Source organism: Ovis aries, chromosome X (assembly GCF_016772045.2).
Source record: "Ovis aries strain OAR_USU_Benz2616 breed Rambouillet chromosome X, ARS-UI_Ramb_v3.0, whole genome shotgun sequence".
Taxonomy (NCBI): Eukaryota; Metazoa; Chordata; class Mammalia; order Artiodactyla; family Bovidae; genus Ovis; species Ovis aries.
Window position 1 is genome coordinate 219991 of NC_056080.1, and position 576716 is coordinate 796706.

At 49.7% G+C, this 576716-nt stretch overlaps 3 protein-coding genes and 2 long non-coding RNA genes across 27 annotated transcripts in view; 2 read left to right on the forward strand and 3 right to left on the reverse strand.

Annotated features, from left to right (window-relative positions):
- Positions 1-12503: 12503 nt before the first annotated feature.
- On the reverse strand, positions 12504-160443 carry LOC101119619 (protein Shroom2). 6 transcript variants are annotated; one of them, XM_027963344.3, is made up of 10 exons: positions 160101-160443; positions 90553-90704; positions 74293-74412; positions 64911-67116; positions 63578-63675; positions 33558-34061; positions 28965-29486; positions 26931-27102; positions 17098-17367; positions 12504-15382 (listed from the first exon to the last, which is right to left on the reverse strand). In XM_027963344.3, the coding sequence occupies exons 1-10, from the start codon at positions 160263-160265 to the stop codon at positions 15116-15118; spliced, it is 4476 nt and encodes a 1491-aa protein (XP_027819145.2). In that variant the 5' UTR covers positions 160266-160443; the 3' UTR covers positions 12504-15115. The 6 variants fall into 6 exon arrangements, with proteins under 6 accessions (XP_027819145.2, XP_027819146.2, XP_042098312.1 ...); XM_027963345.3 differs by having other exon boundaries at positions 17098-17370; XM_042242378.1 differs by lacking the exon at positions 160101-160443 and adding an exon at positions 115480-115643 and having other exon boundaries at positions 17098-17370.
- Positions 160444-179637: 19194 nt separating this feature from the next.
- On the forward strand, positions 179638-210442 carry LOC101119373 (G-protein coupled receptor 143). The gene is made up of 9 exons (XM_015104790.4): positions 179638-179905; positions 187265-187374; positions 188172-188266; positions 191024-191116; positions 196220-196329; positions 198644-198752; positions 200418-200535; positions 201845-202088; positions 209997-210442. The coding sequence occupies exons 1-9, from the start codon at positions 179638-179640 to the stop codon at positions 210077-210079; spliced, it is 1230 nt and encodes a 409-aa protein (XP_014960276.3). The 3' UTR covers positions 210080-210442.
- Positions 210443-215014: 4572 nt separating this feature from the next.
- Positions 215015-463931, reverse strand: LOC101119116 (transducin beta like 1 X-linked). Of its 18 annotated transcripts, XM_060407532.1 has the most exons (19): positions 463530-463931; positions 419570-419663; positions 406213-406366; positions 371530-371603; positions 332349-332501; positions 289651-289739; positions 278374-278484; positions 250606-250751; positions 245261-245525; positions 241678-241810; positions 239828-239969; positions 237343-237406; positions 237112-237209; positions 234707-234767; positions 227485-227606; positions 224793-224867; positions 224182-224309; positions 221199-221364; positions 215015-219548 (listed from the first exon to the last, which is right to left on the reverse strand). In XM_060407532.1, exons 7-19 carry the CDS (start codon positions 278429-278431, stop codon positions 219063-219065), a joined length of 1944 nt encoding a protein of 647 aa, XP_060263515.1. In that variant the 5' UTR covers positions 278432-278484; positions 289651-289739; positions 332349-332501; positions 371530-371603; positions 406213-406366; positions 419570-419663; positions 463530-463931; the 3' UTR covers positions 215015-219062. The 18 variants fall into 18 exon arrangements, with proteins under 18 accessions (XP_060263515.1, XP_060263530.1, XP_060263516.1 ...); XM_060407547.1 differs by lacking the exons at positions 406213-406366; positions 419570-419663 and having other exon boundaries at positions 215015-218501; positions 219447-219548; XM_060407533.1 differs by lacking the exon at positions 419570-419663.
- Positions 463932-553068: 89137 nt separating this feature from the next.
- LOC132658838 (uncharacterized) lies at positions 553069-555355 on the reverse strand. Its single transcript, XR_009598912.1, has 2 exons — positions 555050-555355; positions 553069-554433 (listed from the first exon to the last, which is right to left on the reverse strand). It is a non-coding gene; the product is annotated as an uncharacterized LOC132658838 (long non-coding RNA).
- Positions 555356-572877: 17522 nt separating this feature from the next.
- Positions 572878-576716, forward strand: part of LOC105605337 (uncharacterized) — a 21196-nt gene continuing 17357 nt past the window's right edge. Inside the window, exon 1 of the long non-coding RNA XR_009598905.1 lies at positions 572878-573034. This is a non-coding gene — a long non-coding RNA (uncharacterized LOC105605337). The remainder of the gene's footprint in view (positions 573035-576716) is intronic.

Here is a 576716-nt window from a genome sequence, read left to right on the forward strand (position 1 = left end):
GTTCTTCCCCCACCCTGGCAAACTGGACCTCCTGGTCCCATCTCCAACCCCACAGGACCCATCTCCCTCCCTCTTCACACATCTACGCCTGCCCTGCCTTCTCTGCCACCCACTCTCACAAAACTCCGAAACAAACTTAATTTCACTTCAGGTTGATTTTATTTTCATTATGAATGTATGCAGTTGGTATAATAGTCAGCGTGTGTACTGTTGGCCAGTCCTCAGCGGCAAGACCCCCGAAGATTTCTGAGGTCTCTAGCCATGCTCTGAGGTCACTGGCTGCCCAGCGTTCCTGCTGGAATGACAGGGGCCTACACACTCTCTGGGACCTCTTCTGGTCCGTTCTGATTCAGCTCTTCCTTCACCTTGGAGCACCGGCTACAGAGCTTTGGGCCTCTGATTTTTTTAAGTTTCCTTGTGGTGGGTGGTTTCTGAGAAGTTTTCTTGGTCAGCTTTGCCTGAAGGTGATTATTCACTCTCACAGGTACCCTGGCCACCTGGAGAAAACAAGAGAGGGGTAGAGAATGGCACTGGTTTGGGGGAGAGGGTGAAGGTGGATGGGAACGACAGCTTCAGGAGAAGGGGTGTGGGCAGCGAAGGGTTATGTGCCAGGCAAGGACAGGGCAGGGGACTTATGGGGTGGGGTCAATGGGCCAGAGGTGTTTGGGTGGGTTCAGCTCACCTTGACATTTTCTTGGACCTCAGTTGAGAGGAAGTCTTCATCCTGTTGTCCCGGCTACCAGGAGCCACGTGTTTCATAACTACTCTGGAGCCTTGTGGCTTCCCAGTCACCTTAGTCATTTTGAGGCCTCCCAGTGGTCTGCTCCAGAGCCCCTGAGCACCCCTATATATACCCCTCCCCAGGGAGACACACCCTCATGCTTTATGAGCTCAGCAAGTCTCTTCCCCAGCCAATGGTGGCCCTGGGCGAGCCTTGACATCACAAAGCCCCATCCTGACACCTCTAGCGGAGGATGGGGAGCAATTCAGATGTTTTGGTGGGAGAAATGAGGCATTTATAATTCCCCTAAAGAGGCCTCCAAACTCACCTGCCATCCTCATCTCTCTAAGTCAACTCCGATGGGTCACATGGCAGGGAGAGTGTGTCTCCTCCAAACCTTGTCTGTTATATCTATTTATGACTATGAAAGTGTAAGGGAATTTTAAAAAAATCTGCAAAAGATATAGCTTAAGCAGCCCCAGTTAACGTAGGTTTATTTTCTTTGCTCCATAGTCTCTAAACAACCGACAATTGAGAGTGAATTTCATTTAAAACCTATGTTTCATATTCAGAAAGAAAAAAAAGTTTGTACCTTGCAGTGAATGCTTTGTTTCACTGATTTAGAAGTAAATAAAAGCACACTGTGTGTCTTTACCTTGACAATTTTTGTGGTATCACTGTGTATTTAGAATCAACTGAATGTGGGGTGTGTATTAGTACATTCCCTCGGGGACTGCAGGCTGTGCAGGAAGTGACCTCAAGGCCTTGCAAACCATTAAGGATGCTCTGTGGAATGGAGCAGTGGTAACCATGGCACCCTGCATTGGTGACAATTGTTTCACAGGGTCTTCTCTTAATGAACTCCCTCACAGAAGACAATGAATTTTTAAAGGTAACTACTAAAACTGTGGCTGTATGAATTTATATATATTATACACACATACACACATGTGTGTGTTTGTATATATGTACACTGAAACTTTGTACCTTGTGAATAATCTATAAAATATTAAAACCTGACATATGTGACAACAAACGTTTCAAACTTAAACCAACAAAATTTGGTTTTGCAGAGGAAAAGTATTTAACTACTGACATTATTTTAGAATACTGGAGTATGGAGATGGTAATCAAAACAGAACCAGCGTTTCCTTGGTTTTATTCTTGTAATAAAACTCTTCGTGGGCAATTCCCCCAGTATTGCCTGCACGGGATGTGGGCTACGCCCCCCACCCCACCTGTGGGAGCCCACTGCTCCATTCTAAATTCCTTTGCTCCGAAGAAGACATACAGATGGCTAACAAACACATGAAGAGATGCTCAACATCAGTCATTATCAGAGAAATGCAAACCAAAACCACAATGAGGTACCATCTCACGACGGTCAGGATGGCTGCTATCCAAAAGTCTACAGACAACAAATGTTGGAGAGGGTATGGAGAAAAGGGAACCCTCTTATACTGTTGGTAGGAATGCAAACTAGTACAGCCACTATGGAGAATAGTGTGAAGATTCCTTAAAAACCTGGAACTAGAACTGCCATATGATCCAGCAATCCCACTGCTGGGCATACACACCGAGGAACCAGAACTGAAAGAGACACGTGTACCCCAATGTTCATCACAGCACTGCTTACAATAGCCAGGACATGGAAGCAACCCAGATGTCCATCAGCAGACGAATGGATAAGAAAGCTGTGGTACCTATACCCAATGGAATATTATTCAGCAATTAGAAAGAATGCATTTGACAGTTTTAATGAGGTGGATGAAACTGGAGCCTATTATACAGAGTGAAGTAAGTTTGAAACAAAAATGCCGATACAGTATATTAATGCATATATATGGAATTTAGAAAGATGGTAACGATGACCGTATATGTGAGATAGTAAAAGAGACGTAGATATAAGTAACAAATTTTTGGAGTCTTGGGAGAAGCTGGGAGTGGTATCATTAGAGAGAATAGCACTGAAACATGTATATTACCATATGTGAAATAGATCACCAGTCCAGGTTTGATGCATGAGACAGCGTGGTCAGGGCCGGTACACTGGGATGACCCTGAGGGATGGGATAGGGAGGGAGGTGGGAGGGGGGTTCAGGATGGCTAACACATGTACACCCATGGCTGATTCATGTCAATGTATATCAACAACCACTACAATATTGTGTAGTAATTAGCCTCCAATTAAAGTAAAGATAAAATTGAAAAAAAAAGTCTCAAGTAGAGGTTAGACTCTCCAAACACAATATTAAAAATACAAAACAAAATCAGTCACAATAGTTATATATATATATGACATTTGCTTTAAAAAGTAGAGCTTTTTTTTGCAATGTAATAAAACGTTATAAAAATGAAAACTAAAATAGTAATAAAGAACTTAAAAATTAAAAAGTTTGTAATAGTAAAACTATATCTAGGAATTTCTCTGGAGCTGTTGCGGGCAGCGTGGAATCAGTTCAGTTTCATATAATTCCTTGTTCCAGCTTGTACTTCTTCTCAAGATCTATCAGCTCCTTCCAAAACTTAGTCAATGCTGCTGCTGCTGCTAAGTCGCTTCAGTCATGTCCGACTCTGTGTGACCCCAAAGACGGCAGCCCACCAGGCTCCGCCATCCCTGGGATTCTCCAGGCAAGAACACTGGAGTGGGTTGCCACTTCTGTTGCACCTCTCAGCCCTAGAGTGGTTCCCTCTTCTTTGTTTGTTTTGACTTCCTCTGTTTGCAAGTGTCTTCAGTGTCTAATTTCAACCATGACATAAGGGGGCGAAGGTGGTCACTTATTTAGGCTCACTTGTTCAGCTGTGTTGTGGGGAGGGAGCAACACTGCAAACAAATATCCCTGACTGATTTTGAAGCTGAAACTCCAATCGTTTGGCCACCTGATGTGAAGAGCTGACTCATTTGAAAAGACCCTGATGCTGGGAAAGATTGAGGGCAGGAGAAGGGGATGACATGGTTGGATGGCATCACCGACACAATGGACATGGGTTTGGGTGGACTCCGAGAATTGGTGATGGACAGGGAGCCCTGGCGTGCTGCGGATCATGGGGTTGCCAAGAGTCAGTCATGACTGAGTGAGTGAACTGAGGAGGGTGGCTAGTTCAAAGGGCAGCCCCTCCCTATGGGCAGATGTCCCCCACTTACACACTCTGCTCTCTGCTCCTGAGCTTTTGGCCCCACTGTGAGTTAGTCTGGCCTGTAAGGCCAAGGCTCTCTCCAGGCCTTGCAATCATCGCATTCTGTATCCACCGTACACACCTGCAGCATTCTCAGTTGCTAGGTCACGGACACCATGGCGGCATTTCTGTTGCTGATGGTGGCATGCCCTCTTCACCTGGTCTCCCCTGTGTCTCCTGGCCCTATGCCAGAGGGGAGTACATTTCCTCCAAAGACCCTAACAGTCCAATTTTAAGATCTGTGTGACTGCTTCAGGCATGTCCCCTCATCCCTTTCTCTTGTCCCCCAGACATGGTACCTAACCCATCTCACCTGGAGTTAATGACATTTTTTCTTAAAGCGATGGCAACCTATACACGGAGGTGTTAGCAGCAGTGGTGCCCATATCGGGGAGACTGAGTCGAGACAGACCAACGACAAGAAACACATTAGGAAACATACCCTTAGTTCACAGGAAACACGTCCTTCCTGTTGAGTCTTGGATCACAGATGGTCCACGGGAGTATGGCGGTACAGACTAGATAAGGCAGCTGCTAAGATAGGGGATAGCTTCAGATGGGACTTCTGTAAGAAATGAGACATCATGTCAATGAGCCATGACTCATTGTAGTGAGGACTACATTTCACATACAAGCCTAAATGCCACTGAAATCCTCTGTGTACAACTTTTCAGTAACAAATTTATCCCAATAAAATTATACACATGTCAGTGAAACACACATACCCAATGAGCTTTATAAGTGAACTTACAATGGGGACAAATAGGGAAAAGAAAACCCAGGCAGAGAATATGTACAGTAAACCATTCTATAAACTTATAATGGGACATAACACAATTCCACATTAGGAAGAATAAAGAAGAAAAAACTTCCTAGCATTGCTAAGTAAAAAGCTGATTTCCAAAAGACATAGTTAAAAATGCTGGAGAGGATGTAGAGAAAAACATATCCTCCAACCCTGTTGGTGGAAATGTAAATTTGTGCAGCCATTATGGATAACAGTAAAGAGGTTTCTCAAAAAACTAAATGCAGAATTACTATATGATCTAGCATCCCACTCCTGGGAACACCCAGACAAAACTGTAATTCAAAAAGATACATGCTCCCAGCAGTACTGTACACAAGAGCCAAGACATGGAAACAACCTAAAGTCCAGTGAGAGGTGAATGAACAAAGATGACATGATGCCTATTTAACGGAATACCGCCCAGCCATAAAAAATAGAATGAAACAATGCAGCAGTGTGGATGCACCTAGAGATTATCATGGGCTTTCCACGTGCCTCAGTGGTAAAGAATCTGCCTGCAATGCAGGAGACCCAGGTTTGATCCCTGGGTTGGGAAGATCCCCTGGAGAAGGGACTGGCTACGTACTCCAGGATTCTTGCCTGGGAAAGCCCGTGGACAGAGAAGCCTGGCGGGCTACAGGGCATGGGACTCAGTGACTACACAACAACAAAGAGACTATCGTATTAAGTGAAATAAGTCAGACAGAAAAAGACAAATACCATATGCTGTGATCACTTATGGTTCCCCTGAACTGTGGAAGCCAGTCCAGTTCACTCACTAGTTGCGAGTGAATGGACCCAATGGACCACAATGCGACTGAATGGACCGCAGCATGCTAGGCTTCCCTGTCCATCACCAAGTCCCAGAGCTTGCTCAAACTAATGTTCATTGAGTCAGTGATGCCATCCAACTGTCTCATCCTCTGTCGTGCCCTTCTCCTCCTGCCCTGATCTCCTGATTTGATCTCCTTCCCATCCAAGGGACTCTCAAGAGTCTTCTCCAACACCACAGTTCAAAAGCATCAATCCTTTGGTGCTCAGCTTTCTTTATAGTCCAACTCTCACATTCATACATGACTACTGGAAAAACCACAGCTTTGACTAGATGGACCTGTGTCAGCAAAGTAACATCTCTGCTTTTTAATATGCTTTCTAGGTTGATGATACCTTTTCTTCCAAGGAGCAAGCGTCTTTTCATTTCATGGCTGCAGTCACCATCTGCAGTGATTTTGGAGCCCCCCAAAATAAAGTCTGACACTGTTTCCACTGTTTTCCCATCTATTTCCCATGAAGTGATGGGACCAGATACCATGATCTTCGTTTTCTGAATGTTGAGCTTTAAGCCAACTTTTTCACTCTCCTCTTTCACTTTCATCAAGAGGCTTTTTAGTTCCTCTTCACTTTCTGCCATAAGGGTGGTGTCACCTGCATATCTGGGGTGGAAGCCAGAATGTGGCACAAATGATCATACCTGTAAAACAAACAAAAGACTCACAGAACAGACTTGTGGTTGCCAAGGGGGAGAGTGGAAGGATGGACTGTGTGTAGGGGTCTGATAGATACAAACTACTACATTTAGAATAAACAACAAGGTCCTACTGCAGAATGCATGGAGCTATATTCAGTATCCTGTGACAAAGCATAAAAGGCTATAAAACAAGAATGTCTGTGTGTATCACTGAGTCAGTTTGCTGTGCAGCAGAGATGGGCACCACATTTTAAAGCAACTAAAACTTCAACTTAAAAAAAAAGACAAAAATACGTAGTTAAGAATCTTATTTCTTAAAAAAGAAAAGAAAAGAAAATGGAAAGATGTGAGGGGAGGATGGGATTCGCCAACACCTTACCTGACCCGAGAGCCTTGGCATCCTGTCCTGTACAGGGAAGGAAGGACTCGGACAAAGAAACAGGAGAAGGGAGTACCTGTGAAGGGCCTAAAGGAACCTCAGCTCGCTTGAGTGGATCCTGGCACTGCTCCCAGGGAGGCTGGCAAACCACAGGGAGAGAGAGCTCTGAGGAGAGGCCTTAAGGGATACGGGGCGGTCCCCCGGGGAAACCGTGGTCTGGGCTGGCCTGTCAGTACTGGCAGATGGTTCTTCATCCAGATGAGGTGGGCAGCTGTGCATGCATGTGGAGCTCCAGCACTGCTGTAAAGCTGTCAGCTAGCGCCATCCGCACACATGCATCACTGTCTGTACATGTGTGTGTTTCCTCTATCTTCTATCATGCCGAGAAAAAAAAAAAAAAAACCCACACCTGGATACGCACGTACACACAAATCACATGTCCGGACCAGGGTCTCATACAGAGACGTCACAGGACCACCCCTCCCACCCCCAGGAGCCTGGAGGCCCTTGTATCCAACACTCAAGAGTCCCGCAATGGCCACCTGGAGTTGCAATTCGAGACATGCAGGCATTCTGATTGGCATTCAATGTTTAATCACGCGGGGTGGGGGGTGCGGGGTAGGACGGGTGTGGGGTGGGGTGGTGCAATGGCAGTCCAAGGGCACATGCGTTCGGGAAAACCCCGAGCGGAAAGTTAAAATCTGGTGCCTCGATGCAGGCTTGCTGGGAAGCGAACCGTGCTCAGAGCGCAGGGCGTTTGCACACCACCTCGCACGCATCACTGCCTTCTACACGGAACCATGCTCCCCACATGCTGCCCGACATCCGGGGGTTTTTGAAACGGTGAAATGCTGGCCTCCCTTCTTAGGCTGCCACCCCCGCCACCCCCCACCCCTGGAGTCAGAGCACTACCTCTTTCTCGCCTCAAGGCCGAGGGTAGTACCCCCAGGTCTGCCTGAGGGCAAACCTGGATATGCATATCCCCTGCGACACCTCCCCTCGCCCCCCCAGCACAGAACTGGGATGGTGAAGGACTGCACCTCTGCCGCCGAGGGGCCAGCAATCCTGGGTTCCTTTTCCCCAGCACTGAAGTCTGCCTTCTGAGCACCCAGGGGATGGCATTGGCCGCCTGGTGCACACGCCCTGCCTCTCCAGACCTGGCTGTGCACACCCCATCCCACACCCCTCCCCCGGCCCCCATGGGCTCCCTGCCCACACTCACTCCTCCTGTCAACATCCTACCCACCTGGACAAGCATAGATAAGCACCCTCCCCAGCACTTACTGACGGTTTAAAGCAAGAGTCTTCTGAAAACCCAAGAGGTCCAAGGGCCCCACCTCGGTGCTGGCCTTCCTGTTAAGAACTATTCCAAACTCAGCTTTAAAGCTCCCCTCACACACTGAAAGAAAGTGCTCGAGTGAGAAGGCACAGAAGGAAATCCTTTGAAATTGTGGAAAGCAACCAGTTGAGCACCTCTTCCATCAGAGAAAACTGTTAGCTTCTGGGAAAAAAAAAAGAGAGAGAGAGAGAGTTGCAAACAGCACATCTCCACACATTCTTGCAGGAGACCTCAGTTCAATTCCTGGGTTCGGAAGTTCCCCTGGAGAAGGGATAGGCTACCCACTCCAGTGTTCTTGGGGCTTCCCTGGTGGCTCAGACAGTAGAGAATCCGCCAGCAATGTGGGAGACCTGGGTTCGATTCCCTGGGTTGGGAAAATCTCCTGGAGGAGAGCATGGCAACCCACTCCAGTATTCTTGCCTGGGAAACCCCATGGACAGAGGAGCCTGGTGGTCTACAGTCCACAGGGTGGAAAATAGTCCGACACAACTGAGCGACTAAATGCAACAAGATCACATACTTCACCCAAGATTAACCAAGTGGAAATGACACCAGTCACCATAGCATGACAATGGGAATCAAGAAATTCACCTTGACCACCACTAATTATTAAAGAAATGCAAATCAACAGTGTAGTGAGGTATCACCCATACTGGTTAGAATGGCCATCCTTAAAAATGTACAAACAATGCTGGGAAAGGTGTGGAGAAACGGGAACTCTCCTACATGGTTAGTAGGAATGTAAATTGGTGTAGCCATTATGGAGAAGAGTATGAATGTTCCTTAAAAAACTAAAAGTAGAGCTACCATATGACCCAGCAATCCCATCCCTAGGCATATATCCAGACAACACTAATTCAAAAAGATACATACATTCCCATGTTCATAGCACTATTCACAATAGCCAAGCCATGGACTCAAACAAAATGTCCAGCAGCAGATGAATGAATAAAGAAGAAGTGGTACATATATACAGAGAAATTATTACTCAACCATAAATTTTAAAAAAACCCAAAAAATGCCATCTGGGTCTGATGGGTCTGATCATACTAAGTCAGCAAAAAGCAAGGCAGTGGCAGAAAGACAAATTCCATATGATATCACTTAGATGTGGAATCAAAAATAGAACAGAAATCAACATACATATGAAAGAAAACAGACTCAGAGATCAGACCTGTGGTTCCCAAGGGGGAGGGGAGGGAAAGATTGGGAGTTTGGAATTAGCAACCATTTATATATATATATATATATATATATATATATATATATATGATGGATAAACCTATATATATATAGATGGGGAAACAGTGGAAACAGACTATTTTTCTGGGCTCCCAAATCACTGCAGATGGTGACTGCAGCCATGAAATTAAAAGACGCTTGGAAGGAAAGTTATGACCAGCCTAGACGGCATATTAAAAAGCAGAGATGTTACTTTGCCAACAAAGGTCCGTCTAGTCAAGGCTTATGGTTTTTCCAGTAGTCATGCATGGATGTGAGAGTTGGACTATAAAGAAAGCTGAACACCAAAGAATTGATGCTTTGGAACTGTGGTGTTGGAGAAGACTCTTGAGAGTCCCTTGGACTGCAAGGAGATCCAACCAGTCCATCCTAAAGGACATCAGTCCTGAATATTCATTGGAAGGACTGATGCTGAAGCTGAAACTCCAATACTTGGGCCACTTGATGTGAAGAACTGACTCACTGGAAAAGACCCTGATGCTGGGAAAGATTGAAGGCGAGAGAAGGGGACAGAGGATAAGATGGTTGGATGGCATCATCAACTCAATGGACACGAGTTTGGGTAAACTCTGGGAGCTGGTGATGGACAGGGAGGCCTGGTGTGCTGCACTCCATAGGGTCACAGAGTCGGACATGACTTGAGAGACTGAACTAAACTAAACTGACAACTATATATCTATAGGATGGATAAACAAGATGGCCCTACTATGTAGCACAGGGAGCTATACTCAGTATCTTGTAATAAACCATAATGGAAAAGAATACAGAAAAAAAAAAAAAACTATGTGTTTATATATGTGAGTCATTTTGTGGTACAGAAAGAAATTAACGCAACATTGTAAATCAAGTATATTTCAGTAAAATTAAAAAGAACTTTGCATTGACCACACGGTGATCTACACACCTTATTCAGACTTCTCCCACCACTAGGCTGGGTTCTCTTCCTGCCTTGGCCCGGGGAGGGGGCGGTGGTGGTGGTGCACGTTCTGCATTGTCGCTGTTGTCAGGCGTCTTCATTCCCTCCAGTTTTGAGCTGCCCCTCTGGTGGGCTTTCATCTCCTCAGCACCTTTTAAGGGAACTGGTCAGCTATATTTTTTAAATAAAAAGCCTCTCCCTCACTTTGGGTTTGTCTGATGCATTTTGGAGAGGACACCTCCGAAGGGAGATGGTGTCCTCCCTTGGCACGTCCTGTGGACAGTGTCCGGCCTTGCTCCCGGGGCCGTGGACTGTTGTGCATGGAGGGCCCCTGCCCATGGGGTCTGGGCCTGCTTGCATGACGCTGTCAGGTAGGCCTCACGCTTGAGTTTCCTAAGTGGGTGAAACTAGAAACAGGCTGACCTTGAGCTGAAATGGGCAGGCCTCCCCTTGCACGACCCTTCCAAGATGGAGGGTAAGACACGGGGCCTCCAGTGATGTTCCTCTGCCCTAGGCTTTGCTGAGATGAGAAAGGAGGGTTCACTGGCAGCCAAAAAAGAAAAATACGTATGTAGCATTTGTGCACTTCTTAAAGTCCCTAAGTTCGTGACAATGTTTTAAGGGCCTTTCCTCTTTGCCTTTCTCTGCACCTCACTTCCCAGGTTTCATGGAGGGGGAGGGCACCAGAGTCGTCACAGGCATTTTGGGGATCTGGTGGAGGAGGGGAATGACACGGGTTGGGGTGTCGTGGGATGTTTTATCTGGCTCAGTGTGACTCAGCACACAGCCTATATGTGTACACAAGTGATGTGTGAGGTTCTCCTCTTTTGATGGGAAACGCAGAAAACATTCCCCTCTCCCCCACCTCTGGAACTGCCTGGGCTTGCAGGCTGTGGTAGCCCTGTGGTGGTCAAGCCAACAGGTGTGAGGATGCAGACAGCATCTCCCATGTCCCTGTGCCTGAGATTGATTCAGCGTGCCCAAGGTGGCTAGCCCTGAAGAAACAGAAGTCTGAGCATCTCAGTCCATGGGGCATGGAGCATGAGGACCACTGGCTCCCACAGCCACACCCCCATCACCCCAGCCTACAACTGCACCTCCACCGCCCTCATGGGCGAATCCCTCCATCCTTTCAGAACTCATGAGACAAGCGGGAGTGGCCCTGTAGAAGCCAAAAAATAATAATTATGTAGCATTTGTGTACTTCTTAAAGTCCCTAAGTTTGTGACAATGTTTTTTCCCCCACCCCAAATAAAACTTTATCTCCTACGTTTGAGTAGTTCTTACTAAGAACGCTCTCTTGGGCTTCCCTGGTGGCTCAGTGGTAAAGAATCCACCAATACAGGAGAGAAAGAGTTTGATTCCTGACCCGGGAAGACGCCACCTGCTGCAGAGCAACTAAGCCCACGTGCTACAACTACTGAGGCCCACGTCCAAGAAGCCTGCACACCACGTCCAGACAAAACCCCGAGCAGCGAGCAAGACCCAGAGCAGCCAAAATTCAACAAGCAAAATTATTAAAAAAAAAAAAAAAAAAAAAAGGAAGACTGCCTCTCTCTCAACTAATTGACCTCCGGGTCCCACCAACCTGCTTTGAAAACAGAAGCATTTGTCCACTGCCGACAGGGAGCAGCTGCCATCTGTCCTCTGGTGGTTCCGACAGGGGCATCCGGGTACAGAGAACGCTTTTCCTCCAGACCCAGGCTACAGTGATGGCACCAGAGGTGCGAACGCCCCTCCCTCTGTGTGGCACACCTCTGACCCAGCGCAGGCTCCAAGCACACTGACATTATCAGTTCACTTGCTTTCCCAAGGGCTGGGAAGGAGGAAGCTGAGGGGTGCAGAGGCTAGCAACAGACAGAGGTGGCTTGGCTCCAGGAACCTGGCTTCGGGTCCTGGACCTCAGGGTGCTACTCCGTATCAGCACCCAGCATGGGAGATGGCGGGGCTCCACCAATGGCTCCAGTGCTTCACAGCTCCCTGCAATCACGGGGTGGAGCACACACCACACCTTCTGGATTCCGGTTGGGCTGCGGGACTTGCTGCAGCAATGGAAGGTTAGCAGGTGTGCCATAACCATACCCGGGGCAAGCACCGATGTGACTGAGCTTGTTCTCCGGTCATGTGCCATGGACGTGCCCAGGCCAAAGGCCTGGTTCCAGGAGGCAGATGACAGGCACGTGGAGCAGAATGATCTACCAATTCCTCCTCTAAAGGAGTTACTTCTCCCTGCACCCTGCTGCAATTTTATAGCGGTTGTTACACAGCATGGCTCTGGCAACAGCTGACTGATAAAACCAGTGTCCCTGATGTTTTCCCGGCTGCAGACTGACTGGCCTGAACTTGACAGGCAGAAACAGTCGAACACCTGCGTACACAGATTCAACTCCACGATTTATCACTGGCTGAAGGATCTGACATACGGAAAGGACGTTCCAATTCTTGAAAAAGATGCAAGACAAAGACACGTTCCATTCACTGAAAGACATCATTTATTGTATTAAGGTCAAGCAGGATAATCTGTTGAGAGGTAAGTGTTAAGTGTTGGGCATGAAACTGTTACACATCTTCCACGGTGGGTGGCATGATTAAAGTCTCTGGCAAGGCCCCTGACTGCAACCTCGAGATATAGAGAGCACGTCTCAGCTGAGCAATGACCTGGGGTGAGCCATCAGCCACCACCCAGGAATGCCACGGTAGAAACGTTAGCACCAGATGGTTTGTATATGCAGTAACATAGCGATACACAAAGTTGTGCACACTGACTCACTGCAATCTCTGGTTCCCCGCCACCAGACATTTATGAGGCAGATAGGGAAATAGACTGGACCGTTGTGATTTTATGGGCTTCGTTTAAAGGACACCAGAGCCTTGTGTATTACTGTGTAGAAGAACACGTTCTCAAAAGACACCGAAAAGCTGAATACAGGCAAAACCTCTATTTTCACATTTTACAGACGTATCATCAAAATGATCACAATACTATATGACAAGGGCAAGAATCAAAGATAAAAGCTTCGTGAAAATCAAAACACACTGACATCACTGTGGTTGTCTCCGCAAGGGAGGAACGCGGGGCGGGGGGGGGGGGGGGGGGGGGTGGAGGGGCGGTCCATGGACAGCCAGCTTTATCGTTTCTGTCATGACCCATCATCACAGCAAGTGACCATAGCATGCGAGGAGGAGGACGATGCTTCACTGGCAGAAGAGGGGCTTTTCAAATCAGGAACAGCTTAAGAATTAAAAGTGCAGAAAAAGGCCTTTCTCTTTGGCGTGGGTGGGCTGCCACAGGAATGTTTATTGTCAGCATCACTGAAGCCTGCCAGGTCGGTTCCCTCCAGGGCTGCAGAGATATCACCGCAGCCAGTCCAGCTTGTCCTTCTGGCTGTGTGGATGTGGAGTAGTGTCCTTTAATAAGACATCGTGTGCTTCTGTCTTTGGTAAGGCGCCGGCCACTGGTGACAAAGGGCTATCTCCCCACCTGCTGGAAAACTCCTTTCACAGGCATAAGAGGAAACAAGGAGTAACGTGATCTGACCTCCGAATGTCACCCCAACATGAAGTTATCCTGGGGCTTCTCCCGCCATTATGCAGGCATCTCACCCAACTGGGATGGAACACAGACGATAAGGTTAAAAATCAGACCGTGAGAACCAAGCCATGAGGGGCTGAACACCTATCGTGCCTACGGACATGCATATCGCCTCTTTGGTGAAGTGTCTATTTAAGTCTCTGGCTCACGGTTTAACTGGGCTGTTTTCATACTGTTAACTTTATACATTCTGAATGCAAATGCAACACTTGGGATCAGCAAGTTATCTTCTAGTCATGACTCGGGCACTGTAAAACAACAGCTCGACAGTGTTTTCTTTAGTGAACAGACTCTCTTGATCACCTCGCAATATCAAAGGATAAAACGGGGAACAGACGGTGGTCCACTCTATGGTGGAGAAAGACCAGGTCTGGGAGTTTTGTGGTCCACTAGGACCTCTGGAAAGCCAGAACCACGGGTTCTTACAGGAAACGTGGCCTTGACACTGCCATAACTAATCCAGAGAAGCAACATGAGAGGAGCTGCTAATTATAATCCACAATCATATACACACAGAAATACAATCAGGACACAAAGAAATGTTCTGGGGCAGGGGTGGGGGGGGGGGGGGGCGGAGGGGAAAGTAAATGAGGAAAATATCTCAGGGGCCTTAAGAAAAAGAAAAAAAACCTCGCAAGCACCTACCCTCCGGACACACTTTCAGCCAGGTAATCTCACTTTGCAGGAGAAATACCATCTGCACGCGGCTGCCATCCCAGAAGAACAGAAGCCGGCGCGCCCCTTCTGCCTGCGCCCCTTCTGCCTGCGCGCCCCTTCTGCCTGCGCCTTAAGGTACGCACGCTGCGCAAGTGGCGACCTCACCATGGGTGAGCCCAGCCCGCTGAAAGCGCGGCATTTCACCGCTGGTCTTTAAACCGCACGGACAACTATTCTCCCTTCTAAGACACTAATAAATAATGCTAATCCTCATGATTTTTTTGCTGGGCAAGGGGTCATCCTTACAGGACAGACACAACCAATGGCGCAACACTTCTGGCGCCTCCCGTAATCCACAGGACAGCTCGTGCGCCAGGCGAACCCCGCCCCCTCAACCCACATGCACCTTCTTAGAGATGCGCTCGTTCCTTCCCGCGTGAAGGACACGGTTCAGTGCCCGCACTGCCGGCAGAGGCCACATGGGTGACCCTGTTGTGCAGGCGCGCATGGCGCACCCAAGCCCAGTGCGCCACGTGGGGACGCTTCCGGGCCACCGCAGCGAAGGGGCGGGGGTGAGCCACTCTGCTCAACATTCCAAAAGGGAACCTAAGAATTAAAGAACTCATCCCAAACGCACACATGGAAGTTATTGCTTTGCTGACCGCCACCTGGCCATGAGAGGACACCCCCCACCCCCCGACCCCCATCGACAGGATGTAAATACAGGCTGCAGTTTTCAGCTGCATCTACAGGACCAGAGCGGATGACTCCGCCAATCCCATCTGCATCCTCCTCCTCCTCCAGGGAGGGCCGGGTGGGGTGGGGGTGGGGGTGCCCTCATTTGCCTCTCTCGGGCTGCAAGCTGTCCAACAGGCACTTCAGCTGCTCCTCACCCAGGTGTATTTTGTCTTCCAGCTCGCGCTGTTCAATGATGAGCGCCGACTTCATCCTGACGAAGTGCTCGTAGTCCGCCAGGCTCTCGGGGCCCAGGTAGCTGGCCAGGATGTCGAAGACGATGCCCTCCCGGCGGTCCAGGTTCTCCTTCAGCTCCCTGGCGTCCTCGTGCTGCTGGATCAGGACGCGCTGCTTCTCGAGCAGGGATTGCTGGACAGACAGAAGACACACAAGCCTGCTGGGAACCTGGCGGGGGGGGGGGGGGGGGGGGGGGGGGGGCAGCTGGCCAGCGCCTCCCACCGCCTGCGCAGCGAGGTGCCCGGATACACCCTGGTGCGAGGCACTCGGATACACCCCCGCCCCCACAAGGCGCCCAGATAAACTCCCACATGAGGCAGCCAGATACACCACCCCACGAGATGCCGGGACACACCCCCACATGAGGCACCCGGATACACCCCCGACGAGGGCACTGGGATACTCCCCCGCACGAGGCACCCAGGTACACCCTCACAGGAGGCACCCAGATACATCCCCCACCCCCTCGCCACCAGGCGCCCAGATACAGCCGGAGGAACATGAGAGCCATGTGAGCCTGGAAAAGTCCAAAACTGGGAGATGTGCGCAGGCAGCGAAGGACTCACGGGGTGGGGGGGGGACCTGGGTGCGCCCAAGGCATTTCCCTGACAACACAGCAGATGGGGGCAAAGTGGGTCAAAGCAGTGCAATTAAAGAGATCTCCCAGGGCAGGATTGCTAAACCCTTCTGGCACCAGTAGAGGCAGACGGTGAAGAGGACAAGGGGCTGAAAGACGAGAGACGGAGGCGGGGGCTGGGGCAGGTGGGTCGCGGAGCTGCCCTGGTTCCTTACTCTGGGGCACACAGACGCCCCCACTCCTAGATCGAGGTGCACACCTGCAGTCCCTGCCCTCCTGTACATAACAAGCTGTGAAAACAAGGCAGGGAGCGAGGAATGGCATTAAACAGTCTCCACGTGGCAGCTGATGCATGCCAGGGAACGCCGGATCTCAGTCCCAGTTTCCAACGCCAGCAGTTGATTCTCCAAACAGGGCTACAGTGATCAGTTGGCATCCCTGGAGACTACAAGCTCCCAATTGAAGGGAGGGCATCCTGTGTCCACGTCTGGCCCACGTGTCCCGCTTTCTATCTGGAAAGACAGGGGGAGCCTCCCACAGCCGGACGCTGCCTCTTTGCCCTCGTTAGCGCCTGTCATCGACAGTTTCCCCCAACTCTGTTCACAGTGGAGGCCAGGCCCCTCCACTGAACTTGGAGGAGGCTGTGGATCATGGCTGCCTCTGGTTCTAGGAAGGTGAAGCTCATCAAGCATTCCCAGCATGGACCTAATGTGGAGACACCGAGGGATACAGTGAAGGTTCAGGGCCCAGGAAGTCCACAGGCAATGTCCCCCAAGGGGAACTCCTTCAGTGTCCCCGATGCTAACTAATAAGCCTATTGATGGCATCACTGACTCAACGGACATGAGTCTGAATGTATAAAATAATGCTAGCATGTTCTGGCCACCTGATGCAAAGAACTGACTCACTGGAAAAGACCCTGATGCTGGGCAAGATTGAAGGTGGGAGGAGAAGGGGATGACAGAGGATGAGATGGTTGGATGGCATCACTGACTCAATGGACGTGAGTTTGAGTAAAACTCAGGGAGATGGTGATAGACAAGGAGGCCTGGCGTGCTGCGGTCCATGGGGTCACAAAGAGTCGGACCCAACCAGGTAACTGAACAACTCGGGGAATCTCGGGGCGACCCCCCACTACAAGAAGGAAGAGAGCGAGAGAGAAGACCTTCTGCGACCAGCTGGACAGCCAGCCCAGCGAGGCTTCCAGGCGTTCACTCTGCACCCCGCGGGCCTTCCCCCCAATCCATCCGTCCCGCCTCGGGGGCAGTACCCGATCGCCCGGAGGCGTGCTGTCGTCCAGGTTGTTGAGGGCGTTCTCCACGCGGGCCAGGCGGCCAGACAGCGACAGCAGAAGGTTCACCACCTTGTCAAGGTCCCCGATGAACATGCGGAACTTGTCAAACTCGTTGGGCTTGCACACGGCCTTGACCAGGGCCTCCACTTCGTCGCCCAGCGTGCTGTTGGCCTGCACGTCCTCCAGCAGGCTCTCCCGCGCCTCCCGCAGCACCTGCAGCTTGCGGCCAAGGCTCTCAATGAGCTCCTGCTGTGGGTACAGCGTGCGGGACTCAGTCACGGCCCTGCTGACCCAGGCGCCCCCCTGTACCCGCCTGCACCTCCTGGCCTGCGGGCCAGTCAGCAGCTTGTTGCACACGAACAAATATCAGGCCAGCATCGAAAAAATCTGCAAGCAATAAATGCTGGAGAGGCTGTAGAAAAAAGTGAAACCCTCTTGCCTTGTTTGAAACTGAAAGTCGCTCAGCTGTGTCCGACTCTTTGGGACCCCCACGGCCTATGCAAGTTGATGGGATTCTCCAGGCCAGAACACTGGAGTGGGTAGCCTTTCCCTGCTCCAGGGGATCTTCCCAACCCAGGGATCGAACTCAGGTCTCCTGCCTCATGGGCAGATTCTTTATCAGCTGAGCCACGAGGGAAGCTCCCTTGCACTGTTAGTGGGACTGTAAATTGGTACAGCAATTATGGACAACAGTATGGAGATTTCTTAAAAAAAAAAAAAAAAAAAAGCTAGTACTGAAACAACCATATGATCCAGCAAATCCCAGTACTGGACATATACCCTGGAGGAAAGCATGACTGAAAAAGACACATGTACCTCACTGTTCATTGCAGCACTATTTATAATAGCTAGCACATGGGTGGAGAAGAAAATGGCAACCCACTGCAGTGGTCTTGCCTGGAGAATCCTGTGGACAGAGGAGCTTGGTAGGCTGCCGTCCATGGGGTCGCACAGAGTTGGACACGACTGAAGTGACTTAGCAGCAGCAGCACACGGAAGCAACCTAGACGTCCATCGGCAGATGGATGGATAAAGAAGCTGTGGTACATATACACAGTGGAATATTACTCAACCATGAAAAGCAATACCTTTGAGTCAGTTCTAATGAGGTGGATGAACCTAGAGCCTATTACACTAAGTGACATAAATCAGAAAAAACAAAAAACAAATATCATATATTAACACATATAAACGGAATCTAGAAAGATGATACTGATGAACCTATTTGCTGGGCAGCAGTGGAGATGTAGACACATAGAGAACAGATGGGCAGGGGGAAGGATGGTGGGACAAATGGAGAAAGCAGCGTGGAAGCACACACTGGGATATGGAGAAAGCTAGGAGGAATCTGCGGGATGGCACAGGGACTTCAGCACTGCCATCCTACTCCTTCCCACCCCACCCCCCCCACAAACGCCCATCACGGGTCCCTGACGGGCCTCCAACCCTCCTTGTCCACACATCCCAGCCACTGGTCCCTGGCCTCCTCCTCTCCCAGCATCTCTCCTGGTCCTGTGTACACTGCTTTCTGACCTCAACTCCTTGAGTGCATCTCCCAGCCCCCTTCCCCTTTGTTTACCCAGCTGCATCTGGTAGTCGATGACCTTACATGCAAGCCTCCTCCTCCCTGTTCACACAGCTTCCAGCCACTGGTCCACTGCCTTGATGTGCAGTCCTCTTCCTCCTCGTCAACATAGCTCCAGACACAACCCACGCCCCCGATCTCATCTCGTCATTCCTCCCTTTCCACCGACGTTCAGCCACAAGTCCCTGCCCTCCTCTGCAACCTTGTCCCATTCGTGTCCACACAGACCCAACCACCCCAATAACCCTTTTCCGTGTTCACACAGCTCCAGCCTCATCCCTCACTGCCTGTGAGTCTGTGTGCGTGCTCAGTCACGTCCAACGCATTGCTGTCGAATAATGGGCTGTAGCCCACCAGGCTTCTCTGTCCACCGGGTTTCCCCAGCCAGAATACTGGAGCAGGTCACCACTTCCTACTCAAGGGGATCTTCTTGAACCTGTGCCTCCTGTATTGGCAGGCAGATTCTTTACCACTGAGCCACCTGGGAACTGACCTCCCCACTCCCATCTTGCTAGGTCTTTGTCTACACGGCTAAACTAGTGGTCTCTGACCTCAACTACTATCCTCCTCATCCTTGTCCACACAGTCTCAGCCGCTGGGGCCTGCCTTAATGTACAAGCCTTCCCATACTGTTCACATAGGTTGGACTGCTTGTCCCCAACTTTATCTCAAAACCTCCTCCTACTTGTAACACCCTGTTGCAGCCACCGGTGGCTGACTTTATCTGCGAGCCTCCTCTTCCTCGGACAGAGTTTTCACCAAGGGTCGGCGATTTCTCTTCCAGTCCTCTGCCCCTGGTCTGCACAGTGCCAAGCATGAATCCTTGACCTTATCTGCTATCCTTCTGATCCTTGTCCACACAGCCCCTGACCAACTTCATCTACAAACCTCCCCATCCTCTTTCACGCAGATCCGGCCGCCATTCCCTGACTTTATCTGCAGCCTTCCTTCCACTTGAACACACCGCTCCAGGCACCAGAACCTGACTTTATCTGCGCTCCTCCTTGTACAGAGAGTTCTAGCCATGGGCCCCTGTCCTCCCATACAATCGTCTTCCTCTTGGTACAGAGAGCCCTAGCCACTTGGCCTTTGACTTTGCTTTCCGATCCTCCTGCCTCGTGTTCCCAAAGCTCCAGCCACTGGTGCCCGATCTCTTCTCCAGATGTCTTCCTCCTTGTCCACACAGCTCCAGCAACAGGTCACTGAACTCATCTCCAGTCCTCTCCTTCCGAGTCAGCACAGCTCGAGGACTGGTCCCTGAACCCCCATCCATCCCTGCTCACGTTCACACAGCTGCATCCACACGTCCCTGGCCACTCACAAATCCCCCCTCCTTGTCCACACACAAGGCCAGGAACGGGTCCCTGACCTCCTCTCTCATCAATCTTCCTCTTTTCCACACAGTTCCATCTAGAGGTCACTGACCTAAACTGCAAACATCCTCACCCTTCAGCTCAGTCGCTCAGTCACATGTCCGCCTCTTCGCGACCCCATGGGCTGCAGCACGCCAGGCCTCCCTGTCCATCACCAACTCCCGGAGCTTGCGCAAACTCACGTCCATTCAGTCGGTGATGCCATCCAACCATCTCATCCTCTGTCGTGCCCTTCTCCTCCTGCCCTCAATCTTTCCCAACATCAGGGTGTTTTGTAATGAGTCAGTTCCTAGCATCAGGTGGCCAAAGTATTGGAGTTTCAGCTTCAGCATCAGTCCTACCAATGAACACCCAGGACTGATCTCCTTTAGGATGGACTGGTTGGATCTCCTTGCAGTCCAAGGGACCCTAAAGAGTCTTCTCCAATACCACAGTTCAAAAGCATCCATTCTTTGGTGCTCAGCTTTCTTCACAGTCCAGCTCTCACATCCATACACGACTCCTTTTGTCTACACCGTACCATTCCTTTCGTCTGCACAGCACTGTCTGGCATCGCCATTCCTTTTTGTCTATGTGGCTGTGTAAATGAACTGATTCAACTGACCTGAACTGCAGTCCTCTTCATCCTTGTCCTCACAATCCCAGCCACTGGTACCTGACCTCATCTCCAAAACGCCACATCCTTGTTCACACAGCTCTGGCCTTATTTCCCAGACTTTATGCCCAGTCCTTCCCTCTTGTGCTGGGCTTCCCTGCTGGCTCAGTGGGTAAAAAGTCTGCCTGCAATGCTGGAGACACAGGTTCAATCCCTGGGTCAGGAATATCTACTGGGGAAGGGCATAGCAACCCACTCCAGTTTTCTTGCCCTGGTGAATCCCATGGACAGAGGAGCCAGGCTAGCTACAGTCCTTGGGGTCACAAAGAGTCAGACATGACTGTGAGACTAACCTCCCTCCCCCGCTTTCTTCCCCTCTTCACACAGCTTCTGTGGCCAGTGCCTGATCTACTCTCCAACCCTCCTCCTGCTTGTCCACACAGCCCCAGCCACTGGTCCCTGAACTGCGCTCCTTGTGTTTGCACAGCTGCATCAATAGGTCCCTGGTCACCTGTCAATCAACCTCCTCCTCCAACACAAAGCTCCCATCCCTTTTTTCCACATTGCCATCTAGTGGTCAAAGGCGCAAAGTGCAGCTGTCCTCACCTTTGCACACAGCGGTCCAGCCACTGGTCTTTGCCTTGACTACGAATCATTTCCTCCCTGAACACTGAGCCCCAGCCATGTTTCATGACCTCCTCTGCGCACCTCCTGTGCCGAATCCACAAAGCTCCAACTCACTGGTCCCTGCCCTCATCTACCATCCTCTTCCTCCTCTGCAAAGAGAGCCAGGCACAAGTCGCTGACCTTGTCTCAAATTTTCCATCACCCTAGTCTACATACCTCTGACCTCTCCAACCTATTCTTGGTAGTGGTGGTTTAGTCGCTAAGTCATGTCCAACTCTTGCGATCCCATGGACAGACGAGCCTGGCAGGCTACAGTCCATGGGGATTCTCCAGGCAAGAATACTGGAGTGGGTTGCCATTTCCTTCAGGGAGATCTTCCCAACGCAGGAATCGAACCTGGGTCTCCTGCATTGTAGGCGGATTCTTTACCAACTGAGCTACACAGGAAGCCCATAATCTATTTTTACTCCATCTCCAGTAACTCAAAGCCACTGGTCCTGGCCCTCCTTCCCATCTTATCAAACCCTGTCCACACAGATCCAGCCAATGGTTCCTGACCTTCTGGTGTTCACAAAAGCGGCACCTGTAGGTCCCTGGCGACCTCACAGACCCACTGCCCTGTGCACGTAACTCTATGAGTTGTCTCTGACCGTGTCTCCCACAACACACTGTCTTTTCCACACAGGTCCTTGTAGTGGTTGCTGACCTGAACTGCAGTCCTGCTCATCCTCGTCCACACAGCTCCAGCCACCAGTCCCTGACTTTGTCACCGGAGGTCCTCCTACCTGTACAGAGATCTCCGGCCACCGTCCTTGACTTCCTCTACAATCCTGCCCCAAGTCCACACCACTCCAGTGACTGGTCCCTGACCTCATCTGCAATCTTCTTTCTCCGTGTCCACAAAGATACAGCCACAAGTCCCTGACCTTCTCTCCAGTCTCCATTCTCTTCTCCGCATACCTCCCCAGACAAGTCCTTTAATCTTTCCTATGCCTTCTCAGCATGGGCCAAGCCACTGGTGCCTGACCTCCTCTCCAGCTCTCCTCCTTCTTGTCCACACTTCGGCCACAAGTCAATGATCTCCTCTCCAATCCCTCTCTTCCTTGTCCATGCAGCTCCAGCCCCTGGTCCCTCACCTTGCCTCTCATTCCCTTTCTCTCTGTCTACACAGCTTCATCTAGTGGTCACTGACCTGCACTGCCAAAGAATGGATGCTTTTGAACTGTGGTGTTGAAGAAGAGTCCTGAGGGTCCCTGGGACCACAAGGAGATTCAACCAGTCCATCCTAAAGAAAATCAGTTCTGAGTGTTCATTGGAAGGACTGATGCTGAAGCTGAAACTCCAATCCTTTCGGCCACCTGATGCGAAGAACTGACTCACTGGAAAAGACCCTCACCCTGGGAGAGATTGAAGGCAGGAGGAGAAGGGGACGACAGAGGATGAGATGGTTGGATGGCATCACCGACTCAACGGAGATGAGTTTGGGTAAACTCCAGGAGCTGGCGATGGACAGGGAGGCCTGGCGTGCTGTGGTTCATGGGGTTGCAGAGACTCGGACACAACTGAGCGACTGAACTGAACTGAGCTGAACCACAATCCTCCTCATTCACGCCCACACAGTCCCAGCCAGTGGTCCCTGACTTATTAACTGGTGAACCTCCACATCCGTGCTCACACAGGCGTGGCCCCCTGTCACTGACATTATCTCCAACTGTCCTTTTTGTAGACACAGCTCCAGCCACTGTTGCCTTTCTTAATCCGCAGTCCTCCGCCTCCTTGTAAAAAGAGCCTGTCTAGCCACTGGTTTCCTTTCCACTCCTCGGTTTCCTTTCCAATCCTCCTGTTCCATGTCCAAACAGCTCCAGCAACTGGTCCCTGACATCGGCTACGTGTTCCCTCCTCCTTGTCCACACAGCTCCACCCATGGCCCCTGACCGCATCTCCTATCTTCCTCCTCCTTGACCAAACAGCATCAGGCATAGCCACCTGAGTACATCTCCAGACCTCCTCCTCTGTCCCCAAAGCTCCAACCACGGCTCCCCGACTTCCCCTCCACTCCTCACTGGCCTTGTGCAGAGGGCTTCCAGCCATTGGTCCCTGCCTTTTTTCCTATCCTCCCGCTCCAGGTCAACCTGTCCCTTGACTTTCTCTACAAGCGTCCTCCTCCCTGTCTAAACAAGCTACAGCAACTGGTCCCTAACCTTGTCTCTCAAACCCCTTCCATTCTGCCGACATGGCTCCATCTCACGGTCACTGACCTGAACTGCAATCCTCCTCATCCTGGTTCTCACAGTCCCAGCCCCAGGTCCCTGATTTCCTCTAAAAACCCCCCTCATCCTTGTTCACACAGGTCCAGCCACCTGTCTATGACTTTATCTTCCCTCCTCATCTACACAGTGACAGCTATGGGACCCTGATCCCTCTCTCCCATCCTGCTCTTCCTTATACACACAGCTCCACTCACTGGTTCCTGACCTCCTCTCCAAAATTCCTCCTCCTTGTGCACAAAGGTCCAGTTGCTGGTCCCTGACCTCAGGCCAAAGCTTCTTCTCTCTAGTCCAGTAGCTCAAGCCACTGGTCCCTGACTGCCTCTCCATTTTGCCTCTTCTTTGTCACACAGCCCCAGCCCCTGGTTCCTGACTTAAAAATCTCCAAACCTCCTAATCCTTATTCATCCAGGTCTGGCCTCGTTTTTCTGCTTTACTGACTATGCCAAAGCCTTTGACTGTGTGAATCACAATAAACTGTGGAAAATTCTGAAAGAGATGGGAATACCAGACTACCCGACCTGCCTCTTGAGAAACCTATATGCAGGTCAGGAAGCAACAGTTAGAACTGGACATGGAACAACAGACTGGTTCTAAATAGGAAAAGGAGTACGTCAAGGCTGTATATCGTCACCCTGCTTATTTAACTTCTATGCAGAGTACATCATGAGAAACGCTGGGCTGGAAGAAGCACAAGCTGGAATCAAGATTGCCGGGAGAAATATCAATAACCTCAGATATGCAGATGACACCACCCTTATGGCAGAAAGTGAAGAGGAAGAAGAACTAAAAAGCCTCTTGATGAAAGTGAAAGAGGAGAGTGAAAAAGTTGGCTTAAAGCTCAACATTCAGAAAACGAAGATCATGGCATCTGGTCCCATTACTTCATGGGAAATAGATGGGGAAACAGTGGAAACAGTGGCAGACTTTATTTTTTGGGGGCTCCAAAATCACTGCAGATGGTGACTGCAGCCATGAAATTAAAAGACACTTACTCCTTGGAAGGAAAGTTATGACCAACCTAGACAGCATAAAAAAGCAGAGACATTACTTTGCCAACAAAGTAATGAGAGTTGGACTGAGAAGAAAGCTGAGCACCGAAGAATCGATGGTTTTGAACTGTGGTGTTGGAGAAGACTCTTGAGAGTCCCTTGGACTGCAAGGAGATCCAACCATTCCATCCTAAAGGAGATCACTCCTGGGTGTTCATTGGAAGGACTGATGCTGAAGCTGAAACTCTAATACTTTGGCTACCTCATGCGAACAGTTGACTCATTGGAAAAGACTCCGATGCTGGGAGGGATTGGGGGCAGGAGGAGAAGGGGATGACAGAGGATGAGATGGCTGGATGGCATCACTGACTCGATGGACATGGGTTTGGGTGAACTCCAGGAGTTGGTGATGGACAGGGAGGCCTGGGGTGCTGCAATTCATGGGGTCGCAAAGAGTTGGACACGACTGAGCGACTGAACTGAACCGGCCTCGTTTTTGCTAACTTCATCTCCAGTCTTTTGCTCCTTGCACACCCAGGTCCAGCCACTTTTATCTCCAACCCGCCTCACCCTTCTTCACACAGCAGCAGCCACTGGTCCCCCTTGACTATTGATCACAAATCCTTCCACCTACTTGTCGAAACATCTCCAGACACAAGTCCTTGACCTCCTCTGGGATCCTCCTCCTCCTTGTCCACAAGGCCCCAGCCACTGGTCTGGCCACATCTCCAATCATCCACACAGCTCCAGCAACTCACTTTATGTCTCATTCCCCTTTGTCTACACAGCTCCATCTAGTGGACACCGACCTGAACTGCAATCCGCCTCATTCCTGATCACAGGGCTCTGGCCCCCTGTCCCTACAATCCTCTTCCTCCTTGTACAGAGAGCTCCAGCCACTGGTCCTCAACTTCCTTTCCAATCCTCCAGCTCTGTGTCCACACGGCTCCAGTCAACTGGTCTCTGACTTCCTGTCCAAACCTCTGTATCCCTGTCCACACAGATCCAGCCGCTTGTCTTACGACGTTATGGCCAATCGTCTCTCCTCATCCACACAGCTGCGGCTCAAGCAGCCTGACCGTCTCTCCAGTCTTATTCTTCTTTATCCACATGTCTCCCATCACTGGTTCCTGACATCCTCTCCGATAATCATCTTCCTCCCTGTCCACACAGCTGCAGCCACAGGTCCCAGACTGTTATCTCCAATTCACCTCTCAAATCTCCATGGAGCTCCCGCCACAAGGCCCTGACCTCCTGTTCCATCTTCCCTCCTTGTGCACACAGCTTCAACCACTGCTCCCTGACCTCACCTCCCATCCCCCTTCCTCCTGGTCCAGCCCCTGGCTCCCTGACCTGCATCTACAATCGCCCCTCCTCCTTTCCACAGTGTTCCAGCCAGTGGTCTCTGCTGCCTTCCCAACATATGTCCTACCCCAGGGCCTTTGTACGTGGTGCCCCCGCTCCCCGCCCCCAACCCAGTCCCTGACAGAACTGGACACTCCCTCATCTCAAGCCACGTTTTTCTGCATCATGACCTCATCAGAGCCTTCCCTACAATCACACTCCTTTTATCTCTGTATGCCTTCACTGTTTTCCTTTTCTGATCAATTACATTATATGTGCAAACGTTTTCTGTAAAGAGCCATAGACAGTGAATATTTTAGACTTCAGAGGCCACACAGCCACTACTCAACATCGCTTACAGTATAGTAAACGTAATACAATATGTAAAGGCCATATGTAATACAATAGGTAGAGGCCGTATGTAAATGAATGAATTGGCTGTCTTTAAATAAAACTTTATTGACAACAGCAGGTTGGGGGGCGGGTGTGGCCCGTGGGCCCTGTATTGTGTGTTTGTTTTTGTGCTGCGAAAACACAGTGCCTTCAGGGAAGGAATGACTATTTGCGTGTTGCTGCTGTGTCCCCAAGGGCCTGGAGTTGAAGAAGGGCTGCTTTTTGGTTAACACAGCCCTTTACGACCTGCTGTTGAATTTATTACCTGATCACAGGAATTTGAAATCGGTACTCAGAGAAGGTATGGACCCTGCTGAAGGTGATATAGTTAAGCCCCTCCGGTTTCAACTGGGATAGAAGAGACATTATCGGTTGAGCTTAAAATGAAAGAGACTAGTGGCCACCAGGTTTTCTTGACACTGGATCTTATGACAGAGCGATAGCACGGAGGTCCTATGGAGAGACCTGCTTAGGACAGAAGCCTCTCCCACAAAAGTCTTCACACGCAGGCCCAAATGTCAGCATCACGCCCAACACGAATGGTGCATGGTGCAGGGCCAGGCTGGGGGTGGACCCAAGGGCCACCACCTGCCTCCCGCCAGCACGTTCTCATCCGGATTTCAGCCTCCCTACCTTTTTGACTGACAGGTCGTGGTCCAAGTCACTGCCCGAGTCCTCCTCTGGCTCCTGCTGCTCCTGCAGGTCCTTCATCTTTATCAGCAGCTCCGCCTTGGGGGCTGACGTGCTATAGTAGGCGGAGGTGGTGGCCAAGGGTGTGGCTGCCAGCAAGCTGGTCTCCTCCCTCCTGGGGAACCAAACGGCAGAACGTCCACATTAGTTCTGATCGTGTGCCCACAGACGCACCTGAAACCTGGGCTGGGACCTGAGAACCGAGGGGCTGATGAAAGGACATGAGCCAGAAGAGACAGCAGAAGCAGGGACAGAGTGGGCTTTGCTGGTGGTCCAGTGGCTAAGACTCTGTCTTCCAACGCAGGGGACAAGAGTTTGATCCCTTAGTCGGGAAGTGAAGACCCCACATGCTAGGGGGTGTGCCAAAAAAAAAATCAATCAACCAAGCAAACAAAAGTGTGGAAAGGGCAGGTGCTGAGGCCAGAACTAAAAAGTGAAGTCGCTCAGTCGTGTCCGACTCTTAGCAACCCCACAGACTATAGCCCCCCAGGCTCCTCTGTCCATGGGATTCTCCAGGCCAGAATACTGGAGTGGGATTTCTTTCTCCAGGGGATCTTCCCAACCCAGGGATCGAACCTGGGTCTCCCACATTGCAGGCAGATGCTTTACAGTCTGAGCTACCAGGGAAGTCACCCAGAACTAGAACCCCCTGCCAAATGGTACCCAAAGCCCCACCTGTGGGGGAGGGCACAGATCATTTTCTCTGGGAGCCTGAGGTCTACGGGGAGCTGTCTATTGCTACTGTAAGTGTGGCCACAGGCCCCAAGTTGACCGGGCATCCTACCAGCAGCCCCATTTGCGGCCTCTGAGCCCCTGTCTGCTACACGACATTCGTGCTCCCGCCTACTATCAATCAGCGATGCTCACCAAGACCACGTGCACCAACAGGACAGATGTAAGCAGGTGCACCTTTGTGGGCAGGTGACTGAATACAAGAGGCTAGAGAGGGTCCTTCTTAGTCACTCAGTTGCATCCCACTCTTGGCGACCCCTGGGGAGTGTAGCCCACCAGGCTCCTCTGTGTGATTCTCCAGGCCAGAATACTGGAGTGGGTGGCCATTCCCTTCTCCAGGGGATCTTTGGGATCTTCCCAACCAAAGATCCCCTGGAGTACTCTGAAATGATAATATCTCCGGTCATAACAACAAGCAAGAAATGTCACTGCCATCCGTGACTTCCAGCCTCCAAATGTGAATGTTACGTGAAAGCAGCTCAGTCATGCCCCACTCTTTGCGACCCCATGGACTGTAGCCCGCCTGGCTCCTCTGTCCATGGGACTCTCCAGGCAAGAATACTGGAGTGGGTGGCCATTCCCTTCTCCAGGGGATCTTCCCAACCCAGGGATCGAACCCAGGTCTCCCCCATTGCAAGTGGATTCTTTACCATCTAAGCCACCAGGGAAGCTCCTCCCCCGCCCTCTAGACAGAACGAATTATAGCAAATCCACCCCCTCAGCTAAATACATAACAACAGAAGGCCTCTTTTGTAAATACATTCTCCGCAGCCTGAGCTTTCACTTCTCTGTAACAAGCCTCTGCACCTCAGCACTAGTGACCTTTGGCATTGGAGCACTGTTTGTTGGGGTGGGGGTGGGGGGTCGTCCTGTGCCCCGTAGGTCAACGAGCACCATCTCTGACCGCCACTCTCCCAGAGGCGACAACTAGAAGCATCTCCCGACATTGCCAAGTATCCCAAGGGCAGACAACAGAGAAAAAGCCCCATGGGCATTGCTAGAAACATGACTTTTCCCATCTTTGCCCAACTGACATCATAGTCCCCAGAATGGACCTTTAACTTGGGGAGGGTGTCAAAAAAAACCCCAAAGTACCAAGCACTTATGGAGAAATCTGTCACCAGAGAGCACGTACGAGAACGGATAAAGAGATACATTCCTGGCCCCTTGCCCTGGAAGCCCAAGAGGTTAGAACCGCACACAGGAAAGGACAGGAGCGGAGGTGGGGTGGGGTGGTCCACTCACCTCTCCTCCACCGTCCTGGGCGAGGGCGCCTTGGGCAGCAGCTTCCTCCGTTGCTGCGTGCCTTCCAGGAGATGCTCATCTCTGGGGAAGATGCCCTCCATGAGGTCCATGGTGGTTCTCACCCTCACGCCGGGGTCCAGGATGTCCGCCAACGACTTATCCCTGCCTGCGATCTCACGGGCCAGCTCCTCCGACTTGAGGTCGGCGGCGGTCCTGTCTTTGGCCTTCACGTAGCTAAGCGCGGGAGGGGAGGCCCGGCCTTCCTTGGCAGGGAGCCCCAGGGCGCTGGCAGGGGGCTGGGGCTCGGCACTCTGGCGGCTGTAGGGGCAGAAGCGCGAGTAGGACTGCTCAGACGTGCTGAGCGTCTTGATCTGGTCCCACTCGAGGCCCCGGGGCAGTGGAGGTGGCTCGGGAATGCGGGCCAGTGCCTGGCGGCTCTCCTTCTCCGGCTGGCTCTCCGAATGCACTATTTTGATGGGCACCATCTTCACCGTGGTGTTGTTGTCCATCACCCGCTCGATTCTGCCAAGACAAGGGTCGTCTGCTGGAGACACGCCGTGGGCCCAGGCATGGCTCAACGATCAGAACTCAGATAAGCAAATTGGCTGGTCCCATGTTGGGGGGCGGTGGGGGGGGGTGCTTCCAAACAGGGAAGTTTAACTCAAAAGATGGGCCCATGCAGGACACAGGTTCCAGGATTGGGGAGATGAGGTCTAGGAGTTCCTGCCCCCAGCCCCACAACTTGGGTCTCTTGACCCTCCTCTGCTTCAAGGTGCTCAACTTCAGAAGGAAAATTCCAGCATCACACCCAAGCAGGAAAGCACAGGCAAGACCCTTCTTCATTGCATTATTTTCCCTCCACGCACAGAAACCCTCCCCACCTACTAGTGACTTAGTGAAGTGAAAGTCGCTCAGTCGTGTCTGACTCCTTGCAAACCCACGGACTATACAGTCCATGGAATTCTCCAGGCCAGATCGGAGTGGGTAGCCTTTTCCTTCTCCAGGGGATCTTCCTGACCCAGGGATCGAACCCAGGTCTCCCACACTGCAGGTGCATTCTTTACCAGCTGAGCCACAATGGAAGCCCAAGAGTACTGGAGTGAGTGCAAGTGCAAGTTGCCCAGTCATATCCGACTCTGAGATCCTCCGGCCTGCAGAGTCCACGGGCTTCTCCAGGCCAGAACACTGGAGTGGGTGGCCTTTCCCTTCTCCAGGGGATCTTCCCAACCCAGGGGTCAAACCCAGGTCTCCCACAGTGCAGGCGGATTCTTTACGAGCTGAGCCACCAGGGAAGCCCTACTCAGCACGTATTTACATCTCCATCCCAACCCTCGTTTTGTGGGGAAACTTGATTGGGGGGAAAACAACAACAACAAAGCAATAGAAACAAATCCTCTGGAGCCTGTGATACTCTTTCTAACAAAGCAGGTCTTCCAGGTCATTCCTGATCACAACTACCTCTCCTCTTGAAACCCATGCAGACTGCCACGTTCAGGAAGGTTGACGAGCTGCTCCCTCTACATGAGGACAAACCACACAGCGGACCAGACCTTACAGCCACCCGGTCGCACCCGTTCCTGCCGAGAAGCAGGACCCGGGGGGGTGGAGGGCGCCACTGTCCAGGCTCCATCCAAGTGAGTCTGGACGGGTTCTGCCCAGAGGGCCTGATCCCCAGCAGTACCCAGTCCCGAGAGAGTCCTCAGCCCGCATGCCACCATCTCACTCTCTCTCTAGTCACTCAGTCGTGTCCGACTCTCTGCGACCCCATGGACTGTAGCCCTCCAGGCTCCTCTCTCCCTGGGATTCCTCCAGGCAAGAATACTGGAGTGGGTTGCCATGCCCTCCTCCAGGGGATCTTCTTGGCCCCGGGATGGAACCTGGGTTTCCTGCATTGCGGGTAGATTCTTTACTGACTATGAGGGAAGCCCCTGGCATGCCACCCTAAGTCTGATAAACCACACTGCCCACAGGCAGATTCTCACAGCCTGAGATGCCCAAGGTGACTCAGTGACCCTGAAGTGGTCCTCCCGGGTCCCTCCTCACAGACACACACTCCAAACCCACAAACAGGCTCCAGGAAAACTCCTGCCAATGCTTCTGTGAGCCGTCAAATTTCAGGCTCACACCTGCTGCTGGGCAGGGTCCCCACCTTGTAGCAAACACACAAACCAACCTCAGAATGTCCAAGATTTCAAAGGAAGCTTCCTGCTTTCGGAACCGGAGTGGATGCATTTTTTTATTCCAAGTGAGTGACTACTCTCTAAAACTCCCCCCAGGGTGGGAAGGCTGCACTTTCCTGCTCTCTGCATCCCTGCCTTGGACTGGCACACAACAAGACTGCAGGACCCGCTTGCTGAATTCAAGAAGGCGTGTCTCAGGACAAAGGAGCTGCTCTGTGCCCTGGCTGGCTCCCCAAGTAGAGGTAACTGGAAGGGGAGAGATACGGGATACAGAGGGAGATGAGGCAGCACTCAAGAAATCAGTCAGCAGGGACACAGACAGAAAAGAGTGTCTGTGCCTGTGTGTGTTAGTCACTCAGTCGTGTCCTCTGTCCATGGGATTCTCCAGGCAAGAATACTGGAGTGGGTTACATTTCCTTCTCCGGGGGGAATCTTCCCTATCCAGGGATCAAACCCACGTCTCCCGCACTGCAGGCAGATTCTTTACTGTCTGAGCCCCCAGGGGAGCCCCAAGCGTCTCTGAGCTCTGCACAAACACCAGGCAGCTAGCAGGCCTTGTCTGATGTGTTTTACTCCCTGTCTGGTTGGTAGTTGATGACGGGCATGGAGCAGATCTCCATTCATGAACCTGGCTCAAACTTCATGGTGGATCTCAAAGGCATTCCACTCTCTCAGGCTGCCACCAACCTGTAACATCGGCCCTGGGGACGGGGACACTGAACTCGGTACATGGTAAGCCACCTTTCTTGGTAGGAAACTCCTGAGTGGCATGGTTACTATCTGCCCCACCACTGTGCTCCTTTGACCAGAACCCAGCCTTCTATGATGGCCAGTGCAGCAAAGGACGCTGGTTCAAGAAAACCTCTGTGGTCCCCAAAAATGACATACATGACGGAAGCCCAGTGGATGCATCAAGATGCCCCCACTCGGTACTGTCAAGAAGTATTGCCACTGCTTGTGGAAACTCCTCTCAGACTCTTGGAAAAAATAAGAGTGAGAAAATCCACACTCTTTCGGGGCATGAAAAAAAATGAAACCCTCCCTCCCCACCTCCTAAAGTCAACAGAGGTCAGGAGTACTGAGCAAACACTCAGCCATGTTCCTCAGAGAAGCCCACTGTGTCCCAGATCAGAGCCCAAGAACCAAGAGGCCCACGTCAGCTCATTGACAACATTCCCACACACTCAACATTCCCTCCACTCAAACCATAGCATCATTTCTCCTCCCTTTCAGAGCTCCTCAATGTGCCCAGTAAAAAGGATCTCTAGGTGCCAGCTGCATTCAGAATGACCGAGGGCAATGCTGACTCCCAGATAAAGCTGCACTTGCCACTCCACCCCTGGGGGAACTCAGGATGCTATCACTTAACATCCATGCGGTGCTGTCTTCAGGGGTAAAATAAAGTTCAGGGACCTCCCTGGTGGTTCAATGGTAAAAGAATCCACCTGCCGATGCAGGAGACATGAATTTGAACCCTGGTCCATGGAAATCACACATCCTTCGGAGAGACGAAGCCGGGACGCAGCAACTATTGAGCTCAAATTCCATGACAAGAGAAGCCCCTGCTCGCTGCTGCTAGAGAAAGCCCGCGTGACAGCAGGGAAGACCCAGCACCACCAAAAAGGCAAGCATCTCAAACGGTAGAGTCAAGACTCTACAGCAGGGAGATGCAACAGAACTTTCCTGGGAGATGCAAACAGCCATACTCTGCGCTGTCCAGGATGCTAGCGTCTAGCCCCACAGGGTGCAACTGAGCAACAGGTACTATTTCATTGTCATTAACTTTTGACCTGTGGTGTTGGAGAAAACTCTTGAGAGTCCCTTAGACTGCAAGGAGATCCAACCAGTCCATCCTAAAGGAGATCAGTCCTGAAAATGCATTGGAAGGACTGATGACGAAGCTGCAACGCCAATACTTTTTGGCCACCTGATGCAAAGAGCTGACTCATTGGAAAAGACCCTGATGCTGGGAAAGATTGAAGGCGGGAGGAGAAGGGGACGACAGAGGATGAGATGGTTGCATGGCATCACTGACTCAGTGGCTATGAGTTTGAGTAAACCCCAGGAGTTGGTGATGGAAAGGGAGGCCTGGTGTGCTGCAGTCCATGGGGTCTCAAAGAGTCAGACACGACTGATCGAATGAACTGTGACCCTCATGCTGAACCTCTGGTCCTTAGGGGGCTGGAAAGTCGACAGCAAGTTAAAAATTCAAGTGACCACTGGAGGTGGTGGGAGGTTGTGGGGGTCCTCTCCGTGTTAGTCCCAGGTCCCAGCGTGGGGAGCGGGGTCAAGGCCACCGGGGGGGGGGGGGGGCGACATGGGGGCACATGTTCACACCCAGGGAGGATGCACGGGACCCTCTCGCAGTTGCAGGGAGCCCTAAACAGGGCAAGAAGGTAGGGAGAGACACTACCTGGCGGTGTTCTCGTCCTGGATGAGCAGCGGGGGCTTGTCCGTCAGCTTCTGCGGTGCGAACTGTGGTGACGGCGAGCGCGAAGTGTCCATGGTGGAGGTCTGCAGGGGCCGGAACGGGGCGGGGAGCAGTGGGGCCGTGGGCTCCTCCACGCGCCGCGCGCTTTGCGTGTCCACCGCCTCCGAGGAGGCCACCGAGGTGCGGGGCTGGCCAGGCGCGCCCCCTGGCGGTGGCCGGAGCTCACGCTTGGGCGGCGGTGGCCTCTGTAGGGCGGGTCTCCGGGCCAGCGGGGCGGCGCTCAGGGGCCGGGGCTCCTGACCCCGCGTGGTCGGCTCCAGAGGCGTGTGCGGCTCCGGGTACCGGTAATCACGAGGGAGGGTACCCGCCCGGCCGCGGGCCTCCAGGGACACCTTGGGCCCTTCCCGGGCGCCAGGGGGTTCAGAGGTTTGCCGGGGGTCCCGTGTTGCTCCTGGGCAGTCCTCCGCACGCTGACCATCTGCTTGTCTAGGGGAAGCAAGGAAGAAGAAAGAGCCAAGGGTTCCAGGGAACCCTCTCCTCGCCGAACCCGACTTCCGTCAAGGGCACACATAACCTCCCTTCAATGACTTTAAGGAATTAAATCCACCCATGTCTGCCCACGCCAGTCCCCGCTGCAACTGCAAACGGGCAGACATCAGATGCAAACACACGAGGCAGTACTCTGGCATGTCACACCAGAGGAGAGGAGGCACACACATGGCGCACACGCACATGGACACACACACTGCCATATGGGGGCAGATACAAGTCCCACAAACATTAAGCAAAAAAGGGTGTGAAAATACTCAAATGGTGATATGGAGAAATACTCATTTCACATTGCAACAGTGTTTTTACGGGACTTATTTCAGGAAATTGCCATATACCAAGGGATAAAACCTTTTTTGGGGAGGGAGAAGGAAATGGCAAGTCACTCCAGTACCCTTGCCTGGAAAATCCCATGGAAGGAGAAGCCTAGTATGCAGTCCATGGGGTGCAAAGAGTCAGATACAACTGAGCAACTTCACTTTCACTCATACAACTTTTTAAGACAGCAGCAAATACATTAACAAAACCTTTTAAACCAGCAGCCTATGATTAAACATCAGAAAAACAAAGACTGCTTGTTTTGGAAGCTGCACCAAGGCATTCATCTTTTTCACACTCTTAGGCATTTGGCTCAGCAGGTAACGAATCTGCCTGCAGTGCAAGAGCCCCAGGTTCGATCCCTGGGTCGGAAAGATCCCCTGGAGAAGGCAATGGCAACCCACTCCAGTTTTCTTGCCTGGAGAATCCCACGGACAGAGGAGCCTGGTGGGCTACAGTCCATGGAGTCGCAAGGAATCGGACACAACTGAGTGACGAACACTTTCACTTTTCATCCATTTCCATATCCAGTTCTAGCTTTCCCTAACACATAGTTAACATGCATATAGGCGCACACACACACACACCCTGGCAAAACACACGCAGGCATTCTGTACATGCATATGAAAGTGAAAGTGAAGTCGCTCAGTCATCTCTGACTCACTGTGACCCCCATGGACTGTAGCAAGCCAGGCCTCCCTGTGGATCACCAACTCCTGGAGCTTGCTCAAAGTCATGTCCACTGAGTCAGGGATGCCATCCAACCAACTCATCCTCTGTCGTCCCCTTCTCCTCCTGCCTTCAGTCTTTCCCAGCATCAGGGTCTTTTCTAATGAATCAGCTCTTTGCATCAGGTGGTCAAAGTATTGAAGCTTCAGCATCAGTCCTTCCAATGAATATTCAGGACTGATTTCCTTCAGGATGGACTGGCTGGATCTCCCTGCAGTCCAAGGGACTTCTCAAGAGTCTTCTCCAACTCCACAGTTCCAAAGCATCAATTCTTTGGTAGCCGTTCCCTTCTCCAGGGGATCTTCCCAACCCAAGGATAGAACCCGGGTCTCCCGCATTGCAGGCAGATGCTTGACCATCTGAGCCACCAGGGAAGCTGAAGCTTTATGATGTATATTGTACATGCATATGTATATCTAGGCCATAGTTAAAGCTCGTGGGTGTTACAATAACCATACTCCCAACAAATGAGCCAGCCGTGCATCTGCTGCTTTGTCCTGAAACACTCTTCTGGCCTGAGCCATCAAATGAGCCTCGGATGGACCCTTCCATCCACGGGAAGAGCTGTCTTCTGTTGAGACGACCTCAGGGCTGGTAGAGGAGACTCCATGACAGGGCAGTGATCAGCCAGCCAGCAGGCAGAGCACAAGTGCAAGAGGAGCTGTCACCTACTGCCTCAAGTGTGGGACGAGATAGTTCTGCACACACACCCAGCACCCACTCAGCGCCCGGGAAGTGCATCTGCTCTAGACCTTGCCATTGCAGCCGGCCCCACCCCATCCAGGCAGCTGCGCTGACAGCTGAGTTCCCTAGGCGTGTTTCTCTTGCTGTGTCCTCAGGAGAAAGGTCCCTTCCGGGTTCCATGGCTGGTCTACGGGAGACCACGGACTTCCTCCCCCAATTCCCTCAGCGTCCCTTGTCGTCTAGCTGGGGCCGGACTCTGCAGCCGTCATGTTCGTGAGCCCAATGACAGCAGCTCAAAGGGTTCAATAACTGGACAAGGACATCAGATCACCAGTCGCCCCCCAGGACCCCACAAGTGGGCAGGTTTGTTCTCCACTTCCAGCTTAACTGACTTCCCTGGTGGCTCAGATGGGTAAAGAATCAATATGGGAGACCTGGGTTCGATCCCTGGGTCGGGAAGATCCCCTGGAGAAGGCAACGGCAACCCACTCTAGTACATTTGCCTGGAGAAAATCCCATGGACAGAGGACCTTGATGGGCTACAGTCCACGGGGTCGCAAAGAGTTGGACATGACTAAGCAACTTCACTCACTTCCTGATTAATAAAATATTAACCCAGCTTAGGGAGTTTAGTTTAAAACAAACAAGTGAAAAAAAAAAAGCCAGGTAATTCCCTGGTGGTCCAGTGGTTCAGACTCAGTGCTTTGACTGCGGAGGGCCTGGGTTCATTCCTGCTCAGGGACTCAAGATGCCACAAGCCACACGGGGAGGCCAGAGAAACCAACCAAAATAGGCATTATGTTGAGAAAAGAAACGTTCACATGTTGAGTAGTCTGGGGAAGTCAGTCTGCTGAAATAAGAATTAACTTGAATGTTCTGCCAACTCAAACAGCCTAGGAAAGGTGCCCTTGTTTATCGGCATTAAATACTAAAAGTAAAGGGCAGACGGCAGTTGGAAGGCAAAGTCTTTCCTGGTGGGTCAGGGGGTTAAGAATCCGCCCGCCTATGTCCAGGACACGGGTTCAATCCCCGGGGGGCCGGGAAGATTTCACCTGCCGTCGTGGGGCAATGAAGCTCGGGGGGCCACAACTACTCAGCCCAGGTTCCTCAACAAGAGAAGCCAAGTGTCACACCTAGAGAGCAGCGCCCCACTTTGCCACAACTAGAGAAAGCCCATGCAATGACGGAGAGCCTGTGCAGCCAAAAATAAAGTCATTGTTTTTTTAAAAAAGTTATCCAAACAGCTTGAACGATGCAATGGATGGTTCAGAGGACAATACACAGTCCAGCAGGTGTTTGCATACAAAAGACGGAATGGCCTTTAGACAACAATCAGAGGAGGGTGATTCTTGGCTCAGATGTCCTGTCACCCACTATCACCTCTGGCCGGCTAGGGAAAAGCCAGCCTCGGGCCTGCCTCCCGTTGAAGCCATCGCAGTAAAACTTCATTCATGGCAACTCACACACACCGCTGCAGTGTTTCATTCCAAAGAGCTGAGCACTTGAACTTTTGTTTTTCTTTTTTTCTTAAAACTCCTGAAATCTAGCATCTGAAGACCCGCTCAAAACTACTCAGAACCAATTTTTTTGTTTTTCTAAAAAAAATTTTTTTTGATGTGGACCATTTTCAAACTCTTTATTGAATTTGTTACAATACTGCTTCTGTTATTTATGTCCTGTGTTTTTGGTGGCAAGGCATGTGGCATCTTAGCTGTATGACCAGGGATTGAACCCACACCCCCTACAGTGGAAGGCCAAGTCTTAACCACTGGACCATCAGGGAAGTTCCAGTGGTACCTATTATTTAATAAACAGGTACCTATTCAGAGCAGTTCTCCTGGGTTCCCTTACCCTACTGCTCTCCACCCGGGTGCCCTTTCCCAATAAAATCTCTTGCTTTGTCAGCACATGTGTCTCCTCGGACAATTCATTTCCAAGTGTTAGACAAGAGCCCAGTTTCAGGCCCTGGAAGGGGTTGCAACAAATGGCGACTCTGGAGGGACTCTTCTTCGCTGAGACTGACATCCTGACCACTCGAGGTACTCAGGGCCAGCTTGCCTGCCAATGGACCAGACCCAGCAGCCACAACTGGGACCCTTTTGTCCCTGGTCTCTTCCTGACGCGGACAATTGGCCAGAGTGTCCCGACCGGTAAGGAACAAGAGACTTTACTGACCTCTCTCCCGTTCCCTCTCTCTTTCCTCTCCTTAACCCTTCCTATCCTTCCCTGTTTTTCTAGTCCCCCGGTCCTGGATGCAGGAATCTGGTTGAAGGGCTCTCAGCCTGAGCTGAGGATTGGAGACCGATCACCTCCTCTTGGCAGAGAACTCGAATTCTGGTTCTGGTCTGGGCTGATTTCTGGTAGGGCCGAGTTCCAGTCCTCCCTTCTCTGGAGGCCCAGGGAAAAGTCCCATAACGCCTGGGCATCTGTAGGTGGCAGGAGACATCTGTAAGGCCACCCCTTTCTCCACCCCACCCCCCCGCCTCCTCCCCCTTCTTTCAACCTGGCTTCCTTTCCTCCCTTGAAACCTTTGATGTTAGTACTTGGAGTCTTGTATTTAAGGGCTTCCCTGGTGGTGCAGAGGCTAAAGTGTCTGCATGCAATGTGGGAGACCTGGGTTCGATCCCTGGGTCGGGAAGATCCCCTGGAGAAGGAAATGGCAACCCACTCCAGTATTCTTGCCTGGAGAATCCCATGGATGGAGGAGCTTGGTGGGCTACAGTTCATGGGTCACAAAGAGTCAGACACGACTGAGCAACTTCACTTTCACTTATTAAATATCCACCACCTCGTTGAAACAGAGAATTAAAGCAGCTACAATTTATTGCTAATATCTAAGTGCCTTTGTCCATCTGGATTCACGTTTAAAAGATTAATTAAAAAGGAGCTCTATTTGCTAAATGCCTTGGGGCTTCCCAGGTGGCGCTAGTAGTCAAGAACCTGCCTGTCAATGCAGGAGACATAAGAGACGCAGGTTCCGTCCCTGGGTTGGGAAGATTCCCCTGGAGGAGGGAACGGCAACCCACTGCAGTATTCCTGCCGGGAGAATCCCACGGACAGAGGATCCTGTGAGCTACAGTCCGTGGGGTCGCAAAGAGTCAGATGCAACTGAAGAGTCGGGGACAACTGAAGTGACTTACTGCACATTTGCAAAGTGCCTTAGACAGGACGTGCTGTGGTCTCCCCAGAGAAGGCAGCGATTCCACCTGTGTGAGCAAAGCTCCTCTAAGAGGGACGTGAGATTAGTATATTTCCTGCCATATCCAGGAAACAAGGATGGCACAGCTATCAGGAATTCCAGCCTTCCAAATGCAAATGTCTGAGCCAATTCTGTCTCCTGAACCCCACTTCTCCAATTCTTGACGGCGTCCTGAGGGAACATGGGTGATGATTTTAGACACGTGCATCTAAGCTCTCCTCAAACTTTTCTCCATCACAAAGCCAGGTCTGGGCGGACAGACAGAGGGGACCAGGGACGAAATGCCCGCCTGCAGGGGCATCCGGGAGAACACCCCAAGGCATCTGGAGGTCACACGTCTGTTGGGAAGCTCTGATTTATGGATCCCTTCTTCCCCGATTCCTTCTCACTCGCTTTTCTACCCACGTGGGATATGAAAAGCTACTCCTGCAGTTTTCATCCTTGGCTTGGCGTTGTCTCTCCCCAGCTAGATAGATCATCATCGTATGAAAAACACAGTGAGGTACCCCCGGGTACCAAGTTGGCAGGGACCAACCTGAAGTCCTCCACCAGGACAGGCTTCCCGAACCCCGGCCCAGGGCCTTGGGATGGAGTCTGCCGAGCCCTGGTCCAGAAGTCAAGGAAGATACTAATTTCTGCAACATACAAATACGCGTAAGCACTCATTTTGAGAGGCACCCTGCAGGCGATGACGACAATGTTAGGGGAGGGGTTTCATTTACGTGGGGGAGGGTCTGGGGAGGTTTTAAAAACTACGGTTTTAGTTACTTTTCTGCCCCTCTCCGCTGCGCTGCTAGTGAGCAATGGTCCCTTGTGAACCAAGTGCACCCCCACAGATTGTCATTCAAAGTCCTGATAGTCCCGGGGGGCGGGGGGGAGTAAATTCCCTGGTGGTCCAGGGGTTAGGATTCTGTGCTTTCACTGCTGCGGAAAGTGAAAGTTGCTCAGTCGTGTCCGACTCTGTGTGACCCCATGGACTGTACAGGCAAGAATACTGGAGCGGGTAGCCTTTCCCTCCTCCAGGGGATCTTCCCAATCCAGGTCTCCCGAATTGCAGGTGGATTCTTTACCAGCTGAGCCACCAGGGAAGACCTCAAAGCTATGGCTGGGGGTTCAATTCCTGGGCTGAATTGAAACTCAGATCCTGCAAGTTATATAGCACTGTCAAAAAAACAAAAGCTACCATATGATCCAACAATCCCACTCTTGGGGATATGTCCAGAAAAGATGAAAACTTTAATTTGAAAAGATACATGGACTCCAATAGCAGCATCGTTTACAACAGCCAAGGCATCGAAGCAACCTAAATGTCCATTGGCAGATGAATGGATAACAAAGCTGTGCTACACACACACACACACAGTAGAATATTATTCAATTCAGTTCAGTCGCTCAGTCGTGTCCGACTCTTTGTGACCCCATGAATCGCAGCACGCCAGGCCTCCCTGTCCATCACCAACTCCCGGAGTTCACTCAGACTCACATCCATCGAGTCCGTGATGCCATCCAGCCATCTCATCCTCTGTCGTCCCCTTCTCCTCCTGCCCCCAATCCCTCCCAGGATCAGAGTCTTTTCCAATGAGTCAACTCTTCCCATGAGGTGGCCAAAGTACTGGAGTTTCAGCTTTAGCATCATTCCTTCCAAAGAAATCCCAGGGCTGATCTCCTTCAGAATGGACTGGTTGGATCTCCTTGCAGTCCAAGGGACTCTCAAGAGTCTTCTCCAACACCACAGTTCAAAAGCATCAATTCTTCAGCACTCAGCCTTCTTCACAGTCCAACTCTCACATCCATACATGACCACTGGAAAAACCATAGCCTTGACTAGACGGACCTTAGTCAACAAAGTAATGTCTCTGCTTTTGAATATACTATCTAGGTTGGTCATAACTTTTCTTCCAAGGAGTAAGCGTCTTTTAATGTCATGGCTGCAGTCACCATCTGCAGTGATTTTGGAGCCCAAAAAAATAAAGTCTGCCACTGTTTCCACTGTTTCCCATCTATTTCCCATGAAGTGATGGGACCAGATGCCATGATCTTCGTTTTCTGAATGTTGAGCTTTAAGCCAACTTTTTTGCTCTCCTCTTTCACTTTCATCAAGAGGCTTTTAGCTCCTCTTCACTTTCTGCCATAAGGGTGGTGTCATCTGCATATCTGAGGTTATTGATATTTCTCCCGGCAATCTTGATTCCAGCTTGTGCTTCTTCCAGCCCAGCGTTTCTCATGATGTACTCTGCATAGAAGTTAAATAAGCAGGGTGACAATATACAGCCTTGACGTACTCCTTTTCCTATTTAGAACCAGTCTGTTGTTCCATGTCCAGTTCTAACTGTTAGTTTCTGACCTGCATACAGATTTCTCAAGAGGCAGGTCAGGTGGTCTGGTATTCCCATCTCTTTCAGAATTTTCCACCGTTTATTGTGATCCACACAGTCAAAGGCTTGGGCATAGTCAATAAAACAGAAATAGATGGTTTTCCGGAACTCTCTTGCTTTTTCCATGATCCAGCGGATATTGGCAATTTGATCTCTCGTTCCTCTGCCTTTTCTAAAACCAGCTTGAACATCAGGGAGTTCACGGTTCACGTATTGCTGAAGCCTGGCTTGGAGAATTTTGAGCATTACTTTACTAGCGTGTGAGATGAGTGCAATTGTGTGGTAGTTTGAGCATTCTTTTGCATTGACTTTCTTTGGAATTGGAATGAAAACTGACCTTTTCCAGTCCTGTGGCCACTGCTGAGTTTTCCAAATTTGCTGGCATCTTGAGTGCAGCACTTTCACAGCATCATCTTTTAGGATTTGAAACAGCTCAACTGGAATTCCATCACCTCCACTAGCTTTGTTTGTAGTGATGCTTTCTAAGGCCCACTTGACTTCACTTTCTAAGATGTCTGGCTCTAGATTAATGATCACATCATCATGATTACCTGGGTCGTGAAGATCTTTTTTGTACAGTTCTTCCGTGTATTCTTGCCACCTCTTCTTAATATCTTCTGCTTCTGTGAGGTCCATACCATTTCTGTCCTTTTATCGAGCCCATCTTTGCATGACCATCATGGTCAACAAAAGAGTCCAAAATGCAGTACTTGGATGCAATCTCAAAAATGACAGAATGATCTCTGTTCGTCTCCAAGGCAAACCATTCAATATCACAGTTATCCAAGTCTATGCCCCAACCAGTAACACTGAAGAAGCTGAAGTTGAATGGTTTTATGAAGACCTACAAGACCTGTTAGAACTAACACCCAAAAAGATGTCCTTTTCATTACAGGGGACTGGAATGCAAAAGTAGGAAGTCAAGAAACACCTGGAGTAACAAGCAAATTTGGCCTTGGAATGCGGAAGCAGGGCAATGAAGCAGGGCAAAGACTAATAGAGTTTTGTCAAGAAAATGCACTGGTCATAGCAAACACCCTCTTCCGACAACACAAGAGACACACCAGACATGAACACATGGACATCACCAGATGGTCAACACCGAAATCAGATTGATTATATTCTCTGCACCCAAAGATGGAGAAGCTCTATACAGTCAGTGTAAACAAGATCGGGAGCTGACTGTGGCTCAGATCATGAACTCCTTATTGCCAGATTCAGACTTAAATTGAAGAAAGTAGGGAAAACCGCTAGACCATTCAGGTATGACCTAAATCAAATCCCTTATGATTATACAGTGGAAGTGAGAAATAGATTTAAGGGACTAGATCTGATAGATAGAGTACCTGATGAACTATGGAATGAGGTTCGTGACATTGTACAGGAGACAGGGATCAAGACCATCCCCATGGAAAAGAAATGCAAAAAAGCAAAATGGCTGTCTGGGGAAGCCTTACAAATAGCTGTGAAAAGAAGAGAGGCGAAAAGCAAAGGAGAAAAGGATCAGAATGCAGAGTTCCAAAGAATAGCAAGAAGAGATAAGAAAGCCTTCTTCAGTGATCAATGCAAAGAAATAGAGGAAAACAACAGAATGGGAAAGACTAGAGATCTCTTCAAGAAAATTAGAGATACCAAGGGAATATTACTCAGCCATGAAAAAAAGAATGAAATGATGCCATTTGCAGCAACATGGATGTACCTGGAGATTAACGTACTAAATGAAATAGTACGCCAGAGAAAGACAAATACCATATGATATCACTTATATGCAGAATCTTAAAAAATGATACAAACAGACTTACTTATAAAACAAACAGACTTACTTATAAAATAGAAACAGACTCACAAACATACAAAACAAAATTAAGATTACAACAGGCCACAGCAGGGATAAATTTGAAGCTTGGGATTAACAGATACACACTAGCATAAACAACAAGGACCTACTGTATAGCACAGGGAACCTGTATTCAATATCTTATAATAACCTGTATGTACAACTGAATCCCTCTGCTGTACACCTGAAACACTGTAAAGCAACTATACTTTAATTCAAAAAAAATCTAACCCTTAATAACCATCCCCTGGGGTAGGAAAGGGTAACCCACTCCAGTATTCTTGCCTGGAAAAGTCCACGGGCAGAGGAGGCTGGTGGGCTCCAGTCCATGGGGTGGCAAAGAGTGGACACAACCGAGCATGCACACATACAACCAGCCACCAGTGTTTAGGTTCCTCCAGAAACTAAAGAAGCTGGCGTATGACCATGTCATCCCACTCCTGCGCATATATCCAGAGAGAAACATGATTTGAAAGGATACACACACCCCAATATTCACTGCCCCACTATTTACAACAGGCAAGACGTGGAGGCACCCTAAATGTCCACTGATGGATATATGTGATACACACATACAATGGAAGATTATTTGGCTTAATGAAACGATGCCATCTGCAGTCAGACAGAGAAAGAAAAACCTCATATGATATTGCTTACACGTGGCATCTAAAATAAAAATGGTACAAATAAACTGATTTACAAAACAGAACAGACTCACAGACTTAAGAGAACAAACTTAACGTTTACCAGGGGGAAAGGGTGGGAGAGGGACAGACCGGCTGGGAGGTAGGGATGGACATGTACACACAGCTATATTTTAAACGGATAACCAACAAAGACCTACTGTATGGCCCAGAGACTATTCAGTATTCTACAGCAACCTAAATGGGAAAAGAATTTGAAAAAAAACCAGACACACATATGTGTAGCTGTATACATGAAACTAACGCATTATTGTTAATCAACTATGCTCCAATATAAAATAAAAGAAAAAAAGGGCCCCACTGTCAGCAGGAAAACAAACTGTAATGCACACAAGAAAAAATACAAATGTGCAGATAATAACACACAAAGAACTCTGCTAGTCACCAAGGAAACGCAATGAAACAGATTTGCCTGTTTCAACAATGAAACAGATTTACCTGTCAAGTCACAGATTTAAAAAAAAAAATTTTTTTTTTAAATTTATTTATTTGGCTGCCTGGAGTCTTTGTGGTGGCATGCAGTATCTTCGAGCACTGTGCATGGGCCCTCCAATTGTGGTGCACAGGTTTAGTTGCTCCGAGGCAGGTGGCACTCAGTCCCCTGACCAGGGATCGAACCTGCATCCCCCGGCATTGCAAGGCAGTTTCTTAACCCCTGGACCACCAGGGGAGTCCCAAATCCTTTCCAAAAGACTGCTTGGCAATTCCACGTCCAGACTGTCCTCCTAAGGAAATGAATGAGAGCGGGAGTATTTCACCACGTATGCCTGCTCCGGTATTACTTTCCACTGGGAAAGACTGGGAACACATCCCTACAAGTCCACGGTGTTCCCACTGGGCGGCCGGATCTTAAGAGTGCCAGGCAGCACAGGTTTACAAGAAAAAGAAAACACTGTTTACAGCAAGTATATAAAGTGTGATCACATGTCCCAAAGGGGACATATTGCTCTCTCTCGATGTGATCCTGAGGACAATTTTCACTGTCTTCCTTCTGCCTTCCAGAACTTCCATATGTTTTTATATTTTATGTATTCAAATTTTGGGGGGGCCATAGAGCTTGGCATGTGGGATCTTAACTCCTCAACCAGGGATCGAACCTATTCCCGCCTGTAGTTGATGGTGAGAGTCTTAACCACTAGGCTGCCAGGGAAGTCCCTCTGTTTTTAATAAAAATGTTCCAATATTAGTAACATATTTTTTTTCTTTTTTAAAGAAGGAAATGTTACTAAAGACTACAGAACAGCCTAGGGAACTGTACCCCCAGATAAATATAAATCCTGGCTCTCGAAAACAAACCTCAGGCTTATGAAATAAGGGGCCACCTTTGAACTCTGGGAAACTGTGTGGGAAAAGATATTAAAATACAGGTGAGGCTTCCCTCGGAGAAGGCGATGGCACCCCACTCCAGTACTCTTGACTGGAAAATCCCATGGACGGAGGAGCCTGGTAGGCTGCAGTCCATGGGGTTGCTAAGTTGGACATGACAGAGCAACCTCACTTTCACTTTTCACTTTCATGCATCGGGGAAGGAAACGGCAACCCACTCCAGTGTTCTTGCCTGGAGAATCCCAGGGACGGGGGAGCCTGGTGGGCTGCTGCCTATGGGGTCGCACAGAGTCAGACACGACTGAAGCGACTTAGCAGCCGCAGCAGCAGAGCTTCCCTGGTGGCTCAGACAGTCAAGAATCCACCTGCAATGCAGGAGACCTGGGTTCGATCCCTGGGTTGGGAAGATCCCCTGGAGAAGGGATTGGCAACCCACTCCAGTATTCTTGCCTGGAGAATTCACTAGACAGAGGAGCCTGGTGGGGGGCTCCAGTCCATGGGGTTGCGAAGAGTCAGACAGCACTGAGCGACTAACACTTTCACTTTCAGAAGAGTGTTAGCATCTCTGTAAATTAAGAGAAAACCATCTGCTTTAAGCATCCCCCTTTTAGCACAATGCAGGTGACCCCAAATTTTTGAAAATACTGTATCTCAGAATATTGTCTGATTGTTATTCAAGTGAACCATATTTAGATACAGGTTATTTACTCAATAGGGTTCACATATTTATTGTAGATGAAAATTTTACTTTATTCCTATATGGCTATCAATCCTATGCATTTCTGTGCGCATGAGTACGTATACTTACATGCTTGTGTGAAAACATGTATAACATGCATGCGTGTATCCATATAGATGCAGGTGTATCTGTATGTATACGTGTTAAATACTTTCCTTGAATATCCAGTTATTCTACTTTAAAAAATTGTACACTTTATTATTATTATTATTCTGGCTGAGTCACAAGGCATGTGAAACCTCAGTTGCCTGAACCAGGGATGGAACCCACACCCCCTGCCTTGGAAGGCAAAGTCCTAACCACTGGACCACCAGGGAAGCCCCACTGTTATTTTATTTTTGAATGGTCTCCAAATATGTTTAAGAGCCCACTGGCTGGACTTTGTTAACAGTCCTTAAATAACACTGGGCATGTAAAGCTGCACCCAAGAGAACTCCATCTGCTAGCAGCTAACTTGATCCCAGAACACCTAAGTAGGTGTATCTGGCAAGCACACTTGCAATGCCTCACGCACCTCTTGCAGACAGAAAAGCCCGGTCTGCTGACAAGAGCCCATTTTATCTATAATCGGATCTCAAAGATAACACACACAAGTGTGTATGTGTGTGTGAGATATAAGTCTTCACTCACATGAATATCGGTAGCAAATGACCGCAACAAGACAACCCCCGAATCTGGATGTGTTACGTAAGGGGAATTTAAGCTCCTGGCTTCTCTCCCTGAGAATCGAAAATGATCACGGCTGAACGGGTCCTTAGAAATCATTTCACCCCAACTCCCTACTTCACAGATGAAGAAACAGAAGGTCACATCCACGGGGGCTTGGAACCTGTGTCCACAGTCTTGCACACTGCCAAAGAGGTGTCCGTATCTGTCTTGCCGCCCCGGCAACCCACGTGACAATTCCTCCACACTGCACTGCTGGTGCGCTGGCCCTGAGACGTGACAGCAAGTGAGAGAAGCAGGTCTGGCATCAGAAACAGGTCGACACACAGGCAATGCTGGGCTGCAAGCCCTGTCATCACCAGACGTGCCAGGAGCCAGCAGGTAACCCCACCCAGACAAACGTCCAGCCTGTGTGAATCCACACTGCGTATTTGCAGTGAATGACCAACAAGGACCAGCTGGACAGCACAGGGAACTCTGCTTGGGCTCCTGTGGCAGACTGGATGGGAGCGAGGTTTGTGGGGGAGAATGGATACAGGTATATGCATGGCTGAGTCCCTTTGCTGTCCACCTGCAACTATCACAGCATTGTTAATCAGCTACACTCCAGTACAAAAGAAAAAGTTAAACACACACAGACACACAGAAGCTGTGTGAATCCACTCTCTTGAGCCCCCGTTTGCTTCCTACAAAGTGAACATGTACTCCACATTGTGAGGTCCAAGATATATAGGTGAGAAGCCTTTGGGAACCTCTAAGGAACGAAATCCTGAGGATTCTCAGTCTTTAAAAAACTATCTAACTTCAGGCTCTCTTCAGACACCCAGGGACGTCTATAGGCCCTCCCAGAAATGACTTGTCTGTTGAACCTACTGGAAGGAAAGTCAGAAAACACGACTGGCCACGGACCAGGCAGAGGCAGGCTCACCCTGGCAGACACAAAACGCCAGCTCTTTGTTTCTAGTGCTTCCCCACCTACACCTTGCTAAATTTTCATCCCTACAAGACGAGGAGAATTCAAGGCAGTGAGGAGTGAAGCAAATGCATGCTGAGGGCCACACGGAGTATAGCTTCCCCAACCTGCGAAACCCCAACGCGGCTGGAAGAACAGTTTATGCCAAACACCCATCCATCAGCATATGTGACAGGGTCACGTGTCACCCCAGCTGGGCAGGACAAGCCTTATCCAACTTGTATGGTCAACACCCATATGGATGGTCATTTCTAATATTTTTTAAAATATTATTTTAAATTGGAGGATAATTGCTTTACAACATTGTATTAGCTTATGCTGGACAACAATGTGAATCAGCCATGTGTATACATATATCCCCTCCCTCTTGAACCTCCCTCACGTCCCCCATCCCACCCCTGGAGGTCAGCACAGAACACCGAGCAGAGCTCCTTGTGTCATCCGGTAGCTGTTTTACCCATGGTACGGTATATATGCTAATACTCCTTTAATAAATGGCTTTTCTGTGTTTTGTTCATGCATTCACAAATGACAATATTCCTGCCAATATTTTCCCATAAGTGGTATATGTTTGTTGGGTTCATGTGCGTGTGTGTGTATGTGCACATGAGAAAGATGGAAAGGATGAAATGTCTCTCCACTATGCTTGACAGAAAGAAGCACAGAGACATCCAAGTTTCTACCATCCGGAAAATTTGCTTCTGCAATGTAATGATAAAATATATATATTTCTAATATACACCCTCCAAGATTCTGGTTTCCAAGGGAAAAGAAACTATGTCGATACTATTCATCACAACTCGACCCAATCTTTTATTTATTTTATGACAGGGTAACACATTTTTCCTTCATTCATTGTGTAGGTCTTCAGACAACGTATACGGCAGCAGGTTGTTCTGAACGCTGCCAGATAGCTTTCTGAAAACCTTTCTCCAAACCCCTTTTCCCCTCAACGGTTCACCTAGGCATGACCACCACTTCAGGCATGATCCACTTTCAAGAAAACTCCCACCCAGGGAAGTCAGTTCCTGCAGACCCAGAGTGCGGCAGTTTCTCTGTGAAAAAGGCATCTTCCTGCCACACACACCAAAGTGTGCTTGAGTAAAGCAAAACCGTTTCAATCACTTAGAAATATGGCCAAAATTAGTAACACCTTTCATTTATCACAATAAAAAAAGGCAAAAAACACACACACACACACACACACACACACACACACACACACACACACAATCCCACAGTATATATGCAGCAAAACCCCGTAAAGACTGCATGTCTCTCGATGGGCACAATCGAAAAAGAGCACAGATCCAATCATTGCAAAATGCTCACAACCAACCTCAAGCACTTTTCTCTATTTATATATATATATATATATTTTTTTTTTTCACTGCAATCAGCAGGCTAGGAGCGAATTCACCCACCAAGCATTTTTTTTCATGACTCAACATGCACATCTGATTTCCCTGCCTTTCCCCCCCCCCCATTCTGCTGTGGCTGACTCACCATTTCCTTTCTCCATCCATATTCAAAGCCTACTGTTGTGAAAACGCTTATTTCTTACTGTTATGGAAAAAGAAAAAAGGGCACAGCAAGCACGCGTCTTCATGCAGGGCTGGCGCCCTCCCGCCAGCCTCCTGGGGGACCCCTGGGGACCCTCGGGCAGGGGAAGCAGGTCTGCAGATCCCACTGAGGCGCTCGCCCCGCCCCCCACGCCAAGGGCTCCCAGTCCCCCCCCCCCCCGCTCGCCGTCGGCATCGCAGTCCCAAGAGCGCACGTGTCTACCCGTGCGCGCGCGCGCACACACACACTACAGGCCCGCGTGCCTGCACGCAGACTGAGCTCCAGCGGACTCTGCACCCCCTATCTGCACTATTTAACCATCCGGCAGAACAATACACAGGGAGCGCGTCTGCCGGTCTCCCCCAGATCCACCCCCCCCCCCCACCCACCCCCCTCCTCCCACCCCGACCCCCCGGAGCCGGCAACTTGCTCTTCAAAGCAGGAGAACAAAAGGGGCACGAGCAGCTTGCAAGCCCGGAAAGCAGCCTTGCCCTGCAGACACCCGGAGATGGGGGTGGCGGGGGTACCCGGCTGGCTTACCCGTGCCCTGCCCGCCGCGAGCGCGCCTGGCGGCCTGACTGCGTCTGCTGCCGCCTAGCAATGGACAAGTCCACGCAGGCTCCCTCCGACTGCAACCCCGGGGGCCTCCAGGCTCCTCGGTGACTCCGCTGGCAAATCCCAAGGCCAAACCCCAAAGCCTGGCCCTCCCGGAGCCTGTCTCCCTCTTTTTATCACTTCAAAGTGATAGGGAAAAAAAAAAAAAAAAGCTCAGTCCACTTGATTGCGCCACATTATATCCTCCAATTTGTGCCCGTTCAATCTCACAACCTTAAGGTCAGACGGAACAATGAAGTTGAAAAAAAAAATAAATAAATAAAACAAAACAAAGCCAACATTGAATAGCCCATTCCATGTGTATCTGTGTTTTGGGGGTTTATTACACACTCGGTAGGAATGTGATCGGAACAACTAACAGAGTAGAGTGTCTCCGGAAGTTTTACTGCCTAGAAGGCATTGTGTGCAGACCACCAAAGGGTCTGACCTTGACCCAACCCGTCCCTTCACAACGATCTGTATTTAAAGTCCCTGCACCACCCGCCCCAGGCAGCCTGAGACCTTGGGTGCTCACCACCCCCACAAACACTCAGGAAGTGCCACCCACCAGGGTCCCTAACAGCCCCTTCCCACACAGACTGCCTTGACTCTCTCCAGCCCAGCACTTACCCTTCAGGTCCAAGGTTCACCACCGGCTTGAACCTCTTCAAAATACACCCCAATTAACTTTCCACTCTCGCTCATTGAAACAAACAACCCACGCTACTTTGCAACATCCCCTGAATTGTGGCTACTTTTGGCTCCCATGGCGGCTCAGACAGTAAAGAATCGCCTGCAGTGCAGGGGATCCGAGTTCAACCCCTGGGTTGGGAAGATTCCTTCTCCCCCCCGCCCCCCAGAGAAGGGAATGGCAACCCACTCCAGTACTCTCGCCTGGGGAAATTCCATGGACAGAGGAGCCTGGTGGGCTAGAGTCCATACAGTTGTAACAAACAAGTCAGACACAACTGAGAGACTAACACACACGTGGCTATTTTAACTAAAAGTGACTTTCTTTTTGCACCTGCTTGATCTTAGGCACTGTGCTGCTCCATTACTGTTACACACATTAAACTTACATAAATCTGCAAGGAAGGTCGTTGCTATGTTTATCTCCAGGCCAGCATACTAGTGAGTGAAAGTCACTCAGTCGTGTTCGACTCTTTGCAACCCCATGGACTATAAAATCCATGGGATTCTCCAGGCCAGAATACTGGAGTGGGTAGCCTTTCCCTTCTCCAGGGGATCCTCCCAACCCAGGGATCGAACCAGTGTCTCCTGCATTGCAGGCGGATTCTTTACCAGCTGAGCCACAAGGGAACCCAAATAATGTATTAAGTATGCTATTCACCCCATTAAATTTTAATAAAATAGAATTAACCCACTGAAATAATGTCCTGATGTCACAGTAAATTGGGAATTGCTGAGGCAAGCCGCAAATATCAGGAAGCAAACTAAGACAGGTGGGCATAAAAGAATTCTGATGGTGACAAGGCAACCAAGTATGTTACGTAAGTCTATGCAGATGCTGAATATAAAAGTTAATGTCTGGGAACTCTGGGGTTTTCACGCTGCTGTTTAGTCGCTAAGTCATGTCTGACTCTTGTGACCCCTTGGACTATAGTCCACAAGGCTCCTCTGTCCATGGGATTTTCCAGGCAAGAACACTGCAGTGGGTTGCCATTTTCTCCTCCAGGGGAATCTTCCTGACCCAGGGATCGAACCTGGGCCTCCTGCATTGGCAGGCAGATCTTTACAGACTTGAATCACCAGGGAAACCATGTTCCAGGGAAGACTAGTCATTGGGACGTTATTAGCAAGCTTAGCTGGCTTTATGCAATCACACAGAAGAGAATGGATTTGAACCTGTTTTCTGCCCCCAAAGCCCACATTCTTCACACTTGTTTGTTTTTTTAAGTAATTTTACTTATTTATTTTTGGTGGTACTGTGTCTTCCCTGCTGCAGACTTCCTCTAGCTGCAGTGATCAGGGGCTACTCTCTAGTTGTGGGGTGTGGCCTTCTCATTGCGGTGACTTCTCTTGTTGCAGAGCATGGGTTCCATGGCACACGAATTTCAGCACTTGCAGCTCCTGTGGCTTAGTGTCACATGAGATCTGCCTGGCTAGGGATTGAACCTGTGTCTCCTGCATTGACAGGTGGATTCTTTACCACTGAGCCTCCAGGGAGGCCCCTGCACACTGGTTTTCATCTCCATGTATTATTTTACCAAGCCCAGGACCCATCACTACCCGAGGGCGCCATCCACCCAAGGCCAGCCGCATATCTCAGAGCAGAACCCAAGGCCGTCCATATTAACAGGCATCCACGAAGAGCCTGGTGGCTTTCCTGGGAGCTTCTCTGGGTGGTCCAGGGGCTAAGACTCCATGCTCCCAAGAAAGGGACCCAGGTTCAATCCTGGGTCAGGGAACTAAGATCCCATATGCCGTCCCTAACAGTTTGCATGCCCCCCACTAAAGATCACATATGCCACGGTTAAGAGTTGGTGCAGCCAAATAAATGAGGTTTGCACCTGACATTTACAAGCTAACTTGAACTGCCGTGAGGAAAGCTACTCCAACACTTCCTTTCAGAATGCTTTTAGATTTACAGAAAATTTACAAGAGGAGAACGTTCCCTACACCTGTTTCCCCTGCTGTCAACACATTAGTACATTTGCCATTACTGTACGCCATAATTAGTACAACTGCCATAATCGCCATTAGTACATTTGACTAAGTTGCTAAGTCGTATCCGACTCTGAGAGCCCTGGGCCTGCAGCACGCCAGGCTTCCCTGTCCTGCTTTCTCCCGGAGTTTACTCAAACTGAATCCACTGAGTCAGTGATGCCATCCAACCAACTCATCCTCTGTCGTCCCCTTCTCCTTACCCTAACTCCCGTCTTGGTACATTAACTGGAGTCCACAACGTAGTCAGACTTTCTTCATTCTCACCTACTATTCTCTCTGCGTTCCAGGACACCCCATTTCATTTACCAGTCACAGGCTCCTCCCATCCAAGTGACAGCCTCTGAGACCATCCTTGTTTTCCAGGCCCTCCAGCGTTTCCAGAGGGACCGTGCAGGCATTCGCAGAATGTCTCAGCTGGGATCTGTCTGATGTTTCTGTCGTGATAACCGACCCAGGAGTTGTGGATTTGAGGGGCGGGGGGAGTTGGAGAACACAGAGGTGAAATGCCCTTCTTATCCTCAAATACAAGGACCATGCTGTCAATGCAATGATCTCTACGGATGAGCTGGCGGGGTTAGCTACACCAGCTTCTCTGCAGTCACACAGCCTCACCCCACCATTTCACCCCGGCCCCTGTGGAAGAAGCTCACCAAATGCAGCCCGAAGTATAAGACAGAAGGGCTCTACTCCCCACAACACACCTATCCCACCCCCCAAGGGCAGAAGACCTGCAGAGATTCAGAACTTTTCTGTACAGATCTCTTTCCTCCACTTCTAACATACTTGATCACTTATGTCTATCGGTGTGGGCTCAGGTTTTATTATTTTTAATGTTTATTTCAAAACTTGGTTTATTTTAGGCTGTGCAGGGTCTTCACTGCCGCACGGGCTTTCTCTGGTTGCAGCAATCGTGGGTTACTCTCCAGTTACGATGCGTGGAATTCTCACTGTTACTGGCTTCTCTTATTTTCAAGCACAGGCTCCAGGGCTCCTGGGCTCGAGAGCTCAGTAGCTGTGATGCACAGGTTTGGTTGCTCCATGGCATGTGAGATCTTAGTTCCCAGGCCGGGGATCAAACCTGTGTGCCCAGCACAGCAAGGCAGCTTCTTAACCATGGGACCGTCAGGGAAGCCCAGGGATATTTTATACACTCCTTTCTATACCACTTGATTTCACAGCAGTTTTGGTCACAGGAAACTCCAAGCCAGCTTCTGTGTCCCTCTGGCAAATCCTCATTGTTATAGGGTTTTCTCTGTGTGTGTGTGTCTGTTTGTTTGAGTACTTCCTTACTTTTGGGGGACAACACACTGCAACTTTGTTTTGTATTCCGCCAGCCCCAACCCTAGACTTGCCCGTTTCTCCAAGGAGCCCTGGATCTTTTAATGGAAAAGCAGAAACATCACTTTGCTGACAAGGATCCGTCTAGTCAAAGCTACGATTTTTCCAGTAGTCACCTTCGGATCTGAGAGATGGACCATAAAGAAGGCTGAGCACTGCAGAATTGATGCTTTTGAACTGTTGTGTTGGAGAAGACTCTTGAGAGTCCCTTGGAGAGCAAGATCAAACCAGTCAATCCTTAAGGAAATCAACCCTGAGTACTCATTGGAAGGACTGATGCTGAAGCTGAAGCTTCAATACGTTGGCCACCTGATGCGAAGAACTGACTCATTTGAAAATACCCTGATGCCAGCAAAGATTGAGAGCAGAAGGAGAAGGGGGTGACAGAGGATGAGACGGTTGGATGGCATCACCGACTTAATGGACATGAGTTTGAGCAGGCTCCAGGAGATGGTGACAGACACGGAAGCCTGGCGTGCTGCAGTCACCAAGAGACTGAGCGACTATCACTTTCACTTTCATATTAGCAACCAGAATCTGGCAGCTGCTTCTGCACTAGGAAATCCATTTTTAAGAGAAGGCCTCAATGAATGATTTCTAAAGAGAAAGTATTTTTATCACGTTAAGGTTTATCATTGGGTTTTCCTACATCTACGTTTCCTACAATGAGGCCAACTTATCAAGCATATAAGATGCTCAGAGCTTACGCGTGGCGAACACCATTAAGACTCAACGTTGTAAATACCCGTAATAAGTGGAACACACATCTGCTTTTACCTGATAAGACATTTGTGCCCTTGAAAAAGTCCACAAGTAAGAAGAGAACAGAACACTGTAAGTACCCTGGCACGCATACATCCCAAAGGAACTGTTCCTCTTATCCTAGCCTCAACTTGTACCCAAGTCACTCCACGTGAACCTTATGATCTGTGAATCTCAGAAAGGAGATTCCACTCTCAGCATCTTTTGCTTATTACACGTCCTTGCTGTGAACGGGCCACAGCCACGTTAACCAAGCCAGAGACCAGTGAGATGAAAATGATGAGAGGCATGGCTATCAACATTGCAGAGACCACCACCAGAAACATCTGGACAGAGGACCACACAGGCCCCACCTCCCGTCCAGGAAGCATCCTCACTGATTTCCATCCTTTAGCCTCCTGGCCAAGTCCTAGGGCTGGCAAGTCCTCTCTGTCTGGGCTTTATGGGAGCATAGCCACACCCAGCCCTTCAGGGACTGTCCAGACCTGCTCCCAGGTCACAATGGCAGAGCTGTCCGCAGGCTGGGAACACTGAGTTCCCTGAGGGCCAAAGTGTTTACCGGTCTGATCCTTTGCAAAGCTTGTTGACCTGTGAGCTAGAGCCAAGACTCGACTGGAGTCACACACGACCTTGTTTCTTTATTTTGTTTCCAACCTCCCAACAGAAATTTTATACCAAAGTGGGTGTAATTAATTTACATGCTCATGATCAATATGTAGAAATTCTATTGATCTACACAGAACACATGGTCTCAGCTGGGTTAGACATGTGACAATTTAATGAGTGAAAAGTAGCATTTTTATTGCAGTCTTTCTTTTAAAACTGTATTCAAGGGCAGCTGATTTACTATGCTGTGTTAAATTTCTGCTGTACAGCAAAACGATTCAGCTATACATATAAATACAGTCTTTCATATTCTTTGCCATGATGGTTTACCACAGGATATTGAATATAGCTCCCTGTGCGCCACAGTCAGTTCAGTTCAGTTGCTCAGTCGTGTCTGACTCTTTGTGACCCCATGGACTGCAGCACGCCAGGCCTCTCTGTCCATCACCAACTCCCAGAGCTTGCTCACACTCATGTTCATCGAGTCAGTGATGTCATCCAACCATCTCATCCTCTGTCATCCCCTTCTCCACCTGGCTTCAATCTTTCCCAACATCAGAATCTTTCCAGTGAGTCAGTTCTTCACATCAGGTGGCCAAAGGATTGGAGCTTCAGCATCAGCCTCAGTCCTTCCAATGAACATTCAGGACTGACCTCCTTTAGGATGGACTGGTTGGATCCCCTCGCAGCCCAAGGGACTCTCTCAAAGAGTCTTCTCCAGCACCACAGTTCAAAAGCATCAATTCTTCGGTGCTCAGCTTTCTTTACCTGCTCTACAACAAGACCTTGTTTATCCATCCTGCATAAACTAGCTTGCATCTTCTACCCCCAAACTCCTAATCCTTTCCTTCCCCATACCGATCCCCTCTGTAACCACAAATCTGTTCCCACAAAGCATCATTCTATATTAATTATAAAAAAAATTTTTTTTGTGGATTTCCAGCATTGAAGTGATTTGAAAAACTGAGATATACCCAAAAATTCACCCTCTGGCAGTGTCTGGTTTAGCAGCTTTTAGTAAATTCACAAAGTTGGGCAGCATCACCACTATCTCATTCAACACTATTTCCGTCACCCACACAGGAGCTCCATACCACTGGGACAGACGGCCATCCTCCCAACCCTCACCCACCTCCCCTGCGTCTCCACGGATCTGCCTGTTCTGGGCAGCATCTACACACAGAATCATGCAAGGAGAGGCTTTTTATGATATTCTTAAATACGTCTAGTTCCCTTGTTTTTACAGCTCTTAGACGTAAAACACAAAGTGTTAAGCTATTCAGTTGTGTCTGACTCTCTGTGACCCCACGCACTGCTGACCGCCAGGATCCTCTGTCCGTGGGACTGTCCAGGCAAGGATACTGGGGTGGGTAGCCATTCCCTTCTGCAGAGGATCTTCCCGACCCAGGGATCAAACCTCGGTCTCCTGCACTGCAGGCAGAATCTATACTATCTGAGCCACCAGAGAAGCTATAAAGCATAAAACAGATATGCAAGCGACATGAGAGCAGAAGCATTCAGCCAGCGTTTATATAACACCTTTGCTGGGAATGAACTGTTCCTCTCGTGGCCCCAGACACCCCACGTCTTGTAGGTGCAGTTACCGTGGCTTCCCACGTGCCACATAAGGACTCACTGCTCCCCTCTGCAAGACAGGAGCTACAGCTCTGCTGGCAGGGCACCGTGAGGGCTCACCCCTTGTGTGTGGAGACAGCTGGGTTTTTGCGTGAGCCTGGACTCAACCTTTTGTCCCTGCTGGGGATGTCCAGCTCATCACCTCCAACAATGTGACCCAAACACACACAAGGCATGACCGTGCACACTGTCCAGAACATCCCGGTAATAATTCTAAGATTTCTCAATGGATACAAGCTTTCCCTTTGGGGTGATGAGAATGTTCTGAAGTGGATGGTGGTGATGGATGAACCAATTCCTACTGACTGATGAGAATGTTCTAGACGTAGATGGTGGTGATGGATGAACTAATCCTGTCGGGGTGGTGAGAATGTTCTAGAAGTGGATGGTGGTGACAGATGAAGTAGGCCTTTGGGGGTGGTAAGAATGTTCTGGAAGTGGATGGTGGTGATGGATGAACTAATCCCTTTGGGGTCATGAGAACATTCTCGAATTGGAGGGTGGTGACGCATGATGAACTAAGCCCTGGAGCCCTCCGACCACTGCCCTTACAATGCTCCCTTCTGAATAACAGGGAGTCACAAGACAAAACCAGGGAGTAAGCAAACCTGCCCGTCCCTCAGCCTGGCTCTGCATTTCTGGAAGTCGCATGGCTATAAACATGAGGAGAGAATGTAATGACAAATGAAGACGTTAAAAACAGCACCAGACGCTGAGCCCAGGACCTTCCCACGGCCGCTGCTCCTCATCTCTGGGAGCATGGAGGTCAGTCAGCAAGGCTCCCTGCACAGGAGATGCTGCACCACTGGAAGCTTGGCCTTCATCTTGTGATCATCCCAGCCTGACTTCCTAATTACCCGGCATGGCGGTTCAGAAGGGAAAACTTCAACTGCCACCTTAGCTCACTGAATTCAGGCCAGAAAAGCGAGCAGCACATGAGAGTGGAACACTCTCCGATTATGAAACCTTCTTGTGAGCAGCCGTGAGTGCACACAAGGTCAGTCCTGTGCGTGGAACGAACGTATAAACACCAAGGGGAAAAGGGTGGCTGGGGGGAACTGGGAGATTGACACATACACACCATTGATGAAGAAAGTGGGGGAAAAAATAGTGAAAGTGTTAGCTGTTCAGTTCCATCTGATCACAACCCCAAGGACTGTAGCCCGCCAGGCCCCTCTGTCCATGGGATTCTCCAGGCAAGAATACTGGAGTGGGTTGCCATTCCCTTCTCCGGGGGATCTTCCTGACCCAGGGATTGAACTCGTGTCTCCCAAGTTGCAGGCAGATTCTTTATCATCTGAGCCACCAGAGAAACCCATACACTATTGAGGGAAAAGTGAAAGTTGCTCAGTTGTGTCTGACTCTTTGCGACTCCATGGACAGTCCATGGAATTCTCCAGGCCAGAACACTGGAGTGGGTGGCCTTTCCCTTCTCCAGGGGATCTTCCCAATCCAGGGATTGAACCCAGGTCTCCCACATTACAGGTGGATTCTTTACCAGCTGAGCCACCAGGGAAGCCCATACACTATTGATACTGTGTATAAAATATATAACTAGTAAGAACCTATTCTATAGCATAGGGAACTCCCTGCTCTCTGGGGATCTAAATGGGAAGAACTTTTTCAAAGACAGCATATATATCCATCTGCATCTGTACACACGGCTGATTCATTTTGCTGCACAGCAGAAACTAACACAACACTGTAAAGCAACTATGCTCCAATAAAAATTAACTAATAAAAAAAGAAGTCAGACTTGGCATTGGGCTCTGACACCAAGCCACCTCTCAGGGGAAGCTGGGCAGGGAGGTGACCCTCAGCTGGGTTTAAGTGTGTTGATGGATTTACTATGAAAACATGCTTTTCCCTAAAGAGCGTAAATCACGCTCCACCAATGTAAAACACATTCCACCTTCTGGCTGTTACTGGGCTTAAGGATCCATTCTTAAGTCTCCACCGTGACCCCCCCCCCCCTTCTTCTCGCAGGTGTCCCAACAAAACACAAGCCTGCAGGCCAGAGCTGGTTAGCTGGCAGCAACTCCTCCTAGCGGGGGCGGAGGTAGCCAGGAGGAGGCTAGGGGCGGGAACCTAACAGGCCACAGCGCCGGGCTCCACCCCACAGGAATACTCTGCAGAAACTCCCAGAACAGAGTCCTCTACAGTGTTCCCACCTACCAAGAGGTGGGGGTGGGGGGTTGGGGGCTGGGGATGGTTTCTGGGTGATTCAAGCAGATGGCATGTATGGTGCACTTTCTTTACTTATCCCATGTGATAAATAAAGGAAATACGTGTACCATAAAATTTCCTTGTGATAAATAAGGAAATATCTGTACCACTCACCCCAATGTACAATCAGTGGGAGCAGTGAGCTTGTCTCTCTGCAACTAGATGGTCCCATCTGGGGGAGTGATAGGAGATACAGACACCTGAAGGGTGCTGCTAATGTCCAGTCTAGTCCATAACTGGGCTTTCCTGGCGGCTCAGCTGGTAAAGAATCCATCTGCAATGCAGGAGACCCCGGTTCAATTCCTGGGTGGGCACAATCCACTGGAGAAGGGATAGGCTATCCACTCCAGTATTCTTGGGCTTCCCTGGTGGCTCAGCTGGTAAAGAATTCACCTGCAATGCGGGAGACCTGGGTTCAATCCCTGGGTTGGGAAGATCCCCTGGAGTAGGGACAGGCTACCCACTCCAGTATTCTGGCCTGGAGAATCCCCTGGATGGAGGAGACTGGAAGGCTACAGGTCCATGGGGTCGCAAAGAGTTGGCACAAATTAGCAACTTCACTTTCTTTCTTTCTTTAGCGGCCAACAAGTTCGTGGCACCAAATTTGACATGCTGATGTCTTCACTCCAAAAAGCAAGGAGAGCCTGCTGCTTCATGTACGGCCGGGTCAACTAAAATCGTCAACACAAGTTCGGCAGCGGGGTTCTGCCAACAGAGAATCATTTTTTGCCATGATCCAAAAGGAGCTGAGTCCCACCTCCACTCATGTTCTGGTTAACAGATCAGCAATTAGAGGGTGTTAGTTGCTCAGTCCTGTCCGACCACGTAACATTTAAAAAATTGACAATTATGCGTCATCACCCCAGTTGTAAGCATGGATGTCTTTCCTTCCCTCCTACGCTGGGAGTCCCTGTCGGGGTGGAGCATCTGTCCTACTTGATCCAGAACCAGAATTTTGAACCTCAGGAAAATGTTCTCAATTTGGAGAGTTGGGGGTAAAGAATCTAAGCTACTCCGTTTTGTTAACAGAAAAACTCCATTTTGTAAGGTTCCGGGAAAAGAGCCTTTGGAAATCCCCTGACCTCACCCCCACCACCCACGAGCCAATCAGACCCCAGACCAGAATCTCCTGACTTAACATTCAGGAACTCGTGGTCTACCTAGGTAATAGGGACGAATCAAAAACCAACACACAACCCTTCAAAAGAAAGTGACCAATCAGACGTCCCCCTACCTAGAAATTCTTTTTTTTCCATGAACACTCCCTATATAAGCAATGTAACCCAAAACTCGGGGCTCTTCCTTACAGCCGCTGCGTCGGTATCGGTGGGAGCCCCAGCTCGAGCTTGGTAATAAAAACTCTCTTGCTTTTGCATTGAATATCGGCTCCCTGGTGGTCATTGGGAGATTTCGCGACTTGGGCTAACAGGGGGAGGGAGAATGGATACACGTATATGTAGGGCTGAGTCTCTCCGATGTTCACCTGAAACTATCACATTGTTAATTGGCTATAGTGAAAATGAAGTCTCTCAGTTGTGTCTGACTCTTTGCGACCCCCTGGACTGTAGCCCACCAGGCTCCTCCGTCCATGGGATTTTCCAGGCCAGGATACTGGAGTGGGTTGCCATTTCTTTCTCCAGGGGATCTTCCCAACCCAGGGATTGAATCCGGGTCTCCTGCATTGCAGACAGGCACTTTACCATCTGAGCCACCAGGGAAGCCCAACTGGCTATACTCCAATATAAGATAAAGTTTTTTTTTTTAAGTTCTCAATTTGATTTACATGAATAACTATCTTGATACTCTTCTGGTACCCTAATAAATACAACAAAAACCAGTTTTCATTATCATGTTCTGGTTAACAGATCAGCAATTAGAGGTCATTAGTTGCTCAGTCCTGTCTGACTCTCTGCAACGATATAGCCTGCCAGGCTCCTCTGTCCATGAGACTGTCAGGCAAGAATACTGGAGCGGGTAGCCACGTCCTTTGCAAGGGGATCTTTCCGACCCAGGGACTGAACCTGGGTCTCCACATTGCAGGCAGATTCTTTACCCTCTGAGCCACCAGGGAAGCCCTTATACAGACTGTTTTACATTAATTTATGCAAAACACTGGGCATCTTTAAATATTTGCATTATAGATCTCAAAGGACAGTCCCTTACCTGCATTTTCATGTATTTTATTTTCAAATTTAAATGTTTCGAGGGCACTCTCCTTGGCCAGTTACTTCAGAAAATAAAACAGTCTCCAAAAGTTGACCACACCTTCTCGACATTCCCGTTCTAGAATTTCACTCGAGTCTCGCCGCTCTTTAACAACCCATAGGATGATTCTGAAAATTGCTAGGTTGGTCGCGCAACAGCGGGAAAGCTTCTGGAAGTCACTCCCTCGGAGTGGTTACCCACACAGCCAGCCAGAAGCCAAGACTGTGATGCACACAGCACATGATTCCCTCTCTCCCTGCCACCGCCATCTCCCCCCCATCCACCCCTGTCCTCTTCATCCCTTCGCTGCTGACCATGCCATTGTAACACACACACACAGTATGTACAGTGAAGCCATTTATTACGACTCTGAACAGCAGAGGAGCTCACACACACACACACACAGTGAAGCCGTTTATTACGACTCAACAGCAGAGGAACACACACACAGTCACATACACACACACACACTCACTCACACACACACACACACACAGTGAAGCCGTTTATTACGACTCAACAGCAGAGGAACACACACACAGTCACATACACACACACACACACACACACACAGTGAAGCCGTTTATTACGACTCAACAGCAGAGGAACACACACACAGTCACATACACACACTCTCACACACACACACACACACACAGTGAAGCCGTTTATTACAACTCTGAACAACAGAGGAACACCCACACACCCACAGTCACACACACACAGACACACACACAGTGAAGCTGTTTATTACGACTCTGAACAGCAGAGGAACACACACACAAACCCAAACACACAGAGTCACAGAGTCACACACAGACACACACACACTGAAGCCGTTTATTACAACTCTGAACAGCAGAGGAGCTGAAGTCCAACCAGTGCAGCAGCGAGAGCTCTGCAGTTTAAAGGCCCGAGGCCAACGCTGGGCAGGAGGGAAGCCTTCCCATGTGTGCAGGGTTGCCTGGAGCAGCCCCCCCCCCCCCGCCTCCCCACAATGCGGCACGCTCGGGACCGCAGCAGGGCGAGGAGCCGCTCTGATCAAGATGACAGCTGGCGCTCCGCACGTGATCCGCTTGGAACACAGGGTCACAAAGCCCCAACCGTGCAGCTCGCTTCTGCAGGTGCATGCCTCACGGCAGCCGCGTCCCACAGCAGCACACGCAGACCACCATGCCTGCCCCCTTCGAGCCACCGTACCCTTGCACAATGCTGCCAGCAGCCAGTTCTAGAGCCAAATGAAATAAGACCCTGGCGCACAAGGCTGGCAAGAGTCAACATTCGTTTCTGCAACACAACCTTCAATTCTGAGGTTGATGTTTTAATCCGAGCAGCTCATCAACCCCCAGAGACCCTCAAGGCACAGAAAGATCTGCACTCAGCGACCCTACAGTGCACAAATCGGCTTCCATTTCTCCATCAGTGTTTTGTTTCCCTAAAAAAAATATGTATTTATTTGGCTGTGCCACGTCTTCAACTGCAGCACACAGGACGTAGTTCTCTGGCCAGGGAGGGAGCCCAGGTCCCCCACACTGCAAGCTCCATGTCCTACCCACTAGGCCAACAGTGAAGACCCTTTTATCAGCTGTTTTGCAAATAAGGTTAAAGCCCAGCTCCTGCAGTGACCTGAAATGCCCTCTCCTGCGATCCTCAGGGATGAGGGTCCACACAGTGGTGTGTATTTCACCTAAATTCCACTCTCACTGCAGGAAGACTGCTACTCTGGACACATTTTAGAATGTGGGCATATAATCATGTTAACACTGCGGCCAGCCCATTTTTTCATGCTCTGACCTGCTCTGGGGGAGCTGACCGAGTCAATTTCTATTTTTAAAGCTCAAAATGAATTCATTAAAGAAGGCCTAACCCCATCCTTTCATTAACAATCCTTCCAGGCAACTTGGATTCCCCGGCCAGCAACCCAGCTGCGCCCTATTCGTTAAAGGGTCCCTTCACTTTGCTGTTCTACATAAAGCATTCCATTCAAGCCCATCACACTGGGTTTCTCTGTCATCAGCAAGAACTCGACTGCGTGCAAAACACAGCAGCTGTGTGATGAACCAACAAAACTGCCCTAAGGAGGGCGTTCACAATGTCCTGCCCTGGCTTTGCTGGCCCCGCCGGCAGTGCTGAGGGGCCTCGGGCAACCCCAACTGGTGACCAGCCACTTCAGGTCTGGCCGAAACCACACGCCCGACCACATTATCCGAGCCCTCACCCCCATAAAGCAGCCCACCTGCCCCCCAAGATGCCTCCTCAGGGACCCCAAGTGCAAGATTCTCCTACCTTGGGGTGGGGCCTCTGTCCTCGGCCAGTGCCACCAAAGAAAGCTCCGTGTGCTCCTCCGGGTCCCCTGCTTGCCATCGAGGTTCCATGGAGGTGTCCTGCCAAGGGCAGCACAACAGGACACCCAGTCATCAAGCAGCCTCCCCCCTGAGAACCCCTGCGATCACGATCCCCTTCATTGTGGGCGCGCCCTGTGAGCCAGCACCCACGAACTGGGTGACGTGGCCTGTGGTCAGCCGGCCTGGAGACCATCAGCCCAGCCCTCGTCAAAATGACTCAAGGAGACCGCAGTCCCTTTGGGCTCCCCAGCAGGAAGCAGGACTCTGATGTGAGGGCTGGAAAGCTGTGTGACGTGGTGGCCCCCAACCTCACCCAGTCAAATCAAAACACTGCTGGTACACAGCTCACCGCAGTCAAAGCTCAAGCCCTGGGACCTGGAGTCTGGCAGCCTGGTCTCTTGACCTCGAGAACATGGATTTCTAGAAGGTCACGTGGCACAGGGCACCATCTTGGGGGACACACATGCCCTAGGTGTCCACAGGCCTTTCTGTACCGGGGGCCACACAGAAACCAGCACCTCTCTTCACACATGCACACACACGTTCATAAGTGTGTAACAAGGCGATCGCTGGTTCTATTGTTTACAAAAGCCTCCATTGGATGCCGCAGGAAATCTTTCCTTTGAAATACACCCTTGCAGATGGAAGGAGCGGAAAAGGCAGAGAGAGGGAGACTGACTATGAACCATGAAGTATGAATACAAGCACGGAGGGTTTTTAGAAAGCGAAACGTCAGCTTTCACCATCAACACGCCTAAGGAAAGTGCAATAGTTTAAAGCATTGCACTTTCAGTTATACTTGCCCCAGAGCAATATTTAAAAATATCTAACCCCATAAAATAAAAACCAAATGAGAACAGTAAAAGTATGAAGTGACATCAGTATTTGAAAGGCGTTTAACATGTGTTAAGGGTGGACATAAGGCACCCCTTTTCATTTCAGAGGACAACTTAACCATTTTCTGTTGTTTCCCCCAATTTCTTCCCGTTCAATCAAGGGCAAGCTAATCAAGAGGGAAGACAGCTTCAGCTAGAGATGAGGCTGGGAAGTCGAGATGTGGGGGAAACCAGGACACCTGCAATTGTCATGAATGTGTGGACCTCGGCCCCAGGTACCACTCGCAGGAGCTGCTATACTGGCTGAGCCCGGTGCACAGAAACGTTTGGACATCAGGACACAAGTCACCATGACACCAGGCCATGCTGTTCCCTGGGTGTCCCATCTGTGCCTGGGGGTCAGGCGGGGTTGCATCTGGTCCCCTGCAGGATGCTCACCTGCTTGTAGAGGTCCGTGGAAGGTGATGACCGGGACCTTTCGTGGACGTGCTGCGGCCTCTCCTCCTGGTCCACACCCACGTCGAGGATGTTGTCGGCGGAGTGGTACCTCCCGCCACTCCTGGCTTCCGGGACTTTCCTCTGTTCCCTCCAGGAGGCTTGATACTCTGCAAAGGTGCCGAGCCGCTCTGGCCGGATGGGTCTCCCCGCCTTTCCGCCTTTTCCAGGGCCCGCTGTCCACGGCATCTCTGGCTTCTCCCTGGGGAAGCCACAGGGCGCCGACCTCAGCCCAGGCTGAGGGACCACGGGCTTGCTGGTTTCCTCAAAAAACTTCCACCTCTCGGCAAAGGTGCGCACCGTCTCGTCATGGGGTGCGGGTCGCTGGTCCCCCGTCAGCCCCACCGCGTTCATCTTCTCGGGCTCCGAGTAGGACTTCAGCTTCTGCTCGGCAGTGAAGCGCCTCCGGCTCCCGATGCGCGCGCTGCAGCTGCCGCTGCCGGCAGCGCACAAGGGCGGCCCAGCACCTGGGGCCCCCTCCCAGATGCGGGGGGCTGGCTCCGGGTCCGCCAGGCTGGGCTCCAGGTCGGGGCGGCGGAACGACGTGGCCCTCAGGACGCGGGCCTGCGCCTCCTTCAGGTGGTCCTTATAGGTGCCGCCGGGTAAGGTGGTCTCTGGGGCACCCACTGGCTGCGCCCGGGAACCACGCGCCTCAGTCTCGTCGTTTTCCGCCTCCCCCTCCTCCTCCGCGGAGCTGGCCAAAGTGGCCGTGCTCCGGCTCTTCTGCAGCCTGGCTCGCCGCTGCTGGATCTCGTTCCTCAGGGTGGTGGCGAAGCGGTCGCTCCTCCGGAGGGGCTTGCCCGCCGGGGCCTCAGAGAGCGCTGGAGCCGTGTCCTCGTGGCGGGTCTCAGGCGGGCACGCCCCTTCCCGGCTCAGCGAGTGCAGCATGGGCGTCTGCAGGGGGCAGATCTCGCCACCCCCGTCATCCAAGCTGCCCACCACCCTCTTCCTGCCGCCTTTGTCCAGGAGGCCAGCCCCCGGTGGGTCCTCGGGTGCCCTGTCCACCGTCTCCACCCTGCCTCTCTGCTGTGCGCCCGGGGCACCCTCCAGCCGGGACGGGTAGCAGTGGGGCTGAGGGGCCAGGGCGCCCCACTGGGGACCGGGTCTGGACATCACGCAGTAGTAGCGGCTCTGCGCGCCGCAGTCACCCCTCTGGTCTGCAGTGCGCAGCCCTCCGACGACAATGGGAGCAGGGCTGTTGTCCGCGAGGCAGTCTGTGGGGAGGGGCTCCCCTAGCCACGTGGCGGCCCTGGGGCCCTCACGGAAGAAGGGGCCCTCATCGCTCGAGTGCCGCGGGTGTTGGCATGTAGGCAAGGGCTGCGGGAGCCGCACGTCCGTGCTCGAGAGAGAAGCCTGCAGCCGGCTGGGGGCCCCCAGGAGGGCCCGGGCTCCGCTGTCGCAGGCTGGCCACCCACAGTCCACATGCGCCCCTGGCGTGCACCCCGAGCTTGCAGCTCTCTGGCCGTCGCCCCCGCGCGCCAGCCTCAACGGCTGATCAGCGGGTTCGGGTCTCTTCCAGTCGCCACCGTGGGGCTGCACGCGGCTCAGGCCCAGCAAGGGCTGCACTGGGGTGGCGTCTGCTGAGAACATGGGGCCCTGGGTCTGCTCATGGCTCCTGGTGGCAGCGAAGCTGTCGCGGCGGAGTGGGGGAGGCGGTGGGGGAGGGGACGGAGGGGCTCGTCTCTTATCCGGAACATACCAGACGGGCCCGGAGCTGGACCGCCCGCAAGCAGCTAGCTTGGGCTCGGGGCCATCCTCGGGGACCCGGGGCGGGAAGCACCCCAGGGGCTCCTCGGTGCCCTGAGCGTCGCCGGCCGTCAGAGCCGGCCGGCTGTCCACTGCAGCGGAGGACTCCCACAGGCCCACTTTGTAGAGGATATTCTCGGCTGAGGACGCGTCCGCCTTGGGCAGAGTGTGGTCCGGGGTGCTGGAGCGGGTGGAGAATGAACCGTAAGCTGAGTCCCGCTTGCTGGCGCCACCCAGGCGGTCGATGCTGCTGCTGGACTTGGCCGCCGAGAGGCGCCCCGACGGGTCGGGCTGGGAGGATGGGTCCAGGCTGTCGACGCTCCCCAGTGAGCTGAAGTGGTCCGAGGTGCGCTGCAGGTTCGCTGGCTCCCAGGCACCGCCCGACAGGTCCTGGGAGGAGGAGCTAGAAAAGGAGAAGAAACCACAGGCAACAGAGGGGGGCTTTAGGGCCGGGTTGTAGGGAAGGGCAAGAGGAGACGGTACATGTGGGCGCAGCTGCCCCCGTGCAGACATCACCTGCACTAAACACTCTTCCCCCATGGAGATCCCTGGACGGGAAGGTGAATATGAGTATGCGCAACTGTGTCCCAGTCTTTGCAACCCCCATGGACTGTAGCCCGCCAGGCTCCTCTGTTCATGGGATTCTCCAGGCAAGAATACCAGAATGGGTTGCCATTTCCTTCTCCCGGGGGATCTTCCGGTCCCAGGGATCGAACCTGCATCTCCTGCATTCGCAGGTGGATTCTTTACCACCTGAGTCACCAGAGTGAAGCCCAGGGAAGGTGAGCACACCGCATCTAACTTTTCATATTTCAAAGAGCAGCTTTTCCAAGGCAGGCTGAAAGGGTCGGAGTCCTATCCACTGGATGCCTTTTCCCAAAAAGAAAAACTTCAATGCTGCAGTACATTCCTGGAGACCATACCCACAGGCTGGGCGGAAGTCCGCAGCGTGCAGAAGTATCCTGGATAGCAAACTGCAGCCCACAAAGCTAAGGATGGCTTTTAGGTTTCCTAGTGGGGGGAGAGGGCAGAATTCAAAGAGTACCATGTGACCCATAAAAACGATCTGAAATTCAAATTTCAGTGCTCATAAATATAGACTTTGAGGGGAACACGGTCATGGCTGTGTGCAGGGCTCCAAACCCAGAGCTGAGCAGCTGCCAAAGACACCTGCCTACCAGCTGGAAAGTGTTATCTGGCCCCTTGCGGAACAAGTTCGTGATCCTCTAGTTTAGTGCATGAAATAATTCATGCTATGCACTGCTAGCATGAGGAAGGCCATCAAAAGAGAAGGATCTTCAACTTAAAAATGCAAGTTCAGAGATAAGATTATATTTGCAAAACCCAAATATTAAATTACAGGCATTCCTCATTTTACTGCACTTTGCTGATACTGCTTCCTCCCTGCCCCCCAAATTGAAGATCTGTAGCAATTCTGAATCAAGCAAGCCTATAGGTGCCATTTTCCCCAACACTGTTCACTCTGCCACATTTTTTAAGTTATTGCAGTATTTCAGAATTTTTTCATTATTTCTCATGGTGACATGTGATCGTTCATGTTACTACTGCAAAAGGACTGCCACTCACTGAAAGCTCAGATGATGATTAGCATTTTTTTTCGTATTTTAAAACTAAGGTATACACTTCTTTTTTTTTTTTTTGATAGGACAATATTGCACACTTAAGCTCTCAATGGTGAAACTATTTATCCAGGCATGTAAAGTGCTTTTATTAAAGCTCAACAAAGCTAGAACATTCATGCTTCAAGGAGGGGAAAAAAACTGCACCTACTTGAGGTTTGAGAGGAAGCAACATAAGAAAGAAAAATCTGTGACCTGGGAAAAGACACAAGAGTGTGAGCTGGCTAAGTCACTCAGCGGGAGGGGGGGTGCAATGAACACTGGGCTCTACACCGTGTCCTCGGAGGACAGAGCAGGTCCCCTCCCAGAATCGGAGTACGTTTCTCTCCATCCTGTCTCCTGCATTCCTGAGTGGATTTTTCCGGGAGATTCTAAGTCCAAGCAGACAGAAATAAAGCTCAGCGCGGTTTCCACAGGGCACATGGGTATCTTAAGTCAAAAACAGCCAAGTGGGCTTCATGGAGATCCTATTACATGAAGTCATTGTCATAATGCACTCCGAGGCCCACTTTTTCACTTAAGTGTTACCACTGGGATGATAGCCTGGGTTTTTCCAAAGTAGCCTAGGCTCCAAATACTACCATCTCTTATGGCTGTAAATAGGTAATATTGTACTATTTACCTGGGCCATGTCTTAGTGACGGCCCATGGGCTCCTTAGCTGCGCCATGCCAAGACTTAGTTGCGGCATGTGGGATCTAGTTCCCTGACCAGGAATCTAACCTGGGGACCTTGAAGCTCGGAATCCTAGCCATTGGACCACCAGGGAAGTCCCAGGAATATTCGATTTAAGATACATTTTCCTTTACAGCAGGCATTTAGTAATAGTCAAAAGCTGACTTTGAGATAGTTATGTCAGCTCTGAATACACACAAAGACACACCCAGTCATGCATATCATGCATACGCACACACATGTGCACCCACACTCACATACATATACAAACAAATACACGTATACACTCACACAGGCACTTGTGCACACACCCCAAAGAGGCACACTACTGGCCGTTACCAATTGTCCTTCTAATAGACTAGTGAGGACCCTGGCCACTAACCGAGGTGACTGGTCAGCTCCCAGCTTGGTGTTCTCCAAGCCAACACCCCCATGGTGCTGTCTGGGGGTGGCATTTGCCCTTCCGACCCTGAAATGTGGGCCCCAGGTAAGCCATGTGGACCAGCCCTCCCCCTTCTACCAACTCACAATTCTCAGGCCATCTGTCTCAAAGTCACCGAGAAACCACCAGGCCAAGGCTGGTCCCAAGCCTGGCACATGGGCTGTGAAGGCCTTTGGTTTCTCCTGTACCTCCACAGAGCAACCTGGGAGAAAGGGTGCTGGTGTAGCACAGAATCCCCTGGGGAGCTTTAGCAAAACACACTTGCTCAACACATAAGTGACGCCTGCCTTCTAACCTGCACACAAACACCTCTAAAGAAGAGTGGCAACGTGCACAGCCACCCCACTCAGCTGGCTCAAAGGGATTCGGCCAAAACTGATTTATCAATTAGACGACATAAATGAGAAAGCACGCTTGCCCATCCTTTCTCCTGGTGTTTTGTTTTCAAGTATTATACATCTGCCTACTCAGTGAAAAAAAGTTAGAATCGTTCCAGTAGTGATGCATCCATAGACTTTTCTCATCAGAAAAGGAACATCATTCTGAAGTCAAGAAAGGCACCATACAAAATAAAACAAGGCACGACCTACAGGATGCAGAGAAAGCAGTTCTAAGAGAGAAGCTTACAGCAATGCAAGTTTATCTTAGGAAACAAACAGCCTCAAATACGCTAACCCTATATGTAGAGGGACTAGAGAAAGGAACACACAAACTCCAAAGTTAGTAGAAGGAAAGAAATCATGAACATTAGAGCAGAAATAAATGAAATATAGACTCAAAAACACTAAGAAAGATCAAACTAAAACCTGATTTTTGAAAAGATGAACCAAACTGATAAACCTTTAGTCAGATTCAAGAAACAAGAGGACCCCAAAAATCAGTAAAGTCAGAAATGAAAGAAATTATAACTGATACCACAGAAACACAAAGGATCTTACGAGATAATTATATGAACTACATGCTAATAAAATGGACAATCTAGAGAAATGGAAAAATTTCAAGAAATGTACAATTTCCCAAGATCAAACCAGAAAGTAGAAAATATAAACAAACTAAGTAGCAGCAACAAGCTCAATCTAATTTTTAAAAAAACTCCCATCAAACAAAAGTCCAGGACCAGATGGCTTCACAGGTGAATTCTACCAAACTTTCAGAGAAGAGTCAACACCTTTCCATCTCAAACTACAGCAAAAATTGCAAAGGAAGGAATGCTTCTGAACTCATTCTACATGGCCAGCATCACTGTGATACCAAACCGGAGACATCATACACAAAAAATAAAATGACAGGCTATTATCACTGATGGACATAGCTGAAAAATCCTCAATAAAATATTAGCAAACTGAATCAAAGAATACATTAAAAGGATCATACACTATGATCAAGTGGAATTTATCTCAGGATATACCAAGGATGCTTCCATATCTGCAAAGTAACCAATGGGATACACAACATTAACAAACTGAAGAGTAAAAACCATATGATCATCTCGAGAGATACAGAGAAAGCTTTTGATAAAATTCAGCATCCATTTTGATAAAAACTCAACCACATGGGCATAGAGGGGATGTACCTCAACATAATGAAGGCCATATAGGCAAAATCCACAGCAAAGATTATACTCAACAGTGAAAAGCTGAAAGCATTTCAGGAACAAGGCAAGGATGCCCACTCTCATCACTTTCATTCAACAAAGTTTTGGAACTCCTAGCCACAGCAATCAGAGAAAAAGAAATCAAAGGAATTCAAGCTGGAAAGGAAGAAGTAAAACTGCCTCTGTTTGCAGATGACGTGATATTATACATAGAAAATCCTAAAGATGTCACCAAAAAACTCCTACAACACATCAATGAATTTGGTCAAGTTGCAGGATGTGAAATTAACATAAAGAAATGTGTTGCATACTAACAGTGAAACCATCAGACAGAGGAACTGAGGAAACAAACCATTTACAACTGCATTAAAAAGAATTAATTACTGGGACTTCCCTGGTGGTCCAGAGCTTAAGAGTCTTAGCTTTCACTGTGCGGGGTGTGGGTTTGATCCCTGGTTGGGAAACCAAGATCCCATGTGTCCCCCAGTGTGGACAAAAATAACAATAATAATACACACCTAGGAAAAATCTAACCAAGGAGGTAAAAGACCTATAGTCAGAAAACTGTAAGACACTGATGAAAGAAACTGAAAATGCCATACACAGAATGGAAATATATACCATGGGCTGGAAGAATACTGTTAAAATCACCATACTGCTCAAAGCAATCTACAGATTCAAAGCTATCCCTATCAAAATACCAACAGCATTTTTCACAAAACTAGAACAAATCAATTTAAAAATTTGCATAGTAACATCAAAGACCCTGAAGAGCCAAAACAATCCTGAGAAAGAAGAGAGATGGAGGTATCAGACTACACTACAAAGCTATGGTCTTCAAAATAGTATGGCAGTGGCACAAAAACAGACACGTAGGTCAGGAAACAGAATAGAGAGCCCTGAAATAAACCCACGCGCTTATCATCAACTAGTCTATGACAAAGGAGGCAAGGACATACAGTGGGGAACAGACAGCCTCTTCAATAAGTCATGCTGGGAAAACTGGATAGCTACATGCAAAAGCATGGAACTAGAGCATTCTCTAACACAGTATTAAAAAAAAAAAATCTCGAAATGGATTAAGGATTTAAATTTAAGACCAGAAACCATAAAACTCCCAGAGGAAAACATAGGTGGAACACCCTTTGACATAAATTCTAGCAGTATTTTTGGGGATCTGCCTCCTACGGCAAAGTAAAGAAATGCAAAAATACACAAACGGGACCTAGTTAAAATGAAAGGTTTTTCCAGAGGAAAGGAAACCATCAACAAAATGAAAAGACAACCTACTGAATGGGAGAAAATATTTGCCAATGACATGACCAGTGAGGGGTTAAAGTGTAAAAAATAAACAGATCCCACTCTATCTGGAAAATAAATACCTGATTAAAAAATAGGCAGAAGGGACTCCCCGGGCAGTCCAGTGGTTAAGACTCTGCCCTTCCCCTGCAGGGGTGGAGACTTCTATCCCCACTTGAGGAACTAAGATCCCACATGACGGATATGGCCCAAAGATACATTAATAAATAATGGATGGGATGATTTGGAGAATGGCATTGAAACATGTATAATATCATATGTGAAACAAATCACCAGTCCAGAACAGGATGCTCGGGGCTGGTGCACTGGGATGATCCAGAGGGATGGTATGGGGAGGGAGGTGGGAGGGGGGTTCATGATAGGGAACACGTGTACACCCATGGCAGATTCATGTTGATGTATGGCAAAACCAATACAATATTGTAAAGTAATTAGACTCCAATTAAAATAAATAAATTTATGTTTAAAAATAAATAAATAATGGTTAGAAGACCTGAACAGACATTTTCCCAAAGGAGACATACAGATGGCAGGTGAAAAGCTGCTCAGCATCGGTAATCAGAGAAATGCAAACCAAAACCACAATGAAGTATCACCCTCACACCTGTCAGAAGGTCTGTCATCAACGAGACAGCAAATAACAAAAGCTGGTGAGGACACAGAGAAAAGGGAACCCTTGTTCACTACTGGAAAACAGCATGCAAGTGCCTAGAAAGCTAAAAGGGAACTACCCGAGGATACAGCAATTCCACTCCTTGATATATAAATCCCTCCCCAAATGAGAACATTAATTCGAAAAGATAACATGCACCCCATTGTTCATAGCAGCATTATTTACAGTGCTCAAGATACGGAAGTAACCTTGAAGTCCATCGACAGATGAGTAGATTAAAGAAGACGGTGTATATATCATACACACATACACAGACAATGGGATACTACTCAGCCATAAAAAAGAATGAAATGTTGCCATTCGTATTAACAAGGACGGGCCTGGAAGGCATTGTGTTTGATGAACTAAGGCAGAGAAAAACAAATTCTGCATAATGTCACTTATATGTGGAATCAAAAACAGCAGCAACAACAACAAAGAGATAGAAGAGAAGCAGACTTACAGACACACAGGCAAACTAGCGATTGGCAGTGGGGGGAGGGAAGGGGGAGGGGCAGGACAGAGGTAGGGCAGTCAAGTACAAACGATGACATAAATACGCTGCAAGGATGTACTGTCTGGCACAGGGAACATAGCCAATATTTTACAATAACTTTCCATGGAGTACATGTGTGCTGCGCTTAGTCGCTCAGTCGTGGCCAACTCTCTGCGACCCTATGGATGGTAGCCCGCCAGCATCCTCTGTCCATGCGGATTCTTCAGGCCAGAATACTGGAGTGGGTTGCCATGCCCTCCTCCGGGGGATCTTCCCAAGCCAGGGATCGAACCCAGGTCTCCCACCTTGCAGGTGGATCCTTTACCAGCTGAGCTACCATGGAAACCCAAGAACACTGGAGTGGGTAGCCTATCCCTTCTCCAGGGGAACTTCCCGACCCAGGAATTGAACCAGGGTCTCCTGCATTCCAAGAATACTGGAGTGGGTAGCCTATCCCTTCTCCAGAGGAACTTCCGAACTCAGGAATTGAACCGGGGTCTCCTGCATCGCAAGGAGGATCCTTTCCCCAGCTGAGCTACCTGGGAAGCCTGTTAAGACGGCAGTAGCAGCTTGAAAAATTGGGACTCGCTATGCTGCAGAGCTGAAATGAAGACTACCATAAATGAACTACACCGCAACACGAAGGAAAAGAAAGGAACGCATGGTGACGACAAGGCAGGGCTGTCAGCGGTGTGGCAGAAAGCGAAAGCAGCTCCCCAGCCCCTGGGGGAGGCGGGGGAGAAGGCAAAAGGTGCACCTACCTGGCGTGATACCGGCTCGGCCGAGAGGGGCAGGGAAACAGAGGTGCAGCTGGCTCGGACTGGCTGTCGGAGAACTTGGTGGCATGCCAGGAGTGTGGCCTCCAGCTCAGCTCATTCCTCCTGGGGATTAAAAAAAAAAAAAAAAAAAAAGGGATGCAGACGACTCAGGGACATCACACCGAGGAATGCTTCGTGCCAAGAAAGGACTGAGAGGCAGAAACCATTCGTGTGACTCACGGCATCGCAGTCAGGCGCTTCCCCTTCAACATCTGGGCACCAGCACTCCTGGTACAGGTTCGTTACTGGAGAACTGATCTGAGCGCAGAGAGACAATCACTGGCTCCCAGGTGCGAATTGACCCTCGGGCTGCCAAAGTGATTCTGTTTCTTTTTAAAGATGTTTTCTTTTTTCTTTTTTTTTTTTGGCATAGTGGAATCCTGGTTTCCTGACTGGGGATCAAACCCACAGCCCTTGCCCTGGAAGCTGGGTCGTAACCACTAGACTGCCAGGGAAGTCCTCAAATTTCTTTGAGGTAAGAAGATAGATACATCTTGCCTCCCCTTTCCCATCTCCCCAGCAAAAACCACAGCAGCATCTTTTGTCTTGCCCGTGTCAGTGCAACTTTGCAGACACCCCTGGCCTCCTTGAGGAGAAGGCGTGGGCTGGGTGTCACAAGATTCAGTTCAGTTCAGTTCAGTTGCTCAGTCGTGTCCGACTCTTTGCGACCCCATGAATCGCAGCATCACTACAAACAAAGCTAGTGGAGGTGATGGAATTCCAGTTGAGCTGTTTCAAATCCTGAAAGATGATGCTGTGAAAGTGCTGCACTCAATATGCCAGCAAATTTGGAAAACTCAGCAGTGGCCACAGGACTCGAAAAGGTCACAAGATTGGGTGCATTTATTTATCCACTCACTCAAGCAAACATGGCTATCCTGTAGTTAGTGGCAAGTGTGTGTGTGTCTGTGTGTAGGTGTGCGTGTGTGTCTGTGTTAGTCATTCAGTGGTATCCAACTCTTCACAACCCCATGGACTGTAGCCCGCCAGGCTCCTCTGTCCATGGGATTCTCCTGACAAGAATACTGCAGTGGGTTGCCATTCCCTTCTCCAGGGGATCTTCCCGACCCAGGGATGGAACCCGAGTATCTTGCATTGTAGGCAGATTGTTTACCATCTGAGTCCCAAGGGAAGCCCTAACAGAGACCAGTGGACACGTATTGCTCTGAGCCTGTCAGAGTTCGGGGGGGGGGGGGGGGGGCGGGTGTGTGTGTGTGTGTGTGTGACTCAGTCTTATCCAAATCTTTGCAAACCCATGGACTATAGCGTGCTAGGCTCCTCTGTCCATGGGACTGGTGTGTGTGTGTGTATGTGTGTGTCTGTGTTAGTCACTCAGTCATATCTGACTCTTTGCAACCCCATGGACTGTAGCCCACCAGCTTCCTCTCTGTCCATGAGATTATCCTGGTAAGAATACTGGAGTGGGTTGCCATTCCCTTCTCCAGGGAATCTTCTCGATCCAGGGATCAAAGCCGGGTCTCTGGCATTGCAATCAGATTCTTTGCCATCTGGGCCACCAGGGAAGCCATAAAGGGGGTCAGTGGACATGTACTGCCCTGAGCCTGTCAGAGTGTCTGAAGTCATCTAAGGGTTCTCCACAGTGGGCATCACCATGCCCTAGACCAGCAGGCTCCGGTCCATTCCTGCCAGGGCTTCTGAATGTCACAGGCGCCTTCCCTGCCCCCGCTGTCATCACCACCATCTATGACAGCTTATTAGGGTTTGACCACATCTGCCCAGGTGTCGGAAATCCATGCAGCTGCTGATGAACGTCACAGAGCCTCCAGGGCAAGCTGCTGCGTGAGGACACGGTGCGCACTTGCCTCTCCTGCTCCTGCAATTCAGGACGGGCCTAGCCTCGCCATGGGCAACTCCAGATCGGAGCTGAAGGGCACAACTGAGCCTCTGAGCACCTGACGGATGTCAAACATTCTTTCCAACAGGCAAGAACAGTAAAGACTCATGCAATAACAAATAGTAATGAAAAACCAGAAAGCTATTTACAACACAAATCTTCTGATGACTCCGATAATTAACAAGGAAACAAACAAACAAACAAAAAAGACCCATGGGTGGCAAAAGTGCGCAAGGTGTTGACTTGATGACAACTGCCCACGAACTGAAGCATAAAACGGATGAATCCATCCCACCTCGGGAGTAAAGCGATTGTAAAAACCAAGACTGTTACCTCATAGAGTTTCTCAAGATCCTCGTAAGGAAGCTTCTGGCCACGTGAATTTCATTTTCAGACGGCTTTTTCTGTGCTATAACATCCAGAACTTCTTTCATCTTCCTTCACAGGTAATTAACAAAGGGAGAAAACTAGACAGACTGCAGGCAACAGAAAGAGAGGCTAGGAAAAGGAAAGGCCTCACACCTTGTGGCAAATTACTGCAACTCTGTAACAGGAAACAGTGGGAAAGGAGCTGGTTTACTGGGGCAGTCCTGCACCCTGAGAGGAGTAAATGTTTCTCATCCTATTTTAAAAGATAATATAGGCAGACCTCAGAGAGATTCTGTTGGGCTCCAGACCCTCACAACAAACCAAATATGGTAATAAAGCTAGCCACATGAGTGCTTTGGTTTCCCGGTGCATATAAACCTTGTGTTTACACTACACTGGAGTCAACCAAGTGTGCAACAGCATGTCTACGAAAACAATGTACAGACCTTATTTTAAATTAAAAAATGCTAACCATCCTCTGAGCCTTCAGAGTCCTAGTAGTCATGCAAGTAAAACCAAAGATCACTGACCACAGAGACCGTAACAAACGCGATGGCGGAAGAGTTCGAGACACTGTGAGAGTTACCAAAATGCGAGACACAAAGAGGCAGCGTGAACAAGTACTGCTGGAAACCTGTCACTAACAGACTAACTAACAGCATTACCGGCTTGAGAGGGCTGCCACAATTTTTTATTTAAAAAAATTTAAAAAATTTTAAAAATTTTAAATTAAAAATAAAAAACGCCAGGATCTGTGAAAAACAATACAGCCAAGTATGGCATCACTGACTCAACGAACACAAGTCTGAGTGAACTCCGGGAGTTGGTGATGGACAGGAAGGCCTGGCGTGCTGCGATTCATGGGGTCGCAAAGAGTCGGACACGACTGAGCAACTGAACTGAACTGAACTGATGTCTACACACGGGTTTCCCAGGTGGCTCAGTGGTAAGGAGGCAACCTGCCAATGCAAGGAGATGCAGGAGATGAAGGTTCAATCCCTGGGTCGGGAAGATCCCCTGGAGAAGGAGATGGCAACCCACTCCAGGATTCTTGCCTGGAGAATCCCATGAACAGAGGAGCCTGGTGGGTTACAGTCCATGGGGTCACAAAGAGTTAAACCCGAATGAGTGACTAAACAATGTCTATACACTGATACATGTTTCTACTTTGAGAAGACACAGCCAGGGTCACAGTACTAATTATGGCTTTTAAAAACAAATGAAAGCACAGTGGAAAGGGTGGAACCCACAAGCTCTAAGTAAGGAACTGGGGCTACTGGGGACAGTGAAGTTTTCCTAAAATGTGTCTGCTCTTGTCAGATCTTCAGACTTTCCTAGAGCATAGTAAACATACCTGGGAATCAAGGGAGGCTCCCTGATAGCCCAGCTGGTAAAGAATCCACCTGCAATGCAGGAGACCCTGGTTCAGTTTCCTGGGTCGGGAAGATCCCCTGGAGAAGGGATTAGCTACCCACCCACTCCAGTATTCTTGGGCTTCCCTGGTGGCTCAGCTGGTAAAGAATCTGTCTGTAATGAAGGAGACCTGGGTTCCATCCCTGGGTTGGGAAGATACCCTGGAGCAGGGAAAGGCTACCCACTCCAGTATTCTGGCCTGGAGAATTTTATAGTCCATGGAGTTGCAGAGTCGGACACGACCGAACAACTTTCTCTTTTCAGGTGGTTTGTCAGCCCCTCTGGCGGCTGAAACAGCAGGGTTTTTTAAATTTTTCTTTTTTTCCTTTTTTTAAGAATTTACTTATTTATTTATTTATCGGGTCTTGGTTGCGGCACACCAGGATCTTCATTGCATCCTGTGGGGCACATGGACCGTCTAGTTATGGCATGCGGGCTTTCTTGCTGCACAGCACGTGGGATCCTGGTTCCCCAACCAGGGCTCGAACCAGCGTCTCCTGTGTTGCAAGGCAGATCTTTAACCAGTGGACCACCGGGGAGGTGGCCCCTGGGGTTGTCTGGATGAGAGAGACGAGGGTGACTGGCTGAGAGCTGATCTCTGGCATCACAGTCATTGGGACCAGACTGGGCAGCAAGGCGCGGGGGACCAAACGCTGCTCTGGCGCCACCTAGAGCCCCCAGGTGGAACAAACACAGGAGGGGCAGATACAAGATGCTCATCTCAGTAAAAGACTTGAGTTTCTTCCTACACAAGATAAACACTTGTGTGGCTTTCAACCATCAGGAGCCTGCCAGCGTGGGGCCATGAGGGGTGCACAGGCCACCAGTGAGCCAGTGGGGTCGCTCAGTCATGTCTGGCTCTTTGTGATCCCATGGACTGTAAGCCTACCACGCTCCTCTGTCCATGGGATTTTCTCCAGGCAAGAGCACTGGAGTGGGTTGCCATTTTCCTTCTCCGGGGGAATCTTCCCGATCCCGGGGATCAAACCCAGGTCTCCCTGCATTGCAGGCAGGTGCTTTTGCCATCTTAGCCACCAGGCACTGGCCACAGGACGCGTCAAAACAAGACACCCCAATGTGAGGGGACAAGGGATACCTGCTCGGGGTTAACTGCCTCATGTGTGTGGGTAGGGAAGACCCACACCGAAGCTAAAGTGCCCTGGAGCCCTTGGGGACGGGGAGCCCCAGAAGACACCAAACAGGAGTGGACCTAAGTGCTATGGAAGGAACGCCCCCCCCCTCACCACCCCCACCACGGGCCCCAGTCGGACACATGCCAGCTTGGCTGCGGGAAACCAGCAAGGACGCCCCTTTCCGGGAGGGAGGAGGCTGGCATAGCTCAGCCCAGAGATGCCCAAAGCTGTGCGGGCAGGGATGCTCAGGAGAAAAGAGCCCAAATCCAACCAGGGCAGGGGGTGCTGACGCCCCCCCACCATGTGGGGAGCTCTGAATTCCAGCAGTTCCAGAAAATTCTTCTCTCAAAAAAAAGCAATAAACAAAAATCACGTGAGTGCTGGGTTATTTTCCTAACCTTTCCAAATGCAGCAAAGCAGCCACTGCCTCAGAAAATACACAGCCTGCATGTGGCCCCGCAAGCACGGCGGGCCTGAGAGTGCAGGCTGTGCAGGCTGGGAGGCCAGCGGGGAGGCAGGGCCTTGGCTGGACACCGTGACAGGGGAACCACAGGGTGTGCGGGCTGCAGGTGACGCTGGCCATGGGGAACTTCTTGGGGAATAAAACCCCAAGTGACGCTTGGGGACATCTTAAAAGCAAGAGTCGGAGTAGATGGCAGTGGGGAGGGCCTTGCAGATAAAGGAGAGCCTGGAAAGTCCTGCAGATGCTTCCCACTGAGTACTAGGGTGACCGAGATGAGCACCAGGCAGGGAGCCCCCGGAGCTTCCAGACGCAGGGGGACAGAGATCGGCATGATGCTGATGGTGCTTCCAGGCTGGAGGAGAGCCAAAACCACAAACACCCATTTTATTAAGTGTTTTGAAACCAACACATCCCAAAGCACCAGCCTACAGACACTAGGAAAAGACTCTTGAGAGTCCCTGGGACTGCAGGGAGATCCAACCAGTCCATCCTAAGGAAAATCTGTCCTGAATATTCATTGGAAGGACTGATGCTGAAGCTGAAACCCCATACTTTGGCCACCTCATGCGAAGAGCTGACTCACTGGAAAAGACCCTGATACTGGGGAAGATGGAAGGCGGGAGGAGAAGGGGGCGACAGAGGACGAGATGGCTGGATGGCATCAGCGACTCATTGGACGTGAGTTTGAGCAGACTCCGGGAGTTGGTGATGGACAAGGAGGCCTGGCATGCTGCAGTCCCTGGGGTCACCAAGAGTCAGACACGACTGAGCGACCGAACAAAACAGACACTGATTGAAGCCCGCCCCGAGCTGGGCTGCCTTCCTGCCCCAGGCAAGCCTCTCCATCTCCAGAGCTGTCTCTGCCTCCCACCGCTCCAAGGTCCCGGCAACTCAGCTCTGCAGATCGGGCCCTAGCTCCGCAACCCTCAGCGGCTGCCAGTGGCCAGGGAGCGACACCCAGGCCCCTGGAGAGTTGTTGTGCGCTCCCTGGGCAGGCTGCCCACGCTGGCACAAAGGCCTCCTGGCCATTCAGAGGTGAGCTGGGGTCTGAGATGCACAGCTCAAGCCCCGGGCTAACCCCCACCCTGCTGAGCATCCCCTGTGCCAGCCTCTTTAGGAGGCCTTGGCATCGCTGACATAGGGCCACGTCTGTGTCTCCAACCTGGCTCAGCCTTCAGAGAACAGCTTGACGTGGGGGTCGGCTTCCAGCCTTCCCTCCTTCTGTTACCGCTTGTCAGAGCTTTCCTGGTCCCTGCCTATCACCCACTCAGCTGCCAGTGCCCCCAAGGGCAGGAACCAAGGGGATGACGTTGGCGGCCTGGCTGGAGCGCTTCTGACGTATGTGAATGAATAAAAAACACACGTCAGAGCCGTCTGTCCAGTGGCGGAGTGTTTCCCCCCACCCCCACCGACCTCCGCAAGCAGTGATCTGACAATACGGAGCTGTGGATGGTGACATCATTCTTGATGAAAGGCGATTAAGAGGTCATTATTTCCTGCCTTTATACAGAAAGAGAAAAGAAGTGAAGATAAAAATTCCCAAGCGACCTCAATGGCTGAAACTGATACCAGACATCAAAGCAGCCAAGCCAAATGCCACGGCCGAGTAGCAGCATCCGCATGGGATCAAAGCTTCAGAGTTCCACCCCGTGAAGCCGGGGCACCCCTTATCTGTCCCCTAGCCAGGACAAGCGCATACTTGTCTCCACCAGTCGTGTTCTCTGGATGTATTTACAGGAAAGACCACACAGACACGCCACACAATGAACACAGGCAGAAGGCGGACAGACCCAAAAGACTCGGCTGTCTTTCTGTTAACTTCTGCAAAGGGGGTTGGGGGGGGCGGCTATCTCACCCAGCACTGTTGTTGTTGCTGTTGTTTACTCGATTAGTCGTGTCCCACTCTTTTGCGACCCCAGGGGCTGTAGCCCGCCAGGCTCCTCTGTCCACGGGACTCTCCAGGCAAGAATACTGGAGTGGATCTTCCCGATCCAAAGGGATGGAACCCTGGATTGGCAGGTGGATTCTTTACCCACTGAGCCACCAGTGAAGCCCAACTCAGCACCAGAAACACTAAAAATGCTTTGTCCAAACCACCAGAAATCATAGTGCATATCCCCAGTTGTTGAACACACAGTTTCGTTCAAGTCAATGTTTTTATAAAAGTACCAACACAACTTTCTTGGCTACATTTCAACCCTACAATGGATATTTTGGTCAAGATACCACAGACACTCAAAGCTGCAACCATTAACTAACTATAAGTAAAAAAAAGGTACAACCATTAACATAACCAACTATAAATATAAATTAACATAACTACATATAACATAACTAAATATAAGCAACAGAGCTGGTGAGTCCAGAGTGTACAAACAAAAATATGTGCAACATTCTCTGCGTGCCTTAAGATATTAGAAACCATCACTTTTCCCACACCACATTTCATCAACATCACTTGCATGCCTTTCAACGAAACACAAATCTTAACTGTTTACCACTCTCTTCTTGGCTCAGAGTAGGAAACATCTCACATAATTCACCTGATTCACTTGCTTAAGCCATACACTAAATCTACATCTGAAAAGAAGCAACCTTTCCCCAAATAAAGCAGTTCTGTTCCATGTGAGTTCCACACCCACCCCCATTTTATTTAATAACAGCAAGTCTGATCTTTGTGGTGTTTTTTTTTTACCCTCCTGATTTAACGTAATAAAAACAGCCCAAGCAAGACAACATCTGCCCAATATAAACCCGTGAGTCTACTCTATTTTAACAAGCAAGCAAGCATAGTGGGTAATGGCCATAAGCCCCCAAACGCTCAAAAGAGAAACTTTTCCCCTAAAATGTAAATGATGTCTCTCAGACCACTCTGCAGAAGCATCCTGGGTAAGACAGACACCCTGAACACACAGAGTTTCTGCCCCAGGAAGAGCTCTCCAGGAGGGGAAGGGGAGATGAGGGGAGGGGGAGAAGGGAGGGGAGAGGGAGAAGGGAGAAGGGGGGTGGGAGGGGGAGAAGGGGAGAGAAGAGGGAGAAGGGAGAAGAGGGGAGGGGGAGAAGGGAGGGGGAGAAGGGGGAGAGGGAGGGAAGCATCTCCAGTAAGATACACATCCCCCTGAACACACAGCCTTTCTGTCCTAGGAAGAGCTCTAGAGGAGGGGAGGGGGGCTGGGAAGAAGGGGAAGAGGGGGAGAAGGGGGAGGAATGGGAGAAGGGGGAGGGGAGGGGGAGAAGGGAGGGGGGAGGGGGAGGAGGAGAAGGGAGGTGGGGGGAGGAGGGATGGGGAGGGGGAGACACAACCTGCCCAGTCCTAGCCACTCCTCTCCTCTTGCAGCTTCAGGAGCATCTCCACTCATCACTGCTGGGGCCACGCACAGAGAAGCCTGCTCAGGACAGCTCTGAGGAGCCAGAGGCAGATGGGAGGCCGGACACGACGCTGGCTCGGTGTAGTGCGGAACTCACTGCACCTCAGGGCTGTGGAGAAACCCACACGTGTGGCAGGAAACCTGCTCCGAGCAGGCGTGCGTGCTGTCATTGGAGCAGACACCTGCCTTCTTTAAATGCGTCACTATGCCACAGCGTCTGGCTAACCCTCACCACCACCTGCAGCAAAAGCCTGCATCCCTGGGTGTTAATATGCTCCTGAATGTGAGCTTAGCCTGGAATCAGAGTCACAGAAGGCTTTAAGGCGTCCGGCAAAGAGGCAGAAAGGAACAAAGAATCTGCCTTATGGACAGTGCGGTCCTGGCAAAACGGCTCACGGCAGCGGGCGGACCACTCGAGAGTGAGACGAAAGATGAAGTGGCAGGCGAGGCTCATTGTAAACAAGATTCATATTCACCAGATAAATGTGGCAGAAGGACCAAAAGAGCCATTCCAAATGTCAAGGTATAGTTTATAGCATGATACTTAGAAGAAATTTTCCATACAGTGATTGAAATTCCATGTATTCCTAAAAGGGAGCTAAACATATGGTCAATTGCCTGGAGCGGAGGACCGTGGATGAGATTCGGGCTCTATGCATGCAGAGGTTTTTAATGCATGTTTGACAGCACCCAGCAGACACAGCCTGAACCCAGCACTGGTGAGAACTCCTCATTCCTCAGCACGTCTCCATCAGCGTCTCCAACAGCAAGGGGCTTACGGACACCCCCGTTAATCTGGAAAATGCCACAAGTGACCCAGTTTCGGGTCTTAACCTTTTGCAAGCGCATTTGCTTAAGCCAGTGGCATGACCTTGGTGGCCGCCCAGCAAAACAGCCGGCGGCCCTCAGGGAAATACCAGGGGCCCTCAGGGAAATACAGGCAGCCCTCAAGGAAATACCGCTGCCCATATCCCTCCCACACCTGCCCATCAGGATCTCCAGGGCGGGGAAGACAGGTGTACCGAAGACAGACCAGGAGATGTTCCCACATCTGCCTGAACTTCCCTGTGTGCAGCAGTTCCTTGGCTAAGAAAGAGGGAACAACAAAGCGCCCAGGAGGTAGGCCAGTGGCTCCTCCTGCTCCCCGAGTCCTGACTCCAGGCAGACGCCAGGATGAGCCTGGGCATCTCAGAGGAGGACGTATGTGCACCTATGGGGCTCCTGTGGCCCTTCTTTGTTCCCTGACAACACGACCCTGGGAGGGAGGCAGTGCTGGCTCTCATTCGTCCAGGAAAGAAGCTTGGCTGCACACAGACAGTGATCGGGGTTCTGGTCCCCCAAGGCACTGCCTTCTGGGCCCCGGCTTCTAAATGATGACAAGATATGTGGGGCCTGAGAAACCAGATGTCTCCACTTTGTCACTCTAGGCAAGGACGAGAAAGACAAACACCCAGCAGACATCACCAGCGGGGGGGAAGTATGTCAACCACAATTCCCACTTTGGGACTGCCCTGGTGGTCCAGTGGTGAAGAATCATCCGCCTGGCAATGCAGGGGTTGCACGTTCGATCCCTGGTCCGGGAAGATGCCCCAGGCCTCGGAGCAACCAAGCCCACGTGTGACCACTACTGAGCCCATGCTCTGAAACAACAGAAGCCACTGCAATGAGCAGCGCACACACTGCGGACAGAGTAGACCACCACCCCCACCAGCTCCCCACAACCAGAGATAAGCCTGTGCAACAATGAAGACCTAGCATAGACCCCGCCCTCAAAAGAAAACAAAAAACAACAAGACCAAACCAACCAACCAGAAAAGACTGCCCACGTTGTTCACAAAGCCTGTTTCACCTTGAGGTGCATACATGGCTTTCCACAGAACCTCCCAGAACAACCCAAGCTGCACTGGCCACTCTCACCATCATGACCCTAAGCTCTCCTCAGTCTTTATCAGAAAAGCCACCTTTTTCTTAAGGTGCCTGGGGTGGTTAGGTACTTAAGGGTTAAGGAAGCGCCGCTGCCATCTGGTCAACCTCCAACATTGGATTACTTGTGCGTTGGTGGCTCAGTCAACGAATTCACTGCAGAGTGCCTTTATAATCACTTAAAAAAAAAAAAAAAGAAGTATGTGATCTACTGTGGAGTTCTACATGGAATCTGGGTCTCCTGCATTGCAGGTGGTCTCTTTACCTGACTGAGGCACCAGGGAAGCCTCAGGCATAAAACACTAGAAAACTGCTCTTCTCAGACATACAAGTCAGATTAGTGATTGCCTAGGGATGGAGACAGATGAGAATGGGGAGATTAGACAGAGAAGGATACGGGCTTCCCAGGCGGTGCAGTGGTAAAGAATCTACCTGCCAATGCAGGAGACACAGGACACCTGGGTTCAATCTCTGGGTCAGGAAGATCCTGGAGAAAGGAACAGCAACCCACTGCAGTATTCTCGCCTACAGAACCCCATGGACTAAGGAGCCTGGCGGGCTAGAGTCCATGGGGTGGCAAAGAGTCAGACATGACTGAGTGATCAAGCAGAGAAGGACACATGTTATTGATTTAAGAACTCAATTTTAAAAGCACTCACAGGACTTCCTGGGTATACCTAGTGGCTAAGACTCTATGCTCCCAATGCAGGGGGCCCAGGTTCAATTCCTGGTCAGGGGACATGCTGAGGCTAACACCTGGCACAGCCAAACAAAAAAAAAAATAATTTAACTTAAAAATATAACTTAGTTTGGAGTTTTAAAAGTCCTTACAATGTGCATCATCTCACACGCTAGTAAAGTAATGCTCAAAATTCTCCAAGCCAGGCTTCAGCAATACGTGAACCATGAACTTCCAGATGTTCAAGCTGGTTTTATAAAAGGCAGAGGAACCAGAGATCAAATTGCCAACATCCGCTGGATCATGGAAAAAGCAAGAGAGTTCCAGAAAAACATCTATTTCTGCTTTATTGACTATGCCAAAGCCTTTGACTGTGTGGATCACAATAAACTGTGGAAAATTCTTCAAGAGATAGGCATATTAGACCACCTGACCTGCCTCTTGGAGAAACCTGTATGCAGGTCAGAAAGCAATAGTTAGAACTGGACAGGGAACAACAGACTGGTTCCAAATAGGAAAAGGAGTACGTCAAGGCTATATATTGTCACCCTGCTTATTTAACTTCTATGCAGAGTACATCATGAGAGATGCTGGGCTGGAAGAAGCACAAGCTGGAATCAAGATTGCCGGGAGAAATATCAATAACCTCAGATATGCAGATGACACCACCCTTATGGCAGAAAGTGAAGAGGAACTAAATAGCCTCTTGATGAAAGAGGAGAGTGAAAAGTTGGCTTAAAGCTCAACATTCAGAAAACGAAGATCATGGCATCTGGTCCCATCACTTCATGGGAAATAGATGGGGAAACAGTGGAAACAGTGGCAGACATTATTTTTTGGGGCTCCAAAATCACTGCAGATGGTGACTGCAGCCATGAAATTAAAAGACGCTTACTCCTTGGAAGGAAAGTTATGACCAACCTAGATAGCAGATTAAAAAGCAGAGACATTACTTTGCCAACAAAGGTCCGTCTAGTCAAGGCTATGGTTTTTCCAGTGGTCATGTATGGATGTGAGTTGGACTGCAAAGAAAGATGAGCACCGAAGAATTGATGCTTTTGAACTGTGGTGTTGGAGAAGAGTCTTGAGAGGCTCTTGTACTGCAAGGAGGTCCAGTCAGTCCATCCTAAAGGAGATCAGTCCTGGGTGTTCATTGGAAGGACTGATGCTAAAGCTGAAACTCCAATACTTTGGCCACCCCATGCGAAGAGCTGACTCATTGGAAAAGACCTTGATGCAGGGAGGGATTGGGGGCAGGAGGAGAAGGGGATGACAGAGGATGAGATGGCTGGATGGCATCACCGACTCGATGGACATTAGTTTGAGTGAACTCCGGGAGTTGGTGATGGACAGGGAGGCCTGGTGTGCTGCGATTCATGGGGTCGCAAAGAGTTGGACACGGCTGAGCGACTGAACTGAACTATGTGCATCGTCAGGATTTAAAGCAGGAATTCACCATGTGGCAGGTGACGGTAACAGATTCTAATATTAACTAGCTCCCTGGTTTGTAAAATTCACCAGTTTATAAAATTTTATTCATATTTCTGGGCAAAATCCATTTCAGAGTCTTCCAGTAGGCAAAATAACACCTCCCTGTGTACGTGCTCTGTCACTCAGTCGTGTCCGACTCTTTGCGACCCCGTGGACTGTAGCCCACCAGGCTCCTCTGTCCATGGGATTCTCCAGGCAAGAATACTGGAGTGGGTTGCCACTTCCTCCTCCAGGGGATCTTTCCAACCCAGGGATCGGACCCGTGTCTGCTGCATTGGCAGGCGGATTCTTTACCACTGAGCCACCTGGGAAGCCCAAATAATACCTACACACAGCATTAAAATTTAATATAAAATGACTTAGAATTTTTAAAAATATCTAAGCTTGTTATTCAAAGTGTGTGTGTGTGGTTTTGTTTTTTTTTTTTTTAAAAAGCATCTGAACCAACCACTTGTTTTGGTTTTATAATGTGTTATACATGTTATGTTACTTACATTCCTAAGCTCAGTCACTCAGTTGCCTCTGAGTCTTTTCGACCCCATGGACTATAGCCCTCCAGGCTCCTCTGTCCATGGGATTCTCCAGGCCAGAATACTGGAGTGGGTTGCCATTTCTTTCTCCACGTTACTTAGATTACTAAGCCCTTCCAAACTAGATAATCATTCTGGACACCCGTCACTTAAAGAGAACCTGGGTATGCAGAATGCAAAAGAGAGTCTACACTGGGGCCTCCCCTCTGCCCTTCAGAGTCCAAATCTGACCGTGTTCCCATGGGTCTTTAGACACCCACTTGTCCCACCAGCAAGCAGGCCCCCAGGCCTCCTCTCCCTCCTCCCACCACCAGTTCTCACGGCTTGTGCTCCGAACAGAACTCAGATCGTCTTGTTTTCAGACCCTTACATATGTTCCTCGAATTCAAAACAAGCTTCTGAACACATGCAAGGGTGTCCCACCCTTTCTGTCCACTGGACGGAAATGCCTGTTTCAAGCAATAAAAGCATCTGTCACCTATCCCATCCACAAAGGCAGCGAAAACAAACTTCACAAGGCACGTACTTTCTGACTCTAAACCTCCCAGGTGAGGAATGGACCACGATGACTTACACACACGCAGACTTTGGTGCAAAGGCATCACAGCACAGCACTGTCTGCTACACGAATACTCCGGAAGCACCATAAACGTCTACACAGAGAGATCTGTTACCACATGGTGGACCATCCAGACCTCGGAGCATCATGGGGTCGTTAGGACAAGTCATGAGTCAGACCTCAGGGTGCTCAACGTGGAACAAACTCCACTTTCACCTGTAAACACACAAGCACCTGTTTCTAAAAGGAAACCTAAGAGCGTAGTACTGACACGGCAGCTCTCCGGAGAGGCAAAACAAGGGGATGGAGTTGGGGTGGGAGAAAGGCTGATGGATTCCATGCAATTCCCTTTTGAAAGTGAATATTGGGACTTGCCTGGTGGTCCCGTGGCTAAGAAACTGGGCTCTGAATGCAGCGCGCCAGGGGTTCCAGCCCTGGTCAGGGAACTAGATCCCAGGTACCACAACTAAGACCTGGCACACCCAAATAAATAAAAATAAAAGAAATATGACATGAAAAGTGAAATGTTTTCCCACGTCCACATGTCACTCTCAGTACTGATAATGCAGAATAAAAAAATCACACTTGGAAAAAACTGTAACTGGTACTCCAGCAGGCACCCCTAAAGAGTGCTTGTTTTGACCACTGTGCAGGGAGCAAACCCTTTGGGGGCACTGCGTAAAACCCTGAGGTCAATGCAGCTGACTGCTTCTGGGGGACCAAACCTGCTGCTGACCCCTGGGAACACACCACACCAAACCCCAAAGGTTCTCCTCTTTAAAAGTGCAGAGGTTGATGAGGTGACCCCAAAGAAACGCTACACCACGACAGCATCTCTCACGTCCCTTCCACCCCGAAGGGCTCAGAAACTGCCACACCAGGACACTAGTTTCCTGATTTACTAGGACAATCGCCTATTCCACAGAACAATGAGGCTGCTCCGTTAATGTGGCAAAGAACAAAACTTCTTCCTTCTTCACTTTCTGAACCTCCTCCATTGATGCTATTTTGGTTCCCCCCAAAAAATCCTTTGGGATATGTCTTCAAGTCTACTAAAAACTGAAGTACGAGGGGAGGTCAATTTACTTTTTAAATTTACAGCCAATCTTGGAAAAGACTGGACTAATTCTGTTAACAAAAGGCAGGTCAACACTGTACTGTGAATGAGCCAACTGTGAAATACCAAGTGGAGGATTATTTCTCTATATAAAAGCAGCCACGGGAATTTCTTGGCTGTGCAGTAGTTAAGACTCTGGCTCCATTACATGGGGGCCCTGAGTCTGATCTCTCGTCAGGGAACTAAGATCTTGCAAGAATTCCATGGAATGCTCTAGGCACGAATACTGCAGTGGGTAGCCGTTCCCTTCTCCAGGGGTTTTTCCCAACCCAGGGATCGAACCCGGGTCTCCCACATTGCAGGCGGATTCTTTCCCAGCTGAGCCACCAGGGAAGTCCATGAATACTGGAGTGGGTAGCCTATCCCTTCTCCAGGGGATCTTCCCGACCCAGAAACTGAACCATGGTCTGCTGCACTGCAGGCAGATTCTTTACCAGCTGAGCCACCAGAGAAGCCAGGAAGCTTTGTAGCCAGCGTGGCCCAAAACAATCACCAAAACCTCTGAGCTGCCCAGCTGTACTGTTCTAGTTCCTACATGTAAAAGCATCATGTCCCCAATTTCACTCTCTGACCCCCTCAAATTATCCCAACTCCTATTCACAATTTGCTTTCTATGCAAGTATGCTTGCCTGCCCCAGAGCTCAGTACAGTGCTAGAAACACCTGGATGTCCGCATATATCACTCCACGTTAGCATGAGACCCGAAAATCCGGTAGCCTGCCACCTTGTGTTAAAAATGGGCCATGACACTTTGCTTCATTTAGAGAATCAGCTATTGCCAGGGATAAGACTTAAGGAATCAAAATCACTTCGTAAGTCAAAAATTAACACTCAGCAGTAATGAAAGAAGGAATCTTGTAAGAACTGACAGCTACCAGGAACTCTGCTCAATACTATGTGACAAGCACAGGAAAAGAATCTAAAAAAGAGTGTGTGTATATATATACATGTATGTATATATAACTGATTCAATTTGCTGTCTTTTCCAAAGAGTCAGCCGTTTGCATCAGGTGGCCAAAGTATCGGAGCTTTAGCTAAGTTAACTATACTCCAACATAAAACTAAGTAAAACAAAGAAGAAAAGGAAATCTTTCAAACTTGTGATGTTGGATTCATCCTTGGCTAAGAGATGAATCACTCATGTACTTCCTAAGTGTACGCTCACACATGTATGCACAGACACACACACACACACACGTCCACATCGGGACTGTCACAGTTGACACAGGGCAGCCAACAGACTCCATGCTTTGACGGCCTGCTCATCTCTGTTCGTAAACAAGGCTTGACGCCCAGGTCTTACCTTTTCACCACCAGCTTCAGGGTCTTATGCGACCCCTTCACCAGGCAGATGGCCTCCTGTCTAAACCCAGACAGACCGACGTCATTGATGCCCACAATCTCGTCTCCGGCCAGCAGTTTGTCCACGGCCGCGGCTTTGCTGCCTTCTTCAACCTGCAATGCAGAAAGAGGCCCCACACCGCATGAGCAAACCAATCCCCAGGACGCAGACAGGAGGATGTGTCGGTGACAGCTCCGTGCCACCCACCAGTTCTCGAACGACCCAGGAGTGAAGGGATCCAGCTTGGGCCCCGATTCCCTGCGGCAGACCAGGGATGCACCCTTCTCCTGGTTTGTACCCCTCATCCAGTCTGCATCTGCAAGGCCTACCTTTTACGGAAGGGGCAGCAGAGTACACAGACACTCGAAAACACACCAGAAACAGGGGATCCAGATGGACCCCTTTCTTTCTGGATCTCCTTCCTCCAAAAAAAAAAAAAAACAGATGGGTATTTTAAAATTATTGACAAGTTATGTCTCACCCATCAATCCTGCACCTAGAGCTTCCCTGGGGGTCCTCTGGTTAAACAATCTGCCTGCCAATGCAGGAGACATGGGTTAGATCCCTGGTCAGGGAAGAGTCTGTGTCCCACAGCGCAAGTAAGCTCATGCACGACAAGCGCTGAGCCTGGGCTCCAGAGCCCGGGGGGCCACAACTACTGAAGCCTGTGCGCCCAAGAGCCTGTGTTCTGCAACAAGAGAAGCCATCACAATGAGACGTCCACATGCCGCAAGTGGACAGGGGCCCTTGCTCGCCACAACTGGAGAAAGCCCACGTGCACCAACAAAAGACCCACAGGAGCCAAAAAAAACAAAATTTTTTTTTTTTTTAAGTCCTGCACCTAGGACTTTTTCTGTAACAGGTTTCTTTCACTGTTTTTTTTTTTTTTTTAAATTTCTGTAACAGCTCTATTTAGCTATAAGTCAAATACACACCAATCCACCCATGTACACACGAATGAATGGACTGTTAGTTGTACTCAGAGTCGTCCAACCATCACCACCCACCCAGCTGCGAACAGGCTTCCTAAGCCCAGAAGAAACCTCGTGCCTGTCAGCAGTCACTCTCCAGGCCTCCCCGGAAACCATGTACGTGTACATGTACACGTATGTACTGTGGACACTTGATATACACAGTCATACAACAGGTGGGCTTGTGTGTCTGGCTTCCTTCACTCATGATGTGTTTTCCAGGTGCGTCTGTGTTGACCCCTGTATCGGAACTCCGTTCCTTTTTATGGCTGAGTGACACTCCATCGTACCGATCGACCACATTCGATTTATCTGTTCATCAGGGATGGATATATTTCCTTTGTTTCTACTTATTGGGCTATTCAGTCAGTTCAGCTCAGTCGTATCCGACTCTTTGCCACCCCACGGACTGCAGCACGCCAGGCCTCCCTGTCCATCACCCACTCCCAGAGTTTACTCAAACTCATGTCCATTGAGTCGGTGATGCCATCCAACCATCTCATCCTCTGTCGTCCCCTTCTCCTCTCACCTTCAGACTTTCCCAGCATCAGGGTCTTTTTCAATGAGTCAGTTCTTCACATCAGGTGGCCAAAGTACTGGAGTTTCAGTATCAGTCCTTCCAATGAACACCCAGGACTGATCTCCTCTAGGATGGGCTGGTTGATCTCCTTGCAGTCCAAGGGACTCTCAAGAGTCTCCTCCAACATCACAGGTGAAAAGCATCGATTCTTCGGCGCTCAGCCTCCTTTAGACCCACGGCCACATCCGTACATTTGCTGTCAGGGCCCCGTGAGTGCGTCTGTGTGTGAATATGCATCCTCATTTCCCTTGGGTGTACAACTAACTAGGAGTAGAATGTCGGGGTCCTATGGTGACTAGAGTGAACATTTTGCGGACCTGCTAGACTGCTTTAAAAAAATTATCTATTTCGCTGTGCTGGGTCTTAGTTGCAACACGTGCCATCTTTCATCTTCATTGTGGCATGGGGTCTTAGCTGTGGCAAGACCACAGGTCTCAGCTGTTCCTGACCATGGGATCAAACCCGTGTGTATAAAACACTTCCTACTCAGAGTTACACACAATATGTACACAAGTGGACTGACCAACTCCTTAAAAGGATTTTATGACTTTTATCCTGAGAATTTTCAATCTGTAAATCCTTAACCCAGCTTTTCTTATATAGCAATAATCCAACTAGGCATCGAGTAAGCCATCAAGTAACCAATCTACTTTCTGTACCAGCACCCTGCAAACTGTGTGCTGTGCTTAGTCGCTCAGTCGTCTCCAGCTTTCTGCTACCCCATGGACTGCAGCCCGCCAGGCTCCTCGTCCATGGGATTCTCCAGGCCAGAATACTGGAGTGGGCTGCCATGCCCTCCTCCAGGGGACCTTCCAGGGGATCTTCCCAACCCAGGGATCGAACCCAGGTCTCCTGCACTGCAGGCAGATTCTTTACAGTCTGAGCCACTAGGGAAGCCCCAGAATACTGGAGTGGGTAGCCTGTCCCTTCTCCAGCAGAGCTTCCCGACCCAGGAATCGAACCGGGGTCTCCTGTACTGCAGGCGGATTCTTTACCACCTGAGCTACCAGGGAAGCCCTATGACCCATGAATCAAATCTAGCCAGCTAGGACTTCCCTGGTGGGCCAGTGGTTAAGACTCCATGCTCCCAATGCAGGAGGCCCGGGCCCCATCCCTGGCCAGGGAAGATCCCACATGCCAGGTGGGGTGCCCTCCCCTCAACCTCCCTGCAGAAAATCCAGCCAGCTGTCTTGTTTTTGTTTTGGGTAAATAAAATTTTACTGGAATACAACCACACCCATTTGTTTATACACTGCTACAGTTGGGGGCCCATAAAGCCAAAAATATTTACTACTTGGCTTGTTACTTTAAAAACAAAAGCTGTCAACCCCTGTTCTACACCAAAAAGCCATTCTTTGTACAAACTGCTAGGAAAACTAGTGACAAAGATGACTGTTTATGTGCATACCAGGGTACAATTTTGCAAGTTCTCTGCGCTCCCACTATATGCCAGGGCTGACCTGAAAATCAGTTCCAAACCTCACCGGGCACTAAAGCAAGGAAACGTTCCTCCTCTGGGAGTTGTAGAGCTGGAAATGAAGCCACTGACAGGCTCAAAGATGAAACCACACGGTACCTGGATCTGTCTCTCTGCCTGCACCCAAGGACAACTCAACCCCTCCTTAGGGGTAACAGAGTAATTATTTATTGCAAGTTGACACCATAAACAAAACATAATGAACAAAATGACCACTCCAAACAGAACTATGAAGCAATTCGTTCGGCTAACAACCAGTTTCCAAGTCTAGACGATTTTTAAACCCAACGTAATGACAGATCCCAACGTTAATAAGCTTCCACCCGGCCAAGATTACACACTCAGCCAGAAACAGCCAAGGTGAAGGACATGTGGTGGAGAATTTAGGTTTCAACATGCCCCAGCTGGGGGTGCCCAAGGGCTGTGTCCAATCCGAGGGTTGGTGGGCAGTTACCTCAGGTGGGAGGGAGGTGGGAGTCCCCGGGGAAAAAGATGGAGTGAGCAGCAGGGGAAGAAACTTACAAGATTGGAGAGGCAGGGATGGAGGCTGCCCACACAGAAAACAGACCCATAAACAGCGGAGGACAGAATCCTTGGGCTGCCTGGCAGAAGAGGATGAAGGAGCAGGAGATGGAGGAGAAAGAAGGGGTGGGTGTCCCCAGAGAGAAAACAACCAGACGCGCGCAGAGCTGGTGAATCTCAGCATCACAAGAAAGCCTTTAGGTGAAACCATGACGATGGAGGAAGCTGCAGGGTCTTAGGACAGGTTCTGAAGGCAGCCCTTCCTACAGGCAACTCATTACCTGTAACGACTCGGCCATGACCTGGTGAGCTTTTCCGTCTCATCCCCGCAAACCCTTGCACGTGAGACTCTCTCAAAGTGCTATCATTAACGTCTGGCTAAGGGACTTGCCTGGAGGTCCAGTGGCTAAGACTCTGAGCTCCCAAATGCAGAGTGCCCAGGGTTCGATCCCTGGTCAGGGAACTAGATCCCACGTGCCACAACTAAAGATTCTGAACACTGCAATGAAGATGGAAGATCTTCAATGAAGATCTGGCTCAGACAAATAAATGAAAAATTTTTTGAACAAAGGTCTGGCTTGACCCCGAAGCCCAAATCACATCTGGTTGCTTTCCTTCATCTGCAAAGACTTAACAACTCCTGCTCCAGCCGCAAAGACCGCATTCCAAGGCAGCCCATCTGCCTCATCCAAACCACACTCCACCTACACTCTCAGCAAAAACAAAATGGCTCCAGGTTTGGGAGACAGAGTAGCCAGGCATCTCTGCCTGCCTCAGCTTCCTTGCCAAGACAAAGCATTTGTCCAACGTTTTTCATGTTCATGGCAAAGAAAGCTGCAAACCAGGCAGCTTTGAAGACCTCGGGTCTGTACTCTTGACCCCATCAAGCTTCTCCCGTGAGGAAGACTTCATTAGGCTTGAACCTGGTGAAGCCCAGACCTGAAGCTGGCCCTAGGGCGCCAGGAATACGGCTCTGCCTGTCGACTGTGTATAGTCTATCGTGCATTACACGTGAGTCATCATGCCTCGAACGCATCGAGCATTGCATACACGCACGCTCCTTTTATTGCCATCCTCTGTTTAACAGTCAAGAGAGTGCCGGGCATTGCCAGTCCCAGAGGGCACCGTCTGCAGAAGCCACAAATGGGGCAGTCCTGTTCTACAACCACCGGGCAAAGTTCTCAGTGTCCTTTGCTAAGGGAAAAAAAAAAAAAAAACTCCCTTTACAAAAAGGCAGGCAGGCAAGGACCAAGGAATCCACACCACCCACGATGCCTGTCCATGTACCCCAGTCAGAAGGAAAGCCCCAAGCTCACTTGCCAGGCCGAATATTCCGGTTTGGATTATTCAGTGGAATTCTGTTTGCCAAACTCCTGTTGAGTTTTTAGGGCTTCAAAGTGTCCAAAAATGAGCAGAGTGCCTTGCTGTCCTGATGGAAACATTTACTCTGGAAACAGCAAGAGAGAGGGAAGGGAAAAACAAAAGCCAGTCTATGGAAGTCTTTCTGGAAGCAAGCTTTCATGTTTCATCCAACGGATGTTGTTACAGATGATCGAAGATGACACCCACCAAGGGCGGGGGGACCCCGATTCTCGTGACAGCCGGGAGCCACTCAGGGAGGGAGCGAGTCAGGGCAACGGGGGTGAGAGGGGAGGGGCTCGGGACTGGGGACGAAAGACCTTCACCCCCAGACAGCAGCTTGAAAGGGCCAGCAGAGATGGGCGTGGACATTCCATGGGAAGGGGTCAGGGCACGGGCCCACCTGAAGAATGTCAGCCTGGAAAGCGCAGCACCCTGGCAACGGGAGCCTTGAAGATAAGGCCAGAAAGAGGAAGGTGAGGAATCTGACCTTGAGTTTCAGAAGCTGGAAGGATACCCTGGAGGCAGCGGTGGGGCGGGGTGGGGGAGGGGGTCCCAGAAGGCCTGGCAGAGAAGCAGAGGAGTGACCCTGTATCATGCGAGCAAATGCTTGTCTAGCAGCTTCATCCTCTAGGTAGACAGGAGAAAGCATCTCTCCTGCCCAGAACACATCACAGATCGGCAGCCGCACGTGCTAAAACCAAGACAGGCCAGGGAACACAAACGTAAGCAAGGACTCTGGCAGCTGGGAAGGCAGGCTGAGGGACATATTCACTGATGGACATCAAGGGCCACTGCAGGAAAGGGGTGTGCAGTAGAGCTCAGATATGGAGCTTTGATGGCCTGGGAAAATCGCAACCACTGGAGATCAGAATGGAAGGGGGAGGAATGTTTAGATCCGGGATCAGATTTCAAAGGCCATGAATCATACCCATGACTTATCAGCTATGACTAGAAAGCCATCCAGGGGAGAGCGTAAGACAGCACTGGCTTCTAGGGGCCAGGACAATCACTGACGTCACCTCCCTGGTCACCCTCCCTTGTTCTCTGAAGCGAGAGCTGAGTCATCCAGGAAGAGGATCTAATTGCGAAGCAATCAGAGAGCGCATCTTTGGTAACAGAGAATCCAGGAGCAGCAGGGGTGGGGGGGAATCAAAAACCTCCACTGAAATGTATCCAGACTTGTACATACTCTCATCTCTGGTCTCTGTCTCCTTGGACGATCTCAGTGAGTATCTTATCAGCCATCTGTGGAATTCAAGCTTCCCAAGAACTCTCAGTTCAGTTCCCATTCTTCACACTCCCATGGACTGCAGCATGCCAGGCTTCCCTGTCCATCACCAGCTCCTGGAGCTTGCTCAAACTAATGTCCACTGAGTGGGTGATGCCATCCAACCATCTCATCCTCTGTCGTCCTCTTCTCCTCCTGCCTTCAATCTTTCCCAGCATCAGGGTCTTTTCCAATGAGTCAGTTCTTTGCATCAGGTGGCCAAAGGATTGGAGCTTCACCTTCAGCATCAGTCCTTCCAATGGATATTCAGGACTGATTTCCTTCAGGATGGACTGGTTGGATCTCCTTGCAGTCCAAGGGACTCTCAAGAGTCTTCTCCAGCACCACAGTTCAAAAGCATCAATTCTTCGACACTCAGCTTTCTTTATAGTCCAACTCTCACATCCATACATGACCATTGGAAAGACCATAGCTTTGACTAGACGGGCCTTTGTTGGCAAAGTAGTTGAGTGGAGAATCCCATGGACAGAAGAGGCTAGCGGGCTATGGTCCACAGGGTTGCAGAGAGTTGGACACAACTGAAGCGACTTAGCACAGCACACATGTCCTGAGCATCAGCTGACTATTTCATGAGGGGGAATTTTTTTAACACAAAACATACTCAATGTCAATCTGGTGTCACAATTGTGCACAAAATAGGTCTTGAACATTTAAAATGACCTCGACTCCCAGGGGTTTTAGTAGAATCACTTCCCAAAGAAAAGCACTCCTTGATCTTGGCTCTTTCTTGTTCCACATCATGACACTCCAATCTCCCATAATGTGCCATGAACATGCCACAAAAAAGTGAAAATCGAGCATGCTGTGCTTACGATATTAAACGATGAGTTAATGGGACCTATATGATGGCACAGCCTATCAATATTTGGTTCCTCTTGGTGGCTTAAATGGTAAAGCATCTGCCTGCAATGCAGGAGACCTGGGTTCAATCCTAGGGTTGGAAAGATCCCCTGGAGAAGGAAATGGCACCCCACTCCAGTACTCTTGCCTGGAAAATCCCATGGACGGAGGAGCCTGGTAGGCTATAGTCCATGGGGTTGCAGAGAGTTGGACACGACTGAGCAACTTCACTAAGGAAAAGTAGCTTCTGCATTTTAGGCTAGAAAGTCACTGGAATATCTGTTTAGAAAGGAAAGTGAAGTTGCTCAGTTGTTTCCAACTCTTTGCAACCCCATGGGCTGTAGTCTATCAGGCTCCTCAGTCCATGGAATTTTCCAGGCAAGAGTACTGGAGTGAGTTGCCATTTCCTTTTCCAGGGGAGCTTCCCAAACCAGGGATTGAACCCAGGTCTCCTGCATTGCAGGCAGACACTTTACCATCTGAGCCACCAGGGAAGCCCCAGGAAGTTCAGAAAGGAAACTATGTAGTTTTTCAGATGTTCAGTACCTACATTAAGAAGGGTGTACACTGTTTACAATGGCCAGGACATGGAAGCAACCTAGATGTCCATCAGCAGACGACTGGATAAGAAAGCGGTGGTACATATACACAATGGCATATTACTCAGCCATTAAAAAGACTGCATTTGAATCAGTTCTAATGAGGTGAATGAAACTGGAGCCTATTATACAGAGTGAAGTAAGTCAGAAAGAAAAACACCAATTCAGTATACTAATGCACATATATGGAATTTAGAAAGATGGTAACGATGACCCTATATGCGAGACAGCAAAAGAGACACAGAACAGACCTTTGGACTCTGTGGGAGAAGGCGAGGGTGGGATGATTTGAGAGAATAACCTTGAAACATGTATATTACCATATGTGAAACAGATCGCCAGTCCAGGTTTGATGCATGAGACAGGGTGCTCGGGGCTGGTGCATCCCCCAGAGGGATGGGATGGGGAGGGAGATGGAAGAGGGGTTTAGGATGGGGGACACATGTACACCCATGGCTGATTCATGTCAATGTATAGCAAAAACCACTACAATATTATAAAGTAATTAGGCTCCAATTAAAATAAATTAATTTTTTACAAAAGAAGGGTGTACACACTGAACCGTGTACAAATCCTCAAAACAACCAATAAAACTTCAATTAGAGGAAAATTACTTTCCTCGTGCTTGACAAAATGTTATCTCGAAAAATAAGAAAAGTGGTAACCACCTCCACATGCCCAAAAAAAAGCCTAAGAAACCCCCAAACCAACCTGATACATTTCAGATTCAGATGAACAAGTCTGCATTTAGTCCCGTACATAAGAACATAAGGATGCACCCTGAAGATTCTAACACACTCCCTCCACTCATTGCCAAGGTGAGGGCTGCATCACACGGGGCTCCAAGACCAAGAAAGGCAGACGTGGCCTGGAGAAGCGGACAGAGCCAGGCTGATGGACAGAGCAGGCCAAGGAGAAGTCTGAAGGACCTGGAGCCATCAGAGGCTGCAGTTAGCAACCAGAAGTCCACAGAGAAACAGGAAAGACGCTGACTGCTCAAGACCATTTAAGAAACATAATTTTGGGGGGCGGGGGGCAGGGAGGGCGGATCTTCCCTGGTGGTCTAATAGATACGAATTGCTTGCCAGTGGAGGGGAGACAGGTTCAATCCCTGGTCTGGGAAAATCCCACACGTTGCAGAGTAACTAGTCCCATGGGCCACAACTACTGAGCCTGTGGTCTAGAGCCTGGGAGCCGCATCCAGTGAGCCCACGTGTTGCAAGTATGGAAGCCCTAGCGCCCGAGAGCCCACACTCTGCAACACGAGAAGCCACCACAATGAGAAGCCTGTGCACGACAAATGGAAAGTGACAATGTTAGTTGCTCAGTCATCTCCGACTCTCTGTGACCCTGTGGATTCTAGCCCGCCAGGCTCTTCTGTCCATGGGATTCTCCAGGCAAGAATACTGGAGTGGGATCCCCCTCCTCCAGGGGATCTTCCCCACCCAGGGATGGTACTCGGGTCTCCATAATTGCAGGCAGATTCTTTACCATTTGAGCCACCAGGGAAGCCCACCTCAGCTACTGGGTAGCCCTTACCTGCTGCGACTAGAGAAAGCCCTTGTGCAACAAGGAAGACCCAGCACAGCCAAAAACAAATGCATTAATTGTTGTTCAGTAGCTCAGTCCTGTTCAACTCTTTGCGACCCCATGGACTGCAGCACGCCAGGCTGCCCTGTCCTTCACCATCTCCCGGTGTTTGCTCAAACTCATGTTCATTGAGTCTGTGATGCCATCCAACCATCTCATGCTCTGTCGTCCCCTTCTCCTCCTGCCCTCAATCTTTCCCAGCATCAGCGTCTTTTCTAATGAGTCAGCTCTTCCCATCAGGTGGCCAAAGTATTAAGAGAGCTTCAGCTTCAGCATCAGTCCTTCCAATGAATATTCACGACTGATCTCCTTTAGGATGGACTTGTTGGAGCTCCTTGCAGTCTAAAGGGCTCTTAAGAGTCTTCTTCAATAGCACAGTTCAAAAGCATCAAATACATAAATAAAACAGTGCAATTTTTAAAAAAGAAACACAAAGGGAAGGAAATTTGCATCAGGGGGTCAGTGGTAGCAATTCAGAACCCAAGCCAGACTTGACAGGGAACCCTGACAGGACTGTTCAACTCTGAGCCCAGAGCCCACAGCCTCCCCAGGGGAAGACGAAGCCCAAGGTACATGGCTGTTCTCCAAGAGGGGTGAACGTCCAGGGCCTCAGGGCTCTGCAGAGTCCTGAGCCTCAGGGACAGCACAGCACTTCGAAGAACACAGGCCAACCCGTGGAGGGGATGCTGTGTGCAGGGCAACACCCAGGGGGCATTTTCGGAACACCCCTGCCTGGTGAGGGGAAGTCACAATCCAGGGAAAAGGTGTGCAGAGGATACCCATTCCAGTGCCACGCCAGTTAGCAATGCAGTGCATCTTAAGCGCAAATCACCAGTCACCAGCTGAGTGGTGATACTGGGGCTGCACAGGGGCACCTTTGGCGGGGGGGGGGGGGGGGGCAGGCTGTGCCTCGGGAAGGTTCGTCAGCAGAGGGCACCAGAGGGACACTGGTGAAGTCAGTGTCCCTCTGAAGTCAGCCCTGCTCCCGAGAGAAGGCAGTGTCTTGACTCTTTTCAAACCAATGGACTGCAACACGCCAGGCTTCCCTGTCCTTCACCATCTCCCAGAGCTTGCTCAAACTCATGTCCATTGACTCGGTGATGCCATCCAACCATCTCATCTTCTGTTGTCCCCTTCTCCTCCTACCTTCAATCCTTCCCAGTATCAGGGTCTTTTCCAAGGAGTAAGTTCCTCGTATCAGGTGGCCAGAGTATTGCAGTTTCAGCTTCAGCATCAGTCCTTCCAAAGAATGTTCAGGACTCACATCATTTAGGATGGACTGGTTGCATCTCCTTGCAGTTCTGTTGCTCAGTCGTGTCTTGCCTCTTTTCAAACCAATGGACTGCGGTGTGCAAGGCCTCCCTATCCACCGCCAGCTCCCGGAGCTTGCTCAAACTCGCGTCCGCCGCATTGGTGATACCATCCAACCATCTTCATCCTCTGTCGTCCCCTTCCCCATCCCACCTTCAATCTTTGCCAGCATCAGAGAGGTCACCAGCCTCAAGCCCGGAAGTGGTCACTGTTCCTTCCAGCTACCGTACTCTTCAGAGCTCTCTTTACCCCAAAGAGCACTTAGTTAACCATTCTTCACTAAGTTAATAATAAGGAATCATCTGCTGATAGTAATTCTTTACACCCGGGGTGGTAAACTTCTGCACCGAGAGAGCCATATGGTAAGTTATTTTAAGCTTTGTTGGGGGGTGGGGGTGGTGTCTTCCGGTCTCCATGGCAACCACACAACCCCACCAAACAGACGAGCTGGAAGGGGCGTGTTGGTATGTGGCCAATGCCCAGAAGCCTGCTTTCTATTAAGCAGCCCCTGTTCCAATTACTGCGCGCTTTCTGCCTCCCAACCAGACCCTGACAGATAGACAATTTCATGTGACAAGCACGGTGATGGAGGCATACATGGGCCCCAGCATCACAGAGCGGGGAGCAGTCAGACCAGAGGATTCGAAGAGGGGCTGACGATCAGGGATGCTTTCACAGAGATGAGGGTGAAGGCGCTAGGACTTCAGACTGAGCCCTACCACTTCACTCCAAGTTGGAGAACCGAAAGCGTTCGTGGCTCAGTCATGTCCGACTCTTTGCAACTGCATGGATCGTAGCCCGCCAGGGTCCTCTGTCCATGGGGATTCTCCAGGCAAGAATACTGGAGTGGGTTGCCATGCCCTCCTCCCCCAGGGGATCTTCCCGACCCAGGGATCGAACCCAGGTCTCCAGTATGGCAGGCAGATTCTTCACCATCTGAGCCCAGCAGGGAAGCCTGACTGGAGAGAACTGGAGAATGAAGCCCACTTTATTGTTCTCGGTCTCAGTTTTCCACTCAAAACAATTCTGACAAGAGTTGGGGGGGGTGGGGGGCCTGACAACCCAAGACCTTGTGAAGAATAAAAGGGAGACAAATTACGAAAATATGTTGCAAATTCAGAGTCTTATGCAAGTATTATTTAGAAAGCACATTATTTAGAATTTGCTGGCATTCCAATCAGGACTGCAACCCAGGGGAGGCTCCTGAACTCTCAAGTTCCGTGACAAACGGTTCCCACTCCTAATCAATAACACGAGGAAATGAGACGCTTAAAGGGCAAAGGGAGATTGCTCCGTTTACAGACACCCCAAAGCTATTTGGGTACACTGGTTTCTAAGTCCTTACATACCACACTGTTTGGGGGGAAGTAAACCCCAAAGCTCAGTTATCCTAGATGCTCAGTTTATTGTCAACCTCATACCACACTGCTTGAGGGGAAAGTAAGCCCCAAAGTTCAGTTATCCTAGAAGCTCGTACTGTTTATTCTCAACCTACAGTTTCTTTTACCCGTGATGAGCTACTATACAGCTTTACAGAAAACTTTTAAAATACAACTCGTTGCCATTCACAAGTGTGTGTGTGTGTGGGGGGGGGGGGCTTACAAAAGTTTCACCTAAATGGATTATGTGGAAACTAGACCACACGTCCCCCATTTGAAACACACACACACACAAATGCAATTTAAGTTCTCAGGCTAAGACACAAATACCTCTCTAAAAAATGTCATTTATATATGTATGCTCATGGCTGATTCGGGCTTCTCAGGTGGCACTAGTGGTAAAGAACCCACCTGCCAACATAGGAGACATAAGAGACAGGTTCAATCCCTGGGTGAAGAAGATCCCCTGGAGGAGGGCAGGGCAACCCACTCCAGTATTCCTGCCTGGAGAATCCCATGGACAGAGGAGCCTGGCGGGCTACAGTCCATGGGGTCGCCGAGTCAGACACAACTGAAATGACTTAGCACACACGCACGCATGGCTGACTCAAGTTATTGTACGGCAGAAACTAACACAACATTGTTGTGCAGTTATCCACTAATTAAAGGAAAAAGATGTTATGGTTTACAGACTGTGGTTTTTGCAATCGAGCAAAGGGGAGAAAAGCAAATATGCCTTCTCCACAGTTGGCTCTCTGATGTATGTGCTATATGCACAGGTCAGGTGTTCCTAACTTAGGCATAGCTCTGGGTCCTCTTGGTTAGAATGGGGACTACGTTTTCTAGAAACTCTATTTCCATATGGTTCATTAGATTGGGTCCAAAGGAAACTTTGTCCAAGGATAGAAGGCGAAAGCTATGGTTTTCCCAGCAATCATGCACGTATGTGAGAGTTGGACCATAAAGAAGGCTGAGCACTGAAGAACTGATGCTTTTGAACTATGGTGTTGGAGAAGACTCTTGAGAGTCACTTGGACAGCAAGGAGATCCAACCAGTCCATCCTAAAGGAGATCAGTTCTGAATATGCATTGGAAGGACTGATGCTAAAGCTGAAACTCCAATCCTTTGTCCATCTGACGCAAAGAGCCAACTCATTGGAAAAGACCCTGATGCTGGGAAAGATTGAAGGTAGGAGGAGAAGGAGACGACAGAGGATGAAATGGTTGGATGGCATCACTGATTCAGTGGACATGAGTTTGAGCAAGCTGATTTCCTTTAGGATGGACTGGATGGATCTCCTTGCAGTCCAAGGGACTCTCAAGAGTCTTCTCCAACACCACAGTTCAAAAGCATCACCCGATGTGAAGAGCCAACTCATTGGAAAAGATCCTGACACTGGGAAAGATTGAAGGCAGGAGGAGAAGGGGACGACAAAGGATGAGATGGTTGGATGGCGTCACTGACTCCATGGACATGAGTTTGAGCAAGCTCCAGGAGACGGTGAAGGACAGGGAAGCTGGGCCTCTCCTGGTAGGAAGATAAGCAATGATAGGGGGTGAAGAGAAACTGGAGACCACTGGGCACTTCTGCATCACTTTCACCTTCTGTCTTTGTCCATGGGGTTGCAAAGAGTTGGACATGACTTAGTGAGTGGACAACAAGTTTTTTAAAATTGTGCTTTAACCCACCCCACACAAAATTTATTGTCACCATTTTTTTCAATATACAGAAACTTACTTTCTATACACTATGAACAAACAACCCAAAAATAAAATGAAGAAAACAATTTCACTTACAATAGTCTGAAGGGGCAGAGACATTCCAGTGATAAATTTGATGAGAGTGAAAGTCGCTCGGTCGTGTCCAACTTTTTGCGACCGCATGGACTATACACTCTGTGGAAAATTCTCCAGGTCAGAATACTGGAGTGGGTAGCCTTTCCCTTCTCCAGGGGAATCTTCCCAACCCAGAGATCGAACCCAGGTCTCCCACCGTGCAGGCAGATTCTTAACCAGCTGAGCCAAGGGAAGCCCACATTTGATTAAAAAGAGGAGGGTAAAACTTGAACCCTGAAAACTACAAAACATTGCTTTGGAAGAAGTTATCTAAGTAGCTGACAGGGCATGCCACAGTCATAGACGGAATTGCTGACGCTGTTATTTAATAAGATGTGTCGCCCATTTTTAAGTGCACCATTCAGCAGCGGTCTTTATAATCACATGATGTGTAAGTGAGCCCTAGGAATTCACCTTGCAAAAGCGGCACCGGATCCATCAAGCGTTTCTCCCAGTCCTTGGCAGCAGCCGCTCTGCTCTTCTGTCTCCAGAACCCGACTCCTGTGGATGCCGTGTGCAAGTGGAGTCTCACCGGACTGTCCTCTGGGCCTGGTTATAGCCCTCGAGGTTCACGCACATGACTGCAGGCCACGTGCAGCACCCGTTTTCTAACGCTAATCTTCTATCGTATGTCGACGCTGCGTTCCCTTTATACTTTCACCTGCCGATGGAAGCCTGGGCTGCTTGTAACACCAGCAACTCTCATGCACAGTTTATTGTTGTTCTGTTAGTCGCTCGGTCATGTCTGACTCTTTGCCAGCCCCATGGACTGTAGCCTGCCAGGCTCCTCTGTCCACGGGGCGGATGCAAAAATTGCTATGACCAGTTGGGAAAACAGGTGAAAAAACCTTCAAGTCTCCTGTGTGTTCACCAAAAGACCTGTGTAAGAATGACCACACCAGCACCACCCATACCAGCTAAAACACAGAAATAAGCCAAATGTCCAGCCAACAACAAAAACAAAAAACATGGGATACAGACTTCCCTGGTGGCCCAGTGGCGAAGACTCCAAGCTCTCAATGCAGGGGGGCCCCAGGTTTGATCCCCAGTCAGGGAACAAGGTCCCACATCTCACAACTAAGATCAAAGATCCTGTGTGCCCTGCAACTAACACCCAGCTGCAGCCAAATAGGTAAACATTTTTTTAAAAAATAATAAAATAAAATAAAATATGGATGGGCTAGCTGAACACTGGGGTACCTCAGCACGTTTCTCCCCCGGGTACCAGTGATGTTCAGGGCTGGATATTCCTTTGTGACGGGGCTGTCCCTTACCTGGAGGATGTCTACGATCGCCAGTCCTAGTCTCTGCCCACTGGATGTCAGTGGCATCGCCCACCCCCACCACCACCCCAATAACATCTGGAATGTCCCCAGATACTGTGCAGTATATACCCTTAGGGACAAAAGCTATCATTCCCAACTGGGAACCTCCGCTTGAGAAAGGATAAAGTGCCTGCCACACTCATGACAACCCTCGGTGGAACACACAAACAGGAGACGGGACAGCTCTGAAACGCCCTTTTGACTTCCTGCCCTGTGAAGATGCATCCACCATGCCAGGACGCCGGCAGCCTCCTGCCCCCCACAGAATGTCTTGCAAGAACTCCCCTGGCGATCCAGAGGTGAAGACCCCATGCTTCCGATGCAAAAGGTGCGGGTTCGACCCCTGGTCAGGGAACCGGATCCCGCAAGTCATGCCACTGCCGTGAAATGTGGCCCCCAAAATTAAAGATGTCCCACCAGCAATGGGAGAGAGGCTGGCCATCAGGCCGAGTGGAGGCCCTGTGTTCAGTCCAGTCCCACCACTGACCAGGCAAAACTAACCACTGTCGCCTTGCTCTGGACACCATGCATGCGTGCTAAGTCACTGAGCCGAGTCCAACTCTGCAACCCCCTTATGGACCATAGCCCACCAGGCTCCTCTGTCCATGGGATTCTTCAGGCAAGAACACTGGAGTGGGTTGCCATTTCCTTCTCCAGAGGGGGGTCTTCCCGACCCAGGGATCAAACCCCTGTCTCTTGCATTGGCAGGCAAATTCTTTACCACTGAGCCTTGCAAGCCTCTGCACATTACAAGCTTTTGCCCGAACATCACAGGCCAGCGACTAAGAAGTGTCTGTCATTTCTCCCCAGAGAAATGGTCCTTTCTTGCCTCTCGGCTGTGTTGGGCTGGGGTCCCCTCTATTCACACCTGCACCCCATGTCTGGTTCACTTCCACTAACCCTCCTGGGCCCCCAACACCACGTCCACTCTGGAAGCAGAGTGGCCGCCTCCCAGCCTCCTGAATACCCTGCTGCATTACCACTTGGGGCTCCAAACTCTCTGCTCCACTCCCCGCCCCCGTTTTTATTTATTTTTGGCCACAGGTGGCATGCAGGACCTTAGTTCCCTGACCAGGCTTCGAACTCATGCTTCCTGCAGCAGAAGCTCGGAGTCCGAACCAGGGGACCGCCATGGCAAGTCCCCTGAACCTTGTTGATGGCTCTCTGCTTAAGCTACCAGCCCCAGTCCAAGACTCTCGTCTCCTGAAGGCCAAAGCCAAATGGTTATCTCTGTAACTTCCCCTCTGATACCAAAGTCTGTCTCACAACACGACAGGCAACGCTTCTGGCAAGGGCAAACCGAGAGGAGGAGGGGAGGAAAAGACATCAGCGGGGGACAGCAGGGTCCCTCGTCCAAAGCCCGCTTTCATCCTATACCACAGGAGGAACACGGCACGGCCCACGCCCCCTTTCAGGGTTGGTTTCATGCCTTATCAAGTTGGGGTGAACGCAAGCAGGCTCCCCAGCCGCCTGGGAACACAGTCCTGCCCCCGATTCCAACCCTGTCCTCAGACACCTGAAGCAAACGAGCAGTGGAGATGTTCAAGCACCGGAACGACTGGAACCACTTAATCATTCAGTTTTCAAAACGGAAATGCAGCCTGCAGGAGCTGATAGGCATTGAGAGGCAGGAAGAGGAACTGCTGGACACAAGAACAAAAGTGCCCCCGGCTTGGGAGACGGGCGGCTGTTTTGTCTGAAACGGAGGGAAGGACTGGCCCCAGCCTCAGGGCTGCTTCAAAGAAGCGGGGGCGCTTGTTCAGATAAGGCTGCCGCTCGGTGGCACGACACAGGAGACTGGTCAGGGGTGGGATCCAGCAGAGGAGGCCACCTCACCTTCCCTTGGGGTGAAGTCAGAGCTCCCTGCAAGCCTTCATCTTTTTATCAGGTAAACACATGGGTGATCTCACCCATCACGAGGGCTGTGGTTCTGGAACAAGTCCTTTCACGGATATTGCCCCAGACAAAATGCTCGGGGTGTCCTCCTGAACCCCAACCGTGCTGCCCCGGGGCAGTTCCCTGGTGGTCCATGGGTTAAGACTCCCGTGCATGCAATACAGAGGAGTGCATGGGTTTCATCCCTGGTCGGGGAACTAAGATCCCATATGATGAGGCCAAAAAGGGAAAAAGAAAAAGAAACCCAACCCTTCCCGTGTGATGGTCTAAGGGGCTGGAGGTCATTGGGAAGAGATTGGGCCATAAGGGTAGAAAGTGAAAGTCGCTCAGTCGTGCCTGACTCTTTGCAACCCCATGGGCTATACAGTCTGTGGAATTCTCCAGGCCAGAGTACTGCAGTGGGTATCCTTTCCCTTCTCCACGGGATCTTCCCAACCCAGGGATCGAACCCAGGTCTCCTGCATTGCAGGCGAATTCTTGACCAACTGAGCTATCAGGGAAGCCCAAAAGTAGGGCTGTTTGGTTGCTTTAAGTAATCGAACATTACTTCGATTGCTTTCTACAGTGGATCTTCCCAACCCAGAAAATCACACCTGGGTCTCCCGCACTGCAGGCGGATTCTTTACCAACTGAGTCACAAGGGAAGCCCATGAGGGTAGAACCTTCAGAGACCACATCAGCGCTGTTATACTGCACTAAACATTCCTAAGACCTGCCTGACGCCTTCCACCATGTAAGGCCACTAGCAGATACCACCTATGAACCAGGTCCTCACCACACACTGAGTCTGCTAGCAATCACATGGCCTTCCAGACTCCAGACCGTGAAAATTAAAATGTTTGTCGTTTATAGGTTGTTGTTGTTTTTTTTCCAGTCACAGCCTAAATGTTATCACCAACTCAACTAACATGAGTTTGAGCAAACTCCAGGAGATGGTGATGGACAGGGGAACATGGCATGCTGCAGTCCATGGGGAAGCAAAGAGTCAGACAGGACTGACCGGCTGAACAACTACAACAAATTGGACAAAGACAGACGTCAAAGGTACAGCTCAGAGAGCCTAGCTAAGCACTGTGGGGAACACAGAAATTTCATGATTTCTATATGCTAGTGCTCAGAGTATAGGGAAGGTTCCGGGGTACAAAGACACCAGCTTTCCAGAGGGCCCCTGGGGACGGGGCAGGGTGCTCCTCACTGAAAGCACAGTGCTATCCGGGCCTGGCCTCTGGTTCAGTTCAGTTCAGTCGCTCAGTCGTGTCCAACCGACTCTTTGTGACCCCATGAACTGCAGCACGCCAGGCCTCCCTGTCCATCACCAACTCCCGGAGCTTGCTCAAACTCACATCCATTGAGTCGGTGATGCCATCCAGCCATCTCATCCTCTGTCGTCCCCTTCTCCTCCCGCCTTCAGTCTTTCCTAGCATCAAGGTCTTTTCCAATGAGTCAGCTCTTCGAATCAGGTGGCCAAAGTACTGGAGCTTCAGCATCAGTCCTTCCAGTGCATATTCAGGTCTGATCTCCTTTAGGATTGACTGGCTGGATCTCCTTGCTATCCAAGGGTCTCTCAAGAGTCTTCTCCAACACCACAGTTCAAAAGCATCAGTTCTTCAGTGCTCAGCTTTCTTTATGGTCCAACTCTCACATCCACAGGTGACTACTGGAAAAACCACAGCTTTGACTACACAGGCCCAGGGTGGGTGGATCCTCTAGTTGTTGTTACTGTTGTTGAAGAGGCTGGACATCTGGATTTTTATGGGGAGTATATCTGTGTCCTCAAATTGTTGGCATGCTTTATATTTCAAGACTTGGTGAGGGACTTCCCTGGAGGTTCAGTCGTTAAGCATCCACCTTGCAAGGCAGGGGATGTGGGTCTGATCCCTGGCCTGGGAAGTAAGACCCCACACGCCACAGAGCAAGTAAGCAGGCATAGCGCATAGTTGCCAAATAAGCGTGTGTATGTGTGTGTGCATGTGTTGGTCACTCACTTGTGTCCAACTCTGCAACCCCATGGACTGTAGCCTGCCAGGGTCCACGGGGATTCTCCAGGCAAGAATACTGGAGTGGATAGCCGTTCCCTTCTCCAGGGGATCTTCCCAACCCAGGGACTGAACCCAGGTCTCCTGCATTGCAGGCAGATTCTTTACCACTGGAGCCACCAGGGAAGCCTTGATGCAGCCAAATAAATATATAAATGTTACCAAAAAAAAAAAAAAAACCTCGGTGACTCTTCCCCCACCCTCAGAAAACAGCTGCAGGGGAAAGTCACATCATGTAGCCCTCAGTGGGCAGCCTGTGGCTTGGGTCGTTCCCATCATACCCACTTCCTCTCTGCAGGTAGAACCCCCAGCCAGTGAAGTGCCCTGCACACCAAGGCGAACCCCTCAGCGCCCAGCCTCCAGTTCCTCTCTGTCCCTCCCCACACTCGGCCTGACTGACCTTCAGGGACCTGCTTCTGCCCAGATTCCTTGGGACTGTATTTTTTTGCGGGGAGGGGGGGGGGACCCTCTGTCAGTGCCAGGATCAGGCCTTCTGCGATGGCTTATAGCCCTGCTATGCCCCAGCCACCGTCCATGCGGACACGGGGGCGGAACATGGTCTCTGACCAGTGAGTGGGTGGGGGCCGGGCCAGTCCTAACCGGAGACGGGAGCTGGCGGAAGCGGTGCTGGCGGAAGCGGACGTCAGCTGGACGCCTCTGGGGAAAGCCTTTGTCTCTGCATCAAAGGGGCAGAAACATCTGGTCCCACCCTTTCTTGCGGCTCTGAACAAAGATGCGTGCTGTGGATGCGGCAGCTGGCATGCAGCCGTGGGGCTGCAGGGACCCTGAGGGTCACGGAGCCCTTAGAAAACCGGACCCATTCATCCAGAAGACGGCGTACTTCAGAACGAGCCCGAACTCTTTATAAACCCAAATCATTTCTCCTTTTAATGTTTATAATGTAAAAAAAAATTTTTTTAAACATCCTAACATGGAAAAATAGTTTAAAACAATAAAACTTGGTTGAGTTTTCTAATTCAAAATGTATTAACAGGGTACCATTTATTTTCATGTCTGAGAAACAGGCTACAAAAACCTATAATGTCTTGCTATGCTCATGTTTTTATTTACAACTAAGACATACTGTGGCTTCTCCGGTGGCTCAGATGGTAAAGGATCGGCCTGCAACATGGGAGACCTGGGTTGGGTCCCTGGGTCGGGAAGATCCCCTGGAGAAGGGAAAGGCTACCCACTCCAGTGTTCTTGCCTGGGGAATCCCATGAACAGAGGAGTCTGGAGGGCTACACTCCATGGGGTCCCAAAGAGTCCGACAGGACTGAGCGACTAACACCTTCACTTCTTTCAACACATACTGCACGTACCCTGAAATCTACCAGCTCCAAGTCATTACATTTTTCCTCATCTAGTCCCCATACTGCTGACAGAGGAGTATAATGCATTTGAAAAATATATCATGGGGGGGGAGGGGGACATCCGTGGAGGTCCAGTGGCTAAGACTCTACACTCCTAATGCAGGGGGCACAGGTTCAATCCCCAGTCAGGGAATTAGATCCTGCATGCTGCAACTCAAATCAAAGAGTCTACATGCCACAACTAAGACTCAGCACAGCCAAATAAATAAATAAATTTTCTAAAATATATATATACACACACACACATATATATATGTCTTTGGAGGAGGAGAGTAAGGCCTTCCCAGGTGGCACTAGTGGTAAAGAACCCTACTGCCAACGCATGAGACGTAACAGACCCAGGTTTGATCCCTGGGTCAGGAAGATCCCCTAGAGAAGAGAATGGCAACCCACTCCAGGATTCTTGCCTGGAGAATCCCTATGGATAGAGGAGCCTGAGGGTGCTACAGTCCATGGGGTCACAGAGTTAGACATGACTGAAGCGACTTAGCAGGCACACAGGGGAGTGAGGACTGATGCTTATAAAATCTAGATAGTCTAAATCAATGAGACCACACGAATGGAGATTTTTCACCAAACATACTCCATACCTCCACAGTAATATTATTTCTCCACACTGAATTAAAGTTGAAAATCAAAGCAAAATTGTTAATTATGCATCTAAACTTGCAAGTTTCCTCTGCCATCTGAAAACAGAAACAAGAAACATTTTAACTACTCCACGCACCCTGATATTCAAAGCAACACTGTACACCCGTTAGCCAAGACACAGAAACAGCCTAAATGTCCCTCAACAGAGGGCTGGATAAAGACGATGTGGTACACATAGACAGTGGAGCACTACTCAGCCATAAAGAAGAATGGAATGACGCCATTTACAGCAACATGAACGATCCAGAGATTATCGCATTAAGTCAGACATCCCATGATATCACTTAACACGTGCGACCTAAAATATGGCACGAACGAACTCATCTACAAAACAGAAGGCAACTCACAGGCACAGAGAACTGACTGGTTGTCCAGGGGGACAAGAGGTAGGGGAGGGGTGGACTGAAGTCTGGAGTTAGCAGACATAAATTATTAAGTATAGGTTGATAAACAACAAGGCCCTCCTGTAGAGCATGGGGAACTATATTCAATATCCTCTGATAAATCGTAATGGAAAAGAATATAAAAAACAATGTATATACATATGTATAACTGATTCACTTTGCTGTACAGCAGAAGTGAACCCACCACTGTAAATCAGCTATACCTCAGTAAAAAAAAAAATAAATAAATTTAAGCTATTCCAATTATGATGAAACAGCAACCCCCCCCCAAAAAAAAAACCGAGCAACTTTTTGCTGCCTTTTCAGCAGCCAACTTTCACAGGCAAAACCCTCATTCCTTAACATTACACTTATTTTTCCCAGGTTCATTCAAAGCTTTGGGGGTGGGAGGAATGGGAACATTCCCTTTTTTATGCGTATTTATTTATTTAAAAAATTAATTTATTACTTTTAATTGGAGGCTAGTTTACAATATTATAGTGGTTTTTGCCATACATTCACATGAATCAGCCATGGGTGTACATGTGTTCCCCATCCCGAAGCCCCTTCCCACCTCCCTCCCCATCCCATCCCTCAGGGTCATCCCAGTGCACCAACCCCGAGCACTCTGTCTCATGCATCAAACCTGGACTGGCCATCTATTTCACATATGGTAATATACATGGGGAACATTCTTAACTTAAAAAAAAAAAAGACTCACATTAAAATGACTTAACTCGTATGACCCAGCAGTGTCTCAGCCAAGACAGAACACATCAAGAGCTTTTCAGAGAAAGGGGGGACGGGGGGAGGGGTTCCCTGGTTGGCTCAGTGGTAAAGAATCTGCCTGCCAATGCAGGAGACAAGGGTTCAATTCCTGGGTTGGGAAGATCTCGTACAGAAGGGCATGGCAACCCACTCCAGTATTCCTGCCTGGAGAATTCCACGGACAGAGGAGCCTGGTGTGCTACAGTCCCTGGGGTCGCAAAGAGTAGGACGCAACTGAGCGACTTTCGCTTTCATACATGTATCTGCTAGGAATGATGTGCAACCACTGGGAATTTTTATCAATGTGCTCAAAAAAGGAAGGAGACAGCTATCTCCCAAGACAGGCTATTAAGGCATACTTCTATCCAGAATACGATATGGTATCAGTGATACGTGGAATCCAAAACATGGCACAAATGACCTTATCGATGAAACAGAAACAGACTCAGACACAGAGAGCAGACTTGTGGTTACCCGGGGTGGGGACTGGGCTGGGGGAGAGAAGGACTGGGAGTTGGAAGTTAGCAGATGCAAGCTGTTATATAGAAAATGGGGACTTCCCTGGTGGTCCAGTGGCTAAGACCCCAAGGCAGGGGGGCCAGGTTCAATCCCTGCTCAGAGAACTTGATCCTACATGCTACAAGGAAGACCTGGCACAGCCAAAGAAATAAATATATATTAAAAATGGAGAAGCAACAAGGACCTGCTGTCCAGCACAGAGAACTCTGCTCAATACTCTGTAATAACCGTATGGTTCCCAGGAGGAAGGATGGGGGAAGGGATAGTTAGGGAGTTTGGGATGGATGTGGACACACAGCTGTGTTTAACATAGAGAACCAACAAGGACCTGCTGGACAGCACAGGGAACTCTAGTCAATATTCTGTAGTAACCTATATGCAAGAAGAATCTGAAAAAAAAAAATACATGTATATGTGTAACTACCATTCTGCTGTATACCCAAACTAACACAACACTGTAAATCAGCTATATTCCAATAAAAATAAAAAGATGACACTTATATGCTATATATACACATACACAGCAGCTGAAAATACCATTTGCCCCCAAGACACTTCTTATGAAAACTGCACACTTTTTTCTATATGTTAGACAACTCGTATCTAGTTTTTAAAATATAATTTTCTCTATGAGCATTCTGACGAAATGTTGGAAGTTATAATATGCTAGCATATTCAAAAGCAGAGATGTTACTTTGCCGACTAAGGTCCGTCTAGTCAAGGCTATGGTTTTTCCACTGGTCATGTATGGATGTGACGAAAGCTGAGCACCGAAGAATTGATGCTTTTGAACTGTGGTGTTAGAGAAGACTCTTGAGAGTCCCTTGGACAGCAAGGAGATCCAACCAGTCCATTCTGAAGGAGATCAGCCCTGGGATTTCTCTGGAGGGAATGATGCTGAAGCTGAAACTCCAGTACTTTGGCCACCTGATGTGAAGAGTTGACTCACTGGAAAAGACTCTGATGCTGGGAGAGATTGGGGGCAGGAGAAGGGGATGACAGAGGATGAGATGGCTGGATGGCATCACTCACTCGATGGACGTGAGTCTGAGTGAACTCTGGGAGTTGGTGATGGACAGGGAGGGCTGGCGTGCTGCGATTCATGGGGTCCCAAAGAGTCGGACACGACTGAGCGACTGAGCTGAACTGTAGAGAATTTTCCATTTCCTGACTAAAGTTACTAGGAAATGCTGCATACCTACAAGTAATTTTAGCCTTGATTATTCACATATTTAATTTTTTTTGCAACTGCAGTTCTACAATCATTTATATTGTGGGTCTAATTCAACACTCCTGAAAACTGCAACTCATGGAGATCTGTGTCCTTAGTACCCAGTTAAAATACCAATTCAAGACGGCAGGGCATTAAGAATGAAGCCTCAGGGACTTGCCTGGTAGCCCAGTTTGGCTAAAACTCCAGCACTCCCAATGCACGGGGCCCGTGGTTCGATCCCTGATCAGGGAGCTAGAAACTAAAAAGATCCTGCATGCTACAATGAAGATCGCAGATCTGGAGTGCCGCAACTGAGTACCCGGTGCAGCCAAATATAAAAATAAAAATAAATACATATATATATATATATACACAAGAAAACGAGGGCTTCCCTGGTGGGTCCAGTGGGGAAGAATCCACCTGCCAATGCAGGGGACACAGGCTCCATCTCTACTAGTCTGGGAGGATTGCACACGCCCTGGAACAACTAAAGCCAGGGCACCAGAACTACTGAGCTCAGCGCTAGAGCCCACGAGCCTCGACTAACTGAAGCCCGCACGCCCTAGAGCCCGCGGGCCAAGAAAAGACAAGTCACCGCAGTGAGAAGCCCTTGTGCCACCAACTAGACTGGAGCCCCAGCTCGCTGCAACTAGACAAAATCCCGCACAGCAACCCACCAGAGCCAAAAATAAAAATCGATCTTTTTTTAAAAATAAACCAGAAACCGAAGGGTCACAAGCAAGATGCTCATCACCTGGGCTCTACACTAAATTCCAGGTGAGATGGTCAACCAATGGTCGCCAAGAGTTTTACTGCAGGATAAGGTTCTGAGCTTCTTGGTCCTTATAAAGAGCATTATCGAGGTGGCTTTTCATCTTCATCAGAGCAGACGCTGAAAGAGCACAGGGTTAGAAGAAAGGGCAGGAGGCAGTGTACTGACCGAGCAGAAGGAAAAAAATGAGTCTGTACCTTGGTACTCTTCTGTTTCCCACGCCTGAGACAGCAGCGCTGTCTGCACAGAGAGACTCCAGAGAGAAAGACTGCAGGAGCCGGAGAGGAACGACAAAGATCTGACTTGGCAGGCAGCCTGCAGAGTTTTCTCTGAGGTCCAGCCTCCCGAACGGCCACCTGGCTCAAGGTGGGGCGTGTATGATCACGTAATCACGGGGTTCCGGATCCTTGCAGGCACAGATGGAGAAACTCCTGGTTCTCCAACAGGAAATGGAATTTATGACAGGGAGGTGGAAAAGACAGGACCGACAACTGCCCCAGCAGGTTCCAGAGCCAGCAAGGACAAGGAAAGCCAGCAACAGCCCCGGGGCAGAAACCAGCCAAGGAGCTGGAGGCCTGAGTCCCAACCCCTCCGCTTACTTCCTCCAGAAAGGACAAAAAAGTCCTAGGATCTGAGAGACGAGAGACTAGCCCAAGGTCACTCAGGGACTGATCAGCATGGAATATGACTTGGCAATAAATCCAACTACACACATGCCTGAGAGATCAGTCATGTCTGACTCTTTGCAACCCCATGGAGTGTAGCCTGCCAGGCTCCTCTGTCCGTTGGATTCTCCAGGCAAGAATACTGGGGTGGGTTGTCATGCCCTCCTCTAGGGGATCTTTCCGACCCAGGGATCGAATGTGTGTCTTTTAAGTCTCTTGCATTGGCAGGCAGGTTCTTTACCACTAGCGTCACCTGCGAAGCCATATATATGATATATGTCTGTGTGTCTGTGTGAGTGTGTGTTACTAACTCTGTGTCTGACTCTCTGCAACCCCTTGGACTGTAGCCCATCAGGCTGCTCTGTCCCTGGGGATTCTCCAGGGAAGAATACTGGAGTGGGTTGCCATTCCCTTCTCCAGGGGATCTTCCCAATCCAGGGACTGAACCTGTATCTCTTATGTCACCTCCAGTGGCAGGGAGGTTCTTTCCCACTAGTGCCACCTGGAAGCCCGGTCTCAAAATACAAGTTTAGCTAAAATAAAACAAAAAAACACTGGCAGAGATGGGCTCACACGGCCACTCACGTTGCTCCAGGGGTCGAAGTGAAGGAATCTGGCTGGCTGACCCTTGAAGGCTATGGGGACTGGTAGGGCTCCCCAAGCCAAGACTTAACAACAGGGAAGCGATTTTCATCAATAAATCAGGGTGCTCCAAGGAAGGGCAATGGGAGTCTGGAACTCAAAATGCCAACCATTGTCCACTCATCTGGGGACATGAACTCTCACCCCGCAGCCGTCAGCAAGCCACTCACTTTGTAACCCGAAGCCACTTTAACGAGTCTGAGAAAAATGACTACCCCAGGTTCTATTGCTGCAGCCTGCTCAGTGCTTCCCCTCAGTAGCAGACGGTCAGCAACTCAGCCCAAGGAAGAAAGCCAGCACTTACAGAGATCAAAAGCAGCACAGAGTGGTGCAGTGGTTAAAACTTCAGCTTCCAACACAGGGGTTGCGGGTTTGATCCCTGGTCGGGGAGCTAGGATCCCATATGCCTCATGGCCAGAAGAAAAAAAAAACAGAGGCAATACTGCAACAAATTCAATAAAGAATGTTAAAAATGGTCCATATTTTAAAAAAAAAAAAGTCTTTATAAAAGAAGAAAATCGAAAACAGAGGGGAAATGTAAGCATGTGGAACACAGTGCCTTCCTGTCTACAGCCATCCCAGGCAGACAGAGAACTTGGTTTAAATCTGTATCATTAAAGGCACTCAGCATCTATTACAAGCATGTGTATCTTCCATCTTGATAGATGGCTAGACACTGATATCACTTACGCTTCACTGATGTGAACTCATCTAATTCACTTAAACAAAACCCTGAGAATGAGATGCAATGGCCTTCTGCACTTAACGGAACCACACGATATCTGTATGGTATGAGACTGGCAACTATACACTCATTTGAGCACATAATTTAATGGGCAGTTTTTAAATGAACAGCCCCTGAGGTCAATGAAAGAAAATCAGGTTTGTCCTGGCTTCCTTTGGGTTGACTACTAAAACAAACATCCTGATGGTCAGCTCTGAAATAACAGCCGACCGCCGAGGTCAGGACACAAATTTCGAAGTGAGGCTGCTTTGTGATGATATACCCACATAAGAGGGCTTCCCTTGGCTCAGTGGGTAAAGAATCCACCTGCAATGCGGGAGACCTGGGTTTGATCTCCAGGTTGGGAAGATCCCCTGGAGAAGGGAAAGGCTACCCACTCCAGTATTCCTGGGCTTTCCCTTGTGGCTCAGCTGGTATAGAATCTGCCTGCAATGTGGGAGACCTAGGTTCCATCCCTGGGTTGGGAAGATCCCCTGGAGAAGGGAAAGGCTACCCAATCCAGTATTCTGGCCTGGAGAATTCCATGGTCCATGGGGTTGCAAAGAGTCGGGTACGACTGAGCGACTTTCACTCACATCAGAACCAAACCCTCTTCCTAGAAGTCTCCTCAAACCTTCCAGCACTGAACCTGGGTTATGGGAAAGTGTTAGTTACTCCGATGTGTCTGACTCTTTTTGATCCCATGGACTGTAGCCCACCAGGCTCCTCTGTCTATGGAATTTCCCAGGCAAGAATACTGGAGTGGGTTGTCATTCCCTTCTCCAGAGGAACCCATGTCCCTTACATCTCCTGCATTGGTGGGTAGGTTCTTTACCACTAGCGCCACCTGGGTAGCCCAGCTTATGGAAAGGGCTCACCTATTTTCTGAACAAAGACCCCAAACGGTGTATGACTGAGTGGCCATCCCCACCATACTCAGAACCAACAAGCAAGGCTTTGTGTGGAGCATTTTGACAACAAGCCTCTTCAAATGGTTCAGTGTAAAGGTCAAGTTTGAGAACCAGAACAACCACATTTCTGCAGTCAGGGTTGAAGACAAAGGCAAGGTCACGCAAAGCTACCTTGAATTCAGCTCACCAAACGTGGACTCATCTGGAACCCTGAAGACGTGCTGCAAAGGCCTGGGTGGGGTTAACCTCCTTAGAACAGAAGTCCTTCAACCCCACAATATACTCCTGCTTCCAGTCCTTCCCTGTGCTCAGGAGATATGCAGGCTACAGATGCCAGAAATTAAAAGAGGAGCAGTGTTTTTAAACTGATCAAGTCACAGGGACTCAAGTAAGTTGAATGGAAGAAATCTCTAGAAAGAAAAAGGTGGGAACTTCCATGGTAATCCAGTGGCTTAAGACTCTTTTGCTCCCAGGCTTCCCTGGTGGCTCAGTGGTAAGGAATCCGCCTGCCGATGCACAAGACAGGGATTTGATCCCTTGGTCCCGGAAGATCCCACATGCCTTGAAGCAACAAAGCCTGGGAGCTGTAACTACTGAACCTGTGTGCCCCAGAGTCCAGGCTCTGCGACAGGACAAGCCACCGCAATGGGAAGCCCATGTTCCGCAACTAGAGGGTAGTCACCACCTGCCCCAATTACAGGCCAAAAAAAAAGGCCCGAGCAGCAACAAAGATGGAAAACAGCCCCAAAATAAATAAATAACAATAAAGACTCTGTGCTCCCAAGGCAGGAACACGGATTCCAATCCTGTCATGGAACTAAGATCTTGCATGGGGGCTCACAGTGGGGCTCACAGTGGCCAAAAGTAAATAAAAATAAAAAGCAGAGTTTGTCAGAATGGATTCAAAAAAAGGAGGGTGGGGGCAACTCTCGTGCTGTCTGCAAGAGGAGAAAAAAAAAAGACCCAAACAAGGCAACACTGAAAATGGAAAAGCGGGCTTTGCTACAGCCGTGTGCACACCGAAGTTAACACAAGCAGGCCCCCTAATCACCTTCTGAGGACAAGAACACCGATGAGAACAAACCCCCAGAGAACACTCATTTTGGGACTGGCCACGCCTTGGCCCATGGACTTCTTAGGAACAGCGTATTTTATACAACTGGATATTGGATCAGTTTTTCACCCAACAAAACTTGCTTTTTTTTTTTCAAAGAAATATTTACTTATTTATTTGGCTGCACTGGGTCTTAGCCGTGACATGTGGGATCTAAATTCCCTAACCCGTAATCGAACCTGTGTCCCCTTGTATTGAGAGCACAGAGTCTTAGCCACTGGACCAGCAGGGAAGCTGTTCTCCGGGTAAATCTTTTACCAGATGCCTCCCGCAGCCCGCTCGTATCGCTTTCACCAACTCCTCGGTATGCAGACGCCCCCGGGACATTGAGTCTCTCACGTCCATCTGTGCTGAGCCCCTTGGCAGTACTCTGCTATGTTCCCGCCACGTCTGGGTTCACACGGTTATTGTGACTTCCTCTCCCGAAAATTCCTACAGTCCTTTGGTGCATGCTGCTTCTCACCGCACCATGGCTTAGGAAATAAGACTTCTCACCCAGAAGACCAGGAGGCAGCCCCAAAGCCCCCCAACATGACCATCACACCCCAAGCACTATCTCGTGGCCAAACCAAACGTCCTGACCAGTGATGGGCCAAGAGATGCATGTACAATTTCAAGGTCCCATTCCTTGCCCTTGGCTTGCAATGCTATCACTCCGGCATGCTGGACTTACTCTACAAGATTGTTTGGTTCAACAACACTGAGCTGAAGTCGACACAAGCACAGAACCATAAACACAGTTGTTGTTCAGTCGCTAAATCTTGCCTGACTCTCTGCAACCCATGGACTGCAGCACACCACGCCTCCCTGTCCATCACCAACTCCCGGAGCTTGCTCAAACTCATGTCCATTGAGTCAGTGATGCCATCCAACCATCTCATCCTCTATCATCCCCTTCTCTTCCCGCCTTCAATCTTTCCCAGCATCAGGGTCTTTCCCAATGAATCAGCTCTTCACATCACATGGCCAAAGTACTGGAACTTCAGCTTCAGTCCTTCCAAAGAATATTCCCAGTTGATTTCCTTTAGGATGGACTGGTTGGATCTCCGTGCAGTCCAAGGGACTCTCAAGAGTCTTCTCCAACACCACAGTTGAAAAGCATTAATTATTCCGTGCTCCGCCTTCTCTATGGTACAACTCTCACATCCACAGATGACCACTAGAAAAACCATAAACACGGTAAACAGCCTTCAGAAATCCAAGTGAGGACATCCCACAGGTCCAAGGCCATCTTCTGACAGCTGGAGTGGGAAGCTGACGTGGCCTAGAGAGCAGTCTTCATCTCTGAGGGCCCACGACCTCCATACCTTCACACAGCAGCAGCTCGCATTAACTCCAAAGGCTCTAGTGGGACTGTCACTTCGCGGCTGTGGACAACAATGAATCTTCTGGAAGGCAGACACCAACCGCAAGAGCAGCCAGGCACAGGCTCTAAGGGGACATAGATGACCAATCTTTGTGCAAGACAGCTTGTCTCCGGGGAAGGACGTAAAGGACCACAACAAGGTCGAAGCCACTAAGAATTTCCACCAGTACCCTTAGAAAGAGAAACACTAAAGTTCAACAGAGGACAACGGACCAGGACTGCCACCGGCAAGATCAGGAGCGAATCTCACCAAAGACTGAGCGAAAAAGACACCAGATGCAAAGGAGTGTGCTATTATTCCACTTACATAAAGGTCTAAGAGCGGCTGATCTGGGGAATGAAACAGTCAAGACAGCGGTACCTTCAATGGGAGATGCAGGGGGACCTCTGGAAGACTAGGACATTTTTAGAACAGAGATAGGAATGTTCCACTTCTTGATCTAGACAGTGGGTCACACTAGACAGTGGCTGATCCCATGAAAATCCACCCAGCTGTTTATCATTTCGGGGTCACTTTTCTGAATACAAGTAACATTACCAAAACCAAAACCACATATGTTAAAAGAAAAACAAACAGTGATACTGAGGCTGAAGCTCCAATCCTTTGGCCACCTGATGCCAAGAGCCGACTCACTGGAAAGACCCTGATGCTGGGAAAGATTGAAGGCGGGAGAAGAAGGGGACGACAGAGGATGAGATAGCTGGATGGCATCACCAACTTGATGGTCATGAACTTGGGTAAACTCCGGGAGTTGGTGATGGACAGGGAGGCCTGGCGTGCTACAGTCCATGGGGTCGCAAAGAGGCGGACACCACTGAGCAACTGAACTGAACTGAAAGACCAGAAACCTCAGGGCCAGAGAGAATCCTGCCAGCTTCTGTAGCCTTCCTCATGATGGGAGCCCCTGAAAGCTTGGAATGAACCAAAGGGTGTGAGCGCCATTAGATGACATGCCACCTTCAGACTCAGCCAGAAGGGGGGCTCCATGCCCCGTTAAGGGCCCACCATGGTTAAGAGTTTAGGACTAAAAGTCACCCCCTCCGCCCCCCAGCAGCGACAATTCTCTACAAAAGACCCCAGGACAGGCGTCTGGCTGCCCGCATTCCAAGGACTAGTATGAGGAGATTTTCACAAACCACTCAAAATTCCACAGGGACCCTTGCGGAATTCCTTTAAACACGTTACCAGTCATCAAGCGGAATGCTAGGTCAAGATTAAGAAAGGTCCAAACTCCCTAAATGTACTTTGCTTTAAGAAGAGCATAAAGAATCTCAGGAAGTCATAAGTAATGGGCATTTTACAGCACAGAATGTTTACGAAAGAAGTTGTCAGGACTTTCCTGGTAGTCTGGTGGCTCTTTGCTTGGGACATGGAGTTCAATCCCTGGTTGGGGAACTAAGATCCCACACACTACTGGATATAGTCCAGGGCAAAAAAAAAAAAAAAAAAAAAAGCCAAGTTCCCATCCCATGCAGAAACATACACACACAGCATCGGGATATCGGATTCAATGACTGTAGCCCGTTATTGAAAAGGCTCTGGTTTTTTGTGCACATAACTCATGGGGCTTGATTACTGAGTCGTACCCAGCAATGTCTCCAGCAAACACTGGGGCAACTCAGACTCTACTGCCAGTGCCCCTGATCAGCTGGGTGGCCTCGGGTCAGGAGGGGAGTATTGACCTTGGGGGGTGCAGGATGGTGCAGGGAGCCTCCTATGTCTGGTACACAGAAGACCAGAGAAAGAGGAAGCATTGTCCCACCTTCTCTCCCTGCTTCTCGTCTCCTGTCGACTCCCCTTTCCCTCCCTAGGAATTCACTCTGGCCGCAGCTGGAAACGCCATGGGATTTTCATCATTTATGACATCGGCCAAAGGGAGAAGGCAGCAAACACATCAAAGGTGTATATGATAATTTATACTACAGTTATTTCCTGTATCATAAAAAAAAAAAAATCCTTGCATACACATTTTAACCATATTCACTTTTAAAGAGAGAATCTGTCCATCTGCAAGGAACTCTTAGTTGGGAAGGCCCAGTTGTGCCAATATGTGTACAATACATCTTTGCTTTCTTAAAAATTAGTATCCAGGGGACTTCCTTGGTGGTCCAGTGGCTAAGACTCTGGAGCTCCCAATGCAGACGGTAAAGGTTCAATTCCTGCTCAGGGAACTAGATTCCAGATGCTGTAGTTAAGACTCAGCACGGTTCCAAAATAAGTATTAAAAAAAATTATTATTCACTACAGAAAAATTTTAAATACATAAATATATGTATTTAAATATAAATACATAAAGAAATAAGGAGAGCAGAGAATTCACCGATATTATGCAATCAAAAGACAAACACGTAACATCTTACTGGACTTTTGTTTTCTTCCTACATTGTTGCGCAGTCGCTGAGTTGCGTCTGACTCTCTGTGGCCCCGTCGACTGCAGCACACCAGGCTTCCCTGTCCTTCACCATCTCCTGGAATTTGTTCAGACTCATGTGCATTGAGTCAGTGATGCAGCCATCTCACCCTCTGGTGCCCCCTTCTTCTCAATCTTCCCCAGCATCATGGTCTACGTTGCACACGCAATTTTACACTGTTATAACCACCTGCCCTCCTATAAACTCCTCATAGCCTTGAACTGCTGCAGACTACTCCACGGGCTAAGTATCTGCAAAGATTTCTGAATGTGTTTTCACCCAGCAACTGTGCAAACAGCAGATTTTAACCCCGAGGTTCACAAATTTTTGTTATCTAATACATAGTCACAAGAATTTAAGATAGCAATCAACTATTCCCAGGAGTTCAATTGAGAGTATTTTCTGCATGAAAGACTGCCTTTAAGTGGATCTACAGACATTCTTTCAATTTTTTAAAACAGACACTAGCATAGCAGGAGGGCTTGGGAATGGCACCTGCAGTGGGTGTGCAAGGCTCTGTGAAGAACTGTGTTCTCCTCCCAAACCGGCATCACTCCCCTTAAGGGTCACCTAGCAACCTTCCACCAGGGACTTCCTGGTGGTTCAGTGGCTACAAACTCCCAATATGGAGCTGCTGCTGCTGCTGCTAAGTCACTTCAGTCGTGTCCGACTCTGTGCGACCCCACAAACAGCAGCCTACCAGGCTCCCCCATCCCTGGGATTCTCCAGGCAAGAACACTGGAGTGGGTTGCCATTGCGTTCTCCAATGCATGAAAGTGAAAAGTGAAAGTGAAGTCACTCAGTCGTGTCTGACTCTTCGCGACCCCATGGACTGCAGCCTACCAGGCTCCTCTGCTCATGGGATTTTCCAGGCAAGAGTACTGGAGTGGGGTGCCATTGCCTTCTCCGCCAATATGGAGCGGCGGGCTTTAATCCCGAGTCTCAAGCTCCAATGGGCTTCCCTGGTGGCTCAGAGGTTAAAGCGTCTGCCTCCAATGCGGGAGACCTGGATTCGATCCCTGGGTCGGGAAGATCCCCTGGAGAAGGAAATGGCAACCCACTCCAGTATTCTTGCCTGGAGAATCCCATGGACGGAGGAGCCTGGTAGGCTACAGTCCAAAGGGCCGCAAAGAGTCGGACACAACTGAGCGACTTCACCTTACCTTACCTTCACCTTAAGCTACACTACTTCCGCCACCTGATGAGAAGACGCCCACTCACTGAAAAAGACCCTGATGCTGGGAAAGACTGAGGGCAGGAGGAGAAGGGGACGACAGAGGATGACATGTGGATAGCATCACTGACTCGATGGACCTGAGTGAATTTTGAGTAAAGCGTGAGTAAAGCAATTATCCTTCAATAAAAAAATCAATTAAAAAATAAACAAACAAATAATAATTAATTTTAAAAACCCTTCCTCTGTTCTCCTGCTGGGGATAAAATGAAGGTCTCCAATGACCTCCAACGTGGTAGAAAAACAGCTCTTGTCTAAACTGGGAAGGTTAAGTCAACCTTGAGGTTTGAGCTCTTGGCATTGTAAATAAACCAGGGAATTGGATGAGGCAGAGGTGCCCTTCTCGCCCTCCATCAAGAGCGGCAAGCCTTCACACACATGTAAAGTAGGCTCTGTTCTCAGCAGTTCTTTCAACCATTTCTAAAGATCATCCTCTAATATTAAAATATACATACATTTCCACCGCCGTGTAACCTACAATGCAGTGCAGGAACCACTCAGCCAAAAAGACAAATGAACTACCAGTATAATCATCAACATGGGAGAAAAAAATCTCAAATAATTATTCAGTGAGAGCAGCCAGGCAGGGGTAAGTACCAACCAAAAAGTCCATTTATATGAAATTCCAGAAGACACAGCCCTGGTGGCTCAGAGGTTGAAGCGTCTGCCTGCAATTCAGGAGACCTGGGATCAATCCCTGGGTCGGGAAGATCCTCTGGAGAAGGAAATGGCAACCCACTCCAGTATTCTTGCCTGGAGAATACCATGGATGGAGGAGCCTGGTGGGCTACAGTCCATGGGGTCACAAAGAGTTGGACACAACTGAGCGACTTCACTTTCACTTTCCGGAAGACACAAGCTGACCCAAAGGGGCAGAAAGCGGGCTGGCTTCGGGGCTGGGGGACGAGGCTGGAGGAGGAAACTGGGAAGATACAGTGAGACGGCACTTTCTGGAGGTGGCTGCTACTCAGCCTTCTGAAGCTGACAGCTTCGGAAACATTTATGTGGGCATTCTACTTACATACATTCATGTGTTAAAATACATGCATGTATACATATATATATATATACACACACATATATATATACATAAGCAACTCCCTGCTGGCTCAGACGGTCAAGAATCCACCTGCCAATGCAGGAGACATGGGTTCGATCCCTGGGTTGGGAAGATTCCCCTGGAGAAGGGAATGGCAACCCACTCCAGTATATTCTTGTGCTTCCCTGGTGGCTCAGATGGTAAAGAATCCACCTGCAATGCAACAGACCTGAGTTCGATCCCTGGGTCCGGAAGATCCCATGGAGGAGGAAACGACAAGCCACTCTAGGCTTCTTGCCTGGAGAATCCCATGGGAAGAGGAGCCTAACACTTCTATATATATATTATCAGTTCAGTTCCTCAGTCGTGTCCGACTCTTTGCGACCCCATGAACCACAGCACTGTCCACAGCATGAACCACAAGCCTCCCTGTCCATCACCGACTCCCGGAGTCTACCAAACCCATGCCCATTGAGTCGGCGATGCCATCCAACCATCTTATCCTCTGTCGTCCCCTTCTCCTCCTGCCCTCAATCTTTCCCACATGATACCAAAACAAACAAACAAAAAAAATGAAACCTCCATTGACTCATTCAACTGAATTCTGTTCCTTCAAGCCTTTTATCTTATTGTTTGGCTGTATCACTTATCTTATCGCAAAGAGTCGGACTCGACTGAGCGACTGAACTGAACCACTTATCTTACAGAATCTCAGGTCCCGAACCAGGGACTGAACCCAGACCGGGGCCGTGACCGTTCAGAGTCCTAACCACCACATCACTGGGGAATTCCCCTTAAAGTCTTGAAAGAAATCTTTTTTTAAAATTTTATTGACATATAGCTGATTTGCAACATTGTGCTAATCTCTGTGTAGACCAAAGTGACTCAGTTATACACATATAGGTGTTTTGGGGTTTTTTTTTTCTATATTCTTTTCCATTACGGTTTTCACAGGATACGGAATCCGCTTCCCTGTGCGGTACGGTAGGATCTAGAGTCACAACAAGGCCCCTTAAAGCCCTCCAGAAGAATTCCACTTGGGACTTCCCTGGCGGTGCAGTGGTTAAGACCCCTGCTCTTCTAATGGAGTGCGGGTCCGATCCCTGGTCAAGAACTTGCAGTGAGGCGGGGTGGGTATGGGGGACCTGGCTAAGGGTGCGGAGAGAATTCCTCTCCAAGGGCGTCTGCAAGGCCTGGTGGTTGGGTTGCAAAGCCATTAGGAAGCACAGAAGGCCCTAGGAATGCCAGCTGTGGTTTTCAAAGACTCACCCTCAGTCACTTGTTTTCTGCAGGGGTTGAGCGGGGGGAAGCTCTCAAACCTCAGATGAACACACAAGGTTTCCTTTCTGGCCAGATTCCAGACCGCAGCCAGGAAACTCATCGCTTGAAAACACCGCAACCCAATCCACAGCAGGTGACCCGCAGAAAACCCTCCCCCAACCCTGGCCTGGACGTTGCTATAGAAACCCAGCACCCATGGGCCCAGCAGGTGGGCAAAGGCTGCCAGCCTCGGGCACACCTAGGGAAGTGACAAGAAAGCATCACTCTTTGGGTGGAACCTGACACCGTGCTCTCTGTACGGCGATCTCAACACCGGGAGCCACCTGGTGAAATTTCAGTCTCAAAAAGGCTGCCCGTTCCACGCATCCATCCCTCGGCTCCGTCTCCCGTTTCCCCTCCACAGAAGACTCGTGTTGCATCTCAGGGGCCAACTGCTCCCCTGAGGTCCCAGGGCCCAGACAGCTTCAGGACAAAGCAGAGAGAGCCCTCTCTGACCATCCCACACGGACGTTCTCCAAACTACACTGAGGCAGGACGGGAAAGATGTGTTAATGTTCTCTAAGGTTTTGCTTCCTTTCGGCTTGTTTTTTTGTCTGTTTTGGTTTGGCTTGCTTGTTTCACTCTTGAAGGCTTAGGCTTGCACTAGACTTGACGTGACAGTTTTCCGAAGAGGGGCTTCCCTGGGAGTCCAGTGGCTAAGACCGTGCTCCCAGTGCAGGAGCCCCCGGGGTTCAACCCCTGGTCAGGGAACTAGATGCCACATGCTGCAACTAAGACCCAGCGCAGTCAAGTAGATTAATTAAATACACTTTTTTAAAAAGAGTTTTCAGAAGAAACAGAGGATGTTCCAGGAAGAGCTGCCTGCTCGTGTGGAAACTTGCAAACACACAAATGACTCTACGCCCTTCCCCAGTGGTCAAAACTAGACTCACGCTTCAGGCTTTGGACACCCCCAGGCCCCCTCAAGGCACCCGTGCAGCCTAAGTCGATCCAGTCGTGTCCGACTCTTTGTGACTGTAGCCCACCAGGCTCCTCTGTCCACAGAACTCTCCAGGCAAGAATACTGGAGTGGGTGGGCCATGCTCTTCTCCAGGGGAATCCTCCTGACCCAGGGATCTAACCCACCTCTCTTACGTCTCCTGCTTTGGCAGGCTGGTTCTTTACCACTGGTGCTACCTGGGAAGCCCTCAAGTCACGACCAATCAGAATAAAAGCAGTTTACAGCTGTGATGAGTACAAGGTCAACTCCAGGCAGCCCACCACTTCACCCCAACCCCTCTTCTGCACCCCTGGTCCCCTAGCAAGCGTCCGGGACTTCCCAGTTCCCATGCATCTACTAACGAATCGTGCCCACCATCTCCCAGTGGCCTGATTCACAGCCCGGAGACAAGTGTCACCCACCAACCCAGGCTGGGGACTTGCTTGAGGCCCCTTGTTGTGGAGGACCAAGACTAGGGGATACAGTGTTCGTGACCACGGGGGGCCCCACTCCTCGCTGCAGAGAAGGCACAGCAGGGGAGCAGGAGACATTCAGTCTACAGGCACCCCCCACCCCCCAGACACCCCAAGACCCGCCTCCACAAGCCGCACACATTCCACACTCGCACAGGCAGGATCAGACACGCACGCTGTGCGCTTTATCCTAAGAAGTATGATCCACCAACGATGCCTCCCAAAGCCTGTCTCCACTGAGCTGTCAGCTTGACAGAGTCAGGGAATTTTCCTTCACGTTACAGGAATTCAGAGGTGCTTCCTGAGGGTCAGGCAGACACAACACAGAACGCATTTTTCAAATATTTGGTCTTACAAATTTTTCCCAACGCGATTGTGACATTGTCTAGAAGGCCTGCTCGCAAGTAATGGAACTGGCAGGCAGTCGGAGGAAAGGACTGAGCTGCCTGTCCCCCAATCCAACCCCGCCCCGCCCCGCCCACAGAGCCTGACCACGCCCCACCCCGCCCACAGAGCCTGACCACGCCCCCAGTTCCACAGGAAGTGGAGACACGCCCACATGGAGAGTTTGGCAGAGGGGATCACACACAGGGAACGGAGAGAACGCCCACCAGCTGGTGAATGAATGAATGAATGAATGAACAAATGCAGTCTGTCCACACCACGGGCTCCTGTTCAACAAGAAAAGGCAATGAATGACTGACACAGGCTACGACACTGGTTAAACCTTCACAACATCAGCCGGAAGGAATGAAGCCAGACGCAAAAGGCCACAGATAGTACCTTTTATATGATTCCCACAGAACCCGTTTATATCAAGTGTCCAGAATGGGCGAATCCAGAGAGTCGGAGCGGAGAGCCCTGGTTGCCTGCAGCTGGGGTGGGACCGCGGCATGAATGGATGTGTGAATGAACGAATACATGGGTGTGCATGCTCACACTGCTCAATCGCTTCAGTTGCATCCAACTCTTTGTGACCCCGTGGACTGCAGCCCGCCTGGCTCCTCTGTCCATGGGATTCTCCAGGCAGGAACACTGGAGTGGGTTGCCATTTCCTTCTCCAGGGGAATCTTCCTGACCCAGGGATCGAACCCAGGTCTCCCTCATTGCAGGTGGATTCGTAACCATCTGAGCCACAAGGGAAGCCCAAGAATATTGGAGTGGGTAGCCTGTCCATTCTTCAGGGGAATCTTCTCACCCCAGGGATCGAACCCACATCTCTTGCATCTCCTGCACTGGCAGGTGGGTTCTTTACCACTAGCGCCACCTGAATGGGCACAAGGACCTTTTTTAGATGAGTGTTCTGAATCACTGGATGGTCGGAATGGACGCACAACTCTCAGTTTACCAAAAGTCACTGCAGCAGGCACTTGAAACCGGGCATTATCTAGCGTGGAGATGACACACACTTACTGAAACCTGCAGAAGAAAGTTCGGGGGAGGAGGAGGGACAGAGAGGAAGGGGAGGAGGGAAAGGAAAACAGAGGCAAGCAAGGAAGGAGCCAGCAGTGAGGGAAGACAGACACACAAATGAGGATCAGAGACAGCCCCCATGCCTCGTGGTTTCAGGCTCCAATCCCCTGAGCACTGCCTGTGTGTCAGGCAAACACATCAGGCGGCCCTCTGGGTCCCGGAAACAAGAGCACAGGGAGGGTTTTCCACCCATTTTACAGATGAGCAAACTGAGGCCTTTCCAAGGTGGCTCAGTGGTCAAGAATCCAGCTGCCAACGTAGGAGACACAAGTTCAATCCCTGGGTCAGGCAGAGCCCCTGGGGTAGGAAATGGCAACCCACTCCAGGATTCTTGTCTGGGGACATCCCATGGACAGAGGAGCCTGGCAGGGGAGCTACAGTCCATGGGTCACAAAGAGTCAGACACGACAGAGCACGCATGCATAAACCGAGGCAAGTAGTGAGCTATTTTACCTGAGGTCGCCTGTCAAGAAAAAAAAAGAGGTGGGGTGGATGAAGGCACTGGAGCCCAGGAAGAGGAGAGGGCTGGAAGCGGGGAGACAGACAGACTGATGCCCAGTCATCTGCCACCTGCACAACTACATGGGACAGTACGATCCACCCCTCCTTCCTACGGACTCCGGGTCCTCCAATCAACCACAAAGTGCACGTGAGACGTTTTACCCGAGGTCACCTGTCAGGGGATTAAAAAAGGAGCTGCACTTGAAGCTCTCCAACTCCCCAGTTTGGACCTAGTAGAAAGCACCATCAGTTCAGTTCAGTTGCTCAGTCTTTGCAACCCCATGAATCGCAGCACACCAGGCCTCCCTGTCCAGGCCACCAACTCCCGGAGTTTACTCAAACTCACGTCCATCAAGTCGGTGATGCCATCCAGCCATCTCATCCTCTGTCGTCCCCTTCTCCTCCTGCCCCCAATCCCTCCCAACATCAGAGTGTTTTCCAATGAGTCAACTCTTCGCATGAGGTGGCCAAAGTACTGGAGTTTCAGCTTCAGCACCATGCCTTCCAAAGAACACCCAGGACTGATCTCCTTTAGAATGGACTGGTTGGATCTCCTTGCAGTCCAAGGGACTCTCAAGAGTCTTCTCCAACACCACAGTTCAAAAGCACTATAGGTCACCATATTTACAGTAAATATTGGGATTGTTCTGTTTCCATCAGTGAGCTATTTCCAGGGCTGAAGGGATCCATCCAGCTTTCCGTAACGACAAGCTCTCCGCAAGAAGGGGAAAAATAATAGATGGGGAAACAATGCAAAGAGTGGCAGACTTTATTTTCTTGGGCTCCAAAATCACTGCAGATGGTGGCTGCAGACATGAAATTAAAAGACGCTTGTTCCTTAGAAGAAAAGCTATGACAAACCTACACAACGTATTGAAATGCAGAGACATTATTTCACCGACAAAGGTCCATCTAGTCAAAGCTATGGTTTTCCAGTGGTCATGTAGGGATGTGAGAGTTGGAGTATAAAGAAAGCTGAGTGCTGAAGACTGGATGCTTTTGAACTGTGGTGTTGGAGAAGACTCTTGAGAGTCCCTTGGACTGCAGGGAGATCCAACCAGTCCATCCTAAAGAAAATCAACCCCGAATATTCATTGGAAGGATTGATGCTGAAGCTGAAACTCCAATACTTTGGCCACCTGATGTGTAGAACTGACTCATTGGAAAAGGCCTTGATGATGGGAAAGACTGAAGGCAGGAGGAGAAGGGGATGACAGAGGATAAGATGGCTGGATGGCATCACCGACTAGATGGACATGAATTTGAGTGAACTCCAGGAGTTGGTGATGGACAGGGAGGCCTGGTGTGCTGTGATTCATGGGGTCGCAAACAGTCAGACAGGACTGAGCAACTTAAGTACAAAAGCAAAAGTCTTAAAAAAACACCCAGGAATTCCCTGGTGGTCCAGTGGTTAGCACTTAGCAGTTTCACTCGCGAGGGCCCAGATTCAACTCCTAGTCAGGGAACTAACATCCCACAAAATTTTAACTGGAAAAAAAGATGCCACATAATAAAGAGACTCAGAGGAGGTAAGTGTGCATATATTTTGCACAACTCCCTGAAATCTCAGGCTGAATATTATTTTAATCAATATCCACCACCAACGTTTTTATAACGCTTCAGAAGTAACTATATAACTCTGTGTCATTCTTTTTTTTTTAAAGAAACAGCTCCCAACCAAACCTTTTCAGCCTCCTTCTGTTCACTTAAGACATTATCCTGCCCCAAACCAAAGGTGGGACCCTGGGGAGCGGTCTTCACTTCTCTGGATTTGGGTGTTTCTTCCATCCCAGCAGAGTGGGTAACCCCAAGTCCCTTCTTGTTTCGAAGATATCATCAGGGTCTGCAGATGATATGTGAAGAAAGGGAGGGGGTTAACTAAGAAATGATACCTACTGGGCAGGGGGGAAAAAAATGGGTGTAGAAAACCGCTGACAAAAGAAGTGACAAGTCCGTACAAACAAAACCAAGGTGGAGAAAGGAGACCGGGGAGGGTACTGGTAAGCAATATCAGCTGACTCTTGGGAACTCATCAATCAGGGCTTCCCTGGTGGTGCAGTGGTGAAGAATCCGCCCGACAAGCAGGGGCCACGGGTTGGATCCCTGCCCCGGAAGATGCCACATGCAAGAAGCAACTAAGCCCGTGTGCCACAACCACTGAGCCTGCCTTGTGGGGCCTGTGAGATGCAACTATGGATGCTCTCGGGCCTAGAGACCATGACCTGCAACAAGAGAATCCGCCGCAATGAGAAACCTTCACACAACGAGAGAGCAGCCTCTGTTCACCGCAACTAGAGAAAAGCTCACACACAGCAATGACGACTCAGCACAGCCAAATATAATTAACATTTTTAAAAAAGAACTATCACCCTTGCCTGATCCCCCAAATATGTCCTCAAACGCCTAAGCCCCGAGCCCAGCAGTAAACGCTGAGCGATCTCACCCTGCCTGGAGAACTCCGCATGCACCCACAACTTCCAGATTTATTCCAATTGGACTCAGATTTCCTGATTTAGCTGTTAATTTCAGAAAAGGCCCTCATTTGTGGTTCATCTTCAGACAAAAGCAGCTTCTCAACCCTGAAGTTCTCTGTTTCAGTTTTCATATTAGAAAAAAAAGACATCTGGAGACTTCCCTGATGGTCCAGTGGTGAAGAACTTCACCTTCCAATGTAGGGAATGCTGATAACATGCTCCCTGAGCAAGCTAAGATCCCAAGAGGCCTTCTGGCCAAAAAAACCAGAACATAAAAGAGAAGCAACATTATAACAAACTCAGGCTCCCCTGGCGGTTCAAATGGTAAAGAATCTGCCTGCAATACGAGAGACCTGGGTTCAATTCCTGGGTGGGGAAGATCCCCTGGAGGAGGAAACAGTAACCCACTCCAGTATTCTTGCCTGGAGGATCCCATGGACAGAGGAGCCTGGTGGGTTATACAGTCCATGGGGTCACAGAGTCAGACACGACTGAGCGACTAAATAACCCGCCCCAACACACAAGGAGGGCTTGGGGTCCATTTCCTAACTCAGAATTCTACCTTCTTTACCGTACCCCTGCTGAGGTCTCCTATTTGCCTGCTGAAATGGAAATAACCAATTGCTTTACCCTCTGCACACAGACTTGTGTATGTGTATACACAGGCCACGGTTTTGTTTAAAAAGCCCCAAGTGCTACAGTCGGGCATAAAGTAGAAAGTAAGTCCTACCCACCACCGCTCCGGTAAGTGTTAGTTAAAAGCTGACACCTACTTTGGCCACCTGACGCAAAGAGCTGACTCACTGGAAAAGACCCTGATGCTGAAAAAGACTGAAGGCAGGAGAAGGGGATGACAGCGGATGAGATGGTTGGATGGCATCACCAACTAAACAGACATGAGTTTGAGCAAGCTCCGGAGTTGGTAATGGACAGGGAGACCTGGTGTGCTGTGGTCCATGGGGGTTGCAAAGAGTTGGACACAACTGAGCGACTGGACTGAACTGACACCTATGAACACCAACTGCACACTTTCATACCTCACCTTTCGTTTCACCCTGTAAGCTCCAGAAGGAGAGGTGGCAGAGGTGATGAGAGACTTGGGGTTCACCAACTTCGCGACAGGGCTCCCCAAGTCCTGGAGCTTGAATGCTGAGCCTCGGGGCACCCAGCCAGCTCCTGCGCCACCATCCACCAACATGGCTACCCTGACCAACAGATGCCCAAGCCTCCATTTCCATCAGTGGGGACCCAGAGAAGCAAGACTGCCTCAACTCTAACAGGTTTAAAAGTAAAAAGGGCTTCTACAGAGCAGGTGTGAGGAACAAATCAGAGACAGAATATACGGCTGAGGTTCCCAAACTTGAACCACCAACACGAGCCTCTGGAGGGGACTTGAGGGCACCTCGCGGAGTCCCCCCGCCCAGGGCCTCTCAAGTGTCTGCAGCAGCAGGGGGGTGAGCAGGCCTGATATTCTGCATTTCTGACAAGCTCCTTGAAGAGGAAATCACTGCTGGTTCAGAGATCCCTCCCCTCCACCTGGAGAACGGCCCCCTGAAAAGCATTTACCCCAGCAACTCCCAGGTCTGCAACTGCTAAGTTGGTACCCCAAAATACACCTCACCGTCCCACCTCTCTGTCTGAAGTTCCCTCAACTGCAGCCTCAGCACAGAGGCTGCCCCCTCCCTTCCCAGGACCCCCGTGGCCTCCAGAGCCCAGCCAAACCTGGACCCCCATCTCCCTGCCCTGGCTGAAAACATGCCTCCTTTTGGGCTCTGAATATCACATCTGTCATGGTACCTGGGGACCCTCTCACCTGATGGACTGAATTTTCTGAGTTTTGCAGAGAGCTCTCAGTGCTGTGCTGAGTCACTCAGTCGTGTCTGAATTTTTACGGCCCCATGGACTGTGTAGCCCGCCAGGCTCCTCTGCCCGTGGGATTCTCCAGGCAAGAATATGGAGTGGGTTGCCATGCCCTCCTCCAGGGGAATCTTCCCAACCCAGAGATCGAACCGTGTCTGTTGCATTAGAGGTGGATTCTTTTCCACTGAGCCACCAAGGTAGTCCTGAATCGGCTCTCCGTACACATATATCCTCCCTTTCTTGGGTTTCCCTCCCTGTCCGTCTGTCAAATGCATTGGTGCCTTTGCTTGAGGTTACTGAAAACTTGCTGATCTTGTGAAAAATGGGAATCTATGCAGTGATTTTGTTATTGTTACGCTGTTTAAATGATTCAATAAGTGCTGGAAATAGTTATCCTTAGAAATAAAGATCTGAAGCAAGGAAACTGATAGCCATAAAAGAAAGAAAAGTCATTTGGAATAAACATTAGATGTTACAACTGATTACTTTATATTGTTCACAAAGCCATTCTGTCACTTGACCCCAGCATGAAAGTGTAAGTGAAAGTCGTTCAGAGTCCGACTCTTAGCGACCCCATGGACTATACAGTCCATGGAATTCTCCAGGCCAGAATACTGGAGTGGGTGGCCTATCCCTTCTCCAGTGGATCTTCCCAACCCAGGAATCGAACCGGGATGTCCTGCATTGCAGGTGGATTCTTTACCAAGTGAACTAGCAGGGAAGCACATGGTTAGGTTATCCACAAAGAGCTCGGTGTGGATGACCACAGAGCTGCTTGCCAAGGGCTCCCCTGCTGGTACAACGGATAAGAACCCGTCTGCCAATGCAGGGCAACGTGGGTTCGATTCCTGGTCCAGGAAGATCCCCCAGGGCAACTAAGCCGGTGCGCCACAACTACTGAGCCTGTGCGCTAGAGCTCTTGCTCTGCAATTACGGAGCCCACGAGCCACAACTACTGAAGCCGGAACACTCTAGAGCCCGTATTCCACAAGAGAAGCAGCCAGGAGACGCCCGCCCACCACAACGAGAAAGCAGCCCCCACTCGCCACAACTAGGGAAAGACACACACAGCAAAGACCCAACACAGTCATAAGTAAATAAAATTATTTTTTTAAAAAAGACACAGATTTTTATTTTTTATTTAAAAAAATAAAACCCGCTTGCCACACCCAATGTGCAAGGAGCAAGGCACGGAGAGACTGTGCTCCCCCGAGTCGCTAAAGCATCCTCAGGTGCTGGGTGGTGGGTGAGGCGGAGATGCTGACCCAGGGGAACGCTGCCCACAAGCCAGGCCCTGGAGATGCTAGCTGGGCAAGTTCAGGCTCAGGGCCGAGAGCTGCAGGAGGCCACAGGCCAAGGAGGACGCACCTGGAGAGCTTCAAACACACCCTCAGGTTCCTCCCGGCGGGAACAGAGCCTTACTTGATCTGCTGAACACAGCCTGAGCATCCAGGGGTCCAACAAAAGCTGCTAGGGAACGTCCGATTCTCCAGGGCTGTGCAGACAGTCCCCAACACGCGATGCCCAAACAATGAGCCAGGGTGCATCATTATCCGGGCGGATATAATCACAGGAAGACAAGAAACTGTGAGATATCCCGTGCTGAGTCACTCAGTCATGTCCGACTCTCTGCGACCCCCACAGACTGTAGCCCCGCCAAGCTCCTCTGTCCAGGGGATCCTCCAGGCAAGAATACTGCAGTGGGTTGCCATCCCCCATTCCGGGAGGTCTTCCCCACCTTGGGATCGAACTTGAGTCTCCTGCATCTCCTGCAACAACAGGACTCTTTCTGAGCCCAGGGATCGAATTCACATTGCCTGCACTGCAGGCAGGTTCTTCACCCGCTGAGCCATCGGGGAAGCCCGTTCTAAGTCTTCCCAAAGTGCCAGCCCATGAGTTTTCTCAGCACTGCCAAGTGGACGATGGGAAGAAAATACCAAATTCTCATCCCTTACTGAGAACCCCCAAAAGCTATAAAAACTAAAATGTCATGCTACCAGGATCGTATTTGTACAGATGGTTTTCTTGAAGCAAAACCTCATACACAATGCACGAGCTCGCTACTCAGGAGAAAGAGTCATGGGGTAATTACCCCCAGTGAATGAGACATGCTTTAAAGACATTCCTGGAAAATTCCTTTTATTCTGTTCAAGAGCAGTCTGCTTTTTTTTTCCTTCTTTAATACAGAGCTGCAGAGAGAAATTTTTTTAAATTTTACATTCCTCGATAATTTCTTTTATTCTGTTCAAGAGCAGTCTGCCTCTTTTTCTTTTCTTTAATACAGAGCTGTGGAGAGAAATTTTTAAAAACTTGGAAGTTTCTAGATCGAGCCCTTTAAAGCCATTTCAAGCACACAGCCTTCCATAAACTCTGTATTTTGATAACGAGGGGTGATTTTTCAAAAGCTCCCAGTGTTAAGAACGGCAACCTTTCCTTCAGGAGAAATCTCTCCTGCTTTTAAGTCCATCACATCTGAAAACGAGCCAGAAGTGCTAAACTGCCTTGTTGCTCTCAGGGGACCGTCTCCAGCAGTGGAGATGCTGGCCGTCCCAGGGCGGGGGCGGGGGGGGGGGGCGTGCCACTCCCTTGCACCCCACCTTCCCCCTGCACCCCACCCGGGATGTCTGGAAATGTTTGGCTGGAGCATCTTCCCCACCCCGCCGACCCTGCCCAGGTTCTGAACCCGGGTGCAGCATCCAGGGATGAGGGGGAAAAACAGCCCACATGAACCCCAGCCAGACCCTGCTGGGTTCAAAAGGGCAGAATTCTTGTGTGCTGGGATCACAGAAGCACAGCGGGGCTATTGATCCGCTGGCCCACATTCCTGTCCGCAGAATGCAACTCCAGCTTCCCAGCATTGTTCCCTGGACTCAGGGGCTCGACTCCTGGGACTAACAAGGGTTTCCGGCCATTACCTCTGCCCACACGTGTCATTCCTGGGACGGATGGAGAATCGGAGGAAGCCTTCTAGGTTTTCTGCGTCTGAACTTACCATGTTTTTTCCTCCTCTCTTTTTACTACTTAAACAATTAAACTGCAAAGAGTCAAGGGAAGAATCCAGAATGCACTCACCGTGTTCACATAAAACCTAAATGTTGTCTCTCGCTTTTCAGCTGAAACTTGATTTCCGGACTCCTATCAAGTGTTAGTCACTCAGTCGTGTCTGACTCCTTGCGATCCCGTGACTGTGGCCCACCAAGCTCCTCTGTCCATGGGGATTCTCCAGGCAAAAATACTGGAGTGGGTTGTCATGCCCTCCTCCAGGGGATCTTGCCAACCCAGGGATAGAAGCCCCATATTCTGCGTTGCAGGTAGATTCCTTACTGTCTGAGCCACCAGGGAAGGGCCATTGCTACTAAGAAGGCGGCAAAGCAAAAAAAACAAAAATGACTCTGTACAGATCCTTTCCTTTTCTTAGAAAAGTAATGCCTGATTATGTTTTCACGATACGTTTTCACGCCACGTCACCTAATTTTACATGAACAGAAGGCATAACTACAAAACTATAATAGTGACCATTCAATCACAATCTACAACTGATAAATAACAAGAAGGACTTCCCTGGTGGTCCAGTGGCTAAAACTCCACACTCCCAATGCAGGGGGCCTGGGTTTGATCCCTGCTCAAGGACTAGATTCCACATGCCACAACTAAGAATCAGCACAATCAAACAAATACATTAAATAAATAAACATTTTTTTAAAAGAAGAAACAAAGAAAACAAGAAAGGTAAAGAACAAAGCGTGGGAAAGATTTGATTATATAAACATTGATTTTTATCCTAGAGTGCAGTCAGTTTGGCAGTAGTCACATGGGCTGTGCTTATCCGCTCAGTTGTGTCTGACTCTGTGGGACCCCGTGGACAGTAGCCCACCAGGCTTCTCTGTCCATGGGATTCTCCAGGCAAGAATACTGGAGTGGGTTGTCATTCCCTTCTCCAGGGGATATTCCCAACCCAGGGATCAAACCCAGGTCTCCCGCATTGCAGGCGGATCCTTTACAGTCTGAGCCATCAGGGAAGCCCAGGAATTACACAACCAGAGTGGCTGATAATCTGTGCATAATTAGGCAATGGGCTTGATGAGTGACAGTTCTGTGGGGATTACTATTATTTATACTGGGCTGCAGCCTGGGGCTCAGTTACCAGGGAGGTGTGGTCTTCAACGCTGCTACTGCAACTGGGTCCCCAAAGTACAGGCCACTCAGTCCAGTGCTGTTTGATATTTACTGAACTTTTAAGTTACATTCTTTTCTCTTCCACACAAAGGTGATTTCTACACACGGTCTGTAAGCCCTTCAATGCAGAACACACGTCCATGTAGAGACACTATTCCTAACTCTTTAATGACAGGGACATCTCACCCTTCAGCTATCTGTCACTTCTCAGTTCAGGTCAGTCGCTCAGTTGTGTCCACTCTTTGTGACCCCATGGACTGCAGCACGCCAGGTTCCCTGTCCATCACCAAGTCCCGAGTTTACTCAAACTCATGTCCATCGAGTCGGTGATGCCATCCAACCATCTCATCCTCTGTCATCCCCTTTTCCTCCCGCCTTCAAACTCTCCCAGCATCAAGGTCTTCCAATGAGTCAGCTCTTCTCATCAGGTGGCCAGAGTACTGGAGCTTCAGCTTCAACATTAGACCTTCCAATGAAGACTCAGGACTGATCTCCTTTAGGATGGACTGGTTGGATCTCCTTGCTGCTCAAGGGACTCTCAAGAGTCTTATGCAACATCACAGTTCAAAAGCAACAATTCTTCAGCGCTCAGCTTTCTTTATGGCCCAACTCTCATATCCATACATGACCACTGGAAAAACCATAGCTTTGACTAGACAGACCTTTGTTGGCAACATAATGTCTCTGCTTTTGAATATGCTGTCTAGGTTAGTCACTTCTAGCGCTACTGAAATCAGCATTATGACATTTAATCTTCACTAGGAATCACTGATATTTTCAAACTATGGTGTTGGAGAAGACTCTTGAGAGTCCCTTGGACAGCGAGGAGATCAAACCAGTCCATCCTAAAGGAAATCAACCCTGAATATTCATTGGAAGGATCAATGATGAAGCTGAAGCTCTAATACTCTGGCCACCTGATGTGAAGAGCTGACTCACTGGAAAAGATCCTGATGCTGGGAAAAGTTGAGAGCAAGAGAAGAAGGGGACAAGGCAGCTGGTACCTGCAGCCACATCTCTTGCGTCCTCCAGCCCAAGCACCAGGGTGCGGGGACAGAGGACCCTGCCATGCCTTGGGGTACCACCCAGACCTCTTGCCTTTTCTCTGTTGCCATCAGGACCAGGAGCTTCCAGATGGCTCCGGAAACTCCTGCAACTGTGTGCCTTAACTGCAGAGAGACCCCCGCCGCCAACTCCTGCTTCACAACTCTCCCTTGGCTCGCAGGGGACCACTGCACCCACTGTGGCCCCCTCCTGGGGGTAGCTGGGTACCCCCACTCCAGACTCTCCCTGGACAGGGAACACTGACTCTCTTCCCCAGGCTGACTTCTGCCTATGGGCCCAGCCAGCTGCAGCAGAGAAAGCCCTGTGATGTGCAAGGCGTGGAAGCCCCACCCGGAGGACGAACCTAGGAGGACCTTGTCATCAGCCTCCTGCCAGCTGCGTCTGGGCGACTCCAGGATAAGGCAGAATACCTCGATCCATTTCCTTATGTTACATTATGACTTTACTGAGCTATGAGCCACGTACCATAAAATTCACCCTCTCTAAAGACTGGTAGTCAGGGGTTCCCTAGTGGCTCAGACACAAAAGAGCCCACGTGCAATGCAGGAGACCTGGGTTCGATCCCTGGGTCGGGACAATCCCCTGGAGAAGGGCATGGCAACCCACTCCAGGATTCTCGCCTGGAGAACCCCATGGACAGAGGAGCCTGGCAGGCTACGTCTCACAGAGTCAGACCACATACCGTAAAATACACCCCCTAAAGGGTAAATGCATGTATAAATTAGATAACTAACAAGGACCTACTGTAGAGCACAGGGAACTCTACTCAAAACTCGGTAATGGTCTACATGGGAAAGAATTCAGAAAATCCAAAAAGTAGTAGATATCTGTGTAACTGACTCACTTTTCCGTAGATTCAGTTTCCTGTACCACTGAAACTAACAACATTGTGAATCAACTACTCTCCAACAAAAGTTTCCAAAGTTTTTTTTTTTTTTAAAAAAAAAAAAAAAAAAGCTTAAATGCACGTCTGTCCTCAAAGGCCCCGGCTATAAACGCAAACGACCCTGGTCAAGCCTCCCAGCAGGCTTGTTATACAAGGAGGAAGAGAAAAGACTCAACAGAAAACTTGATAAACTCCACCATGCGGCATGCAAATACATCAGGGCACTCCCAGCCCCGGGAAAAGTGCAGTTCACTAAGGGCTTCACCTGCAGCCTGGGTTCCTTAAATGATGGTCTGAGGCCACGAGGAGGCTGCGTGACACCAGGGGGGTGAGAGGGAAGCTACAGACACAGGACGTGTAGGCTCCAGGGACTAGGCGATCGGTTGGCCACGCAAGTTCAAAGAGAGGCAGGCAGGCATCCTGGATCTGGGGAGAAAGCAGCTGGGCCAGCCCCAGAAGTGCAGGAGAATCAGGGAAGTTTATGCAAGATGCCCATCTGTATCAGGCTGAGTTGGAAGGGACTCGGGGAAGCACCCACCGGGCCGGTCTGGAAGCTGGGATGGCAGCGGAAACCTGAGAGCGTCAATCAAGCGCTGGAGACCACCTAGAGGAGAGAGGAGGGGTCTGCGGCAGAAACCAACACTGCAGGTGAGGGCCAGGAGAAAGGGTCAGGACTGGACACTTCCCTGAGGGTTGCAAAGAAAGAGAAAGCATTGCTGTGTGAATGGGACGTCTGTGTAGATGGCCCATCGCTGCACGTGTAACTGAAGAACTATATTCTGGGAGTTAGTTCCCTGTGATCCAATGGTCAGGACTCGGGGCTTCCAACCGCAGGGGACACGGGTTCGATCCCTGGTCGGGGGGAACTAACATCTGCAGGTCAGCAAGCTTGGCCAAATATTTAAAAAAAAGAAAAATATATGAACTACACTCTGTAAAAGCAAATCAAGTCCCTGCCAGGAGCACACGAAGTGTCCTTACTGACCAGCAGAGAATGTAAATTTCACCTTTGGGAGTAAAAATTTCACAACTATACAGAGTGGTATGAGGTTCTAATTACTTTTCTGCGAAACACCAGCCTCCCTAGTAATCCAGTGGTTAAGAATCAGCCTTGCAATGCAGGAGACGCGGGTTTGATTCCTGGTCAGGGAAGATCCCATATAAAGAAAGTCAAGCGCCAAAGAATTGACGCTTTTGAACTATGGTGTTGGAGAAGACTCTTGAGAGTCCCATATGCCAAGGAGCCAACTAAGCCTGTGCGCCAACAACTACCGAACTCTCTCAACTCCTACAGCGCGAGACGCAACTACTGAGTCCATGCGCCCTAGAGCCTGTTCAGTTCAATCGCTCAGTTTGTGTCTGACTCTCTGCGACCCCATGGACGGCAGCACGCCAGGCCTCCCTGTCCCTCACCATCTCCCTGACTTTGCTCAAACTCATGTCCGTGGAGTCGGGGATGCCATCCAGCCATCTCATCCTCTGTTGTCCCCTTCTCCTCCTGCCTTCAATCTTTCCCAGCATCAGGGTCTTTTCCAGTGAGTCGGCTCTTCACCTCAGGTGGCCAAAGGACTGGAGTTTCAGCTTCAGCATCAGTCCTTCCAATGAATACTCAGGACTGACTTCCTTTAGGATGGACGGCTCAGAAGCAAGAGAAGCCAGTGCAATGAGAAGCCCACACACCCCAAATAAAGACTAGCCTGCACTCACTGCAACTCAAGAAAAGTTTATGCAGCAACAAAGATACAGTACAGGCAAAAGTAAATGAACAAAAACAAAACAAAAACCCAGGCCTCTAGAAATGGGGAGGGAGAGGGGGAAGACTGCTCCTGCTTCAGCTTGCAAACTTGCAGTGGCCTGGGCTCTGTGTGATCCCCATGCTGAAGTCACCATGGAATTAATACAAGTCAAGCAGCAACAGGCCTGTCTTTTCAAGTCCAGATGTTTCCTTTCCAAACTTTCAAGATTCGGGTCATCTAAACATGAATGACAATCAAGAGCAAAGCTGCACGTACCAGAAAACCCCGCACAGCTGTTTTAAAGACCGACCTATTTGATTAATGAGTTAATTATTAGAAATTAATTATTCATTCTCCAGGGCTTCCCAGATAGCCCAGCTAGTAAAGAATCCACCTGCAACTGCAGGAGACCTGGGTTCGATTCCTGAATTGGGAAGACCCCCTGGAGAAGAGAAGGGCAACCCATTCCAGTGTTCTGGCCTGGAGAATTCCAAGGACTGTATAGTCCATGCGGTTGCAAAGACACGACTGAGAGACTTCCACTCACTTTGCAGTTCTGCAGAAGTTAAGGTTTTCTTCTTTGTTATGAAGTAAAGTGAAGTCACTCAGTCGTGTCCGACTCTTTGCAACCCCGTGGACTGTAGCCCACCAGGCTCCCCGTCCATGGGATTCTTCAGGCAAGAACACTGGAGTGGGTTGCCATTTCCTTCTCCAAGGGATCTTCCCGACCCAGGGATCGAACCCAGGTCTCCCGCATTGCAGGCAGACGCTTTAACCTCTGAGCCACCAGGGAAGCCCTCTTTGTTATATGCCCGTCTAAAAAAAAATAAATAAAAAGCTAAATGATAAAACTCAGTACATGCCACAATTAACAAAATATATCCTTTTTAAAATTCCAAGTGGCATACACAAAGCTAAGCTTCCTCTTAAGCTTGTATCTGAGTCCAAAGACTGTTGACAATGTAACTCTTTTTTTAAATATTCCTTTCAGCATGCAGGATCTTTTAGTTTCATCACATGTGATCCAGTTCCCTGATCAAGGATCGAACCTGGGCCCTCTGCATTGGGAGGAAGAAGTCTTAGCCACTGGACCACCAGGGAACTTTCTCTCTTTTTTTTTAATTGTCCCTAGTGGCACAGACAGTGAAGAATCTGCCTGCAATGCAGGAGACTAGGGATCGATCCCTGGCTTGGGAAGATCCCCTGGAGAAGGAAATGGCAACCCACTCCAGTATTCTTGCCTGGAGAATCCCATGGACAGAGGAGCCTGGTGGGCTACAGTCCACAGGGGTCACAAAGAGTCGGACACAACTGAGCAACGTTCATCTCACTTCATAGTTGCTTTATAATGCTGTTACTTTCTGCTGTACAGCAAAGGAAATCAGTTACACATATACATAGTTATATATACACATATATTCACTCTTTTTCAGGTTTCCTTCCCATTTAGATCTCTAGAGAGCACTGAGTAAGACAATGTAACTCTTAAGAGAATTACCTTCAAACAACGTGATTAGCTCTGTTAGCGTTAGTCGCTCAGTCGTGCGGGACTCTGCAACCCCATGGATTGCAACCCTCCAGGCCCCTCTGTCCATGAGATTCTCCAGGCAAGGATACTGGAGTGGGTTGCCATTTCCTTCTCCAGGGTATCTTCCCAAGCCAGGGATCGAACCCGGGTCTCCTGCACTGCAGGCAGATTCTTTACCAACTGGGCTCTACAGTGATGCAAAGCAAAGAATTCCAGACTGTGGGGGGAATTCAATACAGCTCTCCAACCAAAAACAACATTATTATATGCTTTGGGGTGCTGACGATCTTTTCCTTTACTTTCAGTTTTTTTCAAGATGGTTTGACTGTTTTTGCAACAAGAAAAAGAGTTTCCCTATGCTAGTAATTGACAAGCACACGGGCAATTAGCACAGATAAATATCATTGTGTTTCAGTCCAGTTCAATCGCTCAGTTGTGTCCGACTCTTTGCAGTCCCCTGGACTGCAGCATGCCAGGCCTCGCTGTCCATCACCAACTCCCGGATCTTGCTCAAACTCATGTCCATCGAGTGGGTGATGCCATCCACTGTGTGTACACATTTACAAACGTGGCACAGTTCACAGAGACAGAAGCAGAGTTGCCCCAGCAGCACTGTCTCGTCCGCCTCAGCATTTCCAAGCCACAGGCAAAGACCCTCTTCACCTCCTCTGAAAGTCTAGGACCTCAAGCCCCCTGAGCTGTGATCTTCTTCATTAGCAATTACACACTGACCACACCCCCAAACGCCTTGGTGCTGGTTACTGACTCATCCCAAGTCCATCATCCTTAAGTTTTCAAACTGGACCCTAAAGTTCTGGTCAGCCTAGATCCTATCTTGGGGTAATGACTTTTAAACACATTACCATCTTCTCCTTGGCCCTTCTTTTATGTGAGTCCCCTCTTCCTCCCATCCTTCCAACCTTCAGGGGTTCAATGACATATTCACATGTCCACCTTCCTCCAGCTTCCCCCTGACCTTCCCAGGCTTCCCTTAAGCATGTCAACAGAAGAGGCTCTCCCTTGCCCACTCCCCTCATCACCCCCTTCCCCTAACCCTCAGGTGCCCACCCCAATGCCACCTTCCTACAGGCACCCGCTTTACTCTGCACTAGTCGTTATCTCCCTTTCCTTGACGGTCTATCTGGCGTCTATGTTCCATTCCCTGGAGATAAGAACAAGTGCCCGCCAAGATCATCATTAATTAATCTGATAGAGGCAACCCGGTTAATGAGGACTGAAGTGTGCAGTCCTCCCCAGGCAACACCGTCTGCCCTGGAACCTACATGCCTGCTAAGTCACTTCGGTCGTGTCCAACTCTTTGTGATCATATGGACTGTAGCCCACCAGGCCCCTCTGTCCGTGGAGATTCTCCAGGCAAGGATACCAGAGTGGGTTGCCATGCCCTCCTCCTGAGGATCTTCCTGATTCAGGGATCGAACCCGCATCTCTAATATCTCCTGCAATGGCCACACGTGCCACCTGCACCTGAACCAGAGCAGTTTAGTAAAGGACAACTAACTCAGCCAGGGAGAAGGGGCGCTCCCTGACATCACGGCAGCCACCCTCCTCTCCTCTGGCCAGCCCTCCCTGAGAGCTAAGTAGCTGGACCGGGGATTCTCTCTGCTCTGACCCACCACCACCACCCTGAATAGTTCCCAAGCAACCGCGTGCAAGAAGGGGAAGGCAAAGCAACCTGGTGAAAATTAAATTACTGGTGGAGGGAAAAGCTAAGGTGGAAAGAAGCTGAATCTTAGAGCATGCAGGTCTCATTTTCACATTCATAAATGTGCAGGGAATAAGCTATGTGCTAACTGGACACCCATGGTGACCCACCAGGACAAGGTAAGTAGTCATTCCCTTTTGCCAAGGGTGTAAATTAGGCATTTGGAGAAGGAAATGGCAACCCACTCCAGTATCCTTGGAGGAGCCTAGCAGGCTACAGTCTGTGGGGTCACAAGAGTCGGACACAACTTAGCAAGTAAACCACCACCACCAAATCAGGCATTATTTACTCAGTGTCTTAAGGCTAGGTGTAATCATTAAAAAGAACACACCTAGGGACTTCCCTGATGGTCCAGTGGTGAAGACTCCGAGCTCCCAATGCGGGGGACCCAGGTTCCATCCCTGGTCAGGTAACCAGATTCCACACGCTGCAACTAAGACCCAACTAACAGCCCAAAAAAAAAAAAAAAAAAATTAAAAACAAAAAAGGAAAACTTTTGGAAACAAACTTATGGTTTCCAGGGGGTATGGGGGGGGCAGGGGCAGGATAAATTAGGAGATTGGGATTGACACATACACACTTATTAATACATATAAAACAGATAACTAATAAGGACCTCCTATATAGCACCTCCTATATAGCACAGGTAACTCTACTCAATACTCTGTGATGGTCTATTTGGAAACGAATCTCAGAAAGAGTGGACATATGTATCCGCATAACTGATTCACTCTGCTATACACCTGAAACCAACACAATATTGTAAACCAACTGCACGCCAGTAAAAAGTCAAAACAAAAGGAAAACTAATTTCTCTCCAGATTTCCTTTGTTGGAGCGGTCTAACTCATAGCAAGTGACTGAAGAAACATGCAACAGAGGCTTATTTCTCACTCACGTCCTAGTACTCCTGGGAGGGCAAGGGGCGCTGTGGACAGCCAGCTTCCTCCCCAGGCGTTCAGGGACCTGTGTGCAAGAGGCTCTGCTCCAGAATCATGTGCATCCCAGACAACCAGGAGAGGGGAAAACCTTACAGGTTGGAAACAGGCCTGCCTGCATCACTTCTACTTGCATCTGATTGGGTAGAATTGTCACATGGCCTCATAGCCACAAGGGACGCTGGGAAGTGTAGTCCAGCAGCACATCCAGAGGGAAGAGACTGTCTCCAGTTCATAGCCCCCAAGGTATGCTGGGAAGTGTAGTCCAATAGCCCCCAAGGGCCACTGGGAAGTGTAGTCCAGCAGTGCATCCACAAGGAAGAGGAGACTCTGTCTAGAGTGCACAGCCCCAAGGGACACTGGGAAGTGTAGTCCAGCAGTGCATCCACAAGGAAGAGGAGACTCTGTCTCCAATGAGCAGATAGCATCTCTACCAAACCCGTAGGTCCAACTCCATGCCCTCAAAGATCTTCTACCACCAGAAAGCCAAGCAAGTGAAGAAATGGAGTTTGCTGTCATGGGGACAGTTAACCTTCATCTTTCCTACCATTTTCACTTCCCAAACCACTTTTTAAAAATCCCATTGTTGTGGGAGGGAGGCTCAGGATGGGGAACACATGTGCACCCATGGTTGATTCATGTGAATGTATCGCAAAAACCACAATACTGTAAAGTAGTTAGCCTCCAATTAAAATAAATTCTAAAAATAAATAAATAAAAATCCCATTGGTATTGAATATCACATTGGTCTGAAAGAGCTACCTTTCAAGAATATTATAGAAAAAAAAATCTGTATTTTTCAGAACAAGTTTTGGTGGAGAAGAGGGAATAATCACTTGCAGTGAGCTGTAAACAGCACAACTAATGTACTGGTGTTGGGCATTAGATAAGTTTCTGAATTAAATGCTTTTCTACAAATCCAATACTAAATGATCAAAATCGGTAACAAAATCTCTAGGAGACCTATTAAAATGCTGCCACACAAAATCCAGGTTAAAGTCTTTCCATGGTAAATTACCAGTTCAATACATTAACACTACTTCTTTTTTTTTTAATGTTTTATATTTTGTATTGGAGTATAGCTAATTAACAAAGAATGCTGTGATGGTTTCAGGTAAACAGCAAAGGGACTCAGCCATACATACACACAAATCTACTGTCCCCCCAGCACTCCTCCTATTCAGGTTTTCACATAACACTAAGCAGAGTTCCCTGTGCTGGACAGCAGGTCCTTGCTGGTTCTCCATGTTAAATACAGCAGTGTGTCCATGTCCATCCCAGACTCCCTGACTATCCCTTCCCCCATCCTTCTCCCTGGTGACCATAAGGTTATTACAGAGTATTGAGCAGAGTTCCCCGTGCTGTCCAGCAGGTCCTTGCTGGTTCTCCATGTTAAATACAGCAGTGTGTCCATGTCCATCCCAGACTCCCTGACTATCCCTTCCCCCATCCTTCCCCCTGGTGACCATAAGGTTATTACAGAGTATTGAGCAGAGTTCCCTGTGCTGGACAGCAGGTCCTTCTGGTTCTCCATGTTAAATACAGCAGTGTGTCCATGTCCATCCCAGACTCCCTAACTATCCCTTCCCCCATCCCTCCCCCTGGGAACCATAAGGTTATTACAGAGTATTGAGCAGAGTTCTCTGTGCTGGACAGCAGGTCCTTCTTGGTTATCCATGTTAAATACAGCAGTGTGTCCATGTCCGTCCCACAGTTTTCCAAATTCTTAATAAAGCAGAAAGAGGTAGGGAGAAGGGAAGAGGAGGGAAGAGAGATGGAATTTAAATCTACCACAACTAGCTTTCCTTACTGCCTCATTTCATCCCCATGTTAATAATATACTTAAGTGAGAGTGATTCTAGTTTGATGGCTAGAACAATTAAGGATCAGCAAAGATTCCGGATGGACAGTAACATCTAGCTATGCCTGTGAGACATTCCCTCCCAACTGGAACCACCATGGCCAGGCCAGCGATGACCACTCTGACCTCACCAGGAAAGGCAGGGTTCCTCTAAACTGGCAAACCTCAGGTCAACTTTCGAACCTGCCCTACACCAGAAAGCTGTTCTCACTGGAGGAAAATAGTATCCGACAGAGATGTGCCTGGCCCCAAAGAAACAATCAAAACAGTGGCCTTTCAAGACAGCTCCGGGAAGCAGCCTGGCTAGATCACTCACCCGGACGGGTGACTCACCCTGAACCAGGTGGTCACCCGCTCTTACACGCAGTCAGACAGCAAGGTCCCCCCACTAGACATTCAGACTGAGCCTCCAACAGAGCAGACAGAAGCCACACACAGACACACACACAGCAGCAGAGCTCAGAAATGGAATCTACGCAGAAGACATTTTTAAAAGCCAGTTTGATATACTCACAGATATGCAAGAAGAACCATTAAACAGGATCAGTATGGTATCAAAAAGGAACATTCAAGAGCAATAACCCTGGTGGCTCAGTGGTAAAGACTCCGCCTGCAAATGCAGGAGACACGGTGCAATCCCTGGGCCGGTCAGAATCCACAGGCTGCGAAGCAACTAAGCCCAAGCACCAAAACTACTAAGCGTGTGCTCTTGAGCCTGGGGGCTGTAATGACTAAGCCCACACGTCCTAGAGCCCTGTGCTCCACAACAAGAGAAACCACCACAACGCGAAGCCCATGCACCGTAACTAGAGAGTAACCCCTGCTCATCGCAGCTAAAGAAAAGCCTGCAGAGCAATGAAGACTGGAAGAATAAAAAAAAACTATTTTTTTTTAGCTACTCAGACATGTCTGACTCTTTGCGACTCCATGGACTGTATCCCGCCAGGCTCCTCTGTCCATGGGATTCTCCAAGCAAGAACACTGGAGTGGGTTGCCATTTCCTTCTCCAAGGGATCTTCCTGACCCAAGGATCGAACCCAGGTCTCCTGCATTGCAGGCAGATTCTTTACCATGTGAGAGCTATAGGGAAGTCCCTTAAAAAGAACAGTAAGAGAGGGGAAAAAAAAACTTTGGAATTTGAAGAAAAAAACTGAAAGCACACATTTAAAACTTAATCTAGGGGCTTTCCTGGTGGCTCAGTGGTAAAGAATCTGCCTTGTGATGCGGGAGTCACAGGTTCAATCCCTGATCTGGGAAGATCCCACACGCGGCTGAGCAACTAAGCCCGTGAGCCACAACTACTGAGCCTGTGCTCAGCAACAAAAGAAACCACCGAAATGAGAGGCCCACGCATTGCAACTAGAGAAAACCCAACGCTGCATCGAAGACCCAGCACAGCCAAAAAGAAATGAAATTTTTGAAAAAGAAAGAAAAAAGTACTTAAAAAAAAACTCAGTGGTTTGGAAGACATGGTTGCAGGCCATCTCCCCAGATGAACCAAAGTAGAGAGAAGAGAAAAATAAGACAAAAAAATCAGAGCCAGCCCAAAGGATGAAGAGACAGAAGGGCTTGTTGTCTTCCCAATATTACTGCACACCAGCAGAGATAAGAACACCAGCTGCAAAGAAAGTGCAGAGGGAAAACTGTCTCCAGCTCAGGCCTCTACACCCAGCAATCCAGTTACTGTCACGGTACGTTAATGACATTTTCAAACACAGAAGGTCTCAAAAGACGCTCCCTCACCCCTGTGTGTCTGAATATAGAAAACGATTTTTCGCAATTTGGGAAGATGTGGAGGATAAATTAATGATAAAGCACTCAGTAAATTAGTCAAAGAAACAAAACCTATCGTTAACCTCAGTGATAATGAAAACTTTGTGCTGGGCAAAAAAAAAAAAAATTCAGAGTTTCCACCACCAGGTTCAGCAGTGTTGGCACTGGCATTCAAAAAACCATAGCCAGTGAAAACTGCTAATCTGGTGGTTCTCAAAGTGGGAGACTTTTGTCCCCCCGGCAGGGGACACCTGGCGAGGCTTTTCTGATCATCTCGACTACAGGAGATGGAGACGTCTGTGCAGGCATCTCGTGGGTGATGTCAGAGGTATTACTCACCAGCCCACACTGCACAGGACAGTGCCCACCACAAAGAATTATGTGGCCCCAGAGGTCAACAGTGCTAAGGCTGAAAAAAACCCCTCTTTTGACCAAAATTATGATCGTAGTTATACTGGGAAGTTGGGGGCCCCAAGATATGTGTCTGCGTAGTTGGTGGGAAGGAGGTGCGTGAAAAAGAGACCACATCCCAAGTGGGAAGTCGAGAGTCATCCAGAAACGGAACAAACAAAAGCAGCAGCAAGACAGAATGTAAGTAAATGCCCAAAGAAATCAGCTGAAAAGTTTCAACAGCTTCTCTAGAGGAAGAGGAAACGGCAAGTGTGGAGCTGCTGGGTTTAATAACAAGCCCTGAAGAACTATTTGATTATTTAAACTGTGCGAGGGCCATTTTGATAAAAACTAAAAAGAAAACTCAAAAAGATAACACTAACAACTGCGTCCCTTTCCTCCCTTGAAGAAGTAAAAATGTTGCCTTTAGAGCCCTCACTGTTATCTACACTGCCTGGGTTCTCTTTGACCTTCACAATTCGCCTTTGATCTGAAAGTCTTGGTCACTTTAGAAGCTACCCCAACTCTTTCCAATTCATCCAACCAAGGAGGTAGATACTGCCTCCAACTTTATAGCCAGGAGATTTAAAAAAAAAAAAAAAAAGCCCAGATTTTTTTTTTTTTTAATGTGACTGTGCAATTCAGAACATCCTGGTTTTTCAGAACAGTCTAATTTGTTCAAACCTGAAATAAAGTTATTGTTGTTCAGTAAGTCGTGTCCAACTCTTTATGACCCCTTGGACTGTCTGTAGCACGCCAGGCTACCCTGTCCTTCATCAGCTCCCAGAGCTTGCTCAAACTCATGTCCATTGTGTCAATGATGTTATCTGTCTCATCCTCAATCACCCCCTTCTCCTCCTGCCTTCAACCTTTCGCAGCATCAGGGTCTTTTCCAATGAGTCAGCTCTTCGCATCAGGTGGCCAAAGGATTGGAGCTTCAGCTTCAACATCAGTCCTTCCAATGAATATTCAGGGCTGATTTCCTTTAGGATGAACTGGTTGGATCTCCTTGCTGTCCCTGGGACTCTCAAGAGTCTTCTCCAGCACCACAGTTTTAAAGCATCAATTCTTCAGCGATCAAGCCTTCTTTATGGTCCAACTCTTATGTCCATACATGACTACTGGAAAAACCATAACTTTGTACCGATCTTTGACGGCAAAGTGATATCTCTGCTTTTTTTTAAATGAGATTTATTTATTTATTTGGCTGTGCCAGGTCTTAGTCATGGCATGTAGGAGCCAGTTCCCCGACCAGGGATCAAACCCAAGCCCCCTGCATTGGGACTGCAGAGTCTTAGCCACTGGGCCCCCAGGGAAGTCCCTCTGCTTTTTAATACACTGTCTAGGTTTGTCATAGCTTTCCTTCCAAGGAGTAAGCATCTTTTAACTTCATGGCTATAGTCACTGTCCACAGTCATTTGGGAGCCCAAGAAAATAAAATCTGCCACCATTTACACTTTTTCCCCATCTATTTGCCATGAACTAATGGGATGGTTGCCATGATCTTAGTTTTTTTAATGCTGAGTGTTAAGCCAGCTTTCTCACTCTCCTCTTTCACCTTCATCAAGTGACTCCTATTATTTTTTCAGTGATAACCTACTGTGCTTGTACTTAGACAAGTTCCCCCAAAGAGGGGCCTTAACACCCCTACTGGTCAATGCAAGAGGCTCCCAGGTTAACAGGAAAACAATTTTTCCACAAGATACACCCTCCCTCTCTGGGACACTGGCGTGTTTTTTTAAAAAAAGACCAAAAAAGAACCACACAACCCTGAGCACTTTCAAAGTCCTTTGTGTGGGTGGAAGGTTCAGCCTGGGAGAGCTCAGCTTGCAGAAATGTCTCCTCAAAGGATGACCTGACTGCGGTGTGTGAAAAGTAAAAGGTAATGAGAGTGAATAAAAAGTCTGTTCAGCCTTCAAATCCTGAAACAATCTCGTTGGCTGTTTACACTGTGCCCAGTGTACAAGGAGCAAAGCTCCCAAGGGCCCCAAAGAAATCCACAGACCGGGGTTTATTTGCACGCTGACACAAAACAGCTTTGGCAAGAAGACGGCTCCAAACGCTTTCACCAAATAGAAAAACCAGCCGTCTCCAAGCTGGGAGCCCGGTTTCTTCGGCCACGAAATAGAAAGGAGAGTGAAGAAATTCCAGCTCGTTAGGACAAGGTGAAAACCACTAAATTTTTTTATGAGTCTTTCATTCTCCCTCTCCTTTCTACATTTAGCTCTCGGGCAAAGTCATTTTCTTTTTTCAAAGGGTGAACGTTAGGACATGTTCCAAACTACTCATAACTGGACCAGGAAGGGCAAAATCCTTCCCGGTGGGGAAGTGTGATGCAAACCTCAAGTTTACAGCTTTTCACGCTTAGAAGCCTCTGGGTTTATGGATGAGTCAAGATGAGTTGGGAATTCTGAGGTGGTGGTAGTATGTTAAAGGACTCAACCACCAATGCAGGAGACTTAAGAGATGCAGGTTCGATCCTTGGGTCAGGAAGATCCCCTGGCAATGCAAACCCACCCCAGTATTCTTGCCTGGAGAATCCCACTGACAGAGCAGCCTGGTGGGCTACAGTCCATGGGGCCGTAAAGAGTCGGACATACTGAGTGACTAACACGTAACAAGCTGAGTTAATTTCTAGGAGAGGAAGAACACACACACCCTCCGCACCTCAAAGCTCCAGCACCAGAGCTGGGGATGGGACCGAAGGTTTTTTGCCCAACTTCCCATCCCCACATGGAAAACACATCCTGAGGACCAGGGGTGAGAACTTGCAAGACCCAGAGAGGCAGAGGCTGGCACAGGGGGAGAAAGACACACCTGAAGGCCAGTTGGCAGACAGGCCTACCAACCGCAAAGGTATTTCAGCAGGGGGGTGGGGTGGGGTGGGGGGTGGGGGGGGGGGCGGGAAACTCACCCCCTTTTTTTTTAAACCGCACTGTGAATTTTTACATACAAACATGTCTTTGGAACTCCACTCTTCCTCCGAACAGACACAAACTGCAGCTGGCCTCAAAGTGGCCAGGACCTCACCGTGTCCAGGAGTTGCCGTGGCTACCACAGTACCCGAGCTAGCTAAGGTGGGGGTGTCCAGCCCTTACCCACCCACCTTTTCTGTCTACGGAGCCCTGGGAAAGCGGCTGTGGGATTCTGCTTCAACACAGACATCAAGCAAAACGCAGAGAGGCTGAGATAAATCAGCTCCCAATCCATAGCTCCAGGCTTCCCAGGTGGGCTCAGCGGTAAAGAATTTCTCACCTGCCAATGCAGAAGCTGCTAGTTCAATCCCAAGGGTCAGGAAGATCCCCTGGAGGAGGAAATGGCAGCCCACTCCAGGATTCTTGCCTGCAGAATCCCACGGACAGAGGAGCCTGGCGGTACATGGGGTCGCAAACAGTCAGACAGGACTTGTGACTAAACCAAAATTCACACTCACTGACATGAATGAATCAGCCATGGGTGTACCTGTGTCCCCCATCCCGAATCCCCCCCTTCCACCTCCCTCCCCATCCCATCCCTCTGGGTTGTCCCAGCGCACAGGCTTTGAGTGCCCTTTTCGAACTTGGACTGGTCAGCTATTTCACATATGCTAATATACATGTTTCAAAAACCACCACAATATAGTAATTAGCATCCAATTAAAATAAATTAATTTTTAATGAAAAAATTCACAGCTCACGTCTACAGATGCCCTGTTTTCAAAACCTTCAGCGGTCATTGACAAAGAGCTTGGCTCTTGAGGGGGCAAATATGGGGACATCAGTGACAACAGCTTGTCCCAAAGACGGGTTACCGGGTCACCGATCAGCATGACTCAGCACAACCCATAAAAAACGCAGCCCCTTTCAGACCACAAGGCAACCCGCCAACGGCTCTGAACCTTCACTATCAGGAGGACCTCTGAATTGGGACATCACTCACCTGGCTGTGTGGGCCAATCGCACCCACCCCGACCCCCCAGTGTGTGTCCTGATTCCCCCCCATCAGCCTGCCTTCAGCTTGCAAACTGGGAAGGACATTTAAAGACATAGCCTTGCGTCCAGTGAGGGAGACCCAGGAGAGGGGTCGCACTGGCCAGCTCCCTGCCCCTGCACCTCCCCAGGAGGTCCTGGTCCCCAAGAGGCAACCTGAAACTCATCAAGGTCCCAAATGAGCCACCCCTGGGACCGGGGAAGGCCCAGATGACTGTCTTTCTTCTGGGGGTGCTCAAGGAAAGGCTCTGGCATTCCCAGTTGGAGGGGAAAAGGGGAAGGAGGGGAATCTAAGACGTGATGAAAAGGAGAAGCAAGGCTTCATTCCTTCCCGAGGTTAACAAACATTCCTGAGGCCGCAGGGGGCCCGCTGACACCCAGCTGGTGGGCTTCGGGCTTCCCAGTGAATCCCCCGGGTGGCCCTTCTGGAATCTGAGCCCCTCCGCAGACATTTCAGAAGTCAGGCCCTCCCCCAACCTCCCCCCACCACCCCGCGGCACCCAAGTCTTCCACTTGCTGAGCTGATGGAGAGGAACTCCCACCAACTGCAGCGCTCAACCTACAGACAACGCTCCTGAGAGGGCCCGCATCAGAGCAGAGCCTCGGAGACGTGGACACGTCAAGGTCTCTGGAGTTCCTTAGGGCAGGGATGTTATTTCTGCTGCACACACACACAAAACAAAAAAACGGCCTTTTGTGTTTTTTTTCCGGCCCTGGTAAACCTCAAGCTTACAAGTCAGTGTCAGGGTGCTAAACGGTTACAAATCTTGCTGGCTGCATTTCTGGGGGACTGACTCCATGTGGCTCAGCTGGTAAAGAATCCGCCTGCAATGTGGGAGACCCGGGTTCAATCCTTGGGTTGGGAAGATTCCCTGGAGAAGGGAACGGCTAACCCACCCCAGTATTTGTGGGCTTCGCTGGTGGTTCAGCTGGTAAAGGATCTGCCTGCAATTCAAGAGACCTGGGTTCGATCCCTGGGTTAGGAAGATCCCCTGGAGAAAGGAACGGCTAACCACCCCAGTATTCTGGCCTGGAGAATCCTATGGACTGTTTAGTACAGGGGGTCACAAAGACTCAGACATGACCGAAAGACTTTCACTTCACTCACCACGCATGCACTTGAGATTCCAACAATGCCACTTCGGGGGAGTCAGGGTCCCTTTAACCTCAACTCTGACCCAGAGAAAAGGCAGTTACTCGGGGAGCAGCCCCTGCCAAGTGCCCATAAAACACAGCTCTCGGGAGTTCCTGCTCCCATTTCCTTTTTTCCAGCTACAAAAAATGCAGATGAAGCAAGTATTTGTTTGAGTTTTACTATGTAAATAAAGCCTATTATCAGGGCCAGTGCCGAGGAAGAAAACAGGCTTCCCCACCCAGGTAGGCCAGGCCAGGGGCCTCGCAAGCACCTTCAAAAAGAATAAAGCACAGCTTTCCAAGCTAAAATCCTTTCAAAGCAAAAGTGGCGTACAGTTCATCTGCTGCTGCTGCTAAGTTGCTTCAGTCATGTCCGACTCTGTGTGACGCCACAGATGGAAGCCAACCAGGCTCCCCCGTCCCTGGGACTCTCCAGGCAAGAACACTGGAGTGGGTTGCCATTTCCGTCTTCAATATTCTAGCGAGGGCGATTTTGTGCCGGGGGCACGTGGCAGTACAAGACACTTTCGGTTGTCACACATGGGAGAAGGGATTACATTGCCAGTGGGTACAGGCTAGAGTTGCTGCTAGACACCCTACAATACACAGGAAAGGACCCCCCCACACACACACCCCACTCAGCAAAAAAGGATCCAGCCCAGAACATCAGAAGTGCCAAGGCTGAAAATCCCTCATGGTGGTGGTGGCGGTGGTGATGTTAATTTCATTTCTCAGTCGTGTCTGACTCTTTGCGACCCCGTGGACTTTAGCCCCGCTAGGCTCCTCTGTCCGTGGAATTCTCCAGGCAAGAATCCTGGAGTGGTTGCCATTTCCTTCTCCAGGGAGATCTTCCCCACCCAGAGATCGAACCCATGTCTCCAACTGGAGAAGAAGCAGAGATATGCAGGGTCAAGATCTGACCCTCAGGGTCCTTCTCAGGATGTGACCTCAGGGCTGTCTCATCTATAAAATGGGCTAATAAAACTCCATCAGGAAATCAGGGACTGAACTGGCCTTGTTCTTGGTATCACCTCCAGCTCGAAGCTGTACACTCCCAGGAGGCTTTCAACCAAGACACTTGTCATGATACATCTTACACGGGGGGATCAGGCTTCTTCCAAGTCAGATTCTGTTAGAAATGAGCTGTAAAATACCCCAGCACTCTAATATGTAAAATTTCAGCATTTCTTAAATTAAAAAAAAAAAAAAACTATTAGAAGACCCATTATTTAATGAGCCCTAGAGATGTTTCAGTAGCTAGTGGGAAAGAAAAGATTCAAAGCTTGGATTAATCCAAATTCTGGTGGTGGAACACGTTTCCCCAGTCCCCATCACAACAATCTACTTCCATTTTTTAAGAGATTATAATGGGCACACTTTTCTCCATCCTTTCCTAATCAGTTCAGTCGCTCAGTCGTGTCCGACTCTTTGCGACCCCATGAATTGCAGCACGCCAGGCCTCCCTGTCCATCACCAACTCCCGGAGTTCACTCAGACTCACATCCATCGAGTCCGTGATGCCATCCAGCCATCTCATCCTCTGTCGTCCCCTTCTCCTCCTGCCCCCAATCCCTTCCAGCATCAGAGTCTTTTCCAATGAGTCAACTCTTCGCATGAAGTGGCCAAAGTATTGGAGCTTCAGCTTTAGCATCAGTCCTTCCAAAGAACACCCAGGGCTGATCTCCTTCAGAATGGACTGGTTGGATCTCCTTGCAGTCCAAGGGACTCTCAAGAGTCTTCTCCAACACCACAGTTCAAAAGCATCAATTCTTCGGCGCTCAGCTTTCTTCACAGTCCAACTCTCGCATCCATACATGACCACTGGAAAACCTTAGCCTTGACTAGACAGACCTTTGTTGGCAAAGTAATGTCTCTGCTTTTCAATATGCTATCTAGGTTGGTCATAAGTTTCCTTCCAAGGAGTAAGCGTCTTTTAATAAAATGACAGTTAATTACTTTAGTTGTTAACAACCAGCTGTTGGATCATGAGCAAACATCACTGATGACTTAATCCAGGAGAAAATGCAAGCGGGTGAAACACTGCCAATACCACACAATACAACGTGTGGTTAAAAAATACACATGCGCGTGTGACAGCATGCACGTGTGCATGTATATACACAAGTGTGAGTGGAAATTTAGCACGGGCATCCCAAACTGTCCTGAATCCTCTCCATCCTAAGCAAAGAAACCACATTATCTCCAGTCACAGTATAACACCTATAAAAACCAAGCAGCAGTTTAAGGGAGGGACATAGGAGCATGTCAGGTTAAAATCACAAGCAGCTTTATTTCTGCAAAACCCTGAAGCACAATCTGGAAAGGCAGAGTGCGTACACTGCTGCCAGTCTAGCCACACAAAGACACACACACATGAAGAGTGTGTACACTGCTACCAGTCTAGCCAGAGACACACACAGAGACTCACACACGCACACAGTGTGTACACTGCTACCAGTCTAGCCACACACAGACACACAGACACACGCAGAGTGTGTACACTGCTACCAGTCTAGCCACAAAGAGAGACACACACACAGTGTGTACACTGCTACCAGTCTAGCCACACAGACACACACACACCCACGACACACACACAATCCCACACCAGACACACACAGCCCCGCACACCCAAACCATAGCAACTACCAGGAGAGCCCATCAGGGGCTAAATCAGGAGCCAACAGCCCCCAGTGGTCTGCACAGGCCCTGGTTTGTGTCCACAGGCTCTACCGCCCCACTCCTTCGGTTTGTAGAAGGGGGCCCTCTTTCACAGGAAGATGTAACGCCACTAAGAACTCGCCACTAAGAACTTGGTGCTTGGGGTGTTACGACTTGGGGTACAGAGGAAGGGGGAGGTACTCTGTAATCCTTTTCCCCAGCTTCCGGTAAAACAACTGAATTTTTAGGCCAGTTCTCTTACCCAGTGGAAGCCCCCAAAGCAAGACACTACCTTCAACAATGTTGTACCACTTATTCGATCTGCTCTAACAACAGGTCCGAGGAAGACAGCTTGAATTGGATCTGCGTGTGTCCCTTTTTAAAAGAAACACCTGAAGGTCTAAAGGTTTGGGGGATTCACCTGGTTATCTTTTTAACCTTTGCCATCCAAAATGTCTGGTAAAACGCATTATTTAAAAGGCTCAAGCTACTATGCTGTAAGGCATGTGCAGGGAGCACCACACCTGCAGAAAGTCTGCTCACTAAGCTGCCTCCCACTTTTCAAAGAATTCAATGCATTAATAGGTTGCACCTGGGTGAAACTTACAACAACAAAGACACTCAACCCCCAGTTCAACAAAAATTCTGTGCAGGTTTCCCCTCAGAGTCTCTAGTTTATAACCATAAAAAAATGAGAGAAAATAAAAAGATTAGTTCGGTCTCTCATTTGTTATCTAGATAACAAAGCCACACCACCTCCTAAATTCAATCCGGTGGGGCAGGTTAGAAATCAGTTCAGTGCTTCCAGCCCCGCTGAAGCAGGAAAGCAGAGAAAAGAACAATAAGTCACCTTCAAACCCTTCTGCGAGCCAAGAATTTTTCTGCGTTTTAAAGAGAACTTTGTCCCCAGGAATGGCGCGGCCCAGACCTTCCAAGAGAAACTGACCGAGAGAGAGTTTTAAACAGGGGAAAACCAAACGACTGGTTTGTGTCTGTTTTTACCGGTTTATAAAAGGCTCGGCAGCTCGACAGGCTCGGCAGCTAAGTCTCAATATGGGTTATCTATTTCGAGGCAGAAAAATTAAAAGTTCTAAAGTAAACCCTACACACACACACTCAGTTCAGTCGCTCAGTCGTGTCCGACTCTTTGCGACCCCATGGACACACACACTAGCAACTTATTATCAAATCCCACTTTTATAAAGGACTCTGAAAACTTTCAGTTTGTTTTTTCTTTTTTGCAAGTATCCAGGGGGCCGCGGATCTAGGGCTAGAAGCCAAACATCAGTAAATATTGATGGGCTTTTGGGAATGGAGAAGCTGGCCTGCCGGCAGCTGCTCGCCCACACGTCCTAGAGATAAAGGGGTGCGAGTCCAAGGCAGGGTGCAGAAACAAGCACCCGGACAGGCTAACACAGGAGGGGCAGGCTCTGTCCACCGGGCGCACGTGGGAACGTTCCCCCCAGACCACTGGGCTGGCCCACAGGTACAGGCCGCCACTAGCGAGGCCGGGAGTGACAGCGGAGGGCCGGGCCCCTTCCAAGAGGGGGAGGGGAGAGATCTGAAACAGGAGCCATTGAAACTATCCGCGGCGCCGGGAGCCAAAAAGGGCTGGGAAACAAGGCAGGGCGGCCCACGTGGCGCCCGGACCACACACCTAAGGCGGGACCCAGCGCCCCAACGTTCTCGCGGGGAACCCGGGCAAACGCGTGTCCCGGGGCGGGGCGCCACCCGAAACCCACCCCCGCCAGGCGCTCCCGACCTCGACGAGTCCCCCGCCCCTCGAGACCACCTCCCGGCTGTCACCGTGCAAGTCCCACGCACCCCCTCACCTTGGTGATGACCAGCGGCTCGCCGTGCTCGCGGCCGCCCTTCAGGGTGAAGCCCCAAGGGGCGCCGCCGCTCAGCTGCACCTCCACCAGGCGCCCGCCATCGGCCGCCCGCGCCTCGGCCTCCGCCAGTCGCTCCGACCGCGCGTGGGGCTCAGCGCCCTCCATGGCGCGGGGCGCAGAGGCGGCGCGGCCGCTCAGGCCTCCGGGGCCGCCTGACCATACGCTCCGGAGAAGCCCAGCCGGCCGAGGGCGAGGGAGGTTCTCGGCGCCTCGGTCGCCGGCCGCGGGCAAACTTGCGCTGCAACTTGCGAGGAAAGTGCCGGCCGGGGACGGGAGGGAGCACGGAGGACTGGCGGCGCCGCGCACAGGGGAAGGCGGGCCCCGGAGGGGGCGGGCCCGCGGGGAGGGGCGGGCCGCCGCGGGGAGGGGGCGGGGAGCCGCGGGGCCCGGCGCGCTCTCGGGGCCAGGGGGCGGGGCGCGTGAGACAGGGTTTGGCTCGCGCGGCGCGCGCAGGAAGTGGGACTCTCGTGGTGCTGCGCGCACCGAGGGGAGAGCTACCCCGTGGGCGCAGGAACCGGTGTCTGGCGCAGCGCGTGCTGGGGGGAGGGCTGGTCCGGCGCGCTCAGAAATGGGGGAGACTCACGCCGCGGCGCGCGCCCAGAAACTGAGGGCTCGCGCCCCGCCGCGCGCGCAGGAAGGGGGGTGGTTCTCGCGCCGCGCGCGCCAGGGGGAGGGCCGGCTCCGCGCGCTCAGGAACGAGGGGCTTGCGCCGCGCGTGACCGGAGGCTCCGCGCGCGCAAGAAGTGGGGGCTCGCGTCGCGCCGCGTGCACAGGAAGGGACGGGGCTAGCGCGCCCGGGGGAGGGCTGAACGCGCGCCCGCAAGAAGGAGTTGCTCGCGCGGCCCGTGGAAGAACCAGGGTACTCCCGTGGCGCCGCGCGCGCAGGAAAGGGAGATGCTCGCGCCGCCTGTGCAGCAAGAGAGCGGCCTCGCGCCGCGCGCGCACGGGGAAAGGCTGGCCCCATGCGCGCGCAGTTACTGCCGTCTCGCGCCGCGCCGCGCCGTGCGCGAGGGAAAGGGGGAGCTCGCGCCGCGCGCTCCCGGGCGAGGGCTGGCCCCACACACGCAAGAACCGGGGAGCTCACGCTGTGCTGCGCGCGCAGGAACGGGGGGCGTTCGTGTGCCGCGCGCACCACGGGGAGGGCTAGCCCCGGGCGCGCAGCAACAGGGGACGTACTCGCGCCGCAAGCGCCGCGGGGAGGGCTGGCCCCGCGCGCTCAGGAACGGGGGGCGTTGCGCCGCTAGTGACGGGAGGCTCCGCGCGCGCAAGAAGTGGGGGCTCGCGTCGCGCCGCGTGCGCAGGAAGGGGCGGGGCTAGCGCCGCGTGCGCCGTGGGGAGGGCTGACCCCACCCGCGCAGGAACCTGGGGGCACGCGCTGCGGCGCGCGCCCAGGAAGCGGGGTCTCGCGCCGCGCGTGCCGGGGGTGGCTCCGCGCACGCAGAAGAGGGACTAGCGCCGCCGGTGCCAAGGGGCCCCGCGCGCGCAAGAGGTGGGGCTCGCGCCGCGCCGCGTGGGCAGGAACAGGGGGGCTCGCACCGCGCGCGCCGGGGTAAGGAAAGGCTGGCCCGCGCGCGCAGGAACGAGAGTGCTCGCGCCGCGCCGCACGCGCAGGAAAGGGTGTGTGTGTGTCTGTGTCCGTGTCTGTGTGTGTGTGTGTGTGTGTGTGTGTGTGTGTGTGTGTCCAGTCTGGCAAAGTAGTCGTCTCCCCTTTCTTCAAAGGTTTGTTGACTTCAAGCGAAAGTCCTAGCTCTGTGGGAGTGATTTCCCTGTCGGAGAGGGGCCATAGAAACGCAGTATTTTAATGCAAATCACGGCTCAGTCACTGTTTATGAACTGGCAACGGATCAAAATGAAGTCTGTCAGAGACCCACACTGCTCAGACCTGGCAAGAGCGCGTGCTTTCTGGGGGAGATGAGTTAAGATGAGACAGCACTGTTGAGGGCTCCTGGTTCTGGGTAATTAACCTCCCCCCCCTGCCCCTCCCCCCTCCTCCCGGGAAGACCTGCAGACGGGCGAGAGAGCTGACTTCCCGACCCTGAGCGCTCCGCCCCTCACCCCTCCTCCTCGCTGCCAAGCATCTCCCTCGAGAGGCCTCATGGCGTTCCGCGCTGCCCTCACCGAGCCTGGTGCCTTTTATGCCATCGCGGGGGGTCGGGCGGGGGCCGCGGGGAGGCCCAGGGCACGTGACGCCCCCTCCCCGCGGTCTCCGCATCCGGCACATGACCCAGGCCGGCCGGCAGACCCGAGCCGCGCGTCCCCAGCACGACCCATGGCCTCCCCGCGCCTTGGCACCTTCTGCTGCCCCACGCGGGACGCCGCCACGCAGCTCGCGCTGGGCTTCCAGACGCGGGCTTTCCACGCGCTGTGCCTGGGCAGCGGCGCGCTCCGCCTAGCGCTCGGCCTCCTGCAGCTGCGGCCCGCGCGCCGGCCCGAGAGTCCCGGGGTCGCCTGGGCCTCGCCGGCGACCTCGGCCGGCGGCCCCGCCTCCGTGCGCATCGTGCGCGCCGCCACCACTTGCGACGTGCTCGGCTGCCTGGGTGAGCGTGCGACCCGCGGTATGCGAGTGAGGACGCCCGGCCCGCGGGTGGGGACTCGAGCGTGTGTGGTTAAGGGCGCGGGGCCCGCGTGTGGGGACCCGACTATTAGTGGTTGAGGGCCCGTGCCCCACGGGTGGGGACCCCCTTCGTGGGAGGTGAGGGTGCGCACGGCCCCCTGGTGGGGACCCCTCCATGCGCAGTTGAGGGCGGGCGGCCCGCGAGTAGGGCTCCCTCTGTGGGTGAGGACGTCCGGTCCCCAAGTAGGGACCCTCCTGCGTTTTTTCAGGGCGCGCCTACGTGCGCGGTTGAGAGCCCGTGGGGCTTCGTACAAGGTTGATGGGTTGCGGCCCGCGAGTGGGGTCCCCTTCGTGGGAGTTGTGGGCGCACGGCCCGTCGGAGGTGGGGACCACTGCGTGCGTGGTCGAGGACGTGTGACTCAACGGTGGGGACCCCTCCGTGTGAGGGTAAGGATGCCTGGCCCTCGAGTAGGGAGCCGTCTGTGCGTTTTGCAGGGCGCCCATACCTCGGTGGAGACCTTGCCGTGGGCGGTTGAGGGCTCAAGGCCCGCGTGTGCGGATTCCTCCTTACGCGGTTGAGGTGGCGCGGCTCGTGAGTAGGGAGCCCTTAGTGGGAGTTGAGGGCGCGCGGCCCACGTGTGGGGACACTACCTTGTGCGGGTGAGGCCGCCTGGCCTGCGAGTAGGGACCTGTCTGTGCGTTTTCTAGGGCGTGCACACCACCGGTGCGGACCATTCCGTGCCCAGTTGAGGGCTCGCTGCCCGCGAGTGGGGACCCATCTATGCGTTTTCAGGACGCGGGTAACGCCGTGGGGACCCCTCCCTGTGTGAGTCGCGGGTCAGGACCCCTCTGTGCCCAGTTGAGGGCCCGCTGCCCATGAGTGGGGACCCCTCCTTGAGCGTTTAAGGGCGCACGACCCGCAGGCGCAGACCCCTCAGTGCGTGGTGGACGCACGGCCCGCGCAGCTGGGGACCCCTCAGTGAGCGGTTGAAGGTGCACAACCCACGGGTAGGGTCCTCTCCGTGTGTGGATTAGGACGCCAGACCCACCAGTAGGGACCCATCTGCATTTTTCAGGGATCGGATCCCGCGGGTCGGGACGCCTCCGTGCCCAGTTGAGGGCACGCTGCCCGCGAGTGGGAATCCCTCTGTGCGCGGTTGAGGGCCCATGGCTGACGAGTGGGGACGCCCTTCATGGGCATGGAGGGCGCACAGCCTTGTGGCGAGGACAACTTCGTGCGCGGTTGAGGGCGCAGAGCCCACGGGTGGGGAATCCGTGGTATGCAGTTGAGAGTGCGCGTACAGCCTTGAGGACCCATTCGTGCACGGTTGATGGTGCGTGGCCCCGCAAATTGGGATCCCTCTGTGTGTGCTTGAGGGCGCGCGGCCTGCGAGTGGGAACCACTGCGTGAGCGGTTGAGGGTGCACAGCCTTGTGGTGGGGACCACTGCATGCGCGGTGGAAGGCACACGCCCGCGGGTGAGAAGCCCTCCGTGTGTGCTTAAGGGCGCACTGCACGAGCGTGGGGACGCCTCTGTGCGCGGTTAAGGGCGCACGGCACGCAGGTACAGACCCTCAGCGTGCGGTTGAGGGCGCACAGCCCAGTGGTGGGGACCACTGTGTGCGCAGTTAAGGGCGCACGACACGTGGGTGGGGACCCCTGTGTGTGCCGGTGAGGATGCCAGGCCCGCGAGTTGGGACCCGTCTGTGTGTTTTCCTGGGCGTGCGCAGCACGGGGCGGGACCCCTGTATGCCCAGTTGAGGCCTGCGGCCGGCTAGTGGGGACCTCTCCTTACGCGGTTGAGAGCACACGGCCCGCGGATGGGAACCCCTCCATGCCCAGTTAAGGGCGCGGGGCCCGCGAGTGGGGACCCCCTTCTTGGGAGTTGAGGGAACACGGCCCTCAACTGGGGAACTCTTCGTGTGCAGGGAAGGACACCCGTCCGGGGCGAGGGGGGTGGGGGGCCCGCCCTGGAAAGAAGGTGGGGGCTCGTGCCACGGTGTGCCACGCCCCCAGGAAGCGGGGGCTCGCGCTGCGAGTGCCGGGCAAGGGCTGACCCCGTCGGCACAGGAACCGGCAAGAACCCAGGGCTTCGTGCCGCGCCTTGTACGCCGGAAGTGTGGGGGGGTCTTCTGCCGCGCACGCAAGAAGTGGGGGCTCGCTCCACGCATGCCGGGGGCCTCATGAGCGCAGGAAGAGGGGCTCGCTCCATGCTGCGTGCGCTGGGGTCAGGGGCTCGCGCCGTGCGCGCACGGGTAAGGGCTGACCCCGTGCGTGCAGAAAATGAGAATTCGCACCGCGCATCCCGAGGGGGCCCCGCACCCGCAATAAGTGGAGGCTCTCTCCACATACCCAGGAAGCAGGGGCTTGCGCCATGCGTGCCAGAGTTCCCCGCGTGCAAAGGAAGGGGGACTCGCGCCGCGGCTGGCGGGTACCCGGGCGCGCAAGAAGGGAGGGCTCGTGCCGCGCCACGTGGGCAGGAGCGGGGGTGGGGGGGATCGCCCCGCGCGTGCTGGGGGGAGGGTTGACCCTGCGCGTACAGGAACCCGGGTGCTCGCGCTGTGGGCCCCCACGCGCGCAAGAAGGGGCGGCTCCCACCACGCATCCAGGAAGGGGGGCACGTGCCGCATGTGCCAGGGGTGCTGAGCGCGCAAGAAGTGAGGGCTCGCGCCGCGCATCCCGGGGGACCCCGCACGCACAGGAAAAGGAGGCAAAGAAGTGCTGGCCCCGCGCGCACGCAGAAAGTGGGGGCTAGGGCCGCGCGTGCGGGGGAGGGTGCCCGCACCATCTGGAAACGGGGGTCTCGTGGGGGGGCTGCCGCGCACACAGGAAAGGGGGTCACGCACTGCGCGCGATGGGGGAAGAGCTGATCCCACGCTTTGGGGGTTGGCAGGAGAGGCCACGGACCCTAGGTTTCATCCTTAGTTGGGAAAGATCCCCTGGAGGAGGACATGGCAACCCGCTCCAGTATTCTTGCCTGGAGAATCCCTTGGACAGAGGAGGCTGTGGGCTACAGTCCATGGGGTCGCAAAGAGTTGGACACGACTGAGCAATTACCAGCAGCCCTGGAGAGGACATCTCGGATGTTAACACGCATCTGTCCTGTCTCTTTGGAGCCCTTGCCTTGCTCTAAAATCTACTGGAGAAAGAGCCAGAGGCTGAGTCCTCATCTACAGAAGTGAATTCTCCGGCTGTTGGAGGAAAACTTTTCTTTGGGGCTGTCAAACTCAGAATGGATGGCTTCAGAGAGACGCTCCTGTGTTGAGAGTCTTGGCTGTAAACCTTCTTTGGAAAGGCTCACAGAGGTGGTCAGATCCGTTGACGACAATTTCTTCTTGAGCCACAGCTCAAAGTCTGCTCTTCGGTTCAGATCAGTTCAGTTCAGTCACTTAGTAGTGTCCGACTATGTGTGACCCCATGGACAGCAGCACGCCAGGCCTCCCTGTCCATCACCAACTCCCGGAGTTTACCCAAACTCATGTCCATTGAGTCGGTGACACCATCCAACCATCTCATTCTCTGTCTTCCCCTTCTCCTCCTGCCCTCAATCTTTCCCAGCATCAGGGTCTTTTCAAATGAGTCAGCTCTTCGCATCAGGTGGCCAAAGTATTGGCGGTTGAGCTTCATCATCAGGCCTTCCAATCAACAATCAGGACTGATCCCCTTTAGGATGGACTGGTTGGATCTCCTTGCAGTCCAAGGGACTCTCAAGAGTCTTCTCCAACACCACAGTTCAAAAGCATCAATTCTTTGGCACTGAGCTTTCTTTATAGTCCAACTCTCACATCCATACATGACCACTGGAAAAACCATAGCCTTGACGAGACAGACTTTGTTGGCAAAGTAATGTCTCTGCTTTTGAATATGCTATCTAGGTTGGTCATAACTTTCCTTCCAAGGAGTAAGCTTCTTTTAATTTCATGGCTGCAGTTACCATCTGCAGTGATTTTGGAGCCCAAAAGAATAAAGTCAGCTGCTGTTTACACTGTTTGCCCATCTATTTCCCATGGAGTGATGGGACCAGATGCCATGATCTTCATTTTCTGAATGTTGAGCTTTAAGCCGACTTTTTCCCTCTCCTCTTTCACTTTCATTAGGGAACCCTAATCCTGCAGTAAAAAGTGTCATCATTCCTAAAAACCCTTCATATCTGCTATGTGTTGCTGTGTGCTTAGTCACTCAGTCATGTCTGACTCTTGGCAACCCCATGGACTGTAGCCTGCCAGGCTCCTCTGTCCGTGGGATTCTCCAGGCCAGAATACTGGAGTGGGTTGCCATTTCCTCCTCCAGGGGATCCTCCTGGACCAGGAATTAAACCCAAGTCTCCTGCATTGGCAGCTGGATTCTTTACCGCTGAGCCACCACGGAAGCTCATCCCTGCAACCTCATCACTGGACTGACATCCATGCGATGCAAGGACAGGATGACATTGAAAGGCAGGATTTTTATGGGATGCACAGACCAGGGGGTTGGGGATCTTGGGGGCATCTGTATAATTCCTCGCTCTGCAGTTATGGAAAAAAACATCAGATCTTCTCCCGCAGATAAAACTGTAAAAAGACTGAGAAAAGTGATTTGTCTATGACTTACGCAATGCCAATTCGGTTTTAAAGGTCATCTTTTTACCTTCACCCCAAAGACTTAATTAAGCTGCAGATACCTCTAATGAGAGATTTTGCTCCTGAATGAGAAATGACAAGCGTGGAATAACCGTGTTCCTCAGTTCAGTTTTGTTTTTTTTTTTTTAATTATGTCACAGGCCCCTTTGCTTTAGGCTCTGTATAGTTAAGTCAGGCATTCAGGGCAACAGAGAGAATGCCTGTACGCGCCCCTCAAATTCATATGTGGGGTCCTGACCCACGTGAAATAGAATGAAGGGGTGGAGTCTCTAGGATGTGATCAGGTCATGAGTCTCATGAATGGGAATCAGTTCAGTTCAGTCGCTCAGTCGTGTCCAACTCTTTGCGACCCCATGAATTGCAGCATGCCAGGCCTCCCTGTCCATCACCAACTCCCGGAGTTCACCCAAACTTATGTCCATCGAGTCGATGATGCCATTCAGCCATCTCATCCTCTGTTTTCCCCTTCTCCTCCTTCCCCCAATCCCTCCCAGCATCAGAGTCTTTTCCAATGAGTCAACTCTTCGCATGAGGTGGCCAAAGTATTGGAGTTTCGGCTTGAGCATCAGTCCTTCCAAAGAACACCCAGGAGTGATCTCCTTTAGAATGGACTGGTTGGATCTCCTTGCAGTCCAAGGGACTCTCAAGAGTCTTCTCCAACACCACAGTTCAAAAGCATCAATCCTTCGGTGCTCAGCTTTCTTTACAGTCCAACTCTCACATCCATACATGAACACAGGAAAAACCATAGCCTTGACTAGATGGACCTTTGTTGGCAAAGTAATGTCTCTGCTTTTTAATCTGCTATCTAGGTTGGTCATAACTTTCCTTCCAAAGAGTAAGCATCTTTTAATTTCATGGCTGCAATCACCATCTGCAGTGATTTTGGAGCCCCCAAAATAAAGTCTGCCACTGTTTCCACTGTTTCCCCGTCTATTTCCCATGAAGTGATGGGACCAGATGCCATGATCTTCATTTTCTGAATGTTGAGCTTTAAGCCAACTTTTTCACTCTCCTCTTCCACTTTCATCAAGAGGCTTTTTAGTTCCTCTTCACTTTCTGCCATAGGGTGGTGTCATCTGCATATCTGAGGTTATTGATATTTCTCCCGGCAATCTTGATTCCAGCTTGTGCTTCTTCCAGCCCAGCATTTCTCATGATGTTCTCTGCATAGAAGTTAAATAAGCAGGGTGACAATATACAGCCTTGATGTACTCCTTTTCCTATTTGGAACCGGTCTGTTGTTCCATGTACAGTTCTAACTGTTGCTTCCTGACCTGCATATAGGTTTCTCAAGAGGCAGGTCAGGTGGTCCCATCTCTTTCAGAATTTTCCACCGTTTATTGTGATTCACACAGTCAAAGGCTTTGGCATAGTCAATAAAACAGAAATAGATGTTTTTCTGGAACTCTCTTGCTTTTCCATGATCCAGCGGATATTGGCAATTTGATCTGTGGTTCCTCTGCCTTTTCTAAAACCAGCTTGAACATCTGGAAGTTCACGGTTCACGTATTGCTGAAGCCTGGCTTGGAGAATTTTGAGCATTACTTTACTAGCATATGAGATGAGTGCAATTGTGCGGTAGTTTGAGCATTCTTTGGCATTGCCTTTCTTTGGGATTGGAATGAAAACTGACCTTTTCCAGTCCTGTGGCCGCTGCTGAGTTTTCCAGATTGGCTGGCATATTGAGTGCAGCACTTTCACAGCATCATCTTCCAGGATTTGAAATAGCTCAACTGGAATTCCATCACCTCTACTAGCTTTGTTTGTAGTGATGCTTTCTAAGACCCACTTGACTTCACATTCCAGGATGTCTGGCTCTAGGTGAGTGATCACACTATCGTGATTATCTTGGTTGTGAAGCTCTTTTTTGTACAGTTCTTCTGTGTATTCTTGCCACCTCTTCTTAATATCTTCTGCTTCTGTGAGGTCCATACCATTTCTGTCCTTTATCGAGCCCACCTTTGCATGAAATGTTCCCTTGGTATCTCTAATTTTCTTGAAGAGATCTCTAGTCTTTCCCATTCTGTTCTTTTCCTCTATTTCTTTGCATTGATCACTGAGGAAGGTTTTCTTATCTCTCCTTGCTATCCTTTGGAACTCTGCATTCAGATGCTTATATCTTTCCTTTTCTCCTTTGCTTTTCGCTTCTCTTTTGAGAGCTATTTGTAAGGCCTCCCCAGACAGCAATTTTGCTTTTTTGCATTTCTTTTGTATGGGGATGGTCTTGATCCCTGTCTCCTGTGCAATGTCACGAACCATGTCCATAGTTCATCAGGTACTCTATCTATCAGATCTAGTCTCTTAAATCTATTTCTCACTTCCACTGTATAATCAAGGAATTTTATTTAGGTCATACCTGAATGGTCTAGCGGTTTTCCCTACTTTCTTCAGTTTAAGTCTGAATTTGGCAATAAGGAGTTCATGATCTGAGCCACAGTCAGCTCCCAGTCTTGTTTTTGCTGACTGTATAGAGCTTCTCCATCTTTGGCTGCAAAGAATATAATCAGTCTGATTTCGGTGTTGACCATCTGGTGATGTCCATGTGTAGAGTCTTCTCTGGTGTTGTTGGAAGAGGGTGTTTGCTATGACCTGTGCGTTCTCTTGGCAAAACTGTATTAGTCTTTGCCCTGCTTCATTCCGTATTCCAAGGCCAAATTTGCCTGTTACCCCAGGTGTTTCTTGACTTCCTACTTTTGCATTCCAGTCCCCTGTAATGAAAAGGACATCTTTTTGGGTGTTAGTTCTAAAAGGTCTTGTAGAATGGGATTAGGACTTTATAAAGGAGACCCCAGAGAGCTCTGTGAGTTTCCCAGGCGGTTCCAGTGGTAAAGAACCCACCTGCCAATGCAGGAGATGTAAGAGATGAGGGTTCCATTCCTAGGTCGGGAAGATCCCCAGAGGAGGGCATGGCAACCCACTACAGTATTGTGCCCTGGAGAATCCCCGTGGACAGAGGAGCCTGGCGGGTTACAGTCCATGGGGGTCGCAAAGAGTCAGTCACCACTGAGCGACTCAGCACACACAGCGAATACATGATGGTTAGAAAAATATACACACGCAGGTATATAAAGCAATACCTAACCTATGCAGATCAATAGTCCTTAAAAAAGACAAGAGTACTTAGATGAAATTACTATTGCAAAAGTTTTCATTGATTTCTTTTTTTGAATAGGCGGTGTGGCTCCTGGGATCGTAGTTCCCTGACCTGGCACCAAGTCCTAACCAATGACTGCCAGGGAAGTCCCAAGCATTTTTGTATTTTAAAGTACATTTTTAGAAAGCTATTGGTTATTTTTCAATGTTTTTTTGTTTGTTTGTTTGTTTGTTTTAATTAGGTAGCCAGTGAGCATGTATTTCTTGAGGGCTTTTTACTTGTCCAGCACCAGGGAGGACTTGCAAAGGAATGTAAAGAATGCAAGAAATATGAAACATTCACTCTGCCTTTAAAGAAAACGCCATTAGCTTCCATGAAACAATGAGGGCACAATTAACGTGCAAAATGGCTTTTCCATGCCAAAGGTTCATCAGCATCAGAGAAATCCAAGTAGAGGAGAAAAAAAAGAAGTAGACCTCTTGTGTTTCCTTCTCATCCTCTTTTTTTTTTTTTTTTCCTCTGAAGGGTTTGAAAACAGATCCTGGAAGGAATGACTGAGCTATTATGCTGCTGGCTGAGAGGAGGTGGGTGATGGTTCAGGTGGGGACCCCAGGGGCAAAGAAAGGATTGTTCTCTGTGAGGAAGTTGCAAGCATCAGGACTTGGTGGCAGCCTAGCGCATGAGTTCAGAGTTCATTTTGAATCTGTCCCGAGTCTCCATACACCCCCTCTCCTAGGGCTGCTGTATACCCCCGGGGGTTGGAGGACATTAAAAACAACTTCCTGGGTTTTTGGCTGAAGTTAGCTGAGTTGAGGGGCTCCTGAAGGGAATTTCGGGCAGATGCACACTTGAAGGGAGGCAATTATGAGTTTCATTCGGGCAGGTGGAATCTGAGATGTTTTCCCGATATTGTCTTACCTTTCTGAGGGCTGTAGTAATAACATAACATCGCTAGTGAAGAGCTATTCTTTCCCTTCGGGAGGTCTGAAGTCTGGAATCAGGGTGTCAGCAGAAAGGACTTCCCTGGCAGTCCAGCGGCTAACACTCTGCACCCCCAGTGCAGGGAACCCAGGTTCGATCCCTGGTAAGGGAACCAAGATCCCACATGCCGCAACTAAGAGCTGGCGCAGCCCAATGAAGAATAACCTGCTCTGGGATTCTTGCCTGGGAAATCCCATGGACAGAGGAGCCTGGTGGGCTGCAGTCCATGGGGTCACTAGAGTTGGGCACGACTGAGCGACTTCACTTTCACTTTTCACTTTCATGCATTGGAGAAGGAAATGGCAACCCACTCCAGTGTTCTTGCCTAGAGAATCCCAGGGACGGGGGAGCCTGGTGGGCTGCCGTCTATGGGGTCACACAGAGTCGGACACGACTGAAGCCACTTAGCAACAGCAGCAGCAGCAGCATAGTGGGGCCATAACATGTCTGGAGGCACTAGCGGAGACTCTGTTCCTCCCCCCTTCCACCTTCGTATGGCTATAGGTGCTTCTTGTGATTGACCTAAAGTCCCACCTAAAGAATCAACTATTGCTTCTGCATCTCAAAATCCTTATTTTAATCACATCTGCAAAGAACTTTTTCTTTTTTTTCCAAATAAGGTAACATTGATGGGTTTTCCAGGATCCGGACCTGTCATCTCTGGGGAACATTTAGTCAGCTTACTGGAGAAATGGAAACCACTCATAGCTGTCCTGGAGAATGAAGGGGACTTTGCCAGTTAGTTTGGAAGAAGTCTGGCTTTTAGCCCCACAGCTGATTTCCACAGGTCCCCCTCGTGAGGAGCAGGAGTCAGGCTAACGATCTGCTGACCTCACGTGGTGCTTGCAGAAGCCTAGTCCCCAACCTTCTGCCAAGGGAGGACTACCCCCCAGGGAAGCTGTCACATAAAGATGTGGCATGTCTCAAGTCGCTCAGTCGTGTGCGACTCTTTGCAACCCCACGGGCTGTGGCCCACCGGGCTCCTCTGTCCAGGGAATTCTCCAGGCAAGAACACTGGAGTGGCTTGCCATTGCCTTCTCCAAGATCTGGGATACCTACCAGCAGGAGACCTAGATAGACATTTCTCCAAAGAAGACATACAGATGGCCAACAGGCCACACGGAAAGACACTCAATGTCACCAATAAAAGGAAATGCAAATCGAAACCACACTGGGGTATCACGTCACACCAGTCAGAATGGCTATTATTAAAAAGTCTGTAGATAATAAATGCTGGAGAAGGGGTGGGGAAAACGGAACCTCCTACATTGTTGGTGGGAATATAAGTTGATGCAGTTACTATGGAGAACAGTATAGAGGTTCCTTTAAAAACTGAATACAGAGTTACCATATGATCCAGCAATCCCATTCCTGGGCATATATCAAAAAGATACTGGACCAAAGTTCATAGCAGCACTACTTAGAATAGCCAGGACATGGAAGCAACCTAGATGTCCATCACCAGATCAATGGATAAAGATGTGTGAAGTAGCCCCTGGCCTGGGCCACGATCACCACCCCATGAGTGACCCTCAGCTGAGGTCAGGGTCTGGAGATCACAGCACTGGCCAAGGGGCAGGCTTGAGGCTCCTGAGAGCACAGGAGCTCTGACACCCACCTGGCACCCTTACCTTCATCCCTAGTATTACATTTGGGAATGATTTTTCAAATCTTGAACGCCTTCTGGGACCCAGCCTGCCTGTAACTTGGGGGTAGTTCTGCCAATGAAACTGCAGGATGAAAACGCAACACCGGGGTCATCAAGGCAGTTCTAGTGGAAACCAAGGCAAGCAATTTCGAAGCTGCAAAAAAAGATTCTACACGTGAGGTTTCAGCAAGATAACTTCAAATGTACTGCTTTGCCCAAAGGCAGAATGAAATTTCTGCTCCTTCGCTATGATATCACTTGGGTGATTACGCAATAAATGCCTTTCTATGGACATTTTAAGGGAAAAACAAAAACAGTACATGTTCAGTCAATAAGTTGTGTCCCACTCTTTGCGACCTTATGGACAGTAGCCCGCCAGGCTCCTCTGTCCATGAGATTCTCCAAGCAAGAATACTGGAGTGGGTTGCCATTTTCTTCTCTAAGCAATCTTACCGACCCAGGGATTGAAACTGCTTCTCCTGCAGACAGATTCTCTACCACTGGGCCACCTGGGAAGCCAAAAAATCCAATAGAGATACTTGTAGGAGATTCTTAGATGGAATTTCCCTGGTAGTCCAGTGGTTAAGACTCCATGCTGGCAATGCAGGGAGCACAGCTTTGATCACTGCTCAGGGGAACTCAAGGGCATGGCAACCCACTCCACTATTCCTGCCTGGAGAATCCCATGGACAGAGGAGCCTGGCGGGCTACGGTCCATGGGGTCATGAAGAATCGCGACTTAGCACAGACACACAAAGTTTATCCTGTTTCCTCCTTCTCACTCCCAGTACAGTCACAGCCACACACGCACTCACACACACAGACAGCAAAAGGGACAGGTCATCTGTGTACCCTTAAAGCTGATAATTCAAGGGCTTCACAGGAAGCAGGACGCTGAAAAGGAAGCCTCTGCTTCTTTGGTGTTCCAGGGCTACTGCTTTGGATGCTGGAAATTCCTTCACTGGCCGCTGGCCGAAACATTTCTTTCAACTAAGTCTATGTGACCCCTTCAAGGAACATAGAAGTATTTGACTAGAGGTAGAAATAACAGGGAGTGACGGAGGACTGCTGTCTGAAAGATGGTGGAATTTCTACTGCAACAGAGAGACTTCTTTTGGGCACACATAGCATGTTTCTAAAAGTTGGATAGGCTGTCATTCCTTACTACTACTACTAAGTCGCTCCAGTCGTGTCCGACTCTGTGCGACCCTATAGACGGCAGCCCACCAGGCTCCCCCGTCCCGGGAATTCTCCAGGCAAGAACACTGGAGTGGGTTGCCATTTCCTTCTCCAATGCACGAAAGTGAAATGTGAAACTGAAGTCGCTCAGTCATGTCCGACCTCAGCGACCCCATGGACCGCAGGCTTCCAGGCTCCTCCGTCCATGGGATTTTCCAGGCAAGAGTACTGGAGTGGGGTGCCATTGCCTTCTCCGTGTCATTCCTTACCTCTGCACAGTTAGACTTGTAGAAAGCCTGCAGGAACTATTGTATGATTGGCTTTTAAAACAATACAGTTGCTTACATTTCAGAATAATTTTAGATTGGGACTCACCTGGTGGTCCAGTGGTTCAGACTCTGTGCGTCCACTGCAGAGGGCCTGGAATCCCTGGCAGAGAATGTAAACCCTCCAGGAAACTAAGATCCCACATGCCCTGTGGCGTGTGGCTGTCTCTTTTTCTAAATAAAGCTTTATTGGTACCATGCCTCATCCATTCACTTACCTTCTGCCAGTGGCTACTCTGGGGCTCCCAGGGCAGTGGTGGGTAACTGCCATAGAGACCATGCAGCTTACAAAGGCTAAAATATTTACTATCTGGCCTCTTCAGAACAGGACTTCCCTGGTGGCTCAGCTGGTAAAGAATCTGCCTGCAATGCAGGAGACATGGGTTCAATCCCCGAGTTAGGAAGATCCCCTAGAGAAGGGAAAGGCTACCCACTCCTGTATTCTTGGGCTTTCCTGGTGGCTCAGCTGGTAAAGAATCCACCCACAAAGCGGGAGACCTGGGTTTGATCCCCAGGTTGGGAAGATACCCTGGAGAAGGGAAAGGCTACGCACTCCAGTATTCTGGCCTGGAGAATTCCATGGACTGTATAGTCCACAGGGTTGCAAAGAGTCAGACACGACTGAGAGACTTTCACTTTTATTTTTCTCTTCAGAATAAAGTTTTCTGACCCCTTAATAGATTCAAGTGTCACTAGTTTGAGAGACCAGGGTTACGTACATGGTTCACTGTGAATGTTCAACCAAGGGCATCGCAATGAGACCCAGAGACCGGAAGGGAAGAGCCACCACGTTCAAACCATGGGCTCCCTCAGAGGGCGGACTGACCCACACTTTCTCTGTGAGTGCCTTTCAGTCCCTCTGAGATGGAGATGTTGGTCTGGTCTGTGTATCAGACACACGTTTCCACTGTGTGTGCGAGCAGCTGCACGTAAATCTGTGTCATCTGCAAACACGAGTTCTTGCCACAAGCCAAGCCCTTGAGGTCATGTGGATTTCCTATCACCTGCTCATGGCTGCTTCCGTAAGCAGTGTAGCAGTCATTTCGGAATTAGCGACAGTCTGTGGTTAGTATTCTTGCCTGGAGAATCCTGTGGATGGAGGACCCTGGTGGGCTGCCATCTATGGGGTCACACAGAGTCGGACATGACTGAAGCAACTTAACATTAGCATACTGTGCCACAGAAAGAAACATAACATTTAAATGTAGGTTGAAACATGTAATGTACGTATATGTGTCAATGGACACATGAGTTTGAGTAAACTCCGGCAGTTGGTGATGGACAGGGAGGCCTGGCGTGCTGCAGTCCATGGGGGTAGCAAAGAGTTGGACACAACTGAGCGACTGAACTGAACTGATATGTGTCCATCCTATAGACCTCCCTGTGGGGCCCTATACCAAGGTCACAGGATAAAAATCTCTGGAACTGATCAAGTCCTATATCAACTGTTGCCCTGAGCCTCCAGATCTAAACTGGCCAGTTTCCTGACCCCATATGAGCTAAAATACCCACTCTTATCCACCTGATAGCATCCTAGGGGTTTATCAGCTGGCACTTGTAAACAAACTGCTTGCCAATGCATGAGACATAAGAGACTCAGGTTCGATCCCTGGTTTGGGAAGATCCCCTGGAGGAGGGCACGGCAACCCACTCCAGTCTTCTTGCCTGGAGAATCCCAGGGACAGAGGAGCCTGGCGGGCTACAGCCCAGAGGATCACAGAAAGAGTCAGACATGAGTGAAGCAACTTAACACACATAGCATCCTAACCAAACACCTAATGCCACCCTTCTAGTAGGAATTTTCTGTCTTGAGGCTATAAAAATGGGCTGCTAGCCCATCAAAGGGGCTGGCTCTCCCTTGACCGGCCCCCTGTTCTAAAGGCATCTCCCCCTCTGATAAACTCCTCTCCTCTCATTCTGCCTCACCTCTGGAAACTTTTCCAACCGGTGCACGGACCACAACACTCCCCCCAAAACACACTTCCTTCAAAGTGCGGTGACATTCAGATGCCATCACATCTGAGACCACCTGCGACCTGCCTCCAGCCTCTCAAAAGCGGACTTCTTGCTGCTTCGAGATGCTGAGTCGCACAGAGTGCTTTGGTCAGTCTGACCCCTTTGCGGACACTCACATTGACGGGGCGTTGAACCTCCTATTCCCCACTGGAGCTTAGGGAGTGACCTGCCTGGGTTGAAGTCTCAGCTCTACGACCTTTGTGAGCTTGGACACGTCACATGTCTTCTGCTGCCTTGGACAGAAACTAGAGATAGAAAGGTGAGCCACCAGGATGGGGGGTGCCAGTTAAGCCAGACTTGAAGTTGTCCAGTGCAGCCAACACTGCACTGGGAGGCAGTCGGATAAGGATACTCGCGTTAGCTTGGGTTCCTTCTTTGCCTCTGGACACAAACCCCACCCTGTCCTTTCCAGCCTGGGCTCGTCTCCTTGCAGGCTGAGAGATGGAGCTCAAGACTTAGTCTGATGGCTGCAGCACTGAATGTTCTGCTGACTGCTCTCTTAGGCACTATTTCTCAAGCCATCCATTTGTGCTGTTTTTTCAGAGCAAAGACTGGGTTTCCTTCAGGAAGCCAAGTCAGGTGAGGTTAATTCCCCACAAAAACCACAAGTCAGACTCTTTGGCTTCTAACTCTCAGTAGCTCACTCATAGTCTGATTCTTTGTGACCCCATGTCCTGTAGCCCGCCAGCTCCCCTGTCCACGCAATTCTTCAGGCAAGAATCCTGGAGTGGCTAGCTGCTGTTCCCTTCTCCAGGGGATCGTCCTGACCTCTGATGGAAACCTGGTCTCCTGCATTGCAGGCAGACTCTTTACCTTCTGAGCCACTAAGCCCAGGTTCAAAACCCATCCACTGTGTGCAATATTTACAGAGCTACTGAATTCTCCCGGGGTAGGGGGTGGGGGGCAGAAAAGAGGTTGCATGCCAAGCTGTAACCCACAGCAAAACTTTTTTTTTATCCTCGTAGAAGCTCTGTAGGCAACCTTGAGCAGTTTTGTCTGTTCTGGAGACACTGGGCAGAAACAGGCTGAAATGCAGTGACGCTGTTGCACGGATCCACCCCCCGAATCTTTGGCATCAGGGCAAATGGACAGACGCGGCATTTTCATCTTTTAAGGCACATTCCACACACGATCTTCCAAAAGAATGTTCTGGTTTCCAGGAACCAACGAAATAGAAGAGCAACTGTTCCCAACAGGTCCTGAGATCTCCGCTCTGAAGGAATCAGGGTCTCGGGAGTAGTCCTACAATGGTTTGTCCTGTGTTTACAAGCGAGTGTGTACTCCCCAAGGGTGGTTAAGGTTTCATCACCGTCAGCGTGTGTTCTGACTTCTATCAGAGCAGCTGCCCCTGCTTCCAGACGAGCCAGCCTGGATCTTTCTGAAGTGGTAGCGCTTGCAGCTCCTGGTTAGAGGCCCTGCTTCCATCCCGCAGTGACCTCCCCTCTGCCTTCTGCCCCAACAGAAGCCCAGTCCTGGGGTTTTCCAGGAGGAAGGCTGAGGAGCTGAGGCCAAACTCTGTCTTACTTAAAACTGCAAAGCTGGTGGTGGAAATGGAGATGAGCCACTGGCGTGGGAGAAGGTGGAGGAAAAGCTTAGGGACGCCTTACATCTGGTTGGAAAAATTCTGAAACGGCATGTTTACTGCTGGGAGGAGGTCAAAGACTGCTCCTGACTGCAAATGGACCTGTTAAATTTCCTGATGATAAGTATGATGGAGCCGGTGTTTTTCTTTCTTTCTTTCTTTCTTTTTTTTCAAATTTTGATTAGTGAAGAATCTGCCTGCAATGTGGGAGACCTGGGTCCGATGCCTGGGTTGGGAAGATGCCCTGGAGAAGAGAAAGGCTACCCACTCCAGTATTCTGGCCTAGATAATTCTATGGATGGTATAGTCCATGGGGTCGCAAAGAGTCAGCCACGACTGAGGGACTTTCACTTTCACTTTTAGTAAAGCCATAACTTAGATGAGGCTCTTACATTTTCAACTTGAAGAGTTTTTTTTTAAGTCCACTCAGTATATTACCAATAGTACTAATATAATTTTGAAACTTTTATGCGTATAGAATTCAGCATGATTGTCAATGTTTAATGCAGTTCCTCTAAAAATTAAAGCAGGTGGCTAACTTGGTAAAGAATCCACCTGCAATGAAGGAGACCTGGGCTCAATCCCTGTGTCCAGAAGATCCCCTGGAGGAGGGCATGGCAACCCACTCCAGTATTTTTGCCTGGAGAGTCCCATGGACAGAGGAACCTGGTGGGCTACAGTCCACAGGGTCGCAAAGACTCGAACACGAATGAGGGACTAACATACTTTAAGAAAATCTGAATAAACTTAAACTTTTTTTTTTTCCTAAAGAGAGTTACTCTTGAAAGCTAATATACAATGTCAAAAATCTAACCCTACATTATTGAGCTGAGTAAAAATGGAGCGGATCTGAAGGTGCAAAACTCTGTGTGTGTGTGTGTGTGTGTGTGTGTGTGTGTGTCCAGCTTGGCAAAAGAGTTTCCCCTTTCTTCAAAGGTTTGTTGATTTCAAGCGAAAGTCCTAGCTCTGTGGGGTGATATCCGTTGTGGAGAGGGGTCATAGAAAAGAAGTATTTTCATGCTAATCACGGAAGGGGCACTGTTTATGAACTGGCAACGGATCAAAATGAAGGATGTCAGAGACTCAGACTGCTCAGACCTGGCAAGAGCGCGTGCTTTCTGGGGGAGATGAGTTAAGATGAGACAGCACTGTTGAGGGCTCCGGGTTCTGGGTAATTAACCTCCCCCGCCCCCCGGGAAGGCCGGCTGACCGGCGAGAGAGTGGACTTCCCCGCCCCTGAGCTCTCTGCCCCCACCCCTCCTCCTCGCTACCAAGGATCACCCTCGTGAGGCCTCGTGGCGTTCCGCGCTGCCCTCACCGAGCCTGGCGCCTCTTCTGCCAGCGCGGGGCGGGGATCGGGCGGGGGCTGCGGGGAGGCCCAGGGCACATGACGCCCCCTCCCCGCGGCCCCAGCGCCAAGCACATGACTCAGGCCGGCAGGCAGACCCGAGCCGCGCGCGTCCGCAGCACGACCCATGGCCTCTCCGCGACTGGGCACCTTCTGCTGCCCCACGCGGGACGCCGCCACGCAGCTCGCGCTGGGCTTCCAGCCGCGGGCCTTCCACGCGCTGTGCCTGGGCAGCGGCGCGCTCCGCCTGGCGCTCGGCCTCCTGCAGCTGCGGCCCGGGCGCCTACCGGCGGGCCCCGGGATCGCCTCGGCCTCGCCAACGACCTCAGCCCGCGGCCCCGCCTCCGTGCGCATTGTGCGCGCCGCCACCGCTTGCGACCTGCTCGGCTGCTTGGGTTAGCGCGCGATCCGCGCGGGCTTGGTGCGGGGGTGGGGAACCCGTCAGTGTGCGAGTGAGGGCGCCCGGTCCGCGAGTGCGGACCTCTTCTTGGGAGGTGAGGGCGCACGGCCGGGGACCCTTCCGTGCGTGGTTCAGGGCCCGCGCGGAGACCTCTCCGCGCGCAGTTGAGTGCGTGCAGCCTGTGGGTGAAGACGTTGGGCTCCTAAGTAGGGGCGAGTCTGTGCGTTTTTTCAGGGCGCGCCTAGGTGCGCGGTTGAGAGCCCGCGGCCCACGGGTGGTCCTTTGTGGGAGGTTGACGGGGTGCGGCCCGCCAGTGGGGACCCCTTCGTGGGAGCTGTGGGCGCACGGCCCGTCGTAGGTGGGGACCACTGAGTGCGCGGTTGAGGGCGTGCAGCTCAAAGGTGGGGACCCCTCCATGCGCAGTTGAGCGCGCGCGGCCCGCGAGTAGGGCTCCCTCAGTTTGTGGGTGAGGACGCCCGGCCCCCAAGTAGAGACACGTCTGTGCCTTTTTTCAGGGCGCGCCTACGTGCGCGGTTGAGAGCCCCGCGGGTGGGCCTCTGTGCGAGGTTGACGGGGTGCGGCCCGCCACTGGGGACTCCTTCGTGGGAGCTGAGGGCGCACGGCCCGTCGTAGATGGGGACCACTGCCTGCGCGGTTGAGGACGCGCGGCTCTACGGTGAGGACCCCTCCGTGTGAGGATGAGGACGCCTGGCCCGCGAGTAGGGACCCGTCTGTGCGTTTCCTGGGGCGCACGCACCGCAGGTGCGGACCTCTCCGTGCCCAGTTGAGGGCGAGTGGGGATCTTTCCGTGTGTGCTTGAAGGCACGCTGTCCGCGAGTGGGGACCCCTCCGTGTGCAGTTGAGGGTGCACGGCCCGCAGGTGGGGACCACTGTGTGCGCAGCTGAAAGCACACGGCCCGGGGTGGGAACCCCTCCATGCCCATTTGAAGGCTCATGGCCCACGAGTGGGGACCTCTCTGTGCCCAATTTAGAGCGCACGGCCCGCGAGTGGGGACGCCCTTCATGGGAGTTGAGGGCACACAGCCTTGTGGTGAGGACTACCACTCCGTGCGTGGTTGAGGGTGCATGGCCCACGGGTGGGGTCCTTGGTGCACAGTTGAGGGCACGCATACTGTGGTGGGGATCCTTCCATGCCCAGTTGAGGGCCCAGGAGTGGGGACCCCTCTGGATGCAGTTGAATGCGCACGGCCGGCTGGTGGGATCCCCTCCATGTGCGGTGAGGACGCCCAGCCCATGAGGCCCATTCCGTGTGTGCTTGAGGGTGCGCTGCACGCGAGTGGGGACCGCTCCGTGCATAGTTGAGGGCGCATGGACCGCGGGTGGAAACCACTGTATGAGCAGTTGAAGACACACGGCCCCGGGGTCTGCGAATGGGGTCCCCACTCGTGGACAGCTTGCCTTCAAGCACACACAGAAAGATCCCCACTCGCTGGCCGCGGGCCCTCAACTGGACACGGAGGGGTCCGCACCCGCGGTGCGTGCGCCCTAGGAAACGCACAGACGGGTCCCTACTCGCGGGCCAGGCGTCCTCACCCTCACACGGAGGGGTCCTCACCGTAGAGCCGCGCGTCCCATGAATGGGCCCTTCATGGGCATGGAGGGCGCACAGCCTTGTGGTGAGGACCACTCCATGAGGGGTTGAGGGCACACTGCCCATAGGTGGGGAACCCTTGGTGTGCAGTTGAGGGCGCGCCTACAGCCTTGAGGACCCATCCGTGCGTGGTTGATGGTGTGTGGCCCGTGAGTGGGAACCCTCTCTGTGTGCTTGTGGGCTCACGGCCTGCGAGTGGGAACCACTGGGTGAATGGTTGAAGGCACACAGCCTTGTGGTGGGGACCACTGCATGCACGGTTGAAGGCACACGGCCCGTGGGTGGGAAGCCTTTCGTATGCAGGTGAGGACATCGGGCCGCGAGTTGGGACCCGTCTGTGCGTTTTCCAGGGCGCGCGTGGAAAGGATAGTACATGTCAGGATCCCTCCATGCCCAGCTGAGGCCCGCAGCCCTCTAGTGGGGATACCTCCGTGTGTGCTTGAGAGCGCGCTGCTCGCGAGTGGGGACGCCTCTGTCTGCGGTTAAGGGCGCACAGCCCAGTGGCAGGGACTACTGCGTGCGCGGTTGGGGACACCTGGCCAGCGAGCAGGGAGCTGTCTGTGCGTGTTTCAGGGCACGCGCACCTCGGGTCAGGGCTCCTCCATGTGCCGTTGAGTGCGCGGCCAGCGAATGGGGACCTCTCCTTACGCGAATGAGGGCAGACGGCCCGCGGTGGGAACCCCTCCATGCCCAGTGGAGGCCGCGGGGCCCAAGAGTGGGGACCCCCTTCTTGGGAGCTGAGAGAACACGGCCCTCGATTGGGGAACCCTTCGTGTGCAGGGAAGGTTCCGGGAGTCGTGTGCATGGTTCAGGATGTACGTACCGCGGATGGGGACCACTCCTTGCAGAATTGAGCGCGCCTGGTCTCCAGGACTTGGGGACCCTCAATATGCGGGTGAGGATGCCAGGCCCGCGTGTGGGGGACCCGTCTGTGAGTGGTTGAGGGCGCCCAGCAGATGGGTGGGGTCCCCTCCGTGCAAGGATGAGGGCACCCCGTCCATGGGTGGGGACCCATCTGTGCGTAGTTGAAGGCATGGGGCCCGCAAGTGGGGAGCTCTGTGTATGAGTGGGGGTGCCCAGCAGTCGGGTGGTGCGTGTTTTAGGGCCCGTGGTCCGTGAGTGGGGACCCCTACGTGTGCAAATGAGGATGCCCGCCCCGGGGAATGGGTACTGCTTGTGCGTGGTTGAGAGTGCCTGGCCCGCGGATGGGAGGACTGATCCGGAGGCTGCTACCCAGGGACACTGCGGGAGAACGAGTGGATTCTGCAATACAAGATGGGTAAAAGTTGCTTCCAGGGACTTCTTTTTTTCTTTTTTTAACACTTTGGTGTATTCCTTACTGCTCATACTAGGGAAGCTTTAGGCAGTGTTGTGAAGGAAAACCCAGAAAATACAATGGTTCCATGATCCTTCCACCAATAAGAGACTAAGAGTTGATATTATCCAGCCTGTGCTCGCAGGCATGCAGTTGTTTCCAAACCAATTTAGCAGAATTAGGAAGAAAACTCCATATATACGATAAAATTTTCATTTCCTTTTTTATCTATGTATCTATCTAAGTTTGGGTTTTCTGTCACAGGTGTGCAAACTTGTAGTCTCTAGGCTAAATCCAGCCTGCTTTTCTATGTACGGCCCATGAGTTAAAAATGTTTTTACACGTTAAAGTATGTTTTAAAAATCTACAGGGACTTCCCTGGTGGCTCAGACAGTAAAGCATCTGCCTGCAAGGTGAGAGACCCAAGTTCGATCCCTGGGTCGGGAAGATCCCCTGGAGAAGGAAATGGCAACCCACTCCAGTACTCTTGCCTGGAAAATTCCATGGATAGAGGAGCCTTGTGGGCTACAGTCCATGGGGTCACAGAGAGTCGGACACAACTAAGCAACTTCCCTTTCTCCCTTTCTAAGGGGAGAGTGAAAAAGCTGACTTAACACTCAGAGCTTAAAAATCTACAGAACAGGGGCTTCCCTGGTGGTCCAGTGACTCAAACTCTGCACTCCCAATGCAGGAGACCCAGATTCAATCCCTGGTCAGGGAACAAATCTCACGTGCCGCAGCTAAGACCCGGCCCAGCCAAGTAAATAAATACTTTTAAGAAAATCTACAGAACAACGGTATTTCAGACATGTAAGCATTCTGTGAAATGTGAATGTCAGCATCCGTAAGTGGAGTCTGATGGGGATACAGCCGTGCCCTGCACTTGTGCACTGTTGGGGCAACATCTTCCACCCACCCTGTTCCCCCACGAGGGCAGAAGTGGGTATTGCATAGATAAAGTGTGGGCCACAGGCCCTAAACTATTTTCTCTCTCTTCCATTACAGAAACTTTGCTGACCCCTGCTTTCAACCCTAGCATGGCACGTTTTACAAACTCTAAGCTCAATACTGCTGACCTTTTAAACTTTTTATTTTGGACTTTATTAAATATATGCAAATGTAGAGAGACTGTAGAATAAGCCCCCTGTTCTCATCACCTAGCCTCCTCTATACTTCATCCCTGTACCCCACTCCCCATTGAATTAATTTGAAGCAGATCCAAGAATTTATATCATTTCATCCACACAAATCTCAGATGTATCTGCAGAAGTATTCAGCATATATATATGTATATAACTATATGCATAATTATATAACATGTCTATTGTAACATACTGTATACTACATGTGTGAGTGTGTTAGTCACTCGCTCATGTCTGACTCTTTGCAGCCCATGGACTGTAGCCCGCCAGGCTCCTCTGTCCATGGGATTCTCCACGCAATAATACTGGAGTGGGTTGCCATTCCCTTCTCCAGGGATCTTCCCAACCCAGGGATCAAACCTGGGTCTCCCACATTGCAGAAGGATTCTTTACTATCTGAGCCACCAGGGAAGCCATATATTGTATGTTACAATATTTTCTATATTACAATATATAACATATTTAATATGTTATAAGTGAAGTGAAATTGCTCAGTCATGTGCAACTCTTTGCAACCCTACCAGGCTCCTCCATCCATGGAATTTTCCAGGCAAGTGTACTGGAGTGGGTTTCCATTTTCTTCTTCAGGGATCAAACCCAGGTCTCTTGCATCACAGGCAGACACTTTACCCTCTGAGCCATCAGGGAAGCCCAATATGTTATATTAAGTGTATATTTAATGTAGTATCATATTATAATATGTAATTATATATATATATATCACACTGATATCACTACCACCTAAAAAATAAGGAAAACCATTTCCTTCACGTCACCACTACATGTTCAGGCATGTCGTACACGCCGGTTTTCAGTTTGTTTGTTCAAATCAGGATCCAAAGGGCGTCGATGTTCTGTGAGCGCTGACTGGTGCTGGCCATGTTGGAATCATGTACTCTTGAAAGAGAGGCTCTGATGGTATTTGAATGGCTTCCATCTCATGTCCTGAGGGTGTAGCAGCAGCTTCTAGCCCACCTTGACCAGATACCTGGTGGATGTGTCCCAGGGGTTGGCTCCCCTGTTTCTCTTGCTGTTTTGTGCTTGGAGACGCTCAAGAATCTTGACTCCAGACACATGCCATGGAACTTGTAGTCACTTTTTCAGACTGGAGTAAGACAGGAAGGAATACATCTCTTTCTGTTAGCGACAAAGCGAGTGTGGTGCAGGATAATTAAATATTTAAAAATTGGCTTTCTCCCTGATTCTGCTGAAGCATTTGGGGGAAGCATCTTAATAGTTTCAGTAACTTGAATATCTGGAGATAGAGTTGCAGCCAAACATCTTTTGAGGGGTCAGGAAGTAAGATTGGTACATCCTTTCACCTTTCGAAGGAAGGTACATGCATGGCACTGTGGGCAAATGAACAGAAGCAGGAGTCAGGGCAAGGCGGGGGGTGTCCAGACCTCCTCGCTGAGAAATAACAAGCACAGATGCCAAGGCATCCCTGGTGGTCCAGTGGTAAAGGACCCGCCTGCCAATGCAGGGGATGCAGGTTCGATCCCCGGTCCGGGAGGCTGCTGCATACTCCAGAGTCTGTGAGCCACAATTGCTGAGCCTATGGTGTAGAGACTTCTGAAGCCCACAACCCACCTAGAGCCTGCGCTCCTAGAGATGCCCCGGTGGTGAGAAGTCCACACACCACAGTGAAGAGTAGCCCCCACTCTCTGAAACTAGAGAAAGCCTGCGAAGACCAAGTACAGCCAAAATAAAGACAGAAAGAAATACAGATGCTATCGCATGGAGTGTGGTTCCCCGCGCCCCCCCCAGGATTTTTTTAAATCTTCCCCCCCCTCCCCGCCGGACAAATTGCACAGCTTGTGGGACCCCAGTTCCCTGACCAGCAATTGAACCTGGGCCATGGGGGTGAAAGCACAGAATCCTAGCCACTAGACCACCAGGGAAGTCCCACCCCAGTTTTACTGAGACTTCACTGACATACAGCACTGGGAAACATTTAGATATCCAGGACAATGATTCACATTTACCACAAAATGTTTCCTAAACACCCATCACCTCATATACATGCAAAAATATATACATATGGTGTTTACTGAGCTCAAAGCAGATCTCTATAGTGAAAACAACAAAGCACTGATTCGAATAAAACATTATTCCTGTTATTTGCGCTTAAGAATGAGAGGCGACATCTTTAGGATTTTAGTGTGCATAATTCCCTTTGGTGGTGTAGGACAGTGTATATTTGGTTGCCTAATTTGAAGCATATGTTTTTATGCCAACTATACACATCATGCTAGTATCCAAGTCTGTACTGTTCATTTCCCCTTGAGCATTTGGCGTTATGCAGTGTACACTCAAACAGACGTTATCACAAACCTCACAACGCTCGAGTGTGGATACTGACTATAGGCGAATTAGATATCTGGATCTAAGAGCAAGGAAAACTCACAAATAATAAATGTCAGAAGTAGATTACCAAGAGCTAACTTGTGAAAATCTTCAATTTTTATTTTTTATTTTTAAAAAGAATGGAAGAACTCTCTTCCACAACTTCAGAATAAGCTTTTTCGGGACTTTGCTGGTGGTCTGGTGGTTGAGAATCCACCTTGCAATGCAGGGCACGTGAGTTCCATCCCTGGTCGGGGAAGATCCCACATGGCATGGAGCTACTAAGCTCATGCCCCACAACTACTGAGCCCACGAGCCATGACTGCTGAGCCCAGGTGATGAAACTGCTGGAGCCCAGGTGCCCTGGAGCTGGTTCTCCACAACAAGGGAAGCCACAGAGACGAGAAGCCCGAGAGCAGTGCCCCTGCTCGCTGCACCTGGAGAAAGTCCTGTTAGCAGCAACAAAGACCAATCAATAAAATAAATCAATACATCCTTTAAAAAAAATTAAGAAAGAAAGAATGTGCTTCTTTTCAGTCGTTCTTTTTTTTTTTTTTTTTTTCACACCAGGACTAGTTAAGCTGGACACTAAAAATACAGCCAAGAAACAGTTGCTTCTTAGAGGCAAATAAACGAACAAGCAAAGTAAGGAACGTGACTGTAGCTGATGTCAGTGGAAGTGGAAATCAAAGTGCCTGGGTTTGCCTGCAACCATAATCCTTATCTTCTGAGTCTTTTTTCTTCCCCCTGTCTCTCCTACACCCATCATCTCTGCCTCCCTCACGTCTTTCTCTCTCCCTCCCTATCTCCTATCCATCCATCCTTTCACCTGTCCATGTGTCCATTTGTCCATCCATCATTTTTACTGTCACCAGGTCCCCTTTAGGTCTGAGTCAGGAGCAGATACAAAGAAAGCGTTATCACCTGGTTGTCCCTTAGGTATCGTGGTCCGATCTGCGGTGTGGTTAGGGTTTCCGAGTTTCGTGGATGACATCTCCGCCGTGAACAGGACAGATGTGTGGCCAGCCGTCTTCTGCATGGGGAGTGCAGTAAGTGTGGCTCCCCTGGCCCCCCTCCCCACCCCTTCACTCCCCTCTGTTACACTGAGTCCTCAAAGTATGGTCCTGACCTTCCCACCAACCCAGTGCAGTTTTTAGAAAAGCTCAGAGACCCCCACCCTTACCCCACTGACCAGGGACCCTGCGGAAGGGGGCCTGTTTGTGATTTAACAAACCCTCCAGGGGTCTCTGGAGCTTTCCAGGTGGCTTACAGGTGAAGAACCCGCCTGCTAATGCAGGAGATGTGGGTTCAATCCCTGGGTTGGGAAGATCCCCTAGAGGAGGAAATGGCAACCCACTCCAGTAATTTCGGCTGGAGAATCCCATGAACAGAGGACCCTGGGGGGCTACAGTCCACGGGGTCGCAGAGAGACAGACACCATGGATAGGACTTAGCATGGCAGCACGTCCCTGCCTTGCTTCTCCTGGGAAGGCCCTTCCTGCGCGTCCTCTTCTTTCGTCCTCAGCAGAAGGGAGTCTGGTTCAAAGTGCCAGGCCAGGCCTTTCGTCTCTGAGCTCTTCATCTCTCTGCCTACATGTGTGAGCACCAGGCAGGGCTAGCTGGACCAGTCCAGCTGAGCAGACGGGGGAGCCAAGGCCACATCCCAGCCTGGGCTTCCAAGGGTGGCCACATGTCTGCGGAGGGCTTTCAGGGACACATGATGACGTCAGGGGAGGAGGCAGGGCCACCTGGAGCCCGCCCCCAGGGGCTGGGATGACATCAGGGGTGGGGCAGGGCCACCCGTAGCCTGCACCCTGGGGCTGGGATGCCGTTCTTCTGATTATAGCTCTGGATCCAGCTGCTGTACAGCGCCTGCTTCTGGTGGTTGTTCTGCTACGCGGTGGATGCCTACCTGGTGATCCAGAGGTCGGCTGGACAGAGGTATGCAGGGCGAGCAGCCGGGGTCTTCTGCCCTAGCTCATTGCCCAAGGGGAAGGTTGGAGAGGCCACGAGCACTCTTATTTCTGTAGGGTAGACACGGAAAGTGAAAGAGGAGAGCAAAAAAGTTGGCTTAAAGCTCAACATTCAGAAAACTGAGATCATGGCATCTGGTCCCATCACTTTATGGGAAATAGATGGGGAAACAGTGGAAACAGTGGCAGACATTCTTTTTCGGGGGCTCCAAAATCACCGCAGATGGTGACTGCAGCCATGAAATTAAAAGACACTTACTTCTCAGGAGAAAAGTTAGGACCAACCTAGATAGCACATTAAAAAGCAGAGACGTTACTTTGCCAACAAAGGCCTATCTAATCAAGGCTATGGTTTTCCCAGTAGTCATGTATGGATGTGAGAGTCAGACTATAAAGAAAGCCGAGTGCCAAGGAATTGATGCTTTTGAACTGTGGTCTTGGAGAAGACTCCTGAGAGTCCCTTGGACCTCAGGGAGATCCAACCAGTCCATCCTAAAGGAAATCAGTCCTGAATATTCATTGGAAGAACTGATGTTGAAGCTGAAATTCCAATCCTTTGGGCACCTGATGTGAACAACTGACTCATTGGAAAAGACCCTGATGCTGGAAAAGATTGAGGGCAGGAGGAGAAGGGGACGACAGACGATGAGATGGTTGGATGGCATCACTGACTGAAAGGACATGAGTTTGAGTCAACTCCGGGAGTTGGTGATGGACAGGGAGGCCTGGCATGTTGCAGTCCACAGAATCACAGAGTTGCACATGACTGAGCGACTGAACTGAACTGAGACACAGTCCGTCAGAACCTCTCAGTGGGCACTCCACCAAGAAACATCTAATGCCAGCTCGTTTTTGTATAAAAGGCAGAAGGCACAGTCAAAACAGCAAGGTATTCTTGCTGGGCCCCTGAAACATTGCAAGTCAACTATATATACATATATATAAAGAAAAAATAGCAAAATATTTTCCAGGTGCCCCTTCCCCCCAAAACTGAGGATTTTAAAACCGTGGAAATAAGTAATTCAGTAAATTTCATATTTGGAACTGGACAGATACTAAAAAAGGGTTGGCATGATTCTGATGGTATCTAAAGGTATAGGAAGAAGTTCTAAGAAGTATGTATGGATGTGTTATGCTAAGTACAGAGCCCAAGAATTCTGGAGCTGGAGAGGGGGCTGTCTAGGAGGAATTACATAGTGGTTAGTGCCTTGGCCCCAGTAGGTTCAAGTTCCTGGCCCTCACTCATGCACCTCAGTCACTGAGTGACTGTTGGCAAGTTTCTGAACCTCTCTGGATCACCTGCAAGGCTTGCTGCCTCTGCTCCTTCGGGGGGACAGGGTGGCGTGTGTGGGTGTACAGAGATGAAGGATGGGGATGGTTAAGGACGTAAGCATGGGGGTGGTAAGAGTATCAGCTCTGCCAGGAATGATCAAGAGTGGCAGTGGAGAGAGATGGGAAGTTTCCCTGCTCTCCGGGAATGTCAGATGGCCACCCGTTTCTCAGAGACCTTCCTTGTGGTTTGGACTGAGCATTAAGGCCCTTGCACGTTAGGTACCGAGATGACCTCAGGAAGGACGGAGGCTGGGAACCCCTTGCTACTGGGGGAGCGGGGTCCCTAGGAGGAATTATGCCAGCTCATTTTTACAAAAGGAAGAAGGCACAATCAAAACGGCAAGGTGTTCTTGCTGTGCACCTGAAATGTCTGTCCCTCCTGTCAATCTTGAAAGCCTTCAGTTCAGTTCAGTCTCTCAGTCGTGTCCGACACTTTGTGACCCCACGGACTGCAGCACGCCAGGCCTCCCTGTTCATCACCAACTCCCAGAGCTTACTCAAGCTCATGTCCATTGAGTTGGTGATGCCATCCAGCAATCTCATCCTCTATCGTCCCCTTCTCCTCCTGCCCTCAATCTTTCCCAGCATCAGGGTCTTTTCTAATGAGTCAACTGTTCGCATCAGGTGGCCAAAGGATTGGAGTTTCAGCTTCAGCATCAGTCCTTCCAAAGGATATTCAGGACTGATTTCCTTTAGGATGGACTGGTTGGTTCTGCTTGCAGTCCAAGGGACTCCCAAGAGTCTTCTCCAATGCCACAGTTCCAAAGCATCAATTCTTCAGCGCTCAGCTTTCTTTATAGTCCGACTCTCACATCGGGGAGAAACAAACCAGAGGGAAACAAACCAGACACAGAAAGCCACACTTTTTACACTTCCACTTGGATGAAATGTCCAGAATAGGCGAATCCATAGAGAGAGGTGGTAGCTGAGTGGTTGCCAGGGGCTGGGGGTGCAGGCGTGATGGGGAGAGACCCCCGAATGGGTGTGGGTGTCCTTTTAGGGGGATGAACATGTTTTGAAACTGGCCTGAGGTGGGGCTTGCATGGCACTGTGGATGTCCTAAATGCCGCTGAGTTGTTCACTGTAGAATGGTGACTTTGATGTTACGTGACTTTCACTACTCAGCACTAAGGGGTGAAGCAGCCATAGACAATACATACACTAGTGGGCACGGCTGTGTGCCAATAAAACTTTATTTACAAAAGCAGGCGGAGGGCCGGATCTGTACTGAGGGCTGTGTTTAAACAAATAGACAAACAAAACAACCTCAGAGGCACAATCAAGGGGCTGTTTGCTGAGAGTCTGCTCTGCATGTGTTTTACCGCTGCTCGCAGAGTGCGAGGCCGGGCGGGTGCTGGACCTGAGGTTCTGGACCTGTATCCTCCCTCCCCAGCACAATCCTGCTGTACCACCTGATGACCTGGGGCCTGGCCGCCCTGCTGAGCGTGGAGGGTGCCCTGATGCTGTACTATCCCTCCGTGGCCAGGTGAGCCGGGGCTCCCCCGATGCCCAACCCCCATGGGGTGTCCTCCTGCAGGACGTGCCTGGGTGCTGACCCCACATAGGTGGGCGGGCCTTCGTCCAGGTTCCATGCAGCTGCAAGCATCTGCCTGGCTCCTTGAGCCAGCCAGGGTCCCCTGCTCCTGCCCGTCACGTGTGTGTTGGGTCAGTGCTGTGCCCAGTGTGGATACAGAGCTTGAGGTGGGGCTTGCACAGCACCATGGATGTCCTAAATGCCGCTGACTTGTTCACTGTAGAATGGTGAGTTTGATATTATGTGACTTTCACTACTCAGCGCTAATGGGTAAAGCAGCGATAGATAATACACACACAAGTGGGCATGGCTATGTGCCAATAAAACTTTATTGACAAAAGCAGGCGGAGGGCTGGATCTGTACTGAGGGCTGTGTTTAAACAAACAAACAAAAAAACAACCTCAGAGGCACAATCAGAGCTGGAGGTGCATCTCTTCTCCCTAGATATCTGTGATGGGCATGGCTCCCTCCTATCCGCTCTTGATTTTTTTTTATCCTTCAAACCAGCTTCCTCTGGGCATGCAGGTGAGTTGAACATCCCAGGGCTGAGTTCCAGATGTCTGGGAGACTCAAAGGGTTGCTTTTAGAATAGCTCATTTTCAGCCTCTGCTGTCTACACCTTTTTTTCATGTCTCCATCCTGTGCTCTTCTGAACACACACTGGGAGATGTGGCCTCTGAAACTGTCTCAGACATTTCTTTGAGTCTGAACCCCTGCCCTTTACCATTTGTAAAACCTCAAGGTCCCTCTAAGGAGATATATTCTACATTTTAATGGAAAACTGAAAATCAGAGGTTGAACATGGTCTCTTGGTGATTTTAAGGTGGTGTAGACCCAGGGAGGGGCTTTCTGGGTAGCTCAGCTGGTAAAGAGTCTGCCTGCAATGCAGGAGACTCCAGTTCAATTCCTGGGTTGGGAAGTTCCCCCAGAGAAGGGATAGGCTACCCACTCCAGTATTCTTGGACTTCCCTGGTGGTTCAGACAGTAAAAAATCCCCCTGCAATGCGGGAGACCTGGGTTCAATTCCTGAGTTGGGAAGATCCCCTGGAGGAGGGCATGGCAACCCACTCCAGTATTCTTGCCTGGAGAATCCCATGGATAGAGGAGCCTGGTGGGCTACAGTCCATGGGGTCACGAAGAGTTGGATACAACTGAGCGAATAAGCACAGCACAGCACAGACCCAAGGATCAGTACAGCATGGCCCTTAATACAGATCGGGCCCTTAATACAGATCTGGCCCTTTGCCTGCTTTTGTAAATAAAGTTTTATTGGCACACAGCCATACCCATTTGTGTATGTATTGTCTATGGCTGCTTTATCCATTAGAGTTGAGTAGATTTGACTCAAATCTACTAGTAGGTTCTAGAGCCTAAAATATTTCCTATCTGTTCCTTTAGAGAAAAAAATTGCTGACCTGTGGTGTAGACTGTTTCTCCCCATCTTTCTTAATTTCTTGCAGCTGCTCACTCAAATGTCTCCACAGTCCTATTGCCTTGTCAACTGTGACTACTTCCAGGGCTCTGTGTAGACCCCTCAAAATAATCTGCTCTCCCCAGGAGCCTTAAAAGGGCAAAGACAGAGTTAGCAGCTGTTACAGAGGGATGCATTTAATCAGAAAGAGAATCTTTATCACTCACCTCCACCCGTGGGATCCTGGGGCTGTTTTATTTGAGCCCAGGTGCTCCAAGATTAACACAAGGCCTCCCCCTGAAGCATTTTAACTCTGCATCATCTCATCCTCCAACATCTCACCTCACATCATCTCCACCCACCATCATCCCATCATGCCCATCTTCCATCATCTCATAGGCCACCATCTCATCCTCCAACATCTGTACCTCAATCATCCCCACCTCCAACATCTCCACCCTCAATCATCCCCACCCTCTATCATCTCCAACATGCATCACCTCCAACCTCCATCATCTCCACCCACCATCATCCCATCATGCCCATCTTCCATCATCTCATAGGCCACCATCTCATCCTCCAACATCTGTACCCTATATCATCCCCACCCTCCAACATCTCCACCCTCAATCATCCCCACCCTCCAACATCTCCACCCTCAATCATCCCCACCCTCCAACATCTCCACCCTCAATCATCCCCACCCTCCAACATCTCCACCCTCAATCATCCCCACCCTCCAACATCTGCAACATACACCACCTGCAGGCATCATCATCTGCAACTTCCATCATCCTGTCTTCTCTAACTTCCATCATCTCATCTTGTCTTCCACCATCTCTACTCTCCATCATCTCCACCTTCCATCATCTCATCTTTCATCATCTCCACCTTCCATCATCCCATCATCCCCCCATCATCTCCACCATCCATCATTTTCATCCTCCATCATCTCCATCCTCCAACAGAACCATCCTCCATTATCTCCATCCTCCATAGTCTCCAGCCACCATCATCTCATCTGCCTCATGTCCACCCTCCACCATCTCCACCATCCATCAGTCTGCCCTCCACCATGCCATCATCTCCACCTTCTGTCATCCCATCATGTCTAACTCCATCTTCTCCCCCTCCATCATCACCACATTCCATCATCTTCACTCTCCATCATCTCCACCTTCCATCATCCCATCATGCCCACCCTGCATCATCTCATCCTCCAACATCTTCCCCCTGCCTCATCCCCACCCTCCAACATTTCGCTCCATCATCTCCACCCTCCATGATCTCCAACTTCCATCATCACATGTCTCTAACCTCCATCATCTCATCCATAATTATCTCCACCATCTATCATGTCCACCCTCCATAATCTCTGACCTCCTTTATGTCATCATCTCCATTATCCCATCATCTCCTGCCTCCATCATCTCATCTTCCACCATCACAACCTTCCATCATCTTTCAGTTCAGTGCTCAGTTGTGTCTGACTCTTTGTGACCCCATGAATTGCAGTACACCAGGTCTCCCTGTCCATCACCAACTCCCGGAATCTACCCAAAGTCATGTCCATCAAGTCGGTGATGCCATCCAACCATCTCATCCTCTGTCCCCTTCTCCTCCTGCCCTCAATCTTTCCCAGCATCAGGGTCTTTTCAAAATGCCCTCCATCATTTCCACCTTCCATCAGTCCTCTCTCCTTCTACCATCCCAATCTCCTCTAACCTTCATCATCTAATCCTACATCACCTCCACTCTCCATCCGTCCAGATTCCATCATCCCATCATGTCACCCTCCATCATCTCATCTTCCTTCATCATTCATTCAGTCCAGTTCAGTCACTCAGTCGTGTCCAATTCTTTGCGACCCCATGAATCGCAGCACGCCAGGCCTCCTTGTCCATCACCAACTCCCGGAGTTTACTGAAACTCACGTCCATCAAGTCGGTGATGCCATCCAGCTCTCTCATTCTTTGTCATCCCCTTCTCCTCCTGCCCACAATCCCTCCCAGCACCAGAGTCTTTTCCAATGAGTCAACTCTTTGCATGAGGTAGCCAAAGCACTGGAGTTTCAGCTTCAGCATCAGTCCTTCCGAAGAACACCCAGGGCTGATCTCCTTCAGAATGCACTGGTTGGATCTCCTTGCAGTCCAAGGGACTCTCAAGAGCCTTCTCCAACACCACAGTTCAAAAGCATCAATTCTTTGGCACTCAGCTTTCCTCCCAGTCCAACTCTCACATCCATACATGACCACTGGAAAAACCATACCCTTGACTAGACGGACCTTTGTTGGCAAAGTAATGTCTCTGCTTTTGAATATGCTATCTAGGTTGGTCATAACTTTTCTTCCAAGGAGTAAGTCTTTTAATTTCATCATTACCCTCCATCATCATCACCCTCTATCATCTCTATCCCCCATCATCTCCACCCTCCACCATCCCATCATCTCCTCTGCACCCTCCATCTCTCCACCCTCCATCATCCCATCATCTCCTCTGCACCCTCCTCTGCACCCTCCATCTCTCCACCCTCCATCATCTCCACCCTTCATCATCTGCATCCTCAGAGCACTGTGCAAGCTCCCACCCTCACTCATCTGTCCCTCATCATTCGAATCTCATCTTTTGTTCCTCCTGTTTCCCTTTCTCCCCTCAAGCCCTTGTAGACCATGGTTTAGCTTTCACAGCTGAAGAAGAAAGCTTCATTTAAAAAAGAACGCACCGTGTTCACATGGTATTGCCATCCTTAGGGCAACAAAAGGTGGGCACTGCATTGTTCACGCCTGTTTTCTTGCATTCTCCTGCCACTTTCATCTCTGGCGTGCGCACTCCATACTGATGAAAGCACTGGCATCTTTATCATGCCGTCCTCCCGGACCTCCAGGGCTGCGCCTTCCTCTGGTTTTCCACCTCATCTGGGGTCAGACCTGAGCAACTTCTCCTTTGGATGCCCTTTCCCCCTTTCCCACTTTCTCTACATTACACATTTGTTCAGTGACACTCCCAGCCTTGGCAACATAGCTGTGTGTGGCACACCACCATGTCATGTTGCTGACGGATGAGTCTCACAACCCATCCGTAGACATTCCTGTCTTTCTTTCTGAAAAGAACCACCAAAATGATTATGGGTCACCTTGAGAACAAGTGTCCTGAGAAATAGGAAGCTCGGGTGTTTTCAGTTGTTCGAGGGCAGAGCTTGGATCTTATTGATGATGTCAGCCAGGCCTAGCATGTAGTAAAGTGCTGAGACCTAACTAGTCTGTTGAGTACCTTTGTCTTGCTTGAACTGTGTGTGTTTTCTTTGCAGGGGTCCCACAGAGGTGTTGTGGTGGGGGTGGGCATCCACCATCCCATCTTTTCCTGTCTTTACTTTTTTTCCAGTGGGCAACTTGAAAAGCGGCCTGCTTTCTGAGACAAGACAGAACTGTGATTGATCCTCCTTCTCCTTCTGTGACTTACTTGCTTGTCCACAGACAGGAGGAGATGAGTCAGGTTTCTTTCCTGCAGCCAGAAGTGATCTGTGCATTTCCCTTTGCACTTGGGTCCTCTTATCTCGGCTTTCAGATAAAGCAGCGGGTTATTTCAGGTAAAGCCTCATTGTTGGAGAATGCCTCTGTTTTTCTCTCCCCCCACCCCCCACCAGGTGCGAGAGGGGCCTGGAGCACACCATCCCCCACTACATCACCACGTACTTGCCGCTGCTACTGGTCCTCGTGGGCAACCCCATCCTATTCCGAAAGACAGTAACTGCAGGTAAAGGGCAGGGAAGCTTCCCTGGGGATGAGGCCACGGGGATGAGCCCCAGGTCTTGGGTCCCTGACCTCATCTGTCATCCTGCAGAGACTAGCAGAATAGAGTTGGAGAGAGTGAGTGGGTTTACATCAGTGACAGGGAGCAAGCCTACTCAGTCATAGGCTAGATGAAGTCTTTGCCAGCATCCGTTAGCGCACGGCTCAGGGACCTGTGGACTTTTCCCTTCTACCTGGACTCACCCTGGGTCTGTCCTTGGCGTGCCCCAAAGACCCAGTGTCCTTGAAACCTGGCGGAGGGGGAGATGGGAACTTGGAGAGGAAAGGAAAGGTCAGCTGTTGGCGAGGGGTGGAGATGGACAGGGCTATCCCTGTGTTGTCTGGGCCCGTGTCTTCTCCCAGCTGGGCAGGAAGCAGGAAGGGGCCCACAGGACATGAGTCAGAGGCACCAGAAAGATCTGGGCAAGAAGGTGAGTCAGCAGACCCGGAGGAGGGGGACTGCATTCCAGCCCCCTACCCCATCCTTGAGGAGACGAGCCCTGGGGCAAGTCTCCAGCCCCCTCTTGCCCTGTGGGTCCCTCATGGGCAGAATCAGGATAAAGAAACACACCTCCGCAGAAAGGTCACTGGAGGAGCGACTGGATTGCAGAACGTTAAGCGATATGCTCTGCTACTTAGGGAGACATCACCAAGGCTCTTTGGGTCTCTCTCTTCATATCTGTGTTGAAAACCAGTGTGTGTACGCCTGTCACTAACACAACACTGGAAATCAACTCTACTGCAAGAAAAATTGAAAAACACACAACCCCCCTAGTGTATTAGAAAGAAAGAAAGTGAAGTCGCTCAGTCGTGTCCGACTCTTTGTTACCCCATGGGTTGTAGCCTGCCAGGTTTCTCCATCCATGGAATTTTCCAGCCAAGAGTACTGTAGTGGGTTGATATTTCCTTCTTCAGGGGATCTTCCCAACCCAGGGATTGAACCCTGGTCTCCTGCATTTTAGGCAGATGCTTTTACTGTCTGAGCCAAATACAGCTTTTTTAAAACTACTGCATTAAAACATAGTGATTAAAAAATAGTGATTCAATTACATCAAATAAAGGAAAACAAAGTGTAGAAAAAAACACTGGAAAGAAATACAATAAGATGCTAATAGTTGTCTTTGGGGGATGATAGGTTATTAATTTTTTTCTAAACTTTTTAAATATTTTTCAACTTGTGTAAAGGAGGAATGCTAACTCTTTCAACATTTTAAAATAGCAAGTATGAGACGCACATTCTTTCACTGCAGGGGGCCTGGGTTTAATCCCTGGTTGAGGAACTAAGATCCCACATGCAGAGAGTCTTGGCCAAAGAAAGAAAGAAATCAAGGATAAATTATTATTATTTTAAAATTTTTTGGCTACACTTTTCAGCATGGGGCATTATAGTTCCCTGATCAGAGATTGAACCTTCACCCTCCATGTTGGACGCATGGAATCTTATAACCACTGAACCACCAGACAAGTCCCCTAGTGAGTTATTCTTATAATAAAAATAATTTTTTATATTTATATTTTATATTTATAAAATAATTTTTATTATAAAGATAAAAAGTATAACCTGTTAAAAATACAGTTCCTGAATGAATAAAATCCAGATAAAATTGGGGGTGTAGTTAACAGCCTGTACCAGCATTGTGTTCTTCATGCTGACCAACGTGTGGTTGTGGAAGACGCTAACACTGGGGGCAGCTGGGTATAGCTATATGGGGACTCTGCTATCTCTTTATATCTTGTATAAATCTAAACGATTTCAAAAGTGAAAGTGAAAGTTGCTCAGTCATGTCCAACTCATTGTGAACCCACGGACCATAAAGTCCGAGAAATTCTCCAGGCCAGAATACTGGAGTGGGTAGCCTCTCCCTTCTCCAGGGGGATCTTCCCAAGCCCAGGGATTGAACCCATGTCTCCCACACTGCAGGCAAATTCTTTACCAGCTGAGCCACCAGAGAAACCCCAGAATCCTGGAGTGGGTAGCCTCTCCCTTCTCCAGGGGCTCTTCCCGACCCAGGAATTGAACTGGGGTCTCCTGCATTGCAGGTGGATTCTTTACCATCTGAGCTATCAGGGAAGCCACAAAGACTTCAGAGTAAACCTTTAAAAGCTATGTATTCCCCCCGAGTGTCTGAGAAGCACCCCGCCCCGCCCCATGCAGTGGTGAGAGAGGCATGGCTGGTATCTTGCCTCCTGCTCTCCAGGGTGACTTGCGGGGTCCCATCAGGTTTGCTGGCCTTTGCAAATCATGAGCATCACACGCCATTCCCCTCTGCTCTCCACAGTGGCCTCCTTACTGAAGGGAAGACAAGGCATTTACACGGAGAACGAGAGGCGCATGGGAGCCATGATCAAGACCCGATTCTTCAAAATAATGCTGGTTTTCATCGTTTGGTAATGTGTTTCTGTTTCTTTAAACTGTCACTGGGAGGTGAAATGCAAACCACTTGTAAGATGCCTCCCCAAGTGTGACCTGAGTTCCAGAGGCAGAGTCTTGGGAGACAAAACCTTCTGAGGCTTGTCCAGATAGCCCTGGAGGCAATGCTGTCCAGACAGGAAGGCCAGTCTACAGCCGTAACCTTCTGGAAAGAAATTCATGTCCACTCAAATTATAGAGAATCCCTAAGAACAGAAAATCCTCACTTTAATGTGGTCACATCCCAACCACTTGCCTCCAGAGTATTGTCCCATCGCCGGGGGTTAACGTTCAAATCAAATGCTTCATCATGCCTTCTAAATCCATCTTTTATTTTTGCATCCATCTTTGTTTTATTTTTTAATTAATTAATTTTTTTGGTGGTTGCTGCAGTGTGAGGTAGGTGGGATCTTACTTCCCCGGCCAGGGATTAAACCCTCATCCCTTGCACTGAGAGTACCGAGTTCTGACCACTGGGACGGCTAGGGAAGTCCCTGCATTTGTCTTGACAGCAGGATTCCTGTGTCTGATGAGACACAGGGGCAACGGCCCGTGTCTGTGTGATGACTCACAGCTCAGGGCAACAAGGACAGAAACCATGACTCCCCAGGGAGTCCAGTGGTTAGGCCTCTAAGCTCCCATTGCATGGGGCAAGAGTTCCATCTCTGGTTGCCACGGCCAAAAAACAACTAAAAAAAAAAAAAAAAACCAAGAAGGGTATAGAGCAATCTTCATCTCCTCAGTGGGCCCGCCCTGTCCCCCACAGGCAGTCTGCCCCAGCATTTCAGGTGGGTTTGCTCTGTGCACATAGACCTGTGACGAGCACCAAATCAGAAAGCCCTTTGCTGCAGTGACAGAGTGCTTTGCAAGACAGGGCACACGCTGGTGGTTAATAATTTATCTGATGGGAGGAGGCTGGTTTGGACATTCTCCTGGGAGAGCCGTGAGTTACCTCCCTCTAAAAATATCCCGAGCCTGCCATGTCCAACTTCACTGACCTGCTGACAGTAACGTCAGAAATTTCCGACGTAAAACATCAAGGTTCGTGTTGGTCTCCATTAAGACGTCAGCTTGCTCATCAAAGGAAGAATGACTTCTGGGCTATTTGACGTGTGCTAGAACCTTCCACCCAACATGGTGTTGATTGTGACCATCGGAAGGGTCTCTTGGTCTCTGCTTTTGGCTGAGGGGGATGCCATCTCTGATGTCTAATTCTCGTCTAATTCTCCTGCAGCTATTTGGTCACCCCTGCCAGACTTCTAGGTCTTGGGAGACATGTTCCCTGGGGCTTCTCAGGTGGCTCAGTGGATAAAAAAAATCTGCCTGCAATACCAGAGGTGTGGGTTCGATCCCTAAGTTGGGAAGATCCCCTGGAGGAAGAAATGGCAACCCACTCCAATATTCTTGCCTGGGAAATCCCATGGACAGAGGAGCCTGGTGGGCTACAGTCCATTGGGGTCGCAAGGAATTAGACATGATGGAGTGACTCAACAGTCATGGGTGCAGACATGTCCCCTGACCTCTGGCACTGATAAAAAATGATATTGTGACGCAATTATCCTCCCATTAAAAATAAGCAAAAAAAAAAAAAAAGAATAATATCGCATGTTCTCTTTACCTGTGGCCCATTTTCTGTCTCACAGCTGGTTCTCAAATGTCATCAACGAAAGCCTTTTGTTCTATCTTGAAACGCAAGCAGATATCAACAGCAGCTCTTTGAAACAGGTCAGAAATGCAGCCAAGACCACGTGGTTCATGATGGTAGGTCAATCTTGATTTTAAATGTACTTCCTAAAGAAGAAAAAAACCCAGACAGGATAAAAACCACTGAGAAGTATGATCTATGTGTTATTTAAATATGCAGTGAGTTAGAGAGGTTGCGGGGGCCCCCTTATCTGGCTGTGGTCCATGAGCCAGCTTGTGCATTTAGTGTTGGCATCATTATTAAATGGATCTGACTCTGGTAAGTCAGTTTGGCAAGTGTCTCGAACCCTTCAGGCTGACTAGACATATCTGGGAATTTATCTGGAAGAAATGTTTCAGACCGAAAACACCGCAGAGTTGGAGGTATTCCTTGGAACACTATCCATAAATATAAAGCATTGTAGACAACCCACATTTTTTTTTTAATAAAAGGGAACGGTTAAGTAAATCACTGTCTTTGATCTTGACGGAATGGTATGCAGATGTTGAAAATGATAATGTAAAATATAACAATTCTGAAATCTCATAAATGAAAAATGCAGGATGTAGAGATTATACTCATTTCAACCACCTAATCACACATGTAGGCAACCATATTGCCTAGAAACTCACCAACATAATCAGGTGGAAAGCTGTTTCCAGTATATTGTGTCTCCACTACAAAAACTCCATACAGGAGCTGTTAGTGGAGAGGTGCCTGGGTTTCCCTGGTGGCTCAGCAGTAAGAGAATCCACCTGCCAACGAAGGAGACCCCAGTTTGATCCCTGAGTCAGGAAGATCCCCTGGAGAAGGGCCTGGCAACCCACTCCAATATTCTTGCCTGGAGAATCCCACGGGCAGAGAAGCCTGGTCGGGCTACGGTCCATGAACTTGCAAAGAGTTGGAAGCCACTTAGCAAGTAAACAAGTGGAGAGGCGCACCGTGTCCTCAATTAAATGCTTGTGCGTTCAGTGTTAGCATCATTATTAAAAGCATTTGACTCTGGTAAATCAGTTTGGCAAGTGTCTCAAACTTTTCAGGCAGACTAAGAATATCTGGGAATTTCTCTGGAAGAAATGTTGCAAAGTGAGAAAGCCACAGAGCTGGAGGTATCCCTTGGAACACTGCCCATAAATATCAAGTGTTCTAGACAACCCACATTGCTGGGGTGATGCCCGGCACCTTCCTCTCCACCCCGCTGGTCTCCTGTGTCCCCCACGCACCTCTGAAGGCCCAGCACCTCCAAGCCAATCTCTCTCTTGCCCCAAACTAGCCAACAGGACGTGCCCCAGCTGAGGCCAGCCCTGTGGACCGAAGTGACCCCCATGAGCCCCGATGCCCGTCAGCACCCTGACTTATATGCCGTCTCTTTCTCCTCCCTTCCAGGGGATCCTGAATCCAGCCCAAGGTTTCCTCTTGTCCCTGGCCTTCTACGGCTGGACGGGCTGCCGCCTGACACTTCCAGGTCCCAGCAAGGAGATCCAGTGGGACTCGATGACCACCTCGGCCACCGAGGGGGCTCCCCCATCCCCCGGGGGCCCCCACGAGCCCAGGGAAGGCCCCGCTCCCAAGAAGGAGCTGCCAGGCGGCACGCACACTTCTGATGAGGCCTTGAGCTTGCTTTCTGAAGGTAAGAGCCTCTGGGTAGAGGCAGGCCTAGGTTGGGGGCCCCAGGCTCCCCAGGAACTCCTTTGTCAATGACCAGGAGACTCTCTGCCCTGATTTCTGGAACCAGCTCCAGGGCATGAGTGGAAAGGGACCACCTTAATCTTGCAGCTCATCACTCACCTCTCCTTGTAATATGAGCATGGTGCCTTTCCCCTGCCTGCGAGCCACGTGGCTTCAGTCCTGTTGAACTCTCTGCGACCCCAGGGACTGTCACCTCTGCCAGGCTCCTCTGTCCGTGGGCATTCTCTTGGTGAGAATACTGGAGCAGGTTGCCATGCCCTCCTCCAGAGGATCGTCCCTTTCCCACTACTGAGCACCGTAGCCTTGCGTTAATGATCACTAGCTCTGCCTTGGGGTGCATGACATTCTGAGTCTGAGATAAATGGTCATTTCTCACCCGGCACTGACGTGTGCTGTAAGACAGTGAACAGTAGGCAGCCTGACCTCTGGAGATTTTTACGTGCAGTTTTGGTTTGTCCACTTCATCCGGGGGCGTTTAAGATGAAATGCAGGTCGCCCATCACTGGCTATTCCACTCTGTCCTCTTCATTTCAAGACTCTTGCACTGTGGTCCTCAAATCGGTCCTCTTTTTCAACTGCTGTTCATCTAATTTGGACTCCCCTAGTGGCTCAGATGGTAAAGTGTCTGCCTACAATGCTGGAGACCAGGGTTCGATCCCTGAGTCGGGAAGATTCCCCTGGAGAAGGAAATGGCAACCCATTCCAATCTTCTGCCTGGAGAATCTCATGGATGGAGGAGACTGGTGGGCTACAGTCCATAGGGTCTCAAAGAGTCAGACATGACTGAGCGACTTCATTTTCACTTTTCCTCTAATTTGGGGTTATGTCCATTAACCCAACTGATATGGAGGATGAAAGTATCAGTTTACGGCCCAAATAATGCTTCTTTAAAGCTTGAAAGTGAAAGTGAAGTCAGGACTGATTTCATTTAGGATGGACTGGTTGGATCTCCTTGCAGCCCAAGGGACTCTCAAGGGTCTTATCTAACACCACAGTTAAAGATGTGGGTACAAGTCAGCAAAGAGAATGACTCCCACATACAAGACCCCTGTGTCTATACCACAGGCTGTATGCTGAGGCCAGAACCCTCAGGAACCGGGGGCCTTTTCAAATAAAGTGGTAATCTCGGAAATGAGATAAGGCTGCCTTAATCTCGGGCGTGTTTCCTTTCTCCTTTCCAGCCAGTTTGCTTCCATAAAACAGAAAATACTGTTACATGTCAGAGAAAAACCCAGAGACACAAACTCGAAGCGGTAAGTATGGTTAGGCCTCTCCCCATCTGCACTGTTAGGATGAAGCTTGACCTGTTTATCATCCTTAAGCCTCTATCTGCTACTTTAGGATTCACTTCCAGGCCGACAGGCTTCCATCAAGCCTCCGTCATTAAGTGTCTAACGCGGTGTCTGGCACTTACTCACCACTTAACAGAAAAGTCAACGGATTTTGAACAAATATTCCTCGAGCGCTTGCAACCCAATCAACACCATTTTAGCTGAGGCGGGGCTGGGGTGTGAGCGTCTCTGAGAAGTATCATGAGGGGAATTTAGGAATAAAGACTTATAAATAAATAAAGGCTGAACTTGCATGTAGTTTGGCAGTGGGAAGCTGGAGAGAGGCAGGTGGGGAAGAGATCCATCAAGGGGTGTTTACAGATTCTGCATTTTGGAGCCGGCAAAAGGCCAGTTAAGGTTTCTGAGCGGAGATAGAACGCTTACATTTGCTTGTAGGACTAACCTAGTGACTGGAAAATTCCATGGATGGAGGAGTCCATGGGGTCGCAAAGAGTCGGGCAGAACTGAGCGACTTCACTTTCATGACTGTGGTGACGGTTCACAGTTAGAGGATCTGTGTATAATTCCTGATGACAACTTGAGTTCAGAATACGAGGAGCATCTTTGTAAAGAATCAGGATTTCCCACAAGCCCTCCCATCTCTCCAATAATCCCTTGCTTTTCCATTCTTCCTCCTTCTCCATGCAGTCCCCTGTGTTTCCCACAAAGCTCTATTCCCCGTAATTCCCTACTTCTCTCTCCAACCCCGTGTCTTTTCTGCAGCGCTACACTTCTCCCACAATTTTCTTTCTTCCCCATAATCCTTGTCTTGCCCACAACTCTCCATTTTCCCGCAGCTTTCTGTTTCTTTCCAGAATTCCTCTTCCGGATAATCTCACTTTCCCATAGCTCTTTGCTGTCTGTGGTCTGTCTCATATCGCCATCTTGTCTCCTAGGGTTCTGTCCCGACCACATTTCAGTTCTTCCGCCATTTTATTCTTCTATGATTGTCTGTGTTCTCATTTTTGTTTTTTTCTTTTCCACAACTGCCTATTCATCCTCAAATTATTCATTCTTAGGCAAAAATCTTCCAGGGCTCCCCTAACCCTCTTTTTCACGACGACCAGTCTCTCCCACAACACGCTTTCCCCGAAATGAAACAAAGCGAGACTATGATCCTTGCCCACTGCCGCCCACCATTCCATTATGTTCTCTGCCTGCCTGCTGCTGGTGGAGAAGTTTAGTCAAAGAATCAGTTTAATCAGAGAGGTGAGAAATGCTAAAAACAAAGGAAAACCGTCAAAGGAGACCAAATAATAATAATGTACTCTTTAAGTGTCGTGAGATTTCCACTGTAGCTCAAACGGCAAAGAATCTGCCTGCGAGGCAGGAGACACGGGTTCGATCCCTGGGTCGGGAAGATCCCCTGGAGAAGAGAATGGCAACCCACTCCAGTATTCTTGCCTGGAGAATTCCGTGGACAGAGGAGCCTGGTGGGGTACAGTCCGCGGGGTCACAAAGAGACATGACTGAGTGACTGACACACACATACACACAAGGGCCTTTAATTCTTTCTGAAGGGGCTATAGGTAATATTCTGAGCCACCTCCTGTGAGCTGTCTTATAGATACCAAAACACACCAGGTGGAAATGTTAACTACACAATGACCCGACTGTACCCAGGTCTTGAGCTGCCAACAATTCCGAGAACTGACCGCAAAGACGTGGGAACACGTGCTCCCAGGAAGTAAAGATTATCTGTACCTAAAACAACCACGGTGCTGCTCTCAGTGAAGATGACTGTCAGAGGGGACTGTACTGTTTCTGCATGTACCCCCTCCCCCAACTTTGTCTCACCCTCTGCCTGTCAGGGGTTGGCCTTTGGACAGACGTCTGCCACTTTCCCCTGTAGTTGCCAGCATCTGAAATATAGCATATTTTTCCTTTCCACCAACTTGGCCCGCTTATTGGCTTTTGAGCGGCGAGCAGCCAGACCCTTTCACACATACCTTTTAGTAACCATAATTTTCTGTTCTGACAATTCTGTATCTCTCCCTTAAGTTCCTGCCCTTTCCCACAGCAGCCTTTCTCACGATTCTCTCTCTCCCATCTCTCTGCATCCTCTGAGCACAGTTCCGTGGCTCCAAAAGTTCCTTTCTCTCTCCAGAATCCCACGTTTCCCCCCGGTTCTCTTTCCCCCTCATCATCGCTCGTCTCCCTCTTGCAGTTTGCTCTTCTTCCGCAGTTGTCCCTCTCACAATGCCTTGTCTTTCCCTCCACGCCCTGTTTCATCTGTGTTTTTCCCCCCACACGGTTCTATTTTGCATAATCTTCCCTTGATCTTCAGAGTTCCCTGTTCTCTCCCACGCTTCCCCGTTCCCTTCCACGTTTCTATTCTGTCTCATCCATCTTGTTGTCTCAGATTCTTTCCTGCCACCCACATGCGGTCCACATGACTCCTGGTGGTTCCACGGGTTCCCAGTGCCCAGGGAGTGTGGGAGCTAACAGACCCCAGGGCCTCCAATCTGTCAGGCTGGCTAAACCTTGAAGACGACTCCACAGCTCACAGGGGATGTGCGGCCAGGTGTCACACTTTCTGTATAGCTTATGCTCCGTACCTCCTGGTTGGGGTTGCCAATTTAGGGCTTTGAGGTGTCAAGGAATCCAAGGACAATGGCCTAGGGCCCAAAAGATGACACGCCTCCCCAAATGGTAGGTCTGCACAGAGCCAGGAAGCTCCCAAGAGCCTGCCTGGACTTGCAAAGCTCACTGCTGGGAGTTGCTAGGAAGGAGGCCCAGCCCTTGGGCACTGTGAGGTCACCAGCAGCTGCACTTCCTGCAAGGACACTCAGGTATTCACACAGCACCGATGCAGAATGAGTACACACCCACCACGGCCTTGTTTGATTTGCTAAGCCCAGATGAGAAGCCCGTGGAAAGTCAGACAGGCTGGAAAGAGCTCGGTGCAGACAGCAGACCAGCTCAGCCCAGGCTGGGCTAGGCCTAGGGGGTCAGGGGTCATCTGCAACGGTGCTGGCATCTGAGACTCACAGAGTGGTTGTGGCAAGAAGGGGTCTCCTTTGAGGAGCCCGAGGGGACAGCGAAGGATGCAAGAACTTAGGAGAAACGAAAAACCACAGGATGTGGAGCATGCCCCAAAGTGTCAGGTCACGAGGGTGGGTGCTGAGCTGAGACCTTGATCACGAGCCACTGTGTGACCCTCCAGGCCATGGTCTTTCTGCAAGAACTACAGAAACTGCACCCCAGTTCCCACGAGCTCAGGATGTGAGGGTAAACAGTGTGGGGTGACCCTGTGAGAAATCAAAGCCTTTGTGAAGCGCCTCCAGCAGGAATGCGGTTTTGGAACCGGAAGTCGTCTTCCCAGCTGGTGCCTGGTCTCCAGTTGAGCTGTTTCAAATCCTAAAAGATGACACTGTGAAAGTGCTGCAGTCAATATGCCAGCAAATTTGGAAAACTCAGCAATCAAAGGACTGGAAAAGGTCAGTTTTCATTCCAATCCCAAAGAAAGGCAATGCCGAAGAATGCTCAAACTACCTCACAGGTGCACTCATCTCACACGCTAGTAAAGTGATGCTTGAAATTCTCCAAGCCAGACTTCAGGAATACTGGACCGTGAACTTCCAGATGTTCAATCTGCCTTTAGAAAAGGCAGAGGAACCAGAGATCAAATTGCCAACATCTGCCAGATCATCAAAAAAGCAAGAGAGTTCCAGAAAAACATCTACTTTTGCTTTATTGACTATGCCAAAGCCTTTAAGCATGTGAGTCATAACAAACTGTGGAAATTTTTTAAAGAGATGGCAATACCAGACCACCTGACCAGCCTCTTGAGAAACCTATATGCAGATAAAGAAGCAACAGTTAGAACTGGACATGGAACAACAGACTGGTTCCAAATTGGGAAAGGAGTACATCAAGGCGGCTGTACATTGTCACCCTGCTTATTTAACTTCTATGCAGAGTACATCATGAGAAACGCTGGGCTGGAAGAAGCACAGGCTGGGATCAAGACTGCCAGGAGAAATATCAATAACCTCAGATACACAGATGACACCACCCTTATGGCAGAAAGCGAAAGTGAACTAAAAAGCCTCTTGATAAAAGAGGAGAGTGAAAAGTTGGTTTAAAGCTCAACATTCAGAAAACAAAGATCATGGCATCTGGTCCCATCACTTCATGGCAAATAGATGGGGAAACAGTGGAGACTGAGAAACTTTATTTTTTTTTGGCCCCGAAATAACTGCAGATTGGGACTGCAGTTCATGGGGTCACAGAGTCGGACACGGCTGAGCGACTGAACTGAACTGACTGCCTGGCCTCCAGGAGGAGCACGTTTTCCACTCCAGCCAAACGGCTGCTCCCACACTCTTGACGGGCAACCTGGACTCTCCTGAGATGGGGCTGCAGGGTCCATGCCCGTTGATGTGAGCCTTCCCCTCCTACCCCCGTCTTCTAAATTCCTCTGCTCTCTGGGGGCTCATCACTCTTGGTGTGACCTACTCTGACCTAGAGCCCCCCGGACATAGCTTCATCCTGCCCTGGGAGCTCCCTATGAAACCGTGGGGTTTTGTGGGGTGGTCGTGGGGATGCTGCAAGCACACACTTGCTTTTTCTTGGTCGTACTCGTGGCCTCTCCCTGCACCTCAGCCTTCTCCAGGTATTTACACCCCTGAGGCTCTCTCTTCTCTTCCTTGAGTATTCTCCAAAACTCTGCACCTGTTAAATAGGGCTCATTTCTGCCTGTCTTGATACATTAGTGTCTTACTGCTCAGAGGGACCCGTGTGGCCTCCCCCTGTTTCAATGCCGCGACCCCACAGGATTTACGCATCTCACATTTGTTTATGGAGCACTTTCTGTGTGTCAGGGGCCACACGTACTACGGCGACTAAGAGAGAGAAATGCGCTGTCCACTGAGATGCTCCATTCTAGCGGCAGAGACAGAATGAAAATCACAAAGAACTGAAGGACGTCCCTGGTGGTCCCTGGGGAAGAATCCACTTGCCAGTGCCAGGGACATGGGTTCGATCCCTGGGCCAGGAAGATTCCGCATGCTGTGGGGCAACTAAGCCCAGGCACCATAAGTACTGAGCAGCAAGTACTATGAAGGACTCCAGTGGTTCCTTGGTGGTCCCTGGTGCTGTGACGGACCCTTGGTGGTCTGGTGGTTAAGAATTAGCTTTGCAATGCAAGGAACACCGGTCTGATCCCTGTTCCAAGAAGACCCCACATGCCACGGGGCAAGAAAGCCTGTGTGCCACCAACTACTCGGCCTGTGAGCCACAAATACTGAAACCCGTGCTTTGCAGCAGCAGAAGCCACCACAATGAGAAAGCCGCTTACCGCAACTAGAGAAAGCCCACGCAGAGCAGCAGAGGCCCAGCACAGCTACAAACAAGCGATTTAAAATAATGCACTTGAAGCACAAGCGACTCAAGGGAAAAAAAAAAAGCTGGACGTCATCGAAATTAAACAAGTTAAAAAAAGAGAGGAAAAAGGAAGTGCTGTGAACAACGGCATATCCGTAGAGGGCAGGAGACTGGTTTCAGCAAGGTGTCCAGGACACCTCTTTGAGAATGAAGTGACATTCGCGTTGAGACCTGAGTGCAGCGTGGGAGTGAGCCACAGGAACATCAGGAGAGCTTCATAGGCAGAAAAGGGGACGTGCAAAGGCCTTGTGGCAGGACTGAGCTTGGGTGTAAAGAAGCCTGTGCCTGAAGTTTGTGAGCGAGCGGAGGGTCATGACGGGAACAGGCTGCAGCCGTCCGTAGGGTGTATAGGTTGAGAGAATTTGGGATTTGGGAGGTTTTCAGCAAGGGCAGTCACCTGCCTCACGCACAGCTGAAAAGGCCACCCTTCCCTATGTCTTCCATGGCTTACTCCTGACACACACATACACACCCACCCTAGAACCTGGCACAACAGCAGGCAAGCCTGGGTACTTCTGCCCTGAGAGAATAATCCTCACATCTGTTCCCACAGAATCCAGAGGAAGCTGTGTCATTGGGATGGATTAAACAGGCCTCTAGGAGTACAGTTTTGGCAAGGCATGCCTGGCTTTGATTCTACTGATTGCTCCCTACACCCTTCCCCCTCCTCCATCCGCGAAAAGGCCACTCTCAGTTTTAGCAAGAGAAGGCCTCTGGGCACCTCCTGGAATTGTGCAAAAGCAGTGGCCGGGTGACCATGTAGCCCCACTGCCCTAGTGACCCCCTAGCATCACAGAGCGCTGAGATCGCGGGACCCCTGATTTAGCGCAAGCCCCAGGGCCGGAAGCTGCAGAGGGTCAGCAGGCCTGGTTTCCATTTGCTCTGCAGCACCCACAGGGTTTGGCTGAGAGTGTCTCAAGGCAAGGGGGCGGGGTGGATATAGTCATGACGTCAGTCAAGTTGCCCGAGAAGATTCTGTAGGGCTTGCTCTGCGCTTTGGGATGCTTTAATCCCACGTAGGTGGACGTATTGTGTATTTTTCTTTTTTCTCTTTTTAATACGGCCGTGCAAGTTGTAAAAGGCATTCCGGACATTGACACCAACCCGTGACAGTCTTTCCTCCTCCCCAGGTTCCGACGGCAGCACCATCGAAATCCACATCGCAAGCGGGTCCCGCAGCGGAAAGGCGGCGGACTCTCTTCTGAAAGTCTGAGGAGACCCGTAGAGAGGACGAGACAGGGGGGTCTGGACCCTGTGTGTGTTTTCAGACACGAGGGTTCTCATCCCTTCCGACAGTACTCTTGCCCCGTGTCAGCACACTGCAGGGTGTAGCGTGCCCCGCCACTGGATCTTCCTGCCATCCCAGTTAAGAGCATGTTCCCTGGCAGCCTCTGTGTGACGCAGAGGCCCACCGCGAGCCTGTGCTTGGGAAAGAAAGGCAGATTCCCTTGGAGACCAGCAGCTTGTCTGAGTCTCTGTGGACATTCATTTCTGTAATCTGGCTGTAATCTCAACGCCAGATCCAGGTCCTTGGAAGAGTTAATAAATAACAATAAAAAAAAGTAGTTGTGTCCGAGCTCCCAGCCTGACTTGGGGTCTGTCTGAATAACACCTCTAAGTGAATGCTATTGTTTAAAATAAGTGATGTTGCAGGGACCGGTGACGCACCTGGGAGCAAGTTCCTCATCCACCACTAGGGGGCAGAGGAGGGCAGGCTTGGACCTCCAGGTTAGCCTTCGCTGGGTCCTCAGCTGTGTTGAGCGGTGGTTGATGCAGTCTGAGGGAGGCTTCCGTTCAGTGACTCAGCCAGGCCGGATTCTTTGCGACCCCATGGACTGCAGCACGCCAGGCCTCCCTGTCCATCACCAGCTCCCAGAGCTTGCTCAAAGGCATGTCCATCCAGATGGTGATGCCATCCAACCATCTCATCCTCTGTCATCCCCTTCTCCACCTGCCCTCAATCTTTCCCAGCATCAGGGTCTTTTCCAAGGAGTCAGTTCTTCGCATCATGTTGCCAAAGTATTGGAGCTTCAGTATCAGTCCTTCCAATGAACACCCAGGACTGATCTCCTTTAAGATGGACTGGTTGGATCTCCTTGCAGTCCAAGGGACTCTCAAGACAGTTCAAAAGCATCAATTCTTCGGCACTCAGCCTTCTTTATGGTCCAACTCTTACATCCACACATGACTATGGGAAAAACCATAGCTTTGATTATATGGGCTTAGGACCTGACTCTGCTCAGATCATTGCCTACATTTCCATCTTTCCATAATTTTACATATATAATAATATTTATAATATTTGTATGGATGCGAGAGTTGGACTGTGAAGAAAGCTGAGCGCCGAAGAATTGATGCTTTTGAACTGTGGTGTTGGAGAAGACGCTTGAGAGTCCCTTGGACTGCAAGGAGATCCAACCAGTCCATTCTGAAGGAGATCAGCCCTGGGATGTCTTTGGAGGGAATGATGCTGAAGCTGAAACTCCAGTACTTTGGCCACCTCATGCAAAGAGTTGACTCATTGGAAAGGACTTTGGTGCTGGGAGGGATTGGGGGCAGGAGGAGAAGGGGACGACAGAGGATGAGATGGCTGGATGGCATCACTGACTCGATGGACGTGAGTCTGGGTGAACTCCGGGAGTTGGTGATGGACAGGGAGGCCTGGCGTGCTGTGATTCATGGGGTCGCACAGAGTCGGACACGACTGAGCAACTGAACTGAACTGAACCGAGTAATATAAAGCTGTCCTTTGGTATCCATGAGAGGTTTGTTCTGGGACCCCTACGGATACCAAAATCCACGGATGCCCTCCACACCTGCATAGTCTGCCGTCACGGGGCAATGTGGATGACTGTCTGTTTACAGACTTCATGTATTATAAACATACATGTGTATATACGTATTTGGAGACAAAAATATTGGACACACTACACCCAGGAGACACAAGCCACCTAGGTAAGTCTATGGCACAAGCACACACCGTTTCCTCAGTTCTTCTGTGTGACCCTCATTCACATCAAGACTAGGACTCTTGTCTCGCACTGGAAAAGCTGCTTCTGGGTTTGTGCTTTTGGAGTCGTAGGGCCACAGATGGGATTCAGGGCATCCCACAACCGTGACCGTGGTACCCCAGGGCCGCACGCTCCTAAAACTGCACTTGTTATTACATCACAGCCACCTTGACCCAAACTGTCCAGCAGCAGTAAAAAGGACCTTTGAGCCTGTCTGGGTTTTTAACCTCTGTGTCGATATCCTGTCTGCCCCAATCATCAGAGAAGCCCCGAGACCTCTTCTCTGAGGGTTCCTCCTGCCAAGCAAGACACAGCCCCAACCCCACTCTAGAGCAAAGATGCTAGCCGCTGGCTTCCCCAGGCTCCCTTTCAGCTAGAGTGTGTCTGGCGTGGCCGATGAGACTCGTGCCCCAAGTCAACGCTGGAAACTGATGCACAAGGCAATGGTCTGTGCAGAAGCAATGCTGGGGAGGGGTTGGCAGCTGGCATGTCTGCTTTGGAAGGCAGCCTGGGTGAGACCCCAGGGGCCAGCCCAGCGTCTGGCATCGAGCTGTGAGCAGCTCCCCAGTGCTGTGTGTGTTACCTGCATGGGCCTGATTCGGTGCCTGGCTCAAGCCAGTTCTATCTGCACCACCCACAACACCTGGGATACCCCAGAGCTGCTCAATATACTCCTCAGCCATTCTTTCTGGCTTATGTTAGCCAGAGTCCAGTGGACCAGCTGGTAAAGAATCTGCCTGCAATGCAGAAGACCTGGGTTCGATCCCTGGGTAGGGAAGGTCCCCTGGAGAAGGAAATGGCAATCCACTCTAGTATTCTTGCCTGGAGAATCCCATGGACGGAGGAGCCTGGCGGGCTACACACAGTCCATGGGGTAGCAGAGTCAGACATGACTTTAGCAACTAACAGTTTCACTTTCAGTTCAGTTCAGTCACTCAGTCTTGTCCGACTCTTTGCCACCCCACGGACCGCAGCACGACAAGCCTCCCTGTCCATCATTAACTCCCGGAGTTTACTCAAACTCACATCTATTGACATGAGTTTCACTTAGTTGCTCAGTCATGTCTGACTCTTTGCAACCCCATGGACTACAGCACAGCAGGGCTCCCTGTCCATCACCAACCCCCAGGGTCCACCCAAACCCATATCCATTGAGTCCGTGATGCCATCAAACCATCTCATCTTCCTTCTCCTCCTGCCCTCAATCTTTCCCAGCACCAGGGTCTTTTCAAATGAGCCAGCTCTTTGCATCAGGTGGCCAAAGTATTGGAGTTTCAGCTTCAACATCAGTCCTTCCAATGAATACCCAAGACTGATCTCCTTTAGGATGGACTGGTTGGATCTCCTTGCACTCCAAGGGACTCTCAAGAGTCTTCTCCAACACCACAGTTCAAAAGCATCAATTCTTCGGTGCTCAGCTTTCTTTACAGTCCAACTCCCACATCCATACATGACCACTGGAAAAACCATAGCCTTGGAAAGTGTTTAAATGAGCCTACTCACTGGCCTATTGCAAAGATTCCCTACCTCCTCATTCACAATCATAGTTTGGGTGGAGTTTCTCTCAGCAACTCGCCTCAAGCATAAGTGTTTCCCTTTATAGGAGCTCCCATGCTCCAGAGTATTATTAACTTCAAGGTTCAGGGGAAAGTAACACTTTTAACCGTCCCTGCCTGCCCCCACCCCTGTGGAGTGTCCCTCCCCTCGACTTCCCAGGCCACTCTGCGTGTGGACCTATATCTTAACTTTGCTTACCTTGCACGTGGATGAAGACACTTTGCAGAAAAAGGGAGCCAGGCTGGGGAAAAAACAACAAAAATTCCACCCAATTCTGAGTCTTTCGTAAAGGTCCATATCTGCTGCCCACGCCTTCCCATGCGTGTAAACTAGTGATTTGCAGGCTCCCAACACCAACAGTGACTAATACCAGTGCCCACAGGTGCACAGAACCCTCGCCGTGAGTATGAAGAACACCTCAAAGACCTTTTAGGAACATCACCCAGATGTGGGCCCCTATAAAAAGCCAAACAAGTTCTCTGCTCCGTGAGTGGAAACTCAGATTCCCAAAACAAATTGGGGAAAGGGGGGTGGTTCTCAACGGACAAATATTTTTAGAATCACTGCAGCAGAGGGTTCCATAGAGATTCAAGTTAGGTAAAAGTTTGGGCAATCTGGTCTCAACCCAGCTTCCGTCATAGCGTGAAGAGGCCTCCTTGGAGCTGTGCCCGAGCTGCCAGCGTGTCGCACCAGCTGTGGAAGCCCGAGTTCCAAGACACTCACTTGCCGGCCGTTAAGTCCTGCCTTGCGAAGTGCACCCCGGGGGGTTTGGGACATGGGTCACCCCAGGCCCTTCAGCAGCAGGGCTCGGGAGTGCTCAGAGATTCACCCCAGATCTGCCATGTGAAAGCACTGGCAAGGCTTACCAAAAAAAGAGAGAGAAAAAATCAAAACCAGGCAGGTCTGCACCTCGGGCAACACTGGGGTAGAAGCAACAGCCGAGGTCTGGCATGATTCCCACGCAGGGTCAGCTTGTGGCCAGAGGACACGGGGGCTCTTTGGGGTGGCTCACATGCATGGCCAAATGCAGCCCATCTGGCTGCCTCTGTGTCAGCTCCCCGCTGCCTATCACCAGGGGAACATCACTTCAAAGTGACCATGTCACTTCTGTTTACTGATCACAGTGGCATAAAGGGAACTGGTCACCGTCTGCATGCATCTGCCTGCACCGTGGGTTGTGCCCAGTCACCGGCATCCCTATGACTTTAGGTTCTTCTAACTCATTACTCATCCTGGAACTCAAAACTGCCAGCGACCCAAGCCTGCAGACAGGAGAACATCCATCTGCTTTTTGACTTTTCTAAAACCGCCCCAGCCTGAAACAAAGTAAGGAGAAGGAAACTAGTTACCAAAAAAAAAAAAAAAGGGCACGCTCACCTTTCACATCAGAATGCATCTGCAATCTCTGGTCTCTTCATCCATCTGGTTTACAACCAACCGGTTGTAAAAGCAGCCCCGGCCCCATTTCTCCAGGAGAAAAAAAAAAAAAGAGCTTGGGGACTTGAGGCAGCGGAGTTAGGTTAGCGCGGGGCCCCCCCGGAGATGCCGCGCCAGACGAACAAGAAAGCACACGCGGAAAGTTCTCTATCAAAATAGAGCAATTTATTCAAGACAACCGAATATGGTCTGTTGATTCTTTCTTGGAACAAATGAGCCATCTCTCTCGCTCTCTCTCTCTCTCACACACACACATACACGCACACACACACGGTGATTCTCTTTCTGGGAGCACGTGAGGGTGGAGGTTGCAGTGGGGGATAGGTGGAGAGAACGGAACGGGGTTGGGGGGAGGGGGCCAGTGTGGATGGAACAGAAGCTGGAAGATGCGGACAGAACGACATCTGGCTGTACGTCTGACACAGACAATAAAAACCGCAGAAGCCAGACATTCACAAACCTCAGGGAGCGGCGGGAGGGAAACACTCTGCATTGGATGGGAAACACGATCGGAAAAACAAAACAAAACAAAAAAGTGGGCTGAAAGGTTAAAAAAAAAAAAGAAAAAGAAAAAAAGAAAAAAAAAAAACACGGAACAAAGTAGACCCTTACTCCCGACAAAGTGCACTTCACTTGGCTCCGAGATGTCTTTTCAGAAAGACAAAGTGAATGAACATCGCGGTTCTGTAGCCGTCGAGTGGGATCGGACGCGCTTCACCAGGCGTGTGTGCGCACGTGCACACAGGGCGAGCTCCGCAGCACGGAGGACGATTCCGGAGTTTTTTCTGCGTGTTACTCTCTGCTTTCAACACCAAGGTCCCATCTGCGCACTGAGGACTGCGAAGCGCCCTACACGACGTCTAAGACCCGCTTGCACGGACGGAGCGATGCGCCCACCGCGCACTGGCAGAGGGTGTAGCGGGCGTGACTCAGGGCAGGCATGGTTTCCTGGGGCGCCGGCTGCCTCCTCTTCGTGGTCCCCACCCCGGGGGCTTCTTCCCGATGGTACATGGGCAGTTCTGCCTTCCTCAGCAGCGTCAGGTCATCGCCAGGCCCAGTATCCAGTCCTTGGCCTTACAGCCCCCGTGGCTCCAACCTGGCAACTTCCAGCCTGGTACAGGTTTACCAGGAGGCCCCCATCAGTACCTGGGAGACCCTGCATACCGACCTCCCCGTGGCGATCCTCTCGTGAGCCTTTTATACCAAATCCCACCTTCACCACCCTCCAGCAGCATTTGGCTCATCAAACGTAAACCGCGTCTGGAACCTGGACAGCTGATGCTGTGTGGACAGCGACAGGTTTTCACTCCGGGGGGGGTCCAGATGGTGTTCAACTAGACCTCTGCAAACTGCATCTCAAACTTAATCATTTTGGGGGGTGGGGGGAGCAGTGATTATCCGTGGACCCCTGAGGGCGTCTGCTATCTTCAAAGGTGGGAGTGGAGACTCCAATAGAACACTGACCTTAAAGGTTAAACGTTTAGATATAGCAAAGCCTGAAGAACACGCCCAACCTGTGCAGAGTGCCTTTTGGTCTTCTGCTATCAGAGGGGTTTGAAAAACTCTCAGATCCACGGAGATAATGAGCTGAGAGAGATGAATGCACTCTGGCTTTGGGGCTGCTCCTGGGACAATCCAGCTTCTGCACAAAGGCCTAGCCATGCCTTACTGTTGCCTTTTGGTGCATGGACAGATACCACCAATCTCCGAATACCATCCAGGCCGGTTGCTGGAATACAAAAGGGCTGCAACCTACCCACTGCCAGCCCCACCCCGGGTGGAAGATGGATAAGCCCAGAGGCCCTGCTGCTAATTTACAAGCTGGGTGGGCATGGGGTCATGACATTAAAAGTACAAAGATCACCTGATCCAAGTGAAAGGAAAACTCCCCTAGGGACACACAAAGCCATGTTTTGGTTTTTGTTTTTTTTTTTTAAAAACAGTAAAAAGATTCATTGCTTAAAAAAAAAGGACAATTTCTCCTGACCTACTGCCAGAGGAAGCAAATTGTGAAGATGGCCTGTGAACTGACGCACCCTCCCTCTGTTAATTCACCCTCAGGACTGAAAACCTCTCCCCGATCACTTGTGTCACTGTGAGACCCAGTGAGGTCCCAGAGGCCCCTCCAGTTGGTCAGCCCTGGAGGGACTTGGCCGAGCTGCTCCTGGTTTGGAGGGGAGTCCCCCCGCGGGTGGCCCCTAGTCTTAAATGAGGTGGCATTGGTGTTGTGGAGTGGGGTGGTTCCGACGGCCCCCTTTCAGTGATGCTGGTTCTGGGAACGCTTCTTGGGTTTGAGGGCACTCTCTTGTCCACTGTTCCGGTCTGACGCAACCGGAAAAAAGAAACGCCCAGGTCTTCCTGGAGCAGAAAAGGGGTTGGGGTCTTCCTCTCCAGCCGCACAGACCAGCCCCAAAGCTGACCCCAGAGCTCTCCACCCAGAGTCCCCTCACTGCCTTCCACCAAGCTCAAAGCGAAGGGACCCCTCTACCTGTCTCTTCCTAAAGGTTTCTTTTTTTCTTGTTGTTAAATATGAATCACACAAAGCTCTCGTGTCTGAATGGCCATTTTACGATTTTAAAATTGTTTTAACATAAAAAATATCTTTTTTTTTCTTCTCCAAAAATACTCCGGGCTCTTTCTCTTATAAGTCACTTTTTTTTTCTTCTTCCCCCTCCTGTAAAAAGTCCCCCTTGCCCTGCCTTCTTACATAAAGCACTTACTATGCAAGGAAAGTGCCCTTGAGACTGGAAGATGGGAGGTGACTATGAGGGAGGGGGAGGGGGATGGGGGAGGGAGAAGGGGAGGTGGAAGATGTAGGCGAGAAAGCTGTCATCAGAGACTGTCACCACATCCGAGAGAGGGGCTGTCTCTCTGGTGGGTGAAACAACAGCAAAGAAGCAAGACACCCAGTAACAGTTTCCACCTTGGACCCAAGGCCCGGCCCGCCTCCCCCACCCTTCCACCCCACCCACCAAGACGACAGGATTCCAGCCCATAGAAAAACCACGGGGACAAAGATTCTAGAAAATAGAAACTGTTGGGATTACAAAGGTACCCATTTCATCCATACAAACTGGTCTTTCGAACGTCCTTGTGAGAGTTTTAACTGTAGTGTCCAAATTTTTAGGGGGGGGGAAAAACCCAACCCATTGAAGGGAGGAGTTTTTCCTCCCCTTTTGGTTTATCACAGCATTTTTTTTTCTCTTTGTTTTGGCACAGGCTTTCCCATTTTTTCGTTCCTCTCAATCATCGGAGCCTGTTCTGGGTGGAAACCAATCCATGCGCCGAGTCAAGCTGGCGGCTTCGCGCTCCCCCGGGGCTGGACGTTCCGGGTGGAAACCATTCCTTTCCCCCCCTTTGATAGGACTTGCGTGTGTGTTTTCCATTTTAAACTTCTCAGTGACGGTTATGAAAAAAGAAAAAGAAAAAATAGAGACTCCTGTGGCCAGGGATGACGTGGTCTCAAAGGACACTCCCTAAGGTCAGGCTGGTGCTGTTTTGGAGCTGACGGAATTGTGTCTGAATAGTGCTACGACCCCACACATCCACTGCTGGTCCGCTAGAATTCTCTTCTCATGCCTATAATACTTTTCCTGTGTGTGTTTACTTTCGCAGATCTAACACGCACACCTAAAAGGAGAGAGAAAAGCGCCTGTTATCTTGAGAGGCAACACAAGATGCCCTTAAGAGCTCAGGACAGCACGTGGCCTGTGGACCAAATCCGGCCCACCGCCCACTTGTTTATAAAGTTTTATTCGCACACAGTCCAGAGGGTTCAATCAGACCGGCTCTAGAGGACAGGGGAGTGTCTAAACATCATTAGCAACCAACCCTAGGCCACGGCCGTCGATGGGTGTCACAGACCAGACCCCTACACGGTGGAGCAAATGGCAACTGAAGCCTTAGCACACATCTAGTGGGGGGCGGTGGGGCACAGGCTGACAGCCAGCCAGCCAGCACCCTACCCTACATCTCAGGGCAATTCCAAGTGCAGAAAGCTAGACACCTCAGGGGACCAGCACAAGCTTACTGGGACCCAGGAGACCTGCTGAATGGAAAGTTAGGCCTTCATCATCAGAGGGTCCGAGTGGGAGCGCAAAGGTTGAAGCCAAGGGTGGACCAAGTTGCTCAGCCTCAGCATCTGTGATGTGGGGGTCACTCCTCTGTTGTGGGGGGTAGGTCCTAAGCACCCTAAGACTTCCAGTAGCAGCCCTGGTTTCCACACCAGGTGCCAACATCTCCCCACCCCCCACCCCCCAAAAGCACTAACAACCCAAATGCCTCCAGACACCTCCAATGTCTCCAGGGGTGTAATCGATGCAGCTGAGAACCACCAATTCCGCCGGGAAAAAAACACACATCATTCAGGAAGCGAGAAGAGCCGTCTGCTCCCAGAGCACTGCTCAGCCCAGATGCTTCCTTCACCAACAAGTGTCTCTGAGGCCCATCACGGCCCTGGGAGTACACCCACGTGGGTCTCAGGGGTCTGGACTGTTCTTGACCCCACCCTCCCCAAGCCCTCCCTCCTCCCTGCACCCCCCCTCCTGCCTGGGGAAATCCCAGGGTGCTGCTTACGGAGCCGTCTGACGCACTGGCGCCCACTTTGTCGCCCCGGGCATTCCAGCACACCTCGAAGATGCCCCCGGTGCCTCGGTAGCTGTGGACAAGACTTCCGCTCTGCAAGGCAAGGGCGTCGTCACTCAAGAGGCACAACACTGGTGAGGCCACCCCATCCCATCCCACCTGGGGATGTCAGCCCAGAAGCTTTCAAAGACACAGATGCTAACAGAACTTTCAGTTAAAGGGGCTCTGGCAGCTGCAGGATCATGTGACTCAGAACTACGGCCATAGGGTCGGGGCGGGGGGGTACCTAAATGACCCTCGGCTGCCCACCAAGAGAGACAGCCTCTACGGTTTCCGCTGAGCTAACGCCTCCTGGGGGAAGGAGAAAGTCAGCAAGATTGGATATGTGCTTCTATTTCAACCAGGCTTCCGTCTCACTGAGTGTTCAAGGGAGCCTCAGAATGACTCAAGAGAGTTTGATGATTTAGTCGGGGGGAAAAAAGGATGCAAAACGCGGGAAGCTGCTGTGTATGTGCAGCACAGGGGCCTCAGCTCGGTGCTCTGCCGTTATCTGGAGGCTTGAAGACTGGTCGGGAGAGGCAGGGTCAAGAGGGAGGGGACATTTATTTACTTATGGCTGATTCCGTTGCTGTACAGCAGAAATCAGCTGTAAAAAAAAGCAATTATCCTCTGATTTAAAAACAAACAAACAAACAAACAAAAAAAGGGTGGGTAAAATGATTTGCTGAGCTGCTGACGGCAGAACCCAGCTAATGATGGCAATTTTTCTGAAAGTCAAGCATCCTCCTGTGATGCAAGTTCGATCCCTGGGTCAGGAAGATGCCCCTGGAGAAGGGAATGGCTACCTTAACTCCACCATTTTTGCCTGGAGAATCCCGTGGACAGAGGAGCCTGGCAGGCTACGTAATATAAGCCCATGAGGTTGCAAGAGTCGGACACCACTGAGCGGCTAAGCACACACATGGGCGGCCGTCAGCCTGGTTCCACGTTAGGGCCACTGTTGCATCTCGTTTGCCAAGAAGGCACGACTGTGTGAGGCGGCCGCAGAGGAGGAGCCCGAGGTCTCAGCAGGCTGCAGCCTCGGCCGCAGGCTGGCTAACGTGGCGTCCGTTACTACCTCCCTTGAGAAAGCATGTTCATCAGTGTCTGCCTGGCCTCAGGGCACACCAAGGGGGTGGCGGATTGAAAAAAGGCCACTTCATCCATCCTGGGACCGCACGCAATGTCTGCTGTTGTCAATGGAAGGCAGTGGGTGCCAGGTTTCCTGCCAAGGACTCAGAAAAAAGATAACCCAAGTCCCTGGCAGGGGCGACCCAGCATCCACAAAGAGCCCGGGGCAGATGGCGCTAGGTGGGCTTCTGACCCTCTGGGGAACCAGGGATGTGTCTAGGTCCGTGTCCGAGGCAAGGTGTTCCTAAGTGCAAACTCAGGTTCTGGGGTCACCAAGAAAGTGAAATCAAAGCGTCAGTCACTCAGTCGGTCCGACTCTTGGTGACCCTACGGACTGTAGCCCGCCAGGATCCTCTGTCCATGGGATTCTCCAGGCTAGAACACTGGAGTGGGTTGCCATTCCCTTCTCCAGGAGAATCTTCCCAACCCAGGGATCGAACCCGGGTCTCCCGCAATGCAGGTGGATTCTTTACCGTCTGAACCACCAAGGAAGCCCATGGGTCACTGAGAACTTGACTGTATTGGGTGTGGGGCTGGGGAGGGACCCGGGCGGTGGGAATGCAGGGGGTTTACCTGAGTGTTCCAGATGTGCACACACTTGTCGAAGGAGCCGCTGGCCAAGTACTTCCCGTCGGGGCTGAAGGCCACGCTGTACACGGGTTCCTGGTGCTTGGTGAGCGTGTGGATGCACACGCCCCGCTCAACGTCCCAAAGTCGGACAGTAGAATCGAACGAGGCGCTGGAAAGACACAGAGAAGGTCACTGCGGACGCCCATGGGTTCAAAAAAGGTCACCAGAGCTGTCGGCAGGTTCCTGCTGGTCTCCCGAGGACGCCGCTATCACAGTGGAACTGACTTTCCTTACATTTCAGAGACCTTAAGCGGGTACCTCTTTCTCTTCTAGAATGTGACTCAACACGCATGGAACACACAGCCTCGGTCCAGGGAGGGCACATGTATGCCTGTGGCCGATTCATACTGAGGTATGCCAAAAACCATCCCAACATCGTAAAGTATTCCTCTTCCAATTAAGATAAAGTCGTTTTAAAAAAATCACACAATAAATCTCTTTCTCTTTTTGGGTGCCGTTATCAAGGCAACAAATTGACAGCCACACTCATTTATTTCTGCACTTCTCTGAGACACAAATGATACGTATTCGCTACATTTGCTAAAACGGTCCCACCACTGACAACACATGTATCCCTGCCAAGTGTAAAACAAAGCCAAAAATAAAGCAGAGAGCCGTATTCAGGGAAATGGCTAAGTGAGTGAACACAAATTTTAATCCCACAGGAATTAAAATATAATCGCATCCAAATATATAATCACACTCCCGGGAGCTGCAAATTTTAGTTTTGTCTAAATCTGAAAGAAGAGCGTGCGTGCATGCCAAGTTGTCCCATTCATGCCTGACTCTGAGACCCCATGGACGGCAGCCCCGCCAGGCTCCTCTGTCCATGGGATTCTCCAGGCAAGAATACTGCAGTGGGTTGCCGTGCTCTCCTCCAGGGGATCTTCCTGACCCAGGGATCGAACCGACGTCTCTCACATCTTCAGCACTGGCAGGCGGCTTCTTTACCACTAGGGTCACCTGGGAAGCCCACCCACCATAAACCTGTTCCACCCGGCATTTCCTTCCTCTTCTGGGACTTACATCCCTCCCTCTATGCTTGGCACCTAGGAGGCTCACTTACGGCCGTCATGGGCACCATGTGATTCAAAAGCAGCTTACAAGTCATCAAACAAAACAAAACAAGACAAAACAAGACAACGTTCTGTTCCTGGACCTTTAAGTGGATCTCAGGACAGCATGCAATAAGAGGATAACAGCTCTCGCGGTCTTCTGGATCAGCTTTTCAGCTGATGCAGGAATTCCTTTCTGTGGTTTCTGAGAGATGGCCTTGGGTCAGGCACTTTCAGTAACAGATTGTTCATCCCACTGCTATGTGACAAAGACAAGGGGAGGGGGGCTCCCCCTCATCTACAGCAGGGCTGGGCCACCGGCCACTCTCCCCACTACCCCATTCTCTGCAACTCCACAGGAAAAAACACCCTGCCACTTCCTCCCAAGTCCTGTCTTTCCCAGACCAGACACACACCGACCCTTCGTGGGATCACGTCTCCAGAACCCTCAGTGTACCCCACGTTCACTCCTAGAATCTGTTTAGCTTGTGTGCCTCAAGGTTCTTACTAAAATATCCTCCTGGGAGTGCCACACTGTATCCTGCGTGAGGTCAGACCAGGACCTGGAACACAGAATGCAGCCTCAGTGATGAGCTTCTGTGGACTTCTAACCGCTCTGCTCCCCTCTGGCGAGTCACTGACTCACTAGTCCTCTGCATCTGATCCTGGTGTCTTCGGGGGTTTACTGCATAAACCTGGGGTCCCCATCCTCTGGGACCTGATGCCTGATGATCCAAGGTGAAGCAGAGGCAATCATAACAGAAATAAAGGGCACAATAAATGTAGTGTGTTCGAATCACCCTCTAAACCTTGGAAAAGTGATTTTCCATAAAACTGGTCCCTGGTCCCAAAAAAGCTGGGGACAGCCAGGATGAATGGTTAGGCTGGATCTGGTATCAGCCAGGGGACCTTTTATCACCATTCAACATTCTCACCACCTGTAGCTCCGAGTTGGGCCAAGTAAACCAAACCCAAAGTGAAGTGAAATGAACTGAAAGTCACTCAGTCGTGTCCAACTCTTTGCAACCCCGTGGACTATACAGTTCATGGAATTCTTCAGGCCAGAATACTGGAGTGGGTAGCCTTTCGCTTTTCCAGGGGATCTTCCCAACCCAGGGATCAAACCCACGTCTCCCACACTGCAGGCGGATTCTTTACCACCTAAGCCATCAGGGAAGCCCAAGAATACTGGAGTGGGTAGCCTTGCCCTTCTCCAGAGGATCTTCCTGACCCAGGGATCGAACCACGTCTCCTGTGTTACAGGCAGATTCTTTACCAACTGGGCTACCAGGGAAGCCCAACCAAGCCTGAGATCCAAGCTAAATTGCTTCCTTTTTTCAGTCATAATAAAAACCTTCACCAAAGCAAAATGCTGGGAGAGTGGATGTAGGCAATTCCTCCCTCCAGCATCATGGTTTAAAGCATCCTTATTTCAACTTAGCCATCATATGATAACCTCTATCTCTCGGCCCTTTCACAGTGAGCCGTCTCTCCGTTTACTTTGAGTTAGTTAGTTTCTAAGTAACTTTGAATGTGAGTCACTCACTCGTGTCCAACTCTTTGTGACCTCAGACTGCAGCCCTCCAGGCTCCTCTGTCCACGGGATCCTCCAGGCCAGAATACTGGAGTGCGGTAGCTTTTTCCCATCTCCAGGGGAACTTCCCAACAAAGGGATAGAACCCAAGTCTCCAGCATTATAGGCAGACTCTTTAGCAGCTGAGGGCATAAACACCTTTGCAAGCCACACTGACAGCATCTCCTGGTCTCTTCGGGACATGAGTGACTTTTACCCGCCACGTGGCTAGAGCAAACTCAGCCACCAAGGCTGCTTTCGAGAACCGAGACTGGGGTGCAGGCTGTCTGCCCTTTACCTCGCCAACATGATGCTGGAGTTGGGGTTGCTGGTGGCCGGCCCGGTGGGACTCCACTTGATGGTGTATATCTCTTTGCTGTGTGCCTGAAGGTCGTGGACACACGTGTCCTGCTTCATACTCCAGATCTACGGGCATGCAACGAGAACATGGTGAGCAAAGGCCGATTCTCCCAACGGGAGAAGCACTGCAGAGGTTTCTCTGTCCCTGGGAAGCTGACGTCCAGCAGGGTGGGTGGCTGACAAAGGGCAGGTGCTTCCCAGGCAGAGGCATCTGCTCACCACCAGGGGGCGCCCGTCAGAAAGGCCAGGGGGATCCATACTACCCTGGTCTGATCTCTGAAGCCAGGCAGGGTCGGGTCGGGTCTAGTTAGTACTCGGATGGGAGAAAGGCCTCCGGAACGGAATGAGGCTCCACGGGACCCTCGACCGATAAACAGGGCTTCACTGCTGGGGCAAGCAGCATGTCGTTTGCAAAGAGAAAAAACGACAGAGGCAGCGAGAGGGCTCACAAACACAATGGTCAGCTGCAGGAGGAGCGCTGGGACTGAAGACACAGCACGAGGCCCCCGGGGTCACCAAGGGTCACACGGCCCGGCCCTGCAGCCTTACCTTCAATGTCATATCATCAGAGCAGGAGGCTAGCAACATGCCAGAGGGATCCCATTTGATAGCGTTGACCTCATTCTGCAAGAGAGCAAAAGGTTTAAAAAAAAAAAGAAAGAAAGAAAGAAATGAAGGCCTGGGTGTAGTAAACACAAGCGTCCAGCAGGGGGCAGGAGCGCTCTGTTTTCGATGAAAAAAGGCTTGGGAGTAGTAAGCACAAGCTTCCAGCAGGGGGCAGGAGCGCTCTGTCCTCACTGCAAAGAGCTCGGGACCTGTAACAGAAGAATTTGAATGCTGAGTTCCAAAGAATAGCAAGGAGAGAGAAGAAAGCCTTCCTCAGAGATCAGTGCAAAGAAACAGAGGAAAACAAAAGAATGGGAAAGACTAGAGACCTCTTCAAGAAAATTAGATACCAAGGGAACATTTCACGCAAAGATGGGCTCAATAAAGGACAGAAATGGTATGGTCCTAACAGGAGCAGAAGATATTAAGAGGAGGTGGCAAGAATACACAGAAGAACTGTATAAGAAAGATCTTCATCACCCAGATAATCATGATGGTGTGATCACCAACCTAAAGCCAGACATTCTGGAATGCAAAGTCAAGTGGGCTTTAGGAAGCATACTACAAACAAAGCTAGTCGAGGTGATGGAATTCCAGTTGAGTTATTTCAAATCCTGAAAGATGATGCTGTGAAAATGCTGCACTCAATATGCCAGCCAATCTGGAAAACTCAGCAGCGGCCACAGGACTGGAAAAGGTCAGTTTTCATTCCAATCCCAAAGAAAGGCAATGCCAAAGAATGCTCAAACTACCACACATTTGCACTCATCTCATACACTAATAAAGTAATGCTCAAAATTCTCCAAGCCAGGCTTCAACAGTACGTGAACTGGAACTTCCAGATGTTTAAGCTGGATTTAGAAAAGGCAGAGGAACCAGAGACCAAATTGCCAACATATGTTGGATCACCAAAAAAGCAAGAGAGTTCCAGAAAAATATCTACTTCTTACTTTATTGACTATGCCAAAGCCTTTGACTGTGTGGACCACAACACACTCTGGAAAATTCTTAGAGATGGGAATACCAGACCACCTGACGTGCCTCTGGAGAAATCTGTATGCGGGTCAGGAAGCAACAGTTAGAACTGGACATGGAACAACAGACTGGTTCTAAACAGGGAAAGGAGTACGTCAAGGCTGATATTGTCCCCCTGCTTATTTAACGTATATGCAGAGTACATCATGAGGAATGCCGGACTGGAAGAAGCACAAGCTGCAATCAAGATTGCCAGAAGAAATATCAATAACTTCAGATATGCAGATGACACCACCCTTATGGCAGAAAGTGAAGAGGAGCTAAAAAGCCTCTTGATGAAAGTGAAAGAGGAGAGTGAAAAAGTTGGCTTAAAGCTCAACATTCAGAAAACTAAGATCATGGCATCTGGTCCCATCACTTCATTGCAAATAGATAGGGACACAGTGGCTAACTTTATTCTTTTGGGCTCCGAAACCACTGCAGACGGTGACTGCAGCCATGAAATTAAAAGACACTTACGCCTTGGAAGGAAAGTTATGACCAACCTAGACAGCATATTCAAAAGCACAGACATTGTTTTGCCAACTCAGGTCCGTCTAGTCAAAGCTATGGTTCTTCTAGTAGTCATGTATGGGTGTGAGAGCTGGACTATTAAGAAAGCTGAGTGCCAAAGAACTGATGCTTTTGAAATGTGGTGTTGGAGAACTCTTGAGAGTCCCTTGGACTGTAAGAAGATCCAATCAGTACATCCTAAGGGAGATCAGTCCTGAATATTCATTGGAAGGACTGATGCTGAAGCTGCAACTCCAAAACTTTGGCTACCCGCTGCAAAGAACTGACTCCTTGGAAAAGACCGTGACGCTGGGAAAGATTGACGGCAGGAGGAAAGGGGACGACAGAGGATGAGATGGTTGGATGGCATCACTGGGTCAATGGACATGAGTCTGAGCAAGCTCCAGGAGTTGGTGATGGACAGGGAGGCCTGTGTGCTGCAGTCCATGGGGTTGCAAAGAGTTGGACACGACTGACCCACTGAACTAACTGAACTGAACTGAAATAACACAACCTTCCAGCAGGGGGCAGGAGCGCTCTGTCGTCTCTGCAAGAAGCCTGCTTGCATTCACCCTGGATAACCAAGCACCACCGCAGGTTTCAGGCATTTTTCTCTTTCTCCTTTCTCCTTAATCCAAAGTGCAGTCATATGCTCTACACAACCAGCCACCCTCAGCCATATTTCTCCAAGGGGAAAAAAACCAAAAACAAAATCACATCTAAGAAGGAAGCCAAATGAATTTATCTAGAAACCAGTGTAAAAGCAGTTAGTTATTTCAAAGCTGACTTTAAAAGTAATTTTCCTACTCACTTTTTTTTCCCGTTATGTCCTCAGACATTTTTATAATACCTACTTTAGTGTCTTTCCTGCAAAATCCAACACCTGGCTCATCCAGATAATTAAAAAACAAACAAACAAAAACACTACTGCCAACCCAGGTGGATAACTGACCACCAGAGGTAGCAACAATAGTCCCGAGGAGGCTGTAGGAGAATGAATCGGCAGTCACAGTAAGCAGGCTTTTAATCCTAGGCAGAGACCAGCCGGTTTCCCAGCTCCCCACACACCTTTGGTGAACCCGAGGCCCCAGTCAGGACTCACACTCACCGTGTGTCCCTGGAACGTTTTGACGGGACGGTCGCAGCCGAGTCTGCAGACGTGAATGCACATGTCCGTGCTGCAGGAGGCAAAGGTAGTGTTGTTCTGCCAGTCCACGTCGAGAGCAGGGGCTGCAGAGAAGCAAAGGGCGGAGGGGAGGGGGAGACGGGGCGACACAGCCATTCAGCAGATGTGCACAGAGCTCAGCTGACTCGGCGGCAGCAGCAGCAGAGCTGAGAAACCTGACTGTGTGATAGAGCAACACTCGCAGTGCCAGCAGAGTCTCGGTCCATCACAGACCCTGAGGTCTGCCGTTTCTATCTGCAAGGATAACCAGACAGCTCCAGAAAGAGACCCGACCCCCACCAAAGTGTCACCCAAAGTGATCCCAAAGTGATGCTTTGGGTGCCCTGAACACAGCAACTCACTCCCCTGGTGCAGGTGAGACGGTAGGGGAGAAGCACCCTGCTACTCCCAGGGACATCACCGGGCTGGGTGATGGATTTTTTTTTGGTGGGGAAGGCAGAGAGCACACACTTCACAGCCTATGTTCAACATGTGTGTGTCTCTCGCTCAGTTATATCTGACTCTTTGGGACCCTGTGGACCGTAGCTCGCCAGGCTTCTCTGTCCATGGGATTCTCCAGGCACGAATACTGGGGTGGGTTGCTATTCCCTTCTCCAGGGAATCTTCCCTGATCCAGGGATGGAGCCCAGGTCTTCTGCACTGCAGGCAGGTTCTTTACTATCTGAGCCACCAGCAAAGCCCCTTGTTCAAGGTTATCAGGGTTGAAAGAATTGCCCCACAACCCGTTACTGCGTTCTACAACTTCAAGATGCTGAGTTGACAAGAATATCTGAGGGGAGACGTGTGGCCTTAGGATGGACACCGTCTCTAGGTCCTGGGCCTTTCTCAGGGGCCGCTGGCTTGAAGACCTCCATGAGGGTTTGGGGAATGTGACGGCTTGCTTCCCTTCTGCCATTGTCCCCAGGAGACGACTCAGTACCCTCGTTCTCTCCGACACGTCCCTGCTTCTACGGAAAAGGAGGGGTAAGTCCTGCAAGCCTCTGCTCAGATCTTCCTCAACTGATCAATACCTAACCTTGTCTCACATGTTTCTTACACGTAAGTCAGCACTAAAGTGGGACAAGACTCCAGCTCACCCAGGATATGACAAATTGGAAGACCCCCTCCCATCCTTAGCCTTCATCCTTAGCCTGTTTATTAATTTTTTAAATTTATACTTTGGCCACCTGATGCAAAGAGCCGACTCATTGGGAAAGACCCTGATGTTGGGAAAGATTGAAGGCAGGAGGAGAAGGCGATGGCAGAGGATGAGATGGCTGGATGGCATCACCAACTCAATGGACATGAGTTTGAGCAAACTCCGGGAGTTGGTGATGGACAGGGAGGCCCGGCATGCTACGGTCCATGGGGGTCACAAAGAGTCGGAGACGACTGAGCGACTGAACAATTTCTGGCTGTGCTGGGTCTTGGCTGCTGTGTGTGTGCGGTCTCTAGCTGAGGTGTGTGGGCTTCTCACTGAGGCGGCTTCTCTTGTCGGCGAGCACAGACTCCGTAGTTGAAGGGCATGCGTTTACTTGCTCCTCGGCACAGGGTATGTTCCCTGGTCGGGGATCAAACCCAAGTCCCCTGCCTTGCAAAGGCAGACTGTTAATCGCCGGACCGCCAGGGAAGCCCCTGTTCTTAACCTTCAAACCAGAGGTGCACCCTGTCCACCCTCCTGCCTTCCAGAACTGCAAGACGGATCCCATCAGCTTCTACGTCTTAGCACCAACCCCTCACAGAGCCTGCGTGGGAGGGTTTCACGTAGCGGCAGCGCTGGCTTCCTCAAGAACCCACGAAGGGGGATTCAGCACAGGTCCACAGCTGCTGCTAAATTTGCCACACGCGCCCAGTGGAAGGAAGGAGCCGGACCCACTTGGTCAGCAGGACGATCCAGGGAGCGTGGAAGCAAAGCCCGCAGCTGCTCTTGTTTATAACACCACACACGAGCCAAGTCACAGATTTCCCTCTGCCTTCGGGCGTGCAGTTAACACGCCTGGAAGGGTGACAATCTGGCACGCGGTTCCAGGGATGGTTAGCGGCACCTGGCCATAAAAACTAACGTGTGCTGAGCCCCGGCCATCTAAACGGAGGACGCTGGGTCGCTGGTCTGCGTCCACTGTGCAGCTGGGACCCTGCCCTCCCCCGATCAGTCACGATCCAGCGTGGCTGACGGACACATAACAGGGCTCAGCGGTTCTAGGGGGTGACTTGCGCACACTTGGCCAATGACATTTGACGATCAGCACCGCTCTAGGTACAGTCGGGCTTCACTTTGCTTTTGTCCTTTTACCTTGTAATTGAGAAAAGGTTATCGAATGGATGCTTTGGAACTGTGGTGCTGGAGAAGACTCTTGAGAGTCCTCTGGACAGCCAGGAGATCCAACCAGTCCATCCTAAAGGGAATCAACCTGGAATATTTATTGGAAGGACTGATGCTGAAGCTGCAATACTTGTGATGAAAGTCACCTGATGGGAAGGACTGACTCACTGGAAAAGACCCTGATGCTGGGAATGATTGAAGGCGGGAGGAGAAGGGGATGACAAGAGGATACGATGGTTGGATGGCATCACTGACTCGATGGGCATGGGTATGAGCAAACTCCGGGAGATGGTGCAGGACAGGGAAGCCTGGCGTCCTGCAGTCTGTGGGGTGGCAAAGAGTTGAACACGACTGAGCAACTGAATGATAACAACAAACAGAATCCCGGGAAGGTGCAGAGGTGTTACAGGAAGGCTCTACCTTGAATCCGTCACCCACTGGTTGCATGCCACGGCCCTACAGTACAGGGCCGGACTTGGAAGGTGAATGGGTCCAGACTCGGCTGTGTGTGTCATAGGGTTTGATCTCAAGAGCCGATCCATGTAACCACCAGTGCGGTCAAGAGCCACAAGTGTGTCCCAACACCACCAGGACCTCCCTTGGGCCATGTTACTGGCCCACCATCCCCTCCCTGGACTGCGATATAAATGCTATCTCACCCAGGATGTGATCTTTGCAGTCTGACTTTATTTATTTTATTTTCCAAACTGCAGAAGCCCCTTGAGACCTATCCAAGCCTTTGGGTACTACCCACCTTATGAGTCACTCAGTTGTGTCTGACTCTTTGCGACTCCATGGACTATAATAGCCCGCCAGGCTCCTCTGTCCATGGGGTTCTCCAGGCAGGAACACTGGAGCGGGTTGCCATTTCCTTCTCCAGGGGATTCTTCCCAACCCAGGCATCAAACCTGGGTCTCTTACATCACACGCAGATTCGTTACCATCTGAGCCCCCAGTCAGGTCCTGTCTGAGCCACGATTTGACCCTTGTGGCTCGGGCAGTATTATCCACAGTCTATCAAAAAAAACGAGTGGGGTGCCATGCCCTCCTCCAGGGGATCTTCCTGACCCAGGGACTGAACCTGGGTCTCCTGTATCACAAACAGATTCTTCACTGTCTGAGCCACCAGGGAAGCTCCTGCACTTATTTTTAACCTGCTCTTTCCCATTGCTGAATGCGGTACAACACTGTTAAGCTCTGAGGCCTAACGCTTCTTGCTGACCGAGGGCACCCCCACCAGGCCTTCATGGGGAGCACCTCTGGAGAGGCAAGGCAACTGCTGATTTTCAACGCATCACACGCTGAGGGACGGCTGTCCCTGCAGCTTCTACAAAAGCACGCTCCCTTGTCTTCCATCTTGGACAGTGTCTACCACACTGCTTCACACTATAGACAAACAGCAAATACCACCCAGAGCCAACCCAGCAACGGGCTACGGGTCGGCCCCGTGGGCAGCATCACCCCAGGTGAGAAGCTCCCTGAGGGCAGAAGAGACACGTGGTCCACGGGATAGAAAGCCTGGGACCTTGGCAATGCTCTGGGGAAAATTTACACCCTGCTGAAAGACTCAATACAGAGTCCTCAAGATGAAAACTGGTACAGGAAAGTTATGGGCATATTCCTCTCAGAAGAAATCAGAAGCCAGAGCTGCCTGTGTTACAGACATCTCCCCCATCACGTGAGCACACTGGTGCTCAGCACCAAGAATCAGAACCCTGGCAAGCTTCTGCCCCATCACTGAGTCCCTTCCCTACAACAAACCTCGAGATGGTCTTAGCCTCTGTCATGAGGTTGCAATCCCAAAGGGGGCTCACATCAAACCTGACAGAAAGCCACCAGGCTCACCTGCCACGGTCTGCTCCGTCTATGGCACAGACGGCCGTGACACGCACGGATCAAATCATGGAGATTGGGAGACTGGGTTGTCAGGGCCTGGGGAGAGGGGCCCTAGACACACAGACACAACCCACCCCACCCCTTCCACAAAGACAGACACACGCCCACACACAGACACAACCCACCCAGACCCCTTCCATAGAGAGAGACACACGCCCACACACAGACCCCTTCCACAGACACACCCACCCACCCACACACAGACCCCTTCCACAGAGAGACACACGTGCACACGACCCCTTCCAGGAGAGACACACACCCACACACAGACCCCTTCCACAGACACACCCACCTACACACACACAGACCCCTTCCACAGAGACACACACGCACACACACACACATCCACCCCCACACACACCCCTTCCACAATGAGAAACACCCACCAACACACAGACACAACCCACACACAGACCCCTTCCACAAAGAGACACACATCCACACAGATGCCTTCCAAAACGAGACACACACCCACACAGACCCCTTTCATAAAGAGACACACACCCACACACATACACATCCAAACAGACACCTTCCACAAAGAGATACACACACCCACACAGACCCCTTCCACAGAGAGACACATACCCACACACAGACACACACACAGACAGCTTCCAGAGAGACACACACACACAGACCCCTTTCACAAAGAGACACACACCCACACACAGACCCCTTCCACAAAGAGAGACACACACCCACACACAGACCCCTTCCACAAAGAGACACACACACACACACAGAGACACAGTCACACACGGACACACACACACAGACCCCTTCCACAAAGAGAGACACACACTCACACACACCCACACACCCACACACAGACCCCTTCCACAAAGAGACACACACACACACACAGACACACAGTCACACACGGACACACACACACAGACCCCTTCCACAAAGAGAGACACACACCCACACACACCCACACACAGACCCCTTCCACAAAGAGAGACACACACACAGACACACAGTCACACCCACACACCCACACACAGACCCCTTCCACAATGAGAGACACACACCCACACACATACACAACCCACACACAGACCCCTTCCACAAAGAGACACACATGCACACAGACAGGCCCCTCCAGAGTGATACCCACACACACAGATCCCCCCAAAGACACATCCCATCCCACACACAGACACATACCCACACACAGACCCCTTCCACAAAGAGAGACACACACACACACACAGTCACACACAGACACACACACAGAGACCCCTTCCACAATGAGAGACACACACCCACACATAGACCCCTTTCTAGAGACACACGCCCACACACAGACACAACCCACACAGACCCCTTCCACAAAGAGACACACATCCACACAGACGCCTTCCACAACGAGACATACACCCACACACAGACCCCTTTCATAAAGAGACACACACCCACACATATACATATCCAAACAGACACCTTCCACAAAGAGATACACACACCCACACAGACCCCTTCCACAGAGAGACACATACCCACACACAGACACACACACATACAGACAGCTTCCAGAGGGACACACACACACAGACCCCTTCCACAAAGAGAGAGACACACCCACATACAGATACACACAGACACACACAGACTCCTTCCACAAAGAGAGACACATGCTCAGACAGACACACACCCACACACGGACACACACACAGACCCCTTCCACAAAGAGAGAGACACACACACACACCCACACCCACACACAGACCCCTTCCACAAAGAGACACACAGACACACATACACAGACACACACACACAGACCCCTTCCACAAAGAGAGACACACAGACACACACCCACACACAGACCCCTTCCACAAAGAGAGAGACACACACACACAGTCACACACACACCCACACACAGACCCCTTCCACAAAGAGACACACATCCACACACAGACAACTTCCACAAAGAGACACACACCCACACAGACAGGCCCCTCCAGGGAGATACCCACACACACAGACCTCCCCTCCAAAGACACATCCCTTCCCACACACAGACACACACCCACACACAGACCCCTTCCACAAAGAGAGACACACTCACATACAGACCCGACCCCTCATACACAGGGACTCCCCTACAGAGACATATACACAGACCCTCCCCCCCGCAACAGATGCACATCGCCACACAGACAGACATGCACAGAAACACACACACAGACCCACATACACACGCTCACACACACACAGACCCACATACACACGCTCACAGGTTGGGCGCCCAAGCTCCCTGCTCTTGGAGCCCTGCCCACTTCCTGGTGGGGAAACACAACTCTACAAAGGCTCAGTGACTCCCACCTCCATCACGCTGTCAGGAGTAAGGCAGTACCAAGCACCCCGAGCCCAGCACCGCCAGAGATGTGTGCACAGATGAGTCCTCGGGCACAGCCACGGAAGACACGGGCTGACTGCCTCTCCAGCGGGGCGAGGTATGCACGGGGCGCGGTATGCACGGGGCGCCTCCCCGGGTCTGCCGGCTGCACCAGGAGGGAACCAAGGGCCACGTGCCTCTGCCACAGTCATGTCGAGGACCCTGCGGGGAGCCTCTCCTCCCAGTCTGCTCCTGCAGGGACACACCGTCCCCTCCTGCTTGGAGCCCTGCCCGGGCACCGAGGTGGGTCGCGCTGGCTTGGGGAGTCCTGGGGGCCAGCCCTGTGGTTCTGAACATCACCAGGAACCCAGATCTGCCCATCAGGAGAGACCCTCGGAAGTCTGCCAACACATCACCTCAGGGCCACGATGCGCCAGCGAACGTCCACCCCACACGCTCAGCACTGCTCTTGAGGCATGCCCTCTTCCGAGCATTCACCGCTACTTAAAGGGACCCTTCTCAGGACTCCGGATTCTTATTTTTGAATTAAAAACAAGAAAAGGTAAAAAAAAGGAAAAAGTAAATATTAAGAAAGTACTCACCAGAATGAAACGGAAACTGTTGTTTGGCTTCTCCTGTGTGAGCATCCCAGATTATTGTTGTCTGTAATCCGCAAAAAAAAAAAAAAAATTTAGTTACTGGTTCCTCCAGCCAAGTTTTCTCCAGAAAAATTTGTCATACACGAGAACACAGCGAGCCCTTCTTTTTCCTAAACTAGCACTGTTCAAGTTAAAACTTTCTAGTAAGCACAGTAAAAAATAAAATAATTAAAAAACCAGTAAAACTTATTTTCACAATATATAGTTTATTCCACTCCAGTACAGTGGAAACGTCGTCACTTCAACGTGAATCGATATGTTCGCATCACGTGGCCTGCGTCTTTTTCGCCCGCTCTTTGGAATCCAGGGTGTGTCTTACACACTTAAATCACCTAGACATCACACTTATGAACTCAGCCACGCCTGTCTGGTTATTATACTCCTCCGGACAACGGCAGCCGTAACTGATAAGCAGGAAACTACCAATTCTGGTGGGAGTTCCATTTTTATCCTCAAACTTAAAAACCTATCATTAAAACAAAAAAACTTTTCTTTTTAAATGAAGAGATTTTTGGTTGCACAGGACGTGAGATCCCAGCCATGCATCAAACGTGTGCCCCTCTGCACTAGAAAGCGCAGAGTCTTAACCACTGGACCCAGCAGGGAAGCCCCAAACTTGAGAAACTATTAAAACACACACACACAAACAATGCATATATAAAACTCTGTTTTGGAGCAATTTTCCAAGTGAAAAGCTGCAGAAATGGTTATTTCTGAAAATTCCTGTCACTCTGTGAAGTAGGGGCATTACACAGGCTAGAGAAACTGCCCGCTGGGGTCTGGCACTGAGGTATTGCTGCACATATTAAGGAGGGAAAAAAAAAAAAAAGATCTCCACTCCAGAAGACAAAGGAAGTCTTGAATGCTTCGGAACACATTATAGTATTTGGGAGACACTTGGGGAAGAAGCCGGAGGCAGCTCGATGCAAAACATTTGGAATTAATTCTCAACTGGAGTTTTCAGCTAAACTGGAAACTTGACGCCTCCCTGTCAATGACATTTTAATCAAGATCTTCCTTTAGGAAAAACTGGTTCTACTTTGTATCAACAGCCTTAACTTTTCCTGGCGAAATACTGACAGCACTGAGTGTGTTTGAAAACCTTCAGGCCAGCTCCAGCACAAAAGTCGCTTCAGTCGTGTCTGACTCTCTGTGACCCCATGGACTGTAAGCCCACCAGGCTCCTCTGTCCATAGGATTCTCCAGGCAAGAACACTGGAGTGGGTTGCCATGCTTTCCTCCAGGGGATCTTCCTGATCCAGGGAACGAACCTGCATCTCATAAGTCTCCTGAACTGGCAGGCGGGTTCTTTACCACTCGCGCCACCTGGGAAGCTCTAGACCAATTAACATTTTTATCCCCCGCTCCACACTGTGGTTTATAGGATTTTAGTTCTCTGACCGGGTACTGAACCTGGGCCCTGAGCAGAGAAAGTGCCACGTCCTAACCACTGGACTGCCAGGGAAGTCCCAACGATTTTTTGTTTGATGGAGATCAATCTTGAGTGTTCACTGGAAGGACTGATGTTGAGGCTGAGACTCCAATCCTTTGGCCACCTGATGCGAACAGCTGACTCATTTGAAAAGACCCTGATGCTGGGAAAGATTGAAGGCGGGAGGAGAAGGGGATGGTAGAGGATGAGGAGGCTGGATGGCATCACCGACTCAATGGACATGAGCTTGAGTAAACGCTGGGAGTTGGTGATGGACAGGGAGGCCCGGCGTGCCGCAGTCCATTGGGTCGCAAAGAGTCGGACACGACTGACTGAACTGAACTCTTTACTCTTAACTGAGCCAGTCACAAGTCTGGCAAGGCAGAGAATATATAAACACTTTCACAATTCTGACACAACTTCACACACTACATCAGTTGTCGTAACAACTTACTATCAGTTCAGTTCAGTTGCTCAGTCATGCCTGACTCGTTTGCGACCCCACGGACCTCACAACTTACTCTGCGTTACCTTAAGCATACACTGAGCCAAAGTAAACATGACTTACCCAAAGGCTTTTATGGATCAGAAATACAGGTTAGCCACTCTGGGTTAAGCACGCACTGAGGGCCAAAGCCAGTATCCCTAACTTATATTTCCTCCCTGAGATTATATCATTTTCAAGAACACTGTTATTATTCCCGCCATAGCTGATTCATCATGGTAGACAGTCTCTCACTCAGACACTTCTAGAATTCTAGAAGATCAAAACCACAGAAGCTCACAAAACCTCCAAACAAGGCCCCTTTGATTTCTTAAGGGGGAGGCAGAATTTCCAGAATTCAAAGAAACCGTGACGTTTTCCGAGAGATTAAACATAGATGAAAACAGCAATGTATCTCACGCAAACACTCACTTTGTCTACTCCAGCACTCAAAATGTAATTGCCCTTCTTGTTCCACTTCAAGGCGAAGATTGGGCCTTTATGTTGGCCTAAGGTGCTGGCCAGGTTACCTGGTACGTTACAAACAAAGAGAGAAAGCAGGGTGATTTCTGAGACACGCTCGGTCTGTACCCCAGATGATGACAACTGAAAGCACACCTCCTCCAACCCTAATGCGAGGGAGGCGGGGTCAGGAGGACTTACCATCCTCTGTCCATATTCTTGCAAAACCATCATAGGAACCCGTAGCCAACAGTGTCCCGTCACTCTGTGGGCCAGAAACACACACCAACACAAACTGTTTATTAGAGCTTGCACAGGGGACCTTCATTCCCCGAGCAGGGGTCGAACTCACGGCCCCTGCGATAGAGGTGCAGACTCCTGACCTCTGGGCCACCAGGGAAGTCCCAGGCTTCCCTCCCCCAAAATCATCACAAGGCCAGGGGGCGAGGAAAACACACCACACTCCGTCACCACTGACGACATCAACAAAAGGCACTGTATGAAAAGCTACTGTGTGGCTTTCGGAGACCTTGGCGAGCTTTGAGAAATAGCTGCAGATACTTGGACGAGAGAAGCATTTGTGACGAAATGACAAGATATACAGGGATATGATAAACTGTTGGTGGGAATGCAAACTAGGACAGCCACTATGGAGAACAGTGTGGAGATTCCTTAAAAAAACTGGAAATAGAGCTGCCATACAGCCCAGCAATCCCACTGCTGGGCACATACACCGAGGAAACCAGAAGTGAAGGAGACACGTGTACCTGAATGATCATCACAGCACTTTACTAGAGCCAGGACATGGAAGCAACCTAGATGCCCATCAGCAGACGAATGGGTAAGAAAGCTGTGGTACATATACACGATGGAATATGACCCAGCCATGAAAAAGAATGCATCTGAATCAGCTCTAACGAGGTGGATGAACCTGCAGCCTATTATACAGGTTCCAAATAGGAAAAGGAGTACGTCAAGGCTGTATACTGTCACCCTGCTTATTTAACTTCTATGCAGAGTACATCATGAGAAATGCTGGGCTGGAGGAAGCACAAGCTGGAATCAAGATTGCTAGGAGAAATATCAATAACCTCAGATATGCAGGTGACACCACCCTTATGGCAGAAAGTGAGGAAGAACTAAAGAGCTTCTTGATGAAAGTGAAAGAGGAGAGTGAAAAAGTTGGCTTAAAGCTCAACATTCAGAAAACGAAGATCATGGCATCCGGTCCCATCACTTCATGGCCAACAGATGGGGAAACAGTGGCTGACTTTATTTTTCTGGGCTCCAAAACCACTGCAGATGGTGACTGTAGCCATGAAATTAAAAGACGATTGTTCCTTGGAAGGAAAGTTATGGCCAACCTAGACAGCATATTGAAAAGCAGAGACATTACTTTGCCAACAAAGGTCCGTCTAGTCAAGGCTATGGTTTTTCAGTGGTCATGTACTGAATGTGTACATGTGAGAGTTGGACTATAAAGAAGGCTGAGCACAGAAGAATTGATGCTTTTGAACTGTGGTGTTGGGGAAGACTCTTGAGAGTCCCTTGGACTGCAAGGAGATCCAACCAGTCCATCCTAAAAGAGATCAGTCCTGGGTGTTCATTGGAGAGACTGATTTTGAACCTGAAACTCCAATACTTTGGTTACCTGATGCGGAGAGCTGACTCATTGGAAAAGGCCCTGATGCTGGGAAAGATTGAGGGCAGGACGAGAAGGGGATGACAGAGGATGAGATGGCTGGATGGCATCACTGACTCAATGGACATGGGTATGGGTGGACTCTAGGAGTTGGTGATGGACAGGGAGGCCTGGCGTGCTGCGATTCATGGGGTTGCAAAGAGTCAGACACGACTGAGCAACTGAAATGATACAGAGTGAAGTCAGAAAGGAAAACACCAATACACTATACCAACACATATATATGGAATTTACAATGATGGTAACGATGACCCTATATGCGAGACCGCAAAAGAGACACAGATGTACAGAACAGTCTTTCGGACTCTGTGGGTGAAGGCGAGGGTGGCCTGATCTGAGAGAACAGCACTGAAACATGTATATTATCGTATGTGAAACAGATCGCCAGTCCAGGTTCGATGCATGAGACAGGGTGCTCAGGGCTGGTGCACTGGAATGACCCAGAAGGATGGGAAGAGGAGGGAGGTGGGAGGGGGGTTCAGGATGGGGAACACGTGTATACCCATGGCAGATTCACGTCAAGTATGGCAAAAACCACCAGAATAGTGTAAAGCAATTAATCCTCCGATTAAAATAAATTAGTAAAATAAAATCGAAAACAGAAAAAAATAAACTTTTGTATAGTCCAAAAAAAAAAAAAAAAGAACGTGATAAAGAGAAAGTGAAAAGACGCTGGAGAGCTGTGTGTGCACCCAGGCACAGATGCTGGGGGTTGGGTGGGAAGTCAGCATCTTCCTGGGCACACCTCACAGGGTACCCCCATGTAACAGGCTCCGCGATAAAGCCGCCAGACTCCTCCTGTCGACGTGCAGCTTACTGAACACCATCCGGCTGGTGGTCGGCCCGGACCCCTGGCTGGGCTGACCCACAATCCCATCCCCTTCCTGGGGTGCGCCCCAGCTCCATCCAATGCCACAAGCCCTTGCCAAGGCCACAAGGACTGCACAGGTGTCCCTGATGGCATCCGGGAGGGAGGCGGCTTACGTTCCAGTCCAGCGAGGTGACGTCTTTGTTACTGGGGACGTCGTGGCCCCCCTCCCGGATACAGTGCCTCAGCACCAGCTGCGTGGAGCCCCCGTTGCTGTTTTCATTCAGGTTCCATATCCTGGCGGTCGAGTCTCCGGACCTGCGCAAGGAACACAGCCAGGCTTCAAGCTCCTGGGCCCAGAGCAAGTGACACCCACCGCTGCTTGTCACCTGGCTGGGTCTCCATCTTTTTAATCTTGCTCCAGAAAACAAAAAATCACCGTGGTTTTCTCTTTCCACTCTTAGGTGCCCTTAGTCATTTTAAATGTCTGCGCATAGCTTTCCACACGGCTGAGAAAAGAGCTGAATAAGGACTTTTGCACAGGCTTAGACACCCCAAGGGTTCCCCTCGCTCAAAGCCCTGCTCTGTACACTGAGAAGATTGCAAACATGACATAGGAAGGTAGTGTCTGTCCCAGGAGGAAGGACTTGGACACCCAGACCCCGGGCACCTATGTCTACATACCCCCCAACCTGTGTATACGCAGACACCTGGACCCTGGCGCCCCCTAACCTGACCCTGGAGGACTCAGAACACCCAGACATGGGCACCCCCCAACCTGACCCTGGAGGACTCAGACACCTGGTCACTGGGCACCCCTTGCCTGACCCTGGAGGACTCGGACACCTGGACCCTGGGCACCCTAACCTGACCCTGGAGGACTCAGAACACCCAGACATGGGCACCCCCCAACCTGACCCTGGAGGACTCAGACACCTGGTCACTGGGCACCCCTGGCCTGACCCTGGAGGACTCGGACACCTGGACCCTGGGCACCCTAACCTGACCCTGGAGGACTCAGAACACCCAGACATGGGCACCCCCCAACCTGACCCTGGAGGACTCAGACACCTGGTCACTGGGCACCCCTGGCCTGACCCTGGAGGACTCGGACACCTGGACCCCAGGCACCCTCCAACCTGACCCTGGAGGACTCGGACACCTGGACCCCGGGCACCCTCCAACCTGACCCTGGAGGACTCGGACACCTGGACCCCGGGCACCCTCCAACCTGACCCTGGAGGACTCAGACACCTGGACCCCAGGAAAACCCCCAATCTGACCCTGGAGGACTCAGACACCTGGTCACTGGGCACCCCTTGCCTGACCCTGGAGGACTCGGACACCTGGACCCCGGGCACCCTCCAACCTGATCCTGGAGGACTCGGACACCTGAACCCCAGGCACCCCCTGCCTGACCCTGGAGGACTCGGACACCTGGTCACTGGGCACCCCTGGCCTGACCCTGGAGGACTCGGACACCTGAACTCCGGGCACCCCACCAACCTGACCCTGGAGGACTCAGACACCTGGACCCCAGGAAAACCCCCAATCTGACCCTGGAGGACTCGGACACCTGGTCACTGGGCACCCCTGGCCTGACCCTGGAGGACTCAGACACCTGAACCCCAGGCACCCCCTGCCTGACCCTGGAGGACTCGGACACCTGGACCCCGGGCACCCTCCAACCTGACCCTGGAGGACTCGGACACCTGGAGCCTGGGGACCCTCCAACTTGACCCTGGAGGACTCGGATACCTGAACTCCAGGCACCCCACCAACCTGACCCTGGAGGACTCAGACACCTGGACCCCAGGAAAACCCCCAATCTGACCCTGGAGGACTCGGACACCTGGACCCCAAGAAAACTCCCAACCTGACCCTGGAGGACTCGGACACCTGGACCCCGGGAAAACCCCCAACCTGACCCTGGAGGACTCAGACACCTGGACCCCAGGCACCCCCCAACCTGAGCCTGGAGGACTCGGACACCTGGACTCCGGGCACCCCCGACCTAACCCCTTACCCCGAAGCCAAGAGGTCACTGACAGGGTTCCAGGCACAAATGAACACCTCGGACTCGTGGCCCCGAAGGACGGTGGCTTTGCTGGGTGGGATCTCCACATCTCCGTCGATTTCCATTGGTTTTGAATGATTATCTGTTGCGGGGAACAGGACAGGACACATGTCACGGAAGAAACCCTTCCATCCTCAGGGCATGTAAGCTTTATAGACAACCTCCTCCGCTGCACTGCCAGGCCACTGGTGACCATTATAACCAGATTACGGCTTCTGTGAAGCCACACCTCTTCACAGTCTCCAAATTTGATAGGAGAATTAAAAACTGGTGTTTATTCTTTGTAACTAGGGCCAGGCTCATAGGTAATAACAATGGGAACAAGACTGGACACAAACAGGAGACAGCTGTCTCTTGGACAGAATTTGAAGGTTCCTTCTCTCTCTTTTATTTCTACAGTAAAAAGAAGTATATTTTGTTACATTTTCCTAAGAAGTCAATGAGGAGAATGGGACACAGAGGATGAGACAGTTGGATGGCATCACTGACTCAATGGACCTGAGTCTGAGCAAAGTCCGGGAAATGGTGATGGACAGGGAAGACTGGTGTGCTAGCCCACGAGGTCTCAAAGAGTCAGATACCACTGAATGAACAACAGCAACAAAAGAGAAGTTAGGAGTTTCTGAATACCAAAGGCTATCTCACTCTTTGTTATATGCCTAGAACTTAAGTCAAGTTGCTGCTGTTTAGCGCTGTCACGTCCGCCTCTTTGGGACCCGGCTTCTCTGTCCACAGGGATTCTCCAGGCAAAAATACTGGAGTGGGTTGCCATTTCCTTCTCTAGGGGATCTTCCCGACCCAGGGATCGAACCCGCCTCTCTTAATGTCTCCTGCACTGGCAGAAAAGATCTTTACTGGTGAACAACTTCGCAACTAAACAAGTCAGCTGCAGACGCTGCTGCTAGAATGCAAGTTACAATTCAAATGACAGTGGGGATAATTAGGATACATATACAGTTTTCTCAACAAAAGTTCCTTCTGTTGAGGGGACAAGTGATTTTATAAGACGTCTTCCTGACGTGTTAGCTCCTAACCTACGAAGCTCCCACATGGACATGGCATCCTTCTTCCAGAAGGCTCACCACCCACAACCCCTCAGCCTGCAAACCACCTCATGGTCTTGGGACTCAAATGCTATTTTCTTACTGGAGCCAAGTGTGTTCCGGGCTTTTGAAGCCATGCAGACACACCCCAGATGACCCCACGGGGACTCCAGGTTGTGAAAGAGTCGGGGGCGACAATCATGGTCGACGCTACACAGAAGAGACTCATCCCGGATCATACTGTAGCGTTTAGTCACTCAGCCATGCCCGACTCCTTGCGACCCCCTGGACTGCAGCCCGCCAGGCTCCTCTGTCCATGGGATTTCCCCAGGCGGGAATACTGGAGTGGGTTGCCATTTCCTTCTCCGAGGATCTTCCCGACCCAGGGATCGAACCTGGGTCTCCTGCACCGCGGAACCGTTTTTTCCCCTTCTATGCGGCACAAGAAAGAAGGTTCTTGAAGGTCAGAGTGAAGTCTAAATTCAGACGCTATAAGTCTGGCTGAAGCTGCCTTTTAACAAGAGCAGGTCGGACGGAGTAGAGGTTGGAAAACTGGACATTGCCTGCGTGTGTGTGTGTGTGTGTGTATGTGTTTAGGTGGGGAGGTTGGTGGCCAGCCCTCAAGTGGAAAGTAACCCCACCGCCGAGGCCCCCTCAAACGAAGGAGGAGCTGGGAGCTTCCAGCACACCTTGAGGTCTCCATGTGGCTACGCTTCCTCGGCATCTTAGATTGAAAGACATGGTGGAGTTTAAAAGTTCGCAAGATTTCTGTCACAGTCGTAGGTACGTAGATTTCTCAAGCCTCACCAGTTACGCTTCCTTTCTGGGGTGGAAGGTGAAGAAAACAGGGACATTCACCCCCTGGGCTGTAGCTGAAGCAAACGAGGACGTTCACTTTCTTCCTGTTTCGCTCTTAGCACCTTGACGGAGAGACCCCACGGGGCAGGGCAAGTCCACGAATGACGTGAAGGCACAAGCCACGTTATCTTTTCATCTCCTTTCCTGGCCCCCATCCTTGCGAACCTTGTGAACAATGATTGCGGGGCCTGCTGATGGGAGGTCATGTGATTCGATGCATGGCAGCCTGGCCCTTCTCTCTGCCCAGTGGTTGAGCCGTGTCCCAACTCCAGTGCGGAGAGGCCTCGGCCCGAAGATGACTATCTTCCCCCTCGGGAGAGTGCAGCGCCTTGGAGGGAAGGGGCGTTCAAAATAGGGAAGAACACACACTCACTGGCAGAGCCTTACACGCACGTACACAGATGCACACTCTGAAGCTGTCCTTGAAGCCGTCTCTGAATTTGTAAGCAGGAGGTTCTCTGGCCTTCCCTAGCGGCTCGGACGGTAAAGAATCCGCCTACCAATACAGGAGACGCAGGTCCGATCCCTGGGTCGGGAAGATCCCCTGGAGAAGGGAATGGCTACCCACATTCCAGTGTTCTTGCCTGGACCATTAAATGGACAGAGGAGCCTGGCGGGCTACAGTTCATGAGGTTGCAAGGAGCTGGATATTATTGAGCAACTAAGCACTCTCTAATTTGAGGCTCTCTGCCTCATTTCGCACACACTTTTGGGCATTAGCTAACAGGAACCCTGCTGCAACGAACCGCATAAGCCAGCATTCGCTATGCGGGCCTGGTGACCTCTCAGTGACCACGGGTTCTGAGTGTCATGTCAGAATCCGTCCACAGGGCAGGACAGTGCAGGGAGCCTCCAGAGACGAGACCCTCCTGAGCCGGGCGGTGTTCACACGGCAACACGATTACCTTTACACCAAGTGAGCTGTCAGAGCAGCAGAATCCCTACAGCTGAGGACGTGCAGGTATTGGAAAGTCACATCACTGGTACCACGTATAAAACTAGACAGCCAGCGGGAGTGTGCTGCGGCGTCCCACGTGGCGCTCGTGGTAAAGAACCCGCCTGCCCATGCAAGAGACAGGGGTTCTACCCCTGGCTTGGGAAGAGCTCCTGGGCAGAGGAAATGGCGACCCGCTCCAGCATTGTTGCCTGGAGAAGCCCGGGGACAGAGGAGCCAAGACAGCCCACGGGGGTTGCGAAAGAGGCAGATGCGACGGAAACGACCTCATGCACACTCCTGCACAGGAATATGCTGCTGTGATGCAGGGCGCTCTGTAAACAACCTAGAGGGATGAGATGGGCTGGGAGGAAGCTTCAAGAGGTAGGGGACATGTGTATCATGGGTCTATCTATGGCTGATTCGCGCTGATGGATGGCAGGAGACCTATGAATACCTATGCAGATGCTGGTGTTGATGGATGGCAGAAACCAACACGATTCTGCACATTAATTATTCTCCAATTAAACAAACAAAACCACGTCTAAGGATTTCGATGGGAAAATTGGAGCAAGAAGGCCTCCTGGGTGCAGAGTAAGCAAACGCTAGGCAAGGCCTGCAGGGCACCGACCGGAGGACCCAGCCGGACTGAGAGGACACCAGAGAAGCCGGCCAGGAGTGGGCACCCCGCACTCACTGATGGCGTGTGCTCCGTTCTCCTCCCCGTTGACCGTGGCCTCGCCGTTCTTTGGTGGGTTCTGCTGGGAAACGGCCGCGGGGGCTGCCGTCGTGGCAGCTGCTGCTGCGGCTGCTGCTGCCGCTGCGGCTGCTGCGGCCGCAGCCGCCTGCTGCTGGGCCAGCTTCTCCCGGAAGGCCTGCTGCCGCGTCTGCACCACGTCCGGCATCACCGCGTCGATCAGGGACAGGGACTCGATGGGGCGGCCGTCAAACACTGTGCCGTCCTGTGGACAGAGCCCCGGGGAGCGGGGTGGGTCAGCGCTGGCTGGGCATCTCCTGGGTTGGAAACACAGCTGCCTGGGGGAGGCGTGGGGGGCTACCCGGGATTGGAACTGGGAGGGGCAGCCCACAGACACCGAGGCCCAGCACTCGGTCAATAGCAACGTGAACCCAGGCGTGAGGGGACCACCCCGAGCCTCCTACTTCCCGTCACAACTGGAGGGCTGCAGTGGTCTCAATGGAAGGGGGCGATCCTGCTCCTCAGGGCCGGGGGGCATCAGGGAAAATCTGGAGGTGTGTCTGGTGATCACGACTGCAGGGTGGGAGGGGGATGGGTGCAGCCGGCACGCAGCGGGGAGGGACCGGAGATGCTGCCGAACATCCTCCAGTGCACAGGATGCCCCCCGCCTCCACCCCCAGAGAGGAACAGTGTGGTCCTCAAGAGTGGAGAGCGGCGTGAGAGACCCCGCCCTTGCCCCTCTGACAAGTCTCCGGCTCAAGCTGCAAAGTCCTGCCTCCACCCCGCCCCCAGCAAATCAGGCTCTGACTCAGAGCGTATCCTTCCATCTGACATTATCAAACGCATGTACTGCCATGTGAAGTGACTTCTGGGGACTCAGGATGCAAGATGCACCCATAATACAGCTAACGGCGGCACCACTGAGGTACCATGCCTATTTCCTCAGCTTCCTCCGAGTCTCCTAGTGTTCATCGAGGATGAAAAAAAAAAAAATCTCTCCCTACCTGCTGAGAAAACACAGGAGAGAGTACCAGAGTCCTTTCCTGAGAAGGTGCTCTGATTATTAGAGTCACACGAAACTCCGGGCCTCTCGCTGTGTCTGCTCGATGCTCAGACAGGTTTCAGACTGTTCTTTCCTCATAAATCAGGAAGAGCTGAAGGACGTGTGTGTCAACTACACAGTAGTCAAAAGAAACAGCAGCCCAGCTGACTACCGGATACTAGGCAATATCTGAGAATTAGAGACCAGTGTAGAACCTGGAAAAAGAAGTCACCCTCATCCCCTGATTCTGCCCATGGAGTGGCCAGTGATGACCGGCCGGCCGGCCGCCTTCTACGTCACCTTCCTTCTTTGCATATTCATGCCCCAGACGGATGACGATTTTGCAAAAGGTAGTAACTGCGCAGAGTAATAAAAACGCTTCCTTGCCTAAACTCTAAACGCACACCGTCTCACTTGTAACAACTGGAAAGCTAAGTGACAAGTGAGACGACCTTTCCGTCTCCTCTAGGCAATGTTGCATTTTGAATTGACAAGGGAGAGAAGGTATGGAAATGAAAGACATGGAAACTGGGTGTATGTGAGGCTATGTGTGTGTGTGTGAAAATGAAAGTCACTCAGTCGCGTCTAACTTTCGCAACCCCTTCTCCAGGCCAAAATGCTGGAGTGGGTAGCTGTTCCCTTCTCCAAGGGATCTTCCCAAGCCCATGATCGAACCCAGGTCCCCTGCGTTGCAGGTGGATGCTTTACCAGCTGAGCCACCAGGGAAGCCCAAGAATACTGGAGTGGGTAACCTATCCCTTCTCCAGTGGATCATTCTGACCAGGAATCAAACCTAGGTCTCCTGCATTGCAGGTGGATTCTTTACCAGCTGAAAATCCTTTGCCTTTACAAGGGAAGCCTGTATGTGTGTATGTGTGCCTGTGTGTGTGTGTATGTGGGTATGTGTGTGTGTGTGCCTGTGTGTGTGTATGTGGGTATGTGTCTGTATGTATGCCTGTGTGGGTGTGTGTGTCCGTATATATATCTGTTACGTGTGTGTGCACTTGTGTGCATCTGTGTGTGTGCAGGGAAATCCAATCACAGCATTGCACAATCTGAGAGCTGGGGTCCTGTACTCCTATTCCCACACGTATCTTGTGGGGAAAAAAAAAAGAGAGAGAGAGACTTAGATGGGATCGTGTTGCCAGCAGAAGATCCCGGGCACCCCAATGTAAGAAAAGGAAAGAGGAGATTGCCTGCTGTCAGGCAGGAAAGCCTACAGTGTCGGCAGACAGCTGGGTGTTCTCTGAGATGCGGGGTTTTGGAAAACGAGAGAGGAACACACAAGAGAGAATGTGAGATACGCTACGTCTGTGATTGTAAAAGCTGAAGGGAAAGTGGCGATAAATGCGACAAAGAAAAGACAGGCCTGCAAGGATGAGAAAGGGGAAGAGGAGGCGGAGCAAAGTGTGCAAGGGTTCAGGGAGACGGGCTCGAGGGTGGGGTGACCGTGGGAGCGGACTTCTGGTGGTAAAGGGGAGGGGGCATGTGGCCGCTGAACGGTGTCAGCCATGCTGGACGCGTCACAGCAGGAAACGGGGACCTGGGGCACGGCGGTGTGCTGGATGGAGCGGGGCTGTCGCTAAACGGAGGCAGGACGGGGGAGAAAGGGAGCTAAGTGCAGTTACAATCAGACGGTCTCAGACTGAGACTCCAGCAAGACCCGGACGTCACAGGAGGCCCAGGATCCTCACAGGACAGTCCCCAGACAGCAGCAAAGCAGGTGGGAAGGGAAGCTGTCTTGACCCCTCACCCTTTATCTTTAAAAGGGTTCAGTTCAGTTCAGTTGCTCAGTCATGTCTGGCTCTTTGCAAACCAGCATCAGGATCTTTTCCAAAGAGTCAGTTCTTCGCATCAGGTGGCCAAAGTACTGCAGTTTCAATTTCAGCATCAGTCCTTCCAATGAACATCCAGGACTGATTTCCTTCAGGATGGACTGGTTGGATCTCCCCTGCAGTCCAAGGGACTCTCAAGAGTTTTCTCCAGCACCACAGCTCAAAAGTATCAATTCTTTGGCACTCAGCTTTCCTTATGGTCCAACTCTCACATCCATACATGACTAATGGGAAAAAAACCATAGCTTTGACTAGAGGGACCTTTGTCGGCAAAGTAATGTCTCTGCTTTTTAATATGCTCTCTAGGTTGGTCGTAGCTTTTCTTTCAAGAAGCAAGCATCTTTTAATTTCATGACTGCAGTCACCATCTGCAGTGATTTTGGAGCCCCCCAAAATAAAGTCCCTCACTGTTTCCATTGTTTCCCCATCTATTTGCCATGAGGTGACGGGACCAGATGTCATGATTTTAGTTTTCGGAATGTTGACTTTTAAAAAAGGTTACAATAACTCATTTAAAAACCGCTATAAAATTGGCCCCGATACGCACGTGCCCTCATCTATAAAGAGGGAGGGTATTTAAGCAAATCGGGAGCGACTTAAATGCACACGTCTGGTCCCAACCTCCCGGAGGCAGCTGTGCAGTGAGGCCTCTATCAAAGCCATCGCTTGACATGACCCCCTTGAACTCAACAGTACTCATCTCTCTCTGCTTCAATTTTCTGGGAGTGCCCTTGCTCAGGTTCACATAAAACACAGACTCTAGGCGAAATGACTCACACGGTCCCTCTTCCACTGAACTGCTGAGAGACCTCCAGGAGGAAGGGTGATTTCTGCGCCCGTGGCTGGCCCACGCCCGTCGTGAGGCACGGCTGAGTCTTGAACGAGGCGGGTCTGACCTCCCAGGGTCCACTACACGCGGATGTGTTTCAGCACGCTCACCACTGTGTTTGCCCTCCGCGGCGGGCGGAATCCGCAGATACAGAAGGGCAGGCTGTGGGACCTGAGCACCCCCTGTGGATTTTGGTGCCCACGGCAGGTCTTGGAACAAATCCCAGGAGGATTCCAAGAGACTATAAATCAGCATCCTTTTCCACGCATCACGATAATCCCTTCATGGTGAACGGTGTCGGACTCTTGATCTCCAAAGAAGAAGATTTCACTTCAGGACCAGGGACCAGGCTTGATCACTCAAGAGCTGTTGTGTAGCAGAAGTTTAATTAAAGTATAAAATGGGACAGAGAAAGCTTCTGACACATATATCAGAAGGGGGACGAAGAGTGGCCCCCTCACCAGTGTTCAGTTCAGTTCAGTTCAGTCACTCCGTCGTGTCCGACTCTTTGCAACCCCATGGACTGCAGCACGCCAGGTCTCCCTGTCCATCAGCAACTCCTGGAGTTCACTCAAACACGTGTCCATTGAGTCAGTGATGCCATCCAGCCATCTCCTCTTCTGTCGTCCCCTTCTCCTCCTGTCCTCAATCTTTCCCAGCATCAGGGTCTTTCCCAATGAGTCAGCTCTTCGCATCAGGTGGCCATAGTATTGGAGTTTCAGCTTCAGCATCAGTCCTTCCAATGAACACCCAGGACTGATCTTTAGGATGGACTGGTTGGATCTCCTTGCAGTCCAAGGGACTCTCAAGACTCTTCTCCAACACCACAGTTCAAATGCATCCATTCTTCGGCGCTCAGCTTTCTTTATAGTCCAGCTCTCACATCCATACATGACCACTGGAAAAAGCATAGCCTTGACTAGACGGAGTGTTACCAGTGCTGGCAAGGGAGCTATATTCTTTCTCATTAATTATTACAAGAAATCAAAAGAATGTCTCAAGTTTGTGAAAACTTTACCAGACCGACTCCCATAATTCGTATCTAAGATAACAGGATAAGCCAGAAGGTTTTCAGGAAGGAGAAACTGTCCTCAAGCAGGAGATATACACTGTTGTTACATAATCCTTAGGACAGAGTTTAAAGTGAGCTGTTTACGTATTCATCAGTTCAGGCTCAAAAATAACAAAAACGTTTTATGTGACTAAGACTTTAGGAATGTCAAGGGGAAGAAAAACAAGATGTTTGTCCTTCCTCCTCCTTGAGAATTCCAGGCCCCTATCTTCACCTTGAGCACCCCAGGCCCCTTTCTCCTTCTCCTCCTCCTGCTCCACAGCAACTCCGGACTTCTTGTCAACCTGCCTAGGCATTGCCTCTCTGTGATACCACCATGACCAACCAGTCCACAGCCATCTACGGGGCCTCGGGAGCTGGCTCCTCGGGCGTCACAGCACCGGGATCCCTGCTGGGAGAAGGGCTAGCATAAAGGAAGACGGGACCCTAACGCACTGGGAGAGGCTGTGGGGAGCTCCCTCGCTAGGGTCTTCCCAGAGCGCCCAGGCTCCCCGGGGCGGCAGCGTGCTGCAGGGGCCCCGTCCTGCTCCCCCGCCTGCCCACCCCCCGGGGGAGGGCCCACATTACCTCGTTGATGCTGATTTCGGCCTCCACATACTGCAGGCCCTTCTGCAGGATGGAGATGAGCGCGGCGGGCGGCACTAGCGTCCCGTTGATGTTGGACTGGCTGATATGGCTCTCGATACCGAACGTGAACGCCGAGTGGGAGAAACCTGCAGAAGCGCATGGGAGGTGGGGTAGGAGGGTGCGTGGGTGGGTGGGGTTCCGTGAGGCCTGGACTTGTAGCACGCACCCCTGGGGGGTCACCTGCGCCTAAGGAGTACGGGGCAGGGGGTGGGTTCGTGGTCATAGGACGCCCAGCCTCTGGTGTGGGCCGTGTCCCAGAGACAGACGGCAGACCAAGGTGTGACTGCCTGGAACAGCTGGTAAAAAAGCAGAGGCTTTAAAAAAAAAAAAAAAGAGAAGAAAGAAAGAAAGCAGAGGCTTTCCAGTGCCATTATTATTATTTAAACAAAGAAACAACTTATCTTTTAAAAAATATTTTTTGGCTACCAAGCGCAGCAAGTGGGACCTTAGTTCCTGGACCAGGGATCGAACCCATGGCTCCATCCCACCCCTGCACTGAGAGCTCAGGAGTCTTAAGCACTGGACTGCCGGGGAAGTTCCCCCTCCCCCATACCCAACCCTTTCCAGCATTATTAAAAGCAAAACAGAGGCCACAGTCTGCCCTGGGGTAGACGTTACAGAAGTTGGACTCCAGGCTCTGTGTGCCTGGGTTCCGCACGGCTCCTTCCAGAAGCTCACGCTGATGTCTGCTGGCAGGAGCCAGCCTCCTCCCAGCGTTCGGGGCAAATGAAGCTCATCACCAACCGTGGGAAGAAACATGAGGCGGTTCTGCACCCATCGCGAGGTAACCTTGAGTCGCTTAACGGAACTGGGCATGACCCCCTCCCCACCCTTGGCTAAGGGATGAAGGGTCCCCCACACCCGCAAAGCCCCTGCAGCACCCTCGTCAAATGCCTCAGCACGAACCCACTGACAACACTGGGCAGGTGAAAGGTGCTCACGGAAAAGGCGTGCAGGGAGCTGCTTGGATGAAAATATGCAAGGAGAAAGACTGGGCCGGTGACTACATGTAACGAACGAGGCGCGATTCAAAGACGGAGACTGCTGTAACAAACGAGGCCGTGTCAATGAAGGAGGCTGCAGGGCCAGGAAGGAGGTTTTCGGGGGCCTTCGGGTTGGGGAGGGAATGGTCTGAGGCATAAGTTTCCCCTCTGCTGTCACCTGTTGGGGGGTCCCGGGCACCCCACTGCCATCACTTGTGAACATCTTCCCATCAAGACCAGCTCATCCTACGTGCTGGGGTGGGTAGAGGGGTTGGGGGGGAGTCTCACGGGGGAACCTGCACACCGCCTCCCCACTTCACTTTCCTAGGACACCCCCTTCATCAGCCGGATGATGGGCTGCCCGCCCCCAGGTCCCCCAGCCTCCATCTGGGTCAACAAATACAGCCAGCCTCTGCAACACACAGAACGGCCCGCAAGATGGCAGTGTTGCTCCAGGCAAGGAGAGCCCTGTCTGCAAACTTCCCTTTCTCTTCCCCCACCCCTCCTCCTCATGGCCTGATTATTAAGAATACATGCAATAGTCACTTGATTCATATTTATTTCCAGAGTAATACTGTAGAGCCTGCTATTAACTTCCCGTGTTATTTCTTTACAAGCTGGAACCACCTACATGAGACTGTGCAGGAGAGCACCTTGGAGGCCCCTCTCCAACACAGGGTCCCTGTGCTCCTGTTGTTGGAAGGGCATGAGCACAGAAAGGCCCTCTGCAAATCGGCCTTCTGTTTTTCCTTCTTACTTGTTCTCTCTCTGGCCCTCCTTTGCCCTAACCACTTCTGCCACAACAGAAACATCCACCCCCGTCTTCACCAACGACCTTATTCTTTGCATCTCCGCCACCACACACAGAGTCTTAATCTCCAAGCTCTCTCATCCAGTTTCCGGCAAGGGTGCACGAGAAAAACCTGGGTCAGCAGACAGAGAAGGACCGAGTGGGTATCACTGGCTGAGAGAGGCCCCAACCTCATGGACTCCCTTCCTACGTACTCTGGGCCATCGTCGCTTCTGTCTTGTAGAATTCTTCCCGGGTGACCATCTGGCTCACTGACTTTTTCCATCTCCTTATCCGTGTCTCCATCAGCAGATGGGACAGGACGCAGGACTGAGAGTCATCTGCTTCCCTCCTGGTATCGTCACGAGGTCCAGAGCAGGACCACGCCCACTGGGGTAATGACAAGACGCCACCCCGCCAGCTCCGACACGGTGCCCACAACTGACCAGGTCTTGCTTCTAATTGAAGAACGCTTCCTAATTCATGTAAGCCTCCCCACGACCACCTTCCCTCCCTGCTGGCTCAGACGGTTAAAGAATCTGCGTGCAATGCGGGAGGCCCTGGGTTAGATCCCTGGGTTGGGAACATTCCCTGGAGAAGGGAATGGCAACCCACTCCAGTATTCTTTCCTGGAGAATCCCCACGGACAGAGGAGCCAACAGGGTTGCAAAGAGTCGGACATGACTGAATGACTAAGCACGCACAGGACCGCCTGCAGTCTCTCCCTTGCACCCTTCTCTTCTTTTTATGAATCAGGTCCCTAGATCACCCTTGGGGCCTGACACAGGCCACGCGCTAGCTCCAAGCTTGTGGCTGGACACCCGTCTCTCAGCCCACCACAAAATTCCACGTAGCACCTTCTGCAGAGCACTGCCCCAGGGCACAGCGTGGACTATGGCCAGGGCCCCAGACAAATAACCTCTCAGCAACCGATGGAGTAGCAGTCGTCAGAGAGAGGTCACACTTCTGGTGTACGTCTTTGTCCATTCGAGCTGCTGGAGGAAAATCCCACAGCCTGCGTGGTGTCAGCCACAGACATTTACTGCTCACAGTTCTGGAGGCTAAACTCCAAGATCAAGGCACTGGCACGTTCAGTGTGTGCTGAGAACCACTTTACGGACCATACACATGACTACGTTTTCCTCGTAACCTCAGGAGCAAGAAAGCTCTGTGGGGCCTCTTACAAGGGCACTAACTGCATTCACAAAGGCCCCATCCTCAGGACCTGATCATTCCTAATGACTGAACTTCCCAGTATTAACTGGGGATAGTTGTTCAGTTGCTCAGCTGTGTCCGACTCTGCAAACCCATGGACTGCCGTACACCAGGCTCCTCTGTCCTTCACCATCTCCCAGAGTTTGCTTAAACTCATGTCCACTAAGTTGGTGATGCCATCCACCATCTCATCCTCTGTCGCCTGCTTCTCCTCCTGCCTTCAATCATTCCCAGGAACAAGGTCTTTTCCAGTGAGTCAGCCTTCACATCAGATGGCCAAAACATTAAGAGTTTCAGCATCAGTCCTTCCAGTGAATACGCAGGGTTGATTTTCTTCAGGATGGACTGGTTGGATCTCCTTGCCATCCAAGGGACTCTCAAGAGTCGTCTCCAACACCACAGTTCACAAGCATCAATTCTTTGGCGCTCAGCCTTCTTTATGGTCCAACTCTTATATCCATACACGACTACAGGAAAAACCGTAGCTTTGACTCCATGGACCCAGGTTACGTTTAAACGTATGTATTGGGGGGAGGCTCGCAAAATTCAGTCTGGAGTCACCTTGGAAGACTGCTATCTCCAGGAAGGATGCTACCCTTGGGGTGGCCCAGCCTCCACCAGCATCAGCACCCACCCCTCCCAATCGGACTCCAAGGCTACTGAGCATATTCACTTGCAGCTTGCTGGTCCTGTAGCTTCTGTGCCTTAAGCCTGTTCAGCTTTCTGCACACCCCTTCTTCCACCTAGCAAGACACGGAGGAATAAAGAACACAGTATCAGCAGGCAGAGACGGAAACGCTCGGGACCGGCTCAGTGGCAGGCGTGGAAGTTGGTGAAAGGGGCAGAATAGAGAGCTTGGTGGCACCTGGATGACCGATCCACATGACGGCTCAGTGTGACTGCCGCTGGTGTCCACTGGAGCAGTCGCTGAAGCCTGCAGACCTGCCCACTACCTAGGAGGCGTCCCCGATGAAGCACTTCTCAGGAAGGTTTCTCAACCGTGACATTTAGACCAAACTGTTCTTTGTTGTGAGAAGCGCTGTGTCCTAGGCATTACAAGATGTTTAGCAGCATCTATGATCTCCACACCCTGGATGTTTGTTTTCTGTCTTGGGTTTTTTTTTGGCTGCCCTGCATGGTGCCCTGCCCCACATGATCTTAGTTACCAAACCAGGGCCTGAATCCATGGCCGTGGGAGTGAAAGTGTGGGGTTCTAACCACTGCACCAATAGGGCCGTCTCATTACACACTAGATGTTAGTAGCAAGCCTTCCTCAGTCATGACAACCGAAAAACGTCTGACGAACCCCGCCACGGCAGAGAACCAAAGACCCACAGGAACCACAGCCCCTTAATGACACAGTCCTCAGGTCTACACGCTTCTGCTCCATTTATAAACACCACGGGTGGATTGCTGTCACTAAAAAGGAAGCCAGAGAATTCAGGAAACACACAGTAATGGGGGGGCCGGGGGCACGGGCGGATAACCAGGTGAAGTCAGAGTATTTCTGAAGAGGAAAAAAGGGGATAAGCATGCTAAGATGGGAAAGAAACCTTTCCATGTGCTTAGCCGCTCAGTCGTGTCTGACTCTTTGTGACCTCCGTGGACTGTAGCCCGCCAGGCTCCTCTGTCCAGGGGATTCTCCAGGAAAGTATACTGGAGTGGGTTGCCATGCCCTCCTTCAGGGGATCTTCCCAACCCAGGGATCAAACCCAGGTCTCCTGCACTTCAGGCGGATTCTTCAGTGTCTAAAGGGAAAGATTTATACTACATTTTCTATAAGGCACAACAAGACCATCAAGAGTTAAGTATGCGCCATAATGCTGTCCATTGCAGCATTATTTACAATAGGCAAGACATGCAAACAACCGAGAAGTCCATCAACAGGTGAACAGATAAAGAAGACACGGTACATACACAAAATGGAATCTTACTGAGCCAAGAAAAGCAATGAAACAATGCCATTTGCAGCAACGTGGATGGAACTGGACACTATCATACTAAGCGAAGTGAGTCAGACAGAGAAAGACAAAAACCAAATGATATCACCTGTATATAGAGGCTCTAAAAAAAAAAAAAGCACTAATGCACTTATTTACCAAACAGAAACAGACATCCAGATTTAGAAAACAAACTTGTGGTTACTAAAGGGGAAGGTAGGGAAGGGATAATTAGCAGTCTGGGATTAACAGAGACACAATACCATTCAGAGAACAGATAACCAACAAGGACCTACTGCAAGGCACACACGACGACAGTCAATGCCGTGCAATAACCTGTAAAGTGACAGAAGTTTAAAAAGAATATACGTATACATTTATGGGGCTTCCCTGGTGGCTCAGCTGGTAGAGAATCCGCCTGCAGTGCGGGAGACCTGGGTTCCATCCCTGGGTTGGGAAGATCCCCTGCAGAAGGGAAAGGTCACCCACTCCAGTATACGGGCCTGGAGAATCCCAGAGTCCATGGAGTCGAAAAGAGCTGGACACAACTGAGCGACTTTCACTTTCACTTGCTAAACACCCAAAACACACACATACCGTAGATCAACTATCCTTCAATAAAAACAATACATTGAAAAAAAAGATCTGGTGCTATACATCTGAAACTAACACACTGTAGATCCACTATGCTTCAACACAAACAATACGTAAAAATAATAAGATCTTGAAGAGCACTGTTCTTCCCATTTGGGGTGACAGGTGCTAGGAAAGCAGCGTGGGCATGGATGTGCCTCACCCACTAGGCAACCCAAACAGATTAAAAACTAAACCACTGCTAAACCACTAAGCCAGACCTCTTTCACAAATGGCCTCCCAAACCATTCGAGCTGTGCAGTGAACCATCCTGCCCAATTAAATGTTGGCCTGGTTCATCAGCAGAACCTGCTGAAGAATCACTCACTGGCCCTTGGAAACACTGCTTATTCAGCAGAGAAAGGCAGACATGTAATATTCGGGCAGCTGTGAGGCCGGTGGTCCACCTTCAGCTGAAACAAAGGCACCTTGGTTGGGAAGATCCCCTGGAGAGGGGAAAGGCTACCCACTCTGGTATCCTGACCTGGAGAATCCCGTCGACGGTGTAGTCCATGGGGTCACAAAGAGTTGCACACGACCAAGCGTGTCCAACTCTTAACATTAAAGGCAGCATTACAGGCATCTGTTTGAGGCACTAAATGCAGAGTCTTTATTAAGGACTTCATAGACTCAGTACTGGGAATACTGACAGCTATCCAAAGCCGGCAGGCATGATATGAAAATTGTCTAGACCAGGGATATGCAGCCCAGGGCCCACGCTGCCTGTGTTTATCAATCAAGTTTTATTGGAGCAGTTGTTGCCCATGAGTTGATACGCTATCTGTGGATGCTTTCACACTGCAACGGCAGAGCTGAGTCGTTGCAAGACACACAGTATGGGCCGCAAGTGAAAGTGTTCACTGCTCCATCGTGTCTGACTCTTTGCGACTCCAGGGACTGTAGCCTGGCAGGCTCCTCTATCCATGGGGATTCTCCAGGCAAGAATACTGAGGTGGGTTGCCATGCCCTCCTCCAGATGGGCCACAAAGTCAAAAATATTTAGGATATGCTCCTTTATAGGAAACGTGTGCCAACTTGACTATTATGTGTATATTGTATATACACACTTATGTGTCTGTGTGTTCAGTAGCTTAGCTGTGTCCACCTCTTTGCGACCCCTTAGACTGCAGCCCGCCAGGCTCCTCTGTCCATGGGATTCTCCAGGCAAGAATACTACAGTGGGTTGCCATTGCCTCCTCCAGGGGATAACATCCTGACCCAAGGGTATCGAACCCACGCCTCTGGCATCTCCTACACTGGCAGGTGGATTCTTTACCAACTGTGCCACCTGGGAAGCCCATATATACACATATGTACGAACGTATGTATGTATATATATGTGTACCACAGACGTGTGTGCAAATATATATATATGGACCCGCAGACACAGACCACACGAAAGCAAGTGTCAGTCTACCCCGCATCCATTCTGCCCTTTCTTACTGCTATGGACTAAACGCCTGTCTCCCAACATTCATACGCTGAAAATGCACTCCGTCAGGTGGTGGTGTCTGCTTTTGAACTCTGGTGCTGGAGAAGACTCTTGAGAGTCCCTTGGACTGCAAGGAGATCCAACCAGTCCATCCTAAAGGAGATCAGTCCTGGGTGTTCATTGGAAGGATTGATGCTGAAGCTGAAGCTCCAATACTTTGGTCATCTGATGCGAAGAGCTGACTCATTTGAAAAGACCCTGATGCTGAGAAAGATTGAGGGCAGGAGAAGAAGGGGATAACAGAGGATGAAATGCTTGGATCTCAATGAACATGAGTTTGGGTAAACTCCAGGAATTGGTGACAGACAGGGAGGCCTGGTGTGCTGCGGTTCATGGGGTTGCAAAGAGTCGGACACGACTGAGTGACTGAACTGAACTGAACTGAAGGTGGTGGTGTCAAGGAGGTGATTAGGACACGAGGGTGGGGTCCTCACGAATGGGGTTAGTGTCCAAACATCGACACGGCAAACACTCAGTTCATGACTGTTATCTGCAGGACCACATACAACTTTCTTCCCACAACACCTTCCTGGCCTTTCAGCAGCCCGCAGTGACTCCACCGGCACCTGGGAATTCCTATTCTCCGTAATGGTAAGAAACAAACTGTTCGTGTTTACGAGCCTCTCAGTCTGCAGCCTTTTGTCACAGCAGCCGGAAAGGCCCTGAGACGCGCCTTCTGCTCTGTGTGATTGACAAGGTGACGGCATCAGTAGCCGCTGTTCACCGAGTACTTCCCTAAGTGTCAGCCGGCAGTAGTAGAGCTTTCTAGGTGCTAGTCGACAGGACCCAAGGCCGTCACGGTAACCTGGCTGATCTGACACGAGGAACCAAGGACTCCCTCTCAATCTCAAAAGCAGTGAAGAGTCTGCAGACCCAAACGTAGCCCTGCAAACCTCTCATTTCCTGCGATAAGAAGCTTGGCCATCTCTCACTATACCTCACCAGGCTGCCTTTGCGAGAAGCATATATACCATTTTCCTGCAGGACACCTCTGCTTAAGACTCTGCTCCCTTGGTGTACAACAGTGGTTCCTGGTTGTGAAGTGTGGGCACTTCTGTCAGCCAGAGGGAGACGGGGGCAACACCTGGAACACCTCTGCTTGTCACCAGAGGGTGTGTTGGTGTGCAGTTGCTAAGTCTTTGAACAACATTCCATGCATTTGCTACAGTTCCTTTTTATTACGAAGGGGGCGACAGAGGATGAGGTGGCCGGATGGAATCATCAACTCAAATGGACATGAGTCTGAGCAAACTCTGGGAGATGGTGATGGACTGGGAGGCCCGGCGTGCCGCAGTCCATGGGGTCACAGAGTCGGACACAACTGAGCAACTGAACAACTTTCTATTTGTGGAGAGAACACACTTCACCAGCCTGGGCCTGCCCTCATTAGCTTCCTTCTCTAACCAACAAAACAGGTGGAATTAGCTGATCGCCAAGGTCCCTTTCAATTCTAAAATTCTATACAGAGGAAGGAACGACCTCATCGTCCCAACTGAACCCGCGAGATCTTGATTTATGGAGGTGAGTGAGTGACGTCACACAGAGATTAAGGCCACCAAGAACCCGTGACTTGCAGTTCCTGTGGGAAGGGGCCAGGCCATGTCACGCTGCCAGGGATACAAGAAAGCTTATCGCACCAGGGGCCACATCACCAAGAAATAGACAGGAACTGAGACTACAGCTTTATGGAAACGAGGGTGAGCGAGCAGCTCAGTGGGAACGCTGCCCACTGGACAGACGAGAGTTAGAGTCTGTGTGCCTGGGAGGTCTGTAACATGATTTTCACGAGAGCCACCTCTCAGAGAGAGAGAGAGAGAGAGAGAGAGAGAGAGAGAGAGAGAGCCCACTGGCTCTGGCCATCGGTCCAACCCTACAATCAGTGAATGTCAAGCAGCCACTGGTCAGGACACTCATCCATTCCAACTGGCTATGTGGATGGAAGCCCAGTTCGAAAATCACTGCAGATGGTAACTGCAGCCGTGAAATGAAGACGCTTGCTCCTTGGAAGAAGCGCCATGACAAACGTAGACAGCGCATGGAAAACCAGAGACGGTGCTTTGCCGACAGAGGTCTCAACAGTCAAAGCTGTGATTTTTTCCAGCAGTCGTGTGCGGATGTGAGAGCTGGACAATAAAAAAAGGCTGAGCGCCAAACAACTGATGCTTCTGAACTGTGGTGCTGGGGAGGAGACTCTTGAGAGTCCCTTGGACTGCAAGGAGCTCCAACCAGTCCCTCTTAAAGGAGATCAGTGCTGAATATTCACTGGAAGGACTGATGCTGAAGCTGAAGCCCCAATCCTTTGGCCACCTGATGGGAAGAGCGAACTCTTTGACAAAGACCCTGATGCTGGGGAAGACTGAAGGTGGGAGGAGAAGGGGACGACAGAGGATGAGATGGTTGGTGGGCCTCACCGACTCAACGGATATGAGTTTGAGCAAGCTTCGGGAGGTGGTGATGGATAGGGAAGCCTGGCGTGCTGTGTCCATGGGGTCGCAGAGAGTCGGACACGACTCAGCGAGTCAACAACAAACGGGGATGGCACCTAACAATGGGATCAAAACAAAAGTGTGGATTCTAAGGTAGATCAGTGCCTCCTTGTTTCTGGAGCATCCCTGGACGCAGAGCAGTGAGCACTCTCTGTCCATTCTCCTCCATCCGTTCTTCCTGAATCGTAGTTTTCTGCCACAGAACCGCAGAGGCCTGCAACACGGCCTGCCTTCCTCTCGGTGTGGCAGACCAGGAGATTCAGGTGCGGGGGAGTTGCCGAGAGTACAGGTAACCAATAAACATGGAAAAGAGGCTGGAGGGAGGTGAAATGGCTGATGTTGTTTAGTCACTAAGCTGTGTCTGACTCTCTGTGACCCAGTGGACTGTAACCCGCCAGGCGCCTCTGTCCATGGGATCTCCCAGACAGGGATACTGGAGTGGGTTGCCATTTCTTTCTCCAGGGGATCTTCCCAACCCAGGGATCGAATCCAAGACTCCTATGCTGGCAGGTGGATTCTTTACCACTGAGCCCAGTTAAGTGCTGAACCGCTGAAGTCGCTCAGTCGTGTCCCAACTCTTCGTGACCCCATGGACTGTAGCCTACCAGGCTCCTCCATCCATGGAATTTTCCAGGCAAGAGTACTGCAGTGGGTTGCCATTTCCTTCTCCAGGGAATCTTCCCAACCCAGGGATCGAACCCAGGTCTCCCACAATACAGGCAGACACTTTACCATCTGAGGCACCAGGGAAGCCCAGTTAAGTGGCAGCTGGGTCCAATAAATCAAAACACACACACACAGACACAGACAGAGACAGAGACACACAGACACAGACAGACACAGACACACACACACAGACACAGACAGACAGACAGACAGACACACACACACTCACACTGTAAACAGGCAAGGCAGGAGAATAAGATACCATCCCCTCATCTTTGCGGGCTAATTTATCATCAGTTCACTTCTTCTTTTTGGATGTGATGGCTTTGTCTCGCCAGAGGATTACCTTTTCTGTCCGGGAAGCCACACAAAACCGCTAACCCCAGTTTCATTTATGGTCAACAGCACAAATCTTTGCTGAGAGCTGCTTTTGACTCCGCGATCTGCAATCACTGCACACATGCACACTGACTTTACATTTCATCTAAACCAACTCCTCCCCCCAACCCCCAGCCCCGAGACCCAGCCCCGCTTTCTGTCCTAATTCTCTACTATCTTGCTGGAGAAAAACTTGAGCGCAGGCAGGCTGCTCTCAGAGATGCAGACCTACTCCCACTGACCTGCCGTCACGTGGAATTTGGTGTAAAATGGAACTGCTTGGAAGGCGCCCAAAAGAAATAGCAGGAGGACCTCGTTAAAAATAGGGTTTTGCTTCTAACATCTGGCCCGGACCCCAGGGGTGGCGGCTGAGTGCGGGCCTGCCAAGATGTTTAATATCCCCCAAACCTGGGAGGGCTCCAGGAGGAGAAGGCATTAGTCAGGTTATAAATGCAGGGTGCTATTTCCTCCCGGGGCCGACAAACTGCGAGGGGAGGCAGCTCGCCCACAAGGGGCATCGAGGCGCGCTCCCCCAGACCCCAGCCCTGGCTTCCAGCCGCCATGCAGAGAAGCAAGGTTTGCAGCCAGCCCCCTTTGGCCCCATCACCCCCAACAGCCCTTAAACCCTCATAAAGCTTGGACTTACTATTTTGTTAATTGGGGAATTCAACCACGACCGCCAACACAGAGATTTACGATGGATGACACCATTAAAAATTACAATAATAAAAACACACACACACACACACACGACTTAGGGGGAGGAGAAACAGAGAAAGCAGTTTGGAAGAGAGAGGGAACAGTCACATCACTAGATGCTTGATGCAACTGCTGTTCTTACCCGGGGGTAATTTCCTCCAGTCCCTCTTACCTCTGTAAATTGACTTTTTACACGTTTAATTCTTGCGGTCCTAGGATTTCACACCCGTTCTTTCTCACCTAACACAGTATCAGCAGCTCTCCCAGTGACTCATTAGTCTCAGCCACCATTCTGCCTGGGGCTTCCTTCCCTGGTGCCTGAGATGGTAAAGAGTTTGCCTCCAAGGCAGGAGATGCGGGTTCGATCCCTGGGTCGGGAAGATCCTAGAGGTGGACACAGCAACCCTCTCTAGTAACCCCGCCTGGAGAAGGACAGAGGAAGCCTGGTGGGCTTATAGTCCACAGGGTCGCAAAGAGGCAGTTGGACATAACTGAAGCGACTTAGCATGCCCACTGTTCTGGTGGAGTCTCAGTTTTCGAGGAGAGTCACCCCTGATGCACACGGCCTTCAGATTTCATTTTCAAACACTAGCCAACGGGCCTCCCGTCGGACACCCTGGCCTTCACTTGCTGCCCGTGACCCAGAGCCCCTGCACTTCCTTCCTCTTCCTCCCATCCTGTATACTTTGTACTTCTTGCCAAGATGCTGCTTCTCCCCTAAACGGTGTAGCCGGCTTTTGCTGAGGCTTGTAATGTTAATGCGGGCTCTTGACGATTTTGCTTGAAATGCTCTGCTTCCTTTTCCCCTGAAGAGTTCTAGCTCAAATGCCTCCTTCTGTCTGCACCCCTCCCCTGCTCCTCTGTGAACACCGCCAACTCGAGTTTAGCAGCCCCTGTGTCAAGACGCCTGTTTAATTCCCTGGGTGGGGAGAAAAAGACTTGCTCCTCTCGTGCGTCCCCTTCCAACGCTAGCACTAGGGCGGTGCCACCACTCAACAGGGCCAGCGGGAAACACTTGGTAGAGCTGAAAATCCTGACAGCTGCTTAATCCGCACACATTGGATTCCTGGAGAGTGCCCGTACCTCTGATGGTACCCAAAACAATTTTACAAAGCACGAGGGGTAGATATTTTAAAATTTAACGATCATTATTTTTTTAAATTGTGCATTATGCAAACACAATAGTAGGCGTATTTGAAAATTTAGTGAAACGTTAACTGCTTCAATTTAAGGAAAAATGTAAGTAAATATTAACAAAATACTTTTAGGTGTATGCAAATATGGCAAAATGAGGTCTCTGGTACAAGAGAACCAAGGATGGGGAATACACGCATAGACAAGGGAGGGCTACAGACACGTTCAAAAGACAAGGAGGTAATAAATACTCAGGATACCAACACTGCGTCCAGGCTCCCTGGACAGGAAGAAACATATGTATTCTATGGGCCGTCTCAGACAAGAGCCTGCAAGCTGTATCCTCTGGGCCAAATCTGGCCCCTGGCTTGTTATTATAAATAAAGTTTTATTGAAACACAGCTACTCTCAATGGTCTATGCACTTTTGATGGCTGCTTTTGGACCACAAAGACAGAAATGACTGGTTGCGATAGAGACCAAAGCAATACCTTTTAAAGTCAGATTCTGCCAACTAATCCAGGGGAGAGACCTAAATTATGGGACTACAGGTCCTTAGGAAAGCAGTTTTTGATCCATCGGCTTGTATAACCCCTAAGGTGCAAACCTAATGAGAATACTGGGAAAGGAACATCACTGCCTAGCCGCCCTTAGTAAAACAGACATGAACATGCCAGACAGAGAATCAACAAGACGGAATCCAGTGAAGGGGACAAAATGTCCAGGCCACATGGGGTTTATCTCAGGAACGCAAACTTAATGCTGAAAAAGAAACCAACCATCCCACCACGTTAAGAGCGAAGAAAAATCATTTAAGTGGAAGATTCTGGAGCCAGAGGGTGTGTTCTGAATTCTAGTTCTATGTCTTCCTGGGCAAGCCACTATCTCCTCAATGCTTTGGGTCGCTCACCTGTCAACGAGAGAGGCAGCTGTATCTACTTCTTGAAAAGAAAATGAAAGCGTTAGTTGCTTGGTCGTGTCCAACTCTTTGCAACCCCATGGGCTATAGCCTGCCAGGTTCCTCTGACTGTGAGATTCTCCAGGCAAGAATACTGGAGTGGGTTGCCATGCCCTCCTCCAGGGGATCTTCCTGACCCAGGGATCGAACCTGGGTCTCCTGCATTGCAGGCAGACTCTTTATCGTCTTGAGCCACCAGGGAAGCCCCATCTCCATCTTAGGGGGAAACAGTCTGACTCATCAAGAACTTGAGAATCATGCCCGGCACACAGCTCATGCTTAGTAAATGGGACCTACAGCCACTCAGACAAAACAATGGAACAGATGGAAACACTGATAAGATACAGGGAGTGCCCAGCTGACAGAAAGGCGAGGGGGAGAGGACTGGGCATGGAGGCAGTCGGAAAGACACCGTGAACGAGAAATAGATGACAGTGATTCTGACATTTTCACGTGAAACCTGGATGAGGTTACGGGGTCAGAGGGAGTTCCTCTTTGCAGGGGAGGAAGAGCGGTCAGGAAATGGCAATGCTCTCAGTGTGGGATCATGTTGAAGAATGCTTGGGAAATACACAATGAACACAGCAGTACAGAAGGCAACAGAGAGGCTGGAGGTGGGCCCGGCAGACCGGGGGAATCTGAGGAGAGGCTGGGGAGAGACCGCCCACTCCCACCCCCAGACTGGCGGAGAAGACGTGAGTCAGGGACAGAAACCTAGACCTGGATGTGGGAGGGAAAGAAAACAGGATGTCACCCTGGGGATCGTGGCATTTTAGACGTGGACAGAGGAGACATCACTAAGGCTACAGACAGAAACTTAGGGAAAAAAGGACAGTGTTGTGTCTGACAGTCCAGATGACTGGCTCGCTGAGTCTGGAAGGAAGAAAGGGAACTATGATTGGCAGAATGAAGCACATCAAAGCTGGACACTTTGAAGGTCACATTAGAATTTCAGAGCAGGCAGATCTGAAATGTGATGGTGTATGAACTTTGGAAACAGGCACCATGGTAAGCACGGTTAATTCATCTCAGCCAAAAAAGGAAACGGGAACCATCTGAGGCTTTTTCATATCGTCCCCACCCTTTAAAGGAGGAAGCAATGGGCTAAGAAGCTTTAAGGACTTTTTCAACAGCACCTAACCCTTCTCTGATGGCCATACTCATGGACATGATTTGGCTATACTGAGCAAGACGCACACTGAAACAAGTGTAACTTACATGCAGGCTTCCCAGGTGGCTCAGTGGCAAAGAACACACCTGCCAAGGCAGGAGACCCAGGAGACACGGGTCCAATCCCTGGGTTGGGACGACTCCCTGTCGAAGGAAGTGGCAACCCACTCCAGCATTCTCGCCCAAAAAAATCCCACGGACAGAGGAGCCTGGGGGGTGGGGTGGGGGGCTAAAGTCCACGGGGTCGCGAAAGAATCAGACGTGGCTGGGAGACTAAACAAGAACTTACACACACTCGGCCGATTCTCAAGTGCTTTTCTAGTGAACTGCTTTCTCCCGATTCTCTGATAAGTAAACAAGCACAGGAATGGCAAACCTTGAATCTGAGCTTTGACCGCACGGACGACGGAAAGCAGCACACTCAGAAAAGACGGCACAACCACAGCCGCGTGGGAAATCGAGAGGACCGTGAACCTCGGGGATGCATCAAGAGCAACTGCGCCACGGTTCCGTTTTGCTACGCTTCAGTGGGTTATCGTCACACCCAAAGGGCAGTTCAGGAAGACACTCTTTTTCTGAATGAAGAGGAGCTTGTTGGCAACGGGCACCACTCAAAAAGGGTTTGGGATGAGATGACCCCCACACAGTGCAGGGTCTTTCGAAAGCCCTAAGGGGCCTAAGGGGAGATCGGCCCCCCAGACTGAGCTCTGTCCTGCAAAGGAAATGTGGGCAAGCTTTGCTGTGGGAGGTGTGTGCAGCCCTGCCCTGACAAAGCTCTCCTGGGGGGTGCTTTACGCTCTTCTATGTGAGAGGCGTGGATATCACGTTCTCCAGCTACTTATCTGCCCCTACACTCTTTACAGTGAGTTTTCAAACGTGAAGTATAAACACACGTGACCGATACACAACCACACACCGCAGGTGTCCACCTGGAGGGGACTGGGGCTGGGTGGACAGCCTGGGTCTGCCCAGGTGCTCCTGTCCCTTCGACAAGAGTTGCAGGTCCACATAAAACCCTGGATGGCAAAGCTCGGGAGGCTAGCAGCTCAGCCCCTTTGCCATCAGACATGCTGCTGGGAGAACCAGGTATCATCACACTGCTCAGCCAGGAGGGGACACCCGCAAGTCTGTGCCTGGTTCTCCTGGACTGGACCCCACGCACTTTGCCCTCGGCTGACTGTAACCTGTCTCTTTTTTACTTGGGAGGGGGGTGGGGGTTGTTCCCAGGTGCTGCTAGGGGTAAAGAACCCTCCTGCCAATGCAGGAGACTTAAGAGATGCAGGTTTGATCCCTGGGATGGGAAGATCCCCGGGAGGAGGGCAAGGCAGCCCACTCCTGGAGAATTCTTGCCTGGAGAATTCCCCCAGTCCATAGGTTCACCAGAGTCACCGAGAGTCACTTGGCACCCACGTACAGATTATATCTCAATGGAGAAAAACTGAAGCTATCAATTCAAACAAAGGGCTCCACTGGATACTGTATAAACAAGCCGACCAAACAAAATATACACTCAATCTATATGATTAAGAGGGATGTAACAAAAATGGAGACGTAGCACCGACTTTGATGAACCTGTTGATCTTTTCGATTGACTTTTCCTGGGACGTAAGTGCCATGTAACAAAGTGTAAGGTTGGGGTATACACAGTGATGATCTGACACGTGGATATACATTGTGGAAGAGCTACGCAATAAGGTCAGCTCACATATGCAGCACCTCACATGATTAACCTTATTTACTTCACTGAGAACACTGAAAACGATCTCAGCAACCTCAAGTACCCCATATACCACTATGAAGGTTATAATCCATATCTTTTTGCTGTAACTCACTGCGAGTGGAACGGTTACTAAATTCTGTGAAAGTCGCTCAGTTGTATCCAATGCTTGGTGACCCCATGGAATTCTCCAGGCAGGAATCCTGGAGTGGGCAGCCTATCCCTTCTCCAGGGGATCTTACCAACCCAGGCATTGAACCCAGGTCTTCCGCATTGCAGGCGGATTCTTCGTTTACCAGCTGAGCCACAACGGAAGCCCAAGAATACTGGAGCGGGTAGCCTATCCCTTCTCCAGTGGATCTTCCCAGCCCAGGAATCAAACCAGGGTCTCCTGCATTGCAGGCAGATTCTTTAGCAACTGAGCTACCAGGGAAGCCCAAATTCTGTGACTCCTAGCAAATCATAGAGCCTAGGGGTAATCTAGGAGACAGGGATACATCACCAAAGAACTGGAAACAAAGAAATGAGACGTTTCTGTTTCACCTGACTTAATTCCTTGCTCCCTCTCTCCCTTTCCTTCCTCACAGCTTGCAGGATTGTAGATCCCCAACTGGGGATCGAACCCCGGTCCCAGCAGTGAAAACGCCAAGTCCTAGCCACTGGACCACCAGGGATTTCCCTCACCTGCTTTTAAATTACTTTTACCCTGCGCTCATGAGGACAAACCATTCAGGTATTCCTTATTTATTATCTGATGAAACGAATATTTTCCTGTATGCTTTCTAAAGCAAAGACTACCACTGCCTCACAGAAGTGCTTGCCTTTACCGTTTCATAAGGATTCTCTCTTTAAATGGGGACAACATTAGCAATGTAAAAACGCCACCGCAGTCAGAGAAGTATTTTTAGCGACTCAGCTGAACAATGAGCCCTGAACCTGGGTTTAAATTAAGCTAGCTGAACCATTAAAATGCCTTCCTGAATCTGGGCGGCGGGGGGAACGTGTCTAGCATAAGAAGGCAATCCAAGCTCCCAGGAAACACAGAGGAGCCTACAGGGTGACCTGTCAGCTGCTGAAATTAGAGGGCAACGCTGCTGAATCATTTCTGGAGACGCAATTATTCACGAATGTTAAGAGTAACACCCTTTTCCTGGTTATCTAATCTCCTCACCGGGAGTCCAAAAAAAAAAAAAAAAAAAAAAACAAACCGAAAACCAAAACCCAAAGAAAAACAAAACCCGGATTGAAGCCAGCTACTCCCAATTATTTTATTCTCTGCTGGAGAACAGTATTGGCAGAAGGTCCCCCCCTTCCTTGAGGGGAAAAATACTGTGGAAAAATTTAGTAAAAGCAGGGACCACCAGGACCACTGTTGAGAGTTCACTTGCGTTCTGCAGAAAGAATCAAAATGTAGCCTGAGACGATGGAAAAGAAGGGAGAAATGAGAATCTCGTTACGACTCCACTTTGCAATAGAAACTAACTGAAGAAACACATCCCACAACTGAAGGACGTGTTATCAGTGGTTCTCAACCAGGGGTGGTTCTGCCCTCAGAGGGACATCTGGTAAAGGGCAGAGACATCTTTGGTTGTCACCATGGAGGGCAAGGGGGCAGGGCATTCCTGTCACGCAGTGGGTGGAGTCCAGGGATGCGGTCTTAAGAACCTACAATTCAGCATAGCCGCCCAGCCCATACGTCAACAGTGCTGAGGTTCAGGAAGCCTGGCCTCTAGGAAAGGTTGAGCGTCTTTAGATAATGCATGCTGTTCTGACCATTCAGAGTCCCTCCAAGAGATTCAGTTCAGTTCAGCTGCTCAGTCGTGTCCGACTCTTTGCGACCCTATGGACCGCAGCACGCCAGGCCTCCCTGTCCATCACCAACTCCCGGAGCTTACTCAAACTCACGTCCATCAAGTCGGTGATGCCATCCAACCATCTCATCCTCTGTCGTCCCCTTCTCCTCCTGCCCTCAATCTTTCCCAGCATCAGGGTCTTTTCAAATGAGCCAGCTCTTCGCATCAGGTGGCCAAAGGATTGGAGTTTCAGCTTCAGCATCAAGTCCTTCCAATGAACATCTAGGACTGATGTCCTTTAGGATGGACTGGTTGGATCTCTTTGCCGGCCAAGGGACTCTCAAGAGTCCTCTCCAACACCACAGCTCAAAAGCATCAATCCAAGCGATTAAGACCCTCAAACTCTGCCCACCTAGGAGAAATCTGCAAGGTGAAGACCACGAAGGGGACATTGAAAAGCTGGCAAGACACGGGACCCGGAGTGCAGAAGAACCCTGAAGAACACCATTAAAATATTTACTGATTTTCGGCTGGGATGGGTCTTCGGTGCTGTGGGCGGGCTTTTCTCTGGCTCTGGCCAGCAGCGGCTACTCTCGAGGGACAGTGCCTGAGCTCCTCATTGCAGTGGCTTCTTCTGTTGCAAGAGCATGGTTTCGAGGGGCACGTGGGCTAACTCATTTCAGCCCAAGGGCTTAGTGGCTCTCCAGCACGTGGCATCTTTCCGGACCAGGGATCAAACATGGGTTCCATGCACTGGTGGGTGGATTCCTACCCACGACACCACCAGGGCAAGTCCCTGACTATGGACCTTTATCCTTCTGCTAACGATACAGCCTGTCCAGCGACTACGGTGCCAATCAAACGCAGAACGGCTTCTCACGACAATGTCCCAGGAGGAGCCAGCAAGGTGAGCCTGGTCTATGATGCGCACTGGAGTCTGCTGAATTACCAAGGAAGCAAAAATCTGACTCTGGATACACAACAACCGCTGTTCACCTTCAGATGACTCTATTATTTTTCTGTTGCCAAAAGCCCCAGAATGGCTGTGTGGCTATCCGCCTCTAAGCACACACGGTAACGCTCAAACTCATTATACAAAAGACGCTCCATCAGAACCGATGCCTGTGCCTTGACTAACGACCTGAAAAAATCTTAATTGAAATGTCTCAGCTGCATTTGTATCACTGGCCACCTTCTCCGTCTCATAGGCAAAGCTCTGCAGAGCATGGAAGCGCACAGTCATGATTTCTCTGCTCTTTTTTCATTTTAGTAATTTCAAGATGATCACAAGCTCAAAGGAAGCTGTGAAAACAGTGGAGTCATTTCACCCAGCCACCTTCAACGGTGACATCTTCTCTTGCCGTAGGACAGTGTCAAAACCAGGGAGTGACATTCAGCTGATGGGTCACCTGACTCAAACCTTCAGCTTTCCTCATTTCTGATCGGTGTGTGAGCATCACCTAGGCACATAGCATCTACGTGAAAGCCACTCAGTCGTGTCTGACTCTTTGTGACCCCGTGGACTGTAGCCCACCAGGCTCCCCTGTCCATGGGATTCTCCAGGCAACAATACTGCAGTGGGATGCCTTTCTTTCTCCAGGGGATCTTCCCCACCCAGGGATCAAACCCAGGTCTCCTGTACTGGCAGGCAGGCTTTTTTTTAAATCACTGAGCCACCAGGGAAGCACTTATTAAGTGAATTCCACCATGTGAGATATTCCCGGGCCAGGGATCAAACCGCTGTCAAACCGCAGATGGATTTTTAATCCCTGGACCACCAATATGCATAATTCTCACACTGCTCAGGAACATTTCTGCAGAGCCATACATACCTCTGTGTGTTCAGAACAGAACCATCCTTCAGCTCTGTGCTTGGACTTGCCTGTGGAGGGAAAATGCCACCTAAATCTTACTCTAAATCTGCCGTGGTGGGGGCGGGGGGCAAGACAGGACATATGTGTGTGCTACATGGTCAGCAAAACTTTCTAACCATTCTCTTAACAGAAGCTCCACAAAATGAATGAAAAAATGCCATCTACGTTCCATTGAGAACCTCAAGAGTCTGGCTATGTAACATGTATTCACAAGGGTAATATAGAGAGATGTGGGTATTATGTAAACCAAATGAAACATGCCTGATTCTACCTGGCCCGTCACATGAGTGCAGATATGGGCTCGAAACCAGTCCATCCTAAAGGACATCAACCCTGAATACTCACTGGAAGGACTGATACTGAAGCTGAAGCACCAATACTTTGACCACTTGATGCGGAGAGCAGACTCACTGGAAAAGATGCTGACGCTGGGAAAGATGGAAGGCAGGAGAAGGGGATGACAGAGGATGAGACGGCTGGACGGCATCACTGACTCGACGGAGTTTGAGCAAGCTCCAGGAGTCGGTGATGGATAGGGAGGCCTGGCGTGCTGCAGTCCATGGGGTCCGCAAAGAGTCAGACACGACTGAGCAACTGAACCACAATAGAAAATAGCACGCGTCCCATGTGTAGGTGCTTACGTTTGAAAACCACCAGCGCTCCTCGCAGGAGACAGCAGGTATGGCTGTGCTAACGTAGGCAACAGATATGCATAATAGATTAGCCTCTTGAGCATGAACCGTGACAAAGCAGGAAGCATATTTCACTGTATAAGGAGTTTCCAATCTTATTCAAAGGTGTTCATTTAATTTTTTAGTCTTTATTCAAAGTCTTACCATGTTGCTTCCGTTCTATGTTCCGGGATTTTTGGCCTCGAGGCACATGGCTCCCCAACCAGGGATCGAACCCCCAACCCCTGCGTTGGAAGGTGAAGTCTTAACCACTGGACCACCAGGGAAGTCCCTCGAGGGTCTTTTTGTTGTCGTGTTGGGTCGCTAACTCGTACCCGAGGCTCTTTTGAGACACCCATGGACCACAGCACGTCAGGCGCGAACGTTTCAAAATCCCCACAATACGCAGAGAAATGCACCATCGTGTTGATTTCTGATATATGCGAAATGAATTTCTGCCATCTGCACCACAACCAAAGGCTGCTTTTATTGTCTGAAGCGTTTCAAATGACAGCCACTGGGGACACCCAGCCTGGTAACACCTGACAAAACATTGGGGAAACTGAATTTCTCACTCGAGTTTCTGGTTTGCTGTCAAAGCTACCACCACAGTCGTCAAATGGTTTTGATTAAGGGCTCTCTGTTTTTCCCGGTGTGCAGATGTCGGTCACAGCGCTAGAGGTGGGGGAAATACTTCCCCCAAGCCATGAATACCTTGGGTGAATTTGCATGAATACCCATGCAAATCAATGCACGTGGAGTTTTAGCTTCTGCCTTCCCAGGTGGGGCAACGGTAATGAACCTGACTGCCCACGCAGGAGACTCAGAGGACGTGGGTTCGGTCCCTGGGTGGCAAAGATCCGCTGGAGGAAGGCATGGCAATGCACTACAGTATTCTTGCCTGGTAAGTCCCACGGACAGAGGAGCCTGGCCATGGGGTCGCAAAGAGCTGGACATGACTTAGGGACTAAGCATATCAGGTTCAGTTCAGTCGCTCAGTCGCATCCGACTCTTTGCGACCCCATGGGTTGCAGCACGCCAGGCCTCCCTGTCCATCACCAACTCCCGGACTTGACCCAAACTCATGTCCATAAGGTCGGTGATGCCATCCAACCATCTCATTCTCTGCATCCCCTTCTCCTCCCACCTTCAGTCTTTCCCAGCATCAGGGTCTTTCCCAGTGAGTCAGCTCTTCGCATCAGGTGGCCAAACAACTGGAGTTTCAGCTTCAACATCAGTCCTTCCAGTGAATACTCAGGACGGAATTCCTTTAGGATGGACTGGTTGGATCTCCTTGCAGTGCAAGGGACTCTCAAGAGTCTTCTCCAACACCACAGTTCCAAAGCACCAATTCTTCAGCGCTCAGCTTTCTTCATAAAGAAACTCCAGTTTCTTTATAAAGTTGGATGTCCAAGTCTCACATCCATACATGACTACTGGAAGCACCACAGCGTTGACCAGACTGACCTTTGTCAGCAAAGTAATGTCTCTAGTTTTTAAAACGCTGTCTAGGCTGGTCACCAGCAGCTGCGGTGGGGTGAGGGGTAGATAGCAAAGGTTCAAGGGGGACTTTTGGGGTGGTGGAACCATTCCATATCTTGTTTGTGCAGCTGTTTACATCACTCTGAACATCTGGCAGGTACTGCACATTTGTACTCTAAAAAGGGTCAATATTCTGGTTTGAAAATTATACTCTATGTAAAAAAAAAAAAAAACATGGTAGAGATGAAAGTGCGGAGGGATGGAGAAACTGGACACTGATCATGAAGGGAACTGATGGGCTGGGTGGCAGAGACGCTCTGCCTCAATCTGCTTCTTCAAAATCATCCGGATGGCAAAAGTGACCCCTGATTAACCCCCAAGAGGCAGAGGCCCATGGACTCCTAGCCCTCAAAAACGGACTGCCGCAGCTCATGCAAAAATAAACACTTTGCTGCTGGGGCTGCTCAAAATCTCTAGCTGAACTGGGAAAAAAGAAAAAACAAGCCTTGCTCACTAACCGATCTTCTTTATCTGGCTGCCAGGAGGAGCAACCAGAAACAACAGCATGCAGACAGCGCCTTCCACTGGCACGGCCCTTGCTTTAGACAACAGTGACGCCATGAAATCCCGTCTGCCTTAGAGGCTGTGGAATCCACAGCCGGGTGGAGGGAGGCCAGACAGGAACCCTACATGATGCGAATTCTGCCTCTTGAGGGCAGAAAAGGAAGCCCCTTTCCAAGATACTTTTCCTGAGTTTGCGGAGATGTGATGTGCATTTTGTCATAACACTTTCAGGAAAGTGTTGCTTCTGTACTGCGCCTCCCAGCTATCTGGTGGGGTGGGGTGCGTGAGGAATCAATGTTCTGATGGGGACCGTCTTCCCTGCAGCCCCGAACATCCTGACTGGCGCAAGTGCTGCACAACTCGGCACCAGCCCAGCCCCTGCGGTGGCAGAGAACCTGTGCCTCGAGGCGGGGTGGAATATTCTGGGTCTACCCACTGCCTGGTTGTAAAGCCAACAGCAGAACCACCCCCTCCCCGCCCCAGCCCAGGGATCCGGAGGCCTGCCTCCCTGCAGGGTCCTCCCCACCGTCTCCCAACCTCCTGCACACACACACACCTTCTACACAAAGCCTGGGGCGGCGGGACGGGGCGGGGGGTGACACCACTGAAGACTTGGAAATGGAACTTCCAAACCCCTAGTGGAGAAGCCGTACTGGGAGGAGTTGAGTGAGTCTCCTAGCGTGCTAGAGAATTTATGGATGATGGGTTTGATGCTGGTAAAGGAGAGACAGCACAGATACTTGATCAGGAGAGTCCTTCCGTCTCCTTCCTGCCTTCTTTTCCTTCCCCTTCCTCCCCTCCCCTTCCTTCCTTCCCTCTTCTTCCCTCCCCCCTTTCAGCTAGAAAGGAGACATTATGAAGCCAAGAAGGTGCTCTGTCCACCTGGCGGCTGCTCAGTAAACTTCCTGGTGGCTCAATCAGTCAAGAATCTGCCTGCAGTGCAGGAGGCCTGGGTTCAATCCCTGGGTCGGGAAGATCCCCTGGAGAAGGGAAAGGCTACCCACTCCAGTCTTCTTGGGCTTCCCTGGTTGCCCAGCTGGTGAAGAATCCACCTGCAATGCGGGAGACTTGGGTTCGATCCCTGGGTCGGGAAGATCCCCTGGAGAAGGGAAAGGCTACCCACTCCAGTCTTCTTGCCTGGAGAATCCCCATGGCCAGAGGAGCCTGGTGGGCTACAGCCCACGTGCTTGCAAAACGTCAGACACAACTGAGCAAGTAAACCACCAGCTAACCAAAGTGTGAGGATTTGAGATAAATGTTAACCAGTCCCACCATGAACGCTTCACAACATTAGGTGTTTCTTCTTTGGAGTATGCCCTCGTGGGGGTTCCAGAGGCAGTTCCCGGACACACACAGTCGTCAGAGGAACACACAGTCACGTCTTAACTCCTCACTCGATCTATGGGATCCTACTCGAGGCTGACAAATTACGACAGCCGCTCAGCAGATGCTACACACAACCGGCATTGATGGAATACATTGCGTCTCCCAAGGCTCCTTTCTCAGTCGCCTGGTTACAGAAAGTTTCTCAACAAATGTGAGACAAATGTAAACAGAGCCTAAAAAAGGAAGTCTCGCTTTTCTCAGGGGGGGAGGGATAGACATTTTTGTGTTTATTCAAAGAGGCCAGCAACGCTCTTGCCCTGCGGGGCCCTAGGGACTGCCCACCGGGAGAAACCTTTCTCTAGGTTACACAAAAGTTTTCTTTCCCAAGTCTCTATTTATCCTCATGTTCACAGAGGGATGGCAATTTCACCTTAAGATTGTTTACACATTTGGACCGCACTTTTTCAGCCTATTTTTGTGCAGGTGTTTCTAAAGGGAAAGAATCCTGAATTCCAAGCTGGAAGTCTTCAGGGAGGCAGGGTTTGGTACGTGGAATTTTCATCTGTAGACATCTCTGGGAATCTATGAGATCAGTGCTGGGAGGACACTTGGACTCCAGGTGAGAGATTTCCTGGTTAATTTCCGAGGTTAAGTTATCAGAGCCGTGGGTGTGACCTCCCTGATTGACGAGGGATGAGGTGGTACGTTTTGTTCCGCTCATCATTTTTTTTTATACGAAACATCTAGCGAGAGCTAATCCAAATGGTCAAACGTACATTAGAAAGAAGGTGTACTTTTCATGAATAATGCTAGCTAGGGTTGACAGCAGAAACAGGACCTCAGGCTTGCGTGGGGAGAGGTTTACTTATAACATGTGGCATGCCCCACGTATTTCATCCTTTTTGTTCGAGGATCAGTACTGAGCCATCTGGGTCGCCTGCAAGACTGGCCCATCTCACCCTTGTGGGCTGATTCTGGAAGAGTCTGGACCCAGGGACTCACACTTGATCACCCTCAATGACAGCATGTGCGGAAGTGGGATGTGAGAACTGGCTTCCTTCTTGAATAATCAATTTGCAGACTACAGAAAACGTGACACAAAGTGAATAAAGCTTCAATACGCGCAGAACCGACGGTTATAGCTCGGACTGTGTCCCCTGCAACTGCCCAGGTTGGTAGTCCTGGCCCACAGTACGGCTCAGGATGTGACGGCGTTTGGAAGAGGGTCCCTGAAGATGTCATTTGTTAAGACGAGGTTGTGCTGGAGTACCGTGAGCCCCCTAAATCCAGTATGACTGTGTCTTTACGAAAAGCAGAAATTTGACAAACGTGGACAGAGGGTGACACGCACACAGGCAGAGCGCCTCGTGAAGGGGAAGGCAGGTCTCGGGGGACGAAGCGCCTAGGGAGCAAGGAGTGCCAAAGACGGTCCAGCCGAAGCTGGCAGACAGGCTGGAGCAGACCCCCGTGAGGCAGGCAGTCGTGGGAGGAAAGCCAGCCAGCTGGCACCCTGCTTCGGACTCTGTCCTCCACGGCTGGGATGGTGCACTTCTGTTCAAGCCACCCCACTGAGCTACCCCGCCCCACACCAATTCTGTACACGCATCTGTAACCAGCCCACAAACGCTCTCTCTGTGGTCGGGACCAAGAACACCAAACACCTCACCCCCATATATAAATATATACGTGTGTATATACAAAAACACACACACACACACTCACCCCACCCCCATATATATATATGTATATATACACACACACACCCCACTCTCATATAATACATGTGTATACACACACACACTCACCCCACCCTTATATATATATATATATGTGTGGACACACACCCCACCCTCATACATATATATGTGTGTACACACACTCACCCCACCCCTATATATGTGTATACACACACACTCTCACCCCCATATATATATGTGTATACACACATGCACACACTCACCCCACCCCCCCATATATGTGCGCACACACACACACACACACACACTATATGTATATACCAGCCCACAAATGCCCTCCCTATGGTGGGGGGGGGGGTGCTGAGAACATCCAATCAACCCACTCCCCGTGTATATACACCATATGTATATACCAGCCCACAAACGCCCTCCCTGTGGGGGGTCTGAGAATATCTAATCACCCCAACTGCCATGTATATACACGATATGTATACACCAACCCATAAATATCCTCTCTATGGTGGGGGCTAAGAACACCACCCTACCCTCTCCCTATATATATATATATATATACATATACATATACATATACATATATACATATATATATACACATACACACTGTACATATACACCAGACCACAAAAGCCCTTCCTACGATGGGGGCCGAGAACATAAAATCACCCCACTTTCATACATATACACCAGCCCATAAACATCCTCCCTATGGTGAGCACCAAGAACACCAAATACCCTACCTCCACATACATATATGGGATCTTCCCAACCCAGGTCTCCCGCATTGCAGGCGGATTCTTTACCAGCTGAGCCACCAGGGAAGCCCAAATGTATACAGCAGCCCATAAATACCCTCCCTATGTTGGTTGCCGAGAACAGCACGCACGCAGCACGCACGCACGCAGCACGCACGCACGCAGCACGCACGCACGCAGCACGCACGCACGCAGCACGCACGCACGCAGCACGCACGCACGCAGCACGCACGCAGCACGCACGCACGCAGCACGCACGCACGCAGCACGCACGCACGCAGCACGCACGCACGCAGCACGCACGCACGCACGCACGCAGCACGCACGCACGCAGCACGCACGCACGCAGCACGCACGCACGCAGCACGCACGCACGCTGGGTCCAATAAATTGGCGGCTGGGTCCAATAAAACACACAGACACAGACAGAGACACAGACACACACACACACACCCAACCACCCCCATATTTATATATATACACCATACGTATACACCAGCCCACAAGTGCCCTCCCGAGGACGGGGACCCAGAACTCCAAATCCTCCTCGCCCCTCACCACATCTATCACAGCTGCTCTTCATCTTAATGCGCTTCCCTTGTGGCTCAGCTGGTAGAGAATCTGCCTACAGTACGGGAGAGCTGGGTTGTATCCCTGGGTGGGGAAGGGCCCCCTGGAGAAGGGAAAGGCCACCCACTCCAGTATTCTGGCCTGGAAAATCCCATGGAAAGAGGAGCCTGGTCAGTTATAAGTGTTCGGGTTACAAAGACTCAGGACTGAGTGACTGACACTTGACTTCACTTTATTAGAGGTTACTTCCTTGGTGGCTTAAGCCGGTAAAGAATCTGCCTGCAGTTTAAAGAGACCTGGGTTCAATTCCTCAGTTTGGGAAGATCCCCTGGAGGAGCGAAAGGCCACCCACTCCAGTATTCTGGCCTGGAGAATCCCATGAACCAGACAGTCCACGGGGTCGCAAAGAGTCGGACAGGACTGAGTGACTTTCACCTTCCCTTCACTTGATCTTCATTCCAGGCTGGCTTCAGGTGAACAGAAATGTCAGCGGAAACAAGAACACGTTCTCTCATCCCACCCCAAGAGCAGGACGGCCCAGCCCCTTCTCCACCTCCCTTTAGTCCTCTGAATGAGAGCATCCAGAGCTCTGTCTTCTCTATAGCCCAGGTTTTCCATCCGTGGTTGCTGGCCCTGCAGGTGGTGTGTTGGAAGAAGGTGTTTTTCTCCCCACTCCCGGCAGGAAGCCAGCTTCTTACCTGACTCCTGGAGATATCGGTACACCAGGAAGTTCACCTCGTCACTGGTAATGCTCATCTTAGCCTCACCTCGCGGGGATGAGGTCTTTACGAAGCAGCAGCCACCACCCTCTGTCGGAAAAGGCGAGAGGAGAAAGCGGAGAGATGTTTCAGACACTGCCTGCGTGTTCCTCCTCAATCGCGATTCTTTCGGAAAACAATTAACACATGTAATACTCAGGAGGTAACTAATGCCCGATTCCTGCTGTACGTTCCGGTAACATAAAGGCTTTATAATTATCTAAACACATACAGGTGAAAAATTTCCCCTGTATTTTCTGGTGACATAAAGCTTTTATAATTATCTAACACATAAACATACCGGTGAAAAATTTCCCCTGTATTTTCTGCTTATGTAAAGATTTTACAATTAAACATATGAACATACAGGTGAAAAGTATCCCCCAGAACATGAGCTGATGCGTTTCAGAAGGCTGGCATGGACCCATCTATAAACCACATTAACGGAGACAAAATCAGGGGCACCAGAAAATGAGGACAAACACCACGACTTGATTCAATGAAGACCCTGAAGCGGTTGGTACCGAGCTTCAACAGAACCCCGGGACAGAAGGTGGCTGCTTGCACCAGCTGGCCCTTCCGTGGACAGACAAGGAAGATTACCGGGGGTACCCCCATAGTCCTGTCAACACCCTCAGGTGGGGTGACCACATGGCCCCATTCACACCTGTGGTTCTGCAGCACAGATGATTCACAGCAACCTCCCACACATCACAGTTCCATGCTGAACCTGACGGTCACCGAACCGACAGGGTGCACCCACGTGGCCCCAAGACACACATCAGCGAGGAGCTGAGTCATCGACACAGTGACGTGACTTCTATCACGAGGTGGGGAGTCAGCAAGCAGCCCCATGGACACAGACCGAACCAACAGAGTTCGATTCCGCGGCAGACTGGCCGAGACCCTGGCATCTTCAAGGATGGACTGAGTGCTCCCCGGGACCCAGGAGCAGGAAGACCAGCCTGTGTGCCTGGACCGTGGACTCTGAGATGGTAGGAGTCGGCCTGTGTCATCAGCCAAGCAGGATTCTTACAGAGCTCAGAATGCCTCTGCGTGCTAAGTTGCTTCAGTTGTGTCTGACCCTCTGCAACTCCCATGGACTATGTGTAGCCCTGCCAGGCTCCTCCGTCCTTGGGATTCTCCAGGCAAGGATACTGGAGTGGGTTGCCATGCCCTCCTTCAGGAAAATGCTTGTGCTGGCTGCAACGAAGTTAGGGGAACCCCAGGGCGATGGTTCGGACCTCCAACGATTGATTGGCTGGAGGTAAGGGGAATCATGTCCTGAGGGCACCAAGGAGAACAGGGAACGTGGCACTCGGGGTGTCGGGGGGCTTGAGGCTGAGCCAGGAGGCCTGATGCTGATCGCACCTTCATCCCTATGCAGCTGTGGACCGCAGGCCTCAATTTTCCACCTATGCCAACTGTGGATGCTAAAAACCGCTGCCCTCCCCCTCCCCCGGGAAGGCGGTGAGGATGACATGCTTCTGCATACACTTCCAGACCAGGGCCCCGAGCACCGCAGAGACCCAGGAGGGCTCTTAATCCTACTCCGCCCCCCTGCAAGCATCCTCAAAGCAGAGAGGCCACACTCGCCCCCAAGGAACATACCTCCAAAAACAACAACAAACATGGGTTCTCGATTAGTGACATTAGTTTATTTTCTTGCCTGACCCAGTTAAGATTCATGCATGTGAGTGCTCTATTGCGCCCGGCTCTTTGTGACCCCTATGGACTGTGGCCCGCCAGGCTCCTCTGTCCATGGGATTTCCCAGGCAAGAATACCGGAGTGGGTTGCCATGCCCTTCTCTAGAGTTTTCACTGGAGGCACCTCCCATTAGGTAGAGCTGAGATCTCTGCGGTTGTGACTGGGCAGAAAGGAAATGACCATCTTCACTGTGTCGCAAAAACCACATATTCCCTCACTGTTCTGGTTTCAGAGGAAGAAAAAAAATCAGTGTGAGCTGATGACACGGCTGGAGACTTCCTGCTTACCATGAGTATTCCAACATAAATAACCACTGGGGGGCTGAAATCCATCACGAAGCTGAAGGGGATTATTTACAGCATTTTTCCTTTTTTAACAACTTAATTTCCAGGTGGCAAAAGACTCTTAATAACCAAGGTCACAAAACAGTTTGAAATTCAGTTGCAAGAGAAGTCAGAACCAACAGGACCTGCTGTCCAGCACAGGGAACTCAGCTCAGTCCTCTGTAATAACCTGATGGTTCCCAGGGGGAAGGAAGGGGTAAGGGTTAGTTAGGGAGTTTGGGATGGACATGGACACACTGCTGTGTTTAACATGGAGAACCAGCAAGGACCTGCTGGACAGCACAGGGAACTCGGCTCCATGTCATGTGGCCGCCTGGATGGGAGGGGAGTTTGGGGGAGAAGGGGTGCATGTAATGCATGGCTGAGTCCCTTTGCATTCCACGAGAAACTACAGCAGTGTTGTTAATCGGCTGCGCCCCAATACCACATACAAAGGGAACAAAGAGATGGTGTTTTTTTTTTTTTAAAGGGAGCAGGAAATGGTGTCTAAGGGTTTGGCTGTATTGCGTGTACAGTATTTAATATGCTCTCATACTCCAGGAAGGGACAGGACCGCTCCCCAAACAATAAAATCTGAACTGCTGTGTGATGATCTTGGAGGATGTAATGACCACAGAGCCACTTGAACGTCGGCTCTGGGAGATGAAGACAGAAAGGGCGAGTGAGTTTCCCTGCCCATGGGCGGGGAGCCTGGTTCGGAAACAGTGACGGCGCACAGTGACTCCAGGGTGGGGAGCGTGGTGTTCAGCGTGATATCATCCGTGGCAGAAGTTTCTCTCTTAGCAAATCGGTGCCGTTAGGACGCGGTCTCTTAACATCCTCTCATGCATCCCCTTCCTTCGTTCTCCAGGAATGGAAGAAAAAGCCGGTCTGAGGTCTTGTCTCTGCTACGAGTCTGCTGGCCTGGACGCTGGAAGAATGCATCGCGTAAAGTGATCTACTGGACGAGGCTCAGGGCTATGGGACTTGATTCCATGCGGGGTGAGGGTGCAGAGCCAGAGCTGCTGGAAAATCTGCTGTAAATGACCTCATTGCAGCAAGGCGCTTTCACAGATTCTCTGCCGACTGCAACGCAGTAGGTCTCATCCCCTGGCTTCCCTTCTCCATAACACTGGGGGTGGTTTAGCTATCAGTCGTGTCCAACTCTCTGCAACCCCATGGAATGTAGCCCGCCAGGCTCCTCTGACCATGGGATTCTCCAGGCAAGAATACTGGAGTAGGTTGCCATTTCGTCCTCCAGGGGATCTTCCCGACCCAGGGATCCAACCTGTGTCTGCTGTATTGGCAGGCGGATGCTTTAGCGAGCCACCAGGGAAGTCCATAACATTGCTCTCCTTTCAAATGGAAACTGTGTTTTCCAATGGCCAGTTATGAGACTAGAAGTTTAATGTGTGCATCAACATTTACATATAAATGCTCCTGTACACACTGCTGGAGACGAAGGTGGAGAGGAAGCAAGCCTGTTTCAGCAGGTCGCACACCTGCTCTGCTTGTGCTGACTGAAACGAAGCCGCCACGTAACTGCTGGAAAACGACTGCAAACTTGTTGTTGTTGTTCAAAGACAGTAATGAGTACTGTTCAACAAATGATGGCTCTTACAGTTGGACTTCAGCTATTGCAGAATATATATATATATACAGAATAGACTGGACAAAGAACAAGAAAATGTCAACAGTGGTTTCAGCTTCTTTCCACCCCCCCAGACTTATCTTCATTTTAGTAAGGAGTATTTGCATGCATATTATTCTACAGTAAGAAAGAGAGTCCCCCCCAAGGTAAGATTTTTCACTAATTTTATATTCAAATTTATTTACTTGGGAGCCCAATGGTCCAAAATTATAAACATAATCAAAGAGCTATTCTTTCCTCACCAGAGTTCACATGCCCAGCAGTGGCACGCATGCGTGCCAGCTTGCGTCAGTGTGTCTGACTCTTTGCAACCCTATTACCTCAGCCCGCCAGGCTCCTCTGTCCATGGGATTCGCCAGGCAAGAATGCTAGAGTGCATGGCCCTGTTCTCCTCCAGGGGATCTTCCCAACCCAGGGACTGAAAGCCTCCTGCTTTGGCAGGCGGGTTCTTAACCACTAACGCTACCATCTGAATAAGAGAATGAAGTAACCTAGTAAGACTGTAGTCCTCAAAAGGATTTTCATGACTGGTGATGACGTCCACGATACAGTGCTATGTGGAAAAAAAAAAAAGGAGGCTTCAAATGGAATGCACGTGTGCCTAAGTTTCATTTTGTACACACACACAAGGCCTCCCCCGGTGGCTCAGAGGGTAAGCAATCTGCCTGCAACGCAGGAGACCCAGGTTCGATCCCTGGGTGGGGAAGATCCCCTGGAGAAAGAAATGGCAATCCATTTCCAATTCTTGCCTAGAGAATTCCATGGACAGAGGAGCCTGGCAGACTACAGTCCATGGGGTTGCAAATAGTCAGACACGACTTAGCAATTAAACCACACAAACCACACACACACACACACACACACACACACACACACGTACACATAAAAGATACCCTCTAAAATGTAAACAGTAAAATAAAATACACCGGTCTCTCCAGGCCTGGGATGATGCTGGACTTAAATCTATGTACATGTGGCGTGCCTTTTCAGTATTTTCCTAATTTCCTCCTACGAACGTGAACTGCAGTCACATTCATTAGAATGTAATTAAAATCTGGCAGCGTCTTCAGAAATCAGTATGAGAACAACCCAGCTAAGGAGGGAAGAAATTGGCAGGGTTGAGACAGCAGGGAAAAGGGAGCCTCCTCGGGTTAGAAAAATAATGACGCGCTTCACAGAAATCAAAAAACACCCCCAGGGTGAGGCCTTCAGAAAGGGGCCTTTCTGAGCCTATTTGCCGGCCCGGATTCATTAGTGGCCGGTTGGTGAGCTCCGTTCTGACCCTGTGCACAAAGGCATGAAGCATGGAGATGCGAGAGGACGGGGTGTCCTGGCCCAGACATGCTGCCAAGACCACATGTCCCCTCCCAAGCAGCCATGGGTCCCCATCTAGAACCCTCTGAGCCGCACACCGTGCCCAGCCCACACTCCTCTGCCAGATCGGGAGGCAGGTCCAGAGGGAAACCTTCCTAAAAAGTCCACCCCGATGACAGCAAGCCACTGCTAAGAAAGGTCTGCGTCACAGAGAGACAGACACACACGTAACTCCGACAGCACGGTTTCACTTTACAGCCTTCTGTCCACGCGGTGAAATGCAAGTTCAGGCCCCCAAGCTTTCGCAGCTAAGTGCCTCGGGAGATACGGACAGCTTCAATGTAAAAATGTCCTTTCCCTTCTTTGCTGGAGGACGTGGATCTGCCAGCTAAGGCTTCCGATTAGTCTGTAAATTAATTTACAGACTTTAATTATCTCTGAGACCAAGGGGCTGGAATGAGAGTCTCTGCACTAGGCCCTCTGATAAATCACAGGAATCTACACAGGCTGGTTATGAAAGCTCTCAGACACTGTGATTTTCAGCCACATACGCAAGATTTACCTTGGCCTGGATGATTCCCTTTTCTGTGGTAGGTGGAGTCCTAAGTGAGGTCATCGACTCCTATAATGTGGTCTCCAGAGTTTTGAAAAAAAAAAAAAACAAAACCCTGTGGCTTTCTCTGTAAATATAAAGGCAGGTGATGCTTTGCCCTCTGGGTCAGCCTGTATCTCAAAAACCTTGGTGCTCAAATAGGGAGACGTTGAGGGCAGGGGGAGGGGTGACAGAGGATGAGTTAGCTGGATGGCATTGCTGAGTCAACGGACATGAGCAAACTCAGGTCAACAGTGAAGGACAGGGAGGCCTGGCATGCTGCAGGCCACAGGGTCGCAAAGAGTCGGACACGGCTGAGTGACCGAACAACGAGAACAGAAATATATTGTGATGCCTCAGCTTTAAACGAGCACGGTGACCCATGGCTCTATTCTTGCCTGGGAAATCCCTCGGACAGAGGAGCCTGGTGGGCTACAGTCCATGCGGTCTCAAAGAGTTGGACACGAGTGGGCACGCATGCACACACACCGACAACAACACACCGCATAAAAGAAAAATACTAAAAGCATCGTGAAGTCGAGCATCGCAAGAGCGTCCTTTGACACTTAAATCAGCAAGCGGAAGGCATTCAGTTTTCTCATCCAGCACTCGGCAGGTGAAATTCCCACAGCCAGAGGACTGCGGCGATCAAACCACAGAAAGAAATACCGACGGGAGCAGGGAGGGGTCGTCGGTCTTGGTACTGTGGACACTCGGGACCACATGGACCTCTGTGATGGGTTCCCCGATGCCCTGGAGGATGTTGAACAACATTCCTGGGTCTCCACCCACTGGGTGTCAGGAGCAACATCTTCCTCAAAGGTCTCCAGACATGATCAAATGTCCCCTGGGGAAGGCTGGTTACACACGTCCAGAGCCACTCTGCTCATGGAAGGGCCTACAGTTCCTAAAGTCCATGAGCAACTGCAGGGTCTTGGCCGAGCAACCACAACTTACTAATAAAGTGTGAGTCCCTTCAATCGTGTCTCACTCTTTGCGACCCCATGGACTGTAGCCCGCCGGGTTCCTCTGTCCATGGGGATTCTCCAGGCAAGGATACTGGAGTGGGGTTGCCATGCCCTCCTCCAAGGGGATCTTCCTGACCCCAGGATCGAACCCGTGTCTCCTACCCTGCAGTCGGATTCTCTCCCATCTGAGCCACCAGGAGAAGCACAATGTGGATGCTGTCTTAAGCTCTCCATGGACCTCTCAGAGCTGCACGTTAGAGGCCCTTCAACTCAGAGCTCATGGTTGGAGGAGAAATGAGACAGGTGTCTTTCTCGAGGTCAAGCCTGGTGCACTGCAGCCCACAGGCAGATTCACACGTTGCCCACCTTCCGTAAGGCTTAGGAGCTATCCACGGAGTCTCTGCTCCTACATGGTTGCAAGGAAAATCAAAACAGTCCTATTGTGCCACTCCTGAAATTGCGATGACAATGGAATTCCAGTGCCCATCGGCGATTACCGATTATTACCGATGTCACTCAGCCACACTCGTTCATTGGTGTGTATGATCAGTAGCGGTTCTCACAGAGTAAAGGCAGAATAAAGTAACAGAGACCCCGGGGCCCACAAAGCATCAACTATCAACATCTACTCTCTGGCCCTTGATGGAAAACGTCTGCCAACCTCGCTCTCCCGAAGATTCTCCCCTCTCTACATTAGAGCATGCCCGCTTTGTTGCTTTCCGGCCGGAAATCTTCCTGTCTGGGAACCTGAAGGTGATGCCCCCAAGAATGTGGACGGATGCTCCTCGGGGATAACCCACCGGTCTCTCTGCAATGAAGAGCCAAGAAGAAACCACAGCCGTCATCTGCTGTTTGTCCGTTGCTTTCCGAGGAGGGACCTGCTGAAACTAGGCTAAGTCAAATGGGAACAGACCAAGGTCCATCTGGTCAAAGCTATGGTTTTTCCAGTAGTCCTGTATGAATGGGCGAGTTGGACCATAAGAAGGCTGAGGACCAAAGAATCGATGCTTTAGAACTGTGGGGCTGGAGAAGACTCTTGAGAGTCCCTTGGACTGCAAGGAGATCCAACCAGTCCATCCTAAGGGAGATCAGTCCTTGGTGTTCATTGGAAGGACTGATGCTGAAGCTGAAACTCCAATACTTTGGCCACCTGATGTGAAGAGCTGACTCACTGGAAAAGACCCTGATGCTGGGAATGATTGAGGGCAGGAGGAGAAGGGGACGACAGAGGATGAGATGGCTGGATGGTATCACCGACTCGATGGACATGGGTTTGAGTAAACTGTGGGAGATGGTGAAGGACAGGGAAGCCTGGCGTGCTGGAGTCCATGGGGTTGCAAAGAGTCACATAAAACTTGGCGAATGAATAACAACAGGAACAGACATGAGCCCTCACACTCTAACGCACAGCACCCAGCACAGAGAGAAAGGGCTGTGATTTACAGCTGACTCCCAAGCTCACCGTCACGGAGGCACCATGGGCACTGTGGTATGTGAGCAGCAATGCCTTTCCCCAGCATAATCCCAAATGAACATCCGCATATGGAAATTGCACAGGGAATCATCAAAGGCTACACGAAATTCCAGAGTCATCTATGAAGCTAAACACCAACGCCCAACTCACAACAGGAAGTCAACGTGTGTGCTCAATTCAACTCACTCAAAGCTTGTGTGTTCCCTGAATAATGAATTCAGACTCAATCAAGACACTGGTGAGCAACAGACATTCTCTCTCCCCTCTGCCCTCTGACATTTGAACTATGACTCAATTGCGTTTTATTTATTTATTTTTTCAATTGCGTTTTAAAAATACTGACTGATGGCACAGCCACTTTGGAAAGGTTGGGATGATTCTTCCAAACGTTAAACAGAGTTACCATATGACCAAGCAATTCTCCTCTCAGGTATATACCCAAGAGAAAATGAAGGTACATATCCAGATAAAATTTACACACGAATGTTCATGGCAGCGCTATTCTCAACAACTCAAGAAAACTACACACGACTCCAATGTCCATCAGCTGATGAATGGATAAATAGAATACGGTGGTACATCCATACAGATGGAATGTTCTTTGCCCATTAAAAGGCTCATGCTACAACCTGAACATGCGGTGTCACAGACTCAATTAACCTTTTCTAATTTTTTATTTTTTAAAAAACCAAACTACCCCTTCCAGATAATTAAGAAAAATATTGAAATTCTAATACAGCTGGCCCTTGAACAAAATGCAGTTTGGGATGAAAATCCCACACAGCTGAAAATCCACTTATAACTACAGTGGGCCCTCATATCCATGGTTCCTCATCTGTGGATTCACTCACGGACTCTGGACAGCAGTTAGTTACTGGGGAAGAAAAAAAAAACCCACGTATAAGTGGACCGGTGCAGTTCAAACCAGTGCAGATGACCCCAGTCAAGGGCCAGCGGTACGTATTTACCTTGCTACATGTTTGGTCTTAAACAAAAATACCACATAAGGTTGTTCCTGTGGTTACATCTGGGCCTATCATTTTACTTCTGACTGGTTCTTTTTAAAGCAGTACAGCAAAAAAATCTTCTGCAGATTTCTACCTTTTATGTTTTTAAAATAACAAAACTCTTATCAGCATTTTTTCCCCATGAAAACAATTAACCAGAAAACACACACAAAAAAGGATAAAATCAAACACTAAAATTCCATCTTCCAAAATATTAACAGCGCTTCTTCCTGATAGAGGCTGGAGAAGGGAACCATCAGCTTTAGGTTGAGACGTGGGCTTCAACTCTGGTTTTTCATTTTTGGGGGGGTCACAAGGCTTTCGGGATCATAGTTCCCTGACCAGGGATGGAACCTGTGCCTCCTGTAATGGAAAGTGCAGATTCCTAACCACTGGAACCACCAAGGAACTTCCTGGGCTTCCATTCTTGAAGTCTGTGCATCTGTGATTGTTTGGATTGCTCCTCTGGGTACTCCTTGTCATCTCACTAGAACTACTGATAGTAAGCTGCATGTTTTCCTAATAACTTTCAAGGTTAAGTAGGAAATCAATTTGCAGATAGACACAAATCATATTAAGAAACTAACAAAGCAAAGAATTAAGATACAGGAGCCAAATAAGATACAGACTCATGCCCTCAATTATAATCCATTTTGCTGCTTAATTTTAATTCATAATGCTGATGAGAGGCATTGATTTTAGAAGGTGTCATCTGCTCCTGGTAAGACCCAGAAAAGTTTAAAATAGCTGGTTCCGTATTCAGCTTCATCTTCAGTTCAGTACAGTCGTATCCAACTCTTTGCGACCCCACAGACTACAGCACGCCAGGCTTCTCTGTCCATCACCAACTCCCAGAGCTTGCTCAAAGTCATGTCCATCGAATCGGTGAGGCCATCCAACCATCTCATCCTCTGTTGTCCCCTTCTCCTCCCGCCTTCAATCTTTCCCCAGCATCAGGGTCTTTCCCAATAAGTCAGTTCTTTGAATCAGGTGGCCAAAGTACTGGACTTTCAGTTTTCAAATCAGGTGGCCAAAGTATTGGACTTTCAGCTTCAGCATCAGTCCTTGCAATGAATATGCAGGACTGATTTCCTTTAGAATGGACTGGTTTGATCTCCTTGTAGTCCAAGGGACTCTCAAAAGTCTTCTCCAACACCACAGTTCCAAAGCATCCATTCTTTGATGCTCAGCTTTCTTTATGGTTCAACTCTCACATCCATACATGATTACTGGACACACCATAGCTTTGACTAGACAGACCTTTGTTGGCAAAGTAATGTCCCTGCTTTTTAATATGCTGTCTAGGTTGGTCATAGCTTTTCTTCCAAGGAGCAAGCATCTTTAATTTCATGGCTGCAGTCACCATCTGCAGTGATTTTGGAGCCCAAGAAAATAAAGTTTCTCACTGTTTCCACTGTTTCCCCATCTATTTGCTATGAAGTGATGGGACCGGATGCTGTGACCTTCATTTTCTGAATGTTGAGTTTTAAGCCGACTTTTTCACTCTCCTCTTTCACTTTCATCAAGAGGCTCTTTAGTTCTCCACTTTCTGCCATAAGGGTGGTGTCATCTGAATATCTAAGGTTATTGACATTTCTCCTGGCAATCTTGATTCCAGCTTGTGCTTCATCCAGCAGGGCATTTCACATGATGTACTCTGCATATAAGCTAAATAGGCAGGGTGACAATATACAGCCTTGAGGTACTCCTTTCCCAGTTTGGAACCAGTCTGCTGTTCCATGTCCGGTTTTAACTGTCCGTGTCTTGACCTGCATACAGATTTCTCAGGAGGCAGGTATGGTCTGGTATTCCCATCTCTTTAAGAATTTCCCCAAATTCTTACAAGGCAAAAAAGCCCAATTCATCTTAAAGAATCAAGTTAGTAGCACATCATTATTTAATAATGCTTCATCTATTACCTTCATGGAGAAGGAAATGGCAAGTACTCCAGTATTCGTGCCTGGAGAATCCCATGGACAGAGGAGCCTGGTGGGCTACAGTCCATGGGGTAGCAAAGAGTCAGACATAATTTAGCGATTAAACAACAATTACCTTGAACTTCAGCAAGACGACCTCAGACACATATCATTTTAAAACAGAAGGTGTTCAGTTTTGGCAAAATGCAGCTGTGTTTGAAACGAATTTCAGGTAGAGAACAAAGATCAAATGCAGGGGTGTACCTTTAGGGCGACTTCATGTGTAGACCTCTGAACCAGTGGGCTCCCCAGCACCCGATCATAGGACCCGCCAAGTGTCTGCTGGGACCTGCCTGGCGAGAAACAACGAGACTGAAAAACAGGAAGACAACAAAGCCAAAATAAACCTGAATATCCTTTGGGAATTGTTCACCTTTGATCTCTCCTATTCTTCTTTTCCGTTGTGATCTCAAACACGTGTTACTGTTTCATACCCTCTGTCTTCAACTTTTACACAAACTATGCACTTTTATTTGCAGTGTAAAAAAGGAAGTAATTAAAACCAGCCATCAGCATTATGGTACATGCAGAGATTTATAAGGAAAACCTCTCAAAGTAAGTAACATTGGTTTTAGGGCAGACAAGGGTTCTGCTATCATTCAATGATAATGAACGCCCACTTGAAACATGTTTGTTTTAGGGAGTGTATCATATACAATCAATCAATTAAACTGTACACATCCTGAAGAGAAGAAAGATGCCTCACAGAAAGTTTATAAAGAGTGCCTGGGCCAACGTTACAATAATCATGGCACGCATGTCTGTGTGCAGATATTTGCTCATTTCTGTGACACGGAAACATTAGAATCTCTCTCCCCCTCTTCTTTCGGCTTCCTAAAATAAAGCAAGGAAGCACTGACTGCTAGGTCTCAAGTTTTCCTCTATTATTCTCCTACATTTCCGTTTCAGAGCGGTTCTGTATTTGCACAGATTTGTAAAGAAGCCAGGGGTGTATCTCACAAGATAATCCTTCATATCACAAGCTTGCTTTTTTCAGTCAATATTAATACAAAGCAGTCAACCAGCCTCTATTTCAGGATATGTACCTCCTTCCTTACAAAATGTCTTTGGCTGGGGGTGAGTCCAGCCTCCTACAGGGTTTAAATTATCCACATGCTCAAAAACTAAGGAAATTCCATGACTACCGCTTTCTGTAAATTCTTGTTCAATAGTCTTAAGTGATATAAAAAGGTGCCAGGTTTAATGTAATTCAAATTCAGAAGCACGGCTATGAATGAAGCTGTTTCTTATTAGTGAATTAATCAGAACCTCTTGAAACGTTTTTAAGGAAAGTCAAGGAAATTATTCCCACTGAGATATGTTTATAGTTACACTGTTCAAAGAAAGGAGATTAAAAAGATTCTATAAGCAGGTTCATAGGCTGTTAAGTTTCATTACAGTGTATTTTTAAAACATCATAAGGATCTGTAAGATGTAAGTAATAACCAGAACAACTGAAAAAAAATCTACCACCGAAGGAAAATAAGATTTAAACGAAACTCTACAGTTGTTTGAACAGGCATTTAAGGGCATCAGACTGAAGCAGGGACAAGGGAATATGGACTTTTCTTATAAAATAAAAATGCATTTCATTATGAAATAAGTTCTGTAGTAGAGATGAAATAGGACAATACTCCTGAGACTAACCTGATGCAGAAAGCAACTGACTGTTTTCAGGACTGTGTTGCAAACCCAAAATAGCCTTCTGATGAGACTGCTAAATACGATAAACTATCAAAGTATGAGCAGATGTCACCACAATAAGCCCCAAATTGCTTGAAAATTGAAACATTAAGATCCACAATAATTCAATTAGGCAATTAATATATAAACAGCTCTTATTACAAGCTGTTCAGAAAAAAGAAAAAAAAGCCTCAGTATTTAGTTTGGACCTATTCTTTGGTCCAAAACAGATGGTAACTCACAAATTGAAGGTTATCTTTGATATAAGTTGTTAAATTCAATAAGACTAATTAACATCGTGTGTGTGTTATAAACACACAAAACATGTGAAATATGACTTTGGTTAATGACTTTCTGGTTATACAATATGACAAATTAATTAGTTTACTGCTAAAAAATAAGAAGTTAAAGTGAGAAATCTGACCTTCCAATACCTTGTCATTCGTGATTTTCCCATTACGAACAACCAAAGAGAACCACTATCCATAAACCGTGCTGGTAAGAATTTATGGGGCTGAAAAGTATTTGTGGGATATGCAAATGATTTTAACAAATGCAATATATTCCTTAATTCTCAAAGGTATTCAGAATGAAACTGACAGTGAGTCCCTCAGTCACGTCCAGTTCTTTGTGACCCCATGGACTGTAGCCCACCAAGCTCCGCTCTCCATGGAATTCTCCAGGGAAGAATACTGCAGTGGGTTGCCATTCCCATCTTGGATTTAAGAAGGGAGTGAATTGAATTGGATTGATTCCATTGAATGAACTGAATTGGATTGACTCCACTGAATCAGTTGAACTGAACTGGATTCCATTCAATCCCAGGGGATCTGCCCGACCCAGGGATTGAACCTGGGTCTCCTGCATTGTAGAGATTCTTTACCGACTGAGCCGAGTTACCCGTAATAAAAACTCGGAAGCATCATGGCACGTCCACAGTGGTAACACAGGTGCTTTCAACCAGGGGTGGCTGTGTCCTCTGCCCCAGGGGACTCTAGGATATTAGGCAACGTCTGGAAACATTTTTCGGTTGTCCCAACTGGAGGAGGGAAGCTACTGGCATAGCATTAAGCATCTACAACTCACAGAACAGTCTTCCACACAGCAGACAGATCAGGCCCCCAAATGCTAATAATATCCAGAAACTATATTTTAATGGGACAGGCTTTAGTGTTAGGTAGGTTAGACTAGGGAAACAGAGTCCAAGATGGTAGTAAGAGGAAGGGACGACGAGAAGAACCATGTGCAGGGGAAAGGAAAGGAAAAAGCCCATGAAAAGGAAAACTTGAGGCCTGGAATAAGAAGCTCTGGAGGGGAAGAAGCCTAACACGGCCCTTTCCCTGACTGGCTTGACCATACACCCTAACTGCATTCCCTTCCCTGACTGGTTGCAGACACAAGCCCTATTTTGCAAGGGGAAATAGCCAATGGAGCCCGAGAACCGCCAAGGGGACGAGAAAAACGTATGCAAAGGGAAACAGAAAAATGAGACCAGACCACTCCAGCGGGTGTGGGTCCACTCTCCCGTCTGAAGACTGTCTTGCCTGTGGCTTGCTTAAGAAATCCTGCCTGCTTGAGCTGTGTCGGTCTGTCGTTTCAATTCTTTCCTACGAAGAGACAAGAATGGAGGGGAAGAAACCTACTCGACAGTAGACTCACCAAGCAGACACTTCTCTTCACGACTTCTGCCTGATTCTTACTGTGCAACATTAGAAGTAACGCTTTCACACGGGCCTTAGACTCAGAAAGGAATGCCTAGGGGACACTTTAGCCTAGATTGTCACCATCTAAAACGGGTTACCGAGGTCAACCATGGATTCTGTTCAGAGAAAATGGTTCACTAAGAGACACAAAAGCATCAGATATCCAACTGCGAAATAATTCAGGGCATTCAGTGAATTAAGAGCATGAGAATAACAATGAATTCTGATAACATTCATTACAGGGGGCACATCTCCTGGTAAGCGAACTAGGACCCCACATGCTTCGAAGCATAGCCCCCCAAAAAATTCTGATAAAAAATATTTAAGAGCAATGAAGCGAAATAATAACTATTACAGAGAGAAAGTCTCTGGAAAAATAGGAATAGCAAAACATGCACGGTTCAGCATATAATCCCATCACTTAATGAGGTACAAATGAAACCAAGAAGAAACTGCATCATTCATTTGAAAGAAGACTATCCCTGTTTGCAAAAAACATTTAAAAAGAGGAAGAAAAATGGCTTTAACAAAATAAAGTTGCAATTTGAGTGGAAGGGCTTGAAAATCAAGTATAAAGGATTATAAGAGAGGAAGTTTATAGGCTTATCCTTTTCTGTAAATACACGTAACGTGTACACGCTTTCTATAATAAAGAGTCCTGAAAAAAGTTGAGCAAAATGTTGAAAATTTCTGATGCTTTGCAATGAATACTTGGAAGTCCATTCTTCTCTTCATTTCTTAGTATGTTTGAAATCTGCCAAAGGGTTTTTTTTTTTTTAATTCACATAAAAAGATCTGTGAACTTACTGATTTGCCCTTGTTATTTATGAGGCTGTAAGCTACTTTAACAGTGCCTTATACCATCTCTTTGTACTTCACTGTGGCTAATGTACTATTCTACATTCAGGGATAAACAGCTCATCAGGGTATGCTAAAATGTGAAAAACAAAATGTCTTTTTTGTGGGGAGCTAGATACAGTTAAGTGCCTTCTAGCTCTGAGATTCCATGCTATCAAGTTTCAATTTATCTGCTTATGCTGAACTCTTAACTCACCAAGATACCAAAAATTACCTGGCCAGGTGATCAAGTCACGTGTTAATAAGTCCTTTCCAAAGCACAGGTGAAGAGATTCCAGGCTTGGCTTGTTTTTCTCAATCACAAACCAGCAAATTAAAGAGAGAAGGAAGCAACCTTTGCAATATTGTCAGGGGTCTCACACCCTGATTTCAAGCAGTTTATGTCTGAGTTCCCTCCAATATTCACTTAAACATCCATGATTAACAAGAAAGTTTAGAAAAGAGCCTCCTTCCAGAGGAAAGGACCAGGGAACTGGAGCTTTGAGAAAAGACTAACATGTGACTTGACTGCTGCGCTGGAAAACTAAAAGGAAAGAGGAAGTGAACTCACAAGATTTTTTGCACAAGAAACCACAGATGAAACAAAAAGACAACCTACAGGCTGGGCTGCAGTTCAACAGGGCTCAGCTTCCAAAACACATGGACAGCTCATACGACTCAATAACAGAAAACCAAACAACTCCACCAAAAAACTGGCAGAAAACCAAAGTAGATGCTCCTCCAAAGAAGACACACAAATAGCCAATGAGCACATGAGAAGATGCTCGATGCTGCTGATCACTGGACAAATTCAAATCAAAACTACAATGATGCACCACCGCACACAGGTCCACATGGCCATCATCAAAAAGTCTACGGATAGTAAATGCTGGAGAGGGTGTGCAGAAAAGGGAACTCTCGTACCCTGTTGGCAGAAATGCATTTGGTATGGCCCCTGTCAAGAATGGTATGCTGCTGCTGCTAAGTCACTTCAGTCGTGTCCGACTCTGTATGACCCCAGAGACGGCAGCCCACCAGGCTCTCTTGTCCCTGGAATTCTCCAGGCAAGAGCACTGGCGTGGGTTGCCATTTCCTTCTCCAATGCATGAAAGTGAAAGTGAAAGTGAAGTCACTCAGTCGTGTCCGACTCTGTGCGACCCCATGGACTGCAGCCTATCAGGCTCCTCCGTCCATGGGATTTTCCAGGCAAGAGTACTGGAGTCGGGTGCCATCGCCTTCTCCAGAAGAATGGTATGGAGGCCCCTTAAAAAAACTCAAAGCAGAATTGCCATAGGATTCAGCAATCCCACTCCTGGGTATGCTGCCGCTGCTGCTGCTAAGTTGCTTCAATCGTGTCCGACTCTGTGCGACCCCACAGACGGCAGCCTGGGTGTATATTTAGAGAAAACCCTAACTCTATGAGATACATGCACCCAAATATTCACAGCAGCACTTTGCCCAGCAGCTAGGACGTGGAGCAGCCTGAATGTTCACTGACAGACAAGATGGTAACGGTGTGGGATGTTGTTGTTTAGTCGAGAAGTCGTGTCTGACTCTTCTGTGACCCTATGGCCTGTAGCCCACCAGGCTCCTTTGTCCATGGGATGCTCCAGGCAAGAGTACTGGAGTGCATTGCCATTTCTTCCTGCAAGGGATCTTTCTGACCCGGGCATCAGAGCCACATCACCAGCATTTGCAGGTGGATTCTTTACCAATGAGCCACCTGGGAAGCCCCAAAGGTGTGGTGTGTGTGTATATGTATATGTGTGTGTGACTCAGTTTTGTCTAACTCTTTGCAACCCCATACACTGGGGCAGCCTGCCAGGCTCCTCTGTCCATGGGATTCTCCAGGCAAGAATATGATAGTGGGTTGCCATGCCCTTCTCCAATATATCCATATCCATCTATCTATCTATATATATACACACACATATATATACATACAATGGAATATTACTCAGACATAAAAAAGGATGAAATAATGCTATTTTCAACAACATGGGTGAACCTAGAGATTACTGTACGAAGTCAGACAAAGGCAAACTCATCACTTATACGTGGAACTTAAAATATGACACAAACGAGCTAAGTTACAAACCAGAAAGACTCACAGACACAGAAAACAGATTTATGGTTACCAAAGGAGACTGGGGAGGGGTAAGCTAGGACTTTAGGACTAGCAGACACATGCTACTATACTTAAAGCATATAAAAAAACAAGGTCTTTCCATGAACTACGGGGAACTACAGTCAATATCATATAATAAGCTATAATGAAAAAGAAAACTAACCGTAAAAATGGTTTATACATAGTTGCATCCACTGTGGGTCTAAGTGCCTTAAAGTCATGTAATCCTGCAAATAAATAATGGCAGAATCCTTCCTACCAGAATGTCACAACATGTTTTCAACGAGAAGCCCAGGTACCACCACGGGCAGTGTCAGACCAGGGGTTCACACACAGCAAATCATCGCTTTCTTGCCATGATGCCTTCCTGGCTCTGAGCTGCAGGCAGCAGAAATTTTGTGAATCACTGTCCTTCGTACAGTAATCTCTAGGTCCGCCCATGTTGAAAATAGCATTATTTCATCCTTTTTTATGTCTGAGTAATATTCCATTGTATGTATATATATGTGTATATATATGTATATATAGATGGATATGGATATATTGGAGAAGGGCATGGCAACCCACTATCACTGGCCTTCCCTGGCGGCTCAGCTGATAAAGAATCCACCTGCAATGTGGGAGACCTGGGTTCTATCCCTGGGTTGGGAAGACCTCCTGGAGAAGGGAACGGCCACCCACTCCAGTGTTCTGCCCTGGAGAATTCCACAGACTGCATAGCCCATGGGGTCGGACACGACTGAGTGACTTTGACTTTCCTTCTCCAGCTTGTCTATGTACGTAGGTTTTCCCCTAGAAAAATGACACTCCGTGCTCAGTATGTAACTCTCCCAAACTTCGACTTTTCAGACACATGCTGAGATGTTCCTGACGACTTCCTGACAGATTGTGAATACACCAGTTGCTAGACACGCTAATAAACGGCGGTTCTCCTGCTGGAAGCCTATAGATTCCCCAAAAGAAATAGAAAACCAACGTGCATTTCTCTAGACTCTGGAAGGCTACAAGCTAAAGATGACAGCGCTTGACGAAAATGAATGCAAGTATGCCAAGATGGTAATGACTTACAAAAATAAACTCTACTTTTAATATCATAATAGTGTCAAGAAGTAGGGCAGTTCTACATGAGCCTTTACCCGCTGGGAATTAAAATCAGGCCATGATCCTCACTGCTCTTTTCACTCACCGAACTAGGAACATAGGTACCGTGAGGTGAGAGGTCACACTGCATTAATCAGTTCCAAGGCGATGGCAACCCACTCCAGCACTCTTGCCTGGAAAATCCCACGGACGGAGGAGCCGGGTGGGCTGCGGTCCACGGGGTCGCGGAGAGTCGGACACGACTGAGCGACTTCCCTTTCACTTTTCACTTTCATGCACTGGAGAAGGAAATGGCAGCCCACACCAGTGTTCTTGCCTGGAGAATCCCAGGGACGGGGGAGCCTGGTGGGCTGCCGTCTATGGGGTCACACAGAGTTGGACACGACTGAAGTGACTTAGCAGCAGCAGCATCTCCTAACATCACATTCCTCTTTGAAAACCATTCATTTTTTGAATACTCTTTATTTACATGGAGTAGTTATTTTTTGTCACTATACTAAAAGGTTACCCAATTCTCTTTATATGTAAACTGGCAGACAAGAGTAAAGGGATCCGTTCTCTTTAAAGAGTTCTATTTACGACACACACACAAAGATTCTGTGTTGTTTCGTTCATGATAAACACTAATTATGTGCATGAATTTCAAGGGGAAAAAAAGGGAAGGAAGGGAGAGGAAGGAAGAAGAGGAAGGAAGGATTGGGAAGGAAGGGGGAGGAAGGGGAAGGAAGGGAGAGGAAGGAAGGGGAAGGAAGGGAGAGGAAGGGAGAGGAAGGAAGGGGGAGGAAGGGGAAGGAAGGGAGAGGAAGGAAGGGGAAGGAAGGGAGAGGAAGGGAGGGGAAGGAAGGGGAAGGAAGGGAGAGGAAGGAAGGGGAAGGAAGGGAGAGGAAGGAAGGGGAAGGAAGGGGAAGGAAGGGAGAGGAAGGGAGAGGAAGGAAGGGGAAGGAAGGGAGGGGAAGGAAGGGGAAGGAAGCGAGAGGAAGGAAGGGGAAGGAAGGGAGAGGAAGGAAGGGAGAGGAAGGGAGAGGAAGGAAGGGAGAGCAAGGAAGGGGAAGGAAGGGAGAGGAAGGGAGAGGAAGGAAGGGGAAGGAAGGGAGAGGAAGGAAGGGGAAGGAAGGGAGAGCAAGGAAGGGGAAGGAAGGGAGAGGAAGGAAGGGAGAGGAAGGAAGGGGAAGGAAGGGGAAGGAAGGGGAAGGAAGGGAGAGGGAGGAAGGGGGAGGAAGGGAGAGGAAGGAAGGGGAAGGAAGGGAGAGGAAGGAAGGGGAAGGAAGGGGAAGGAAGGGAGAGGAAGGAAGGGAGAGGAAGGGAGAGGAAGGAAGGGGAAAGAATTGGAAGGAAGGGGAAGGAAGGGGAAGGAATTGGAAGGAAGGGGAAGGAAGGGAGAGGAAGGAAGGGGAAGGAAGGAGAGGGAAGGAAAGGGAAGGAAGGAAGGAAGGAAGGAGGAAGGAAAGGAAGGGAGGGGAAGGAAGGGAGAGCAAGGAAGGGAAGGAAGGAGAGGAAGGAAGGGGGAAGGAAGGGAGAGGAAGGAAGGGAGAGGAAGGAAGGGGAAGGAAGGGAGAGGAAGGAAGGGGAAGGAAGGGAGAGGAAGGAAGGGGAAGGAAGGGAGAGGAAGGAAGGGGAAGGAAGGGGAAGGAAGGGGAAGGAAGGGAGGGGAAGGAAGGGAGGGGAAGGGAGGGGGAGGAAGGGGAAGGAAGGGAGAGGAAGGGAGAGGAAGGGAGAGGAAGGAAGGGGAAGGAAGGGAGAGGAAGGAAGGGGAAGGAAGGGACAGGAAGGAAGGGGAAGGAAGGGAGAGGAAGGAAGGGGAAGGAAGGGAGAGGAAGGAAGGGGAAGGAAGGGGAAGGAAGAGAGAGGAAGGAAGGGGAAGGAAGGGAGAGCAAGGAAGGGGAAGGAAGGGGAAGGAAGGGAGAGGAAGGAAGGGGAAGGAAGGAAGGGGAAGGAATTGGAAGGAAGGGGAAGGAAGGGAGAGGAAGGAAAGGGAAGGAAGGGGAAGGAAGAGAGAGGAAGGGAGAGGAAGGAAGAGAGAGGAAGGGAGAGGAAGGAAGGGAGAGGAAGGAAGGGGAAGGAAGGGGGAGGAAGGAAGGGAAGGAAGGGAGAGGAAGGGAGGGGAAGGGAGGGGGAGGAAGGAAGGGGAAGGAAGGGAGAGCAAGGAAGGGGAAGGGAGAGGAAGGAAGGGAGAGGAAGGGAGAGGAAGGAAGGGGAAGGAATTGGAAGGAAGGAAGGGGAAGGAAGGGGAAGGAAGGGGGAAGCTCGGTGTTTTGTATCCTCGGTTAAAAGGCCCAAGGAGCAGGCATTTCAACAAAGGCGTCCTATACGCACGGAGTGCGTCTCACATGCAGAGTTAGCAGGAGTAGCGCTGCAGGATCCTTCACAGGGGATGTACTTGTGTGGCTCTATTATTTGTCTAATTAGGCTACTCTGCCGACAATCCTCCCCTTTTCTGAAACCGAGTTTAAAAATCAGGAGACATTCAGGATACGATGCCCGAAGAGGGAAAAGTTCTAGACTGGTAAAGCAGGGGTGAACACACTTTCTCTGCACGAATCTTGGACCCTTGACAGCCAAACTGAGTCTGCTACAACTGCTCACGCCTGCTTTAGCTGAAAAACAGCTGCAAATGGTACATAAATGGGTGTTGGGTATGCTTCGACACAACTTGAAAAAAAATAGACTGCAGGTGGGGTTGGCCTATAGGTAGGAGTCTGCCGATCCCCACCTGACGGCAGTATCAGTGAAAATCACTCAGTCGTGCCTGACTCTTTGCGACCGCATGGAGTACGCAGTCCATGAGATTCTCCAGGCCAGAATACTGGAGTGGGTAGCCTTTCCCTTCTCCAGGGGATCTTCCCAACCCAGGGATTGACCTGAGGTCTCCCACATTGCAGGCAAATTCTTTACCAGCTGAATCACAAGGGAAGCCCAATAATACTGGAGTGGATAGCCTTTGCCTTCTCCAGCGGATCTTCCCGACCCGGGAATCAAACCAGGGTCTCCTGGATTGCAGGCAGATTCTTCACCCACTGAGCTGTCAGGGGAGCCCCAGGTAATATCGCGTTCATTTGATTCAGGTGTGTACTCCAAACTTGTGTACAAGTGTGCAGTCACTTCAGTCGGGTCCAACTCCTTGCGACCCCATCGACTGTAGCCCACCAGGCTCCTCTGTCCACGGGAGTCTCCAGGCAAGAACACTGGAGTGGGTTGCCATGCCGTCCTCCAGGGGATCTTCCCAACCCAGGGATCGAACCCGCGTCTCTTATGCCTCCTGCAGTGGCAGATGGGTTCTTTACCACGAGTGCCCCCTGGGAAGACGACCCCTATTACATTAAAACAGACAACCTTCTAATATCCTCAGGGGGACTTTAGACGATTAACATATGGCAGAAGTGGTCTATTCGAGAAGTAAAACAAGTCTCTGCCTTGTTTCTGGGAATGACCACAGTGGAGGGGCTGCCGCTGGACTGAGGGGTGGATTTCAGCCCAGGTTCTTGGTCTCTGGGACACGCACGCACGCACGCACGCACGCACGCACACCTGCCACGGGGAGCCTTCAGGACACTACTGCAAATGCCCTTCCAGGTTAAGATGACGCTTTCAGAACCCAAGTGCAAAGTCCCATGAAACTCCCCAGGTCTTCCATGGATCGTGTAGGTGTGAGACTGAACAGAATAAATCTCAAAGGTGTGCAGATGACATCTCTCTCTCTTTCTTTCCCCCCCTTTTAACAGGTTTCGTTTTTATATTAGTTTTGGATCTCCAGCGAAAGTGACAGGCAGGTACACAGATTTCCTGTATACCGTTTGCCCCTACACAGGCTCCATTTCCCTCATTATCCAGGTCCCCCAGCAGAGGGCCCATCTGTTACAACTGATGAACCTACAGCGACATTATCACCTGAAGCCCACAGGTTAGATCAGGCTGTGGCACCTTCTATGGGTTTTGACAAATGACATAAACACACCTGAGCCTCCCAGGTGGCGCTAGTTGTAAACAACCTTCCCCCTTCAATGCAGGAGACCTAGGAGACGCAGGTTCGATCCCTGGGCCAGGAAGATCCCCCGGAGAAGGGCACAGCAACCCACTCCAGTATTCTTGCCTGGAGAATTCCATGGACAGAGGAGCCTGTTGGGCTACAGTCCATGGGGTTGCAAGGAGTCACGCACGACTGAGCGACTTTCACTCACTCATTCAAGAAAACCGAGGCTTAGCGGACTGATGGGGTCGAAAGAAGTCGGACGTGACCGAAGCGACTTAGTACAGATGCACGCACGTGTCCACCACTACACCACCATCAAGAATACCTTCACGGCCCTAAAAGTTCTCTGTGCTCCAGGGGCTCATCTCGGGACTGAAGATGGTGTTGCAAAGAGCTGGGACACAACTGAGTGACTGAACTGAACTGAACTAATATTCCACTGTCTAGATGCAACATTCAAATATTTATCCATTCATGTATAAAAGGACATCATGGTTTCTCCCAAGTTCTGGCAATGATGAATCAAAGCTCTATAAACATATGTGTCCAGGTTTTTCCTTTGGGTACATTAAAAAAAAAATGCCATTAAAATGATATTAAGTAAGGATTTGCCTGGTGGTCCAGTGGCTAAGTCTCCACGCTCTCATTGCAGGGGGCCTGAGCTCGATCCCTGGTCAAGGAATTAGATCCAACATATGCAACTAAAGATTCTGGATGCAGCAATGAAGCCTAAAGACCCACAGTGTTGCAACTAAGACCTGGGCAGCCAAACAAATTAACATATTTTTATTTTTTATTTTTTTATTTTATTTTTATAATTTTAAAATCTTTAATTCTTACATGCGTTCCCAAACATGAACCCCCCTCCCACCTCCCTCCCCATAACATCTCTCTGGGTCATCCCCATGCACCAGCCCCACAAATCAACATATTTTTAAAAGAGTTATCTAATTAACAGATGTTCATGGGAAAGATTTAAAGAGGTTCTCAATTGTGGGCAACTGTGTCCCCGTAGGGTCATCAGTCGATGTCCGGAGATATTCCTCACTGTCTCAACTCTGGGGAGGGTCTCTGGCATGGAAGGGGTAGAGGTCAGACAAGACATTCCCACATGAGAAAGGATTCTTGGGCCCTAAATGTAACTAGTGCTGAGGTTGAGAAACCCTGCTGTTGCTGTTCGGACACTCAGTCCTCTCCGACTCTTTGCGACCCTGTGGACTGCAGCCCGCCAGGCTCCTCTGTCCATGGGATTCTCCAGGCAAGAGGACTGGAGTGGGTGGCCACGCCTTCCTCCAGGGGATCTTCCCGACCTGGGGATCAAACCCATGTCTCTTATGTCTCCTGCATTGCCAGGCAGGTTCTTTACCACTAGCGCCACCTGGGAAGTCCGGAGGAACCCTGGCGTGAGGACAAAATGATAACTCTCCCTAGGTCCACTCAGTCTCACCTCACAGAGACTGCCTCTATTTCCCAGCTTCCCCTGCAGTCCTACAAGTGCCCACCGGGGGGCACTCTGCCTTTTAACACAAATGTGCTCTGCTACCTGTCCTTGAATGTGAGTCATGAGAGGCGCGTGTCACTGGTTTTCATCTCAGCACCTGCCTACACAAAATAACTCAGCGTCCACCTGTTCTCGCGCAAGTGTGCATTTTATCAAGTCCCTTTAGGTCCGTGATATAACTTAACCGTCAAGTCAATCCTTTTGTTATACCCACTGTCTAGCTGAAAAAGGCCAAGCTCTAGAGTTTAAGTGGAACAGTCCAGACTGGTTTCACAGCTCGGAAATGGTCAGATTTGTTTGCTGTGGTTCAGAAGCTCAGTTGTGTCCGATACTTTGCGACCTGATGGGCTGCAGCATGCCAGGCCTCCCTGTCCATCATCAACTCCCGGAGTTTACTCAGACTCATGTCCACTGAGTTGGTGATGCCTTCCAACCAACTCATCCTCTGTCGTCCCCTCATCCTCTTGCCCTCAATCTTTCCCAGCATCAGGGTCTTTTCCAATGAGCTGGCTCTTCGCATCAGGTGGCCAAATTACCGGAGCTTCAGCATCAGTACTTTCAATGAATACTTGGAGATGATTTCCTTCAGAATGGACTGGATGGATCTCCTTGCAGTCCAAGGGACTCTCAAGAGTCTCCTCCAACACCACAGTTCAAAACCATCCATTCTCTGGTGCTCAGCTTTATGGTCTAAATCTCACATACATACATGACTGCTAGAAAAACCATAGCTTTGATTAGATGGATCTTTGTTGGCAAAGTAATGTTTTTGCTTTTTAATGTTCTGTCTAGGTTGGTCATAGGTTTTCTTCCAATGAGCAAGCATCTTTTCATTTCGTGGCTGCAGTCACCATCTGCAATGATTTTGTAGCCCAAGAAAATAAAGTCTGTCACTGTTTCCATTGTTTCTCCATCTATTTGCCATGCAGTGATGGGACTGGAAGCCATGCTCTTAGTTTTTTGAAGGTTGGTTTTTAAGCCAGCTTTTCCACTCTCCTCTTTCACTTTCATCAAAAGGCTCTTTAGTTCCTCTTTGCTTTCTGCCATAAGGGTGGTGTCATCTGCCTCCCTGAGGTTATCGATATTTCTCCTGGCAATCTTGATTCCAGCTTGTGCTTCATCCAGCCCAGCGTTTCTCATGATGTACTCTGCATGTAAGTCAAATATGCAGGGTGACAATATACAGCCTTGAGGTACTCCTCTCCCAAAATGGAACCAGTCTGTCGTTCCAAGTCCTGTTCAACCTGTCCAGTTCTTGACCGGCATACAGATATCTCAGGAGGCAGCTAAGGTGGTCTGGTATTCCCATCTCTAAGAATCTTCCATAGTTTGTTGTGATCCACACAGTCAAAGGCTTCTGCGTGGTCAATGAAACCAAAGTAGACGTTTTCCTGGAATTATCTTGCTTTTTCTATTATCCAACAGATGTTGGCAATTTGGTCTCACACTCCTGAGCTGGTTTGAAATGTATTTGGTCATTTGCACTGTGTGTATACGTGTGTTAGTCTCTTAGTCGTTTCTGACTCTTTGCGACCCCATGGACTGTCCCAGGCTCCTCCATCCAGGGGACTCTCCAGGCAAGAACACTGGAGTGGTAGCCATTCACTTCTCCAGGGGATATACACGACTCAGGCATCGAACCGGGGTCTCCTGCACCGCAGGCAGATTCTCCACCGCCTGAGTCACCAGGGAAGCCCTCGCTTGCACTTTATCTACAAGCAACTACGCTATATTCAGTTTTGGATTTTCTTTTTTCCTTCACCTGACCGCCTTCCAAGTTTCCGCAGTTAGCCTCGACATCTAGAAGATCAAAGCCAGAATGGGAGTGAGTCATCCTGGGGCTTAGCATTCCGTTCACGTGCGCGTCTCTCCCATGGCGTCAAACTCAGATCCACAGCGAATGTCTTATTTATAGCGATTGTTTATTTATAGATGAGCAGGATGACCAAGAGCACCCTTACCCCTACCGACAAAGCAGCAGCGTGTGCGGCTGGACGAGGAAAGGCAAGTGCGGAAAAAGGCGGTTCCTTCCTGATTGGTGGAATGCAGTTCTTTGGAGATAAAACACACCCTATTTGTCATTAAAATTCTTCCTGAGGGCATCTGCCTTCAAGATGTTAACGCTTCTCTTGTTCCATCACTGGTACTGGAGACTTGTGAAATCACAAGCAACCATTATTATTCATGTCATGACTGGGGACTTGCCTGGGAGTTTAGTGGTTAAGACGTGACACTTTCACTGCAAGGGGCGTGAGTCTGAGCCCTAATTGGGGGCCTAAGATACTGAATACCTCGAGGTAAAGCCAAAATGCACACAGACATATATATACATATATATATATATACACACATGTATACACACACGACTGTAAAATCATAGCTAAATGTGTACAGTGTGCATTCTTACATCAGGCCTCATGTCATGCAACCACAGCTATTGAATATGGATTTTCCGAACCAGAAAATGAGAGCTGGGAATTCCCTGGGCTCTGTGCTTTCAGTGTCAAGGGTCTGGGTTTGATTCCTGGTCGGGTAATTAAGATCCCATAAGCCCTTGTGGTGCAGTGAAACAAAAAGAAAAAAAAAAGTCACCAACCACTTTTTCTAAGTCTTTTTTGATTTTGTTACAGTATCGCCTCTGCTTTATGCTTTGTGTTTTTAGGCCTGCGGGGTCTTAAGCTTCCCCGACCAGGGATCAAATCCACACCTGCTACATTGGAAGGCGAAGTCTCAATCACTGGATCTCCAGGGAAGTCCCGGCCCACCTTTTTTAGAATTCTGATTCCTCACTGCCCCTTCCTCCTACGTGAAGGCTGCTAACCAGAACAGCCTCACGTGTGGGTGCCAGTCAGTCAGTCCGTCCTCCAAAGCTAGGGACAAAGAGGACATGTGGGTTGGTCTGTCTCGGATAAGATGACTAAAACAGTTTGAGAGTTTGTTTCTTTCTAGCTTTCATGATATGTTTATCTCCACGTGAGGCACTTTCTACTATGGGCTCCAATATCACTGGGGATGGCGACTACAGCCATGAAATTAAAAGACACTTGCTCCTTGGGAGAAAAGCTATGACCAACCCAGACAGTGGATTCAAAAGCAGAGACATCACTTTGTTGACAAAGGTCCGTCTAGTCAAAGCTATGGTTTTTCCAGTGGTCATGTATGGATGTGAGAGCTGGACCATAAAGAAGGCTGAGCACCAAAGAATGGATGCTTTGGAACTGTGGTGTTGAAGAAGATTCTTGAGAGTCCCTTGGACTGCAAGGAGATCCAACCGGTCCACCCTAAAGGAAATTGGCCCTAAATATTCCTAAGAAAAACTGATGCTAAAGCTCAGATACTCTGTCCACCTGATGTGAAGAACCAACTCATTTGAAAAGACCCTGATGGTGGGAAAGATTGAGGGCGGGAGAAGGGGATGATAGAGGATGAGACGGATGGATAGCATCACCGATATGATAGTATCACAGATATGAGTTTGCATAAACTCCAGGAATTGGTGATGGACAGGGAGGCCTGGCGTGCTGCAGTCCATGGGGCCACAAAGAGTCGGACACGACTGAGCTACTGAACAATGGACAATACAATACAATACAATAGCAAGTATGCAATTATTTGGAGCAACAAACACTTGAGACAATTCATTTGAAGCAAGACCAAGAGATCCATCAGTTAAGTAAAGCCTCCCCTTTTAAAGCAATCTGACATAAATTCTGCGAGGCAGGTACCACCTCTGTAAGCTGACGGTGTGTGGTACCTAACGATAGCACAGCTCAGGGATTGAGGAGGCACTGCAGGGCCTGGCATTACACACGTCAACAAAGACTTGTGGTCTCCCGTAGCTTCAGAGGGCGACTGACTCGAGACATAAAAAAATGACACGCAATTTAACGCCAGAAAAACATAAGCACAATTTCATGAGTATCCATGGGTCAACAAGCCCTGCTTGGCTGGCGCTCAGAATTCCCAGATTCATCCCAGGGAGTGATGGTCCCCGCTGGCTTTCCAGGGTGAATGTCACCCTGCGTGATCAGGGATCAAAGGTGCACACGTAGGACAGGGCTACAGGACACGCGCGTCATGCTTCAAGTCTGCACGGACGTGGTCCCCGCAGCGATTTCATCATCACCCTGTGCCACCTCACAGACTTGGGAGAGCCCATCACTGGGCAGTCAGAACCCGGAAGCCATCCCAGGTGGTCTGGCATTATATATCCCATCTCCCTTCCACTGTACCTCTGGCCTATCTTTAGATGCACCTCTGAGGCCCTAAGAAACATAAAGTGAACACACTCGCACATGCCGGTTCTTCTAGCCCTTTATGTTTGCCTTGAAGGCCACACTCTTGCCTCTGTCTTGGGTGGCTAGTCTCAATCACGCCGTTCTTTACGCCCACTCTAAGCTGGCTTCCTTTTCTCCAGATTCCAGCACGGTGTTATTTCCCAGAGATTACACTCAGTGCTTGGAAAGCGTAGTGGTTCCCTTCTGACACAAGCTGGCAAACTTTCGGAGAAGCAGTGTGGTCCTGGTGTGACCTCAGCTAAACCCCAGACTCCTTCGCTAGGGCTGTGTGTCCCTGGTGAGGAATGTAACCTCTCTGGGCCAGTAAAGGAGCATGGTGTGCTTAACAGTTATGCTGCTGAAATTCACAGATTCAGACACATAAAGGCAGATGTGTAGGCCTGTACAGAATGATAGTTAACTGCAGCATGCTAACACCTGTGGAGTGGTTACTGGAATGATGCTGTGTTCCCTCTGTTCTGTTCATCATTTGTTTCCATTTTTAAAGAAAAACTAAAAACCAAGACGATTAAATATGTCAATATATAAAAATTATAAATAATAATAAATTATATATAAGTATAATATATAAATCTATAAATAATAATGTATAAATATATTAATATATTGACTATATAATTAAATATAATTATATTAATAATTATATATTAACATATTGTTGATATAATTATATATTAAACCATCTTGACATATAAGCCAAGAAAAAATAAAAACCAAGATTATATTAATATATAAAAATTATATTATAAATAATAATAAACATATAAAAATATAATATATAAATCTGTAAATAATGTATAAATATGTTAATATATTGAATATATAATTAAATATAATTATATAAAATATACAATAATTATATTATATAATTATATTATTAATATAATTATATATTAATATATTTAACCACCTATATATATATATCCCTAAAAGCCAAGATAAACCTACATTTTCACCAGTAACTCCCACAAAGGAATAAACGTCAGAAGTTTCTTTTACGGGATTAAGAGAGTCACGTAAGTGAAAGTGTAAGAGAATGATGTTTTTGTTTCCACTGGAACATCATCACAGTTCTCTCTGGTTGTTTCTTAAACGGAAACTAACTGCTTGGTTTTCAAACGACTGAACTTTGAAGTGAGCAAATATGTCTGAGAAACGAAAAGAACAGGGTCAGAAGAAGGAAAGAAACCCATCAAGCTAGACGGAGTGTAGACGCTACAATTCTCGGCTCTAGCAGCATCTTCATGCTACACCCACCGAATGATTTTATCTGCCTAGCGTTCTTTTACTGACCCCCCTTTCCCACTCTAGTAAGCAGTCAATTCAGTTCAGTTCAGTCGCTCAGGCGTGTCCGACTCTTTGCGACGCCATGGACTGGAGCCCGCCGGGCTCCTCTGTCCGTGGGATTCTCCAGGCGAGGAGACTGGTGTGTGGCCACTCCCTCCTCCAGGGGATCTTCCCAACCCAGGGATGGAACTTGGGTCTCCTGTATTACAGGCCGATTCTCCACCGTCTGAGCCACCAGGGCGGCCTAATGACTGCAACCACAGTAAAACGCAAATGCTCTGTGTCCTATAAACAGCCAATATAAAGGAAGACTAGGATTTAGGTGAATATCCTAGTTTAAGCTTAATCTGATTTCCTTTGAGCCTGTTCAAACTTCTCTGGGGTCCTAAGATCACCCTCATGAACTATGGAATGTGTTAGATGCCTAAGTATACTGGAGTGTGTAGTATAGGGCTTCCCAGGTGGCGCTAGCGGTAAAGAACCCCCCTGCTCATGGAGACATAAGAGGCGGAAGATCCCTTGGAGGAGGAAGCAACCACTCCAGTACTCTTTCCGGGGAAATCCCATGGACAGCAGAGCCTGGTGGGCAACAGTCCGTGGGGTGGCAAAGAGTCGGACACGACTGAAGTGACTTGGCACGTCTGTACTATCGTTTGGAAGGTATATTAAGCTGTTCTGGGGATGTGATTTCTGACAGCACACTAAAGAGAACAAAGGGTGACCCTGAAATGGTGCTGGGAAGATGTCACTGGTAAGAGGGAACTGGTGCTGTGTCAGATTACCTGCTTGTGCAAACAGAACTATTCACAAGCCACACGCAGCCCTAAACACACAGAAACCCTCTCTGCGAAAAAACGCTGAAACGCCCTGCACTTTCACGTATGACATTTACATGGTTTTACAGAAATGCCACAGATTAAAAATAAAAGTGTCTTTTGGTAGGACAGAAGCCTTGTTCCTCCAAAAAGTATATGAGAAAACTAAAGTGAACTTTGAGATATCTTTCTCAATTTGGTTCCTCCATTACACAGAGATTTACTTACTCAAATAAGTAGAGAAGAGACGACCCCTTACAAAGAAAAGAATGCAGAGTCTGGAAGTGGGAGTAGAAAAGTTAATGTGTCTGAAACAGGTGACTCTCAGGTTTAACTGGGGACTTTACACTGTGCATCTCCCGCTGACAAAGGTCAGTATAGTCAAAGCTATGGCTTTTCAGTAGTTACGTACAGATGTGAGAGTTGGACCATAAAGAAGACTGAGTGTTTAAGAAGTGATGCTTTTGAACTGTAGTGTTGGAGAAGACTCCTGAGAGTCACTTGGACTTAAAGGCGATCAAACCAGTCAACGCTAAACCCTCAATATTCAATGGAAGGACTGATGCAGGAGCTGAAACTCCAATCCGTTTGCCACCTGATGTGAAGAACTGATTCACTGGAAAAGACGCTGATGCTGGGAAAAATTGAAGGCGGGAGGAGAAGGGGACAACAGAGGATGAGATGGCTGGATGGCATCACCGACTCGATGGACATGAGTTTGAGCAAGCTCTGGCTTGGTGATGGACAGGGAGGCCTGGTATGCTGCAGTCCATGGGGATGCAAAGAGTCGGATATTACTGATCTGAACAACAACAAATCTCCTACTGAAGGAAGTCTCCTGGGGGCTTTTATTTTTCCCCATAAAGAATAAAAATCTCTATTTGGGATCTTAAGAACCGCAGTCCAGGAGACACAGATACAGGTAAAACCAAAGGAAGCGTCCGGGGAAAAGAAAGAACCAGGGGCTTGTAAAGACAGAACTCACAAGGTTGTTAAAGTTGCCCAGTGAGAATTATGACTGACTCTGTTACAAGTCACGGGTTATCTGTCCTCAAAGAATCATGAGTTATTTTAGGGTTCCCCGGGGCTTTTTTTTTTTGATACTCAAATGTGAAACAGTGACAGCAAAAGGGTTCCGAACAGCGTGATTCATTAAGGAGACACTCGATGCACCCACGGACACCCCGGAAAAGCCCCTGTACACAGGCCCAGCACTCGACAAGTGTGAATATGCTCCTCTGACTTCTGGGATCTTAACGAGCTCGATTCGATTAGAGGTTGGTTAAGATTGTTCTTAAAGGGCCGGAGACTAAATACGTTTCACGCCATGAGCCACAGAGAGCTGCAACCGTACAATTTCACCACTGGCGTGTGAAAGAGGCAGACAAGAGAGACCTCAGTGGGTGCAGCTGCGTCCCAAGGAAACTTAATTGTGTATAACGAAACTGATGGAATTTTCATGCCTTATACCTTGTCATTCTCCTTGGCTTCATTTTTTTAAAAAAACACTCGCTTTATTTATGTTTAGATTATTTACCTGGCTATGACTAGTTGCGGTACGCAAACTCTTAGCAGCATGTGGGGTCTAGTCCCCTCAGCAGGACTGAACCCAGGGCCCCTGCATTGGGAGACTGGAGTCTTAGCCACTGGACCACCAGGGAAGTCCCTGGTTTTTACATTTTTAAGTGGTTTTAAAAAAAAAAAAAAAAAAAAAAAAACAACACTTGGTGGTTCAGTGGTTAAGACTCCATGCTCCCAAGGCTGAGGTCCCAGCTTGGATTCCTGGTCAAGTAAACTAGATCCTACATACCTCAAGGAATGATTCCCTCTGCCGAAACTAAGATCCAGAGCAGCTAAACGAATGAATGAATAAATCAGTTTAAGTTCAGTTCAGTCGCTCAGTTGTGTCCAACTCTGCGACCCCATGAACCACAGCACGCCAGGCCTCCCTGTCCATCACCAACTCCCAGAGTTCACCCAAAGCCATGTCCATTGAGTCGGTGATGCCATCCAACCATTTCATCCTCAATTGTCTCCTTCTCCTCCTGCCCTCAATCTTTCCCAGCATCAGGGTCTTTTCAAATGAGCCAGTCCTTCGCATCAGGTGGCCAAAGTATTGGAGTTTCAGCTTAAGCATCAGTCCTTTCAATGAACACTCAGGACTGATCTCCTTTAGAATGGACTGGTTGGATCTCCTTGCAGTCCAAGGGACTCTCAAGAGTCTTCTCCAACACCACAGTTCAAAAGCATCAATTCTTTGGTGTTCAGCTTTCTTTATAGTCCAACTCTCACATCCATACATGACCACTGGAAAACCATAGCCTTGACTAGATGGACCTTTGCTGGCAAAGTAATGTCTCTACTTTTTAATATGCTGTCTAGGTAACTAAGTATTGGGTTGGCAAAAAAAAAAAGAGAAAATGTAGAAACCATCCTTAGCGTATTTAATGTACAAAAGTAGACAAAGGGTTAAATTTGGCCTGCAGGCTACTCTGCTAAAGCTGTCTTAGATAAGATGAGGCATGGTTAGATTCCATTGCTATCGTAGCTTGCAAAGATTCCTGAAAAATGAACCTCCAGGAAAGCACTATGATGATTCATCAAAACATTCAACACACAGTTACCATAGGATCCAGCAATTCCACTTTTAGGTGTAAAACCAAAAGAACGGAAAGCAGGAACCCGAACAGATATTTGCACCCCAATGTTCTAAGTAACAATATTCACAATTGGCAAATAACAGAAACAACCCAGATGTCCACTGATGGATGAATAAAATGAAAAAGTGTTGTTTATTCATACAGTGCAATGCTATTCAGCTTAAAGACAGAATGAAATTCTGAGACATCCTACAACATGGGCAAACCTCAAAGACATTGTTTAGTCGCTCCGTTGTGTCCAACTCTTTGCGAGATGCCATGGAGTGTATCCTAAAGGAAATCAGTCCGGAATATACACTGGACGGACTGATGCTGAAGCTGAAACTCCAATACTTGGGCCACCTGATGCAAAGAACTTACTTAATGGAAAAGATCCTGATGTTGGCAAAGATGGAAGGCGGGAGGAGAAGGGGACAACAGAGGATGAGATGGTTGGATGGCATCACTGACTCGATGGACATGAGTTTGAGCAAGCTCCAGGAGTTGGTGATGGACAGGGAGGCCTGGTGTGCTGCAGTCCATGGGGTCGCAGAGAGCTGGACATGACTGAGTGACTTAACGGAAGCAATGGACTGTAGCCCATCAGGCTCCAATGTCCATGGAATTTTCCAGTCAAGAGTACCGGGAGTAGGTTGTCATTACCTTGTCCATCTGAAGACACTATGCTAATTGAAATAAGTGAGACATAAAAGGAGAAATAATGTATGATCCCACTTATGGGAAGTATCTAGAGTAGTTAAAAATAGAGACAGAAAATAGAATGGTCTTGCCAGGAGAGGGGCGAATGGAGAGGAGAGTTAAGTTTAAGAGTTTAAATCTGGAAAGATGGAAAAGTTCTGCAGGTGGATGGTGAATGTACTTAACGCTACACAGCACAGTATACTGTGTACCTAAAAGTGGTTAAAAGGATAATTTTTATGCAACATATATACTTTACCATAACAAAAGAGATCTCAAAGAAAATGAACCTTCAGTGCAAATGTATTTCCTCCAAAGACCCAGCGGCTAGTTACAAACTTAGGTCAAAATGTTTGTGACAGCTAAAATGTGGATTAGCCAGTTTACTCTGAAGAAAAGTCAAGAATATCTGCTTTTTCCATACTGCTGCTACTGCTACTGCCAAGTCGCTTTAGTCCTGTCCAACTCTGTGCGACCCCATAGACGGCAGCCCACCAGGGTCCCCCGTCCCTGGGATTCTCCAGGCAAGAACACTGGAGTGGGTTGCCGTTGCCTTCTCCGGCTTTTTCCATAAGCCAGAGCCAAATCCTTCACTGTGAAAAGAAGCTGTCCTCGGTTATCTTCAAAGTCACAGATGACATTTTAAGATACTTGCCACTGCAGCGGAGGCATTCCCTAGAAAACAGTCTCAAAATCTGGGTAATTTCTGGAATTTCTGAACACTGGTCAAACCTAGAAATTCTTAAGCCAGCTTCTGTCCTTGGAGAATTTATCTTCACAGAAGCAGAATGACACATTTTGGCTAATTGAATTTGTATTCATCTTTGTGGTTGGGAAATGAGATTGATGTTCTTGCTAAATCAAGGTTCGTCATAAAAGTCATTCAAAAAAACAAACTCCTGATGCTGTGGCGTGATTCTCAGGACCATACTTGTGGTTGTTAGTAAAAACTCTAGAATCCAGAAACAAAAACAGCAGCTAATCAATCTAGGGGGGTTGTTTTGTCCTACCTAAGATGAAAGCTGCAAAGAGAGGGGGACAAACTGGGGGTGAGGGTGGCGGATTTAAGCATAATTCTTGGTGGAAGCTATTTCCCTTATTTAAAAGAAAAGAGTTCATAAGAATAAAAGGAGATTAATGCATTTTTCCGTCAAAAACTCTCCCGATGGCTGGTTCACTAAACTCTGATCTCCTGCAAGCTTGGGGCTTCCCAGGTGCCTCAGTGGTAAAGATCTGCCTGCCAGTGCTGGAGGCATGGGCTTGATCCCCGGGGTTGGGAAGATCCCTGGAGGAGGGAAAGGCTACCCAGTCCAGTATTCCGGCCTGGAGAATTCCATGGACTCTATAGTCCATGGGGTTGCAAAGAGTCGGACACGACTGAGCGACTTTCACTTTTTCACTGAATGAAAATACACAGGGGGTTATCAAATGACTTTGGAAAACTTTCAGGCACCTTAAGTTTCCAACAGGCATATTTTTTTTTTTAATTGGCCTCGCCTCTTGGCTGGCAGGATCTTAGCTCCCCGAGCAGGTATGAAATTCAGGGCCCAGGGAGTGAGCACGCCTAGTCCCAACCACTGGACAGCCAGAGAATCCCCAAAGGCCTCTTTCTGTCATTTGGTTTTCTCCCAGCGCGTGCACGCTAAGGCGCTTCAGTGGTGTCCGACTCTGTGCGACCCCACGGACTGTAAGCCCACCAGGCTCCTCCGTCTCTGAGATTCTCCAGGCAAGAACTGGAGTTGGGTTGCTGTGCCGTCCTCCAGGGGATCTTCCTGACCCAGCGATCGAACCCATGTCTCGTCCATCTCCTGCACTGCCAGGCAGGTTCCTTTACCACTAGCTTTCTCCTTCACCGGACTGCAAATCGACCGCCTTTTAGGACAGGACTATGCTGCGTCCTGGAGAAGGCAACGGCAACCCACTCCAGTATTCTTGCCTGGAAAATCGCATGGATGGAGGAGCCTGGTACGCTATAGTCCATGGGGTCGCAAAGAGTCGGACACGACTGAGTGACTTCACTTTCACTATGCTGCGTACAGCCACCCTGTGAACTCACGCAGCACCCCTGCCCGCTTCAAATCCCAGATCCACGCCTCAGGTCCCAGGCCTCGCCACTGCACACTCAGCCCAGGACCGGCCCCAATGACGCGTGCACATAGCGGTCCCTGTGGCATCTCAAACATGGCGTGTCCACGTGTCCACCCTGCACGCCCCCCCACTCCAGCCCACCTTCAGAGTTAAAAATGACACCTGCCTCCCACTCAGGGGGACACGGACCAGACCCGTGGCTCCTCCAACCAGGATATCCACACATCTGCTGGGGCTCATTGCCCAAGACCGCCCAAGTCTGCGCTTTTCCTTCTCAGATCCACTGGGCTGTGCTAGTGGAAAAGCAAGACTGCCTTCATCCCGGGACCCACTAGGACCACTCCAGTTCTGACCCCCAGCAGTAGCCAGCCACCTGTCACTGTGGCGGGAAAAGTCTGCAGGCTCTCAACTTCAAACACACCACCATGACCATCATATCCTGCAAGAAGCCGTCGGATGGGCCCCGCACACAGCTCTCAACCTCATCTCCTGGTCGGTCTCGGGCCCCCACCAAACTGGCCTGGCCTCCTTTTTGTCCCTGGGGTTTCCAGAGCTCAGCGCCGCAGGCTGCCGCTTTGTAGGTGCTGTTCTCTTTCTGGAACCATCTTTTCCCTGCTCTTCCCGGAGACATCCTTCAGATGGCGGCTCACCAGTCTCCCCTTCTAAAAGCTCCAACATAGAAGCCCTCCTGGTCCGAGGCCTTCAGCTACACGGTCCCACTCCTTCTTGACAACATGAGTCACCATCAAAACATCTTGTGCCATCTGGGTACTGCCTGTCCTCCAGGCAGCAGGCAGGCTCCGGCAGGACATGGCCTCTGGACCACCATATCGCTGAGCTCAATGCTCTCTCTCCAGCCACAAAACTGAGTTTCACGCCAGACGCAACAAACACACGTGATACACAGCCTACGACATACAAGCATGAACTTAAAAACGGGCATGAACTTAAAATTCAGAACACAACACAAAAGGGACATCCCGGGCAGTCCAGCGGTTAAGACTTCGACTTCCAAAGCAGGGGGTAATAGGTTCGATCTCTGGTCAGGGAGTTAAGATCCCATATGCCTTGGCGGTGGGGTGGGGAGGGGCAAAACACAAGAACACGAAGCAGAAACAGTATTGGAACAAAATCAATAAGGACTTTAAGAAATGGTCCACATATGAAGAATCAAATAGAGAAGCTAAGGACACAATCCCCTTTATCACTGCAACAGAAAGAATAAGATGCCTCGGAATAAAGCTCCCCAAAGAGACAGAAGACCTGCATGCAGAACACTGTAAGACCCTGATAAAAGAAACCCAAGAAGACACAAATATGGAGAGACATACCATGTTCTTGGATGGGAAGCATCAATACTGTGAAAGAAACTATGCTCCGCCGAAGTAAGCTACCAGATCCAGTGCTATCCCTATCAATAACCAATGGTACTTTCCACAGAAGGAGAACAAAAAATTCCACGATGTGTAGGGAGAAGGCAATGGCACCCCACTCCAGTACTCTTGCCTGGAAAATCGCATGGGCGGAGGAGCCTAGTGGGCTGCAGTCAATGGGGTAGTGAAGAGTCAGACACGACTAAGCTACTTCACTTTCACTTTTCACTTTCCTGCATTGGAGAAGGAAACGGCAACCCACTCTAGTGTTCTTGCCTAGAGAATCCCAGGGACGGGGGAGCCTGGTGGACTGACACCTATAGGGTTGCACAGAGTTGGACACGACTGAAGTGACTTAGCATTAGCATGGAACTCAAAAGACCCTGAATAACCAAAGCAATCTTGAGAAAGGAGAAGGGGGGCTAGAGAATCAACCTTCCTAACTTCAGACTTTACAGTCTGAAAACAGATAGCTACGGTCATCAAGACAGTATGGTACTGGCACAGAAACAAAAATGTAGACCAATGGAATAAGATAGAACGCCCAGAGATACACCAAAGCACCTATGGGCGCCTTATCTTTGACAAAGGAGGCAAGAATACAGAAGGGAGAAAAGAAAGCCTCGTAATAGTTGGTGCTGGGAAAACTGGACAGCTACATGTGAAAGAACGCAACCGGAACACCTCCTAACACCCAACACAACAATAAACTCAAAACGGATTAAAGACCTAAACGGAAGACCAGAAACTATAAAACTCCTAGAGGAAAACATAGGCAGAACACTCGATGACATAAATCATAGCAAGATCCTCTATGACGCACCCTCTAGAGTAATGGAAATAAAAGCAAAAAGAAGCAAATGGGACCTGTTTAAACTTAAAAGCTTTTGCACAAACAATCGACAAGGTGAAAAGTCAGCCCTCAGAATGGGAGAAAATAATAGCAAATGAAACAACTGACGAAGGATTAATGTTCGAAACATACAAGCAGCTCATGCAGCTCAACAGCAGAAAAACAAACCAACCAACCAAAAAGTGGGCCGAAGACCCACGTTATCTCCAAAACAGACATACAGATGGCTAATAAACACATGGAAAGATGCACAACAGACTCACTATTAGAGAAATGCAAGTCAAAACAATGAGCTATCGCCTGACACCAGTCAAGAATGGCCACCATCAAGAAACCTACCGACAATAAGTGTTGGAGGCAGTGTGCAGAAAAGGGAACCCTCTCGCGCTGTTGGTGGAAATGCAAACTGACGCAGTCACTATGGAGAACAGTGTGGAGAATCCTTAAAAACGGAGGAAGAAAACTACCATCTGACCCAACAATCCCACCACTGGGCATATACCCTGAGAAGACTGGAACCGAAAGAGACACATACCCCAGTAGTCACTGCAGCACTGATCACAAAAGCCAGGATGTGGAAGCAACTTAGGTGCCCACCGGCAGATGAATGGATAAAGAAGCCGCGGTACACGCACACAATGGAATATCACTCAGCTATGAGAAAGAACGCATTTGAGTCAGTCTAACAAGGTGGATGAACCTGGGGCCTATTAAATTACAGAGTGAAGTGAGAAAGACAAAGGCAAACACTATATATTAGCGCATATATATGGAATCCAGAAAGAGAGGGCTGATGAACCTATTCGCAGGGCAGCAATGGAGACGCAGGCGCAGAGAACAGACTCGTCCACACAGTCAGGGGACGGGAAGGAGCGAAAACTGTAGAGAGGATCATTGCAACATATACAGTACCGCATGTGAAGTTAAAAGCGGCAGTGGGAATTTGCTATATGACGCAGGGAGGTCAAACCCACCTAGAGAGGCTGTGAGGTGAGAGGTAGGTTCAACCGGGAAGGATCACACACATACCTGTGGCTCATTCATGCTGGTGTCTTGCAAAAAACCAACACAATATTGTAAAGTGATTATCCTCCAATTAAAAATATTTTTTTTTAAAAAGAGAGAGAGAGGGGAAAAAAAGGCCCATGTTAAAAAGACAAAGAAAAACCAAATATGAGTGCTGAAGACCCAAACTCCAGTGAAGATGGCACTTTCCTCCTTCATGACTCAGGGGCAGCTTTCAGGCCTTGCTGGGCTTTTATACCAAGCGTTAACGACAAGCAGATAGTGTGTGTGGAAGTTGCCTGGAATCACATCCTTCTAAATGCATAGCTGCCCGAGCAGATGGCATGACACCTCCACATCACCTACATACAAGGATACATCATCGACATTACATGAGACAATCGGGCAAGTCCTGCCCCCCAACACACACGTACACACATACATAATTAACAGGGTCTGCTCTTCGCTGGCAGGGCTAACATTTAAAAATATGAATGGCAAAAGGATCTCGTAAAGGATTCAGCCACTCCCAGGGGCTGAGCCTGCTACCACCAGCTGGGCACGGATTTCCACGAGCACAGCTCAGGAAAGGGACGCCAGCCCGTCCAGGCTGTTGACAGGTCCTTACCCATGATCTGCACCTTCTCTACCGAAGAACCTTAAAGCGGGATGCCCGACGCACAGGGATGGACGAACACAGCTGGGAAGGCAGTGTTCACAACCATCCGCATCTTTCCTCCCCACACCTCTGGATATGCCCGCTCCCAAAGCCGGTCCTGCCCGCTCCCAAAGCCGGTCCCGCTTTGCTCAGCTGCACCTGCTGCTATAATGACACACGTCCCTGACATATTTCACTTGAGGAAGTATGACTACACACACAGCCAATGACCGGAGTTTTGCTAAAGCAGAGTTGACGCTCTGCAGACAGGGTGAGTGGCAATCATTTTAACAGAGGCTGTGGAATCACATGTGGGAAAGACAACCACGAGGGGCTTCCCTGAGGGCTCAGATGGTAAAGAATCCGCCTGCAAGGCAGGAGACCCTGGTTCAATCCCTGGATTGCGAAGATCCCCTGGAGAAGGGAAAGGCTACACACTCAAGTATTCCTGGGCTTCCCTAGTGGCTCAGCTGGTAAAGAAGCCACCTGCAATGTGGGAGACCTGGGTTCGATCCCCAGGTTGGGAAGATCCCCTGGAGAAGGGAAAGGCTACCCACTCCGGTATTCTGGCCTGGAGAATTCCATGCACTGTATAGTCCACGGGGTTGCAAAGAGTCGGACACGACTGAGCGGCTTTCACTTTCAAGACAACCAAGACTCAAACAGAGGAAGACCTTACGGTCCTTTCCCCTCACGTCCTGCACCTCCTTTTTTGTCTGTGGAAAAACGTTAGCCAAGGAATAAGTTTAATCAGAGGAAATGCAGAAACAAAGAAAAACAGTCAGAGACCAACCATAAACTATAATAACAATTTAGTCACTAAGAATTGATGCCTTCGAATTGCGGTCCAGGAGAAGAGTTTCACAGTCCCTTGGACAGCAAGATAAAAGCAGTCAATCCTAAGGGAAATCAACTCTGAATATTCCTTGGAACGAATCGAGCTCCAATATTTTGGCCACCTGATGAGAACAGCCGACCCCTTTGTAAAGACCCTGATGCTGGGAAAGATTGAAGGCGGCCGGAGAAGGGTACAACAGAGGATGAGATGGTTGGATGGCATCACCGACTTGATGGACCTGAGTTTGAGTGAGCTCCTGGAGTTGGTGATGGACAGGGAGGCCTGGTGTGCTGCAGTCCATGGGGTCACAAAGAGTCGGACGTGACTTAGCGACTGAACTGAACTGAGCTGAATGTGCAGAAATCTAAGAACTCATTTGTGCTTCCAAATATCAGGAGTTTATGACAGCTAACAGTGATTACACGCACTTTCTGGAGTCCTGAGAAAGCCCAGAGTTAAATGGCTATAACTTTATAATATGAAATTAATGTAGCAAAATCACTACAATATTCCAGACACCCCTAGTATTCTGAAGCCCCTTCACAAGACAGTAGTGTCTGAATGCTGACTCTGTAACACAGATAAATTAAGAATATATACAACTAGCTTCTTGGGCTCCGATGGTGGTCAGATGGTAAAGAATCTGCCTGCAGTGTGAGAGACCCGGGTTTGATCCCTAGGCCAGTAAGGTCCCTGAGAAAAGGGAAGGCAACCCACTCCAGTATTCTTGCCTGGAGAATTCCACGGACAGAGGAGCCCGGTGGGGTACAGTCCATGGGGTCAGCAAAGAGTCAGACACGACGGAGCAACTAACCCTTTCAATTTTTCACAACTGGTTTCTTAACATCAGAAAGGATACACAATGGAATTGGAACAAAATTCACACTGAAATGAGTATATTCTGCACTTTGTTGAATGCATTAGCTTATACAAAATCATTTATGACAGTTTTTAAAATTAAAGCAGCTATCTGTGAAGTGAGATATATACCCGTGAAATAAGATAAATTTTAAAAAAAGGATACACCCTGCTGATCCTTTTGATCTAATCCCTCACCGTATCTCCACTTCTGCCTTCACTGGCTTAAATTTATCTCCCCAGGAGATGGTTAAGTCAAAGCCTTCTGGGCCTCAAAAGGAATGGTTCATTGGTTGCTTGCCTGGGCCCCAGGGTATGCTTGTGGGCATCGGCATGAAAGAACCTACGTCATCATGTTACTCTACGTCTGTGTTGCCATTGCTGCAAATCACTTCATCAGTACTGTCTCTGTAGATCCCATATATATGTGTTGTGTGTGCTCAGCCGCTCAGTCACGTCCGATTCTTTATGACCCCATGGACTAGACAGTCCATGGAATTCTCCAGGTCAGAATACTGGGGTGGGTAGCCTTTCCTTCCTCCAGGGGATCTTCCCAACCCAGGGATCGAACCTAGGTCTCCCGCACTGCAGGCGGATTCTTTACCAGCTGAGCCACCAGGGAAGCCCAAGAATCCTGGAGGGGGTAGCTTATCCCTTCTCCAGGAGGTCTTCCAGTCCCAGGAACTGAACCGGGGTCTCCCGCATTGCAGGTGGATTCTTTACCAGCTGAGCCACCGGGAAAGCCATTAGTATACAATATTTGTTTTTCTCCTTCTGACTTACTTAACCCTGCATTTTGCCTTGTCACCTTGAAAGTGTATGATTTATTATAAGATTATGTCTGTTCAAATATATTTATAAAAGGTTTTTCATTTAAAATTATCAGTTGTGTTTGACATAGGGATTTGAATTTATCCTCAAAGATTTAAGTCCCTATGATGTAACTAATCCAGCTCTAATTCACTCAATATATATAGAATGACTTTGCAACTACTATTCAAATTAAAGTACTAGCCGATGTAACATAGCCTCCTTATAAAATGTATTTACAATAAAAAAGGCTGCAAGGGATTAACCTGAAAACATTTTTTAAAAAGAACTTACATTAGTACCCTCTAATGGTTTCTTTCATTTCGGAAGCCCCCACCAAATGCAAGAGAAGATCCTCCCATCTGTCTGCACTGACCTACCTACTGTGGTAGTTCTCACTGGGGGTGATGTTGCCAAGCACTCAGGGTGGGGGGATATCCGCCAATATGTGGAGACACATTTGGTTGCTTGAGCTGTTGGAAGAGAGTTCCTGTACACTACTGCATAGAGACCAGGATGCTGTTCCATACCCTACAACGCAGAGAACATCTCCTACCATCAAAAATTGGTGTTGCTGTTCAGTTGCCCAGTCGTGTCCGAGAGCTGGACCGTAAACAAAGCAGAGCGCCAAAGAACTGATACCTGCGAACTGTGGTACTGGAGAAGACTCCTGAGAGGCTTCCCCCCAAATCCAGTTCAGTTCAGTCGCTCAGCCATGTCCGACTCTTTGTGACCCCACAGACCACAGCATGCTAGACTTCCCCGTCCATCACCAACTCCCGGAGTTTACTTAAACTCATGTCCATCGAGTTGGTGATGCCATCCAACCATCTCATCCTCTGTTGTCCCCTTCTCCTCCTGCCTTCAATCTTTCCCAGCATCAGGGTCTTTTCCAGTGAGTCAGTTCTTCGCATGAGGTGGCCAAAGGATTGGAGTTTCAGCTTCAGCATCAGTCCTTCCATCCTTCCAATGAACATTCAGGACTGATTTCCTTTAGGATGGACTGGTTAGATTTCCATGCAGTCAAAGGGACTCTCAAGAGTCTTCAACTCCAAATGTGAAAGGCACCAAGGTTCAGAAACCCATTCTATCCCCTTATGTACCCGGGGAATTTATCTCCTCTTCCTGGAGCCAGCCAGTTTTCACAGTTTATACAAGTTGTACCTTTTTATCCTCACCCCGTTGTTTCTAGATTGTCCATAAGATACTTTCATTTTTGTAATAACTCAGTCTTGCTTCTGTCTTTCCAGCATTCAAAGAGTCTTCACGTCGTAATGGACAGCTGCTGGGAATAAGTCGTTATGAACTGGCAATTCAGACACCTTTTACACCTTTTTTTTAAAATATTTATTTTTATTCTTGCTTATTTGTTTGCACCAAGTCTCACTTTTGTTGCCGCTCACGAGAACTTTCGCTGTGGCATCTGAATTCAGTGGTGGCGTGTGGTACCTAGCTCCCTCACCAGGGACTGAACCCGGGTCCACCTGCATCCGGAGCAGCGACTCTCAGCCACTGGGCCACCAGGGAGACCAACATGCCTCTCTTCGGAAGCTACTACCTCACAAAGATAACTCCACTTCAGTCTCCACAGGTTAATGCTCAAGGGGAAACTTCTACCTTCTCCCCAAAGTTAACAGACTTAAAAACACTGGAGATAACGCCAGTCAACTTGATGAATTCTAGGTCAGATAATTCCACCATCGATGTACCATCTTTTACTCTAAACATTTAGAGCATCAGCTTCATCCAGATGGGGGGGAAAAAAAACCCAGCAGGCCAAAACGGAAGGATGCTCTGAAGCTTCTAGAAGGCAACGAAGCTAACCTTCTGCTCCAGGAAGAAGACATTCTGTACGTGGTCCTGTTTTGAGCAGAGAACCCAGGTCTATGATCAGGGCAAAGCTTTGTGGAAAGGACGGAGCGGGCAGGCGAGAAATGGAAGACCACGATGATCATTTGGGCATCAACAGGCTGAGAATTCACAAGGCATCTATTTCAAATGCGGCACACCAGCCATCATGAACGCTGTCTGATCAGAGCGTCTACCACGAAAAGCTGCACCTCCCAGACCTCGCACATCCAGCATATTCAGTCCCAGGTCGGTCAAATAATAATAATAATTTTTAAAAAATACAGTGTCTTGTAGCTTATCTGTGCTGTCTTCCCCCCACTGCACTGCATTATTCCTACTGGATTTTAAAGGCTCAATGAGTCAAAAATGGGGTCACACAGATGAAGTCCACATTAAAGCACTCGTGATAAATGGCTCTGCTCCTCTGTCCACACAAGGGAGGCAAAAGTCCACCCAAATGCAAGGAAATCCATCACCACACACAGAAGGCCTCACACAGCTAGCTCTCTCTGCATTTATCTCTTCTTAATTTCTACAGGGCACAAGCCTCCATTCCACAATACGATTTTCGCCGAATAGAAAATTCACGGTGTCAGGTCAAGAGGAGTGTTGAGAACCGATACCCTGGATAAAAATAATTGTAATGATTTACCAAGAGCCCTGGAAAGCAAAACTGCATGAAAGGCCCAGTAATAATAAACGCGTTCCATCTGCATACATTTTAATAACACTACCACTGTAAGAAAACACAGTGTGAATTTTCCTTACTGTCTCAGCATATGTGATTAAAACAAAATTAGGGGCTTCTTATTAATCAGTTCAATTCTCCTCTAAACCACTATCCACTCCATTCAGCCTGCACAACCAAAAATTTCTCAGTAGCTTAAAAGAGACCATGCTCAGGAAAAATCATTATGTGTGCTAATTTCTATTAAAAAAAAAAAACACCCAGGAGGAATCAATTTTTCCTTACAATCTTTCTGATTGGCAAAGGTCCACTCAAGAGTGCTGTGGTTTTGGTTTTTTTCCCCCAACTCAAGTACTATTATATTAATATAAAGGGAGATAATATGTTTACATATTTGTTGAAAACATAGAAAGAAGTTAAATGAACTTTCATTTTCTATTTACATGGCTGAAAAATTATGAACAAATAATCCAAACACACCATATTCACATTTGAAAAAACATTCAATGAATACTCAACATTTCTACTCTATTTCTTTTCAGTGGGTGGGGACGTGTGTATGTTTGCTAGAATCTGCTCTCTAGTAAATACTGCTGATATTTAAAAATTATGAAGCACAATGTATGTTGCAAATATCAAAGTGATTTCACACGCACTCATGTTTGACACCAAAGCACCAAATGCAGGCTTCCCAAGTGGCTCAGTGGGAAAGAATCCGCCTGCCAAAGCAGGGTTGAAACCTTGGGTTGGGAAGATCCCTCTGGAGAAGGAAATGGCAACCCACTGCAGTACTCTTGCCTGGAAAATCCCATGGATGGAGGAGCCTGGTGGGCTGCCGTCTATGGCGTCGCACAGAGTCGGACAAGACTGAAGTGACTTAGCAGCAGCAGCAGCAGTATTCTTGCCCGGGAAATCACAGACAGAGAAGCCTGGTGGGCTACCGTCCATGGGATGGCAAAAAAGAGTCAGACACGACTAAATAACAACACCCAATGTGTCACGCCCAACACATACTGTTACCCACCAGGATGCATGCGTTCTGTCTAATTTGTTCACTGTAAGATTCTCTGCATCTAGAAGAATTCCTGAGACAGGTGGTAGGTGCTCTAGAAACATTTATTTACTGGTTAGGTGAATGTGTTCAATCTGAGAGATGGAGTGAACGCAAATGACCCAAGAGGCATACAAGTTCATCAAGAACTTCATGTGCAAATATTATGCAAAGTGCTACGCGGTGCATAAGGACCGTGGAGACAGATGCCTAAGCCACTTTTGTACAAGAAGCCTGTGCTACAAACCACACAGGCTTTGTGTAGAAAGATAACTCCCAACAAACAGCACATTAGACTGTGACCGAGGTACAAGGAAGGCCACAAAGGCATGCCCTTTCATCTTTATTACTTCATGCAACCACTATAAACTCAGGGGAGATCATATTCCCACTTGGTGCACAAAGAAAGAGGTTCCTGGTCACCTGACTAAAACTCAGAGTAAGTGGTGGGGAAGAAGGGAAACACACAGCTGAGCAGAAGATGGAACCCAGAAGCTCTCTGCAGGAGCCGTTGCTGTACCATATACCCATCCTCATCCCACAGTCTAGAATTCTGCATTGAACACGTGGTTGTTTTAGCAACGCCTTGTTCCCACTAGAGTGAAGACAGGGTCGAAGGTAGAATCTGCAAGACTACCATTATCCAAGAAACACAAGCTGGAATCAAGATTGCCGGGAGAAATATCAATAACCTCAGATATGAAGATGACACCACCCTTAATGGCAGAAAGTGAAGAGAAGCTAAAAAGCCTCTTGATGAAAGTGAAAGAGGAGAGTGAAAAAGTCAGCTTAAAGCTCAACATTCAGAAAACGAAGATCATGGCATCCGGTCCCATCACTTCATGGGAAATAGATGGGAAACAGTGGAAACAGTGTCATACTTTATTTTTGGGGGCTCCAAAATCACTGCAGATGGTGACTGCAGCCATGAAATTAAAAGACGCTTACTCCTTGGAAGAAAAGTTATGACCAACCTAGATAGTATATTCAAAAGCAGAGACTAAGGTCTGTCTAGTCAAGGCTATGGTTTTTCCAGTGGTCATGTATGGATGTGAGAGTTGGACTGTGAAGAAGGCTGAGCCCGAAGAATTGATGCTTTTGAACTGTGGTGTTGGAAAAGACTCTTGAGAGTCCTTTGGACTGCAAGGAGATCCAACCAGTCCATTCTGAAGGAGATCAACCCTGGGATTTCTTTGGAAGGAATGATGCTAAAGCTGAAGCTCCAGTACTTTGGCCACCTCATGCGAAGAGTTGACTCACTGGAAAAAGACTGATGCTGGGAGCGATTGGGGGCAGGAGAAGGGGACAACAGAGGATGCGATGGATGGATGGCATCATGGACTCGATGGACGTGAGTCTGAGTGAACTCTGGGAGTTGGTGATGGACAGGGAGGCCTGGCGTGCTGCGATTCATGGGGTCGCAAAGAGTCGGACACGACTGAGCGACTGAACGGAACTGAACCATTATCCGCTCCCATCCCTCCCCCTTTGAGAACAGGACACCTGGATTCTGTGTGGGCACATGGTCACACTCCTCTCAAAAGGACAAGCTTTCCCTTGTAACCCAGTTCTGGCCAATGGCTACAAGCAGAAGTCAAATACGAAATCTCTAGTCTGTGCTCTTAAAGGCAATGAAACCCCTCTTCTCACTCCTTCTCAGGGACGTGATGTGAGGGCAGGAGCTGGCGCAGCCATTCCAGACACAGAGGAGGACAGAACTTCGGGGCGCCTACTGTGAGGCAGTGCTTCATGGACTGAGAGGTCCATCACCCCACTTCCAAAGCCACAGAAAGTTACATCTCAGCTGACTTCAATGACTTGCCCCGTCACTGCCAAATCACCTTGCAGAAAGGTTAGAAGCTGCTTCCTGGCCTCTTATAACACAGAGACATGCATCAGCAGGGAAGAGGAAGTGAAGAAATTAAAAACTACAGCTACTAATGATTTCCTGGTCAGAAACCTAAGGCTTCACAGCGTGTTTTGGAACCGATGTTAATTCACGGGCACCCTAGGGTGTTCAACCACATAAATAAAGCCTGAAGAAAGTCCCTTTTGTCAGAGGAGGCATCAGTTAGAGGCGGCCCTGAGCTTATGACTTTCTGGCTCTGAACCTGTATGAGTGTCAAAGCGTGCGCACAGCAGTCTGTGAGACTCTTGGGGACCCCTGAACTTATAGGCTGCCAGGCTCCTCTGTCCGTGGGATTCTCCAGGATTGCAAGAATACTGGAGCGGGTTGCCAGTTCCTTCTCCAAGGGATCTTCCCGAGCCAGGGATTGAACTGGCATCTCCTGCAAAGGCAGGGGGGTTCTTTATCACTAGAGCCACCTGGGAAGCCCAATTCAACCTGAGACCTTTTTTTTCAAGTGCACACTGGGAAGAACCAACCACCTTTATCTCACGCGAGAGGCCGAGGGGTCAGAAAACCAGTGCAGACTGAGGACCTTGTTCCCTTCCACGTCAGCATTGCCTTTTGTGGCCAGTAACCCATACATCCAGCAGAGGTAAGGGGAGGTGGCCACGCATGAAGGCATCTCTCAGTGAGCCAAACAAATCCTCACACTGACTCACGGGCATACAGAACGCTTTACAAAGGCCAACAGTGGAAGCAGGGCCCATGTTCAGATGGGGGTGTCACAACCCACCCACCGCCTGTGACCTCAAGCACTGCTTCTTTCGTCTGTGGTGCGAGAGCTCTGATGGGAGACGTGGATGGTCCAACAGAAATGCGATGGGATGGCCCAACAGAATGTGAGGTGAGCTTACATCCAATTAAAGAATGTTTAAATGCAAAGTAATTTTCACAACATGTTTAAACTTCACCCAGCATATCCCAAATAGCATCATTTTAACTGTACTTCACACTGGTTTTTTTTTTTTTTAAACTATTGAGATCTTCGACATTCCTTTTACCTACAAAATCTCTAAAATTCCCAAAGTCTACGTATTTTCCACTTGCGTCACATCTTAATTAGGAAACGGAATTTTCAAAGGAAATAGACCACTGCTATTATAGTTCAGAAGATGTATTCTGTACACTGAAAACACAGATACACATACCCATGTGATTCCCAACATAAAACTTATGGAACAGCTGAACCAAGGATCGAAATTTAAATCAATAAGGAAATAAAATCTCTAAATCAGATCCTCAGGAACCCTAGCCATATTTGAGGGTGCTCCTTGGGTCTACAAGGCTTGCGGCCCCTATACTGGATGGTGCAGGTCAGCATGGCTGCTAAGAAGCCTGCAGCAGCGAAAATGACTGTGGTCTGCAGGACGGAAGGACCTGGGGACATTCCAGGCCACACGATTCCTCTGTAATTGGTCCACATGCAAATTCTTAATTATGCACCCGCAACTTTTTTTGCCCTTAACAAATTTCAAATAAATTAAAAAGAAAACCGAACAAACCGTCCAACTTTTAAACTATCCCTTTCTCAAAATAGTGCAGCTTCCTGATAGAAAATGATTTTTCACAATGCACATTTATTTTCATATTTTTACATAGACACTGGAATTTGGGGTCTCAGACCGGACTGACCAAAGCAATGAGTCCAAAGTGAGAAGGGCTGCAGGTTTAAATTCTACGCTGGATTTTGCAAACTTAGAACAGAAATGGAAAGAACGTAAAATACGTCTTGGATGATTTTTAAAATATGAGCAACTTGTTGACATGATACTATTTTGGATAGTGAGTTGACTAGATTATTGAATTATTATATATTAATACATATGTTGCAAATAATGGGCTTCCCTGGTGGCTCAAACGGTTAGATTTGCCTGCAGTGCAAGAGACCTGGGTTCGATCCGTGGTCTGGAAAGATCCCCTGGAGAAGGGAATGGCAACCCACTCCAGTATTCTTGCCTGGACAATCCCATGGACAGAGAAGTCTGGCAGACTACAGTCCACAGCGTCCCAAAGAGCTGGGACATGACTGAGAGACTGATTTTAATGTTTCAAATAATATTAATCTAGCATATATTTTGGAGAAGGAAATGGCAACCCACTCCAGTGTTCTTGCCTGGAGAATTCTTTGGATGGAGGAGCCTGGGGGGCTGTTGTCCATGGGGCTGCACAGAGTCAGACACAACTGAAGCAACTTGGCATGTGTGCATGTATTGAAGAAGGAAATAGCACCCACTCCAGTATTCTTGCCTGGGGAATCCCTGGGACAGGGGAGCCTGGTGGACTGCCGTCTATGGGGTCGCACAGAGTCAGACATGACTGAAGTGACTTAGCAGCAGCAGCATGTATTTAGATACAGATTGCAAAAATAATTTATGATTTCTTTTTACTTCTCTACTGTGGCTACTAGAAAACCTTAAATTAAACTTATGGTTTGCATTCTACTTCTATTTGGAGAGTGCAAAAACCCAGACAGTTTCTATGGTGCCTGCAGGCTCTAAAATGTGTTGCTAATAGTCAGCAAGATGAAACCATAGCATTTTTTACAAAGCTTCTTTTGTGTCTACTGCAAAATTTTAATTAGATGCCCCTCACATCATTTTTTTATTCCGTGACCAATTCAAGACAGATTAATAATCACAAATTGTTCTAAATGCAGACCACCTTTCTCTAGGAAAAAAAGCAACTTTCTGTTGGAGGATTTTTAAATATAGGGATTTATCACAAGTTCTGTTAAGACACCTGAAAGGGTTGTGGGTCTCAAAAAGAACCACGGTCACTGGCAGGTTGCTCGCTTTGTGGGCAAACACTGACCTCGCATCTGAGTGTGTATTGTTACACCTTCCAGTTTCAGAGCCACCTGGCCCAGCAGACAGCAAGGTTCGCGGTGAACTCCAGGGCTCACTGCAGAGCACTGGGTGTGGATCCCGTCTGGCTGAGCCTCTCTCGTCTATAGCCTGGGGGGTGACGTCACCAGAGCTGCACCCCTCTTCCTAGCAGGTTGCCATGGGAGACCAAGGGTGACGATGCTACAATGGACTCTGTACCACAGTCGACAGTACAGCTCAAATTTCAGGGTTTAAGATGCGCTTCCCTGATGGCTCAGCGGGTAAAGAATCCGCCTACAAATGCAAGGAGACACGGGTTCAATGGGTTCAACCCTCTGGATCAGGACCAGGAAATGGCAACCCACTCCAGTATTCTTGCCTGGAGAATCCCATGGGCAGAGGAGCCTGGCGGGCTACAATCCAAAGGGTTACAAAGAGTCGGACACGACTGAGCTTGCACACATTCTGTTTAAGAAGGGGTGCTGCTGAACAGATATTTTAGCCAGGACTACAGACAGTTTCTCTTGCTGTTATTGTTATATTAAACCTCCTGTTAGACAAGGCTTCCTGCCCCTTACACTGTCAGCTATCACTCTGAAGGTTTAATTCAGCCTCGCCCACTCAAAGCGCTGGAGAACCCACAGCTAGAGATGCTTAGGCTCCCAGCACAGGGAGCTGTGTGCATCTCATCAGTGACGACAAACTGAACACTCGAAGGCCTCCTTTTGCAAGAGGCCCTTTATTGTCTCTTTGAGTTCTACTATGAATTAACAATAAAAAAAAAAAAAAAGAAAGAAAAAAAACACCATCCAGATATGGATTGGTTGAGTAGCTTGGCCACTAAGTTGCTTTCTAGCCTCTGAGTCTCCTGAGTCGTATTCCACTGTTTCGCAGCCTCAGGGACTATAGCCCACCAGACTCCTCTGTCCACGGGATTCTCCAGGCAAGAACACTGAAGGGGGTTTCCATTTCTTTCTCCAGGGGTATCTTCCCGACCCAGGGATTGAAGCCGAGTCTCCTGCACTGGAAGGCTGATCCTTTACTGCTGAGCCACCAGGCAAGCCCAGGTTGGTGTTAAGGAGAAGGAGTTTATTTTGCAGCAATGGTACGATAGTACAGGAGAGCTTTCTACTTTTACTACTTGGGTGAAGGGAATATGGCTTCCGTTTGCCCACAGCTGGAACCGGTACTGTGCACGTATCTGGGAAACGGAGTTCAAACTGAGCATCTCTGACCTCTAGCCACCGTGGGGAAGGGAACCTGGGAGTGAGTCCTCTCCCCATCCCTCATTTCTGTGCGTAATCACACAGAATGGAGAAACAAGAAAAGTCCTAGTAGGTAGGATCCACGTAGACAGGTAGAAACAAGGCAACTCCTCGTGCGCAGCAGTAACAAACTGAGAGGAAAAAGAACCCTGAGACCTGAGAAGATGCATGTTATTACAGAAATAAGGTCATTTCTCCACACACTCATTACCTCATCGATTGAAATCTGGCAGGAAATGATTCATGGCTCACCTACTGAACATAATCTAGAGCAAAGACATTCACACGTCATTGAGAAGCGAAAACCGTTAAGCTACAAGGCGACAAGAACAGTACCCCAAAATCATCACATTTGTTTTTTAATAATCTATCGATGAATTTTTTTTTTGCGGTCACATCCACAGGCATGCAGGATTTTAGGACCCTGACCAGGGAGCAAACCAGCAACCCCTGCGATGGAAGTGCCGAGTCTTAACCACCTGACCGTCAGGGGAGTCCTTCTACTGATCATTGCTGTATCATCTTTTCCCTCGCCTTTCCTTTCCAGATTTGGAAACGAAAAAAAAAAAGAAAAGAAATACTTAAACTCTCTGAAAGGAGGAACTGAAATAGATCTTTGCAAAGCTTTCCAAATGTGTGATGTTATACAACAGCGAAAGGAGAGAGAAGTAACAGCAAATGCAGAGACATCTCACTGATGACTTCAGAGCAACACAGAAAACAAACAATCCCCGCCTCCTTGTCCCTAGTGTGCCAAGAAACAGCACCGTGCTTCAAAGACACAGCAGAGACATTCGATCAATTCATTTGCACAACAAAACACGTCACCCGTACACACTCATCCACACCTGGACACACACCCTTGGGAAACAAACTTGTGCTAATGACAAGCAGAAAAAACTGCAAGCTGGCCTATTGATAATTATAAATATTTTAAGGTCTTTTGCAGGCTAACCTAAGAATCTGCGCTTTTCCTACAGACGTCATTCTGTAAAAACACCGTCTTCTGATAAACACACTAGGAATCGTGAGATGCACTGAATCCATGTAGAGCAGTGATATTCAAAGGCATCAATTCTCATCCATGAGCAGTCACGGCCCACACACACCCCGCCCCGCCCCCCCCAGCTTTAAAGAAAGGGCCAAAGAGTTAATGAGCAAAGAACGTATTTTGGTATAATCTCAGTAATAAGTTCATGTGCTGACCTGCCTTCCTGCTTTCTGGACTCAACTCCTGTTTAAGACGCAGCCCCAGTATGCAGACTCACAGTCTGGCTCCAATCGGGAGACTCAACTTCCCGGCAAATGCCAGAAACAGCCCGTCTAGCTGAAACTCTGACAGTGCAGTCTTTATTAAAACAGCTGGCATTCACGTGGAACCCAGAGAGTGTAACCCCAAACAGAACCCGAGCCATTGCTTGCAAAACAACTTACATCCAAGTCACAGAAAAAAAAGAAATGCAAAAGACTGGCAAACAGGATGAAATATTCCACCTCATTTTTTTTTTTTTCAATGAAAGAAATCCAAAAACAACAAAAAAAAGTGCCTGCATTCCCTTCTCAGTTGACCACAATGTCCTGAGCTGTCTGAGAGGCAGGGCCCCACCCCCCGCCCCAGCACACTCCACCCTGGGCTCTGGCAACAGGGAACAACTGCCACAACCTTTCAAGGAAAGCAATTTGGTAATCGGTCTCAAGGGCCCTACAGCCCCATTCCCAGCCATCTCTCCCAAAGTAAAAAAAAAAAAAAAAAATTAGAAGCAATCTGAAGCTCCGGCAACAAGTGTGAAATCAATTACAGTACACGCACTTGACGGGATGGATGCCTGAAAAATGTTTCCAATGAACGTCGGCGATGATCACAAGGCTCACTCCGTAAGGTTAAGCTGGGAGAGCCGGGTCACAAAGCTGGACCTCCTGACGTTTCATGCACAGGAATACAGGCAGCTGGGAGGAAATGCACCAACAGTCTGATGGGGGTGGGCTCAGGTGTTTATTTTGTTTTCAGATTCCATTCTCTCTCTCCATCTTTTCCCCAAATTGCTCATTCTATGCAGCACGTTGCTTTTAAACAATCAGAAAAGAGGGACCGAAACTACTAGCCTGCGAGGAATAATGACTAAATTCCTCATCTGTCGAGGATGACGAAGATGAATTAAGACAGTGATGTACCTGTTCACCTCTTTCCTAAGAACGTCAACGAGGGCTTTCTTCACAGTGCGGTGTACCGGCGGGGCAGGGCAGGGGCGGAGATTCCTTCTCCTCGGGGGTTCACAGTGATCAGCCTCCTCTGAGTCACCTTGTGAAGTTTTATGATGCCAGAGTCTATAAACACAACATTAAATATTTACGGTTGATATTTGCTGCTTCTAAAAATAATGTGAAGGAGAAGGTCTCTTAACAAGGCCTCCCAGTGACCTTCTCGCTGAAATCACCAAGGCTGACTGTAGGTGCGCTGACAGCCACCCCCAGGCCCTGGAAATCTGTGATCCAGTGGACGCCCCAGGGGCCCTTTCCACTTGAGCCAGGCACCCTGGGCCTTCATACCCCAGTGTGTCGATGGGGCCCCAAACCCACTTATGTGATGGGGCCTCTTACTCCATCGATGAAATGTAACGAAATATTACATATGCTTATCAGCTAGGAAGACAGTCTTTTTTTCCCTCTACCAAAACTACTTTGGATGCTTTGTTACAGACTAATAGACACGTGGTCAGACAAAAATGGACCACGCGGGGCTTCCGGAAGGTCCGTTGGTTAAGACTCTGAGTGTCCACCGCAGGGGATGTGGGTTTGACCTCCTGTCAGGGAAACTCGGATCACACATGCTGTGTGCATGGTGCAGAGAGCAGCCCAAAATAAAAAAAGGCATCATGAGAACACTGGTGGAGTGAACAAGACCGAAGAGATCTCAGAAAAGCCAGTGAGCATGCAGATGGATTCTGTGCAGAGACAGTTTCCTTCGGGAACCACTGCGCTTCACGGGACTCAACCCCAGAAACCGTAGAGGGTGCATCATGGGTACAGTTTATTACGGAGAGACGACCCCAAACTAGAATTACTGGACTCATATTCCAAAACAAGGCTGAATTATCTTCCATCAAGCGACGAGTGAAGAAACCTGCGTTTAAATTTGCTGCTGTTTAGACGCCATCGTCGGAGAAGGTGATAGCACCCGACTCCAGTACTCCTGCCTGGAAAATCCCATGGACGGAGGAGCCTGGTAGGTCGCTAGGAGTCAGACACAACTGGGCGACTTCATTTTCACTTTTCACTTTCATGCACTGGAGAAGGAAACAGCAACCCACTCCAGTGTTCTTGCCTGGAGAATCCCACGGACGGCGAAGCCTGGTGGGCTGCCGTCTATGGGGTTGCACAGAATCGGACACGACTGAAGTGACTCAGCAGAAGCAGACGCTGTTGTATCCCACTCTTTTGTGACCCTGTGGACTATAGCGTCCGCCAGGCCCCCTCTGTTCATGGGATTTTGCAGGCAAGATTACTGCAGTGGGGGACTGCCCTGGCTATCCAGTGGTTCAGACTCCGTGCTTCCCACGCAGGGGGCACAGGTTCGATTCTTGGCAGGGGAAATAAGATCCCACAAGCCACATGGTGCAGGCCCCAAAAGTTAAAAAAAAAAAAAAAAAAGAATACTGGAGTGAGTTGCCATTTCCTTCTCCAGGGGATCTTCCCAACCCAGGGATTGAACCAGAATCTCTTGCCTTGGCAGGCTGTTTCTTTATCGCTGAGCCACTGGGGAAGCCTGGCATTCAAACAGTTTAACCTAAAGCCTCCAGGAGGTGAAGCTTACCTTGCTCCCCCTACGCCAGTGAGCATGGGCTTTGAAAGAAGTGTGGACAGACGAGAGGGAAAAGCGGTAACTCGATAGTGAAGAGACTCTGCAGACGCACACCCTGAGCAGAGGGCAAGCTCTGCAGGCTCATCAGCGCTAAGTCGCGTTGAGAGTGCCCGCCCTGAGGCGATGTGTCCCCGCCCTGAGGCGACATGATCACAGGGCCCGTCTCTGTGGTCTATGCTCCCCACACAACCCCAGCCTCATCACGGGGCACACACCTGCCAAGCCCAAAGTGAGAGACGTTCTACGAAAGTCGTGGCCGGTATCCCTCAGAACAGAGCCACCAAAACCAAGCAAAGTCCGAGACCTCGCCCCGGCCCAAAGAAACATGGAGAGCGGTGACTGAGTTCAGTGTGATGGGGGTGGAATTCCAAGACAGAAAGGGGACATGGATCGAGAAAAGGTTAAAGGTGAAAAATAATCCAATATGTAGTGGACAAAATTTTTTAAAATCATGTATACGTGCTTCATTTCTTTTTTCTAATTGATTTATTTATTTTGATTGGAGGCTAATTACTTTACAATATTGTATTGGCTTTGCCATACATTGACAGGAATCTGCCACGGGTGTACACATGTTCCCCACCCTGAACCCCGCTCCCACCTCCCTCCCCATCCCATCTCTCAGGGTCATCCCAGTGCTCCAGCCCTGAGCACCCTGTCTCATGCATCGAACTTGGACTGGCGACTCGTTTCACATAAGATAATACACATGTTTCAATGCTATTCTCCCAAACCATCCCACCCTCGCCTTCTCCCACGGAGTCTAAAAGTCTGTTCTATACATCTGTGTCTCTTTTTGCTGTCTTGCATACAGGGTTATCATTACCATCTTTCTAAATTCCATATATATGCGTTAGTATACTGTATTGGTGTTTCTCTTTCTGGCTTACTTCACCCTGTATAATAGGCTCCAGTTTCACCCACCTCGTTAGAACTGATTCAAATGCATTCTTTTTAATGGCTGCTTTCTGATGAAATGCCCAGAGAGGGGTCTCACTATTCCAGCAAAGCGGCTCAACCATGATGGTTAAGAAATCTGTTCAGGAGTGGCTGTGCTTACCACCTATATAAAGCCCCATGTCTCTGAACAGCAAATCCGCACACACACACAGGTTTCCAAACTCACCCCCATCTGGGTCAACAGCTGTTACTGTGGCCAAACCACCAATAATTCTTTCACGGTTATGAGCGAGCCTCACTCCAAATCTTCAGACACATCAGCAGTCCCCGGTCTTGGCAACCCAGGAGGAAACACACGCCTGCACACACACAGACACACACACACACACACACGATCCTATCAAGTTGCATTTCCATCCTTCAAAATGCCATTTTCTTTCATTTCTCTTTGACTTTCCGCTTTTCCTCCCTTAGGAATTTTGGCTATCTGCCTTAGCTGAACTTGAAAAGGCAAGGAAGATGAGTGTCCATGGGAGAAAAATTAAAGTTGGGGTAGGGGGAGAAGATACTGGCAAAGCCCTGGACAGCAGCATGATGGCCACTAGCTGTGAAGGTGGCAATATCTCCAACCTCATGCCAAAGAGACCAGCGGCATTTAGGGCAAGTCAGGTCTTCCCATTCAGCCTTTCCACGTGCAAAGGCTTCTATACATGAAGGCTGCTGACGCAGCTCGTCTGGGGGTCAGATCCTTTGGGGTCCACCTTGGGCCAGGTCCGGCTCCCTATCCTGGAAACCCACTCCTCTTTCTGCATAGCAGTTGCCTTTCTAGAAAACGCAAACAACAAGAGAATCCTGACTCAGGATCCTCCGAAATGTTCATTAAGTCAACCGGCAGGTGCAGAATTCACAAAATTCAGTTCCCTACCCACCGGGGTTCACTTCTTCTGTCTATATGCTCAGTCCTGTCTGACTCTCTGCGACCCACCCTGTGGACCGTGTAGCCCACCTGGCTCCTCTGTCCCTGGGATTCTGCAGGCAAGGATACTGCAGTGGGTTGCCATGCCCTCCTCCAGGGGGAATCTTCCTGACCTGGGTCTTCTGCACTGACAGGCAGGTTCTTTATAGTCTCAGCCACCAAGGAAGCCCTTTCTTCTATCTGCTGCTGCTGCTGCTGCTAAGACACTTCAGTCATGTCCGACTTTGTGTGACCCCATAGACAGCAGCCCACCAGGGTCCCGTCCCTGGGATTCTCCAGGCAAGAACACTGGAGTGGGCTGCCATTTCCTTCTCCAATGCATGAAAGTGAAAAGTGAAAGTGAAGTCACTCAGTCATGTCTGACTCTTCGCGACCCCATGGACTGCAGCCCACCAGGCTCCTCCGTCCATGGGATTCTCCAGGCAAGAGTACTGGAGTGGGGTGCCACTGCCTTCTCCTGACATGCCTTTAAATAACCGTAAAGAGGTCATTTGACCTTGCACTCTACCCCTGCACTTTTACAGCCTCACCGGCACATGGAGGCTATCTGCGGAATGAATGAAGGATGTGAGCGCTGAGACTGAAGTGCAATAAAGATGTTATCATCTTTGAAAGTGTCACAAAGAGCTCGAGGGCGCGGAAAAAATTCCCATTCATATTTTTCCCCATTAACTGCCTAGAAGACAATAAAAAAAAAAAAAGGCAATTCATTATTTAGAAAAGGCAAGGGCAACCTTTCCTAAATGTCTTGAGGCCAGAAGGTGGACGTGCAGAGGCAGCAATAATTCAGGCAGGCACTGACGATTTATTTACCCAAGTTCAAGGAGGAGATGGGAGAGCTGACCGGCCACGTCCACCGGGGGCAGGCTCAACAGATGTTTCCATTTTGCGGGAGGGAAAGTGATTTTCTGTCCAAGAATATCGTGGAGAGCACAAAACAGGTGCATTATTTTCATTTAGCTAGGTAGTAAAGCGACGGGCTTCTGAGATGCTGCTCGGGGGACAGAATCTGCCAGCCAGTGCAGGAGATGCAAGAGACTCGGGGTCGATCCCTGGATTGGGAAGATTCCCCTGGAGAAGGAAAACAGCAAGCCGCTCCAGTATTCTTGCCCTGGAGAATCTCATGGACAGAGGAGCCTGGTGGGCTACAGTCCACGGGGTCAAGAAGAGTCAGACACGACTGAGCACACACATTCAGACACACAGACACACACAGAGCAAAGTGACAGTCGTTAGATGCAGATTCTGTTGTATCCAAATGTCAGGGCACAGACACACCTACAGAAATTTCCCCACACTTGCTGACAGTTGACTATGTACTCGAGTGAGTCATTCTCTAACCAAGATGGCAACTTACGGGTGCAGAAAACAAAAGGCTGTGGTAGGCAGCCTCTTCACATGCATTTTCCTTTGTTCTCTTGTTTATGTGCCCCTACCGTGTAGCATGGGGAATCTCAGCTCCCCGACTAGGGATCGAACCTGTGCAGCTTAAGGATGGAGTCCTAACGACTAGACGCCAGAGAAGGCCCTGGGCAGCCTCTGAGATGAAATCCAAGGAGCCCCACCGTGCTGGTATCTGCACCCAGGAACCACCCCAACCCACCCCGACCAGGATTGGTCTATGCAACCAACAGAGCACGGCAGAAGGAACAGCACGTCCCCTCTAGATCAGGTTGTGAAAGCATGTGGCTTCCAGCACTTTCTTTTTATGTTTTTTTTTTTTTTAATTATTCTGTTGTTACTTTATTTATTTTTGGCTGTGCCATGAGGCATATGAGACCCTTAGTTCCCCATCCAAGGCTGGAAGATCTCCTTGCACTGGGAGATTAGTGTTACTCACTGCTCCACCAGGGAAGTCCCAGCACCATCCTTCTCTCTTTCTCCTGGACTCTGTTTCCCCTCCTGTACTATCTCTCTCTCTCTCTCTCGATCATGCACTCTGGGGAAGCCAGGTCACGGGCAGCCCTGCAGAGACGGGAGGGACTGAAGCCTCCCACCAACTGCCACGTTCGTGAACGGGCTTGGGGTTGAGCCTCCAGTTCAGCACTAGGCTCAAAAGACTGTGGTCTTGGGGCCAACGCGCTGACTGCAACTCATAAGAGACCCTGAGCGGGAACACTCCGGCTCATCCGTGCTTGGATTCCGGAGTCTCAGAACCCACAGGACATGATCCGTGTCTGCAGTGTTCAGCTGTGGAGCGCTGGGGTGATCGCTCACACCCCAATGGATAAACAACACAGGGGCTGGAACTGGGAACGCACTGGTGGACGTCAGAGAACCCTGGCATAGAAACTAACCCCATTCATTCGCTCCCCACAACTCGCCACCCCCTCCAAGCCAATTACCATCTAATTCCATTCGTTTACCTTCAACCAAGCATGCAAACACACAAACAGCTACAAACCTAAGACCCAGAAAACTACATGCATCTATCTTGCCCCCATCACATAGCTCTCCTTCAGTAAAACCGGGTCTACCAGGTAAACCACGCACGCTTAGAAACCACACTGACATTCTCACCCCTAAATCCCCAGCAATCACTTGCTCCCCTCAGCCAGGCACTTCCACGTCCGAATGGTACAAAAGTGGCATTTTTTCCATTGTTGTCGTTTGTTGTTTGGTGCTCAGTCGTGTCCGGCTCTTTTGAAACCTCACGGACTGTAGCCCACCAGGCTCCTCTGTCCGTGGGATTCTCCAGGCAAGAACACTGGAGTGGGTTGCCATTCCCTTCTCCAGGGGATCTTCCCGACCCAGAGATGGAACTCGCGTCTCTTGCATTGGCCTGTGGGATCTTTAGCCATGACCCACCATTTTCCATTAGATTAGAAGAAAAGTTCTTTCCAATCAAGCGTAAAGGTCTTGATTCAGAATGAGATGAATCCTAAACGTGTCTGCCTTAATTTAGCAAATTCTTGACATAAGGTCTTGAGACGCTGTGCTGTGTGTTACATCATCGTTAAGGAGTTCAGAGCTGCTCAGTCATGTCCGACTTTTTGAGACCCCATGGACTGCAGCACGCCAGGCCTCCCTGTCCACCACCAACTCCTGGAGTTTACCCAAGCTCATGTCCATTCAGCCAGTGGTGCCATCCAACCATCTCATCCTCTGTCACCTCCTTCTCCACCTGCCCTCTATCTTTCCCAGCATCAGGGTCTGTTCCAATGAGTCAGTTCTTTACATGAGGTGGCCAAAGGATTGGAGCTTCAGCTTCAGCATCAGTCCTTCCAATGAACACTCAGGACGGAACTCCTTTAGGATGGACTGGTTGGATCTCCTTGCAGTCCAAGGGACTCTCAGGACTCTCAGGACTCTAGACCTTCTCAGGAGTCTTTTCCAACACCACAGCTCAAAAGCATCCATTCTTCGGTGCTCAGCTTTCTTTGCAGTCCAGCTCTCGCATCCATACATGACCACCAGTTAAACCGTAGCCTTGATGAGACAGATCTCTGTTGGTAAAGCAATGGCTCTGCTTTTTAATATCCTGTTTAGGTCGTTAAAGCGTAGACTGACCTGAAAGAAAAGAGTCCCCACTTGCGGCTTTCAACTATTCTAGATTATTTTTCTTATATGCAGAATTCCCGTTTCTGTTTAGCAGACTTTCTCACAGCAGCGCTCAGAAACAGTGGATGTGTACATATTCTAACTGGGGCCCTAATTTTGGAGCTGGATCGGGCTCAGGGGCTGTAATTACGATGGGAAATTATATTCCCTGTTGTCCAAACTGCTCCTGGAAGCTGATCATCCAAGGCCCCAAGGTCCATCCCTGAGGGCTGAACACAGCGACGGGGCACCCAGGCGACCTGCTGTTTACCACGTGAAGCCACCGTCGCCAAGAGAAGCAAACCCAAGGTCAAGGTTTCACCTACCGCGCTCTGAGACTTCCAAGTTCAGAGCATTTCTGACATGTTGTCTGTTTAACACGTTTCCCTGAAAAGTGCCAGGAAGCCTTGAAATACGTGCCAGACCCACTCCAACAGTCCTGGGAAGAATCCGCCTGCAATGCTGAAGATCTGGGTTTAATGCCTAGCTTGGGAAGATCCCCTGGAAAGACGGAAACAGCTACCCACTCCAGTATTCTGGCCTGGAGAATTCCTGGAGACCATACAGTCTCCATGGGGCCACAAAGGGTCAGACGCAACTGAGCCACTTTCACTCTAGGCACCAAGGAGTCTTCCACGGTGCAATTTCTTTCGGAGGAAACTGGACAAGACTGCACGGAAGGGCCTGGGGATTACAGGCACCAAAACCACTCACGGGCACAACTGGTTCTACCCTCGATCACCTCTGCTGGGAAATGGAAGGGGGTTGCACTACAGAGCGTGGATTCTAGAGCCTCCCCTGGCGGTTGGGGGCTTTGCACGGTCAACGTCATGTGGTTGCATCATGGACTACTCCAGGGATCAGGTTAAGTGGGCCCATAGTATCCACTTTGTCCACTTCACCCCCTGAACCCCATCTTCATAAGCAGCAGCCCTCCGGGCTGGTCTCAAGGCAAAGCCCACCACCTCCTGCTCACCTGTGACCGAGAACAGGCTCCACGAACCAGCAAAGCCGCCCGCACCTCCATGAACTGAGGCTCACGAAAACACCCCCTCCTGACGGACAGGCCACGAGAGCTCCCAGACCTCCCAGAAATGTCAGGAAAGACACAGTCCCCTGGGGCTTGTGGGTATGATGGTCACCCAGGCCCCACAACACCAGGCCTGGCAGGTGGCAGGTGGCTGCACCTGCAGCTCTGTTCTGCCGGCTCGTTCATTTGGTTAAAGGCCAAGAATTTATACCAGTTTGGACTTCTTCACCTGCCCTGTAAATGGCCAAGGGTAAAAGGAGATCACCACTACCATGGGGTGAACTGGGCACCCCCTCAAAAAAGGTATCTTGTGGTCCAATTTCCTGGACACCTTACAGTGTGACCTCATTTGGAAATAGGTTGGTTGTGGATAGAATTCATCAAGATGAAACGCCAAGTGAAAAAACAATGAGATGCCCATCTGACACCTGTCAGATTGTTGAGCGTGGGCTCAGCCAGCCAGACAACAAATAACAAGTGTCACCAAGGATGGAAAGAAAAGGGAACCCGTACGATGCAGTGACGCTAAGAATGTCGACAGGTGCAGCTACTGCGGAAAATAGTACAGGGCTTCCCCGCAACATTACAAACAGAATGATCGCACGAGCTAGCCAATGCCTCTTCTAGGCATTTTCCTGAAGAAGACAAAAGCACGAAGTTGAAGAGATATACATGCCCGAACGTTCACTGCAGAATTATTTAGAATAGCCATGATCTGGAAGCAACCTCAGCGTCCATCGAGAGATGAACGGATGAAGAAAATGTCACACACACACAGGAAAATGGCTCAGCCATAAAAAAAAGCATGAAATCTTGCCATCTGTGACCACATGGATGGACCCATAGGCTATTCAGTTCAGTCACTCAGTTGTGTCCGACTCTCTGTGACCCCATGGACTGCAGCACGCCAGGCTTCCCTGTCCATCACCAACACCCTGAGCCTGCTCAAACTCATGTCCTTCGAGTCAGTGTAGGGTATTGCATGAAACTCCTTAAGTCAAAGAGAAATACTGCTTGCATTTATACACAGAATCTAAAAATTGAAACAAATGAACAACCACAGCAAAATAGAAAAGGACTCGTAGCAAGAGGTAGTTGGCAGGGGGCAGGAGGTGAAGGTGAGTGAAATGAACAAGGGAGCTTAAGAGGGAGAAACTTCCAGCTACAAAGTGAATCAAGGAGATGAAACACAGAGCCTGGGGTATACAGTCAGTAAGTGTCATACGTCTGTACGGTGACAGATGGTAACTAGACTTGTCATGGTGATCAATCTGTCATGTACAGACGTATCGAGTCATTCGTCATGTACCCGGAATTAACATAGCGTTGAGGGTCAATTTGGGCTTTCCTGGTGGCTCAGGTGGTAAAAGAATCAACCTGGGTTCGATCCCTGGGTTGGGGAGATCCCCTGGAGAAGGAAAAGTCACCCACTCCAGGATTCTTGCCTGGAGAATCCCATGGACCGAGGAGCCTGGCGGGCTACCGTCCCCGGAGTCGCAGAGTCAGACACAACTGAGCAGCTCGTATTTTCACTCCTTTCACGGCTCAGTGTAGGTCAATTATATGTCAATAAAAGAAAAAAAGAAAATACATCCAATCACACACACAGAATTCATCAAATGAGGTCACAGTGGAGCAGGATGGGCTCTTAACCCACTATGATGGTGTCCATGTAAGAAAATGACTGTGTGAACAAAGACACACAGACAAGGCGAAGACCAGGATGACGTATCTATAAGTCTAGGAACATCCAGGGTTGCTGGAAACCACGAAAGCTAGGAGATGGTCAAGAAAGGAGCCCGCCCAGAGCCTTCAGCAGAGGGCCAGTGGTGACATCGCGATCTGAGACTTCTGGCCTCCAGGAACATGAGAGAATGGGCTCCTGGTGCTGGAAGTCACGTGGCTTATGGAATTTTGTTAGAGCTGCCCTGCGAAAGTGCTATGACCACTAAGAAGCATGGCTTCTAACCTGCTTTATAATCAAGACAAGAGTTTACTAAAATGCTGTTTCCAAACGTATGTAACAACAATTTTCATAAGACATTCATTTCATTAAAAGAGAAAAAAAAAAAAATCAAATAAAAGGAATCCCCTCAAAGACTGTCAGGGAATCCACACATAAGGAAAAGGTCCCTCTGGCTGGCTTTGGTCCTGGGTTGGGACTTAGACCTTCTCCACCCAGGTGGCCACCCCAACATTTAACCTCAATCACCCAGGGCTCCACCGCATCCCCTCCACATCCTGGGAGGAAGCTGGGGTTGAGGTGGGGACGGAGCGGGACGAGGTACAAGGTTCCACATTACCAAGCTGTATTTTCGGGGCTGAAAAATGTTGTCCACAAACGCACAGATCAAAAGCATAGTTTGTTTACATGACTGGTATCTACATGCGTGTCCATGCATGCATTTTAAAATCTTTCCTTAATTTCTACTGTGTTTAACATCGCTAGATAATTATTCTAAAAACCAAGGTGGCATGTGGGTTTCAGACCAATAGGAGAGGCCCTGAAACTCCAGTTCAGCCAGGCCCCCAGGGTCCGTACATCAAATCTCAGCACGGATGAGATACCATCACCATAATGAGAATCTCTCTATTCCTCCCGGTAATGAGCCCTTTTGAAGAATGAATTAAACATTCTGACATGGCTTCTCTGAAAGCAGAAAGGCGGGCTTCTTGAGAGGGGCCGAAAAAACGAGCTCATATCATTGTGTGTCCTTAGTCATCCACCTTTACCGCTCACATTTTAGGATGTCTGCAAAGTCAAGGGATCTTCACGTACTCCAGGAGTTCTCCAGTGTTATCAGTCAACGCATCACGCTTAACAGGACTGAGAAGAATGCCGACTCCACGCGGATTAAGTTCCACATGTGACTAAGGGCTAAGTCTGCTTAGTCAGCCATAAAAAAGAACAAAATAATGCCATTTACAACACTATGGACCCAGAGAATGTCGTACTGAGTGAAGTATCTCAGACAAAGAAAGACAAATACCATATGATATCATTTATATGCAGAAGCTTTAAAAAAAGAAAAACACTGGTACAAATGAATACATTTACAAAATAAAAGAGAGTCACAGATGTACAAAACAAACTTATGGTTACCAGGAGCTGGGGTGGGGAGAAAAATCGGGAGACTGAAATTAACATACACACTGCTGCTGCGGACTCTGTGACCCCATAAACGGCAGCCCACCAGGCTCCCCCATCCCTGGGATTCTCCAGGCAAGAACACTGGAGTGGGTTGCCATTTCCTTCTCCAATGCATGAAAGTGAAAAGTGAAAGTGAAGTCACTCAGCTGTGTCCGACTCTTAGCAACTCCATGGACTGCAGCCCACCAGGCTCCTCCGTCCATGGGATTTTCCAGGCAAGAGGACTGGAGTGGGGTGCCATTGCCTTCTCCACGACTACATATTAAATAGGTAACTAACAAGGACCTACTGTATAGCACAGAGAACTCTACCCAATACTCCGTCATGGCTTACATGGGAAAAGAATCTGAAAAAGCGTGGATATATGCGTACGTAAAACTGATTCACTTTGCTTTACACCTGAAACTAATGCACCATTGCAAATCAATTATAATCCAATTAAAAAAAAACTACCTCTTGAACTTGTGGCTTCTGTTATTCCATGAGCAGTCAACCAAGACCAATTATTAGAAAGAGCAAACACCACCACCTTGAGGCTTTCCTGATATTTGTAAAAGCAAAAGGACACAGTCTATCATCATTTATTAAATAGCATCTATCTTATAAGATAGCTCAGGTAAAGAATCTGTCTGCAATGCAGGAGACCCTGGTTCAATTCCTGGGTTGGGAAGATCTCCTGGAGAAGGGAAAGGCTACTGACTCCAGCAATCTGGCCTGGAGAATTCCATGGACTATATATAGACCATGGGGTTGCAAAGAAACATGGGGTTCCTGGTTTTAGAAAAGGCAGAGAAACCAGAGATCAAATTGCCAACATCCGTCGGGATTACTGAAAAAGCAAGAGAGTTCCAGAAAAACATCTATTTCTGCTTTATTGACTATGCCAAAGCCTTTGACTGTGTGGACCACCACAAACTGTGGAAAATTCTGAAAGAGATGGGAATACCAGACCACCTGACCTGCCTCTCGAGAAACCTGTATGCAGGTCAGGAAGCAACAGTTAGATCTGGACATGGAACAACAGACTGGTTCCAAATAGGAAAAGAGGTACCTCAAGGATGTATACTGTCACCCTGTTTATTTAACTTATATGCAGAGCACATCATGAGAAACGCTGGGCTGGATGAAGCACAAGCTGGAATCAAGACTGCCGGGAGAAACATCAATAACCTCAGATATGCAGATGACACCACCCTTACGTCAGAAAGTGAAGAAGAACTAAAGAGCCTCTTGATGAAAACTGGTGGTGAGGAAAGCGGAAATCCAACACTCCCAGTCTTCAAGGGGGGGAGAGGAACTTGAACACAAACGTGTCCTTAATGATCACAGACTGTTTGCCTGCAGTCCCTGCACTGAGCTTCCATAGCGCCTTGAGATGTTACGGACGGTTCTGCAAGGTGACGCGTGGCACAGAATACCGCCATTGGTCATTAACTATCTCTTTGCAAAAAAAAAAAAAAAAAACCACACACAAAAAAGCGTTTGCTTATGATCATGATGACAAGAAGGGAAAACGCCATCGGGGGGCTGTTGATGCCCAGATTCCCGTGGATATGGCCAACATTTCAGTCTCACTCCAGGCACACAGCAGTGGGCCGGGGCTGCAAATGCTTGCACGTGCTTCCCTGGGATCTCGTGCTGGCCACTCGAGACTCTGAAGCCCCTCACCGCACCCCTCATCAGAGGAGAGGCAGAGCGGCCCGGGTAGACTGAACGAGAAAGCGGAGCCCCTGGCAGCGTGAAATGAGAGGGCCTGGATGGAAGATGTCAAAGACATCACGAGCCTTAGTTCCTTCCAGTGATCTTCACCCAGACGTCCCATTTCCGGGGCAGTGGACGTCCCAGGTCACACGTCCAGGTGTGTGGACTGGCTAGTGGCTGCTCCTCCCTTCCAGAAACAAGCTCTGTCCTTACAGAGGCTGCCCAAAGCTGGACAGCCGTCTGCAACCTCTGTCATTTATGTGATAAAACACTCCACACGTGTAACCCAGCCTGGGGAGCACGTTCCCCCAGGGGAGGCCAGCCCTCACCCAACAGCCCGTTCCTGAAATCTCCACGGGGCCCGCTCGCAGGCACCAGGGTCCCAGCACAATTTGACCCAGATGTTCACGTTGGTCCTTCTGTGAGGACACAGAGTAGCTGGTGAAGGCCGATGGTGGGGCACAGGGGTGCCGTCCTCCAGGCCCTGAGCTGCACCCCCAGATTTCTGCCACCCCCCGAGTCTCGGATCCCACTGCTGAGAAAGGTAACGCCCTGGGGCTTCCGCGGTGGGCTGGTGACTGGAAATCTGCCTGCCAAGGTAAGGGACACAGGCTCTGTCCCTGGCCTGCGAGGATTCCACATGCTGTGGGGCAACTGAGCCTGAGTACTGAGCTCGTGTGTCACATGTACTGGGCCCATTTGCCACAACTGCTGAGCCGGTGGGCTGCAACTACTGAAGTCTGTGTGCCCTGGAGCCTGTGCTCGTTAATAAGAGAAGGCACCGTAATGAGAAACCCACGCACCGCAACAAAGAGCAACCCACTCGCTACAATCAAGACCCAGCAGAGTTAAAAAATAAATAAATGAATAAAAGACTTTTTCAGTTGATGTACGAAGATTTTTCTTTAAAAAAAAAAAAAAAAAAAAAAACAGGTAATGCCCTAGAACACGCGCTGATTACTTCATTCTCCATTCAACCAACTCCCGAGTGGTCCCCTAAGCGCCTGTAACTCAGTCCACACATCCTGACTCGTCTGTCTTCCCTCTACCAAGAAAGAAGACCCGTCCCTCTGCTCCCTTGTGACTGAGGGGTCTGGCCACTTTCAGGCCTGCCCAGTGCAATCTGATGATAAAAAAAAAAAAAAGAAGAAGTTTTACTTATCGGTGTACCTCCCATACCCAGCATAATGCTCGATCCACACAAAAACACTCAGCAAGGGTTGGCTGCACTGAATTAAATTCAGATATAGCATTATGAAAAGACTATATGATGAAGCATGGCTTTGTACAGATCGCGGGAAAGCACAGGCAAGCTTTTATGACTCAAGCTCCTGTCAACAAGCATTTCCAACAGGGGTCAGCAATGCTTACCAATATTACCTAAGTGGAGGCGGGGTCAGGAGTCTTCTCTCTTATGAAGGAACGTTGTTCTCTGGTATTTTCTCCAAGCTGTGATGACCTGCTGGGTTTCCATCACAGGCAGTTAAGAGCAAATGAAGACCTAGGGAGCTTTATCGATCCAATCGAGAGACACAGCAGTGCCAAAGATTGATTTCCCACCAATGATGCAGGTTGAATACATCCCTGTGATAGCGGACAACCGCAGACCAGACAGGTGTTCTCACTGGGGCTCCCAGTCTCTCCCGGGCTTCTGTGGGGTTCACAAATGACTGACATTTCAAAGGCAGAGCACCTTCCCATTTTATAGAGATCTCCCCAAATGGGAAGTATCAGGAATACTCTAGAGAAGTCCAACGTTCATGATCTTTTAAAAGAAATAGAGATAGCATTCAAAGCCATTTATTAATCCATTCATTTATTGACCAAATATTTGGCATGCATGTATAGGGCTTCCCAGACTTCCCAGTGGGAAAGAATCAGCCTGCCAATGCAGGAGATGCGGGTTCGATCCCTGGGTCGGGAAGATCCCCTGGAGGAGGAAACGGCAACCCACTCCAGTTTCTTGCCTGGAGAATCCGCAGAGGAGCCTGGCGGGCTATAGTCCATGGGGTCTCAAAGAGTCAGACATGACTGAGCGACTGAACACACACACACGGCACGCATCTACTATACGTTAGACACTTAAAAAAATGCTTAAAGTCTTCATTAATTTTGTTACAATATTGCTTCTGCTTTATATTTTGGTCCTTCGGCTATGAGTCATGCAGGATCCCAGCTCCACGACCAGGAAAAGAACCTGTACCCCCTGCACTGGAAGGCAAAGTCTTAACCACTGGACCACCAAGGAAGTTCTTATGCTAGGTACTTTTAGGTCCAGGGCATTTAAATAAAATAGCTCAAAAAAAATTTTTTTAATGCCAACTCTGTTTGCTATCTTCTATTTTTTTTTAAAACTTTTTATTTGGTATTGGGGTATAGCCAGTTAACAATGCTGTGATAGTTTCACGTGGAGAGTGAAGGGACTCTGCTACCCTATCCATGTATCCACTCTCCCCCAAACCCTTCTCCCACTCACACACCATGTTCATGACCTTTCATTAAAGGAACCACGGCCGGCCCCTGTAGCTACTTGAAAAGTTGCAAAGTGGCACAGGCCTGTCCTTTACTGTGCTTCAAGGTGCTTCAAAAAAAAAAAACACACACACACACACACACACACAAAAACCTGGGCTCTACCATCTAATTCCTCATCCTCACCAAGACCGAGCCAGCTCCCAACAACCGGAGCCTGGGGTGGAGAAACACATTTACAGTTCTCATCACCGCTACGGCTTTCCTGTGAACCCAGGAGAAGCTTCGACTCTTTTCTGTCTCCACCAGGGAGCCCCAGCTGGGGGTGGGTCTCATGTCCAAGTGCAAGGAAGAGTTTCCCAGGGTCAGCCTGCCTGGCAGAACAGCCCGCAGATCTCCTGGAAGCTCACGGCCAGCCCTGGCCTAACACAACCCTGGGTACTTGTCAGCGTCTCTGCTCCTCTCCCACCTCTTAACGCCTGTGAGTGCTCGGATATCACCCATCGCAGGACACAGATGTTCATTATGCCTCCCACCCAGAATCCGCCCGTATCCCACGCCCACTTATTCACGCAGGATTCTGAGCTTGGCCATTCACTATGGATCGCTGTTACTGCCACATTCAGATGGCACGATAAAGATCGAGACAGCAGGAACAAGGAACCCGTCTTTGTCCTTGGGTTCTAATATGTGATGTAGTTGACTCTGAGATCAAGATTGTGTGCATGTGTGAAGTCGCTTGTGTCGGACTCTTTGCAACCCCACGGACTGTAGCCTGCCGGGCTCCTCTGTCCATGGGATTCTCCAGGCAAGAATACTGGAGTGGGTTGCCATTCCCTTCTCCAAGGGATCTTCCCGACCCAGGGATCAAAGGCAAGTCTCAGTCAGGTTCGTTATCACTAGTGCCACCTGAAGGACAACACTGACTCAAGACAGGGCCAGGCTGGGCTCAGAATTCCTTGCTCAGGTTCTTGCTTCAATAAAACATCTGAGCGTGCAGCAGCGGGGGCTGCCAAGGGCCAAGGGCCATCCCACGGGACAACTTCCAAAGGACATACACTCTGGACTCAAGGGCTGCTTGACCTAAACATTTCCCATAAATCTTGGGCATATCATGCATTTCTTTCTTTCTTTCATTCTTTTTTAAAAAGCATTCTATCAGTGTCTATCACGCCCATTGACTTTCGGCATTTAGAATATATTCTGACCAGTGGGTGGCTGAGTATGTGTGTGGGCTAGAAAACCATGAGAGAGTGGGCATCCACTGTTGTTCCCAATTAATATCTCTGGGAGGAAAAACGCCCCCAGAATTTCATGAAATAAATGAAGGGTGAAGAATTCTATAGGGTCCACTGTCGGGGCAGTTCAGTCCTCTGGCGTGACAACAAAGCTCGCATTCTAAAATAAAGCAGCAGCTATGCTCCAAGTCTCCCTTCTGCAGTCGCTCAGTCATGTCTGACTCTTTGTGACCCCACGGACTGCAGCATAGCAGGCTTCCCTGTCCTTCATGATCTCCTGAAGTTGGTTCAAACTCATGTCCATCGAGTCCGTGATGCCATCCAACCATCCCATCCTCTGTCGTCCCCTTCTCCTCCCGCCTTCAATCTTTACCAGCATCAGGATCTTTTCCAATGAGTCAGTTCTTCGCATCAGGTGGCCAAAGGATTGGAGCTTCAGCTTCAGCATCAGTCCTTTCAGGGAATACTCAGGACTGATTTCCTTTAGGATGGACTGGTTGGATCTCCTTGCGGTCCAAGAGACTCTCACGAGTCTTCTCTAACAGCACAGTTCGAAAGCATCAATTCTTTGGCTCAGCTTCAAGCCTGAAGGCTTTTAAACACCCCTCTCCGTTTCTATCAGTGTTGAATCTATATTTCTAATTTGCTTTACCCTGGGTCCTCGTATCCACTGAAGACTTAATGATTAGTCTCATTTATGACTTTTCCTTCATGAATGTTTGAGCGTCAATGTCAATTATGTAAAGCCTCCACCTAATTATGCATAACGAGATGCTCCAGGTGTGATGGGTTAAGGTAAGCTGTGATGTGGGCGTCCAGGGTCCCCCACCAGCTTACTCCCTGGGGTTCCCCAGGAAGGCTGGGGATACTGCGAGCCCCCTCCACCAGGACACGGCTCTCCCCGCTCGGGCTGAACACCACCTCCTGCGCCTCTGTGTTGTTGCTGTTTACCTGCTCAGTCGGGTCCAACTCCCTGCGACCCCATGACTGTAGCCCTTCAGGGTTCTCTGTCCCTGGGATTCTCCAGGCCAGAATACTGCAGTGGGTTGCCGTTCCCTCCTACAGGGGATCTTCCCAACCCAGGGGATCGAACCCAGGTCTCCTGGAGCATCGGCTCGTGGATTCTCTACCACTGAGCCACCTGGGAAGCCCAACTGCTCTGCACCCTTTCACTGAGTCAGTCAAGTGAACTGTCTGCCTTTACGTGACAAAAAAAGACAGCTACAGGACGATCCTGGGCACATTATGGACTCCTGTGTATACCCTGGAGACAAACCTCGTCCATACCCGGATTCACAGCTGAAAGCCCTGTGATGACTTCCCATCCTCTCGCACATGTCCAGCAAAGACCCCCACACACACCCACCAGCCTCCATGAACAAGTTCAAAGTGAAAAGCAAAAGCGTTAGCTGCTCAGTCCTGTCCGGCTCTTTGCGACCTCATGGACTGCAGCCCACTAGGATCCTCTGTCCGTGGAAATCTCCAGGCAAGAGAACTGCAGTGGGTTACCATTCCCTCCTCCAGGGGATTGTCCCGACCCAGGGGATGGAACCCAGGGTCTCCTGCATTGGCAGGCGGATTCTTTACTGTCTGAGCCACCAGGGGAAAAGCCTGGTTGAATGAATTTAAAGCGAAATCTAAAACAAGATGAAACTCGTGCATCCCAGAGAGGGCGATGGGAGATGCTGACACGTGCGTTTCCAGAGACTACAACGGAAGGCGGTGGGGGGCCGTGTAGGTGGGCGGCACTCTAGACGGTGGGGAGTGAGGACCTCGGGGTTCCCCTTCTGCCCCTGCAAGATACTGAGCCAGATCCAGGGGGCCACTTAGCTCCCCCTGAACAGAAGAGGCCACACGGAGAGGGAAGGGCGTTTAATGGGTGGCTTCAGAACCTCAGAGATGGGAGCATGGGAGGTCCTAACAAGGGCGGTGATGCCGACCCAGGAGGCGGGACCCTCTCCGCGGACGTTGTGGGCTGTCCCGGGTAGACAAGGATGCTGGGGGATGATGCTGACTCCTCGTGGCGGGGGGGGCAGGGGTGCTGGCCTGCCCACCAGCCTCCACCCACAAGAAAAACCCAGAGCACTCTTCCCCAAGTTGTTAACAACCACCAGTAACTCCAGACCCTGCCTGATGGCCCCAATCGGAGGTAAAACTGCCCTGGTGCTATTCTGTGCTGAACGGCCGACTTCATTGACCTGTGCTTATGACACACTCAAGACTTTAGAGGGCTGACTGGCGCGAGAAATAACAATAAGCATTTCTCATCTTCCCTAGGAGCCGTAAGCAGCTTGACGAGGGCCACATCTAACCATCCTGGCTCAGCATCTGCAAAGTACTTGCAAAACACTTCACATCCACTCTCCACTAATGAAGCCACGCGTCTGCCTGCAACGTCTTCCCAGTCATGAGTGCGGCTGTCTGTTCCCTCCCTAAACAGTCTCCCTGTGATTTTATCTACAAAATCAACTGTGCGGAGTGCAGGGGACTGTGAGAGGTCACCGAGCACACACTGCAAAAATAAATAAATACGCCACAGCTGACTGGCTTCCCGTGTACTTACGTGATGTTCAGCCCTCCTGAAGTCTGGGAGAACCGACTGTATGTAAATGATGACATGGAAACAGAATTGCCTAAACCTTCAGGAGATACTGTTTCCAACACAGTTTGCCTGATTTCATGGCAAACTGCTCCATGTGGAGCAGACTGGAGGGATACTGTTACCAGATGTTAGCTGAGAGAATCTGGCACTGTGTTCAATTCAGGCTGGTGACCAAACCCACCCGGGGTGCGGACACACGAAAAAGATTTATAAGCCCTCCTTGGTTCCCCTGCTAGCATTCAATTCTTCCAATGTCCCAGGGATTCAAACCACAGTTCCGGATTCCTTTTCACGTTTGCCGACCTCTCCCTAAAAGCCGGCAAGACGCTGGCAAGGAGGGCGTCTGAAAGGCGGCGGCACCCAGGAGCCATGCAGCCAGCAATTCAATCAAGGGAACTATTTATTATATGAACCCTCTACATCAAAACCCTGAAGCCAGGTTAACATTTGGGCAAAAAGGTATTTACATTTCAAACACGGAATACTGAGCACAGTCTTATCAACAAAGCTGTTAAGCCACTTCGCTGCCAGCAAAGGGAAATAAAACGCGATACACCCATCTAGTCTTATTATTGGCAACAAAACCTTCAGGGCTCTCCTGTCGTCGGACCATTATCTAGCTAGGTGCTCAGTCGTGTCCGACTCTTTGCGAGCCCATGGACTGTAGCCCTCCAGGCTCCTCTGTCCGTGGGATTCTCCATGCAAGAGTACTGGAGTGGGTTGCCATTTCCTTCTCCAGGGGATCTTCCCGACCCAGAGATCAAATCTGCGTCTTCTGCAAGGGCCAGGCGGATTCTTTCCCACTGAGCGAGCCCCCTGAGCGAGTCTGAGTGTCAGACGGGGGTCTAAGAACCACCGTGTATATTACAGGGCGAAGGGGCCAGACCACGCACAGACTCAGGACATGGGTTTGCCCTCTCACTTGGACATTCTGAAGTCCCCTCCCCATTCACCAGGATGCCAAAGCTCCACTCCCTGCAAAGTCTACCTTCTGTAACCTCACTAGAAGAAAAGCGCAGCTGTGCAAACACACAGGTGAGAAAGGAAAACATCACGGAGGTGAGAGGCTGTTGCAAAGGCAGGGCGGGCACCCGGCCAGGTCTGTTCCAGCCTGTCTGGCTGTGTCCACGTCTTCACATCATGGAACTTATACTTGGTTCAACCGAAACTCTGCTCTGGAGTGGGCCTCCCCAGGTGACTCCGTGGTCAAGAAGCTGCCTGCCAGCGCAGGAATCAGAAGAGACGTGGGCTCGATCCCTGGGCTGGGACAATCCCCTGGAGGAGGAAATGGCAACCCACTCCAGCGTTCTTGCCTGGAGAATCCCCTGGACAGAGAGGAGCCTGGTGGGCTACAGTCCATGGGGTTGCAGAGAGTCGGACACGACTGAAGCGACTGAATACGCACCCACGCACTGCTCTGGAGACCTCTGGAAGTGTGACATCTCCACTCGGCTAGCTGACACCGAGGTGACAATGAAATGCAGGTTCTGAAATTTCAAGATGCTCTTCAAGCCGTCTGCCTTGGACAGAGGGAATGCAAATTGTGCTGTAGGCACAGTTGGGGAAGGCTGCGAGAATACAGGTCTATGCGAATAAATTGGAGACAAGAAACCAAAATAAACCCACCGAGGTACAACATGGTGATTCTAGTCTTTGGCTCTTAAAAAAAAAGTTTTGTTTCAACATGTCTAATCTCCAAGGACAATACAAGGATCCCTCAAGGCTAAAAATGTATTTCCTGTAGATTCTTGAGAAGTTAGGCTCTGAAATAATTCTCCCCTCTCTAGGCAAGGCGCCACAAAATGCACGTTCAGTTGCTCAGTTGTGTCTGACTCTGCAACCCCATGAAATGTAGCCCACCAGGCTCCTCTGTCCACGGGATGCTCCAGTGGGGATACCGCAGTGGGTTGCCATTCCCTGCTCCAGGGGATCTTCCCAACCCAGGGATCGAACCCGCGTCTCCTGGGGCTCCCGCATTGGCAGGCAGGTTCTTCACTGCGGAGCCACCCGGGAAGTCCACCACTGAAGAAGGCTAAGGACAAATTCCTAGAAGAAACCCCAGAAAGAGAGTAAAGCAGAAAGCGGGGGTAGGGGGTGCGGGCAGGGAGGGCTGCATTAATACGGAATGCTGTCATTGAGAAATTTTCCCCACGACCCAGTACAATTAATACCCAGAGCTATCAAATGACGGCCTCGGAATCCCTGACAACTAACACACACCGGGACACAACTGTGTTCCTCTTAGAATGAAGTAAAGTCAAGTGAAAGTCGCTCAGTCGCGTCCGGCTCTTTGCGACCCCATGGACTTATACAGTCCACGGGATTCTCCAGGCCAGAATACTGGAGTGGGTAGCCTTTTCCTTCTCCAGGGGAATCTTCCCAACCCACGGATGGAACCCAGGTCTCCCCCATGCATTGCAGGCGGATTCTTTACCAGCTGAGCTACCAGAGAAGGCCCCTTTTAGAACACAGATACCTAAAAGTGGGGAGGTTATTACAGCAACATATGCATGGATATAAAAAAATTCTTGGAGGTGCTTTCAAACGAGTCTCAAACAAGTTCACCCTGCTCTATAAATGCTGGTCCTTCCCAAGAAAATCTTCCCTGGTGGTTCAGACGGTAAAGCATCTGTCTACAATGCAGGAGACCCCGGTTTGATCCTCGGGTTGGGAAGATCCCCTGGAGAAGGGAGGGGCAACCCACCCTAGTATTCTGGCCTGGAGAATCCCACGGACGGAGGAGCCTGGCGGGCTACAGTCCATGGGGTCGCAGAAAGTCGGACACAACTGAGTGACTTCGCTTTTCCTAAGCAATTCCTGTTGGCACCTCTCTGGGGTCTCAGGTGGGCGGGGTAGTCCATAGTGGGGAGCTCCGGCAGTATCAGGCAGGGGTGTTAAGTCAGGGAGAGAGGGGAGGCGATGGTGGGGGTGGGGCGGGGAGGTAAAGGCTGCCTTAGGGTCGATGGTGGGCTTAAGAAAAGGTGGGGGGGACGCTTCGGAGCTGGGTGTGGGCTGGGGAGTGAATGCTGGCAGGCATCCCGGCCAAAGGCTGATGGGGAGGGTGAGGGGAGAAGGTCAGGGAGCCCTCTAGCTGGGGCAAGAGCAAAGCTACCCCCCCTCAGATCAACCCCACCCCTCCAGCGGTCCGCACACCTCTCCAGGCTTGATCTGGGCAGCGTGCGCAAGTGGAGGACACTGGGGGCTGGAAGAGGCCCCCAGATTCTAAACGGCCTTCCCCGGGGGTTCTCCAACCCGGACGACACTCCGAACAGGTGAGCGCTGTCACCCGCCAGCCCTCCCTCCGGCACCCCAGACCCTGGACAGGCAGGCAGGATCTGAATGAGCAGACGTGGGGTTTGACGGGGGGCCTCCACACACTGGGGGTTGGGGTGTGCAGGGAGCCAGGCTAAGCTGTCCACCCCCAGGAGACACGCACGAGCTCCCCAGAGCAGGCTGGGTTTCCGGTAGCTAAGCAGGACCCAGGGAGGCATGCACACAGGGAGAACACATTGTTCTCGGGAGGCTGGTAGCCGAGCCTTCACCGGCCATCACGTCTCCTGTTCAGTCACCGTATCAGGCGTGAAAATCGGCCGGAGTTCTCCACCATACGGAACACAGGAGAACCGCAGTGCCATTCTTCACCGCCTTCACGTCCTAACTTTCCAGCGATAGGTAAACACCAGGATCTGTGAAAGCCCCAGACGCTCAGAAGCACCCCCCAAGGCCCCTCCACCCTCACTCCAGACTCACACACTGATTTTCCCCTTCAAGTGGAGAGTACTTAAGTAGATTGCATCGCAATGATCCGAGAACCATTAGGAAAAAAAAAAAAACACCCTATTTAGAAACCAGTTACAAATGGTGGTGATAAATCACGCTGAAAGCGATTTTTTTTTTTCATGGCTGTTCTTATGCAGAAGAAAAAACAGCAAACATGGGTTGTAAAAGGTACGAGATGGGATACACAGAAACAGATTAGTCAACCTCTCTTATCTGCAATGAAAAACTCTTAACAACTTCTTGAGAAGGCAAGATACAGACAGAGGGAAGAGGACAGAGCTGAGCCAAGGACATTGTTAAACTGGAAACACCCCCCACCCCCAGCACATGACTGAGCAACTGAACAGTGAGGGTGAAAGGCGCTCAGTTGTCTCCTACTTTTTGCGACCCCATGGACTGTACGGTCCATGGAAATCTCCAGGTCAGAATACTGGAGTGGGTAGCCTTTTTCTCTTCTCCAGGGGGCACCTTCCCAACCCAGGGATCGAACCCAGGTCGCCCGCACTGCAGGTGAATTCTTTAGCAGCTGAGCCACCAGGGAAGCGACCAAAGAGGAACAAAAAGGAACTTAAATCAGCTGGGACATGGGAGAGCAGTGAGCTGGGACATGAAACGTGGCATCTGAGAGAAGACAGACCAACAGGAGGCTGGGCAACCCCGCATCTCTTCTGCTGCAAAATGATGAGGATACGTAACATCTCAGTGGCCGAATGGCTGCTGAAGGGCCCGACACTGTGCCGAGTGCTTTCCGTGGACACCAGCATTTAACGTGCACACGAAGGCAAAGATATCATTCTTCCGCAGGGCACCGTAAGTGAGGCTTAAACCTCAGAGATTTTGCTGAAGGGCACATGGAGCGAACAGGAGCCCTCGCTAGCTGGGATGGCAGAGCCCAAGAAATGGTGGCTCCATCTCCGGGATCCGTACTGGGTCTTCCCTGCCAGGTGGTTCCTGCCCTCAACCACCCTTTTCCATGACTATTTTCCCCCATAAGGCCCCAAACCTCATCATGACTTGGGTTGGGGGATTCACCCTCCCCCCGCAACTCTCCAAGCTTATGTTAACAAGCTAAGAGTATACGTGTCAGATGTCAGCAGACATACAGCGCCTAAACTATAGTCGCAACGTTCTGTCCCACCATCCACGACCGATGCTGCGCTGCGTGATCAGTTGCTCATGCGTGTCTGACTCTTTGCCACCCACCATGGACCGTATCCTGCCAGGCTCCTCTGTCCATGGGGATTCTCCAGGCAAGAATACTGCAGTGGGTTGCCATGCCCTCCTCCTAACCGACGCTATCCACTTCAATATCCGATCTTACTCACTACCTTCTTTCACACAGAAACAGCAGCAAAGCCATGGGAATCCCAGTCATTAGAACGGCCATCACACAGGGGCAGCCGTCATCCACTTGACTTTTTTGCAAATACCTTCGATTTATAAACCTCATCTCCCTGTAATGCTTGATTCACATATTTAGCATCACAAGAACAAAGGACCTAGGTGCACTGGATAAAAATTAAGAATTCTCGGGACTTCCTAGGTGGGGCGGGGTCCTGTGGCTGGGACTCTGTGGCCCCAGTGGACAGGCAAGGAGGCAGGTGCGTTCGATTCTGGGTTGGGGAGATGGATCCTACATGCTACAGCTAAGAGGTCCCGTGTGCAATAACTAAAGATCCTGGGTGTTGCAGCTGAGATGCGGTGCAGCCAAATAAAGAAACATTTACACTGTATTTATATTGTTAATATATCAATTATATTATGTATTATTTATATATTAATATATTACTATATATTATAATACATGTTAACATATAATACACAATTAATATAGTATTAAGTTGTACATATATATTAATATATGTTCTATACTTACATAATATAAATGTATTAATTATATTTCTATTATAATATATTAATTAAATTATATAGTATAGATTATATTATTGTATGTATTGATATTAATAGTATATATTATAAAAATAGTAACATATAACATAAATATAATATATAATATTTACATTGTTTATAAATAAATGCATTCATAAATATAAATATATAGTGCTTGATATTAGACCAACCACTTGATAACAAGCGAACTCCTTAAGATTGTTTCCCTCCCCTTCACACCTATCCCAGATATGAGTTCAAGTCTGAGCCAACTCCAGGAAGGATATGGTGATGGACAGGGAGGGAGGCCTGGCCTGCTGTAGTCCATGGGGTCGCAAAGAGTCAGACACAACTTAGCAACTGAACAACCACATAAATACATTTAACATCTATTACATGTTTGTAAGTAAATATCCACTAGATATTTATTTATTTGGATTCTTGCCTGGAGAATCCCACGGACAGAGGAGACTGGTCAGCTACAGTCCAGGCTGTGGCAAAGAGTCAGACAGGCGTGTGCACGCGCACACACTCACACACACACACACACTCACACACGAATTCCTGTTCCCAGGCGCTAGGCTCATAGCACTCGAACAGAACTAAGGAAAGGAATCAACATGTCAGACACATGACCCTTGCTAAGACTACCAACTTGAGAATCAGGTTACCATGGGAACATCAGCAAAGCGCTGCTCAGCCTGCTGCGGTTCAGTCGCTCAGTTGTGTCCGACTCTCTGCGACCCCACTGACTGTGGCACGCCAGGCCTCCCTGTCCATCCAACTCTCACGGCTTGCTCAAACTGCTGTCTATCGAGTCGGTGCTGCCATCCAACCATCTCATCCTGTATCAACACTGGTACCAAGGAACTCCCTGGCGGTGCAGTCAAAAAAAGAAAAAAAAAAAAAAAAAAAAAGCTGGTACCAGTGTGGCTCCCTTTACTTTCATGAACCCGTGAAAAAGGTTCTCCTGGTCATCTCCACCTTCCCCTGTTCCCTTGCTCGACTTTTTGCCACTCCCAGTGGCTGAAGAGAGCTCACACCCAGCGTGCAGAGTGGCTGTGCGCTCCATCTCTTGCTGTCTTCCAGGGAAAGAAGAATCACAGAGCTGACGTGCAGAGACGGGGCAGGGTTTAAAGCAGCTCGCAGCCCCACGATGCTTGCTTCTGGCTTCTCTTCATGTCAGTTTGTGCCTCTGTCTCCCTTGGGGCTCAGGAAAACAGAACTCCCCCCCACCCACCCTGGACGTGGCTGTATCGGGATCTGGAATCCCCAGCTGCAACTCCATGCAAATAAAGGAAGGCAACAACCAGCTGGATCATCTCCCAGTCATTTCCTCCCTCAGTCCCTGCAAGAGCAAACAGGGTGTGCGTTCGACTCCTTTCTCAGCTCACACGTGAAATGTGGCAAGTCAATCTAATTATTCTGGCTCCAATTTCCAATTCTGTCAGTAAGCACTGACACAAGACAGGTCAAGGGCATTCCCTACAAGAGGCGAAAAATAAAGTTGTGGCTTCTTCGCCACCCCAAAGGCAGGGGTCCTAAAGCCCCATGACAGCAAAAATTTCAGACGGGAGCTTGCAACGGTGCCTGGGAGGGCTTCCCAAGGCCCCGATGGTGGACACACATTTGCAAGTTTCTAATCTGTTACAGCTTTCTTCCATCACGTTGTTGTGCAGACAGATTCTGTTATAACAGTACTCTTCAATTCTCTGCTGAAGAGGCATTTATCTGACACCTCCCTCCTCCCGTCTCTCTGTGGCTTTATTTTCCACAGTTGGCACACAGAGTAATTCACACATTCACAAATATTTAAGGGAAAATTAAATTTAAAAAACCAATAAACTACTTGGAACCACAACATAATGCCTGCCTGTCTTTGCTTCGAGGAATTTTTACATTAAATAAAGATGCAAAATCCCCCCCCCCCCCGGGGTTTCCAGTTTGCCAGAGAGCTTATTTCTGTGAATGATTTCAATCTAACTCCTAGGATAACCGTCTTCGGTACATTGCTAACACAGCTGCCCCCCACCGAAATCTATGGTTTTTTTGCAAACAGGATAAAAATGACTTTCACGGAAAAGAAAGCATCGTAGTTTCTTTTCTTTTTTTCTTCTTTCTGGTATTTATTATCCCTGCTATCTGTCTGGCAAGCTGTCCCAAGCTTCCTTGGGACGCCAGAGGCTGCAACAATTTGCAGTATCCTTCAAAGAAACGGCCGATTCAGTTTCCCCCTCCTCCCCCACCAAGGCCGCCTTGCTTGCCAGGTTGGTCTCAGTGCCAAACACGCCCGCGTATCCTGCCGTGGGGGAACCACGGAGGACACAGGACATCGCTTGTTTGACACCGCCAACAGAGTCCTTTTCAGCCCAGCATTTCCAGGGCTCCCTCCTGTTCTATCCTGCAGCTGGGTGTGACATACTGCTGGGCTTCGACGCTCACAGGTGTGGGGCATTACTTGTGACACCCCATCGTTGTCAGCTCCAGACCCACCTCCCACTGAAGCATTTTCCTTTGGAGACGAGGGTGCAGGGAAGCCAGGGGGCGGGTTACCACCTCCACTTGGGGTATGTGGGTGGCGGGCGGGTGGGGAAGGCTTACTGTACTCAGCAGAGAGTCTTAAGCATCTCATCACAGCCTTAGCAAGCAGTGAACCTTCCTCGGCAGTTTTACCCGGAGGATCTGGGGCCCCGATACTGCCAATACCCCGGGGCTTCTTCCCAGGTGGTTCAGTGGTAAAGCAGCAGCCTGCCAAGGCAGAAGATGCGGGTTCAGTCCCCGGGCCGGGAAGATTCCCCGAGGAGGAGGGCATGGCAACCCACTCCAGGATTCTTGCCTGAAGAATCCCCGCGGAAAGAGAGGAGCCTGGCGGGCTGCAGCCCACGGCGTTGCAAAAGAGCTGGACGCGACTTAGAAACTAAACAACCTTTGTCAAGGCTGGCTGGCAAAAAAGGCCCTTTCCAGAGGCTGACGATCTTGGACCGTAAGTAAACAGACAGGAAGTGAGGAGGACACAGCCAGGTCCCCTGACCATCTCCCTAAAAGCTGGTGGACGGGGTTGGGTTTCCCATAATTCAAATTGAGAGAAAGCGGTGAACAGCGTGGAGGCGTTGCTGGCTTCTCTCACTCAACCAGGAAACACTCAGAGGCTGATCCAACAAACTTCACCCTCTGAAGTCTGGCACCTTGTGGAGAAGCCACACGGAGGGTGGACGCCTGGCTTGACCCGGCAAACAAGCACCTTCTCTTCCTCTGGAAGACGGGGCTGCAGCCGTCTCTACTGTATGGAAGGACCAGGCCAGGACTGGGAACCTGGGTTTGATCCCTGGTCCAGCAAGAACCCACCCCTCATAGAGCAACTGAGCCCACGTGGCCGCAACTGCTACTGAAGTGCACATGCCTGGAGCCCATCCTCCAAAACAATAGAAGCCCCCCGAAGTGAGAAGCCTGAACATCAGAACTGAAGCAGCCCCTGATCTCTGCAACAATATAAACATAAACCATACGTATATAAGATTATATATATATATATAATTTTTTTGAATGCACTTCCACACATTGTGTGTGTGTGTGTGTGTGTGTGTGTGTGTGTGTGTGTGTGTGTGCGCGCACATTTTAAAGACTACCCCTTTATCAATTCGGCAGCCAGCGGTTCACTGGGCCATAGCAATCTCACGCAGCACACATCCACATCACATCCAGGACTGGAACGTTCACAGCAGCGTGACTGACATCGTCAAACAGCGGAAACAACCCATGTCCATGAGCTGATGTGTGGATGGAGGAGATACAGTCTGTCCCTACCATGTTCACTGGAAGGACTGATGCTGAAGCTGAAGATCCAATCCTTTGGTCACCTGATGCGAAGAGCTGCCTCATCGGAAAAGACCCTGATGCTGGGAAAGATTGAGGGCAGGAGGAGAAGGGGACGACAGAGGATGGGATGGTTGGATGGCATCACCGACTCAGTGGGCATGAGTTTGAGCAAGCTCTGGGAGTTGGTGATGGACAGGGAGGCGTGGCGTGCTATGGTCCATGGGGTCACAAAGAGTCAGACATGATCGAGCGACTGAACTGAACCAGGAAATAGTAGTATCTGGCTGTAAGAAGGAAGGAAGCCATGGACACAGCCTACGACATATGTGAATCTTGAAAACACTGTGAGAAGTGAGAGAAACCAAGTCACCAGAGGCCATATGACATATGATTTACAGGAAACGCCCAATACAGGCAAATCCACAGACATACACAACAGGTCTTCAGCTGCAGGGGGTGCTGAGGAGAACAAGAAAAAAAGCAGGGAGCAGTGGCTCTGGGGGATGGGGTTTCTTTGGGGGGGGGGTACTGAAAATACTCTAAAATTAAATTGTGGCAATAACTGTACAGCTATGCCAGTAACCTGTTCTTGCTGCTCATTCATGTTCCACTCTTTTGCGATCCCCTGGACTATAGCCCCGCCAGGCTCCTCCGTCTGTGGGCCTCTCCAGGCAAGAATCCTGGAGTGGGCTGCCATTTCCTCCTCCAGGGGAATCTTCCTGACCCAGGGATCGAACCCCCATCTCCTGTATTGGCAGGCGGGTTCTTTACCACTGACCCACCTGGGAAGTCCCTTCTGCACCCTACGTGGCTACAAAGAGCCTGGGGTACAGACGCTGCTCAACCTCCAGTGAGTGAACACACCTGACAACTTCCTGCAGCCCCTGGGACCCGGAATGCCCCCCAGGGGTTATGGAGCAAGCCTGATCCCCACGCTGCAGCCCCCTGGGACCTGGAATGCCCCCCAGGGGTTATGGAGCAAGCCTGATCCCCACGCCTGGGGCTCCTACGTGAAGGAGCTATCTCATTCTCTCAAAGGGAGTCCAGCGCAGCAGCATCAGAGAGTTGGGACCAAAGCCGAGGAAGCACATCGCAGGAAATGAATCTCCGGCAGGATGATGTATTTTGTGGCAAATCAGGTCACGCCAGCCCCAGCTAGCCACAGTCCGGAATTCCTTGATTTGTATTCAAGAACTCTCCGTCGCGGCAGAGTTCACAGGTTTCGAGAGCCACAAATCCATCTGCTCCCGGCTTATCTTGAGTTTCACACAAAATTAATATTCCACCTATATCCTAGGCTAGGCAAAGACAAACAGCTCCAGAACGCAAAGTGGCAGTATTCAATGTAAGTGAACACTGTGAAAAGACTCGGTTGAAAACATATCTGCAGCTTAACTTCTGTGTTTTAGAGGAATGTATATTTTGGCTTAAAACTCAACATTCAAAAAACGAAGATCATGGCGTCCAGTCCTACCGCCTCATGGCAAATAGATGGGGAAGCAATGGAAACAGTGGCCGACTTTATTTTCCTGGGCTCCAAAATCACTGCAGATGGTGACTGCAGCCATGAAATTGAAAAGACGCTTGCTCCTTGAAAAAAAAGCTATCACCATCCTAGATAGCGTATTGAAAAGCAGAGATATTACCTTGCTGACAAAGGTCCATCTAGTCTAAACTATGGTTTTTCCAACAGTCATGTATGGATGTTACCGTTGGACCATAAAGCTGAGCACCAAAGAATTGATGCTCTTGAACTGTGGTGTTGGAGAAGACTCTTGAGAGTCCCGTGGACTGCAAGGAGATCCAACCAGTCAATCTTAAAGGAAATCAGTCCTGAATATTCATTGGAAAGACTGATGCTGAAGCTGAAACTCCAACTCTTTGGCCACCTGATGCAAAGAACTGACTCAATGGAAAAGACCCTGATGCTGGGAAAGACTGAAGGAGGGAGAAGGGAACAATAGAGAATGAGATGGTTGGATGGCATCACCAACTCGATGGATGCAAGTTTGAGCAAGCTCTGGGAGTTGGTGATGGACAGGGAGGCCTGGCATGCTACGGTCCATGGGGTCACAAAGAGTCAGACATGACTGAGCGACTGAACTGAACTGATATTTTGTAAACCAGATACTATGTGGCCACACAGAAAAATGTCTTTAAAGTGGATGGAAAAAATTTTTAAGGTCAGGAAATACCCAGCCCTTTATCATTCTGAAATGCAATGCCTCCAATTAGAAGGTCTGTAAACCAAAGAATAAAGTACCCAATAACGGAATTAATTTAACAAAGAAAGTGTAGGCCAAAATGTGAATCACACTTAAAATTAATCAGCAGCACTAAAATAAAGACAAAATGCGAACCCAATAATGTCATTAACTTAACACAGAAACTATGCTAAACTGTGAATCATGTTTCAAATTAATCAGTCACATAAACCAGAAAATTCCACAGCACTGAGGATCTGCCTTACCGATGAAGCTTTACTCCAGGTTTACAAAAATAAAAGGTCGACCGCAGCGCCTTATTTACTTTGAAAAAAATAAAAGTGAAAGATAGCTGTGTATTTTAAAAGACCCAAAGATCCTACCAGAGCACTTCATTGAGCAAGGTAACTTGCCAGAAAGAATATAAATTGTTTAACAGATTTTCAACTATTCTAGTACACTTCTGTCAAGACTCCAAGTCTGCACCCTACAATTTCCACCCCAAACCAAAACTCAGATCAAATATCTGTGTGGCACCCCTGGCAAATCTGTATCCTGCTCCAATCCTGGCATGCAACACTCAAATGCCCTCCTTACCTGTGACAGACGAACAGACAACCTCAACATCCATTCTGGGTTCCTACTCGGCAACGAAGTGTCAAAAGAAATTCATTGCAACCACTCTGTGTGAAATTCTAACCTCATCCAAGCTGAAAGACATTGCTGTGTACCCCGTCAGCAAACAGCAACTGCTTGAGGATTTTAGTATTGCAATAACCGTGTCAGGACAAAATCAGATCCCAATATAGAGCACTGTTTTTTTTTTTGGGTAGATGATGCTTGAGTTATAGACCCGTTTAGCAATCGTCAAGAACCCTTTCACATAAACACTTCATCACATTGATTGCAAAGTGTCTCAAAAGTGTATACACACAGCGCCGGAGTTGACGGTTTCGCAGAGAAGGCAAAGGAGGTGGTAACAGGAAGGCAGAGTCAGGGGGCAGGCAGATGGGGGACATTCACCCAGCCCTCTTTGGGGCTGTGGTCAACTGCTAAGGAGGTGGTTTCCCCAGTGGCTCAATGGTGAAGAATCCGCCTGCCAATGCCGGAGACATGGATTTGACCCCTGGCCCTGGGAAGATCCCACACGCCGTGGACCATCTAAGACTGTGCGCCCCAACTTCTGAAGCCCGTGCCGCTGAGAGCCAGTGCTCCAAAACTACTGAAGCTCCAACACTCTAGGGACGGAGCTCGCACCAACGGAAGCCACCGCAGTGACAGGCCCATGCACTGCAGCTTTACAGAGAGGAGGCCCCGACCTCTGCAGCTAGAAAGCACGCCCAGACAGCAGCGGCGCTGGAGTGAGCTGCCCTGCCCCCACGAGGACCTTCCCAACCCGGGGATCGAACCCAGGGCCCCCACACTGCAGGCGGATTCCTTTTTTGGTTTTTTTTTGGTATTATCACCTTTTTGTATTTCTTTTTTCTTTGTTTTAATTGGAGACTACTTACTTTACAATACTGTGGTGGCTTTTGCCATATTTTGACATGAGTCTGCCACGGGTGTACATGTGTTCCCCATCCTGACCCTCCCTGCATCCCCTTCCCCATCCCATCCCTCAGGGTCATCCCAGTGCACCAGCCCTGAGCACCCCGTCTCATGCAACGAACCTGGACTGGCGATCTGTTTCACATATGATAATTAATATACATGTTTCCATGCTATTCTCTCAGATCATCCCACCCTCGCCTTCTCCCACAGACTCCAACAGTCTGTTCTTTACATCTCGGTCTCTCCTGCTGTCTCACGTACAGGGTCATCGTTACTGTCTTTCTAATTTCCATATATAAGTGTTAGTATACTGTATTGGTGTTTTTCTTTCTGACTTACTTTGCTCTGTATAATAGGCTCCAGTTTCATCCACCTCCTTAGAACTATTCTTTTTAATGGCTAACGTTCCCTCGTGTGTATGTACCAGGACTTTCTTATCCATTCGTCCGCCGCTGGACATCTAGGTTGCTTCCATGTCCTGGTGATTGCAAACAGTGTGCAGGAGGATTCCTTACCAGCTGAGCCACCCGGGAAGCCCAGTGGAAGACCCAGCAGAGGTAAACAATAAATGAGTAAGTACACTATGCGTATTTTTAAAGACAGCTCAGGAGGAAGCCATCTCACTGGAAAACAGCACAGGAGACGTCGGCCGGCAGGGGAGACGTCGGCCGGCACAGGGCCCGGTTCTGAACACGCCTGCTACGCATGCAGACATTTCTTCTACGGCTCTCTCCCGTGGAGGCCAACTGGAACGAGGCAGGTGGGATGACGAACAGAAGCTCGTCTCAGAAGACAGTTCCTAAATCAGCAGAAGACTGCGTTAAGGCACTTGAGGAAGAGTATAAAAGAAGATTCTGGAGTTTTTCCGTGTGAGTACCATACCATGGAGTCCACACGCCTCCTGGAATCGCTTTCTAGGTCTAAAGAGTGGCTGCAGGCCAGATATGAAGGGACCCCCCACACACACACACACTTAATTTCTTTTGTCAAAACTGATGTATTATTTCGTGACCTGTGTTGGGCCTTCCTTGCAGCTATCCATCCATGGGGTAAACAAACCATCACACGCACACACACGCACGCACACACACGATGGAACATTATTTAGCCAAAAGAAGGAAAACACAAGCTACCCCATCATTAAACTGCAAAGACATTTCACTGGATCAACTAAAACAGGCTCAAAAGGATGAATCTCAACAGTCAATATATGCCAAGTTTCGGGGCAAATCCTAAACCAGCCAAGCTCACACTACCGACATTTGAAAGCGGAAGTGAAAGCCGCTCAGTCATGTCTGACTCTTTGCGACCCCATGGACTGTACAGTCCGTGGGATTCTCCAGGCCAGAATCCTGGAGTGGGTAGCCTTTCCCTTCTCCAGGGGATCTTCCCAACCCAGAGACCAAACGCAGGTCTCCAGCATTGCAGGCAGATTCTTAGCAGCTGAGCCACCAGAGAAGCCCAAGAATACTGGAGTGGGTAGCCTCTCCCTTCTCCAGGGGAACTTCCTGATCCAGGAATCGAACCGGGGTCTCCTGCATTGCAGGCGGATTCTTTACCAACTGAGCTATCAGGGAAGCCCATTTGGGGTCAGATAATTCTTTGGTGTGTGAGAAGGTGGGAGAGGCTGTCCTGTCCATGGTGAGGTGTTTGGCAGCATCCTCAGATGCCAGGATCACTCCTTCCCATCAAAGCAAGATATGTGACAACCAAACATGTCTCTAGACTTTGCCAAGTGTCCCGGCGGGGTTGCGGGGGCCGGTTTAAAAGACTGCCCCCAGTGGAGAACCCCTGTCCTCAAGAAAGAGATCTTCAGGAACCGCCCATGTTACCAAAAGGTAACACTAAGAAAAATAACTCTCTCTGATCCTGTGGTCAAGTATGGTTGTGAGAGTTGGACTGTGAAGAAGGCTGAGCGCCGAAGAATTGATGCTTTCGAACTGCGGTGTGGGAGAAGACTCTTGAGAGTCCCCTGGACTGCAAGGAGATCCAACCAGTCCATTCTGAAGGAGATCAGCCCTGGGATTTCTTTGGAAGGAATGATGCTAAAGCTGAAACTCCAGTACTCTGGCCACCTCATGTGAAGAGTTGACTCATTGGAAAAGACTCTGATGCTGGGAGGGATTGGGGGCAGGAGGAGAAGGGGACGACAGAGGATGAGATGGCTGGATGGCATCACGGACTCGATGGACGTGAGTCTGAGTGAACTCCGGGAGATGGTGATGGACAGGGAGGCCTAGTGTGCTGCGATTCACGGGGTCACGAAGAGTCGGGCACGACTGAGCGACTGAACTGAACTGAACTGATTTGGTGTCAGAGTCAGAAGTAGTAACAGATGTCAGAAATGAAAGAAACCTGCCATCACCTTCAGGCCATTTTACAACCGGAAGCTACAGCCAATTTCAAGAGCTTATTCTTGAATTTTAATTAATTGGAACTCAATGTCCATTTATACCTTCCCAGGTGGTGCTAAGCAGTGAAGAACCAGCCTGCCAATGCAGGAGACATAAGGAACACGGGTTCGATCCCTGGGTTGGGAAGGAGAAGGGAATGGCAATAGACCCGCTCCAGTATGCTTGCCTGGAGAATCCCCATGGACAGAGGCGCCCATGGGCTACAGTCCACGGGGTCGCACAGAGCTGGACACGACTGAATTAGCACAGCACAATGTCCTTTTGTATCAAGTTTCACGAAGAAGAGACTCACTAGACTCCTGATCCATCAGTTGAGGGCATGCCCCTGCCAACAGCACGAGTTTTTGTGGGTTCGAGCGGAAAGAAGTGGTTTCTCAAGAGAAAGTGGGTTTTTCCCTGAAAAGCTGGAGGAAGGCATGTCTGTGGGGCCCTACCTCTGTGTTCCGGGGATTTAAGAAGGCAGAGGTTGTTTGGATGAAAAGAACACTGAATAAAGCTCAAGCGAAGATTGGAAGCAAGGGCTGAATCACGCTGTCAAACAGCACCTCATCACACATTTTTCATCAGTGGGAGACCTCAGAAAATGAAACTGCACTACACCATTATCCATGCGGAATTCACGTCTTCAAAGCAACTAGTTATGGTTGCCAGGACACCTGGATGCTGTATGGCTTCTGATAAGACAAATGAGCAACAGCCTACATCTAGCCCATGGCACCCCAAGCCTGCCGAACAACACCCATGTCCCAACCCGTGCCACTGCCTGCAATACCTTAGTACGAAAACCCCCTGCAACCGGGTTGGTCTGTAACACGGCGGACCGCCCAGCTGAGATACACAGAACACACTGTTCTGCCCCTGCTACAGTGTCTGGCTCTGACTATCAACAATTCTACTGGGAATGTCTCCAGGCTCCAGGTAATCACCTGTCTCAGCATCACGGCTACTTCTAAATGCAGTCCTTTGAGCCTTTTTAGGACTTCATGAACAGAAAAGAGTTGGTGAGAACGGGCCACCCATCCCCTTATACTAGGCTCACCTCACCCCAACGGACCAGTTCCAAACTGGGAAAGGAGTACATCAAGGATGTTTATTGTCATCCTGCTTATTTAACTTATATGCAGAGTACAGCTGAAGTTGTGACTAACCTAGACAGCATATTAAAAAGCAGAGACATTACTTTGCCAAGAAAGGTCCGTCTAGTCAAGGCTATGGTTTTTCCAGTAGCCGTGTATGGATGTGAAAACTGAACTACAAAGAAAGTTGACCGCTGAAGAACTAATGCTTTCGAACTGCGGTGTTGGAGAAGGCTCTTGAGAGTCCCTTGGACTGCAAGGAGATACAACCAGTTCATCCTGAAGGAAATCAGTCCTGAATATCCACTGGAAAGACTAATGCTGAAGATGAACCTCCAACACTTTGGCCACCTGATGCGAAGAACTGACTCCTTAGAAAAGACCCTGATGCTGGAAAGATTGAAAGCAAGAGGAGAAGGGGACGACAGAAGACAAGATGGTTGGATGGCATCACCGACTTGATGGACATGAGTTTGAGCAAGCTCTAGGAGACGGTGAAGGACAGGGAGGCCTGGAGTCCATGGGATCTCAAAGAGTTGGACATGACCGAGCCACTGAACAACATCACACGAAATGCCGCGCTGGATGAAGCACAAGCTGAAATAAAGATTGCAGGGAGAAATATCCACAAGCTGGAATCAAGACTGCAGGGAGAAATATCAACAACCTCAGACATGCAAATCATACCACCCTAATGGCAGAAAAATCATTCTTGGAAGGACAAAATTACAGACCCAGAGAAGTCAGCGGCTGCCAGGAGCCACAGAGGGTGGCCATGCAGTGGGGGCATGCAGGGGTTTTCCTGTGTGAATGGGATGGTTTCTGTGTTGAATTATGGCGGGGGTTACTTAAAGCTCCACATATGATTATAGCTCACACACTGTCCACATGCATGCACACACACACACCAAAACTGCTAAGATGCAGACCAGGGCTGCATCAGTGCAAAGCTGCAGATGTCAGGTTCCTACTTTTGATAACACAGTATCTTCTCGAAAGACCAGGGAAGGCGAGGGAGGGTACCCTAGACCTCCGTTTGCCATTGTTTTTGTTTCCCGGATGGCGCTAGTGCAGGAGATGTAAGAGACTGCGGTTTCCGTCCCTGGGTCAGGAAGGAGGAGGGTGTGGGCAATTCCCTCCAGTGAGAATCCCATGGACAGAGGAGCCTGGCGCGTTATACATTTCATGGAGTCACAACGAGTGGGACACAACTGAAGCACCTGAGCACACACACACAAGCTATTTTTGCCACGTCTTGTGAGTCTGATGTTATTTCAAAATAGAAATCATCAAAAGTAACAGCGCCTCACTGATGAACAGACACACCAAACGTGGGCTATTCATCCAATGGAATGGGGTCTGGTCATCAAAACCAATGCAACAACACGGTTGAACCTTGAAAACGTTCCACCGAGTGAAAAACCAGCCATGCACAAAGCGCACACATGCTGGGTGATTGCATTCACTCGAAACATCCAGAATGAACAAATCCAGAGATGCTGACCGTCGACGGGTGGGGACTGGGGACTGGGGGAGGCCTGAACAAGGAGTGAGTTCTCATGGGTCCATGGGGTTCTTTGGGGAGCAAGGAAATGATTTAGAATCAGCTGTGGCGATGGCTGCGGAGCTCTGTGAATATTCTAAAAATCACCGAAGCGTACACTCTGAATGAGTGAATTGTCCACTACGTGAATAACAACACAATCAAGTCATTAACACAATACGGCCACGTCTGGCAGGCAAGTTGTTATGTACGTTATCTTGCCAGGATTTACTGTTATTTCTTCACCCCAGGGTGCCGGGGGGTGGTTGGTTGAAAAGGTCACCTATGATACTGTTTCAAATTACACACGCCCATCTGTTACTGATGGGTATGTGACCCCAGGCGTGTCTAGGTAAATGGAGATAGCCGCTCTGATGCTAAGAGAATCAGAATCAGACTCCTCTGGGCACTGTGCAGGCAGGGTTAACATCAGGGTCCTTGCCTTTTCCTTACGGAAGCCTGGCATGCTGCAGCCCACGGGACTGCAAAGGGTCAGACACAACTGAGCGACTGAACAACAAAAACCCCCACCACTCCCCTGCATTCCACCAGGCGGGCTTATCAACTTTTCCCTTATCATCTCTCTTATTGTTCGTTCCATGCCTTTGCCCATAGAGTCCGCCATCTAGAACGCATATCTTCACTATGCATTAAGATCCCAAGCGCCACCAAAGCCAGCCCAAGTCTCCCCTTCAAGATGAAGATCCAGCCTTCCTCAGCGGCTGCAAGGCAGGTTAGTAGATCCTTCCTGGGAATTCCCACAGCAGGAGACGTCTGCACCGTCCATGGGACACCCATCTAGGACCTGTAATGCCTTCCCCAAAGACACGAGACACATCTCACTTAATCTCCGCACACTCCACAACGCTCCAGAAGTTAAGAGATTGAGAGAACGGTCAACCCCAGAAACAGAAGACTTTCATAAAAGGAGGGTCTTGAAAAGGAAGTTCTTGATCTGGGTGAGACCCGGGCCTTGCTGCAAGCTGGGTGAAATACAGCTGTCAAGATGATGGCTCCAGACCCCAGAGGTCCCTGTCCTAGGAACCCTGCCTGGGTTCTCTGTGCTCTCACAACAGTCCACGTGGGGCTCAGACGGAAGGAAAACGCCTCCCCAGGGGCCCCCAGCACAGGCCACGTGGCCTCACAATGCTGTCCAACAAGGTGTTTATGCTACTTTCTGTCTGGACCACAAACTAGGCTGTGGAGGTCTGTCATTTCCAAACACATACAAGACAAGCATCAAAAATAAAAAATAAAAAAATACAACCACCTCTGTTTCTCATAAATCAGCCATCCGAGGGAAAATAAGTGCCTGAAACGTTCACGGAATGCGAGACCATGAAAGAAATAACCATCTCTATCTCTCTTTCCTAAAATTTCTGACTTTCCAAACGCGCTGTGAAACAGGAGTTTATTACGAAGGGCCAACACAGACGGATACACAGCGTGTTTTGGTTACCAAATCAACTATTACAAGACATCTTGAGAAATCACTGTTTCTGGTACCTACGGCCAATAAGTAATAGTAAATTTTTTTAAAAAACATGGACCAGTTGACAGGATACTTCATTACAGAATAAGAAACAAATGCATCTTACAATTTTACTTACTCAGAGACAAATGTAGGCAAATCTCGTCTTCCTTCTGGGGTTTATTTTTAGGCCTGTTTTCTGTCTTCAGTTACCTGTCAACAAAAATACATCCAAAATCAGGCCAAAAAAGAAGTCAACGAAACCCACTCTGGTACTCTTGCTTGGGAAACCCCACGGACAGAAGAGCCTGGTGGGTTACAGCCCCTGGGGTCTCAAAAGCGTTGGACACGAGTTAGTAACTAAGCAACAACAAACTGCATTTTATCACACCAAGTATTTTTTAATGTATTTTTTTTTAATGCAGTAAATATTACAATAGAATCTGGAAAATAGATCCTGGTGAACTCAATAAAAATTGCCAGATCTCCCTTGTAGCCATTCAAAAACAAAAAAAGTCAACAAAAACATCTCAACTACATTCTCGACCGTGCGCAGATTTCTGAAGCAGGGGGTTCTTAGGAAGCGGAGACACTGACAGTGTCAGATGGTGGACAACCACCGTCGGTGAAATTCAGTCTTTTATCTCTGTGCATACAGTGAGCCTGTTCACACGAAATCTGTTCAAAACTCTCAATCTCAAACTAGTTATGATCACCTCACTAGACATTCCAATCACCCCAAAACACGAGACACATCTCACTCATCTCTGCACATTCCACAATGCTCCAGAAGTAAGAGATTCAAAGAGCGGTCATCTAAGCCAGCTAGAGTATCTTGCCGGCTCTCACTGTTCTCTAAGCACCCTAAAACACACTAAATGAAAAACACAGGTTATTTCTCGTGCGATTCGATGCAACTTGGCACATTCTCACTGAGAACTCTGCGTCCAGCCATGTGGAAAGAGCAAACGCCGCTCGGCGACGCTGCTGTTCGCATCACGTGTGCTGGGGTTGGGGGCAGAAGCAGTAAGGATGCTTTCCAGGTTCAGAGCTTGAGCAAAAGGTGGGATGTTTGGCAAGTCGGAGTGGAGGAAGAGAGCAAAAGCTTTTGAAGGTGTGAACTTCTCCTAAACCCCTGTTGGCTCTCCCATTCTCTGAGCGATTCTGAACTAGGCGATCGCACATGTCTGAGCTGGCGGCAGGTCACATTCCCAGAGTTAGGTCTGTGTAACCAACGGACTTCCCTGGTGGCTCAGACAGTAAAGCATCTGCCTACAATGCATGAGACCTAGGTTCAATCCCTGGGTCGGGAAGATCTCCGGGAGAAAGAAACGGCAACCCACTCCCGTATTGTTGCCAGCAAGACCCCATGGACAGAGGAGCCTGGTGGGTCACGGGATCGCAAAGAGTCAGACATGAGTGAGTGACTTCGCTTCACTTCACGTCAACCGCGACCCCTGGAGCTGTGGGCCTGTCTGGGATGCACCTAGGGTGGGATTTCTCCTCCTCAGCAGCACTGGCATCAGGACCAGGTCACTCTACGCGGTGGGCTTCCCAGGTGGCGCTCGTGGTAAAGCCACCTGCCAATGCACTGGATGTTAAGAGATGCAGGATCAATCCCTGGGTCGGGAACATGCCCTGGGGGAGGGCATGGCAACCCACTCCAGCATTCTTGCCTGGAGAAATCGCATGGACAGAGGAACCCAGTGGGCTACAGCCCATGGGGTCACAAAGAATCAGACACAATTGAAGCAACTCAGCAGGCACGCAAGCATTCTCTGGGTTGGGGATGGGGGTGGTGATGGGGGGCTGCGCCCGGTGTGAGAGGACTCTGAACAGCATTTCAGGCCCTATCCACGCGACGCCATAGGAATCCTGCCATCCACCCCCCAGGGTGTGACAACGAAGCTGACCCTCGCGGCCCAGTGTCCCCTGGACAGCACGGTCACCCCAGTGAGATTATCTCAAGATTATCGCACTAAGGCTTCCCAAGTGGCGCCAGGGGTAAAGAATCTGCTAAGGCCTCCCAAGTGGCGCCAGGGGTAAAGAATCTGCCTGCAGGAGACGCAAGAGACCTGGGTTGCGTCCCTGGGTCGGGAAGATCCCCTTGGAGGAGGGCATGGCCACACACGCCAGTATTCCTGCCTGGAGAATCCCACGGACAGAGGAGCCTGGTAGGCTACAGTCCATGGGGTCGCAGAGAGTCAGACACGCCTGAAGTTAAGTGATATCACATGACATCGCTTACACGTGGAGTCCAAAAATAAATGTAATACCCTGGCCGTCTAGTGGTTAGTGGTCTGACCTCTTACTGCCCAGGACCCCAGATCAATGCCTGGTCAGGGGGCAAACTAAGATCTCACAAGCTGTGCAGCACAGAAAATAAACAATTTTTAAAAAGACAAATAAATGCTACAAAGGAACTTCTTTACAAAACAGACTTTACAGAAACAGACTCAGACACAGGAAACAAACTGATGCTTACTAAAGGGGGAAGAAGGGCTGGGATAAACGAGGAATTCGGGATTAAGATATACACACTACTATGAATGTAGATAAAATGGATACCCAACTAAATTGCACAGCCCGGGGAATTACAGTATCTTTCTCATAACCCACCATGGGAAAGAATCTGATAAGTAATAGATTCGACGGTACTTCTATAAATGTAAAGGCCACCACTGAACCCAGAGGAGGAGGACCTGGCCAGGGAGACAGAGAAACAAGAGCACAGCCATGTGGGATGAAGACCCCAGACAGTGCGGCATTCCTGGCTTCTAGTGACAGCCGCCACTCAGATTACCAGGGGAAGACTAGCAAGTAACTGCCGCCGAGAAGGAGGACTCGAGCGGGGCCCGTGGCTGATAGGATGACAAGGACGAACACACGCCGTCTTCTCTGCATCTGCTCCCTGCACGGAAGAAACCCAGGAAGACTTCACGGAGGTGGCAGCATCCCTTGCTGCAAGAAGTCAGGTGAAGAGGAAGGTAAAGCAGCTGCCACACGTGAGCGGTAGTGGAGGTCAACGGGTGGGCGCAAGCAGAGAGCATGGAAGTTTGCCAAAATGTTCTGGGCGGGTGCTCGGAAAAGAGGATGCTGACAGCAGAGTACGGGAGGGCTGGTTGGTGGGGGAGAAAGGGGAGCCCCACTCAGCACAGGAAAGAGACCCCTCTCCCCCACCGCCCGATCAGCGTAGACCAACCTCAGTCCTGGGGCCGCCCAGCGTAAGAACAGCTGCTAGTGGTGGTGCATCCGGGCTCCAGGGCCGCCCAACGACCAGAGCCGGGAGACCAGGGGACCAGTTCAGTTCAGTCACTCAGTCGTGTCCGACTCTGCAGACCCCATGGACTGCAACACGCCAGGCTTCCCTGCCCATCACCAACTCCCGGAGCTTGCTCAAGCTCCTGTCCACTGAGCTGGTGAGGCCATCCAAGCATCTCATCCTGTTGTCCCTTCTCCTCCCGCCTTCCATCTTTCCCAGCATCAGGGGCTTTTCCGATGAGTCAGTTCTTTGCATCGTGTGGCCAAAGTATTGGAGCTTCAGCAGAGGACCACAGCCAAGCTGTTTTCTGACTTGCTCTCAAACCATCCCGAATCCCCCTACCCCTCGAAGGAACACATCTGGACCACCAGGAACTGGGGTTAAAGGGCACCTCATGAACTTCCAGTCTTGCTCTTTTTTTACCCACGCCCCCACCACGTGTTGTCTAAGCTTACAAGGAAGGGCCCACCCTCTTGGCAGACAGTGCTCAGAATCCTTTAACTCTACCAGTTCCAGTTCAATTACTCAGTCGTGTCCGACTCTTTGCGACCCCATGAACCGCAGCACACCAGGTCTGCTGTCCATCACCAACTCCCGGAGTTTACCCAAACTCATGTCCATTGAGTCGGTGATGCCGTCCAACCATCTCATCCTCTGTCGTCCCCTTCTCCTGCCCTCAACCCTTCCCAACATCAGGGTATTTTCAAATGAGTCAGCTCTTCGCAACAGAGGGCCAAAATATTGGAGTTTCAGCTCCAGCATCAGTCCTTCCAATGAACACCTAGGACTGATCTCCTTTAGAGTGGACTGGTTGGATCCCCTTGCAGACCAAGGGATAACTCTATCAAAGGGCTGGCAAAAGGTGCCCCATGCATGATCCACTCCCCTGCTCCATTCTGTCTTCCTTCCACCAAACTACTATGCACATATACTCAGTTAAAAAAAAAAGAAAAAGTTAAAAAAAAAGAGAGAGAGAAACAGATTTACAAGCCTCACTTTGCTCCTAATTAATTATAAGAAACTCTCTCCGGACCAAAGACTCCTCAGCTGTGAAATGAGGGTATTAAATTATTTATGAGGTTTCACCCACATCAAAAAGGAAAATCGGAGGAACCATTTTCCCGTTGACTTCCTTGGTAAATTCTAAGGGAAAACACCTTGCAGGGAACTAAGGGTTTGCAAAGGCATTGCTTTGGGAGGACGCGGGCGGGGGGGGGGGGGGGGGGCGGCAGACGGGTGTGAAGAGGCATTCGTGTGTGTTCCACAGCCACCTGAGCACAGAAATGCATCCAAGGCAATTTTTTTCCCCTCCTCTGAAGTTGCCATAATGATTAACATGTTCACCCTGGAGAAACTCAAGTTGTACAATCATGGGGAAAAAAAAATGCGAAAAAAATCTAAAATATGTTTCCTGAAACCACAGAGCATGACACAGGAGCTGCCGTTTCCTCCCGAGTCCTCTTCTTTTTTTAAGAGAGCCCGGAATTAACCCAGCCTAGCCCCAGCAGCTAAGATACATTCCGGCGGGAGGGGTCTCAATGCCAGAGAATTCGAACCACTTCATTTGCCACCTACTTGCAGAGTTCAGGTTCTGTTTGATGAAGCTGTCGTCTCCTGCACTATCAATACCGCCCAGTGCTTTTTATATATTCGGATGATTCAGTCCATATTAGATTTTTTTAAATTTACTTTTAATTGAAGGACACTTGCTTTACAACGCTGTGTTACTTTCTGCTGTACAACAATGTGATTCAACCCTAGGTACAAGTATGTCCCTTCCCTCTTGAACCTCCTTCTCATCCCCCTACCCCATCCCAACCTTCTAGGTCATCACAGAACAGAGAGCTGGGCTTCCTGCGCTATACAGGCAGCTTCCCAGGAGCTAGTTATTTCACCCGTGAAAGTGAAAAGTGAAAGTCGCTCAGCCGTGTCTGACTCTCTGCCGACCCCATGGACTTGTACAGTCCAGTGGAATTCTCCAGGCCAGAATACTGGCGTGGGTAGCCTTTCCCTTCTCCAGGGGATCTTCCTGATCCAGGAATCGAACTGAGCTCTCCTGCATTGCAGGCAGATTCCTTACCAGCTGAGCTGCCCAGGTGACACACGGTGGTATTATGTACATACCAGTAACACTGTCTCAGGCCACTCCATCCTCTCCTTCACCCGCTGTGTTCACAAGCCTGTCTCTATTCCTGCCTTGGAAATAGGTTCATCAGCACCACCTTTCTAGATTCCTACCAGGCTCCTCCATCCGTGGAATTTTCCAGGCAAGAGTACTGGAGCGGGTTGCCATTTCCTTCCCCAGGGGATCTTCCCAAGCCAGGGATCAAACCTGGGTCTCCTACATTGCAGGCAGACGCTTTCTTTACCATCTAAGCCACCAGGGAAGTCCTCAATTCCATATACATGCCTTAATACACGACATTCAGTTTTCTCTTTCTGACTGACTTCCCTCTGAATAACATGCTCTAGGTTCAGCCACCTCACTAGAAACATCAGTTCAGTTCAGTCGCTCGGTCATGTCCGACTCTTGGTGACCCCGTGGACCGCAGCACACCAGGCTTCCCTGACCATCATCAAGTTCCGGGGCTCGCTCAAACTCACATTCATCGAGTCACTAGAACCTACCAGATGGTTAATCCTTTAAATCTGTGCTTTCTCCAATGGGGCTGATTGTGTCCCCTGCCCTCCCCAACCCCAGCCACCGTCACTGAACACCAGACCATGTCTGGAAACATTTTCAGTCCTCAGGACTCCAGGAAGAATGTTACTGGCATCGAGTGAGGCCAGAGATGCTGCTGAAGCTCCTACAGCACATAGAACAGCCCCCTTCATAAACAGCTAGTAATATCTGGCTCAAATGTCAATATTGCCATGGCTGAGAAATTCTCATTTGAACTATATTAAAAAAAAAAAAAAAACTTATTTAGTGGTGCCGGGTCTTAGTCACAGCATGCAAGCTCTTTAGTTATGGCATGTGGGATACAGTTCCTGAAGGGAGATTTAACCCAGGGCTCCCTGCACTGGGAAGGGGGAGTCTTAGCCACTGGACCACTGAGGAAGTCCCCATACCAACATCTCTATAATTCTGCAGAAGGTATACACCGTGTATCATGCTTATTCTTTTCAAAGTAACAGAATACATACACTACAGGTGAAGCAAGACTTCTCACCTCAGCTGCAAACTTTCCAGCATCCCCTATCCTCAATTCTGCTCTCCACAGCAACCACATTCGAATCACATAATCGTTTCTACAGTCGGCAATATTCCTTGTCATGGACTCACATGATTCTAAATAAGCTGCTGTGTGATATACCCTATCAACTTTAGAGATCGCTTACTTGGTTTTCTCACATACGGATGAAGATTTTGTTTTTATAAATTCCGCTTACTCCTTGGAAGAAAAGTTATGACCAACCTAGACAGCGTATTAAAAAGCAGAGACACTACTTTGCCAACAAAGGTCCATCCAGCCAAGACTATGGTTTTTCCAGTAGTCATGCATGGATGTGAGAGTTGGACTATAAAGAAAGCTGAGCACAGAAGAATTGATGCTTTTGAACTGCAGTGTTGGAGAAGACTCTTGAGAGTCCACTGGACTGCAAGGAGATCCAACCAGTCCATCCTAAAGGAAATCAGTCCTGAATATTCATTGGAAGGACTGATCCTTTATTCAGTTTGAAGCTGAAACTCCAATCCTTTGGCCAACTGATGCAAAGAACTGACTCATTTGAAAAGACCCTGATGCTCGGAATGATTGAAGGCAGGAGGAGAAGGGGATGACAGATGATGAGATGGTTGGATTGCATCACCAACTTGATGGACATGAGTTTGAGCAAGCTCCAGGAGTTGGTGATGGACAGGGAGGCCTGGCATGCTGCAGTCCATGGGCTCGCACAGAGTTGGACACAACTGAGCAACTGAACTGAACTGAACTGAACTTCCCGCCAGCCATCCTGGCTTACCCTCCCACATTTTTCCAACAGTGTAACATGTTTTGGTTACATATAAACTCTACGCATGCTATTTTGACAGTGGAACAGGCACTTTCAGGCAAGCATGCAGTAGGGTGATGATGTCTTTCTTAGGTCTAACTCTTTAATTTTCCTGGGATGATTTGGCTGCCTCTGTTTCTCTTTGATAATTCCTCCAACAACCTTCCACCATCTTCCAATTTTTCACTCAGATAACCTGGCAGTTCTGTGTTCACCCCAACCACTGCTCTCCTGACCCCTCCAAATATATATACACACACCAAACCTTCCTCGTGAAGCTTCTGGACTCTGCTCCAGTCTCTACTTGTCAGAGTGAGATCTGCTGAGACCAGATGCCCCAGATCGCACCACCAGCATTGTGACGATTCCTGCCGCCTCTCTCTGTCGCAGGGACCCCAAGTCTCCCCCCTTTCTTGGTTTACTGTCTCCTTTCGATGGAACCCATTCTGCAGCAGCTTCCTGAGAAAAGTGATGTATGAAACCTAGAAGCCTGCTGATAATCCTGAGTATGGCCGAATCTCTTTATGCTACTCTGAATTAACAACCTGTGAGGGAATGAACGCAAAACTCTGAGTGAAAATAAATTTTCACAGAATGCTAAGCTCAGCCTGTTTTCCGATTTAAGAAATATGATGTCATTCTGATTCCAGGCCCTTCCTATGACTCTTTTCCATCCAAAAAAAAATTAGTCCTTAGACGCTGCCTTTATCCCTGATTTTCTACAAGGAAATGCTGATGAGATTTCAAGTAGTAACTTTTGATATGCTTAATTTCTATTCTATGTTTTAGTGATTTGGTTTGAAATTTCTGTCTTCTTCAGATTGGAGATCCCCCTCCTTCCCTTTGCCTTCTTCCCCTGTTTCCCTGCAATACTTATTAGGCAAAATCTGAATAACTATCTCTCATCTGTCTGACAAAACTTCCTGCACTGTATCTTTGTTGCCCAGTAAGGTATTCATTTACTTCCTATCTGAGAAGTAAAGGGCTTCGCCGCTAGCTCAGCTGGTAAGGAATCCACCTACAACGCAGGAGACCCCAGTTTGATTCCTGGATCGGGAGGTTCCCCTGGAGAAAGGATAGGCTACCCACTCCAGTATTCTTGGGCTTCCCTCGTCGCTCAGCTGGTAAAGAATCCATCTGCAATGGGGGAGGACCTGGGTTCAGTCTCTGGGTTGGGAAGACCCCCTGCAGAAGGGAATCCCACTCCAGTATTCTGGCCTGGAGAATTCCATGGACGGTATAGTCCATGGGGTCACAAAGAGTCGGACACGGCTGAGTGACTCATTGGGAAGTAAGGGCTTCCCAGGTGGCGTTCATAGTAAAGAACCTGCCTGTCAGTGCAGGAGACGAAAGAGACCTAGGTTCAGTCGCTGGTTCGGGAAGATCCTCTGACATAGGAGATGCCAACCCACTCCCATATTCTTGCCTGGAAAATTCCACGGGCAGAGGAGCCTGGCGGACTACAGGCTCGCAAAGAGTCAGGCACAACAGAGCATGCACTCAAGTACGGGGATTCACTTAGCCATGTGTGAGTACTGAGCAGTTGAGAAGTGGACAGTACAACTGAGGCGTTGACTGTAAATGGAATTTGCTTTTCATTAAGTTTAAAGAGTCACACATGGCCGGGGGCTACCATGTGTGACGGCACAAACCTAAAGATGACGCCAAGAGGAAAAGAAAGCAACCGAGGAAGGTCAGTGCCTTTAGCATGACCTTAAGATGTTTTAAATGATGTTTAAGATGATATTAAACATGGAATAAAAAAGTGAGAGCGATTCCTAAATCCCCTCGGTTACTATTTCCAGCATGAGGTTCCAGGATGTAATTCCTTAGGGGTCTCCTTCCTCGGAAGAGTTGGAGGACCTTTTGGCATGATGTCAGACAAGCAGAAGCATCCATCTGCCCGTAAGACGATGTTTTATTATACCCAATGTATGAACAGGGCAGCCAAGGGTCCTTTCTCTCCTGAGGGGGAGATAGGAAATGAAAGTTGCTCAGTCATGTCCAACTCTTTGCGACCCTATGGACTGTAGCCCCACCAGGCTCCTCTGTCCATGGGATTCTCCAGGCAAGAAGACTGAAGTGGGTAGCCTTGCCTTTCTCCAGGAGATCTTCCCGGACCAGGGATCGAACCCAGGTTTCCTGCATTGCAGGCAGACTCTGCCATCTGAGCCATGAGGAGAGCCCAGGTCGCCTCCGTATTTCACAGAAAAGAGAAATCTGTATCATAGTCACAGCATCACAGCATAAAGTAGAAGTGAAACGTTAAAAATAATAAAACTCAGGGGACAGCTAAGTTGCAGACGGCAACTTCTTCGAATGCCACCCCTGACGGCTGTCACGGAGCCCTGATCTCAGCATACTTGGCAATAGAACATGGTTCTCTACACGTGTTCTAGCTAAAAGGCACTGCTTCTGCGTGATGGGTGCTCCCAGGGACAGCAACTAGAGCAGCTGGCAAAGGCCTTCTCTGTGCGTTCATTCACTCACTCATTCAACAAACGTCACAAACATCACAAACTGGCGTCCATCTGTGATCAGTAAACAGGGACAGAAAACAGAGCAAAACCAAACCGGACGACCCACCACAAAGCTGCCCAGCGTCTTGTCTGATCAGAACCACTGGGAACCGCTTTATGAAAGTCCAGAACAGAACACGGCCAGCACGCCACAGCTGTGCATTTACAACAAAGAGCAGGATCGCCACGCAAAAAAAGGCCACTCTTCTAATTTCAGCTCTGAAGAGACACAACCACACTAGCATTCTAGCGAAGTGAAGTCAAAGTCACTCAGTCGTGCCCAACTCTTCGCAACCCCATGGGCTGTACCCGCCAGGCTCCTCTATCCATGGGATTCTCCAGGCAAGAGTACTGGAGCGGGTCGTCATTTCCTTCTCCAGGGGATCTTCCCAACCCAGGGATTGAACCCAAGTCTCCTGCATTGCAGGCAGACTCTTTACCGACTGAGTAGCTAGCACTGGCACTCTAGGTATAGGGAAATAAAAATTCAGGAAACACCGATCATTTTAAATTTAAGGATCAACAGGGAAACACATTTTCTCCATCTACTCTTCTGCTAAGTCATTTAATATGCACTCCATCCTGCAAAGTGACGTTTTATTATGCTTGTAGATTTTTTTACAAGCTCAGCGTTAAAAGTACGAGTTATTCAAATAAGGACACTAACCAGGACATTTATATAAACTGGATTTCTTCCTCAATGCGTTATGACGCTAATAACAAGTATTTCATGCTTGTAACTGGCAAAATCAATGCCTGCGAGCCTGTACTGAAGTGTCTGAGCACATGCGTATTGCTATACAGACACATGCATCATTCACCTCACTGGAAGGACTGATGCTGAAGCCGAAGGTCCAACACTTTGGCCACTTGACGCGGAGAGCTGACTTACTGGGAAAGACCCTGATGCTGGGAAAGATTGAAGGCAGGAGGATAAGGGGACGACAGAGGATGAGATGGTTGGACAGCATGACTGATTCGATGGACATGAGTTTGCTGCAAAGGCCAGGAGATAGTGAAGGACAGGGAAGCCTGGCGTGCTGCAGTCCATAGGGTCGCAAAGAGCGGGACACGACTTGGACACTCAACAGCCACCAGCACAGCAGCAGGCTGAACCATACACACGTCACACGTGATAAATGGAAAGTGCTTTCCCAACTCACACCACGATAGGCCAAGTAAATTTCACACGGAGAGACTAAGACAGGACTTGTCACCTGAAAATATGGTATGAACATGACCCAGCTGGTCTTCTAATTATATAACCACCCAGAGCTACTATCAATAGGAAAAAAAAAAAAACAGGCCCATGACAACTATCTACCAGTCGCACAGAATATGTTGGCAGGCAATTTTATTTGGTGGTGTGAAATTTTATTTAACGAGAGAAAACAAATCACAGCACTTAAAAAAAGCATTAGGATAACACGATCTTTTTCTTGTTCAGCCAACTGTCCATCAATAGCCACTACGATCTCTACACAGAGAACCACACCAAAGGATAAAAATAACCTTCAGGTGAGACATCAGTTTCTGGTTTAGAGATGACACTGTGAGTATACCACAGTGTACAAAACAATCCTAATTAATCTTCTCCTCATCTCCCAAAGCAGTCTCTCCACATTTTGCAATGAGCCATTAAGAGAACTTTTTTTTTTTTTTCCCCCTGATGTGGACCATTTTTAAGCCTTGATTGAATTTACCACATTGCTTCTCTCCTCAGTTTTCCTGTCTAAGCAGTCCTCTTCAACGTAATTGTCAAGCACAGGACGTGTTATCTACTGGCTGAAATCGTCATACATGTTTCTGAGCAGCACATGGCGTTGACGTTGCTGTTTCTGTCATCTGCAAACACTTCCTACTCCCTCCCCGCCTCACCTGGAAAGCTCAACCGTATGGTCCTCAATTTCATTTAATGACATAGCTCTAAGAAGGTCCCTTTGGGAAGACGATTCAATTCGACGCTGTGCTTACATAAAGACCTCAGAATCCAGGACACCAATGGCAACGATCAGCTCATTCAAGAAGAGAGTCTGAAAACGCAGGCGCGCACACACACCTTCCAACTCACGGATCTAAGTTCTGCAAATGTCACCTCCTGGGTTGCTGATGAGGAACTGCTGTACAACATGGCAGAGCCCAGCCAAGGACTCTGTGACTACCCGGAGAGCTGGGATGGGAGAGGAAGCAGGTTCCAGAGGGAAGGGATATTATGCATCAGTTCAGTCCAGTTCAGTCGCTCAGTCGCATCCAACTCTGTGACCCCATGAATCGCAGCACGCCAGGCCTCCCTGTCCATCACCAACTCCCGGAGTTCACCCAAACCCATGTCCATCGAGTCAGTGATGCCATCCAGCCATCTCATCCTCTGTCGCCCCCCTCTCCTCCTGCCCCCAATCCCTCCCAGCATCAGGGTCTACTCAAATGAGTCAACTCTTCGCATGAGGTCGCCAAAGTATCGGAGTTTCAGCTTTAGCATCAGTCCTTCCAATGAACACTCAGGACTGATCTCCTTTAGGATGGACTGGTTGGATCTCCGTGCAGTCCAGGGGACTCTCAAGAGTCTTCTCCAGCACCACAGTTCCAAAGCATCAATTTTTCGGCACTTCAGCTTTCTTTATGGTCCAACGCACACATGACTACTGGAAAAAACCATAACTTTGACTAGGTAGACCTTCGTCGGCAAAGTGATGTCTCTGCCTTTTAATATGTTACATAGGCCGGAGACATTCCACGTTGCCACATCTGGGGCTGAAACCGAAGGTTTCCCACCACCAGCAAGGGCTGACAGCTCACGGAACATACACACCTGCCATCTGTCCACACCTGGCTCACGCACACAGCCCAGACTCTGTCTGGCCCGGCCACAACCCAAGCCCACCTCCTTCCCCACCTGTTCACAAGCTCCCCTCACGGGTTTTGCATCCCCCAGCCTCAGACCTTTGAGAGAACCCATGAGTCCAACCCAGGAGCGTCTTCAAGCCTCCTGTCACGTCTCACCCTGTCTGCAAGCTCCCTGCTCAAGCCACACGTTAGCCGCCGGAAACAGTTCCTCCAGGCACCCTCCTGAAGTCTCATAATCAAAGTGAGAAGAGACAGCTGGCATTAGAGGCTCCTGTGGCTGTGACGTGGACATCCTCCGTTATTCCATCCGGGATGCACTTGATCTAGTAACCAGGAGTGTGCATGCTTGGGCCAGAAGCTCGGGGACAATCCACCCCTTGCTGGTCATACGCACCCCTGGGCCAGGATTTCTCATGCCTCCAGCCCCTCACCTCTTCGAGAAGGGTTGTTTCTATTGAGTATCTAAGTTGTGCCTGACTCTTTGGTGACCCCACGGACTGCAGCCTGCCAGGCTCCTCCGTCCATGCGACTTCCCAGGCAAGAACACTGGAGCGGGTTGCCATCTTCCTGACTTGGGGATTGAACCCACATCTCCAGCACCCGCAAGCATTGATTCTTCACCAGTAAGCCCACCAGGGGAGCCCTGTCCAAAGGGGGACACATGACCAAGTGACAGAATCTAACTGACCTTAGGGGAACGGACTGAGAGAGCTCACTGCATGCACAACCATGCCTATGGGCCACGCGGCGTGTGTGTCTGGCTCTCTGCAGCCTCACGGACTGTAGCCCACCGGTCTTCTCTGTCCATGGGAGTCTCCAGGAAAGGATACCGGAGTGGCTTGCCATGCTTTCCTCCAGGGGATCTTCCCAACCCAGGGATCGAACCCGCATCTCTTATGCTGTTTACCACGAGTGCCCACCCGGGAAGCCCAGAACGCCACACAAGTCATTGGATAAAATCAGTTTCATCAATGCTGTCCGTTCATTCTAGAATCAGCTCACAGCCTGCTCACCAAGGATACCTCTGACTCCAGACAAGCAATCTGTGAACCTCGTACTTCCCTATCCCTGTAATAACGGGACAAAGCCCGTCACACGGCGGTGGGGAAAAACAGAGACCCAGGAAGTAAAAATACACAGAACAGCTCCTGGCCCATGAAACCTATTAAATCAGAGGCTCTTATCGACAGGGAGACGCTGAGGCCCTGAACTAATCCAGAAAGTCATTCCAAATCTTTCCTCCTCCAAAGTGGAGAAACAGCTATGCTTCCTGCACCAACTCTTTTAAACTTGCTTAGGGCAAGATCAGTGTGAACCCTTTTACTTCCATAACCTCGATTTCATTTCCTGCTTTTCAACTCAAGTGATGATGCATATTCAAGGCACTGAAGCCCAGTATTCAGTGGAGTTTAGAGGCAACTGCCTAGCCACACTGATGGAGACAGAAAAACAATTTCCACTTCATTCAATGTACCTTTAAGCCCAAGAATTCATTTTTTAATTGGGTTTCTTCCCGGCCCCCTGCCCCTGCCCAGTAAATTTAAACGATTCAGAACCTTTGTTACTTGTTATAAATCTTCCTTTCATAGACTGCTTTTAAAGAACTTTAGTTTTCAGGCTTACAAGGCCCTAGAAAGTTTAACCAGGGTCTGCTCACCAGCTGCCTTTGACACTGCCCTCATCATACTAAATTCAGACACACAGTTTGCCCTGAAGGAGTTCATCACAAAGTTTCCAGACTAAAATAAGATGCCGCCAGCACATCAGAATTCAAAAGCCACTGTAAGCCAACAGAACTTCCAAGAAGCCACCGTGCTCTCTCATTCACGAAAATGCCTAAGAATTTCCCACCTGGGAAAAGAGAGGGAGAAAATGATTTGAGGTAGGTCCCACACACACACACACACACACACACACACTAGCAAAAGTAAAATAATTCACTGAGTGTGTGCTTAGTCAAGTCTGACTCTTTGTGACCCCATAGACTGCAGCCCGCCAGGCTCCTCTGTCCATGGGGATTCTCCAGTCAAGAACACCGGAGAGGGTTGTCATTTCCTCCTCCAGGGGATCTTCCCCACCCAGGGATCGAACCCTGCATGGCAGGCAGATTTGTTTACCCACCGAGCCGCCAGGGAAGCCCTAACTGGGGAGAATTCAGGGCCAACAAAAGACAGTGTCACAAAAGATGAGATAAAGCTTACAGGTCAGCACAGTGGCTTAAGTCAGCCACCAGACACAACTTTACATCAACTGGAAGATTCACAGTTTCCTAGCTGTGTCTTCAAAGAAACAAATATGATTAGATGGATGCTTGATTCACAGTATGCAAAAGATGAACAAGATACAAGGATCCGAAACACAGAGCCTTCTAGAGTTGGACACACAGGCAAAATTTCTCCCCTGGCTAGGGACGCCTCGAACCTCCTAAGTGCGGTCCAGCAGGTGACCGGGCCACTTCTTAAAATAACCCTCAGTGTCAGATAACCGTCCGGCACCAAAGCTCAGCTAAGTAAATCAAGTTGAATACGGCAGCGGCCTGCAGACCGCCCCTTGGCCTCGTTTACTCCAGGGGTATGTCTCACAAGTGCTCAAAGTGCCAACTGGGCTGCAGGTCTGTTGTTGGGGGAGGAGGTCACAGAAACACATCTCTTTATCGTAAACACATTTCACAGCCAATAAATACCCCACTTCGCCAGTATTGCTTCTAACGGTTGCCTAGTAACCCACGGTATGGGCGAGATCACACTGCGACTTCCACTGGGCCAAACAATTCCTTGCGATGGTAAGCGATGCCCCAGTCACACAAACAGAACAATCTTTCTTAAGTGTCAAAAACCTTGCAAAACCACCTACACTAAAAAAAGAAAGCTACATTTTTATTACCTACTGTTCAAGGGGGGGAGAAGTCCTAAAGGCAAGACTACCTCACAGCCGTAAATTTCAGGAAGCCTTTGTAATTATTTCTGTCTGTATTGATCACAATGCGTGGGTCTGCATGTATTTGCAGAATAGCAGCAACCGCACCGTGTGTGTGTGTGTGTGTGTGTGTGTGTGTGTGTGTATTTCTGTTTGTATTCATCACAATACATGGGTCTGCAGGTATTTGCAGAATAGCAGCACACACGACATGGGACATGGGAACCACACTGGGGTGTGTGTGTGTGTGTCTGTGTGTCTGTGTGTCTGAACAAATTTCCTGGTCTCCTGAGAAACAAAACACTTGGCACTGAAAGTTTTCCAGGGACTTCTCTGGTGGTTGGGTGGTGAAGAATCTGCCTTGCAGGGCAGGAGACACAGGTTCAATCCCAAGTCGGGGAACTAGGATTCCCACATGCCGTGGCTCTACTAAGCCAGAGGGCTACAACCAGAGGTCCCGCATATGGCAACTACAGAGTCTGGGTGCTACAATGAAAGACGGCATGTGACATGACAAAGATCACAAGGGATGCAACTGAGACCCAACGCAGCCAGATAAATAAATAAATGATTTTTTTAAAAAGAAAAAGACCTTCTGCAAATTTGACTGGAGAATTTCAGGAGAAACACCCAGAGCTGTTTACAACCTTTATTTCAGGAGAGTTAACAAATCCCTCGTCCTTCTGCTTGAGATGGTCCGAGTTGATCCGCACGGCCTCAAAGTAATGATTCAAAGTGCTGGTTACCAGCTGAGCCACCAGAGAAGCCCAAGAAGACTGGAGTGGGAAGCCTATCCCTCCTCCACGGGATCTTCCCGACCCAGGAATCGAACCGGGGTCTCCCACATTGCAGGCGGATTCTTTACTAGCTGAGCTATCAGGGAAGTCCTTTTCTCTCTCAGAAGAGTGCCACTTTGCAGAGATAAATTATATGGCGACTTGACATACCAGAGACAAGTCGATAATCAAGACGGACTAGGTTCTAGGACAACGAACTAAGGATGCCAGGGTCCCAGACGTGGGCTTCTGCATAAAGAAGAGTCTGTCGTTCAGTCACTCCGCTGTGTCCAACTCCATGAACTGCAGCGTCCCAACTCTTTGCCACCCTACGGACTGCAGTACACCAGGCCTCCCTGTCCTTCACCATCTCCCGGAGCTTGCTCAAACTCATGTCCATTGAGTCGGTGATGCCATCCAACCATCTCATCCTCTACCTTCCCGTTCTCTTCCTGCCTTCAGTCTTTCCCAGCATCAGGGTCTTTTCCAAAGGCTTACAATTCAATCTTCCTTTTTTTTCCCCCTCCATGTGTCTTTGGCTGGTCATTAGGTCATGAAAGTAGAAACCCAAAAACAAAGACTTGCTGTAGTTCAGTCGCTCAGTCATGTCCGACTCTTTGCGACCCCATGGACTGCAGCACGCCAGGCCTCCCTGTCCATCACCAACTCCCAGAGCTTGCTCAAACTCATGGCCATCCCACCATCTCATCCTCTGTCGTCCCCTTCTCCTCCCTCCTTCAATCTTTCCCAGCATCAGGGTCTTTTCCAATGAGTCAACTCTCATAAACGAGAGGGGAGTTAAAGAGTCCAGGGGCATCTTCTCGCAGGGGCTTCGGGAATGCACAGTGAAGAGCAGAGACTCATAAGGAGCGGTGCTCAATCTGGGAATTTACGGTCTCGGGAAAAACTGCACCTAACCAGCCAGGAGTCCTGACTCACAGTCTGTGCCCGAGCCCCGAGTGTCTGAGGGCCCCTGAGGGCCGGGAGTGCCCACCCTGCCTGCCTCTGTTCAGAATCCTTCACCAGTTCTCCCATCCACTCAGACCACGTTCATCACACTGCAGAAACTCAAAAAGACACAGAAGATTCGCTCGGTTTATTGCTTCAAGGAACGCACGGTGTTTCATCAAGTAGGTGATCAGTTCAGTTCACTCGCTCAGTCATGTCCGACTCTTTGCGACCCCATGAATTGCAGCACGCCAGGCCTCCCTGTCCATCACCAACTCCCAGAGTAGGTGCTGAACATCCCCTAAATCCCTCCTCGACAAGCAACACTCTGGGCCTTATAAACGGAGGTCAGGACGTTCTTAGAGAGATGATGAGGAGTGCTGAGGGAGGATGTGGAGAGACTGAAACGCTCACGTGTCCTGGACAGAAACACAAAACCACACAGCCACTCTGGAGAACACTCTGGCGGTTTCTTAGAAAGTTACACACACACAGACAGTCTCGCAGTTCCACCCTGGGGAGTAAACCCAAGAGAAACAAAAATGCTTGTCTACATTGAAACCTGCACGCGATGTTCAGAGTGGCTTATGTGAACGTCGCTCAGTCGCGTCTGACTCTGTGTGACCCCACGGACTGTAGCCGATCAGGCTCCTCTGTCCATGGGATTTCCCAGGCAGAAATACTGGACTGGGTTACCATTCCCTTCCCCAAGGGATCTTCCCAAACCTGGGATCAAACCCAGGTTTCCTGCATCGCCAGGCAGGTTCTTTTATCATCTGAGCCACTAGGGAAATCCCGTAGCAGCTTGTTCATAACAGCCAAATAGTGGGAAAAGCCCACGTGTCCAGCAACTGAGGAACGGGTAAGTGAAATGTGCTATACTCACTAACAACAGAATCAGTTCAGTTCAGTCGCTTAGTCATGTCTGACTCTTTGCAACCCCATGAACTCCATCCAGCACGCCAGGCCTCCCTGTCCATCACCAACTCCCAGAGTTCACTCAAACCCATGTCCATAGAGTCAGTGATGCCATCCAGCCATCTCATCCTCTGTCATCCCCTTCTCCTCCTGCCCTCAATCCCCCTCAGCATCAGGGTCTTTTCCAATGAGCCAAGCCTTCTCATGAGGTGGCCAAAGCACTGGAGTTTCAGCCTCAGCATCAGTCCTTCCAATGAAGAACACAGAGGACTGATCTCCTTTAGGATGGACTGGTTGGATCTCCTTGCAGTCCAAGGGACTCTCAAGAGTCTTCTCCAACACCAAGGTTCAAATGCATCAATTCTTCGGTGCTCAGCTTTCTTCACAGTCCAACTCTCATATCCAAACATGACCACTGGATAAACTATAGCCTTGACTAGATGGACCTTTGTTGGCAAAATAATGTGTCTGCTTTTCAATATGCTGTCTAGGTTGGTCATAACTTTCCTTCCAAGGAGTAAGCGTCTTTTAATTTCATGGCTGCAGTCACCATCTGCAGTGATTTTGGAGCCCAAAAAAATAAAGTCTGACACTGTTTCCACTCTTTCCCCATCTATTTGCCATGAAGTGATGGGACCAGATGCCACGATCTTCGTTTTCTGAATGTTGAGCTTTAAGCCAACTTTTTCACTCTCCTCTTTCCCTTTCATCAAGAGGCTTTTCAGTTCCTCTTCACTTTCTGCCATAAGGGTGGTGTCCTCTGCATATCTGAGGTTATTGATATTTCTCCCGGCAATCTTGATTCCAGCTTGTGCTTCTTCCAGCCCAGCGTTTCTCATGATGTACTCTGCATAGCAGTTAAATAAGCAGGGTGACAATATACAGCCTTGACGTACTCCTTTTCCTATTTGGAACCAGTCTGTTGTTCCACGTCCACATCTAACTGTTGCTTCCTGACCTGCATACAGGTTTCTCAACAGAACAGCAGTCAACAATTTAAAAAAAGGAGAGAAATACTGATTCATGCTGCAACAGGGATGAACTCTGTAAACATTATACTGAAAGGCCAGACCCGAAAGACACACGTTGTACGATTCCACCTATTTGAAATGCCAAGAACAGGCAAATTCACAGACACACATAACAGAGGAGTGGTTCCCAGAGGCTTCACGGGTGACGGGGGGAGGTGTGGAGTACCAACCGGCACAGGGATTCTTTCTAGGTGATAAGTGTTCTAAAACCGTATGTGAGGACTTCCCTGGTGGTCCAGTGGTGAAGATGTCACACTTCCAAAGCAGGGGATGCAGGTTCAAGGCCTGGTCTTGGAAGTTAAGATCCCACATGCTGCGGGCTGCAGCCAAAAAGTAAAAATAAATTTAAAGACAAAAATGGGAGTATTTTAAACCTATACTGTGGCACTGGGTGCACAGCTGTGTGTGTGCAACCTGCGTACATCCTCAGTCGTGTCTGACTCTTTGTGACCCCACGGACTGCAGCCCGCCAGGCTCCTCTGTCCATGGGATTCTCCAGGCAAGAACACTGGAGTGGGTTGCCGTGTCCTCCTCCAGGGGATCTTCCTGACCCAGGAACTAAACCCAGGTCTCCTGCATTGCAGGCAGATTCTTTACCAACTGAGCCACCAGGGGCTCCTACTCCACACAACTCTGTAAATTTGGTAAAAATCATTGAATTGAACCCTGACAACAGGTGAATTCTGACAGGTCAAGCATGTCTCAGAAACTTGCTTTGCTTTCTTTTCATGCTTTTTTAAAAAACACCTTTCTGACTCTTAAAGCAAAGATCGTCTGTGTATATGTGCACAAATGTTCAACAAACCATGGTTACATGGGCATCGCACAATGAAAATTCCAGAGACAAGTTCCACCTTTTTTAAAAAAACGAAACTCATTTGCTTTGATACAGAGGAGTTAAATAAGTGCGCTGCCTCTAATGTGAAATGCATCATTGCACAATTTTAGTTGGGAAGAGGCCTATAGATAGGCTTTCTGATTCAAATTACACCTGAACAATAAACACTCTTGAGTCAAATCGTATTTACACATAACATGACTTTCAGCTGGTCTGAGATGAAAACCGAACAGGTGAACCGTTTGTTGGCATAGTCACAACAGAGTCCAGAAGGGGAAACTCACCAGAAAATCTGCTTATGAGGACGCCAGAATCCTAACACCTGAAGCCCCAGTTTAAGTGAATTTCAAATTTGATATAAGTGGATTAAGAAATTCAATTTTCTCTAGTGACACATGACAAAAGGTTCAGGAATGACAGGGAAATACATCTTTTAAAACTGCCCAGCAGCTAATCGACCCTTTGCAGGGGCTGTTCACACACGTCGTCAAGTTCGGCACTGCTGAAAAGATGTATGGAGCTCACTGACTTTAGCGTTAGCTCATTTCTGTGAAAGGGCCCTTCTATTTTGGACCGCATGCTCATTCAGTTCAGTTCAGCTCAGCCGCTCAGTCGTGTCCAACTCTTTGCAACCCCAGGGACTGCAGCATGCCGGGCCTCCCTGTCCATCACCAACTCCCGGAGTTTACTCAAACTCATGTCCATTGAGTCGGCAATGCGATCCAACCATCTCATCCTCTATTGTCCCCTTCTCCTCCTGCCTTCAATCTTTCCCAGCATCAGGGTCTTTTCCAAGGAGCCAGCTCTTCGCACCAAGTGACCAAAGTACTGGAGTTTCAGCTTCAACATCTGTCCTTCCAATGAACATTCAGGATTAATTTCCTTTAAGATGGACTGGCTGTATCTCGTTGAAGTCCAAAGGACTCTCAAGAGTCTTCTCCAGCACCACAGTTCAAAAGCATCAATTCCTCGGTGCTCAGCTTTCTTAATAGTCCAACTTTCACATCCATACATGACCACTGGAAAAATCAAAGCTTTGACTAGACGGACCTTTGTTGGCAAAGTAACGTCTCTTCTTTTTAATATGCTGTCTAGGTTGGTTATAACTTTCCTTCCAAGGAGTAAGCATCCTCATTACAGAATCGGATTTCTGTAGGACTGTTTTTTTGCCAGGTCATGCCAAAGAACACGGTCAAACCTGCCCCATCTTAGCAGCACTTGTCACACACTGGGCAGAATAAGGATTAGCAAGAAGGGACACAACTGAACACAACCAGGCTGTACTGCTCACTGCAAAGTCCTGGAGCGTGACGTCACACCCATTGGTAACTGAACGGCGTCATGCCAGCATGTGAAACTCCTGACCTGGAGCACCTGGACAAGTGTGCCGCCATCTTAAGTCTCCCACGGCCATTTAACACACACTCAGCTCTCTTAAGCAACACGGACTGATGTTTCGTCTAGGGGTGAGGGGTCTACAGGGGTCATAGGGCTGTGCTCCATCTATAGGCTTCAGGGGAAGAATACAGGGTCCCAATTTCGTGCAGCTCCTAGAAGCCATCCGTCTTCTTCGGCCCATGGGCCCCCCCAACCTCTGCCTCCTGGGACACATGTCATCTCCAAGTCCAACCCCTCTACTCCCTCAGACACCCCCCACCCCAGGTGGGCACTCTGGGCTCAAGCAGACAACACCCCCCAACTTTCAAGATCCCGGACCTAGTGGGCACCTTCCCTTCGGCCGTGTGATGGTACAGGGTCACAGGCTGCACCATCAGACCTGGGATGTCTTGGGAGCACCATCGCTCTGCCTAGGCTGAGTATTGAGAACCAACGTGGGCAAAATGTGAGAACCATCTGGAACCTATGAAGCTTGACACAAGAGTCAGGCGGTGGCGGTGGGAAGAGTGACCAGACATAGCAGAGTTCAGTCTAAACTACGTGGGCCCGTGGCAGTAATCGCCTTCCTACGCCTTTAGGCAAATCCATGCATTTGTGGCTCTTTGTAGAGGCCCCTGGTCTCTACAGAACTGTGGTCAAGGGAGCAGGTTGGACGAGGCGTCTGTCTTGTAAGTTTCATCCTTCAGGCTGGAGCGATACTGATCCCCGGAGCTGGTTGGGGAGCAAAACCTAGTCACCTCCTCCTCCAGGGAGGCTGGACCTCAAAGGATGCCAGCTTTCACTCACCTCTGCCTCTGAGCCTATGTAATTCTCACACCGACGACCATCCCTCCATCATGCATAATCAGACCAACAGCGGACCATTTCCATAGGGTCACAAAGCCACGCGGCACTTTTTGCAAATTCACAGTCCCAGAGAGGCCGCGGTGTCTGCCTTCCTCTGAGGCTAGGGGTTCAGCCTAGTCCTCACCCCCACAACAGCTGCACCATCCTTTCCCCCTAAAACGCCCAAACCGGAAGCATGTGACCTCAAAGGTCCAGAGAAATGCAACCACGGCGTTCCCAGGCCCAAACAGGCGGCCCAATCGAGGCAAGCTGAGCCAAAGGCTTCTTCCCAGCCACTGGGCAGCACCCACGGCCACAGCGTGCTATGAAATGCCGGCACCCTGAATCCACATTCTTTTTCTTTCCTTAAAATAAAAAAAATTTATTTACTTGGTTGCCCTGGGTCTCAGTTGCAGCTCTAGAAGGCTCTAGTTCCCTGACCAGGAATCGAACCTGGGGCCTCTGCTTTAAGATCACACAGTCTTGCCCACTGGAGCAGCAGGGAAGTCCCAAATCCATACTTTTTAAATTTTAATTCCCCTTTTCGTTTTTTTTAAACACCGAAAGCATTTTGTATTGGGGTTCGGCCAAAAACAGCTGCACAGAGAACTCTGCTCAGTGGTGCGTGGCAGCGTGCATGGGAGAGGAGTTAGGCGTGAGGGAACAGATAGACACGCGTATGTGTGAATGACCCCCTCCGCTGTTCCCCCAAACCCATGCTCTTAGCCTCCATGGTCAAAGTTAAGCGTGGGGAAACATCCCACATTCTCTCCACATACATGCTGGAACACAAGCATTTCGAAAGACTGTTTCACGCTCCAGGAGCGTTCTTTCTCCATATTTGTAGGGGGTTGTATGTTTGCATTCAAGCCCTCTGGGTAACCATCTCCGCTTCTGTAGCACAAAGGTGTCCAGGAGACCCTACAACATAACCCACTGACACGTCCAAAAGAAAACCAGGTTGAAATCTGCCACAGTGAAAATGAAACCTTGCACCAACTACTTTCAAAACATGAACGCAACTCCACTCTGGACTCCTGAGCAGAAGACGACAAGAGGTCCTGTGGTCTTCTATCACTGCCACACACATCATCAACCAGAGGCGGGCAGCAGGCACAGGAAGTTACAGTCGCCTGGGGAAAATGCTGGGCATTAAAACCGGGTATCGGGGTCCAGTCCCACGACACGCATCCTGTGTACGGTGACTGGGGCCTTTGTGTGTGCCCACGCGGACGCCTGGCTGCACACGCCTGAGTAAGCGCGCACATGTGTCTATGTATGCATAAAACTTTAAAGTTTAACAAGTCATGCTTAAAAAGCCATGAAGTGAGGCTCCAAATCACTCTGCATTCCAGTTTCTCAAGATGAGCACTATTAACATTCGGGGTGCTTTCCAGGCGGCTTCCTGGTCAAGAATCCGCCTGGCAATGCGGGAGACATAAGAGAAGCGGGGAAGGTGTCCTAGAGGACGAAACGGCAACCCACTCCAGGATTCCTGCCTGGAGAATCTCATGCACAGAGGAGCCTGGAGGGCTGCAGTCCATGGGGTCACACAGTGTCAGACACGGCTGACTGGACTGAGCGTGCACACACATTCCTGAGAAAAACCTCTCTGGACAGTTACCCCCTTTGCTGCCTGCAAACCCCCAAAACTACAAACTCAACAGGGCCCAACAGACTCACAAGCCATCATCTGCTTCTCTCAGCTGACTCAACAGAGCTGCTCTGCTCAGAAACATCCTGAGAATATTCCAGATCTCCTTTCGCTGTTTGTATCGCAAGAACTGTGTCTACGGTCCACAGTCCAGGGGAAAGTGACCTCTCCCCTCCGGACTCCACAGCTGAAGAGTAAAGACCTTAGCGATATCTGAAGACTCTGCTGTCACCCAGCAGACATTTTTGGGGACATGGCCTCATATGCTCATGGCTTCTCATCCTCTGTCGTCCCCTCCTCCTCCTGCCTTCAATCTTTCCCAGCATCAGGGTTTTTTCCAATGAGTTAGCCATTTGCATCAGGTGGCCAAAGTATTGCAGCTTCAGCATCAGTCCTTCCAATAAATATTCAGGATTGATATCCTTTAGGATTATTTTCCTTTGGAACGGTCTTAAAAATGCAATAAGTTCTGCCTAACACTGTGTTGAGCGACATTCAGTTTGTAAGTTCTTACAAAGGAAAGCTTTAGAAGTCATTTTACCATGCAAAAAAAGACTATTTTACTGAGATGACTTTGAAGAGTCTAACACAAATCAAAATCATCTTCTTTCATTAGTTTCACACCAAAGCCTACAATCAGGGAGATAACTCAGGAGACGGTCATATTAACCCAGATTCCGTCTTTCCCTCACCTGACCGAGATTTTTGTAGGTTACATAAATATTACCTTGAAACGACTGTTTTATCTTCCTCCAACTGGCGGAGAGAGAATGAAATGGATTGCCAGGGAACAGAGTCTACATAAAAGCCAGTCCTTTCTCCTTCATCCGGAACACCCATATGAATTTGCATGCCTCCGTCTACCTCTTTCCCCCCCGTCCCTCACTAATGGCATGGAGTCTTGGGCACGGTCAGAGAAGAGAACTTCTGAGATCTCAGACCCCCACGGTTCCTCTTGAAAACTACCGTGCTCGGAAGAGAAAGGGTTCTTGGTGATTTCTAAGACAGACCTCTCCAGCTTCAAACAGGCGGGGAACGGGCCTTGTCTGCCCACCCTCCTGCCCCGAATCCTCACACTCCATGCTCAGAAACCATTGGTAGCTGAAAAGCATCACAAAGTTTAGGGAACAACAGAATTCCTGTCCACAGGGGTCTGTCTGGTGCAGAAGGAAGTGGACCAGTCCTCTGACTTCAAGTCATAAAGCATAAGAACGTGAGTGGCTTTTGTAACAGATGGGTATGCACAATGCCCAACACCGGATTCTGTACATCTGGGGTCAGTGCATCTTTCTGATAAGGGCCAGACAGAAGACAGCTGAAGCTTGGTGAGGTAAAGGGTAAACCTGAGAATGGGACAGAGAGATTATACGTAACAAGAGAGAAAACAGATTTCTCCCAAACTATCACTGACAAAATTAAAAATGTCATGGACACGGAATAACGGATCGCTTCAAAATTGGGAAAGGAGTATGTGAAGGATGCATTATCGTCACCCTGCTTATTTAACTTATATAGAGAGTACATCATGAGAAAAGCTGGGCTGGATGGAACACAAGCTGGAATCGAGATTGCCGGGAGAAATACCAACAACCTCAGATATGCAGATGACACCATTCTCATTGCAGAAAGAGAGGAACTAAAGACCCTCTTGATGAAGGTGAAAGTGGAAAAGTGAAAAAGCTGGCTTAAAACTCAACATTCAGAAAAAACTAAGATCATGGCATCCAGTCCCATCACTTCATAGCAAATAGATGGGGAAACAGTGACAGATGTTGTTTTCTTGGGCTACAAAATCACTGCAGATGGTGACTGTAGCCATGAAATTAAAAGACACTTGCTCCCTGGAAGGAAAGCTATGACAAACCTAGACAGTGTATTAAAAAGCAGAGACATCTCTTTGCTGACAAAGGTCCATATAGTCAAAGCTATGGTTTTCTCCAGTAGTCATGTATGGATGTGGGAGTTGGACCATAAAGAAGGCTATTGATGCTTTTGAATTGTGGGGCTGGAGAAAATTCTTGAGAACCCCTTGGAAAGCAGAGATCAAACCAGTCAATCCTAAAGCAAATCAACCCTGAATATTCACTGAAAGGACTGATGCTAAAGCCGAAACTCCAAAAGACAAGATGGCTGGACGGCATCAGCGACTCGACGGACATGAGTTTGAGCAAGCTCTGGGTGATGGTGATGGACAGGGAAGCCTGGCGTGCTGCAATCCATGAGGTCACAAAGACCCAGACATGAGTGAGCGACTGAACTGAAAATACCATGAAGGAGAAATAAAGAGGGAACCTATCAAAGCCGCAAGCTACTAGCCCACGGAAAATTCTTTCACAGAATTTTCCTCACGTACAAAATCGTTTGTCAAATTTTTGCCATTTATCACACCAAATTATTAGACTATTCCAAACTTCAGAAGCCTCAAAAAGTTACGTGCCACTGGCTGCCTTGACCGGGGGCCCTGGTCTAGCCTAGAGATGGCACTCGACTCTGGTTCAGCCAATGAAATACTCAAGGGCACTCACCCACATGCATTAACACACAGCCACCGAATCCTGAGGGGCCGACTCAAGAACAGAGACGTATCTGGAGTCCCTCTTCCTCTTGGTTACACTGGCGTGATGATATTCAGGCCATAGAGTTCCTGCCGGGGTGAAAACTGTCGATTCTGAAGTCCTTGATCCCTGCTGCTCCCGAGAGCCGTTTCATTGGCCTTCTCCAGCTCCTGTGAGTCTGGCTTACCTTAGGCAGGAAGTGACTGGGTAGTTTAAAACTAGGAACCCTGCTGGACACTCTCCTGATCTACAAAGGGATGGATGTCACTGGTATACCAACATGTCCAAGATACGTGAGCATGTGATATTCACTTCAGTCACGTCTGACTCTTTGCCGACCCCGTGGACTGTAGCCCGCCAGGCTCCTCTGTCCATGGGATTCTCCAGGCAAGAATACTGCAGTGGGTTGCCATTCCCTCCTCCGGGGGATCTTCCCAACCCAGGGACTGAACTCCCGTCTCCTGTGTCTCCTAAACTGAGAGGTGGATTCGGGGCTTACCTGGTGGCCCAGAGGTTAAGGCGTCTGCCTGGAATGTAGGAGACCCAGGTTCGATCCCTGAGTCGGGAAGATCCCCTGGAGAAGGAAATGGCAACCTACTCCAGTACTCTTGCCTGGAGAATTCCATGGAGGGAGGAGCCTGGTAGGCTACAGTCTATGGGGTCACAAAGAGTCGGACAGGACTGAGCGACTTCACTTTCACTTTCTTTATCTGCAGAAAACCAGGGTTTGATCCCTGGATAGGGAAGATCCCCAGGAGAAGGGAAAGGCTACCCACTCCAGGATTCTGGGCTGAAGAATCCCACGGACTCTATAGTCCATGGGGTCGCAAAGAGTCGGACATGACCGAGCAACTTTCACTTTCGCTTTCTTCACCCGCTAAGCCATCACGGAAGCCCACATGTATGCACATGTGTGTGTATGTTATTGACAGGTTTGTTTTGTTCAAAACCAAGCTGTCAATAAAGTACACAAAACGTACACGCTTATAACCGCTTGCAAAACACTGGGAAAGATACTCAAGAAAACTATCGACGGTGGTTACTCTGGGAAGTGAGATTATGACGGAGAGACTGCTTTTGTGTGTAACACACACCCTGGGACTCTGAAATGTAAAATTTTTAAGTTAACCAAACAGCATTACTATAACCAATACATTCAAAACTCAAAGGAGGGTCTTTTGGCTTCCCCGGGTGGCTCAGTGGTAAAGAATCTGCCTGCAATGCAGGAGACCCAGGTTCGATCCCTGGGTTGGGAAGATCCCCTGGAGGAGGAAATGGCAACCTACTCCAGTATTCTTGCCTGGAGAAATCCCATGGACAGAGGAGCCTGGCGGGCTACAATCCATGGGGTCACAAAGAGTCGGACATGACTGAGGACACACAGGCTCTTCCCAAACAGCATTACTAGAACCCATACGTACAAAACAAAAAGGAGGGCGAAACCCAGAGAATAAACTCTCACCCACAAGAATTGCTAAGTCTCCTTTGCAATCTTTCTCCCCACTTCTTTCTAAAGCCGCTCCCTCTGACAATATCCACCCTGAGGCTCATCTCCGTCTCTGGGCCAAATTCAATCTGCCCATGCAGTGTTCCAAGAAGCAAGAGAGAAACCTCTTTTCTCTGAGAGAGACAGAACTGAATTGCCAAATCTAGCCTTAGGAGCTCAGGCCCACTCTACTGAGATTTCCACATTAGGAGCTGCATGTTTAATAAATTAAAAAAATTCAAGAATGACTTGAGTTGCATCATAATGGCCTTACAATCATCCGAGTCTACAGAACAGAATTAGCACAGCTAACTATAGTTCAGTTCCACCAAACACGTCCTTCTTTTTTCGGTTTGGCTTCGTTCTTATATTGCCTGATTCCCCAGGTCCTTCTTTATCCTGGGGAGTGACATTCTCTCTCCATCCGCTATTATGCTTACGCCTTATACGGAAAGGACATTCTGCCTCTATGGCCACAGGAGAAGCAAAGTTAGAAAGCAGCAGAAAGCCAATGCTGCCTTCATACTCGATTAGATTGATAGAAAAAGCATTTTCTAACATCCTTTAGAAAAACCATGAGGGAGGGATACACAAACGATATGTTAGACCCGACTGAAAGTAACAGTCCCTGGGACTTGTCTCCGAAACTGGAGGGTTTTCTAAACCACACGGCAAGCATTCGTGAATGCAGAGGCAGCTCTCTCTCGGTTTCATCCTTAATGAATATTATGGGGAAAAGAAATGCTGTCCAACCCACTGAATTTCGAGGTGTCTGTAATTAACTGTCCTTTCTCAACTGTTACCATAAAACTTTGGTTTTCTTTCCCTTCTAAATCCACAACATACGGGGAATTACTTCGGGCCTCACTTCCCTCAAAGGATTTAATTTAACCCTCATGAACCTTCTGAGGAGGAAAAACACACACAGCCAGAAAATTTCATCTTCAGTGAAGCAGTCACGCTGCCAGAAACGGGGCCTTTCCGGTTCACAGATCCTCTCTGGTTCCACAGGCCCGATGACCTGGTCTCTAACGTAAACAGAACAAGTTTCAACAGCCCTTAATTAGGGCACTGGGAAGTCCGGGCTGCACGCCTGGCTCTGACCACGTTCTCCGAAACCTGTTGATCAGGCTTCAGCAGGCCTGGGTCCCATGACTCAGGAACTACCCAAGAGTCGTTTCTTTGTAACTTGTGCTCCAGGCCTCATTCTTTGTTCTGATAACCCATCTAGTACAGTCGACCCTCTCGAACCCAAGCCCTGAGTTTTCAGTTCAGTTCAGTCGCTCAGTCGTGTCCGACTCTTTGCGACCCCACCGACCGCAGCACACCAGGCCTCCCTGTCCATCACCAACCCCCTGCCTGGCCCTTAAGTGAGCGCTAGGCACGTGTGAGCTCTTGACACTGGGATCACGATGATGCTGAAAGGACCGCCCAATCTCTGTCCACAGGGTCCATGGCTTCACCTCTTGCTTCCTCCCTGAGCTACCAGGACCACCTGTCCTACACACACAAACCCTGCTCCGCTGCCGGCGGTGGAGGTCTTCTAGGATTCTGCCCAGAACCAAACCCTTCTGGAGCCCACCGGGTCAGGCTAGCTCTAACTCTCCGCCTACAGCCTGTGAGGATCACCTGAGATTGCTGGGACATGCCCTTCGGCTGATTAGATATCAAGGGTTGGGAGGAGACGATTCCACCGCGTGGCCTTCACCTGTCTGCCTGGGTACACGCGGCGTGCCAGGCTCTGTGCGAGGGGTAGGACTACACGATGAATGTGCTAGAGCCCTGGGCGTAACACAGAGGGCAGTGTCGTGGGGAAAAGGAGAGGGATATACCTACAGATCATCACGAGACACCACAGGAGCGCCATCACAGACTGCCCACGGCGTATTACAAAACACAGGGCAGAGAGAGAGAGAGAGAGAGAGACGCCCATGGAGAAGGTGGCGCCAGAGCCCAGTCTTCCAGAATAACCTAAATTAGTCACGAGAAAGAAAAGGATGTAGGGACCACAAGACGATGACCCTTGTGTCTAACAGAAACTAACCTTCCCCAAGTGTCCACGCACCCGGACTGGCACCTGGGGCACGTCGCTGAACTCACAAAACCACCTTAGGAAATAAACACTGCCAGCTCCCTCCTCCTGATTTAAAGGCCAAGGCAGGAAGGGGTGGCCCTGACCGGGCGCCACAGCTGTGCAACTGGAGGAGCTTCGATCCACCCGGGCCCAAGTCACCTTCCAGGCAAGACCACGCCGTTCCCAGGACACCCACGACCTCCGTGGGACCTCAGTGCTGTGATGAAGGTCACAAGAAGGGCTCTGTGCATCGGAGCGAGTTCACAGGCGTCCAGACATTCCTTTTCTCCCCTGCCCCCACCCAACCCAGCATCTACCCCTTTCCTCTTTGAGGCCACTCTAATAAAATCTTCAGAAGGGTAAGGAAGAAGTCAAAGTCGTTCGGTCATGTACGACTCTTTGCCACCCCATGGACTATACAGTCCATGGAATTCTCCAGGCCAGAATCCTGGAGTTGGGGAGGCTTTCCCTTCTTCAGCGGATCTTCCCAACCCAGAGACTGAACCCAGGTCTCCTGCATTACAGGCAGATTCTTTACCAGCTGAGCCACGAGCTAAGCCCAAGAAGACTGGAGTGGGTAGCCTATCCCTCCTCCAGGGGATCTTCCTGACCCAGGAATCGAACCGGGGTCTCCTGCATTGCAGGCGGATTCTCTACCGGCTGAGCTCTCGTGGAGATCAACGTTCGAATTCCTTATCAGCGTCTCCCCCACTTTTAACCGTAAGCTGGCCCCTCCTCAGCCCTCCTATTTGAGCACCACGTGCCCTGCAGTTTCTGGATTACACAGGCTCCATGTACCCGCCTCCCTCCACCCTGCTGCAGACGGTCTGGCTGGTACAGACAGGACAGCCCCAGGTCTGCTTCTCCCAGAGGCACACAAACCACAGCACTCAAGCATTCAACCTTCCCCGGGCCACCTGCACATCCCAAATGGTCATCCATAGACAAGTGAACACGCTCCGGGGTCTGGACGCTTGACACCCCTTCCCAAACAATAAACAGGAAGGAGGACCAAATGCCACTGAAGAAACTGCTACCACACAAGACAGAGACAGAGCTCTCCCATCCACCCTTTACGACAGGGACCCTTCCATGGGGGTCCAAGTGGTTAGGAACGGCCTACCAATGCACGGGACACGGGTTCAATCTCCGGTCCAGGAAGATTCCACACACCTCAGGGCAACTAAGCCGGTGCACCCTAACTATTGAGCCTGAGTTCTAGGGTCTGTGTTCCAAGAACAACAGAAGCTACTGCCCACCACAATGAAGAGCAGTCATCCTGAATGATTTCATCATCAGCGAAGAGTTCCCGTCATCGCCACTAGATAAAAAGCCACAAGCAGCCATGAAGACCCAGCGCTGGCCAAATCAAAATTTAAAAATTGGTTTAAAAAATTATTTTCAAAACCCATCTCTTTATGGCAAGAAAAGTCCCATAAACCAGACAGAAACAATCAAAACTAGAACAGCAGTGTGACTGTCACAGATGTCACAGACCCCGTGGACAGTCACATGCCAGGCTCCTCTGCCTATGGAATTTTCCAGGCAAGGATACTGGAGTGGGTCACCATTCCCTACTCCAGGGGGATCTTCTAGACCCAGGGATCGAACCCAGGTCTCCTGCATTGCAAGACGATTCTTTACTACCTGAGCCACCAGGGAAGACCTAAATTTTAAAAAGAAATTGTTTCAATAAATCTTTCCAAAACCCATCTCCTTACTGCAAGAAAAGTCCCATAAACCAGACAGAAACCATCAAAACAGGAATAGCAGCAAGACCGTCTCAAAGGTAGGTCCCTTGAGGGAGTAAGGGGAAAAAAACAGAAGACAAGCCAGACAAAGTAAACCTCATCTCCGGTCTCCATAAATCATTCATGTTTCAACAATGAACTGAATCCTCAGACACACAGCACAGACACCCACGTGGTTAACACTTGGGCTCCCGAGTCAGAGTCTCAACCCTTCCACGGCTCTCGACGCTCATGACCTGATCACAGATGCACTCCCACCATCTCAAACACTCGGGCTGCTCGTGACCCCAAAAACGCACACCCCTTCCAAAGCCTTCTATCTTCCAGGTTCCACCATGCCACCCACTGCTTCCGTGAGCAGCCCCCCACACACCCCAGTGTCTCTGTAAGCTAAAGTATAAAGTCACTTAACGGTCACAGCAGCATTATTCACAGGAGCCAAAAGGCAGAGACGAGCAACGCATCTATCGATGGGTGAGTAGGTAGAAAAAACGTACATATACCCACGATGGAATACTGTTGCTGTTGTCCAGTCGCTCAGTCGTGTCCGACTCTCTGTGACCCCATGGACTGCACCACGCCAGGCCTCCCTGTCCATCACCAACTCCTGGAGCTTGCTCAAACTCATGTCCATTGAGTCAGTGATGCCATCCAACCATCTCATCCTCTGTCATCCCCTTCTCCTCCTGTCTTCAATCTTTCCCAGCACCGGGGTCTTTTCCAATGAGTCGGGCCTTCCCATCAGGTAGCCAAAGTATTGGAGCTTCAGCATCAGTCCTTCCAATGAATATTGAGGACTGATTTCCTTTATTGATGGACTGGTTGGATAGCCTTGCAGTCCAAGGGGCTCTTCAAGAGTCTTCTCCAGCACCACAGTTGGCAACTACTCGAAAGGCACTGGAATGTGATTTCAGCCTCAAGAGGAAGGAAGTCTGACACCTGCTCCAACATGAAATGAGCCTCAAGAGAACGTACGCTCATCACTAAAGGATACATACTGATTCCACTCATCCCAGAACAGTCACATCCAGAGAGGCAGAAAGTAGAACAGGGCTGATCAGGCTCTGGGAGACAGGGAGGCTGGGGAGTTAGTCCTTCACGGGGACACAGTTTCGGTGTGGGCAGTTGCCACGCTTCTGGAAACACATGATGGTAAAGGCTGGGAAGTGAGCTGAAAGCCAGAGAACTCGACATTTTACAATGCTTCAAACAGTGATGTTTGCTATCTTTGTTACCCAGGAAAAGGTATGAACAAAATTTACAATTCCGTCCTTCTGTCTGGCAAGGCCCCTCTCAGGAGTCCACTGGCCTGGCCGGAACGGCTTGGCTGGGCACAGATGACGGAAGGCTTCCACCCCCTGCACGAAGTTCTTGGCTAACTCTGGTTAGTGGCTACTTGACTGAGGAGCTGCCCTGACCTGAGGAACCGCTGCGACTGAAAAGGGGTGCTCCCCATCTTTACCTGGCCCGCTGCGCCATCCGGGACCCACTCACGCGTTCACTCAGCAAGCGTTATGCAGCACCCGTTCCACCTGATGCCAGGCCCTTGCTCCAAACGCTCATAAACAAAAATCATCAAGACGTCCTGGGCCGCTGAACATCTCCCAGGATGACCAAGCAGCGCGCGGTTTTATGGAGAAGTCACCAAGTGACAGAACGCGAGAGGTTTCACCCACATACACAAACGCCACCTGCCTCGGGACTCTGCTCTTGGCAGCACAGGTTGCGGAAAGCTCCACGCTGCTACCAGGCCAGCTCCCTTCACCCTGCGCCCCCAGTGCGATGCACAGAGTCTCCGCTGCCACCTTCTACACCCCAAAGCTCACCTTCTACAAGGAGTCTTCCCGCTCACTTTGAGACAAAGAATCAGCCTTCCCGGATGGCTCTCACAGTAAAGAATCTGCCTCCTGCAATGCAGAAGACCCGGGGTCGATCCCTGGGTCAGGAAGATTCCCTGGAGAAGGGAACAGCAACCCACTCCAGTAGTCTTGCCTGGAGAATCCCATGGACAGAGGAGCCCAGCGAGCTACAGTCCATGGAACTGCAGGGAGTCAGACACGACTGAGCGACTAACACTTTCGCAGAGAGGCTCCCTGCAAAATAGCTTCTTGATTCCACCCTCCCCTACCTGTCCTGGGCCAGTCTCCAGCCTCATTTCTCTAGTTCCAAAGGACCCCTGCCCTTAGCTAACTACACACGAGCTCAACCTCCTCTTATTATAGGAAAAACCAGGTTATCCTGTCCTTTCCAACCCAGCAGGGCTTGGCACTACTTGAGTGAAGGGCCAAGCGTTCATAACAAGTATCGCAGATTTTAGGGATCACACACGGACTGTTACGTGTGGCTGTTCACTCCTCTTCCACAGCTCTTTAACATGTAAAAACAGGCTTAGCTTAGGGAACGATGGGGGTACATGGACTCAGCCCACAGAAACACAGGCACCAACTCGATGTACACGTTACTCTCAGATCATTTTTTCCTCATGTACAGTGATCTTTCTTTACCTTTTTATTTTATACGGCAGTATAGCCAGTTAACAATGATGTGATGTGTTCAGGTGGACAGCGAAGGGACTCAGCCATACATATACATGTATCCCTTCTCCCCCAAACTCCCCTCCCATCCAGCCTGCCACATGACACTGAGCAGAGTTCCCTGTGCTGTCCAGCAGGTCCTTGCTGGTTCTCCTTGTTAAATGCAGCAGCGTGTCCATGTCCATCCCAAACTCCCTGACTATCCCTTCCCCCCATCCTTCCCCCTGGGGACCATAAGGTTATTACAGAGGATTGAGCAGAGTCCCCTGTGCTGTCCAGCAGGTCCTTGCTGGTTCTCCTTGTTAAATGCAGCAGTGTGTCCATGTCCATCCCAGACTCCCTGACTGTCCCTTCCCCCATCCCTCCCCCTGGTAGCCATAAGCTCATTCTCTGAGAGTCTCCTTCTGTTCTGTAAATAAGCTCATCTGCATCGTTTCTTTTTCGATTCCTCATATAAAGGATGTCATGCCGGATTTCTCCTTCTCTGAATGACTCACTTCACCAAGCAGGACAGTCCCCAGGTCTGTGCGTGTTGCTGCACATGGCATAACTTCACTCTTTTTTATGGCTGAGTGATATTCCACTGTATATACGGCTGAGTGATATTCCACTGTATATACTTTAGGTACAGCTTTTGGTGTGCCCGTTTCTCTGTGGAAAAAACAACAACAACATTTGGTGGTCTCCCCTCTTTCTATGCAGTACGTTCCATTCTCCAAGCATGGGCCTTCAAGACCCCATGAAAGTCACCCTCTCAAAGTCCAAGCTCCCCGCTTCCCTTTAAACACCTCCGAGCACCACCCAAATGGCCCCACTTTGTCCTGCCTGCTCCATCCTGCCTTGGACCTGCGTCCGCCCTGATCGGTGGTCCTCACTGAGATGTCTCACACGTGCGGAGCCCCGAGCAAACACCACCACACTTACACACATCACCGTCTCCAATTCCAGTGACCTTCCAGCACTATCACCAAGGCACACGTCCCTCATCTGTTGTGTGATCGCCCCAAGACAGCAAGAAGGAGCTATTCCCGATACCCTTGTCTTTTTTAAACTCAGCTTACATAGTATTGTTCATCAACACTACCTCAATTAAAAACAAATTAATAAAATGCAACCCCCCGCTTCCAGTAAAAATAAAGAATGAGAACTCTCGTTTCTACAAGACTATCCGAAGTTGAATTCAAGAGCTGTTCTCACCCTGATCACCAAGAAGCACCAGCACGGCAAGGTTGCACAACTCCTCGCCTGACCTGTGAATCGGGGAACCGGTTCTGCCACGCAATTAACAGGTTCCATTCGTCTTAGCCTACCGGGCGTGTCCCTCATGAGAGGGCATACTTGACAGGCCATCATCAAAGACGTCTCTTGCCTATTTGATCCCTGCCACAACTGAATGGTTGTGTTTCCCCCAAAACCCGTGGTGCATGTAAATCCGCCCCCCAAGGTGATGATTAAACTTGGGAGGTGGGGCCTGTGGGAGGTGACGGGACTTGAGAGTGCAGTCCTCAAGAAGGGCGGGCGTGCCCTTATGAATGAGATCCCACTGAGCTCTGTCAGCCCTTCCAGCAGCGACAGCATAGCAAGGAAATGATCGTGTTACGAACCAGCAAGCAGGCTTTCACCAGCCAACAAATGCGCCTGCAACACGTGGCCCCCTCCGGCCTCTAGGACCAAGAAAAAGATGTTTCTGTCGTCTTCTAAGGCAGCCGGTTTATGGTATTTCGCCGCTCAGTCATGTCCAACTGTTTTGCAACCCCATGGACTGCAGCCCAACAGGCTGCATAGTCAAAAAAGGTCAGTGTGTGTTAGTCACTCAGTTGCGTCCAACTCTTTGTGACCCCCAGGGACTGACTGTAGCCCACCAGGCTCCTCTGTCCACGGAATTCTCCAGGCAAAAAAATACTGGACTGGTTGCCATTTCCTTCTCCACGAAGAAGTTGGAACTAGTGGTAAAGAACACACCTAGCAACGCAGGCAGAGGTAAGAGACACAGGTTCGACCCCTGGGTCACGAAGACCCCCCTGGATGAGGGTATGGGAACCCACTCCGGTACTCTTGCTGGAGAATCCCATGGACACAGGAGCCTGGTGGGCTACAGTCCACGGGGTCGCAACAGGCATGTGTGGATGTGAGAGCTGGACCATAAAGAAGGCTGAGCACCGAAGAAGTGATGCTTTCAAACTGTGGTGTTGGAGAAGACTCTTGAGAATCCCTTGGACTGCAAGGAGATAACACTAGTCCATTCTAAAGAAAATCAGTCCTGAATATTCACTGGAAGGACTGATGCTGAAGCTGAAGCTCCAATACTCTGGTCGCCTGATGCAAAGATCCGACTCACTGGAACAGACCCTGATGCCGGGAAAGACTGATGGTGGGAGGAAAAGGGGGCGACAGAGGATGAGATGGTTTGGATGGCATCACCGACTCGATGGACATGAGTGTGAGCAAACTTTGAGAGGTCGTGAGGGACAGGGAAGCCTGGCATGCTGCACTCCATGGGGGTAGCAAAAAGTCAGACACAACTTAGCAACTCAACAACAACAAAGGAAAAGACAGGCAAAGGAAACCAAACCTCCAAGAATGGGAGTGGGAGGAACTGTGACGATGAAATGGACACCTGCACACTACTGATTCCATGTATAAAATAGACAGCTAATAAGAACCTTGCACACAGCACACACAACTCTCCTGAGTGCTCTGTGGGGACCCAACAACAGCAAGAAGCGTATGGTACTAAGACTGCCACAGCAGGGCAGAGGGACTAAGGCAAAGCACCCTGAACAGATTCAAAGGTCTCAGGTTTCCGGGTAGTCAGTCCTCAAGGTCAGGGGCAGCATCAACCAACAAGGATCGACGCCTGCCCGGGCTGGTGGTCCAGTGATTAGGATTCCACGCTTCCAATACAAGCGTTGCGGAGGAGTCGACCCCCCACCCCACATGGTGCAGCCAAAACCAGAATTTTTTCTTAAATTGAAAACAAAAAATAAAGTTAACAAAGATCTAAGGTTAATGGTCCTCAACACAGCTGAATCCTCTCACAACATAGTGCTCACCACAGGCTGGTCAAGGTCATCCTTCCAGTCACTCCCCAGGGACTTAGTAAGCACCTACTGTATGCTTCCCCTCGTAGCTCAGGCGGTAAAGCACCTGCCTGCAGTGCAGGAGACCCTGGGTCAGGAAGATCCCGTGGAGGAGGCAACAGCAGCCCACTCCAGTATTCTTGCCTGGAGAATCCCACGGACAGAGGAGCCTGGTGGGCTACAGTCCATGGGGTCCCAAGAGTTGGACACAACTTAGCAACTAAACCACCACCAACCACCGCCACGACACAGTGCTGGAAAGTGAGGTACAATCGAAAGCAAAGTCTTCCACACCCCCGAACACGGACAGCGGGACGTTTCTGGCCCCAACACACACAGATCAGGCAAGACAGTACATGTGTCAACTGGTGGAACGTCCAAGATCGCTGAGACTCCCACCCCCGCCAGGCCCCCACACTGACCTCTGCTCAGAGTCAGCGCTTTGAACCCCCACGCTGAAGCGAGTTCCCAAGGATCGCTTCAAAGGCCTTTGGTAACTCTGGAAGGCATCAGCGGACTGACCTTTGAGCAATTAATTACGTCAAGACTGAGAAGGAAAGAGAGGCAGAGAGAGGAGAGGCTCAAAACTACTCCAGAAAGAATCAACCTAAGAGAAAGACATCTGTGAACAGTTTTTGTACTTGAGTTTTCTGTTCCAAGGGAGATGGCTCTCATCCTTCAAGCAGAAGAGAAATTAAAGTCATTGCCTCCGTGCGATAGCCGGAAAGGGTCGTTATGGTGAATTTCAACAAGCAGCCTGTGACTGCCACGTCATTTCAGTATGTAGGTATGCTTGCTTCTCGGCGAGGTTAAATGAACCACGGTGGTGGGCAAGCTGCCCTTTGCTTTTATGGCGACGCGAACCACGCTGCCGGGTCAACATGTACGCTCGGGTTTCTTGCAAATTATTTCATAATTGTTACCTGTGTGTGCCGAATGGGGCTTACTTAACTTGCTGCGGTCACTGGCAACAGGACACCAACAGCCGCGTGATCAAGAGTGCGCGATTCCCACGTTTGGCCAGACAAGGGCTGCCCCATACACTGAGAATGTGACAAGCGTTATGTAACAGCCACACAATAACCACTGCAATACCTCGTGCAGACGGTACTCTTCAAACAGAGAGGACACTCGAGGACCCGTCACAGGATCACTTCAGTTCGGTGCACTTGCTCAGTCGTGTCATACTCTTTGCGATCCCCGTGGACCGCAGCACCCCAGGCCTCCCTGTCCGTCGTCAACTCCTGGAGCTTGCTCAAACTCAGGTCCCTCAAGTCAGTGATGCCATCCAACCATCTCACGGGATAAGAACACCCATTACTGAGCACTTCATGTCGTCAAGAGTTCCTTAACAAACATGCCACAATTGGGTATCTCACGAGTCCTGAGGCACGTACTGGCTAATCCAGGCCAATCAATTTCAAGTCATTCTGTGTTAAAGAGTGACTTCCCTGGTGGCTCAGACGGTAAAGCGTCTGCCTACAATGGGGGAGACCGTGGTTCGATCTCTGGGTCGGGAAGATCCCCTGGAGCAGGAAATGGCAACCCATGTAAAAAATGAATCATTCAAAAACACTTGGGGAATAAACCATAGGACCTTAAACATTCATGCCTCCAGATCCCAATGCTCTTGCTGGTCTGTTAAATTTACATCACTTTAAAACCTCCCATGCCCATAATTGCAATAAAATAGCTCCCTCTAAATACTCTTTTCACAGTAGTAATGTAGAGGTGCGCCTAAATAAAGAGTTTATATAGAGACTTATTTATACAGACATACTTATTTATATAGACCGGGCTTCCCAGATGGCTCAGTGGTAAAGAATCTGCCTGTCAATGCAGAAGACCGGAGTTCTATCCCTGGGTCAGGAAGATTCCCTGGAGGAGGAAATAGCAACCCTCTGCAGTATTCTTGCTTGGGAAATCCCGTGATCAGAGGGACCCGGCGGAGTATAGTCCATAGGGTCACAGAGAGTCCACAATTTAGCAACCGACTACACGTGCACATTTATATAGATTGGGAAAAACTGAAGGCAAGAGGAGAAGAGGATGACAGAGGATGAGATGGTTAGATGGCATCACCGACTCAATGGATATGAATTTGAGCCAACTCTGGGAGATGGTGAAGGACAGGGAGGCCTGGCGTGGTGTACTCCAAGGGATCGCAAAGAGTCGGACACGACTGAGCGACTGAGCAACAACTTATTTATATCCAAACAGTAAGATTATAAAGCATGTTTTCATTAGTGCTAAGCATTAGGCATTAATGATGGTCTACGGATTTCTAAGGGGCTTCCTTGGTTGCTCACGGCACCCGCCAACGCTAGAGACACAGGTTCAATCACTGGGTGGGGAAGATTCCCTGGAGAAGGGAATGGGAACCCCACGCCAGCATTCTTGCCTGGGGAATCCCATGGACTGGGGAGCCTGGTGGGCTGCCGTCCACGGGGCTGCAAAACAGTTGCACATGACAAAGAGGCTAAGCAACAACTGATTCCTAAACAAGTAACAGATGCGGCACCGTCACTGAACTCAACCGTAGCCCCCCGAGTATCACAGCCAGAGGCAGAGACGCTGTCTGAACTCCTGGCAACCCAATCCTTCTGGGCTGCTAATTCAGCACCCGCCCCACCTTCATGTTCTCACAATACCGCATAAATACCAAACCGTCACCACGTCCTTACTCTGGGTCTAACTGTGTGCGAGGCAGTCCATTTATGCCTTGGAAACTGTCCTGACCCGAGGGTCACTGAACGAGCATCTGGAATGTCCAGGGAGGAATTCAGAGCACGTGGACACCCTTCTCTGGGGGTCAGAACCTGAAAACTGCATTTTCTCAACACCTGAAACGGGGAAGCACGTCTTCTCACTGAAGATTTTCACGCAGAAGGAAAGCAAAGCGTTTCCACAACTGTTTTCCTCATCTAGCTCCCTCACATCAGAACACTTTTCTGAAGAGCAGAACTGCTTGCTTCAACAAAATTTCGTGTAAACACCAGTCAGGGGCAAGACCGGTAAAAGAAACTGCCAGCCAATGTAGGAGAGGCAGGTTCGATCCCTGGGCCGGGGAGATTCCCCTTGGCGGAGGAAAGGGCAACCCACTCCAGTATCCATGCCTGCAAAACCCCCTGGACAGAGGAGTCTAGCAGCTTCAGCCCATGGGGTCACAGAAGAGTCAGATACGGCCGAGCTAGTAACACACAGACTACAAGGGATTTTTGTTTGGTTGGTTGGTTTTATTGTCATTTCACTAGTTTTTTAAGAGAAATCCTTTGTTCACTTATTTTTAGCCTTATTTCTCCAATTAAAAGAGAATTGTAACAGGTCATAAACTTTCTTCTCAGGACAGCCTTTGCTAGGTCATTGGTTTTAGTTTTTACATTATCTCCTCTTTAGTGCCTTTAAGCAACAAAAATTTCCCTTTGGATTTGTCTCCTTAAGCCAAAGATTGTCTAGGTCCATGTTTCTTAATTCTTAGGTAAAACCTTTTCTTCACCTTTTAATATTTTCCTTTTAAAGTTCCTATATACTAATCAGAAAATCTGCCTGGTTATATGTCCGTTATATCTCCATTTCAAAAATGGAAAAAGAAATTTTGTCTATAAAACTGCTACTTAAGAAAGGTGTGTAGGGATGGAGGCTCGAGAGGGAGGGGATATATACAGAGTTATGATGAGTCACGCTGTTTTATGGAAGAAAGCAATACAACATTGTAAAGCAATTACCCTCCAATTAAAGAAAAACTTTAAGGGGAACCACAAAAAAGGGCAGTGGGAGAAGAATGCATGGATATAAAATAAGGAATAGAGAGAACTATCCCAAGGAGCACGGAAAGGAAGCAGGTACTCACACAGCCAACACGCCTGCGTCAAGTCTTGACCCTCGTGGGACTGAATGGTGTCTTCCCCCAAAACTCAGATGATGACACCCCGACCTCCCAAGACCTGAGAATGTGGCTGGAGGTGAAGACCGGTGCTTAAAAAAAAAAGGGAGGTGATTCAGTTAAACGACATCATCAGGGTGGGCACGGCTCCCATACGAGCGGTGTCCTTGTTAAGAGTGAAACCGATCAGGACGCAGACGCGCCCACACAGAGGGAATAAATATCAAGTGAGCATACAGGGAGGAGACAGGATCCACACGCCAAGGGGAGAAGCCTGGAGGGAAACCAGCCCCGAGGACGCCTGGATCTCTTGACTCCAGCCTGCAGGACAGTGAGGAAGCAATGTCTTCAAGAAGCCCAGCGTGCAGCCCTCAGTTACGGCAGTCAGAGCCGCCTAACACCCGCTCTATCAGGCTCTCTGCTGCTCCAACGCGTGGACAAAAAAAGCAGTAGGAAAGGAAGTTCACGACCCTTCTGGGCCCAGGCCGCCGGTCCCCTATAAATAAGAACAACAGATGTGTTTGGGTAGAAGACCGCTCCTCTCTCTAAGCCTCTCTTTCCTCACCTGTATAATGGGATCATAAGAGGAAGGTCGTTACTAGGGTTCCCCGAGAGAAGGAATACGCAGAAGCCACCAAACTTCTCAGACCTCCCAAGTGCTCAATACACACTTGATTGTTCAGTTACTCGTTTCTGTCCGAATCTTTGTGACCCCGGGGACTGCAGCAGGCCAGGCCTCCCTGTCCATCACCAAGTCCCAGAGTTTGCTCAAACTCATGGCCACCAAGTCGGTGATGCCATCCAACCATCTCATCCTCTGTCGTCCCCTTCTCCCGCCTTCAGTCTTTCCCACCGTCAGGGTCTTTTCCAATGACTCGGTTCTTTGCATCAGGTGGCGAAAGTATCAGAGTTTTAGCTTCAGCATCAGTCCTTCCAATGAATATTCAGGACCGATTTCCTTCAGGATGGACTGGTTGGATCTCCTTGCTGTCCAAGTGACTCTCAAGAATCTTCTCCAGCACCACAGTTCAGAAGCATCAGTTCTTTGGCGCTCAGCCTTCTTTATGATCCAACTCTTACATCCATGCATGACTGCTGGAAAAAACCACAGCCTTGACCATACGGATCTTTGCTGGCAAAGTAAGGCCTCTGCTTTTTAACACGCTGTCTAGGTTGGTCATAGCTTTTCTTCCAAGGAGCAAGCGTCTTTTAATTTCATTTTCAACATACACTATCATTCTTAAAACTGGGCTGCACCTGGGCCAGTTCAACCGGTCTCTGGTGTTAGGTATTCAGTTGTGTCCAACTCTCTGTGACCTCATGGACTGTAGCCCGCCAGGGTCCTCTGTCCGTGGGATTCTCCAGGCAAGCATACTGGAGTGGGTTGCCATGTCCTTCTCCAGGGGATCTTCCCGACCCAGGGATGGAACCCGGGTCTCCTGCACTGGTAGGCAGATTCTTTACCGCTAAGCCAGTGAGAGGCCCTTTGAGAAGGGGAGCTATTTCTATAATTGAATACATCTAAAAATGTGACCAGAAGGTACGAATGAAGGTGAAAGACGAAAATGTGCCATTCAAAAATAGACACATTTGGGAACACTTCCAGAGACGTTCTCCTAAGGTTACATGTTAAGATTTCATAAGCTGAAGTCAAGCCAGATACATGCATATTTGTGACGGAAAGACAAACTATTATTCCTTAAAACTCAGAAGCCGGTAGGATTTTCTCACTCTATATTGAAAGAAAAAAAGCATAAATACTTTTGAAAGGATGGGGAAGGAAAAACATATAGCACTTTAAAAAAAAAAAAAAAAGAGTACTGTTCTACTGCTTTAAAGCCGTGGATAATGTAAGAACATAAAATATCTGTGATGTGGTCTGTTCATTAAAGTGCAGGATTTAGTATAAATTGAATTTTAAAGTATAATTTACCCAGACGATAATTTTGAATGTAATAACTGAATTTGCTTTAATTGCTTTTAAATCCTGCTGGCAAAATTTAAGGAAACTCTTAATTTCTGCCAATTTATTAGAAGCAGGCAAGCTGGAACACACAATAAAAATCATTAGGTAATAAAACAAATCTTGCTTGACTTGGTGAACCCACAATGTCAAGCAGACCCAGAAGCTATTTATGTAACAAAAGAAACGGACGAGGAGGAGAGGAAAGACCACCTCATTCCATTAAGGAAAACATCTGGCTTATAAACACACGTTCATTGGAAAGACACTATAAACGGGATCCTTCTGGTGCTGCTTTTCTCAGAATCACCCTTTTAAGGCTTTTTAAGTCTTCTAAGAGGGGAAGAATTCATAAATGCTTTCCCCACATTGATGAGCTTTTCCTATTGTGTCCTGGGTCGTGTTTTTAATTCACTGTGTTGCCAGACATTAACCTCTTCATCCACGCTTGGAACAGGAAAAGCTTCTGGAATCGAGGTTTCCTACAGGTCACCACCCAGAGTCTCCCAAGCCCTTCATGTTACTGTTTGGTGCGGCTGAGGATACGTAGTGCCTGCAACCAAGGGCGGGGTGTCTGAGCCCTGGGACCAGTGTGGCTCTGACTGTTTGGGGTAGATAGTCAGACACAACAGACTCCAGTACCCACTCCTACGGGAATCTGGAAGCATCACATCTTTGGCGGGGACCTTCCTTCAACCAGTTAGAAATTCAGCCTCGCAAATGGCTGGACTTCCTGGCAGTCCAAGGGACTCTCAAGAGTCTTCTCCAACACCTCAGTTCAAAAGCATCAATTCTTTGGCGCTCAGCTTTCTTCACAGTCCAACTCTCATATTCATACATGACCAGTGGAAAAAACCACAGCTTTGACTAGATGGACCTTTGTTGGCAAAGTAATGTCTCTGCCTTTTAATATGCTATCTAGGTTGGTCAAAGCTTTTCTTCCAAGGAGCAAGTGTCTTTTAATTTCATGGCTGCAGTCACCATCTGCAGTGATTTTGGAGCCCAGAAAAATAAAGTCAGCCACTGTTTCCACCGTTCCCCCATCTATTTGCCATGAAGCAATGGGACCGAATGCCATCATCTTAGTTTTCTGAATGTTGAGTTTTAAGCCAACTTTTTCACTCCCCTTTTTCACCTTCATCAAGAGGCTTTTTAGTTCCTCTTCACTTTCTGCCATAAGGGTGATGTCATCTGCATATCTGAGGTTACTGATATTTCTCCTGGCAATCTTGATTCCACCTTGTGCTTCATTGAGCCCAGCATTTCTCATGATGTACTCTGCATATAAGTTAAATAAGCACAGTAACAATATACAACCTTGACGTCCTCCTTTTCCTACTTGGAACCAGTCTGCTGTTCCATGTCCAGTTATTACTGTTGCTTCCTGACCTGCATACAGATTTCTCAAGAGGCAGGTGAGGTAGTCTGGTATTCCCATCTCTTGAAGAATGTTCCACAGTTTGTGGTGATCCACACAATCAAAGGCTTTGGGATAGTCAATAAAACAGAAATAGATGTTTTTCTGGAACTCTCTTGCCTTTTCGATGATCCAACAGATGTTAGCAAGTACTGTTTAAGTCTGGCTTGGAGAATTTTGAGCGTTACTTTACTAGAGTGTGAGACAAGTGCAACTGTGCGGTAGTTTGAGCATTCTTTGGCATTGCCTTTCTTTGGGATTGGAATGAAAACTGACCTTTTCCAGTCCTGTGGCCACTGCTGAGATTTCCAGATTTGCTGACATATTGACTGCAGCACTTTCATAGCATCATCTTTCAGGATTTCAAATAGCTCAACTGGAATTCCATCACGTGCACTAGCTTTATTCGTAGTGATGACTCCTAAGGCCCACTTGACTTCACATTCCGAGATGTCTGGCTCTAGATGAGTGATCACTCCATCGTGATTATCTGGGTCATGAAGATCTTTTTTGAATAGTTCTCCTGTGTATTCCTGCCACCTCATCTTAGTATCTTCTGCTTCTGTTAAGTCCATACCACTTCTGTCCTTTCTTGAGCCCATCTTTGCATGAAATGTTCCCTGCGTATCTCTTAATTTTCTTGAAGAGATCTCTAGTCTTCCCCATTCTATTGTTTTCCTCTATTTCTTTGCATTGACCGCTGAGGAAGGCTTTCTTATCCCTTCCTTGTTATTCTTTGGAAGTCTGCCTTCAAACGGGTATATCTTTCCTTTTCTCCTTTGCCTTTAGCGTCTCTTCTTTTCTCAGCTATTTGTAAGACCCTCTCAGACAACCATTTTGCCTTTTTCGCATCTCTTTTTCTTCGGGATGGTCTTGAAGAGGTACACATCTTCGTGACAAAAATACGTGGGTCACAGGCATGAGAAACACACAGCACAGGGACTACAGTCAGTAATAACGTCACCCCTTTGCACGGTGACAGCCGGTAACTACAGACTTACCCCGGGGATCGTTTCCAAACGTACAGAAATATTGAATCTCTATGTTCTGCGCCTGGAAGAGACCCGGCTCTACAGGTCAACTGCAACTTCAAAATCAATCAGACAGACGATCAAAGTCACAGAAAAAGAGATCAGACTTCTGGTTACCAGAGACGAGTGCTGGGCGGGCCGAGGGAAGTGAATGAAGGCGGTCGTTCAGTGTGAGCTTCCAGTTTTTATATGAGTGCTAGGAATGTGACGTACACCATGGTGACTGTAATGAACACTGCTTGTATGTTACACATGACAGTTAAGAGAGCAAATCAGAGTTCTCATCACAAGGAAAAATATTTTTCTCCTTTTTGGCTATCTATTGCCTGTTTAGTACCTCAGTCTCACTCTCTGTGAGCCCCTGGACACGAGCCCGCCAGGCTCCTCTGTCCACAGGATTCTCCAGGCAAGAATCCTGGAGTGCGCTGCCATGCCCTTCTCCAGGGGATCTTCCCAACCCAGGGATCGAACCCAGCTCTCCCACGTTGCAGGCGGATTCTTTACCCACTGAACCATCAGGGAAGCCTCTGTATCAATTATAGATGATAGATTTTCACTGAACTTCTTGTGGTCATGATTAAAATGATGTATAGAAATCAAACCGTTAAACTACATGCCTTAAACTTATACAGCGCCGTATGTCAATCAGCTCTCAGTAAAACTGGAAGAGACCCAAGAACAACAAAGAGACCGCCTTTACCTTCTGCGTCCCAGAAAGCTGTACACATTTCTCACAGCACTGGTGGTCCGTGTCTCCCACCAGATGATAAATATCCTCAACATCATGGTCTGGACAGTCTCCGTTGCTACTACGCAGCTCTGCCCCCAGGGAAGAAAGTCTCAGGATAAACAATGGATGTGACCAAGTGTCCCAGTAAAGACTGCTTTTCAAAACGGGCCATTGGAAGTACCTTCCCGTGACACACAGCCCTGCCAGAATCTAGCTCCCAGCACTTCCTTCATGACTGAATTTCAGCAAGTCATATCCTGATATGTGGGCTTCCCAGGTGGTGCCCGTGGTAAAGAACCTGCCTGCCAATGCAGGAGACGCAGAAGACGCAGGTTTGGATCTCTGGGTCCGGGAGGGCATGACAACCCACGCCAGTATCCTTGCCTGGAGAATCGCATGGACAGAGGAGCCTGGCGGGCTATGGTCCATGGGGTTGCAAAGCGTCGGACACGACTGAAGCGACTTAGCACACACGTGCGCACACAGAAAGCAAATAAAAAGCAAAACCATCCAAGAACTTCTAGGCTCGGTATTTTTAGATGATGGCTTCCAGGGAAAGGCCAACAACATACGTTACTGGTATAACAGAGGCAATCATTGCTGCAAAGAACCCCCCAACTGCCGGGAGTGGCCCTGAGCTCAACGCATGCCCCCAATGAATAACAGTCGGTGGGCAGGCAACGGTTGCAAAGGCCTCTTGACAGGAGTGGGTGATGCTGGCACCGGGGTCACCTGAAGCCATGTGGCTTCCTCATGCCCGGCTACCCCTTCCTCCTAAACTGGCCTCCTCCTCCTCTCCCACCCACAGCTGCTGATCCCAAAGGGGGTCCCACCCCCAGCCTGAACTTCGCGCATACCCAACCCCCCACCCAGAGTCAGCTTCCCAGGAGACCCACTCTGCAGAACTGGGTCACCTTCTCAGGGGGCCGCAAAACTCCTGGGTGAGCAAATGAAGAGAGCCTGGTCAATACAGGTTATCATTCTTGGGAGAAAAGCTATGACACACCTAGACAACCCATTAAAAAGCAGAGACGTCCCTTTGCCAGCAAAGGACCATAGCGTCAAAGCTATGGTTTTTCCAGTGGTCACGGATGGATGTGAAAACTGGACCGTAAAGAAGGCGGAGCACCAAAGAATTGATGCTTTTGAACTGTGGTGTTGAAGAAGACTCGAGAGTCCCTTGGACTGCAAGGAAATCCAACCAGTCCATCCTAAAGGAAATCAGTCCTGAATATTCATTGGAAGGACTGATGCTGAAGCTGAAGCTCCAATCCTTTGGCCACCTGATGCAAAGAACTGACTCACTGGAAAAGACCCTGATGCTGGGAAAGAGTGAAGGCGGGAGGAGAAGGGGACGACAGAGGATGAGATGGCTGGATGGCAGCACCGACTCGATGCGCGTGAGTCTGAGTGAACCCAGGGACATAGTGATGGACAGGGAAGTCCAGCCTGCTGTAGTCCATGGGGTTGCAAAGAGCTGGACATGACTGAGTGACTGAAAAGCAGCCTCGATGACCCCTCCTATCTTCTATTTCACAGACATTTTCCCCGATTCAGGACTCCAACACCAGGCAACGTGTACTTTCATAGGCAGGTGAGCTCCAGGGCCTCTCAAGACCTCCTTGACCTTCAAATGGGAAAGACTGCGTGTTCCTAAGCCTTCCTTTCATTAAGACAATCCCTAGGGAACTGTGGTGAGCTACAGTGACTCTAAATAACCAAAGAAAATCTACTTCAGTAACGTACTTACTGGTATACAGTACGGTGGAGTATTATTCAGTCATAACGAAGGAAAAGAGTTTCAGTCGCTACATAACGGCGGAACCTTGAGGATGTGATGTTTGCTGGAAAAAAAAAGGCCGTCACGAACAGACAAACACAGTGACGTTCTGGAGTGGTCCAAGTCACATATGCAGACAGCAGGACAGAGGTTTGGGGAGGCTGGGTGGAGGGGAGGGGAGGGGGCAGCTGCTGCTTATGGGCACAGAGCTTACTCCTGGGAGGGGAAAGACGTTACAGTGACTGGCTGCCCATCATCTGTCTACACAACCAATGGCCACTTTTTGACACGCAACATCCAGATACCATACCGTCAAAAAATCCTCAAATACCCACCATCCAGCCTCTTACAGAAAATTTCGCTGATGACAAAAATGAACCGAAATACTTCCAGCCAAAACTGCTTTAGCGCAAGTGTAGGGTTAGTGACTAAATGTAGGGTAAAAGGATTATGGTGAGTTATTTAAGTCACATTGCAATGGCACCCCACTCCAGTACTCTTGCCTGGAAAATCCCATGGGCGGAGGAGCCTGGTGGGCTGCGGTCCATGGGGTCGCTAAGGGTCGGACATGACTGAGCGACTTCACTTTCACTTTTCACTTTCCTGCACTGGAGAAGGAAATGGCAACCCACTCCAGTGTTCTTGCCTGGAGAATCCCAGGGGCGGGGGAGCCTGGTGGGCTGACGTCTATGGGGTCACACACAGTTGGACACGACTGAGGCAACTTAGCAGTAGCAGCAGCAGTTAATAGAGCCGTGATGAGATGTAAAGCGGGCTTTCCAGGTGGCGCTAGTGGTGAAGAACGCAGCTGCTGATGCAGGAGACGTAAGGGACACAGGTTCGACCCCTGGGTCGGGAAGATCCCCTGGAGAAGAGAATAGCAACCCACTGCAGTGTTCTTGACTGGAGAACCCCATGCACAGAGGAGCTTGGTGGGCTTCAGTCCATAGCGTCACACAGAGTCGGACATGTGTGAAGCGACTTAGCCGTGCACACACGAGACGTGAACAGTTGTTTTTCTCAAAGGGCCTTGTACAACTAACGTTGTCTTTGGTCCTTTTTTCCCTCTCTGACATTAAAAACACCACGGTATCTGAAAAAGAAGTGCACACAACCTCTTCAGAGGTACTGGCTGGTGTGTTTCTCAGTTACACTCATTCTTCAAAAGCCCAACCTCTGAAACTCACATACAACCCAGCAATTCCTCTCCTGGTGTATCTCCAAAAAACTCAAAAACTGTAATTCAAAAAGATACACGTACCCCAGTGTTCAGAGCAACACTATTCACAATAGCCAAGACATGTTCAGTTCAGTCGTTCAGTCGTGTCCAACTCTTTGTGACCCCATGAATCACAGCATGCCAGGCCTCCCTGTCCATCACCAACTCCTGGAGTTCACTCAGACTCCCGTCCATCGAGTCAGTGATGCCATCCAGCCATCTCATAGTAACAAGCTAAGTGTCCATCGACAGATGAATGGATAAAGGAGATGTGATGTACGCCCAGTGGAATATTACACAGCCGTAAAAAAGCATGAAACCGTGCCGTTTACAATAAGTTGGAGGTCAATGGAATTTGACTAGGTACAGCCACATTTAGTTCATCACACAGGTCTGGGGCTGCGTCCCGACTCCAGACAGAAGGAAACACAGACCGTGGGAACTTCCACGGCCGAAACAGGTACGGCTTGGCCCTCCACAGACAGAGGTCAACCACCCCTGAAGTCAGGAACCCGGGGCCACACAGGGCCCCAGTGCTGCCTGTGAGGGACCCAGGAGGCCACCTCACGCTCCCCAAGCTCCACATCCGAACCCAGGATAGACCGGACCGGACAGTCACCCATGTTTCTCTCCCGGTTAATAAATACTCTGACCGACTCTGAAACCTACCAGTCACGGAGCACCCAGACACGGAATGGGGGAAGACACAGGTGTCATCTCTAACAGCACATGGCCTCTTTTGCCATCTCTGCTTACTTTGAACTCACCTCTAACCTCTCCCCGCAAAATGCACGGCCAGAGAAGTTCAGGAAAGTTCCCTGAGCCAGACTTCTGCGCAGAGCTGGCTGCGCTACACAAAGAGAGACTGTGTCTTCCCTCTCTCTCTGAGTCTCTCTCTCTCACACACACACACACACACACACACACACACACACATACACCCCTTCATTTTGAACGCTGCCCACAGCTGCACTCATCACTCTTACTTCTTCCACAGGAAACGGGCCTAGAAGGAAAAATAAGGCAAGAACATCACCTTGAGCACTCACATCACCCGGTGCTTAAGTCTTAACCCTCTCGGGCAGAAAAAAGAGGGGGGTGGGGGGGGGGGGAGCCAAGACAGCCTGCACTTCAAGCAGGATCGGGACTTGTTTACACTCAAAATCTCTCTGGAGAAAAAAAATAATAATTTTCCCCGTGCAAACAAATAAGGAAAAATACAGAGTGCACGCACCCCAAGACATTTGATTTCCGAAAGTGACACGGCGGCCCGGTTGGCACTGCTTTACGTGTCGTATATACTATAAAGACCAACACGCTCACGTTACAGACGAGATGGGTTACGTCCCCTGCTGACAACCAGCTCTTAGGACAGAAGCAAAGGCAAGACACCACTGGGAAGACTATGCAATTTTTCCATAATTTTTCTTTTTTAAAAAGCAAGCTCTATAAATGCAAATAGTGAGAAGGCCTCCTTATATAGCAGTGATACACCCCCTCCAACAAATAAGGAAAAATACCGAGTGCATGAACACCGAAATATTTGATTTCCAAAACAGCGGATGTACATAACCACCGACAACGGTGGCCCGGTTGGTACCATCTTACGTGCCATATACGCTATAAAGACCAACACATTTACATTACAGACGAGAGGGGTTATTTCCTCCTGTTCACAACCAGCTCTTAGAACCAAAGGCAAAACACCACTCGGGAGACTATATAATTTTTCCGCGAAAATCCAGATAGTTTTCCATGAAAATTTAGATAGTTTCTTTTTTAAAAAGCAAACTCTATAAATGCAAATACTGAGAACGCTTTCTTATATAACAATGATTACCCCCCTCCCGCGAGTCTAGAGACTCCAGGGAAACTCCAGGAACAGACGCTCCAGCTCAGAGGGTCCCCACAACGTCCTCTCTTACAAGTTAGACTGATGCTTGCACTGTGCTCATCAGGAAACGTGTGCAAACACCCAGGAACGCAGGACCCAGAAGAAGAAAAGAACGTTACATTACGTTCAGTAAAATATGGGTTGGATCTTAAACACTCAAAGCCAGGAAAGCTAAGGCTGTGCCCTCGAGTCTCAAAGAGATTTAAAAGGAAGGCACCGTAAGACAGGAATATAAACGCATTAAGAAGGATCGTGTCGTCGTGGGTTGCCGTGGCAGGAAAACGAAAGGGAGGAGAAAGGTGGCAGAACTCAAGATGCTGTCCTCAGCTGTCTCTGACTCTTTGCAACCTCATGGACTGTAGCCCGCCAGGCTCCTCTGTCCATGGGATTCTCCAGGCGAGAACACTGGAGCGGGTCGCCATGCCCTCCTCCAAGGGATCTTCCCAACCCAGGGATCGAACTTGAGTCTCCTGGGGGCTTCTTTAACCAACTGAGTCTACCTAAGACATCTAACGAACTTCCAAAGTCTTGTTTAACCGACCCCCTCCCTTCCCTGTGTCCTGGGCCACCTGCCCCGGGCCAAGGAAACACCCCTGCAAAATATTCTAGCAGGCAGCATCGCTCAACGCACTTCCCTTCCTGACTTCCTCCAGGTCTCTCTCCACTGAGAAGCCAGAGCGGACATCAACCTGGCATTCCCTTCCGAGCTACTGTTCAATACTCACAGGACAGAACTAACTTCTAAGTCAGTCTCCAGACGCCCGGCAAAGGGGCCAGTCCCTCCCCTCTCTCCCTGGACACCTCCACTCCGGGCAACTTCAGGGCCTTTGCACAAGCTGCTCCTTGGCCGGGCATGCGTTCACTCCAGTCCTTCCGGTCCTACCTTAAGATGCTCTCCTCTCAGCACAACTAAGAAGGAGACTGTCTTCACGGCCGCCTGCGTTTCCCCGTGACTCTCATCACTGTTGAGATCCAGTCAATCTCAGGACGGACGCCTGCTCACTCCTCCCCTCTTGGGTCACTGACAGGCACCCCAAGCACCCAGGGAAGCACACAGCGCAGACCAAGCTATTTGTGATGAATGAACACATGAGTTGGGGAGACGGAACCTTGTCCCACAGCTGAGCAAGCATTTTCCGTAGCTGGGATACCAGCTGGAGCTACCAGGGCAGAGGTACCAGTGCCCGCAGTGAACAGAGGAGGCAAGTCCCTTGTGCGTCCTGGGAACCCCGGTCTGCAGACCACACTGGAATGGACCCGCAGGCCACAGGTCAAGGGCATCCATGAACTTGGATGGGGGCTGGGGAAAAGCACGAACATTATTTTCCTTCACCTTTTGCGAAACTCCATAGGTAACTGCATTAGAAACACAGGCAAAGGGCCCTCGTGAAAACTGCACAGCCTGAGATTCTAACTGGTAGGACCCTGTAGGCATTTTCAGATCAGCTTTCAGATGTCTCAGACACTTTAAAAAACACCGCAGACACCCACGGCTACTTTGCAATGATGGCAGTGGTGAAAGCCATTGCTAGGTCATGCTCTGAATATTCACTGCAAGGACTGATGTTGAAGCTGAAACTCTAATACTTTAGCCACCTGATGCGAAGAACTGAATCACTGGAAAAGACCCTGATGCTGGGAAAGATTGAAGGCGGGAGGAGAAGGGGACGACAGAGGATGAGATGCATCACCGACTCCACGAACCCGAGTTTGAATAAACTCCGGGAGTTGGTGATGGACAGGGAAGCTTGGTGTGCTGTGGTCCACCGGGTGGCAAAGAGCCGGACATGATGGAGCGACTCAACTGATCGTGTTCAAAAAGCACACGTTAAAGAACCAAAAGTGGATCTCAAAGAGATGTTCGTACACTCAGATGGAGAGCAGTCCCAACAGCCAAAAAAATGTATATAAAGCAGCGATCCCCACCTTTTTGGCACCAGGGACCGGTTTCACGGAAGACAGTTTTTCCAGAGACCACAAAGGGGGTGAGGTGGGAGCGTGGGGGGTGGTTTGGAGATGATTCAAGTGCATGAGATTTATTACTCACTTTATTTCTAATCTAATGCCACTGCTGATCAGACAGAGGTACCGGTCTACAGCCCAGAGATCGGAGACCACCCCTCTTCCGGCAGAAGGGGCCACAATGCCCATCCACAGATAAGTGGATAAATATAATGAGGTCTCTCCATACAATGACATAGGATTCAGCACTTAAAAAAAAAAAAGGCAGCAAATTCTGACACCTGCTACAACAGGGGAGAACCTTGAGGACATGATATCAAGTAAAAGCAGCAGACACAGGACAAATGCAGTGTGATGCCAGCATTTGTAAGCACCTACAATATACTCAGATGCACAAAGACAACGTATTGGGGGCCAGGGGCTGACGGCGGGGGGACGGGGAGTTGGTGTTTAACGGGTACAGACTTTCAGTCTGGGAAGATGAACACGTGGTGTGGATGGATAGTGACGTGTGTGTGTGTGTGGATGGATAGTGACATGTGTGTGTGTGTGGATGGATAGTGACATGTGTGTGTGTGTGTGTGTGTGTGTGTGTGTGCTCAGTCGTGTCTGACTCTTTGTGACCCCATGGACTGCAGCCCACCAGGCTCCTCTGTCCCTGGGGATTCTCCAGGCAAGCACACTGGAGCGGGCTGCCACTGCCTTCTCCAGGGGACTGCAGCCCACCAGGCTCCTCTGTCCCCGGGGATTCTCCAGGCAAGAGTACTGGAGCGGGCTGCCACTGCCTTCTCCAGGGGATCTTCCTGATCGAACCTGGGTCTCCTGCACTGCAGGCGGATTATCCGAGCCACCAGGGAAGCGAAAGGGTCAAATAAGCAAGCTGTTCAGAGCCGTGGGCACTGGACTCTGAAGTCTGGATAACCAAGCGGGGACACGCTGCAATGCCCCCCCACGCTGCTGCTGTCGGCATGGGGGTTTCTGGGGAGCCCCTCAGGGCGGGGGACAAACCCCAGTCCCAGGACAAGCAGGCCTGGTAGAAGCAGAGGGCACTGGAGCAGCCGGGGTGAGGCGAGGGGGGTCCCCCCACAATCTGGCATTCACAGCGACTCAGAAGCCGCTTCTGCCAGGCGGGGGTGGGGGTGGGGGTGGGGGAGGGCAGACGGCACGTGGTGCAGGGATGCTTTGTGGAGAGGGGAAGGCAGGGGACGGGGAAAGTGTTCTCTGCAGAAGGGCAATGAGTGGGGAGAGACACATAAATAGAGCGAGGAGCTCCCGGATAGGAAACGGGTTCTGCTAATCTTTTCCTTTTTTATGACGCCCGGCTTGCACTTGCAGCGCTAGACTAAAAGGCCTTGAGGAGGCTGCAGGAGACGCAGCCGCGAGATATTTTTTTTCCTCTCCCAAAAAAACTGACGGGTTTTTAACAAGATTTCCCCAAACCACGTGACTGCTTGCTGGCGCACACACAACGGAGCCCACGCTTTCAATGGGCTCAGACCCCCTGGCACGCAGATGGAAAGTTCCAGATGATCTTTTCCTTTCTCAAGGCTGAAATGTCCCCAGAGAGGGGGGAGGGCCTGACAAGAGTTGATATTTAAAGGTGGGGGCTGCTGAGCAGGGGCAGCAGATGGAGACGTGCGTGCTGTGGCGTTCTCCCGCCCTCCCTGAACCCAAGGAGAGCACGCTCCTCTCCTCCTCCCTGCGGTCATCAGAGATGGCCGGCAACGATCCACTAACAACGAATTAGCAAAGCCCCCTGGTACTGATCAGTTCCCCAGGCTGAGCAGAGAAACCGGGAAACTCCAAGCTTCCTGTAGTTTCACTTCAGTTCAAGTGCTCAGTCGTGTCTGACTCTTTGTGACCCTATGGACCGCAGCACGCCAGGCCTCCCTGTCCATCACAAACTCCTGGAGTCCACCCAAACCCATGTCCATCGAGTCGGTGATGCCATCCAACCATCTCATCCTCTGTCGCCCCCTTCTCCTCTTAAATTGTAAGAAAATAAGTAGAAAATTAAAAGTCGCTTCCTCCTTGGAAGGAAAGCTATCACAAATCTAGACAGCATTTTCAAATGCAGAGACACCATTTTGCCATCAAAGGTCCATACAGTCAAAGCTATGGTTTTCTCAGTAATCATGTACAGATGTGAGAGAGCTGGACCATAAAGAAGGCTGAGCACCGAAGAATAGATGCTTTCGAACTGTGGTGTTGCAGAAGATTCTTGAGACTCCCTTGGACTGCAAGGAGATCCAACCAGTCTATCCTAAAGGAGATCAGTCCTGAATATTCATTAGAAGGACTGATGCTGAAGCTGAAACTCCGATCGTCTGGCCACCTGATGTGAAGAACTGACTCACTGGAAAAGGCCCTGATGTTGAGAAAGACCGAAAACAGGAGGAGAAAGGGGTGACAGAGGATGAGGTGGCTGGATGGCATCACCGACTCGACGGACAGGAGTTTGCGCAAACTCCGGGAGTTGGTGAAAGACAGGGAGGCCTGGCGTGCTGCAGTCCATGGGGTCATAGAGAATAGGTCCAGACTGAGCAACAAAGCAATGAGTAAGGACAAACAGAAGCTAGGACTTCCCTGGGGGCGCCGTGGGTGAGAATCTGTCTGCCAATTTGGGGAATGTGGGATCCCTGATCCTCAAAGTCTGGAGCAACTAAGCCGGTGCGCCCTAACTACTGAGCCTGTACTCTGCAGGGCCTGGGAGCCGCAAGCAGTGAACCCGGGTGCTGACACTGCGGATGCCTGCAGGCCAAGAGCCTGAGGTCTGCGACAGAAGAAACCTGAGCAAAGAACAGTGGCCCCTCAGTCGCTCCAACTAGAGAAAGCCTGCCCGGAGCAACAGAGATCCGCCACGGCCAAAGGTAAAAAATAAATACAAAGAAACAAACAGAAGCCAGAGAGAGGAAAATATAGCTAGCCCAGCTTCGGTTCGCAGGGGCCATGAGCACGCAGGCTTTCTCCCTTCCCAATCCTCTGCATTGACCCCACCCAGGCCATTTTCCCACCAGCTACTTTCAGCTTCCCCAAGCCCTGGCCCCTGGAGGCCCTGCTGATAGGACATTAGAGAAGCCCTCATCCTGCTGGCTCATGAGACGCCCCGTAAATACACACCCGCAAGTGGCCAGCGACTCCCACACCGGACAGCAAGGATACAGATACGCGTCATCACGGCGGAAAAAGCCCTGCTGGAGAATATTTGCTCAATGAGACCATCTCCGATCAATCCTTTTCAGTCTGCCCTGGTTTACGCTTCAAGCCTTTTCTTCCCCCCCCCCCCCTTTAATTATTTACTTGATGCCCTGGGTCTTTACCAACGGAGCCACCAGGGACACCCATACACATGCCACCAACAGTGGGTGGCTTTAAAAAAAAATTAAAATTATTTACATGGATGCAGCAGGTCTTTACCAACTGAGGCACCAGGAAAGCACACACACACACACACACACACACACACACACACAGGTGGCTCAGTTGGTAAAGAATCTGTCTGCAACGCAGAGAGAGGAGCCTCGTGGGCTTACAGCCCATGGGCACTCACACAGGGTCAAACGCAACTTAGCGACTAAATCACCACCTGGGTCTTAGTTGCAGCATGCGGGATCTGACTGTACAATTCATGTCCCCTGCACTGGGACTGTGGAATCTTTCGCCACTAGACCACCAGGGAAGTCCCAATCCATTGATTTTTAAAAACCCAAGCAGTGAGCTCAAACAGCCTGTTAAACAGAAAGTCTTATCTAGGGTAGATAGAACAGGACTCTTCTGATTCCAAGTACAGCCGGTGATCGCAGACAAGGGCAGGCAAGGAGAGACATCGCCAAGCTCTCTACACCAAGCTTACAGCCTCTGTTCCAAAGCACAGTCTGAAAGCCTAATTCGTCTCCTGCATCAGCTTGCCCCAAAACGTCTGGCTTCCCTTGGGTCAAGACCCTTGGCTCTCTCACAAAACCAATACCTTCATACTTGGTCATCATTCGGTAAAGCTTTTAAAGAGAAATCACTTTCGAATCCGGCCCTCTGAAAGTCTACACCCTCACCACCTTTCCATGCATCTCAGAAGAAATGTACCCACCTCTCCTTTTCCAAGGGAGAGGAATACAGCCCGCATCCTCTATGTCAACTCCTGAACCTCTCACCTCCTGTTAAACTAAAAAAACAGAAAGCACTAATCGCTCAGTCGTGCCCGACTCTTTTGTGACCCCACAGACTGTAGCCCGCCAGGCTCCTCTGTCCATGGGATTCTCTAGGCAAGGATACTGGAGTGGGTTGCCATGCCCTTCTCCAGGGGAATCTTCGCAATCAAGGGATCGAATCCCCACCTCCTGCGTTGCACGTGGTTCTTTCTGATCCGAGCAGCCAGGGCAGCCCTCACCTCCTGTCGGCGTCCACCCAATCACCCAGTCTTCCCCCACACTAGAACCCCTCTCTGCACATGAGCTTCCTTCCCAAAGGCTGCTTGGTGTGTGCTCAGTCGTGTCCCGCTCTTTGCGATCCCACAGACTGTAGCCCGCCAGGCTCCTCTCTGCCCACGGGGATTCTCCAGGCAATACTGGAATGGGTTTGCTGTTCCCTTCTGCAGGGAAATCTTTCCCCACCCAGGGATCGAACCCAGGTCTCCAGCGTTGCAAGCAGACTCTTTACCTACTGGGCCACTAGGGAAGCCCAAAGGCTGCTGCACTTCTCTGCTGACCTTCAGGGCTGGCCTTCAGAAGATGCACGCAACCCAGCCACCTCCAGCCTCTCGCCCGTCACTCCGTCTCCAGCGGCTGCTCCCCAGCGCCGAAACCACCCTCGGCTTCTCACAGGAGGTTCCCAACCTCCAGGTGCTGAACCACCTCTGCAGGCCCGAGAGCTCCTGCTTCTCCGGCTGCTCCCTCCCACCTCCCCCGGCTCCCTGCGCTCCTGTGGACACCCTCCTTCACGGCTCTCCTCCCCAGACCTGCCCCACTTCACTGCGGCCTGCTCCCCCATCCCAGAGCTCCAGGGCGCTTCACCCACTCTCCGCTGAAGCAATCGCCACACCGAAGCTTCAGGGCATCTGCGACACCGTCTGCTACAGATGCAACGCAACCCCTCCACCACCTCGCTGTCCAACTAAAGCACAGGGCCTCTCAGTCAGACACCTGTTCATCTAGAACAGGAGGCCCTTCTTAAAGGCTCTTCTACTTCACGCTTGAAACAGCCGAGCATCCCAGTCCGACCCGCTCCTGATAGCACCGTGGTCCATCCTGTTCCGTGCTCCCATATATGTTGCACTTCCTGGGTCAGGAAGGGAAGATGTTGACAGAGCATGTTTAAAGGGACAAGAAATGGCAGGCAGGGGTGAGTACAGGAAAAACAGAGTAGCTGGCTCCACCCACCCTCTCCCAAAGAACTCCAAGGCCCTTGGGAGCCTCAGTTCCTACCCTGATATCTCCCAGGCCAAGGAGACCAACTCTCCAAGCCATGTGCCCAGCTCTCCCTGAGGTTATTTGTAGATCTTGTCAGAGGGGCACAGGAGAAAGCCGAGAAATTTCCACACTACAATTCTTCTAGCAGCTTTCAAAGTAGGTTAATAGGGGAAAAGATCTGGGCTGTGTGTGCGTACGTCTGTGTGTCTGTCAACTGTTCAGGCATGTCTGACTCTGTGACCCCATGTTCGACAGCCCACCAGGCTCCTCTGTTCATGGGATTCTCCAGGCAAGAATACTGGACTGGATCTTCCCGACCCAGGGATCGAACCGGCTTTTCCCGCACCGCAAGCCAATTCTTTATCATCTGAGCCACCAGCGATACCCCCTGGCTCTGTCACTGCTGCTTTTCAATCCTCAACTTTACCCCTTCTGCCAACGTCCCTCTCCATGCCACTCCCAACCAGAAAAGGCGGATGCCTCCGGCACATTGTAATGAGGGTTTGAGAAATCTAGAAAGAAAACAGAAGTGGGAAGGAGAACAGAAGCCACCCAGGATACCGCAGCTAATGGGACACCCTGGCTCCGTACCATGCCCATCAACACGAGACAAGTTTAAAGAAGTAATCGGAAAGTAAAGTGGGCTCCAAATTACAGGTGTGAAATCGTCCAAGGCCGCACTGGCTTCTCACTCAGAAAAGTTCTTCTAGCGCCAGCACGCTAAGTTGGTTCAGTCGAGTCCAATTCTTTGTGACCCCATGGACTGTAGTCCGCCAGGCTCCCCTGTCCACGGGATTTTCCAGGCAAGAACACTGGAGTGGGTTGCCAGTTCCTCCTCCAGGGGATCTTCCCAACCCAGGGCTAGAACCGGGTCTCTCAAATCTCCCAGCTTGTGCAGGTGGGTTCTTTACCACTAGTGCCACCTGGAAAACTCCAGCCTTCAGGAGAAGCAACCCAGAAAAACAACAGTGGGTAACAGACTTCCCTGCTGGTCCAGTGGTTAAGAATCCCGCCTTCCAACGCAAAGGGTGCAGGATCCACCCCTGATCCGGGAGCTAAAATCCCACATTGCCTAGAGATCAAAAAAACTAAAATAGAAGCAACATTGTATCGAAGTCAATGAAGACTTAAAAATTCATCCATATCAAAAACACACACACACAGACAAAAAATGAAAACAGAAGCAATACAATTCAACAGACTTTTAAAAACTGATCCATATTTAAAAAAAAAAAAAAAAAGGGTAGAAAGGCAAGAAATGGGTTACCGCCATTAGTATGTTAAGCCAAGCCTTCCAGGAAGGTGCTAGAATGTAGTCAGCACCCAGGAAGAAGACTGCACGCCAAATCCTAGCTGTTCCACCTCCCAGCGGTGGGCCCTGCCTTTCAATTGCATTCCGAGTATCAATGGCACTGGGCTGTCCCCCAAGACCTACAGCGAGCAGATCATCTTCCTCGGAAGAGAGGAGCTTCAGTTCAGTTCAGTCACTCAGTCATGTCCGACTCTTTGCTACCCCGTAGACTGCAGCACGCCAGGCCTCCCTGTCCATCACCAACTCCGGGAGCTTGCTCAAACTCATGTCCATCGCGTCGGCAACGCCACCCAACCATCCCATCCTCTGGAGATGGGCGCTTAGCTGTGGCCTTTGTCTACCAGCAACTCCCAGCCTCTGGGTGACTGAGACGGGGATGAAGAGAAAGCAGGACAGGAGCAAAGGTCTCTTCGGGGGGAGTTTCTGTTTGTTTGGCGGTGCCTGGTCTTAGCTGTTAAGCAAGCATAGTCTTCAGCTGTAGCACGTGGAATCCAGCTCCCTGGGCAGGAATCAACCCCCTGCATTGGCAGCACAGAGTCTTAGCCACTGGACACCAGGGAAGTTCTGACAAAGGTCTCTTCTAGATGACCCAACTTCCTCTCTTCTCCCACTGAGAGGGTAACGGGCAGGAAGGCCACGGGTCCCCAAGTGGAGGAAACAGGCTGCAAAGTGTCAGACTTTTTTTTTCTCTCTTAAACGGCAGGAGGAAACACACCACAGGTGTCACTTTCTTTTCCCCCCTTGCTCTATACAGTTTTAAAGGTTTCTTTTAAAACTCTGCATTCCCATGACGACACCCAGTTCCACCTGAACTTCACTTTTCTCAAACCTTGAGCTCACCAATGCGTTTTGCTTAAGAAAATGTTTCTTCTGAAACTACGTTAATGAAGTCTGTATTTACCCTAGACTCTGTCTTTTCTTCAAGTCGGTTCCGCCTAAGACTCAGAACCCATAATGGCTCAACAAACCAATATGTTTTACTCATGGAAATGTCCTCTAAAGCGATGTTAATGAACCTACACATTTGCTGAGAAACCTGCCTTTCTTCAAGGTTCATGTCAACCATTTTATGGCCCGGTATGCCTCACCTGGTGCCAATGTTATCTCAGAATGCATGTTGTGGGTGAGGGGCCTGGTGCCAGTCTCTGAGTTTGGAGACATTTCCTTCCTCTAATTTAGAAGCTTGCGAATAGCTAAATAACTTCTTGCTAAAAATTAGCAGGGTGGAGGGGCACTCTTTCTGCCCACTTCTGGTGTCTATGTCAGAATCTTTCTCCATCTCTTTTATACTTTACTAAAACTTTATTACACAGAAGCTCTGAGCCATGAAGCCTCATCACAGGCCCCAGAACGAATTCCTGTCCTTCGGAGGCCCAAGAATCCTGGCATCGTTCACAGCTCCTAGCAACAACCTTTCACCACCAAGCGCAGGGGCACCCTGTACCCAGCTTTATGCACCGGCCCTGACCTGCTCTGATGAACCAGCACCCCGTCCACTGCAACCCTGCCATATACATGACTGATACGGCTGACTGTGGGCTTCCCTGGTGGCTCACATGGCGAGGAATCTGCCTGCAATGTGAGAGACCCAGGCTCCATCCCTGGGCCAGGAAGATCCCCTGGAGGAGGGCATGGCAACCCACTGCAGTATTCTTGCCTGGAGAATTCCATGGCCAGAGGAGCCTGAAGGGGCTACAGTCCATGGGATCACAAAGAGTCAGACAGGGCTGAACGACTTTACACACACACATCCACGTACACACACAGTTTAATGCACTCTACCTTTTCTGGGACCATCACATCTTAACTGGGACACAGTTTCATGTCAAACACGTGATTCTCTAATTGTGGAATACCAGGTTCCCGAGTGTCTCATCTGGTAAAGAATCTGCCTGTAATGTGGGAAACGTGGGTTCGATCCCTGGGTCGGGAAGATCCCCTGGAGGAGGTCACGGTAACCCACTCCAGTATTCTTGCCTGGAGAATCCCCATGGACAGAGGAGCCTGGCGGGCTACAAGTCCACAGGGACGCAAAGAGTCGGACAGGCATGGATCCCACCATTTCTGATCCCCTTTCAGGCTGGTTCTGAAAGAGCCAGAGAATCAACACGGGAGGCTTCCAGGGGCCCGAGGGAAACTCTGTTGTAATGCCCTTTGGAGGGAGAAGGCAACCAACCACAGACGCTATCTGAACGAGCAGGTATGGCTGGGTTCCAGCAAAACTGGGAATTTCATAGCATTCTCATGTGTCACGGAATATGAGGCTTTTTCCAGCCGTTTAAAAATACAAAACCATTCTGAGATTGCAGGCTGTACCAAAACAGGTGGCAGGCCAAGTCTGGCCTCTGCCTTCAAGGGAGCCTGTCTCACGCTGCGGCCCGAGAGATGCTTTTTGGAACCGGACACCGTCCAATTTTTCCAGGGCTCCCATGCACCCAGCCCAGGCCTCCAGCTACCCGGTCCGTGACCCCACCCCGTGTCCAGAGGTCCCTGTGGAATCCTGAGAGCAATCAGTGCCGTGAACTCGGGGTGAATAAACCTCAGGCAGTTGAGAAAGAGCCCTGCCCTGCAGAGAGCATGGACCCTGAAGTCCCCGTTCTGTCTTGGCGACCTGGCGCGTCACTGCCCTCAGTTTGGTTGGAAGAGACTTTCCACAGATGTGGATGCCTCATGCAGGCCCAGGGAGGACAGACCTTCCTGCCTGCGGATAGAGAGCACCGAAAAAAACCACATGTCCATCACCGATGACATTTATCCTTCCCTCCCCACCTCGGCCACACTGCTAACTCCAGCCCCAACGTCCAGGTTCAGGTGCCAAGCTGGGGACATGACCCTGGCCACTGAGAATGCAGCGGGTACCCGGGAACAAGGCTGGAGTCCAAACAGCAGAGGTCAGAGGCGGGACAGGCTGCTCGGGCTGCAACACGCAGGAAGACACACCAAGAAATCCTCTGCCTGCAGATGAAACACGCAAAGGAGCGCTGGTTCCACTGGGGCAAGGGGGGAAGGGTCACTCCTTCCCGAGGTCCGGAGTCACCTCCTCACTCAGCTCTCTCAATCCCCAGCCTGCCTCTTCTGCTGTTCCTCACTGCTATGCTGAGGGCACACCTAATACACTCAACATGGAGGACATGCGACTTGTGTGCCGCAACAAAGTAGCAAACGATGACCCTTCGGGACCTCCCTGGCTCCCCACTGGTGAGGACTTGCAACCTCCATACAAGGGGCCTGGGTTTGATTCCTGGTCAGGAAACAAGATCCCACAAGCTCTATGAACCGCCCCCCCCCCCCCCCCCCCCCTTCGGGACCTCCCTGGCTCCCCAGTGGTGAAGACTTGCAACCTCCATACAAGGGGCCCGGGTTTGATTCCTGGTCAGGAAACAAGATCCCACAAGCTCTACGAACCACCCCTCCCCCCCCCCCCCCCCCACCACCAGGAGAGCTCCAACCAACACCCTGATCAAGAAAAAAAAACAGACAGCTGTTTAGACAATGGTAATCAACATTTCTTTAGCAGACTAAGTGCTGAGGTTTTTTTAAACCTGAGGGCAATTTCTTGTTGTTTTTTCTTCTTTTTTTTGATGGGTTGGAAAGTGTGTCCCTGTCTCACTACTTGTTTGGCCTGAGGTTGCCAGCGCTGGAGTTTGTGGGCAGTTGACTGGAGCTGGGTCTTGGTGTTGAGATGGAGACCTCTCTCCAATTACTGTTTCTTGGGGCCGGGGGAGTCTCTGTTATTTCAGCATTTCAGACTCAGGGGCTCAGAAATGATCCCCGGCCCATGAACCATGATCCCACAAGCAGTGGGATTTCGAAGGGAATTCAAAGAAAAAATAAAAAAGGAGATTAAAAAAAAGAGAGCAAGATGAAAAACAAACAAATAAAAATAACCAGAACAAAGAATAAAAAATAACAACCCCTGGTGGTCCCTGGGGCTGTCTTGTCTGCCTTCTGCCCAAGTTCAGTTCAGTTCAGTTGCGTCCGACTCTGCGATCCCATGAATCGCAAGGCCCCCCACTAATGCCTGCTAAGTTCCTGGGGAGACACAAACTCCGTGTCTTCCCTCACTCCCATCTCGGCTCCGTCGCCCTCAACGGTTAATTTCAGTCATTCCCTGATTAGCTTAAGCACAGGGCCAACTGTACAAAGCTCATGGCAAAAATCGCTGAGTGTTAGGAAAATGAAATGACCACCTGGATGTGCTTTTTTTAAAAAACAGGGCTCTGCTTATGAATGGAGAAATAGATCACGTGAGTTCGAAGGATAAAGTTGTAATCATTTCCAAGCAAGAGTCACTGGAGAACAAACCACAGAACTGGGGGTCACGCACATGAGCACACACGTGCATCAAGCACTTCCTCTCCACGGTGGGGAAAGGAGCCACCCTGGATCTTCATCGGAAGGACTGATGCTGAAGCTGAAGGTCCAATCCTTTGGCCGCCTGATTCGAAGAACCAACTCACTGGAGAAGACCCTGATGCTGGGAAAGATGGAAGGCAGGAGGAGAAGGGGGCGACAGAGGATGAGACGGTTGGATGGCATCACTGACTCGATGGACATGAGTTTGAGCAAGCTCCAGGAGTTGGTGAAGGACAGGGAAGCCTGGCATGCTGCGGTCCACGGGGTCACAGAGAGTCGGACACGACTGCATGGAATTGAACTGATGTCAGTTTCACAGAAGGTGATGAGGGTGACTTGAGGTACCCCTATTTTCAAAATTTTCCTACCCCTCAATATTCAGAAGGACACTGTACAAGTCTCCGCGTTTGATGTCTGCATCTTTATCTCTGTGTTGCAAGGGTAGGAAGCTTTGTTTTCCCTCCCAGATGTGTATTTTGTTCTAAATGAAAGCAGCATGCCACACCTCCCTCCCCCTCCTAATCTCAGGCCTTCTCTTGGCTGTCTGTTTGCTGGAAGAGAGGAGTCAAAGGGGGCTGAGAAAAGGGAAAATGTACACACAGAGAGGACACCGCCCCACTTCCTCTGATAGCAGCCACTGTCTGCCCACTCACTGTGGACGCCGGGTTCCTAACTGGGGCTGGAGCGGAGATAACACAGTTTTCCGGAGCCGAAATCTCTGAATCTGCTCTCCCCACACGCAAAGTCACACCCTGTCCTCGCACGTGGCCGACGGGGTGGGGAGTTGGGGGGGGGGACCCTGATCACCACCCGTGATCACAGGACGGGTGCTCAGGGAACAAAGTATGAAAGCGGTCCCGAATCTGTTTTAAAACAGTTCAGTTCAGTCGCCAAGTCGTGTCTGACTCTGGTCCCCGTGACTCTCCAGCGTCACAAAGGGGAGCTAAGCACTTTCTGCCAAACGCACGACGCAAGATCCCCCTACACCACGTGGTTGTTGTTCAGTCGCTCAGTCACATCCACCTCTTTGCGACCCCATGGACTGCAGCATGCCAGGCTTCCCTGTCCGTCACCAACTCCCGGGGGCTTGCTCTGACTCACATCCATGAGTCGGTGATGCCCTCTGACCGTCTTATCCTCTGCCACTCCCTTCTCCCTTTGCTTTCCATCTTTCCCAGCATCGGGGTCTTTTCCAAAACCGCGTTACTGAGATGGAAAGCACATACCAAGACAATTCACCCCGTGGAAGGTGTGCAAGTGAAGAGCTTTCAGTAGATTCAGACGCGTGCAACGGTCATCAGCTGAATCAACAGAGCATTTCCAGGAACCCCAGAAGCAGCCCTGAACCCCCTCCCTCGGCGCTCACGAGCTGCGACACCCAGCTCCCCAGTCCCAGGCAACAGTCATCTCCTTTCTGCCCACCACGCCCTTTCTGGTTCAGCCCGCAAGCCTCTGTAAGAATCTGACAGCCTCCCCTGTGTCAGTGACCTTCACCACCAACTTCCCAGTTTTATCATCACGTCTCAGGGGCTCAAGCCACAGCAGCAGCTCCTGCAACTACACCATACACCTCACACACGCGGGGAGGGAGGAAGGGGTAGGAGCTTCTCGATGCCCAGAGCGACAGCCACCATCCTGAAGGAGCTCCTGAGTGGCTTGGCTGGGATGCTCCCCCGGGGCGTTGGACGCACACAGGGTGCCTCTCGAGATAAGAGATGCTGTCCCACCCCTACGACCCTGCAGAGAGCTATACACCTCCGGGCTGCCTTGGGACTATCACTGACCATTTCCAAACTGAGGAGTGAGGGGGGAGAGAAAACCATTCTACCGCATTCCATGGGGTGGGAGAGTCACGTCCATTCTATGTATAAGTTTATTAACAGCATCTTCACTGTCCCAGCCAGACGCGCAGTACACCATCACCCCAAAGGAAGAGAGGGAAGAAATTCCAAAGAGGGATCTCGATGGCATGGATAATAGCAAACCATCATCAAACGAGAACAGAAAAGGCTGTTTCATCCATTTACTGAAGAAGGGCCGTGGCAACTGATTAAGGACATGAAGCCAGACTCAGTGATTTCAGGTTGCAATAGACAAGTTGGGATGGGGGTGGTTTCTCTTCCACACTGTGTTCACCCATCGCCCTGCCAGATCTAGAAACTGGCTTGTCTTCTCTGAGCATTGAAAACCAAAGGAGCACACCCTCGATGGGAGCTCGGGCACGGCACCCATCTGGATTTTTTAACCACCCAAAGCGTCCCATGCCTTCAGGGGCGGGCTGCCACCCGTCCCGTCCCGTCCACTTCGGCCGCCAAGGAAAAGTCGAGGGACTCTTTTTAACTGGTGCCTGTTTAAAAGCCCTAACTCGTCCCATCCCCTTTTGTTCCATTTATCCTCCACTCAAGGGTTGCGAGACAAGATATTACATATGCTTATCTTTAAAAACGTGTAACTCACCAATGAGTGCAAGCAGAAACTGCTGCACTCCCAGCAGGGACCATGGGCAAAGTGACTATGTTACGCCATGCCGATTTCCTGCTTCGGCTGTTGGTCTGAAGTTATGTAACAACGGCACCGTTGGAGGCGGCGGCACACAGGACCTCTCGACACTATTTCTGGAACTTGCTGTGGTTTATAACCAACCAAAGTAAATCATGTTAAATGAAAATTGTCTAAATAAATTTTTTTTTAATCTAGCAGCCTCTCTTACTGATGCTCTGGGGAACTAAAAACTGGGGGCTAACCAAAGGCTGCAAACAAGCCTTCAGAAGGTCTTTCAAGTCAATACAAACTCACTGCCACAAACACAGGCAGTGAACCAGGAAAAAAAAAAAAGATCTCTTCTTGTAACTAGGAAGAAAGAAAAAAAAAAGGTCTCCTATTGCATTAAAATGTAATATCCTGCAAGTACCAATGAACAATCTGGAAATGAAATTAAGACGACATCATTCACAAAAGCATCAGAAAGAATACAGCCAAAAGTCCAAAACTGAAATTAAGACGACATCATTCACAAAAGCATCAGAAAGAATACAGCCAAAACTCCTCAACAGAAAGCGCAAAAACGTTCCATCTTTACAGCTCCACCTCCACTGAGACTGGCTTTCCACAGTCCTGAGTTGCGCTCGTGGTTAGGGTCCGCAGGAGTTAACGGAGGTCTTCCATCAGCATCGAAAGCTTAGCCGACGAAGCCAGGACCAGTCGTCCAGTTGTCTGAGTGCATGATATTAAAACTGAGTGATCAACAAGCGGCAGAGACGCAGCCAATTAATCACCCGTCTAGTCTCGCCATCAAATATGTACTAAGCAAAAAGGCAGCCGGGCATTCACAGCCGGGCTCTGCCGTTCTCGCGTTGGAACATAAACAATTCAGAGAACACTAACCTCAGAGAGGGACTCGAGTCCTGGAAATGCGGAAATCTAAATCGTTGACGGTCTGTCGAGCACTCTGTGACTGAGATGTCCCACGGTTCCCTTGACGCCAACGAGTCAACACACAGGTCTTAACAATAGCTTTGTGCAGTCCCTGTAGGACTCGCTTAAGAACACTGACTGTACCTAGGAACGCACGTTAAGGGCAAATTCCTTGTAAAGAATGAGTCTCGGCATAGCGATGTCCAACAGGCACGAGAAAAGATGCTCAACGTGGCTAATCGCTAACATTAGAGAGATGCCACGTCAAAGCCACAACGAGGGACCACCTCATCCCGGTCAGAATGGCCATCATCAGAAAGTCTACAAATAATACAAGCCGGAAAGGGTGTGGAGAAAAGGGATCTCTTGCACACGGTCAGTGTTGGAATGTAAATTGGTGCAGCCACTATGGAGAACAATACGAAGGATCTTCATCAAAATAAAACTAAAAACAAGAGTTGCCATGTGGACCCTGTGATCCCACTCCTGGGTTTATACTCAGAGAAAACTAAGATTCTGAAAGATACACACAGCCCTATGTTCACAGCAGCAGAGCCAGCCAAGAAAGGGAGACAACGTAAATATCCGCTGACAGAGGAATGGATAAGGAAACACGCTACATAGTATACATGGTGGAATATTACTCAGCCGTGAAAAAGGATGGAATGCTGCCGCCTGCAGCTACGTGGATGGGCGTAGACACAATCACACTAAGTCAGAAAGAGACAGGCAACCATCAAATGATGTCACTTAGGGGCGGAATCTAAAATATGACACAAACTAACCTTATCCACAAAACAGACAAGTCCACAGAAAACAGGCCTTGGGGCTGCCAAGATAGGAGGGTGGTCCAAACAGGCCTTTAATTATACCACATCCAGCTGGCTAGGTACGAAAGGCTCTCAGAGCTCAAGCTAAGACGAGCCCTATAGCGTGCAAACTGCTGGAAGGTGGGTCCTTTTCCCGGTTCCTGTTAAGGCAGTTGTGTCATTAACAACTTCCAGGGAACAGAGCTAGCATAGAGCATTCCCTAAAAGGTAACAAGAGAACATTCCAAAGGGCAGAGAGGTGGCCACCAAGTTTCACCACACATAACTTTCACCTCTGCAACCGAAAAAGTTAGCCGCCCCCCATACTTCTAGTAACTCAAACTACAGGCTGTAAACAGTCCCCCTTCTAAAAAACAAAAAAAAAAAATTTATTTGGCTGCGCTGGGTCTTAGTTGTGGCACTTGGGACCTTCGTTTTGGTCTGAAACGAAGCCTTTCAGGGGCTGAAGCCACGTCCCTTGCATCGCAAGGCGGATGCTTAACCACAGGACCGCCCAGGCAGGTTAATGTGAACAGTCTTGAAGATGGAATGACCGTACTGTGAGCTAGGTACCTTCAGAAAGCATGGAGCGCGAGGGCCTGGCAGACAGAAGCAACGGGATGATTCGTTTATTCCCTTGGGGCCAGTGAGTGGGCGGTTACTGAGAGCATTAGGCCTAACACTCAATAATGCAGCTCCCATTTAAGGGTTCCTTCCAGGTAAACATCAGTCATGATATTGTCCAGTTGCTCAGCCGCTGTCCGACTCCTTGAGACCCCATGGACTGCAGCACGCCAGGCCTCCATGTCCATCACCAGCTCCCGGAGCTTACTCAAACCTATGTCCATCGAGTCGATGATGCCATCCACCCATCTCATGCTCTGTTGTCCCCTTCTCCTGCCTTCAATCTTTCCCAGCATCAGTGTCTTTTCCAATGAGTCAGCTCCTCCAATCAGATGGCCAAAGTACTGGAGTTTCAGCTTCAGCATCAGCCCTTCCAAAGAAACATGCAGGGTTGATTTCCTTTAGGACGGCCTGTGGTTTGATCTCCTTGCAGAACAAGGGACCCTCAAGAGTCTTGGTATCACAAAAATAAAAAAAAATAAAAAATTATAATCTACAGTTACATGGCTCTCCTTTGATTTCATCCAGCAAATCTTGGATGGCAAGGTCAGCAACTTGCCTTGGCTCAAATAACCCCAGTTTCCCAACAGGAGAATCCACCTTATTTCTGAAAGTATTTGCTTCCCACTGTGGGTGCTTCTGCATGCGGACAAGAAGGGAAGAATTTACCCTGTGAGAACTCAAAGCTTCCAGGAAGATCAGGGTGTAACCCTCCACTGACAAATGACCCAGTCATTAAACGAACACAGGGGACTGCTCACCTGATGATGTCAGCTCTTTAGAACACAGTGAGGCAAGCCGAGGAACATCACCTCCATCGACCAGCAAGAGCTCCTGGAGCGTGTTCTGGAGATCTGAACGGAGACACTGCCCCATGGCTCCAACAAAAAGGCTGGAAGGAAATGACCCCTGGGATCTCCCTCATCACTGTGAGTCACAGGTCACACACCCAGCCTGTTGGCAAAGGTTTGCCGGCAAAGGTTTCCTCGAAAGCACATCTTCCTCACATGTTCCCCTGCAATGCAGGCGCTTCCATCAGACTGTCCCTCTCTCCTCTTTACACACTCTCTCACACACACACGTGCACACACGGCCACACCCATCCTCAATCTCAACAACTTTCTCTTCTCCGTGGGTCAGATGGCAAAGAACCTGCCTGCCACTGTGGGAGACCCAGGTTCGATTCCCTGGGCCGAGAAGATCCCCTGGAGAAGGGAAGTGGCAACCCCACTCCATTATTCTGGCCTGGAGAATCCCATGGACAGAGGAGCCTGGCGGGGCTCCAGTACATGGGATCGAAGAGTTGAAAAGGACTGAGGGACTAACACTTCCACTTCATGTTCGAGAGACGATCGCACGAACTGTCTTCTGCTCTCGGGACAGGACTCGGGGGGCTCGGATCGCCTCGATGCAGGCACGGCAAACAGAAGGGGAAGGTGTGTTCCCTCCTAAGCGCAACGTGTTCAGAACAAGTGACATCTCGGGTGTCTCTTAGCGGGGAGTCAGGTCGGACAGGGTGCTTTCCTAAGAAGCAGAGACTCCTCAAAGTCAAAGAACAGAGCGGAGGAGGCGGGGAGAGGGGACGTGGGTCACACAAGCATCAAAGGTGCAGACTTTCAGCCATAAAGTCAGTCCTGGTACTGCCCTGATGGGCCAGTGGCTGCGACTCTGCACTTCTGCTCCTGATGCTGGGGGGCCCGGGTTCGATTGCTGGGCAGGGGACTAAGACCCCCCTCGCTGAGGCCGTCAAGAAGCGTGGAATACCAAATGCTAATACTAAGACCAAGCACAGCCAAGTAAATAATAAATCCTGGGGATTCGATGCAATACATGATTGCAGTTAATAACGCTCGAGTCTGTATCTGAACACTACTAAGAGGATAAATCTTAAAAGTTCTATGAGAAAAAAAAAAGTAAGCAAGTGTGGTGATGGTTTACTAAACCCACTGTGATCTTTGCACAGCGTTTACACACATCGAATCATTGTGTCGCACACCTTAAGCTCACACAACGGCCTTTAGTCACTCAGTCATGTCCGACTCTTTCGTGGACTGTAGCCCGCCAGGCTCCTCTGTCCACGGGGACTCTCCAGGCAAGAATACTGGAGTGGGTAGCCGTTCCCTTCTCCAGGGGATCTTCCCAAGCCAGGGATCGAACCTAGGGCTCCCACATTGCAGGTGGATTCTTTACCAGCTGAGCCACAGGGGAAGCCCAGATACAAGATGACATATCAAATTACACCTCACTTCTTACAAAATGAAAATTAGAAAAGGACAGCTGGGGACTCCCCCGGTGGTCCAGTGGTTGAGAATCCGCTTGCCAATGCAGGGGACACAGGCCTGGATCCCTGGTCTGCCAAGAGCCCCCATGAGATGAGTCACAACTACCGAGCCTGCGCTACAATTAAAGAAATCCGGTGTGGAGCAATGAGCAGCCCGTGCGGTACACAGTGAAGACCCAGCACAGTCAAACAATTAAAAAAAAAAAAAAAAAAACCCAAGGACAGCTGAAGGCTGGAACTGTCTCTGTGGGTTCTGACCCTCTCCCCATCACCCATGTCAGGAAATGTCATGCCTCACATGGGGAATCAGGAAGAACACAAAGTCTTCCTCTTAAAACTACTGTCCCAAAGACACATTCAACAAGAACCAGGGCAATACAACATCACTCGACCAAGGGAGAAGAAAAAAGAAAAGAAAGTTTTCCATAACGAAGTTCTTTTCCTAAAACTTGCTGGTAGTCCCAGTGGAGCTTGACTCAGTATCACCATGGTGATAGCAAATTCGAGGGGACTCAGCACCTTCAGAGGCAAATGCTTCCCCAGCTGGCTTTTTAGAAGAAATCTTCCATCGGCCTGGTGTGCAGGCACGTGCGGTCCAGGGAGACATCGACTCACTCTCTGTCCTCTGCTTGTCCTGCCAGCAAGCCACATAACCCGATTTCATTTCATTTTTTTTCACACCTCCAACACTTCAATCACCAAAATAAAACAACGCCTGCATAGGAGAAGCAATGAGGCTATCAGGCTCTCCCTTCCTCAAATGAGGTCCAAGGCTTCTTTTTGCCACTTAGCACCTGAACATCAACAGGCTAACCCCTCAGCCCTCAAAGACTCAAACCGGAATCGACGGCAAGATATAAAAGGCTGGCCTGGTACATGAGCCTTAACCACGAGACACAACGCGCTTTTCGACGGACACGGCTAGCAACTGACGTTAACAACCATATGCTCGTCGTGCGGCAGACCAGAAAGAAAAAGGCATGATCTTTGCTGTCAAGGACTTGCAATCTAACTGACAAGGAAAAGAAAATACACGCGTAAGAGAAACAGTTGGCAAAAGGTCACCTGGAGGAAAAAAAAAATTAAACTCATAATGGAAATCTCCTAATAAAAAAACAGATTTTTCAACACCAAATAGATTGGGCAACAGAAAAAGAAAGAAAGAAATGTAATAAAGCTGAAAGGATGAATTCAGTACGAAGGCAGTAAGAATAAGTCACAGAAATCCTAGTGACCTAGTCAAGGTCCTCAGGTTTCCAGTTGCCTGCATACAGCCTCCTCTGAGACTTAAACGACCCCCTTTTCCTGGGGAGGGCTTTATGTCTTTATGTGGAAAGGACTGCCAACTGCCGTTTCCCAGTGCCGACTATACTACAAGACATGGTGCTTCAACTGCAAGGTGCGCGAGGGTAACCTGGAAACTGCGTTTGTGCGGGGCTCTTCAGGCTGGGCACGTGCAGACCCCAGGCCAGGTAACTCCTTGTGGGGGGCTAACTCGTGCATTCTTAGGGGCTGAGCACTATCTATCCGTGGCCTCTGTCCACAAGATCCCCTGAAGTCTCCAAACCTTGCTGAATGTCCCTGGTCGGGGTGGGGCCGGACGGGACATGATTGCTCACCTCTACCCCATCCCCCAACCCCACCACCAACCACCGCATCCCCACTTAAGACTCAACCTTCAGAGAACTAAGATCATGGCATTTGGTCCCATCACTTCACGGCAAATAGATGGGGAAACAGTGGAAACAACTGAGAGACTTTATTTTTGGGGGCTCCAAAAATCACTGCATATGATGACTGCAGCCATGAAATTAAAAGATGCTTGCTCCTTGGAAGAAAAGCTATGACCAACCTAGACAGCATACTAAAAAGCAGAGACACTACTTTGCCAACAAAGGTCCGTCTAGTCAAAGCTATGATTTCTCCAGTAGTCATGTATGGATGTGAGAGTTGGACTATAAAGAAAGCTGAGCGCCAAAGAATTGATGCTTTTGAACTGTGGTGCTGGAGAAGACTCTTGAGAGTCCCTTGGACTGCAAGGAGATCCAACCAGTCCATTCTAAAGGAGATCAGTCCTGGGTGTTCACTGAAAGGACTGATGCTGAAGCTGAAACTCCAATACTTTGGCCACCTAATGTGAACAACTGACTAACTGGAAAAGACCCTGATGCTGGGAAAGATTGAAGGCAGGAGGAGAAGGGTGTGACAGAGGATGAGATAGCTGGATGGCATCACTGACTCAATGGACATGAGTTTGAGTGAACTCCAGGAGTAGGTGATGGACACAGAGGCCTGGCGTGCTGCGGTCCATGGGGTTGCAAAGAGTCGGACACCACTGAGCGACTGAACTGAACGGAAAGACCGTCAATGGAGTAAGAATAACAGTCTCCCTGAGAGTCCCATGCCCTAATACCTGGGCCCTACACAACCGTGGGTGGCAGAAAGGACTCTGCAGAAGCACTAAAGTTAAAGATCTTGGGCGGCGGGGGCGCGTGAGCCCCCCACTAAGTGAGCCATCTCTCCCGGCTACCGTTGGAGATATGCGACCGCGGAAGCGTGATCAGAGAGGTGGTGTGCTGTGGGCTTTGAAGACGAGGAAGGGGCCCTGAGCCAAGGAACTCAGGAGGCCTCTAGAAGCTGGCGAAGGCAAGGAGTGCCTTCTTCCCGAAAGCCTCTGGAAAAGCACGTGGCCTCCCTCAACACACTTGAGACTCATCTCGAACTTGTGACGTCTGGAAGCATAAGATGATAAAGCTGAGTTGTTCAAGCCAGAAGTCTAGGGTCATTTGTCCCAAGAGTGACAGGACACTACCACAGTCAATTTACAAGATAACTGAGAAAATACATGACCTTCAGCTCCTGGTGGCTCAGTTGGTAAAGAATCTGCCTGTAATGCGGGAGACCCCGGCTCTACTTCCTGGGTCGGGAAGATCCCCTGGAGAAGGGATAGGCTACCCACTCCAGTATTCTTGGGCTTCCCTGGTGGCTGAGCTGGTAATGAATCTGCCGGCAACGTGGGAGACGTGGGTTCGATTCCTGGGGTGGGAAGATCCCCTGGAGAAGGGAAAGGCTACCCACGCCAGCATTCTGGCCTGGAGAATCCCACGGACTGTACAGTCCACGGGGTCACAGAGAGTCGGACACGACTGAGCGACTTTCACTTCATTTTAGTTCCTAAGAGTAAGCCCTTCGTTAGAGATACGGACACCCTAGAAAGTTGCACCCATGGACAGTTTGAGAAAAATCCGCCTCCAGATTCTCCCACCTGACCCCAGAGTGGAAATTCTGGCCCCTCACAGAAAGTTTATAAATTCTTTAGAACAACAACTCTGCTACTCTGTTTCAGGGTAAGCCGGCACTGTGGCTTCAGGGAGCCCTCAGAAACCACCTAGCTGGCTGGAACCCCGTGACCCCAGAGCAAGCTCACACCAGCCTCGTGGTAAATACAGGCTTCCAATGTCTTGGCAAGGACGCTGTAAAGCTCCACCCAAAAAGGCAGCACAGAAGGGTATATGAACGCATGTGTGTGTATGCAATCTAGAAGGATGGTACTGATGATCCTATTTGCAGGAAAAAATGGAGGGGCAGTCACAGAGGACAGACTTGGGGGACACAGCAGGAGAAAGAGAGGGTGGGGCGAACTGAGAGAAACACACTGACACAAACGCACGACCATGTGTAAAACAGCTAATGGGAAGCCACTACACAGCACAAGGGGCTCAGCTCAGCACTCTGGGATGACCTAGAGGCGTGGCATGCAGGACAGGGAAGGAGGTTCCCGAGGCCGGGGACATATGTAAACTTGTCTGATTCAGGTTGATGTGCCACACAATACTGTAGAGCAACTGTCCTCCAATTAAAAAAAAAATTACACACACACACACAAAATCTCTCCCAAACCACTGAAACTGAATAAAGACGGTCAGCAGGTGCAGCTTTAATTGAACAAAACTTTTTCTCCACCCGTCTTTAGGGGAAGAGATGGGATAAACAAAGAGGAAGAGAAAGCAGGTCATGGTTTCCGCTGGAGTGGAAGCTGAACTGGAAAGGGTTTTGTAAACACTCCTCACTGCTGAAGCAGTTTGCATCTCAGCATCATCTGAGAGGGGCCAGAGGAGCCGTTGACCCAGCCCTATACGCTGTGTCCACCCGAACTCCCCACCGCCACCCCCAAGCCCTGCTCCATCACCCGGAGACGCCACAAAAGGCTCACCAAGAAGCTGGGACAAGAAGCTGATACATGATGCGAAGTGGAAAAGGCTAGGTAGCAAAGACTGCGTACTGCATGATCCCACTGATAGAAGTTTCCAGAACAGGCCGATGCATAGAGACAGAGACCACGCCTGGTGGCTGCCAGGGACCAGGTGGAGAGAGGGGGACGGAGAGACGCTTCATGCACGTGGGGTTTTCTCTGGAGTGACAAAAAATGCTCTTGAGCTCCAACAGCGGTGATGGCTGCACAACTTCATAAAAATACCAGGAAAGCAGTGAGTTATACACTTTGAATGAATGAGACACTCAAATGATAGGTGAGTTCTATCTCAACAGAGCTGTCGTATTTTAAAAAAGTAATAAAAGTAAAAAAAGAGAAGGAAGAAGAAACAACGCAGAGGATATTAGCCAATGATTACGAGACACTGCAAACTTAAAAAAAAAAAAAGTAACCATCCCAAGGAGGTGCGCTTACCTAACAAGCCTGGAAGCCTGCACACTGACTGACTCCACTGTCGAGATTCTGAAACGCACGAGCAGAGGTCAGTAGCAAACTGTGACCCGAGGTGGTTTATGGACAGGACCGGGGCACCAAGTGGGAAGACCTGGGGTTCACGATCAAATGCAGAGAGATGACTCCAAAAGCAACAGTTCTCAGTCCAATGACTCACTGGAAAAGACCCCGATGGATGGGAAAAACAGAAGGCAAGAGGAGAAGGAGGCGACAGAGGATGAGACAGTTGGATGGCATCACCGACTCAATCAACGGACATGAGTTTGAGCAAACTCACCCTGGCGTGCTGCAGTCCATGGGGTCGCAAAGAGGTGGACGCGACTGAGTGACTGAACAGCAAAGTTATGAGTCCCCTCAGCAACACTGCTATAGAAAGCCAACGTGGTCTTAAACGGGATTTAGAGCTCTTAACTGAATCACCGCAGGCAGCCATCGACAGTCACCCAAAGGCAAAGCAAAGATGGATGGCAAACGCAAACAGAGCCCGCAGAAGCAACGACAAGCCCAACCTGAATCTTCAATGTGTCCCACTCAGTCCTAGGAACGACCCAACAAGCGAACTGCCCGACGCCAGCAGTGTGTACAGAGAGAAATCTCACTCTGACGAACATCTGGGCCATCAGAGACCCATACAGAAAACACACATTTGCGGTCCAAATATAGAACATTCAATGGAAAAGCAAACACCACAGGAAATTCAAGGAGGTTGAACATTTACTTGTAGACAGCAAACAATGAATCAAACCCAAAACTTCCCTTAAAGCAAACGCCACCCAGACAAATGGGACCCAAGCTGACCTCTTCTCTTGGGCCAGGAACTGACAAAATTAAACTTCACGAGGGACAGCTGCTTCTGTGGACCATTTCAGGTTGAAATATAAACTGGGAAGTCGTGAAGAGACAGTCTCTGGTTTTATTCAACTAACTTCTCTGAAAACACACACATACAGGATCATCAAAAAAAAGAAAAAACACAAGGCCATTAGAACCTATTAACGACTGGGTGGGTATGAGCTGTACTGAGAGAAAAAAGAAACACTTCCATGAGCTAATCTTACTAAATATTTACTTTGAATATACTAATGTAATTAACCGGGGTTACATAATGTTGCTAAATTCAGATTTCCAATCGTAAAGCTTCACATACAATTATTTGAACTGCAGTGGATTTTTATTTCTGCGGGAAAATGAAAATAGTTCATTTTCATAACCCAAGCTTCCCTAGAAATAACAGCCTTCCTTCATAGAAATTTCGTGGATGGTAATTCACAACACCACAGACTCGAGTGTTTACATCTTCCCTCAAAGGTTAGCATTCTGCAGATATTCCACATACTGCTGGCTCTTACCATTTGTCGCTTCTATTCCCCTATAGTCTTGCTTCCCACACCTGTGACTGTAATTCCCCAGGAGTATACATAGACAGATCTTGGGCTTCCCTGGTGGCGCAGTGCTATAAAGACTCTGCCTGCCCATGCAGGAAACTCAGGTTCAATTCCTGGGTGGGGAAGATCCTCTGGAGGAGGGCATGGCAACCCACTCCAGTATCCTTGCCTGCAAAATTCCACGGACAGAGGAGCCTGGCAGGCTATGGTCCATGGGATCACAAAGAGTCAGACATGGCTTAGAGATAAGCACATATACACAGATCTCTGCACTTCATGGGTACCTGCGGCATGCATTTAGGAAAGAAAAACAACTTTTAAACCCGTTTCTTCGAGGAATCTCAAGATATGGTTATTCTCTGATACAGCTCTGAATATTATTTAGCATAATTTGGCTCGAAAATAACCAAGCGAGTAATTATTAGAGAGTTATCAACAACAAAAACAGGAAAAGATTCCTGCCCAAAGCTGAAGCGATTTATCAGTGTTGAGCTGACCTGTGTGCAACAAGACGTTGGGTCGCCGGGACTCCCCTGACTGTCCACTGGCTGAGAATCCGCCTTCCGATGCAGGGGACGAGGGGCTCAATCCCTGGTCAGGGAGATAAGCTCCCACACCCTGGGAAGCAACGAAACCCGTGTGCCACAGCTAGAGTGCCTGGGGGTCACAACGAAGACCCCTCCTGCTGAAACCAAGAGCCCTCCTGGGGGAGGCTCAGGACCTGGGCGAGGCTTAAGGCATCCAGTTAAAAGCAAAATACTTTGCGTCAATGTCTCTCGCCTCTTAGACGATCCGGGACGGGGCAGACAAGAGTACCTTCCGAAAGGCTTTCATCAAACCATGTTACAGGAGCTTCAAGCACTGATCTCTGGAGAGCAGAGATAAAGGGGCATAACACAGACATCAAAAATTCTACTTCCCGGGAATTCCCCGGAGGTCTACTGGCTGGGATTCCAAGCTTTCAGTGCCAAGGGCCTGTGTTCTATCCCTGGTTACGGGGGTTAAGATCCTGCAAGACATAGGTTCAATTTTTAAAAAAAAGGAAAAAAAAAATCTACTTCCTGTTTCTTCTATGTCTTTACAGTCAGTGTCTTCTGAATACTACCATAAAAGGAACCATCTTCTGTTTTTTCCATTAGCAGATTAAATGGATCAGTTTTGTTGTACAGTCGCTCAGTCGTGTCCGACTCTGAGACCCCACGGCACACCAGGCCTCCCTGTCCATCACCAACTCCCGGAGTTCACTCAAACTTATGTCCACTGAGTCGGTGATGCCATCCAGCCATCTCGTCCTCTGTTGTCCCCTTCTCCTCTCGTCTTCAATCTTTCCCAGCATCAGGGTCTTTCCCAATGAGTCAGCTCTTTGGTAGCCAAAGTACTGGAGCTTCAGCTTCAGTCCTTCCATTGAATATCCATTGAATATTCCATTGATCTCCTTTAGGATGGACCGGTTTGATCGGTTTACCCAAGGACAAATGAATGTCTTGAGCGGATACTGACGAGCCTGAGGGTCGTCATCTGCAGACGTCTTGTGTGCACAGGGCTGGTTCTCTGCTTTCCTGGACTCACAAAAGCTACACTGCAAACTCAGGAGCCACAAAAAGAGACACAAGACTCGAAAACCACAACTCACACACAAAACCCGAAGCTGACACCTCAGTCACTTCAAGCTAAGCAAACACAACGGCTGCTGTGGAAACCCAGGAACTACTTGCGGTCGGCATTCAGTGGGCCACAACCGAAGCTTCAGCAGTCCTGCGCAAACGACCTGAAGCTCAGGCAAAGACCTGAAGTGTGGAGGTGAGTCCCAGGTCTCACCTCTGCAGCCCACAGTGCAGTCTGGGTTGTGAATATAATTTCTGTTATTTATTTACTCTCTGCAACACTACCAACAAGCATCAACCAAAATGACACTTTTCTCTATTAAAAAGCCTCTCAAGTGATATGCAAAAATATATATATATATACACATATATAAATAACCATGATGGATGAAATATGTCTTTTGGGGAAAAAAAGAAAAAAACACAATATAAACAGCCAGACTGAAGGCACACAAAGGCCTGTATCACAAGCCTGTTCCAGCGCTATCTCACATCTTGTGCAGTTGGAATCACGTCTTCCACACAAAAAAAAATAAAAAGCGTGGTTCTTGGGAGCCCCAAGGGCATCCGTCAATGAGAGCAGCCGATTTACAGACAGAATTGAGTGATTATGAAAACACCACGGCGTTAAGAAATGCTTTAAAAAGCACAGCACTGTTCCAACGTTTCCCCATGCAGCTGCAACTGGGATACTGTCATCCGGTTCCGAAACACAAATCGTTTCTCAGCTCTCAAAGCAGGCAAAACCCGGTAGACCCAAATATACAGTACTGTCACTGTATACGCTGGTTTCTCCAAATGACATTATTAATAGCTGCACCCCTGGGGGGAGGTCTGATCTTTAAGGTGGCAGGCCTGTCACAACGCACGTGTACACACACAGAGACTACATCTGTGCCCCCCTTTATTCAGGGACTTCAGTTTCTTTCCTTCATCACCTCTAAGGACCTCACCGGTGATCTCTAAGACACTTTTTCACCATACACCTCTCAGTGAAAACCACTGAAGCATTAACCCCAACTCCTCTAAGTATTAGCTAGAGATAACACTCAACTAACATTGCATGCATTTTTCGTAGACCACAGACATTTTCTAACTATTCAAAAAAAAAAAACACACACAGACAACTTAAGTTTCTTCCTGCACTCCAGTAAATCTCACAGAGCACCTACCAGAGGTGAAATTCACTTCTCAAGAGTCCACTTCGGGAATTAAAAGCGGAAACAAGGCATCTGTGTCCTCCTCGGCCCCAACTAAAGGTGGAGACTCTGGGTTTCAAGGAAACGTAGTCAGAGGCCCGTGAAATTTAACAGGCAAGTTCCATTTCCATAAACTCCTCCACTTTTTTCAGCCGGTCTACAACCATCTCTTGTCATGCCCTGGACACGCGACATCATTAATTCTCACTGTCACCAACTTCTGGGCCAGGTGCCCCTCCACCGCTCTCTCTCCTGGCAAAGCTTTTTGAAGAATTACACTTCAGATCCCTGGAAACTGTTGAAATTGGCACAGAATCATCATGCGTCTTAGGAACACAAACCTAACATGATTACTTTTTCCATGATCACATTAGGAGCTAAACCAAAGCGTGCCTCCCAAGACTGACCTGCAACTGTCAGAAACTAGCAACCGTGGTTCTTACGTTGATAACCGTGAATATCTATCTGAGTCTTTAACCAACACTGAGTTGGCAGTCAAGTTTCAAGGGATTAAAATGCCTGATAAGATTCTGTTGGGAAAAACCACCTTGGCAAGGACCCAACTTGAACCTGTCTCCTAAATGAATCAATTCTCTGCTGAGTTGCTTTTCTGAAATTCAACATAAAACTCGGCAACTACCTGGCTAACTTCATAGATGCTGAGAATTATGTCTGCATAACCAGCACTACAGACATGAAGGAGACTCTACTTTCTCAGTTCTCATCTTCAAACGCATGTTAAGATAACAATGGTACCTGGAAAGGCATAGTTGACCTGGCTAAATCCAATACTTTGGCCACCTGATGAGAAGGGCTGACTCACTGGAAAAGACCCTGATGCTGGGAAAGATTGAGGGCGGGAGAAGGGGACGACAGAGGATGAGATGGTTGGATGGCATCACCGACTCAATGGACCTGAGTTTGAGCAAGCTCCGGGAGTTGGTGATGGACAGGGAGCCCTGGCGTGCTGCAGCCCGTGGGGTTGCGAAGAGGCGGACACGACTGAGCCACTGAACGGAAGAATCACTCACGACGCACCGGAAACAAAAATCTCTACTCGGTGACACAGGATTTTCTCCAGTTCTCCATCATAACTTACCAGGTCTTTACCACATCAAAGTATTTGCTATTCCTGATTTAAGAAACAATATGGCATCACACAAACTTCTTTTGCCCACATTTCCATCTCCCAGAAAGTTTAAACTAACAGAAATTATTGCAAAGTGGATAACGGATGTGCACAGACACCTTAGAGCCGGATGACAAGGGGCAAGCCTGTAACAGTTACGAGTCCAGCTCTCCAAGACAGGAAGGGCCGTCTCTGTACATGGATTGCTCCAACATGGATGAGGCTGACTCTCACAGAAGTCTTCAACGTCTTGGAGAAAAACAGGGAGGCTGATCGAGTTGGTGGAGGAGGTACGGGGTCGGGGGGTGGGGGGGGAACGGGGATGGGGGGTGGGATGGATGGGGCAGGTTGGTGGCAACTGTTCCAGAAAGCAAAGGGCTAGGGGATGGCTATTTGGGATCCCCTTTGGGCTCAAGAGAAGTAAATAAAGAGATCTCTGTTTCCTTTTTAGCATTCCAGCCACACAGACCACGACAGGAATAAATGACAGGAATTCCAGGCAAGAGACACTCTTCACAAGAATAAACACTGTGAATTTTGCCCTGAGCATCATTTCTGCTTCTTTCACAGGGTCTCTGGAGATCAGAAGACAACACCACTCCTAAGAATTATTCGGGGGTAACTCACAGCGCAAAGTGTCCTCTGAAATGCTACAGGGCTTTTTTTTTTTTTTCCCCTAAGTAGGCAACTGACTTAGCAATGTTGAGGATTGCCTATTTCACCTATTTCAATCACGGGAAACAGGACAAAGCAGGACACACAGTTCTCCCAAACAGCTAGTTAATACAAAACCACCATAAACTCCAGGTTCAAAACACAAAGATCATGGCATCCAGTCCCATCACTTCATGGCAAATAGATGCGGAAACAATGGAAACAGTGACAGACTTTGTTTTCACAGGCTCCAAAATCACTGCAGATGGTGACTGCAGCCATGAAATTAAAAGACACTTGCTCCGATGACCAACCTAGACAGCATATTAAAAAGCAGAGACATCACTTTGCCAACAAAGGTCTGTCTAGTCAAGGCTATGATTTCTCCAGCAGTCATGTATGGATGTGAAGGTTGAACCATAAAGAAAGCTGAGTGTCGAAGAATTGATGCTTTTGAACTGTGGTGTTGGAGAAGACTCTTGAGAGTCCCTTGGACTGCAAGGAGATCCAACCAGTCCATCCTAAAGGAACTCAGTCCTGAATATTCATTGGAAGGACTGATATTTAAGCTCCAATACTCCGGCCACCTGATGGGAAGAACTGATTTCTTGGAAAAGACCCTGATGCTGGAAAAGATTGAAGGCAGGAGGAGAAGGGGACAACAGAGGATGAGATGGCTGGATGGCATTACCGACTCAATGGATATGGGTTTGGGTGGACTCCAAGAGTAGGTGATAGACAGGGAGGCCTGGCATGCTGCAGTCCATGGGGTCGCAAAGAGTCAGACACGACTGAGCAACTGAACTGAACTGAATCCGTAACCTATAAGAGTGTTTTTTAAAAAAAAAAAAAAAAAAGATGGGAGCTTCCCTAGTGGTCCAGGGGTTAAGAATCTGCCTTGCAATGGAAGGCAAACAGGTTCGATCCCTGGCCAGGGAAGATCCCCCAGGCCACCATGCAACTAAGCCTGAGGGTTACAAGCGCTGAGGCCCTGGGCTGCAACTACTGACACCCGAGCACCCTAGAGCCTCCACTCTGCCACAAGAGACGCCACCACAACGAGAAACCTAAGCACTGCCAAGATTAGACGCTGCTCTCCGGAACGAGAAAGCCCACACGATGCAACAAAGACCTATCACAGTCCAAAAACTGCAATCAATTTTTTTTAAAAAAAGCCATCATCAACACTGAAGCAGTCTTCCTTTTCCACATTAGGATCTGCACACACGAGACATGTGAGAGGCTTCACAGCTAGCTCCTTTACGCCTTCAACGCTACACTTGAGGACACACAGGTTCAATGACTTCAACACAAGCCCAAGGCAGGACTCACCTGGCCAAAACGTCAGGCGAAGGCTTGTCCTAAGAGAACACGCCACGTCTCACTTGATCACAGACAGTGAAATGACGACCCAAGGTAGAATGTAGGTCAGCAACCACAGAGAAACACAGCTGTAGGAATTTTATTTCTACAACAAGCCAATGCCAGCACAAGTGGGTATTTTTAGCCTGCCTTATGGCCCCGGTATTAACCCACTGGGAAAAACCACTGCCTCGAAAAGGCAAGTCCAGTTTTTGAAACTCAAGACACGAGCTACGAATATACGGGACATATTCAATGTCTCTCCGCAGGATTGCTGGAGAAAGTCTCTGAACGCGGCCCCCCAAAAAATGTCCCACGTCAACTGACCTCGAAGCAAGGACTGCCCGGCATAGGAAGAGACTAAATCTCAGGCACCTAAGACCACAAGACACCTGACATTTTTTTCACCATGATCTCTTCCAAGTATTAAGAAGCTCTAAGTGCGGTTTTCCCTTGCTTTTGATGATATGCATGGTGCAGAATGATTCTCAGGAAAATACACTGGCCCAAGTGTTCTGTTAACTAAGCTCAGTCACATCTGACTCTTTGCGACCGCATGGATCGCAGTATGCCAGGCTTCCCTGTCCATCACCAACTCCCGGAGCTTGCTCAAACTCATGTCCATCGAGTCGGTGATGCCATCCAACCATCTCATCCTCTGCTGTCCCCTTCTCCTCCCGCCTTCAATCTTTCCCAGCATCAGGGTCTTTTCCAAGGAGTCAGGTCTTCACTATCAGGTAACCGAGGTATTGGAGTTTCAGCTTCAGCATCAGTCCTTCCAAAGAATATTCAGGACTGAGTTCCTTTAGGATGGACTGGGTTGTATCTCCTTGCAGTCAAAGGGACTCTCAAGAGTCTTCTCCAACACCACAGTTCAAAGGCATCATTTCTTAGGCGCTCAGCTCTCTTTATGGTCCAACTCTAACATCTATACATTATTACTGGGAAAACCATAGCTTTGAATAGATGAACGTTCGTCGACAAAGTAACGTCTCTGATTTTTAATACACTATCTAGGTTGGTCAGAGCTTTTCTTCCAAGGAACAAGCATCTTCTAATATCATGGACGCAGTCACCATCTGCAGTCACTTCGGAGCCCAAAAAATAAAGTCTGCCACTGCTTCCACTGTTTCCCCATCTATTTGCCATGAAGTGATGCCATGATCTTAGTTTTCTGAATGTTGAGTTTTAAACCAGCTTTTTCATTATCCTCTTTCACTTTCATCAACAGGCTCTTGAGTTCCTCTTTGCTTTCTGCCATAAAGGTGGTGTCATGTGAGGTTATTGATATTTCTCCGGCAATCTTCATTCCACCTTGTGTTTTATCCACCTCGGCATTTAGCATGATGTACTGTGATGTGAGAATTGGACTATAAAGAAAGCTGAGTACCAAAGAATGGATGCTTTTGAACTGTGGTCTTGGAAAAGATTCTTGAGAATCCCTTGGACTGCAAGGAGATCCAACCAGTCCGTTCTAAAGGAACTCAGTCCTGAATATTCACCAGAAGGACTGATGCTAAAGCTGAAACTCCAATACCTCGGCTACCTGATGCGAAGAGCTGACTCATGTGAAAAGACCCTGATGTTGGGAAAGAATGATTGAAGGCAGGAGGAGAAGGGGAAGACAGAGGATGAGATGGTTGGATGGCATCACTGACTCGATGGACACGAATCTGAGTAAACTCCGGGAGTTGATGATGGACAGGGAGGCCTGGCGTGCTGCAGTCCATAGGGTCGCAGAGAGTTGGACACAACTGAACAATTTCCCTGTCCCTTTTCACCCTGATTCTGGTGGTGCTGGTTACAGACATTTCAGCATGCAGAAATTCAAACTCCATCATGTAGTAAATCTGGGAAACACACAGAGTATCTATGGGTCTATATATAGCGTGTATCTGTGTGTGTGTGAACGTGCCAGCCCCTGAAATTTAACTCAAGAGGAGAGAAAAAGACAAGGAAAGCAAGCAGGCAATTGCTGGAGACCACCGGAACTAATAAAGACATAGTATTCTTGTTATTATTGGATGCTTCCCCAGCCACTCCCAACTTCAGAGAGTAAGACATGAGCGCAGCGGGCTCCAAGCATGATGATAACCCTGTCTGTTAACACAACAAGCCTGAGAAATAAATTTGCTTTTCTCTGTCTCTGTCTCTCTCTCGACATGAGTAAACCAAGGCCAGGGGAGATCATTGATATGCCCAAAGGCGACATCGGTGCATGGTGAGCTGGCCTCAAACCAGATTTCCTTCAGAGCCCTGCCCCCCGACGCCCAGGACCACCAGCAGCTCACAAGGCCCCCAACCAGGGTGTGCCTGGCGCTCCCCTAGGGCTTCCAGAGGAAAGCGCTTCAGGCTGGCTCCGGGAGACCCCAGTGCACGCAGGGACCAGACTCTGGGTGCCAGGGGTGACCCCCACCCACCCACTGCAGGTCCACAGCCCTGCGGCTCCCCAGCCCTTGTCCACTAACCCACTAGTCACAGGAGAGGGGACCCAGCCTGAATCCCGCAAGTAGGGGACCCTAACCCCTCGCCCTCTGGAGCACCCCCAGCAGTGGAGGTCACCACCCCCCAGTCCAGGTTAACCCACATGGCCCTGGGCCCTGTGAGGGCCTGAAAACAGCAGACAGGTGCTGGGTTCCCCCCATCCCAACCCGATAAATACCCAAAGTCCCCAGAAGCTGACTGAGAGCGACACCTGGGCAAATCTGCAGTGACGTCAGCAAAACCCACAGGAAGAAGCCCAGTGCAGGGGTGCAAAGCCTCGAGGGCTCTGAAAAGCCTGGGGCTGAAGACGGAGCGGTAGCTGAACTGGGCGTGAACACATCCTGGCCCACCGAGCCCCTCCAGCTGCTGCGGTCCCCAAAGGCCATCCACCTGGCCACCTCCTCCTGTTCCCTTGTCCTCCCTTCCTTCGAAAGCATCCTAAAACGGCCTGTGAGATCCGACCGACGCCTACCTTGTCCCGCCATCCCACTGGCCCCCGGACCAAAACAGGACTCAGGACTCACAGCGCTGGGTCCTTCTTTGGGGGTGGCTCTGTACCAAGGAGCACCGTGAGAGGGGACCCAACATCCGTGGGCCCACCAGGGAGACCACCGTCCCCTCAACCCCCGACACGTGACCATCGCAGGTGTCTCCAGATGCTGCCAAACACTGTAGGGGGCGAAAGTGCCTGAGCTGAGGACTATGAGGGGACGATGAGCTTCCCGCGTTCAAACGCTGAGGACACGGTTTCCGTATGCAACCATCTCCTCTACCTTCACCTGCTTAAACTTCTATTTCTCTTCAACCTGCAAGCCAATGCTTCATGGCTCATTTCCACCCACCAAGAGCTAACCAGACCCGTGGAAGTGGTACCCAACTTCCTGCAGAAGATGGAAATTGTCTTCTCTCTGTTTCTCTGTCTTCAACCTGCAAGCCAATGCTTCATGGCTCATTTCTACCCACCAAGGGCTAACCAGACCCGTAGAAGCGGTACCCAACTTCCGGCCTAAGATGGAAATAATCTCCCCTCTGTTTCTAAGTGTACGTTTGCTCCAAGCAAACTGTTTTCAATGGCTTCCACTTCACACCTGCATGCTTCCATCCGGCAGAGGATTCCCAGAAAATATTTGATGGCGGTGATCGCACACAAGAGGGCTTGCAGGAGGCCATCCCCTCTGCCAGCTTACGACCACCCTGGATCAAGTGTCTGGGGAGCACATTCGTGACCGCCTCCATTTCCACCCCCACCCCCCCACCACCCTGAGGTTTTAAATTTGCTTTCTCCCTTTCCCTTTAAAAAAACACGTGGACTCCGTCCATCTGTCCCTTCACACATCCAGCTTTTCTTTTGGTTTGACTGGTGGTATGGCCAGGCCCATCCGTTTGGTCCAGCCCCATGGGAAGGATGGATGAGGGGAGAGGGCCACGGAGGGCCAGCCTCGAGGGGACAACTGGTGTCCAGTTACTTCCTTCACGCTAAAAATAGTTATGGGGGAAAAAAAAAAAAGTTTATCATCTTTTCAACTTAAGCATGTTTACAAAACTTGAGTCTTGCCTCCCAACTGAACGCTATTTTTTAAGTGTCTCGGGTGCTGAAAACAGCAGGTCACATAGTTTTCTAAAGGAGAAACAGGAGGCAACAGCGAGGTGTGGAGAGACCACACCTGGGGGGGCCTCATTTTACAGGGCAGGGCGATCAGGCTGGTCCCCTGGCCCCGGTCAAACCTGGCAATGCTCCTGAACAAGAGCTGGGCAAGGGGGCATCCCCAGGGTTGGCGTGAGGAGCCCTCCTTCGCAATAGGTCACTGAGGGAGGCTGTGAATTTCTGATGCTCAAGACCTAAGTGAGATGCCTTCTCTGGGTCTGGCTTCCCCCTGCTGGAACCCATTTCGCCACTCTGCAAGCGAAATGATCGTGACTATCCCGGGTGTCTCAAAGGCAGACGGCTCTTGAGATGAAAGCAAGACTAAAGACAAACAGTACAAAGGGGCCATCTGGGAAGTCACCTCTCTCCCAAAAGCCAAACTGGGTTCCCCCCACCCTCCTGATTTACAAATAAAATTTCTAATCCGTGGCAAAAAAAACAAAAAAAAAACCCGCAAAAGATTATGCAAACACATCAACTAAGGAATTAAAAATAACATCCTGATGCAGGGACCGGTGTACAGGAAACAGCCACCATTCAGCCACTTGTTAAAAACACACTGACCATTGTCAAGTCTCATCTGTTGGGAGGATTCCTCGTCGGCCTTCTTGATACAGAAGATTTTGCCCTCAGGACGTTAAAACTTAGAACACAAACTTGGCTGGGGGAGTGGAGAGAAGGGGAGCGTATCAGATAGTCTCTCAATCAGCTACACGGGGCCACACTGTTGGCAACACCTTGAGACCCCCAAGGGATGCTGGCCACAACACACTCGGGCAGGCAACGTGAGGACTGGCTTTTTTTCAGAAAGGGAAACAGAGGCACACACTTTTTCCAAACTTGAATCCTCACGAAAACTCCAGCTTGGAGTCCTGGTTTTCCAATTCAGAAGTGATCCACACTGCCTCAACCTTAAAACTGCAGCTGTCAATCTTACTGAAATCACTTTCCCAGGTGACTTGCTAGCTGAAATTTTTTTTTTTAAAGGTTTACTTTGGCCACCTGATTCGAAGAGCTCACTCATTGGAAAAGACCCTGATGCTGGGAAAGATTGAGAGCAGGAGAAGGGGTCGACAGAGGATGATGGCTGGATGGCATCACCCACTCAATGGACATGGGTTTGGGTGAACTGTGGGAGGTGGTGATGGACAAAGGCCTGGCGTGCTGCAGTTTATGGGGTCGCAAAGAGTCGGATACAACTGCAACTGAACTGACTGACCAGTAAATTGTCTAAAATTCTTAGAGCCTCTCCCCTCCTCCCACAAGCAGCAGGCTAACTCTTTACTGTTCTCTTTACAGAGCCTCACTTGCAGTAAAAATAGAGTGAGTGTGTGTTAAATCACTTCAGTCATGTCCAACTCTTTGCAACCCCGTGTACTATAGACTGCCAGGCTCCTCTGACCATGGGATTCTCCAGGCAATACTGGAGTGGGTTGCCATTTCGTCCTCCAGGGGATCGTCCCAGCTCAGGGATCGAACTCGAGTCTCCTGCATTGCACGCAAATTCTTTACCATTGAGCCACCCGGGGAAACCAAACTGCAGAGCACCACTCCCAAACTGGACTTTCTTCAAGTTCTGCACTGTTGCAATAAGGTGACCCCCAGGTACACACACCTGTTGGCTATCTGAATTATGGACAGAGCACTGAAGCAACAGACCTGGGCGTTTTAGTAACACCACCACTATTAAATGAACTTTAATTAGCTGGAATCTAAATATGCCCAGGTGGGTAGTGGCTACCACATCAGATAATTAAGCTACGCACAAAACAATGCTGCCACTGTGATTGACCTTTCATGATTTCTGTTGAGAAATCTAGGATTTTATATATAAAGAGAGAGTTTAATGTAAGATTCTGTATGGGGGAGAAAGTGTGTCTCTGTAATTTAACAAGTTTGTCTCCAAATGGGAACATTCACCCCATGTCAACACAGCAAGACAACACCAAGCTTCAGAGCTGGGTTTCCAGAATCAAACAATCTTCCCTCCACCACAGATGAGCAAAGTCAGTGTCTTCTGCAGCTGAATGGAAATAATAATCGCTGCACACAGGGCGTTAAGTGCCTGTAAAATCCTCAGTGCATGGCATCTGAGTAACCAAAGGACGATGAATCTATCTGCGCCAGAGCAACAGTGAAAATTTACAAGTGAACTCGACATTTTCAAAAAAACTTACACATAACGGTTCCTCCTCTCTGCCCCTGCACTATCCAATGAGTACCGTGATCTCAGTTCCCATTTTTATTTTTGCACATATAGCAAATGTTACCCGGAAAACTGGCAAGACTTCAAGGTCAATGGTGGAGCAGGACATCAGGGTGGGCTGTTTCACTAGTTCAGGCCAGATGGGGACAAAGGTTGCTTTTCCAGCAAAAGCAGTTTTACGTGTCCCCACGGAGCTGGACTCAGGGGGTCTTTGGCTGCCTAGCACTGAAACCTACAAACCTCCCACCCAGGTACACTCAGGAAGTCATCACCAATGAGAACACTGAAGCTCCTCTGGTTCAAAGGGGTTGACTTCATGAACTTTAACTAAAACACCCCAACTTGCAGGAGGGGCGAGACTCAGGCTCCAGGGGTGAAATTTCAATAGCGGGGGGGGGGGCGGGCGGATGGGGGGGGGGGGGGGGTGCAGGTGCTGATAATACCTGGAGTGACTAAGCCGTGGAATAAAAGCAGACCCAACCTCCTTGCTTTGCACAGCACCAAAGGAAAAACACCTTAGAGTCTTCACGGGCTGTTCCACAGGTGTGTGTTCACTTAAGGAACTTCACACGGAATGATCCTTCAGGGGCCATTTTAAGACGTGGGTCAAGGGATGGGACTTCAAACTTTCATTTCCGGATTCGTTATCCAGCTGGGTGGTTTTCCACGGCAATCTGCAGTACATCTGAGATATCTGAACATCCCTTCCACGTGAAAAGCGTCTTCAACTCTCAATGGTTTCCATAATCGACATCTCCCCACCCCCACCCGATCGCGTCTCTTCTAGGAATGACTAAACTTCCCAGAAGACCTTCCACCATCTGCTACCCCTGAGGCCACCGATCAGACTGGACTTAACCAGAGCCTCCCCGCCATCACCACCCGCACGCCCCCCTCCCCCAGGCTGGAGTCCCGCCCCTCGCCTGCCAGGTTAACCCAAGGGCTCAGGCGGCGCGTCTGGATAGAAAAACATTTAAGAAGTCAGCTCAAGCCACATGTGACAAAGCCAAGCAAGAACCCAAGCCGCGGCAGAAGGAACAGAGGAGACGGATTTCTATTTCCTTGGCGGTTCCGCGCTACAACATCGGCGACAGGAGGGGAAAAAATCAACAACACCAACACACCTCGGACTTTTTAACTTCGTGGAATTTGCAGTGGACTCGGAGGAAGGCCAGGCCGTGCCTTAAAACCATCCCGGGCGCGGGCCTTGCCGCGCACGGGCAACGCACGTGAAGTCCCAGAGCCCCGAGTTGGGGGGGGCCCTCTAGTGACCCCCAAGTGTCACAGCCCCCGGCGACCTCCGGCGGCCCCCGACCCCACGATGGCGCGCCCCACTCCATTCCGAACCGGCCACCCCCACCGCCGTGGGCGAGGTCCCCTCGGGAGGGTGGCGGGGTAGGGGGTGGGGAGAAGGAAGCACTGCCTGGCACGCGGATCTCGGGGCACCCCTCCCCCCCAGGCCGGGCGCAACAGGTCTACAGCCGCCCCCCCCCGGGGCGCGCTCTGTGATCGCCTAGGGACGCCCACCCCCACCCACCCAAGGTGTCCCCATCCTGTTTTCCTCGCTACGGGCCGGGCAGGGAGGGTGGGGGCGCAAGTTGGGGGGAGCTCCCCACTTCCTGACAGTTTCCGCGCCGCAGAAACTGAACCGCCGCGGGCCCGCGCTGCCTCGCCCGCCACACAGTGCGCCCTACGCGCGCCGCCGCGGCGCGCCCCCCGGGGTCCCGGCCCGCGCCCCCGGGGGGGGCGATGAATGGGGCTCCCCTCCCCCATGAGGGGGGGTCCCCGAGGCCGCGCAGGCTTGCCCGGCCAGCCTCGGGCCCGGCAGACAAAAGCGGCACCCGAGAGGGCCAATGGAGCGCTCCCCACCCCCACCCTCCTCGCCAAAACTTACCGGTCACCTCCCCCTCCCCAAAACAAAGAAGCCTCCCCTTCCCCCCCACTCCAGTCTCCGCCCGCCCCCACAACCCCCGACGCGCCGGCACACTTTGGGGGAGCGGCCCCATCGGGGTATTGTTCAGCCTGCAGGGAGCGCGCGCAGCACCCCAGCCCGAGCCCCCGGGGGACACTTGGGGAAGCTGGGCCCCCCTCTCCACTGCACCCCGCCCCCCTAACCAGAGACGGGGGTCCCCGGGCGGGCGGGCGGCCGGCCTGAACCCCTCGGAGAGCCGGAATGAGCTGGGCCCGGGCCTCCCCCCTACCCCGAGCGAGAGAAGTTTCCGCAGCGCGCCCGGCCCGGGCCGAGCCCCGCGCGCACACTCACCTCGCCCTGAGCCGCGCAACTTGTGTCCGGCGCCGCCGCTCCGAGCCTGCGCCCCGCCGGCCGCCGCCGCCGCCGCCGCCGCCGAGCCCGGGCCGCGCCGCGGCCGCCGAGGGCCCGGCGCCCGGAGCCGCCGCGCGCCGCCCCCCCGGGCCGCCCCCGCCCCGCGTCCCCCGCCGCCGCCGAGTCCCCGAGACGCGCGGGCGCTGGAAAGTTTCGGGTGCCGAATGGCGGCGAGGGCGCTGCGGCGGCGGCGGCGGGGCGGGGGCGCGGGCGGCTCCTCGCTCCCGAGCGCGGAGGACGGGGCGGGCGGGGAGGGGGGGGAAACGGCGGCAGCGGGAGAGGGCGGGACGCGGGAGGGACCGGCGCGGCCAGTGACCTCCGCTGGGGAGCGGCCGCCGGAACGCCGACCCCGGCCGGGAGGACGGCCCTGGGCGCCGCCCCCAGCCTGCGCCCGCCCCCGCCGCCGCCGCCGCCGCCGCCGGGGGAGGGGAGCCCGGGGCCCCCACATTGCCCTCCCCCATCGCCCCCCACATCCCCAGCCTGCGGCCTCCCGCACCCGGGGCCTCCCCGTCGCCCTCCCCCACTGCCCCCAGCCTGCGCTCGACCCCGCCTCAGGGAAAGGGGCCCCTGCACCCTCCCCCACCCGGGTCCCTTCTCACCGCCCTCCCCCACCCCCAAAGCGGCCTCGTCCTCGGCCAGCCCCTGCCCCACGGCCCCAGCCCGCCCCCTCCCCCACCGCCAGGGGAGGGGAGCCCAGGTCCCCTGCGCCCGCCCCCAACCCGCGTCCCCCCTCCCCACCACCCAGACCCTCCCCCATCGCCCTCCCCCACGCCCAAAGGGGCCGCGGTCCCAGGCCAGCTCCCCTCCCCCACGCACCCAGGCCTGCCCTTCCCCCACGGTGCAGGCCGTGTGAGCCTGGGCCCCTCCCCCACGGCCTCGGGGGGGGGGGCGGGAAACCTGTGTCCCAATCCACCCCCTCCCCCGCGGAGGGGGACCCTCCGACCCTTCCCTGTCCCTCACCCTCCCTCCCCCAGCTCCCCGCTCCCCGCCACGCCTGGGGTGGGTGAGAGGAACCCCGGCCTCTTCCCTCCTCTCTGCGAACCTTGTCCCAACCCAGTGGCCTCCATCGGGTGGTGGGGGGGGGTGCTCATCAGAAAACTCGGACCTACTCCCCACCCAGTTCCAAACCCATTATCCAGGAGGGGACAGGAACCGAATCGCCACCCCCGTGGTCTCCGGGGTGGGGGTGGGGGGGCAGGGAGACAGGGCTACTGCTGTTACCCTCCCCCAGCTCAGAGATGAACCCCCCTCCCCGAACCTGCCTGAGGGTGTCAGCCCCCTCCAAGTCGCCGGCCGAAAGGCCATCCCCCGCCCCCCGCGGCCTCTTCCCCTTCCCCCCAAAAGTGGGGGCTCCAGTGAAGCCTCCACCTTTGCAAAAATCCCTAGCAGGGAAGGCGCTTGGGGAAAAAGAAACTCAAGACATACTGGGGTGGACGCCAGGAGCTGGGGTGGGGGTGCTCCGGGCGGGGGTTTTGGGGGGAGTGTGGTGGTGGAACCGGGGCCCTGGGGCCTTCTCACCCGTCCCCACCCCCACCTCCAGCCGCAGGCTGCAGAACCTGGGACATTTGCAAAGCTGTTTGCTGTTGCAATAGCTGACTCGGCCCAGCCCTGGTAAACCCAAGGCCCCAGGTTGCTTTCTCCCCCTCCGGGTTGGTGACAACTGCCCACCACGCGTGACCTGAATTCGCTGAAACAAACACGCGCGCGCTGCACACGCACCCCAGCACCTTGGCTGTCTGCTTTGGCAAATATTTTCAAGGATGCGAGCCCCTCCCTTTGGTGCCTAACGAGGGTTTTTTGTGTTTTTTTTGGTTTTTTTTTGCCCTAAAGAGCCCAGGATACTCAGCATTTTGCACTGTAACCTCGCTTGCTCCTTTCTGGGACACTGGGCCGTTTGTTGTTCCTGACCGTGTGGGGAGGGGAGGCGAGGTGACTTTTTTTTTTTTAAGGGGCTGATCCTCCATTCCAAAAGGCGGCCTCAAAATGACGTTGCCGAATATTGCTGTAAAACGTCAATGATTTCAAACGACGGTGACTGCACCATTATTCGAGCACAGCAATAAAAAAAAAAGACACTTACACGGTCTCCATAATTGTGAATCAGCAGAATAGATTTTGCCCTTCTTTTCTACCGGTTGCCATTCAAGCCTCTCCCCACCCCCCACCACACACACACAGACACACACACAAAAGGACGTGGCGGGGCCTTGTCTCCAGCCTGCCCGGCCTGGCTCCCGGGCTCCTAGGGCTTGTGAGGACTGAGGCTGAGGTCTTTTTATGCAATCGGAAAAAAAAAAAACCAAGGCTATGCAACAGAAAACCCAGGCCGGCTAGGGCGCCTGATGCAACTCGGCCCGGGTTACACGTGCTTCCCTTCCCCCCACCGCCCGCTGGTGGGAGCGCTGCGTTTTTTTCCGCCTGTAGGGTCACATTGCGGTTGATTGATTTCTCCTTTCGCCTTGCTCAGTCATTCAGATTTGGAAAGTAAATAACAAGTTGACATCATTACCGCGCTTTGCTCTACGGGGACGTCGGCCCTCGGCTACCGCACACTCTCGAGTAGCCGCGCAGCCAAACCTGGCCCTCTCTGGCTTGCCACCGCTAGCTGCTCGTCGGGAGCTGCTTGGAAATTCCGAACCGAACGAGACCAGGAGAAAGGCTTCTTTTGTATGTTTTGATGTCTTGGCAGATGCCAGTCATTTTTTAAGTATGGAAAAGTGGTGGAAATCTTCCCTCCCTCCTACACCCCGGCGTGGCCGGTTTTTGCAGCTGGTCTGGTTCAGAAAGAATCCATGCCTGCAATGCGGGAGACCTGGGTTCGATCCCTGGGTTGGGAAGGTCCCCTGGAGAAAGGGAAAGGCTACCCCACTCCAGTCTTCTGGCCTGGAGAATTCCATGGACTGTATAGTCCATGGGGTCGCAAACAGTCAGACAGGACTGAGTGACTTTCACATCCTTGTAACTAACAATGCAAGGGAGTTTGGGGTTCATCTTTCCTGTTTGATCGGCTCCCAGCAATCCCAGGGGTCTTCTTACAAGTTAAGACTGGAGCACCTTTATCAGAGAGTCCTAGGAGCCCCCAGGGATTTTGTGACCTCAGATAGGAAAGGCGACCCCTATATTACCATAATAACATTGAAATCCCACTTTCTGAATGCTAGATGGGCGGTGGGTAGGTGGGAAATTAGACTATTTAATGTGGCTTTCGGATTTTTCAAATGGTGGAAGAAAAAAAGAGCACGTTAAGGTCGAGCAGGAAAGGAGCTCGTGCATTCTGACAAGGGTATAAAGGCTACCATGGAGGCCTCAGCAGCAATGATTTCCACAGTTATCCACTGCACAATGTCTGTACTGCAAACAATTTTTGGTTGTTGATGGAAAGAGCTGGAATACAAGAATCTGCTTGCAACAAATGCTATCAGTATTCCCCCTAAACAGCAGCCAAATTTGTAATAAAAGGGCAGCCAGAACCCACACAAATACGGTCACCTAGTTTTTGACAAAGGACCAAAGGTTTTTCAGTGGAGAAAGAATATCCTTTTCAACAAATGGTGCTGGAACAAGGGACATCCATTTACAACACAAACAAAACCATTGATCTAGCCCAAACCTTAGGCTTTTCACAGAAACTAACTTAAAATGGATCATTTGCCTAAACACAAAAGGCAAAAAACACAAAACTCCTAGAAGAAAACATAAGAGAAAAATCTAGATGGCTTTAGGCTTAGCAATGAGTTTTCAGATAAAATATCAATAACATGATCCCTGTTTAAAAAAAAATGATGAGTTGGACTTATTAAAATTTAAAACTTAACGTTCTACAAAGGAGACTGTTAAGAGAATGAAAACACAAGCTACAGACTGGGAGATCATATTTGCAAAAAATCCATATCTGATAAAGGACTGAACCCCAAATAGGCAAAGATAAAGTCTCATAACTGGACACTAAGACAAAAATCCAAAATAAAAATGGACAAAAGGTCTGGAAACAAAATCTCCCCAAAGAGATAGACAGATGTCAAGCAAGCACATGAAAAGTTGTGGAATATTATATATCACAGGGAAATATCACATTGAGAACTCCCTGGCGGACCAGTGGTTAGGGACCCAGTACTTTGACTTCAGAGGCCCCTGGTTCTGTTCCAGGTTTGGGGACCAAGAGAATGCAAGCAGGGCAAAAACAAAAGAAAGGAAAAAACTCAAATGGTAACAGGATGCAGACAAACAGGAACCCTGAATGCCCTGCTGGTGGGAATGTGAAACTTAAGACCACTTTGGAAGGCAGTTGGTCAGTTAAAGCTCCTCTGTCCATGGGATTCTCCAGGCAAGAATACTGGAGTGGGTTGCCATTTCCTTCTTCAGGGGGTCTTCCCAACCCAGGAATTGAACCCCGGTCTCCTGCATTGCAAGTAGATGCTTTATCCTCTGAGCCACCAGGGAAGCCCTCTTATAAAGCAGAAACATACCACTACGCTCCCGGGTTTTTAACCCAGCTAAGTTGAAAACTTGAGTCTGTAGAAAAACCCGCACAGCGATGTCTAGCAGCTTTACTCACCCAACACCGAAGGCAACCACGATGTTAAGTGGGTAGGTGGACAGGTAAGTAAACTGGGACACGTCCATATGGTAGAATATTACTCTGCAACGAAAAGAAATGAGATATCCAGCCACGGAAAGACATGGAGGAACTTTAAATGTACGTCAGCGAGTGAAGGAAGCCAGCCTGAAAAGTCTACATCCTGTATGAGTCCGACTCTATGACATTCTCAGTTCAGCTCAGTTCAGTCACTCAGTTGTGCCCGACTCTTCACGACACCATGGACTGCAGCACGCCCGGGCTCCCTGTCCATCACCAACTCCCGGAGCTTGCTCAAACTCACGTCCATTGAGTCGGTGATGCCATCCAGCCATCTCACCCTCTGTCGTCCCCTTCTCCTCCTGCCCTCAATCTTTCCCAGCATCAGGGTCTATTCCAATGAGTCAGCTCTTCACATCAGGTGGCCAAAGGATTGGAGTTTCAGCTTCAACATCAGTCCTTCCAGTGAATATTCAGGACTGATCTTTAGGATGGGCTGGTTGGATCTCCTTGCAGTCTAAGGGACTCTCAAGAGTCTTTTCCAACACCACAGTTCAAAAGCATCAGTTCTTCGGCGCTCAGCTTTCTTCACAGTCCAACTCTCACATCTATACACAACTACTAGAAAAACCACAGCCTTGACTAGATGGACCTTTGTTGGCAAAGTAACATCTCTGCTTCTTAATATGCTGCCTGCTGCTGCTGCTGCTAAGTCGCTAAGTCCCATAGATGGCAGCCCACCAGGCTCCCCCATCCCTGGGATTCTCCAGGCAAGAACACCGGAGTGGGTTGCCATTTCCTTCTCCAAATATGCTGCCTAGGTTTGTCATGACTTTTCTTCCAAGAAGTAAGCGTCTATGACGTTCTAGAAAACACCAAACTGGAAAGGTCAGTGGTTGCCTGGGGGCTCTGAGGATGAGAAAGAAAGGCTGAACATGGGGCTCCCAAGGGACTTTTCAGGGCCGTGAAGCTACTCTGTATGAAACTGGAGTGGTGGGTACATGACATTCTGCATTTGTCCCAACAGGTAGACCTGGCCAGCACTGAAAGTGACCTCGAATCTCAGCTGTGGGTTTTATCGATATTGATTCGATAAAGAGTGGTAACAAATGTACCACTCTCACACAAAAGATGTTCACGCTGAAAATGCCGTGTAGGAGGTGGGAAAATGGAACTCTCTGTACTGTATGCTAAATTGTTCTGTACATCTAAAACCATTCTTTAAAAAACAGTCTATTAATATTTTTTTTTTTTAAAAAAAGAGAGACAGTAGGAAGAGGTATTAAGCTTCTCTCGAGAATTACTGCCTAGTTTTCATTGAATCCACTATCTAATTTCACCGAGGCCCGTATGATTTTCTGCAGCTCCTCAGACATAGGCCAATAAAGTGAAAGTGAAGTCACTCAGTCGTGTCCGACTCCTAGCGACCCCATGGACTGTAGCCTGCCAGGCTCCTCCGTCCATGGAATTTTCCAGGCAAGAGTCCTGGAGTGGGTTTGCCATTTCCTTCTCCAGGGGATCTTCCAGACCCAGGGATCGAACCCGGGTCTCCCACATTGCAGGCAGGCACCTTACCATCTGAGCCACCTGGGAAGCCCACACAGGGCAATATTTGCTTGCAAATCTCAGAAAGGACCGAGACTCCAGGATTGCTGTGCTCCATGCCTCGGTGATGGTCGCAGAGGATGTCTCACTTTTGAGGAAGCATCTACCTACCACAAGCTTCCCTTATGAAACGAGTTCTCCAGGCAAGAATACTGCAGTGGGTTGCCATGCCCTCCTCCAGGGCCTCTTTCCAACCCAGGGATAGAACCCAGGTCTCCCGAATTACAGGCAGATTCTTTACCAGCTGAGCCACCAGGGAAACCCAAGAATACTAGAGTGGGTAGCCTACCCCTTCTCCAGGGGATCTTCCTGAGCCAGGAATCGAACCCCTGTCTCCCACACTGCAGGCAGATTCTTTACAGCTGAGCCACCAGGGAAGCCCATTTGCTTTGGGCACTTGCTTTTAATTTTCCTTAGGGAGACCGGAATGGAAACTATAAAACGGGCTGGTTATACAAGAAGGCTGAGCACAAACATCCCTGGAGAAGTAAACAGGGCTGAGGACAGAGAGAGAGGTCCATTATCTGACATGGAGGCGAGATGAGGTAGGTGGTACCCTTTCTTCTCCTCCTGAGCTGGAGACATCACATCTCTCTCTTTTTTATTTTTTAGAAAAGTGAAAGTCCCTCAGTCGTGTCCGACCCTTTGTGACCCCATGGACTCTATAGCAGTCCGTGGAATTCTCCAGGCCAGAACACTAGAGTGGGTAGCCGTTCCCTTCTCCAGGAGATCTTCCCAATCCAGGGATCGAACCCAGGACTCCCGAGTTGCAGGCGGATTCTTCCGCAGCTGGGCCAACAGCATCTTTTTATTTATTTATTTTTGCCTGCATCGGGTCATGGTTGCAACACACAGGATTTTCACTGTGGTGCTTAACAGTAAATAAAGACAACCCAGCAATAAAGCGGGCTCCATTGCTCTGAGGTATGTGGGATCTTAGTTCCTGACCAGGAATCTAACCCACGTACCCTTGCGCCGAAAGGTAGATTCTTAATCACTGGACCACCAGGAAAATCCCTCTTCTCTGCTTCAAGGTGGGGTGAATTGTGTCTCCTCACTCAAACTCCTGTGTTCAAGTCCTAAGCCCTAATACCTTCCTCTCAGTTCGGTCGCTCAGTCGTGTCCGACTCTTGGTGACCCCATGCGCTGCGGCACACAGAGAGCAACTGCTTTTGGAAAGCCAGCTTATAAAGCAATAAATGAATCAGAGGCAGTCATTACGGTGACCCTTCCTTATCCAATCTGACTAGTGTCCTTCTAAGAAAAGGCTGCTGCTGCTAAGTCACTTCAGTCGTGTCCGACTCTGTGCAACCCCATAGACGGCAGCCCACCAGGCTCCCCCGTCCCCGGGATTCTCCAGGCAAGAACGCCATTGCCTCTCCAAGAAAAGGCTATTAGGACACAAACATGCAAGAATAGACTATTAGGACACAAACACGCAGCAAGGGATGACCTGTAAAGACACAGCGAGAAGGGAGATCTTTGGAGAACTCCACGTAGCCAACATCCTGACTTAGACTTCCAGCCTCCAAGATGGTGAGAAAACACTTTTTTTTTTTAAAACTTTCCCCACACCGCGGGTGGGATCTTGGTTCCCCCATCAGGGATCGAACCAGTTTGCCCTTGCTCCCTGCTTGGGTGGTGCAGAGTCTTAAGGACTGGCCCAGCCGGGAAGCCCCCGTAAATTTCTCTTCCTTGAACCACCCAATTTGCGGTGCTTTGTTATGGCGGCGCCTACAGAGTAATTCACTTGAGTCGTGGTTGTTTCCTTCTGTTTGGAGTGTCACGTTCAGTTCTCACCCTTCCAATACTGAAAATACCTTGCAGTTGGCCTGGAGGAGCTGGTAAAACAGTATCCAATATGATCCTCCCCGGAATACTGGAGGGCAGGGATTTTTTTATCTCTAGGGTTCAGAGGGGAAGACTGGACCCACGGTCGCTCAGCTGGTAAAGAATCCGCCTGCAACATAAGAGACCCTGGTTCAATTCCTGGGTTGGGAAGATCCCCCCAGTGAAGGGATAGGCTACCCAGTCCAGTATTCTGGCCTGGAGAATTCCATAGGCAGAAGAGCCTGGCACATTACAGTCCATGGGGTCGCAACGCTTTCAAGAAGTTAAAGGACTGAGGAAGGGGCTCTGTAACAATTTCCATGCCCCAGACCTTCTCTGGCAATTTAGTGATTATATTGATTCCAAATGCATACATACATAATACACGTAAGATGACAAAGAAACTCAAGTCTGTTAAGATGCAGTTAAATTTTTTTTTCAGGCCTTCCAGTGTCATGATACATGCCCTTCTTTCTCAGTCCTTCCAATCATAAGCTCTAGAGGTGGGACTAATAACTTCCATCATTTCAAAGCAGTGGTTCACATAAACAAAATGCAATTCAACTGCAACCTGCTCTGAAAACACATCAGACTTCTCTTGGTGACAGCTTGGTGGCAAATGAAAGGTACCGTTAACTGTCATCTCCTCTATAGTCACAGTTTTCTTCGGAAATGCTACATTTAGGTTCGCTGCAGGGGTTCTTCCCACCCAAGTTCATGAAGTCCCTTTAATCTGTCTCCCGAGGGAGAAAGTGTGATGGTTGTCCATGGCCCTGTGGCCTTAGCAGGACTAATCCATGTCACCAGCATGGAATACCCTCCCATGGTTCATGGGCCAGGACCCTAGATCGAGATGACTTTAAGGGGGAGCCAAAAACTTAACTCGTCAACCTAATTCATATTTTTAAATGCTGAATTAACACTGAAAAGATACCTCCATGATCAAAAAAATATCAAAAGGTGTTATAAAACACAGGTTCTGGGGAACCTGTAATGAACAAGACAGGAAAAATTCCTTGCCCTGATGGGGCTTCTGTGCTAGGACAGGAGCTGGCAGTGGACAGCTCTGACACCTGTTTGTTTTTTTGTTTTTTTTTTTTTGCACAACCTGCAAGCTAAGGACACATTGTTTAAAAACTGGGGGAATCACTGGGCTTTCCTTGGGAATCCACCTGCAACCCAGGAGACACGGGTTCAATCCCCGGTCCAGGAAGATCCCACCTGCTGCCAGTCTAGGAGGATCCCACCTGCCGCAAAGCAATTAAGCTCATGCACCACAACTGCCGAGCCTCTGCTCTGGAGCCCAGGAGCCCACCAGCTGCAACTACTGAAGCCCACTGGAGCCCGTGCTCTGCCACAACAGAAGCCACAGGCAATGAGAAGCCAGCATACCGCACCCAGAAACTAGCCCCTCACTCGCCACACCTAGAGAACAGCGCCTGAAGCAATGAAGACCCAGCGCAGCCAAAAGTAAATAGTTTTTAAAAGAGTTGGCGGGTGGGGCGGGGAGGGAACCACACAAACAGTGATACTGCGTGACGTGGAAATTAGGTCACACTTCAATTCAGTGTCCATCAATAAAGCTTTATCGAAACACACATGTGTGCATTCGTTTCCAGCTCACAGCACTATAAAAGCAGAGGTCAGTGACCCAGTGAGGCATGAATGATACTGACTACTTGGCCTAGAAACGCGTTTCTGGGCAGTCAAAGGACTCAGTCCATCCTAAAGGACATCATCCTAAAGGACCAGTCTATCCTAAAGGAAATCAGTCCTGAATATTCACTGGAAGGCCTGATGCTGAAGCTGAAGCTCCAATTCTTCGGCCACCTGGTGCGAAGAACTGAGTCATTGGAAAAGACCCAGGTGTTGGAAAAGATTGAAGGTGGGAGGAGAAGGGGAGGAGAGAAGATGAGACGGTTGGATGGCATCACCAACTCAATGACATGAGTTTGAGTAAGCTCTGGGAGCTGGTGATGGACAGGGAAGCCTGGCGTGCTGCAGTCCATGGGGTCGCAAAGAGTCAGACACCACTGAGCAACTGAACTGAACTGAAGGACTCAAGGTTCTTCATGTAACTTGCCGACCTCTTCCTAGAAAATTCTTTTTCTGTTTTTATAGTGTGTTTTCAAAAAGTTTTCAGAGGGACTTTCCTGGCGGTTCAGTGGTTGAGAATCCGCCTTCTTGGGTTCGATCCCCCGTGAGGAAACTAAGATCCCACGTGGCACAGAGAAAGTAAGCCTGCGACCCAGAATGAGAGAAGCGACCGCGATGAAAAGCGCGCACGTGGAATCTAGAGCGAGATCTCCGCACTCCACAGCTAGCGAGCTCACATGCTGCAACCCAGACCCGACACAGCGAAAATAACTACGAAGAAAACACTTTCCATAAAATGTTATGTGAAGGAACTCCTTTCATTAACATTGAAGAAAAGGCAGAAGGAACAGGATAGCGGAAAAGCAGCAGTGTGTCTTCAGGAACCCAGCCCATCCTGTATGGGGGGATGGGTCCGAAAAAAGGCCCAGAAATGCCTGGGGACAGCCAGCCGCTCAGAGAGGGTGGAGGCCATTCGAAGGACTCGGGGAAATTAAACCTATCTTGACAGGAGCAGACGCAGGTGGGCAAAGGAAGAACCGAGGCTTCTCCTAGCTGCGAAAGTGCTCTGATGGTTTCCTAAACAGTTTTCAAAGACGAGCTCATCCGTTGCCATAGCAACCTATGACATTGCTGGGGAGATACAGTAGGGATCCTATATTCGTTTCACAGGGGAGGAAAGTCCAGTCTCACAGAGGTTAAGGGCTGTATCAGTTTCCTTTTCTTGCTGCAACAAATTATCGCACACTTAATGGCTTAAATTTTAAAAAAATACATAAATAAAATGTATTATCTGGACTTCCCTGGTGATCAGGGGTTAGGAATCCCCCTGCCAACTCAGGGGGGAGCGTGGATTTGACACCTGACCTGGGAAGATTCCACGTGCCACGGAGGCAGCTAAGCCCATGGGCCACAGCTACTGAGCCCAAGTTCCACAACCACAGAAGGCACCACAGAGAGAAGTGTGCACAGCACATCTAGAGAGTAACCCCCCGCTCACCACAACTAGACAGAAACCCACGCAGCAATGAAGCCCCAGTGTAGCCAAAAATGAATTAAGAATGAGAACAAGCCAAACTCGTTATCTGACCATTCTGGAGGCCAGAGGTCCCCTGTGGGTCTCACTGGGCTAATTAACATTGAGTTGTTGGCAGACTGGTTCTTTCAGAGATTCCAGACGAGAATCTGGCTCCTTTTGCCTTTTCCAGTGTCTCGATCCCAAAGGCCTTGACACGTGACCTCCCTTTGCTTGTGTCCTTCTCCCGATGAGCAAGCCCCCTCCTGCCTGATCCTGGTGATTCGATTAGCCCAAACTGTTAACTTTCCATCTCAAAGTTCTAAATTGAGCCATGTCTGCAAAGTGCCCTTTGGCCAGAGAAGGCGGCCTCGACATACAGGTTTCAGGGCATTCAAGTGTAGACCTGTTTTGTTGTGTATATCAGTCACTCAGTCATGTGCGAGTCTTTGCAACCCCCATGGACTATAGCCCCGCCAGGCTCCTCTGTCCATGGGATGCTCCAGGCAAGAGTACTGGAGTGGGTTGCCACACCCTCCTCCAGGGGATCTTCCCGACCCAGGGATGGAACCCTGGTTTTCCGCATTGCAGGCAGATTCTTTACCATCTGAACCACCAGGTGAGCCCCAATATTCATATTCTACTTTCCAAAGTGGCCCATCTATTGTAGTTCCAACTCCTACGGCCCTCCTAAACACAAACCACGTTGCCTCTGGATCAGCGAACAGTTTCCAAGCCCACCCACCCAGCAACACGCAGAACATCAACCAAGGAGCTGCCTGGGTTTACTCAAAGGACATGGCTCTTACAGTTACAAACTAACAGGAGACAGTAATTGTCAAAAGGCTGTTCCTCCTCCCTCTCTATTTTGGTAACCATATTTCATTATAAGACATTCTGTGTTTTTTATTCCCCCCCCCCCCGGTTTGTTTCCACTTCTGCATTTACTGTTTAAAAGTCACTGTGGAGAAGGAGCCTGGGAGAGGAGAAGATTTTATAAATAGTCGCTGCACAAAAATCATCTCCCACATAGTCAAGCTCCTACATTGACAAAGAACATTCAGCAGCTGCAAGAAAAGCAAAGCACAGGTGAAAGTACGTGGAGGTGGAATATTTGCATTTTCTTCCCCCTCTGCTGCCTTTGTCAGAAGGCCTTTCTAATGATGTTTTGATGAAATGAATAGCCACCTGATAAGCTCAGATGGGCACACACAACCCAGCCGTTGCCTCCTACTTAAGTCACCTAAGAGAGTGAAAATGCAGGTTCACAAGAAAGGCTATACACTTGTAGGTTGGCTCACAGATGCCCCATCCTGGAAACAACCCAGATGTCCCTCAGCAAGGGAAGGGACAAACTCACCGCACTACATGCACGTCATCACTCCAGGTGCCTGTGTGCCAAGGAGCTTCAGTCGTGTCTGACTCTCTGCGACCCTCTGCACTTTAGCCCACCAGGCTCCTCTGTCCGTGAGATTCTCCAGACAAGAATACTGGAGTGGGTTGCCATTCCCTTCTCCAGGGGATCTTCCTGACCCAGGGATCGAACCTGGGTCTCCTTCCCATCTTGCGCTGCAGACAGATTCTTTACCACTGAGCCACCAGAGAAGCCCACGATAGCTCTCTTTTTAGGAAGTCTGCTTAATTGCTCACTCATGTCCAACTCTGCATCCCCATGGACTATAGCCTGCCAGGCTCCTCTATCCATGGGAGTCTCCAGGAAAGAATACTGGAATGGGTTGCCATGCCCTCTTCCAGGGGATCTTCCCAACCCAGGGATCAAACCCAGGTCTCCTGCATTTCAGGCAGATTCTTTACCATCTGAGCCACCAGGGAAGCTTGTAAATTATATCTCAGTAAACAATGGAAACAGTGACAGATTTTATTTTCTTGGGCTCCAAAATCACTGTAGATGGTGACTGCAGCCATGAAATTAAAAGACACTTGCTCCTTGAAAGAAAAGTTATGACTAACCTAGACAGCATATTAAAAAGCAGAGACATTACTTTGCCAACAAAGGTCCATCTAGTCAAAGCTATGGTTTTTCCAGTAATAATGTATGGATGTGAGAGTTGGACCATAAAGAAGGCTGAGCGCCAGAGAACTGATGCTTTTGAACGGTGGTGTCGGAGAAGACTCTTGAGAGTCTCTTGGACTGCAAGGAGATCCAACCAGTCCATCCTAAAGGAACTCAGTCCTGAATATTCATTGGAAGGACTGATGCTGAAGCTGAAACTCCAATCCTCTGGCCACCTGATGGGAAGAACTGACTCACTGGAAAAGCCCCTGATGCTGGGAAAGATTGAAGGCAGGAGAAGAAGGGGACGAGAGAGGACGAGATGGTTGGATGGCATCACCAACTTGATGGACATAAGTCTGAGCAAGCTCCAGGAGTTGGTGATGGACAGGGAGGCCTGGCGTGCTCCAGTCCATGGGGTCCCAAAGAGCATGACACAACTGAGCAACTGAACTGAACTGAAACTTGACTTCAAAAAAAAACAGAAAACTCAGCAGATTCAGGAAAGCACCATTAAACTCAAAGGAATTGGAACACAGGGCTTCTCCCTAGTACGTGTGTGAGAAACTCTTCCCGTCTGTTGCTATGACCACTTGACTGAAGCCATTTACTGAGGTCAGATGTATGTCGTCTACAGTTCGTAAAATGTCCCTAAGGAAGGGAGAAAGGGAAAGAACGTGTTAATCTATTTTTGAGATAACCATCGGAATCGGTCACATTTCTGGAAATGACTGCTTCGGATAAGACTCTCTGCAGCCATGGAAATCCATGGCTACACACTGCTGTCTGGTCACTCGAATGTGGAGCTGACCTCAGCAGCCAGCGGGTTTCCCAGGCACAGCCTGAACAGTGGCTAAAAGCACCGGAATTATTTGAGATGATTTCTGGGGCAGGGAAACTAGAAATAAGATCCAAAAGGAGGGTAGATTGCCTTTGCATAGATCCCCCTTGGATGACGAAAATAACTTTTTCAAATGACTAGATAATTCCAAAGAGGTTTGAAATTTTAAATGTTACAGTTCTTCCCAGAATGGCAGAATTTGAAGATGGAAAGGTTTCATATAAGGAGCTAAGAATACCAAATGGTGGCTGCATCTCCCGTAGCTTTCTGCATTCTTAAGGAGAGAGGGCAAAGATTACAGCTACTAAGTAAATGATTGTAAATAAATGATCACAGCTGCTAAACACATGATTCCTAGTTTAAGTATGATTCTTGTTTAGGATATACTGATGTCTGCGGAGACTTCCCAGGTGGCTCAGTGGTAAAGAATCTACCTGCCAATTCAGGAGATGCAGGAGACCCAGGTTTGATCCCTGGGTCAGGAAGAGTCCCCTGGAGAAAAAATGGCAACCCACTCCAGTCTTCTTGCCTAGAAATCCCATGGACAGAGGAGCCTGGCGGGTGTCAGTCCACAGGGTTGCAAGGAGTCAGACAGGTCTAGCCCACACTCATGCCATGTCTGTTGAAACATTATAAGCAAAGAAGTGTCAGGAAAAGCTTGAGCATCTCCCAGATCCCACAATCCCAGTCTCTTCATGAGTAAAAGGGGACACAAACTCAAACTGAAGGACATTCTATAAAATACCTGCCTGATGCTGCTCAAAACGGACAAGGTCATCAAAAACAGGAAGGATGGAGACCCTGACCCAGCCCTGAGGCACCCAAGCAGATGCCTGAACTCTGTTCCGGGACAGAAAAGAATCTCAGCGGAAGAACTGGGAAAATCCACAAACGGTCTGGAGTCTAGGTCACTGTCATGGACCCAGGTCAATTTGTTTACTGTGACAAAGCCTGTCCATACGTAGGGGGAACCAGGTGAGGGGCAGATGAGAGTCTCAGCCCTAACTGTGTGTGCTTCTGGGACTATTCTAAAATGTCAGAAGCTTGCTGAAGCAACTCAGAATGGTCTGTTTCAGTGGAGACAACTATTTTGAAAATATAAAGCACTTGAGCTTGTACACACAGATACAATCCCATTTTGAAGAAACTGAAAGAGGCCTCTGGAGAGGAGACAAGAAAATAAATTTTATATAAAAATGTCAAGACATATGGACAAGAGGGGACACACAGGCCTGTAAGCCGTGGTGTCTGTTACCCAAGGGACTGTAGCCCGCCAGGCTCCTCTGTCCCTGGGGATTCTCCAGGCGAGCATGCGGGAGCGGGTTGCCATGTTCTCCTCCAGGGGATCTTCCCGACCCAGGGATCGAACCCACTGTCTTCTGCATCGCAAGCAGATGCTTTACCGTCTAAGCCACCGGGAACGCTCAGTTCTTGTGTCTTAAAGACAAACGAAAATTAGTGAGAGGCAGGATGCTCTGGGTTTTTTTCACTTTCCCCGCACCTACTTGGTTTCAGCCCCCTCCCCACCCCCACCCCAGCCCGAACTCATTCCAAAATGCTCTCAGCTCGCCCCTCCCCCTCCCCCTCCCCTCCCCCTCCCCTCCCCCTCCCCTCTCCCCGTCCCCCCCAAGCCCCACCCCCACGTCCCATACGTTTCCTTGGCAACCCGGGACCCTCAGCGAACTTTAGGCTCTCTGCTGGGATGAGGGACCCCTCCCCCCCCACCAATCTCTCTCTCTCTCTCTCTCTCCCTCATGAGCCAACATGTCGATGTTTATGTTTTTGTTGGGTTTTCCCCGGCTAGGATAAGAGCTCCATGCAGGAGCAGAAGGTTAGGGCAGACAGATAAGACGGGGAGGCAGGTGTCATGGGCTTTTGATGTGTTAACCTCACACATCTTCACACAGTTGGCAGTGATTCAGTCAGACAGTGTGTCTATTTCCTAGGGCAGCAGCAGCTGTAACAAAGTACCTATAACACAGGAGCTTAAAACCATATAAGTTTCCTTTTTTTTTTTTTTCCCCCTGGAGGCCAGAAGTGCAAACTCGAGGTACTGGGAAGAACAGGTTGCCATGGAAGGCTCTAGGAGGGGAAAAGAAATTCTTCTTTTTCAGTCTGTTCCCGCTATTGGAATCCTTACTGTGCTCTTGGCTTGGAGCTGCATCGTGTCCAATCTCTGCCGGCATCTTCATGTGGCTGTGTGTGTGTCTAAACCTCCCTCTCAGGGTCCTGGTGGTGAAGACTCCATGGCTCCAGGGCAGGGAGCGGTTGTGGGTTCGATCCCCGATTGGGGAACTAAGATCCCCCATGCCATGTGGCACAGCCAAAAAATGTTTTCAAAAATAAATAAATAAACTTCTTCTCCTTTCTCTTCGAAGAACACCAGTCACTGGATTTAGGACTACCCTAATTTAGTATGAAACTGAAAGTTGGTTAGTCATGTCCGACTCTTTATGGCCCCATGGACTGTAGCCCGCCAGGCTCCTCTGTCCATGGGATTCTCCAGGCAAGAATATTGGAGTGAGTTGCCATTTCCTTCTCCAGGGGATCTTCCCGACCCAGGGATCGAACCTGGGTCTCCTGTGGGTCTTTTATTGCACGTGGATTCTTTGCTGCTGAGCCACTGAGAGAAGACCCTACCTATTTCCAAATGAGATCACTTTCACGGATACCAGAAGTTGGGATTTCAACATACCTTTTTGGGTGAGACACAATTTAACTCAACACTCACACTAAATGTTCATTGGAAGCACCGATGCTGAAGATGAACTCCACTACTTTGACCACCTGATGTGAAGAGTTAACTCACTGGAAAAGACCCTGATGCTGGGGAACGTTGAAGGCTGGAGGGAAAGGGGACGACAGAGGATGAGATGGTTGGATGGCATCACAGGCTCGATGGACATGAGTCTGAGCAAGCTCTGGGGGTGACTGAAGGACAGGGAAGCCTGGTGTGCTGCAGTTCATGGGGTTGCAGAGAGTTGCACAGGATTTTGCGACTGAACCACCACAACAGCAAATTGTAAGTGTTGCTGTGGAGGTATTTTGTAAACGTGATCAAAGTCCACAGTCAGTTGACTTTAAACTAGGGAGATGATCTCAGATAATCTGAGTGGATCCCATGCAGTCAGGTAAAAGGCCTGCTGAGCCCAGCTGAGGTCTCCATGACAAAGAGGAAATTTCTTTTGGGGACAACAGTTTCAGTCAGTTCCCAAGAATATTCTGACCTGCCCTTCCTAACTGCATGCCCTACAAATTTCAGACTTGCATAGCCTGCCCCCACAATGGCACAAACCAATCTTTACAACAACAAATGGCTTTCCCTGGTGGCTCAGATGGTAAAGAATCTGCCTACAATGCAGGAGACTCAGGTTTGATCCCTGGGTTGGGAAGAGCCCCTGGCGAATGGCATAGCAACCCACTCCAGTATTGTGCCTGGAGATTTTCTGGGACAGAGAAGTCTGGAGGGCTACAGTCCCTGGGGTCACAAAGAGTTGGACATGACTGAGTGACTGACACTTTTTCACTTGACACTGATTCTGTTTGAACCAAAATTTTACATTGAGATTGAAGAATTGCCTTGAATTTATCAGTATATATACATAGGATCCCAAAGCAGAATATCTTATGTGCAATGGTAAATTGCCTGAAAATGCTTACGATATGCCTTGACTATAACCCAGAATATTGTGGTTGAAAATACTAAGTCATTTATAAAGAGAGCTAGAAATAAGTCATCTTCAGTGCTAAAAAAAAAAAAAAAAGTGAATGCAGTAGGGAAATGCATTTTTCAAATTCTGTAACTTATACTTCCGAGCCACTGGGTTCCGATGACATATGGCCTTGTGCCTTAAAAATCAAATGATCATCTTGGTTCTGCTTCAACAGTATTTCAGGTTTTTTCCTACAGCAGCCCCAGGATATAAATGACCATAGAGACTGGCTGGCAGTAGTGGCCAGGAACCAGAGCTTTTCCGAAGAAGAAAGCCAGTGAGCACCCAAGAGTTAGGAACAGAGGAGGAAGGTGAGAGATGGATGTCAGCCCGTCTGAACGTGTGGGAAGGCCAGACCAAGAGAAATCATTCGCTGTGTGATTCCACTTCCGTGCTGTATTAATTTGCTTCTCCCGCTGCAGCTGTTTACTCCCTCAGTTGCGTCCGACTCTTTTGCAACCCCCACGGACTGTAGCCTGCCAGGCTCCTCTGTCCATGGGATTCCCCAGCCAAGAATACTGGAGTGGGTTGCCATCTCCTCTTCTAGGGGATCTTCCAGACCCAGAGATCAAACCCGTGTCTCCTGCCTTGCAGGCAGATTCTTTACCACTGAGCCACCTGGAACTGGCCAAGTGAAGTGAAGCAAAAGTTGCTCAGTCGTGTCCACCTCTGCAATCCCATGGAATAGTCCATGGAATTCTGCAGGCCCAAATACTGGATTGGGTAGCCTTTCCCTTCTCCAGGGATCTTCCCAATGCAGGGATCGAACCCAGGTCTCCAGCATTGTAGGCAGATTCTTTACCAGCTGAGCCACCAGGAAAGACCAAGAATACTGCAGTGGGTAGCCTATCCTTTCTCCAGTGGATCTTCCTGACCCAGGGATAGAACCTGGGTCTCCTGCCTTGGAGGTGGATTGTTTACCAACTGAACCATCAGGGAAGCCCCAGAATTGGCTAGGGCGGAGTAATAAAGCATGACAAACTGGGTGACTCCAACAAGAGACACCTGCTGTCTCCCACTCCAAGATCGAGGTCTCAGCAGGGCTGGTTCCTCCCGAGACCCCTCTCCTGGGCGTGTAGACGGCTGTCTCCTCCCTTTGTCCTCAAATGGTCATCCCTCTGTGCATGTCTGTGTCCTGATCTCCTTTTTTCTACAAGGACACCAGGCCTGTTGGCGTAGGGCCATGCTAGGGACCCCGTTTGACCCCAGCCATCTCTTTAAAGACCTTATCTCCTTATTTGGCTACATTCTGAGATACTAGGAATTAAGAGTTTTCAGCGTGTGAATATAGAGGGGCGCGATCCAGCCCCGTAACATATGGAATGTCTAGAAAAGGCAATTCCCTAGATACAGAAAGTAAATTAGTGGTTGCCAGGGGCTGGGGGATGGTGGGACATAGAGTGGCTGCTAAGGGATACACAGTCTCATCTTCATTTTTTCTTTTTTAATTGGAGTACAATTGACCTACGGTATTGTGCTACCTTTAGAGTGATTTGTTTTTGGTGTGTGTGTGTGTGTGTGTGTGTGTGTGTGTGTGTGTGTGTGTGTTTCTTAAGAGAATTTTGTTTCCAAATGAGGAAAATATTCTGAGACTAGAGAGTCATGGTACAACTCTGCGTGTATGGGAAAAGCCACTGAATCGCACACTTGGAAAGGATAAATTTAACAGCACATGAATGATATCTCAGTAAAGCTATTATACGCAAACAAAAACCCAAGCGTGCAGAGGGAAGTTAAAAGCGGCACCACGTCTAAACGATTTGAGGAGGACAGAAGCTATCTATTCCCCATTGTTCTTACTGGAGGAAAACTCACCCTCCCAGCCCCCTAAGATCCATGAGAAGTAATTAGATGCCTTACGGCCACTTTCAGTACCCCCTAAAATATCTCTGCCCAGGTGGCTCAGTGGTAAAGAATCCAGCTGCCGGTGCAGGAGACAGGAGTTTGATCCCTGGGTAGGGAAGATTCCCTGGAGAAGGGAATGGCAACCCACTCCAGGACTCTTGCCTGGAGAATCCCATGGACAGAGGGGCCTTGCGGGCTACGGTCTGCAGGGTTGAAAAGAGCAACTAACACCTTTACTTTAAGCAGGACTAAGTACAGCCTCTGATCCGAGAGGCCTCCAACACTGCCCACAGCCTCCATGGAGACATTCCCCCATGTGCAAAGGTGACATTTAGTTCAGGCCACATGGATTCCGAGGACTTCGTGCTGAACTGAGTTCTCCAGAGCTAGTTACTACTTGCTGCTGCTGCTGCTGCTGCTAAGTCACTTCAGTCGTGTCCGACTCTGTGTGACCCCATAACAGCAGCCCACCAGGCTCCTCTGTCCCTGGGATTCTCCAGGCACGAACACTGGAGTGGATTGCCATTTCCTTCTCCAATGCATGAAAGTGAAAAATGAAAGTGAAGTCGCTCAGTCGTGTCTGACTCTTAGCGACCCCATGGACTGCAGCCGTCCAGGCTCCTCCGTCCATGGGATTTTCCAGGCAAGAGTACTGGAGTGGGGTGCCATTGCCTTCTCCAGTTTCTACTTAAGCACACTCAATAAGGACTTTTTCGGACACCTTCACGAAGGTGCTTCTTCTGTGTGGTATCTGTTAGCTTTCACCTTTCGCTCCCACCACTGAGCTTGGCTGTACAAACTTGCACTTTCATTCGAGCATATAAATTCAATTTTATTTTACCATTTGAGAGACTGCGAGTAACTAAATACTGAAAGGAGAGTGAACACTGAGGAAACACATGGAGTATTAGTATAGGGTATTTTTAAAACATGATAAACATCTGCCGCTGGAGTGTGTTTTTATTCAAAGAGAGGTTGGTTAATTAGATTGAACAAGGGGCTGATCATTTATTGGACTGTTTCCTTAAAATCCCAGCATACCATCTTTAATAACAGCTGTAATTTGTTAAAAACATTAATTTGGGGGTTTCCCCAATTTTCAGTTGTCCTTGTACACATAGCCATATTAAAAGAAAATCTGTTCAAACTGGGTCCTTGTTGGTGGTGTTTAGATTGGCCTAGCATGAAAACACCAAATAAAATGTGTTTGACAAGGGAAAAAAAAAAAAAGAATTTTTTGGCTTGTGGAAGGCCCAGGTTTAATATTTTATACCAGGCCATGCAGACTGAAGGGTGGATACCAGGCTTTGCCACTGGATAGGGACCTAGCTAATGGGGCAAGAGTTGCAATGCCCTGAGTGCCAAGATCTTCCCTTGGAGTGATCAGAGGTCACTGATCAGTAGGGAGGGGACTGTAACAGTAACGGTGATCATAACACCTTGCTACCTTCATCCCTGGCAGAGGCAAAAAGTGCATCAGCTATTATGCTTAAAGTAGCTCAAAAATATACATGTGCTAATTTCCACCTATCCGCTCTAAATTATGTATTTGTGTCAGAGTCTGTGTAGGTGGATAAGATAAGGGCTTTTTCTCCTTTAGGAGATGTTTTTGCTACAACTTCAAAACAAAATTTAGGCTAAAACAGTTTAGATTCTTTTAACTGTGAGTTCAGTTGGCTTGAAAAAAGCAGCTTTGCCAAAACCTATGTGCAGATTTCAGAGGTTGCATAAAAGTGACAGAAATGAAGTTACAGGAGTGAAGTTGCATAGAAAGTATACAAAACACATTGGAAACAACAGTTGGATAAATGAAGGTAGGGCTAAAATCACAGAAAACTGTAACTTGTACGAAAAGAAGAACCCAACTTCCCTTCCAGATTGCATTCAGTTCAGTTTAGTTCAGTTCAGTCTCTCAGTCGTCCGACTCTTTGTGACCCCATGAATGGCAGCACGCCAGGCCTCCCTGCCCATCACCAACTCCCAGAGTTCACTCACACTCACGTCCATCAAGTCAGTGATGCCATCCAGCCATCTCATCCTCTGTCGTCCCCTTCTCCTCCTGCCCCCAATCCCTCCCAGCATCAGAGTCTTTTCCAATGAGTCAACTCTTCGCATGAGGTGGCCAAAGTACTGGAATTTCAGCTTTAGCATCATTCCTTCCAAAGAAATCCCAGGGCTGATCTCCTTCAGAATGGACTGGTTGGATCTCCTTGCACTCTAAGGGACTCTCAAGAGTCTTCTCCAACATCACAGTTCAAAAGCATCAATTCTTCGGCGCTCAGCTCTCTTCACAATCCAACTCTCACATCCATACATGACTACTGGAAAAACCATAGCCTTGACTAGACGGACACTACTTACTTCTTACGGAATGTGGGTCCTTTTAGGAATTACTTGAAACAAGTGTGACTTTCTAAGCAGCAAACTGTTCCTAAAATAGCAGTTCAGTGGGTCCTCTAGGAAAAAAAATACACAAGTTGAAACAAACACTGTTGTAGTCAGGTGAATTTAATTCTGTTCTAACAAACCTTGAGTTTAATTTACGGATCCATAAGGGAGGAAAATGAAATAGTAAGATACAGCCTTACCTTCCAAAAGCTTCTAGTCTGGTAGGAGGCAAACTTAACTAAAAGTTGTGAGGAATACATAGTAGAAATGAGTGTGTGTGTGTGTGTGTGTGTGTGTGTGTGTGTGTGAAGCTTCATTATCTCGGAAGAATTTATCTTTTCCTTAAATTGTGCTTTGCCTGGCAGGTGTTCTAAAAACTTGGAACTCTGTGTTCCTTTCTTTTTGAAACAGCCCTGAGTATAACCTCCTTCAAGGAACTGCACAATTATTAAAATGAAATGAAAAGGCATGTCTCTTGTGACTTCATGACACTCGACCATTCCAGGTAACTGAGGGAACTCCTGAGGCTGGCAATGTAGACAAGGCGGATTTCAGCGCAAAATAGACAAGGCGGATTTCAGCGCAAAACAGACAAGGCGGATTTCAGCGCAAAACAGACAAGGCGGATTTCAGCGCAAAACAGACAAGGCGGATTTCAGCGCAAAACAGACAAGGCGGATTTCAGCGCAAAACAGACAAGGCGGATTTCAGCGCAAAATAGACAAGGTGGATTTCAGCGCTGGCCTGAAAAATGCTCAAACCGGCGCAGACCTGCTCTCCGCATGGAACCTTTCTCTTCACCTCTCCCAGACCTTATCCAGGTTTAATTTGCTGGCGGGTTTTCTGGGAGGTTCGAGGGGATATTTGGTCTCTGCTTACTGTCCATCAGTAATTAGCCACGTAGCCACTCCCACCCCGCACACAGGGGCTTCCCCGGTGGCTCAGATGGTAAAGAATCTGCCTGCAATGTGGGAGAGCTGGGTTCGATCCCTGGGTTGGGGAAGATCCCCTGGAGGTGGGCACGGCAACCCGCTCCAGTATTCTTGCCTGGAGAATCCCATGGACAGAGGAACCTGGTAGGCTACTGTCCACGGGGTTTCAAAGACTCGGCCACGACTGAGTGACTAACACCCATCACTGAAAATAAGGACAGTGAAGGGCTCCTTTCGGGTCTTCGTGCTGGAGAGGGTGGGCAGGGCTGTGGGGTTTCAGCGCTCAGGTCTCTGACCCCAGGGCTATGGCTGGAGGAACAGGACATCCTGTGATGGGGAGGGTGGGGGGCCCACATGTCTCTGGACACGTTTATCCCTTGGATGAACTCCTGAGACAAGAGCAGGAAGTAGGAACACTGTTTCCACCACCATGAGGAGCGGTCTGCCTGGGGCTGTGGTGCATTGTTCAGCCTCTCCATAGAAACAGGCAGCGTCCTGGGGCGCGTAGGGCTGTACCCACTTCAGTCTCCAAGAGCTCCCGGGAGCTGAGCCTTCTATAAACAAATATGACAGGTGTCATGCTTCTTGCTAAGACTTGGCCGTAATGCCTGCGTGTGTCTCATTGCTGTCAAGCAGGCTTTGCGGGATGGTGTCCTGGCCTGAGGGGCTTAGGGGTGACCCCGTTCACTCCCAGTCATGGCCTGGCACAAGCAGGCCCTTCTGTACCCCCTTTCTGCGTTTCCAATTTTTCTCCCAGTTACACCAACTCCACCCTTGAAACCAGCTGCTGCTGCTGGCGCCCCACAGATTCTCAGGCAATTGATTCCAGCTGTCCCTTCCAGCTCCTTCGATCCATCTCGCCTGTCTGCCTAACCTGCCCTCCACCCCAGCCCCCAACCCAGGACCTCATCACCCACACTGGACTCTTCCAGGCATCTGCTGCCCACCCGGGCCCCACCAGTCTCCCCCCGCATCCACAGTAGCAAGTCTGTTCTCCATGACTCTGTTGTGACCTCCCTACTCTTCCCACGCATGTCATCCTCTGGCCGCTTTGCAGGTTGCACTCAACTCTTTCTGTATCTCTTATCCTTCACGTTTCCAAGCCCCTGAGGGAACGCTGCTGCTGCTGCTGCTGCTAAATTGATTCAGTCGTGTCCGATCTGTGCGACCCCATAGACGGCAGCCCACCAGGCTCCCCCATCCCTGAGATTCTCTAGGCAAGGATACTGGAGTGGGTTGCCATTCCCTTCTCCGGGGGATCTTCGTGACTCAGGGATCAAACCTGTGTCTCTTGAATTGCAGGCAGATTCTTTACCATCTGAGCCACCAGGAAGCCCTTATGTCAGTGTTTACATCATGCCATACACAATCAGGGCTTCCCTGAGAGCTCAGTTGGTAAAGAATCCGCTTGCAGTGCAGGCGACCCCAGTTCGATTCCTGGGTCTGGAAGATCCGCTGGAGAAGGGAATGGGCTACCCACTCCAGTATTCTTGGGCTTCCCTGGTGGCTCAGCTGGTAAAGAATCCACCTGCAATAAGGGAGACCTGGGTTTGATCCGTGAGTTGGGAAGATCCCCTGGATGAAGGGAAAGGCTACCCACTCCAGTATTCTGCGCTGCAGAATTCCGTGGACTGTATAGTCCAACAGGGTCGCAAAGAGTCAGACTTGCACTTTCACTTTCATACACAATCTAGGGCCTGGCACACCACAGGCACTCAATAAACAAACTCCTAAAGTGTGTTTAAGATTATTTGTTTTAATATAAAATTATTTTCATTTGAAAATGAATTACATGAATTAGTGACACATGCTACCCCGTGGAGGAATCTCTAGAACAGGCTGAGTGAAAGAAGCCAGAGCGGAAAGGTCACCTATCCCATGATTTCACTTATACGCAAAGTGCAAGACCAGTAAATCATTAGAGACAGGAAGCAGATTAATGTTTGCCTGGGGCTGAGCAAAGACGGACTAGAATGAGGACTGAGCGCGCAGGTAGCACAATTCTGTGAATATATTACGTGCCACGGAATCGCCTGCATTGAAAGGGCTAATCTTATGTTATAGGAATTTCATGTTGGCAAAAAAAAAAAGTGCCAGGAAAGTTGCAAAGAACCTTTTCAAAATAAAATTAATTTAAAATTGGAAAAAGTCATCCAAGTTCTTTTCTGACTGAACTGCAGAAACACAAAAGGCTCCTCCCCTGGATGTGTGCCTGCAGTTTAATTCCAGAGACACACACATACAGTGAGACCCACTCACAGTGCTACGTTGCTTCAGTCATGACTCTGTGTGACCCCATGAACTGGAGCCCTGCCAGGCTCCTCTGTCCACCGGACGCTCCAGGCAAGAATACTGGAGTGGGTTGCTGTGCCCTCCTCCAGGGGATCTTCCCAACCCAGGGATCGAACCCACGTCCCTAGGGTCTCCTGCCTTGGCAGGTGGGTCCTTATTGCTAGCGCTACCCGGGAGGCTCTGTATTTGTGTGAAAGTCGCACTGACTGTGTCTGACTCTTTGCGACCCCAAGGGCTATACAATCCATGGAATTCTCCAGGCCAGAATACTGGAGTGGGTAGACTTTCCCTTTTCCAGGGGATCTTCCCAACCCAGGGATCGAACCGAGGTCTCCTGTATTGTAGGCTGATTCTTTACCAGCTGAGCCACCAGGGAAGGCCAAGAATCCTGGAATGCATAGCTCATCCCCTCTCCAGTGGATCTTCCCAACCCAGGAATTGAACCGGTGTCTCCTGCCTTGCAGGTGGATTCTTTACCAACTGAGCTATCAGTTCAGCGGAGCCCTGCAAACACACAAATTCGCCGTGCGTGGTTCAGATGACACCCACCATCGGACAGAACGGACCCCACAGCCGCCCAGAGTGAAACCTGGATGCAAGTTGCTTGAGATTCTTGAGGCAAAGAACCATATTTTCCGTAGTATAAATAGAAGCAGCAAATGATAACTGCTTAGCTAACAGGAAAAGGGTGAGCGATGCCAGGTTTCATTTATCTCACACGAAAAGCTGCACTGACCTACTGGTTTGCTCGCTCCCAGAAACACCACCCAGCCACGCTGACGACGAGCACCCGCTGAGCAAGACCGAGGCAGATCGGCACAATTTGTATTTCTTCCTCTCCTTCCAAGGACGGAATTAGAAAACATTTCAAGAGGGAAATATGAGTAATCTGATATTAGACTCTTAAAATGCTGCATCTTTGTGCCAGAAGCTGGTTGAAAGAAAATAAAGTAACATACAACCAAGATGGACTTCCCAGGTGGCGTGGGTGCTAAAGGACTCACCTGCCAATTCAGGAGATGTAAGAGGCATGGGTTCGATCCCTGGGTGGGGAAGATCCCCTGGAGGAGGGCGTGGCAACCCATTCCAGTATTCTTGCCTGGAGAATCCCATAGACGGAGGAGCCTGGCGGGCTCCAGTCCATGGGCTCTCAGAGAGTCGGACACGACTGAAATGACTTAGCACGCACCCACAACAAAGACAGGTATTGGAGGGGAGAGGAGAGAGGAGGAAGTGAGGTGCGGAGTGGAATGGAATATTCCAGATGTCTGTTGATGTTTAGTCACTGGATTCATATTTTGTCAAAGTGCCTTGAGTTAGGTCGGATTTCTGTGTTTAACCTCGGGGTAATAACTTACATACCTTAAATGCAAAAAAAGCATGTGTCGTACACCAGTATGCACTTGATGCTGGGAGGCGGGAGGAGAAGGGGACGACAGAGGATGAGATGGTTGGATGGCATCACCGACTCGATGGACATGAGTTTGGGTGGACTCCGGGAGTTGGTGATGGACGGGGAGGCCAGGTGTGCTGCAGTTCATGGGGTCACAAAGAGTTGGACATGATCGAACAGCCAAGCACATCCTGAATGCTCTTCTGATTTCTCTCATTGGAGATGAATTTTTTTTTTTTTTTTTTGGCTGTGCCAGGTCTTAGTTGAGGCCTGCAAGATCTAGTTAGCAGACCAGGGATGAAGCCGGGCCCCATGCATTGGGAGCTCAGGGTCTTAGCCACTGGACCACCAGGAGAACTTCACCAGAGATGGTTTTTATCATTTTGGGGGTGTTAATGAGTGTCAAGTCACTCTCTGCAAAATGCTTATTCTCAGCAGAGCTGGAAGAACAACAGGTGTACTGTGGCATGGAGTCTTACTGAAGTCATCATCTGGCTGTCATCCGGATACATCTTTCTCATCAGATCCACTTGAGAATGTAGGACAGATGATCCTGAAATCAGCGGATACAAAAGAATCCTGCTGCCCAAAGACAGAAGGTAGAGGAGGTGGGCAGAGCCTGTAGGTGTGTCTTTCTCTCTGCCTCATTTATCTCCCTTCCCTTTCCTCTGCTCAAACAAACTCCAGATCAATAGGAGGAAATAAGAAAAAAAATATCAAATTTATGTGCAGCCTCCGAGAGTGGCTTTTCCTCTCTTTGCAGAACGTGTTCTATTTATGTAAAAACATCAGCTCTGAAAAGCATAATGCATTCATTCCCACCAAATATAGTGCATTAGGGTTTATTAGCATTTGGGAACTTCAAGTAATGGAAAAACTGAGCCGCATAAAAAGTGACACATGATAAGTAGCTCTGAATTTAGCACCATTTTATTAAGAAGCCAGCACAGCCCAGTTGACAAATGGGCCAGACATGCTGACCTGCCTCACCTCCCCTAAAAAGCTCAGATGAAAACAAAAAGTTCTCTAAGCGGATGAAAATAGCTACAAAAATAAACGCGATATCCTGCTACAGGTTCACTGGGTTCAAACAGGGCTTTGGAAGATATTAAATGTTTTAAACAGAAAGGCTGTTAAAAATAGAGAGCAAATGTAAATAACCAGGCAGGGTTTGTTGTTTTTTTTTTTTCCCCCAAGATATTTTGGGGCTGAGAGTTGCAGGTGGAGGGAAAATGACTGAGACTTAAAGCCAATCTGTCCCTTGATTGCATTTCATCCCAGTCTTAATGGAGAGCTCTTAGAAAACATCTGCCTCATGTTGTTGGGGTGAAAAAAGGTCTGTCTACATATTTTTCACGTGTGCATGGTCAAAATCGGGGTGACTTCAGGAAAACTCAGGAGCGAAGAGCAAAATGTCCCCCTTGCTGGCTTTCCATGACGATTTCTCCCATCAGTCTTCCCCCTACCCAACCCCAAAGGCGTGCTGGACAACTCTAGGCAGCCCCACTGGTGCTTTCGGCTTGGTGGCCTCCCATCGCCTGGAGTGTGGGCGGGAAAGGGGAGGGTGGTAATGCCCATGATCAAGTTGGAGCTAGACGCCCGAGAGGCCTCCTGGCTGGCTTGAGGAGGTACAGTGCTATGTCAGGAGAGGAGAGGAACCGGCAAGAAGCCGGGGTCCTATATCCTGCAAAGACAAAAACAAATTGCATCCTGCCGTCGCAAGGAAATGAGTTCTTCCAACAACCCAAGGGAAACTCAGGAGCTGACTGTGCCTCGGTTGAACCTCCCAAGGAGAACTCAGCCCAGCTCTCCCCTGGACTGCAGGCCTGTGAGCACCCCTCCCCCTCCCCCAGAGAAGCAGAGCAGAGGAGCTGGCTAAGTTGTGCCTGGACTCCTGACCCCTAGAAATGTGACCTTAAATAAAATACGTGTGTGTGTGTGTCCTTGCCCCCCCCCCCCCCCCCCCCCCCCCCCCCCCCCCCGTTGCTGCCCTGCAAGGCTTGCAAGAAGATCTTACTTCCCTGACCAGGGATTGAACCCATGCCCTCAGCTGTGAAAGCATGGAGTTCTAACCACTGCAGCTCCAGGGAATTCCCAAAATGTGTGCTGTCTAAAGCCACCAAACTTGAGGCAGTGTGTGATGGAGCAACAGATGACTAACGCACGAGGACTTATGCTTTATTCTGTTTCCACAGGATGTACTGTCGCTGGACATGGACCAATTCCGTGTTCATCACTAGGCACCCACTGCCTCTTCGCCTTTCATTATCCTCCTCGTTCTAAAAATAATGTGTTGCATGCACCAAAGGCCAAAATTCACATGATTCTTCTTGGGGCGTGGGGGGCGGTGCCCAGGATGGGCAAAATCATGGAAACAGAAAAAGTAGTCATCGCCAGGGGCTGAGGGGAGGGGACAAAGGGTGGAGACGTTATTTAAAGGAAACAGTTTCTGTTGGGGGTGATGAAAAAGTTCAGGATGTGGACGGTAGGCTTGTGTCTGTGCCTGAGTGCTCCGTGGGCATCTGGCTCCTTGTGACCCCATGGACTTTCGCTAACCAGGCTCTTCTGTCCATGGGATTCTCTAGGCAAGAATGCTGGAGTGGGTGGCCATTTCCTTCTCCAGGGGGATCTTCCTGACTCGGGGTGGAACTTGCCTCTCCTGTATTGCCGGTGGATTCTTGACCACTGCGTCATCACCTGGGAAGCCCCCAGGTGGTAGTGTTAGATGCACGACATGTATGCGTTTTACATGCATCTAACATGCATGTACTTAATGTCACTGAATCGAACGCTCAAAAAGGACTCAAGTGGTAGATTTTGTTAGTTATCCTTTAGCACCACAGAAACATCTAAACAAACCGTGACCAGGTTTTATAGCATTGCTTCTCCATTGTATTAGGAGACTCCTGAAAACCGAAATGCTTTAAGGCCCCAAAGGACTCTGTCATGAGTGTAGAACTGGGAGGATGCGGAAGCAAGGTGGCGGGGGGGGGGGGGCAATGCAAGGGGAGGGAATCACCTTTCTCAGTGGTCATGGTGCTAAGCCACCATGTGATTACTCCATAAAAGGGCAGGGATGAGAGGGCCAGGAGGCAGGAAGGGGGAACTCCCAGGCTTTGTCTTGGGGTTTTGCTTAAGGAACTCTCCCCTTCCACCTTATAAGAGTGCTGAGACACTCAGTGTCACAGAGGTGGCTGGTGGTGATGGTCTGAAGGGAGGTGGGGATGGCCTGAAAGGATGCAGAGATGGTCTGAGAGGATGCATAAATGCCTGAAAGGATGAAGAGACGCCTGAATGGATGCAGAGATGGTCTGAGAGGATGCATAAATGCCTGAAAGGATGAAGAGACGCCTGAAAGGATGCAGAGATGGTCTGAGAGGATGCATAAATGCCTGAAAGGATGAAGAGACGCCTGAAAGGATGCAGAAATGGTCTGAGAGGATGCATAGACACCTGAAAGGATGCAGAGACGCCTGAAAGGATGCAGAGATAGCCTGAAAAGATGCAGAGATTAGATGCCTGAAAGGATGCAAAGACACCTGAAAGAATGCAGGGACAGCCTGAAAGAATGCAGAGCCACCTGAACAGATGCAGAGATGCCTGAACGGATGCAGGGATGATCTGAAAGGATGCAGATATGGCCTGAAAAGATGCAGAGATGCCTGGAAGGATGCAGAGACGCCTGAAAGGATGCAGAGATACCTGAAAGGATGCAGAGATAGCCTGAAAGGATGCAGGATAGCCTGAAAGGATGTAGAGATGAGATGCCTGAAAGGATACAGAGACACCTGAAAGGATGCAGAGATAGCCTGAAAGAATGCAGAGACGCCTGAAAGGATGCAGGGATGGTCTGAGAGGATGCATAGACACCTGAAAGGATACAGAGATGCATAAAAGGATGCAGAGATGGCCTGAAAGGATGCAGAGACGACATGAAAGGATGCAGAGGCCAGATGTGGAGGGGGTGGGGCAGCTAGCAGCCTCTGGGGAGGGGTCCTGGGTGACAGGGGGACTGAAGGCAGCCCTGGAAGTTGATTCTAGGACCAGCCGGAGGCAGCACAGTGTTTGGAGTCAAAACGAAAGACTTAGTGGCTTTCACAGGACACCAAAGTGATGCTGACAAAGACTGTTGGTCATGGTCTACTCTGCTCCTTAGAGAGGCGTAGTTCGTCCCCAGAACAGAAAGAAGAGCTAGTCAAATAGGCTCTGGGACAAACAGGGTGCATGATTAAGCCATACCATGGAAGGCAGGGACCTTCTGTTTGATGCCCTCGAACCTCCCCTGGTGGCACTTCAGTTTGCCTCCATCAAGGGGCTTTGGTGACAAAATATGTGGGTACAGTGAACAGTTGGCGGTAAAGAAGCCGTCTGCCGAGGCAGAAGATGCAGGGAGACTCAGGTTCAGTCCCCAGGTCGGGAAGATGCCCTGGAGGAGGACATGGCAACCCACTCCAGTGTTCTTGCCTGGAGAATCCCATGGACAGGGGAGCCTGGCAGGTTACAGTCCAGGGGGTCAGAAACAGACACGATTGAGCAACCGAGCACGCACCCACAAACTTTAAACGTTTCAGAGTCTAAGGTTCTGAAACTAGTCTGGGGTTACAAGCATTGGTTTGAATGTCCAGTCTGTGCTGGCTGTGGGGTGCGGCACATATGTCATTTCTGGGGCTCCACTCCAGGCTCTTGCCTCTGAAATGTGGGATCAAGGCTGTGTCTTCTCCTGACACTGATTTGAGAGGAACATTTCTGCGTTTAGCACTATGATTAGCACGCCGTCATTGCTCACCACACTGGAGGTATGATGATGCCCCTGAAATATGTCTGTCACACAATTAGAATGTGAGCAGACACAGTATTACTTATATAACTTGAAGGACTTCAGCACAAAGATCCCAAATAAAACAACTACCAAAAAAAAAAAAATCTGGGGAATGAGACCTGGGAATTATTAAGAGACTGATTGCCTGAAAAACACACAAAACCTTAGGCTAGAAGAGTGATTCTCAAATGAAAAGTGTAGCATAACCTCTGGGAAGACTTACCAAACCTAGATGGCTAAGCCCCCGGCCTGGGGTTTTTGATTCAGCAGGTCTGGGGGGAAGCCAAGAATCTGCATTTCGGACGAGCTCCGAGCAGAGGCTGAGTCTGGTCTGAGAAGCACACTTTGAGAACCTCTATGCTGAAGGAACGTGCCACTAGGCTGTTATTACTAGCTCATTGGGAAAGACCTTATGCTAGGAAACACTGAGGGCAGGAGGAGAAGGGGCAACAGAGGATGAGATGGTCAGACGGCATCATCGACTCCATGGACGTGCGTTTGAGCAAGCTCCGGGAGACGGTGAAGGACAGGGAAGCCTGGCGTGCTGCAGTCCATGCTAAGTTGGACACGACTCAGCAACTGAACAACAACAGGCATGGAATCAGCATATAGAGGGCTGCAAATGGAAACAGTGACAGACTATTTTCTTGGGCTCCAAAATCACTGTGGACAGTGACTGCAGCCATGAAATTAAAGACGCTTGTTCCTTGGAAGGAAAGCTATGACAAACTTAGATGGCATATCAAACAGCAGAGACATCAGTTTGCCAAGAAAGGTCCATATAGTCAAAGCGATGGTTTTTCCAGTCATCGTGTACGGATGTGAGGGTTGGACCAGAAAGAAGGCTGAGCGCCAAAGAATTGATGCTTTTGAACTGTGGTGTTGGGGAAGACTCTTGAGAGCCCCTTGGACTGCAAGGAGATCCAATCAGTCTATCCTCAAGGAAATCAATTCTGAAAAATTATCGGAAGGACCAATATTGAAGCTCAAATACTTTGGCCACCTGATATGACAACATGCATGTGTCCAGCATGTGGGGGACCACAAGTGCACATTTGGTGAAGTGCTCAGGAAAACCTGAAAAGGTGAAGGCAGATTCCTGCCTGGAAAAGGGAGATGCTAAGGGAAGCATGGAAGCCAATCCCACGCTAGCAAAAAGAGAGTGCTTTAACAGGGGCCTGCAGAGAGGCTCGCGGAGTCCTGGGCAGGGACCCTGCCTCCGGGGACCTGCTGGAAGCCTGGGGTGCAGAGCCACGTACTTCGAGAGTGTAGACAGGGTGTTGTCACTGTTAGAAGGAGACAGGACTCCATTTACCCTTGAAGGAGGCTCTAGCAGGCCTTAGCAAGGAACCTTGCTGGTTTCTCCAAGACCACCGCTTTCTTCCCTGAGGTCATGCGAACAAACAACAAAGGGCATGTTACTTCATTTTCTCCTTGCCCTCGCTCCATCCCAGCCGTTAAAAAAAACTAGGGGGGCTTCCCTGGTGACTCAAAAGTAGAGAATCCTTCGATGCAGGAGACGCTGGGGGAAGATCCCGCAGGCCGCGGGGCCACTGAGCCCCGAGTGCTGCAAGGACTGAGCCTGTACTCGAGAGCCCCAGCTTCACGGCAGGCGGGGGACGAAACAAGAAGCCCGCAGCAAGGGAGCAGCCCCCGCTCGCCCGGCTAGAGAAAAGCTGAGCAGGGATGGGGCCCCAGCGTGCACAAAAATGATCACTTAATCTATAAATGGTTAATTTATCAATATATTATAACTCTATAACATAACTACTTACACAAGTATATGTTTATAAATATATAATATAGAAATATGTTTATAAATATATTATATACTTATTTATATAAATATACAAATATATTTATAACATGTTTGTTGTATGTTATAACATATAACATATTTATAACATATAACATACGAATAACATATTCATTTATACTAATATATAAATATACAACATATTCATTCATGCAAATATATAATAAATATATTCATTTATATAAATATATTATAAATATATATAAATATATTATAAATATATAAACATACAAATACATTTATAAATATATATTTATTTTATATAAATATAAATTTATTATATTATTTATTATGTTTATATACTGTAATAAATTCTAATATATTTTATATAATAAAATATATTTATATTTATGTAAATATGTTTATAAATAGATACTTATATAAACATACAAATACATTTATAATATATAAATATATTATAAATATAAAACATGCATTTATATAATTATAAATATATAACATTAATTTATACAAATATATAAATATACTATAAATATATCTGTTCTATAAATATATAAACATACAATAAATATATGATATATTCACTTATATAAATATAAATACAAATATATAATATATTCATTTATATAAATATATAAACATACTTATAAATATATAATAGTTTAATATATAAGTATATTTACAAATATTAAAAATATATTATATATAAGTAATAATATATAAAATAATGTATAACAGTAAATAATAACATATAATAATAAACAATGATAATAGACAATAAATAATAATATATACAGTATATATTATAAAATATATAAATATGTCTTTAAATAATAATATTATATTTTAAATATATTTGAATAAACATAAAAATAAATTATAAAATATTTAAATATATTGTAAATATATAAGTACATTATTTATAAATAAATAAAAGCTTAACTAATTAAAAAAGCAAGAGAAGCAGCGTACGACATGGTGCCTGACTGAGGCTACAGATATCCCCAGCAGACTGGTCTTCTCCCGCCGTGTCGCAGATCACCCCTGGCATAGAGACACACCATGGTCCTCTGGTTTGCTGGTTCAGGCGTGTGCACACGCCATAAGCAGGTCCTCTGCGCTAACTGCAGTCGAGGTGTTGACTGACACTGCATTTTCCACCTGAAGCTCAGGAGTCTTCTCTTCAGGCCCACTGGTGTCGTCTCATTCACTCCCTCATGGGGGTAGAACTCAGGTCCTCAGGTCCTAGGGAGGGCCTGTCCACAGGCAGCTCACAAGTGGCTGTGTGTTTTGTGTCTGAGATAAGCAGGAGAGTGTCTATTTTATAAAGCTCACCTGATGAAGCCAGGCCCAGCCAGGTGAGCCTGCCTTTTGATTGACACGACTGATTAGGACAGGCCCACCCAGGCTAGCCTGCCTTTTGATTGACACCCATGATTGAACCAGGGGCACCCAGGCTAGTCTTCCTTTCGATTGACACCACTGATTAGGGCAGGCCCACCCAGGCTAGTCTGCCTTTTGACAACACAGATTAGGCCAGTAGCAGCAGGCTAGTCTGTTATTTGACTGAGTCTACAGATTAAGCCAGCACCAGCAGGCTAGTGTGCCTTTCGATTGACACCACTGATTAAGTTAGGCCCACCCAGGCTAGTCTGCTTTTGATTGACAACACAGATTAGGCCAGTACCAGCAGGCCAGTCTGTTATTTGTCTGAGACCACTGAACAGGCCAGACCCACCCAGGCTAGTCTGCCATTGGATTGAGAGGACTGCTTAGTCGAGGCCCACCCATGTTAGCCTTCCTTTCGATTGATGCCACAGATTAGGCCAGGCCCACCCAGGCTATTCTTCCTTTCGAATGAGAACACGGATAAAGCTAGGTCCATTCAGGCTAGTCTTCCCTTCGAATGATGCCACTGATTAGGCCAGGCCCACCCAGGCTAGTATTCCTTTTGATTGACACCACGGATAAGGATAGGCCCAGCCAGGCTCGGCGACCACTTGATTGACACCCCTGATTAGCCCATGCTCATCCAGCCTAGTCTGCATTTCAGTTGACACCACTGATTGGGTCAGGCCCACCCTGGCTACTCTGCCTTTCGATTGAAATTAGTGATTAGGGTAGGACCACCCAGGCTAGTCTGCCGTTTGATGGACACCAATGACTAGCCCATGCCCACCGAGGAGACTCAGTATTTCGACTGACACCACTCAATAGACTAGGTCCACCCAGTCTAGTCCCCTTTTGACTGCCATCACTGATTAGACCAGGCCTTTCAGTTGACACCACAGATTAGGCCAGGCCCACCCAGGCTACTCTGCCTTTTGATTGAGACCACGGATTAGGCCAGTAGCAGCAGGCTAGTCTGTTATTTGACTGAGACCTCGGATTAGGCCAGAAGCAAGTAGTCTGCCTTTCGACTGACACCACTGATTAGGCCAGGCTAACCCAGGCTAGTCTGCCCTTTGAGTGAGTGCACAGATTAGGCCAGTACCAGGAGGCTAGTCTGTTATTTGACTGAGACCATGGATTAGGCCAGTACCAGCAGGCTAGTCTGTAACTTGATGGACATCACTGATTAGGCCGGGCCCACCCAGGCTGGTCTGCTTTTGATTGACACCACTGATTAGGCCGGGCCACCCAGGCTAGTCTAGCTTGTGATTGAGACCACGAATTAGGCCAGAACCAACAGGCTAGGCTGCCTTTCTACTGACACCACTGATTAAGCAAGGCTCCCTCAGGTTAGTCTTCCTTTCGAATGACGCCGCGAATTAGGCCAGGCCCACTCAGGCTAGTTTGCGTTTTGATTGACACCACTGATTACGCCAGGCCCCCCCAGGCTAGCTTGCCTTTTGATTGAGACCACGGATTAGGCAAGTATGAGCATGCTAGTCTGTTATTTGACTTAGACCACGGATTAGGACAGTACCAACAGGCTCGTCTGCCTCTCGATTGACACCACTGATTAGGCCAGGCCCACCCAGACTCTTACGTCTTTTGATTCACACCACTGGTTAGGACAGGCCCACCCAGGCTAGTCTGCCTTTGATTGAGACCACGGATTAGGAAAGCACCAGCAGGCTCGTCTGCCTCTCGATTCACATCACTGATTAGGCCAGGCCCACTCAGACTCTTGTATCTTTTGATTCACACCACTGGTTAGGACAGGCCCACCCAGGCTAGTCTGCATTTTGATTGCGATCACAGATTAAGCCAGTACCAGCAGGCTGGTCTGTTATTTGACTGACACCATGTATAGGTGAGTGCCAGCAGGTTAGTCCGTTATTTGACTGATACCATGGATTACGCCAGTACCAACAGTCTAGTCTTTCTTTCAATTGACACCACTGATTAGGCCAGGCCCACCCACTCTATTCTGCCTTTTGACTGAGACCACGGATTAGGCAAGTGCCAGAAGGCTAGTCTGCTATTTCACTATGATCACGGATTAGGGCAACACCAACAGTCTAGTCTCCCTTTCGATTGAAACCACTGATTAGGCCTGGACCACTTCAGCTGGTGCACAATTGCACTCCTCAAACCACAATTGCACTCATCTCACATGCTAGTAAAGTAGTGCTCAAAATTCTCCAAGCCAGGCTTCAGCAACACGTGAACTGTGAACTTCCAGATGTTCAAGCTGGTTTTAGAAAATGCAGAGGAACCGGAGATCAAATTGCCAACATCCGCTGAATCATGGAAAAGCAAGAGAGTTCCAGAAAACATCTATTTCTGCTTTCTTGACTATGCCAAAGCCTTTGTCTGTGTAGATCACAATCAACTGTGGAAAATTCTGAAAGAGATGGGAATACCAGACCACCTGACCTGCCTCTTGAGAAACCTATATGCAAGTCAGGAAGCAACAGTTAGAACTGGACATGGAACAACAGACTGGTTCCAAATAGGGAAAGGAGTACATCAAGGCTGTATATTGTCACCCTGCTTATTTAACTTATATGCAGAGAACATCATGAGAAACGCTGGGCTGGAAGAAACACAAGCTGGAATCAAGATTGCTGGGAGAAATATCAATAACCTCAGATATGCAGATGACACCGCCCTTATAGCAGAAAGTAAAGAGGAACTCAAAAGCCTCCGGATGAAAGTGAAAGAAGAGTGAAAAATTTGGCTTAAAGCTCAACATTCAGAAAACGAAGATCATGGCATCCGGTCCAGTCACTTCATGGGAAATAGATGGGGACACAGTGGAAACAGTGTCAGACTTTATTTTTGGGGCTCCAAAATCATGTAGATGGTGACTGCAGCCATGAAATTAAAAGACACTTACTCCTTGGAAGAAAAGTTATGACCAACCTAGATAGTATATTCAAAAGCAGAGACATTACTTTGCCGACTAAGGTCCGTCTAGTCAAGGTTATGGTTTACTGCAGTAGTTATGTATGGATGTGAGAATTGGACTGTGAAGAAGGTAGAGCGCAGAAGAATTGATGCTTTTGAACTGTGGTGTTGGAGAAGACTTTAGAGAGTCCCTTGGACTGCAAGGAGATCCAACCAGTCCATTCTGAATGAGATCAACCCTGGGATTTCTTTGGAAAGAATGATGCTAAAGCTGAAGCTCCAGTACTTTGGCCACCTGATGCGAAGAGTTGACTCATTGGAAAAGACTCTGATGCTGGGAGGGATTGGGGGCAGGAGGAGAAGGGGACAACAGAGGATGAGATGGCTGGATGGCATCACTGACTCGATGGACATGAGTCTGAGTGAACTCCAGGAGTTGGTGATGGACAGGGAGGCCTGGCATGCTGTGATTCATGGGGTCGCAAAGAGTCGGACACGACTGAGCGACTGAACTGAACTCAGGCTAGTCTTCCTTTTGATTGAAGACACTGATTAGGCCAGGCCCACCCAGGGGAGTCTGCCTTTCGATTGAACCACTGATTTGGCTAGGCCCATCCAGGGTTGTCTTCTTTTGCTTGACCCCACTGATTAGGCGAGGCCCACACAGGCTAGGCTACCTTTTGAACGAGACAACGGATTAAGCCAGTACCAGCAGGCTAGTCTGCTTTTCGATTGACACCACTGATTAGGCTAGGCCCACCCAGGCTACTCTACCTGTTGATTTAGACCACGGATCAGGCAAGTACCAGCAGCCTATTCTGTTAGTTCACTGAGAGCACGGACTAGGCCAGTACCAACAGGCTAGTCTGCCTTTTGATTGACACCACTGATTAGGCCAGGCCCACCCAGGCTAGTCTTCATTTCCATTGACAGCACTGATTAGGCAAAGCCACCCAGGCTAGTCTGCCTTTTGATTTAGAACACAGGTTAGGGCAGTACCAGCAGGATAGTCTGTTATTTGACTGAGACCACGGATTAGGCCAGTACCAGCGGGGTAGTTAGCCTTTCGATTGACACCACTGATTAGGCCAGGCCCACCCAGCCTAGTCTGTCTTTTGTTTGAGACCCGGGCTAGGCCAGTACCAACAAGCTAGTCTGCGTTTCAATTGACACCACTGATTAGGCCAGGCCCACCCAGGCTAGTGTACACTTCGATTGATGCCGCTGATTAGGCCAGGCCCACCCAGGCTAGTCTGTCTTTTGTTTGAGACCTGGGCTAGGCCAGTACCAATAAGCTAGTCTGCGTTTCAGTTGACACCACTGATGAGGCCAGGCCCACCCAGGCTAGTGTACACTTCGATTGATGCCACTGATTAGGCCAGGCCCACCCAGGCTAGTCTGTCTTTTGTTTGAGACCCGGGCTAGGCCAGTACCAATAAGCTAATCTGCATTTCAATTGACACCACTGATTAGGCCAGGCCCACCCAGGCTAGTCTGTATTTCGATTGACGCCACTGATTAGGCCAGGCCTATCCTGGCTAGTCTGCCTTTTGAACGAGACAATGGATTAAGCCAGTACCAGCAGGCTAGTCTGCCTTTTGATTGACAGCACGGATTAGGCTAGGCCTACACAGGCTGGTCTACCTGTGGATTTAGACCACGGATGAGGCAAGTACCAGCAGCCTATTCTGTTAGTTCACTGAGACCACGGAGTAGGCCAGTGGCAACAGGATAGTCTTCCTTTTGATTGACACCACTGATTAGAATAGGCCCACCCAGGCTATTCTACGTTTTGATTGACAGCACTGATTAGGCCAGGTCCACACAGGCTAGTCTGCATTTCGATTCACACCACTGATTCGGCCAGGCCCACCCTGGCTCGTCTGCCTTTTGATTGACACCACTGATTAGGCCAGGTCCGGAAGGCTAGTCTTCCTTTCGATTGATGCCTCTGACTAGGCCAGTCACACACAGGCTACTTTTCTTTTAGATCAATGGCACTGATTAGGCCAGGCCCACCCCGGCTTGTCTTCCTTTTGATTGACACCACTGATTAGGCCAGGCCCACCCTGACTTGTCTGCCATTTGACTGAGACCATGGATTAGGACAGTACCAGCAGGCTCGTCTGTTATTTGACTGAGATCACAGATTAAGCTTGTACCAACTGGCTAGTCTGTCTTTCAATTGACACCACTGATTAGGCCAGGCCCACCCAGGCTAGTTTTCCTTTCGACTGAAGCCTTGATTGGGCTGGGCCCACCAAGTCTACTCTGCCTTAATATTGACACCACTGATTAGGCCAAGTCCACCCAGGCTAGTCTGCATTTCGATTCACAACACTGATTAGGCCAGGCCCACCCCAGCTAGTCTTCTTTTGATTGACACCACTGATTAGGCCAGGACCACCCCAGCTAGTCTGCCTTTAGATTGAAACCATTTATTAAGCCAGTACCAGCAGGCTAGTCTGCCTTTCGACTGACATCACTGATTAGGCTAGGCCCACCCAGGCTAGTCTATGAGTTGATTTAGACCACTGATGAGGCAAGTACCAGCAGCCTATTCTGTTAATTCACTGAGACCACGGAGTAGGCCAGTGGCAACAGGCTAGTCTGGCCCTCGACTGACACCACTGATTAGGCCAGGCCCACCCAGGTTAGTCTGCCTTTGATTGAGACCACGGATTAGGACAGTACCAGCAGGCTAGTCTGCCTCTCGACTGACACCACTGATTAGGCCAGGCCCACCCAGTCTAGTCTGCCTTATGACTGACACCACTGATTAGGCCAGGCCCACCCAGTCTAGTCTGCCTTACGACTGACACCACTGATTAGGCCAGGCCCACCCAGGCTAGTCTGCATTTCAATTCACACCACTGAATAGGCCAGGCACAGCCAGACCAGTCTGCCTTTGGATTGAGACCACGGATTAGTACAGTACCAGCTGCCTATTCTGTTATTTTACTGAGACCACGGATTAGGCTAGTCCCACCCAGGCTAGTCTTCATTTCCATTGACGCCACTGATTAGGCCAGGCCCACCCCAGCTAGTCTGCCTTTTGATTGAAACCATGGATTAAGCCAGTACCAGTAGGCTAGTCTGCCTTTCGACTGACATCACTGATTAGGCTAGGCCTACACAGGCTAGTCTATGTGTTGATTTAGACCACTGATGAAGCAAGTACCAGCAGCCTATTCTGTTAGTTCACTGAGACCACGGAGTAGGCCAGTAGCAACAGGATAGTCTGCCTTTCGACTGACACCACTGATTAGGCCAGGCCCACCCAGGCTAGTCTTCATTTCAATTGACACCACTGAATAGGCCAGGCACAGCCAGGCCAGTCTGCCTTTGGATTGAGACCACGGATTAGTACAGTACCAGCTGCCTATTCTGTTATTTTACTGAGACCACGGATTAGGCTAGTCCCACCCAGGCTAGTCTTCATTTCCATTGACGCCACTGATTAGGCCAGGCCCATCCCAGCTAGTCTGCCTTTTGAATTAGACCACAGATTAGGCCAGTACCTGCCGGTTAGTCTGTTATCTGACTGATAACAGGTTAGTCTGTCATCTACCTTTGTATTGAGCCCACTGATTAGGCCAGGCCCAACTAGTCTAGACTTCATTTTGATTGACGCCACTAATTAGGCCAGGCCCACCCAGCATAGTCTGCCTATTGATTGATACCCCTGATTAGGCCAGACCCACCCAGGCTAGTCTTCATTTCGATTGATCCAACTGATTCAGCCAGGCCCACCGAGGCTAGTCTGCTTTTGATTGAGACCATGGATTAGGCCAGTACCAATAGGTTGTCTGCCTTTCAAATGACTCCACTGATTAGGCCAGGCCCACCCAGGATAGTCTGCTTATAGATTGACTCTACTGATTAAGCCAGACCCACTGAGGATAGTCTCCATTTCGATTGATACCACTGATTAGTCCAGACCCACCCAGGATAGTTTGCCTTTTGATTGAGACCATGAATTAGGCCAGTACCAGCAGTCTAGCATGTTATTTGACTGAGACCACAGTTTAGGCCACTAGCAACAGGGTAGTCAGCCTTTCGACTAACACCACTGATCAAGCCAGACCCACGCAGGCTAATCTCCCTTTCGATTGACGCCACTGATTAGGCCAGGCCCACCCAGCCTAGTTCGCCTTTTGATTGAGACCATGGATTAGGCCAGTACGAGAAGACCAGTCTGTTACTTGACTGAGACACGGATTAGGCCAGCACCAGTTGGAGAGTTTACCTTTCAGTTGACACCATTGATTAAGTCAAGCCCACCGAGGTCAGTCTGCCTTTTGATTTAGACCACAGGTTATGCCTGTACCTGCAGGCTAGTCTGTTATTGGACTGAGACCACGGATTAGGCCAGTACCAACAGGCTAATCTTCCTTTCGATTGACACCACTGATTAGGCCAGGCCCACCCAGGCTAGACTTCATTTTGATTGACACCACTGATTAAGCCAGTACCAAGAAGCTACTATGTTATTGGACTGAGACCACAGATTGAGCCAGTACCAGAAAGCTAGTCTTCCTTTTGACTGACGCCACTGATTAGTGGCCCACCCAGTCTAGTCATCCTTTTGATTGAGACCATGGATTAGGCCAGGCCCACTGAGGCTAGTCTGCCTTTTGATTGAAACCATGGAAAAAGTCAATACTAACGGGTTAGTCTGCCTCTCAATTGATGCCACTGGTTAGTGGCCCACCCAGGCTAGGCTGCCTTTTGACTGAGACCACGGATTAGGCCAGTACCAGCAGGGTAGTCCGTTATTTGACTGAGACCACGGAAGAGGCCAGTACCAATAGGCTAGTCTGCTTTTCAATCGACACCACTGGTTAGGCCAGGCCCACCCAGGCTAGGCTGCCTTTTGATTGAGACCACAGATTAGGCCAGTAGCAGGAGGCTAGTCTGTTATTTGACTGAGACCACGGTTGGGGCCAGTACCAACAGGCCAATCTGCCTTTCAACTGACACCACTGATTAGGCCAGGCCCACCCAAGCTATTCTGCCTTTTGACTGAGACCACAGATTAGGCCAGTACCAGCAGGCTAGATTTTCATTTGACTCAGACCATGGAATAGTACAGGACCACCCTGGCTAGTCTGCCATTTGATTGAGAGGACTGCTTAGGTGAGGCCCACCCAGGCTAGTCTGCCTTTTGACTGAGACCGCGGATTAGGCCAGTACCAGCAGGCTAGTTTTTCATTTGACTCAGACCATGGAATAGTACAGGACCACCCTGGCTAGTCTGCCATTTGATTGAGAGGACTGCTTAGGTGAGGCCCACCCAGGCTAGTCTGCCTTTTGACTTAGACCGCGGATTAGGCCAGTACCAGCAGGCTAGTTTTTTGTTTGACTCAGACCATGGAATAGTACAGGACCACCCTGGCTAGTCTGCCATTTGATTGAGAGGACTGCTTAGGTGAGGCCCACCCAGGCTAGTCTGCCTTTTGACTTAGACCACGGATTAGGCTAGGACCAACAGGCTAGTCTGCCATTTGATTGACACCCCTGATTAGACCAAGCCCACCCAGGCTAGTCTGCCTTTTGATTCAAAACACGGATTAGGCTGGTACCAGGAGGCTAGTCTGCATTTTGGTTAGCACCACTGATTAGGCCAGGCCCACCCAGGCTAGTCTGCCTTTTGACTGAGACCATGGATTAGGCCAGTACCAGCAGGGTAGTCTGTTATTTGACTTAGACCACAGATTAGGGCAGTACCAACAGGCTAGTCTGCCTTTCCATTGACAGCACTGATTAGGCCAGGCCCACCCCAGCTAGTCTGCCATTTGACTGACATCTCTGACTAGACCAGGCTCACACAGGCTATTCTTCCTTTCATGATCACACTGATTAGGCCAGGCCCACCCAGGCTAGTCTGCCTTTTGATTGACAGCACTGATTAGGCCAGGCCCACCCAGGCTAGACCTGCTTTCGATTGCTGCCCCTGATTAGGCCAAACCCACATGGGCTATTCTGCCTTTTTACGGAGACCACGATTAGGCCAATACCAACAGGCTAGTCTGTCATTGGAATGAGATAGTGGAAGAGACCAGGACCACCCAGGCTAGTCCACCTCTCTGTGGCTTAGCCGGTAAAGAATCCGCCTGCAATGCGGGAGACCTGGGTTCAATGCCCGGGTTGGGAATACCCTCTGGAGAAGGAAAAGACTACCCACTTCAGTATTCTGGCCTGGAGAATTCCATGGATTGTATAGTCCATGGGGTCACAAAGAGTCTGACACCACTGAGCGAATTTCACTTCACTTAGTGGTCCTCAAACTCAAACTGTGGTCCCGGGATCAACAACATCAGCATCCATATATCCTCATTTGCTCAGTCATGTCCAGCTCTTTGCGACCCTGTGGACTGTATAGACCACCAGGCTCCTCTGTCCACGGGATTTCCCAAGCAAGAATACTGGAGTGGGTAGCTATTTCCTTCTCCAGGGCATCCTCCTTATCCAGGGATCGGACCCTCATCCTGCATCTCCCACAATGGCAGGCAGGTTCTTTCCTGCTGAGCTATGGGGAAGCCCGAGCAATATCATCATCATTTGGCAGATTATGAGAAGTACAAATGGCCCAACCTCATTCACACCTCCTGACTTGAGAATTCCAGGCGTGGGGCCAAGAAATCTGTGTTTAGGGCACTTTCCTTAGTGGTCCAGTGGTATGCTGCCAGCAAGGGAGTGTGGGTTCAATCCCTGGTTGGGGAACTAAGATCCCACATGCTGCGTGGTGCAGCCAAAAGATTTTTTTAAAAAAAGAGAGAAGAAAAGAAATCTGTGTTTTAACAAATCTCTTGTGCATGCCAAAGCTGGGGAAACACTGCTTTGGATCAACAAGTCTCAATCTGGGTCATCCACTGGCCTAGTCTTGCTTCCCTAGCAAAGCCTCTGCTACCTTGACTGCTGACTTAGGTCCTCCTGTTTAAGACCCTGTACCTCTCCTGTGGAGAGATCTCTCTCTCTCTTTAATTTATTTTATTTTAAAAATAAAAAAATAATAACTTTTTTTTTGTTGCACCATATAGCATGCAGGATCTTAGTTTCCAAATCAGGAAATGAACCCTTGCCCCCTGCAGCGGGAGTCTTACCCACTAGACCACCAAGAAAGTGCCCTCTGTATGGTTCTAATTTACAATATTAGAAAGTCTGACTCCTCAGCAGGATTTCATCTTACAGAACGAGTGAAGATTGAGGTCAGACTGCCACCAAGAAAAATGAGAAAATCCATTTTGTTGTTGTTGTTGTTTTGGTCCAGCGTAAAGTTTGTAGAGACTCCAACAAGGTGACAGGTACCTGACCTTGACAGGTAAAGGTGTATTTCCTGTCTTCCTTACAACTCTTGGTGAGGGGAGTGGGGCACACGCACAGCTGGGCACATTTCCCAGGGCACATTCTTACGACAGTGCCCCTTACTGGAATCTCCAGGGTGTTGTAAGGCTGGATTCCTGACATTAAGGAGTGTACAGGGGGTTGAGAAAAGCCAGCTTCCTAAAGGATAAGCTTCCTGGGGTCACCCCAGGGCCCTTCAAGGCACCGGGGTCCTAGTCTTTCCCTTGGGCGTTGCCCTCGGTGGACTGCAGACCCTCACAAGTCAAAGCAGGGGCGTCCTTGCATGTCCGAGTCTCTGCTGAAAAGGGACCACGCGCCAGCACCGAGCCGTCCTGGGCAGAGCCCTCGCCACACTCCGTTCTACTCCTCGTTCAGCCTGCGTCGCTGCACTGAAGTCTCTGCTCCGTAGCTCCTCGTGAAAACCAATTCTCTAGGTTCCTTCCCCCGCATTTGGGCATGGTGGTTCCCGATGGTTCCTGTGGTTCTCACATTCATTCCCAGCCCTTCTCTGTCGTGCAGGGTGCAGTGGAGGCTGGTCCTCGCACACTCCACCCTGTGCTGTACCGTACGAGCTTTATCTGCTACAGCCGTTGTTTATTTCTGGCTCACGAAGCTCGCGGGCTGTGTTTCGACTCTGGCCTGGCTCAGCTCTGCTGACCAGGCTTGGCCCAGCTCCATGTGTCTTCCTACACCTGGAGCCAGGTGTAGGAACACTGCGTCCTTTCTCAGCATTCTTTCAGAGTCAGATCTTCTCTGGTTGGAGTTTTCCTGCCTCCCTCTTCTGCGTTTAAGCATCCCCGTCATTTCACTGGGAGCACCCAGATAACCCGGCATTTCTAAGAGCCTTCCGAGAGACCACTTCTTATTTCACACACTTACGGATGGGGGAATGATCGCACATCTGACCCAAGGAGCCTCTCAGAAGTTGTGCTAAGTGTACATGGGAATGTTAAGAGCCACCTGGATGAACAAAGACTCGCTGGCGGCAGAGCTGACATTCATCTCACTTGGCATCGAATCACCCGCTCTTTGCATTTCCCCCGTTGGCTCGAGGTTGTTCCCGCCTATCCAGCAGTAAGAGCTCTCAGATCCAACTTCTCCCTTGGCTTCCTGTCTCCCACTGCAAAATCCCAAGGAAACTTCAGAGAGTGGACTCGACTGAGCGACAAGCACTTCTCTGGAATTTGCCTCCCAAAGAGGAGAGAAGGTGGAGACTGAGAAATTCTATCACATCCAACCCCAAGAGATGAAAGCTACAAGCAGGCAGGTTTCCAGGGCTGGCCTGAGGGAAGCAACGAGCCCCCTCCCTCCTGGGACTCCACGCCCACCTGAGTGCCCTGCCTCAGTCCAGTGGCCCCCGGGGGAGAGAGGTGGTACGTAGGAGGCAGGGATAACCTCCCCTCCTCCTTTGACGTTCTTCCTTTCCGACACTGTCCATTGCTGGTTGTTAATCCTCCCCACATTGGTTGCCTGTGGCTGCTGACATTATCACAAGCTGAAAGAGCTTTAAAGCAACATATGCTGAAGCTCTCACTGGGCTAGAGGTCAGTGGTCTGAGACAGGTTGTTGGCAGGGCTGGGTCCTTCTCCAGGCTCGGGGGTGGGACACTCTTGTTTTTCTGTCTCTTCCAGGTTCCAGAAGGCACCTGCTTTCCTTGGCTCCTGGCCCCTCTCTGCATCTTCAAAGCCAGCAGCGAACCAGCTTCACCGTGCTGACTCACACCTCTGCTTCCAGGCTCACATCTGATTTTCTGCTCCTGACTTTCCTGCCTTCCTCTTACAAGGATCCTTGGGATTCTAGGGGCCCGCTCAGACCACCATGGACAAGGTCTCCATCTCCAGATCTGTAATTGATGACATCTAAAGAGGAGAGTGAAAAAGTTGGCTTAAAACTCAACATTCAGAAAACTAAGATCATGGCATCTGGTCCCATCACTTCATGGCAAACAGATGGGGAAACAATGGAAATAGTGAGAGACTTTATTTTTTTGGGGGGGGGTGGTCCAAAATCACTGCAGATGGTGATTGCAGCCATGAAATTAAAAGACTCTTACTCCTTGGAAGAAAAGTTATGAGCAACCTAGATAGCATATTCAAAAGCAGAAACATTACTTTGCCAACAAAGGTCTGTCTAGTCAAAGTTTGGTTTTTCCAGTAGTCATGTATGGATGTGAGAGTTGGACTATAAAGAAAGCTGAGCGCTGGGGAATTGATGCTTTTGAACCGTGGTGCTGGAGAAGACTCTTGAGAGTCCCCTGGACTGCAAGGAGATCCAACCAGTCCATCCTAAAGGGAATCAGTCCTGAATATTCATTGAAAGGACTGATGCTGAAGCTGAAGGTGCAATACTTTGGCCACCTGTTGCGAAGAACTGACTCACTGGAAAAGACCTTGATGCTGGGAAAGATTGAAGGCAGGAGGAGATGGGGACGACAGAGGATGAGATGGTTGGATGGCATCACTGACTCAATGGACATGAGTTTGAGTAGGCTCTGGGAGTTGGTGATGGACAGGGAAGCCTGGTGTGCTGCAGTCCATGGGACCGCAAACAGATGGACACGACTGAGTGACTGAGCTGAGCTGAGCAGCGTCCCTCTTGCCATGTGCGGTCACAGAATCACAGGCCCTGAGGACCAGGTTTTTAATTCTTATTTTAATTGTTATTTTTTGGATTGCCTGGGGCTCTGTTGCTATGCTTTGGCTTTCTCTACTTGCGGCAAGTGGTGGCTACTCCCTGGTTGCATTGCATGGGCTTTATATATTTATTTTTTCTGTTATACACAAAAGTGATACCAAACAGTCTTTGACTAATCAAGTCCATCCATCTCGTTGCAAGTGGCAAAGTTTCATTCTTTTCAACGGCTGGGTAGAATCCCATGTGTGTGTATCCACGCGCGTGTATCACCAGTGATCTGTTTCTGAAAATCTATCAACAGGAGGAACCTTCATTTGGACATTGCTGGGGACCAAGGGAAGGGTGGGAGAGGCTGCCGTGTGGACCCTCCAGGGAAGGCAGTGGAGACGGATGGACCCCACTCTAACGGGCTTGTGCTCTGCATTTGGGGGGGTCATCAAGCCAAGGGATGCTCCCCACCGTTGCCCACACCTCGTTGTGTGTTGTGTGCCAAGGTGGGCCACGTCTCAGCCATCTGGGGTCAGAGCGGGGTGGAGGGTGGGTGGTGAGCCACCAAAAAGGACAGCTGTCATCTCCCACTGGGAGGTGTTCATTTCATGAGCCTGGAGGTTACAGACAGGACTGTGTACTCACTCTGAAAGGATGGGTCAGGACGAAGGGTGAAATGACTTGGAGTCAGCTTACGTGCAAGGTTGCTGTAAATTCGCAGGAACGTTCTGCGTGTAAAATATTTTGAAGGCCTTAATGATTTTAAGAACATAGGAGAGCCTGTTTCAGGTTAATAAACTGTCATCTCAACGAAGCCCTTTGAGGGCTTGCTTTAATGAACAAGTGAGGATAATTCATAATTAGCATGCACTTTTTTGGGGAGAGCCTGGGGAAAATAATCCTGGTGAAATTAAGGGCTGATTACCAGGCTAGAACCCAGGAAACAGATCTGCAAGAGCCAATGCCACATTTTTTTTGGATGCGTGCTAAAAATACCAGCTCCGCAATAAGGGAAAACCCAATTTCAAGTTATCTAATATTTATGACACGCATGAAAAATATTTTTATTCATTTTGTTAAAGAGAGAAGCAGGAGGAAACGGCGCCAATTAATCTACCAGAGCTATATCTTAATAGACTTTCGAAGACGCGTGTCCCGAATTAGCTAATTATTCCTACAGAATTTTTACTGAAAAATCATATTAAAAGTCAAAAGCCACACTCTTGTATTCTTTCATCTTCCCAACGATTAACTCAAAGGTAATTGCGTTGCCACCAGCATGAGGACTCCTTACAGCTTACGCACAGATCTGCCATTTCCACTTCTTTTTCTCAGACTAGAATATGTGTCCCTGACTGTTCACTGTCTCCCCAAACTGGAGGCTTCATCTCACGTGTGTCTGTTTCCAAATGCGGAATATTTATTTATCCTGTCAGTGTTATCTTTAGGGAATTTACAGCCTGGTTGTGCTTGTTGATTCAGAAAGGCTTTTTTTCTCTTTTAGGAAGCTCTCCACCTAGGGTTGGCTTGTTGCATAAGAGCTCCAACATCTCAGAACTGTTGAAGAGCAAGACGCGTAGGATTTTGAAGAGATGCGATCATAATTATACATTCCCAGGTCCGGGTGGCTGCAACAGGCTCAGAGAAAACCACGCCTGGGCAAACAGATACAACAAAGCACCCCCCCAAAAGAGCAAGACACTTGTACTACCTAAGGACGTGATAGGTAAACCAACACTCTGGAAAAAAAATCAGCTATTATTGCTACAGAAGAATTGATGCTTTTGAACTGTACTGTTGGAGAAGACTCTTGAGAGTCCCCTTGGACTGCAAGGAGGTCCAACCAGTCCCTCCTAAAGGAGATCAGTCCTGGGTGTTCATTGGAAGGACTGATGCTGAAGCTGAAACTCCAAAACTTTGGCCACCTCATGCGAAGAGTTGACTCATTGGAAAAGACCCTGATGCTGGGAGGGATTGAGGGCAGGAGAAGAAGGGACAACAGAGGATGAGATGGCTGGATGGCATCACCAACTCGATGGATGTCAGTTTGGGTGAACTCCGGGGGTTGGTGAGGGACAGGGAGGCCTGGTGTGCTGCAATTCATGGGGTCACAAACAGTCGGACACGACTGAGCGACTGAACTGAACTGATGAAATAACATGGGGTTTCCCTGGTGGCGCTAGTGGTAAAGAACTCTCCTTCCAATGCAGGAGATGTAAGAGACATGGGTTCAATCCCTGGGTGGGGAAGATCCCCTGGAGGAGGGCATGGCAACCCACTAAAGTATTCTTGCCTGGAGAATCCCCATGGACAGATGAGCCCGGTGGGCTACAGTGCATGGGGTGGCAGAATCAGACACGACTGAAACGACTTAGCAGGCACACACACCCGTGTGAAATGTGTTGTTACATATGTGTAAACCATCATCTCAGCTCCATGACCTGAAAACCAGATTAACCCAGTCCCTGCAATGTTTACTCCGTTAAAGTGATTAGCCAGCCTTCTCTTCGTGGAGTGAAGGTTCATCAGGTTCAGTTCCTGTCAAAACCATCATGGGATGCAAATGAGTGGAGTCCAGATTTTTTTTTATCTTTTTACTTGCGAGCCTGCTGGTTCCTAGCAAGGCATATCCAAGGGATTTGAGAGGCATAACCATGTTGGGAACTCCAGCAGCAGAAAAGATGAATAAGGCAGAAAGGAGAGCAGAGACTAAACGTTCACAGTTGGCAACAGAGTGGAGGCTAATTTGGTTGGAATGTGCTTAAGCAGGAGTTTCTTGTTCTAAGCTCCTACAGGCAGGGCTGGTGAACTATGGCCTCTGTCTCTAGCTGTGAGGGTGGGTGAGGGAAGCAGAATCAGGGTGAAACGGGGAAGGGTCAGGGTGGAAGCCCCAGGGAGTATTTAAAGGTCAGAACTTGCTCTGACCGCAGCCTCGGCTCTGGATTTAAACCCACTTTGCAAAAATTCAGTTCAAAGCCCACGGGCTCCGATTTCACAGCACATCACTTTATGGTGAAACACCCAAACACTTTCACTGGTCCATCTGACCCTGCAGGAACTCCCCGGGTGGTGGTGGGGGAGAAAGCGGACCACCAGGAGTGGCCAAGAGCTCAGAATGTGGACACGCCTGGGGCTATCCACTGACCCTCTCTGGGTCTCAGTGTTCTCATCTGTAGAATGGGGACAGGGCTGTTAGGAGAATGAATGGGCTTCCCTGAAGGCTCAGACAGTGAAGAGACTGCCTGCCAAGGCAGGAGACCCAGGTTCGATTCCTGGGTGGGGAAGATCCCCGGGGGAAGCAAATGGCCACGCAGTCCAGTATTCTTGTGTGGGAAATCCCAGAGACAGAGGAACCTGGCGGGCTATTATAGTCCATGGGGTCGCAAAGAGTCGGACACGACTGAGCGACTAACAGTTTCACTTACAACAGTGGAAAGCGCCATGTACGTGATGTTTTTTGCCACCTGAGACCCACCCTGCCTGAGAACCACACTGGGCAGGGGGTGGCCTTCTGCCAGCCACACACCCGGTTTCCTTTTCGCCCTCCCCTCAGTGAGGACCAATGGAGAAAGAAATGGCAAAACGCTCCGGTATTCTCGCCTGCAGAAGTCCACACACAGAGAACCTTGGTAGGCTACGGTCCATGGGGTTGCAAAGAGTCGGACATGTCTGAGCGACTTTCCCAGTAAGGACCGAAGAGTCACTTGTTCCAGAAGCTTCTGGATCTTTCACAGAAACTGTTGCAAACCTGAAGAATGCTGCAGGATTCCAAGAATGTATTTTGAAGGGTGGGCCCTCTGGCAGAGGCTTGGAGAAACCCCCATGGCAGGGACGTGACTCGCTGTGTGATGGCCACCCACCAGGAAGGCGGGCCAGCTCTCCAACCACAAAAGACCCTCTTCTTCACCCAAACACACGAGCGCCGGGGTTCATGACATGTCAGGTCTGAACGCGGTGGGCTAAGAGTGTGATACACACGCCAGACCTCAAAGACCTCCCCAAGGTAAAGCCTCTCATTGACCATTTTTATATAGATCATAGGTTAACACCGTGACCTTTTTTTGGGCGGGGGTGGTGGAATCTTAGTTCCCCAGTCAGGGATCAAACCTGCACTCAATGTATTTGAAGCAGAGTCTTAACCACCGGACCACCGGGGACGTCGCAGAAACCATTGCATATTTGACATACTGGATAAAGAAAATATATTCTTAAAGTTAATTTCACCTCTTCCTTTTTACCTTTTAAATCACAGCTCTAAACATGGACCTTGGGGCACATATCAATAACCTTAGATACGCAGATGACACCACCCTTATGGCAGAAAGCGAAGAACTAAAGAGCCTCTGGATAAAAGTGAAAGAGGAGAGTGAAAAAGTTGGCTTAAAGCAACTAAGACCATGGCATCTGGTCCCATCAATTCATGGCAAACAGATGGGGAAACAATGGAAACAGTGAGAGACTTTGTTTTCTTGGGCTCCAAAATCACTGCAGATGGTGACTGCAGCCATGAAATTAAAAGACGCTTACTCCTTGGAAGAAAAGCTATGACCAACCTAGACAGTGTGTTAAACAACAGAGACATTACTTTGCCAACAAAGTTCTGTCTAGTCGAAGCCATGGCTTTTCCAGTAGTCATGTATGGATGCGAGAGTTGAACCATAAAGAAGGCTGGGCGCCGAAGAATTCATGCTTTTGAACGGTGGTGTTGAAGAAGACTCTTGAGAGGCCCTTGGACTGCAAGGAGATCCAACCAGTCCATCCTAAAGGAAATCAGTCCTGAATATTCATTGGAAGGACTGATGCTGAAGCTGAAACTCCAATCCTCTGGCCACCTGATGTGAAGAACTGACTCATTTGAAAAGACCCTGATGCTGGGAAAGATTGAGGGCAGGAAGAGAAGGGGACGACAGAGGATGAGATGGTTGGGTGGCATCACCCACTCGATGGACATGAGTTTGAGCAAGCTCTGGGACTTGGTAATGGACAGGGAGGCCTGGCATGCTGCAGTCCATGGAATAACAAGGAGTTGGACACGACTGAGTGACTGAACTGAACTGACTTGGGATACATGTTCTGTTTCTAGGGGGAAAAGGTTCTGCAGAGGCATCTCTGGTGAGGGTGAACAAGTTTCTAAGAGCTCCTCAGGGCAGGGCTGGGAGGGTGGAGTGGACAGGCAGCCGGGATGAAAGCAGAGAATTTTCTGAGGACGTTTCCGACCCAGCCAGGTCTCTCTCAGGTAGACCCAAGGGGTGGGGGAAACGCGTAGTTGACGCCGCCTGTGAGGATAACAGTCCCACACCTCATGCGGTTGCTCTCTGTGGGAGCTCCTGGAGAAATGTGTCTCTGAGACGCAAAGCAGTAAAGCAGGGATGAAACAGACAAGGAGACTGGGAGATAAGAGCCGGATGAAGCGAGAGGCTGGCCTGCTGCAGGACGAGCTGTGTGCTGGGTTTCAGCACACGCCGGCATCTTCCAGAGCACGCGGGTGCAGGGGGTGGTGTATGCATGGGGAAAACCTGCGGAGCTGGGTTATTTACTGCGTCTGAACACTTGGTTGGTGGCGGGAGCATCTTCAGACAGGAGAAAGTCTCTGGGGAAAAAAAAAATGGCCTGCAACGCTAGAAAACTGACCAACGGCATGAGATAGGTATTAGTTCCAGAAAATTCTCTGGGCTGAACTAGAAAGGAAACGCAATCACAGCTTGCCACTTGGATCCGTGGAGAACATAGGAAGCCAGGACAATATAAAGACTGTATCAACAGAATCTAAGTCGAGGGGCTGGAGGGCGTTGAGCTGGGGTGGTTAGACCAGCCCAACCCCCAGGTACCAGCATAGACATGGATGAAATGACTAAAATGAACAAATCAAGAAAAAACAGCATGTCCCAGGTGGCCCCAGTAGGAAAGAACCCGCCTACCACATGAGAGACACAAGAGACGAGGGTTTGATCCCGAGGTTGGGAAAATGCCCTGGAGGAGGAAATAGCAATCTACTCCAGTATTCTTGCCTGGAGAATCCCATGGACAGAGGCGTCTGCTGGGCTGCAGTCCAAGGGCTCACAAAGAGACAGACATGACTGAAGGTTCTGAGCAAGCAAGCATGCATGCATAGAAATATGGAGAGAAATGCTAGAAGAAAGACAGGAGTGGAAAGCTGTTACCTGGGGGTGAGGAGAGACAAGAGTAAGGCATCGATATTTAGTCCTTTTTATTGAATTACATGCCAGCTCTAGTTTGATGGTTCTGAACTGCGGTGTTGGAGAAGACTCTTGAGAGTCCTTTGGACAGCAAGGAGATCCAACCAGTCCATCCTCAAGGAAATTAGTCCTGAATATTCATTGAAGGACTGATGGTGAAGCCGAAACTCCAATCCTTTGGCCACCTGATGCGAAGAGCTGACTCACTGGAAAAGACACTGATGCTGGGAAAGACTGAAGGCAGGAGGAGAAGGGGACAACAGAGGATGAGATGGTTGGATGGCATCACCAAAGCGATGGACATGAGTTTGAGCAAACTCCAGGAGTTGGTGATGGACAGGGAGGCCTGGCGTGCTGCAGTCCATGAGGTAGCAAAGAGGCAGACACGACCGAGTGACTGAACTGAAGTTAGTTGAAGAGTGGTTTTTTTCAAGTACACAGAGATTCCTCACCAGCTGAGCCTCCCTGTGAAGTGAAGTGAAGTGAATGAAGTGAAGTTGCTCAGTCGTGTCTGACTCTTTGCGACCCCATGGACTACAGCCTACCAGGCTCCTCCGTCCATGGGATTTTCCAGGCAAGAGTACTGCAGTGGGTTGCCATTTCCTTCTCCAGGGGATCTTCCCGACCCAGGGATCGAACCCAGGTCTCCCGCATTGTGGGCAGACACTTTATCCTCTAAGCCACCAGGGAAGCCCTGAGCTTCCCTGTAGGAAAGAAATGTCACCAGAATTTGAGGCTTGATGGTATGATTTTCTTCATACAACAGAAAGAAGCAAGTTTCAAAACTATGCTCTCCTTGCACAAGAGTTTCCCAAGCCGGTGGTTTTGAGGGCATCCTCTGCGAGTCCCACCCCACCACCCCACCTCCTCTGCTCAGTCCTGTCGTCGTCTCAAAGGCTATTGGGGAGTCTGCCCCCTGGGGCCACGAAGCCAGCAAGTTTCCCGTCTCCCTCCTGGCTGCAGTTCCCAGCTCAGCTCCTCCTGTCTCTGCATCCTTCTCAAAATCTTCCTTCCCCCCACCATCGCCCAGTGATTCAGGACACAGGTACGAGATTTCAGAGACAGAGGAGACCACGCAAATGCATCCTCGGGCTGGCATTTGTTAAAAATAAAACGTCGGCATGCATATTTTAACAGGAGTCCGTTTGGATCCCAAAATAGACAGAGTGATGGGAAGGACACACAAAGGGGCCTCCTTTCTCTCTTGCTTTCAGCTCCAGAAAACATGTTCAAGGCAGCTCTTGTTCTCTACCTAACTCCATCACCACCCTGCCCCCACTGCCAGCTACATCTTCAGAGAAAGTGTTTGCACATCTCAGATTGGACAACAGACAGTCAGGGAGGTGGGGGCAGAGTACACAGCATCCTTGCACTCTGCATCTTTGAAAAGGAATGAGATTTTCCCTGTTGGGCTCTGGAAACAGGGATCTCGCTGTGCGTCTGTGCGTTCAGCTGAGCGAGTGGAGAATATGGCGTGTGGCTCACGCCCCGCGTTGCCCAGACTGCCCCTTTGGCAGACCTGGGCCGGAGATGCTGGTCTCTTTCCTCCTCTTCCAGGGTCGTGGGACACGCTCTCTCCTCCTGGCGAGTCGTTGAAACTCGACTTCTTACTCAGCGTTGTGTTTCTCCCGGAGCATAAAAATCACTGCTCAAGTTTCTACTGCGGGCAATGGAAATCAACAAGGCAAACAACCCAGAGAGAAAAATTAACCTTGTGGGGAGTGCTTGCTTTTTTCTTTACCAGTCATGTACGGATGTGAGAGTTGTACCGTAAAGAAGGCTGAGCGCCAAAGAACTTGATGCTTTTGAACTCTGGTACTGGAGAAGGCGCTTGAGAGTCCCTGGGATGGCAAAGAGATCCAACCAGTCCCTCCTAAAGGAGATCAGTCCTGAATCTTCATTGGAAGGGCTGATGCTGAAGCTGAAGCTCCAGTACTCTGGTTACCGGATTCTAAGAGCTGACTCATTGGAAAAGACCCTGATGCTGGGAAAGCTTGAGGGCAGAAGGAGAAGGGGACGACAGAGGATGAGATGGTGGGATGGCATCACCGACTCAATGGGCATGAGTTTGAGCAAGCTCTGGGAGCTGGTGATGGAGAGGGAGGCCTGGCGTGCTGCAGCCCATGGGGTCATAAAGAGTCAGGCACGACTGAGCGACTAAACAAAAACAACTCTTCATCAATGAGGAGCTGGTTTCAAAACAACCCAAGTCAATATGACATCATTAGACGGGGGCTAGGGCCCAGCTCTCTGGCCGGTCTTGACAGATGTCCCGTCACCAAGCCTCAGGTCTCAGATTCAAGTCCAAGTTGGAGAGACTAGAAAGGGAACGTTGCTTGCCGTACAAATATGGGTTTTCTTGAGCAGTACTAAATTCCAGCAAGTGCTGCCGAGAATCACATGGGATTGGGCTGTACACGATCCACGTCTTCAAGGAGACCTTGTTCCACGTGAGCCTGCTGGATGAAAGCCCACGTTGTTTCCTAGAATTCTTGGGCCTCTGGCAGACACTTCTTAGAAACTCTTTTTTGTTTTTCTTTCTCAAAGCACCAGCTCTTACAGAACCAAACCTGAGTCCCCTCGCCTGTGGACAGTGCCGGTGGTCTGCTGACCCAGGGGTGGTAGTGGAGGAACGTGTAGCATTCGCCGCGGAGCGCCGCGCAAGGAGGCCCGGGCAACGGGTGATCAAAAATCCACACTTCCTGATGGGTTTCAGGAAAGCGCTCGTCTTTGATTATTGATTGATTTTATTTTGTATTGGAGTACCTCTGATAGTTTCAGGTGGACAGCAAAGGGACTCAAACATGCATATCCATGTATCCATTCTCCCCCAAACTCCCCTCCCATCCAGGCTGCCACATGACACTGAGCAGAGTTCCCTTGCTGGACAGCAGGTCCTTGCTGGTTCTCCATGTGAAATACAGCAGTGAGTCCATGTTCATCCTAAACTCCCTGACTATCCCTTCCCGCATCCTTTCCCCTGGGAACCATAAGGTTATTACAGGGTATTGAGCAGAGTTCCCTGTGCTGGACAGCAGGTCCTTGCTGGTTATTCCTTTTAATTCCAGCAGGGTGTACACACCCATCCCAAACTCCCTAACTATCCCTTACCCCTCATTCTACCCGCCCCCTCCTCCCGCTGGGAAACCATAAGTCTGTGAGTCTCAGAAAAGCACCTTTAAAGGCCAGGTGAGGGAGGCAGGTTGTCGGGTGTGTGGTCAGCTCATGCACAGTGCTCTGATTGGCTGACGGTGAGGTAACAGGTCGGGGTCACAGGAGCAACCTTATCAATTCTGGCACTGCAGTAGGCCTAGGGGCTATGGGCTCAAGGTCAGCAATTAGCTAGCTCTTTCATCTGGTAGGGGTGGGCTTTAGTATCTGTAGAACAGCTCAGGAAGGGTGTCAGGTACTTTAGAAAGAAGCTAGATCGGAGGACACTGGAGGGTGTGTCCGTCCACAAAAGGCCCATATGGTCTTGCTGGGTTACACAGCCACTTGTTTGCAGAGAAATTCTCTTTTCCTAGCTCCTCATCCCATGTTGTTGTTGTTTATTTGCTAAGGTGTGTCCGACTCTTTGCGACCCCGTGAACAGTAACCCACCAGGCTCCTCTGTCCATGGGAATCTCCAGGCAAGAATACTGGAATGGGTTGTCATGTCCTCCTCCAGGGGATCTTCCCCAACCCAGGAATCGAACCCACATCACCCACATTGCAAGCAGATTCTTGCCTGGGAAACCCCATGGACAGAGGAGCCTGGTGGGCTATATAGTCCACCAGGCAAAAGACTGGGACACGACTTAGTCCCTAAGCAACAATAACCAAACAGGTATCAGTCTGACTATCCTTCGTGTGCAGTGAAGTGAAAGTCACACAGTCCATGGAATTCTCCAGGCCAGAATACTGGAGTGGTATCCTTTCCCTTCTGCAGGGGATCTTCCCAACCCAGGAATCAAACCCACGTCTCCCACAATGCAGGCAGAGTCTTTACCAGCTCAGCCACCAGGGAAGCCCAAGAATACTGGAGTAGGTTGCCTATCCCTTCTCCAGGGGATCTTCCAGACCCTGGAATCGAAAAGGGGTCTCCTGCATTGCAGGCAGATTCCTTACCAGCTGAGCCACCAGGGAAGCCCAAGAAGACTGGAGTGGGTTGCCTATCCCTTCTCCAGGGGATCTTCCAGACCCTGGAATCGAAAAGGGGTCTCCTGCATTGCAGGCAGATTCCTTACCAGCTGAGCCACCAGGGCAGGAGAGACACTGATAATTGATACACACAACCTGGATGAGTCTCCAGGGAATTATGCAACGTGAACACAGCCGGTCCTCAGCAGGCCCCTGGCTGCCTGTGGCCAGGGAAGGAAGGGCGGGGAGTGCGATCGTAGTTAGGTGACCCAGGGGATTTCCCTTGTGGCTGTGGAAGAGTGCTGTCTTGATAGCGGCAGAGCTACGCAAATGTAGAAGCCGTGCAGCTTCATACCGTTACACGCAATGCCACATCTATTTCATGAATGCACAGGAAAACGTGAAACGCAAATGAGGAGTGGTGGCGATTCCACTGGACTGGGCCTTGTCAGCCTCTTGGCTTCGGTCATGCGCCATGGTCTTACGTAAGATGCTGCTTTCAGGAAAAATGGGGAATGGAAACGAGAGACTCTCTGTGTCTCTTGCAACTTCCTGGGCGTCTATCGTTAGTTCCAAATACACAGCTTCCTTCGGGGGCTCAGACCGTAAAGAATCTGCCTGCAACGCAGGAGATTTGAGTTCACGCTCTGGGTCGGGAAGATCCCCAGGAGAAGGGAATGGGCTACTGACTCCAGTATTCTTGCTTGAGGAATTCCCTGGACAGAGGAGCCTGGCGGGCAACAGTCCCTGGGGTGGCAAAGGGTTGAACACGACTGAGCGACTCTCATTTTCACTTTCAGACGTTATTTGGTGGAAAAATCCTGGCTCGCAGGAAACCCTCAGGGGGATCTGTTAGGTTAGTTCATTCACACACCTGGTGACGAGTTGACCTGGAGTGGAAGGCGTGTCCTTCCAGGCAAGTACACAGCTGGCGATGTTAATAGATGAAAATGTCTAAAGTACATTTGTCTTAAAAAAAAAAAAAACCCATCCCCCCGCCCCCCCCCAAGAATCCACTGCTCCGGAGTAAAACGCAAGCCAGACACCAGATGAAGGCGCATTCAGGCCGTCTTGGTCGGTGAGCAGGCAGGGACATCCTCCTGAAGAGCGTGTCCAAGTTTGAGGTGCACCCCCTTTCTCTTTTGAAGCACGTGGTCCGCTGTGCCTGATCGCTCTCTGGCCGTGGCAGCCTCTGTGGCCCCCTTCACCCCAGACCTCCCCCCGCCCCTCTGCACAGCTGGTTCAGACGCTGGTTCTCTTGCATCTGAATTCTGAAGCGGCAGCCTGGTGTGCCTTCCTGTCTCCAACTACGAGGCCACAGATGCATCCTGGGAACCCTCATTGAATAATTAATCTTCCCTTTTAAATAATTCACAAGTCCTCGCCTCATAATTGCTGGGGACAGAAGAATGAATCTGTTGCATGGCTCTTCTTTCTCCCTGTTTGCTTGGAGGAAGGGCTAGGCACCGCTGAGTGGAACAGAACCCCGAGAGGCCTCTAACTAGGCCATTATCTCAACAACGTCTGAGCATGTAATGGCGAAAGGGTAGTCACTATCACAGTCCTGCTGGGGGGAGTTGGGGGCAGAAAGCAGAGATTTTGACTTTCAACCGAAGCCCACAGTTCCTTTCCCGGCAGCCCACTCATCCATCCTGGGCAGGATCAGGCCAACTATCAGTTCAGTTCAGTCGCTCAGTCGTGTCTGACTCTTTGCGATCCCGTGGACTGCAGCACACCAGGCCTCCCTGTTCATCACCAACTCCCGGAGTTGACCCGAACTCATCTCCATTGAGTTGGTGATGCCAGGCCAACTATAGGTAAGTAAAATCAAAACATGCCCCAAAACCCTTGGTTTACCACAAGGGCTGGCAAACTACTGCCCATGGGTCAATCCGGCCCACCGTCCGTTTTTACAAATAAAGTTTTATTGGCAACACCCACTCCCGTTCATGAACATGGAGTCTCTGGCTACTTTCGGCTTCAGTGGCAGAGTTGAGTGGTTGTGACAGAGACTGAAGGGAGAGCAAAGTTTACACAAATTTATTCTCTGGCCCCTTGCAGAAAAAGTTTGCTGACCTCTGGTTTAGAACCCCACTGAAGCCACCTGTCTGTCCTGAATTTAAGACAGCTTTGCTAGGGCTGCCGGCCCTATGGAACCTCAGGGTTGACTAGGATTTCTTCTCACCTTATTAAGGGGAGGCAGGGAGGAGAAACCGAGACAAGAAGCGAGAACCCCGAAAATCCCTCACTGGGCTCTGGGCCTTGAATATTTGAGATGAGGACCTGGGCTCTTGGGTGGGAAGGTGGTGATGGGGAGTGGGAGACAGGGGGTGTGGGTAGGGGCGGGCTACACACACTCACAAATTGAAAGCCTGAGTCGTGGTGCCTGGCATGTAGTAAATAGCAGGGCTCTGTGATTGATTTGATCACTATAATTACTGTTTCCCCAAGATCGACTTTATCTTTCAGTGATGAGTTTATCACATAAACTACGATTTTCTCTGTACTTGTCGTTTGAACCAGAAATTACGATCTTCCCCACCTGCGGAGCTGGGAAAGCTCCACCTCTGTCAGCATGGCGCTGGAGCATGCTGGGGGAGCAGGCTAGCTTTTTGAGCTGGTCAATGCTTGTCTCTCCATAGGCACCTGGGCCCCTTCTCCATAGGCAGAAAGCCAGCGTGCTTTGGAGCAAACAGAGCTATGTATATAAAAAGGAAATATTTTCTAGCGCAGAATCTGTACCACCCAGTAGGATCCCATAGTAAGCTCCCAAAGGGGGCAGCAGGGGATGAAATGGTTGGATGGCCTCACGGACTCAATGGACATGAGTTTGAACAAACTCCAGGAGGTCGTGAATGACAGGGAAGCCTGGCGTGCTGCAGCCCATTGGGTCCCAAAGAGTCGGACACAACTGAGCGACTGGATAGCAACCACCACAACAAAAGAAGCAAAGAGATGAGCAACTAGGGAAAGAGGAAAGTCACAGTCACACCGATCTTCTGAAAACAAACCCCATGGTATCACCTGCCCTCTGAGAAAAGTTGTGCTAACCTGTGCATTACGCACACGTTGGCCACTGGCGACACTCATTTACAATGTCGTGCACCTTTCAGTTCTGTTTCCAGAACATTTCCATGACCCTCAAAGGCAGCGCTGAGCCCACTCAGCAGTGTCTCTTCCCTGCTTTGTGTCTCCATGGGTTTGCCAAACCTGGATCATTCAGGTAAGCAGAATCACACAATATGGTTTTGTGGCTGGCTTCTTTGGCTTAGCATACTGTTTTCAAGGTTTCATCCACGCTGCAGCATGGATCAGTACTTTACTCCTTTTTTTAAATAAATTTATTTTTTAAAAATATTTTGGCTGCAGCGTGTGGCATGTTGGATCTTAGTCCTCTGATGAGGGATCAGACCCGGGCCCTGTACATTGGAAGCGTGGCATCTTAGCCACTAGACTGCCGGCGAAGGCCCTTCACTTCTTTTTACCCTGGGATAATATTTCACTGGGTTTCCCTGGTGGCTCAGATGGTAAAGAATCTGCCTGCAGTGCAGGAGACCAGGGTTCGATCCCTGGGTGGGGACGATCTTCTGGAGCAGGGCATTGAAACCCACTCTAGTATTCTTTTTTTTTTATTTTTTATTTTATTTTTATTTTATTCATTTATTTCGCTGCTCTGGGTCTCAGTTGTAGCATGTGGGATCTGGCTCCCTGACCAGGGATCGAACCTGGGCCCCCTGCACTGGAAGCTCAGAGTCTTAGCCACTGGACCACCAGGGAAGTCCCCCACTCTAGTATTCTTGCCTGGAGAATTCCATGGACAGAGGAGCCTGGTGGGCTACAGTCAGAGGGTCATACAGAGTTGGACACAACTGAAGCGATTTGGCATACACAATATTTTATTTTAATACAACACTCTATTTATCCATTCACCTGTGGGGACTTTTGGGTTGTTTACAATTTGGGGCTATTGTACAAAGTGCACGTATTTGTATTTCGTATTTTTCCAGTAGGTATGTATGGATGTGAGATTTGGGCTATAAAGAAAGCTGAGCACCGAAGAAATGATGCTTTTGAACTGTGATGTTGGAGAAGACTCTTGAGAGTCCCTTGGACTGCAAGAGATCCAACCAGTCCCTCCTAAAGGAGATCAGTCCTGAATATTTATTGGAAGGACTGATGTTGAAGCTGAAATTCCAATCCTTTGGCCACCTCATGAGAAGAGCTGACTCATTTGAAAAGACCCTGATGCTGGGAAAGATTGAGGGCAGGAGGAGAAGGGGACAGGGAAGCCTGGTGTGCCGTGGTCCATGGGGTTGCAAAGATTCAGACACGACGGAGCGACTAAAATGAACTGAACTTCACGGATGTTCAGTTCTTTGGGTACATACCCAGGGGGAGAATTGCTGGATCACATGAGAAATTTAAAAATATGTAATTTTTGGCCAAGCGCCCCTCCACCCCCTACCCCAGGGAACCGAGCCCACATACCCTGCATTGGAAATACAGAGTGTTAACCACTGGGAAGTCTGGAGAATCTTATGTTTAAGTTATTGAATTGTAAGTTTAAGTGACTGAGGCACCACGAATGAACATGTTCCCACTGTGGCTGTGCCATCTTCCATGCCCACTCGTGTTCCTTCATCAACTCGAAAGAATGGCTTCCCACTGCCTCCCTCTTCTGCTTCGCCTCTGCCCGCCGTGGTCTTTCCCACCACACTCTCTCACTTGTCCTGTGTGCTCACATCTCTGACTAGAGCCCTCCTGTCTTTTCACATGTTTAACCAGTTGACCCTCCCAGACTCTCCCTATAAAACCCTCAAGCCCTAGACATACATACACCTTTGATGGGCTTTGAGATCACAGCCCTCACTGAACTGTTGTGAAACTGCAAGCCGCTCAGTCGTGTCCGACCCTTTGCGACCCCAATGGACTAGACAGTCCATGGAATTCTCCGGGTCACAATACTGGAGTGGGTAGCCGTTCCCTTCTCCAGGGGATCTTCCCAGCCCAGGGATCGAACCCAGGTCTCCTGCGTTGCAGGCGGATTCTTAACCAGCTGAGCCACCAGGGAAGCCCAAGAATCCTGGAGTGGGGTAGCCTATCCCTTCTCCAAGTAGATCTTCCTGACCCAGGAATCAAACTGGAATCTCTTTCGTTGCAAGCAGAGTCTTAACCAACTGAGCTATCAGGGAAGCTCCTTTCTATTTGGTGAGTTTCCCACTAAATATTAATAGTATCTTCCACGCAGGCAGGGGGAACATCTGCCCTGCTCATGATCTTACACTCAGGTCTCAGCACAAAGTTAGGTATTTGAACACATTAAATTCCAAGTATCACCCATGACAAGCTCAAGACTGACAATGGTGATTAAGGGACGCGGCACACGTTTCATCCTGGTTAGCACTGAGCTGGTTTCCAGCCTTCAGTCCTCTCCCTCGCATTCTTATTTCTGCGTACCCATTATCTTCACATGTCCCAGTGGCTCTCATCCTTACGATGGGGTCCTTAGAAGCCATTTGTACTGAGGTAAGGGGCTCTGGTTTGAGACATAACCATTTAAAACTGCTGGTAAAGAATCCGCCTGCAATGTGGGAGACCTGGTTTGATCCCTGGACTGGGAAGATCCCCTAGAGAAGGGAACTGCTAACGACTCCAGTATTGTGGCCCGGAGAATTCCACGGACTGTCTAGTCCATGGGGTCACAAAGGGTCAGACACAACTGAGCGACTTTCACTTTCACTTAAAACTGCAATGTTGTTAGATGGGTGATTGTTAAGAATTAGATTCCTGTTGCTTCCGATTTACTCTTTTTCCACAATGTTGAACAAGCTGCCTCTATGATGCCAGTTAGTTATCCAAAACCAGTTATTGTTCAGTGAAACAAGTGTTCTTCAACCTTTGCATGCAAAGGAAACTTTTAAAAAGAAGTCTTTGGGCCTGCAAAGAAATACCCATCCTAGGGGCTTCTCCAATGGTCCAGGTGTTAAGAATCTGCGCTTTCAATGCAAGGGGTATAGACTTGATCCCTGGCGGCTCAGATGGTAAAGAATCTGCCTACAATGTAGGGGACCCGGGTTCGATTCCTGGGTTGGGAAGATCCCCTCAGGCAGGGAATGGCAACCCACTCCAGTATTCTTGTCTAAAGAATCCCATGGACAGAGGAGCCTGGTGGGCTACAGTCCATGGGGTTGCAAAGAGTTGGAGGTGACTGAGGAACTAATGTTCTCACTTTTTGTTTTGGGGAACTAAGATCTAGCACGCTGCACAGCTGGAAAAAAGAAAGAAGGAAATACCGTATCATAGAACAGCTCATGTCATGTTCCACATGGAAGAAGGGCAAGGATGAGGAACCACCAGAATTCCCACACACTGATGGTGGGCATTGAACATAACTCAGCTGCTTTGGAAAACCAACCAGAGGTTTGTAAGAAATTCCGCACACATCCATTCTACGCCCAGCATTTTCACACACAGGTAGTTACATAAGAGAAATCAGACTGTGTCTACATCAGCCTGGTGCAAGAATGTTTGAGTTGATTTATTTACAGTCACCCAAAACTGGAAACAATCCAGGCATCTTTCACCAGGAAAACAGCTAAATGAGCAATGACCTTGCTTTAGAATGCCTCCCAAGGGGTGAAGTGCTAAAGAAGCCACCTGCCAGTGCAGAAGATGCCAGAGACACAGGTTCAATCCTTGGGCCGGGAAGATCCCCTGGAAGAGGAATTGGCAACCCACTCCAGGAGTCTTGCCTAGGGAAATTCCATGGACAGAGGAGCCTGGCAAGGTTGCAAAGAGTGCACGGGGTTGCAAAGAGTCGGACAGAACTGAGCACGCACACACGTCCATAGAATGGAATACTGCTCGGCCCTAAAAAGGAAAGAATGATCTATGCATGCCACAACATATAAGGATAAATTTCCGAAACATTTTGCTGAGTAAAAGAAGCCAGTCACGAAAGAGTATGTACTAAATGATTTGGGACATTCTATGAGAGACAAATCTAATTTTTAGTGACAGAAGGCAGATCAGTGGTTGCTTCTGGGCAGAGAGAGGATTAACTAGGAAGAGTGACAGGGAATTACCTGATGATGGAAATTTTAATATTTTGATAGTGGCTTGAGTTATACAGGCACCCAAACTGATCAAACAGAACATTTAGACTTATGCACGTCGGTCTGTGAAAACTAGACTTCAGCCTTCAAAATGTAAAATAAAAGTCACCTTGCTGCTTATAAATAACAAGATGACATGTGCCGGGGGTGGGGAGCTTCCCTGGTGGTCCAGCGGTTAAGAATCTGCCTTGTGATGCAAGGGACACTGGGTCGATTCCAGGTCCCAGGAACCCATGTGCTGGAACCACTGGAGCTTGCAAGCCCTAGAGCCCATTCTCCACAACAACAGAAGTCTTACCTATGAGAAGCCCACACATCACAAAGAAGAAGATCCCCCACTCACCACAACTAGAGAAAGCCTTGCACAGCAAGGAAGACCCACTATAGCCAAAAAAAAAAAAAAAAAAACTTAAGAAAAGATAATGTGTGTAAATACCTGCTTTTTTTTTTATGGTTAGGTCTATGGAACAATTTTGGGGCTTCCCTGAGCCAACAAATTTGGTGGCTCAGATGGTAAAGAAATCTGCCTGCACTGTGGGAGACCTGGGTTCAATCCCTGGGTTGGGAAGATCCCTTGGAGAAGGGCATGGTATTCTACCCTAGTATTTTTTGCCTGGAGAATCCCATGGACAGAGGAACCTGCTGGGGTACAGTCCACAGGGTCACAAAGAGTCAGATAGGACTGAGTGACCAACACTTTCACTATGGAACAGTTTAATCGCACAAGATCTGTGACCGTATTTTAGGTGGTGATATTTGGTGGCATTCTTTGCTTTCTACTCTACAGTCACTTACTTAAAAAAAAAAGATTCGTAAAGATGAAATTTTTTTTCCCACCATTGAAAATATTGCTGTATTTGAATAATTTTCAGACCCTCACTCTTGAATGCTTATTAGAGTTAAAAAAAAAAACAACTCTGAGGTATTTGTATGTTAGCTTTTGCTGTTTTGATCAACGGCTGTGAAATTTAATGGCTTAAAAAAGACACTGTTAATCTTGCTCACGGTTCCTGGGCCAGCAATCTGCACTGGGCTCAGGCAGGTGCTTCTTCTGGCCTTGCTGGGCTCAGTGTTGCGGAGCAGTTATCTTCCTGCTTGCAAAGACCGAGTTAGCCACGCATGCCATCAGCAGTTGTAATATCTGAAGAAGGGCTAATGTTGTGGGGATCCGAAACAGGCATGACCAATCGGCAGAAGCGGGTCCACTCCACTGCCTTCCACAGCCCCACACTTCCCATCTTGAAAAGGGCTCCCTTCTCAGTTTGCTTCTTCTGTGGAGTAGGGCTGGAGATCCTCCTGACAGTAAAAGCTAGCTGGTTTGTCCTCTCCGGCACTAAAGTAGCAGAAAGGCAAGCTTGACGTAGTTTTGAAAATATGCAAGGTTTTCAAAGAAAATGCAAGCCCAGAGCTAACAAGAATGCTGTTTAGTCTCCAGGCTGTCTCTGACTGTTTGCAACCCCATGGACTGCAGCACGCCAGGCTTCCCTGTCCTTCACCATAGCCCGGAGTTTGGCCAAGTTCATATCCAGAGTCAGTGATGCCATCCAACCATCTCATCCTCTGTTGTCCCCTTCTCCTCCCACCTTCAGTCTTTCCCAGCGTCAGGGTCTTTTCCAAACAGGGCTGCAAGAAGCTTAAGACAACGCTACAATAGAAAAAGAGCAATCTACCGTGCATTTTTTCTGGTGGATTCTGCTTTGATCATCACATAACCAAGAAGAACACACAGATTAAAATGGTTGAGATGAACCATCATTGCTGATTTCAGGTTTTAAGAAGTCACAGTAAGAAGGAAATTGTGATGTTTCCTTGTTAGAAACAGAAGTTATCTAATGGAATGCTTAGAAGAAAAGGACAATTAGAAGCAGATGTAAGCACCTTTTAACATCTAGTTAGTTTCTTTTTATTATTTACCTATTATAGGTAATACTGACTTTCCCATCTATTCAGTTCAGTTCAGTTCAATTGCTCAGTCGTGTCTGACTCTTGGCGATCCCATGAATCACAGCATGCCAGGCCTCCCTGTCCATCACCAATTTCTGGAGCTCACTCAAACTCACGTCCATTGAGTTGATGATACCATCCAGCCATCTCATTCTCTGTCGTCCCCTTTTCCTCCTGCCCTCAATTCCTCCCAGCATCAGAGTCTTTTCCAATGAGTCAACTCTTCGCATGAGGTGGCCAAAGTACTGGAGTTTTAGCTTTAGCATCATTCTTTCCAAAGAACACCCAGGGCTGATCTCCTTTAGAATGGACTGGTTGGATCTCCTTGCAGTCCAGGGGACTCTCAAGAGTCTTCTCCAACGCCACAGTTCAAAAGCATCAATTCTTCAGTGCTCAGCTTTCTTTACAGTCCAACTCTCACATCCATACATGAGCACTGGAAAAACCATAGCCTTGACTAGATGGACCTTTGTTGGCAAAGTAATGTCTCTGCTTTTCAATATGCTATCTAGGTGGGTCATAACTTTCCTCCCAAGGAGTAAGTAATTAACAGGTCTTTTAATTAGAAGTAAATTATGTTAAAATAGAAATCTATCCAAGACTAGGAGAGATAGTAACAGAGTCATTTCAACCTTGCACATGTGTATTAAGTTTTAATGCCAACAGCTAAGAATCTTGTTCCTTGGAAGAAGAGCTATGACCAAACTAGACAGCATATTAAAAAGCAGAGACATTACTTTGCCAACAATGGTCCATCTAGTCAAGGCTATGGTTTTTCCAATGGTCATGTATGGATATGAGAGTTGGACCATAAGGAAAGCTGAGTACTGAAGAACTGATGCTTTGGAATTGTGGTGTTGGAGAAGACTCTTGAGAGTCCCTTCGACTGCAAGGAGATCCAACCAGTCCATCCTAAAGGAACTCAGTCCTGAATATTCATTGGAAGGATTGATGTTGAAACTGAAACTCCAATACTTTGGTCACCTGGAACTGACTCTGGAAAAACCCTGACCCTGGGAAAGATAGAAGGCGGGAGGAGAAGGGGACGACAAAGGATGAGATGGTTGGATGGCATCACCGACTCAATGGACATGGGTTTGAGCAAGCTCCAGGAGATGGTGAAGGACAGCGAAGCCTGGCGTGCTGCAGTCCATGGGGTCGCAAAGAGTCGGACATGACTGAGTGATGGAACAACAGTAATCTGACATTCAAATTTCACTTGTACTTACAGAAAGATATTTTCTCTTCAGGGGCAAGGCAACGTTTTTTTTTTTTTTCCAGTGATGATTCAGTTCAGTTCAGTTCAGTCGCTCAGTCATGTCCGACTCTTTGTGACCCCATGAATCACAGCATGCCAGACCTCCCTGTCCATCACCAACTCCGGGAGTTCACCCAAACCCATGTCCATCAAGTCGGTGATGCCATCCAGCCATCTCATCCTCTGTCGTCCCCTTCTTCTCCTGCCCTCAATCCCTCCCAGAATCAAAGTCTTTTCCAATGAGTCAACTTTTCCTATGAGGTGGCCAAAGTACTGGAGTTTCAGCTTTAGCATCATTCCTTCCAAAGAAATCCCAGGGTTGATCTCATTCAGAATGGACTGGTTGGATTTCCTTGCAGTCCAAGGGACTCTCAAGCGTCTTCTCCAATACCACCGTTCAAAAGCATCAATTCTTCGGCGCTCAGCCTTCTTCACAGTCCAACTCTCACATCCATACATGACTACTGGAAAAACCATAGCCTTGACTAGATGGACCTTAGTCGGCAAAGTAATGTCTCTGCTTTTGAATATGCTATCTAGGTTGCTCATAACTTTTCTTCCAAGGACGATTAACAGGTAATAATCTCAGTAAAATGGTTCTTCCGAAAGTCATTTATCCTAAAAAACCTATAATGGACACTCATGTAGCGGGGTGTGAATATTCCTTCTCTATAGGCACAGTGATGCAGACACAGGAACAGAGAAGGAGAAATAAGATTGTGCCCACCCTGCCGCCACTGAGAATCAATATTTAATCTTTTCTGCTTGAGAAGTCTGATCCAGTTAGTCAGGTAATTGAGACTGTGATGTGGTGTCCTCTGAGTTCCCTATTCTCATCACTCTTCTTTTCCACAGAGATATTATTTTCTGAAGGGTCGGATTTCTGACTTGTAGAGCAATTGATTTGGCTTTCACATATTACACTTATGAATCAAATAGAAAAAAAAAACCCTTAGTTATATCTTTTTTTGCCTTTTCACAGGGGATGACAGAGGGCAAGATGGTTGGATGGCATCACTGACTCGATGGACATGAGTTTGAGCAAGCTTCTAGAGTTGGTGATGGACAGGGAAGCCTGGTGTCCTGCAGTCCATGGGGTCACAAAGAGTCAGACATGACTGAATGACTGAACTGAACTGAATTATATCTACTTTGGGGCCTGAATTTCACCATCAAGAGTGCCTAGGTGCTTCTTAGAACTGTATCTTCTCTTTAGACCGTGGCCAACAACAGTCTGTGAACTCTGATGACCACCAGCTACAAAGTCCAAGCTCTGTCTGGCTGCATCGTCGTTATTTAAAAATTTTAGTTGACCCAAGTCTTCGTCTATGGTTTTTTCAGTAGTTACACACAGATGTAAGAATTGGACCATAAAGAAGGTCAAGTGCTAAAGAACTGATGCTTTCAAACTGTGGTGCTGGAGAAGACTCTTGAGAGTCTCTTGGACAGCAAGGAAATCAAACCAGTCAATCCTAAAGGAAATCAACAATGACTATTTATTGGAAGGACGGATGCTAAAGCTGAAGTTCCAATACTTTGGCCACCTGATGCAAAGAGCCTACTCATTGTAAAAGACCCTGATGCTGGAAAAGATTGAAGGCGGGAGAAGGGGATGACAGAGGATGAGATGGTTGGGTGTCATCACTGAAACAATGGACGTGAGTTTGAGAAAGCTTCAGGAGATGGTGAAAGATGGGGAGGCCTGGCGTGCTGCAGTCCACGAGGTCTCAAAGACTGGAACGAAACTTCGCAACTGAACAACAATGAAAAGTCCTCTTCATGCCTACGGTTGGGCTCCAAGTCGGATAACTATCTAGATCTGGGTTTCTGCAAAGCATACCCCGAGACAGGGTCTGAGTGCAGGCAACAGGGCTGATGTGTGAGCAAATCTGGGAGGCAGCTTGGCAGACTGAGGAAATGAGAAAGGGAAGTGAAGGCAGACAATGAAGGGAGCCTCGCCCAGCCCGTGAGTGTGAGCGCCATGGGCAGAGGAAACCCCATTTCCCCAGGGCCCTGAGAGAGCTGGTATAGCTCAGAAGCCCTCCTTGTACAGGAGGAGGGGGCTGGGGTATTTATACTCTGGCTCCCAGAGCTGTGTGCTGAGCACTGCTTTCGGGAGCCAGGTGCCAGTGGCATCCGCTCCCCCATCATGATGAGTAAAGATCTCCAGACAGGGCCTGATGTCCCCAGTGGGTAAAATCACCCAGGTTGAGAACTCCACTGCAGAAGGAAGTGAGGATGGACTTTGACATGCAGCTCAAAGGCACCATCCTTTGCCTGAAAAATGGGTTCCTTCCGTGCATCCAGGCAAACTCTCCTTTGAAATAATTATTATTTTTTTGGCTGAGCTGGGTCTTAGTTGCTGTGTGTGACTAAGCTGCCGGAAGTGGGGGCTGCCTGTAGCTGTGGGGTCAGGCTTGTCGTCGAGGCGGCTTCTCTCGTTTTGGAGCATCGGCTCCAGGGCACGTAGGCTCAGCAGCTATGGTGCACAGGCCTAGTTGGGTTGCGGCGTGTGGGATCTTCCTTGACCAGGGATCAAACCCGTGTCCATTGCACTGGCAGGAGGATTCGTCAACACTGTGGGCATCCAGGGAAGTCCAGCTCTTCCTTTCTTATTCATGGTCCAGCTGTGGTGCTATTATTTCCAGGTCTGACACCCCTCTAGTCTGGATGGGAGCCGTGGTGTGATGTTTTGCTACTACTTCTGACCTTGTCAGCTCCACGTCTGGGGCATCCTCTTGGAGAGTCTGTGAACTACTTACTGTTCCCTAATAAATTCATTTTCTGTTTAAACTAGCCAGAGTGAAGGCCTGTGGTTCACCACTAAGAACCCAGGCTGATACAATCGGCCTCATTATGATGCACCCACGATCCCTTTCTAAAACCTAGGTCTTTTGTTCTTCAGGTTCAGAAGTCAGGCAGATATTCCAGGAAGAGCTCACAAAGGCCAGTTCCCATGCCTGAGACCCATGGGAACATGCCAATTTCCACGTGAATGTTTAGATTTAATGCTGTCTCTATTATCTTTTTTATTTTTTTTCCCTCCTCCTTTCAGGACTAGTTGAGAAAGTTTGTACGAATCAAAATTGCATCTGATCTCTACACATTTATGCTTTTTGTCCTCTGGATTCCAAACACAGTCCACCCTAACCCTCCCCACTTCCCTTGTTATCCTTTCTCCCCACTGGAGTGATTCCTTTATTTTTAACTCTCGTGAGCTTCTTCTCTCTCCTTTTTCTTCTGACCCAATCTCTTTTCCACCTAATCTTGTTTGTTTGTTTTTTTTTTAAATGAACTTATTTATTTATTTGGCTGCTCCGGGTCTCCGTTGTGGCCTTCCAGATCTTCACTGCAGCACGCAAGCTCTTTTCGCTGTTGCATGTGGGATCTAGTTCTCTGACCAGGGATGGAACTCGGACCCCCTGCATCAGGAGTGTGGCATCTTAGCGACGGGACCACCGGAGAAGTCCCTCTTCCGCACTGAAGTCTTACCCTCTCTACCTCTTGCCGTATCTTTCTCTCTTCCCTCTCTGTCCAAGTCTCCCCTAAAGCCTCCCACCTCTGCTGTCCATCCTGAGGGTGACGTCAGAGGCTCCCCGTATTTCCAGGCTTTGCACCTTGGCACCCCTGGGCTGTTCTGATGGTGTCTGCGGCATCAGTGATGGCCACCTGCACGCCGAGGTGGAGATATCTGGCCCTGTACTTAGGTGGAGGACCTGGCAGTCATATGAACGGGACCTTTGTGTTCATAGAGAGCCCAGCTTGCCTCAGGGCTCCACCAGCTTCAAAGAAACTGTCCTACGTTTTCAGCAGCTCTCCCCCGCCTGCCGGCCTGTGACAACCTGCCCCATCCCTTCATCCCTCTTCGGAACTGTTCCCCGTGACTCATTCCTCTTGTGGGAGGCAAAAGGGAGTCCTTGACTCCAGTAAAGGCTCAAAACAAACAAACAGAAAAAACAAATCACAGATTCCCAGACAGTGGGGAGGAGGTGAAGCAGAGGCGGCATTTTCCCACTATTGTGCGAGTGTGCGTGCCCAGTCGTGTCTGATCCTCTGTGACCCCATGGACTACTGTAGCCCGCCCGGCTCCTCTCTGTCCGTGGGATTCTCCAGGCAGGAATACTGGAGTAGGCTGCCATTTCCTTCTCCAGGGGGTGTCTTCCCGATTCGGGGATTGAACTCACATCTGTGACTCCTGCCTTGGCAGGTGGATTCTCTACTGTCTGAGCCACCAGGGAAGCCCCCCCACAAATGAAACTGTTATTTACTCAGTCATGTCCGACTCTTTGCAACCCCATGGACTGTAGCTGCCAGGCTCCTCTGTGTTTGGGAATCACAAAGGGATTAAGGAATTTGCATAGGACCAGAGAGTGGCAGGTTGGGACACGAACCCCAGTGGTGTGGCCCAAGGGCCTACATGACCCAGCCTGTGTCACAGCACTGTCCTATGCCCACCACAGCCTGCCACTGCCCCCCACTGTCTGCAGTCTTGGGCTGCCTGTGGTAGCAAGACTCAAGACAGTCACTGATGATCCTCGCCTCCTGGGGTTCACGCCCTTGCCTCACCTCCTCCCTTGTTGATATGGCTGCCTTCCGTGGCCAAAAGAATACTGAGGAAGTGACGGTGTGTGACTTTGGAGGGCTGCGTCATGACAAACATTCCAGGGTCCTCTTTGGAGCCTTGGGTCGCTCACTCTAGGGGAGCCAGCCGCCATGTTGTGAGGAAGCTCAAGCTGTCCTGTTGGGGTCCCCTTTGGCGTCTTGGGTCGCTCACTCTAAGGGGAGACAGCCACCGTGTGAGGAAGCTCAAGCTGTTCTGTCGGGGTCCCCTTTGGAGTCTTGGGTCACTCACATTAGGGGAGACAACTGCCATGTTGTGAGGAAGCTTAAGCTGTCCTGTTGGGGTCCACTTTGGAGTCTTGGGCCGCTCATTCTAGGGGAGACAGCTGCCATGTGAGGAAGCTCAAGCTGTCTTGTCGGGGTCCCCTTTGGAGTCTTGGGTCACTCACATTAGGGGAGCCAGCTGCCATGTTGTGAGGAAGCTCAAGCTGTCCTGTTGGGGTCCTCTTTGGAGTCTTGGGTCATTAACTCTAGGGGGAGCCAGCTGCCATGTGAGGAAGCTCACACCGTCCTGTCGGGGTCCCCTTTGGAATCTTGGGTCACTCACTCTAGGGGAGACAGCCGCCGTGTGAGGAAGCTCAAGCTGTCCTGTTGGGGTCCCCTTTGGAGTCTTGGGTCACTCACATTAGGGGAGACAGCTGCCATGTTGTGAGGAAGCTCAAGCTGTCCTGTCAGGGTCCCCTTTGGAGTATTGAGTTGCTCACTCTAGGGGAGACAGCTGCCATGTGAGGAAGCTCAAGCTGTCCTGTCAGGGTCCCCTTTGGTGTCTTGGGTTGCTCACTCTAAGGGGACACAGACGCCGTGTGAGGAAGCTCAAGCTGTCCTGTCAGGGTCCTCTTTGGTGTCTTGGGTTGCTCATTCTAGGGGAGACAGCCACCACTCTAAGGGGACACAGACGCTGTGTGAGGAAGCTCAGGCTGTCCTGTGCAGAGACTGTGAGGACATCACGTGGAGAGGAACTGAGACACTGTGTGGAGGGGGCCCTCCAGCCTCCACTCTTTAGGTACTGTGGTCTCCAGGCTCTAAGTCTTCCCGCAGAAGGCCAAACACCGTGAATCCAGGACAAGCTGTCCCTTCAGGGCCCTGTCTGGTTTCCTGACTGGAAGGAACTCTGACATGTAATAAATGTTTATGACTGTTTCACATCACTGGATTAGGGAAGGACTTATTATGCAACAATGCACGATTAATGTACAGCCTTTCCCGAGGACTGGAGACATCACCCTGCACTCAGTTGGTTCTGTTCAGCTGCTCAGTCGTGTCTGACTCTTTGTGACCCCATGGACTGCAGCACACCAGGATTCCCTGTCCTTCCCTGTCTCCCACAGTTTGCTCAAACACATATCCATTGAGTCAGTGATGCCATCCAACCATCTCATCCTCTGCCGTCCCCTTTTCCTCCTGCCGTCAATCTTTCCCAGCATCAGGGTCTTTTCCAAAGACTCGACTCTTCCCATCAGGCAGCCAAAGTATTGGAGCTTCAGCTTTGGCATCAGTCCTTCCAGTGAATATTCAGGGTTGAGTTCCTTTAGGATGGACTGGTTGGTTCTCCCGCTGAAGTGTGAACTCGGATGCCCTGGCCTCTTGACCAAGTCTGACAGCACACTTCTGCAGGGGCACAGATGAGGGCTCTGGAGCGGGTGAAAGGACTCGCATGCTGGCTGCTAGGTGGCTGGTGGCCAATATGAAATAGACAGGGAACCTTGAAAGGTTATCTGTGGCTGAAGACACAGAAGGTCTCAAAGCCCTAGTTAGTCACAGAGTTACAACACTTTGGAGAGTGTCTCCAGTGGGAAACATGATGGCTTCCTCCAGAATACCTTCTTCTTCAGATTGTCTCCCAACCTACAAGACGAGTGGCCAACAGCTCCTTTCCTACATACTATTTCCTCGTCTGCGGGACGTACTTCCCACACTCAGAGATAGTTCTGATTGACTTGTTTGCTTTGCCTGAAAATAAGCTTTTCAGGTTCCCTATTCCATTTTAATCTGTCCTTCACTTCATTGAAGGCCTTCCCTGGTAGCTCAGATGGTAAAGCGTCTGTCTACAATGCGGGAGACCCGGGTTTGATCCCTGGGTCAGGAAGATCCCCTGGAGAAGGAAATGGCAATCCACTCCAGGACTCTTGCCTGGAAAATCCCATGGACAGAGGAGCCTGGTAGGCTACAGTCCGTGGGGTCGCACAGAGTCGGACACGACTTCACTTTCACTTTCACTTCATTGAAGTAAATCTGTTCCCGAGTGGCTTCTAGACATATCCATAACTTAAAAGACAGTTCTTGTCATGGTAGTAATCTAAAGACAACATGGAAATGAGAACCCATTCTCTCTGCCCCAGGTCCCCTGCCCAACAGTCAAAATGGATAGAAAAACCCCACTGGCTTTTATAATATCTTAGATAGTAAACCAATGCACGCGTGTGAACTCAGTCCTGTCCAACTCATTGAGACCCCACGGATTTCAGCCTGCACCAGGCTCCTCTGTCCATGGGATTCTCCAGGCAAGAGTACTGGAGTGGGTTCCCATGCCCTCCTCCAGGGGATCTTCCTGACCCAGGGATCGAACCCATGTCTCTCCAGTCACCTGCATTGGCAGGCAGGTCCTTTACCAGCTGAAACACCAGGGAAGCTGACCAAACCAATGCCAGCCCAGAAATGTGGAAACCTGACTGCCTTGGCAAGGATTCTGGCATATGGGGAGGCAGGCTATTCTAAATAAAACGGTTGAAAGAATTCAGCACTCGAATCATTCTCTCCACTTACCTCTGTCTCCCAGAGATCATTCCAATACGTTGTGTCAGGAACAATTTGAGACAAGTGCTAGGTACATTCAGCAAGAAAGGTCCCCTCGGAAGCATCATCTGGAAGCTGGGATTGCTAAGTGGTCCAGGGATATGCTGAAAGGTGATTTCCTTGATTCAAGTGATTGGGGTGGGGAAAGGTCAATCACGGCCACATCAGCAGTGAGATGAGTCGGGGGTTGACAGCTTCTGGAAGAAACATTTTAAAGCAAAATACCCTCAGTCTGTGACTTCCTTGGCCTCGAAGACTCATAAAGGGTGTCTTGTTGTGCAGTCGCTGAGACAAGCCTGACTCTTTGTGACCCCCCCCTGGACTGCAGCACACCAGGGTTCCCTGTCCATCACCATCTCCTGGAGTTTGTGCAAACTCAAGTCCATTGTGTCCGTGATGCCATCCAACCATCTCATGTCGTCCCTCTCTCCTCCTGCCTTCAATCTTTCCCAGCATCAGGGTCTTTTCCAGTGAGCTGGCTCTGTGCATCAGGTGGCCAAAGTATTGGAGTTTCAGCTTCAGCATCAGTCCTTCCAATGAATACTCAGGACTGATTTCCTTTAGGATTGACTGGTTGGATTTCCTTGTAGTCCGAGGGACTCTCAAGGGTCTTCTCCAACACCACAGCAAGGGTGTTCTAGAACACACAGCGTCATTCTCTGCCTTGCACACCATCAGTGAGGACACGGAACCTCCACGTGTGTTCTTTTCACTGGAGAGGAAAAGCCAGCCGCATCACCCATGACATACACACGCTCTGCACACATCTCTTTAGACCGTTCTCTGTTTCAGACACACATCACCGTGATAAATGTTGAACACGTTTGGATATAACAAAAGATACGGCAGAGAGCCCTAAATTAAATTCAGGGGTTCCCCTGGGCTTGCAGGTGAGAAAACCAAACTGAAAAGATTCAGATTGGACTTGAAATATTTGAAAAGAAGTACATGGCCATATGGCTTCCCTCATAGCTCAGTCGGTAAAGAATCTGCCTGCAATGCAGGAGACCCAGGTTCGATTCCTGGGCCGGGAAGATCCTCTGGAGTAGGAAATGGCAATCCACTCCAGTATTCTTGCCTGGACAATCCCATGGACAGAGGAGCCTGGCGGGCTACAGTCCACGGCGTCACAAGAGTCGAATGCGACTTATCGACTAAACCACCACCACATAACCGTATGGGTATCTTCGGGCATGTTATTTTAGCAACTGCTTGAATACCAAGCCCCTGCTCTGTAATCACATCATGAGTTTACGTTCACGGACACTCGCTACGGACTAAGCTTTTCACATTCCCTGGCTCACCTAATTCTCACCACTACCAGACGGCAGAGAAAGGTGTACATGTGCTCCCAGGAAGAGGAAAGAACCTGCCCAGTGCTATACAAACCCTAAAAGGTGGAGCTGAGGTCACCCCGGAAGGCGGTCCACCTCCAGACCCAACTTCTTCCCTGCCTGATGTTGCCTTTTGTACAGGCAAAGATTTCTGCATATTTGCACAAGGCCTTCAAATGCATGACAATAAAGGCATCTGAACTTGATCACCTGCAAATTAGAATTTCTACCTTTTTCTGAGTTTTATTCCTGATACAGTTTATTCTCAATATTTTTCAAGAGGGTCAGTCGCTCAGTCGTGTCCAACTCTTGGCGACCCCATGGACTGTAGTTTGCCAGGCTCCTCTGTCCGTGGGATTCTCCAGGCAAGAGTGTTAGAGCGGGTTGCCATTTCCTTCTCCAGGGGAATCTTCCCTACCCGGGGACCGAACCCAGCTCTCCTGCATTGCGGGCAGACTCTTTACCATTTCAACCACCAGGGAAGCAAGGTCCTATTTATTCTTCAAAACCCAGTTCAAATAGCACCACCCAGCACAAACCTTCCCCTCACACCAGCCCTTGCCTTTTCATCCTTCACCTCCCCTTTGTCCTGGTCATTGAGCTCTTTCATATTTCTGTACCTGTGTGAGCTCCTTTAGAGCAGAGTTAATTGGAAAAGACCCTGATGCTGGGAAAGATTGAAGGCAGGAGAAGGGGACGGCAGAGGACGAGATGGTTGGATGGCATCACCGACTCAATGGACATGAGTTTGAGCAAACTCCAGGAGATGGTGAAGGACAGGGAAGCTTGGCGTGCTGCAGTCTGTGGGGTCGCAAAGAGTCAGACACAATTTAGCGACTGAACAACAGCATTGCTTTACTTTTGCTGGCCTGCTGGAAACGTCATCAAAAAAAAATCTCGACCTATGGAGGTTTCATTAGCATGCAGCCAAATGCACAGGTGTTGGGTGTGCTGTTGGCTGGGTTTTGACACCTTTGCACCCCAAATCCTGGTTGAGAATATTTCCAGCACCCCTTCGGCTCCTTCAGGCAACTGCAGATAGGAGGCTGTTAAAAACGGCATGTTGTGAAAACATGTCAGACTCAACCCTGATCGATTTCTGTGTGTGTCTTCCTTCCTGCAGTTCATGCTGCCGACTGGTTATCTTAGAGCCTCCGTGTGCCACCCTTTCCCGTCCATCCTCAACCCGTGGTTCCTTCTCTGGGTGCTCCCCACACCGCTCAAGCAGGCAGGCAGTCAATACAGGCTGTTTCAAGGAATTTTACAATGCGGGAGCTGGGAGTGGGGGCGGCGATCGGAGGATAAGAGCTCAAAATCATCAGTAAATCCTTGTAGTGAAATGCCTGAAAATAAAGTTCATTCTATTCTAGGATGAGGATGGAATTAGGGCCACCGAGCTCGCGTGAAGGGAAGGAAGAGAGTGCTCTTGGAGCTGAAAGAAGCACTGTTTCACTCAGAAGGTGATGAACGGATGCAAAGTCATGGCAGAGGAGGAGACGTGGCTACAAGCGCCAGAGCATGTAAGTACGGAAGGAATCAAGGGTCCTGGGGGCCTTCGCGTTTCCAGGGAAGCTGTCAAAAGGTGGGTTGCTTCTGCCACAGCCAAAGGGAAAGGCAAGATGAAATGGATGGCTCTTTCTCTGCCTCTTAACACGCTTCCGTCAACCCGTTGTACGGAAACTGGAGATTTGACGATGCGTAAAACTGGAGACAACTCTGCTCACAGTTCCCTGAGCTGTCTTCCTGTCCATCTACGAAGCCACTTGGAGAGTTGTGCCGTCTGGGTTGGAACGTGGAATGGTGGCCAGCTCATCTGCGGTCCATTCTCAGGCGTCCTGGCCGCACTGATGACACCCGATCTTCCTAGGGAACCTCCCAGAAGGAGAACTCGTGGCGTCTGGCTTGGGATCCGACCCCAGGGTCTAAGCCCATCTACCCCACCTCGCAGAGGCCTCATATCTACCTTGCAAGCAAAGCCAGACCGGCAATATGCCGGGAGCCCCAGCGGGTGTAGACAGGCAGCCTCCTGATTCTCAAGAGTTACCCAGTATCATCTCATCCTGCGGTGGCTTGCTCCCGAGGCTCCCAAATTGGCCTGCATCTTGCTGTATTTTTTTCCTGTGGGCATGTACACGGTGTCCTCATGTGGCTAGGATTTCAGTAAAAAATTTTTTTTAACCTGAGAATTAATGTTGTTGTTTTTTTTTTTCTTTTCTGGTTTTCCACAGATGACCATCAAATACAGCAAACGCAGGAACCTGCCTGCGGGAGCTGACATGCCTGCTTTCCCTCACTTTCTTTGGCATCTTTGATCTTCAGTCTTTAGTCATCAGTGGCTGTAAGGTCAGGTGTTTTCAGTCTTGGCATTATTCTTTTAAAACCTTATTTATTTATTTATTGGGCTGCCTCAGGTCTTGGTTGTGGCATATGGGATCTTCATCTTGTCGTGCAGGTCTTTTGCTGTGGCTGACGGACTCTCTAGCTGTGGCTCGCAGACATCTTAGTTCCCAGACCAGGGGTCGACTCCGTTTTCCCTGCAATACAAGATCAATTCTCACAACCCCTGGACCACCAGGGAAGTCCCATCAGCCTTGGGATTACTGACATTTCTGACTGGACGGGCCCTTGGTTGTGGGGTTTCCCTGGTAGCTCAGTTGGTTTGAGAACCAGCCTGCAATGCAAGAGACCTCAGTTCGATTCCTGGGTCAGGAAGTTCCCCTGGGGAAGGGATAAGCTGCCTATCCCAGTATTCTTGGGCTTCCCTGGTGGCTCAGATGGTAAAGAATCCGCCTGCAATGTGGGAGACCTGGGTTCAATTCCTGAGTTGGAAAGATCCCCCTGGAGAGGGAACGGCAAACCCACTCCAGTCTTCTTGCCTGGAGAATCCCATGGACAGAGGAGCCTGGCAAGTTACAGTCCATGGGGGGTCACAGAGAGTCAGCCCTTGGTTGTGGGGTGTGCTGCACATCCCAGGATGGTTAGCAGCGCCCCTCGTCTCTACCTACTCGACACCAGGATCACCTCTCTTTCCCAGGTGTGCTGACCAAATATGTCTCCAGACATTGCCAAGCATTCCCTGGGGAGCGAAAGCACTCCGGTCAAGAACTGCTGCTATAGGGGAAACAGGCTGGGAAGTCAGGGGCAGAGGTGTTCTTTTAAGGTAGTCGTTTCTGCTGCAAAGCCATTTGGAAAGGACAGACACTTCCTTGTCTTCTCCGAGGTGGGAACCACGTGACACCAAGCAAGGAGGGAGGCAGGCATCTCTCGTGTAGACTTGCCCTGACGAGTCTTGAGGGAATTCTCCCAGACCTGAGGCCAGTGAGGACCCAGTGAGAAGTCTCCAGAAAAGTTTGTTCATTTGTTCAATCACCCACTGGAACAAGTCTCTGACGGTTCATCATTGTGTCTTGCATGCCTAGAAAAGGCTTCCCTGGTGGCTCAGCAGTTAAGAATCCACCTGTACTGCAGGAGCCACAAGAGATACCGGTTCGATCCCTGGGTGGGGAAGATCCCCAGGAGAAGGAAATGGCAACCCACTCAAGGATTCTTGCCTGGAGAATCCCATGGACAGAGGAGCCTGGCAGGCTACAGTCCGTGCAGTCGCAAACAGTCAGACACGACTGAAGCGACTGAGGCTCAATAAATATTTGTTGAATGGATTAACTTACTTCTCAAAAGCATTAGGCAATGACTATTACTTAAGGCATCTAGGGCTTCCCTTGTGGCTCAGCTACTAAAGAATCCGCCTGCAGTGCAAGAGAACTGGGTTGGATCCCTGAGTTGGGAAGATCCCCTGGAGAAGGGAAAGGCTACCCACTCCAGTGTTCTGGCCTGGAGAGTTCCATGGACTGTATAGGCCATGGGGTTACAAAGAGTCGCCTGAGCGACTTTCACTTCACTCCCAGGTGAAGGGCATCTTGTGTGTTCTATGGTGGTACAGGCAGAATGAATGAATGAATGATTCCTTGGGACAGCGGTGATTCTCTAGTGCAGGAAATCACCATTTTCGTAGTAGAGGTTGTGGTAGACAGGATTCTAAGACCCCTGGAGTTCCTTATCCCTGGGATACACACCTCTGAGTGATTCAGTCACACACTAAAACCTAGCTGTGAGGGGATTTTTGCAGATGGAATTAAATCCCTATGGTCCTTACCCACCTCCCTCCTGTCCTCTGCCTGCCTTTTTGTCTGTGGAAAACTTTGGTCAAGGAATAAGCTTAATCAGAGAAGCGAGAACATGCAAAAACAAAGGAAAACAGTTAACGGAGACCAAATTATAATAAGGTACTGTACATTAGTGAAGTGAAGTGAAGTTGCTCAGTCATGTCTGACTCTTAGCGACCCCATGGACTGCAGCCCACCAGGCTCCTCTCTCCATGGGATTTTCCAGGCAAGAGTACTGGAGTGGGTTGTGATAATTAATAAACTAAATCATCAAGTTTAACCTGATCATTAAACATAGGCAAGGACTTTGCGTTCTTTCTCAAGGGCTGTAGATAACATTCTGAGCCATGCCCTGTGAGCCGTCTTACAGATACCGAAACCCTCAGTAGGAGAAGTTAACTCCATGATGACTACATTGCACCTACAACATAAGCTGCCACGACTCTGAGAACTGGCCTCAAAGAAACGGAAACGAACTGACCCTGAAACTGCAGAAGATTCACTTCAGCTCAGTCGCTCAGTCGTGTCCAGCTCGTGGTGACCGCATGGACCGCAGCACGCCAGGTCTCCCTGTCCATCACCAACTCCTGGAGCTTGCACAAACTCAGGCCCATCGAGTCAGTGATGCCATCTGACCATCGTGTGTTTCTAAAACAATCGATGTTACACTGGTCAGACCAATTTGGAGAAGACTGTCAGAGCTAACTGAGCTGTTTCTGCATTGAGCCCCCTACCCTCTGTTTATAAAAGCTCTTCCCCACTGACTGTCAGCGGGGAGAGTCGACCTTTGGAGTGATGTCTGCCCTCCCTGCCCGTTGCCGACATCTGAAATAAAGCCAGCTTTCCACCAACTCAGCCTGTTGGTTGGCTTTTGGGTGGCAAGCAGCTGGACCCTACCTTTCGGGAAGAGCAACACACAAAAAAATATTTCATTCCTTGTCTATCCTGAAGGCAGTGCTGCGTGCTGGTCTGACTTCATCTTCCTTTGCATTAGAACAAGGCCTTTAGGACTGATTTCTGTCTAATGGCCCGGGTATACAGTCTGGAGGGCTTCCCAGGTGGCTCAGTGGTAAAGAATCCGCCTGCAATGCAGGAGACCTGGGTTCTATCCCTGGGTCGGGAAGATCCCCTGAAGGGGGGGCATGGCAAGTCACTCCGGTATTCTTGCCTGGAGAATCCCAGGGACAGAGCAACCTGGCGGGCTATAGTCCAGGGGATGGCAAAGAGTTGGATTCGACTGAATTGACAGCACGCAGGCACACTCTGGAAGGGGAATTCTTTTTTATAAAAACAACTTTTAAGCAAAATATTTATGTTTATATTAATTAAATATATACCTACATTTTAATTCAAAATATTATATAGCCACAAGAGAAACAAGTGTGTGTCTGGATGAGTTCCTTTGTTACCTACCACAAACTATCACAACATTTGTTTTATTTTTTTGCATTTTATTTTTAATCTGTTAGTCGCTAAGTCACGTCTGACTCTTTGAGACCCCATGGACTGTAGCTTGCCAGGCTCCCCTGTCTGTGGGATTCTCTAGGCAAGAACACTGGAGTAGGTTGCCATGCCCTTCTCCAGGGTGAATAATTGCAACGCTGTGATGATTCCTTGGAAGTGGCACTTTCAATGAAGTCCTGAAGATTTGCTGTTCCTCGTCACTCACTTCTTTTATGAAATCAGCTTTTGGAATGCTTAATCTTGATTGAGGTATGTTCTGACTCCTTGAGAACATATGATATTGTAAATACTTTTCAAGGTTAGAGCAGATGCTATCTTTTTAGGGGATGAGATTATAAAAATCAAAGACAGGTGCCCCAGTGGCATGAGCCCCTCGACCACTAGAGAAAGTGATGTCGGAAATAGAGTCCTTGATGGTTTTCCTTCTGCTTCATGGGATTAGTAACTCAGCTGTGTCTGACTCTTTGCGACCCCATGGACTGCAGCCCACCAGGTTCCTCTGTCCATGGGATTCTCCAGGTAAGAATACTGGAGTGGGTTGCCACACCCTCCTCCAGGGGATCGTCCATATCCAGGGATCGAACCCGGGTCTCCTGCACTGCAGGCAGCTTCATTACCGTCTGAGCCACCAGGGAAGAGTTTCCCCTGATTAATTGTTCATTTTGGCTTTGCTGCCCTAGAGCTGTTTTAGGAGTGGTTTCTCAGGCTTACACCCAAGTGGGAAACCACTTGGGTATGATGGTGGGCAGTTCACTTTGGTAGCTGCATGGTGTGAGCTGATAAGTATTGGGACCTCAAAGGTAATGTCTCCAATAGGGAGAAAAAAAAAATATATATATATATATATAAAAGTGCTGCAGGTAATCGATCTCTTTTAAGCCATGCTTTTGCCCTTGGTCTCTTTGGCAGTTACCCCAATTATAAGACTTGTCACTCACTTCTGCTTAGTAACCTTGCTTTGAAACTCAGGAAGTACCCGCACGCAGCCTTGCCAAAGGTGGAATCATTAACTTTGAGCAGACAAAATGTATATGCTTAACTGTTTTTAATGAAATAAATGCCCGGGGTGCCCCCTGCGATTTAATCGGCTCACACAGTTTCACAAGGAGGCGAGTCACAGCTGCCATCTTCCATTCTTCACTTTGGCACTTGCAAGCAGAAAAGGAGGCTTGCTTTCACGAGACACGGAATTTCACCTTGTTGATTTTAAGCCCCGCCCCACCCCAGCCTATTTCCCAAAGTAAAAGGAAGTGGATTAACAGAGGAGGAAGGGAGACTCGTGAGACCTTCTCTGTTGGCACCTGTTTACTCCCCATTGGAGAAGTGGTGTTTCAAGGAAAACTGAGATGCTGACAAAGCTTTTTAGAGTTCTATTAGAATGTTAGTCAGGCTGCGGTACACTCCTGCTTTACAGGAAAAACTGGAAGCCAGGTCTTTACAGGGCTCAGAAATGTGTCACCTTCTCTTTAGCTGTGAGAAGACAGCAACGTCAGCTTAATTGTCAGTGAAATCACTGCAGATGGTGACTGCAGCCATGAAATTAAAAGATGCTTATTCCTTGGAAGAAAAGTTATGACTAACCTAGGCAGCATATTAAAAAGCAAAAATTACTTTGTCAACAAAGGTCTGTCTAGTCAAGGCTATGCTTTTTCCAGTGGTCATGTATGGATGTGAGAGTTGGACTGTAAAGAAAGCTGAGTGCCGAAGAATTGATGCTTTGGAACTGTGGTGTTGGAGAAGACTCTTGAGAGTCCCTTGGACCCCAAGAAGATCCAACCAGTCCATCCTAAAGGAGATCAGTCCTGGGTGTGCATTGGAAGGACTGATGTTGAAGCTGAAACTCCAAGACTTTGGCCACCTCATGCGAACATGACTCATTGGAAAAGACTCTGATGCTGGGAAAGATTGAAGGCAGGAGGAGAAGGGGGCGACAGAGGATGAGATGGTTGGATGGCATCACCGACTCGATGGACATGAGTCTGAGCAAACTCCAGGAGTTGGTGATGGACAGGGAGGCCTGGCGTGCTGCGATTCATGGGGTCGAAAAGAGTCGGACACGCCTGAGCGACTGAACCGAACTGAACTGAACCCTGCACATCACTGCACAGGCCAGGCTTCTCCCGTTTCCTACCCTTCCTTCACCCCTTTCTCCTTCCCTTCTTCCCTTCCTCACTCCCTCCCCCTCCCTTTTCATGTGCTTCACTTAAGAATCCAAGGAACTCTAGCCCTGCTTCAGATTCTTGATTCTGGGACTTCCCTGGTGGTCCAGTGGCTAAGAATCTGCCTGCCGATGCAAGGGACCCAGGTTCCATCCCAGGTCAGGGAAGATCCCATAGGCGGCGGAGCAACTAAGCCGGTGAGCTTCAAAGACCGAAGCCCCAGCACCTAAAAGCCTGTGCTTGGTGACAAAGAGGAACCACTGCAATGAGAAGCCCACGAACCACAGCTAGAGAGTAGCCCCCACTTGCTGCAAATAGGGAGCGCCTGTGTGCAATAACAAAGGCTGAGTGCAGAAAAAAAAAACCACAACTCTTTTAAATCAATGAAATCAGTTCAGTTCAGTTCAGTCACTCAGTCGTGTCTGACTCTTTGTGACCCCAGGGACTGCAGCACGCCAGGCCTCCCTCTCCATCACCAACTCCCGGACTCCACCCAAACTCACGTCCATCGAGTGGCTGATGCCATCCAACCATCTCATCCTCTGTCGTCCCCTTCTCCTCTCGCCTTCAATCTTTCCCAGCTGGGCATGACTGCTGGGAAATAAAGCCTAGATTTATTTTTTAACAACAGAAAAATGAGTCTTGACTCTGGGATGGGAAGTTTCAGATTGTGCCCTTTGGTACCATGGGGATATCGGTTTCCCATCAAAATCACCCCTACTTTGGAAGTGTCTCAGACTTCCCAGGCACCAAACTGAACTGTATCTCCCCCATCCAACTCTGCTCCTTTCTCGCCTTGTTTACTAAAATGGATCCATCCTCCAACTCGCCTTCCCGCCTGATGTCTTTAAATCACTTTTTAGCTCCATCTCCGCCAATATTCACTCAGTGACTTCACTTTCACATTTCACTTTCATGCACTGGAGAAGGAAATGGCAACCCACTCCAGTGTTCTTGCCTGGAGAATCCCAGGGACGGCGGAGCCTGGTGGGCTGCCGTCTGTGGGGTCGCACAGAGTCGGACACGACTGAAGCGACTTAGCAGCAGCAGCCGTAGTAGCCAATATTCATACAGAAAAGAGCAGATGTGATATTTTAAGCTCCCTGAAATTTTCACCATGTAAATGCTTTCATGAAACTGGCACCAAATGAAGAAGTGAGACAATATTGGCGCCCTATGAATAATGTTTTCCTCTTTTGAGCTGATTTTTTTTTTCCAGCTCTCTTGAACTCTGAATTCTGCCTGTTTCCTCCTAGAACCCTCTTTCCCCTTGGGTTCATCTTCTCATTGGTCTCTCAGTCCACATCTGTGTCCCTTCCTACCTTTTATCCTGCTCACTGGCAGCCTCAGGCTACAGAACATCCCGAGTGTCATCTGTTCCCGGTTCAGAAACCTTCCCCCGTAGTAAGGGGTGAAAACTCTACTTTCTCATCAAGAATGCAAGGTTCTCGAGGACCAGCCTGCAACCTGTATTTCCAGCTCTGCTCCCCACAGCTTTGCCTCATACAGCTCATGGCTGAGCCGAGTGAAAATCCACTGACCTCACGGCTCCAATCCCACGGACAGGGGAGCTACGGTCCCTAGCATCGCAAAGAGTCAGACACGAGTGAAGCAACTCAGCATGCTCGCGTGATGGAAACAGTGTGAGCCGTGACAGCTGACTAGTCATAGATATTCAACACACACGGGGCCCTGAGGAAGGTGTCACAGATTTTCACCCTCGCAGCAACCGTAGGAGAGACATGCTATCATCAACCCCCTTTACTGGAAACTGAGTAACTTAGCCAAAGTCACAGGACGGCATTTAGCCTCAGAGGCTCTGACCTTGGGACTTGTGCTTGTAAGCAGGACGTATACCAGGGTTTTCCAGGCCTATGATTTTGCCCATGCTGTTCCACTCTGCGGGGCCTGCATCGGCAACTTTCCTTTCAATCCACAACTGGCTCAGTCTGAAAAAGCTCGGCAAGTATACTTCCTCCACCAACGAACTCTTCTGGGTTTCCTTCAACTAGAAGTTGGCTCTGAACATACCAACCATCGTAGCTTCCCTGTGAGACACACGTCCTTCATTGAACTCATTGATTTATCCAACATGGTTGATTCTTATTATCTGCAGTAGTGATGGAAACTCCAAAGTCACCAGGAACTCTGAATGAGCGGACGCTGAACCACTGCTCCTTGGAGACAGAGTTGGGTTCCTGTGAGTCTCGGCTACAATATCCGTCAACGGATCAGTACCTATGCTTCTTTTATGCATGGGCCCTGTTCACACACACCGTATTTAATAACTGCTACTGATTTCATTCACACGGAGCTCGTGGCCGGCACCATAACCCATGCATGGAAGATGTTCACAGCTAACACACATATGGAGTGTGTCAGCTTTTCTCCAGAAGGCACTCCACAGCCTTCTCAGGCTTAGGACATCAAACAGCACTTCTGCATTTGTGGGTCATTTTAAACGGTGATACCATCAGTAAAAAGCACCAACAGGCAAAAAACAAAAAAAAACAAGAACAGTGGCACTAAATGGGCTGTGAAGAAACCTCAGCTGGCAACACGCTTGTCAAACAACCGAACATTTTTCACCGTTGAGTATGTGTCTTTGAATGACTGTGAAAGCACCAGGACTATTGATTTCAATAAATAACTCTTATTGAGAGTCCACAAGTAATGAGGACGGACGCTATTCATTTCAACCTTGGGTTACTGTTATTGAATGAGTGCCTCCCTTTCCTGATAAGTTATACTCTCCTCAAGAAGAGCCATGTTTTATTCATCTCTAGGCTTCCCCCACAACAAGCCCAATGCCCTTCTCACGTTACGGGCTCAATAAATAATTTATTAAACTAATTAAAAGGAAAAGGAGGAGATAGGTAGTGGCTCAGAGGTTCACGATGTCATTTCTTCACTGTATCCGGCTTTCCCTCAGATATTTTAGGTCAATCAGATGGCCCAGCTTCCCTGGTGGCTCAGCTGATAAAGAGTTCTGCCTGCAGTGTGGGAGACCCGGGTTTGATTCCTGGGTGGGGAAGATCCCCTGGAGAAGGAAATGGCAAACCACTCCAGGATTCTTGCCTGGAAAAATCCCGTGGGCGGAGGAGCCTGGCAGTATGGGCTGTAGACTCTCCCAAAGGGTCGGACATGACTGAGCGACTTCACTTTCAGATGGCTTATGCCATCAAGATACCTTCTGTAATGTCTCATTGTCCACCCCCATCCCCCAAAGCATTTCTTCTTATTTTAACACCAAAGGTATCGGGGAGCGAGAAGGAATGGGTGTTTTTATCCTTGGAAATGTGCCATCAACATAAACAGATGCAATGTAATACTTTGGTGATGCTTCCCAGCCCCCTCGTGATGTTTCAGGAAATCATACCACCCACGTGTGGACTGTGGCCCCATGAGACGTGGTGGGGGTGGGGCGGTGGGAGAAAGGAAACAGGCTCTGGGCCACGGGTCATCTTTAGTCCTGACAGCAGCAGGGTTTTCACCAGGCACAACCCTGTGGATTCCCTTCTTCACCATCCTTGGTTAATGCCTCCAACTTGTGAAAAAGACATTAATGATTTTCTCCTCCTGCTTTCTATCCCCCCCTATTTAATAAAGTTGGCTTGCCTCTCCTCCCCCACCATCCTTTGCTTTTTGAATGGAAGGCAAAAATAATGAAGTTGTTGCGTTCAACATCCGTGATCTTTAGCTATGTAGACTTTATATATCAAATCAACATTTTTTTTTCCATTACCATGACTGCAAGGAGATCCAACCAGTCCCTCCTAAAGGAAATCAGTCCTGAACATTCATTGGAAGGACTGATGCTGAAGTTGAAACTCCAATCCTTTGGCCACCTGATGCAAAGAGCTGACTCATTGGAAAAGACCCTGATGCTGGGAAAGATTGAAGGCAGGAGGAGAAGGGGGCGACAGAGGATGAGATGGTTGGATGGCATCACCAACTCGATGGATATGAGTTTGAGTAAACTCCGGGAGTTGGTGATGGACAGGGAGGCCTGGCGTGCTGCAGTCCATGGGGTCGCAAAGAGTCGGACACGACTGAGGGCCTGAACTGAACTGAATTGAACCGAACAGCTGTATCTCTACAATGGTTATATGTGATCTTCCACTGCTATAGGAGACAGAGAATTATTTTACCAAGCAAGAAGAAGGGGCAGCTTTGGGAGCAATTTAAGAATCTGATGCTGTTCAAGGTAATATTTTGAGGACAGGTATGTAGCCAGACTTCTCAAAGTTTAAAACCAATGTCCATTCAGGATATTCTATTCAGGGCTTGTGTCAAAGGAGAATCCAATGGAGATGTCTGATTTTCAACTCTTTTGGCCTATTCTTTCTTAAATTTTCAAAAAAACCCCACATAAGAGAATGTGATTAGGAAAACAGAAACAAATACGACTGCAGATTGTAAGAACCGGCCACGATCCCTCACTGGTTACTTGCATGCATGCCCGTTTGCAATATGATCCTGCAATGACCCCCATCAGTAGGTGACATCTATTTTCCCTTCCTTTTGAATCTGGCCTGGCCTTGTAACTTGCTTTGGTCAACAGAATGTTATAGCAGGGACAGTGTGTGAGTTCCAGGCATAGAGCCTTATACCTCTCTTCTCTCTTCCCTCTGTGAAGTCTGTGTAGTCTGTTGGCCTGGGCGGGGGCGGGGGGTGCAGAGTGGGTGGCAGACCAGGCATGGCAGAGACAAAGCCTCTCCTGAGCAGTCAGTCTTCAGTGCCCGTGGAAGCCAACTACAGAATCGTGACTAGCTCAGGTAAGACTGAGTCCAGCCACTGAGGTCCCCCCAGCTTACAGAATCATGAGCAAAGTAAATGGTGGCTGTTTTCAGTCATTAAGTTTTTGGCAATGCTTGTTACGCAGAAAAAGCTGACTGATACAAACATCCCAACGGGGTCTAAAATTTTAATCTAGTGAGCAGACAAGAGTAGTCACTTGAAAATTATTTTCTAGCTACTCCAAAGCAGCAGTTTTTAGAGGATTTTTAAAAATTCTTAATTAAAAAAAAATTTGCTTTTAGCAATTACAGTAGTCTTTTTGGAGGAGTGATCAGAATTGTTAACCTTTGCCCTGTGAGTACAAGTGTATGCATTTCTCCTTAGTAGGGAGCAACAGAATTGGGAATATTGAGAAGAAAGAGAAGTGTCCTCTGACAAGGACTTTGATTACTAGGAAGTAAGACAAAGAAAGCAAGAAAATATCACAACCCCAAACAATGCTACTGTCTCCTAGAATTTGCATTCTGTAATTTGCATTCTGTAAGCCAACAGAGAAGAAAGAGTGTGCAAAAGTTCTAGTGGAGGATTTTCCTTCAACTAAGAATTGAAAATCTCCGCTAAGAACCTTTCTATACTGATCAAGCCTTTCTATATCTATCTTTCTAAGTAAGATACCTTCTAAGTAGGTAAGAGATATTTCTATACCTTATCTAATTTACAAGCATTAAGTGAAATATGTGTAGCAAAGCTAATCAGAATGGCTATTAAGAGCAAAACCTTTCATGCTGGAACACAGAAAACCCATCTGAGGTTGTTTCTATACCATGAATTACATTAAAATCGTTCTGAGCTGTTTGAACGGCGTGTCTTCACAGAGACACATTTTGTGCCCAATTACGTTGAGCGTGATCAATAACTGTTTCCTACAAAAGTGACAGGAGAGTGATTGGAACAGGCAGATACAGTCAATTTCGAGGAAGCCGGTCCACATCTACTGAATCTGCAGTGTTCGTTCTGTCTTCAGTCTGCTCAGAAGGCAGCAGTCTGGTCTTCAAGAACCCAGGCAATCTTACGTTCGCCTGTGAAAGCGTTTATGTCCATGGGGTCGCGAAGAGTCGGGCACAACTGAGCGACTTCACTTTCACGTTTATGCACTGGAGAAGGAAATGGCAACCCACGCCAGTATTCTTGCCTGGAGAATCCCAGGGACAGAGGAGCCTGGTGGGCTGCCCTCTATGGGGTCGCAGAGTCGGACACGACTGAAGCGACTTAGCAGCAGCAGCAGCAGCAGCCAGCATTCCTGCCTGGGGAATCTCATGGACAGACAGGAGCCTGGTGGGCTCTGGTCCATGGGGTTGCGAAGAGTTTGACACGACTGAGTGACTAATACTATGGCTGCTATACTCCGGGCTCTGGGAACCCCCATCTGACAGTCCCATGCATGCTCACCCCTCCTGTTAGGCTGTAAAATGCAGATGTTGGCAGACGGCCCAGCCCTGAGACGCAAGAGGTCGGCGTCCGGAAACAGCGATGACCCTGTATGCAAGACGGCAAAAGAGACACAGACGTAAAGAACAGACTTTTGGACTCTGTGGGAGAAGGTGAGGGTGGGATGATCTGAGAGCACAGCATTGAAACACGTCTATTACCATATGTGAAATAGATCACCAGGGCAAGCTCGATGCATGAAGCAGGGCACTCAAAGCCGGTGCTCTGGGACAACCCAGAGGGATGGGGTAGGGAAGGAGGTGGGAGGGGGGTTTAGGACGGGGTGGGGGAGACACGTACACCTGTGGCTGATTCATGTCGCTGTATGGCAAAAACCACCACAATACTGTAAAGTAATTAGCCTCCAGCCAAAATAAATGAAAGTGCAAGTTGCTCATTAGTGTCTGACTCTTTGCGACCCCATGGAGTATACGAGAATACGAGTGGATAGCCTATCCCTTCTCCAGGGGATCATCCCCACCCAGGAATTTAACTGAGGTCTCCTGCATTGCAGGCAGATTCTTTATCAACTGAGCTATCAGGGAAGCCCAATAATAATAATAATAATAATAGAAACGTCAGCGTCCTTACGTGCCTGTGTGAAGCACAACCTCCCCTCCCCCACTCCAGAGACTCAGTAACTGGCCTGTCTGGCGATGCTCACTGGGCTGGATTAGTGGTCTTCTTGCCCCGGTGGTTCTCTACTGGCGATGCACGTTGCTGAGTTTCTATGATGCATCTTCCTTAACAGGTCCCTTAGAAATCTTCCCACTGGAAGTTTCATCACCTAGCCTCCTCCTTGGCGCGCATGGGTTAATGGGAGTGACTCGGGTCCTTTTACGCCTGTCTTGCAATTTCTCCGCAGCCCTGGAAGTCAGCTCTTTTTGGCAGCTGTCCTTGGCTGACACTCCCCCTGCAGCTTCAGATCCTTATGAGAAGTGACTCTGTGTGCGGAGACACCCAGCCGGTGCAGGCCTGGGCGTAGTGGTGAGCCTGGGGCCAAACCAAGCCATACAAAACCCCATCTGCCTGACCTTCAATTGGTTGACTCTGTGTGTCTTTCTTATCCCAAGGATCTCCAGAGTCCTTTGCTCTCAGCAGCACACCCTCAAATCAAATAAAGGTTTCTGAGTAGAAAGAATAGCAGAGATGTTGCCTTTTTTGCTCACGTAGCCTGAGGTGAGGTGAGGTGTTACGCTCAGTCATGTCTAACTCTTTGCGACCCCACAGACTGTAGCCCACCAGGCTCCTCTGTCCATGGGACTCTCCAGGCAAGAATACTGGAGTGGGTTGCCACTCCCTTCTCCAGGGGATCTACTTAACCCAGGGTTCGAACCCGGGTCTCTTGCATGGCAGGCCGATGTTTTACCACTGAACCACCCAGGAAGCTACATAGCTTATCCAATGAATAAGGGTTGATGCTGAAGCTCCAATAGTTTGGACCTGATGCAAAGACCTGACTCACTGGAAAAGACTCTGACACTGAGAAAGATTGAGGGCAGGAAGAGAAGGGGACGACAGAGGACGAGATGGTCGGATGGCATCATCGACTCAATGGACATGGGTTTGGGTGGACTATGGAAGTTGGTGATGGACAGGGAGGCCTGGTGTGCTGCAGTCCACAGGGTCGCAGAGTCAGACACGACGTGGCGACTGAACAACAACCTATAGGGAGTGTTCCTGCAGAATCCTTGGACCTTTCCTCTTTGCTGACTCACAGTAACACTGGGGGAACAAGAAACCGGTGGGGATAAGAGAGAAGAAAGCCCAGCCACTCTGTAACTCTGGGAAAGAGTAAAGTTTGTTCCTGCAACTCTTTGTTTGCTTGGTTCAAAGCTTTGTCTCCCTAGACCCTCCAGGCCAGGAGATCCTCAGCTAGCGGGTGGGACGGAGGGGTAAGGGGATCCCCTCCAGGAAGTGTGTGGGTTACAAAGTGTCTGTGGGGACCCCAAGGTCTTGAGGGACTTCACACACTGAAACGCTGGCTCATGTGATGCATGCAATGGGTTTCGCTTCCTGCAGGCTTCCCCGAAACACTCGCCAGCTTGTTGACCGTTACCACCATGCTGCACAATTTATGAAAGCTTCTCAGAAGCTATCTGAGTAATCTTTTTATGTGCTTCCTATTTTACCCTAAACTTTTTTTTTTTTCTTTCCTTTTGCATCTAGGACTCCTGGGGTATTTTTGCAATGTTTCCGTAGTTTAAATGGAACTCATCTCCTGAGGCAAAAAAAAAAATTCAGGGAAAGAAGACAGAGTTTCGCCAGATGGGATCCTTCCAGAAACAAATGGGTTGCTACAAAGAAGACCAACTCCTTCTCCCGAGTGTCATGGAGGTCAGGGATGGACGTCTGGGAGAAGAGATATGACGGGAAGACCTTGTTCTAGACGCTCAGAGATGGAGGCTGATGTCCACTGTGGTCCAGTGCAAATTAATCAACCCTATCCCCTCAAACCAGTCCGTCCTAAAGGAGATCAGTCCTGAGTGTTCATTGGAAGGACTGATGTTGAAGCTGAAGCTCCAATCCTTTGGCCACCTGATGGGAACAGCTGACTCACTGGAAAAGACCCTGATGCTGGGAAAGATCGAAGGCGGGAGAAGAAGGGGATGACAGAGGATGAGATGGTTGGATGGCATCACCCACTCAATGGATGTGAGTTTGAGTAAACTCCGGGAGTTGGTGATGGACAGGGAGGCCTGGTGTGCTTCAGTCTAAGGGGTCGCAAAGTGTCAGACACGACTGAGCGACTGAACTGAACTGAACTGATCCCCCCCAAGTATAGAGAGTGCATCGTGTTTAAGGAAGATTCCACTGGGCTTCCCTGGTGGTCCAGTGGTTCAGAATCTACCTGGTCATGCCAGGGGGCATCAGTTCGATCCCAGCTTCGGGAAGATTCCAAGGACGAACTATTGAGTCCATGCACTGCAAGCAGAGAGTGGCCTGAGCAGCGAAGACCCAGTGCAGTCAATAAGAAATACAAATAATGCCCCAGGTTGGCGGATTTCTGTCTCAAGAATATAACAAAAACATCTTACAGGTGGAGATTTCTTCAAGTGAAGAAAAGGGTGAAGTCACTCAGTCGTGTCCGACGCTTTGCGACCCCACGGACTGCAGCCCGCCGACTGTAGCCCACTGGGCTCCTCTGTCCATGAGGATTCTCCAGGCAAGGATACTGGAGTGGGCCGCCATGCCCTTCTCCAGGGGAATCTTCCTGACCCAGGGATCGAACCCAGGTCTCCTCCACTGCAGGCAGACTCTTTACTGTCTGAGCTACCGGGGAAGCCCGAATTAAGAAAGTCACCTGCTAAGAAGAAAGGGGTGTGTTTTCCAAGCATCAGACACCTGGCTTTCCAGCCTTCCCTTCGATCGGATGTCGGGATTGTCACCAGGCAGCAAACAGAGTGTATCTGTACGTTTCACCATCTGGCTCGGGAGACGGAGAAGCTAGACACAGCAGTGTCAGGAGCTTTTGGACAGGTACCTTGAATCCAGCATGGCTGGAGAGGCCACTTTAGGGCACCCATGTCCTCAGAATTTTGCTGCTTGACTTGTTGCTTCTGTGGCATTTCGAGATGCCTTTAGACGCCATGTGTCAGTGGCCTGGCATTCCCGCCAAGGATGTCTAAGAACCAAGCACGGCAGCAAGAACACGAGAGGGCTCACCCTGCTTCCGGGGGGAGCTAGACTCTTGAGAGGCCCTTGGACTGCAAGGAGATCCAACCGGTCCATCCTAAAGGAGATCAGTCCTGGATGTTCATTGGAAGGACTGATGCTGAAGCTGAAACTCCAGTCCTTTGGCCACCTGATGCAAAGAGCTGACTCATGTGAAAAGACTCTGATGCTGGGAAAGATTGAAGGTGGGAGGAGAAGGGGATGACAGAGGATGAGATGGTTGGATGGCATCATGCACTCGATCGACGTGAGTTTGAGCAAGCTCCAGGAGTTGGTGATGGACAAGGAGGCCTGGCGTGCTGCGGTTCACGGGGTCACAAAGAGTCAGACATGACTGAGTGACTGAACTGAACTGAACTGAGTGTGGCTCACGATTGCCTGGGGCCTGAGACAGCCACGAAGTTCAACTGGGCCACTGTGTCTTCAAGGGTGGGTGTGTCAGCCACCTGGGGTGTTTGTCACAAAGGCAGATGCCCAGGACGTCAGCCTTGAAGCTGTGGCCCTCGGGGCTGGGCAGATTTCCGTGCAAGGAACCCTGGCCGACAAGTGACAGATTCCAGTGACAATCCTTTACAGCCACGCTTTCCAACTTAACCCGCGCTGTGGAGGCCAACGCCGGGCAAGTGACTTCGAGAACTTTTTGAGCAAGGGACAACCTGAGTTTTGTGAAATGTACATATTCTGCCCACAACAGATCCTCACTTGTTTTTTTGGATGTTTTGCGAATTAGTCGAGAAATATACGGCAAACTAGAAAAATAAGGAAACTGATTTTTTTTTTTTAATGTATACTGCATGTTTTCCCTGCATGTTTTCTGCTGTGAAAAAGGAATTTGGTGACTGAGAAAAGCCGAAGTGTTTTAAATACTAATTCTGATAGAATGAATTATTTGGGCGCCGGGTTATTGCGATTGGGAAAATGTCTTCTTTCTTTCTTTCCTTAGCTAGGTAAAAGACTGACTGATGTTCGGCTTCCCTGGTGACTCAGACGGTAAAGAATCTGCGTGCAATGCAGGAGACCCAAGTTCGATCGGTCGGGAAGATCCCCTGGAGGAGGGCACGGCAACCCACTGCAATATTCCTGCCTGGAGAATCCCACGGACAGAGGAGCTGGCGGGCTACAGCCCATCATGGGGTTGCAAAGAGTCGGACACCACTGAGCGACTAACACTTTCACTTTCACTTGGGGGTGAGCGGGCTCAGATTCACTGTCGTGTGACTCTTCAGTGGCACAAGATCCCCGTGGTCGGATTTGGCCCTGGCTTTGGTTATAACATCCGGCAGGGTCATGTTGAAAGCTGTAACAGTTGTATCTCTTGAGTGTGCAGTTTTGAAGGTCGAGTCTGAGGATCACACTGCACACAGCTGGGGCTGAGAGTCTGGCCAGAACCACCTTTCTGCAGGCCCCTTCTCTGCCCCTGGTCCAGGACCGCTGCCCAGCTCTGCCCTGTGACGCGGGGCAACGCTTGAGGTCAGCAGACACGTGTCTCACTTGGTAGCCCGGCACCCGTGACGGTCTGCCTCTAACTGGCTGTGCCCAAGGAAGTGTGACCTTGAAAAAGACCAAGGCAGGTCAAGAGAGGACTGAGCAAACGTCCTCTCTCGGGCTTTGGAACACAGGCCCCTGCATTCCCATTCCATGCCAAGCCCCACACCATCACACAGCAGGTATCTGTATAAGTCACACATGGACTTGTCTTTGCCCAGCAGTGTACCACATGCAGGCCCCGGGAAAGGGAAAGAGGGTGACTCATTTCCCCACAAACCATCCCAGAGGGAAGAATCTGCCAGCCAGAGTCTCCTCTGAAATCCCTAACAGTGTTCTAGAAATGCTGCAAACTTCTCAAAACTCCAGTGATGCTCTGCTTCTTCTGACAGACTCCTCCTGGTTATCGGCTTTCCCTGCTACAGACCTGTCTAGACTTTTGAGAGTCCCTTGGACTGGAGGGAGATCCAACCAGTCCATCCTAAAGGAGATCAGTCCTGAATATTCACTGGACGGACTGATGCTGAAGCTCCAATCCTTTGGCCACGTGATGCGAAGAACTGACTTATTGGAAAAGACCCTGGTGCTGGGAAAGACTGAAGGCGGGAGAAGAAGGGGATGACAGAGGATGAGACCGTTGGATGGCATCACCCACTCCATGGACATGCATATGCGCAAGCTCCGGGAGATGGTGATGGACAGGGAGACCTGGCGGGCTGCAGTCCATGGGGTCACAAAGACTCGGACACGACTGAGCGACTGGACAACAACAAAAGGCCTGTGTAGAGATGAGATTGGATGGCTTGGAGGCTGAAGGCAAAACCCGCCCCAACTCGATTCAGGTAGCTCTTCCAGTGTTGGAGGCTGTGTGAAAGCAAGCTTTCGAGAGGGAAGGGGGTCTCAAGACGCCCAGAGAGAAGACCCTGCAGGGACCTGGCTGGAAGGCAGAAGATGGAACTCAGGAGGTGCCCTGGGCTGGTCGCCGGCCCCTGTTTACCCTGCAGGTGCCTGGCTGGAAGGCAGAAGATGGAACTCAGGAGGTGCCCTGGGCCTGTCGCCGGCCCCTGCTGGACGCCCGCAAAGCACGTGCCTGAGCCCTAGCGGTGGAGCCACAGGTGATGGGGCCCAGCCTCCACTGACCTCACTGAATGCACTGCCTCCCACTGAATTCTGCTTCTATTCTGAGTCACTGTTCTAGTGGGTCTGCTCTGGTTTTCCCTCTTCATGGTCCTAAGAGAATGGGTCTGGGAGGATAACCAGGGAGGGGTCTTTCAGAAGAAGCAGAGCATCAGAGGAGTTGTTGTTTTTTTTTTTTTTTAACTTTGTAATGTTTCTAGAACGACGTTAGGGGTTTCAGAGGAGACCCTGGCCTGTGGATTCTTCCCTCCTGAAAGAAAAACCTGCCCAACACCCAACTTGCACGCAGCAGGATCCAGTCCCAAATGCCAACGCTGCTACAGTTAATGTAAATGAAAAAAAAAAACAAAAACAAAAACCACTTATCAAGGAGTGCTCCTGAATTCCATCCCAACTCCCCTAGCAATAATCTAGCATTATTTTTTCTCTGGGAGAAGGCTCCATGACTCAGCATTCAGAATATTAACTGACAGGAAAATACCTCCGCAAAGAAAAACTCCGGAGTACTCCGAGTGCGTCCAAGGGAAGCAAAGTGGAGAAGGGCAGTGGTGCACTGGGAAGCAACAAAGGTGGGAAAAGGGGTGGGTGGAACTGGAGCTCCCACCTTGGCTGCCCATGGCAATGTCTAGGCATTAAAAAAATGTTTTTGACTGCACTGCATGGCTTCCCTGATTTCTGTTCCCCAACGAGGGACTGAATCTGGCCCCCTGACTCTGATAGCTTGAAATCCAAACCACTAGGGCACCTGAGAACTTTCCTTTTAAAAACAACCCCCCACAACCTGCACCCTTCTTTTGGATCTCTAAAGAAAGCGAAAGTCGCTCAGTCATATCTGACTCTTTGCGCCTCCTTGGACTACACAGTCCAGGAAACTTTCCAGGCCAGAATACTGGAGTGGGTAGCCTTTCCCTTCTCCAGGGGATATTCCCCACCCAGGGATCGAACCCAGGTCTCCCACATCACAGGAGGATTCTTCACCCGCTGAGCCACCAGGGAAGCCCTCCAAGTAAATTAAAAAAAATTCTGATGGGTGGACCACATCCCAGAGCTAAGGAACCCAAGTCCCTGGGGGTGGCGTTCTGGCCGTAGTGTTTTTGAAGAGCAGGGAATGAGTGATTTAGGAGCAGTGGGTGAGTGGAGGCCCACAAGGTGCCACACGGATGGTTCTTGGGTTCCCAAGTGAGAAGAAAGGAGAGCTAGGCCAGGGCTGGTGAGGAGGAGCTTTGCAAAGGAGTAGAAGGTTGGGGCTTCCATAGTAGTTCAGCTGGTAAAGCATCCGCCCGCAATGCAGGAGACCTGGGTTTGATTCTTGGGTCAGGAAGATCCCCTGGAGAATGAAACGCCAATGCACTCCAGTATTCTTGCCTGGAGAATCCCATGGACAGAGGAGCCTGGCGGGCTACAGTCCATGGGGTTGCAAAGAGTCAGACACGACTGAGCGACTTACACGCACACAGAAGGCCAGGGCAGGAAGGGGGAGCCCCCTGTGGGGAGGCCCGAGGCGGATGCGAGCGGAAAAGCCATCTGGTAGGAGGCGGGACCAGGACAGGATGCTCACTCATGACCGCCAAGGTGCACAGAGGTGGGGTCGTCAGGCCCGGATCCCTCCTCTGGGTGAGACCGGGTGTGGGCATAGCGGGCCTCAGTTTCTGGAACACCTCGACCCACAGCTAAAGGAAGCGACCTCAGGCCCACATAACAAAGACTCACACTCCCCTGGGGACCAAGCCACTGGTGGAGGAAGCTGGTTCAGCTGGGTGGGTTGAATGGGGTTCACCGGGGTACCGTGCTCTTTTTACACGAGTGGGGATGAGCCAAAGCCAAAGCGTCAGTCACTCAAGTCAAGTCTGACTCGTTGAGACCCCCATGGACTGTAGACCTTGCCAGGCTCCTCTGTCTGTGGGATTTCTCCGGGCAAGGATATTGGAGTGGGCTGCTGATTCCTCCTCCAGGGGGTCTTCCCCACCAGGGGATCAAATCCGTGTCCCTTATGTTTCCTGCATTGGCTGGCAATTTCTTTACCACCAGTGACACCGGGGAAGACCCAGGTCTGTGTCAGGGGTGCCTTTTCACGAAAATTGCATTATACTAGTGCGTTTAAAAAAGCAGTTTTATTGAGATACAATTTACATGCCACAGGGCTTCCCTGGTGGCTCAGCTGGTAAAGAACCCCCCTGCAATGCGAGAGAACTGGGTTCAATCCCTGGGTTGGGAAGATCCCCTGGAGAAGGGAAAGGCTACCCACTCCAGGATTCTGGTCTGGAGAATCCCACATACTGTATAGTCTGTGGGGCCGCAAAGAGTCGGACACGAGTGAGTGTCTTTTGCCTCACTTCACTTTACATACCATAAAATCCACCCACGGTAAAATGTGCAAATCAGTGTCATTTCTCAGTCAACTTTGATGTGTCTTTCATTTAAATTTATTTATTTGTTTATTTATTTTTGGCTGTTCTGGGGTCTTCGTTGCCATGTACTGGCTTTCTCTAGTCGTGGTGATTTCTCTGGTTGAGGTAATTTCTCTAGTTGGGCTGTTCTCTAGCTGCAGTGCGCAGGGTTATGTTGGCAGTGACTTCTCTTGGAGCAGAACACAGCCTCCAAGGCACACAGGCTTCAGTAGCTGTGGTACATGGGCCTTGCTGTCCCTTGGCCCATGAGAGCTTCCCGGACTGGGGATCAAACCTGTGTCCCCTGCTCTGGCGCTTGGGTTCTTCACCACTGGGGCACCAGGGAAGCGCTTTCAGTATATTTCTTTTTTTTTTTTTTTAATATTTATTTTATGTATTTGTTTGGCCGTGCTGAGTCTTCACTGTAGCACTCGGAATCAATCTTTGCTGCAACAGGCCATCTCTCAGTTGCAGCATGTGGATTCAGTTGCCCAGCGAGGGATGAAACCCAGCCCCCTGCGTTGAGAGCACGGAGGAACTTAGCCGCTAGCCCACCCGGGAAGCCCCAGTTTCAGTGTATCTTGGCTTGTGCAACCATAACTCCACATCTAGTTTCAGACATCTTTCATCACCCCCAACAGAGCTGACAGCCACCTAGAGCTGTCCCCTCCTAGAGCTGACAACCACCATTTGGCTACCTCCTGTCTCTGGAGGTTGATCCATCCTGGACATTTCACAGAAACGGCCTCAAACGACAGTCAGCCTTTGGTGTCCCAGAACAACATGGTTGGATGACATCTCCGACTCAATGGACATGAGTGTGAGCAAACTCTGGGAGCTGGTGATGGACAGGGAGGCCTGGAGTGCTGCAGTCCATGGGGTCCCAAAGAGTCGGGCACGATTGAGCAACTGAAATGAACTGAACTGAACTGATAACGTGTCTGAGTTGCTACTGCCTTGCAGCCCCACCAGTACCTCTTTCTCCGGCTGACTCAGATTCTGCTCTGTGGACAGATCACATGCTGTTTATCCAACATCTCTTGATATTGGTGTTTCTACTTTTTGACTTCTGTGAACAATGCTGCTGTGAAAACTCACGGAGGAGTTCGTGTGGACGTGCGTCTTCTTTTCTCCGAGTACTCAGATATGCTCGGTCACGCTATAACATCGATGCTGTTGACAGAAAGAACAGAAAAGTCGCTCTGCGAGGGTTCTGCGGAGGTACAAGGCCGGCCCTGGTATGAGTTCTCCGTTGCAGAGCAGAAGCTGAGGGCTGGTGCTTTGTGAAATGAGAGCTCTGCTTCTTTCTCTCATCTCTTCTTTTCACACTCCAGTCAAAGTGTGCTAAAACGTAACTCAGGGCAACGATTTGCTCACCAAGTCTGTGTGATGGGCACCAAAGACGGACTCATACCAGTTCATCATCCTAATGTTTGGAGAGAGAAATGGCAACTCACTGCAGTATTCTTGCCATGGAGACTCCCATGGACAGAGGGGCCTGGCGGGCTGCAGTCCATGGGGTTGCAAAGAGTCTCGGACGCGACTGAGCGAGTGAGCTTAGTCATCTACTTAGATGACTTAATGTGGAGAAAGAAATGGCAACCCAGTTTTTGCCTTCTTGCCTGGAGACTCCCATGGACAGAGGGGCCTGGCAGGGTACAGTCCATGCGGTCACAAAGAGTTGGACTCGACTGAGCAACTAAGCACCCTGTGACGTTTGTCATTAGCCAGGGAACAAACACACAGATGTCTTTTTGTTGTGGTTCCTCCCTCTCCTAACACATAATTTGGGGCATTCAAAGTCATTCAATTTACAGGGAAGCAGTCATTTGCACCATGCCCCTAAAATGTGCACATGTCTATGAACGCCAACGGTGTGTAAGGAGAGGGAAAATTTTCACTCCTCACCGTGAAGATTTCAGGTTTGCCGGATGTCCCAGGGAGTGTGGCAGGCGGTGCTTTCGGACTTGCGCATTCTGGATCCTCCCAAGACTAGGGTGTTCAGGTATCTCTGGTTCCCTCCACTCATCTGGGGTGTCCTTTCTACCCCCTTTCAGGCCAACCTCTTCTCTCATCTGAGGTCTCCAAGGACAGGAAGCTGCTCTTGGCTTGGAACAGTGGCCCAAGTTTTTTTTTCTACCTTTAACACTGACTGGGCCGGCTGATTAAGTCAGTCGTGTCTGACTCCTTAGACCCCGTGACTGTAGCCCGCCAGGCTCCTCTGCCCATGGCATTTCCCAGAGAAGAATGCTGGAGTGGGGATCTTCCTTCTTTGTTCTGGGAAGCATCCTGAAACTGCCCATCTTCACCAGGCAAGATAGTAACCATTTGTGCCAGCTTTTATAACACAAGAGGGCTTTCCTGGTGGCTCAGCTGGTAAAGAATCTGCCTGCAATGCAAGAAACCTAGGTCTGGTCCTGGGGTTGGGAAGAGCCCCTGGAAAAGGGAACGGCTACCCACTCCAGTATTCTGGCCTGGAACATTCCATGGACTAAATAGTCCATGGGGTTGCAGAGTCAGACGTGACTGAGTGGCTTTCACTTTCACTTTACAACAGAAGGTCCCAGTAAGGAATCGGAGCTAATAAGCCGCCACCAAGCAGAAGAGCTCAGGAAAGTTCAGGAGACACCACCTCCCTGGATCGTTCTTGCTGGCGTCCACCTTGGCTGAGTAACGTGTATACCACCAAAAAGGACTCTGAGTTAGAGCGACTGCCCACACACAAAACCCAGAAACTAATCCCATCACCATGAAACCCAAGACTGTGAGCCACGTGGCAAAGCAGTTCCCCTGGGTTCCCTTCCCTGGTTGCTCTCTGCCCGCGTGCCCCTTTAAAATCTCTTAGTCTGTCAGCTCATGTGTCTCCTCGGACAATTCATTTCCGAGGGTGAGAGCCCACTTTCACGGGCCCTGGAAGGGGTCGCCCTTTCTGCAACAGATCCAGGGATTGAACCCAGGTCTCCTGCACTGCTGGTCGATTCTTTACACTGGAGAGCTTCAAACAGGAAGCCCACAAACCCAAGACAAGCAATCTACACAGTTGTCCATGGCAGGGGGAAACTGTATCCTTTTTTTTTTTTTTGCACGTACGAACGTTACTTGTATAATTTCTTTCAGTTCAGTTCAGCTCATTTCAGTCGCTCAGTCGTGTCTGACTCTCTGCGACTCCATGAATCGCAGCACGCCAGGCCTCCCTGTCCATCACCAACTCCCGGAGTTCACTCAGACTCACGTCCATCGAGTCCATGATGCCATCCAGCCATCTCATCCTCTGTCGCCCCCTTCTCCTCCTGCCCCCAATCCCTCCGAGCATCAGAGTCTTTTCCAATGAGTCAACTCTTCGCATGAGGTGGCCAAAGTACTGGAGTTTCAGCTTCAGCATCATTCCCTCCAAAGAAATCCCAGGGCTGATCTCCTTCAGAATGGACTGGTTGGATCTCCTTGCAGTCCAAGGGACTCTCAAGTCTTCTCCAACACCACAAAACAAAAAGAATGTTCTGCCCTGCGGGAATGGTTAGTACACTTCTGGCATTTGAAACTGGGGAAGGTGGAATGTTAAAAAGTATGCCTTTGAAAAATATTTAGTGACTTAGAAAAAATATTTTTAAGGCTAGGTAATAAAATCAGGATGCCAAGCTACTTAGACAGTGCGCAAGTCCCATTTTATTATTCATCGCCCCTTTACCCTCAACTCTCATGTTTGGATGGAAATTTTATTTTTTCCTGCAGAGACAAACGACAGGCATGTCATGCATGCAAATATGGATGCCAGCTTCTTCTGGGAATCTATTTTCTTGGATGGAAAGTTGGCTTTGCTTCCACTTATATTAGGAAGAGTAAAGATTATTTAACAGCTACTCTGTAAAGTCACAGCAGAGGGACACAGCCTTCAACGGGTGGCTTGAGAATGCACCCAAGCGTCTGTGATAACTTTGGGAAATCTGGGGGTTTAATGGCAGGGCTGGGTAGTAGGGAGTGGTTCTCAAACTGTGTGGCTGGGAACCCCCACCCCTTTGACTTTCAGCAGAAATTCACAGACACTCTCCTGTGTCCACCAACAGGACGGGCAGCCCTAGACTGTGGACCTCACTTTTCCTTCATTAGAACCCCCATCTCTGTCTCCCAGGGTCCCCTTTTACCTCTGGTCCCCCAATCCATCTATCTCCCCACCCGCTGCGGTCCCTTTCCTGTTTGTGTGCAGCCCCCAGCCCCCAGCCCTGCCCGCGCCCCTAGGATCCCCAAGAAGGAAAGTGAGAGCCAGAGGGAGCCTAGGATTTAGAGAGAGCAGAGCCAGGCGGAGATGCAACCAGTCCATCCTAAAGGAGATCAATCCTACGTGTTCACTGGAAGGACTGATGCTGAAACTCCAATCCTTCGGCCACCTCATGCGAAGAGCTGACTCATCGGAAAAGACCCTGACGCTGGGAAAGACTGAGGGCAGGAGGAGAAGGGGACGACAGAGGATGAGATGGTTGGATGGCATCATCGACTCGATGGACATGAGTTTTGAGTAAACTCCGGGAGTTGGTGATGGACTGCAGTCCATGAGGTCGGACACGACTGAGCGGCTGAACTGAACTGAGCTGGACTGACCCGGGCCCGCAGGCGTCGAGGCGGGGGCCTCGAGTGCGCGGCTCTTCGAAGGTCGGCGGTAATTCTCTCCGGGCGGCGCGGGGCGCTGACCTCCTGACAAAGAACCGGTCAGGCCGCCGCCCCTCCCCCGCACCCCGGAGGGGGCCGAGGGGGTTGCGAAACCGGTCCAGACTCCAGACTCGGCCCACCCCCGCCCCCGCCCCGCCGCGAGGAGCCAGGGCCGCGGACTGGGGGAGGGGAGGGGAGGAGGAGAGGAGGGAGGAGGGGATCGGAGATGGGAGGTGGGAGGGGAGGAGGGAGGAGGGGGAGGGGGTCGGAGGTGGGAGGGGAGGAGGGAGGAGGGAGGAGGGGATCGGAGATGGGAGGTGGGATGGGAGGAGGGAGGGGGAGGCGCTCTGAGGCAGGAGGGGGAGGGGAAGGGGCAAAGAAGGAAGGGGGAGGGGAGGAGGGAGGGAGGAGGGGGGAGGGGAAGGGAGGGGAGGAGGAAGGAAGTTAAGGAGAGACGGTGTATGGAAGGCCAAGGACTAGGGCATAAGAAACCCAGTTGCAAGACTCATTAGGATGCAATTGACAATTAAAAAAAAAAAACACCCAAAAAACAAAACCCAGACTGTATAAATTTACAGTTTCCTTTCAGCTGAAGCAGACAATGTTAAAACACATTAGCTTTTCTGTTTCGGAATGCAAATTAAAACATAGCCGAGCTCTTGGAAGGCTTAATTAAGGGCTTAAGAAAATAAAGGATTTTTAAAACATGCATGTTTGAGGAAGGCAGATTTTAGTCTGGGAGAAATGTGGTTTTTTATTTTTTTGAAACTTAAGAAAATTGCTTAATAATAAAATGGCCCAAGCCTTCCTTGAGCATAACAGGAAGTCTGCTTTGAAAAAAAAAAAAAACACAAACTTTTTTTTTTAAGCAACCACTTGTCCACAGACTGAGAGGGGGTGGCTTTGTGGTGGAGGCTGGGCACCCAGAGACCCCAGAGCTGAACCGCCTCAGGGTCAGTACATAGGGACCCTCCAAGCTTGCTCAACCCTCAGCGGTAGCACCCCTGTGCCCTTCCCCCTCTGGTTCAGAAAGGACTTTCCTAAATAGCTGCCTGGATCAGCCTTCCCCTTCTCTTCCCTACTCCTTTCCTTCAGCCACAAAGCTAAATGACAAAACCAACCAAACCAGAAGAGCAGCCCCCACCCACCCCAAACTTTGCATCAGCTGTTGCTCACATTATGTGAATTTTCGTGAGCTATTTTCTGCGCTTTCCTTTCCCTTGAGAGATATTTAAGGCCTTTAAATGCCATTCTGTGCACACATAACTTAAAAAGGTTTGGCAGGGGAGCAACACTAGAAGATGTATAGTTCACAATCTGTTACCATCACAGTGAAGCCAGATTCAGTTTTAAAAAAAAAGCTTGGCTGGCTTCTCCAAGCCAGGTTATGCAACTGTCTTAAAATCCTTAACACAGTCTAGGGACTTGTCTGTGAGATGCAGGCGCGGGAGCCAACCGGGAGAAGACAGGGTTTGGTTGCCTTGTGTAAATTTTTTTGGGGGGGGGGGGTCGGGTGGGGGGGAGGGGCTTGCACATGTTTGGGTTTAGTAAGCTATACTGTTTCAGTCAAAGAATTGGGAAATCTCTGGCATTGTAACTGCCTGGGCTTTGCAAATTGGGAATAAGAAGAAGAAGAAGAAGAAGAAAAAAGGCACCCTTAGGAACTTGACAGTTTCTGTAGGGTCTCTGCCTTCTGGCAGCAGAGTGGTGGTCTCAGCTTCTTCCCAGGTGGTGCTAGTGGTAAAGAATATGCCTGCCAGTGCAGGAGATGCAAGAGAGGAGGTTTCAATCACTGGGTGGGGAAGATCCCCTGGCGAAGGGAATGGCAACCCACTCCGGAATTCTTGCCTGGAGTATCCCATGGACAGAGGAGCCTGGGGGGCTACAGTCCATGGGGTCGCCAAGAGTCGGACGCTACTGAAGCGACTTAGCATGCACTCAGCTGTTGGGTTAGGGCCCACCCCAGTGACCTCTGATGCTAGTGACCTGATGCGGGGAAAGACTGAAGGTGGGAGAAGGGGACAACAGAGGATGAGATGGCTGGCTGGCATCACCGACGGGATGGCCATGAGTTTGTGCGAACTCCGGGAGTTGGTGATGGACAGCAAGGCCTGGCGTGCTGCAGTCCATGGGGTCGCAAAGAGTCGGACCCTACTGAGCAACAGAACTGAATGACTAGTGACCTCATTTTAACTTGACGTGAACTTGCTCAGTCATGTCTGACTCTCTGTGACCCCATAGACTGTAGCCCACCAGGCTCCTCCATCCATGGTGTTCTCCAGGCAAGAATACTGGAGTGGGTTGCCATTTCCTTCTCTAGAGGATCTTCCCGACCTAGGGATTGAACCCAGGTCTCCAGCATTGCCGGCAGAGTCTTTACGTTCTGAGCCACCAGGGAAGTCCCACTTTAACTTAATCGCCTCTTTAAAGATCATCCCCCGCCCCTTTTGACGTGTAGTCACTTTCCAGGCTGCCGGGCATAAGGATTTCAAGGTATGAATTTTGAGGGGGTGGATGGGTCACAGCTGAGCTCCTAACAGGGTGAGCTACAGGAAGATGGGCAGAGGGTGGAGAAGGACTCCTGTCCGTCCTCCCCCCCCCCCACCTGTGGGTGCCCTGCAACCTTCTGAACACCTGGGCTGTGTGTCCTGGAGGGAGAAGTGGGTGGACGAGGAGAGAGACCTGTCCATGGATGCTGGATGGTGCGGGGCGGTCCCTAACTCCCAGACCTGGGCCATGTACCTGCGTGACCACTGCTTTGTGTATCCTCCTTCCTGGGAGAGGACAGATTTTTTTTTTTTAAGAGATTCCTTTTCTATTCCATCTTCAACACAGCCTCTGTGTCATCAGAAAACACTGCTTGGGATGAATGATCCCCAAGTAATTTCCTTTTTTTGGCATGCATGAGATGTGTCTTATGAACGTCTGGGTCCCCAGCGTTTGCTAGAGAGCTGGACTTCCGTGGTGTCTCAGATGGTAAACGTCCGCCTGCAATCCAGGAGACCTGGGTTTGATCCCTGGGTTGGGAAGATCCCCCTGGAGAAGGAAACGGCAACCCCATTCCAGTACTCTTGCCTGGAACATGCCATGGACGGAGGAGGCCTGGCGGGCTACGGTCATGGGGTTGCAGAAAGAGTCGGACACGACTGAGCGACTTCAGTTTCTGGACAGCCTCGGAGGGAGCCTAAGGTTTATCCGTGGAAGAATCACGTGGGTTTTCAAGATGTGATTTTAACCGTTGTTGATTGTGTGTGACAGAAACCGCAGAGTCTTTTGTTGTGCAGTGATCAGTGGTAATTATTGAAAAGAGACGGCGTTTTCTCATTCTTGGTTGCTTTCGCTGGAAAGAAGTATCCCGGCTGTGAATGCCATGATGTTGCCGGTTTCCGCAAGCCGTTCTCGGGAAGGAGAGGTACTGAGCCTACGGTGTGTTGGAGCGTCTGTTTCAGTTGCTGCTGCTGCTGTTGTTAGTGGCTGTCGTGTCCGACTCTTTGTGACCCCGTGGACTGCAGCACTCCAGGCCTCCCTGTCCATCACCAACTCCCGGAGCTTACTCAAACTCATGTCCATCGAGTTGGTGATGCCATCCAACCATCTCATCCTCTGTCACCCCCTTCTCCTCCTGTCCTCAATCTTTCCCAGCATCAGGGTCTCCAATGGTGAGTCAGCTCTTCACATCAGGTGGTCAAATTATTGGAGCTTCAGATTCAGCCATCAGTCCTTCCAGTGAGTATTCAGGGTTGATTTCCTTTAGGATTGACTGGTTTGATCTTGCTGTGCAAGGGACTCTCAAGAGTCCTCTCCAGCACCACAGTTCGAAAGCATCCGTTTCAGAGGACCTTATTAACGGCTGATTCCAGCGCAAGTTGATTCCAGCGCAGGGGTGGCTGGAAGGAATTGGTGATCTCGTGGTGGTGGTGGTCATTTAGTCTCTGGGTCGTGTCCAGCTCTTTGCGACCCCATGGTCTGCAGCCCTGTCAGGCTTCTCTGTCCATGGGATTCTCCAGGCAAGATCACTGGAGTGGGTTGCCATTTCCTCCTTTAGGGGAATCTTCCTGCCCAGGCACCACTGAACCAGGGTCTCCCGCATTGCAGGCAGATTCTCTACCGACTGAGCCACCCTGGAAAGCCCTTGTGGGGCTCGAGATGCTTTTAAATACTCGCATCAGCCTTGCAGTTCAGCCTTGGCAGGGCAGCCAGAAGCAGAGAGGACTCAGTGAAGCACAGCCATCCTTCTGGGGGGACATTCTTGCTGGTGATTATCTTGGGATGGTCAGCCACTGGCTCGGTCACTGGTAGACAGCTTGTCTTCTGCTTCGGGGGGTGGGGGGTGGTGGATCCATGTTGTCCTGGACACTCTCAGCGTAATTGGTGACCCCCCCCCCCACACACACACACCCTTTGTGAAGTTTTCGGCAGCGTGGCGAGTTCTGTTGTCCCCGGAGGCTCTGGGGCAGAAGTTGCTGGTCACTGGGCAAGGCTGTGGAGGTGGGGCTGGGACTATGCCGTGGCCTTGGCAGTCTTGCCAAGCAGAACACTTCTAATCAGCTGCACCACATGAGCAGTCACCCGCTGTTGGCAAGCGGCCAGCGATTACATATCTGGGCTGACGCCGAGCTGTGACCCAAAGTTCCATTAGGCAATTAACAGCAGGCCAAAGGTTGGGGGGAAATGGCCTCACCTACTCACTCACTCTTTCAGTCCCGCCAGGCTCCTCTGTCCGTGGAATCTCCCAGACAAGAACATGGGAGTGGGTTCCCATCTACTATTCAAGGAGATCTTCCCCACCCAGGGATCAAACCCGCGTCTCCTGTACATTAGCGGGCATATTCTTTACCAGGAGCACCACCTGGGATGCCCCTCCAGTCCCTTTGATCATTGTTTAGTTGCTAAGCCGTGTCAGACTCTTGAGTGACCGTAACCCACCAGTCCGTGGGATTTTTCCAGGCAGGAATCCTGGACTGGGTTGCCATTTCCTTCTTCGCTTCCTGCTAAATCCTTGGGTCTTTTCCGGTGTATTTTGTTTTTATTTCCCTTTGCTCTTTATTTGGAGAGGGAAGGAAAGGAAGTGAGGTCTTTGAAGTACAGGCGTAGGAAGTGACAGGAAAAGCTTGCGTGGTGATAGCACCAGAGAAAGGGGGACATATTTGCAGAGGACACAGGTGGGTTCTGCTTGCTCCTGTGTCCACTCCGCGTCTCGGGGTTAAAAGGAGTCAAGTTTTCTTTAAGGAACATCTGGCAGTTACTGTCAAGTGCTGTACTCTATGGAAACCAGGCCTGGCCAAACAAACATTTCAAATTCCTCGGCTACAGCGACTGGTCAGGTAAGAGTCTGTGACTCTCGATCTAGAGACAGGCGGAGGTGGGCTTTTACCCGAATTTCTAACCACCACCGCTCCCCTACCCCCCGCCACAATGTGCTTGTTTATAAATCCATCTTTATCAGTACTTGAGACTGAAGACGAAACTGAGGCACTGAAAAGCATGGAGTCAAGGAGCGGAGAGAGAAATACAGTCTTTCAGCACCTGGAGCTTGCCAAGCCTGAAGGCCACACATGAACTATGCACTTCCCTTTTTATTAAGCACAATTTGATGTGTGTTGCTAAGGCTTGCCATTGTGGAAAAAAAAAAAATCCTGGTTTATTAGAATACTAACCTCTTTTTTTTTTTTTTGGTAGAGAATTACAATGATACTGGGCTTCCCTGATGGCTCAGCTGGTAAAGAATCTGCCTGCAATGCAGGAGACCTGGGTTCAATCCCTGGGTCGGGAAGATCCCCTGGAGAAGGGAAAGGCTACCGACTCCAGTATTCTTGGGCTTCTCTGGTGGCTCAGCTGATAAAGAGTCTGCCTGCAATGTTCGATCCCTGGGTTGGGAAGATTCCCTGGAGAAGGCAATGGCACCCCACTCCAGTACTTTTGCCTGGAAAATCCCATGGATGGAGGAGCCTGGTGGGCTGCAATCCATGGGGTCGCTAAGAGTTGGACACGACTGAACGACTGAGTGACTTCACTTTCACTCTTCACTTTCATGCATTGGAGAAGGAAATGGCAACCCACTCCAGTGTTCTTGCCTGGAGAATCCCAGGGATGGCGGAGCCTGGTGGGCTGCCGTCTATGGGGTTGCACAGAGTTGGATACGACTGAAGTGAGTTAGCAGCAGCAGCAGCATCAGGATGTATTATCTATGGACATAAAAATGCCTCCAAGATACGTATATTTTACTAAATAACAGAAATAGCTACAATTAGGGAATTCCCTGGTGGTCTAGAGGTTAGGACTCTGCGGTTTCACTGCTGAGGACACAGGTTCAATCCCTGGTCGGGGAAACTGAGATCCCACAAGCCGTGTAACCCACTTCCCCCGACAAAAACAAAAATTCATGAAGGAGAAAACTGTTATCACCACCCCTTTTTCCCCAGCAGATGTTACGGCTCTTTTGACTGGGGGACCATCATCTCTGCAGTGTTTCTCCGTCTGCAGCCCTTATACAGGATACATTTTGCGTTCATGTTTCGCACTGCCTGTACCTTGCAGATCCTGCATGTATCAGGCGGTTCAGCTGGACCTTCCTCTCTGCCTAGCTATATATAGCTCATTCACTCAACTGCTATCAGAGCCTTCAGCAGATGACAGTGCCACAATGTATCCATTAGGGAGGTTTTTTTTTTTTTGTACCTGATGTTTATAGTAGAGAATTTATTGAAGTCGATCAGTCCAACAGAGCTCCTGTTGGAAACACACTGAAACGGGTCGTACCGCTCTTGGTGGAAGCCATCTGTGGTCCTTGGTCCCCATCCAAGCTGGCGATGGCTGTTCTCAGACAAATTGCACAACCGGGTGAATTCAGGTTACCCCGGATCACAGTCTTCCACCCTGAGCTGGGCCCTCCCGAGAGCAGGCGATGCTGTGAGCCCCTGTGTGGCTTTCCGGTACGACCCCCAGCCCCCACTGCTGGCCCCCAGCCCCTGCTGAGCTCCCCTTCACGCGGATGAGAGTGTCAGCAGGTAGAAAGCCACTCATGTCTTACCTTGGCCATGCTGACGCTCACCTTCATCCACATACATCATCCCCACCATCTCTGGGTCCGGTTGCCCTTCCTTCTCCAGTAACACCTCCCTGCTGAGCCCTCTCTCCTACTGGGTAGCTCCATCCTTGGTTCCCACTCCCCACCCTAAGGGTGACTGTTAGGGACCAAACGGTGGTCTCTAGGACCTGAGTCATGTTTGCCAGAAAGAGACAGGATATGCGCTCATCCTGCCTGGCCAATCATGTAACGCCAGCTACTCCTGTAACTGAGACAAAGAACTGCCTGTATATAAGCCGCCATACTCCTTTGTTCAGGGCTCTTGTCAGATTCCCTTGTGTGGGATGAGACTTGGGCCCTAGAGCGCTAGAGATAAACTCCTGTCTTGTTTTTGCATTACTGTGGTGGACTTGCTCTCTCGGTCGGTTCGGAGATACGGGCTCGGAGCATAACAGTGACGATGTCTGTGAAACAATGTTGCCTTGATAACCTCACCTTCTGCATCCCTGCCCCATTCATGGGTCATTTCACTTCTCATTTGGATTATTGTCAAAAATCGAGAAACGTCATTTTGCCGACAAAGGTCCGTACAGTCAAAGCTAGGGTTTTTCCAGTCATCATGTATGGATGTGAAAGTTGGACCATAAAGAAAGCTGAGTGCTGAAGAATTGATGCTTTGGAACTGTGGTGTTGGAGAAGACTCTTGAGAGTCCCTTGGACTGCAAGGAGAACCAACCAGTCCATCCTAAAAGAAATCAATCCTGAATATCCTTTGGAAGGACTGATGCTGAAGCTGAAACTCCAATCCTTTGGCCACCTGAATCGAAGAACTGACTCATTTGAAAAGACCCTGATGCCGGGGAAGATTGAAGGTGGGAGGAGAAGGGGATGACAGAGGATGAGATGGTTGGATGGCATCACCGACTTGATGCTCATGAGTTTTAGCAAGCTCCAGGAGTTGGTGATGGACAGGGAAGCTTGCCTGCTGCAGTCCGTGGGGGTCACAAAGAGTCGGACACAACTGAGCGACTGAACTGAGAGTTGGATGCGACTGAGCAGCTAATGCTTTCACTTTCATGTACCCTGATACATGCGTCCTTGCTGAAAATCATTCAGTGGTACCCGCGTCTGTTCTGGGTACGACCTACGCCGCTTGGCCTGGACCACCTTCCCTAGCCTCTGCAGGCTTACCTGCTCTACTGATGACCCACGTTCCTGCCCCTTTCTGAGTCCTTCCCCTCCCCACCCCTGTCCCCATGTCTTACTAAATCTCTGTTCTGCAACGCCCTCCTTCGCTGTGGACTCCTTCACATCTCTCCAGGTCCACAGACTGCCAAATGCAGACCCACAACTAACAGAGAGCGCAGCTGAAAGCCGTCCCCAAAGCCAGCCCTCTGTACGGCTGACAGGAAACGTGTGAAATTTTATATGGAATGTTTAAAGTCAAAATACAGCTACACGTAAGCTACTTGTTAGTGACTATAAACAACTGCAGTAGGGAAAAAACAACAAAAATCTGCATTAAAGAATTTGATTGCTTATGAAAATATCAACTGCAATTTCCCATTACACACAGAAACGATTGATGACTTTCAACAGAGAAGGGGAAATTCGAGGGTGGCTGTGGAATTCGAAGATGAAACTGGTTATTACGGTAATATTGACATGAAATTCTGGTTGCCTGTACCGCAGGGCGAAATAACTGGACCGTGATGTGAATGGTCTAGCTGATCCTGGATTTTCATAGCGTATGTAAATTACAGTCCTGTTCACATGTAGGACAAAATAGGCAGTTGGACCAAACGAATGTCCTTAGTACGGGAAACAATTTCAGGTCATTGAGGAAAAACACATTTGGCATCTGGTAGGTGCCAGGAATGTAAACAGGACCCGCCGTCAAAACTGTGTAATAGATGACATTTTATGGCCATTTGGTTTTATTTCATTTTTGTATCTCTATTTTGAAATTTATCATAGTA

Coding starts and splice junctions, on each gene's coding strand:
- LOC101119619 (XM_027963345.3), bottom strand. CDS start 160,265: ATGGAGGGCGCTGAGCCCCACGCGCGGTCGGAGCGACTGGCGGAGGCC. Junction 63,676..64,910: donor CCACGGACCTCTACAAGCAG/GTGAGCATCCTG, acceptor TGCCCTTGGCAG/GACACCTCCATGGAACCTCG. Junction 34,062..63,577: donor GACAGAGGCCCCACCCCAAG/GTAGGAGAATCT, acceptor TGCTTCCCCTAG/ACAAGCAGATGGTCAGCGTG.
- LOC101119373 (XM_015104790.4), top strand. CDS start 179,638: ATGGCCTCTCCGCGACTGGGCACCTTCTGCTGCCCCACGCGGGACGCC. Junction 179,906..187,264: donor CGACCTGCTCGGCTGCTTGG/GTTAGCGCGCGA, acceptor GTTGTCCCTTAG/GTATCGTGGTCCGATCTGCG. Junction 198,753..200,417: donor ATGCTGGTTTTCATCGTTTG/GTAATGTGTTTC, acceptor TCTGTCTCACAG/CTGGTTCTCAAATGTCATCA.
- LOC101119116 (XM_060407541.1), bottom strand. CDS start 278,431: ATGAGCATTACCAGTGACGAGGTGAACTTCCTGGTGTACCGATATCTC. Junction 237,407..239,827: donor TCACCTCGCTGGACTGGAAC/GTAAGCCGCCTC, acceptor TCTGGCCCACAG/AGTGACGGGACACTGTTGGC. Junction 234,768..237,111: donor TGAGTGCTGGAGTAGACAAA/GTGAGTGTTTGC, acceptor TGCGGATTACAG/ACAACAATAATCTGGGATGC.